Source organism: Prionailurus viverrinus, chromosome B1 (assembly GCF_022837055.1).
Source record: "Prionailurus viverrinus isolate Anna chromosome B1, UM_Priviv_1.0, whole genome shotgun sequence".
Classification (NCBI taxonomy): Eukaryota; Metazoa; Chordata; class Mammalia; order Carnivora; family Felidae; genus Prionailurus; species Prionailurus viverrinus.
The window spans coordinates 101,400,242-101,952,422 of record NC_062564.1 but is presented as its reverse complement, the minus strand read 5'-3'; the positions used below and the strand labels follow the sequence as shown (position 1 = coordinate 101,952,422).

The window sequence follows — 552,181 nt, the reverse complement described above, 5'->3', positions numbered from 1 at the left end:
AGTAAGCAATGCTTTGCATTTAATTTTGGTTTTGATCAGCTGCCCAACTTGTGCTCAACAAACCTACAATTTTGATCTGCTCAAAGTTTTAGTTACTCATTGCTGGCAGCATTTGTTTCCGCTTTGAGGACCCCTTGACTTAGCAGCCACAGCCAAATTTCTTCTTGGCTAGAGCCGTGGGGGATGCTGCCTTATTATATTAATATTGTTTCTTTTCCCACCCTGAGGCGAGGGAACAACAACCAATACATGATTTGACTGGTTTGTTTTAATCTTACTTCACACTGCTTATCCTCCAAACATAATTTAAGAGTGGGGGTACAGTGTGACAGTGGGAACTTATATTTCCCTTCCCCTTTCCAACTACTTAGGTGAAAACATTTACTCTTGGATCTCAGGAAGACTTATCTCTCTCAACCCAGCCCATTGGGTCCCTCATCTTTTCCAGGAAACCATGGCTTTCTCAGCCAAAACTGTCAAGAACTGGCAGGGTCTGAGATTTTGCCCTGTTTACAAGCTAACAACTAAAATTCCATGGGATACTGGCAGGAGACATGAGACTTCTGGGTTGGAAACAAATGGTTGTATAGTAGGCAGAGCTTCATGTTGATCCTCTGTCTTTCCAAGTCCCACAGGGGTACCATAAAAGCCCATGATGAATGCCTGCATATACAATGTGTTGTGTTATAGGAGAGGAACACCTAACTTAGGCAATTCACAACTTTTACAGTAAGCAGAAATAAGCCTGTTCTTTGTCTGGAGTGAGATATTCATCATTGAAGGTGACTCACTGGAAACACATCCCTGAGAAATGACCTGGAAAAAGAGAGCTCAACAAACAAAACAAAAAACAAAACCAAGAGAGCTCAAACTCAGCAAGAAAGTGCAGGGATGCTGAGAGCCCATCGCAGAGCTCTATTGCTACTTAGCCATAAATCGAACATTGTAAGAACCAAATTATGCGTGGAGTTGAACATTAGAAGAGCTCTGGGGAAATAATATAGTAATTAAATTATTAATTACCTACCATGTTCCAGGCACTATTCTAAATTCTTTACATATTGTATTAATTTGGTAGGGTTGGCATAACAAAATAGCACACATTAGGAGGCTTAAACAACAGAAATTTATTATCTCCCAAATCGGGGGACTAGAAGTCTGAGATCAAGGTGTGGGCAGAGTTGGTTTCCTCCGAGGCCTCTCTCCTTCACTTGTAGATGGATGTCTTCTCCCTGTGTCTTCATGTCTTCCCTCTGTATCTGTGTCCTAATTTCCTCTTCTTGTAAGGACACTAATGACCTCCCTAATGACCTCATCTTAATTTAATTACCTCTTTAAAAAGCCTGCCTCCAATACAGTCACATTCTGAAGTACTGGGGACTAGGACTTCAACAAATGAATTGAGGGGGACACAATTCAGCCCATAACACATATTACCTCAATCTTTGAAACATTTTCTCCATTGTATAAAGGAGGAAATGAGCTTAATAATGTTAAGAAACTTGCCCAAAATCTTACAGCTAGTAGGTAGTAGAGCAGGAATTTACACTAAGATTTTATCTGCTCCAAAATGTATTTCTAAGTATTAACTGTGATAGGAAGCTTTTTCTGTAAAGTAACAATAACAAAACAAGAAAAGAGAATGTCTAGTTTATAGGGATAATTTAAATATGTTAGAAAGTATAATTTGGTTATCCTCTACTTAGGTAAAAGAATATAATTTTTGGTTTAATGGTTGTCTTAAATGTGATCACATGAAAACTTTGCACAGATCATCATTCTAGTTATATATACTGTCTTCAAAGTTAAAATAACATTAAGTGTTGAACTGTTTTTTAAAATAAAGTGTGTTATTTTACTTGTGTAGGTATCAATACTTTTACTCTCCTGTATACCATTAACACTTAGTGGGGTTTTGTTTTTTTGTTTTTTTTTTAATTTTTTTAATTTTTTTTAAATTTATTTTTGAGATAGAGACAAAGCATGAGCAGGAGAGGGGCAGAGAGAGAGGGAGACACAATCCAAAGCAGGCTCCAGGCTCTGAGCTGTCAACACAGAGCCCGATGTGGGGCCCAAGCTCACAGACTGTGAGATCGTGACCTGAGCCGAAGTCGGACACCCAACCACTGAGCCACCCAGGCGCCCAACACTTAGTTTTTGTTAAAGTATTATGAAAATTATGAGCACCACTAATATTAATGCAGATTCTTAGCTCACTTTATATAATAGATTTGTGAAGTTGGTATTTGTATGTATTAGTATGATTAAATATTTAGTAAAATTTTGTTATAAATACTTTCGTTTGAAAGTAGAAGTCTCATTTTATTTATTTATTTTTGTTATGTTTATTTTTGAGAGAAAGGGAGAGACAGACCATGAGAAGCGGAGGGGCAGAGAGAAAGGGAGAGACAGACCATGAGAAGCGGAGGGGCAGAGAGAGAGGGAGACACAGAATCTGAAGCAGGCTCCAGGCTCTGAGCTGTCAGCACATAACCCATTGCGGAGCTGGAACTCACAAACCGTGAGATCATGACCTGAGCCAAAGTCAGACGTTCAGCCGACTGAGCCCCCCCAGGCGCCCCTAGAAGTCTCATTTTAATATAGATTTTGTAAGTTCATTTTGTTTCCAGATTATAAAAAACTTTTTACTGTTGTGTGGTTTATCTGCTATTTTTCCAATTTTTTTAAGGAGTGCTTTTAAGTTGTAATTACTCAAGGAACTGTTCTGTCCTTGCAGACTGAGTCCCATCCCACACATAAACTTGATTCATTTAAATAAGTGAGTTTTCTAAGAAACCCTGTGCATAAGCAGGTAGACATTTTTCAAGAGACCAAAGAAGTGTTGACATCTTTGAGACCAATCTGCTTCTTTAAAATTATAGACTACAAAGAGGTTTGCAGTTATCTTACATCACATTATAGCCAGTCTTCCTAATGATAAATAACTCTTTCTGGACCAGGGGTTCACTAGCTCTTCAAAAAATAATCTTCAAGAAATTCTAGCAAAGGAAGCCCTACAAATACCAGAATATGGGCAGGTGTACCTGCCTACCTCAACGCTGAATGGATGCAGGATCAGCAGAACGGAAGTGGGAAGCAGCAAGAATGAAGGGGTTACTGACAAGTCATTGTGAGCTATATTCCCTAAAACTGTTGAAAGGACTCTACCGGAAAGGAAGTATGTATGGATGAACAGATTTGAGAATGGGCATCGCATTCTGGATGAGTGCAAAGCAACAACAAAAACCAAAAACAACCCCACTTCTATGTGTTTCTGTGGATGCAAGAGAATTGATTAGTGCTGTAGTGCTCTAAGCTCTGAAGGGTATCAGAACTATTCAGCACATGCTTCTTTCCAGGAGGACTGAGCCATGGTCTAAGAGGGGAAAATGTTGGAAAGAAGTATAGAGCAGGACAAAAACATTTGGAATAAAGGAGAGGGAAAACTTACATTCGGAATGGTAAAGCAGTGTCATTTTGTGTTAGGCTGGGTGGCCAGCAGACTCAAGAGGAAAAGATCTTCCTCTGTGGAAGGTCTGTAGACTTCTAGGAAACACAGAGCTAAAGGTGGAAAATCTTGCCAACTAGACTTCGCTTTGACAAATAGAGAAGGGTTACACAAAAAGGCTATATTTTTGGTCCTTCATTATAACAGGAGAGAGACCATGGGCCATGAAGCTGAGAAACTGACCCTGGTCCATCCCCATCTCCATAAGAAATCTCTCCTATGTTTGGATCCACAAAAGTCCATGTAATTTGGACATGAGGGAAAAAAGACATTTAGCCTCAAATGACCTTAGCTATTTAACCTCAAATGACCTTAGTATAAGAAAAAAGATTTAAATAGATTAAATAATTTTAACAGACCATGAGAACTTACCAGAAAAATACTCTAGCTATAAAGCAGATGAAAATTAATGTTTTTAAACAAGTTAAATCATTTAGATTGGAGCTTTTGAAAAAAAACACACATTAGAAATGAAGATGTCAGAACCGATTATAGAATGACAGCTGACACAATTCAGAGAAGAATTGGATGAAACTACACGTAACACAACAGCACATAGAGTCCACAGAAAGCATGGTAAAGGAAGTAACCCAGGAGAGGAATCTCTTTCACAAACCCTTCTAAATTTTCATAACAGAAATCTGCATTGTGTCTTTTTTTTTTTAAAGATGCTGACCTAAATGGCCAAACTTTACAAAGGATGACTTTCCTATGTAAAGCACAGACCAGTATAACATTAGAGTCATTCTCTGGAACTTTTCAAAACCATTAATGAGTCATGTAAGTTTTGGGGTAATCCTCTGGCTCACTAGTTCATGCCATTGTTCGACAATAAATGGCTTTATTTAGTGAGGGGGAAAGCAGTTCACGGTCTCTCAGAGAGGCAATGCCTTACAGTCACCAAATAACAGGGTTTCCATGAGCATAGCCTTCCAGGCCCACAAACTTTCCTCAGGATAACAAGAGGAGATCATCATCAGAGGAATTAACTCTTGTGCTAACCAAATTCAGAGAATTGTGGAAACCAAGATGCTGATTTTGCATTTATATTTGTAACATGACTATTAGAAAAAACAGAATACTCATATAAACTGAACCAAGAATTGTTTCCTCCTGTGTCTAAAAGTCTCTGGGAAGCTAGGAACATTGTTTGTTGAGGCTGGAATTGAAACCAAGGGACTCCTCTGATGCAGCACTAGCCAGACACCCTCTCTTCAGGACAATGCTGGACACCCACCATGATCCAAGAAGGTTGCTCACTTCTGTTGTCATACTCTATTCAGGTGTTAGGTTAATTAAGTAAACACTACTTTCTTTTTACTCAATTCCATTTCAGACCAGCTTTCTGGTGGCAGCATCCTATGGCACCTTTGAATGTTAACTTGCTGATTTGGGAGATATCTCTCCAATAGTGACATCTAATAACCACAATCACCCACTTTGTGATATTTGTTAACCCCCCAGAACTTAACCATATCTGTTCTGGAAGCAACAGATCAGTCCCCAGGGACCAGCTAAAGGCTCTCCCTTTCATGATAAAAGAATGCTAAAGGGGAAGTACCTATCAGCTTCCAGGATGCACTTGTAGTGTGGTGAAATAAGCGTTAGACTTAAAACTAGATCTTTTTCATAATCTGACTTTGCCCCCTATGTGACCTTGGGCAGGTCACTTAACCTCTTTTAAATCTGTTTATCTGTAAAATGTATTCTTAAAGTGACTTTAAGGTTTAAATTAAATATGTATTATGATAATGTAACTCAACTGCATGCAAATATCTAGGGAAATAAGCATTTGGATCATTGTTATAAAGCAATTTTGTGAGATTTCTGTTTCTTTCCTGGCCTTAAAATTTTAATGATTCTCCTTTGTGCCCCTTCCTCCCTGACTCTCCTTATGGTGATTAGATATAACGTCCAGACCACAAAGGGTCAGCGTGCCTACTTTGGAGATAAGAGCAATAGGAAAGGAGAGTACTAGGCAAGAAGTATTTCACTTCTCAAGGTGACTGGAGGAGAGAAGAACCCAGGCAGTTAAGGATAATAATGATAAAAATTAATAATAGTAGGTTTGGTGTAGTGCTTTACCCTTTTAAATAGTTACTGACCCTGGTAGGCCACTTCTAAGAGAGCAGGACTACTCTCTCCCACATGGCTTTGCTGGCCTCAGGAAGCAAAGTCAAGTGCAAGCTAGGATGACTCAGGAGTGAGCAACAGGTGATTGTAGACCACAACACCCTTGGATCAGCCTACCTTGGAGTATGCATGTGTCATCTGTTACAAGTCATGATGTCAAGTTCTTATTGTGATTGCCACCTACTTTACTTTAGTATTTTGTTTACATAGAGCAATAGTTCTCAGTGTTGGCTTCAAATAAGAATCAACTGGGGACCTTTTATGACTGTTAATGTCCTGACCACATCCATAGATATTTATTTAATTAGTCAGAGGTCAGGGCTCCGGGCATTGGTATTTTTAAGAGCTCCCCAGGTGACTGGAGTATATAGCAAGACTGAGAATCATTGACATAAAATGATGATTTTTTTCCTTGCTCAGTGTTCCTCAATCCCTGACTACACTGTAGTATCACCTGGGGAGCCTTTAGACAAATTGAATCAGAAGCTCTGGAATTGGGGCCTAGATATGTGGGTTTTTAAACCTTCCCATATGATTATAATGTGCAGCCAGAATTGATCATTGCTACTATAATGTAAATAGACTATGAAGAGATGGTATTTTTAATACAAAGTAATTGCTATCCTTCCTTGGGGCTACTGAATCCACATGTTCAGGGGAAATGCACAGTTTGCAACTTTGCAAAAATATGAAAACTCATGCACTTAGCTTCAGGCTGAGGAGATAATGTCAGAAAAGAGCAGAGAGATAAGGAAGAATTAAAAAAGAACAAATTGCCATGTATTATTTTATATGAAACAACTTGAATTCCTAAAATACCAGTAATCAACTTTAATTCAGCAATCATCTAAAGAAGGATCGTGCCTTGCAGAATATTGATCACAGATCTTATCTACCATTAAAGACCACTTCTTCATGCCAAGCATAGGCATGATGGGAAGCACTTTGTAGGCACTGGCTCACTTGATCTTCATGGCACTTCTGTGAGGCAGGCTCTATTATTATCTTCACTTTACAAATAAACTAAAATGAAGATAATGATAGAAATGATAAATAACAATACAAATAAACTGAGACACAGAGGCTAAGTGTTTTGCCCAAGGTACAAACTATTTAGAGGTATATCCTGGTATCAGGTCTTGAGAGACCCTAATGGCAGTCAGTGGTCTCTGAAGAAGCAAAACTGCACAGACAGGAAGGTACAATTGCTGCAAGAGGAATATATTAGAATTTCTCCTGCTTATTTTATTTTTGTAATTTTAACTTTTTTCTTTCTGTTATATAATTTGTGTATATTAGTTTGGGAGGACATATATATAGAGAGAAATAAATATGCATATACTGGGGCATCTGATCAAAGTTTGAATATCGCTTCTCCAGAAGCTAATGGGTATACAAATAACAAACACAAATATACAAATTCTACATATAGCTGAATATCAGTCTATTTTGATAGAGTAAAGGTAAAATGGAAGCAAATTATTCATTATAGGGTCAAAATCAGAGGTGCCTAGCTGTCTCAGTCATTGGAGCATGGGACTCGAGCACATGGTCCATGGTTGTGAGTTTGAGCCCGGCCTTGGGGAGAGAGAGAGAGAGAGAGAGAGAGAGAGAGAGAGAGAGAGAGAATAAATAAGTTCTTCGGTTTTTCTCTTTTAATATTTATTTTTGAGAGAGAGAGAGAGAGAGAGACAGAGCATGAGCAGGGGAGGGGCAGAGAGAGAGGGAGACACAGAATCCAAAGCAGGCTTCAGGCTCCGAGCTGTCAGTACAGAACTGGATAGGGGGCTCAAACCCACAAACTGTGAGATCATGACCTGAGCCGAAGTCAGATGCTTAGCCAACTGAGCCACCCTGGTGCCCCAACTAAACACATGTTTTTAACAAATAATTAAAAAATAAGAGGTGAAAATAAATAGATTTTGGTTAGCTCTATCTTCTATATGTAAAACATTGTGATATACCTTCAAACATTTTGAAATACTGTTTTAATGAGCCATTCTAAAAACCCTAGTTTCTTTGTTACTTTTAAATGAGTTTTCACCCTGTGACCTTTCAGCAATATATTTTTATGGAGCTTTTTAGACAGCTTAGACTGTATTTAAACTAGAGAATATTTTTTAAAAACTAAAACTAGAGAACTTTTAAAGTATTTTAGATTGACTCCTGGGATAACAGAGACCATGTCGTGCAAGCAGCAAGCATGCTGATTTGCCTGGGCTGTTTTGTGGCCTCACTTCCAGGCTCTTAGATCATGTTGTACCAGCAATCACTTCACACCTGAGTGTGTCCCTGACAAATTTTACTGCATGTTCTGGCACCTCTGTTCTTCCTAAGTACTTTTATTTCTCTTCTCATAGCCAGACCCCATTCTTTTTGTCTGTAACTATGGATCTCCTTTTCTGCATTCACATTTCCATCCTGGAAGGTTCTTTTGTTTTGTTTTTTAAACACATTTACCTTTTAATTATTTCCATTATTCTTCAAGAACATCTTTAGAGTAAACTCTTAATCTTTTTTCCCCCCACACACAAAAGTAACCATTATTAATATTTGGTGTACAGTTTTCTAAGGCCCCTTATGTGTACATGGATGTATATGTATGTTTTTTCTAATCAATAGTGGGCTCAGACTAAATACACTGCCATATAACCTACTTCTGTCAAGTAAAGTAATATATTAAGAATCCCCCCCACCCCAAGGGGCACCTGGGTGGCTCAGTTGGCTAAGCGCCTGACTTGGGTTCAGGTCATGATCTCACAGTTCATGAGTTCAAGTCCCACGTCGGGCTGTGTGCTGACAGTTCAGAGCCTGGAGCCTGTTTCAGATTCTGTGTCTCCCTCTCCCTCTGCCTCTCCCCTGCTCATGCTCTGTCTCTGTCTCTCCCTCAAAAATAAATAAACATTAGAAAAATTATTTTAAAAAAAAGAATTTCCCCCAATACCATTAAATAGAGTTCAGTAAAAGAACTGCAACGGCATCATGTTATCCCAGCACGATAACCTACTATAATTTCTTTAACCCATATCCTATCAGTCAATTCAGTTTGGGTATTATGATAAGCAAGGCTATAAAAAATGTGTTTGTACTGAATCTTACCTCTTATTCATGATTATATCCTTTGGATCAATTCTTAGAGATAGATATTGGGTCAACAGGTGGACATTTTAGCATTTGTTACATAATTTTGCCAAATTGTTCTTTCAAAAGGCTCTGCAAATTAAAGTGTCATTTCCACAGCCATATTGACAGTGGATATTATTATTAAAATTTTGTTTGACTAATTTGTGGGACAATGTAATCTCAATCTTAAATAATCTTTAAGAACAGTGATTTTCTTTACATATGTTTAAATGTTTATTTATTTTGAGAGAGAGCATGCGTAAACATGGGAAGGGACAGAGAGAGGGGGAGAGAGAATCCCAAGCAGGCTCTGCACTGTCAGTGCAGAGTCTGACCCGGGGCATGATCCCACAAGCCATGAGATTATGACCTGAGCCGAAATCAAGAGTTGGACGCTCAACCAACTGAGCCACCCAGGTGCCTCGTTTTTAAAAATATTTTTAATGTTTGTAAAATGACTGTATTTTCCTTTAATCTTCTTCCTTTGATGTTATGTTTACAAAGCTCTTCCCTACTCCAAAGTTATGTTACAATCACCTGTACAGACTTCTAGTAATGTTATGGTTTTGTTCATCTTTCACATTTAAATATTAATCCATCAGGGACTTATTTTAGTAGAAGATACAAGACTCTAAAAGAACTTTTTCTAGATGGTTATCCAGTTGTCCCAAAATCATTATAGGATATTGTTGCCCACTCAGATATTTCTTAGCAGTGAGTAGGAAATTCCAACAGAAAAAGAGATTTGTTTTCAGTTGCTAAGAAGCATTTTCATGGCCTTCTAATTATGGGTTCATACTGTTCAGTGTTCTATGATAGCACCACATACTATTGGAAGAGGAATACTGTAGAAACTTGTCACAGTAACAGTGATGAGAACGAAGGCAGCATCCCCATGATAAAAGTTTTCCTATGCTATCTTGACAGGTACTCTCCCAAGGAAGTGCTTTAAAACACACTTTTTGCTTTGTAAGAGTCATCAGAGCTTTACCCTGGAAAAAAACCTAAAAGACTTCTTCTTTTGACCTGCAGGGGGCAAACTTCCACTCTTTTCCTCTTTTGAAGTTTTGACCTACTGGTTTAAAGTCCTCAAAAGGGAAGGTGAGATTATTTTTGTGTGAATTAGCATAAATATAAAGGTAAGGAGATTTAAAGTAAAAGGATAGTGAAAGTTAAAAGCAGTTCCTTTTTTTATTATTGTATATTTTGAGATGGTCAGAGACATGAGTCCAAGTCCCAGGTCAGCTTTTAATTAGCTGTGACTTTGGGAAGGTAATTGAAGTTCTCTTGGCCTCTGTTTTCTCACCTTTAAATCACAAAGTTGCATGAGGTCATCCCTATTATACTTCCCAACTCTAAATTTTGTGATTCTTGTTACCAACTTAAATCCCTGACATATTCTGAGTGATAGTAAAACTCATTGGAAAGGGGGCAAAAATGTCAAATTGTTCTTTCAAAAGTCTCTGAAAAAATTCTTAAAAGATTATAATGATTAGATCAGGCTTAAAGTTGATTACAAAAGCTCTAGTGCATGATGTTTATAACATGGGGATTTCAAACACTGGCCAATTATGGATTCAAACCTTTATAATCACTTATTTTATTACAAACCAGAAGTAATACAATAGAGACTTAAATTACTTGTTTCAATGATCTGAAAAAGAATTAACTTAGATTGTTGTCACCATAGCCATATCCATAAATTACAATGAGTTCGAAAGAAGCATGTAAGTTATAAATCTGCAAGAAACCAGAATATGAAATATAAAACCCAAAGGAAACAGAATAACATATGTATCCCTTTTGTGGGTGGAAGATAAATTAGCAGATATTTAAAAAAAGAGGAAGGGGGCACCTGGGTGGCTCAGTCAGTTAAGTGTCCGACTCTTGATTTCAGCTCAGAGCATGATCCCACAGTCATGGGATTGAGTCCTACATCAGGCTCTTGCTGAGCACGGAGCCTGCTTAAGATTTTCTCTCTCCCTCTGTCCTTCCCCTGCACTCTCTCTAAATAAATAAATAAATAAATAAATAAATAAATAAATAAATAAATAAAAGAGAGGAAGCCATTAAACACAAGATTTTTTTTTCATACTACAAGAATAAAAACATTTTGAAATGACAGGAAGAACTAAATGTGACACACTATTAAAGGCTTATTATTTTAATTTTTTAAGTTTATTTATTTATTTTGAGATAGAGAGAGAGAACCAGCAGGGAAGGGGCAGAGAGAGGGGGACAGAGGATCCAAAGTGGGCTTTGCACTGACAGCAGCAAGCCTGATGTAGGGCTCAAACTCACAAACTGTGAGATCATGACCTGAGTGGAAGTTGGATGCTTAACTAACTGAGCCACCCAGGTGCCCCAAAGGCTTACTATTTTAAATAGTATAAATATGTATAATCCAGGCAGCTGTCAGGGTACCTAAACTCAGGCTAAATCTGACCCAAATCTTAAACCCAGTTGCTCTGATATCAAAAGACTTTCAGGGTGCCTGGGTGGCTCAGTTGGATAAGCATCTAACTCTTGGTTTTGGCTCAGGTGATGATCTCATGATCTCACCTTTCATGAGTTTGAGCCCTGCCTCAAGCTCTGTGCTGTCAATGCAGAGCCTACTTGGGATTCTCTCTCTCTCTCTCTCTCTCTCTCTCTCAGCCTCTCTCTCTCTCTCTCTCTCTTTCTCTCTCCCTCAAAATAAATAAATAAATGTCAAACAAACAAACACTCTGAGTGGAGCACCTGACTGGCTCAGTCAGTGGAATGTGCAATTCTTAATCTCAGGGTTGTGAGTTCAAGCCCCACGTTGGGAAAGTGGATATTACTTAAAAAATAAAAACAACTTCTGGGAATTTTATTGTGCACCCCACACACACAGTTTTGCTTCTCTCTGTCTTCTGTATTTTATTGGTAAGCTATTTTTTCTTTCTTCTTCTCATCTTTTACTTCTTCAATCTTAATGTCTACAACTGATCTACCTATTCATATTGTGCACTTCATGAGTTTTTAAAAGTATTTAAGATCTGAGTAAGTTACAGAGAGAGCAGATGTCAAAATGTGGAGTGCTGACCTTTCATTATTTTCTGATTACACCCTTCTTTCTTGCTTTTCCTTTACTGTCCCCCATCCTTTTTTTTTTTTTTTAATGTTTATTTTTGAGAGAGAAAGAGAGCATGGAAGAGTGAGGTAGGGACAGAGAGAGAGAGAGACCAAAAATCCAAAGGAGCTCTGTGCTGACAGCAGAGAGCTTGATGCGGCACTGGAACTCAGGAACCATGAGATCGTGATCTGAGCTGAAGTCAAACGCTTAACCAACCGAGCCATCCTGGCACCCCCACCATCCCTCCTCCTTCTTAATTAATAAAATTATCCCTAGTCTCAAAAAGAGCTCTTCTTATATTTGCCCTTGACTACAAACTCCCATTTTCCAAAAAGGACAGCTCTCCCTAAGAGGATATTAGTAAATCAAATTTTCCCCATCTAATTTTACCTGTAAGGTTGGCATTTAAATTCCCATTTGAAAAAGAAGGAACGGTTTTCACAAGAAGACATGGAAAAATGCACAACTTTGCTCCGATAATACAGTATATAGAGAAGCAACTTTATAGCAGCATTTCATACTAGTTTGAGAATATATGAAACATAGAACTCAGTGTTGGTATTGTGCAGAAAAGTTTGCATTTATATACAATCCTGGAGAAAATGCAAATTGGCTCAACTTTAAATTGTTCTTGCACAAAGATGATAGTAGTATTATAAAAAATGGAAACACACCAAATATCCAACAACAAGGGGTATTTAGACAAGTATGATATCTTAATATGAAAGAATGAGCCCTATACTGCTTTTAAAAATGTCAAGTATACATTTTACTTCAACACATAAACAAGTAAATAGTGAAAAACTAAAAAACAAAACTCAAGATAAAATGAAATTTATGGCTATGTAAAAACAATAGCAAAGATTGGAACCCAGAGGAATGTAAATGATTTCATTTCCTATTCATTTGTAAACTTAAGTTCCAAGTTTTAGAAATGACAATAATTCTATTAGTTATAATTAGTCTATCTTGTATTATACCTCTATATGCACTAGGACCAATCATTTAAGTCTATTTGAAATGATTCTAATAGTTCGAACCATCTCCAAAAGATATTTCTTTTTTCCTTTAGGATTGCTTTAAGTCAAATTTTTCTGATGTATTAATTGAATCTAAGAATAAATTAAGTATCTTTAAAAGCTTAATAGTATGCAACATTCTAAAACTTACTTAGCTGAAGTATAGTCTGAAGAATAGTCACAGCCTAGAGGAGTGTAAGGTGATATGACAACCACATGATAACATGGTATCCTGGATGGCATCTTGGAACAGGAAAAGGACATTTGGTAAAGACAAAGGAAATCAGAACAAAGTATGGATTCTGGATTCTAGTTAATAATTATGTATCAAAACTGGCTCATTAGCTGTAATAAATGTTGAAACTAGATGTGGAGGATATAGATATTCTCTGGACTATTTTTACAGTTTTTGTGTGCATCTAAATTATCCTAAAATTAAAAACTTATTTTAGAAATGTTAGTATGTTTAAACAGCTAACCACCATCCAATATATTGAATTAATGTACTAAATAACAGAACCTAGTTTACTGTTAGTGACCAATTGGTAAGGTGAAAAATTATCAGGTCATATTTAAAATTATGTAATATATCAAGAGAATACTTCAATAAAGGAAGATATCCTTCAATAATGAGAATGACACATTATTAAGAGCTGAAGCTGTACAGAGCCCTATATAAAGCACTATGCTTGCCTTGAGTATATATTAAACTGTCTCCAGCAGGACCAGATAATAGAAATACATTACAAGGGCCTAATGCCAACTCTAGCGTCAAATAAAATGTTCTTACTTATCAACATGTAAAGTTGTTACTACTAGACTACATTATGTAATTAAGTATTTTTCAAACTGTTTGGAGTATGTTTTCCTTTTCTGAAATTTTTTTCCTTTTCTATTTTGTTTGCCATTTTTCTTGGCAATTGCATTTAAAAATTTTTCCAATGTGTTTATCTGGTGTTGTGAAGAAGATTCTTTGTATATTGTCTACTAGGAATGAAAAAGTAAATTGCGAATTTCAGAGTCTGTTGACAACATTGAAACTGGATTGATGTCTAAAAAAAGTAGACCTGTTTCCTGTGTTAACCTCAGAGCAGGAGGTAGAAAAGGCTACTTCCCAATAGGTTTTCACTTTGGATTGATACCAAATTAAAAGAAATGAGGCAGATGTAATATATTTTTCCTCTCATCACTCTAATTAAATCATACATTAAAATAGTTTCTTTTTAATGTATTGAAAATGTTTTAAACTAGCATTTGTGTTTTCTTATTTAAAAGCAATAGAAACCTCTGTTGATGAAGTCATTTATTTTTTTAGAAATAATTATTGGTTTCCTGCCGTATTTCTGAAACTGCTTTATAAGAAGCACATGTGTCACTTGTCAAAATGCAGACTCTCACGGTCTCAAAAATCTAATTCAGTATGCCTGAGGGTCTAAGAGACTCTGTCTTTTTAATTAGAGCCTTCTTCTGGTCAGGCTAAGTCTTTTACTGATTAGTTGTTTATGGTAGTTCTTAGTTCTGGCTGCACAATAGAATTATCTGGAGAATTTTTAAAACTACTAAAGCCCTGGTTTACCCTTCCCATACCCCAGATTATAATTTATTTATCTGGAATGGGGCCTACACATCAGTGTTTTTTAACTCTCCCTGGTTGGTACTACTGTGCAACCAGGGTCTAAACCATTAGTTTTGTGTATGGAATCATAATTAATTAGAAAAACCTGTACTTTATGCCTTAGGCTCTATTCAAAATATATATACATATATATATTGGCTACTGATTATAGCACATGAATCTCACAAACATAATGTTAAGAAAAAGAAGCCAAAAGCAAAAGAGAACATACTAATTGGGACCAACTGCTATTAGGTACAGGATTTTGTGGAGTAAAGTAGGAGATGGAAATATTCTGGATATAGATAGTGGTAATGGTTGCACAACAAAGATTACAGTAAAGTGTACACATTAAAGAGGTGAACTTTATGTTGTGTGAGGTATATCTCAATTTAAAAAGCTACTAAAAAAAGAGAGAACATATGTTTAACCATGCTTGTAAATTTCAAAAACAGACATATCTAAACCAAAGTGTTTGAAATCAAGTTTGTGGTTATCTTTGGGGAGGTGGGAAGGGTAGTGGCTGGTAAGGCAAACAAGGAGGGCTCTGGAAGTGCTGGCAGAGTTATTTCATGACCTGAATCATGGTTACAGGAGTGAATTCATTTTTTGACCATTTTTGAATTGTATATTCATGATTTGTGCTCCCAGAAAACGGGGTTGTCAAGTAAAGTTTACAAGATATTTAGACTCCTCCACTTAAGAATACAGGAAAGAATGGCTAAGTAATCTGCCTTAATCTACAACAAAATCACGTCTGATGAGACGAAGATAATGTTTGACGGTACAGGTTGTTTGATATTGGAATTGTTTTCCAAAGACAGCTATATAATCTCTGTCCTTAGAACTCAGGGAAAATAACCTTACGTAAAATCAGTTCTGTTTTGAGATAGTACCTTGTAGTAATTGGCCAGATGATATTTTGAGACTTGATCTAGGTGTTTGAGTCTACCTTTAATTTATATTTACTTTTTACTCTGGGAAATAAGCAGACAAAATAAAAGAAAAACTTTGAATTCCCATAATAGAATACTTGCCAAAGAGAATTAGCTAATTCATTTATTTTTTAGTTTCAACAAAACTTATTGTAAATCGTTCCACCAGTCATCCAACTGAATTTTTCTAAGATCAGTTTAATGTCCTTTCTTTTATATTATCACCGATAATTTTTTTCTTAATTGCCATTAATATGCTGACAATCCTAGACTCTCCTTACCTTCTCTGCTTATTGCTGCTTTTCCAGGCTCTATGAACTTAGTTGTTCCCACTTTCTTTCTTCATATGTTCCAGGGTTTCATCACTTTATTACCTCTTATATTTCTTTAGCTCTGCTCATATTTCTAAGACTTTTGGTTTCCAGTAATGACTATAATATCATGAGGTTCTGGAAAATGTCTACTTCCTTTTGCAACAATGCTTGTAGGCTACAACACTATGGTTCAACATCGACTCCTTTGGTTCCAGGATTATGTCTTTAGAATTGAGTCAATTCAACCTTGCCCCTGATTTCATAAGCTCTGTTTTGCATGCCATCTATTCCCTTTGAAATCTTTTCATGAATCTCCAGAACTCTTTCTTATTCCATTAGCCACTTGTAGACTATGCTTTTATATTCTTATATCTAATGTTTGTTTTTGCTTTTTTTGTTTTTGTTTTTAACAAAGAAAACAAACATCATCTTAAATTTGCTTTGTTCTTAATTGTTCTGATTTTTCTGAGGACATCACTATAATATAAACACCCAAGATATTAGCCAGATTCAGAAATAATGAGTAATTTTTTTCTAGTTCTTAATTTTTCCAATTGTTTCTTCATTGGTTGATAAATCTTATGTCAATTATTTTATTAATGATGTTATTTGTGTTCACTTAAGGAAAATTAAATTATAAAAAGAAGGGTACATCTTGTTTCTTAGCTACTAAGTAAATATATATTTTATATATATTCTCCCTTATTTGGAGTCAAACCCTTGTAGCCATAGATAATTTTGTGGCTAGGAAGAATTTTATAGATTCTTTTTTTCCAATCTCCTTGTCTATAGATGAGGAAATTGTGACCCAGAGAAATCTATATAGTTAATTACTGATAAAGCCATTTTTCTTCCACCTTCTTCATTGTTTTATTTACCTCTTTTTTTCTATGCAACATTTTTAACATAGGCACGCTAAGTCATTTTGGCATTTTTTTCTCTTAATTTCTTTAAAACTTTTTGGTAAATTATTTAGTTCCTTTTTAGTACCATTCAAGCTAACTATTTCAGCACGATTTATTATTTTTTTTAAATTTTTTGTTTATTTATTTATTTTTGAGAGACAGACAGAGAGTGAGAGGGGGGAGGGACAGAGAGAGAGAAAGAGAAAGAGAAAATCCCAAGCAGGCTCCACTCTGTCAGCATGAAGCCTGATGTGGGGCTTGAACTCACAACTGGTGAGATCATGACCTGAGCTGAAACCAGGAGTCAGTCGCTTAACTGACTGAGCCACCCAGGTGCCCCTATTTTAGCACCATTTAATACATCGTTATATTAGCACAACTTTAAGAACTTCCTCAGGGGCACCTGGGTGGCTCAGTCAGTTAACTGTCCTTTTTGCAGCTCAGGGCATGATCTCATGGTTCACAAGTTCGAGCCCCACATCAGGTTCTATACTGACAGCTCAGAGCCTGGAGCCTGCTTCAGATTCTGTCTCCATCTCTCAGCCCCTCCCCTGCTGGTGCTCTGTGTGTGTGTCTCTCTCTCTCTCAAAAATACAGAAACATTAAAAAAAAAGAACTTCCTTACAACAAAGCACTTTTCTTTGTTGCTGTTGCTTTTTAATGTATTATATTTTTCTCCATACTTACTGAATGCTCCAAATCTAGCCACCCCCAGAAAAGACCCATCCCTTCACACTCTCATACTCTATTTCCTTTTTTAGATACATTGGATAATAGTAACAGTTTACAGGGACACCTTGGTTACTCAGTCAGTTAAGCTTCTGACTTGATTTTGGCTCAGGTTATGATCTCACTGTCATGAGATCAAGCCCTGCATCAGGCTCTGCACTGAAAGCATGGAACCTGCTTGGGATTCTCTCCCTCTCTCTCTGCCCCTCCCCTGCTCATGCACTGGTGCATGAGTATGCTAACATTCTCTCTCACACAATAAATAAATAAATAAACTTCAAAAAAAAAAAAACAACCAAGGTCAAATTTCACCTAAAAGTGTGAGTCCTTTTCTGTTTTTAAAATCTTTTTGGGTTATTTTGTTCCTCTTGGTTCCATTGACTGCATTAAGAATTGTTGATGGCTCCATCCCTCTTAAAACCTTCTCCTAGCTGATCTCATAGAATCAAAGGCTTCTAAGGGCTGAGACCACAATTTATTTATATTTTCAGTCCTAACACTTAACACAATGCCTCAGTTTCTCTTGTCAAGAGAAAAAACAAAACCATTGTCTCTAACACAGATGTAGTATTAGAGAAAAAGGCTGATCTCTAGTCCCTGGTTTTTTATTTGCTTTCAACAGTGAGCAAGTCACTTACCTTCTCTGTACCTGTTTCATCATCTGTAAAACAAAGAATATAGAATCAGTGTTCCCTATCTATCAATCTATAGGTATGGCACTATTTTCAAAGGAAATTTCATACAGAAGCCCAGTTGAAGCCCAGTTGAAGCCCAAGCAAATTGAAAAAGCTATGCTAGGGCACAGGGAGGATCTCCTGCTCCTCCCTTCTCCCTCCCTTCATGGCCTCAAAGGTTCTGCAAATCCCTATGACTCTTTAGAGCAGCACCAGAAACTCGCTGAGCTAGACATTTCCCATGGTCCTGTCAGGCTTTAAAATACTATGTTCTAGAAGCAGTACCGAGATCTTTTTTTAAACAGTATTATTACCCCAAATATTATTTAATGACAAAAAATTTTTCATTTGATTCAATTTTTCGTTGTACTTTTAACACGATGTTTGCATTGTAAAACAGATTCAAATTGAATTCCTGAAGAAATAGAACAAAGGACAAAGTAAATTGGAACCCAAATCCATCATTTTCCTTTTTCTTTTTTTTTTCCAACTTAAGTCCAACAACGCTAAACAGATGGTGAGAAATTAACACCCAGAATTTTAAATGACATGGGTTCTTCATCTTGTCAGGAGACTGCCATTCTTGAGTCTGCTGGGAGAAGGGGAAATCATTAGATGAGAACCAGTTATACAAGTTAAGTACTGAACTTTCACTTTCAGAACAGTCGTCCAGTTAGTTTGTCTTTAAGGTCACTGGTAAAACCTGAACTTGGATTGATGATTGTACCTAACAAGAAGCATTTACATAGCATTTATTTCATTTAAATCACCATGCATTTTCTTTACTGTTATTGATCTACCAGACAAGAGGAAGGTTAGCATACTATTTCTGTTCTTTAAGTGGTTACTCTTAAATTTTAATATGCATATTTAATTTAATGAAGTTTAATTGATATATAATCCTCCTACCAAGCAATGATCTTTAATGTGCAATTGACTTTTTTCCATGCCTATCCCTGGATCAGATGTTGGGATTTTCTGAGCCCCATTATATGGCTGAAAGGCCATTTCTGGGTCTCTCAGACCCACAGCTTTATGAAAGGACCTCTGCTCTATTACCCTACATGCAAAGGGCCATATATACCTTGACTTCTTTCCTCCCGTGATTATGATCTCCAGCTCTGTAGCTATATATCTTGTTCTAATGCCCCTGTGACTGCTTTTAGCTCTCGCTCTTCCTCCCCATCCTGGATTATTTCCTCTATATTACATTATTTGGAGATCTCCCTTTCTTATGTTGAAACCTATGTTAAAACAGTTAAAACTTTATGGAAGGAGTAGATCTCCAATGTTGGTTTAGTCTACCATATTAACTGGAAATTTCAGAGATGCTTTATTAACTTCTCTACAGATGTGGAGGCAAGCATAGAGAAGTTACGACTAGCCCATGCCAGTATTGAAAAAGAATAAGCAGACTTTATTTCAGATCTTATCATTCCAACTCCCGTATTATTTCTCTAATATTGGGATTCTTTTGTCCATCCTCCTTACTGATCCCTTAAAGTTGTTCCTAGATTCCTATTGACTCATAGAACACTAGTCAAATTTTACCCTTCCAAAGAAAGTCCTATGCATTCATTATCATCCCAGAAGCTCTAGCTCCATTTTTGCCAGTATAATTTTTTTAAGTTTATTTATTTTTAGAGAAAGAGAGAGAGGGTAAGCAGGGGAAGGGTAGAGAGAGGGAGAGAAAGAATCCCAAGCAGGCTCCACACTGTCAGCACAGAGCCCAACATGGGGGTCAATCTTACAAACTGTGAGATCCTGACCTGAGTTGCAATGAAGAGTCAGTCGCTTAACCAACTAAGCCACCCAGGTGCCCTGCCAATATAATTTTTTGAAAGCCATGTTAAGTACTGAACTTAACAGCTTTTTTTCCAAGTCCAATATCAGGGGAAAAAAAGTAGATGCAAAGGTTTTAGATGAATCATGAAAACTAAGGTTTACTTTAGTCCTTTTTTTTACCTCTTGTAGCCTGATACAGAGCCTTTCTTACTCACAAATAAGAACTAGTCTCTGGACTCCTATGAACCATGCATGAGAGAGCTAGCATCCATAGCCATCAGTATAATTAGCTTTTGAAAAATTATACCTCCATGCTATTTTTTAAAATTTTTAAAAAATGTTTTATTATTTATTTTTGAGAGAGAGAGAGAGAGAGAGAGAGAGAGAGAGAGAGAGAGACAGAGCATGAGTGAGGGAGGGGGAGAGAGAGAGGGAGACACAGAATCCAGAGCAGGCTCCAGGCTCTGAGCTGTCAGCACAGAGCCTAACTCAGGGCTTGAACTCACAAACTATGAGATCATGACCTGAGCCAAAGTCGGATGCTCAACCTACTGAGCCACCCAGGTGCCCCCCTCCATGCCATTTTTAAAAGCATACTCTTCCTCTGAAGAATTATTCTGATCTTCACTATAACAAATATTTTTGCTGTCTCAGCTCAAACTGTGACACACTCAGCTTGCACTAATACACATGTTTCTTAATGTTCCTATTTATCCAATAATCATTTTTTTTTTTTTACTGTTATCCCTGGTTAAGCATTAGAATCACAAGGATGAGGGAGGGAGCAACTTCACTGTGAAATCAGTGCCAGCATAGTCATATGCAGATTATGCTATGGAGTAAGAAGGAACAGTTACTCCTTTGGAGACAGAAGGGGTAAGGTTAGAAATAGGCAACAGCGTGTGCAAAGTTATGGAAATCAGGGCACCTCCCAGAAACTGCAAGTCTGTCTGGGGCTGGGGATCTAAGATAGGAAGGAAGACTGGCAGAGAGGGTCCCAGAGAGGCTGGCAAGGGCTGGGCTGTTTGCCCCAGGTTCAGGTGTTTGTGTTTCATTGTGGAAGCACTGGGCAGCCTTGGAATAATTTTAGGCAGAGAAGTGGATTAAAGTAGGGAAAGCTGGAGCCAAGGAGACACATGGGGTAATTATAATGCATGGCTTATGGTTAGCACTCAGTGAATGTCAGTTGAATTATTACATTTAGAAGAAAAATGTTTATTTATTTTTGAGAGAGAGAGAGAGAGAGAGAAACGGGATGGGGAGGGACAGAGAGAAGGAGAGGATCTGAAGCGGGCTCTGCACTGACAGCAGAGAGCCCGATGCATGGCCCAAATTCATGAACCGTGAGATCATGACCTGAGCCAAAGTCAGACACTTAACTGACTGAGCCACCCAGGTGCCTTGAATTACATTTTTATTCATGGATGAGTACCCCATCCTCATATTGGCCTGCACAAATTTAAAAATTTTAAGTGTGGAAGAATAAACGGTGTCTGCAAAAGGTAGAAACTAGTTTGGCTAGACCACTTTCCTTGTTTACACTTCACATGCTCAAATATCCTCTCAATAAAAACAGGCTCATTTAGCTTGCTATTTACTTAGAGCAAAAGTAGTTCTCTATCTGACCTGAGTGGGCAGAATCCTTGCTTAGTTTTTGAACACAGGATGTGTTCACAGGTAGTTTTTGATTACTCAAAGCCTCTGTTACTCTATTTATAAACCAAGTCCTTTGCTTTTCTTCTTATTCCTTCTGATGTCTAATGTTTTACATTCACGTTTAAGGACTCTTCCCATTCACAGATAGTGGGGAGAATGAAAGAAGAAAATAAGTCAATTTTTGTAAATATTTTTGGAGTAAGAATTTTCACTAAAAGTTTCCCTAAATTCTATGTGTTTCTCTAAAGACTTTAATATCAGAGGTATATTTATGTACTTCGGGAATCTGGTTCTTTTGTAGAGAAAATATCCATCCCACCCAAATTCGGTTTATTTGGAAAACTATTTACATAGCAATAAAATTAAACTCCCAGTATTACTGACTTATTTTTCTGACTTTTTTTTTCTTTATGGACAGTTACAATAACAAGAAAAAAAGAGAATTCATGAGTTTTGTCTTAAATATTTCAATAACTTCAAACAATTTATGCCGAAGTATCTATACTTTCATTGACATATGAGTTAAAATTTCAAATATTTGCTCTACCTTAGTTTCTAAGCCAACTCAGACTATCTTTTCAAAGTATATATAGGTTTTGTATTTGCTGAGATGCATTTATTGATGGTACAGATGAACTTGCAGAAGTTAGAGGCATGGCTAACATAACTGAAGCATTGATAATCCATGTATTTATTACTGAAGATGAGACTTGGGATAGGGTGGGGAACAGAAAATGTGTCAAATTTTCATCCCACTTTAACTACAGAATTATGGTTTGTTTTTAATACTTTATGACAAGTTTTTTTTTTTTTTCCATTACCTACCTGTGTCAAACAGACAGCAGGCAAGGCCACAGCCAAGGCCTGCCAGAATTGGCCAGTAAAGACACTGAGCCCTTTTTAGCTTTAGAGGATTTATTACTTACATAGACAGAAAAGAGTAGCCAAAGGTGCTTGTTTCACAGCCCAAGAGGGATGGCACGGAAACTAAAGGGCCAGATGATTACAAAACGAGTTGAAATACTCTCTTGCCAAGCAGGGAATTCTAGATTGCAACTATACAGTTTTATAGCCTACATTTCTGTCTAAAGGGGAGTGAGGCAGAAAGCCTCACACCTCATCAGAACCTGGAAGGCAATGAAAAACTGCCTCATGTCAGTTTCCCTGACAGATAGAAAAGCAAGTGAGAAATTTCCTGGTAACCCCTCCTCACAAGCCTTCAGGTTCTCGTGTTTCAAAAAGACCCTAAGGAGAATCCACCAGACCCAGGGCAAGCTGACAACCAAACCCAGCCACCAAGGTGCCATGACAGAGCTGTTCCCCCATAATTTACAGGTTACCTCCCCTACCTGCAGAGTCACCTATCTCTTCTGCTCTTCAATGATATTTTCTTCATTTCTCCCCTTTCCTGTTGGTGAAATAAAGCTGTATGGTCTATCTTCATAGAACTTACTCACTGTCTGTTTTCCTTAATTCACTACCTTTTCCTAAATTATCTAGTATTTCCTATGAGGCTGGCAGGAATAAGAAGAAAAAAATATGAACTATATATTTCTGTGTAATTAACCACACCAAAACTTAGTGTTTTAAACCAACAATACTTTGCTATTTCTCCAATTCTGTGTGTCAGCTGGGTGAGACTGGTTTTGCCTGGGCTCATAGTTGAAGATTCAAGGTGGCCTCAGGCACATGTCTGGCAGCTGATGCTTCTTCTCTGGCCTCTCGTCCTCAGTAAGCTAGACTGACTGTCTTACATGTCAGTCTCAGGGCTGCATTCTCCAAGAACCAAGGCAGAAGCTTCAGGTCTAGTTTGGAAGTCATAACTTCACTTCTACCATATTCTTTTGGTCAAAGCAAGTGACAAGAACAGTCTAGATTTAAAGGGTAGGGAATAGACTCCTCTTTAAAAGATGAGTTGCAAAAAGAGTGTGCCTGTGTTTTTCAGTCCGCAATGTAAACAGACTTGAGTAAGTGTCTTCAGGTAAATAGGTTCACTGAAGCCCAAACAGAATCTGACTTGACTTTTTATTCATGTAAGTAAGAATGACACTTGACTAAATATCTTCAATTCTGATCACAGCAATAAAATCACTGTAATGCTAGCAGATCACAGGATAGAAAATTAAGGAAATTGTCATAGGCCCAAAAAATATTTGCAAGAGGAAGTGGAGGTACTAAGTCTTATTTCTGTAGGCAAAGTGACCGAAGTGTGGTTTCCAAACCTCGGAGAGTTATTCCAAACCTCTTTAGTTAATAATAGAATGGAGAACACCAGCCAGAGATTCTGTTACTTACAGGGAATTTGAAAATTAACTCTCTTAAGTAATGATTGGTTGGCTAACACTCACTGACAGAAGTTTGCATTTTTACCATCTACCTTGCATAACTGATGAAAGGGGAATGAGATAATTAATGTAATGTGCCTACTGCAATACCTGGCTTACCTTTGTCTCTAAAAAAATATATTTGTTACTATTATTTTATTTGAGGCTTGAAGAATTTACATTGTTTAATGATAGATATTTTATTAGGTACATTGTTAATATATTTTATAGTCAAAGTGGATGCTTAATAAACTTGCTTTAAAAACTTTTCAAGCTAAAACTATCATTGCCATATTCTGTGGGGTAAAAATGTAGAACCTCCATTTTCTAGTTGTTCATATGTTGGAAACTGACCTCTGACAATTGCAATAACCAGTTATTGATGTGTGACAGAACATGAGCAGGGGAAGAGACATGAGAGGAGACAGACAGACAGACAGACCCAAAAGACAGAATCTTAAGCAGGTTCCCGGCTCTGAGCTGTCAGCACAGAGCCCCACGCAGGGCTTAAACTCACACACGAGCTGTGAGATCATGACCTAAGTTGAAGTTGGATGCTTAACCAACTGAGCCACCCAGGCACCCCAGCAAATAACTTCTTGATTCAGTAAGTTGCCTTTTAGTTTTCTTGATGGGCTCCTTTGCAGTGCAAAAGCTTTTTATTTTGATGTAGTCCTAATAGTTTATTTTTGCTTTTGTTTCTTTTGTTCTCTTCCAGGATGTTTATGTTTTCCGGTCTCCATTTAATCCATTTTAAGTTTATTTTTGTATATGATGTTAGAAAGTAGTCCAGTTTCATTCTTTTCTATGTAGCTGTCCAGTTTTCCCAGCACCATTTATTGAAAAGGCTGTTTTTTCCCCATTATATATTCTTGCCTTTTTTGTCATAGATTCATTGGCCATGTAATTGTGGATTTATTTCTGGGGTCTTTACTCTGTTCCGTTGACTTACATATCTATTTTTGTGCCAGGACCATACTGTTTAAATTACTACAGATTTGTAGTACATCTTGAAATCTGGGATTGTGATACCTCTAGCTTTGTTCTTCTTTTTCAAGATTGCTTTTGCTATTTGGGGTCTTTTATGGTTCCATACAAATTCCAGTATTATTTATTCTGGTTTTGTGAAAGATGCTCTTGGCATTTTCATAAGGATTGCTTTTAATCTCTAGATTGCTTTGTGTAATATGGACATTTTGACAATATTAATTCTTACAATCCACAAGCATAGAATCTCTTTTTATTTGTGTAATCTTCAATTTCTCTCAACAGTGTTTTATAGTTTTCAGAGTACAAGCCTTTCACCTCCTTGATTAAGTTTATTCTGGGTACTTTATTATTTTTGGTGCAATTGTAAATGGTATTTTTTTTTTTTAATTTCTCTTTCTGTAACTTCATTGTTAGTGTATAAAAATGCTACTGAGTTCTGGGCATTAATTTTGTATCCTGTCACTTTACTGAATACATTTATTACTTCTAGTAGTTTTTTGGTGAACTCTTTTAGGACTTTTTATGTATATATCATGCCACCTGCGAATAGTGACAATTTAATTTCTTTACCAGTATGGATGCCTCTTATTTCTTTTGTTTGTCTGATTGCTGTGTCTAGGACTTCCAGTACTATGTTGAATAAAAATGGCAAGAGTGGACATCTTTGTCTTGTTCCTGACCTCAGAAGGAAAGTTTTCAGGTTTTCACCATTGAGGATGATGTTAGCTGTAGGTTTTCATATATGGCCTTTATTATGTTGGAGGATATTCCCTCTAACCCCATCTGGTTGAGGGGTTTTCTCATGAATGGATGTGGAATCTTGTCAAATTCTTTTTCTGCATCTATTGAGAGCATATGATTTTTATCCTTCATTTTGTTGATGTGGTATATGATGTTGATTGTTTGGGGAATATTGAACCATCCTTGCATCCTGGGAATAATTCCCACTGGATCATGGTGAATCGTCCTTTTAATGTATTGTTGTATGTAGTTTGCTAGTATTGTGTTGAAGATTTTTGCATTTATGTTCATCAGGGATATTGGCCTATAGTTTCCCTTTTCTGTGGTGTCTTTGTCTGGTTTTGGTCTCAGGGTAATGCTGGCCTGATAGGATATATTTGGATGCTTTGCTTCCTCTTGTTTTTTTTTTTTTTTTGGAATAGTTTGATGAGAATAAGTATTGGCTCTTTAAATGTCTGGTAGGATTCACATGTGAATCTATCTGGTATATAGATAGATAGATAGATAGATAGATAGATAGATAGATAGATTCTTGATTACCAATTCAATTTCATTATTTATAATCAATCTATTCATATTTTCCATTTCTGCCTGGTTCAAATATTTTGCAAGATTATATGTTTCTAGAAATGTATACTTTCCTTCTGGGTTCTGCAGCTTTTTAGCATATAACCTTTCATATTATTCTTTTATAATCCTTTGTGTTTCTATGATGTCAGTTATTACTTCTTTTCTCTAGCTTCTGATTTATTTTGGTTCCTTTTTCTTTTTTTCTTGATGAGTCTGGTTAAAGGTTTGTCAGTTTTGTTTTGTTTGTCAGTTTGTCAGTTTTGTTTGTCTTCAAAGAACCAGCACTTTGTTTAGTGAATTTTTCTACTGTTTTTTTTGTTTGTTTTGTTTTGTTTTTTAGTCTCTAAATCATTTATTTCTGCTCTATCTTTATTTTTCTTCTTTTCTACTCATCTTGGGCTTTGCTTTGTCTTCTTTTTCTAATTTCTGTAGGCATAATATTGGATCGTCTATTTGAGTTTTTTTCTTGTTTCTTGATGTAGGCCTGTATTTCTATCTACTTCCCTCTTAGAACTGCTTTCACTGTGTCCTGGAGGTTTTGGGCCATTGCGTTTTCATTTTCATTTGTCTCCATATATTTTTTTAAAATTTCTTCTTTGATTGCTTCATTGATACATTGGTTGTTTTGTATCATGTTGTTTAGTCTCCACATGTTTGGGTTTTTCTAGTTTTTTTCTTGTTACTTATTTCTAGTTTCACACTATTGTGGTCAGAAAAGATGCATGGTATGATTTCAATCTTCTTAAATTTATTGAGGCTTGTTTTTTGGCCTAATATGTGATCTGTTCTGGAGAATGATCCATGTCCACTTGAAAAGAATGTGCATTTCATTGTTTTTGGATGAAATGTTCTGTATATGTCTATTATATCCATCTGGTCCAGTGTGTCATTCAAAGACATTGTTTCCTTATTGATTTTCTGTCTGGATGATCTATCCACTGATGTAACTAGAGTGTTAAAGTCCCCTACTATTATTGTATTACCTCAGTTTCAATCTGTATGTCCATTAATATTTGCTTTATGTATTTAGGTGCTTTCATGTGGGGTGCATATATATATATATATATATATATATATATATACAATTGTTACATCCTCTTGTTGGATTGATCCCTTTATCATTATGTAATACTCTTCTTGTCTCTTATTATAGTCTTTTTTTTAAGTCTATTTTGGGGGTGCCTGGGTGACTCAGTTAAGCGTCTGACTCTTGGTTTCAGTTCAGGTCATGATCTCACAGTTCATGGGTTTGAGCCCACATTGGACTTTGCACTGACAGCATGGAGCCTGCTTGGGATTCTCTCTCTCTCACTCTCTGTCTCTCTCTGCCCCTCCCCAACTTGTGCTGTCTCTGTCTCTTTCAAAATAAATAAACTTTATAAATAAATAAATAAATAAATAAATGTAAATAAATATAAAAATTAAAATAACTGAAAAAAGTATATTTTGTTTGGTATAAATATTGCTACCTCAGGTTTTTGTTTCCATTTGTATTTCCATTTGTATGTATCTTTAGGTCTGAGGTGAGTCTCTTATATGAAGCATACAGGTTGGTCCTGTGGTTTTTTTGTTTTTCAAATTTAATTATTTATTTTGTAAGAGACAGAACAAGAGAGTACATGCAGGGGAGGGGAAGAGACAGAGGGAGAGAGAGAATCCCAAGTAGGTTCTGTATTGTCGGCACAGAGCCCAACGTAGGGCTTGGTCCCATGAACCGTGAGATCATGACCTGAGCTGAAACCAAGAGTTGGACACTCAACCCACTGAGCCACCCCAGGTGCCTCTCAGTCTTGTTTTTGTTTTTTGTTTTTTGTTTTTTTATCCATTCTGCCACTCTGTTTTTTGATTGGAGCATTTGGGCCATTTACATTAAGGTGATTATTGATAGATATGTACTTATTGCCATTTTTAAAATTTGTTTTCTGGTTGTTTTTATAGTTCTTTGTTTTCTTATTCTCTTGCTCTCTTTCTTTGTGCATGATAAGTACTGATAGTGTTTTGTTTGGCTTTCTTTGTCTTTATTTTTTTATGTATCATTGGTTTGGGTTTGTGGTTGCCCAGAGGTTCATATATAACATCCTAAGTAAATACCAGCCATATTAATTTGATGGTCATTTAAGTGAAGCAGATTCTCAAAAAAGAAGAAGAAGAAGAAGAAGAAGAAGAAGAAGAAGAAAATAAAGAAAAGATCTTTCTCCTTCTTTTTCTTTTTCCTCCTTTATTCCTCCCTTTTTACTCCCATCACATTTTATGTTGTCATATTTTACATCTTATTATTCATATTTGTCTTATGTCTAATTATGGCCATTCCTTTTCCACTTAAAGAAGTCCCTTTAACATTCTTGTAAGGCTAGTTTAGTGGTGATAAACTCCTTTATCTTGTTTGTCTGGGGAACTCTATCTCTCCTTAAAATCTGAATGTTAACCTTGCCAGGTAAAGTAGGTTATAGGTTTTTTCCTTTTAGTACTTTGAATATTTCATGCCATTCCTTTCTGACTTGTGAAGTTTCTGGTGAAAAATCACCTGATAGCCTAATAGGTTTTTCCTTGTAGGTAACTTTGTTACCAACTTTCTTGTTACCAGAAAGCACAGAGAGTTCCAAACAAGATGAACCCGAAGAGGTCCACACCATGGCACATAATAATTAAAATGGCAAGGTTTAAAGATAAAGAGAGAATTTTAAAAGCAGCAAGAGAGAAACAAAAAGTTACCTACAAGGGAAAACAATTTTTATTATTTTATTATTATTATAGGTAATAATGGGATACATTGGATATAAATAAATAAGAGAATGTGATCCTGATATCTGACCCCTTGTTTCATTCTGGAATAAAAAGAGCTGTATTCATCTGTTGCTTTTCCAAACTTTTGTAATCAAATTACCTAATAAATAAACAGGCCAAGTATTGGATGGGGAAATTTTATTCTCCTTCCATTTAACTAATGTTTTACTGATTAAGTTTAAGTTTGTCTCATTTAGACCAAATATATTTCCACTTCTTGCCAAGAATACTTAGAATGATATAAGTGAAAGCTTCAGTAAGAATAAATATTATTAAAGGATGGACAAAATCTTGAAACTCTGTCTAATGGTTTGATGAGATGGGGATTGGGGAGGGTATGAAGTCCAATAGGGAATTCTCTTCTTTACAACAGCTAGTTTTTGGCCTAAGCTGGGCCATTAAAATACCACTTTCTTCCCCTGTTCTGCAATGGAAAACCACAACAGATAGAGTTCATATATGTTTATGATAGCAAATGAATATCTGTAAATCAAGAAAATACAGGAGCGCCTGGGTGGCTCAGTCAGTTAAGTGTCTGACTTCAACTCGGGTCATGAGTTCAAATCCTGTGTCGGGATCTGTGCTGACAGCTCAGAGCCTGGAGCCTGCTTCAGATTCTGGGTCTCCCTCTATCACTGCCCCTCCCCTGCTTGCACTGTCTCTCTCAAAAACAAAATAAACACTAAAGTTTTCTTTAAATAAATAAATAAACATTTAAAAAATTTTAATAATAAAGTACCTTATATTTGTATGTGTAAATATCTACTGATATGTAACTGTATAATCATCATCATCATTAATAAAAACCACACTTGCCATGTACCACGCACTATTCTAATATGCCATTGTTAATCCTCACAACTCAGTGAGAGAGGTAGTTATGCCCCTGTGCAGAGATGGGATTCCAAGGCACTGAGAGGTCCTTGCCCCACAGTCACACAGCTAGTAAGTGACAGAGCTGAAATTTGCACCCAAGTAGCTTGGCTCCCAAATCTGCCTTCTCAACTACTAGGTCATGATGCCTCCCTGTCATAAGAAGAAAAATGGATGGTGGGGGGGGAAGATAAGCAGCAGTTGGTTAATATCTGGAGAATGAAACTGTTGGGAATTTTTATTTTCTACATTAACATGTTTATAACATTTGGATTTTTATAATAAAGTACTGATTTTATAATTTATCAAAAACTACCTATAAATTAGAGAGGGGGTGTAAAACATTAAGCAAATATCTGAGACCATTCACCCTAACTCACTCTTATTAGCTGAAGTTTGGTAAGAAACCATGTTTTCGTAAGCAAACTATAGGGCTTATAATGTCACTTCCTCCAGGTCCAATGTCTAGGTGTCACTCATGCTCATTGGTTAGCTAGTTAACCAAGCTCTGATTGCAGGTAACTAATACCAATTTTGTTCACCGTGGCACTCTCTTAAAACAGAGTATGATCAGAATTCCTTGTCCCTGCAACTTGCAGTCAGATACCTAAGCCACTGGACTCTGGCTCCTACATTTATGTATGTAAATGAACCTTGCTGCTGCTCTTCTAATGACCATGTTAGCATGAAAACTCTAGCCTGGACATTATGGTCCTGTCCGCAAGGATTACTGTTTTAGATCTTCCTCATTTCAGTTGAACAATACCAGCATGCCCTAGTTCAGGGTATACAAGAATATCATAAACTGGGTGGCATAGAAACAACAGAAATTTACTTCTCACAATTCTGGAGGCTGGGAAGGCCAAGGTCAGATTCAGTGTCTGGTGAAAGCTTGTTTCCTGCGTCATAGACTGCCATCTTCTCGCTGTGTCTCCACAAGATGAAAGTGGTAAGGTATGTCTCTGGGGTCTCTCTTCTAACGGCATTAATGCCATTCTTGAGGACCTCATCCTCACCACCTAAAGGCCTCAATCACTATTACCATTTCATTGGGGATTAGGATTTCAGCATATGAATATTGGGGAAACACAAACATTCAGTCTATAGCAAGCAACATAGCAAATTTATAAAGCAGAACCTTATAACAATTTCAACACTTCCAAACCCCCAAATTTCAGAGATGTTCCAGACCTAAAGCAGTGCTATAAATAACCTTTCCCTGCATGCAATTCTTATAATATTTTAACACCATTGTCACAATGCTATACCATTCTATTATTTATCAGTACATTTATAATAGTGTATACTATTACACACACACACACACACACACACACACACACACGCTAGGTATTTACCACATTGATGAGGGACGCAGATAATTGAGGTCTGTTCAAAATTTAAACTTTTCACCAGAACATTGTTTGAATAGCTATATTCCTTGTATCTTAAGACTTCTAGTTCTAGTGGCATTTACTCTTTTCATTACAATGGGTTATCATTTAGTAGGACACCGAGGCAAATTTAAAATTATTAAGAATAAGCAATTATAAAAATCTTAAGAGCATCTTTCCCTCTCAAGAAACTAGATCTCTGTCAAGAGCCTAGGTCACCTTCACAGTTAAGATAATGGTAGAATTAACAAATTCAACTTGTTCATGGTCTCAGTTGGATTTATTTAGATACAGTAGCTAGTATATGTGGGCATACACTGAGCATATAGATATGACAAGATGTAACTTTAATAAATGTAGGTATAGTAAGAGCTTTTATGTATCTACATGGAGTGGGGATCCTGGCTTGAACTTAAAGTAGATCTATGGTTTTATTGGCAATCTCCACCCACCTTCTCCGACCATTGGGTTATCAGGAATCCATGGAGAGCTTGGTTTGGAACAAATCCAATCACCAAACATGCCCAGACATGTTGAAACAATGTAAGATTCCACTGCTTATAATTTAGTGCAGTTAATGTTATGGTTTTCCACATCATATAGGTATAAAAGAGAAAGGTTTTTCTTTTACTTATTCCAGTAAGGTCCTTTATATGCATGTTCATCTCTGTGTGTTGCCTAAAGATCAGAAATTACAAAAGACCCTGGGACAGAAAATTAACCTCTAGTTGGCCTAGTTTCCTTAATATTTCAGCCTACTGAGTTAATCTGTTTTCATTCTTTTAATTCTGGAATCTGGTCCTAATTTAGACATCTGATTACTAGGAATTACTTTGGAAATATAATATTACAAGAAGACTCAGACTAAAAGAAGGCATTACACATAGGATTTCCTGTTTATAGGTTTGCGAAATACTTTAAGACCCTAATTAAATAATTAATGAAGGAGAACAGAATACATCTAAACAGTGTACTCACCACAATTTCCTACCAAATGCACTGGATAGCTTGCTCTAATGCCTGACTCAGAGGAAACACTCTGGTGCATTCATGTACACAAGAAAAGAAATGCGACCTCATGATAGATGGATCTAAATGTTGGAATCAACTGGGAAAGAAATGGCAATGTCTAATACTTCATTAAAAAGATTTCACCCAAAATATAATACTGGGATGCTGAATTTGTTAAGTGACAAATTGTGTCAAATTGTCAAATTGTCTAGCGACATTATTCAGTTTCTCTTTCCTTATAACTTTCAACTTCAATTCTCTGTTTTTCTCTGCCACAGTTTTTGAAAATGAATACACAAGAAACTCACCAACAATGAACTGTCATTTTTATCTTTCTAACCTCAAGCAAGTGTTGACTGTTCCCTCTTTCTACACTATTTCTGATTGTGAAGTGGAGGGATTCTCTGATTTCTTAAATTTTTAAAAAATTTTTTTACATTTATTTATTTTTGAGAGACAGAGAGAGGCAGAGCACAAGCAGGGGAGGGGCAGAGAAAGAGAGGGAGACATAGAATCCAATGCAAGCTCCAGGCTCTGAGCTGTCAACACAGAGCCCCATGCAGGGGCTCAAACCCATGAACCATGAGATCATGACCTGAGCCAAAGTCAGACGCTCAACTGACTGAGCCACCCAGGCATCCCAGGATTTTCTGATTTCTTAATAGCAGGAGCAATACTTGGAATTTCAGTGTCTTGGTTTTTTTTTTCTCTAAAGGGCACATTATTCTTATGTACTCTCTCCAAGAATTATGATAGTTTCCAATCTCATTAAGACTTTTATCTATGCACAGAGAATTCAAAGAAAATTAGTAGTCAGTAGTCATTATCAATTAAAAAAGATTTTCTCCACCTCTATGGCAAGTATCACAAGGAGTTCCTCAAAGTGTTTAGAGGAGAAAAACCAAAGGAAATGAAAGGAAAGAAAGCGAGAAAGCAAGAAAGCAAGAAAGCAAGAAAGCAAGAAAGCAAGAAAGCAAGAAAGCAAGAAAGAAAGAAAGAAAGAAAGAAAGAAAAAGAAAGGGAGAAGAAATAGATGCTGTTCAAGCAGTTCAGAAGATTCTTGACTTTGAGACTTTGATGAAGTTATAATATAAACAGCTTGAGGGAATCTGGGATTTGAAAGCAGTTTTATATGTTGGAAAACAAGCAGTATTTTTATGAGGCTAATATTGGAACATATACCAATGCCAATTCCTGCTTTTAGAGCAAATGAAGTCTTCCGTTACCAGTCCCTTAGCCAACCTGTTCTATTCCAGCCTGTTTCATAATGTATGTTTTCCCAAGTAAAAAACAAAACAAAACGACAACAACCACAAAAACGAACATTTTATTAAATATACTATTTTCCAGTTAATTTTTTTCCTTGTTGCTCAAGTACAAGGATAAACAAGTTATTTCTTCTGGGTTTCATGTCTGAAACTCTTTCTAGTGATAGGATTGTTGTAAAGATCAGAAAGACACTATATATGAAAGTACTTTTAAATACAAAAAGAATCAGGGTTCCTGGGTGGCTCAGTTTGGTTAAGCCTTTGAATCTTTGGTTTGAATCTCCATGACCTTGGAGAAAGGTCATGATCTCACTGTCAGTGTGTTTGAGCCCCAGCTTGGTATTCTCTCTCTCTCTCCTTCTCTGTCTGCCCAACCCCCCTCCCCACCCCCCACTCATGTCGGTGAGCTAGCTCTCTCTCTCAAAATAAATAAACTTATTGCTTCTCGGCCTTTATTCCAAGATAAAATGTAAAATAAATAAACAAAAAATATATATATATAAAATCATACAAATATAAGTCAACATTATTACCAAATCTATTTGTGATATGTACATTTTCTCCTTTAGTTTTTGTTTTTCTCTCTTATTCCATCATTATTTTCTGAATAATCAAAACTATTATACTAGAATTATAACATTATTCAGTTAGGTTGAAAATGTTAGCCATTTTTGGTTTTGCCTTTCAATAAAACTAACAAAAATTGTCTACCTTGCACATTTTTACTTTCAATTGAGGTTGGTATGTTTAAAAAGATTAGAAAACATGATAAAGATCTCATTTTTATTTTTTTAAATTTAATTCTAGCATAGTTAACATACAATGTTATATTAGTCTCAAGTGTACAATATAGTGATTCAACAATTCCGTATATTATTCAGTGCTCAGCAAAATAAATGTACTCTTGGGGCTCCTGGGTGACTCAGTCAATTAAGCATCCAGACTCTTTATTTCAACTCAGGTCATGATCTCATGGTTCTTGGGTTCAAGCCCCACATCAGGCTCTGTGCTGACAGCACAAAGCCTGCTTGGAATTCTCTGTCTCCCTCTCTCTCTGCCTCTCTCTCTCTCTCTCTCTCAAAAATAGATAAATAAACATTTAAAAAAAGTGTGTTCTTAATCCCCTTCACCTATTTAACCCATCCCCTCACCCACCTCTCCTCTGGTAACCATCAGTTTGTTCCCTATAGTTAGAAGGCTCTTTCTTGGTTTGTCTCCTTTATCCTTTGTTTGTTTTGTTTCTTAAATTCCACAGATAAGTGAAATAATATGGCATTATTCTTTCTCTGACTGGCTTATTTTGCTTAGCATTATACTCTCTAGATGCATTCATGTTGTTGCAAATGACAAGAATTCATTCTTTTTTATGGCTAAATAATATTCCTTTGTACATATATACATCTTCTTTATCCATTCATCTATTGATAGACACCTGGGCTGCTTCCATTGTTTGGCTGTTGTAAAATAATGCTGCAGTAAACATAGGAGTGCATATATTTCTTCAAGTTAGTGTTTTTGTATTCTTTGGGTAAATACGTGGTAGTGCAATTACTGGATCATAGGTCACTTCTGTTTTTAATTTTTTGAGGAGACTCCATACTGTCTTCCACAGTGGCTACACCACTTTGCATTCCCACCAAGAGTGCAAGAGAGTTCCTCTGTCTCCACATCTTTGACAATACTTGTTGTTTCTTGTATTTTTGATGTTAGCCATTTTGACAGGTATGAGGTGATATCTCATCATGGTTCTGATATGCACTTTCCTGATGATGAGTAATATTGAGGATATTTTCATGTGTCTGTTGGCCATCTGGATGTCTTCTTTGGAGAAATGTCTGTTCATGTCTTCTGCCCATTTTTAATTGGACTATTTGAGGTTTTTTTGGTGGTGAGTTGTGTAAGTTCTTTATATATTTTGGATACTAACCCTTTATCATATATGTCATTTGCACATATCTTCTCCCATTAAGTAGGTTGTCTTTTAGTTTTTTTGTTTCCTTCACTGTGTGGAAGGTTTTTATTTTGATATGATCCTAATAGTTTATTTTTACTTTTGTGTCCCTTGCCTTGGGAGACATATCTAGAAATGTCTAGGTAAAAACTTTCAAATGATACACTTCAATAAAATTAAATATGCACAAATTTTCACAGAGGAATGTTGTGTATTTTGATAGTCAAATTTTCTGTTAGTAACCCATGCTGACCTGCTTAATATTTGTATTATGCAGAAGTTTTTCCTCTTGAAAAATCACTATTAATATTTGAATCAAAATGAAAAGTTCATACTATCTATATATTTTAAGCCAAAGGTTTTATTTTTGAGGACAATTATTTTTAATAATATTAAAACTTTTCCAGAATAAACAGTGCTTTCTTACATTTTTACATTCTCATTTAAAGGATCAGTTTATCCTGAAATACGTTACAGAGGAGAAATGGAAGGATTTTTTGAAAAAGTAAGTATTGCATGTATTTCGTAAAACCCCTGCACTTCCTATTATCACTTGTTGCATTAAATTAAGTATGCAATCATTTAAGCTAATAGAAAACATTTGGCTGGAAGCTTTTTATTGATTTTGACTAAAGCACAATTTGCCTTTATTTACTTACATTGTTAAGAACCATATGTAATAAGATGAAAAGTATGTTTTAGATTATTTTTCAAAGTTGGAGATTTCATTATAAAATTATAACACTTCGTAAAAATAAAACACATAGAAACCTGAAAGAAAATTAAATAAAATATGAACCAAGGTAATAAAGTATTAAATCAGTTTGTTATAGTGACAAACAAAAATAGCAATATAAAGCAAAATTGCCACCACTGGCCAAACTGTATCCATCTTGAATTCATTTGTGGTGTAGAGATTAATTCAGTTCTTCAAATATTTCTCTCTTCCTCTCTTTCTTTCTTTACACACGCACACACACACATCACACACGTGCTTGTACGCACTATATTCAACTTTGTGCCCAATCTACCAGAGAACATTTTTTCTTTCTTTTTTTTTTTTTTTTTTATTTGAGTGTAGTCTACATACAATGTTGCATTACGTTCAGGTGTTCAACACAGTGATTCAAGTTTTTATGTTATACTGTGCTCACCACAAGTGTAGCTACTGCCTAATGTTCCAATTTTAGTGTATGTGCTGCAGAAGGGAGCATGAGAATGTTTTCTTGATTCAATTATATTCCACAAATGTGTTTTGAATGCCCTCTATGTAGTACTAGTCACTTTGGAGGCTATTGACTTAAGTAAGACACTTGTCCTCCAGGAACCTGCGATCTAGTGGAAGAAATAAATGATGCACAGTAACAATTGTAATAGCAGATGGAGCCAAATAAACATCACAAATGAGAATTCAATGGTACAGGAATTCAAGGAGTTCATTTTGCTTGAGGAAACCAGAAAAGTCTCATGGAAAAGGTTTCATTAAGTTTGGGCTTTGCAAAATGGTAAGATTTTTACAGAAAGTATAGCAGAAAAAAAAGAAAGAAAGTATAACAGAAAAAAAAGAAAGAAAGAAAGTATAGCAGAAAGCTGAGAGGACTGAGGTAAAACTAGCAGCATGAACAATGGCACAGAGACAGCCACATGTAGAGGAGTTATGATTGAGTCGTTCCGTTGAGCTGCAACGTAAGAAGTGGCAAGCAGCAGGTCCTCTCTCAAGGTGGGGAGAAGCTTGAGAAAATAAGTGAAACCACTGGTAGAAAAGTGTCATTTAGGGGTGCCTGGGAGGCTCAGTTGGTTAAGATCGTGACTTTTGATTTCGGCTGAGGTAATGATCTTGAGGTTTTTGAGTTCTAGCCCTATGTCAGGCTCTGCACTGATAGTGCAGAGCCTACTTGGAATTCTCTGTATCTCCTCTCTCTCTCTCTCTCTCTCTGCCAAAATAAATAAATAAACTTAAAAAAAAAAGAAAAGTGTCTTTTATTCAGAACACAGTGCAGATTCCTTGGAGGTTCTGGAGGAAGAACATGGCATGCTCAAGTAGCAGTTCAAAAAACCATTTTTAGGTGTATTTTTTCTTTTTTTTAGAGAGAGAGAGAGAGAGCATGATTGGGGAGAAGGCCAGAGGGAGAGAGAGAGAGAGAGAGAGAGAGGGAGAAAGAGAGAGAAAGAATCTCAAGCAGTCTCCATGCTGAATCCAACACAGGTCTCGATCCCACGACCCTGGGATCCTGACCTTAGTCAAAATCAAGAATCCAACATTCAGTCATCCAGGCAACCCCACAAAAAAATCATTTTTATGGGTGTGGGGCTCAGTGCTGAGTGTGGAGCCTGCTTGGGTTTCTCTCTCTCTCTTTCTCTCTCTCTCTCTCTCTCTACCCTTCCCCTGCTCATTCTCTCTCTCTCAAAATAAATAAATTTAAAAAACATTTTTTATTTTTTTTCAACGTTTATTTATTTTTTGGGTCAGAGAGAGACAGAGCATGAACGGGGGAGGGGCAGAGAGAGAGGGAGACACAGAATCAGAAACAGGCTCCAGGCTCTGAGCCATCAGCCCAGAGCCTGACGCGGGGCTCGAACTCACGGACCGCGAGATCGTGACCTGGCTGAAGTCGGACGCTTAACCGACTGCGCCACCCAGGCGCCTAAAAAACATTTATTAAATGAGACTGTGGGTTAGACTATAGCTACAGAGATTGATTAGGTACTTGCATTGCCCAGAAAAACAAAGGAGGCAATAGAAATGAACAAGATGACACAAAGCCAGTGATATTTCAGAAGCAGAATTGTTAGGACTTGGTAATCAGAAGCCTCTTTTGGAGCTAAAAGTGTTAGTTACTCTTGTTACAGTCAGGTAACAGCAGATTAAATTGAACTAGCTTAGGTGGAATTGCTAAGCAATTTACATGTATTATCTCATTTAATATTCATATAAGTACTTTGAAGTAGGTGCTATTACTATACTGATTTTATAATTAGAAAAACCTGTGCAACTTAGCTAGCAGACAGTAGCCCAATTTGACTCACCACTGCGCACTATTGCTCTTCCCAAGAACACTGAAGATCTACCCTGGAGCCAATCAACTGAGGCCGGAGAAGGCAGAATCCTGGAAGACCATGGCCATGTAGCTGGGATGGGACAGCACTTGAGGAAGAAGGGGCAGCAGAAAAAGTTTCTAGAAAGCCACTAAACAACAAAAAAATCCAATGTATTGAGCCAGGGTGCTCAAAGGTAAATCATCAGAAGTAATCATTTGCAAGGGAACATAGTGGGTTCGACTTGGACTAGTTTAGTTTGTGCTGGCCACTTATGTAGGTGGACATATCCACCAGAGAAGTGGGGATGAGAGGACTATGCACCCAGATAGAGGCAAAGTTTGTAAATCTAGGAGTCACACCAGAGCAGTGGTAATTGAAGCAAAGAGAGTGGATGTTTGTTGAAGAAGAAAGTATGGAAAGTGCTCTAAAAAATGCAAGTAAGAATGGGAATGCTTAGTAGAGGAGCTGGGGAAAGGAACTGGGAAATACTGCTGTATTTGGAGAGCAGAAAAAGGAATAGACAGTAATAACAGAAGCAGAGAAGCAGCCACCAGGAACTTTTCCTGGAAAGGAAAAAGGAGATCCAAAGACAAGAACACTGCAAGATGAAGTGATGACAACATCATCCTATACCAGAGGAGGGCCAAAAAATGTAACCACTGACATCTACTGTTCAGCACAGTGTGAGAAGGAATATCCAGACTAATAATGGTGTAGGGAATAGGGAGAGCTGTGGGTCTGGATGTAGCTTGCAGGTGTAGATGAGTCTTTGAAAAGGTTCAGTGGTGAAGGTAAGGAGTGAAATGGGATGGAAAAAAGCATTTTATAATAAAGGTGCCTAAAGTCTGCTATAGGCCCAGAGGAGAGAGCCTGGTAGCTCCTTACCTATTTGGAACATGGCTTTCCAGCAACCTCCACTATCTGGAATACAGTGAAGAACCAAGAAGCAAAAATAGTTTGAACAACTTACATCAGTGTCATTATACTTGTTCAATTGAGTCTATGGGTTGTACATAAAAGAAAATTGATTCATTTGCAAAATTGAATTAATCTTACTCTTCTCTAGATCAGAGATGAAGAAATGTTTCTCCCTAGCTCTGGTCTCACAACGGTAAACTATACCCACATTTACACATAATAAAATGTTCAACTAACTTCCCATTCAATGATCTAAGGATATAAAATCTTATAGGACATTAGGAGGCTACAAAGTGGAAACAGATGTAGCATATTTCAACATGGCTCTCCTTGACCCAGAATCCCTGGGATAGAAGAGGTGGGAAAGGAACAAGAAGAAAAAACTTGACACTGTCCATACAAGGTAGGGTTTTTCCACCCAGAAACGTAATTCTGACTACAATCCTGTCCTTTTATAATAGGTGTTGAATTACCATTCTGGAACATACACTAACCCCATTTGTCATTACATTTATTGAAAGGCTTATAAATAACCAGAATTTCCTGGCTCCTGAACCAAATGCAGCACCAGTAGGACACATCAGTGTTCAGTCATGCCCAGGTGACCCCAGAGGATCTCTCTGCTTCCAGTCCTCTAGTATCCCAGAAAGTACATTTCCCCTCTGTGCCAGAGGTTCTCAGATGCCCCTGTGTCCTTCCTCCATCCTGCTCTGTGCCCTGGGAGGCAAACCAGCATGAACTGCATCAAAGGGATCTATCTTGCCTTCTGGATTCCAGTTGGGTTTGGCCATTTGGAAGAACTGGAAAGACCCTGGAGTATACAAGGTAAATGAGGTCAAGGATTTATTCTCACATCTCCCTCCCAGCAGGGTCTTTGTAAGTTAGCTGCAGCCTCCCACCCAGACCATAGCTCCTGGCAGCACTTAGGTCTAGGTTCCAGTAACTTCTCCCTCTCCTTCAGACCCACAGGTACTAACTCCAGGGTATGGTAGGGTGTGGCTTCTTAAGCCCTGCTCAGACTTATGAAAATAGAGTATTAAACTCTCTTCAAATCACCCAAGTTTGAGGTGCTATTTATTTCTTGCAGGACTTGAGTACTAACACCATCCCCATGGGGATAGTATTCAGCTCCCATGCCTAATACTATCAATTGGTATCAATTCTTATCAGTTGATAGGAGCTACTTGGATGGAGCATCTTTTGTGAAAGATTCTGAGGCCACATCCAGGGTTTTAATGATTCATGGTTAGTGATGGGGAAGAATAGCTCTCATGCTACGTATTGGCAGTCCTTGTTCTGGATTTTCATAGTTATAATCACCTCATATCCAAACTCTCAGCAGATTTAAAAGCAAACAAAGGGGCGCCTGGGTGGCGCAGTCGGTTAAGCGTCCGACTTCAGCCAGGTCATGATCTCGCGGTCCGTGAGTTCGAGCCCCGCGTCAGGCTCTGGGCTGATGGCTCAGAGCCTGCAGCCTGTTTCCGATTCTGTGTCTCCCTCTCTCTCTGCCCCTCCCCCGTTCATGCTCTGTCTCTCTCTGTCCCAAAAATAAATAAACGTTGAAAAAAAAAATTAAAAAATAAATAAATAAATAAATAAGCAAACAAAGAGAGATTTGTTACAAGTAGGTACACTGAGAACAGGATAAAGGGATGGTTGACAGACTAGCAGAAGAAGGAGACTGAGAGGAAAACTCTAAAGTAGACAAACAAACATGCAAGCAAACAAAACCACACATGCAGACAGTAGTAGAGTGCAGGCCAATCTAGAGTTTAATCTACTTGGTCAATGATGCTTTTGAGCAAACATAGAAAAGGCTAAATATGTTTGGCATACTTTCTTTGAAAAAGACAAAAAGTAGGGGCGCCTGGGTGGCTCAGTCAGTGAAGTGTCCAACCCTTGGTTTCGGCTCAGGTCATGATCTCACGGTTCATGAGGGCTCTGTGCTGTCAGTGAGGAGCCTGCTTGGGATTCTCTCTCTCTCCCTCTTTCTCTGGCCTTCTCCCACTTCTACTCTCTCTTTCCCTCAAAATACATAAATAAACATAAAATTTTTTTAAAAAAAGAAAAAGACAAAAAGCATATCATACACTTGATAAAGATTTCTATTCCGAAGACCTAAGCTGTTCAGGTGATCTGAAAAGCTATTTTATACTTTGCTGGCTGGTTTGTACTCCTTGTCAGCTCATCATTATCTAGAGAGAGTTCATGAAAGGTCAATTACCCATTTATTCCCCACAGTTGCCATTGCCAAAACTCCTAAAATTCCTGTCATCACAATAGACAATGACAGCTGATGACTCCAGGCCTCCTAGGGATCAATAGACCATGATGCCAAACTAGTGCCAGGGAGGCAATGACCTGTCTGTTCTTCCCCCCCACAGTACTTGGATCTCTTGCTCACTCTGCACCTCCCAGATCTTATTACTACCATTCTCTTTTTCATCCCGTTGAAATGTATTGCCTGGGCCAGACTCTGTGTTTTAGGTAGTGTGATGCTGATAATTTCTTCAGGGTTAATAAAAGACAAGTGAGCCTTCCTCTGATCTGAGAGAACAGAGATCCCGCTTCACATCAACCTTCTGGAGCTATATGGCAGCCACTGTTGAGGCTATGTTGTGCAAGAAACAGCTAACCAGTTATTATGCAGCTTCTGTGAACAAATTGCTGTGCTAATCTTTGTAGGAAGAGGCAAAATTGCATGAGAACTTGGGGCTCATTTGACAAGCTTCCAGTCTGGTGAAGAAGGCAAACATGGGCACTACTAACTACAACGAAAGAAAAAACTTAGCCAAGGCTCCACCATGCAAACCTGAACATGCTAGAAAGCCCAATGTACTCTGACCTGGACCTCTCTGAGAACTGCAAGAGCTGTAGGAGCTCTGAGAACTGGTGCTCCCTGCCATGACAGGGCCAATGTCATATCAGCTGGAAAGAAGAACTCACAATCTACCTTGTGAGCCAACCAGAGTGTGAACTCAGGCTTCATTGGTGAATTTCCTCCTCTGTCTTATGTCAAAAGGTAAAGACTAAGTTTATTTATAAGAAATTTAAAATGTTACTTTTCCTCCTCTGTGCCTCCTCCTACCTTTTGTCCTAAATTCCTGTTCAAGTTACTTCTTGAGTGACATAGCTCTTTCTCTCCTGGCAAAGGAATGCACTCAGTTTTGTCTTGTATTGTGTTTTGTCCACTTCTCCTGGTCTTTGTATTTTGATGTGACACTAGAAACATGCCAATAAAGAAAGTGGGTGCTGTAGAGAAGCAGCAGCTGATCTGGACAGTGAAGAATGAGAAGAGCTTCAACAGGGAAAGAAGAGAAGTAAGGGTCTTCTAGGTATAACAGGGCCAATGCTTCATAGCATAACCTCTGGTATGAAGGAAATGTAACATTTTAAATTTCTTATAACTAAACTTAGTCTTTACCTTTTGACATATGAATTACTTTGAGCTAGAGGCGCCTGGATGGCTCAGTCGGTTGAGTGTCTGACTCTTGATTTCAGCTCAGGTCATGATCCCAGGGTCCTGGGATCCAGCCCAGCATTGGGCTCTGCACTGAGTATGGAGCCTGCTTGAGACTCTCTCTCTCTCTCCCTCTGCCCCTCTCCCCTGCTCATTCTCTCTCTCTCTCTAAAATAAAATTTTAAATATTAAACAGAAAGAATTATTTTGAGCTTAACTATCATAAGTGTCCCCAGAGGCAATTCTAATCTCTTCCCAGAGAGAAGCTGAAAAGTTGACACCACACCCAAATATTGTCACAAACTGTCATATCTCCCATCTGTTCTCCTAAGGGTCCTTTTATCTTCCAAAAAAGACATCTGTGTTTCTGTAAATGCCTTCTGCCTTCCCTTCTAGGAAGTCATTTGTTCTCCCAGAAGTGCCCCCTGCCCCTCCTCATAGTAACATGGTATATAAGCTCAAATCTTACCAGTCCTTTGGATATTCACTCCCAAAGGAAGTCCCCTGCACTTAAAATTAATAAATTTATATTTTTTTCTTTTGTTAAATCTGTTTGTTGTCAGTTTAATTCATAGAACCCCCAGCTATGAAACCTAAAAGGGTATAAGAAAAGTTTTTCCTCCCGTACATGTGTCACCTGATATCTCAAGACATAATCTAGTTGACTCCAGTAAATTCAATAATTTCAGTAAGTTTCTTAGTTATTTCAAATTTACACTTGGTCAGTCATTCAAAAATTTTCCCCAACCCCTCAATTCTTCCAAAGTGACATCTGTTTGGGGGAGTGTCTTAGTTAGATTCCCTAGAAGCAGAGCGTGAAGCAGAGATTCTTCTGGAAGTGACTGAGGGAGTGCTCATAGAAGAAAGCTGTAAAGGGCATCTGGCAGGCTCAGTCAGAGCATGTGACTCTTGATCTCAGGGTTGTGAGTTTAAGTCCTGCATTGGGCAAGGAGCCTACTTTAAAAACAAAAAATAAGAAGAAGAAGAAAGTTGTAAGGAGGTGAGTTTAAGCAGGATACCTCAGGAAGAAGCTAAGTACAATGAGATTTCTGCTGAAATCTAGCCTTGGCTTGCCAGTGAGCCCTGGACTGTGAATGACACCGTAAAGTTGACACCCCTGAGGCAAGAGAGACAGTTTTTTGTACCCATGTCAGTCAGCCATTGATTTGCTGGTTGGGATGGGGTGGAGGTGACCTCCCAGATAGTTTTGGTAGTTCCTTAATGAGGACAATTCTCTGGAGAGGGGTGGCTCCAAAGGGTGAGCTATTATCAGCCAACCCTCACAACAACTGAGGATGGTGTACTGGTCAAATAAAGAGGATTGGATAAGACCAACAGTGTCTACTAGCAGAAGCTTCTAAGGTATCCAGACATTAGGCCAGTGTTCTAGATAGTGGGTCTACCGCTCAATCATCTAGCAGTCTCCATTTATCAGCAGTTACTGACACTTGTGCCACACAGATGTGCTATTCCATTTGGTTTTCAGGTGGCCATCATCAACTGAGGCATAACTGATCAACTGAGACCTCATCTGATCCCCAGATGCAGCCAGGGTAGCATGTTTGCATCCTACCCTGAAAGCCATGCAGCCCGTTTTTCTCTCTCTCTCTCTCTCTCTCTCTCTCTCTCTCTCTCTCTCTCTTTCTCTTTCTTTCTCTCTCAACCCTTTCTTTCCTCCCAGGGCCTGGAAAGCACTGACTATGCATTGTACCTTGCTAGGGAATAAGGTGTGTATGGCTCTTCTGAGGCTTACTGCCATCCCAGAGATACATCTTGGGCCATACCCCAGTCTTGGTATTTTGAAAACTTTTTGGTAGATTCTTTTCAATTGTCCCCAGGGGTTTCAATCCCATAAGGAAGTATAACAAGCCCCTTTTCTGACCCTTATGCCAGCCATTTCCTCTGGGTCGCTTTCATCTCCTCTGCTGGAGCAATGCTTTTCTAGTCTGTGGCCTGGGTGGTTCTTCATCTACTTTTTCTATAAGATATTGTTTCTGTTAAACTTCATTTAGGGGATTCTTCTTACTGATACTTAAAACTAGCTTTTTTGGAACTAAAAAAATGTTTTCTCTTTTAAAAAGCCCTGATTTTGTCTTTTCTTTCTTAACTATTGTTCCAGCTCTGGGTTTCACAATGTATTCTTGAAACATAAAAGCTGAACAATAATTGTTTCTTTGTTTTTGCATTCCTGCTTTAATAATTCTAATCCTCCTTGAGGCAGTGGATGCCTCCAACCAAAGAATAGACCCTCTGAAACAAAGAGGTTTTCAGAAGAGAGGGTGTAATGCTGCCATGGCCATAAGAGGCACAGAAAACTGTAGGTCCCATCTTGGAGATACTTGAAGGATAGCAAGTTTGCTAAAGAGGGGGCAGTGTGCCAGAAAGGCAAATGGAAAATGAATGTGGAAAGAAATCAAGATGAGAGTTTTTAGAAGTTTCAGTTTTGTGCTCAGCAGGGGAAATCCCTAGATCACTTCACTTCGCCTAAGGCTGCGCTTAGGAGGGCATGTCCAGACTTGCAGAATCTGGATCCTGGAGAAGAGAATAAGATGGAAAAGAATAGGAAGAGAATCCACTTTAAAGTTGTTCAAGATATTTAAACTAAGTAGCAATGAATATTTGGCCTAGGTCCCAAATGCCTACTACTAGAATTTAAAAGATATGAGAATTTAGTTCAAAATATATGTGACAGTTAAATAAAAAGAGTAATATGGAACAAGTAAAGGGAAAAATATTACTTTTCTTCATTCTAAGAAATATAGATGAAAAAGCATTGTTATTTTGGTTTAAGAACTAGAATTAATGACATGGTTGAAAATGGGCTTTGTACTTTAAATAAAAAGTACAACTCCAGAAACTCACCAGTGTAAACTGAAGCTTAGACACATAATCCTTCTTAGCTTCAAATATTTGGGTCAAAGAAATTTGTCAGAGTAAAAATTTTCTCTACCCTTCAAGATTCTTCTAGCTGGTCTAAGAATTAAACTGACTTGTGACAGATTAACAGGAGGAAAAGACCAAAGTTTAATTACATGCTCGTGGAGGCCTAATAATGAAATTGAGATCTAAAGAAATGACCAAGGGCAGGCAGTTTTTATACTTTCTGGACAAAGAAACAGTAAGTGAGGAATTAAGAGAACAAAGGAAACATGTTTGAGAGCTCCACTTAATAAAGAATTCTAAACAGAATTTGGGCTGAGGTAGCAAACGAGTAAAAGTAACAAGGTTTGTTTATACAGCCTTTTTAGCTCCAAATTCCCTATCTCTGGTGAAAAGGATGTCTCTTTACCTCCTGGTATCGGGAGAGTACCTTTCATATGGGATATTTATTTTCTGCTTTTTGGAGACAAAAGGGGATCAGAATGTTCCCCCATGTACTGGCTGTTTCTTAAGTAACTTTTACTTCAAAATAATCAATATGCCAAAGCGGCACGTTTTAAGGCAGCCTGTCCTTGGCTCCTATAGAAACATTTGCAAGTTTTTTAAAGCATTTTTCCCTGTTTATAAATAAATACTAAGTTTGTCTTTTACTTTTTTGGGCTTTAATTGATAATTCATTATCAATCAGACAGCTCTGTGTTGGTTTAGAGTTGATAATCATATTGTTAATATTTGCTGAGTGCTTATTATATGCACTTCACATGGAATAACTCGATCCTCACAAGAAACTGCTGAGATGGATACTATAGTATGCCTGTTTCACAGCTGAGGAAAGTGAGGAAAAATTAACAAAACAAATACTATGTACAGGTACTACATTCTTTGTATATAATATTTCATTTTCTCCTTTAAAAATAGCTACGAGATACTATTATATTCCCCATTTTATAGAAAAGGAAATGGAGACTCAGGTGAATTTGTTTTGAGGTGATGCAATTAGTAAGTGAAGGAAGAAGGATTTTAATCAAGTCTACCTGTTCAACCAAATTCCTGGCTCATATAGTGTTGAAAAGCTAGAAATAATAATAACAACCCTTACTAGACAACTCTTATCACCTATAAATTTCCTAAGCATCTTCCCACAGTTTACCACTGTTAGGAGCCCAAACCCTCTTTTCCTTTGTCTATTCACTTCTTCACAATTTATTGCCCTTTGTTAAAATGATACATAAACCCCCAGGTCTAACTGCCTCTTTGGATTTTCCTCTCCTTTCTGTGGAACCACTTTGCACCTAAAAATATTAACATAAGTGAAGAAACATATGATTTATCTCCTGTTAATCTGTCTTCTGTCAGTTTAGTTTGCAGGTCTCCGGTGAACCTTAGAGGGTAGAGTAAAAGTTTTTTTCTCCCCTGCACTTGTCAGTATTGTGTTACTTGTACATCTTGTTTTGGTAATAAGAAAAAAAATAATAGAAGAAGTAATAAGAGAAAAGGCATTAAATGTGGAAGTGGGAGTATTAGAATATATACATATACACACACATATATATACATATATATGTATTATACATGTATATATATATACATACATATATGTGTGTGTGTATATACTTTATTTTCTAATTGCCTGCCTGCCTGCTTTTTTTCTTGTCTAAATAATTTGGTCTCAAAGCCAATAGGTAGAGTTGAGCAAAAGTAAGCATTCACACTGGAGAGTGGATGTTAGTGGCCCAGCACAAGGAGGTGGAGCTCAAGAGGGATGAGAAAAACATCTGCATGGAGTAGGGGTGGTAGCAGTGGTATGGTAAGTGGAGTCCAAGCAAGATAAGGACAGCATCTGTACAAGGGAGAAATCACCCAACGTGGGATATTGCAGGCAGAATGAGGTGAGGAGAGTGCCCCCTCAGGGGACAGTGGTGATGAGAAGAGATTGATTACATGGAGGGTTGATCCAACAAACAAATATATTGAGTTAATGGGAGCCAGGTTTCCTACTCTTAGAATAAGAAGATACAAATATGGAAAGGGATAAAACTGAAATAAACCCTGTAGTTATAAAATTAGAATAAATATACCAGTGGTTTCGTGCTTTCCATAGCATGTGTGTATACGTGTGTGCACACACATATATGTAGACGTATATTTCCTAGCTCTCTCAGTTGAGAAGGCCTGAGAACAGTGTCATTGCAACACTGAGCATACCTAGTGTTTAGATCTCAGTTTCTAAATAATATTATCTATAAATAATAATAATAACAATAATAAAACAAAACCAACCAAAAAAAAAAAAAAAAGCAGAGGTCTTTGAAGATATATTTGATTCCAAGACTGGGGCAAGAAAGGTGCAAGGTAAGTCTGTAACATTTCATGTATGTAACAGAAAATAAAAAAGAGTTCAAAGATTGATAGGAATACATCAAAAAACCATGAGTAACAGTGATGAGGTATAACTAGAAAGATGAGGCAACCATCCTCCCATCCCAGCTCCAACACGATGTGATACTATATAGGGTCTTATACTTTTTCCATAGTAGATAGACTATCAGCCAGTATTTCGCATGATACTTACACCACATTTTAAATGACTCTTCTACCATATACATGAAGAAACAATTCACACAAAAGTTATCAGTAAATTATGTACATGAGGTACTTTACCACAGCATATTTGTAACAGTGGGAAAACACCATCTAAATGGCCTGGAATAGTGGGTAGCGAAATGAGGTATACACATACCAACTTGATGACATTTAATTCGTAAAATATGAATTCTGTAAATAATGTAGAAAGATAGGAAATTATGATGGTAAGTAAGGAGAATAGAATATAAAAATATTCCTAGACTATGACTGCAAGAGTGCAAAGCATAAATAGACATTCCAATGAACAAAATAAGAAGGGAACACAAACGAGGATAACTGATGTCTGAGGCTAGGGGAATTTGGGTGAAGTCTTTTTTTGTATTCATTACTTTTGTTGTCATACAGTTGCTTAAGCAATAGATGAAATCAAAGGTCTAAAACAGAGAAACAAATGGGTGGAAGTAGAAGAGACAAACATTAGACAGCCCTTTAGGAATTTTGCTGTAGAAGGAAGCAGAAAATGGGTAGTATCTGAAAAGTGGTGTGGAGTCAAGGGAAGAGAGGGTCTTTTTTGAAGACAGGAAAAAGATCTATATATTTTTATGCTGATGGGAATAATCTAGTAAAGGAGAAAAAGTGATGCTGGTGAAAATTCCTTCAAGTAAGAGGAAATGTGACCCAAGGCTTAGGTGGGAGGGGGCAGAGGACAGGTCCGGGGCCAGATAGAGTGTATGAGAGCAGATATAGGTAGGTTGGTTATTTCGTGGTGGGAAGGTAAGGAATTATATTCTGATTGATTTCATCATCTTTGGTAAAATAAGAAGCAAACAAGGTGTCAACTAAAAGTGGGGGTTGTTGGAAGTTCAAGAAAAAAGAAATGTTGAAATGGTCTTAGAGATTAAAAGAGTTGATGGACCTATACAATATGGTTGGATTTCCTGACAACAGGAAATCCTGAGGGTCTACTTGAGGTTTGTGCAATAACAGATCTTATTTATCTACCCCATGCAAGACGACCTGTCTCAACTATATAATACCTCAAACACATAGTCTTTCTTTTTTTCTATGATTCTTAAAAAGTTCAGTTTCAGTATCATCAATTGCTATTATACTCCCTTTTCATTTTATGTGTGAACAGTGACGTTGAAAATACCCTGTGGACAGTAGTCTTGCATTGTTAGCTTACATTTATCTTTGAATGTGTTAATCTTAATATAAGAAGAGCTCTAGAAACATCAGAATGAGCTAACCCTAGGCACTGACTCCACCACCCATCAGAAGCCATGACCTGTGATTTATGGGTGTGAATTAGATCGTAGATTCTCCAGAGACTTGATACCCTTCAGCAACTGCAAAAAACAAAGAAATCTGTATCATATTGCTTTATACGAGTGATGTAGTTTTGTTTTTTTTTGTTTTAATCTGATGGCTTTAAGTGAAGACAGGGCCACACAAATTGCATGACTAACCCCTCTCAAAAGTTAGATACTTTTTGCAGCCTACACACTGATGTCATTAAGAGTACTTAATACCAGTGATGTGGCTATGATTGCACACTGGAATTTATTCTACGTGGATCAGGAAATGGGGAAGAGAAATGAACAGGGAACTCTGAGGGGAAACAAACACTTTAGAAGAAAAAAATAAATTAAAATTAAGGCAAAATAATTGACCAAAAAAATTGGTCAATGTATGTATGTATGTATGTATGTATATATATGTGTGTGTGTATATATATATGTATATATATATATTTAACTTATTTTGAAAAAGAGAGAGTGAGAGAGCACAAGCTCTCTATAGCCTATCTGGTAACAGACCAAACAGTGCTTTGAATTTGCTGTTTTGGGCACTTCTCAGATAACATTGAAATGATTGTGCCTCAGTACTTACCACACTTAAGACTAATGAATCAAAAAACAAAAAATATAAATGTTCAATAAACTCATGAAAAAAGTGTTCATTTTCTATAATAACTTTAAAAACTCAAATTAAACCAACAGTGAACTGCTATTTTTTCCATGTCAAATAGTTCAGTGATTGTATTTAAGATAATACCCGAGATAAAGAGAATGTAGAAAAAGGGGATCCTCACCATGCTTTTGGGAAAGGTACAAATTGACACAACTTTTCCAAACCAGCTTGATACAATGTACCCAAACTCTGAAAATATTCATTTATTCAAAGGTATTATTGAATGTTTCCTATATCAAGGGCTAGAAATCACATTCTTACAGTGAATAGACATTACATAAATAATTACAAGTTCAAGGAGTCTTGTGAAAGGAAATAAATGCAAGGAATTGATCCTAAGAAGTAACCAGAATTATGCAATAAAATATAATTTAAACAGTGGGAACTACCTAAATGTCCACAGTGGATTAAATAAATTTTGGTATACCCATGCAGTGGAATAATGTGGTGGCACTAAGAACAAACTTACAGGAAAATACTTAGTGACATATAAAAATGTTCATAATACACTGGCAAATGAATAATAATGGTATAGAAGTGGGTTCAGTATGGCCCAGTTTTGAAAAACAAAGCCAAAAAAACCCAAAACATATCTCTATCCTTATCCATTTATCTAAGAAGGATGTCCCAGCAAAATGTTACTAAATGATAATTGCCGCAACAATATTTCCTTCTTTGTGTTTATTGTCATGAACATTCTTACTGTTGTAAAAATGATAATAAGTATATAATTGAACTCAAGATAACTGATATTTAAGAGAGAAGACTTAAGGAACATATTAATCAACCACCTTTCCAAATTATCTAAAATCTGTCCTAGTTTAACTTAGATCAACAGAATACAATGTTCCTGAAATACATTTTTTAATCCCCTACAGAAATGCTTTTACAGAGTTATGACTGAATGTCGAATTCTGCTTTATTAAGGCAATCTGAAGAACATTTTCTTAATCTTTGGTAAAATTACAGTTCACTTACATTGGCCCTTATATTACTCACTGCTCATTTTATAAGACGCTGCTTAACAGGTTTGTAAAGAATTCATGCCAGTCAGGAACTTTTCAGTGAGCTGTTATCAAACAGCACAAAGTTTAGAACACGTCTCGTTTTTTCTCATTACCTTGTCTGCAGGAAGATTAGAGATAATTCAGTGACTGATTAATGTAAAGATCTAGCTTCTGGTACAATTAGTTCTGCCTGCTTATTTTTATAATTTTGAACTCTTTGTCTTCAATAGACAAGTTACCTTAAACTGTTTTTCGAAATAGACACGCTAAGTAGAGAGATGCAGTACTGGAAATTAGTATTCTTTTGCTATTTGTGTATATGTGTAATGCGAAGGTTGTAAAACAGTTGTCTTTGTAATAGTCAAAATGTTTTTCCAAGTTTGTTTAGCCTTTTGCATGAGTAGTAAGTGCATTGACTTTAGCTCAGTCTTTTTGAGTTGCAGTAGTTCTAAATTGAATCTTCACTATAATTTCATTTCTCGATTAGTAAACTATTGGCCAAAACATTAGCTTTTCAGAAAGCATGATGTTCTCAAAAGTTTAAAATTAATGAAATACATTTTTTAAAAGTTTCTTGAGTTATTCTGAGAGAGAGAAAGTGGGGGAAGGGCAGAGAGAGAGAGGGAGAGAGAGAATCCCAAATAGGCCCTGTACTGTCAGCACAGAGCCCTACATGGGCGCTTGATCACGCAATGCATGAAATCATGATCTGAGCCGAAATCAAAACTCCGACGCATAACCCACTGAGCCATCTAGGCACCCCTAATGAAATACATTTTTAAATTTTTATTTTATTTTAATTCCAGTATAATTAACACACAGTGTTATAATAGTTTCAGGTATACAATATAGTGATTCAACAATTCTATACATTATTCAGTGCTCATCATGATTAAGTATACTCTTAATCCCCTTCACCTATAATGAAATATATTTTTATCATAGAAGAAATATTGACAAAACATTTGAAATTTTCAAGTCTAGTGAACTCCTGTCCCAGTTTTTCTTTTTCTTTTCCTTTCTTTCTTTCTTTCTGTCTCTTTTTTTTAATCATTACTCATTCTTTCTGTATTAATTTTGTGAGAAGACGTTAACCTTAAGAATACTAATTTGAGATAAAATTTTGTACTCTCCCAGTGACTAGGGGCTGAGATGTTTAAATGGCCTTTTTCATCCCAGGAGATGATTGCCTGTAGGTCAGACTTGAGGTCATTGGCTGGAGAGTTACAAAGTCATAGTTTTGGCTGAGGTTATAGTACACTTGGACTATAGACAAAGCTGATGCTTCCTCACTGATGAAAGAAAAAAATATTCAATCCTGTCCTCCGAACACAAATAAGAACTTCTATAATTGGCCAGTTTGGGTGGGTTGGAGTTTATAATATTTCTAAATCTGGTATGCATTGCTTTTTGACCATATGTGGTCAGGTTACAGTTAAATGTTTGGGAAGATTTCTGGGAAAATAAAAAGTATTTCCAAGGAAGGAGAAAGAATCTTTGAATTGTAAAGATGGAAGACCCCTACAGTGATCTTTTCTTTTGTATCCAGAAAGACTAACAAAGGAAGAGTCCTGAGTGGATACTCTATTTGGAGAACAGAAGGAAAAAGTGTTCCTGTAACTTCCTGTTGTAATGTACTCTAATTTTGTCTTTGAATAAAAGAACCTGATGCTACATGGGAATTTGCATGATTACCACAATACATGATTATGGTAATCAGAGTTGCCCAGTCTTGCAAACCATCTATCTTGTCAGTGTCCCTTTAAGATGTAAATTTCCAGATGTGATCTGTTACAGTTCAGAGGAATTGTAACCTCCAATCATCTGGTCATTAAATATCTACTCGTAAAGCCCAGTTATTTTAGTGTCTTTGGAGATTATTCGCCCTACTGATTTCTATTAACCGCGTGTTCTTATAGGGAGCTAGGGAGTGCAGAAGTCACCAGGGAGCTGTGCCCTGGAATCCCACAGGATATAGGTAGAGATGACTGACACACAGCATCCTTACATTCTGCACCCTGTGCATTTACTTTTTTTTTAAAGGAATTTCATATCAAGCTATCATATTTTTCTTACTATATATATTCTAAAATATGTTATTTAAATGGGAAAAGGTAGTTACATGCATATGATTAAAAATCAAGTAGTACAAAAACAGGACAATTAAGAAGTCTTCTTTTGCAATTTCTAGGCCCCAGTTCTCCCCAGAGACAGACATTCCTGAAATACTCTATGCCTATAAAAGCATGTATGTTGTGGGTGCATGCATGTTTTCCTGTCTTTCCCATCGTGAAAATGAAAGCACGCTATACACATGGCAGCATATCTTATGTTTTTCACATTTTCAATATACCTTGGAGATCATTCCATAGCCATACATATAGATTGACTTCATTTTTTAAAAATGTTTATTTATTTTTGAGAGAGAGAGAGAACACACACACACACACACACACACACACACAGGGGAGGGGCAGAGAGAGAATCCAAAGAGGGTTCTGTGCTGACAGAGGAGAGCCTGATGTGGGACTGGAACTCACAAACCTTGAGATCATGACCTGAGCCAAAGTTGTATACAAAAACGAATGAGCCACCCAGGAGCCCCTAGACTGACTTCATTTAAAAACAAAAAATAAACAACAAAAAACAAACTTAAGTAGTTCATTCCAGAATTGCATCTGGTAGTGATAGACTCTCAAAAAAAAAATTATTAGTGACTGGACTATAATTTCTTTTATAGGCCCCTATTGATAACCCTTTTTATTGCTTAATTCCAATCTTTTGCAACCAAGGGCAAAGCTAAAGTACATATGTTCATATATCTTTGGACACATATATGACTATGTGTATAGGATAAATTCCTAGAAAAGAAACTGCTGGGTTAAAAGGCATATGTGTTTCAAATATTGAATGCTATTGCCAATTTGATCTCCCACCAGCTGTGACAAGAGAGTGCCTGTTTCCTCCTACTCTCTAATGCTATATATTAAACATTCTGACTATGCCCATTTGAGAAGTAGAGCAATATATCTCATTCTTAATGAGCAATTCTTTTACTCGAATGTTTCATATTTCATTTATATATTTTAAAAGATTATGTAGTTAGTATGTATTTATATATTTTATTTATATTTCTTTTTCTATGAACTACTTCATATTCCTTTGCCCATTATGAAGTTTTAATTTTTCTGAACTTAGGGGTTGAATTTGGGAAAGCAAAATCAAAGAGTTGATGAGAAGAGACTAGTCACTTGATTAACAGAGTCATATAGATGCCTGAAAACAGTGAATGACTATAGATTGGCTATTTAGTTAGAGTGACAATACAATATTTAAGAAAAAAAATCGCCAGGGGTGCCTGGGTGGCTCAGTCGGTTGAGTGTCCAATTCTTGATTTTGGCTCAGGTCATGATCCCAGGGTTGTGGGATCAAGTTCCATGTTGGGCCCTGCACTGAGTGTGGAGCCTGCTTGGGATTCTCTCTCTCTCACTCTGCCCCTCTTCCCTGCTTGTGCTTTCTCTTAAAAAAAAAAAAAAAAAAAGAATAAAAATTGCCAAATGTAACACAATTAAGCCTTGGCTATTTCAGGAATTTTGGGGTGTTTATTGTTTTATTATTTGTTTTTCAAAATCAAGGACACAAAGTCAACATAAAGCACAGAACATTATTCTGGTGAGATCAGAATCTGCTACCTGAGCATAGAAGGTAAACAATAACCTTTTTATTACCTCTTTGGAAATAAAATAGAGTGGCTCACTCTACTATATCACAGCTGATAGTCATAATGATGACTTGAGAAGTGATAAAATTGTTTTTGATGTACTAGGTTTTAGAATGCATTCACTTCTGCATGTTAGTGAGATTTTCTAAGGAAATAAGTATAGTGTGATTGCATTAAAAAACAGCATATAGAGTTCCATAGTCATTGACCACATCCATATATAATGTAGATGCGGAGTAGTTTTCAAAAACAACTTTTTAAAATGATGTTAATGCATGCATTTATTTGTAAATATTTGTTCAGGTCCTGCTTAGTGCACAAGGCCCAAAGATACAGTAATATTTAGGGTAAAAAGATCCCTCCTGTAAAGAATCTTGCATTCTATTGGAGTGAAGGGACTGATAATAAATAAGAAAACAAGTAAATAAACAAGATGCAATTTTAGATTATAAGTTTTATGTGATAGTAGCCAGAGGTTATTTATATAAAATGAAAATAATTTTACCACCCAAAATAATCAGGACTAACATTTTATTATTTACTTATTTATTTTTAAAATTTTTTGTGTTTGTTTATTTTTCACAAAGAGAGACAGAGCGTGAGCAGGGGAGGGTCAGGGAGAGAGGAATCCAAAGCAGGCTCCAGCAGGCTGTCAGCACAGAGCCAGACGCGCGGCTGGAACCCACGAACCGTGAGATCATGACACCTGAGCCGAAGTCGGCCAAACGACTGAGCCACCCAGGCCCCCCAGTACTAACATTTTAATATATCTCATTCTAATATGTATTTGGGAGTATCCATATAGTTACATGGAACACATTAGTTTGTATGAATATGATTTATTCAAATTAATTTGTTCACTTTTATTTAGATGATCTCTCATTTTTTTCTCCATTATTAATGAATGGTGTTATAATGAACACCAAGGCTGCCAACCATATACATAGATGATATTTTTCTTTAAATTTCTTGCACCAAAACTTGTTGGATGAAATGAAATTTAATTTCAAAAATTGAAGGACTCAATACACATACTTTTAAACAGCACTTCCAAAATGCTACAGTAATTTATCCTCTATCAGTTCATGAAGTCTCCAGTTCGCCTCATCCTTGACAACACTGGCTAATATCAATTCTTTTTTTCTTTCAATTTTAGGGGAGAAAATTTTCATTTTTATCCTAGCATGCATTTCTTTCTTTGTTCTAAGATATAATTTATATACCACGACATTCACCATTTTAAAGTTTACAATTCAATGTGTTTTTAGGATATTCATAAAGTTGTGCAAATATCACCACTATAATTCCAGAGGGTTTTCATCACTCCAAACAATAACAACAAACCCATACCCATCAGCAGTCACTCCCCATTTCTCTCTTCTTCTAGTCTCTGGCAACTGCTAATTTGCTCTGTGTATCTGTGGATACACATATCCATAATATCTGGACATTTTGTATACATGATATCATACAATATGTGGTTGTTTCTTTTCTTTTTAAATTTTTTAATGTTTATTTATTTTTGAGAAAGAGAGAGATATAGAGCGCAAGTGAAGGAAGGGCAGAGAGAGAGCGAGACACAGAATCTGAAGCAGTCTCCAGGCTCCGAGCTGAGCTGTCAGCACAGACCTGACATGGGGCTCAAACCCACAAACTGTAAGATCATGACCTGAGCTGAAGTTGGATGTTCAACCGACTGAGCCACCCAGGTACCCCAATATGTGGGCTTTTCTATTGGCTTCTTGGATGTAGCATAATGTTTTAGGGTCCATCCATGTTTTAGCATGTATCAGTACTTCACTTATTTTTATTGCCAAGTAATATTCCATTGTAGGAACATACCACATTTTGTTTTTCCATTCACTAGTTGATAGATATTTGGGTTGTTTCTACTTTTTGACTATTATAAATGATGCTGCTATAAACATTCATTGATTTATTTTTATGTGATATATGTTTTATGTGACCATATGTTTTCATTTCTTTTGTATATGTATGTACAAATGGAATTGCTAGGTTATATAGTGACTATGTTTGCTTTTTTGAGGAACTACCAGGCTGTTTTCTATATCAGTTTTATGTTCCCATCAGCAATGTACAGAGGTTCCAACTGTTCCACAGCCTGACAACACTTGTTATTTTCTGTTTTTTAAATTTATAGCTATCTGGGGGCACCTGAGTGGCTCAGTGGGTTGAGCGTCTGACTTCAGGGCAGGTCATGATCCCACGGTCCATGACTTTGAGCCCCACATCGGGCTCTGTGCTAACAGCTCAGAGCCTGGAGCCTGTTTCAGATTCTGTGTCTCCCTCTATTTCTGCCCCTACCCCGCTCACATTCTGTCTCTCTCTCTCTCTCCTCAAAAATAAATAAACATTAAAAAAAAATTTAATTATACCTATCTGAATGGGTGTGAAGTGATATTTCATTGTGTTTTTGATTTGCAATTTTCTAATGACTGTGTTGACCATCTTTTCATGTACTTATTCGCTATTCTATATGTTTTTTTTTTTTTGAAAAATGTCTATTGAAATACTTTGCCTACTTTTAAGTTGGGTTGAGTTGTAAGAGTTTTTTATATATTTTGGAGAGTAGATTCTCACCATACACATGACTTACTAATACTTTTTCCTATTCTCTGGGCTCTTTTCATTGTCTCAATAATGTAATGTGCAGAAGTTTTCAATTTGGATGGAGTACAATTTATCTGTTTTTTTTTTGTTGCTTGTGTCTTTAGCGTCACATCTAAGAAATCATTGTCTAATCCAAGGTTGCTAAGAATCTTATGTTTTGTTTTTTTTTTTAATGTTTATTTATTTTTGAGAGAGAGACACACACACAAAGCATGAGCAGGGGAAGAACAGAGAGAGAAAGGGAGACACAGAATCTGAAGCAGGCTCCAGGCTCTGAGCTGTCAGCACAGAGCTCAACGTGGGGCTTGAACTCATGAGCTATGAGATCATGACCTGAGTCAAATTTGGATGCTTAACTGCCTGAGCCACCCAGGCGCCCCTAGAACTTCAACTATAATGTTAAGTAGAAGTGGCAAGAGTGAACATCCATGTTTTATTCCTGATCTTAGGAGGCAAGTTTTCTCTTTTTTTTTTTTTTTTTTTTTTTACCATTGTAGGTATTATGTTAGCTTTGAGTTTCTCATAAATGTCCTTATCAAGTTGAGGAAGTTCCCTTCTATTCCTAGTTTGTTGTTTTTTGTTTTTGTCATGAAAGGGTGTTGGATTATGTTAAATACTTTTTAAATGTCCATTGGGATGATCGTGGTTTTTTAACCTATATACTGTTCTGTTAATATGGTGTTTTACTTTGACTGATTTTCCTGTGTTTAACCAACCTTGCATTTCTGGAATAAATCCCACTTTGACATGATGTATGACTCTTTTTTTTTTTTTTATGTTGCTAGATTCTGTTTGATAGTAATTTGTTGAGAATTTTTGATCTATATTGACAAGAAATGTTGGTCTGTAGTTTTGTATTCTTGTGATGTCTTTGGTTTTGGTTTTACTATAATGCTAGCCTCTTGAATGAGTTAAAAAGTATTACCTTCTTTTCTTTTTTGTTCTTGGAAGAATTTTTTTTTTAATGTTATATTTATTTGTGAGAGCAAGAGAGGCAGAGCATGAGCTGGGGAGGGACCGAGAGAGGAGACACAGAATCCAAAATAGGCTCTAGGCTCTGAGCTATCAGCACAGAGCCCAGTGCAGGGCTTGAGCTCACAGACTGCAAGATCATGACCTGAGCCAAAGTTGGATGCTTAACTGAGTCACCCAGGTGCCCCTGGAAGAATTTCTGAATTTGGTCCTGGGTTTTTCTTTGTGGGGAGTTTTATTACTTGACATGCATTTTTTATTGCTAGTGACACAAAAATTTTATTTTATTTTTATTTTTGTTGTTTCTACATTTTGTTTTTGTTTTTAATTTTAATTCCAGTACAGTTAACATACAGTGTTATATTTGTTTCAGGTAATAGGGATTCAACAATTCCATACATCACTCAGTGCTCATCATAAGTGCACTCCTTAATCCCCATCACATATTGACACTAACATTTTATTTAAAAAAATTTTTTTAAATTTTTATTTATTTTTGAGAGAGAGAGAGAGACACAGAGCGTGAGTGGGATAGGGTGAGAGAGGAAACACAGACTCCACAGCAGGCTCCAGGCTCCAAGCTGTCAGCACACAGATTGATGTGGGGCTTGAACCCACAAGCCATGAGATCAGACCTGACTGAACTGACTGACCCACCCAGGCACCCTGAAACTAACATTTTATTTTCAATGTTTATTTATTTATTTTGGGAAACAGAGAGAGCACATGTGCATGAGCAGGGGAGGAACAGAGAGAGAGGGAGAGAGAAAATCCCAAGCAGGCTCTGCACTGACAGTGCCAATGCGGGGCTTGGTCCCAGGACTGTGAGATCATAACCTGAGTGGAAACCAAGAGTTGGATGCTTGAGTGCCTGATGGCTCATTCAGTTGGGTGTTCGACTTTAGCTCAGGTCACAATCTCATGGGTCTGGTTTGAGCCCCGCATCAGGCTCTGACAGCTCTGAGCCTGGAGCTTGTTTTGGATTCTGTGTCTCTGTCTCTCTGCCCCTCCCCTGCTCATGCTCTGTCTCTCTCTTTCAAAAATAAACATTAAAAAAAATAATAATATAAATAAATAAATAAATAAATAAATAAAAGATTTGGACACTTAACTGACTGAGCTACCCAGGTGTCCCTTGACATGAACATTTTAAAAATATTGTTTTCATGGCAGCTCATTTATAATCATTTTAGATACCTCTGAAATTTTAATCCTTGTATTGATCTTTTGATCACTGCATGCATCAGTTCACAATGTCTTATATAACATAGTTTTATACAGATATCCCCCACTTTTTGAAATTTCTTATGCTACTTTGCTTTTGTGAAAGACCTACATTAGTACTTGTTTTTAGTAGCTAAACAGAATCTGAAGATGATTTTCACTTTCATGAAAAAAAGGTGAAAAGAGAAGATTGCACTCAGCATCCGTTTTGTAGCAGGCCATTATAGAAGCCGTGCAAACCCCCAGCAGCCAGAGTGGTACCATCAAGCTCCTTTCTTGGAAACTATAGTCAATATAGTTTCAGCAACGAGCTGCCATAGCTTTGAACTCTGTGAGCATCTGTGCTTTATGTCTGTTTATTTTGTGCATGTACTAGCAAAATGTGTCCTAGGGTATAATAAAAGGCTTTAAATGTTTATTTTTTAGGTCTGGGAATACTCCAAAAATTTTCCACAATACATTAATAGTAATTGCTCCTTCACTTTACATCATTTTGACCTAATGAAAAGTTTCACAGGAATGGATTACTTTTGGATAGTGGTGGAAACCTGTAGTACATTTCAATATCTATACAGGGCAAGTTTCTCCTCATTACTCTTATTATTTTAAAGGATAATTTTTTGAAAATGTAAAATCAGGACTCCCATGTGGACAAAATGTGAATATTAACATTTCTATCTCATAAGATATAGAGTTTATATTATCTCATTAATTAATGTGGAAACCAATAGGATGTAAAAACAGGTTTGAAAGAAAATTCAATGAGTCACACATATCAAGGCAGAAGGAATGCTGCAATGAATTTACAAATACATTCCATAGGTAGAAGAGGTATATTAATCAAAGTTCTCCAGAGATAAGAACCAATAAGATATATAGATATAGATGTATCAGAGATTTTTATAGGACTTGGCTTACATAGTCACAAAACCTGAGAAGTTTCATAGTCTGTCATCTGCAAGTTGAGGACTAGAAAATCTGGTGGTTTAGCTTCTTCTGAGTCTGAAGGCCTGAGAACTAGGGAGGACCATAATGTGACTCCTAGTCTGAGACTGAAGGCCTGAGAACAAGGAATTTCAATGTTTGAGAGCAGGAGATGGACGTCCCAGCTCAAAGAGAGAGAGAGAAAGAGAGAGAGAGAGAATTCACCATTCCTTCACCTTTTTGTTCTATATGGCCATCAGTGGATTGGATGATGCCCACAGCATTATTGAGAGTGAATCTTCTCTAGTCGGCCTACTGATTCATATGTGAATCTCTTTTGGAAACACCCTCAAAAGACATGCCCCAAAACAATGTTTTACTAGCTATGCAGGCATACCTTAGCCTAGCCAAGCTGACACCTGAAATTAACCATCACAGAAGGGAAATCAATGTTCATCCACTAGATATACTCCATTTGCATATTTTTGGTTATTATTAGTCTGCCAGGGCTACCATAAAAAAAGACCCCAGACTGGGGGGTTTAAACAACAGAAATTTTATATTCTCACAGTTCTGGAGGCTGGAAGTTCAAGATTAAGGTCCTGCAGGTTTGGTCTCTGGTGAGGCCTCTTTCCTTGACTTGCAGACAGAAAGAAGCCTTTTTGCTGTGTCCTCACATGTCTTGTCTCTCTGTGCACACTCCTGGTGTCTCTCCTCTGTATAAGGACACCAATCCTATTGGGTTAGGACCCCACGTTTAAAACTTCATTTAATCTTAATTATCTCCTTAAAAGGCCCTATCTCCTTAAAAGGCCCAACCTCCACACTGGAGGTTAAAGCTTCAACATAGGAATGTGGGGAGAGAGAGGGGCACATTTCAGTCCATGACAGTTATCTATAGTTTACAAGAGTTGTAAAGTTACTCAAAGACAATAAAAAGTATAGAGACCTCATAAAATCAGATACCTACATGATGCCTAATTTTCCACTGAAGGTATTTAGTAATCTTTTTAATCCATTCAAAAGTCATTTACGTTTTTTTCTCTATAATTAAAAGTATTTGCTATTCTTATGTTTATGTATCCAAATGAGTTTTACAATACTGTTGTATAGTTTTCAAAATTATGCTCAAATCAGGACACTTGGGTGTCTCAGTTGGCTCAGCTCAGGTCATGATCTCATGGTTTGTGAATTTGAGTCCCGCATCAGGCTCTGTGCTGACACCTCAGAGCCTGGAGCCTGCTTTGGATTCTGTGTCTCCCTCTCTCTCTGCTCCTCCCCTGCTCACTCTCTGTTTCTCTTTCCTTCAAAAATAAATAAACATTAAATTTTTTTTTAATTGGGCTAGAATTTAAACTATTGTGGTTTACAATTTTTAAACATGTGGGCGGAATTTTACATTGATATTTTACTATATGTTTCCATCCAGGAACATATAAGCTTTCATTAAATCTTTGTACTTTTCATCATTTGGATTCTGCACCATTCTTCTTTTTTTTTTTTTAATGTTTTCATGTTTATTTTTGAGAGAGAGAGACAGAGAGTACGAGGGAGGGACGGGGGGGGGGGAGGGGGGGGCAGGGACAGAAGATGCGAAACAGGATCTGCGCTGAGAGCAGACAGCCCAATGTGGCGCTCAAACTCACAAACGTGAGATCTTGACCTGAGCCAAAGTGGGACACGCTCAACCTACTGAGCCACCCAGATGTTCCTGAATAATTCTTAACTGCAAAGTAATTTACCTTGGTATTATGAGGGAAATTCCTCTTTCTTTTGTAGTTTTTAAATAGTTATCACTGGAACCTAGTGGTTTTTAAAAAGAATGAGTTTTGTACCCATCATCTTACATTAAAAATTTTTTTTTATATTCATCCTTACAGCTGGGTAAATTGAGACTCTAAGTAATTTGAGTACTCATGGTTCCAGTAAGAGCAAATTGATTGCTTCTAAGAATAGTGTGTCTGTCTCTGCATGTGTACAAGTGTGTGTTGTGAGAGGGCTGGGTAGGAAGTTGAGACAACTATCTTAAGGATGTCTTCTTGGAATTAACACTAGTTTGGATACCTAGATTCCCATAGCTGGATTAACCATTTCCTGTGATATTGTCCTGGTTTTGGAAGGAATTAGGAAACAAGGGGTTAACTGTACAGGTAATGAAGTTCCATGAGCTCCGTGGTCCATTAGCAAACAGATTACTTAACTGCATGTGGCTGTTGCCCAGATTTCAGGATACCACTGTTAAAAAAAGTTTTGACTTAGATTTATCACTTTGCTCTTGGGATACTCAGCTTTCTCTGACAGAGTTCAAGGCTTATTCAAATCTATTTATTTCAAAGTAATTGGCAACCTCATGAGTGCTATAGAAGGATTAACCATTCCCTAGGATACCTACAGAGATCATCTGGAAGGGGGTCATTAGTCCTAACTGATTTTTCAATGAAGTTAAAACCTGTCCATTTGGGAAGAGCAGTCAGAGAACATACAGCAGCCCAGAGAAGACTATGCCTGGTGTTAAAGCTCCAAAGAATCAATTCGTACTTCTTTCTATTTAACATCCTGGGAATGCATCTAGAATTAAAACCCTCATGGAGACTCATGAACAAATGCATTCCTCTTTTGATGCACTGATCTCTTGAAACCAAACATGTTCCTAAATAGAGAAACTACCATTTTCTCACATCTTCCTAGAAGCTTTCCCTAACCCCAGTCTACCCCCAAGCTGAATTACCCCTTGTCTGAAATCTTACACCTCATCTTACTCTTCTATGGCCTTGGCACTTTCTGCCGGTATGGTATCTGCGTTGTTCACGCTGCCCATAGTATCTCCTGCACTGTGCGGAGAAGATCCTGCTTGATTGGGCGCCTCCCACTGCACTTACCTGAATGCTTGGCATATGGTAGATGCTCAAGATTAAGACATTTTCTGGACGGATATTTTGCTAATCTGTAGTACCCGTTATATTCTACTGAAAATTACCAAAGTCCAATCAACTTCAATTTTGTAGTTTGGGATTTTTAGAAAACTACCCTCTTGCCAAGAAATACCTAACAATTTAACCAGGGCTATGCCAGTTTAGGAATAAGATATGAACACTGATGAGGTATTGGGGTGAAAGTTGGAGGGGGGTGGGTGGGAGCTGACAGCCAAGACAGCATTCTTGAAGATGTCTTTGGTGCAAAAAGGTGATTTTATTAGAGCACGGGAATGTGACCCGAGGGCAGAAAGAGCTGCGCTGGGGTTGTGACAGATAACTGATTATATACCCTAAGGTTGGGAAAGGGTCAGGGACAATGTAAGTCTTAAGGAATTTTGGAAGCAAGGTTTCCAGGACCTTGAGGGGCTAGCTTCTGTTAAGAAAACACCATTTATTACCACTTAGTAAAACCTGTCAGGAGACCCTTCAGTTGTATATCAGGGGGCATAAGCTTGGAGCATGATTGCCCGCATATATCCTTTGGCAGATGAGATAAAGTAAGTTTCCAAAGGATTTTTATAAGTTAAAGTAGACTTACAGGATCGGGGGGAGGGGGGGGCGCAGTGTCAGGATAATGTTAAGCTTAAGATTCTCTTTTGCCCCCAGCAAAGTGTCACCTTGAGGCAGCTGAGCTCCTAGAGGGAGGTCACTCTGCTGGTTTCAAGGACCTGTCAATGGGCTGCAGGCAATAAGGGAATTTAATTTTTCATTTGCCTTAGTTTCCCATGTCACCACAGCCACCACCTTAACTCCTTTCCTTTGTTCTTGGGTAGCCAGGACTATCCGAGGAATATCACACATATCCCACCTTGGGGGGAGGTGGGGGAAAGTGTTGCTGTGAGCCTGTACTTTGCCCTCAGCTTGCCCCAGGCTCCCTCATCAAACACACTTGTAATCACCTAAGGATTTGAGGCCTATCTTCATCTTTCCACGTTGGCTACTTCCAGTTAGGGTGGTAAAAGAAAATGTTTTTCTCTTAGCAATCCAGTCTGCTCTCTTCCTCTGTCCTCTTTTCTTTCCTTTTATTAGTAAATGATTTCAGCCTCTGCCTTCAATTATAAAGTTTGTGCCCCACACGTACCCCCCTCCCCTATTTTGGTGATTAGAGGTGTTCAAAACTTATTCTGACACAGTATCCGCCCTCATTTCGGAATCCTTCACTTCTTGGGGGTGGAAATAGCTTCTTCTCTGGAACGCTGGCAAGGAAAAAGAATGGGGGAGAAAGTTGCATTTAAACGTTTAAAAGTTGAGTCACGGCTGGTTGCACAGCAAAAGCTCCACAGTGTGAGGAAAGACTAAATGTGCTCGGCAGGGTGGGCCTGGGGCGACTTCTGGGGAACTAGCCGGGGTCGAGCCCCTAGAGTTGCGGAGGCCCCGGGCGGTCGCCTCCCGGCGCGCCCTCCTTACCTCCCCCGCTCCCCGCGGCCCCCCTGGGACTGATGTCGGGCGCTTGCGTGCTGCGGCCAAAGCTCCCGATCCAGAGGCCGGCCTCGTAAAGTCCCGAGCGAGTAGGGGGCGGCGCGCAGGAAGGGAGGAGGGCCGGGGGCGTGCGGGGTTGGTGGGTGTTCGGGGGTGGAGATGTACAAGATGTGACGCCGCGGCCGGGCCGGGGCCAGAGCGGCGGACGCGGTGCCCGCGGTTGCAGCCGGAACCCGGGCGCTGTAGCTTGGAGAGGCGGCCCTCCGGAGAGCGGCGGCCGCGGAGACACCCAGCCCTAAGCCCCGGCTCCCGAGCGCCGCGCGGCGCACCGCGCTCCAGGGCAGACGCGGAGGGGAGCGGCCGAGAGGCGCGACGCTGGGGGCCCGCGGGCGCGGTCGCGCGCCGCCGGGCGGGAGGCTGGGGGGCCGGGGCCGGGGCCGTGCCCCGGACCGGGTCGGGGGCCGGGGCCGGGGGACGGCGGCTCCCCGCGCGGCTCCTGGGGCGCGGGCACCCCGGCAGGGCCCCGGGGGGGCCATGGCAGCCGGGAGCATCACCACGCTGCCCGCCCTGCCGGAGGACGGCGGCAGCGGCGCCTTCCCGCCCGGCCACTTCAAGGACCCCAAGCGTCTGTACTGCAAAAACGGGGGCTTCTTCCTGCGCATCCACCCCGACGGCCGAGTGGATGGGGTCCGGGAGAAGAGCGACCCTCACAGTGAGTGCTGGCCGGCTCTTCTTCCCCGATCCCATCTCCACTCTTGTGGTTCTCTCCCCCCCCCCCCCCCCGCTCCATTCCCTCCTCCGCGCTTCTTCCTTCTCTTCACCCCGACCTTAGTGGGACTTGTGGTTTCTTTCCTAGCGGCCCTCGGTGGTTTCGGGTTCACCACTCGCCCCTTCCTCCCCAGCTGCGGTGTCGGGTTAGATCCTTCCCCAGGCTTTGGAGTGTGCCAGTTTCCCCTGGTAAACCAGTCCCCTGGGCCCTGAGCCTCCAAGGCCTGGGAGGCGGGCTCCCTTCGCGCAGACAACCTGTAACTTAGGGGATGCCCAACGGCGGAGAGGCGAGCGGCTTGCGGAGAAACAGTCTGGGTCCCCATCCTGAAGTTCCAACCCCTTCTGTGTTGGATGCGCGAAGTCCCGCGGACAAAGGCGGGGGAGGAGGGGGGGGGGCAAGGCTGAATTAAGTGCTCTTTACTGGAAAAATACCTTTCCAGAGTGTGCCCTTAAACCCTGATTTGGTAGGATCCAGGCCATCTGGCACACTGCTCTTACACATCCATTTCTATTTTTTTCCAAATTGCCGAAAGCTGAAGCCGCAGAAGATGTGGACCTTTTGTTAAAGTGCGACACACTTTTGTTTCAGTAGTGACAAGAACTGCAAAAACTTTTATCTTTCGCCTGCCGTTATTAGCTTTGGGACCTTGAGCTTGTTTTCTGATAGCTAAAAATGGGGGTAATGTCTACCTTGCATCAGGTTTGAGGATCAAATGAGAATTCATACAAAGTGCGAAGAGAACTCATTTTACCATCGTACACTTTTGTGTTCTGTGAAGAATAATCTGTGGTTATAGAAATAACACTAGCCTAAATCATTGGTTCTCAAACTCCAGGAGTGCATTAGAATCACCTGGGGGGGGGGGGTGGTTATAACACACTGCTGAACGTTGTCTCCCAGAGTTTCTGCTTCCTTAGGCCTAGAATTCCTTACGCCTGATAATTTGCATTTGTAACACGTTCTCAGGTGATGCTGACCTGGGACCACACTTTGAGACCCACTGGTCTAGAGAAAAGAGAGGGAAAAGGGCATAAAACTGGCTGACACCGTTGGAATTTGAAGTGAGAGAAGGAGGATCAGAGCGTATTGTAACTGTTCTCCTGTAAGTGTAGGTAAAAAGTCTGTTTTAAAAGCTGTGAGTTCCACCTTTATTGGTTTCTGGTGAAGAATCTGGTCCTCTATTTGCCTGAGAAAAGACCTGCAGGAGTTCCGAGTTCCACGCCCCAGGAGTCACCTCTTTATCCTAAGATGCTGATGGAATGTCCTTCCCACCTGTGAAGTGATTGGAAGAGGCGAAAGCTTTGCACTGAGATCTGAGTTGACAAATGAGAAATGTGCTTTTATATTGCTTGGGTTTTTTATTGATTCCAAAGCAGCAACAAGCAAAAGATGCAGGTCTTTCATTTTTTTTCCAGGCCTGCCATAATTTTTAAATGTTATCAACCGCTTCTATTCAGTAAAACTGAAAAGATGCTCGTAATCCAATATTTCTCTATTTTAGTAATTTGAATAGGTTTTCCAAATTAAATTTTAAGCTTTGTGTTTGAAGTTTGTTTTGCAGTAGTCTGCTAGGTGAACACAGCTGATTAGGGCCAGGTACATATATATCCCAATGAGTTTTGTTCTTTTCTAGCAGCATAAACTGTCTATAATAATAAAAAAGGAGCATGTTCTAGGACTACAAGATAAAAGAGCTCTCCTCCATATTAGGTTCATGTTGGACCTTCCCCTAGTACTCTCTCTCTCTTTTTTTTTTTTTTTAAGACCCTTTATTAGTTGCTGGATTTTTTTTTTCCTTTGAAGCTTTTGATACCCTATTTCCTTTAGAATATAACTGTATGGGGGCTAGTGACTGAGGATAATTCTGAATTGCATACCACACTACCACCCTTGTAATAATAGTTAACTGTTTCTTTCCAACTCTGAGTTTTTTTGCTATCTTATTTTACCTCACTGGTTCTCATAGGTGGGTGATTTTGCCCCATCCCCCCCACCCCCCAACGTCTGGCAATGCCTGGAGACATTTTTGGCTCATTTGGAAGGGTGCTACTGGTATCTAGGAGATCCAAGCCAGGGATGCTGTTAACCATCCTACAGTGCATCCTACTTTATCCTAGCCACAATTTTTCTTTTCTTTCTTCTTCTTTTTCTTTTCTTTTCTTTCTTTCTTTTCTTTTTTTTTTTTTTGAAAGAGAGAGAAGCCTAAGCAGGCTCTTCACTAGGCTCGATCTCACAAACTATGAGATGATGACCTGAGCCGAAATCAAGAGTTGGACGCTTAACTGACTGAGCCACCCAGGTGCCCCAGATCCCAGACGTTAATAGTGCTAAGGTTGAGAATCCTTCCAACTTGATAACTAGCTAAAGACTACATCTTAAAAGTGAAGATTAGAATACTCCAGATTAGTGGAGGGTACTGATTTTTTTTCACCTTTTAACAGGCAATAGACTAACAATACAAACCTAAAGATGTGATGAATTTAAACCACTTCTGTGTAGCTCAACATGGACATAAGTTTAAGTACAGTCTATTTTTCTGACATGTCAAAGCTGTGCTGATAGTTGACCGAACCAAGATAAGACCAATGGGAAAGATACAAGGAAAAATGATTGTGGACATGATATAACAGTATCTTCCCAACCACATTTCCTCCATTACCCCAAGCAAATGAGTCTGACCAGAAAACATGGGGAAAAAAGAGCAGAGTTGATGGTTGTGACAATTTCCCACTGAATTATGGCTCAGATATCTAGACCTATTTGAAAAGTTAAAAACCCCCTAGTCTCATTCCTCAAACTGTCCAGTTGACCTGAAAATCTCTCCGAGATTTATTCCTTTGGCATGACCATTTTCTGCCCTGATGTCTTTTAAAATGCAAATATCCTTGGGGCGCCTGGGTGGCGCAGTCGGTTGAGCGTCCGACTTCAGCCAGGTCACGATCTCGCGGTCCGTGAGTTCGAGCCCCGCGTCGGGCTCTGGGCTGATGGCTCAGAGCCTGGAGCCTGTTTCCGATTCTGTGTCTCCCTCTCTCTCTGCCCCTCCCCCGTTCATGCTCTGTCTCTCTCTGTCCCAAAAATAAATAAACGTTGAAAAAAAAAAATTTAAAATGCAAATATCCTTTGGGTATTTGGAGGGATGGTGTAAATGTGGGGGGTGCTGGTTAGGTATGGGGGATGTGTCTTAGGTGCTGAAGGGGGAGACAGGGCAAGGAGGTGTGAGGTGGGGAGGGCAGAGGCAGAAATGGAAAGGGGAGGGAGAAGACTGAATATCAATTTTCCAACTTCTCAGTATTGTGGAAGGCCCCTTTTGCTTCATACCTGGGTATTCTGCTTTATTTTCACTTGAAAGGGCCAATTTTCGTGCACTTTCCTTCTAGTCATGGAGTAGCTTTTGTTTGACATGAGATTTTGATAGAAGCACAATATAGTGACAAGAGTCTGTTTCTCCAGCATGTGTGCTCCTCACCCAGCTTCCTTGTGTCCTGGATGTTTTAATTGGCCCCTTCCAAATGTCCGTGGGATTGTGTAACATTAAGTATTTACTCTTAAGTAGTGAACTATGTGAAAACTTCTGAAGAAAGAACACTTTAGCCTGAGTAGCACGTACGCCGTGTGGTGGAGTGTAGCAAGAGAAATGTATGCTGCCTATGTACATTTTAGCATTAAATTTGGTCCAGATGCTCTTATTTAGGAAAAACTGGAGGCGGTTAGCAGTGCTGTTTCTACCCTTGGGCTTCTCTTGGGAGCTGACTGCCTGTTTGCCATACTTGTCTGCTTCCAGGTTCTAGAGGATACGGAGACTTGGAGACGCAGAGGGACCTGCCCACTCCTGTGTGGAGCAGGGATGGCATCCTGGCCCGCGTGACACCCGTGCCCTTTGCCACGGCACATATTCCATGGGACTCGACTCATAAAAACATGGACTTGTGAAATTCAGAGGGAGGTGTCAGACCTTTTAGTTCACTGATCTTGTTTTATTGAAGACAGTATTGAGGGTCAGAACAGTAACTGATCACCTGCCTTCATATGCCGATTTCCCCTGTAATCATCCTGAATGAGCTTCTTGCCCACCAGGTCCCTTGCTTTCTATTCCTGCCCTCCTCCAGCCTCATTGCACTCTTCCGTTCAGTCAGAGAGAACGCCCTCCAGGGGCCCCACTTTGTGGGCTTTCTCCATTTCAGAGCACTGGGGAAGCCAGCCCCTCAGAGGAGGTCTTACTGGTTCACAGGTTACCTCTAGTTATGTTCCCAGGGCATTGGATAAAGCCACCTTTCTTCTCTACTTCATGTAAACGGAACCATTGATTCAGTGATTCTAGATTCTCTCCCCCATCTTTTTTTGGGTAATATCTGGCAAGTGGATCCCACTAATTTGCCTCAATAAACACAATGTTTACTGTAATGCTATTTATGTGCAGTAAACAAATGAAGTAAGAATCTAATAGCTCATTTAATCATGGAAATCATGTCATTGGTACAGCAATGAAAGGACAATTCATGAGTCATAGATATTACCACACCTTAGCCTTTTAAGAAGGGTTAGATGCCAAGTGACTTCAGCCTAGAAGAGGCAATATCCCCTGTGACACGCCCTGAGGGCACTCCTTGTGTTTATAAAATGTCCATTATGTAATTAGGCTTTGACAATGGTATGACAACGGAGTTCTAAGTATTCTCATTTAGATTTTTGATAGCATTTTAAATGGATGGGTATGATTTTTAAGTTAATCTGAAAATAAAATATTACAGATGTAATAAAACACGGACCATTCTTTTATACATTATAATAATAAAATTGACTTTATTCATCTACGCATTGATTCTCAGAAATCCCCATCTGTGATATTAAAAAAGGTGATTTTTTAGGTCTCACATCGTTAGAACTGTTATTTTTAAGCCACAAGATGTCTGTACAACAGGATAATGACTACACATGTGCCATAGCCTTTTCTTGTTTTTCCAAATTCCAGTGTTGACTTTCCAAAAACCCTACTTGGGCCCCTTTGTCCTGTGGCACACATCTGTTAGAAGGCTGCCTGGGGTGAGAGTCTAAGACGTGAACTGGAGCAAGGCAAATCCACACATTGGGGCAAAAACCTTAACCTCATTACGGTATTCTATCCAAGCAAATGTGTTGTGTTTTGCTTTTGAGTTTGTCATTTTCTGCACTCTGAAACCGGAGATCTGGCCTTGTACTTGTATGCTGTCAGTGCTCAATAAATATCCAATGTTTGATTGTTTGCAAAATAATTTAGAATATTGTATCTTTAGGAAATGCAGTTGTGGCTCAATGTTTCCTTGTTGTATTCATTGTTATATTAGCTATTGTATTCTCCTTTGCTATCAAATCCTTCCTCTAATCTAGGTTATTCAGAGCCCCAGGAATTTAGGAGAGGACTAAAAGTGGTAACTCCCAGGGAACCTCACCCCTTGAGCCATAGACTATGTTTCTTAGAAGCCAGACTAGTTCCATTCTAAATTCCTGTAGGATATTTTTAGTTTGAAGAAATTTGGAGGACCTGGAGTCAACAGACAGCCAATATTCAGTGTTTAATTTATGTCTCAAGCCAGCTGTCTTCTGTCACTCTTCCTGCACAAGGTGACTTTTAAATTGACCAGTGTATCCTTAATGCTTGCCTGTTCATTTACAGAAATCTGTAGAGTGTGTGTGTGTGTGTGTGTGTTTGTATTTTCAAAGGGTTACTTACTTTCCCCATATTAACTTATACTCTAAATTGAATTATCTTACAGAATTCTGAAGTGAAAGGTTTCCAGGTTTTTAAGGTATTCTGGAGATTAAAAATTGAGGAAGTTCTTGCATGTATAATTGAACGATTGAAAGGAATTTTCCTATTTAATTTATAATGTTTTTAATTAAAAAAAATTTTTTAATGTTTATTTTGAGAGAGAGAGAGACAGAATCCGAAGCGGGCTCCAGGCTCTGAGCTGGCAGCACAGAGCCAGATGTGGGACTCGAACCCACAAGCTGTGAGATCATGACCTGAACTGAAGTTTGATGCTTAACTGACTGAGCCACCCAGGCACCCCAGCATAATTTATTTAATTTTAATTAAGATATACATTAATTTGTAACTGTAATTTATAATTAAACAATAAAATTAGCCAAGAAAAGGTGTTTTTTTTTTTTTTTTTTTTTTTTTGTCTTAAGAAAATTTGTACAGAGTAGTCATGATCTGGCTAGATTCTGTGAGTGCATTGTTCTCTGTTCATGATTTAGGTGCTTGGTGAAGATGCTGACATCTTAAGGTAGGAACCATGAATTCTCCATATAAATAAGCATCATGAACAGCTTAGGACTTTTCCCTCAGGGTGTGCTCACTAAATGTCAGCTGCTGCTGAAACCATTTTGTGTGGACTGGCCTGTGTAATAACTACTCATGGCCCGTATTGCTGTAGAAAGCTTAGTTGAGGTTTGCTGTTCTCTTGGTGTAGTAATGCTTGCATTTAGACACTTGGTCAATCTTTTAATGAAGATGATTATATGTAACAAAGTTATATTTGAAAAATATCTGGGAATCTTAGAGATTGGGTGTTAGCATTTCTTAGAGTATTCCATATAGAGAGTGGAATCATTTATCAGGATAAATAGTAAACTTGTTAGGAATTCTGCTTTCTTTAAAAAGCATTTTGGGTTTTTATCATGTACTATGTGGTATGAAGTTCCTTAGGTATGCTGTGCATTGTGTGTTCATTCTTTTGTGGCCAATATCCGGGAGTCCTGTGTGTTCTTTTTCTACTTCACCTCCTTTTCTCTTTTTAACTCTGGATCCTGTCCACCCCAGAATTCTACGTAAATCATGCTGGGCCCCAGTCTTCCACTTCAATCATGTGGCCTTATCCAATTTGTCACCCTACTTTTGACACGATACTATGTTCTGCTCCTGTCTTCTTGAGAATTCTTTGGTTTCTGTTATACCACATCAACCTAGTTTTCTCACCCTCCAACTATCCTTTCTTCTGATTTCTCTTTCTTTTGGTCTTTTGCTTTCATATTCCCTAAGGCTCTGTTTTAGGCTTCTACCTTTCTTTCTGTGTACTCATATTCCTTCAGCAGATCATTTATGGTCTTCATCTCAGTCTCTGATTTCCCATCTCTGTGTTGATACTGCGTTTTCTTCTGCTTGAAGGACAGATAAACTGCCACTGTCTCAATTCAAAATGGGTAAAAAAGAACTTAATGTGTTTTTCTCAACCTATTATCTCTTTCTACCCAATTTCTATTTGGAGTGAAATTATTTTTTTTAAGTTTATTTATTTTGAGGCAGGGGAGGGGTAGAGAGAAAGGGGGAGAGAGAGACTCTCAAGCTCTCTCAAAGGCTTAGCACTTTAAGGGCAGAGCTGGATCCAGGGCTCGAACTCACAAACAATGAGATCATGACCTGAGCCCAGGTCAGGAGTCGGATGCTTAGCTGACTGAGCCACCCAGGCACTCCTGTAGTGAAATTGTTCTTGTCTTCAAAGCTAGACACCTCAGAGTCTTCCCCACCTGAGTGATTTTTCTTTGCCGTGTCTTTTGATTTCCCCTGCCTTCACTTACCTACAACCAGACCCTACCTGACCACCCTTTTCAAATGTGATCTACCTGCTCAATTTTATTGCCCACTATTTACCATCCCTACTCCCCTGATGCTGCCAGTGCTCTTGCTTAATTATAGACCATCGGGGCGCCTGGGTGGCGCAGTCGGTTAAGCGTCCAACTTCAGCCAGGTCACGATCTCGCGGTCCGTGGGTTCGAGCCCCGCGTCAGGCTCTGGGCTGATGGCTCAGAGCCTGGAGCCTGTTTCCGATTCTGTGTCTCCCTCTCTCTCTGCCCCTCCCCCGTTCATGCTCTGTCTCTCTCTGTCCCAAAAATAAATAAACGTTGAAATTATAGACCATCACTGCTACAGTGATTGGCCTTTCCTCATGTGATCCTTGTTTTGGAAGACGCTCTTATCAATTCCTCTCACACACTCTGTTTCCACCTTTCTCTTAAAAAAAAAATCTCTTAACAGCTAATCTCAGCAGTTTTCTTTTTTTGTGAAATGTTCCCTAACCTCCCAGGGAGAAGTCGTTTTTATCTCTTTTTTCCCCATAATACTTGGTACATATGCTACTACAAAGTCTAATGATTTCTGTTGTAATACATTGTTGAATTCTTTCTCTCCTGGAGCGGGACTGTGAACTCCTTGCGGTTAAGGACTGGGACAGATTTTATGTATCTGACCTCATGCACAGTGGCCACTCAAAGAATGTTTGTTAAGTTCTACATATTCCTGAAAAATTAGCCAACTCTTTTCACTTCCTTTCTGACTTTCTCACATCTTCCTTCTCTTCACCTTTCCTCAGGCTGTTTGCTTGAGCTGGAAAGTCTTCTCAATCCTCTTACCTTATCCTAGTCCTAATCATGGCCACATTTCTTTCCCACTGTCCTATACCATCTTTCCTTCATGCTTCTAATAGCTTGATGTGTTTTAATTTCATGTCCCCTAATGTTATTGGAAATTCCTAGTTGGTAAGGATTTAAACAAACAAACAAACATTACCTAACAATCTCTTACTTTCTTTTCTTCTCTGAGGGTCCAAGACTGAATGGACTCATCCCAATTTCTCTTGGCTCCATTTGCTGAATGAATGACCAGGCTGAGGCCTATGAAGAGATTCAATCTACATTTGTGGAATGAGCTAGAACTTTAAATAAATAAGCATAAATACTTAAGAATGGGGCATGTAAAGTGGATAGATTGAATGTAGCATCACTGTAGTTCTTTCTGTAGACACCTTTCATGTTATTTAAAGGGGGCAATAAAGGTAAAACATAATTGTTTGTTAACAGTACTTAAAAATTTTTTTAAATGTTTATTTTTGAGAGAGACAGAGTGTGACTGAGGGAGGGCCAAGAGAGAGAGGGACACAGAATCCAAAGGAGGATCCAGGCTCTGAGCTGTCAGCACAGAGCCTGATGTGGGGCTTGAACCCACAAACTGTAAGATTATGACCTGAGCTGAAGTCAGACGCTTAACCAACTGAGTCACCAGGTGCCTCTAGCATTATTTTTTATTGTGGAATTTTTTCTTGTCAGCTCTTGAATAACACATCAGTATTTCTAGCCAATTCCAGAACTAGTTCTAATCCTCTAAGATCTGAGAATTCATACTTCAATCAGACACTTTAATCCTTAAACCTCTATCTCTTAAATTTAAAACCAGTGAATCATTTTATAAATTAGGATTAAAAACTATCTGGTACCATTGTTAGTATACTTTTTTGGGTGAAGAAATGGCACAAATAGTTTAATCCTAATAATCAGATTTATGAGCCAGAATTCATTACAATCTTAAAACTCTTAAAAGGATAGAAATTGTATGACAAAGTGAGTCATAGTCTTTGTGATGTGATGTCTGTAAGGATGGGTGGGAGAAATTGCTGAATGACCAGTCTTATTCTACTCCTTTCTAAGCTGAATCATTTTGCAAATAGAAAACAATTCATAGGTTATTCAGTGGTCATTACATAAATAGAAAATGGAAAAGAGTAACAGAATCAAATAATACCTCCATTTAAAAAATTACTTTCTGAATTGTATCACTTGATGAACAGTCTTTGTCTTGAATTAGAAACAAAATTTATTTACTGCTTTAATAACATGTATCTTTTAATCTAACACCTGTGGTCTTGGTCTCTGTCTCTGCCTCTTCTATTAATTATATTAATTTTCTTGCCTAGATTTTTTTTTCTTTCTCCTGTGTAATTTGATCTTTCTCCTCATAGCTATTTCTAGCTTTGGCTTGTTTGAAGATAGTGTGTATATGTTGGGGAGAGGTGTCATTTACTTACGGGCTCGATGACACTTGAATTGGATAGGGATTCAAGAGAAGAAGGACCCTTTAATCTTGGAAATCTTGATTTGGTGTAGGCATAATCTTGCATTTTGCATGGTTGGTCCTCTTTTGTTAGTTTTCTTATTTGGAGGTTTGGAGAGCCTTTCTCGGAGGCAAATTTCATCTTAATCTTTAAATGTAAGATTAATTAACCTTATTTCCTTATTTTCTTTGAGGGCAAGGCATTTATCCAAAACATTATGTGAAAAAAGAAATAGTCTATTTTATGTTTCTAAGTTTTAGAAGTTCTTCTTACATATTTATATTTTTACATTACTCTAAACTCAATAATTTAGTAATGGGAATATAATGCAAGTAAAATTGGGAAGACAATCTTGCTAACTGGTTCAATAGAGATACCATATAAAAAGAGGACATTTATAGCAGGTGTTGGATTAAAAAATAATGAATTGCACAACTCTTTCAGCTACTATAGGGTTGGAGAAATGGGGCACAGATTATTTTGTAGGGAGGTTACTAAAGCCATGAAGTATTTATAGGATCTGTCCAACTTTGGCCAGATGCCTAGGGAGATTGCCATAGTGATAGGCAAAGTCACTGTACCTTGCGGGACAGGAAGGGCCAGATGGTTGGTTTTCATCTCAGTATTCCCAGGACCTTGATATTTACTGAATATTTTTTGAATGAGTAAGTGAATGAATGAAATTCTTGAAGATATGCTCTGTGTCATTTCTTACAAATAATATGTTTAATCTTGATTATAAATTTATGAAGCACAAGTGTCATTATATGCCTCATTTATAGATAATACAGTCTTTGCTATTAGCTTTTCAAAACATGATCTCTTTGTGACAAGTGGTGAATTACGCCTTGTAGACTTCTTAGTGTTTAGGATACAGATTCAAACATGGTCAGAATTCCAGATAGACATGTAGCAGAAATTTAAACAAATATGATTTATTAAAAATTTTTTTATTTTAATTTTTTTAATGTTTATTTTTGAGAGAGAGAGGCAGAGAGAGACAGATATACAGAATCTGAAGCAGGCTCTAGGCTCTGAGCTGTCAGCACAGGGTCCCATGCAGGGCTTGAACTCACAAACTGCAAGATTATAACCTGAGCCAAAGTTGGACATTTAACTAACTAAACCACCAGGTTCCCCTCAAAAATTTTTTTCAATGTTTATTTATTTTGAGAGAGAGCTAGTGAGCTGGGCAGGGTCAGAGAGAGAGAGAGAAAGGAGAGAGAATCACAAGCAGCCTCTGCTCTGTCAGCATAGAGCTGGATTTGGGGCTCGAGCTCAGGAACCATGAGATCACGACCTGAGCCAAAATCAAGAGTCAGATGCTTAACTGACTGAGCCACCCAGGCACCCTTAAATTATTTTTTTAAATCACTATTTCTAGGGGCACCTTGGTGTTTCAGTCAGGTTGTGTGCTGACATCATGGAGCCTGCTTTGGATTCTCTCCCTCTCTCTCTCTGTCCCTCCCATGCTCACACCCTCTCTCTTTCTCTCTCTCAAGATAAATAAACATTAAAAAAAAAAAAAAAAGAAATGCAACAGATGTACATTGATTTTTGTATCCTGTGACTTACTGAATTTGTTCATCAGTTCTAGCAGTTTTTTGGTGGTCTTTCCGGTTTTTTATTTATAGTATTATGTCATCTACAAATAGTGGAACTTTGACTTCTTCCTTACGGATTTGGATGTCTTTTATTTCTTTTTGTTGTCTCACTGCTGTGGCAAGGATTTCCTATATTATGTTGAATAAAACTGGTGAGGGTGGACATCCTTGTCTGGTTCCTGATCTTAGGGGAAAAGCTCTCAGTTTTTTCCCATTAAGGATGATTTAGGTGTGGGTTTTTCATATATGGGTTTTTATTATGTTGAGGTATGTTCCCACTAAACCTACTTTGTTGAGGGCTTTCCTCATGATTCAGTGTCATACTTTGTCAAATGCTTTTTCTGAATCCATTGAAATGATTATATGGTTCTTATCCCTTCTTTTATTGATGTGATGTATCACATTGATTGATTTGCAATATTGAATCACCCTTGCAACCCAGGAATAAATCCCACTTGATCATAGTGAATTTTTTTTTTTAATGTATTGTTGGATTCTGTTTGCTGTTATTTTGTTGAGAATTTTTACATCTGTGTTCCAAGATACTGGCTTGTAGTTCTCTTTTTTACCAATGTCTTTATCTAGTTTTGGTATTAGGGTAATGCTGGCCTCATAGAATTAACATGGAAGTTTTCCTTTTCTATTTTTTGGAATAGTTTAAGGCAAATAGGTATTAATTCTTCTTTAAATGTTTGGTAGAATTCACCTGTAAAGCCATCTGGTCCTGGACTTTTGTTTGTTGGAAGTTTTTTGATTACTGACTCTATTTCTTTGCTGGTTATCAATGTGTTCAAATTTTCTATTTCTTTCTGTTTGAATTTTGGTAGTTTATATGTTTCTAGGACTTTATCCATCTCTTCTCATTTGTACAGTTTGTTGGCATGTGGTTTTTCATAATATTCTTTTATGATTATTTGTTTTTCTGTGGGGTTGGTTGTTATTTTTCTTCTCTCATTTGTGATTTTATTTATTTAAGTCCTTCCTCTTTTTTTTTCTTGCTGTCTGGCTACAGGTTTATCAATTTTACTGATTTCCCCCCCCCCCCCCCAAAACCAGCTCCTGGTTCATTGATCTGTTCTACTGGTTTTGGGGTTTTTTTTTGTTTGTTTTAGTTTCCATATTTTTTTATTTCTGCTCTAATCTTTATTGTTTCCTTCTGGTTTTAGGTTTTGTTGTTCTTTTTCTAGCTCCTTTAGGTGCAAGGTTAGGTTATTTGAGATTTTTCTTGCTTTTAGAGTAGGCCTGTATGCCTGTATTGCTATAAACTTCCCTCTTAGAATCACTTTTGCTGCATCCCAGAAGTTTTGGGCCATTGTGTTTTCATTTTCATTTGTTTCCATGTACTTTTTTTTTTTTTTAATTTTTTTTTTCAACGTTTATTTATTTTGGGGACAGAGAGAGACAGAGCATGAACGGGGGAGGGGCAGAGAGAGAGGGAGACACAGAATCGGAAACAGGCTCCAGGCTCTGAGCCATCAGCCCAGAGCCCGACGCGGGGCTCGAACTCATGGACCGCGAGATCGCGACCTGGCTGAAGTTGGACGCTCAACCGACTGCGCCACCCAGGCGCCCCATTCCATGTACTTTTTAATTTCCTTTTAATTTCCTGTTTGACCCATTCATTGTTTAATAGCATATTATTTAATCTTCATGTATATGTGGTCTTTCCAGATTTTTTCTTGTGGCTGACTTCTAGTTTCATAGTGTTGTGGTTAGAAAATATGCATGGAATGATTTCAATCTTCTTTAATTTGTTGAGGCTTGTTTTGTGGGCTAATATGTGATCCATTCTAGAGAATGTTCCATGTGCACTTGAAAATAATGTGTATTCTGTTTTGGAATGGAATGTTCTGAATATATCTGTTAAATCCTTCTGGTTCAGGGTGCCATTCAAAGCCATTGCTTTCTTGTTGATTTTCTGTTTAGTTGACTTGTGTATTGATGTAAGTGAGATGTTAAAGTCCTCTACTATTATTGTATTATACAATTATCTGATTATTGATTAGATCCTGTCTGTTTGTTTTTAACTTTGAGGTATTTGGGTGCCTCTATATTGGGTGCATAAATATTTACAATTGTTACACCTTGTTGGATTATTCTCATTATTATATAGTGTCCTTCTTTGTCTGTTGTTGTAGTCTTTGTTTTAAGTCTATTTGGTCTGATATAAATATTGCCACTCCAGCTTTCTTTGACCTCCATTTGCATGATAGATGTTTGTCCACCCCTTTCCTTTCTAATTGCAGGTGACTTTAGATCTAAAAAGTCTTTTGTAGGCAGCGTATGGATGAGTCTTTTTTTTTTTAATTTTAATTTTAATTTTTTAAACTTACATCCAAATTAGTTAGCATATAGTGCAACATTGATTTCAGGAGTAGATTCCTTACTGCCCATTTAGCCCATCCCCCCCCCCCCCTCCAGTAACCCTTAGTTCTCCATATTTATGAGTCTCTTCTGTTTTGTCCCCCTCCCTGTTTTTGTATTATTTTTGTTTCCCTTCCTTTATGTTCATCTGTTTTGTCTCTTAAAGTCCTTATATGAGTGCAGTCATGTGATTTTTGTCTTTATCTGACTAATTTCACTTAGCATAATACCCTCCAGTTCCATCCACGTAGTTGCAAATGGCAAGATTTCATTCTTTTTGATTGCCGAGTAATACTCCATTGTGTGTGTGTGTGTGTGTGTGTGTGTGTGTGTGTGTGTGTGTGTGTATACACACACACACACACACACACACACACACACACACACACACACCACATCTTCTTATTCCATTCATCTGTCGATGGACATTTGGGCTCTTTCCATACTTGGGCTATTGTTGATAGTGCTGCTATAAGCATGGGGGTGCATGTGTCCCTTCGAAACAACATGCCTGTATCCCTTGGATAAGTGCCTAGTAGTGCAGTTGCTGGGTTGTAGGATAGTTCTATTTTTAATTTTTTGAGGAACCTCCATACTGTTTTCCAGAGTGGCTGCACCAGCTTGCATTCCCAGCAGCAATGCAAAAGAGATCCTTTTTCTCCGCATCCTCGCCAACATCTGTTGTTGCATGAGTTGTTAATGTTAGCCATTCTGACAGGTGCGAGATGGTATCTCATTGTGGTTTTGATTTGTATTTCCCTGATGATGAGTGATGTGGAGCATTTTTCATGTATCGGTTGGCCATCTGGATGTCTTCTTTGGAGAAGTGTCTATTCATGTCTTTTTCCCATTTCTTCACTGGATTATTTGTTTTTTGGGTGTTGAGTTTGATAAGTTCTTTATAGATTTTGGGTATTAACCCTTTATCTGATATGTCGTTTCCAAATATCTTCTCCCATTCTGTCATTGCCTTTTAGTTTTGCTGATTGTTTCCTTTGCCATGCAGAAGCTTTTTATTTTGATGAGGTCCCAGGAGTTCATTTTTGCTTTGTTTCCCTTGGCTCCAGAGACATGTTAAGAAGTTGCTGCAGTCAAGGTTAGAGAGGTTTTTGCCTGCTTTCTCCTCTAGTATTTTGATGGCTTCCTGTCTTACATTTATGTCTTTCATCCATTTTGACTTTATTTTTGTGTATGGTGTAAGAAAGTGGTCCAGGTTCATTTTTCTGCATGTCACTGTCCAATTTTCTGAACACTATTTGCTGAAGAGACTGTCTTTATTCCATTGGTATTCTTTCCTGCATTGTCAAAGATTAGTTGGACATATGTTTGTAGGTCCATTTCTGGATTCTCTCTTCTGTTCCATTGATCTGAATGTCTGTTCTTGTACCAGTACCATATTCTCTTGATGATTACAGCTTTGTAGTATATCTTGAAGTCTGGGATTGTGATGCCTCCTGCTTTGGTTTTCTTTTTCAAGATCACTTTGGCTATCCAGGGTTTTTCTGGTTCCGTACCAATTTTAGGATTATTTGTTCTAGCTCTGTGAAGAATGCTGGTGTTATTTTGATAGGGAAGTCTTGTTTTTTTTTTTAATCCATTCTGTTACCTTATGTCTTTAAAAAGATTTTTTTTTGACATTTGTTCAATTTTGAGAGACAGAGACAGAGCATGAGTGGGGGGGGGGGGGCACAGAGAGAAAGGGAGACGCAGGATTGCAAGAAGGCTCCAGGCTCTAAGCTGTTGGCACAGAGCTCACAAACTGCAAGTTCATGACCTGGGCTGAAGTTGACTGCCCAACTGACTGAGTCACCCAAGCATCCCTCACCTTATGTTTTTTGATTGGAGCATTTGGTCCATTTATGTTCAAAGTAATTATTGGTATGTATTTATTGTCATATTATTTGTTTTGTGGTTGTTTCTGAAGATTTTTTCTGATACTTTCTTGTTTTTCTCTCATGGTTTACTGATTTTCTTTAGTGATATATGTATTTGGAGACACATACATATATATTGATTTCTTTCCCTTTATTCTTTACATTTTAGTGGTTTTTGATATATGGTTACCATCAGGTCTGTGTATAACATCTTCACATATAGCAGTCTACATTAAGTTGATGGTTGTTTAAGTTTAAACCCGTTCTTTACTCTTCTTCTCTCCATGTTTTAGGTAATATGCTGTTTAAATCCTTTTATTTTGTTTATATCCTTTTAGTTGTTTATATCATTTTTTTGACTCATTTTTTTTTTTTACAGAAGCATACATTTTTATAGCTTTTGAGTTTCCTACCTTATACTGTCACTTTTGGTCTTTCCTTTCCACTCAAGGATTTCCCTTAATATTTATTACAGGATTTGTTTAGTGGTCATGAACTCCTTAAATATTTTTTTTGTCTGGGAAACTCTTTATCCCTCCTTCTATTCTGAATGATAGCTTTGCTGCATAGAGTATTCTTGGCTGCAGATTTTTCCCATTCAGGATGTTGAATATATCATGCTGCTCCCTTCAGCTTGCCAAGTTTCTGTTGAAAAACCACCTGTAAGCCTTAGTGGTTTTCTTTTGTAAGTTACTGTCTTCTTTTGTCTTGCTGCTTTAAAAATTTTTTCTTTATCATATGTTGTCTATTTAATTACGATATGTCTTAGTGTGTGTCTGCTTTTGTTGATTTTGATGAGAGTTCTCTGTGCCTCCTGGATCTAGTCACCTGTTTTCTTTTCCAGATTAGGGAATTTTTCAGCTATTATATCTTCAGATAAGCTATCTCTCCCCTTTTCCTCTCTCTTCTTCTGGGACTCCTATAATGTGAATGTTACTACATTTGATGGAGTCACTGAGTTCTCTAGGTCTATTCTCATTTTGCATAATTGTCTTTTCTCTCTTGTTCAGCTTGATTACGTTCCATTAGTCTGTCATGTAGATTATTAATTTGTTTCTCAGCTTCTTACAGCCTGCTGTTCATTCCATCAGGTATATGTCTCATTTCATTTTTGTGCCCTTTATCTGTGCTGTGTTATGCCTTATCTCTGTGTTAAAGGTCTCACTCTTGTCTTCCACTATTTTGCTAAGTCCAGTGAGTGTCCTTATGATGATTAATTTAAATTCTCTATCCGGCATGTGACTTATATCTGTTTCACTTAGATCTCCAGCTGTGGCCTTGTCTTGCTCTTTCATTTGGGATAAATTTCTCTGTCTTCTCATTTTGTCTAAGTCTTTTGGCATGTTTCTGTGTGTTGGGAAAGTCAGCTGCATCTCCTATTCTTGAGGGTAATGAACTTCATGATAAAAGGTCCTGTAGTGCCCTTCTGTGTAGTGTCCCTTGCTCCCCAGGGACTGGTTCTTCTGGGAGTGTCCAGTAGGTGCTGTATGTGCTCTGCTGTTTTGTCCTAGCTGCTTCATCCTCAGGCCAGTTGTTTGCAGAGGCTCTCTTTGCCTGTTGTGGGCAGTGTTGGCCTCTCGCTTGAAGGTGGTGCATTTTAACTAGGTGTGCCTGGTCCGTTTGTGAAATGAGACTTGTCGCCACTGCTGCTGGAACCGAGGCCCTGCAAAACTCCCCCATCAGGAGATAGGGTGTGGCAGGAGTTTGGACCTTCTTCTAGGGGGAGGGTCTGCTATGCTGGGAGTGAGGCAAGTGTGACTGGGAGGGGGGATTCCACTGGGGTGAGTGGGCGGGGCTTGGTGTAAACAAGTTAGGTAGTGAGCATCCCAGACTTCCTGCAGGTGGCCCTGTGCTTATGCTGAGGGGCCTGGAAGGGAAATGGTGCCTGCCAGTTCCTTTGTTCCCAGAAGGGTGTTTCCGTGAATACTGCTTCTCTGGAACATGCTTTGAGATGAGCAACTAACCTCCTCATGTGTGCCCCGGGTGCTCTTCAGATCGCTCTTTTAATACTATATTTCCATAGGCTATTTGCTCTGCCTTTTCTCCAAGAGCAGCACAATGCCCTCTGTCCTCTCTCAGAGCCAGGCACACTGACCTTTAAAACTGCAGGCTTTAAGCCCCACTAGTTGCAAGAACTCAGGAAATTTGCTTTCCAAGCCAATTGCTATGGTGATTTGTTTTTCCCATGGGTTCCTCTGTGTGTTAGTCTCTCACCCTTCTTCTCAGGGACTGTGACTCCCTCCCCACCCCTTTGGCCACTGCCAAACCATGTCTCTGCACTTCCTACCTTCTTTGATGTGGCCTTTTCTCTACCTTTAGTTGTGCAGTTTGTTCTGCCAGGCTTCAGGCCAATATCTGGGGTATTTAGGATGATTTAATAATCTAGTTGTATTCATGGAATGAGGGGAGCCTAGGGTCCTCCTCCACTGCCAGTTTTCATACCAACATTTCACAAAAGAAGTTTTGTGTGTGTGTGTGTGTGTGTGTGTGTGTGTGTGTATGTGTGACAAAGTCTAGAGTTTTTAATGTTTGGGCCTAGGCCAGGGCCCATAGACTCCATCCCTTTTAATGAACAGGAAAGTAAAAAATTAAAGATAAAGAAAATTAGTGATATGGATTTATTCTCATAATTTAAAAGTATTCTTAATAGTTGACCTTGTTAATTACCACCAAAGTGATGCTTTCGATTCTTACCCTAAATCAAAGTTATAATTTTGATGAGACCTCCACCCACCTTGTAACAGCAGTGTGGCTAATCTCCCCATACAACAGGAGAATTCATTTAGTTGTTTACATATTCGTTTTACAAGTAATTTTTCTTGGAAGTCACTTCAGGAAGTTACATTACTCAAGAGTCAGATATTGTTTATTTTAATGAGATTAGAAGAAAAAAAATCATTGAGATATCTGTTTGGTTATACCTACGTTGCATATTTTCCAGACTTAAATTTATTTTCGTCCTTGTTTAATGATATAGAACTGTAGAGCTGTTGTGTTGTAGAGTTCTGGAGAATCTTGGCCTTACCCAAGGGTATCAACTCCAGAAGTGGGTGGATGTTTGTTAAGCACCTCTATTTTTCTAGAAGGAACCTGATACCCACCATGGCTGACAGTTAAAGCACCTGGTTCTGCTCTCTAGGTAGGCCAGAGAGCTGAACCTTTTAAAAGTTCTGCTGTGGGGAATAATGTTTATGGAAGCCTGACTCAGGATATATAGTATATGTTTACTCCAGGTTGGAGAGTTTAACCTGAGGGTTCGTTCCATGGACAAGCCCTAGGTTTCCATGATCCCTTAAAAGTAAATGCAAAATATCATGCCAGGATGTTTTTCTGAGGGTATACATAGCATTTTATCAGATTCTCATATCATTTTATCAGTTGTCCATGGCCCAAAATATATTAAGGACAGTATCACTAGATGCACTAAAGAATATCTTTTAATTAGCCTGACGGTGAGAGAACCAATTTGAATGTGTTGGTGTAAGCCTATAGCTTACTATGTGTGATTTTTGAGCATAATCTCTGTATGAAACTTGTCTCAGTTAATTCTAAGAAATGTTTAAGCCTGCTGTTTATCTCATTTCATAGTGTCCACTCTGAGGTCCCTTGGGAAAAACTTATCTTTGGTAACTCTGTCAGTACTTATGCTTCTCCTTAGTATCCAGTTTGTTTTAACCTTACTATCTCTGAGGGACTTGTTACTGCTGTTAGCTTCTAGAAAGCCAAATATGTCATCTGCTTCTTATGTATAATGATCTGAATCCTGGCTTTGCCAGTTTTCAGCACTTGAATTTACGTTTGCCTCATTTAAAAGCCATTTTTAACATTTTTTGTTTGTTTGTTTTGGTATATTGCCAATATCTTTGTAATTCATCTTAAATATTATTGGGACCTGACAAGTTTTACCTCAGTAAAAATAATGTACTTATTGACTTGTTATTTTAACCATTAGGTGTCTACTATATTGTTGTATATAGTATATAGCATTAGGTACTGGGGATTACAAAGTCAAATAAGTTAGGCCCATACCCCATAAAACATGTATTGCCTGGCAGGACAAGTAGAGATGTCCAGAGGTATGCCTGCTTTGCTTGTGTTGTGTGCTTGTGTTGTGATAGAGTGAGGTCATACCAAGGAGGATAGGCGATTCTAACAAAGTCAGAAAAGGCTTCTTTGAGCAGGAGTTCAGGACTGCTGAACTGGATCCTTGGAGGCAAGTAGGTGTTACCACCAAAAAGTGGTGCTTTAGTTTTTTATTCTAAATCAGAGTTAGAGCATTTTGGTGGACCTTCCAACCATCTTTTAACAGCAATGTGGCTATTGTGCCCATTCAGCAGCAGAAGTCATTTAGTTATTTACATACACATTCTGCAACTCAACTGAGTTTTCTTGGAAGGCAAATAAAGTCATGAAGGCCAAGGAAGTACTGCCAGGTTTGGTATGTTTTGGAAACTGCAAATAGTTTGGCATGGCTGGAATGTAGGGTTATGGTAAGTAGCAAGGCCAGCCACATAGGAAGGGCCTGGATTCCGACGGGCCTTATAAACCATGCTGAACAATTTGATCTTTATCCTCAGGGCAGTGGGGAGTCAATGAAATATTTTAATCAGGAAAGTAAGAATATCAGATTTGGGCTTTTATAAAATCACTCAGGTGTGTGGGATGGATGGGAGGGTGTAAGCCTGGGAGTAGGGAGGAGTTAAGAAATTATTACAGTAGTCCAAATTGAGAAACATAATCTCACACACATTGCCTGGCATGTTGTAAATGATGGATGTGCACTAGAGTGGAAGGGTTTCCATTTTGTCAGGAGACAAAAGGAAATTATTGGAGTAATACTGAAAATGTCCCATTTATGAAAATGCATACACTCAAAAGGATTAGATACTTTAGGACTAAATATGTAGACTAATGTCTGAAAAGGATACACACCAAACTGCTCACAAGTGCTTGTAACTTTGGAGATGGGAATGGAATTGGGAGAGAAGAGATGAAGGAGAATCTTTATTTCTTTACCTATTTATTGAGAAAAATTTAAAACTAATATACCCATATGTTATTTATATAAACATCTCTTGAGAAGAATGAAAGAGGAGTGAGGGAGTGGAGGCTGATGTTGGATACTGCTGTCTAGGGGGTATGAATGTGAAGGGATGGAGACAGGTGAGATAGTGCCTACAGGCTCCTGACTTGGAAGGGCAGAGCTGTGGCTGGGTGTTTGGCCATTGGTCACACAGGTGGGTGGACACAGCGCACCAGTTGACTTGGAGCATTAGCTGCTTGTGAGCAGTGCTCAGGCCTATGCCTTCCTATTAGAAGGAGCTCACTTCTCATTCATCTACCTCTTGGTTTCTCACCTCTTCACTCCCACTCAAGGGATGTGTGGCCTGGGTTATTATCAGTGGAGCTGCTTTACTTTGCTAAGGGGAATGATGTTTAGTTAGCACTTGGGGGCAGAGCATTATTTCTAATTCACTCTAGAGTCTAAGTCAAAGCACACCAAAAATCTAAATCTGAACACATTCTGTGTAATGTAGCTTACTTTTCTAAAGTGTGAAAATCATAACTGTGTTTTTTTGGGAAACTCTCATACTAACAGAGCAATGATTTGGGAAGGATGTGAAGGGACTAGATCAGAACCCAAAGAGGGAGGAGTGTCCCTGCGCACTGGGCTTGGTATACCAGCAGCAGTGCTCAGTGAAAGCGAGCCTGGCTTTGGAGTCCCATCAGAGGCTAGCCCTGCTGTGTGGAGATGCTGCTGCCTAGGCTACAATTGAACAGATGCTCATCACCTGATGACCCCGCAATTTGATTTTTAGGAGGCCTGTATTAGTGATGGTTTTCAAGACAAACAGAAGCAATAGAAGCAGAGAGGGGAGGAAGGGAGGGAGAGATTTATTTTAAGGAATTGTTCACATGAGTTTGGAAGTTGGCAGCCTGTGAGGCTGGACACCTGGAGAAGACCCTAATTCTTTTCTAGCAGAATTCCTTACTCAGGGGAGGGTCAGTCTTTTGTTTTCAGGCTCTCAACTGATTGGATGAGGGCCATCTACATTATGGAGGGTTATCTGCTTTACTCAAAGTCTAGTAATTAAAATGTAAGTCTCAGCCAAAAATACCTTCACAGAAACATCCAGAGTAATGTTTGACCAAATATCTGGGTACCATGGCCCAGCTAAGTCGACACATAAAAATAACAATCACAGGACCCTTATTGGCATAAGTTCTAGACTGGCGTGTGTCCAGCCCTGGTTTGGTTAAGACCAACTTATTCACTGTGATGCCCCAAGGACGTGGGTTGCAGAATTCCTGATAGAGGGACTAGACTGGCTGTCTCTTGAATTAAGAGGTTTAGTTTTGCTTTGGTCCCCAGCTCACCACTGAGGCCCTGAGAAGGCTCCCCCTTACATTACTGGCACTTGCCATGGAACATGGAGTCTAGCTTTTTTCTTCATTCCCTCCTCCCCCCTCTTCCCTCCTCTTTTTCCTTCTCCCTTCTCTTTTCCTCCTTTCTCCCTTCCTCCTTCCCCTCCCCCCTTCTTCAATACAATTGACATATAGTATTATATTAGTTTTAGGTATACAACATAATGATTTGATATACGTTCACATTGCAAAATGATTACCACAGTAAGTTTAGTTAACATCCATAACCTCATATAGTCACATACTTTTTCTCGTGGTGAGAACTTTAAGGATCTACTCTTATAGCCACTTTCAACAATAAAACACAGTATCATTAATTATAGTTACCATGCTGTACATTATAACCCCGGGACTTACTTATCTTATAATTGGAAGTTTTACCCTTTTTGCACCTTTACCCATTTTGCTCTACCTTCCCACTCCCTGTCTCTGGCAATCACTAATCTGTTTTCTGTATCTGTGAGCCCATTTTTTTTTAATACCACATATAAGTGATATCCTACAGTATATGTCTTTGACTTTTTTCACGTAGTATAATGTGCTCAAGTTTCATTCATATTGTCACAAATGGTAGGATTTTCTTTCTTTTTTTTTAATGGCTGAATAATAATTCAGTGTGTGTGTGTGTGTGTGTGTGTCACATTTTCTTAATCCATTTATTCCATCAATAGGTACTTAGGTTGTTACCATGTCTTGGCTATTGTAAATAATGCTGCAATGAACATGGGGATGTGGATACCTTTTATAGGTAGTGGTTATGTTTTCTTTGGATAGATACCCAGAAGTGGAATTTCTGGATCATATGGTAGGTTTTAATTTTAATTTTTTGAGCAACCTCCATAGTGTTTTTCATTAGTTTTTTTCTGGTTCTCTTTTCCTCTCCCTGACATGTGTGGGTTAATTTTACTTCTTTAGGATTTCTGAAAACCAGAATAATGATCCTATTCTAGAAGAAAGAATTATTAGAGCAAACAAACAGAGGATTCCCAACAAGATCACAGTACTACTTCCGTGTGGAGATGTTTCAGGCTGCTCTTGCCTGTGATTGTGGAAGGACTACGCTATCCCTGGCCTCTGTCTACTGCCATCTGCTCCAGAGGCTCCCTTGATCTTCTCTTTTCACAGAACTGAACTGGCCCTCAGATGTCTGTTCCTGAGGACTGGTCAGCAGAGGGGAGTGGAGGCTGTAGTCTGATAGGTACAGGTGCTAGTTTTTTGTTTTTTAAGTCCTATTCTGGACTGTTATTGGGAATGTCTGTTGCCTCTGTCATAGCATCAACCTCTTTCTTGCAGAGGAAAATCACCATTGATTAGAAGCAGGGGTATCAGCATAACTAGAGGCATTTCTGCTATAGGTTTTTAAGCCTCACGGGAAGTCCAAAATGACATCCATCTATCTACTTATTTATCTATCCATCCATCCATCCATCCATCCATCCATATCACTGGCACTGCTGGGACAGAGCTGGGGATTGAAGGAGTGGGAGTCGGTGCTGGGCCAGCAGTAGGGGAGTTCTGCCATGGTCTTCACATCTTCCTTATCTGCACTCTGTACAGTCTCCTTGACTGGCTCTCTTTGTTTATCTTATGACCTCAGGGACAAGGTGACTGTCCACAGGAAGCTCAAAAACCATACCAGAATACCACCAAATACACAGAATTTAGAGTGCTGATTTTGAAGCAAAATGGCACAAAATGACAAACTCTCTTTGGTGGCTTAGTTGCTGTAAAAACAAAATAGGCAAATGTGATTCACTAAGTGATGAGCTTAGCTTGACTAGCACAATGTGGGCAAGTGAGCTTTTAGGTGTGGGTACATTTTGGGATGTTATGTCTGTGATAAATCATGTTTTTCTTTGCAGTAGGGGGCAACATTATGTCCAAGAGAGAGGTGTGGCTGTGGGTGGGTAGACTTAGAGCATGATGTAAGCTTATATGGCTGCTGCAGAGAATGGGAGAGGAAAGAGACCTGGGTTATGCCCATGGCTGCTGAACAGTTGCTGAGGGCCCACCTGAGGCTGACGACCCCTCATTCCTAATAACACCCAATGGTACTAATGCTTGTGTCATTTCTAGAAAATTTTTGTTGCATATGTTCAGTGGTTTTGAGTGCAGGATTGGAGAAGCTAGATGGCTATATTGATCCAAAATTGGGGCTTGGCTTTAGAAGTGCTAGCAAGAAAAAGCAGGAGAATTGAATGATACCCCACAGAGTTTAGACTGATAAGGAAGTGAAACCCAAGAGGCTAAGGACTGTTGGGTAAATGGCAGAGTCCGGGTCAGTAAAGTCCGAAGAGTCAGAAAACCAGCAGAGGGAAATGAGGTGATACTATATTGGAGATTAAGATGAAGCAGTAGCCCACGAATGATGGCTTGGCCATGAGAGCGGGAAGTATAGGTTACTGGATTTCATAAGCTGAGAATCTTTGACGCTAGGTTGTTGTTAGGGCTTCTATATGAACCGTGAAGTTTTTCAAGATGATGCGAAAAGATGTGGGGTGCCAAATCCCAAAGTTTTCAGTGAGTGGCAGTGACCACTCAATGGACCAACAAGAGGAAGTGAGAGTATGAACCTTGAAGGAGGAAAGAGTTCAGTATGGTGGCAGGAAAGTAATAGTTGTAGATGCTGGTACAGGAAGTCAGAAGAAGGCTTCATATACTAGGAGGGGAGAGGCCTGATCCCAGGTGAAAATGGCTGTTCAGAAGAATTGGCTGTACCCCAGGATGCTTAGCTCCCAGTGGTGTTGCAATGGGTGACCCATTGTTGCAAGTGGTGTTGTAGTGACCAGCCCTTAGGATTTAAGTGTTGCAAGGGAAAGAGGTCTGGTTGGGGTAAAGAAACATCTTTGGGTAAGGAGCCTGTTTTCTGTTTTTAAAAACATCAGCATTGGAATAGGTGATTTCCAAGGCATCTTCCTGGTTTAAAAGTTCTTTCCATGAATCTGAAAAAATGCAAATCAGGAGTTTGATCCCTTGTATTGCCCAGCTGAAAGAATATGCCTAGATTCTGAATAATACTTTCTTCGTGTGAAAATCACTATTCCCTTAGAGATAGAAAGTAGTATACTTTAGAAATTCTTGGGAAATGGGGATATCAGAGGATATCAAATGCCTGGGTGGCTCAGTTGGTTAAGTTTCTGGCTTTGGCTCAGGTCACGATCTCATCGTTCATGGGTTTGAGCCTCACATCGGGCTCTCTGCTGTCAGCGCAGAGCCCGCTTTGGATCCTCTGTCTCCCTCTCTCTCTGTCCTTCCTCCCCCTCAAAAATAAGTAAACATTTGGAAAAAAAAAAAGAAATTGTTGGGAAAAATGGGTAGTTATAGTAAAAGGTCTAAGTTGCACAGTTAGACCTGTCTTGGAACAGTTAGTTGGCAGGGCCAGACTCCCATGCCTGAGATAAGAGATTTCAATTCAGAGCATCTCAAACAGAATCACTTGCTGTGCCTAAAACCTTTCTTTATTCCTCCAAAAATAATGCTGAGATAAATAATAGTGAATGCCTTTAGAGATGATGTCTGTTTTTTTTGTCTTTTGTTTTTCCTCTCTTACACAGCCTCATATATCTTTTGGAAGAAGCATAAAGAGTAAGGGGAGCAGACGGAGTAAGGGAGGTGGAAAGCGGGAGAGGGAAAAAAGAAAGAAAAAACAAATATGCATCCAAGATGTGCAAGAGAAGATTTAGGCTGAAAGATTTCATATTCAAAACTCCTGAGTAATTAGTTGTATGGCGGGGGTGGGGGTGGGGCGCTCCTGGCGCTCTCTTTAGTAAGGAGTGGTTCTAAGTCTGACAAGGAGAAAGGAATAGAAGAAAACAAAGTGAGAGTTTTTGTGACACAGGGGAAGGAAGTACATTCAATAATTGTGATTTTAGGCTCCTTTTGGGGGATGGAAGTATGAAATAGAGACTGAACTCTATTTGCTTTACTACTTGTGTACTTTTCTGACTTTTTTTTTTTTAACTCCAGAAAGTATAGTAATTAACTCTTAGTCTTTTTATTATAAAGAATAAGAGATTGTAGAAGATTTTCTTTGGGAAGATAAGACCTCTTATTTCTTGGTACTTCATCCATTCCCCTGCTTTTCTACCACTCCCTCTACCCCCACAACTAATTACTAGGAACAAGGCACAATTTTAGCATTATTTCAACCAGCTATTCCTTGAAGAATGGCATACGAGGAAATGCTAGTGACACTTCACAGGAACAGTGTGGTTCAGCGTCCAGTATTAGACGAGGATTGGGTCTGCTGATCTTTGGCCCCAGGTCACTACCAAACTGGGACTCTGCTTCCTTATCTTTAACTGAAAATTTTTGACTGGATGATTTCTATGTGTCGAGCTCTGAGGATTTTTGGCTCAAATTCTGCTGGAGGCTCAAAGAATCCATTTCTGGGAAGGATTTAAATGTCACAAGAAATAGGCATGGCCAAAGGACAAGCGTAGGATCCCAGGAAAGAGGGTGCTTCATGTCGGGCCTGTCCCTGGAGATTGCCAGAGTGATCCTAAAGTGATAGACATGTGAGGCCAGACTCCCTTAGCCAATAGATGGTTGTAAATGTGTTGTTATCAGAATGGAAGTACAGAGGTAGAACAACAAACAGGAACTGCCTTCTAAATAGGGACTTAGACGTGATTCATTAGCAAGAACGTATTGAATAGCTATTCTTGAAATTAGAGAAAAATCTAAAACTGTGATTAAACGATTATTTTCCCTAGCCTGACCCTTACCCTCATCCCCTTTCTTTATTCTTACTTTGTTAAGGTCATTCTCATGGCTTCATCTTTCATGTTTGTGTAGGTAACTGGTAGATCTGGGTCTGTGTCTCAGCTGGGCCTTTCTAGTTGTATGGTCTTCGGTATGTTGCTTAATTTCCTTAAATACCATTTTCCCCATATACCAAGTGGTGATGCTAGCAACTAATAGCTACTGTGTTAATACTATTGTGAGTATTAACACAGAATGATGAAACATTTAGTATAGTGCTGTCAGATAGGAAGGCCTAATGGCTGTTAGCTGTGACTGTTTATTATTCCTGAATCTCCCTTTTGTACCCTTGTATCTCATCTGCTCTCCAGTGCTTCAGTTATTTACTGCTGTCTAACGAACATCTCGAAATCTAATGGCCTAAAATAACCATCTTAGTATTTCTAATGATTATATGGATTGACTGTGGTTCAGATGGATGGTTTTTCTGTTATTATAGTTTGGGATTTCTCATGCATCTGCAGTCAAATGGTGGCTGGGTAAGGAATATCTAAAATGGCTTTACTTACATGTCTGTCACCTTGGCAGGGGTAATTGGAAGCCTATAGACCTCTTTATTTCTTCATGTGGTCTTTCCATGAGACTAGTTTGGGCTTCTTGACAGAGTGGCTGGATCTCCTGAGCAAAGTTTCCAAGAGAGCAAGCTCCAATATGTAAGCACTGTTTCCATCATGTTTGCTAATGTCCCATTGACCAACTTCAGTCAATGTGACCCAAGAGTAGAGTCAGTATGGGAGAGGCTACACAAGGTATGACTATCAAAAGGTGTGGTTCATTTGTGCCACCAAAATAAGTCTACCACATCCAGTTTCAAAATTTCTGCTGTCTGGAAAACATCTTCATTTGGACGTCACTCTGTTAGCTTGAACCTAAATAACTTCACTTCCAATCAAATGAGCAATTCATTGTTTTTTTTTTCTTTTGTTGTTGTTTTTGTTTTGTTTTGCTGCGCATGGAATTGGTGCTGGATCATAAACTGGATATCCTTATTTTATTAACTTTCTCCCCAAATTATTCCATTTCAGTTTTCATATTTCTAAGCTGAAACATAAATACAACTTATCCCCCTTCTTTTTTTTTTTAACCAAAATTTAGACTTCATGAAACCCTCGCATTTATTCCTTTGTTCTCCACCCTCATTGCCACCATCAAAGTCCACATGCTTATTATCTTACACAAGAGCAGCCACAATAGACTTCCCGTTAGGTTTTTTTTTTTTAAATACCACTTTTAATCTGATGCATTTTTTGAAGAACCTGCAGTATATTTACAGTTCTTGTACTAACCTAACGTTCCTGCTTGTTTTTCTGAGGCCCTTATTTATTAGGCCCTACTCCATTTATACAACTCATTTTTTTTTTAACTATTGTATGTCATTTGCCTTTCAGAATCAGAGTGAGGAGAGAAGGTGCTTAATAAAAAAAGTTTGTTTGCATTATAAATATCTTAGAACACAGAGAGGAGTGGAGGCAGCCAATATGGAGGCAGAGCAAAAATCCTGAAAACCAGATGAAGTGGAAGAGATTTTATTATTGCTATTTGTATTTTTGAAAATCAGGAGGAAAAGGGGGATCAGATATTTCAGGAGATTAGAAATTAAGTCCCCTTTGGTGGAATTCCTTAATTAAAAAAAAATCTTCGGGGCACCTAGGTGGCTCTGTCGGTTGAGCATGTGACTTTGGCTCAGGTCATGATCTCTCAGTTCATGGGTTCAAGCCCTGCATTGGGCTCTGGAGTCTGCTCCTGATTCTGTTTCTCCCCCCCCCCCCCCCCCCCACCGTCCCTCCCTTGCTCTTGCTTTGTCTCTCTCTCTCTCTCAAAAATAAACATTAAAAATTTTTTTTTCAAATCTTGAACTGTCTTTTGATAATTGCACTACTCCTGACTCAGTTGGGTCATACGTCCATATATTTTTCTCCCACAGTCTTTTTTATTGTTGCCAAGGTGTATGTTCTAGTGTATGTTCTAATTGCTGTGCTTTGTACACAATGAGTGCTTCATAAATGTGTGTTGGATGAAGAGTGTAAATAAAAACTTAGTTAAATCCATGCATGTATGAACTTAAATAGACAACTTCAGCAAAGTCAAATAAAAGGATGTATTTTTACATATTAAATGAAGAGAGATAACAGTTTTTTGAAATCACCATTAAAAATAGACATTTGTTAAGCACTCAATACATGTACTCTAAACATTGAGACTCTGGCTGGGATGAATGAAGGCTTAGCTAGTTACATTGCACAGTAAAAGTACCTGTTTCTTCTATGGGTAGAGCATATAAATCATGTGAGGAATGTGTGAAGAGAAAGCCATTTTATTTTTTCTTTTTTAGATCTATGAGCCTTTGGATCCGATAAAAATTTTAAAATAGGGCATTGATAGACTAGCTTCCTGTTCTTTTGAAGAAACATTTTGAAGTGATAAACGTAGGAGGAGCCTAGGTGGCTCAGTCAGTTAAGCACTGGGCTCTTGATTTCAGTTTCGGTTGTGAGTTTGAGGCCTGCATTGGGCTCTGTGCTGACAGTGTGGAGCCTGCTTGGGATCCTCTCTTCCCCTCTCTGCCCCTCCCCCACTCCTGCTGTCTGTCTATCTGTCTCTTTCAAAATAAATAAAATAGACTTAAAAAAAAAGAATAAGAAGGAAAATAAAGTAATAAACATAGAAAGGCAGTAACCTAAAAAGGTTTAACAAGCATAATCAGTTATTTGCTGAATTATTTTGATACTGTTCATTTCCATTCCAGTATGTAGTATTTTTTTTTAATGTTTGTTTATTTTAAAAGAAAGAAAGAGATAGAACATGAGCAAGTGAGGGAGACCAAGAACAAGAGAGAATGGGAGACCAGAGGATCCGAAGCAGGCTCTGTGCTGACAGCAGAGAGCCTGATGTGGGATTCGAACTTATGAACCATGAGATCATGACCTGAGTCAAAGTCGGACACGTAACCAAGTGAGCCACCCAAGCACTCCCCCAGGGCATAGTATTTTTGTGAAACCAATGATCATATTTAACCTCAGTAATCAAGATACTGTATAAGGATATGGCAAACATTTTTGAAAATCTTTTCCACTTCTCCAGTTTTTAGCTATAATTTCAAATATCCTGTTTTAGAGAACTCAACTTCAGAGTAGTCCACTTAACTTTTCTAACTTGGACCTCAAAGCAGCAGCGTTCTTGCAGGGTGGAACCATGATCTTCTTTAACCGTGATCCTGTTTCCTTTAAAATTCTCAGCACAGCTGAAGAAGGGGCCCTGTTTCTTACTACAGACTTACAGGCAAAGGAGCTGTTTCCAACTTCCTACTAAATCCACCCAGCTATGTCATGCAGGGGATGCAGGGAAGAATTTTCCTTGGGAGGGCCTCCTCAGAAGTTTTGGAGATGGGCCTTGAGCTCTTGGCTGAAATCAGGGTTTTCCAAAGTGGAGGCTGTAGCAATGCTCGTCACTGATTGGGAGACGTGCTGCCTGGGCTATTTTCATGAGAGTCAAATAAAACTCTCTTGTCTTAAGCCTGCTTTGAAAGGTGTTTTCCTAATGATTTTACCAGTCAAATAGAATGACTGTGTGGGAGAGTGTAGTTAAATAACTGGAACACTCTGGGCAGCCTCTCTTCCCCACCCTGTGCCCCTACTTGCCTTTCCCCGCCGAAGCTCCTCCTTTCCCAGGCACACACTTACTGCTCTGTTTTCTGTTCTGGAGCTGCCTGAATTGTGTGATTTTTGTAGATGAATGCAAACTCTTCAATCCAGAAAGAAGTGCCAGGAACACAAACAGTCCGGCTAATTGGCGTTCAACCCTAGGGGAGGAGCATGACCAAACAAGCTCATTGCATTATCTCTATGGGGCACTTAACTCAGAGAAACCTCAGGCTCTCTCAAATCATCCATGAAGCATTTCACAAAAGCATTTCAAAAAGAAAGAACTGCCAGGAAAAGGCTGTAGTCAGGAGGTGCTCCATCTCTTGGGTATGTTGGGCTGATTGCAAAAATACTTGCTTGTGGCAGCTTATATTTTTATTGTTAATCTTCTCTGAGCTGTTTGTGAATTCAGGGTACTCCAGCCAGGTTAATAGGTTTTGGAACATGGATGTCAAGTTGGTGACCTACAAGCCAAATTCCCATCACAGACTGTTGGGGCCAGGGAGGGAGAGGAGATGGGCCGGGGAGAAGGGGGAGATTCAAACTCTGCACTTGGGTGGTGCTGAGTAGCCCCCAACTAGCTGGGTGTATGTGTCCTATAGCCCATGGTCCAGGGCAATCCTCAATCCCCCCTATTCCCCTTAGTCTTATTATCAAGCTGCTTCACTCTTCTCTCACTTGCATAGTCCCTGTAGGCCTTTGAGTTTGCCACACTGCTTTTAGTACAAGTCTTTTCATAGTGTTCCTTGAATCCTGGACTCCATTGACTCAGACAAACTGAAGGGGTTAAGGATTTTTTTAAGAATTGATTTGTATTATAGAACTAAAACTTAGAAATATCAGCAGTTATTTTTCAGAGAAAATATTTCTCAGCTATAGCAGTGGCCAACCCTGACTGAAAGTCTGACTTTCAACAGTTTGTTCCATGTTAGGATACTGACTTCCTCAAAGGCCTGTCTGCTGCTGGTCTGTAACAACAGAGCCGCTCTTCTAAAGCCTGATGCTTCCACCTCCAGCCTCAGAATGCCTCTGCTGGAAGAAATCTCCTCACAAGTTGTCCAGATGCCTGCCCCAGGGGCCAATGAGCTTCCTGTTAACTCAGTAAACATTGTAGGAGATAACAGAGAAATGTGATACGATCGCATGTTCTGTATTCACAGACACAGTTCTTGGAGTTCTTTTTACTAACGAAAACTAAAAAAATCTGTAAACATCCAGCTATATGAGGCACAAAAAAATCTTTTTGTCTTGTCTTTAAATTTTTTTTTTTTTTCAACGTTCATTTATCTTTGGGACAGAGAGAGACAGAGCATGAAGGGGGAGGGGCAGAGAGAGAGGGAGACACAGAATCGGAAACAGGCTCCAGGCTCTGAGCCATCAGCCCAGAGCCGGACGCGGGGCTCGAACTCACGGACCGCGAGATCGTGACCTGGCTGAAGTCGGACGCTCAACCGACTGCGCCACCCAGGCGCCCCTTTTTGTCTTGTCTTTATATAATCCTCTTCCACCACATAATGTTTTAGTATGACCACAAAAGAGGAGGCTGCCTGGGGGCCTCAGTCGGTTGAGCATCCAACTCTTGGTTTCAGGTCAGGTCATGATCTCATGGTTTGTGAGTTCAAGCCCTGCATCTGTCTCTGTGCTGACAGCATGACTCCCGCTTGGGATTCTCTCTCTCCCTCTATGCCCCTCCCCTGCTCGTGTGCATGTTCTCTCTCTCTCTCTCTCTCAAAATAAATAAATAAACTTAATAAAAATGACAACAAACAGGTAGCACAAGGGGTGTTTGAGCATATTTCTTCCTTTTGCCCCCTGTCTTCGCTTTCTAGTGGAAATATTCAGAGGCTATAAAGAATAGACAATGGAAGAAATTGAGAACCCGTGGTGATAGGAGAGCCCACAGACCAATAATCAGCCTCTGAATAATTGAGAATTTGAGAAGTAGAATAAACCAACAAAAAAAGAATTTTCAAATAATCAAATGATTCCTTTTTGAGTCATTTCATGTATTTGCCCTATGATTATTAGAATAAAATTAAAATTTAGTATTAAATGAAACTACATCAGATTCTTGTATTGTACAATTGACCCTTCAACACTGTGGAAGGTAAAGGTGCTGATTCCACTTCCCCCCTGAAAATCTGCATATAACTTTGGACTCCCCAAAAACTGAACTACTAAGCTTAGGGTTGATCAGAAGTCTTACCAATAGCATGAATAGTCAATGCCCATTTTGTATGTTGTATGTATCATATAATGTACTCTTAAAGTAAGCTAAAGAAAAGCAAATGTTATTAAGAAAATCCTAAGGAAGAGAAAATACATTTACAGTACTGTACTGTAAAAACTCTACATGCAAGTGGAACCACACAATTCAAACCTGTGTTATTCAGGGGTTAGCTGCATTGTGTTTTATTTCATGTGCCCAGATAGGACTGAGCTCATAGTGAGTCAACAATGAGTTGTGGAATGAAAATATCAACATACAGTGGAGGCCGCTTGTTTGGTCTAGGGGCTGTTCTACCTGTGGGTTCTCAATTTCTTCGATTTCTATTTTACCATGGAAACTGAAGTTAGAGTAAAAATAATATCTATGGGAAGCTTTACATCTTCTTTACATTACCTAGCTTTTATTTTTTCTCTTAAATCTATGTTATCTGAAAATACCTATTTCAAATGTTAATTATTAAAGATTTTTTTAAAAATTAAAAAAAAATTTTAACTTTTTAAAATGTTTTTATTTATTTTTGAGACACAGAGAGAGACAGCATGAGTGGGGGAGGGGCAGAGAGAGAGGGGGAAGACAGAATCTGAAGCAGGCTCCAGGCTCTGAGCTGTCAGCACAGAGCCCAATGCGGGGCTCAAACTCACAAACTGCGAGATCATGATCTGAGCCAGTCAGATGCTTAACCGATTGAGCCACACAGGTGCCCCATAAACTAACTGAGATTTTAACTAAGCTGACTTTTTAAAATTAATTTTATTTATTTTGAGGTAGTTATAATTCACATTCAACTGTAAGGAATACTACAGAGAGGTTCTGTGTATAGTTATCCCCAATTATAACATCTTGCAATATCCTAGTACAATATCACAACTAGGATATTGACATTGACACAGTCAAGATACAGAACATTTCTGCATTCACAAGGAGTCTTCAAGTTGCCCTTTTATAGTCACACTCAATTCCCTAGCCCCACCTTTGGCAACCACCAATCTATTCTCCATTTCTATAATTTTGTGGCCAAGTTATTTTTAGAAACATCTCTCAGCCTCTGGGGAGAAAAGACCACTTAACACTTTTATAGGGTTGATGACTTTTGTTGGTAGACGCTTATATTTATAGATGCATGCTGTCGCTGATGCTTTGTGTTGCTGTGCCAAGAGACTGTGTGGGGTCCTGAAATCCAGATTACTAAGACATCGGTACTGCAGTTATTCTTGCCAGAAAATGCCCCTGCCAGTGGTTGACGGAATTTTCCTGCCTGATTACACCACCTCCACAATGCCGGCCAAGAAGTGCCATTGGTGGCAGAGTGGTTCAGGCTTCTCCCTGACATTAGGACAGTCAGATTATGTCTGGATCCACTGGAAGCTGTGAAAGGGTCTGGGGAGGTGTTTTCTTTACCTATCAACCTGTTGTGACTATTAACTGATGGATGGGACTGTGAAGTCTCCTTTTCTCTCCGTCTTTGAAGTTACGTGCAGCCCTGCTTTGACCCCCGTATTATACTTGGACCTTTTGGAATGCCTAAAGATACCAAATAGTCTTTCCCTCTTTCTTGCTATCCGTCTGACTTAAGTATCTGATGCCACTCTAGAAGTAAAACCAATTGCCGTTCTTAAGCAGCTGTGTTATTAGAAGAGCTGAGAATCATCTGATATTTACAGCCATTTGGGCCTTGTGTTACACTTGCTCTTATCTGTAGCTTAGCTAGCCCAAATGCTTCCATTTTAGGTCATGAAGTAGGAGAGCCACTAGAGGAGATACTGGAGGAAATTGACTTTTGTAGGTTTTTGTGCATTAGAATTGCATGCAACTGTCCTGTCTTTGGCATGAATCAGCTGTAGATTTTCATTTTTTTTTTATGATTGTGGAAATTAAACGGTATCGCTTAAAGAAAAATAATTATGCTAAGAAATTTGCTATTTCAGATTTAATATATTACACTTATTTTTATTTAAACTGTTTTAGAGATTTTGTCATACAGATTTAAGTCCCACAATAAAAACAATTTCTACTAAAATATAATTGATTAAATAGGAATTGATATACAGAAAGATTTTTTGGGTTCATAAAGCCATGTCCCGGCTGAGTAGTAATGAAGGAATTCCTGGATCTCTGGATTTTTCTTTAAGTTTATTTATTTATTTTGAGAGAGAGAGAGCATGCGAGAGAGAACAAACAGAGGAGAGGCAGAGAGAGAAGGGGACAGAGGATCCAAAGTGGGCTCAGTGCTGACAGTAGAGAGCCTGATGCCGGGTTTGATCTCCCAAACTATGAGATCATGACCTGAACCAAAGTCATATGCTTAACTTACTGAGCCATCCAGGTGCTCCCTCCCCGCCCCCCGCCTTTTTTAAAGTTTATTTATTTATTTTGGGATTGAAAGCCCGAGCAGGAGGGGCAGAGAGAGAGAAAATCCCAAGCATATGATATGGAGCTGGATTCCACAAACTGAGATCGTGACCTGGGCTGAAATCAAGAGTGGGTTGCCAAACCGACCTAGCCCCCCAGGTGCCCTGGAATTCATGGATTTCTAAGGTTCTTCCCACTCTTCTTTTTTTCCTTCCCATTTTCTTTCATATTATATTCAATTTAATCTTCTTTGCAAACTGAGGAGTTGCTAAGAACTTTAAAGAACCATCTGTGTGTCCAGTGTTCTCATCTATAAATTTTAACTAGTCAGTTGTGAAGAAAATGGGATGTGGGTTTGGGGTTCTGGGATGCTATACTATAGGAAAGTAAAAAATGAAAGCTTAGTGAGAGGGACTATGTGAAACTTGTTAGTCATTTTGTGCTTTGTTCACAAAAAAGGAAGGAAGAAATTTAGGTTGCTGATCTTTGTTTATCTGATTATTATCTCAAGTAGTATGTATATATATATGTGTATATACATATATATATACACATATATATAGAGAGAGAGGTTTTCATTTTCAGCAAATGAGTTTCTTTTGTTACCTAGGCTTTTTCAGTGCCTGGTCTTCAGGATTAAATTGGATTAATCCAATGTATTTTTTTTTTCAACGTTTATTTATTTTTGGGACAGAGAGAGACAGAGCATGAACGGGGGAGGGGCAGAGAGAGAGGGAGACACAGAATCGGAAACAGGCTCCAGGCTCTGAGCCATCAGCCCAGAGCCTGACGCGGGGCTCGAACTCACGGACCACGAGATTGTGACCTGGCTGAAGTCGGACGCTTAACAGACTGCGCCACCCAGGCGCCCCCAATGTATTTTTTTTTAACTCAAAAACATAATTTTGTTGGAAAGCTAGCACACTCTATCACCCAGTTTTAAAGTTAAAAGTTTTTTTTTGAATGAGTAAGAAATTAAAATATGTTCAGTGTTCTGGGAGGAGGATGCCAGGAAATATGAGTACTTGTCACCTGCAGACCAATATAATGAACTTTGAAATATAGTATTAGCTGCGTTACTGATTGTCTTCATGTACCAAATTGATAATTTCTGTTTGCTTCAGTTTGAAATTACTTAAATGACAAATAACATTAATGCTGGCACAATGAAAGGAGTGCTGTGCAGTTGCTACTAGAACGTAAGCTCTGTGAGGGCAGAGACTTTGTATATCCTGGTTACAGTTGTATTTCTAGCTCCTAGTATATTCCTGACATATAACAGGCGACCAATACCACTTGAATGAATGAATGAATAATAAACATGGGATGACAGGTTGAGAAATCCTATGTCTTTGTCTTCTTTGCAGTATCATTTACTTTGAGAATAGTGAAACTATTAACTTATTTGCTGTAAGTAAAGAATCAGCCTCACTATGATAAGACATTATATACAGGATAAATGACATATTTTTATAAGATGTCCGGGCACATTTTATAGGTCATATTTGCCCTCTCCTAGATATTCTCATGTTCAAATACAAGGTTTCCTAACAAATATAATTCCTTGAATCTCAAAGCAATAGAAAAGAAATAAGTACAGTAGGAGGCCAAAATAGTTGATGATTACTGTGTACTGAAACTATTATACATGGAGAGAGATCTAATATCTAATCTGCACTGTAGCCTTGTGTAATAGCAACTATTTTCCATTGTGCAGGTGAGAAGGGAAGCTCAGCCAGCAATTGGTGAAGCCTGATTCAGAGTCCTGTTCCATTTGACTCCAAAATGCATGCAATTTGACACCATGTTTTTTTCCGAGTACTACATTCTAATTTCTGTGGTTTATTTCAGTCATACTTCTTGAAGAAGTTGTTTGCATTCACTGTTCCCAAATTCTTACTGTGGTTAAATCCACTAAATACTATTTGGTCAAATTACTGGTCTTCTTTTGTACCATTTGCTCCTGAAGGGCTTTTTGAAGGTCCCACTTGAGATTATGTCTTCACTTGGTTTTTACTCTTCCTGGTTCTCTACTTTTGACTACTCCCTTCATCAAATTTATGGGATTTCATCAAATTTATGGATTATTTGGGGGGATAAGTGATACCTTAATTATATTGAGTCTTTTCATTTGTAAGCATTCATACCTCCCAAGTCTTTTAAAATGACTTTTGATAAAGTTTTATAATTTTCTCCATAAAAGTCCTAGGTACCTTTAGTTATTATCACAAATGTTATCTTTTTTTTTTAAATAATCACGTGTTCTATCAGTTTGTTGTGAGTTACAGAAACTCAATTGATTTTTATATATTCTTATATCAAGCAATCTGGCTCAATTATTTCTAATAGTTCATTTGTATTTTATTTTGACATTTAAAATACTTTAGAAATGATTAAAAAAAATTTTTTTTATTGTTTATTTTGAGAGAGCGAGAGAGACAGAGCGTGAGTGGGGGAGGGGCAGAAAGAGAGGGAGACAGAATCTGAAGCAGGCTCCAGGCTCTGAGCTGATAGCGCAGAGCCTGACATGGGGCTTGAACCCACGAACCACGAGATCATGACCTGAGCTGAAGTCAGACACCTAACTGGCTGAGCCATCCAGGTGACCCTATAAGAATAATTTTAGATTTACAGAAGAGTTGCAAAGATTTTAGAGTTCTCCTATACCCTTCACCCAGCTTTCCCTAAGGTTAATTTCTTATATAACTGTGGCACTGTTGTCAAAACTAAAAGAACTGATACTGGCACATTACTTTTAACTAAACTACAGATTTTGTGTGGATTCCAGCACTTTTTCCACTAATGTCCTTTTTTTCTTCCAGGATCCAGTCCAGAATATCACATTGAGTTTTTTAGTCTTTGATTTTTTTTTTAATATTTTTTAACGTTTATTTATTTTTGGGACAGAGAGAGACAGAGTATGAACGGGGGAGGGGCAGAGAGAGAGGGAGACACAGAATGGGAAGCAGGCTCCAGGCTCCGAGCCATCAGCCCAGACAGAGCCCAACGTGGGGCTCGAACTCATGGACCGCGAGATCGTGACCTGAGCTGAAGTCGGACGCCCAACCGACTGAGCCACCCAGGCACCCCAGTCTTTGATTTTTAATGTAGAAAATTGTACCATCTGCAAAGGAGAGCAGTTTTGTCCCTTAGTTTCTATGTGTGTGTGTGTGTGTGTGTGTGTGTGTGCGCGCGCGCGTGCGTGCGTGCGTGCTATAGTTACCAGATGTGTATATACATAGCTTTCTGTACTTGCTTGTGCTGACCACTCTTACCCAGGCTTTACTTGCTCTACGTCCTTCACTCCTCCCATAAATGTTGATACTTACCAAGATTCTTCCTTTGTCCTTAGTTCACACCTGCTACACATTGTTCTGGAGGATCTCATCCATTTTATAGCTCCCTATGTGGATTGGGTACAGCCTCTGTGCCCAAGGCAGGCGTTTGTTTGCTACAATTACCAAATCTTTATTTCTAGCTTAGATTTATTTTTTGAGCTCCAGATTCATATAGCTGTCTTCTGGATATCTCTGTCTTGATTTTTCACAGATTTTCAATATGTCTTAAGGGAGCACATCTCATTGTCTTCTCTTGTCCCTTCTCTCGTATTTCCCATCTCAATAATCTCTCAGTTATCCAAGGTAGAGAAACCTGGGACTCATTCTGAACTCCCTCCTTTTCTTCCTCTTTTTTCTCTTCCTTCCTTGCTTCCCTGCCTTCTCTTACTTCCATTCCGTTCATTCCCTTCCTATCCACTCCTGTTAATTCTATTTCCTTCATTTCTGACATGTTTACTAGCTATTTCATTTAAACCTCTCATTATTTCACACTATCAAACTCCTTAACACTTTATTCAGAGCCTCTGGCCTCATCACCTCATCTTGTCCCATGATGCCTTTCTCCACAGCACACACAACACTCTCACCCTTTGTGCTAGCCATAGCTAAGTACCTGGTGTTCCTTAGATATGCAATGTTCTTCCCTTTCTCCTTTGGAAGTTGTATAAGGATGCTTTTGTTTGGTTTGTACTCTATTTTCCTGGCTAACTCCTGCTAATTCCTTTGGTCTCCATTCAGTTGTCACTGCTCCCAGGAAACCATTAATTTCCCAGGCTGGGTTAAATGCACTTACTGAGAACTCTCAAGGTAGTTTGTGTGTATTTCTCTCATGGCACTTAAAGTATTGAGCTTGTTTAGTTATGTGTATACAATTGCTCTTCTCCTTGACAATACGGCATGTTCTTCAAGGTCAAAGACCAATGTTGTCTTTTGCTTTGTGCTTCCTATTGCTTAGCACACAGTACCTGGCACATAGCTGTAACTAAGAAATCTTTATTGAATGAGTGCATAAATATATTCACCATTCTTGGAAATGCTGACTTGACGGTTTCCAAAAATGATATTCTTTCACCAGGGACAAAACTGTCTAAATGTCAGCTTCCTTATTTATAAATGAGAAAAGTATACTAGATGATCTTGAAGTCCTCCTTCACAGCTCTAACAAATTGGTGTTTATGAGTTTAAGATTTATCATACTTGAGCATATTCAAAAGAAAACAATGAAAATTCTGGGGGAAATTCCAAAAAAAAAAAAAAAAAGAGTTCCAAAATGTTTTGAGCAGTAGAAATAACCCTGAAATAATAGTTTGACATTTTAGTTTTACTGCAGAATTAAATGTGTCAAGTGCTAATAATCTGAGCACTTAAGCATTTGCGCTGTTTACTTATGATGATCAGAATTTCTGTTCCTTTGATTGCATAACCAAATATTTTAGAAAGACTGTATAAATTCTCCTTTGCTGAAGATTTTCAAGTAAAAGTTAGACAGCTGTTTCTCATGGATATTGTAGATAGGATTTAAAATGTAATTGTACAATGATGAGACTAATTTACTACTAAGGTCTTGCCTAATGATGAGATCCATCAATTTTGTGGTTTGTAGTTTTTTTGTTTTGTTTTTTTTTTTGCTATAACAGAAAAGAAAGTTGAATCATAAGCTTAGTCTGTGTTTATCAAAATTGTGGATTTCTGTGCATTCAAAAACTCAGTATAGTGAGTGGTCTCCAACTGGCTGTAGTGACCTGGGTTAAATCAGTGTTCAAGGCCCAATTTAAAAGGTCTTTTAGTGTAGTAATTTTGCTTTTACAACATAGATATACCATTGATACAGAAAACCACATAAAACATCTTGTACTTTAATGAATTATTACTAGGTGAACATTCTTGTAACTGTCACTCAGATCGAAAAACAGAATTTTAGGGGCGCCTGGGTGGCGCAGTCGGTTAAGCGTCCGACTTCAGCCAGGTCACGATCTCGCGGTCCGTGAGTTCGAGCCCCGCGTCAGGCTCTGGGCTGATGGCTCAGAGCCTGGAGCCTGTTTCCGATTCTGTGTCTCCCTCTCTCTCTGCCCCTCCCCCGTTCATGCTCTGTCTCTCTCTGTCCCAAAAATAAATAAACGTTGAAAAAAAAATTTTAAAAAAGAAAAAAAAAAAAAAAAAAAAAGAAAAACAGAATTTTGTCAGCCACCCTAGAAGCCCATGTCCTCTGTCTCAATCACAGTCCCTTTTCTTCTCAATAAAAGTGAACTGATTTTTTTTAATTTATTTTGGAGAGAAAGAGTGCACACACAAGAGGGGGAGAGGGGCAGAGGAGAGAGAGAGAGAGAGAGAGAGAGAGAGAGAGAGAGAATCTTAAGCAGCCTCCATGTGCAGCATGGAGCCTGATGTGGGGCTGGATCCCATGTCCCTGGGATCATGACCTGAGCCAAAATCAAGAGTCACTCAACTGACTGAGCCACCCAGGTGCTCCTATAGATTTGTATTTTAATAACTTCTTTGTATTATTGTTTCATCGTATCGATAGGAATCCTTAAGTATTCTACTTTAGTTTTGCTTTTTAAATATGTGTTTTAATCTCTCAGTCTGCATTTTGCTGATTGCTTTAGCTGTCTAGGACTTGGCTATTTTGGACAAATGTGGCTTATTTCATACCTCAGTTCTGGAATGACATTCTACCTGGAATATCATTCCTCCTTATCTCCCTACCCTGTACCTTCTTCATGAAATTATTTCCTACTAACCCTTTAAAACTTAGCTAAAATCTCATCCCTCCTAGAAAGATTCCTGCCATCTAATAACATGTCCTTTTCTGTACTTCTCATAGAGCCTGTATAAAACTCAAGTATGAAACCAAGAGCATTGCTGCAATTGTTTCTTCATCCATTTTTGTCTTGCATGAGATGCTTTCATCCACCAAACATTCACTAAGCAATCCTACATGCCTGGCATTGTGCTACAGCATGGGATGCAGAGATGGGCAAGGTACATCTCCCTGCCCTCAAGAAATTTACAATCAGGGAAAGAAAGACACATGTGATATAAAATTGTTCCCAGTGGAGAAAACAGGATAATATGAGAGTATAGAGGAGAAGGTTCCTATCATAAACTGAGGAGAGCAGGGAGGAGGGAATGACCACAGAAGGTTTTCCAGAGTAGATTATAATTCCAGAGTCTATTATATAGTGTGTGCCACAGAATAGTACTTATTATATAACAAAAACGAATGTTCTACTTTATAATCACTTATTAAGTACTTTTTAAGTGCAAGCTTCATAGTATTCTCATGGAGAAAATATCTTTTTTTTTAAGAGCTATGGTAGATACTTTATAAGTATAGAACTGAAAACCTGGATTGAAGCACTAAAATAGTGTATTGTTTTTATGTAAGGTGAAAATCAAGGTTTTAACATTTATGTAAGTATAAAAATATAAATTTTACATTTCCAGAAACTAGGCTGAGGATGATCGCTTCCCTGGTTAGACATAGACAGAATCAATCATTTTTATGGTTCAGAAGAGTTGATGATTAAGTCATCTTCCATTTTTCAGAACAGATTTTCGCAGGCTTGTCTGCTTGTTATATTTTCTTTCCTGAGAAGTGTGGAAAATTTTACAGTGTACTCTTTATATGGAATATAATGCAATTCCTTTCATTTCCTATCTTAACATACTTAATATTTAAAACTATTTCTTTAAGAAACCCTTCTCCCCACTCTCCTTCCAGCAAATGAAACGTGTCTTTGGCTAATGCCTATTCTAAGTCATAAGATCCAATGGCTTTACTTATTAAGAGTCTTCTAAATCTGACATATGATTATTGTATCTTTCCTCCCCATGAAGCCAGTGTAACATGGAACAGTGACAACTAAAAATCTAACTTGAATGCAACCAAATTTAGTTTCACTGGACCGTACTGTTCAGTATTTTTGAGTACTAGCTGGAATTTCACGTTGTATGGAATCTGTAGAGTATCTGAGGGACTCTATCTGGAACATAAACATAGTTTTTATACCTATTGTGGACTGAATGTTTGTGTTTCTCCTCTCACCCAATTCATACATTGAAGTCCTAACCCCAATGTAATGGTATTAGAAGGTGGGGCCTTTGGGATGTCCACTCTCACAGTACTGGAAATCCTAGCCACAGCAATAGAATAAGAAAAGGGAATAAACAGCATCCATTGGTAAGGAAGAAGGAAAACTTTCACTATTTGCAGATGACATGATACCATATATAGAAAACCCTAAAGACTTCACCAAAAAACTTCTAGAACTGCTAAATGAATTCAGAACTGAAATCTGTTGCATTTCTATATACTGATAATAAAGCAGTAGAAAGAGAAATTAAGAAAACATTCCCATTTACAATTGCACCACAAATAGTAAGTTACCTAAGAATAAACCTAACTGAAGAGGTGAAAGACTATGAAAACTAAAAGACACTGATGAAGAAATTGAAGATGACACAAACAAATGGAAAGATATTCTATGCCCATGGATTTGATGAACAAATATTTTTAAAATGTCCATACTGCCCAAAGCAATCTACAGATTCAATGCAATCCCTATCAAAGTACCAACGGCATTTGTCACATAACTAGAACAAAGAATCCTAAAATTTGTATGGAACCACAAAAGACCTCAAATAACCAAAGCAATCTTGAAAAAGGAAAGCTGGAGGTGTCACAATCTCCAATTTCAAGTTATACTACAAAGCTGTAGTCATGAAAACAGTATGGTATGGCACAAAAATAGTCACATCAACCAATGCAAATTGGTATAGCCACTGTGGAAAACAGGATGGATGTTCCTGAAAAAGTTAAAAATAGAACCACCCACCCTATGACCCAATAATCACACACCTGGGTATTTATCCCCAAATATAAAAACACAAATTCAAAGGGATACATGCACCTCTGTGTATATTGCAGCATTATTTACAGTAGCCAAATTATGGAAGCAACCCGTGTCCATCGATAGATGAATGAATAAAGATGTGGTTTGTGTATACACACACAATGGAATATTATTCAGCCATTAAAAAAGAATGAAATCTTGCCATTTGCAACAACATGGTTGGAGCTAGAGAGTATAATCCTAAGCAAAATCAGAGAAAGACAACAAGTACTATATGATTTCACTCATGTGGAATTTAAGAAATAAAGAAAAAAAAGAGACAAACCAAAAGATGGACTCTTAACTATAGAGAACAAACATGGTTACCAGAGGGGAGGTGCGTGGGAGGATGGGTGAAATAGGTCAAGAGGATTGACTACACTTATCTAGGAGCACCTGGGTGGCTCAGTCAGTTGAGTGTCCAACTTCGGCTCAGGTCATGATCATGAGTTGATCATGATCAGTTCATGAGTTGGAGCCCTGTGTTGGGGTTTGTGCTAACAGCTCAAGCCTGGAACCTGCTTCGGTCTCCCTCTCTCTCTGCCCTTCCCCTGCTTGTGCTCTGTCTCTCTCTCAAAAATAAATATTCTAAAAAATTAAAAGAAATATATACTTATGTTGTTGAGCATTGAGTAATGTATAGGATTGTTGAATCACTAAATTGTACACCTGAAACTAGTCTAACACTGTAAGTTAACTATATTCGAATTAAAAGGAAAAAAAAAAAAGAAGATGGGGCCTTTGGGATTTGATGAAGTCATGAGGACAGAGCTCTTATGAGTGGGATCAGTGTCCTTAAAAAAGAGACCCCGCAGAGTTCCTTAGCCCCTTTCCCCTAGTGAAGACACAGAGAGATGAGAGCTGTTTAAATCACCAGACACCAAAGCTAATAGCATCTTGATCTTGGATTCCTCAGCCTCCAGAACTGTGAGAAATAAGTGTTTACTTAAGTCATCAAGTCTATGGTATCTGTATTTTAGCAGGCCTAATTATCTAAGAAAATACCCTTCAATACATTTCCAACCAAATTAACACTAATTGCCCAATGAGCTGCCTTTGGTTCCTTGCTTTGTTCTTTTTTAACCTACAAAACCTTTTATTAGAGAAAATTTAAGTTATATGCAAAAATAGAAGGACCAGTATAATGAACCCTATGTATCCATCACCCAGCTTCAGCAGTTATCATCACATGACCAATTGTTTTATCTGTACCTTCACTAGCTCTTTTTCCCCTCCCTGGTACTGCATTGTTTTGAAGTATATACTAGATGACATATCATTTCATCAAGTAATTTAGAAAATGATTATGTAGGGGTTCCTGGGTGGCTCAGCCTAGGTTAAGTGTCTGACTCTTGATTTCAGTTCAGGTCATGATCTCATGGTTTGTGAATTCGAACCCTGCATCCGGCTCTGCATTGACAGCTTGGAGCTTGCTTGGGATTCTCTCTTCCTCTCTCTCTGTTCCTTCCTTGGTCATTCTTTCTCTCTGTCTCTCAAAATAAATAAACTTAAAAAAATTTTAAAGAATGATCATATAAATAAATAAGTAATATATATGTATTAGTACATATCAGATACATAAATGATTCATATGTATTGCTATGAGACCTTAAGAAAATAGTAACAGTTCCATTCTCATGCCTAAAAATTTAAAAATTCCCTTAGAAGCACAAAATATCCAGCTAGTTTTAAAATTTCCCCTATGGTCTTTTATTTTTTTTACAAAAATTAAAAAAAAATACTTGCTTTAATCAGGATTCAAACAAGGTTTACACATTGCGTTTATTCATATGTCTCTTATGTTTCTTTTAATTGAGAAATGTCCACTCCCTCTTGTAACTCATAAATGTGATTATTTTCATATTCATGTTTAACATGGTATACACTTTATGTTTTATTCTAGATTATTTTAAAACTGACAATGCTAGCATTGTTATGTTCTTATAAAAGTAACATATGCTCAACCAAGAAAAAATTCAAAATGTCAAAAGGTATATGAAAATAAAATATTTTAGCTAACTCTGGGTTAATTTTCTACTCCATGTATATTCAAGTGTATACTTTTTACATAGTAAGTATTCCCTCTGCTATTACTTTGGGCCTGAGATTAGAAGTCTTATTTAGAAATCTTTTTGTAGTTCTTAATAATAGAGAACAATTTGATGGTTACCAGAGGGGAGGGGCTTGGGGTAATGGGTGAAATAGGTGATGGGGATTAAGGTGTGTACTAGTCATGATGAGCACAGGGTGGTGTATGGAAGTGTTGAATCACTATATTGTACACCTGAAACTAATATAACACTGCATTAACTAACTGGAATAGGAATAAAAATATACATAAAATAAAATAATATTGGCAAAATCTTTTTCTAGTTCTTGGGGTAGAAGCTTAGATTTTCATAATTTTTTGCTTTTCTAGTATCAACACTTAAAGCTATAGCTTTCCCTTTAAGCATGTTGAGTTTCCATTGTCATACAATTAGAAATACTTTTTTTTTTTTTTTTTCAACGTTTATTTATTTTTGGGACAGAGAGAGACTGAGCATGAATGGGGGAGGGGCAGAGAGAGAGGGAGACACAGAATCGGAAACAGGCTCCAGGCTCCGAGCCATCAGCCCAGAGCCCGACGCGGGGCTCGAACTCACGGACCGCGAAATCGTGACCTGGCTGAAGTCGGACGCCCAACCGACTGCGCCACCCAGGCGCCCCTAGAAATACTTTCTAATTTCCCTTGTGATTTATCTGTGTGTGTTTTTTAAGAAATATATTGCTTAATCTCCAAATATTTGGGGGATTTCTAGATAACTTATTGTTACTAATTTCTAATATAATACTTTGTTTGATTTCAATCCTTTTAAATGGACTGAGACTTGTTTTATGGCCAATATGTAATTTATTCTTGGGCATATTCCTTAAAAAGAATGCATATTCTGCTTGGGTGAACTGACCTTTAAGTGTCAATTTGGTGGTGTATTTGCATGGAAAAGAGTAAAGTTGGATCTTCATACTGCATACTAAAAATTAACTCAAAATGACTCAAAACCTAAATGGATGAAATAAAACTAAATTTCTCAAGAGAAAAGCTAAGGTGTAAACCCTCATGACCTTGGATTAAGCAGTGTTTTTTTAGATATGACAATAAAAGCACAAAAAGTGAAAGAACAAAATTGATAAATTTGATTTCATGAAGACTAAAAATGTTTATGCTTCAAAGGACAACATCAAGAAAGTGGAAATTCAGCCCACATGATGGGAGAAAATATTTGTAAGTCAGATATCTGATTAGGGATTTTTGTGTAGAATATATAAAGAGTTCTTACAACTCATTGATACAAAGATAACCTAATTAAAGTGAGCCTAGGATCTGAATAGACATTTCTCTAAAGGAGGTATACAAATAGTCAATGAATACTTGAAAAGATGCCTGATATTACTGCCCATCAGAAAAATGCATATCAGAAATATGAGATAACACTTCATACCCAGCTAGGATGGCTATAATAAAAACAAGAACAGAAATAGAAAAAACAAAACAAAACCCCACAGAATTTAACAAATGTAGTCTGGATGTAGAGAAATTGGAACCCTCAATTTCTAGTGGGAATGTAAAATGGTTGCTTTGAAAATAGTCTGAATGTTCCTAAATGATTAAACATAGTCACCATATGATCCAGTAACTTGACTTCTTAGTGTATATCCAGAAGAAATGAAAATGTGTCTACAAAATCTTGTTTGTGTAGCATGTTCATAACATGTTCATAGCATAGTTCAGAGTAGCCAAAAATTGGAAACAGACCAAATGTTCATCAGCTGATGGATGGGTAAATCAAATGTGGTTCATCTATTCAATGGAATGTTATTTGGCAATAAAAACAAATGAAGTACTGATAATGGCTACGATGTGCATGAACCTTGAAAACCTTATACTAAGTGAAAGAAGCCAGTCATAAAATACCACATATTGCATGATTCCATTGATATGAAATATCCAGAATAGGCAAATCTATAGAAACAGGAAGTAGATTAATGGTAGCCTAGGGCTGGGGATGGTGGTACTGGGGACATGGTTGGTGAGTACTAAAGCATATGGGATGGTGAAGACATTCTAAAATTGATTGTAATGATGGTTCCACAATTCTGTGACTATAATAAAACCATTGAATTTTATGTGCACTTTAAATGAATTGTATCATCTGTGAATTACTACATATTACAAGTTGTTAAAGAAAACAAAGGAACCAGAAGCACCCAATAGTTTAGGACAAAAGCCCTTGATATTAATATCATGGTGACTTTGGAAAAAGAACTTGTTAGCTGGAGGTAATTGATTTGAACAATTCAAGTCTGCTAGGCAAATAAGCATAAGCTAGCTTACCATGCTGGCAGTTTATTTATTTATTTTTTTAGCAGTTTTCAAAAGACTATGATGTTAATAGGAGAATAAAGTCTCAGGTGAATGAAAGCTACCTGATCTCAAAAAAAAAAAAAAAAAATCAGGTCAAGTTGGTAGATGTTACTTATATATTCCATATACTTATTGATTTGTTCATTTCTTTTGTCAATTTTTGCTTCAGATATTTTCAGAGTCTATTATTGTTCTATCTACATATTTAAGATTATTATGTATTGATGTATCTTACCCTCTTAGCATCATGCAATAACCTTGTTCATCTCTATTTATACTATTGCTTTGAAGTCCACATTGTCATATTAATATAGTCATACCAGCATTCTTACACTTAGGGTGTACATTTTATATTTTTTCCCACATTTTTACTTTCAACTCCTGTGTCTTTGTATTTAATGTGCTTTTCTTGTAAACAGCACAGTTAAATCTTTATCTTGAGAATTTTTTCTTTTAAATGTATTCATTTGCTTTTAGGTAATTATTGGTATGTTTGGGTTTAATCTGCCATCTTGGAATTTGTTTTCTAATTTCCCCCATCTGTTCTTTGTCCTTATGGTTCTCATTTCCTTTCTTCTTTTGGGTTAATTGAGTAGATTTTTTGTATTCTAGTTTGCCTTATAGCCAGCTGCCAACTGTTTGGGTAGGTCAGGGGTTAGCCTTACTCTTGAACTCAACCCTTGGCTTTCTTTATCTTGGAAGAGCTCTTTTGATCCTGCTTTGCATTTGGTGACGGCTCAGTGCCTGTCAGAGGAATCTTCTTTAGCTTTGTCCTGCTCCCCTCTTTCAGTGGTCTGCTGCTTTGCACTCAGCAAAGGCCTAAGGTACTTTAGGAAGATTTCTCAGTCTTTCTGTTCTGTCCCAACCTTTGATATGTGGTGGTTGTCCACTAGGTGCAAGCTCTGTGAGAGAGAACCAGCAGGTGGATATGGAGTTGTTCTTTGATTAGAGCTCCTCAGAATTCTAATTCTTCACATCAACAGCTATTAAGAGTTAGTAAAATTTCAGCTGGTATCTCCATACTTCCCTTTTTGGCAGGTTTATTCTTTCCTCTGTCAGAGATAAAAGCAGTTAGTCATTTCTGTTTTTGAGAAGGGATCATATGTATATAGAATTTAGTTCATTTGAGTTACTTTGCATTTCAGTTTTAATGGGTTTTTAAAGAAAATTTATGACTTTTATGGCTTTACAGCTTGTCGTTTTAGGCTGTAGTTATTTTTAAAGTGCATATAATTATTTGGCAGTGGAAACATTTTTTTAAGCATCTACAATTGATACTTAATTTTTAGTGACTTACTGAGTGGTAATTGCCTAGTGTGGAATAATACCCAAGGAATCTCTAAAAGGTTGATGAATCAATCAATGATGTTACTCTGGGTATTGAGTCACTGGCATTGGCCACTGGTTATTGAGATTACTATCCATAATCTCCCTTATGACCATTAATACACACTTAATGATGGTGGGCTAGAGCTAGGCTATGCTTTATTGATGAAGCACCAGAAGAAAGTATAGTGATTATGCAATCTTGCCTCATGAGCCTTTATGCAACCTTCTGAGCTAAAAAGAAATATAACTGCATTCATAATTAATATGGGTTATCTAGATCACTTTAGAGTTGTATATAAGGATTTTGCTCATAATCATTAAGATAATTTTGGTTATATTTGTTAAAAATAAATCTTATTTTCTACATTTCCCTGTATTGTGAAAAAGGCTTTATGAACTTGTTTAGTTTTCATGTTTTGATTATATTCATTTTGCCTTGTATTATCTTGTAAGATTCTGCAGAACAATTTTGCCTGGTAACTGCAGGCTTACCTAATGCTGTGCTGTCTGGAATCTAATAATGACTGATACACAGAAGAGAATCACACATTAAATGTTCAACAGACTAAAAAGACATAAACTAGTGCAAATAGAATAATAAACTCCCATGCTTCTAATAACTATTGACATAGGTTAGTCAATCTTGTTTTATTTATCCTGCCCACTTTAGGGTTGTCTGGGTGGCTTAGTCACGCATCTGACTCAACTTTGGTTCTGGTCGTGATCCTAGGGTCATGGGATTGAGCCCTGCAGTAGGCTCCACGCTAAGCATGGAACCTGCTTGAGATTCTCTCTCTCTCTCTCTCTCTCTCTCTCTCTCTTTCTCTCTTTCTCTGCCTCTCTCCCCCACTCACACACACTCTCTAAAAAATAGATGTTTATTTAAAAATAATAACAAAAATATCCTGCCCACTTTATAAAAAAAATGATTGGCTGCTAGAATATGTTATTTTTGGTTGCTAAAATGTTTTTAAGCTAATCCCAGATGTTATGTCTTATTTTACCTGTATGTTGCTCTGCTTGATAGAGAAAATTTTAAAACATATGACATAATAATATCTAACAAAGTGAATAATAATTCCAGAATCTTTCAAACATTGCTTTTTTATGCCATGTTTCCCTAGCTACCTGGAAATGCCTGTGAGAATTAACTTACTTTGTAATGTTATCTAAATAATATTATAGCTGATTTCTAAATGTTTGAATATTTACTGCTTTTTTTCTGTTGTTCTCGAGAATGTCCTAGATATGTTGAATGCAAAAATTCATTCTGACACCAGGTAAATTTTATATAAACAATGTATACTTACCCTCTTATGGTGTATACCCTCTTATGGTGACTTATAAGGCAAGTTATAAGAAGCAAAGGTGTGAGAAGGTAATAAAGAGTTAACTTGGCTTAACCAAGACTTTCCTAAACTTATTTGGCCCCAGAACCTGTTTTTTATATGTAACCTCTGTTTGCCAAAATACATTTTGGAGAATACTGTTCTGGGCAGAAGAATGCTGCTTCTGAATAGCAAAACAGAAGATGTTAACTTCATTTTTATTTGAATCAATTAGATAATTATTCTTATGGCATAATTATAATCATGTAATATCTATTTTTTTTTCCTACTACGGTCTGCTTAATACTGATAATGCAGTATAACAGGTCACCCTCTTCAAGATCTTACATTCTGAAAATCTTTCAACACGTTGTAAAAGCAAATTAAGTATGAGCATTTTAGTTTTCCACTACATAGATATTTGCAAACTAAAATAGCTATACATCACAATCCCTCTTTCAAGAAAGATAAATGCATTGGTATTGTATTAAGGGGGAAGCTAGGGGCGCCTGGGTGGCTCCGTCGGTTAAGTGTCCTACTTTTGGTTTCGGCTCAGGTCAAGATCTCGCAGTTTTGTGGGGTTTCAGCCCTACGTTGGGCTCTGTGCTAACAGCGTGGACCTGCTTGGGATTCTCTCTCTCCCTCTCTCTCTGCCCCTTCCCCACTCACATTGTCTCTCTCTCTCTTTCAAAAATAAATAAACAATTTTAAAAGAGGGAAGCTAGAAATAACATGTGTAGGAAGAAACAGATGAACACAGGGGAAGGAAAAAGGGAAGATAAACATAGTCTTAACAAACAGGGTTCATGGAGGGGTGGTGGATGGGGGGATGGTCTGGATTGGCGATGGGCATTAAGGAGGACATTTGTTGTGATGAGCACTGGGTGTTACATGGAAGTGATGAATCACTAAAGTCTACTCCTGAAACCAATATTACACTATTTAACTAACTAGAATTTACAGAAAAGTTTGAAACAAAAAAGAAACTCAAGGAAAAACAAACCAAAAGATAATAGTGAGCAATTATATTTTATTTGTGAAGAATTGGTTAAAAATAACTTAAAAAGTTTAAACTCAAGGGGTACCTGGGTGGCTCAAATGGTTAAGCGCCTGACTTGGGCTCAGGTCATGATCTTGCCGTTTTGTGAGTTTGAGCCCCTCATCCGCTCTCTTGCTGTCAGCACAGAGCCCACTTGGGATCCTCTGCCACCACCACCCCCGCCCCCCGCCCCTTATGTGCACATGTGCTCTCTCTCTCTTGCTCTCTGTCTCTCTCAAACATTAAAAAAAAATAAAAAGCTTAAACTTAGGCAGTAGTGTGGAAATTTTTACAAGTGGTTTACATTTTTATGTACTTTAAAAATATGTTCACTTTTTAAAAATATGTAAGCAGTTAACAGGCCAAGTGGAGACTAATTACACATCAAAGGAAAACATTTCCCCATTCTGCCACTCTTCTCTGCTCACTGACACTAGAGTGAGAAGGGAATCTGGAAGCACTCATGCTCTAGAGCATCTGGGTCTCATCCGAGTATGATGTAATTGACACCGGTCCCCTTTCCCTCCACCTTGCCAGTCCTCCAGAGTGGATTAGCTGGTTGCTCTTGTCTTTATATTGCATAAGTGTGTAGATGGTTGTTTTTTCTGTGATGCTACAAAGGTAATTTTTCCCCCATTATTTACAGTCAAACTGCAACTTCAGGCAGAAGAGAGAGGGGTTGTGTCCATCAAAGGAGTCTGTGCAAACCGCTATCTTGCCATGAAGGAAGATGGAAGATTACTGGCTTCTGTAAGTAATGCTGTTTTTTGTAGTTTTTTTGTTCATTGGCTTTTGTTGCTTTAATTACTAGTAGTATTTATTCTTCATTAAGGATTTTGCAAGTATTAAATAATTTATATTCACCCTCTAAAATACAGTATTACTGTATTTCACAGATAAAAAACTAAAGTTCTGAGGAAGTAATAAAGTAACCATGGAAACACAGCTGCTAGGAAGTAGAGCCTGGATGGCATTTGAGGCAGTCTTGACTCCAGAGCATGAGCTCCAATTCACTGTATTTTACTGCCTTCTCTGCAAAGCTATTAAGCCACAGTTATGAAAATAAACTCATATTGTGTAGTTGTTTGAAGATCAGTGGGATGGATATATACAATTTTGAGTATCAGTCTTTAAGTTTCTTTTTTCAGATTTCACATACAAAATGCTTGCCATATAGAATACTTGTTGATAATGTGGGCCCTTAACCTAGATGCTGATAGTGGCTCTGCCATGTATTAGCTGTGTGTTCTTGAGCAAATTATTCTGAGTTTCCTTACCTGTAACATAGAGACAACAATGATCTTATCTTACAGAGTTTTTGTGAGGACTAAATTAGATAATTTACATCCAGTGCCCAATCCGGGTCATGCATAATAGATCCTCACAATATTTACTTCCTCTTCATCTTCTCAGTTATATATAAACTCAGTCAGGACAATGACTTCACTCTTTTACTTTTTCTCAAAGTTAGTTATGAGTCCTAGCTCCTGGGTAATATTCTTTTCACTAATGCAGGCTCCCTGCCACCTCCACCATTGTCATTAGAACCGGGATTACATGTTTGTTGAGCAGACAGTGTGTGGGGAATAGTGCACAGAAATAAAGCAGTATAAAAGATATAGATCCAACTCCTGTCTCATTGGGGGAATAGATGGGACACATACCTGCAAGTGTCTGTGTGTGTGTGTGTGTGTGTGCACATGCATGTGTGTGTATACACAATAGTCATCATACCAGTACCGGTAGCCAGTTACAATCGCCTAAACTTTCCCCACAGAATGGATCTAATATTACTGAACACTTGTGGTGTTTTACGGCATACAAATAGTTTTTGAAAATTTTTCTGAGTGAAGACCTTTGGATTTCTCAAGGACCAAAACAGACTTAGGGAGAAAATATTTCAATCATCTGATTGATCATCTGACAAAGATATATTTATGTTGATATGTTATCAATTTATGTGATTTTTGCAGGATAAATAACAAGTCTGGGTATAATGGCATGCACTCTCTTTGGTAGTTGAATAAACTTCAGAATTCTCTTCAAGAATAGCCAATATTTATTGAGCCAACAGTGTGCCAGATGTTATGCTAGGCAACTGGGTTATAAAGTTGAATACAAAATGGTCTGTGCCTGTAATGATTCATAATCTTGGGGAGGCAGAAGTGTAAATAAGTATTTGTAATAATGTGTAAGGGTTTTGATGTGTTGTTTCTGTATCTTGTATAGATGCATAATAATATTGGAAAGGAAGTAAGAAATACTATGACATAGGAAGTAATATAGGAAAGGACGGGCCTAAATTTGTCTAGATTGAGGAAGATGACATATAAATGGGATTTTAGATGACATTTCATCATGAAGGAATTCATCATGAAGTCATGGGGCAGAGGAGTGGAGATGAGAGTATAGGTACTTCCAGGGCACGGCACATGCAAAGTCAGAAAGCTTAGGAGGTGTTTCTCTAGCATTATAGGTAATTCACTACTGCTGGAGTGTAAAGTGCAAAGGAAATGTAAAGTGGAAGGGAAGAAGAGATAAGGCTGGAGAGGTGGATAGACTGCTGAAGTGCCTTATACACCATATGTTGCATGTAGTGGAAAGCCACTTTATGAACTTGCACTTGCCATAGGCATAATTCTTTCCACTCTTCTCCCTGGCTCCATTTCAGACTATTGTGTTATGGCACATCCCTGGATTCTTCTCCATTCTCCCCTGTGTGTGATTCTTGAGTGATTTGCAAAACATTCTCATTTTGTCATGGATAGAAGAGTACTCTGGACACATAAAATATTTTGGTTCTTAAGAGTTGTGTTACATTGATTGCTACCATTGGGAGTATGAAAAAAGACTTAAGTTATGTACTATTTTTTCCCCTAATACCTTCACATATTAATGGCATGAATACTTTCAGGGTAAGGATTTCTCACTGTTTGAAAACATTTCTTAAGGGTCTGCCTGCCCTCCCCCCCCCCCCCCCACTTTGGAGTTAGAAAAAGCAAAAGTTTAAACTAACTATATTTAACTGGCAAAGCCTATATTTAGAGGCTGAAATTGAGTAATTCTTTAATACACAACAGATTCTTATTCATTCCATAGCAGGATAAATTTTGTTGCCATGAACAACAGAAGCCCAGAACAAATATTAGGATTTATGATTTGTTATGTGTTCACAAATTGTAGGTTTAAAAAAACTGCAACTGCATATAGTGAAGTTAACTGTAGTTTTAAATTTAAGTCCCCAAACATCAGTGTTAGCATTGGTATAAAAAATTGCATATTGATTTCTAGATAATGCTATAGATTATGAAATCCTTAACAAGATATCCCAATATGAGAAATGTGTATAACTTGTGTTGATCCATAATAGTGAAATATGAAAAAAATTGTATTCTCTGAGGATATACATTTAACAACTGCAAAAGTAAACTACTTTTTTTTTTTATGCATTTGCAATAACTTTCTTAGTTGAGGGGCCTTAACAATGAAATGAGACCCCTGTGCATAGCAAAGTAGGGAAAATAGATTTTGGAGGGCTCAATTATCCAATTATCTAGACTGACAATACATACTGATCAAATTTGTTAGAAAAATACAGTAATTGAAGAGGAATGTATGTGATTTTTAAGAGAGAAAATATTAAATGCAAAGGTTACTACCTAATGAGAATTACTGCTTTTACAAACCAATCTCATAAAATTTTACACAACTTCTACGTATATAAAAAAATTAAGGTCCAATTTGCTTTTAACTTTTCACAATTTGTATGTTTTATTTTGTTCTGAAATAATCAACATTGATACTTACATCATGTCTGTTTTTAATTCTCAGAAGTGGTGTAAGCAAAGCATTTTTGGATTCATGTTGAGCAAACTCCCTCATAAGCCAAAACTGAAAAATCAAAGTACTGTAAAAGAATAAACAATCCAAAAAACAGAGCATGGGGAAATGACCATAAAGTTCAAATCTAACATGTAGCAGTGGACCAGATTTGTGTGATTGATCAATGTATAATGGGAGATACTTCTTTTCTCATTGTATATCAAGACTTAAAGATTGTTTAAAAGACTTTAAAGCCTTAACGATTGTTAAAGATTGGGAAGGATCTTTTTTTTTTTTTTCAATGTTTATTTATTTATTTATTTTGAGAGGAAGAGAGAGAGAGAGAGAGAGACAGAGACAGAGACAGAGACTGAGTAGGGGTGGGGTGGAGAGAAAAGGAGAGAAAATCCCAAGCAGGCTCCACACTGTCAGCACAGAGCCTGACTTGGGGCTTGATCTCACAAACCATGAGATCATGACCTGAGCTGAAATCAAGAGTCAGATGCTTAGCCAACTGAGTCACCCAGGCGTCTCTAAGATTGGGAAGGATCCTAAAGATCATCTAATATAATCTTATTTTACAGATGAGGAAAGTAAGGCTTGGAAAAGCTAAGTGACTTCCTCATAAATGTGAGTTAGTTAAGAATTAAGGCAAGTCTGGAATCCAGGTTGCCTGGCCCACCAAAGACCCTCACAGATATTGTTGGGATAGTCAAATTATTAGAGCCATCTGATTTAGTTTTCCCAGGTCCTAAATAGTCTATAAAGTTAGATGATCTTGATATATTTCAATTCTTAGTCTGAATTTCTTTGGTCTTAGCTCTCTAGTTTTAGATTCTGCAGTATCATTGTATTTTTACTGGAGGCTAACACAATTTGATTTACTCATTAAGAAAAGAAATAAATATTTAATTAAATATACATCCAAGTTAGTTAGCATATAGTGCAACAATGATTTCAGTAGATTCTAGTGATTCATCCCCTATATATAACACCCAGTGCTCATCCCAACAAGTGTCTTCCTTAATGCCCCTTACCCATTTAGCCCATCTCCCCTCCCACAACCCCTCCAGCAACTAACCCTCTGTTTGTTCGCTATATTTAAGAGTCTCTTGTGTTTTGTCCCCCTCCGTTTTTATGTTATTTTTGCTTCCCCTTCCTTATGTTCATCTGTTTTGTATCTTCCCTTCAAGCCCTTGCTTCATCCACACTGGCCTCTTTGCTGCCTCTCACACATTCTAGGCATGGTCCTACTGTAGGGCTTTTGCACTAGCTATTCCTTCTGTTTGGAATGCTCTTTCTTCTCTGAGAGCTGGATGGTTAACTCCTTCACTTTCAAGTATTTGCTCAAATGTCAGTTTCTTAATTGCGCATACTGTGACTATGCTAATATTGCAACCTAATCTCTATTCCTCTACTCCCAATCCCTCTTAACCTACTCAGCTTTACGTTTTTCCATAGGATTTATCATATTTTAACATATAATTTATTTAGTTATACTTATTGCGTGTCTCTCCAGTTGGAATTTGAATGGCACAAAGGCAGGGATCCTTGTTCAGTTTTGTTCATTGATGTATCCCAGTGGCTGGAAGAAAAACTATGCATTAAATGAGTAAATGCACCATTTGAACTGTGTCTTCTATATCCCCCAATTATTCTTGAATTAAAAAAAAAAGAAAAACTTAGCTTTATGAAAAGGGATCAGATACATAGGCAGAGTGAGTGTCCACAATCTGAAATAAGTTATGAAGAGCATTGAGTTTTAAATAATGGGTATAAGATAATTATGTCACAAGATTGTTGTGATCTTTAAATGATACACATGGAAACAGTCAAAAGCCATGAATTAAGGGAATTCCCAGATCATTGGCCTATATAAAATAAGGGCCTCAAAGACAGGGTACAAGTTGTTATAAACCCTTAGAAGCTACTTTATCCACTTCTTCTGTGACATCATTTCTTTGAAGATTCCCTTTTCTTCTAAGTTTGAAAAGGTTAGCGTTAAACATTGAGAATAGGGAAAAAGCTCTGTAAATGTTTATAAATTTTGGCAAAAATTACTTTGCATTCATTTTTAACAGGGAATATTGAAATCACAGTCACCGATGATGATTTGTAAACTTAGAATGGAGAGGATTGAAAATTGTATTTACATTGGGCTGTTAAATGCCTGCTTGAGACTTGAATTTTGCCCCTACTACCCATTTTGAAAAATGTAGTTTGTTTTCAATTATGTAATAGTTTAGTAAATTTACATATCTGAACATTCAGCACAGAAGCTAGTTTTCCTTCCCTCCCATTTGTTTTTGTAAGGGTACAAGTAAGTTCTGTACAAAAAAACACAAAATAAAAACAAAAACGTGGATTCATGATGTATTATCCACTTAATCCCTGGTACTATGTCTTTTCTCTGAAATACTAGGAACTGATTGAGAAGACAGATATTATTGCATGGTATGTATCCCAATAGGCCAAGCACTGTAGGCAGTGCCAACTTAGCAAGGTGGGACATCCTGGAAGCTGACAGAACACCCAAAAAATCAATGTCCAGAATGATGACTGAATGAGGTGGTTCAGGTCTCTGGAGAGTTAGCCTGTGAAGCTCAATGATGACCTTTCACATTATCTCTATGATTACTGTGACTTATCCTCTCATTCTTTACTCTGCTTGCTTCTTTTTCTAAAAAATGTTTATTTTGAGAGAGAGAAAATGCGTGTGAGTGGGGGAGGGGTAGAGAGAGAGGGAGAGAGAATCCCAAGCAGGCTCTGCTCAACAAGTGCAGAACCCAATGCAGGGCTTGATCTCACAAACTGTGAGTGAGATCATGACCTGAGCTGAAATCAAGAGTCAGATGCTTAACTGACTGAAATGCCCAGGATCCCCTATTTGCTTCTACTCCTGATCCTAAACCTGGAATAGGGAAAGAGGAAGATTTTTATCAGTGGCACTGGAAAATGACAAAGTAACACAGGTTGACTTCAGTTAACACAAAAAGCATAATCAACTTCAAAGGAAGAGTTAAAGTACTAGCTATATAGAATATCAATATTATCCTAGGTGTAATCTTTATGCATAGGACAGTCCTGTGTATCACAGAGCTGGGTCCTTGTGCAATGAATGCTTCTCTGTAATGCTACCTGTCACTTATTTGCATAAGAAAGACTTCAGTTGCTTTCGTAGTAATTTGTTACAAAAAATGGGCAAATCAGATAAGTTTGTATTTCCATTTTGAAAAGTTAACAATGGCCAAAACATTAAGGCCAAGTAAATATCCAGTAAAATTCTTATCTCTAGAAGCAGATTTCAAGATCTAGTACCACACCCTTACTTTAGATGACGGAAACGCCAGTTACATGTAGATCATTTTCATTTTGGTTATTATGCCAGCTCTTTTCATTGTTCTGCTTATTGATTTATGTTTTTCTCACAGTTTGTGCCACTGTTTATCTTAGAACTAAAGAATCTGGGAAAGGATTCAAGTCTTTTGACTGTGTAGTTTTTGTAAACCTGAAGTCCTAGATTTGAGTATACAGAAATAAGCTGGGATCTGGTACACTCATTAATACGAAGCTTTAGGTTTATGTCATACATGTACATGTTGTATTTGTATGTGGAAATACAAATATGTATAAGTTTTTATGGTTTTCCATATGGGTATAATTCTTTCTTCCCAATTGTAATGTAAGTAGTAAATGATTTTTCTTTAAAGTAAATCATTTGTTGACACTCCCTCAAACACACACTCCAGAGGTCAAGAACTATCATCAGTTTACCCTGTGAAATTGATTTTTAAACATTTACTTGAAATAATGTAGCAGCCTATTAGACTTCATTACTTGGAAAGTATTTCCAGGTCTATTTGTAAAGCTAGCTTTTCCCCCTCCCCCCCTAAAGAGTTCAATCGAAATAAAAACGGAGAGTAGTTTCCCCTCCCACAAGAAAGACACTGCCAGAAATAAATATGGTCTATGTTACTTATTCTTCATTCTCTGTTAGTGTTTTGGGAATATTAATCATATATTAATGTTCTAATACAATTTTTTGGCATTATATATACATTAGCTATATTCTATATAATAAACTATTCTTTTTATGCCTTAGAAATGTTAGCCACTAGGGGCGCCTGGGTGGCGCAGTCGGTTAAGCGTCCGGCTTCAGCCAGGTCACGATCTCGCGGTCTGTGAGTTCGAGCCCCGCGTCGGGCTCTGGGCTGATGGCTCGGAGCCTGGAGCCTGTTTCCGATTCTGTGTCTCCCTCTCTCTCTCTGCCCCTCCCCCGTTCATGCTCTGTCTCTCTCTGTCCCAAAAATAAATAAACATTGAAAAAAAAAAATTAAAAAAAAAAGAAATGTTAGCCACTAGAAAAAAATTGCTGTAATTTAAGAATTGGTACTGTTTCTGTGAGTAAAGTATTAATTAACAAAGCCTTCTTCTTTACAAAGGTATCTCTGGGTTACCCTTCCAGCAGTTTCAGGGGAACCCTGGTATAAGTAAAAACAACCCCTGATTAGTCACCAGCCTCTGGACTGGGAGGAGTATGGATGTGCCATACATACCTAACTGGAAGCCACAGCTTTGGGTTTCACTAAGTGAAGTGTGTTCTTTGTTACTGGGTACATCCCCCTTCATGAAAGCTATGTTCATGGGATGGCTTAAGTCTGAGGCAGTGTGGTTCTGACAGCATCTGTGTGCTCTCGCTGCCTGATACCCAACCTGTCCATTGTAGGGCTGGAGAATGGTCCTTGAATTCCTCCTCTGAAGTGATGTGCCTGAAAGCTCTCCTGCTGACGTGCTGAGTTCTTGTCCTGCATCCCTCTGCAGAACTAGATTCTGTCAGACTTTGGCCCGTTGAGTCTTGCAAACTAGTTTGTTCTGAAGCCAAGAGCACTGCTGCTGGTTGAGCAGAAGGGGCAGTGCACTCTCATAAGTGTTTCATGTGAAAGCATAATAACAACTACTCATTCTTCCTTTGTTTTTCAGAAATGTGTTACGGACGAGTGTTTCTTTTTTGAACGATTGGAATCTAATAACTACAATACTTATCGGTCAAGGAAATACTCCAGCTGGTATGTGGCACTGAAACGAACTGGGCAGTATAAACTTGGACCCAAAACAGGACCTGGGCAGAAAGCTATACTTTTTCTTCCAATGTCTGCTAAGAGCTGATCTTAATAGCAGCATCTGATCTCATTTCATATGAAAGAAGATGTTTTAGAAATTTGTTAGTGAAAGAAAAAAATGTACAGCTAGCTGCTCAGTTTGGATAAATGGTCAGATAACCTTTTATCTAATACTAAATATTTAACCATTGCCTTAGTAAAGAAAAGCAATAAAAGTTCCTAGAAAAAGTATAGACTTCCACCTTTTATATAGCATTTCCCTTTATCCAGTGAAGCTTATTTAGAGCTACACTCTTTGTCATACATTTGCTTCATTTGGAAAGAGGCTTTTAAAAACAAATTTTCTTCATGGAAATTATACAAAATTGGGAAATTAAAGTCAGATATTAGTTAACCCCAAATGTCCACCACTTCATATAATATGGTACACATTATCCTACACGTACAATTTACTTAACATTTTTAAAAACACAAATATGGATCTAATCCATTCCTATCATAGTTCTATAATTCTCTGGCAGTTCCTTATGATACAGTTTATAGAACAAGCCTGTGTAAACTGCTGGAAGTTCTTCCACGGTGAAATCAATCTTGTCAAACCCTTCTCTGTACCCGTAGAGAAGCAGCCTAGCAACTCTGCTGGTGATGGGAGTTGTGTTTTCAGTCTTGACCAGGTCATGGAGATCCATCCACTCACACCTTAAGCATTCACGCTGGCAAAAATTTATGGTGAATGAATATGGCTTTAAGCGACAGATGATATACATATCTGACTTCCCAAAAGCTCCGGGATTGGTGTGCTGTTGCCGAATGCTCAGAAGGGACCTGAATTCTGATTTTATACCAGTCTCTTCAAAAACTTCTCGAACTGCTGTGTCTCCTATATAAAAGAAAGATGTACAAATCAGTAAGGATCACATTTTTAGAATTTTAATCATCACAGTTTTCAGATAAAGTAACGTTATCTAAAGGTTGAAAAGCAAAACTTCATCCTAAGAAAGGATTCAACATAAACTTGCCTTCTGGACATCCTGAAATACCAAAGTATTTTCTTACCACTGTATATCTAAGAAGCTTTTGAAATATTGAGTATTTCTTTGGCTATTTGTAGGCTTACCCACCTGTATATTTTTGGAGTCACATTTTTAATCTCTTCCTGCTCTTTCCCAGAAGTTGAAAACCTAGTTTCCTGCAGTTAATATTCCTATATGTTTCTTCATTATTATCCTGTTCCTGCTCATCCATCAAAACTGCCTAAATTTATACATATTAGGATTGAGAAAATGTGATCCATTCTTCCTTACAAAAGTCTGTAGAGCTGCAGAATGTATTGAATGGAGAAATGTTCAAAGCTTTCCTGGTGATCTTGGGTGGGACTGTCAAGCCTCTGAAGTCATAGAACAGATTCATTTATTACCATTTTGTTATGCTTGTCAGTGGAATCCCATTATGGTCATTTGGGGCATTTCCTTTGTTTCTTGAGATTCCAAAGAACTTGGATTCATTCCTCCGACACCAACAAGCTGCAGTCATTTTATCAGAAGTGTTCGAGAAACTTGCAATTTACAGAATTTTGTAATAGTACAACAAGGATTTCACATTTATAAGGCTGATTTTTTCAATATTATGCAAATTTTTAGGGCAAAATGTTTATTGTCAACATTTTTGTGGTTGCTTTTTCTAAATCTCCAGATGAACCCCCTAAATGGGCTTCCTGTAATTTTGTGATGACCTGTCACGGACTCCCAAAGTGTTTTATGAAAAACCCTTTAAAAAGCTGCCTTCTTTGCCCAGTTTGCTGGGAAGCTTCCTAATTTCACAACTGCCAGAGCCACAGGTTTTTCCTCAAAGACCCTTCTATTTCCTTGTTTGCTGTAAAGAAAATTTTATTTACCTTCTCAGTCTTATTGGTGAAGAATAGGTAAGGAAGAGGAAGTCAAGGAAAAATGTCTCAATTTCCACATAACTCTGATTAAAGACTGGCTTAAGAATTTCCTACATATGCTTTTTTTTTTTTTTTTTTTTTAAATCCTAAGAAACCGCTCTGGAAATATTCATGGGAAGAGCAAAGGGTCCGAAAATATAAGACATTGGTCTGTGATTTTGAATTACATGCTGACTTCCCCTTCCCTTGAGATTTGCCATAGTTTAAACATGGTTAGAAATTACTATTTAAAACTAAAACATAAAAGAAGAATTTGTGTTAATAAAAGGAAAACCTAATGAGAAAAAGAATTTTCAGCCTGGCATGTAATACATGTTTGCTATTAAATTTGTTAAACTGCTGCACTAGTCTAAAACTTTACATGTCATTTGCTGATTTCACTTAACTATTGTTTAAATGTTTATTTTTATTCCTTAAACACTTTGAAAAATAACTATCGGAGTCCTGTTAAACTCTTAGTACCACCAATTAAGAGTTTGGCATTTCGTTTGGAGTCTAGCCTTTTTATGTGTCATGGAAGCACAGGACAGACTTGTGAGTGAATGAATATACCCTACTCAGCAGTCACCTTAGCAGCTGACTGAAAATAAGCACTGCCCTGGGTAGTTTGATCAGTTTAACTTCAATCAAGATATCATTGACTAGACTAAAAAATGAATGGGTAGATAAGTGCTTTTGCACTTATGAGGTATGAGTAACTTCTTCCACCTCAACGTGGAAATCTTTACCCCAAGGCTTTCACCATGAATTTAAAAACTTGTAAATTTATTTAACTGCTTTATTCTTTTTTACCTTTATTTTACCTTTATTTTAATGTACTGTAAGCTGAACTGATATAACATTTACTGTTCTATATGTTTAACAAACATAGGAAAAACCAAGGGGGTTTTGTTTTTATGTTTGCTGACTGAGGTGTTTAAATATGTCCTAGTGTTTTGTTTAGTTACAAGACAGTGAAAAGGAGTTTATTTTGTTATTTCTATTTTGTAATATTTAACAATAGGATTAGGTTGGAAAAAAATAATAGGAAAAATTGGGCAGAATGTGGGTTTTCCTACTGTTTCCCTCTGATTCTGGTGCACTGATGAGCTCTGATCAGAACCTGCTACTTAATAGTCCTTTCTCCATGCAGGGGATTCTCTTCCTGTCACTGGTAAATGGTATTTTTTTTAGAAAGGCAACTTCTCCATTTTTAACCTTGTAGATCCTTTTGTACTATTAGGGTATCATATTGAAGCCTGAGGATTGCATTCTATTTTGTATATGCCCCCCCCTTAATTTTTTTAAGCACTGTGGACAAGAGAGCTTCATTTACTTAGTAGTATTATAGAATTAAGGATTCCAAAACAAATATGTTTCCCATGTGTTTCCCAGTTAACTAGTGTTTACTACTTAAAAGCTATATTTGTGATGGCTGTATTCTACTATATTACATACTTTCCTAAATACAGAATTTAAAGAAAATAATTTTAATAATTATTGGGTGATTTGGCTTCATCCTTTAGAATATTGTGTTAAAAGACAGAAATGCTCTGATATAAGTCATGGTCTTTCAGAACTCTGTTGTCAGTTATTATTTCTAGCTGCTTTCAGGATTTTATTATTTCTAAGGCAAAGCTTTAATTTATAATACGCCTAGACAATATGAATGCCAGTTGCTGCTTCTAATTCCACATGGTTGAGGCATATATATGTTGTCTAAATAGGTGGGTTGTTGTGACAACCACAAATATTTAAATTCAGAATTCACTACTTTTTTCCTTTCGTTTTTTTAAACCTGGACTTAAAGAGTTCTGGAGTATACTTAAACCTAAAATTATGCATGCTTGGAAATGTTTATTCATTTGCATTTAAATAGAAGTAAAAATTCAGGATCCATAAAAACTCAAAAGTCCATTCATTTGGGAAGGTAAGACTCAAAAGATGAAACTAACAAACTTCCTATGGCCTGATTTTTTTCCCAGTATGGACTGGGTAAAGTTGTAAAACAAATTTAACTAGCTCACACACAATGTCACAGATCATGTAAGGATAGTATGAAATAAGTAGGTGTTCCAAAGTAAATGGTCCTTTCTTTCAGCATTTGCACCACTCCACAATCTTTTATTTCAAAAGAAGACCTAAACAACAGAATTTACGCAGAAGGTCTCTGAAGTACCTAAAAACCAAAATCTGCAATGGATAGATCTCAGTGTGGTAAATTTATTTCTGGTTTGTTAGGAATTGTCTATGTACTGTGTATGGGGCATTTTAATCTGTAACATTAAAAAAAAAAAAAATCAAGTTTCAAGTATATACACATCAAGTATATACAAATATTGAAAGATAATTTAGGAAGTTGCCTTTATATATAAATGTTGGTTAAATAGTGAACATGCACATGGAAAAAGCAATCATGGAGAAATAATACTGGTATCAAATGAGTCTCATCCATTGATTTATTATGATAGAGACTGCGTTTGACTCAGTGGTTAAGGAATATGTAGGAAAACTCCATATTTACTCTTTCTACTCTTTACTGTAAAATCAGTAACATGGAAAGTTCTTAGCTTATTTCACATTGCCTGGTTTTAAATACTGAGCTCTGTAAGTTGTTTTAGTTGGTTAGTTGTTTTAGAGAGCTATCTCTCTTTTGAGACTTTCTCATAGGAGAGTTTTGGCTTCCTTACTATTTAAAATAAATAGCAGTCAAAATTATTATAAAGAGGAGAATTAAGTCCGTAGTGCTCTATAAGTGACTTTTAAATGGACCTCAAAATAAGTATTACTTATAAAGTTAGTATGCATGGTTGTGTGGTGAAATGGTCAAGAATTTGTGTTTTCTTACAGTTTAATTCCAGGAAAAGTATTAGTCCTATCCAAAATAACCCTAAATGCTAAACTTTACCAATGTATATGAAAAGCTTTTTATTTTCAAACAAATTAATCTAGAAGCAATCCTAAACAGAACAGGTGGTATGCTCCTAATAATATTTTTTATACTAATGGAATAAGTTGTAATATTACAAGTTTTGCTGCTAATTTTATATTAGCCCTGATGTAACCTCTGAAATTTCTCAGAAAATTTAAAATCTTATTTTCAGCTATAGAGCTAAAAAGTAAACATGGAAATTTCCTAAATTTTTTCAAGCAATTAAAAATATGTAAGGTACACACCAATATCTTCTCCAGGCTCTGACAGACCTCCTGGGAACTTCCACATATTTTTCAACTGCAATATAAAATCAGAAAATAAAGTTAACATAGCTTCAATCACTAACCCGCACATGGAGACTCGACAAAAATTGGTCGAGGGATTGAGAATTTATTTTTTGGTAATAACATGCAAATTTCTTTCATCTTCCTTCTTCACTCCTCCCTTTCTTTTTCTTGGGGGGAAACTGGTGACTTTTGAAATCTTTTCCTACCTTTTTCTCTAGGAAATAGAAGTGGTTTTGTTTGGTTAATGTGATAAATTCTGTATGAATGAAACAGTGGAGGGAAACATCTACTGAATTTGTGTAATTTTTAAAATTTTGCTGCTAGTTAACTATTAACAAATAGAGGAATCTTACAGATGCTGCTATAAATAGAAAGTACAAGTTTAATAACTAAAATATACTATTTTTAATTTTCACATTTATTTTCTGTGTTGTGTGTCTAATCAGATTTCTCTTGTCTCTGTGTTAATGATTGTATGTACAAATGTAATTGCTTTTCATGGGTAGCATGAATAAATCTGATTAGTTTAAGTTTGTGCTGTTTGTGTGTATACCATTTCATTCTTGGGGGGGGAAGGAAGGGCAAGTGGGAAGATCTGAGAATGAGGATACATATGGAAAAAATTGATTACAAATAATTATGAAATGGCATGGGACCATATTCTTATGGCTGACACAATTATTTTTTGTTCTATACATCCAACAGCATGATAAAAGGTGCTGAGCTTGGAGCCAGTACACTTTATGATCTTCATTCATAAAATAAGTTTATGGACCTTTTACTGGTGTGCTTTTTGACCCACTCATTTCCTGGATGAGTGCTTCATAAAGAATGTGTCATTTCCCAACTGTGCTACATTGGAGACCAGTGGCATGGTTCCCAGAGTTTCCACAGACTGTTGATTATGTGGGTACAGAATTTAGGCTTTCCACCCTTCCGTGTCTGGCTCAGACTTGAGATTAATTTATAAAGCATATTTTATTAATGTAGAAATATATCTCTGTTATAGATCTATATTAAGACAGTCTTTCAGATTTTGTTCTGAAATGGTTCCAGAAGCTATAGAAACCATGCAGTTTTTTTCCTGATAGGATGTTAGATTTTATATCTAACACCATAAATGCTATTTCTAACAAAAGAAATGTTATAGTGGTAGGGCAGAAAATACTCCCCAAAATAATAAAAGAACTTTTAAAATTTTACCTAGATTTGACTATAAATAATTAGAGATTATAAATTAAATTATAAACTTATTAGGAGAAAAATGTTACATATAAGGATTGAAGACAGCTTACACTAGGAGAAAAATGTTACATATAAGGATTGAAAACAGCTTACACAAATCTGATTTTGATTATTTCATAGAACTTAGGTACAAAAAGAATATATTTTTGTGGTAGTATGTGATCTTTTTTGGCACCACTTAGGTTTAAAGAGATTATCTGAAAAAAGCTTTCTTGTCCCCTGCAACACAACTTACAGAGCTCAGTATTTAAAACCAGGCAATGTGAAATAAGCTAAGAACTTTCCATGTTACTGATTTTACAGTAAAGAGTAGAAAGAGTAAATATGGAGTTTTCCTACATATTCCTTAACCACTGAGTCAAACGCAGTCTCTATCATAATAAATCAATGGATGACTCATTTGATACCAGTATTATATCTCCATGATTGTTTTTTCCATGTGCATGTTCACTATTCTTTTTCACTATTATTCTTTTTCACTATTATTCATGTTCACTATTATTCTTTTACATGTAGCTGTCATTTTTCCAGCACTACTTCTTGAAGAGACTATCTTTCCCCATTGTATATTCTTGCCTCCTTTGTCATAAATTAATTGGCCATATAATTTCAGGTTAATTAAAAAACATATTCCCATTAATGAGCTTAGCAATATAAATAATAACGGCAACTTCCAGAGAAGACTGGAGTAGGAGGACCCTGAGCTCACCTTGTCCCATGGACACACCTAGATAACACCTGTATCAGTGTATATAACCCAGAAACAACCCAAAGACTGGCAGAAGTGACTCTTCACAGCTACATGTAGAGTACAGGTAACATGGAAGAGGGTGGGGAGGGCAGAGACATGGTCTGAAGCATTTGGCTTTGAAAACCAGAGGGGCATAATTTTGCAAGTTCCTACAATCAGCAGGGCTTAACAAATGGGATGCTATAAAAATCAGGCTGGTCTATGGAGAGGCTAGAGGGCAAGGAACAGAGTCTCTGCACATGGAGCACAACAAACAGCCCTGTGGAGATACAGCATAGAAGAACAGTTTAACGCCTGGGGTGTATGGGGAAGGAGGTTTTGTTTGGTTTTTTACTAATCTCAGAGTGTGTGCTGGAGGGGCAGGGATCCTTGGGAGACTTCTCTAAGAGCTGGCAGGTGCCACTTTCCTCCCCTGCCTCCCAGCCTATTATATACATGGATACCAGCAGGAACCAATGCAGGTCCAACACTCACCACCTAATTTGCTAACAGCATGAACTGCTGTCACATTCTCCTGCAGACCTGCCCCCTCCAATACACTGTTGGCCAGAGCCCATCCAAAGTGGTGCCACAAGGGTGGCATCATGCAAGCAGACCTGACAGGAAGCAGTACCACTCCAAAGTGACTCCTGTCCCAGGAAAAGGGAAAGATAACCACACACAACTGTGGCCCCAGCAGTAGGCTGGGGGCAGACAACTGGTCTCACTGCAGGCCTTGCCCACCAATGAAAGCCTCTCGGGGGGAAACATAGGGAAAGCACCCAGCAGTTTGGTGCTACCCTCTGGCATTGCCTGGTCTGACTCAAACCCAAGGCTGCCCCAGACTGATGCAACAACACTGGGACCAAATCCTGGCCACAACAGGCAAAGACAGCCATGGCTGGACTACTGCAAAAGCAGCTCAATTACAACAGCAGGGCACGTGCAACACATTGAGACACCCTTGAAGTGCAAAATTCTGGTGAGTAGGGGAGACTGCATTATAGGGCATCCCAGGACCTCTTCTTCATAAGGCCATCAATCTCAAGAGCAGGAGATGGAGCTGACTTTCCTAACACAGAAACAGACACAGAGAGACAAAATGCAACAGAGGATTCTGTCCAAAATCAAAGAACAGGACAAAATCACAGTAAGAAACTAAATGAACAGAGCTAAGAAATATGAATATAGTGGACTTGAGAAAAGAGGGGAGGGATCTCAATGAGACACTCAAAAACGAGACAGAAAACATAAAAAAGAACCATTCAGAAATGAAGAGCTCAATAAGAATTAAAAATACACTAGAGGGAATAAATAGTAGAGGGCACAGAAAAACGGATAGGCAACCTGGAGGACAGAGTAATAGAAAGCAATCAAACTGAACAGGAGAGAGAAAAAAAGAATAGAAAATGAAGACAGACTTAGGGAACTTAGCAATACCATCAAGCATTCATCTTATAGGAGTTCCAGAAGAGAGAGAAAAAGGGGCAAATAATTTATTTGAGGAAATAACAACTGAAAACCTCCCAAATTTGGGAAGGGCAACATCCAGATCCAGGAGGCACGTAGAGCCTCCAACAAAAATCATACTAAGGAGGTAACACAAAGATACATAGTAGTTAAAATGGCAAAAAGTAGTAAGCATTTTACAAGCAGCAAGAGAAAAGAAAACAGGAATATCCCATAAGGCTATCAGCTTATTTTTCACAGAAACTTTGCTGAGAAGGGGGTGTCATGATATACTCAAGGTCCTGAAGGAAAAAAACCTGCAGCAAGGCTATCACTTACAATAGGAGAGATTAAGAGTAACCCAAACAAAAGTTAAAGGAATTCATAACCACTAACTCATCCTTAATAGAAAAGTTAAAGGGGGCTCTTCTGAGTGGAAAGGAAAGACCATAAACAAGAGTAAGAAAAGTAGGAAGTACAAAAGCAGTAAAATTAAATATATCTGTAAAAATTAGTCAAGGGACTCACAAAATAAAAGGATGTAAAGTATGACACCATATACCTAAAACATGGGAGGGCAGAGAGGAGTAGAGTAGGTTCAAACTTAAGCAGCCATCAACTTTATAATATAGATTGTTATATGCATTAGATGTTATACACAAACCTAAGGGTAACCACAAATAAAAAAAACAGTAAGGTATGCAAAAAAATAAAGAGAAAGGAATCCAAAATATCACTAAAGAAAGTCAGCAAACTGAGCTGAGAAGGAACATAGAACTACAAAAACGACCATAAAACAAGTAACAAAATGGCAATAAGTACATACCTCTCAACAATTACTTTGAATATAAATGGATTAAATACTTTAATCAAAAGATACAGGTTATGGAATGGATTAAAAAGACTCATCTATATGCTGCCTACAAGAAACTCATTTTTGACCTAAAGACATCTGTGGATTAAAAGTGAAAAGATGAAAAAGCATTTATCATGCACATGGATGTCAAAAGAAAGCTGAGGTAGCATTATTTATATTGGACAAAATAGACTTTAAAACAAAGACTGTAAAAATAGACAAGGACACTATGTAACTATAAAGGAAACAATCCAAGAAGATATAGCAATTGTAGATATTTATGCACCAAACATGGAAGCACCCAAATACATAAAGCAGTTAATAAACGTAAGGAAGTAATCAATAGTAACATAATAGTAAGAGACTTTAATATCCCACCTACATCAATGGACTGATCATTGGCTTTGAATGACACATTGGAACAGACAGATCTAGCAGATACATTCAGAACATTCCACCCTAAAATAGCAGAATACACATTCATGTGCATATGGGGCAGTCTCTAGAACAGATCATGTATTAAGCTACAAAAAAGTCTGAACAAATTCAGAAAGTCACACCATGTATCTTTTCTGACTACAACACTATGACACTAGAAATCAACAAGAAAAAATATGGAAAAGAACACAAATACAGGTCTATTATATAATGTTCACTAAACAATGAATGGGTCAACCAAGAAATTAAAAGAGGAAATAAAAGAGGAAATAAAAAAATACATGGAAACAAGTGAAAATGAAAACCCAGCAGTCCCAAATCTTTAGCAAAAGCTGTTCTAAGAGGGAGGTTTACAGCAATACAGGTTTATCTCATGAAGCAAGAAAAATCTCAAATAAACTACCTAACCTTACACTTAATGGAGGTAGGAAAAGAAGAAAAAACAAAACTCCAAATACATAGAAGGAAGGAAATAATAAAGATTGGAGAAGTTAACAAAATAAAAACTAAAAGACTAGAATAGATGAATGAAAACAGGAGCTGGTTCTTTGAAAAGATCAACAAAATTGATAGACCTTTAGCCAGACTCATAAAACAAACAACAACAACAAAACAGGAGAAAGGACTCAAATTAACAAAATCAGATATGAAAGAGGAAAAATAACAATTGATACCAGAGTAATACCAAAGATAATAAGAGAGTATTACAAAAAAAATTACATGCCAACACATTGGACAACCTAGAAGAATTGGATAAATTCCTAGAAACATAAAACCTCCAAAAATGAATCAGGAAGAATTAAGTAATTTGAACAGACTAATTACCAGCAATGAAATCATTAATAAAAAACACTCCCAACAATATTCTAGGACCAGACAGCATCACAGGTGAATTTTACCAAACATTTACAGAGTTAATACCTGTTCTTCTCAAACTATTCCAAAAAATGGAAGAGAAAGGAAAGCTTCCAAATTCATTCTATGAGGCAAGCATTACTCTGGTACCAAAACCACATAAAGACACTACAGAAAAAGAGAACTATAGGCCAATATATTCTGATGAATATAGATGCAAAAGTCCTCAAAAAAATACTAGCAAATCAAATCCAACAATACATTAAAAAAATCACTTGCCACAATTAAGGGATTTATTCCTGGGATGCAAGGGTGGTTCAATATTCACAAATTAATTGATATGATACATCACATGAACAAGAGAAGGGAAAAATCGTATGATCATTTTAATAGATGCAGAAAAAAGCATTTGACAGCTTGAACTCCAGGATTGTGATGCCTCCAGCTTTTTTTCTTTTCCCCCAACACTACTTGGCTATACAGGGACTTTTCTGGTTCCATACAAATTTTAGAATTGCTTGTTCTAGCTCTGTGAAGAATGCTGGTGTTATTTTGATAGAAATTGAACTGAATGTATAGATTGCTTTGAGTAGTATAGACATTTTAACAATATTTGTTCTTCTATCCATGAGCAAGGAATGTTTTTCCATTTGTTTGTATCTTCCTTAACTTTTTTTAAATTTAATTTATTTTTTTAAATTTACATTCAAGTTAGTTATCATATAGTACAACAATGATTTCAGGAGTAGATTCCTTAATGCTCCTTACCCATTTAGCCCATCCCCCCTCCCACAACCCCTCCAGTAACCCTGTTTGTTCTTCATATTTAAGAGCCTCTTACGTTTTATCCCCCTCTCTGTTTTTTATACTATTTTTGCTTCCCTTCCCTTATGTTCATCTGTTTTGTATCTTAAAGTCCTCATATGAGTGAAATCATATATTTGTCTTTCTCTGACTAATTTTGCTTAGCATAATACCCTTTAGTTCCATCCGTGTAGTTCCAAATGGCAAGATTTCATTCTTTTTGATTGTTGAGGAATACACCATTGCGTGTGTGTGTGTGTGTGTGTGTGTGTGTGTGTGTATCGCATCTTCTTTATCCATTCATCCATAATAATACCATAATAGTAGGGGACTTCAACACCCCACTTACAACAATGGACAGATTATCTAAGTAGAAAATCAACAAGGAAACAATGGCTTTGAACGACACACACTGCATCAGATGGACTTAATGGATATATTCAGAACATTTCATCCTAAAGCAGCAGAATATACATTCTTTGCTAGTGCACATGGAACGTTCTCCCGAATAGATCACATACTAGGACACAAATCAGCCCTCAACAAGTACAAAAAAGATCACAATCATACCATGTGTATTTTTAGACCACAACGCTGTGAAACTTGAAATCAACCACAAGAAACAATTTGGAAAGATAACAAATACTTGGAGACTAAAGAACATTCTACTAAAGACTGAATGGGCTAATAACCAAGAAGTTAAAGAGGAAATTAAAAAGTACATGGAAGCCACTGAAAATGATAAACCACAGTCCAAAACCTCTGGGATGCAGCAAAGGCGGTCATAAGAAGGAAGTATATAGCAATCAAGGCCTTCCTAAAGGAGGAAGAAAGGTCTCAGATATACAACCTAACCTTATACCTTAAAAAGGTGGAAAAAGAACAGCAAATAAAACCCCAAAAGCAGCAGAAGACAGGAAATAATAAAGATTAGAGCAGAAATCAGTGCCATTGAAACCAAACCAAACAAACAAACAAACAAAAAAAAACCACAAAAAAAACAGAACAGATCAATGAAACCAGAAGCTGGTTCTTTGAAAGAATTAGCAAAACTGATAAACCACTAGCCCGTTTGATCAGAAAGAAAAAGGATTGGACCCAAATAAATAAAATCAAGACTGAAAGAGGAGAGATCACAACCAACACAGCAGAAATACAAACAATAATAAGAGAATCTTATGAGCAATTATACACCAACAAAATGGGCAATCGGTAAGAAATGGACAAATTCCTAGAAACATATAAACTACCAAAACTGAAAAAGGAAGAAATAGAAAATTTGTACAGACCCATAACCAATAAAGAAACAGAATTAGTAATCAAAAATCTCCCAAAAAACAAGAGTCCAGGGCCAGAAAGCTTTCCAGGGGAATTCCACCAAACATTTAAGGAAGGGTTAACACCTATTCTCTTGAGGCTATAAAAAAAAAATAGAAATGGAAGGAAAAGTTCCAAACTCTTTCTATGAAGAGATCATTACGTTGATTCCAAAACCAGACAAAGACCCCACTAAAAAAGAAGAACTATAGACCGATTTCCCTGATGAACATGGATGCAAAAATCCTCAACAAGATATTAGCCAACCGGACCCAACAATACATTAAAAAAATTATTCACCACAGCCAAGTGGGATTTATCCTAGGATGCAGGGCTGGTTCAATATCCACAAAACAATCAATGTGATTCATCAAATCAATAAAAGAAAGGACAAGAACCATACGATCCTCTAAATAGATGCAGAGAAAGCATTTGACCAAATACAGCATCCTTTCTTGATAAAAACCCTCAAGAAAGTAGGGATAGAAGGACTATACCTCGAGATCATAAAAGCCATCCATGAAAGACCTGCTAATATCATCTTTAATGGGGAAAAACTGAGAGCTTTCCCCCTAAGGTCAGGAACAAGAAAGGGACGTCCACTCTCGCCACTCTTATTCAACATAGTATTGGAAGTCTTTGCCTCTGCAATCAGACAACACAAAGAAATAAAAGGCATCCAAATTGGCTAGGAGGAGGTCAAACTTTCACTCTTTGCAGATGACATGATATTCTATATGGGAAACCCAAAAGATTCCACCAAAAAACTGCTAGAACTGATCCATGAATTCAGCAAAGTTGCAGGATGTAACATCAATGCACAGAAATCGGTTGCATTCCTATACACCAATAAAAAAGCAACAGAAAGAGAAATCAAGGAATCGATCCCATTTACAATTGCACCAAAACCCGTAAAATACCTAGGAATAAATCTAACCAAAGAGGTGAAAAATCTATACACTGAAACCTACAGAAAGCTTATGAAAGAAATTGAAGACACCAAAAACTGGAAAAATATTCCATGGATAGGAAGAACAAATATTGTTAAAATGTCAATACTACCCAAAGCAATCTACATATTCAATACAACACCTATCAAAATAACACCAGCATCCTTCACAGAGCTAGAACAAACAATCCTAAAACTTGTATGGAACCAGAAAAGACCCCGAATAGCCAAAGCAATTGGCTTGAAAAAGAAAACCAAATACAACTTCAAGTTGTATTACAAAGCTGTAATCATCAAGACAGTATGGTACTGGCACAAAAACAGACACATAGATCAATGGAACAGATTAGAGAACCCAGACATGGACCCACAAATGTATGGCCAACTAATCTTTGACAAAGCAGGAAAGAATATCCAATGGAATAAAGACAGTCTCTTCAAGTGGTGCTGGGAAAACTGGACAGCGACATGCAGAAACCACTTTCTTACACCATACACAAAAATAAACTCAAAATGGGTGAAAGACCTAAACATAAGACAGGAAGTCATCAAAATCCTCAAGGAGAAAGCAGGCAAAAACCTCTTTGATCTTGGCCACAGCAATTTCTTACTCAACACATCTCCGCAGGCAAGGGAAACAAAAGCAAAAATGAATGATTGGGACCTCATCAAAATAAAAACCTTCTGCACAGTGAAGGAAACAATCAGAAAAACTAAAAGGCAACCGACGGAATGGGAGAAGATATTTGGAAACGACATAGCAGATAAAGGGTTAGTATCCAAAATCTATAAAGAACTTAACAAACTCAACACCCAAAAAACAAATAATCCAGTGAAGAAATGGGCAAAAGACATGAATAGACACTTCTCCAAAGAAGATATCCAGATGGCCAACTGATATATGAAAAAATGCTCAACATCACTCATCATCAGGGAAATACAAATCAAAACCACAATGAGATACCACCTCACACCTGTCAGAATGGCTAACATTAACAACGCAGGCAACAACAGATGTTGGCGAGGATGCACAGAAAGAGGATCTCTTTTGCATTGTTGGTGGGAATGCAAGCTGGTGTAGCCACTCTGGAAAACAGTATGGAGGTTCCTCAAAAAATTAAAACTACAACTACCCTACGATCTTCTTTAACTTTTTTATTTCATAAGCTTTCTATAGTTTTCAGCATACAAATCTTTTACCTCTTTGGTTAGGTTTATTCCTAGGTATTTTATGGTTTTTGGTATAAATGTAAATGGGACGGATTCCTTGATTTCTCTTTCTGCTGCTTCAGTTTTCCAAAGAAGACATCCAGATGGCTAACAGACACATGAAAAGATGCTCAACATCACTCATCATCAGACAAATATAAATCAAAACCACAATGAGATACCACCTCACAACTGTCAGAATGGCTAAAATTAACAACTCAGGAAACAACAGATGTTGGTGAGGATGCGGAGAAAGGTGAACAATTTTGCACTGTTGGTGGAAATGCAACTGGTGCAGCCGCTCTGGAAAACAGTATGGAGATTCCTCAAAAAATTAAAAATAGAGCTACATTATGACCCAGCAATTGTTCTACTAGGTATTTATCCAAAGGACACAAAAAAGCTGATTTGAAGGGGCACATGTACCCCAACGTTTACAGCATCACTATCAACAATAGCCAAATTATGGAAAGAACCCATCTGTCTATCAACTGATGAACGGATAAAGAAGGTGTGGTGTGTGTGTGTGTGTGTGTATATAATATATATATATGTTACATATATAATACATATACATAACATACACATACACACACACACCACATATACATATGTAATATGTATATATATGTATATATACATACATATACATACATATATATACACCCACAATGAAATATCCCTCAGTGATCAAAAAGAATGAAATCTGGGGTGCTGGCTCAGTCACGTAAGTGTATGACTCTTGATTTTGTATGTAAGTGTAAGTCACGTAAGTGTATGACTCTTGATTTCAGGTCATGGTCTCACAGTTCGTGGAATTGTGCCTTGGGTCAGGCTCCATGCTGAGAGTGGAGCCTGCTTGGGATTCTCTCTGTCCCTTTCTCTGCCTCTCTCTAAAAATATATAAATAAACATTAAAAAAAAAAAAAGAATGGTATCTTGCCATTTGCCACAATGTGGATGGAAGTAGAATGTATTATGCTAAGTGAAATAATTCAGAGGAAGACAAATATCATATGGTTTCACTCACGTGGAATTTAATACAAAACAGTGAACACAGGGAAAGGGAAGGAAACATAATACAACAGAGGAAGGCAAACTCTAAGAGACTTTTAAATATAGAGAACAAACTGAGGGTGGCTGGAGGAGTATTAGATGGGGGGATGGGCTAAATGGGTGATGGGCATTAAGGAGGGCATTTGTTGGGATGAGCACTGGGTGTCATATCACTACTCCTGAAACCATTATTACACTGTATATTAACAAGCTTCAATTAAAAAAAAAAAGGGTAGTGTGGGTACCCTTTCTCAGTGAGAAAATCTTTATCTAAATCTTTAACTAAACCTAAAATCTTTAGAGAGGCAAGGACTTGGCCATGAGGCTATCTGGATAAAGAGAAGAGGAGGAACAGATGATCCTGGTAACCTCAGGTGTGTTTGAAACATAGTAAGGAGGCCAGAGGGAGCAAAAAGAAGTACAGGAGATAAAGTCAGAGGGAAGTATAGAGATGCAGTGTAGGAGACACAGTCACAGGTTATATGGGGTGTTGCAGGCCATGGCACAGACTCAGGACTTTAAAATGAGAGAAATGAGGAGACATTGGAGGTTTGGAGCGTAAGAGACTCATAATCTGTTGTAATTTTGAAAGAATTAGTGTGGTTTTGTGCTAACAAGAGACTTTATAGGAATCACAGTGGAAGAACAGGGCCCAATTAGAATGATTCCAGTAATTTAGGGAGGAGATACCTCTGGCTTGGATCAAAGGAGTAACAGCAGAAACGATAGGTAGTGCTCTCATTAAGATTAGTTAGGCATGGAATATGTTACCCTTCCCAATGGCATCTGAATTTTAAAGTACCTCACCTTCCTTGGGGAAAAAAAAAAGAGGAGGAGGAGGAAAAGAAGATGAGGACATATACTAATGGTTTAATTTTAGGCACTGCTAAAGAAGATATTCCAAGGGGAGCTGTCCATGGGCCTCTCACATTATTCTGCCAGCATAATCTGATTTAAGCACAAGGTGATTTTTGTGTCAGATGATTATTCTAGAAATTGTGAGGACAAGCAATATTAAACAGTGATTTATATAATATCCTCTGTTCATTCAGTCATTCAAGCATGAAGCATTTCTTCACACTTACAATGTGAGTCAGGCAGTTTTCGAGGTAATTGAGACACAACAGTGAACAAAACAAACAAATGTCCAAGCCTTTGCAGTGCTTGTATTCTAGACAAGAAAAAAAAATAATATGTAAGCTTTTTAGCATATCATATAATGACAAATGCCATCAGAATAAAAGTGGAGCTGGGTGAGAGGAAACCGAGTGTGCAGCAGGAAAGAGATGCTCGCTTTTATTTCGAGTACTCAGGGTAGGCCTCATTGATGGAAGAGAAAGATTCAAAGATGGCGAGTTCTTAAAACTGATAATAAAATTTAAAACTGATAATTCCATTATCAATATCAATATCCATTATCAATAATCAATTTTATAATTATTTAATATACCTCTATTCAGAAGGAGTCTCAGTAAGAGTTTAATGATTCAACTATGACGTGACACTATATTGCTTATTGTCTTTTAAATAATTTTCCTTATAAATCTCATACCTGTACCATATTTGAAATCTTTTATATAGTTCACTATAAAGACCTAATGTGACACTAAATAAATAAATAAATAAAGGAAGAGATGTGCAAAACTTCCATTCACCTGAACACTTAGAGGAAACTGCAGGGTTATTAATTAGCCTAATTTCAAGATTACTGTGATTCAGGGAATAGGGAAGCCCAAAGGGAGGGAGAGGTGGAGAGTGAGACAGGGGAAAGGCTGGCAGGTGGAGCAGTCAGAACATAAACAACATTTATTGACTAAGTTTGTCATCTAACATGGGCACAGTTTGCGGCACTCCAAAACAATTACAATAACACCACCAAAGATCACTGATCAAGGATCATCAAAACAAATATAATAATAATGAAAAAGTCTGAAATATTGTGAGAACCGCCAAAATGTGAGACAGAGACATAAAAAGCAAATGCTGTTGGAAAAATGACACTGACAGATGTTTGATGCAGGGTTGCCACAAACCTTCAATTCATAAAAAACAGTATCTGGGAGTACAGTAAAGCAAAGTGCAATAAAAAGAGGTATATATACCTGTATATAGTTTTGACAATTATTCTATTTTAAAAGTATAGCTCAACTCAATTTTTTCCTTTTAAATTGCTATAATACATACCACTCTAGAAATCTGATTTCTACAAACTGGGCCTGTTAAATCATTTGTCTTGGGAGGTTTTATAAGGAAAAAAATAGCCCCTACACACAAAAAAATCACACTGTATGGTTTTGGGGTAAGACAGTTCAGCCACAGCTGCCAGGGAAGCTCCTTCTGTTTTCAGACTGCAACCCAATTTTTACCATTACCAGACCTAGGCTTGAATTTCCATGTTTTAATGAATGAGTAACTACACAGGTTCTTATTTGATAGATCAATCCTGAAAAACTGCTTAGAGTGGAGCAATCATATTACTCTGGCTGTTAAATAAGAACAAGAGATCAAAATTGTTGAAGAGAGAAGGTGAGAATTTATCAGGAAATCAAGCTTAGAATAGCTATCTAGCAACTGCATATCCCTTGGCTGGTCAAGTTGGCAGATGCTGATAATAATTTGGCTTTCAAATGTCACACACACATATATACACACAAAAAGTAAAAAATTAGAACAGTAAAGAATCTGAAGTTTATGTCTGCATGTATAGAACTTCTCTAATGATTCTTCTATAAATGATACATTTGTGTACCAAACTGGAGTATGTTTACATACTTAATAATTTAATTTCCTTCCAAGAGATAACTTAGGCACACACAATAAGAGAACTCATGTTCCTCAAGTTCTATAAAACATTAACTTTAGTTACTAAGTTTAGCATTTGGGGGCACTGAAGTTTAATTGAACTGAAGTTTAACATGTTCTAAAACAACTAAGTTCAAACTTTCCTTCTAAAAAGACATACACATATAAGCACTCATGAACTGCACCAGACAAAAAGCTCTCTGGGTGTATCTTCCATTCCTAATGTGATATCAGGAGTCCTCATTTCCAAATAGTTGATTTCAAAGAATGGTGAACTGACTCAGATCTAGACATGTGAAAAACATAGATTACTATGATTCAACTATTATCATCATGTCTCAGCTCCTCCAACTTCTTTGGCCTATGAAAGACAATTGGGGTGTGTTACTCTTCCTATTCTTCAACTACTTTATTCCTGTCAACTATTTGTAACTGATGATACCTAAAATTCAGTGTACTTTTTATCTGTTTTTAGAATATGGTACTCATTTCTCTCTTTCATATGATGTTTGTTATGTACCTATTTTTCCTAGAGTGGCACTGTGCTATATAGCATGATTCCACAAAGCACAATTCTATAGAATAACTAGAACTGCACCTGTATGGAAGCTATGGGAAAGTCCCCCACTAAAACTCTTAGACTAGTAGGGCTAGGCAGTGAAATTCTAGACTGAGAATATCAATATTTTCCTTGTATCCCCTCCTGTGGATGAAGGCTACTGCCTGGAGCTCTTAAGTACTGTAGGTCATGATGGTGGAAACTGTAAAAAGAAATTCATTAATTAATATGCTTCAACTCATACACCTCTTTCTGGTGCTCAATAATTCATCAGGAGGAATGAGAAGAAATGTCTGGGAACTCCCACTTAAATGTCTCTTTTAAGTTCACCTCATATCTCTGTAAAGAATTCATCATTTCCTCTTTACCAATGTCTCTGTATCTGCTAGAGATAATATTATTCCAGTTCTACCTTCAACTCAAAATACCAAATGATTTAAAACTCATTCTTTTTCTTAACTGACAAATTTACTATCACCAAACCTAACATTTAGTAGTGGACCAGATTTGTGCAAGCAATGCATAAGGAGAAGAGATGGATGAGGGGAGGAGAAATTACCCTACTTCTTATTTCTTTTCTTATTGCATGTTAAGACAAAGATTATTTTTAAAGGCTTAAAGATTCCTCAGTTTGGGAATGTCAATAGAAAGCAATACTTATATCAGACAATTAGATTTCAAAACAGACACTGTAATAAAAGAAAAAGGACACTGAATAATAATGAAGGGGACAATGCAACAAGAAGATACAACAATTATAAATATCTGTGCACCCAACAGAGAAACACCCAAATACATAAAACAGTTAAAAACAGATACAAAGGAACTAATCAATGATAATACAATTAATAGTAGGGGACTTTAACACTCCAGTTACATTAATACACAGATCACCTAAACAGAAAATCAAAAGGAAACAATGGCTTTGAATGATGCCCTAGTCCAGATGGATTTAACAAATATATTCAGAGCATTCCATCATAAAACAGAATACACATTCTTTTCAAGTACACATGGAACATTATCCAGAACAGATCATATATTAGGCCACAAAACAAGCCTCAACAAATTAAAAGATTAAAGTCATACCATGTGTCTTTTGTGACCATGAAGCTAAAAGTCAACCACAAGAAAAATCTGGTAAGACCACATATACCTGGAGGTTAAATAACATGCTACCAAACAATGAATGGCTCAACCAGGAAATAAAAGAAGAAACAAAAAAGTACATGGAAACAAATTAAAATGATAACACAATGGCTCAAAACTTTTGGGATGCAGGAAAAGCGTTCTAAGAGGGAAGTTTATAGCAATATAGGTCTACCTCAAGAAGTAAGAAAAGTCTCAAATACACAATCTAACTTTATATATAAAGGCTCTAGAAAAAGAATAAGAAACAAAATCTAAAATCAGAAGGAAGGAAATAATAAAGATTAGAGCAGAAATAAATGATATTAAAACTAAAAAAAAAACATGTGGTAGGGTCCCCTTCCTAAGGAAAAAGAAACAAACAAAATCTCAAGGCAACCTTGCTATTCGTGTACTTGACAACATCCCTCATGACCTTGTAACATGAGACCACTTAATCAGACTACATGTTTGTGTGTTACTATATATGGGAGACAAGGAAGTAAAAAAAAAATATAAAAACTACGCCACGTGGTGTTCGGGGCTTAGTTCTTCGGGTACGTACTCAACTAAGTGTTGTCGGTAGGAATAAAGTTGCTTCCTGGAAAGAAAAGCCTCGGTGTCACGATTCTCTGTGTGAGAATCCTGCTACAAACAGATCAATGAAACCAGGGAATTTTTTTGGGGGGGGAAAAAAAAATTAACAAATGGATAATCTCTAGCTAGACTTATCAAGAAGAGAAAGGGCCCAAATAAAGTCACAAATGATAAAGCAGAAATGACCAACACCACAGAAATGCAACCATAAGAGAATATTATGAAAAACTATATGCCAACAAACTGGGCAATCTGGAAGAAATGGATAAATTCCATAAATATATAAACTACCAAAACTGAAACAGGAAGAAATAGAAAATTTGAGAACAATTATGAGCAAAGAAATTGAATCAGTAATCCAAAAACTCCCAAAAACCAACAGTCCAGGACCAGACGGCTTCATAGGCAAATTCTACCAAAATTTAAAGAGTTAATTCTCATTCTTCTTAAACTATTCTAAAATACAGAAAATGAAGTAAAACTTCCAAAGTCATTCTGTGAGGCTAACATTACCCTAATACCAAAACCAGATAAAGACTCCACTAAAAAAGAGAACCATGGGACAATAACGCTGATGAACACAGATGCAAAAATCCTCAACAAAATACTAGCTAACTGAATCCAAGAATACATGAAAAAAATCATTTACCCAAATCAAGTGGGATTTATTCCTGGATTGCAAGGTGGTTCAATATTTGCAAATCAATCAACGTGATACATCACATTAATAAAAAAAAAGGAGGGGCGCCTGGGTGGCTCTGTCGGTTGAGTGTCCGACTTCGGCTCAGGTCATGATCTCCCGGTCCGTGAGTTTGAGGCCCGCGTCGGGCTCTGTGCTGACCGCTCAGAGCCTGGAGCCTGTTTCAGATTCTGTGTCTCCCTCTCTCTGACCCTCCCCCGTTCATGCTCTGTGTCTCTTTCTGTCTCAAAAATAAATAAACATAAAAAAAAAATTAAAAAAAAAAATAAAAAAATAAAAAAAAGGATAAGAACCTTATAATAATTTTATTGTTTCAGTAGACTTAACATCCATTTATAATTAAAAACCCTCAACAAAGTAGGTTTAGAGGAAACATACCTCAACGTGATAAAGGCCATAAATAAAAATCCCACAGCTAACATCATCCTTAAAAGGGAAAAAGTGAGAGACTTTCCCCTAAGGTCAGGACCAAGACAAGGATGACTCTCATCATATTTCTTTAACATAGTAGTGAAAGTCCTAGCCAAAGCAGTTAAACAACAAAAAAGAAATAAAAGGCATCCAAATCTGTAAAGAAGTAGTAAAACTTCCACTATTTGTAGATGTTAATGATACTATATATAGAAAATCCTAAAGACTCCACCAAAAATTTACTAGAACTGATAAATGAATTCAGTAAAGTCACAGGATATGAAATCATGTACAGAAATCTGTTGCATTTCTATAAGCCAGTAATAAAGCAGCAGAAAGAGAAATTAAGAAAACAATCCCATTTACAATTGCAACCAAAATAGTAAGATACTTAGGAATAAACCTAACCAAAGAGGTGAAAGACCTATATTCTGAAAATTAAAAAACACTGATGAAAGAAATTGAACAGGACACAAAGAAACAGAAAGACATTCCATGCTTATAGAAGACTATTGTTAAGATGTTCATACTACCCAAAGTAATCTACACATTTAAGGTAATCCATATCAAAATACCAACAGCATTTTTCACAGAACTAGAACAAACAATCCTAAAATTTGTACAGAACCACAAGAGACCCCAAATAGCCAAATGATCTTGAAAAAGAAAAGCAAAGCTGGAGGCATCACAATTCCAGACTTCAAGTTATATTACAAAGCAGTAGTGATCAAAACAGTATGTATTGGCACAAAAATAGACACATATATTAATGGAACAGAATCGAAAACCCAGAAATAAACATATAAGTATATGGTCAATTAATCTTCAACAAAGCAGGAAAGAATATCCAATGGGAAAAAGACAGACTTCTCAACAAAATGGTACTAGGAAAACTGGACAGCTACATGCAAAAGAATGAAACCGGACCACTTTCTTACACCATATACAAAAATAAATTCAAAATGGATTAAAGATCTAAATGTGAAACCATAAAAATGCTAGAAAAGAACATATGCAGTAATTTCTCTGGCACTGGCCATATCAGTTTTTTTCCTAGGTAGATCCTCTGAGGCAAGGGAAACAAAAGCAAAAATGAACTACTGGGACTATATAAAAATAAAATGTTTTGCACAGTGAAGGAAACAATCAATAACACTAAAAGGCAACTTAGGGAATGGAAGAAGGTATTTGCAAATGACCTACCAATAAAGGGTTAGTATCCAAAATACATAAAAAGCTTACAAAACTCAACACCCAAAAAATAAATAATTCAATTTAAAAATGGGCAGAAGACAGAATATACATTTCTCAAAAGAAGACATAGCAGATGGCTTATAGACACATGAAAGATGTTCATCATCACATCATCAGGGACATGCAAATCAAAACTATGATGAGATATCACCTCACACCTGTCAGAATGGCTAAATTTAAAAAACAGAAGAAACAACAGGTGTTGGAAGGGATGTGGAGAAAAAGGAATTTTCTTGCAAACTGGTGTATCCATTGTGGAAAACTTACGGAGATTCCTCAAAAAGTTAATAGAACTACGCTACAATCCCCCACTTACACTACTAGGTATCCAAGGAATACAAAACCACTAATTCAAAGGGGCAGATGTACCCAGCATTGTTTACAACAGCCAAGAAATGGAAGTAGATGAAGTCTCCTTTGAATGGTGAATGGAAAAGGAAGATGTGGTGTATGTGTGTGCACGTATATATATGTATATACACACACATATACATACAATGTAATATTATTCAGCCATAAAAAAGAATGAAATCTTGCCATCTGCAACAACATAAATGGGGCTACAGATTATAATGTTAAGTGAGACAAAGAAAGACAAACACCATATGATTTCACTTTTCTGCGGAATTTAAGAAACAAAACAAATCAACGAAGGGAAAAAAGAGAAAATGACAAACGAAGAAACATTATTAACTATAGAGAACAAATTGATGGTTATCAAAGGAGAGGCAGGTGGGGGGATGGTGAAATAGGTGATGGGGATTAAGGAGTGCACTTGTCATGATGAGCACCAGGTGATTAAAATACTCACAAAAAAATTTATAAGTCATAGTAAAGCTTTTATAAGTTACCCACAGTAAAATGTCCGGAAAAACAGAAATGTCCTTGTACAATTTAGGTGAGCATTGGAAATGTTAAGGTATTATAGATCTAAGGCTGAGGTTAAGCAATTAAATAGGACTCTGCATCTCTTCCAGTAATTAGAGATTTCTGTAAATAGACATCTTTACTTATTAATCACATTATTTTTGCCAAGAAAATAAAGAACTTTCTTGGCTTTTTGTTATACAAATTTTAAAAAAGAAAGAAAACAAATACAGTGCACATCATTCTGTTGTGTATGGGTATAAATATAAATTGATATGAGAGAACAGTGCATTAATATTATACTTAAGGTAATTGTACACAGCATTGTTTTACACTGCTGTACGTTTCTTACATTACACTTTTGTGTATTTTAAGTACTATGTATGAATCCACTGGGAAAAGACAGCTAATGGATCCTTTCTATGAGAAAGGTATTATTGTATAGATTTTAAAGATGAGGAAACTGAGGCTCAGAGACTTGGCCGATGTAGAAATGGCACAGGGATTGGAATGCAGGTCAGCCTGACTCCGAAGTCCATTTTGTTTATACCAACTTTCTCTCACTTAGCACAATTATCAATTTATTTGCATTTTGTTATTAATTTAATGTTGCCCATATAGCACTTCATTACTTCATCATCTCAATCAGAATCTTTCAAGAGTTACTATTTCCATGTCAAATCTAAACTCCTCTGCCAGGCTCTCAGACCCTCTTATACTAGGCCCCACTTGTATTACTCAATCACGCTTCCTAGTCTCTAGTCATTCCCATCACATGATCCAATTCAAATATAAAACTTATTGAAGGGTAGGCACAATACTACTTTAGGTACTCAAAATTATTTTTTTAAGTTTTTTTTTTAATGTTTATTTTTGAGAGAGAGAGAGAGAGAAAAGACACAGAATCCAAAGCAGGCTCCAGGCTCTGAGATCTCAGCACAGAGGCTGACGCGGAGCTTGCACCCATAAACTACGAGATCATAACCTGACCTGACGTTGGGCGCTTAACCGACTGAGCCACCCAAGCCTCCCTCAAAGTATTTCTGCTAATGATAAAGCTTAGTTTGAGTCAGAGATCCTGCCTGAACTAAAATTTTGGAAGTTACAACTATGAGAATGTTTTGAGACCGCATTTCTGCAAAATGTATGACACTGCTTTCAGCTATCATTACCAATATTTTGTTTAAAATTTAAAAATATGTATGATGGGGGAAAATGTCTGTCCATCAGTATTTACTGAAGTTTCAGAAAGTAGCAAGATAATTATTCTCTTTGCCTTATAGTCCTAATCATGAAAACATCTCACACTAATTATGGTACTTCTCTTAAAAGTCTTTGTTGCTTCTAGTTGCTTAGACTTATTTTGTTGTACAAGGCTCTTTATATTCTGTTCTTAATCTGGCACTTGGTCAAATAATTTACCACTTCCTGTACTCCTGGCCACAATGAACTTTTTTTTTTTTTTTTTTAAATGTTTATTTATTTTTGAGAGAGAAAGAGATAGAGTGTGATTGGGGAGGGGCAGAGAGAGGGAGACACAGGATCCAAAGCAGGCTCCAGGTTCCGAGCTGTCAGCACAGAGCATCATGTCGGGCTCGAACTCCTGAACCATGAGATCATGACCTGAGGCGAAGTTGAATGTTTAACTGACTGAGCCACCCAGGTGCCTCCATGATGAACTTTTAAACCATTACTTCCACACTACGTGGAATGGCCTAAATGTTTATGTCCCCCCAAATTTACGTGTTGATTTAAACATGGGCGCAATGTGATGATATTAAGAGGTGAGGCCTATGGGAGGTGATTATGTCACAACAGTGGAATGGGAGTAACCACGAAAGGCAGTAGTGTTCTTATAAGAGACTTCAGAAAGAACCCTTCTCCCTTCTGCCATGTGAGGACACAGTGAAAAGATGAACATCTATGAACTGGGAAGAGGGACTAACCAGACACTCAATCCTGGTCCAGCCTCTAGAAATGTGAGAAATAAATGTTTGTTGTTTAAGCCAGTCTGTTATTTTTGTTATAGTAGCCTGAACAAACTAAGATACCATGTTAGCCCCTTTCTGAACTCTCTGTACTTTTTTACATGCCATTCTAATTTTCTACTCTGTTTTCCTATCCTAACTTTCTTTTTGGCCTGGTAAGCTCCTACTCATTCTTCAACACCCAGTTTGATATTCATCTCCTCTGAGAAGTCTTCAGGGTTTTGTTTTATAAGCAAAGTAATTGTTACCATCCTTTGTATGACCATGGCCTTCCCAAATAGGTAGCAAGCTGCAGGACATCAGAGATACCGTCTTAAATAATCTTCCTATCCTCAGCATCTGGCTCATAGAGAAAGCTTAATGAATACCGAATGAATGACGAATATCTCGACAGTCTGTGAGAAACACAGTTGTCTTCCCAACTAAATATAGTCATTTTTAATTTTTCTGTAGCCATAATATGACAGTGAGCAACACTGAGGTTATCCTGACATTTTCAAGGCCTGCCTAAGTATTTTTTGAATTAAATAAATATCCAAATGATCCATAACTGCTTAGAAAGAACTTAAATTTTTTTTAATGTCTGTTTATTTTTGAGAGAGACAGAGCACAAGTGGGGAAGGGCAGAGAGAGAGAAGGAGACACAGAATCTGAAGCAGGATCCAGGCTCTGAGCTGTCAGCACAGGACCCAGTGTGGGGAAGGGCAGAGAGAGAGGAGGAGACACAGAATCCGAAGCAGGATCCAGGCTCTGAGCTGTCAGCACAGGACCCAGTGTGGGGAAGGGCAGAGAGAGAGGAGGAGACACAGAATCCGAAGCAGGATCCAGGCTCTGAGCTGTCAGCACAGGGCCCAGTGTGGGGCTCGAATTCCCAACCTGTGAGATCATGACCTGAGCTGAAGTCAGACATTCAACTGACTGAGCCATCCATGTTCTCCTAGAAAGAACTTTTAAAATATCTTTCTGTAATTCTTTGAGCATATCAAAATTTCTACATTTTCTCTAGAGACAGCTGAACATTTAGAAAGCAATTTACAGAGCAGAAGCAACTTAAAGCAAATGATCAAAGAGAAAAAGAGGCAAACAGAACAACAGACTTTTAAACATAGAGAACAAACTGGTGGTTACCAGAGGGAGACAGGTAGGGGGATGGGTGAAATAGGTGAAGGGGGTTAAGAGTACACTTTTGGTGATGAGCACTGAGTAAGTATAGAATTGCTGATTCACTATTTTGTACACTTGAAACTAGTATTACACTATATGTTAATTATACTGGAATTAAAAAATAATCATATTTAAAAGAAAAACAGGGGGCGCCTGGGTGGCGCAGTCGGTTAAGCATCCGACTTCAGCCAGGTCACGATCTCGCGGTCCGGGAGTTCGAGCCCCGCGTCAGGCTCTGGGCTGATGGCTCGGAGCCTGGAGCCTGTTTCCGATTCTGTGTCTCCCTCTCTCTCTGCCCCTCCCCCCGTTCATGCTCTGTCTCTCTCTGTCCCAAATAAATAAATAAACGTTGAAAAAAAAATTAAAAAAAAAAAATAAAAGAAAAACAGAAGCAACTTACTTTATTTCGATCTTGTACAACTAATATTTTTCTAGTATTTTCATCAAATACAGCTCCTGTTGGGGGAACAATGAAAGATAATTGAGAAACATTAATTTCATTCACCTTAGACTCTTCCCATACTCTTACCTGTGGTCATCAAAATTATACCCATCCTGGAAGGCCTAGTTCAATTACCACCTCATCAATGAACACTTGTAAAATTTCTCTAGTAATAAACTGATTGCTCAGTTATTCGGGTTCTTTTAACAACTTGGAAAACCAATGATGGATCTAGCATATGCTGAGTGGTAGGATAATTATCTGCATAAGCTTCTTCTCTTTTCAGTATCTATTCCTGACGGTACACGGTTACAGAATTATTTTATTCTTCTGTAGCACTTATTTTAGTGTCTAATCTTAAGTGCTTAAAAAATATTTATTGAATGTAGTGACTTTTCCATTCTCATTTTTATTCTTTGAATTGCTATGTATAGAACGTGTATTGTGCCCCTGATGATCTAAATCTCAAATATCTTAATATTCAGTGCAAGACCTACCTGAAGCCACTTATATTTCTTTTTTTGAGTTTTTTAACGTTTATTTATTTTTGAGAGAGAGAGAGAGAGAGAAAGAGAGAGAGAGGTGAAGTGCAAGCAGGGGAGAGGCAGAAAGAAGGAGAGACAAAGAATCCAAGGCAGGCTCCAGGCTCTGAGCTGTTCAGCACAGAGCCCGGCTTGGGGGTCAAACTCATGAACCACGAGATCGTGACCTGAGCCAAAGTCGGATGCTTAACTGACTGAGCCACCCAGGCGCCCTAGCCACTTATATTTCTTTATGACATGTGTATATGACTTTATAACATCTCAATATATTGCTTTGGGATATTTCTTTATATATGTTTTAAGTTCTAGTCCTTTTCTTTTACTTATTCATTCATCATACACATTGCCATGCACACTGGGCATTAGGTACTCAAAAATAAGGTTTGTTTTTTATTTCTCTTTGGGCAATCCTGGGTCAAAAATACAAATGACACCATAATGGTTTATATTAGGTTCTTTTAAATGTTATAATTTAAATATATTTGGGGGCACCTGGGTGGTTTAGTTGGTTAAGTATCTGACTTTGGCTCAGGTCATGATCTCACTGTTTGTGGGTTTGAGCTCTGTGTTGGGCTCTGTGCTGACAGCTCAGAGCCTGGAGCCTAGTTTGGATTCTGTGTCTCCCTCTTACTCTGCCCCTTCTCCACTCGCTCTCAGTCTCTGTCTCTCAAAAATGAATAAATGTTCACATAAATAAATAATCTGTATTTACGTAATGTGAGGAAATATTGTAAAAGATACTTTCTATATACTCTTCCATTCTTTCAATATCAATTGAGTTCCTATACCTAATACATATGGGTTCTCTATATATTGAGCCCTGTTATGTGTCAGGCATTTTTATAGGTGCTATAGTGGTAAACAAAACAAAATTCCCGATCCTTGATGGGGCCACATTCTGGTGTGTGTATGAGGAGGTAATAAATAAATAAAAAACAAATTATATACAACATGAGGTGATTGCAAACATTTTATGTTGCAATAAAATACAGAAGAGGATAGCTATGTATAAGGAATGACAAATTTCTCTGAAATGAAAACACCACATTTAATGTTTAAAAGAAGGAAAACCAGTAAGATATAATTAATGTTAATGTTGGTTTCTATTAGAAAATATAAATTATAACTTAATTGAATTGGACTTTACAATTACAATTACCAAAGAAATGGCAAGGAAACCTACTCTTAAATTTTAATAATTTGTGATTACTCAAAGTGTACTTTTCCCTAATGAATTTTAAACATGAGCAAAGTATTTCAAAGACAAACCTAACACTACTAAAGCACAATGTGAGCGACCCCTGCTGGTCACACCTTAAAAGTTAAATCAACACAAAGATCAGGGATTAAATAGATTATCATATTATGATTAGTGCTTTATGTGCATTATCTCAGGTATTACTCATAATAATTGTGTGAGTGGTATTATTTTGAGTGCCCAAGTTCACACGGCGCTAAAACTGTCTGGATTCTGAGTTGGTATTCTTCTCACTGTGCAACGATGTCCCTTCCCCATACAATTGTGTTCTCTGGGGTCTCATGTTTCCACTTGAAGAGCTATCCAATTATTCATTCAAGAAATATTTATTGATCATGTACTTTATGCCAGACACTGTTCTGAACCTGACAATACAGTGGTGGAAAAGACAAAATATCTGCCTTCATGGAGTTTATATTATTGTGGGGGAAATGAAGTACATGACAGAATTTCAAATTGTGGTAAGTGCTATAGAGAAAAACAGACCTGGATAAAGGGACCAAGGATGATGGCATGCAGGAGGACTCTATTTTAGACAGGAAGGTCAGAAGTTTTTTGAGAAGTTGCTGGAGCAGAAACTTCAGCTCCAAAGAGCTAGATAAACAAAACCCTGGGGAAAAGCACTGCAGGAAGAGGAGCCAGTAAGTGTGAAAGTTCTGAGGCTGAGACAGCTTGCTGTGATTTAAGAACAGTAACAAAGCCACAGGTCACTCCATTCCAGTGTAGGGAAGGAAAGATTTTCCCCCTACCCACTTAGGTTTTGTGTCTAGGGCTGAGAATTGAACTCACAGGAGATAGATTAATGGAGAAAAAAAATATAAACATTTTATGTGAGGTTTACTTGGCCTGGGGTGATGATGGAGGACTTGATAAAAAGAAGTGAAAATCCCAAAAAAGTGGTCAGACCCACAGGCATATATACCATTTTAACAAACAGCAATAAATTATGGGGACATGACAAGACCACAGAAAAAAGGGTTTGGGCTAAGGGAGGTAAATTGTGGGGAAACGACGAGGACATACATGGGGGAAACTAATGGGAATACAAAGGTTATTTTAGTAAGGTTTATTTGTACAGACTCATCTTGGTGTCAACTCCCCATCTTCCTTGATACAAGAAATTTCCTGGTACAAGAAATTTATGCCCTACTTTTATGTAAAAAGGGGCAGGCAGAAGACCCTTGCTATATCTAGTGTTTCTCAAGCTCAAAATAATCAAAGTGGCATATTTTGGGGTGTTATGTTCACCAGCCACACCTTCTTTGTGTTGCTTATATCAATAAATGTCAGCTCTTTTCCCTTCATCTAAAAAACATTGTAGCTTTCCAGAACAATTCCTTACATGATTTCATCGCCACCCCCAATAGCCACTTCATGTAGATCATAGTTACACTTGAAGATTGCTCAAGTTCTTGATCTCTCACTTCCGGAACTCCTATAGTATATCTTAACTATAGTATTTAGTTATAAACAAGGGCTTCATAGGATACTCTGTATACATATATTACCAATTCTGCAGTAATAACTGGATTTAAAAGTCTAATTTAAAAATCTGTTACCAATGAATTGATAATTGTCAGTATGACTTTCTAATGTAGTGCGAAGGTGCTATCAAATTATCAAGTAGTCTTTTGAAGTAGAGTTGAATGGAAATTTCTAAATACCTCTACTTGCTACAAGGAAGCGAGATCATGGACACAGAAAACATTAGACATCCTTGAACAACTTCTTTTTAATTTCAAAGGTGCAAACTACCTCAAAAAACTCTTATAAATTATATGAAGGGTAAAATAAATACAATTATTGGTCAAATTACTAATTTACATATAATACTGTTTTCATTTAAGTCATGAGGCATCTTTTACTATTTCAGTTTTCCAGAATTCTAGGAATTAAAAAAAAAATTTAATGTTTATTTTTGAGAGAGAGAGTAAGAGAGAGAGAATCAACAGGTGAGGGGCAGAGAAAGAGGGAGACACAGAATCGGAAGCGGGCTCCAGGCTCTGAGCTGTCAGTACAGAGCATGACGTGGGGCTTGAACGCATGAGCTGTGAGATCATGACCTGAGCCAAAGTTGAACACCCAATCGACTGAGCTACACAGGCACCCCTAGAAATCTAGAAATTTTTTTAACCCTGGTTCCCAAAGGATGGTTTAGGGACCAGCACTGATATCAATAGCAGCTGCAGATAATTTCTTAGAAATGCAAATTCTCGGGGCGCCTGGGTGGCGCAGTCGGTTAAGCGTCCGACTTCAGCCAGGTCACGATCTCGCGGTCCGTGAGTTCGAGCCCCGCGTGGGGCTCTGGGCTGATGGCTCAGAGCCTGGAGCCTGTTTCAGATTCTGTGTCTCCCTCTCTCTCTGCCCCTCCCCCGTTCATGCTCTGTCTCTCTCTGTCCCAAAAATAAATAAACATTGAAAAAAAAATTAAAAAAAAAAAAAGAAATGCAAATTCTCTGGCAACACCCCACAACGATATAAAAAACTCTTGGTGTGGGGCCCAGCAGTGTGTTTTCAGCAAGCTCTCCAGTTGATTCTGATGCACCTACAATTAATCGAAAGAAAATCTTCTCTCAAAACTATGTCTCTGAAGTGAATCAGTGACTTGAAAATTCCATAATATACTTAAATTATGCTATTTTAAACAACTGTTTGGCACTGTAACAATGTAAATATCTTTAAGAAGTAATGTTCAAATCATCAAACATCTTTGCTTTACCTTAAATTTAACCTAAAAGTTACCTTTTATTTTACCCTAATATGCTTTACTGTAATGAATTTATTCCCTGATCCCAATTCAGTGTTACTATTTCAGTAGTGAAGTTCAAATACCTGTGTAAGACTGTTCAAATGTATCCTCTGGAAAACTAAACACCAAACTTGTTCTCTTGTGCTGCCCTCTGCCAATTCAGAAGGCCAAGTTCATTTATTTAAAGCACTACTCAATAGTCCCAAGGAGGATAATCATTTCATCAATTTATTCATTAGACATGAATAAACTATCGCTTAGCTGTAAGAAAAAAATGGAGTGAGCCTCTAAAATGTTAGTTTGAAACTGACCTGCAACTCCTACTTGATGTGTCGCATATCCTGGTAATCTGCTGGGTCCTTCTCCCAGCCACAGTGTCAGTGTGGATGAATCCGACTCTGCATGGTGAAAGCAGAAACCCAGGGAAGCAGCAGGGGCAATAAATTGGCTTTGGAGAATGGGAATGTGCAGCCATACCGCTATCCTACCTTCTGACCTCCATTGCTGTATTGCAGCTAAAATGCAGATGAGAAAAATCTGTAAGTATTTTCCAGTGAAAGAAGTGGGAGAAATAAAAACTCATCTCAAGGTGTCACCTCTTCCAAAAAGCCATCTTAAAACATCCACCTCACCTTGTAGTTAGCTGGGAGAATGGGGCAGGGGATCCCAAAATGTAACAACTGACACAATGCTTGGCACATAATTGGTTCCGTTTTGATGCCGTTCCTTTTAACATCCTTAGTTTTAATCTTTATAAATGACCATTATGGGCTTCTATTTATTCTTTCTTTAAGAGTTCTGTGATAATATTTTTGGCTTATAAATTTCAAGGTGGTTAAAACCCTAACTTTGTTTTTAAATAATATATACTAGTTCTGGGAAATTTTGAAAATAAAGTATAATGAAATTAAAACTTCATTATCTTAATAGAATGCAGAGATAAACATTTAAATGTTGACATTTTCCCATAACACTGGAATTGACATCATACCACATATAATTTACAGCATGTCTTTATGACATTAAATGTAAACATTTTGCTATGTCATTAAAATTTTTAATGAACATAAATTTTTAATGACTACATAATTTTCCTCAGATAGGTGTACCAAAAGCTACTTAACCAACCTCCTACTCTTGGATATTTGGATTATTTCTAATTCTTATTATAAATAATACCAAGATGAACATAGATTTTTCTGTTTTTGATTTCTGTAAATTCTCTTGCTTTATTACTTAAGATTGAGCCAGGGGAAAAAGATGCTAATATTTAGTCCTTACTAAGTTCTAGACACTCTACATATAATACCTCATTAAGTTCTCACAACCCTAAAAGGCAAGTATTATTGACCTTAATTTACGAGTGATGAATACTGCAGTTCTGTTTTTTTTCAATGTTTGAGAGACAGAGAGCATGCATAAGCAGGGGAGGGGCAGAGAGAGAGAGAGAGAGAGAGAGAGAGAGAGAGAGAGAGAGAGAGAGTCCCAAGCAGGCTCCATGCTGTCAGAACAGAGCCCAACCCCAGGTTTGATTTCACCAACTGTGAGATCATGACCAGCTGAAACCAAGGGTCAGATGCTTAACCTACTGAGCCACCCAGCAACCCCCCCACCCTTTTTTATTTTTTAAGAATACTGCAGTTTTAGAAAAACTTCTCAAACCACTTTTTCTATCCATCATCTCACTTAATCTTTACAATAATCTTGCAAAGTGTGTGTATGTGTGGTAGTAGGAAGGCTTGATTATTTATTTAATGGTTAAATTCCTTTCCCTCTTCTCTTCTCCAGATGTGCAGTAAGTGACTGTTAAGGACCATGTTCTCTACCTCTTTAAAAGTCAATGTACCTAACAAGGTGAAAATACATAGGAGCCTTTCATAAAGACTTCTTGATTTGGGGCTATGGAGTCACATCCTTCTCACCTCCCTCTTTTTCCGATTAAATCTTTTAAAAATTGACACACAATTACAATTACAAAAAGTGAAGTGCACAAATCTTGAGTGTACATTTAATGAGTTCTGATATATGCATACACCTGTGTAACCCACTCCAATAAAGATTATAGGATGTTTCTCTCATCTCAGAAATTTCCCATATCTTCCCCAATCATTCCAATTGAGTGAAAAAGCTCAAGTTTGACATAGTTAACAACAAAATTTGCACTAACTCTTGGAGACAACATAATGCATTAAGAACAGATTCTAGAGCTAGAGCCTAGGGAAGTTACTTAATCTCTCTGTGCCTCAGTACCATCACCTTTAAAATAGAGGTAAAAGTATCTACCTCACAGAATCGTTATGAGGATTAAATGAATATCTGTGAAGTTCTTAAACCAGTGTCTAGCAATACAATTCATAAATGTAATAGAATGTTTTATTAAAGACTATAGGTACATGGTACTACACAGATTATAAACTAGTTTCATATAATTTATCTTAGATCACCACATCTATCCAGTAAAGTAAAAAGGGCTGGCATTATTTGCATAAGCAACCTAAGAGGCAAATTTTTCAGTGGTGATTTGTCTAATGCCTGGGTAAGCACCTGGCAGAACCTGGGACTTGAAACCTGGATGTGTGACTCCAACCCCAACCCTCCTGTTTTGCTTTGTTGGCTAAGGTAGTGCTTTAATCACCTGGCCAGTGACAAGTGTGTGCAATAAATACCAGTCTCTACCCACACATGTGCAGACATATTAGAGGATGAACACTGATTTGATTCTCCTACTGCTGATATTGTTGAAATCAGCAATTATTCACGAACAGAGAAATGAACAGGTATGTAGTTTGGGAGTGAGAATAATTAAAGAATGAAATAACTAGCTCAATTATATTAATACAGATGCTCACTTCCCATGTTGTGCAATAGGATAAAGATTATCTGAAGTTTCCTTTAAGAGAAGATCTTTCAATGGCTGAATTTCTACGCTATGCCTTCAATTCGAACATACGGACCCTCATGGGCAGTTTGAAAAACTCCGGCCAAATCACAGGCTTCTCTCATAATGAAGGCTCCTCCACCCAAGCTTGCTATCTTATCTTTGGACTTGAGGTTCAAGAAGAGTGAAGAGTTTTCTTATTGAAGACCGAAACAGCCCACCATGCTCATTGGTTAATCATGAAAGACTTGTCGCTCTGTTTTAGAAGCAAGCTCTAGTTTTTGATGAGTCAGCCTGATCCAATTTGTGTACAAAACTGACCACTTCGAACCTCTCTGGTCCACTCACTGTCCACCACCTGTATAGTTTTGTCTAGGGCAAAGTGCTCCGCATAACTAAGGATCAGTAAATGACAGTCAATAATAATGAAATAATATTAACACCTACTGAGCGTTAAGTATGTGACAGATACCGTGCTCAGCACTTTACGTGCATTACCCAACTTCACCCTCAGCAATCCTATGCGTTGCTAACCAGTTTTATGGAAGGGGAAACGGTAGTTTACAGAACTTGCCGAAGGTCACACGCTAGAAAGGTTACCAGAAACTAGTGCTGCCGATCTCAAAGTCTACAACAGTCACCATTTCACCCAGCTGCCTCAGAAATCTCCCAGCAAAGGGAACAAGAACAAAACAGGGGAAACTGATACAGGTCACATTTGCCCTCTCGGTACTTGACTCGCCGAGAGCATGACTGGTGGACGCAGGACACCCTGTTACTTCATTAGAAACGCTCAGGAAGCCAGGGAACCCCTTGGCCAAGGCACACTTGCCCTGCAAGACCTTCTGGAAAGAGGCGGCGTCCAGGCGGTCCAGTGCGCGAAACCGCTCCAGAGGCACCGAGATGCCCCCGAATCTGTCCGGCTCGGCTCGCAGCACGTCCGCTCCGGCGAGAGCGTCCCACCTGCAACCGGGACCGCCCGAGGCCCGGCGGTGCCCTGCCCGGAGCCTTTCGCCGCGGGTCCGCGTGAACACCGCGCGCCAGAAACGCCCGCTCTGAAATAGCGGCATCTTCAAGTCCCCATTCGACCACTCGTTAGGCCCCTAAAATCAACCTTCCGCCTAGGTCAGGAGCGGAGGTCATTACCATAAATTTTAGAAGAGGGCCACCCATCTATCTCAGAGTTGAGTTAACGCCACTTTCGTAGCGCTTTACCGAAGAGATCACGAAGGCCTGTCCACCAGGTCCTCTCAGGAATTTGGCTGGTTCCAGGAAAGCTGAGGAGAAACTTTTCCACCTGTTTTTAAGTCAACAGACGTTTGTCCAGGAATAGGGAAGGCAGGCAGAGATTTAAAAAAAAATCCTCTCAGGAATTTACAATCTAAATGACGGTTGTGTTTACGTAATCCACCTTCCTTTGTAAAAGTCATAACCTCTTCAGCTTCTTCAAAGACGGCGAGTTCTGAAAACGCTCCGTTCTCCCTCTAATTGCGCTCCACTCTGGGGATTACGGTGAAGGGCGGAGCCTCGTTGACTTCTGCCCCGGAAGTTTTTCTTCCAGAGGAACGTGCACGTTGAGCCGCCTTTGCAGTTGCTTCTTTCAGGCTACCTTCTGATCATGTCTTCCAAGAAGAACAGAAAACGACTGAATCGAAGCGCAGAGAATGGTTCAACCTCACCCTCTTCTGCTTCCTCTTCTTCGGGACCCTCGGCTCCTCCTGGGCCAGGCACCGCGGCGGCGGCTGGGACTCTGGTGGTGACCAACTTTTTAGAAAAGGGTAAAGAGTTTTGGGTGGGAGACCTGAGGCCGGGGGCGCAACCTGAGAAAGCGTAGAGCTAGCGATGCCGCCCTTAAGATGCAGAGGCTTCTGAAAACTGGTCGAGACATAGGTGTGAGAGTAGCACAGAATTTTGTAAGATGCCCGAAGCCACGCCTACACTGAAGAAGTCAGGCAGAAACGGCTTATCCGTGGCTAAGTCAAGCCATCTCTTCTGTGAATTGTTTTGAATTTGTAAGTTATACTTGAAAAACTTTACTTCGTTTAAGATGAACGACATATTTAACTGCGAAGTTGCTTAAAGCTAGCGAGTATAGGGTATACATACAGCAGAAAACTAGACACCCAGTTCAGTGAAGATGTGGATGCATCTTCCTAAGAGCGTTGTGTCTGTGAGAATGAAAGCCTTTAAGGTTTTTTTTTCTTCTGTTAGACAGGTTCTGGTATTTAATAACAGCTATCAATTACATACTATTGTTATCAGTAGGTTACTTATGTCACATATATATCTCATTTAATCTTCACAGAAACCCTGGAAGATGGGTACAGTATCATTATGCCTGTTTTACAAAGGAAGAATAGTTAACGTGATTGGCTCCAGGTTCCACAGGTTTACTAAGTGGTAGGCGGTATTTGACTCTGAAGCCATTATCCCAGATACCAGCCCCCTTGAGTTAAGAGAAGGGATTTGCCTGAAAAGTTATTTAGTTGGTAAAGCTTCTGGGTTGAAGCTGTGTGTTACAGCTTCGAAAAAACAGATCACCAGACAACCTAGTGGCAAGATTTTTACTTCTGCCTAATGTTGATCCTAATCACAATTTTAGAGTTAATACGGTGTTTTCAGTTTCCTTTAGGGGGTCAGAGGACAACTTGTTCTGTCCTGCATATTCAACCTCTTTTTTAACTGGACCCTTTTTATTGAAATTTAAACCTGATTTCTCTTACATTTTAAATCAAAACAAAAGTTCTACATTTTCTTCTTATCACCACCCTCTCTCTCTGTCCATCCTTTCATTGCCATTTTTTTTTTAAGATTTGCTTTAAAAAAAAAGTTTATTTACTTATTTTTGAGATAGAGAGTGTGTGTGGGGGGAACGGGCAGAGAGAGAGGGACAGAGAGAATCCCAAGCAGGTCTGTACTGCGTGCACAGAGCCCGAGGTGGGGCTTGAACCCACCAACTGTGAGATCATGACCTGAGCTGAAATCAAGTGTCAGATACTTAACTGACTGACCCACCCAGGTGCCCCTTAAGATTTGGTTTTTAAATAATCCCTTCACCCAACATGGAACTGTATCTTACAACATGGAGATTAAGAATTGCATGCTTTACTGACTGAGCCAGCCAAGCGCCCCTCATGCCAAATTTCTTTAATGGAGTAGTCTCTATCTCCTCATTTCTCACCTCCTAATTAGCCTATTTCTCTTTTGGTATCCATTCCATCATTCCTTGGAAACTGTCCCTGCCATGGTCACTGATCATATCCCTGTTGGTAAATACAATGGACAGCTCTTCATTACTTCCCTTACTTGAACTCTCAGCAACTTTTGGTGTTGTCTACCATTTCCTTTTTCTAAAAATAGTTTAATTTTTGACTTATGTGTCATTAAATGTTCCTAGTTTTTCTCTGTCCTTTTGTTGGTACGTAGTTTTTCACTTTCCTTTGCAGGCTAATCTTCTACTTGGCTGCCAGATGTTTCAGTTCTTCAATTTTTTAGTCCTGAAACCCTTTTTTTTCTCTGTACAAATTTTTCTTGGGCAAGCTCATCCAATGTCCATAGTTTTCCATCTATACCCTCATCATTTTTGTAATTATATTTGTAAAATATACTATTTCTGAGTCTTTGTTCAGTTGTCTTCTAGACCAATACTAAAACTTTGTAAGGAAGTTTTTAAAATATCATATGTAAAGCTTAGTGCTGTTGTAAATATAATAAAAAGAAATTACTAGGAAAATAAATTTAAAAATAGAAATTTTTATTAGATTCAACAGATATGTGATTAGTCTGTCCAATTGTAATAAAAACTTCTAAGTAAACCCTTGTTTTCTGTATTTATCCTTTCATGAACTGGTAACAAATAGTTTGCCGATCACACTTTGTATAGCATTGCGCTATACCTCTTCTCTTGGATTTTTCAAAGGTACTTAAAGACTGACCTCATAAACGCATATTTTCACAACCAAACAAACTCAGGACCTGTTCAATTTTCCATTGTAAAATTCAGAATCCTAGGGGTCATCCATGGCATCTCTTTCACAGATCTCACATATCCAGTCCACTACCAAGTTCTGTTTATCACCTACATTCCTCTTCTTTATTACCACTGTTCCTACCTTGATCTCAAACACCATCATCTGTCACTTGGACTACTGCACTAGCCACTCCCCATTTTTTTCCCCCACTGTGCAGCCAGAATGATCTTTAAAAACGAACATCTTGGGGCTCCTGGGTGGCGCAGTCGGTTAAGCGTCCGACTTCAGCCAGGTCACGATCTCGCGGTCCGGGAGTTCGAACCCCACGTCAGGCTCTGGGCTGATGGCTCAGAGCCTGGAGCCAGTTTCCGATTCTGTGTCTCCCTCTCTCTCTGCCCCTCCCCCGTTCATGCTCTGTCTCTCTCTGTCCCAAAAATAAACGTTGGAAAAAAAAAAAAAAAAACGAACATCTTGTCATGAGTTTGCTTTTCACCCCTAAGTGATCTTCAGTTGCTGTCAGGAGCCCAGCAGCTTCCTATCAGCCTACTTCCCTGGGAGGTCTAGACCTTCCTTACATGGCCCCTTCTTGTCTCCTGCCATTCTGCGTGTACTCAGGTATATAATTCTTCCTTCTGTCCAGTACTTTTCTGTACAAGCTGTTCTCTTTGTCAGGAATTCTCTTTATTCCCTCTTCATTTAGTTAATTCCTCTTCTTCCTTCAGATCTGAATTTCAACATTATTTCCTTGGAGAAGCATTCTCTGGTTCTTCCCAATTAGATTCCACTTTATAGGCTCTCCTGGCCCTCTTGGTCATTCTTTCATTGTATTAATCTTAGTTTGCAACTACAGAATTATTCAGTGATTGTTTAATAACTCCCTCATCCTATTAGATCATAAGCTCTGAGAGGCCAAGGACTGTCTGCTTTTGTTCACTTTGTATTCCTAGTGCCTAACGTATTATCTGCCATGTTGTAGGCACATAGCAAATGTTTGCTGAAAGAACAAATGAAGAGTGGATGGTTGTTTGAAATGACCTTTACTGTCTCGTTAGTTAATTTGGCACATAAAGTGCTCAATAACGTATAGTTAATAGGGAAAGTGGATGTTGAGGTATGTTTTTAAAGTATGGTATTGGAGGAATGAGGACTGTAAGAGAATGTGTGGAGATGTATTAGGAAATAAGGCCAGTGAATGAGAGTTTGAACATGATCTTCATTGGTGATAAGGAGGAAGTGGAGTATTTAGAGAAGCCTGTGATTTGTCAAATTCTGGTGCATGGTGAATGTGCAGGATAGGATGGAAGGAAGAAGAAAACCTATAGTCTTGCCAAGGACTGGATATACCTGGGAGGTAATTTTCAAGAGGAAAGGGTAATTTATTGAGGTTTAGAAAGAAGTGGCAGAAAAGTGAACATTATTAAGTCATCAAAAGGATTCTTTGGTGTTATTGATGAGTAAACTATGTTAAGAGACCTGATGCTCGTAGGAAAGTTGAATTTCTTTTCAGCCTCATATTGTGAAATATGCTTATTTTATAAAGTGTTCAGTACTGTTAATCTTAGCTCTGTGAGATGCTTTGTTTTTCTCAGCTGATGACAGAAAATAAGTGTGTTGTGTAGTTATTTTGTAGTGGCAAAAAATAATTAGATTAGATACACCTCATGATTTTATTTTTATTGACTTAGTTCCTTTTAAACTCAAAGTATCCTTTTTTTGATTATTAAGGAACACCAGTATTAGAGAACTATGATTATGGTCTATGTGTCTAATAATAAAGTTTGCAACAAAGTTTGTGACAAGCTAAAATTTCGTAAGTGTTTCATTGATTTTGTGCTGAAAAGTAAAATGCTGTGTAGCCATCTAGTATGTTCACTGATTTCATGGATGTTTATTATGCGACTGCTATATTTGGCACTCCTAGGCATTGGAGATACAAAGATGAATTTGACCCAATTCCTGCCAAAGCAGCACAGGGTTTAGGAGAAAGTCAGACTGAAAAACAAATGTATATTATGATGATAAATGCTACTATCTGACAGCATAGGGTGCTGAAAGAATCAAAAGAAGGACCAAATGTGTACTTGAGGAGGTGGTTGGGTGGGGGTGGACATATCAGCACATCATTTTCAGAAGTGTCGTCAGCTGGGCTGAATTCTGGTCCCTGTCCTTGGCCAAAGTTGAAAACAGAATGGTCATTTTGGTCAGTGTGTACTTGCCTAAGGAATAAGACCCGTGTTCCTATTTTATCCATATGTTCCTGGGATTAGAAAAGAAAACTCTTGAATTGCTATCATGTGGATCAGAAGTGGAAATGTAACTTAACCCTCCAGAACCAAATGCCAGTTCCCCAGCTCAAGCCTTTGAATATTAGTAGCCAACTCGACTTAGAATCTGTAGTACAAAGGTCGCTATGCAAGTATGAAAAGGCTTGTTGCAGGTATGTGCAGTTCTTAAAAAAGTTAGAGATCATATTTCTTAAAAGATGGAAACTAATACCTCCCCATAAGACATCCTCTTTTAGTTAGCACTCAAACTGTCAGTCAGTGGACCCTTAGAAAGGTTTGGTTTTAAGTCTTTTCATTAAAATAAAGAGGATTGGAACTGTGGTTTCTCCAGAGTATGGTAAGTGCGTTCATTTGGTTATGTGGCTAGAAGATTTTAATTTACTCCCAACAGAAAGCAGGCTTTAATTTCAGTAGTTATAAAATAGTATGAAAATAATTTTCTTTCCCTTTTTGGTAGATGACAGAGTTCCTAAAACATTCCAAAATTCCCTTGTTCAACTTGGACTCAACACTATGAAATCTGCAAATATATGTATAGGTCGACCAGTGTTGCTTACCAGTTTGGATGGAAAACAAGAGGTAAGAGTGTTTTTCATTTCCTTAGTTTAGAAAGATTTGTGACTTTTTTATTTTAGTTTTCAACAAAGTAATAAATGAAAAACTGTATTTTAAATGACCCTCACATCTGTATAAACTTTTCCTTCCTTTGATATCTATGACTACCCTGGCAATAGTAGCCTCTAAATGTCATAATATACACAGAGGCCTTTTCTCCCAAGGTGGTGACACACACTAGCAGCCCTGTCTCCTCCAGTTTGTTAATTGTATTTCTTCATAGAAATGTTGTTTGGTAGTATGAGTGTCCTCTCAAATATGAGTGTCATCACAAATATGTGATTACTTTTCCTGTTTTCAGCTGTTTGTTCTTATTGTTATTCGTTATATTTGAGGCTCGAAACCCAGAACCTTTCCTGGATCATTTTTGCCAGGTTGGTCTTTCCTGCTGCCGGCCTCTGCTATGTCTTCTGCTGCTTGATTAGTCAGTGTTCTCTCATCCAGTGGCGTCCTCTGAAAATGATTTGAAATCCATTAGGTGCTGATGGCACAGTTCTCATTCTTTTCATTATTCTTAAAAAAGAAAACGAAAAAAAGTTCTTCACTGTGTTTTGTGGAGACTATAAATATGTGAGCTCAGACCACTATCTGGAGCTGGAAATCTTCACTTCTCTTCATTAACATTTAAGTCTAATGAGATCCAGGTTCCCATGAAGCTCTTGTGCCAGCTCCTTCACTACTTCCTGGATGAAGTTTATGTGCCAGGCTTACAGTTAGCTTGTCTTTAGTATTTTTTCCCATTTTCTTATTGCATGTTAATGCCTTTGTCTCTTTTTTGTAAATTACCTTTCAAATCTTCTACTGATTTCACCGTGGTATCATTCCTAATCTTCACAAAAAGACATAATTAAGTACTTATTTAAAAAGTTTTTTGGGGGCACGTGGGTGGCTCAGTTGGTTGAGCATCTGACTTTGGCTCAGGTCATGATCTCACAGCTCATGAGTTTGAGCCCTGCATTGAGCTCGCTGCTGTCAGCACAGAACCCACTTCTGATCTTCTGCTCCCCTCTCTCCCTGCCCCTTCCCTACTTGTGCTCTCTCTCTCTCTCAAAAATAAGTAAATAAGTAAGTAAGTAAATAAATAAATAAAGTTTTTTGTAACTTGTGTCAGATTGTAAGTCCTTTGGGGGTGAGGACTGTGTTTTGCAGATCCATATACTTAGTTGTGCTTAGTTTTCTGCCTTATAAATTAATGATTTTCTATGAATATTTATTTTCTCATATTTTTATTTCATGTGTTCTGGGCAGGTCTATACGGCCTGGCCTGTGGCAGGATTTCCTGGAGGCAAGGTTGGCCTGAGTGAAATGGCGCAAAAGAATGTGGGTGTGAGTGTTGGTGATGCCATTCAAGTCCAGCCTCTATTGGGTGCTGTGCTTCAGGCTGAGGAAATGGATGTGACACTCAGGTTTGGTGCTTTTCTTTGGTGACAATCTAAATGAGTGCTGCCCAGCAGAAATAGAACAAGAATCACAAATGTGAACCACATATATAATTTTGCATTTTCTGGTAGCCACTTTTAAGAAGGAAAATCAAGTTGGTGAAATATTTCATTTAATATGTAAGTTAGTCATTATTTCAATATTAATATTTAGTATTACACCAATTGTAAAATTTTATTTTAACTTATAATAACTATAAAAAACTGTTAATAAGTTATTTTCCATTCTGTTTTTCAAACTAAGTCTTAAAAAATCCACTGTGTATGTTAAACTTGCCAGCACACCTCAATTTGGACTAGCCACATTTAAGTGCTCGATAGCCACACGTGGCGAGTGGCTAGTGTTCTACTGTATTAGACAGTACAAGCTAGATGAGTGCTATGTAATGTATGGACTAGAGACTGTATTGCCGTGTGATTAGAGTCTGCCCTGATTTTTTTGGTGAGAGGAATTACTACCGATGTATGTTCCACAGTAGTTTTCATCTTGGATCGCAGTGTAATCAGAGATGTTGTAAAGGAGGGAGTAGATTACCGTGAATAGGCAAGAAATAAGTTTTAATCAAGACTGTTCAAGCAAAGTACCTGATTATATATTTTAACTCATTGATTATTCAATCTAATAAAACAGTTATATTTATTAGATTTTGAAAGTCCCTCATCAAAGACTAATTGTTTGAATCACCTTATCAATGCAGTTAAAGTATATCACCAGTCGTCTTGGATATTCTGTTTGCAAGAATCACAAAACATTTTCCAGTCATTAGTTTGATTTTAAAATGTTTTCTTCTCTTTTGATAGTTTTGTAGATTTCAAGCTTGAGCATTAGCATATTTTTTTTTTCTTATAAACCAGGAAACATTTTTCAGAGAACTTAATAACATTTTAGCAAACAGTAAAATAAAAGGAAGAGGGGAAAGGAAAGCTCAGCGTGTGTTGTGCACCAGCTGTGTACTAGCACACACACATGCATACACACCTTTTCTTCTCTCATTTAATACTCCGAACATCCTACAAGGTGCCCATATTTATCCCTTTCTTAAAGATGAGGAGGGGAGCCTGGGTGGCTCAGTCAGTTGAGCGACAGACTTTGGCTCAGGTCATGATCTCACGGTTTGTGAGTTCGAGCCCTGCATCGGGCTCTGTGCTGACAGCTCAGAGCCTGGAGCCTGCTTCTGATTCTGTCTCCCTCTCTCTCTGTCCCTCCCCCTCTCACGCTTTGTCTCTGTCTCAGAAATAAAGAAACATTAAAAAAAATTTTTTTTTTTAAAGATGAGGAAATGGCCTGCGTGAGAAGTAACTTACCCATTATTTTATGGGTTAGGTAGTAGTTCTACACAGATTAAATGGTATTTATCTTTAGAGTGTTTTGAGACAGTGCTGCAGGTTGCAGGCATCAGTTGATTGGATTTTTGATGATCTAGCCAGTGTGACCTCTTGAGGGCGCAGCAGTCTTAGGTGATGACGATAACCTACTATACAGGGACTGTATGTGTTTAAATGGCAGCTTGGTTTTTACAATTTTATTAAAAAATCTTGTGTTTTAAATGTGGCAGCAGAGCTTAGACAAGAAACTTAATTTCAAGTAAATCAGTAATTTTAATCTGTGGATCATATCCTTCGTTTGCTTCTGAAAAATTTTATTAGTAAGGTTAGAGCTCCTTCTAGTGGAAGTAATTTTATCTGCACCTATTCATTTTTTAAAAGCAAAACTAGTATTTTCACCATTCTTATACTCGTTTGTGAATATCTTCTATTCAGAGTTTAATAAATAGAAATGATTTAAATGTAACTGGTTTCAGAGTACTATAAACAGAAGTGAATTTAAGCATTTAAGGAGATACAATTTCCCGTGTAGTTTATATATACATTTGATTTGAAATTTCCCCCTTGTTCTTTTTTTTTCTCTCTGTAAGAATACACAGTCGATTCTCATTCTTAGTGCTAAGTATGTTCTATAAAGTTGCTGTGAGTACTGCATTAGCAATGTATGTATATATTTATATTTAATGTTACATATTTATGTTTAAATATTTAATGTGTTATATATAATAGCATATGCTAATAACGTTACTATATTTAGTGCATATTTAGTATAAATATATACATATACATATCTTACCATACATTATAATCTCAAGACAACTCATTCTGATAGATTTTCACTTGTTTATTTTATAAAAGAGAAATGGTAGTTCAGAAATGTTGAGTGACTTGCCGGAGGCCACCTCACTGACAGATACCAGTTAGGATTCAAATCTCCGGCTCACCCACGAGCTGCACTTTCTGCTGTACACTGCACTGCCTCCTACCATCTCTGCCATCTTCTTGTTGTCTCTGGAAGAATGAAAACAAGAGTTCTTTTTCAACCTCAGCTAGGAAAGTGTTTAGTGACTCCATCGTTTTGCCTGCTCTACACATGTCCGTGAATGACTAGGCAAGCTCTTTTAGTATTGATTTTGGGGTTACAAATAAATTGTAGCAGGTGGGTGAATCTGCAAATAATGAAGTTGACACTATTGGTTTCGTTTGTTGCTGATAAAGTGATTGGAGAACAAGGCTTAGATTTGGACCAGATGGGTCTGCTAATATACCTCTTCTTGAGCTAAACTATCACTTTTCCACCGATCTCTGGACAACCTCACAACCGTAGCCTCCTCTGCTGGTATGGGCTACTTACATGTGGGGAATAAGGAAAAATGCACCTATTCTGAGAACTGTCCAAGAACATGTTTCTTCACAAGATTTTTAGATGTACCTACTTCCTATACTCAAGCAATCTTTCTGAAAAACAATCATTAGCTGGAAGAAAGGGTTCTCATTTTTCTGTAGGCATGCCCTTTCTCCAGAATAAAATTCCATTACACCATTACTCTCCCTTTTTCTTATTTGTACCTCTTCAGGTAATGTCCTATAAGGACTTAATTTTCCAGAAAGATAAATTCTAAATTATAGAACGGAAGTGAAGTAATCTATGAGTAAAAGCCTTTCTCCAAGCTAGGCAATTTCAGAAAAGGGATGGTTAATTTAGATCAGTGTTTTTCAAATGTTGGCTATGACACACAATGAAAAATACATTTCATTGTGATCTAGTATATGTATATATCCACAAATATGGTGCACGCATGTACTCACATGTGTACCTGTATACATGAGTATTTAGATGTGTATGAATGTATGTATAAGAAAGTAATGCTTTTCTAAGCAGTATTTACCCTTTCTATGTGTGATGTACTTTTGACATTTTGTATTCTATTAAAAAAATGCTGGATGAGATTGACTGAAATGATTTCATGATCCACTAATGGATAGTACTCTATATTTTGAAGAACATTGATTTAGGTCATTAGGACACCAAGTTGCAAATCATCTTTTCATGGCTATAAGAAATATCTGAAAAGCATAAATCATTCCAGTATTGTATAAACCATATCCAGGTGACTAGGTCTGCATTACAACTATGTATATGTAATTTTATATTACGTTTTAGTTTCTGGTATACTTGATGCTGATTTCTATTTCCCCTGCCCTTTATAGTGACAAAAATGTGGATATTAATGAAGAACAACTGACTGGTTGTCTTCTGAGAAAACTAGGTGAGAGACGTATTTTAAATAGTTTTTTAAATTGTAAGAAGCAAGGTAGCAGTAAATAAAGTAATGTGTCTTTGAAGTCTTATATAGATCATAGTTATCTTCAACAGTGTGGAGAATGTTCTTCTCAATGAATTAATGTCCTTTAGAGATAGGGATTTTTTTCTCAATTGATTGGTAGTTGAGCAGTGGAGAGAATACATGATTTGTCTACGGACAAAGTCAGTGTTAGAACTGAGACTTTTAACCCTTGAGCTCTTGGTCTTTCCTATGAGAAATGTTACCTTGGAGTATCAGGCAGGTGTGCCATTTTAGGTGAGTTTATTATTAGATATGGAATGCCTGGCTATGTGTTGATGAGTTGATAGGATTCTAGATGTATTGAGTGTGGAAGATTGTAAAGAGTTATCTTGTCCTTCTGTCTTTAGATAGTGCTCTATCAAATGGGAATATTAAGTTGTCTCTTTTTTATGGCAATTATTAATATGATTAGTCTTTCAGGTAGTTTTATTAATAGATGGAATAAATTGCTATTTAAACATTAAATGGGTAAAAGTTATGCTAACATATATTTTTAAAAAATTATTTTCTAGATGGCAAGATTGTTTTACCAGGCAACTTTTTGTATTGTACATTCTATGGACGACCATGCAAGTTGCAAGTGTTGAGAGTGAAAGGGACAGATGGCATGATATTGAGAAGGCCTCAGAATGACACTGATGCTCAAGGAATGGACTGTGAACAGTCCAACATAGACACCAGTACCCTGGATGTAGCCTTACAGCTGAGCCAGTTAGATCTGGAAGAGCCTCGGGATCCAACATCAAGCAGTACTCCTTGCAAACCAGTAGATGACAGAATGATAAATAAAGCTAGTGACATTTTTTCAGATGTTACACAGAGTCCTAGGGACAACAGTGGACTTGAACTAGCAGAGATCACAGGACTTAAATGTAGTTTTGAATTGGCCAAAGGAGGAAATGAGCAACTTGTTAATGAAGAGGGATTGCTAAAGTCAGCCTATGTGGGAACAAAGCACAACACTGATACTTTTTATTTTATTTCTTCAACAACGAGAGTGAATTTTACAAAGATTTGTACAAATTCAGAAGAGCAAGACAACCAATTCAAAGTAACTTACGACATGATAGGAGGCTTAAATAGTCAGCTGAAAACAATTAGAGAAATAATTGAATTGCCTCTCAAGCAGCCTGAACTTTTCAAGAGTTACGGTATGATTCCTTCAGTGTATTGCACCCAGAAGTATTAAATTTGAACTAAAAAGCAGTTGGCTCATTCCATTTAAATAATAATTGTTCACTTTCTTTTCTTGTTTTTTTTTTTTTCCTGAGTAGTAGGTATGGTAGGAGGTGTGAGTTGCTTTAGGAGATGCCGGTTAAACTGTGAGCTTTTTTTCATGCTTTATCTCTTTAGATTGTAATGTGAGTTAGCTGCAGCCTTGTATCTTCTAATTGCATACTTCCACAGTTGTTTGTATTGGATCTAGAATTGGTATCTTGTCATTCTAGATGAGCTGTAATGACCAAAGAAGTAAACCAAACATTCAAATATGTTGGGTAAAATTTCTTTGTTAGGAAATGTAGCTGTGTGCAGATCTATTTGCATTTAAGCAAGTGGTTAAGGGAGTGATTGGCTCCTAGGAAACTCAGGGATTCCTCTGTACGGTAATTGCCCAGATCCTCTGCATGTATTTGATGCCTACCATCTCTTTCTCTGCCTTTTCCTTTTTCATGAGTCTATATAAACATGGAATGAACCCTTGGATCGACATTTTGCTAGTAATCTTTATATAGTCTAAGTTGGCTAGTTGGATGAAAATTAAGATTGATGGCTTGTTTTGGATGTCCTTGTTCTTGTCTGAGCTTTGTGTTCTGATTATTGAACTGTGCTGTGTGGGGTGGGACATAGCAATTTTGTGGATGTCCAGCCAGTTTTTCACCAGTGTGCCTGGTCTGGTTGGGTCTACTGAGAGAGAAAGAATCATTTCTGGAGATCAGTGTTTGGGCCAGTTAGTACATTTTGAGGGGAAGGGGCAGGGTCAGAAGGTCTGACTCTTACTTTAGTTTTGTGATACAAGGTAAATTTACACCTCATGTTTGCAATCATATGATAACACAAGAAACCTAGTAATGTTGAATACAGTCTTCTTTTTCTTCTAGGAATTCCTCCACCTAGAGGAGTGTTACTCTATGGCCCTCCAGGTACTGGGAAGACCATGATTGCTAGGGCTGTTGCTAATGAAGTCGGAGCCTATGTTTCTGTAATTAATGGTCCTGAAATTATAAGCAAGTAGGTGCATAATTCAATAGAATAAACAGTTTTATTAAATACTTCTTAAATGTGTTTCAAAAAAATGACTGCATAGCATTCCCTCTGGATATTCATATGTTGAAATACTTTAAATTTGCTTTTAATTGTGTATAAAAATTAAGTTTTGAAAATAATTTTTGAAAGTAGTTTTAAGTATTCTGGAAATGTTTGAAAAGTCAGATGAACTTTTAAAGACAAAACTTTAAAAACACTAAAAGTTGGCCCTTAAATGTATTTTATTTGTTACAGATTCTATGGGGAGACAGAAGCAAGGCTACGTCAGATATTTGCTGAAGCCACTCTACGGTATTCATTACATTTAGATGTTTGTAATTAGTAGTCAAGGATATTGTAATCAAAGTACACTTACTAACACTATATGAAGCATGAAAGAACAGTACAAAAATAATACCGATAGCACTAGCAATGATTATAAATCTAATGAAGTTGTATTTAATGTATTTTTATCTAATATTGTCTTGAAAGTTTGATAAGTGAGTTACTGAATTACATAAAGTAGGAGAATTAAAACATGGTAAGTCAGGTGATTTTGCTTGAGCATATAAATGTATGATTTTCTTTCTTTAGAATACCTAGAGTACTTAGGCATATCCAGTTTATCTAGTTGCCTTAGTAGATTGTATCATAGTAGCCCTTTAAACTTAATTTTTTGTTATTATAGTTTGCTTCAAAGAGACAAATATGTTGCTCTTTAGAAACAGTTTGCTTTGATTATTCCTCAGTTCAGGCTACCTATTGCATTGCAATGAGTGTAAGAGTGTGGTCTATAACATGGTCTAATGTAATGTTATTTGTAATAAGGCTGTCTCTACCACTGTTTTGGTTTTTAACTTACCATAATTCTACTCTTGTCAAAGGAACTTTCATATTTAAAGTTTTTTTTTCCCAGAGACAGCAGATGAAAAAAGTAGTTGGTTGTCCCAATACTAAAAATTTGAGAACCGGTGGTGTACCTTATTATGTAGTATGTTTTTGTTGTTATGTTCCTGGAAGTTGAAGCTTTCTATTGTGAGAGAATTCACATCGTTTTATGGGAGAACTCATCGTCTTGAGAGTTCTTTTTTTAATAGGCTAAAAAAAAAAAAGAGAGGGTGAGCATTTGGAATTTCTTTCTTTTTTTAATGTTTATTTATTTTTGAGAGAGACACTGCGAGTCAGGGAGAGGCAGAGAGAGAGGGAGACACAGAATCCAAGCAGGCTCCAGGCTCTGAGCTGTCAGCACAGAGCCTGATGCAGGGGTTGAACCCACAAACCTTGAGATCATGACCTGAGCCAAAGTTGGATGCTCAACTGACTGAGCCCCCAGGCACCACCCCCCCCCCCCCGACTTTTTTTTAGTGTTTATTGGAATTTCTATTCCTTGGAATTTACACCTGCTTCAAGGGACATCTCTGCCCTCATCTTCTGAATTGTTGCAATCATAACAATTTATTGGGCATTAGCGGTCAACTTCTGTTTGGGCATAGACTCATGAGTAGTAGACTATTCTCAATAGTCTTCTTTTTATTGAGTTCAGATCTGTTAGAACAATTAATCTAAGGTTTTTCATTCTATTGCCTTTGTCTTAATATTATTAATTAAAGCCCTAAATTTGATGCATTAAATTTCCTTTTTTTAATTTTTTATTTTAATTCCAGTATAGTTTGCAGTATTATATCAGTTTCAGATGTACAATATAGTGATTCAGCAATTCCATATATCACCCATTGCTCATCAGGACGAATGTCCTCCTTAATCCCCATCACCTATTTCACCCATCCCTCTGGTAATCATCAGTTGTTCTCTATATTTAAAAGTCTTTTTTAGCTTGTCTCCCTCTTTCTCACCCTCTCTCACTCTATTTTTTTTTCCTTTGCTCATTTGTTTTGTTTCTTAAATTCAAGGGTAAGTGAAATAATATGGTATTTGTCTTTCTCTTACTGACTTATTTTACTTAGTATTATATTTTGTAGCTCCATCCATGTCATTGCAAATGGCAAGATCTCATTCTTTTTATGGCTGAATATTCCATTGTGTATTAATACCACATCTTCTTAATCACTCATTTATTGATGGACACGGGCTACTTCCATAATTTGGCTATTGTAAATAATGCTACTATAAACATAGGGGTGCATACATACCTTTGAATGAGTATTTTTGTATTTTTTTGGTAAATACCCAGTAGTGTGATTGCTGGATTGTAGGGTAGTTCTGTTTTTAACTTTTTGAGGAACCTTCACAGTGACTGCACCAGTTTGCATTCCCACCAGCATAAGGCATGAGGGTTCCTTTTTCTCCACACCCACACCAACGCTTGTTGTTTCTTGTGTTTTTTATTTTAGCCAGTCTGACCAGTAGGAGGTGATATCTCATTGTAGTTTTGATTTGCATTTTCCTCATGATAAGTAATGTTGAGCATCTTTTATGTGTCTGTTGGCAATCTGTATACCTTCTTTGGAGAAATGTATGTTCATGTCTTTTGCCCATTTTTAGTTGGATTATTTGTGTTTTGGATGTTGAGGTATATCAGTTCTTCTTATGTTTTGGATAGTAACCCTTTATAGGATATGTCATTGAAAGTATCTTCTCCCATTTAGTAGGATTGCCTTTTAGTTTTGTTAATTATTTAGTTTGCTATGCAAAAGCTTTTTATTTTGATGTATTCCCAATAGGTTTTTTTTTTTCCCCCCTTGCCTTAGGAGACATATCTAGAAAAATGCTTCTCTGGCCAATGTCAGAGATATTACTGCCTGTGCTCTCTCCTAGGGGTTTTATGGTTTCACATCTCACATTTAGGTTTTTAATTCATCTTTGAATTTATTTTTGTGTATGGTTTAAGTTTCATTCTTTTGCATGTGCATTTCAGTTAAGAATTTAAGAGTACTCCCTTTTAGTTTTGTAATTGGAATGGATTGTATCAAATTTAAAAATCATATGTATATTAAAGAATTCATTTTACTTGTTTTTTTCAGGCACCCATCAATTATTTTTATTGATGAGCTGGATGCACTTTGTCCTAAAAGAGAAGGGGCTCAGAATGAAGTGGAAAAAAGAGTGGTAGCATCACTGTTAACACTGATGGATGGTATTGGTTCAGTAAGTATAGCACCAGTATTGATTCTGTGTAGGAAAGGGTTGCCTCTTAATAATATGTATGTAGTAGCAAAAACTAACAAATATGTCTGAGTTTTGGGGTATTCTAGGATAGGGAAAAATATTAGCCATAAAAACTAGAGGAAAGACCCCTAAAATAATTTTCTTCAGCAGAAATCTTAGTAACTTCTAGGATAGTATACCTGCACTGTCTTTTTTACCATATAAAATAATATACAATGATGGATTTCTTTTATAATAAATGATATTAACTTAAAAACCGGAAGCGGGGTGCCTGGGTGGCTCAGTCGGTTAAGCCTGTGACTTTGGCTCAGGTCATGATCTCACTGGTCACGTGTTCAAGCCCTACGTTGGGCTTTGTGCTGACAGCTCAGAGCCTGGAGCCTGTTTTGGATTCTGTCTCCCTCTCCGTCTCTGCCCTGCCCCCACTCGTGCTCTGTCTTTCTTTTTCAAAAATAAATAAACATAGGGGCGCCTGGGTGGCTCAGTCGGTTGAGTGTCCGACTTCGGCTCAGGTCATGATCTCATGGTCCATGAGTTCCAGCCCCGCGTCGAGCTCTGTGCTGATGGCTCAGAGCCTGGAGCCTGTTTCAGATTCTGTGTCTCCCTCTCTGTCTGACCCTCCCCCATTCATGCTCTGTCTCTCTCTGTCTCAAAAATAAATAAACGTTAAAAAAAATTTAAAAAAATAAATAAATAAACATTGAAAAAATTATTTTAATAAAATAAAAAACCAGAAACAAAAATCAGTAAAGAAGATTTAGATATATTTTAGAGGATTTTACTAAGAAATCTCATGATTAAGTCTTGAATACTCATGTACAAATTGATTCTTTTGGGGCTTTAAGTTTGACAGTAGAAAGGAAATAAAGAATAATGGAAAAATATGTTTGTGCAACATTTAAATTTTTTTTAATTAAAAAATTTTTTTTATGTTTATTTATTTTTGAAGAGAGAGAGAGAGAGAGAGCGCAAGAGAGAGAGAGGGGGAGAGAGCGAGAGGGAGAGAGTGCAAGCTGGGGAGGTCAGAGAGAGGGAGAGAAAAACCCCAAGCGGGCTCTGTGCTTTCAGTGTGGAGCTGGACATGGGGCTTGAACTCACGGATTGTGAGATCATGCTCTGAACCGAAACCAAGAGTCAGACGCTTAACCAACTGAGCCACCCAGGTGCCCCTGTTTGTGCAGGGTTTAAAAAGAAGCTACCCATGATAGATTCTATAGAATCTATAGATTCTCTCTATAGATTCTCTGATAGGGCATACACTTGCAAATTAATAAAGACTGTGCTGCTTGTGAAAGGAAGATCCATAGATGTAGAAGCAGGAATGAAGAAAAATTCTTTCAGACTCCTGACAGCCATTTACCAGAATACATTTCTTATGCAGGATTTTTACATAAATAACTCATTTTGTAGAGTCATATTAGAACCAAAAGAAATTTTAGAAATCATGTAGTCCCAAGTCCTCCTTTTGTACATTGTAAAACTGGACTGTTAGAACTTTTTGGTTTTTACTACTTGTTGGTAAAAACTAAACATGTGAAAATAATGTGAAGGTTGGGTTTTAAGTGTCTGTTATTTGCTAACATGCGTTACAATTTTAAGAGTAACATTAGAGAAGAGTTGAACCTGGAGGAAGCTGGATGACCACCTCGTTCTCAGTCTAGGTGCAATAACTAGGTGTGATCATTCCAGGTTTGGTTCTCCGTCTTTAAAATTGGAGAGTTCAGTGATGTTAGTATGTTGGAGGTGGCAGGGCTGAGGACTGACTCACAATAGCAACACTCACGAGAGACATACATAAACTGGGATGCCAGTTTGTCTATTTATAATAAGAATATCATCATTAAGCCAACCAGATATCTTTGTTTATGGTTGAATCTTTTCATCTTGAAGACAAATATGTATGGAGAGCTGTATTATAATTAGAAGAGTTTTTGGGAAGTATAAAATCGGATGGAAGGCTTTGTGTTGGAGGATCTTAATTACTATGTCATTCTCCTTTCTCTGCTGCTAGGGTAAGTCTACTCTGGACTGGTGTTCTTGTCTATGGGCAGGACTGGAAGCATCTGACACTGATGTTTTAGTGTGAAAATGCTTAAGGGACTGTATTTATCTTCTAGATTCATAATTCGTAGATTTTATTGTAATCCATGCATTTTCTGTTGGCACATCCAGTACAATTGAACAGGTTGAGTTTTCTTACTTTCAATCACATTTCAGTTAAACTTGTATTACACTGTATCATCAGAATAGAGTGTTGGATAACCTCACAGGTGGCTGATCATTATGTTAGTTTTTTATAATTTGTTGTTTTAAATTTCATTCCTGGGGCACCTGGGTGGCTCAGTTGGTTAAACATCTGACATCGGGTCAGTTATGATCTCATGGTTCATAGGTTTGAGCCCTGTGTTGGGCTCTGTGCTGGCAGCTCAGTCTGAAGCCTGCTTTGGATTCTGTTTCCCTCTCTCCCTGCCCCTCCATTCATGAAGATGGTGAAGTTTAGATGCTAAAAATGGGAGAGACATCACTTACTATAGTTGGAAAGGTAATTATTTGAAAACTTTCTAGGTGAGGGAGTATTTAGGCTGAACTTAGGAAGATATGGGATGAGTAATAAAAGTGTAACGGGTAGGACTTAGCAGCCTGGACAGTTAGATTCATCTGATCTACAGAGCCAGTGCCAATATGTTTATTACTTTTAAAAGTAATGATATTTATTCTCATTTTGTTAGGAAGGAAGTGAAGGACAAGTGTTGGTCCTTGGGGCCACAAATCGCCCTCATGCCTTAGATGCTGCACTTCGAAGACCTGGACGATTTGATAAAGAGATTGAGATTGGAGTTCCTAATGCTGAGGATCGGCTAGATATCCTCCAGAAACTTCTTCGAACTGTACCCCATTTGCTCACTGAAGCTGAGCTGCTACAGCTGGCAAATAGTGCTCATGGGTACGTTGGAGCAGACTTGAAAGCTTTGTGTAATGAAGCAGGTGAGTGTGCTTTGCTACTGTGAGTCTGTATTGATGGGCTTCATAAAGCTGGTTTATTTACATGCTGATAATTTATGTCATATATCTTAATGGAAATAGGTAATCATTTCTAATTATATATATATTGAAAACTAGATACGTCAGAAAACTGTTGAAAACAAATAAAAATCATGCTTAATCTTCTAAAGGTAACCACTATTACAGCATACATCCTTTTATACTTTTCCTAAGTACACATGTACACACACACACAGTATCAGATGCATTAATGGCAGTTTTGATGGCATATTTGATGACAATATTTATTGATATTGTGCTGTGAAAGTTAGGGAGAAGTGCCTACAGGAGGATCAAAATTTTCCTTATGGTGAAGCTTTGTATTTCTTGAATTGCCAAAAAAGTACTTAGCAAAACCTGGAATTCTGTGCCTCAGAGTATGTGATGGTGATATTTAAGTCTGAAAATGTATAAGGGCTGTTATTAATCAGTTGAGTCTTTGACTCTAAGAACTTCACCATAGCATAACTGTATTTACTTGGAAAGCCCTTAATACCTTTTGACATTTGTGTAATTTTTCAGAGTAATTTTAACTATGAAAAATATTCAAATCAGGGCAGTTTTTATAAGGTATTGAAATAAGAATATATTGAGAAAATATGTAATAGTTTTTTATTGCTTTTGTTTGTTTATTTTTTTGGTCTCAAGAGGTTGTGTTTATTTTCTGGTGACCTTGAAAAGCTGGGCATATACCTCAAGGCATCTCTGGTGTGCCAGTAATCTTAGGTTCCTTAAATTTATTCCCATTTCTTGTGCGGGCATATGTTTTCTAGGTCCTTTTATACTTTAGAAGGAATTTTTTCATTTGTTGTGCTCTCTCATTCCAGTTTGTGACTGATCCAACGTTTTCAAAAGGTGTTTTAAAGAAAGTTTAGCCCGTTTACATACTAATGAAAGAAATTAAATTTTTAGTTGGAACTTTAGAGTTTTAGTATAGAAATATGGTAACTTTTACTTTCACATTATTGATTCACACTTACATCTAAGGTATTAGGCTTTTAAGACCCTTCCATTAGTCCTTTTATCTTTCTAATCTTGCTCAATATTGCAGGGAAGGGAATATAGAACAAAACAGGTTGGAAAAGAAAACTTGGAAGAGATTTTTAGGGGTCCTTGAATATCTTACTTTTGGTGGAGAAAATCAGCTTTTATTCTATTTGATCATTGTCACAATTTCCATGATAGAGGATGCACAACTGGGGGAGACTAAACATTCTTTTGGTACATTATGGTCTAGGACAGATCCCTTTCTATCTAGTTTCTTGTGCTTCACAAGAAATGGTGGGTGTAGTCATGGAAGTGAATTCCCTAGTGATCAAGAAGCAGAAGTGTCAGTGTGGATAACTTTGCTTCCTTTATTCTATTAGGTTATAATGAAGAGTCTGAATTGCTATGTAGGCATTGCTTTGGACTTTCCCATCTCGACGAGGATTCATTCTTCAGTATCTTTTATCAAGCGTTTTTTTTGACTTTCTAATACATTCATGCATTCTAGAAGGTTCTGGGATTCTTGCTGTCCAGAAACACACAATATAAAGGAAAGGGATTTGTGAACAACTACTTAACACAGTGGTATATGTACTCCTAAAACTTTGGAGAATGTAGTAACTTTTCCTGTGGGGAAAGGAATGCTGTGGTTATATGATTTAAGTTTTAATTTCACAAGTTAGAATAGTCCAGAAAGTAAGTTGTGTCCTGAGACATTAAAGGGAATTGTGATAATGTAATTTACATACATACAGATGTAAATAGGACCATCTGCTTTTGTAGGCTATGTGGTACCCCCAAGAACTTCAGGAAAATGACAAGAAGATTTGAGAGTTCTGACGTTACATTTAAATGAAATGTAGTTTTCATACATTTAAATGAAAAAGTTGTGAAAGGGTCAGAAGGTGGGATGGAGAGGGGCCTCCAACCTGAAGTTATGTACATATGTATGTATGTATGTATGTGGGACATATGTGGTACATACAAACAGTAAATAAATATTAACTTCTGTTAATGTGACTTAATAGTAATTTCAGATTTAAGTATTGAATTGATCTTTTTCCCTCCAATCTAGCAATGAATCAGTTTATGAGAAAGTAATTTTTAAAAGATTAGCATTATAATTAGAGTGTAGGGAAAATATGTGGTTTTGTGTATACTGCCTTAAATACTAGTGTATGTTGTGTTATGTAGCATCATTCCTTACCTAGCAGAATAAAGTTTAAGAACAGTGTACTAGAATGTTTTTGCAACGCGTTTTTCTAAAGAGACAGGGGATATAGTAGAAAATGGATTTTGAGGTTTGGACAGACTTTGGTCAAGTTCTTTGCCTTATCTGAGTCTTAGTTTTCCCCATTTGTAGATTGAGGGGGTTGTGGTAGATGGTATCTAAGTGCCTTGTAAATATGACATCCCCTAGGTAAAAGGGAAAACAAGAAAGAAATGGGGTGGGGGGGTGGGGGGGTGGGGTGGACCAACGAAAGGATAGGAAGGATTAGAAAAAGGAAGGGGGAAAATAATAAAGAAATAACCAAGTTACTCACTAAATATGGCCTGGCCTCATTAACTACTTTCTTCATACATCTGTCTGGCCTTTCTGCCCTTTATTGTCTTCTCTTTTGTACCTGTTTGTCTGAATAACTGAAACTTAAGTGATTAGTTGGGGCTTTCTCCTATGGTGTTCTTAGAAATAATGACACAAAGCAGACTAAGGTCAGTTGTGAAGTTAACTGTATTTTCTCATTGAAACAATTTTATAATTTCTGACTATGGATTTGGCATGAGTAAATTATAAATTTGGCTAATAGTACAACTCAGAAGGAAAGATAAAACAGCTCTAAAACTCAGCGTTAAAAATAGTAGAATTATACTCCAAGTGCTATAGAATAGGCATAAATGTATCCCACATATTGAACACCCAGGGGTATTCCCATATATTACAATGTGTATATTGAGCATAGGAAGAATAAACCCAGCTGTATGGTAAATTTGAACTACTTAGTTATAAATAAAAAGAATTGAACACTTAATGTTGTCTCCTACCTAAATTTAGAGGTTATTAGAAAATAATTTGAATGGGTTTCAGTCTTTTAAAATGACTACTACCTAGGGAAGTTTGAACTGTTTTTTTTTTTTTTTTTTTCAAACATGTAGTTTCCTTGGGCAAATAGAAGCAGTTGCAATCATTACATTGACCTTAGAATTATACACAAAGTGGGGCAACCAGGTGGCTCAGTCAGTTAAGTGACCGACTTTGGCTCAGGTCATGATCTCACAATTTGTGAGTTCAAGCCCCGCGTCAGGCTCTGTGCTGGCACCTCAGAGCCTGGAGCCTGCTTTGGATTCTGTGCCTCCCTCTCCTTTTCATGCTCGCTCGCTCTCTCTCTCTCTCTCTCTCTCAAAAATAAATACAGGTTAAAAAAATTTTTAAAAAGAATTATACACAAAGTTAGAATCACTGTTTTTATTTAAAAAAAATTATTTAATGTTTATTTTTGAGAGAGAGAGAGAGAGAGAGAGGGACAGAGCATGAGTGGGAGAGGGGCAGAGAGAGAGCGAGACACAGAATTCGAAGCAGGCTCCAGGCTCTGAGCTGTCAGCACAGAGCCTCACCCGGGGCTCAAACCCATGAACTGTGAGATTTTGACCTGAGCTGAAGTCAGATGCCCAACTGACTGAGCTATCCAGGTACCCCCTAGAATCACTGTTTTTTTAAAAAAGAATCAAGATAATACCTTAATATTTGGAGGTAGTGTTAATAATTGCTGGTACATAGTAAGTGCTCAGTAAGTATTTGATCTGATAAGAGTATGTGAAAGCTGGGAGACTTAATGAGAGTTAATTACCACCCCACTCCCCTTGAGTAATAAAAATGTTTATTAACCTGAGAGTTGAATCAGTTTTGTTTTTAAACACCTGTGAGATTCATCTCCCCATCTCCTCTATTGTCTTCAGAAATCCCTGTCTGTGCTGAGGAAACAACTCCATGTGGTTATTGCTACCTTTATAAGTAGCAGTAAACAAAGTGTTCTGTGAATCCTTAAATAACTGCTGCTATTTTCTTGAAAATTCCAGTCCATTTTTGACTTCCCACTGATAAGCTTTCTTAGCTGTGGCTCTGGCTATGGACTTTATATTTTATTTAAAACCTGTGCTTTTCAGGAGGCATTTTCATTATTCACCAGTTGTACTGTGCTTAAGTGGACAGCTTGAGAATGTCCACTGGCATAGCTGGGAAGTAAGGCACTTTAACTTCCAGATTTGTGAGAACAGTGAGAGAGTCTAGCTCCAGGAGATGTATTCATGAGTACATAGTTAATTTTGTCTCTTTCTATTATGTATTCTTTTCCATGAAATCCATATACATTTCATATGTCCCCACTTCAGGATGGATCACTTGGAGCAGAGGTTCTCAGATTTTATTATATATCAAAATCACTTGGAGAACTTAGTAAAACCTTGGTGGGTGTGCCCCACTCCCAGAGTTTCTGATTCAGTCCTGACCAGTGCCTGTGAATTCTCACAAGTTCCCAGCTGATGCTGTTGGTCTGGGGACTACATTTTAAAAGCCGCTGACTTAGGACATTGGTTCTTTTTTTGTATTAATTTTTTTTTAATGTTTATTTATTTTTGAGACAGAGAGAGACAGAGCATGAAGGGGGGAGGGGCAGAGAGAGAAGGAGACACAGAATTGGAAGCAGGCTCCAGGCTCTGAGCCATCAGCCCAGAGCCCGACGCGGGGCTCGAACTCACAGACTGCGAGATGGTGACCTGAGCTGAAGTCGGACGCCCAACCGACTGTGCCACCCAGGCGCCCCAGGACATTGGTTCTTAAGCCTCATTATGCATCAGGTTCACCTGGGGAGCTACACACACACATATTCCCTCTCCATATTTAATTAAGGGAAGTAGAGAACTGGAGCCAGTATTTATGTTTCCCAACTGATTTTGAAGCAGCCAGTTTTGTAGTTGCCTGTGAGCGAGTATTCTGAATCATTTAGGCCAGTGGTTCTCCAGTTTAAACCTGTGTAAGAACCATATGTAGAGCTTGTTAAAACACACTTCTGGGCCCTATCCTACTAGTTCATTAGGTCCAGGTGGGACCCAAGAATTTGCATTTCTATCAAGTTGTAGGTGATATCATTGCTGTGAGTCCAAGTGCTGCCATTTGAGAAGCACTGATCTTAATCCACCAACTCTCTGACTTTTTGAGATTCTCTGTAACTGGTTAAATAACTGGATAAATTTAGAGACTGTAAATCTCTGACTACCTCTGATGGTGTTGGATTTTTCCCACAGTTTTTATATGATAGTAACGTACTGTTCCAAACTGTATCAATAACTCTCACTCTAGGAGAAAATAAGTGTCCAAATTTGTCCTGTAGGTATGTATAATGGTTCTGAATAAAACTTAAAAATGGTAATTATGAAGGATAGAAAAGTGACAAATAAGGAAACAGTTAAGAATTAACAGTTAAGAATACAAATAAAAATACATATGTTTTTCCTAGAATGTTTGCTTGCTTAAGATTTGTGGACCTGTGTATTTGCGTTTTTTGTGCATTGGCTGTCTGATGGTTTTCCTTCTTCCTGGACTGCCTTCTAGTCAGGGAATCCTTGCCAATTTGAACAAAGAGTGGTGCACAGATGTCTAATAATAGCATACATTGAAACGATTCAGAATTTCATATAACCTAAGTGGATTATGTTTCCCATTGTTTTTGTAATCTAAAGGTTATTGTTTGTGGGATGTTAATACAAAAGATCTAAGTCCCTATAGAATATAGAGATGTGCATACTTTTCCAGAGGATAGGTTTATAAGCTATTCCATAGTTTGTAAGAGTGATACTACATCTTCTAAAATATGTTTATCTCAATTGTTCTATTATTCCAGTGTTATTAAATATTTTCTATATCTTTTAACTTTGTCTTCATAATGAATATGAAAGTTGGAAATACTACAGTAGTGTTGCTTTCAACACTTCGATCTTTTATCTGAGCAGATATAATGTTTAATGTTGAGGACTGGGTGTGAAACTTATTTTCAAATGTTATATATATTTTTTATAATTAATTTTTGAGCTAGAGTGTGGTTTGATATGTTGTGACTTGTCCAAAAGCCTAATGTTTTGTAGCTCACCTTTTTAAGCAAAGAGCAGCTGCATTTTGAAATGTTTTATCTCAAGTGGACAAGTTGTTTACAAGCTCCACTCTGACACATCCTGACATTTAATGTCTGTGTTTGTATTCTTCCTAGGATTAGGCTGCCTTTCTAATTAATTAGTTGCATTAGCCTTTTATTAATTCCCTCAAAATTTATAATGTTTTAAATTAACAACATAGATCAGCATACCACACTTTTTTGGAAAACATGAAATGTTAATTGTGTAGCAGAGACATGAATTATATAAACTCTGCTGAATGTTAGAAGATGCTTAGCAACAATGTTTTCCAAATATAGGGATTTATTATAAACTTGTCCTTCTATGGCTGCCTGTGCCATTTCAGGAGAGTGAATATAAATAGAGCTTGATTTCTTCAAGAAGTGAACTCAGTCGTTCTGTTTACAGTGAAAGGAAGTACTTGCTTCACATTCTAAGAATTTATCTTTAGCATCCATGTTGATTACATATCATTTCAACATGCTCATACCAAATATTTGGGCCTTGATAAGATAATATCACAGGAAGAATTAAAACTCTCATTTAAACAATGATTTTGTCATTATTACACTTAAGTAGGTCTAGTAATAACACGGAGTCTAATTACTATAACATAACTTTTTTTGAGATGGAAAATTTTATCTGTCTTGTACCAGAGTTCTGAGATACTTATATCTATTACTCTCCTCTCCTACCCTTCACTAGCTTATTTCAACAGCAATTTATGGAGGATCTGCTACGCACCAAGTATGTAACAGTCCAGCTCTTATAAAAGGATTTTTCTCAATTTTTCCACCATTTTTTGAGTTCTGCCAATGTTGTTGTCTAAGTTAGAATAAAAATATTGATTGTGCAAAAATTTAGTAGTTTTAAATAAAGTCCAGGGAGCTAATAGGGTTTTGTGGAAAGCTTGTGGTGAGTTGTAGATTCAGATGCTACACTACCCACTTAATTTCTTGAATTGTTTTCTCACCTGCTAACCAGGATATATTTTTTTAAGTGTTCTTATGAGGTTTAAAAATGTGGTCTGGCTGCCGTAGTTATGATTTTACAGACCCTTGGTTAAGTGTTGCTTTCTCTTTAAAAAAAAAAAAAAAACTCATATTTTGTGTGTGTGCATTTCTCTGAGAGAAGATTATTTGGGTTTTAGCAATACTGGTGTTGTATGAAATATTCTTGGTTATCCTAATACAAGAGATGTTAGGGAAATCTGGCAGAATCCTTTACCTTGAAAGAGAAGTAGTTTTTCCTGAATGTGGATCAGTAAATGTCTTGCCCATCAATAAGAAATGTAAACTAGAGGGGCCCCTGGGAGGCTCAGTTAAGCATCCTACTTCAGCTCAGGTCATGATCTCATGGTTCGTGGGTTCGAGCAGCTCTGTGCTGACAGCTCAGAGCCTGGAGCCTGTTTCAGATTCTGTGTCTCCCTCTCTCTCTGCCCCTCCCTGCTCATGCTCTGTTTCTCTCTCTCAAAATAAATAAACATTAAAAAAAAAAAATGTAAACTAGAGATAGTGTGTTAGAGCTTGTTTTGGGTCCCCTCCCTGCCAGATTTCCTTGCTGAATTTGGGAGCTTTCATATCATACATAGGCAGAGTCACAATCTCTTCCCTCCCCTCCCTGCCCAGCGTGTGAGTCTGCTGCAGGCCAGTAGTAGAGCAACAAAATTAAGTCGATGTACTGTATATTACAATTATCGTTATCATTAATGCAGTTTGTAATGGATCATGTCTTTATTATTGTAGCTGGATAAATTAGCAGTAATTATGCAGTACAAAATCTCATGAAACAATGAATTTTCTCATGTTTTGTAATTCTGATATGTAATGATAGTTTTACTTGTGATGCTGGGAAAAACTACTGCATAAATACTTTAGATTTTATATAAAAGATGGATTTTTTTGTTGTTGATCAGTGAATTGAATATCTTAATATTACTTTTGCTTTTTATTTGAAAGGACTGGAGCTGAATGGTTTGTTTCAGAAAAACAGGTGGTAGTTTTTATTCTATTTAAATTCTCAGTGATGTATACCAAATACTTCACTAGTGGAAAGTTTTCTTAATTGTCTTGCCAAGAGTATAAAAGTAGGAAACTTGAGGAAAGTTTTTCTTCGTAATTAAAGCAATCACAAAAGTAAAATAAGTCTATCTAAATAAGATATTTCTAAGAGTTATTATTTATTTATTTTACTCTTTCTTTGTCAGATCCTGTAAGCTTGATTTTCAAAATTTATTCAGAATTTGAGCTTTAAAAAAAAAAAAAAACAGCTGTTTCCATTGCTCTTATCTGGACTATTGTGATATCATCTCCTGCTCACTGGGTCCTCAATCCTTTGTTATATTTACATTGTCTGAGGTGCAGGATTTGAATTGTAGGCTTTGAAGATGAAGAGAGCCTTGGTTAGATTTGGGAGTTGTCAGCAATTAGATGGTGACTGAAGCCATTGAAATGAATGAAATCGCTTAGAGTGACTGGAGTTCATTCATTTATTTATTTATTGAGCCATACACTGCACTGGGTGCTGGGGCTGCCCCAGTGAACAAGCAGCCCTGGGCCCTCTCTTCTTAGGGCTCAAGATGCCTAAGGAAGTACTGCAGAGTAACAGGTAATTACAGTACAGTGTGTTGGGTGTTTGTGATTCATCAGGGAGGTTTTAGAATGATAATGAAGAGAGAGCAGGGACTGGCAAGTGGCTAGAGAATTGGAAAGAGAACTGAAAAAGTGTTGACTCAAATAAGGGAAGATTTCAGAGAGGAAGTAATTAGAAATAGTGTTGTATTAGTTACCAATAATCCATTGTGTCAGCCATTTGTTTGAAGTGCCTTACATGTATTAACGCATGTTTTAGTCACTGCATCCCTTACAAAGTTATCTTCGTTTTATAGGTGAGGAGACTTAGGTCTGAGAGCTTAAGGAACGCTCACAAGATCACACAGGAGATAAGTAGTGGAGCTAGGAACACAACAGTATTGGAGACTGACCACAGTGACATCAGTTGCTTAGTTTCTTACCTGGGAAGTCTTCATGGCCTTAGAAGAGAGTAGTTCTAGTAGGATCCTGTTGCTAGCTCCTAGACTGCAATAAATTGAGGGGTGATTGAAAGTTGAGGGAACAGAGATAGTCCTTGTGAATTACTTTTTCAATTTTAATGTTATTATTTAGAGTTTTGTACCTTCCATAAAAAAGGGATGATATAGTAGGCCTGCCCTCTGCCTTTGCCACATCTGTGCCCTCTTTTCCTCCTCAGGTCAAAACCAGATCAGGTTATATTCCATCATTGTCTTCCTGGTTCCTTGTTTCTGATCTGGGCCTTGCTCTAGTCTACCAAGCCATAGATCTTCAACTTGTCTTGGCAGAAGAATTGTACTGTATGTAGTCAACTATCTTTTTTTTTTTTTTTTTTTTTATAATGTTTATTTATATTTGAAGGAGAGAGAGAGACAGAGTGTGAATGGGGAGGGACAGAGAGAGAGGGACACATAGAATCCAAAGCAGGCTTCAGGTTCCAAGCTGTCAGCACAGAGCCCAACGTGGGGCTCAAACTCACAAGCCATGAGATCATGACCTGAGCTGAAGTTAGATGCCCAATTGACTGAGCCACCCAGGCCCCTCCCCCCTTTTTTTTTAAGTCAGCATTTTAATAAGCTTGGTAAGCCAAGTAAGTGAATAATTTGACATTAAAAATTTGGAACTAAAAGCTATATTTTCAGGAAAGTTTGTTAAACCTGGGACTAGTGAAGTGAATTAATCCTGACATTTTAGAACTAGACCTTCTCAGAAATCATTTAGTACATTTCCTTATTTCACGGATGAGGATAGACTATGTGATCTATCAAGGCTCAAGCAGTGAGTGAAATCTTGGCCCAGGATTCGGGTCTTGAGACCAGTGTGCCTTCTGTAGTGCCATTACATTTAAAAACAACTTTTGAAAGTGATAGTGGCCTCAGAATAGACCTGGCTTCTGCAGGCAGCTTACATTACACCAAACACGTGAAATATAAATAAAGCAAGAACCACAATACCTTCTTGGAGGGTTTTGTTTGATTTCTTTTCTATTAACAAGCAGTGAGAAATGGAACTCTCCCAGTGATATATCAAGGGATACTTATCACCTTGTCTATACTTAATATTAAGTTGAGGGAGAATAAAGACTCCAGATAAAACAAATTGTCTGTAGTTTGGATATTTTGAAGAAAATATGTGTTACAAAAGGAGACATAGATTTTGTTATAGTTGCTTTTAGTCTTCATGTGCCTGAGAAAATTTTATGTTCAACTTTTACAATTCAAATCTGAGATCCAGATGCCATGTTTCATGTTACTTTTTCACATAATTAAATGTCTGTAGGGTAGGTGGTAATTCTGAAAAGCATTAGCCCTGTGATCAGTTTAAGTTCATTGTTAGCTTCCAGTGAAGCAACTTAAATGCAGAGTCTCAAAAATAATATAATTTAGTCAGCATAGAGTATAAAATTGTTAGATTCCATATGTGTGGGGCGAGATGATGTTTGTTGATTGAATCTGGAGCAGATGGTTTTGAAGAACATGAATGTAGAATAATTGTTCTTGTCCATAAATGATTATATCTGGACAGTGATGTGGGGCTTAAGGGAAGAACATGTTTTAGACTGGAAAGAATGTGTTGGTATTAGGATTGCCTGAAGCATTTTGACTTTTCTTCATTGTGTCTTGTTTTCCATTCTCAAAAGTTTTGAGAGCGTTGGAAAATAAAATAATTAAAACAAAATGACAAATTTATTTTTTAATTAGCTACACCTGTTTTTGTCTCAAAGTTGTGTTTTTTAAGAACATAGACGTATTGCTTCTGTTTTTGTTTACATTTTAAAAATTAACTTTAAACTTAGTAAGGAAAGGAAATGTCATAGATTGCTTGCCCTAAGCTATAGTCACTGATGGTGTACATGTGTCCATTTGCTCCTCTAGTTAATTGTTTACTTCTGGTTTATAAAAATACACGTGTTTTTAAAAACTTAATTTCTTGGCATAGATTCTAATATGGCCTCATTAAGAATGGTTGATGTCCAATAAACATTTTAAAAGCTGAAAAAATAATTTATATAAAATACATTTTATTTTTTCCATTTAATACTAAGTGAGATAACAGATGACCAAAGAGGTGAAGTTTTATGTAAAGTGACACCTGAGCTAGAGGCAGATCTAGGACCACAGAGAATTGGTTGCATTAATATGATAGCTCCAGGGATCTTTAATTTTTGTAAGCTCTGATATACATTTAACATTTAATTCATATAAATTCTGTTTCAACTTGGACATTATTATCAAATAGCATTTGTATAAAGTAGAGTAGCTCTATATAGAGTCTAGAATCATGCAACCTTAGATTGGGAAAGAATCTGAAGGCCTATGGCAGGAATTTCTTGGATCCCTTAAGCTTTTTTTAGCTTTCGCAAATCTGTAATTTTCCATTATTCTTTTTCCATTTCTGACAGTGCTATTTTTTATCTCCTCACTATCTACAAATAAATTATTAGAGCTGGATTTAGGTTTATTTAAAACATGTTCTTTTATATTTTTAAGTGTGAACTCTCTTAAGGACAGGGATTTTGTCTTTTATTGTTCAACAGCGTCTTATAATCTCTCAGATTATACTCATTCTTGTCCAAAGGCCTTTGTTTTTTGTTGTTTTTTTAAAATGTTTATTTATTTTTGAGAGTGAGAGACAGAGAGTGTGAATGAGAAGGGGCAGAAAGAGAGGGAGACACAGAATCTGAAGCAGGCTCTATGCTCTGAGCTGTCAGCACAGAGCCTGATGCAGGGCTTGAACTCATGAACCCTGAGATCATCACCTGAGCCAAAGTTGGATGCTTAACCAACTAAGCTACCCCAGCGCCCCCAAAGGCCTTTGTATATGCTATTCCCTCTGCCTTTAGTACCTTTCTGCCTCTGTGGCCCCAGTTCTCATGTTACCAGTTTAATATCAAGTCATTTTTCAGGTCTAATGACTTGAAGTTGGGCACACATTTTACTCTGTCTTCATTTGTGAAGTAAAGAATATGCTAAATGATTTCTGTGAGGGTTGTCTAACTCTTAACTGTTACTAATCCCACAAAACTGGGTTAGATGTCTCAGACATGTATTTTTGTACCATTTTGTTCTTTCCATGTCTAAGTACTTGACACAGTTTGTAGTAATTATGTCTCTTCTCTATTAGATTGTTAGCACTATGAGAGGCATATCTGCTTCTTGTTCTTGTGTACTCTCACATGTAAGAGCTCAATATATTTGTTGAATACTTTATGTTTAGGAGGTACTCAGTGAATATTTTGAGTGAGTGAATAGATGAATTGATTTTGAAGAAGAGTGCCTATGAAAGAATAACTTGTGGTCAATGCATATATATTTTCTAAGTGGCTTTATGATAGAATATTTTGATAGTTGCTTTGCTTTAGTATGAACTGTAACTGAGTTGGCAAATAGGTAATGCAGGTACAGCATAGTGCTTGTCTTATTGAGAATTGTTTTTTTTTTTGTTTTTTTTTTTAATACTTTTAGTTTGGAGGCGCTTGGGTGACTCAGTTGGTTAACTAACTGACTTCAGCTCAGGTGATGGTCTCATAGCTCGTGGATTTGAGCCTTGCTTCGGGCTCTGGGCTGACAGCTCAGAGCCTGGAGCCTGCTTCAGATTCTGTGTCTCTCTGCCACTACTACTCTGCTTGTACTCTGTCTCTCTCTCAGTCTCTCTCAAAAATAAATATTAAACAAAATTTAAATATTTATAAAAAAAAAAGGGGGGGTGCCTGGGTGGCTCAGTTGGTTAAATGTACAACTGAGGTCATGATCTCACACTTTGTGAGTTCGAGCCCCACATCAAGCTCTGTGCTGACTGGTCAGAGCCTGGAGCCTGCTTCAGATTCTGTGTCTCCCTCTCTCTCTGCCCCTCCCCTGATCATGCTGTGTCTCTATCACTCAGAAATAAATAAAAATTAAAAAAAAAATAAAAATACTTTCAGTTTAAACATAAGGAATGCTTTTATCTCTCCTCAAGTCCTGTTCTTTTCTTCTTTCTCACCCCTGCTCCCATATCAAACACCCATTTGTATAAACATATTCTGACAAATAAAAACTCATTGTGAGGATTATAAATCATATATACAATCCATATTTTGCAAAGTAGTATATTTTGCACACAAATCAACTTTTAGTAAGTCCTCACTGATACTAAGACTGATTAAGGCTTCTGTATAAACAATTCACAGAATCTTTTTTACTGATTTACTTTGTCATCATGGTTTTAATTATTCTGATAAAGTGCTCTAAATAAAAATTATTACATTCATGCTTTAGCAGTGAAATACTAAGGGGTAAAGTTCATTTTGTGTGTGTGTGTGTTTTGTGTATGAATAGATATATATGGTTGCTTAGATTTGAAGTTAATCACTTTATTTTTTTGAGAGAGTGCCTATACAAGTTGGGGAGAGCAGAGGGAGAGGGAGAGAGAGAAGCTTAAGCAGGCTGCATGTCCAGCACCGAGTCCCACTTGATCTCCCATGGGGCTTGATCTCATGACAGGAAGATCATGATCTGAGCTGAAATCAAGAGTTGGACAATTAACCAGCTGAACCACCCAGGCACCCCTAAAGTCATTCACTTTAGACTTAAATTTGTAATTTCTGAAACTACCAGCTTTTAGTGTTATTTCAACCAGCTTCTATGTTGTAGCTTTATTTGTAGTTTTATTTTCCTTTTGCTTCACTTTTTACATAATCTAATTTAAAAAAGAAAACTCCTTTCTCAAATATGACATATTTTCAGAAAAATGTATAAATTGTAAGATCCATGAATTTTCCAAGGTGAATACACTCATGTAACCACTACTCAAGCCAGGATAGAAAGCCTTACTGGTGCCCTGGAACCACCATCAGATCTTCTCCCATACACTACTCCTCACCTCAACCCAAAAAGCAACGACTCTTCTGGCTTCTAATACCATAGATTAGTTTCGCCTTTTTGTGTTGTCTTCCTTCACTCATAATATGGTATAAGAGTTTTGTCATTTTATTCTGCTAGCAATAGCTCATTTTTATTTCTGTATTCTACTGTATAAATGTTACGAGTGATAATGCTGTGAATATTCTTGCATGTATCTTTAGATTCACAAAGGTACATATTTCTCCTTGCAATATACCTAGTAGTGGAATTGTTGAGTTACAGGATATGTATTTGTTCTCATTAATAAGTATTGTGAAAAGTTTTCTGTGGTGATTATATCAAATTAGTCTTTCACATTAGTGTGTGAAAATTCAAGTATCATCTCATCCTTTCTGACATTTGGTGTGTTTTTAATTGCTGCATTTTGGTTTTATTTTTCTGATGACTTATGTTGATTACCTTTTTATGTATGTGTTGTCTATTTAGATATCCTCTGTGACATGCCTATTCAAATATCTATTCAATTTTTCTCTTGTGTTGCTCTTTAAAAAAAAATAATTGATTAATTGATTTGTAGGAATTCTTAGGATAATTTGGTTATGAGACCTTCAGAGATGTATGTGTGTGTGTGTGTGTGTGTGTGTATGTGTATGTGTGTGTATATATATATTTAAAATGCCTTCCTACCTTCCATCCTAATTTTTGTTTTCTTCATATAGTTTTTGGAGGAACAGAAGTTTGTAACTATTACATATTTGTTATGATATATATATATGTGTATATATATATATATATATATATATATATATAAATATAACCAATCCTGTTTATCAGTACTTTCCTTTGTGGCTAGTGATTTTTGAATCCTCTTTGAGAAATCTATGTCAGTTCCACTGTCATGAATATTTTATATTATCTTCTTTCATTGTAAAGATGTTTTATTGTCTTACCTTTCACATTACCATCTATAATTGACTCACTTTTTCTATGTAGATAATAAGTTGTACCAGACCAGTTAATGAAATGACAATCTGTCCTTCCTACTCTGCCGTGGTACCTTTGTCATAAATCAAGAGTTTGAGTTTGTTCTGAATTCTCTATTCTGTTTCCTTGATCTCTCTTTATCCTTGTGTAAAATACTGAAATGATTTTAATCACATCAGCTTTATTAAAAGCCTTAATTTCTGGAGGATAAGTGCTCTTTTTTCTTCATCAATTTTGTCTTGACTATTCTTGACCCTTTACATTTGCTTATAACTTGAAAAATCAGTTTGGTAGGCTCCCTTCACCCTAAACTGAACTTTGACTGAAAATTTTAAATCTCTAGATCAATCTGAGGAGAGTTCAAAGGCTAACTTTGCAATCCATGAACATGGTAGATCTCTTCACTTGTTTTAAATCTTTAATTTCTCTCATAGTTTTTTGTGAAGTCTTGCATAAATGTACGTTATATTTATTCTTAGGTATTTAGGTTTTTTTAAATGCAGTTAAAAATGGCATCAAAATTTCACCTTATAATTGTTTTTTTCGCTGTTACCTAGGAAAAATAAATTTTTCTGTATTGACTTTGTGTCTACCTGCCTTGCTAAATTCACTTATTTTAATAGTGTGTATGTAGATTCTTTGAGTTTTCTATGTATATGATGTTACATAACTTTACATGTATACAGTCTGCTGATAATGACAGTTTTATTTCATTCTTTTTAATCTCTACACTTATTATTTCTTGTTCTTGCTTTATTGCACTGGTTATGGTTTCTAACATAGTATTTAACATAAGCAGTAACAACAGTTATTCTTATCTCATTCTTTATCCTAGGGAGAAAGTTTCTAATATTTTCCAGTTAGGAATTATACTCACTCTATGTTTTTTGCAGCTAATCTGGTAAAGAATTTCTTTCTATTCCTAGTTTGTTTTATAATTAATATTGATTTTTTATCATATTATCTGTGTCTATTGAGATAATCCTATTGTTTCTCTTCTATTAATGTGGAGAAGGTGTTGATTGATTTTCAAATATGAAACCAACCTCATATTCTTGGAACATAACCATCTTGTCATGATGTATAATCCTTTATTTATATATTTACATTTTTGCTGATGTTTTGTTTAGGATATTTGTACCTATGTCCATGAGAGAGATTCGTTTATTTTTTTTTTTTCACATAATACACTCCTCAGATTTGAGGAACAAGGTTTTGCTGGCCTTATGAGTCAATTTAGGAATTGTTTATTTTTTCTCTGGAAGAGTTTTTGTAAGCTTAGTATTATATTCATCCTTAAATAGTAGCGTTTTCCAGTGGAGCCATTTGTGTTTGGAATTTTGTCTGTAAAAGTTTTAATTACAGAATTAATTTATTTAATAGCTATTGGAATATTCAGTTATGTACTTTTTTTGTTTGCATGTTAGTTTTGGTAAGATTTCTGCTAGAAATTTGTTCATATGAAATTTCTTATTATTTGCTATAAGATTATTCCTGGTATCTTGTTAGCTTTTCAATATCTGTAGGTTCTGTAGTGATGTCTCCTATTTCAGTATTGATATTGGTAGTGTGTGCCTTCTTTCACATTGCCTTGATTCATATGCCAGAGTTTTCTCAGTTTTATTAGCCTTTTCAGAGAATAAACTTTGGCTTTTAATGTTTATTTATTTTTGAGAGAGAGAAAGACAGAGAGCATGCACAGGCACAAACAGGGGAGGAGCAGAGAGAGAGGGAAACACAGAATCCTAAGCAGCCTCCAGGTTCTGTCAGCACAGAACCCAACGCGGGGCTTGAACTTTCAAGCTGTGAGATCATGACCTGAGCCGAAGTCGGATGCCCAACCAACTGAGCCACGAGGGTGCCCCTTGGCTTTAATATTTTTTTATTTGTATGTTTGTTTTCTATTGTATTAACTTCTTTATTATTTCCCTCCTACTGTTTTTCTTTTTTGGTTTATTTTATTGTTCATTTTAGAAGATGAGGACCTTATTGACTTCAGTCCTTTTTCTTTTCTAATATGTGCATTATGCCTGTTACTATTTTTTTAAGTACAGCTTTAGCAGCATCCCACAAATTTTCATGTTATATTTTCATTATTATTTAGTTTTTAAAAATTACAATTTTTATTGGATTTTTTCTTTTGATCCATAAGTTATTTGGAAATATATTGATTAATTTCTAAATATTTATGTATTTTTTGGTGTCTTTTTGTTACTGATTTTGCTATTCTGTGGTCAGAGAACATATGCTTTCTGATTTTATTACTTGAAATATACAGAGTTGCTTTGTGTCTCAGCCTGTGTCATTTTTGGTACATCTTCCAATTATACTTGAAATCTATTTTATTATTTTGGAAATTTTTTTCTATATATGCCAATTAGGATAAGTGGGTTAACTTTGTTTTTATATCTTGTAAATATGTCTATCTATAAATACGTAATTTTGGGCTGCTGAGGGAAATGTGTTAAAGTCTGTAAGTAACTTGGTTGCATATTTGTCCATTTCTCCTTTCACTGTGCTTAATTTTGCTTTTTATATTGTGAGACTTTTGTTACTAAGTAGGTATTAATTTAGAATTTTATACATTCTTGGTGGACTGACCCTTTTATTATCCTGAAATATCTAGCAATACCTCTTGCTTAAAGTCTGGTAGTAGATAAAGCAGCATTATTTTATTTTTATGTTTGCATGGTATTTCTTTATTCTTTTACTTTCAATCTTTTCTATCTTTATATATTCAGAACATATCTTTTGTAAATAGCACAAATTTGGGTTTTATTTTTTTAATCCATCTAATGCTGTCTCAATTCAAGTACATATTACGTTTAAATTTGGGTACTATCTTAAATAGTTAGATTTAACCTGTCTTCTATTTGTCCCATCTGTTTTATGTCCCCCACCCTTGTCTTGCTTTCTCTTGAAATAGGCAAGTATTTTTATTATTTTATTTTCCTCCTGTTATCTTTTTAGCTATACATTTTAACTTGTTTTTTAGTGTTTATCTTACATATTATATTTCCTTGGCTCATCAAAGATTAATATAGAATTGTTCAAACACTTTGGGAACACTTTGATTCTCTTTACCCTCAAAACATTGTTTAAAAAAAAAATTTTTTTAACGTTTATTTATTTTTGAGACAGAGAGAGACAGAGCATGAACGGGGGAGGGTCAGAGAGAGAGGGAGACACAGAATCTGAAACAGGCTCCAGGCTCTGAGCTGTCAGCACAGAGCCTGACGCAGGGCTCGAACTCACGGACTGTGAGATTATGACCTGAGCCGAAGTCGGACGCTTAACTGACCAAGCCACCCAGGCGCCCCTCAAAACATTGTTTTATACAGTTATTCATTTATATTTATCTACATATTCAGGATCCCTATGACCATGCCCAAGTTTGATGCTTCACCAGCAGGAGTCACAGGACTTAGCATATAGTTATACTGACAGCTCTGATTTATTACAATGCAAAGGATACAAGGTAGATTTTAGCAAAGGGAAAAGGTTCATGGGGCAAGTTGTGGAGGAAGCCTGGTACAAACTTCCAAGAGTCCTCTCCCAGTGAAGTAGCACAAGACATGTGTAATTCCTCTAGCAATGAGTTGAGACAGCATGTATGAAATGTTGTCTACCAAGAAAACTCATTAGAGTCCCAATGCCTGTGGATCCACACAATGAGCCAATTTTCCCATTATTCATTTGTCAGCTACTAAACAGCCTGTGCTTTCTTCCCTCATTGATTTGTGATATGTTATCACAAGTTTATCATATATTAAATTATATGTATATGAATCTGTCTCTGAACTGTGCCCTGTTGCGGTCTTTTTAGTCTTATAACTTTTTTTTTTTTTTTTTTTTTTTTTTTGAGAGAGAGAGAGTGTATACATGAGCAGGGGAGGGGTGGGGGGGGGGAGAGAGAGAGAGAGAAAATCTTAATCACAAGCCCAATGTAGGGCTCCATGTCACCACCATGAGATCATGATCTGAGCCAAATCAAGAGTTGGATGCTTAACCGACTAAGCCACCCAGGTGCCCCAGTTTTATAACTTTTACACACTATTTTTATTTTTTTTAATTTATTTTTAAAATTTTTATTTACTTTTGAGAGAGAGTGTCCATGTGAGTGGGAGAGAGGCAGAGAGAGCGGGGGACAGAGGATGAAGTGGGTTCTGTGCTGACAACAGAGAGTCCTATGTGGGGCTCAAACTCACGATGTGTGAGATTATGACCAGAGCCAAAGTCAGACGTTTAACTGACTGAGCTACCCAGATGCCCCACACGCTATTTTTAATACTGTTAATTGTAGTATATCTTAATGTCTGGTAAGATAAATTCTGCTTATTTATTTGCATTATTGTTGACTTAGTTATATATAGACCTTAATTCCTTAATACTGTTTTTAGGGAAGATTTATTCTAATTAACCTGCTGATATGCAATCAACATTTTGATTGGGATTGCATTTAAAATAAGTAGATTGTTTTGAATATAATGGACATTTTTATGGTATTGTCATCCCATTCAAGGACCTAGAATATCTTTTATTCATATTTTTCTCTTTGTTAAAATTTATCCATAGAAGTTTTGTATGTCTTGTAGGTTGATACCCAGTTAATTTATCAGTTTTGTGATTATTGCGAATGCTGTTTTTTTTTTTTTAATGGTATTTTAAATTTGTTCTTCTTGGTGTAGAGAAATTTTATATTGATTTTTTTTTTTTTTTGGTCTTCAGCCTTGTTTAACTCTTATTAATTCTAATAGTTTTCTTTTAATTGTTTTGGCTTTTCTGGGTAGATGATTGTCATGTGTGAGTAATGGAAATTTTATCTCTTTCCATCCTTTTACCATTATTTCACTTTTCTTTTTTCTATTCTTTTATTTATTTATGTTTATTTTTTTTATTTTTTAAATTTTCATCCAAATAAGTTAGCATATAGTGCAACAGTGATTTCAGGAGTAGATTCTTTAATGCCCCTTACCCGTTTAGCCCATCCACCCTCCCACAACCTCTCTAGTAACCCTCTGTTTGTTCTTCATATTTAAGAATCTCTTATGTTTTGTCTCCCTCCGTGTTTTTATATTATTTTTGCTTCCATTCCCTTGGGTTCATCTGTTCTGTGTCTTAAAGTCCTCATATGAGTAAAGTCATATGATATTTGTCTTTCTCTGACTAATTCCGCTTAGCTTAATAGCCTCTAGTTCCATCCACATAGTTGCAAATGACAAGATTTCATTCTTTTTGATTGCCAACTAATACTCCATTGTATGTATGTGTATACACACACACACACACACACATATACACCACAACTTCTTTATCCAATCATCCATTGATGGACATTGGGGCTCTTTCCATACTTTGGCTATTGTTGATAGTGCTGCTATAAACATTGAGGTGCATGTGTCCCTTCGAAATAGCACACCTGTATCCCTTGGATAAATACCTAGTAGTGCAATTGCTGGGTCATAGGGTAGTTCTATTTTTAATTTTTTGAGGAACCTCTATACTGTTTTTTAGAGTGGCTGCACCAGCTTGCATTCCCACCAACAATGCAAAAGAGTTCCTCTTTGTCCACATCCTTGCCAACATCTGTTGTTCCCTGAGTTGCTAATGTTAGCCATTCTGACAGGTGTAAGGTGATATCTCATTGTGGTTTTGATTTGTATTTCCCTGATGATGAGTGATGTTGAGTATCTTTTCATGTGTCGGTTGGCCATCTGGATATCTTCTTTGGAGAAGTGTCTATTCATGTCTTTTGCCCATTTCTTCACTGGGTTATTTTTTTTTGGGGGGGGGGTGTTGAGTTTGATAAGTTCTTTATAGATTTTGGGTACTAACCCTTTATCCGATGTGTCGTGGGCAAATATCTTCTCCCATTTTGTCGGTTGCCTTTTAGTTTTTCTGATTGTTTGCTTTGCTGTGCAGAAGGTTTTTATTTTGATGAGGTCCCAATAGTTCATTTTTGCTTTTGTTTCCCTTGCCTCCAGAGACGTGTTGAGTAAGAAGTTGCTGTGGCCTTATTTTTTCTATTCTTAATAGCCAGGGCCTCCACGATTGAATTATCTAGTGATAGTGATACTGGCATCCTTGTCTTGTTACCAGTTTTAGAGAATTCATATAAAGTCTTTTCATTAAGTGTAATGTTTGGTGCTAAAGATTGCTGGAATATAATCTTAATCAAATACACTTTCCTAAGAGTGTTTTAAATTATTTTTATCATAAATAGATGTTGAATCTTATCAAATATGTTTTTCTGTATCAGTAAAAATAATTATAATTATTCTCAAATTAGACAGTGTAGGGATTTAATAGATTTTCTGATCAACTGGCCTTTTATTTCTGAGAAAAACTCTTTGTGAATATATAGATTTTTAAATATATTGTTAGATTTAGATAGCTAATATCTTATTTAGAACTTTTGCCCCATGTCCATTAGCTGAAAAATGTTTTTTTCTTATTTAATTTGAAGTCAAGATTACATTAGCCTCCCAAACATTTGGTTTTTCTCTTACTTATAAAAGCCTCAGTCTATATAATGAGGACAGAGAAAAAGGGAAATTCTAAAAACATGTCATGGGATTGTTATTTCTGTCATGATCCAGTTAGGAGATAGAACCTATACCAGTTTTTTAAAAAATTTTTTTAATGTTTATTTATTTTTGAGAGAGAGAATCAGCAGGGCATCAGCAGGGAAGGGGAGAGAGAGGGAGACACAGAATTCAAAGCAGGCTCCAGGCTCTGAGCTGTCAGCACAGAGACCGACTAGGGGATTGAACTCACAAGCTGTTGAGATCATGACCTGAGTCGAAGTCGGATGCTTAATCGACTGAACCACCCAGGCACCCCTATACCAGTTTTTTTTTTTTTTACAGAGAAAATTTAATAGAAAGAATAACAAATTATAAATTTTAACTAGGTAATTGAAAGGAGGGTAGCAACTATAGGAAGCAGTTCTCACTCCTAAGTCTGGTGGGGGGGAAAGGGCATAGGTTGAGATTATTAAAACCTAGAAGCTGAGCTGTAACTCAGACCCCTGAAGAGTAGCCTGGTACTTTGAAGGCTGACTCAGACCTCTTAGAAAGTGGCATTGCTAGGTTGGTGCTGTTGTCCCTTAAGAGTTGGTAGAATGACAGTCACAGGAATAGTAAACATATAGGAAATGTATGGGATGTAAATAAGAGGGAGTGAGTCCTTTCTTCCCCCTTCAGCTTTGCTGTCTCCCTCTAGAGCTTTGCTCTAACATTGGCAAAGCCTACCATGGAGCTGAAATGTAATTTGCAGTCTCAACTCCTTGTAGTGTTACAAAGCTGGGTATAGAAGCATGTTTTCAAGCTGGGAGTCAGTAATTTAGTAAGTGGTACACCTGAAAGCTAAATTAGACAACACTCAAATAATCTCTCTGTGAGCTTCAAAAGAAGTCATATAGCAAATTAAATATTAAGAATAGAATGTTAGTGGGGCTCCTGGGTGGCTCAGTCAGTTGACTGTCCCAACTCTTGAAATCAGCTCAGGTCATGATCTTCCAGTTCATAGGATCAAGGCCTGCATCGGGCTCTGCACTGACAACGCAGAGTCTGCATGGGATTCTCTCTCTCCCCCCCCTCTCTCTGCCCCTCCACTGCTCGTGTGCTCTTTCTCAAAATAAATAAGTAAACTTAAAAAAAAAAAAAGAAGAATAGGGGCGCCTGGGTCGCTCAGTTGGTTAAGTGTCTGACTTTGGCTCAGGTCATAGATATCATGGTTCATGAGTTCGAGCCCTGCATTGGGCTCTGTGGTGACAGTTCAGAGACTGGAGCCTGCTTCAGATTCTGTGTTTCCCTCTCTCTCTGTGCCCCCCCCCCCCCCCCCCCCCGCTCACACTCTGTCTCTCCCTCAAAAATAACATAAAAAAAAAAAACAAACAATGTTGGTAAAAATTCTGTTTTAAGTTTTCTCTAAGATGTAATCGTAACACTTTTATTAGGAAATAAGAAGGGTTAAAAAGAACTGCATTTAGCTCAACTAGTTGGATAAGAACAACAGAGTAAATCCAAAGGGGAGGAAAATTAAAAATATAAAGTTAGATTCAGTGGAATGAAAGAACAAAAAATTCATTCTTTGAAAAGAGTTTTAAGATTATAAAGTCAGACCAAGCACCAGTCAAGAGATAGGACCACATATTGGTGGTTTTGGTAAAAGAGAAAAGAAGGTACAAATGAAATATAGAGAGAACTAATAATACAAACCAAATAGAGAAAACAAACAAATGTTTCTCCTGGATGTTAAAAACCCTTTCTACAGAAGAATAATGTGGGATATCTATCTCACTGACTTACCTATATTTATTTCCTGGCAGCCTCATGATTGACTTTACTTTGATTAATTGTGCTCCATTAATGTAAATACATACATTAACATTTCTAGTATAACTACTAAAATAATAGAAAAAGACTGTATAACTTCAGAACTAGTAGAAGGCAAAATGAAATGTGAAAAGAACAAAACAAAAATCAATCAGTCAGAATGAATGCAAGAAAAAGAGTTGGTAGGGATTAGACGATAGCCATGTTAACATTAGACCAAGTAATTTTAAGACAAAAAACACTCCTGCAGATAAAGATGAGTACTACATACTGATAAAACCATTCAATTTATGAGGAAGGCATAACTGTTTTAAACCTGATGCAATTGATAGGGTAGCTTTGAAATGTATAAAGCAAAACTTTCTGTAACTACAAGGAGAAATGAACAGAATATCTGTTTTAGTGTGAGAGTTTTAATGCATCTCTGTCAATGGTTGAGGATAGAGAAGATTTGAATAACACAATCAACAGACTTGACATAATGGATATATATTTGGAACACTGAAACCAACAACAAACATATCTATTGAGACACACATAGAACATTTATGAATTTACAATTAAAAAAATTCATTTAATACAGACCTTATTCTCTGGCCAAAATTCATTTAAGTTAAAATCAATAAATTAAACAATTTTATACTTTGGAAATTAGAAAATTCTAAATAATTCATTAGTGGAATTATAGTATGCAGATAAAAAGACGTTTAGAATTGGACAATGCAACTATGTCAAATTGTGTGGTATATAGCTAAAGCAGTGCTTACAGGGAAATTTACAACCTGAAATTCTTATATAGGAAATAAAGAAAGGTTGAAAACTAATAAGCTGAGTATTGTTATTAGAAAATATTAAGCTTTAGGAAACAAATATTTAATACAGATAGGGTAGAAATGTATAGAAAAGGAAGGCAATTATAAGAGAGAAGTAGCGAGTTTTGTGTACTGTTCCATACTAACAGCATGCTCCCTTCCTTGCTTGCTACCTCTGCATGGTCATGGTGGGTTCTGAGGTTATCTCAGTCTCTGCTCAGCATCTCTTCTTGATCCTAGTACTTCATTGGAAGCTCATCTTGAGCAGATTGTTTACTTCTGTTTAAAAAAATAGTTCTTGGCTTTATTGCAGAGGGGAGGCAAAAAACTTGCTGCAATTTTGCTCTAGATGCCAACTACTTGCATTTCTTAAATTACCCAAATCATCTTGCAGGGCATCACTCCTCTTATATTTGTTTCTTCTTACATTATCTCTGGTTCTTCTAGGTTGCTTTTTTTTTTTTTTTTTTCTATGTATTTTGTTCTTTATAGTGCTTGTTAGAAGATGTCCTTAGATATCTAGTGATCTTTGGGTGTTTTCTCATATTTGAAAGTGTTGCTACTAAAAATTGATTAGGTACTGTGAACTCTTGGAGCTTGTGAGCTTGTGGTCTTCTGTGTAGTGAGTTCTGCATGGGCCTTTTCCTTGAGTGCGCCTTTGTCACTCTTAGCCTGGTACCTTTCCAGGAGAAGGATTTTTTGGCTTCACATGTGGGCAGGTATATCCTGACTGTAAACCCTAGGAACAGTGGGGAACAGCAGAATGGGTTTCTCTATGCAGTATGATTCCCTGGTCTTTAACTGTCCTTTGTGTCCCCTCAATTCAGAAATATTTTGTGTTGCTTAGAGAATATATCTTCAAATGTAGGGTACAGGGTACAGGAAAAGTCATCTGACTCTGTGAAATTGGGGAGGGGATCTTTATGATCTAACTACTTCCTAATAGACTTCTTTTCTAATCTTCCATTTTTCTGTTTCTAACCCTGATTTTTCTTTTTCTTTTTTTTTTAGAAGTGATTTGTGCTGTCCTAAGTTTTGAGCTTTTTTGATTAAATTTGGGTGGGGTCAATAGGAAGGGCATCTGTGGCATAAATCTGGTTGCTCTCAGATTTTTTTTCATTGTATGCTTGTGTGTCAGCTTTCCTGGGTCAGTTATATTCAGTTACTGCTTATTCTTTTGCTATCCAGCTTCTGAAATTTTGGTTGCTGTTACATTGTTTCCTCTCCTATTTGCCCTTCCAGGTTTATGTTTCTTCATAAAAATCTCTTTACACTCATCGTAGTGGGGTTTTATTTAGGAGGAAGCAAAAGTAAGTGCTTGTATTTAATGTACTGTCTTTACTAACTTGAATGACTTTACCTCAAACCTTTATTTCAACTCTTGATTGATATGCACTCAGTAGTGGCTCACTTTCATCTTTTAATTTTAAATTTATTGGAGAATTAGTAGGTAGACTTCAGTATTTCTGTCTAGAGACTAAAGTAAATGATAAATGAAAGCCTGAACAATTCATTTTCTGCACATGATTTATAATCTTAAAAAGCAATTAAAAAGAGAAGTTCTGAAAATATTTTTAGAAATGGTCAAATCATTGGTTAATATGTATTACCAATCATTTGGATATGTTAAGTTGTGCCGTGTTATTCACAGAATCAGTCTTTATATTTTACTCAAGTTTATTTATTTTGAGAAAGAGAGAGAGAGAGAGAGAGAGAGAGCGAGCAAGGGAAGGGGCAGAGAGAGAGGGAGAGAGAGAATCCAAAGCAAGCTCTGTGCTGTAAGCACAGAGCCCAGCACAGGGCTCAAACTCACAAACTGTGAGATCACGACCTGAGCCTCAATCAAGAGTTGGCTTCTTAACTGACTGAACCATCCAGGTATCCCTGTTTTACTGTTTTTTAACTTTTGAAAACTCCAGTCTTTGTTCTTTGGCCTTTTCTGTCATTGGGAATTACTTCTTTTTTCTTGCTATCTTCATAGATGTGGAATTTTTGCCAAATTCTAAATTCTGTAGTTTGCATTTGAAATTGCAGACATTTTGCCATGTTATAAGTATACAATTATAAATGTTGTATATGCTTTTTTTAAAAAACAAATTTAATGTTTTTTTCTGAGACACAGAGAGAAAGCACAAGTGGGGGATGTGCAGAGAGAGAGGGAGATGCAGAAGCCAAAGCAGGCTCCAGGCTCTGAGCTGTCATCATAGAGCCTGACAGGGGGCTCGAATCCACGACCCCTGAGATCATAACCTGAGCCAAAGTCGGTCGCTTAACCGACTGAGCAACCTCTGTATAGGCTTTTTTTTAACTTAATTTTTTGAGAGAGAGAGAGAGAGAGAGAGAGAGAGAGGGAGAGGGAGATTGTGTGTGTGTGCAAGTGAACAAAAGCAGGGGAGGGGCAGAAGGAGAGGGAAGGGAAGAGGGAGACTCTTAAGTAGGCTCTCTACTCCTGCTGGAGCCCTACACGGGGCTCAAAGATCGTGACCTGAGGGAAAATCAAGAGTCAGATGCTCAACCGACTGAGCCACCCACGCACACCTGTACATACTTTTTAAAACTGTATGTTGTCTGTGTTTTCTGACTCTGTCGGATGAAAATAATTGGTTTTCTTTATTATCAAACTTTATGTTTACATGACATAAATTTGACAGGAAAATTATTTGACTACTTCTTTTGTTTAAGTTCTTAGTATCTCAGTAAGAGATACTAAAGAGTATCTCTTTAATTTTTTTTTTTTTTTTAACGTTTATTTATTTTTGGGACAGAGAGAGACAGAGCATGAACTGGGGAGGGGCAGAGAGAGAGGGAGACACAGAATCGGAAGCAGGCTCCAGGCTCTGAGCCATCAGCCCAGAGCCTCACGCGGGGCTCGAACTCATGGACCGCGAGATCGTGACCTGGCCGAAGTTGGACGCTTAACCGACTGCGCCACCCAGGCGCCCCAAGAGTATCTCTTTAGATAAGAGTAAGAGTGAGGTATCTGGTTTAATTAAAAATATTGACAAAAATTGCTAAATAGCCACACGAAGAAGAGTCAGATTTTTCTGGTCTTTTGATTATTTACATCTATGTAAGATTCTGTAGGAATTGCTTAAGTTCTTTTGGGCACCTCACGTGGTGTTTAATATAACACAGCACGTTATTACTGCAGTATTGTTTATTTAGTTCAGTTTTTTAATGCTATTGTACCATTTAATTAAAATATATGTTGGGCAGTGAAACAACCTAATTTAACACGAACTTTTATTTTTGTGTCAAGAGTTGTGAAGGGTCTGAGATTTTACCCTACTTGCAAGCTTTCCCAAGTACTTGCAGAAGATATGGTATTTATGGGTCATGGAGGACAGAATATTATAGCAACAGAAGTAGCCACAACAGCAGCATTTGCACAGGTTCCTTGAGCCTCAGGTTTTACCGAGTGACACAAAGAAGAGGGCTGGGTGACTTCTGTTTCCAGACAAGACATTATAGGAAGAGAACCCTGAATTTAGGGAACCCAAATCTTTTGTAATAGACCGTAAACATGTCTCCCTTTTGCTTTGGAGGGAGATAATCTATCTTAGTGTGTACAGACATCCTTGAAAAGATATATGTGGGACAGAGGCAGTTAGTGCTTTTGCTCAAAAGATAAGCAGAAATGCGAGAGATGTGAAGATTTGTCTTCAGGATTTTGGAAGGCAGAAAAACCAAGTGGGTGTTTGTAAGATAGACAGACCTAAGATGGCCTAAGACATTTGCTCTAGAAAATAATGATTTTTTTTTTTTACATATATTTTCAGTTTCCTCTTGTGTAGCTATTTTTCCCATTTAGCTTACTATCTCAGAGTCTTCCATGAATATTAGACTTACACTGATAATTTCCTGGGAAAGATTACTGTAGATCTATTTTTTGAATGTCACTGAGGTATTTACTTTTTTCCTACTAATCAAAAGATACCCAGCTCTCTGTTTTGGGAAGTTTCTGTCTGCCTTCCTTGCATCATTGCTTCTGTTTCTCTGTAAAAGTTCAAATAAATGAAAGCAAGTAAAATGATATTTATGGTATCATTTTAACTATGTAAAAAATTCACAGAGGCATAGCATTTCAGACGAAAGACCATTAAACATGATGGAACTAGCTAGTGTCCCAGGACAAGTTTGGTTATTCAGACTGGATTTCTAAGAGGTCTCTGAGACTAAAATTCTTCTAATTGGAATTTCATTGTTCACTGGAACATAAAAGTAGCATTTTATTAAAGACTCTATGGCAGAGAGCAGGTAGATAGGGACTTTGCTGCCTAAAGGTCTTTGCCACAGATCAGAGGGCTCTAAATCTGGCAACTAGTTGTGAAGGAAGGGGAATTAGAACATTTAGTCCTGTTAGTGTTGAAACTGCAAGCAAATAGCAAAAACAAAGAGTTTGCATCGGTAACTTTACAGGTCAGCATGATCTCTTTTAAGTTATTCTTGATCTTTCTAAATTTGACTTGGTTAAACATCTTTTTGGCTACTGCAGTATTTTTTTTTTATTTTTATTTTTTTAACGTTTATTTTTGACACAGAGAGAGACAGAGCATGAACAGGGGAGGGTCAGAGAGAAGGAGACACAGAATCCGAAACAGGCTCCAGGCTCTGAGCTGTCAGCACAGAGCCCGACGCGGGGCTCAAACTCACGGGCTGTGAGATCATGACCTGAGCCAAAGTCAGCCGCTTAACCGACTGAGCCACCCAGGCGCCCCTGGCTACTGCAGTATTTTACTATTCTGATTCCACTCCTCTATCTCTTCTATTAATTCTTTTTTAAAATCATCATTTCTTTTTTTTTTTAATATGAAATTTATTGTCAAATTGGTTTCCATACAACACCCAGTGCTCATCCCAACAGGTGCCCTCCTCACCCAACCTCCCCTCCCTCCCACCCCCATCAACCCTCAGTTTATTCTCAGTTTTTAAGAGTCTCTTATGTTTAGGCTCTCTCCCTCTCTAACCTCTTTTTTTTTTTCCTTCCCTCCCCCATGGTCTTCTGTTAAGTTTCTCAGGATCCACATAAGAGTGAAAACATATGGTATCTGTCTTTCTCTGTATGGCTTATTTCACTTAGCATAACACTCTCTAGTTCCATCCACGTTGCTACAAAAGGCCATATTTCATCTTTCTCATTGCCATGTAGTATTCCATTGTGTATATAAACCACAATTTCTTTATTCATCAGTTGATGGACATTTAGGCTCTTTCCATAATTTGGCTATTGTTGAGAGTGCTGCTATAAACATTGGGGTACAAGTGCCCCTATGCATCAGCACTCCTGTATCCCTTGGGTAAATTCCTAGCAGTGCTATTGCTGGGTCATAGGGTAGATCTATTTTTAATTTTTTGAGGAAGCTCCACACTGTTTTCCAGAGTGGCTGCACCAATTTGCATTCCCACCAACAGTGCAAGAGGGTTCCCGTTTCTCCACATCCTCGCCAGCATCTATAGTCTCCTGATTTGTTCATTTTGGCCACTCTGACTAGCGTGAGGTGATATCTGAGTGTGGTTTTGATTTGTATTTCCCTGATAAGGAGCGATGTTGAGCATCTTTTCATGTGCCTGTTGGCCATCCGGATGTCTTTTTTAGAGAAGTGTCTATTCATGTTTTCTGCCCATTTCTTCACTGGATTATTTGTTTTTCGGGTGTGGAGTTTGGTGAGCTCTTTATAGATTTTGGATTCTAGCCCTTTGTCCGATATGTCATTTGCAAATATTTTTTCCCATTCCGTTGGTTGCCTTTTAGTTTTGTTGGTTGTTTCCTTTGCAGTGCAGAAGCTTTTTATCTTCATGAGGTCCTAGTAGTTCACTTTTGCTTTTAATTCCCTTGCTGTTGGAGATGTGTCAAGTAAGAAATTGCTGCGTCTGAGGTCAGAGAGGTTTTTTCCTGCTTTCTCCTCTAGGGTTTTGATGGTTTCCTGTCTCGGGGCGCCTGGGTGGCGCAGTCGGTTAAGCGTCCGACTTCAGCCAGGTCACGATCTCGCGGTCCGTGAGTTCGAGCCCCGCGTCGGGCTCTGGGCTGATGGCTCAGAGCCTGGAGCTTGTTTCCGATTCTGTGTCTCCCTCTCTCTCTGCCCCTCCCCCGTTCATGCTCTGTCTCTCTCTGTCCCAAAAATAAATTTAAAAACGTTGAAAAAAAAAATTGATGGTTTCCTGTCTCACATTCAGGTCCTTTATCCATTTTGAGTTTATTTTTGTGAATGGTGTAAGAAAGTGGTCTAGTTTCATCCTTCTGCATGTTGCTGTCCAGTTCTCCCAGCACCATTTGTCAAAGAGACTGTCTTTTTTCCATTGGTTATTCTTTCCTGCTTTGTCAAAGATTAGTTGGCTATACTTTTGTGGGTCCAGTTATTTCTTATGCTTTTCAAATGATGGGCTTCCTTAAGATTGAGCCTTCAGCCCTCATTCTTCCATCCCTTGTTCCTTTCTAGCCTGTCTTTGTAGGTCTCTCCTATATAATTTGAGATCTTGTGTCTACCCACACAGCTCTAAAGTCTCATTCTTTCTTGAGTTCCAAAACCACATTTCCGACTGCCAACTGAATATTTCCTGTAAGATGTTCTGCCAATACCTTACAAAACCTATAACTCTGGATTGAATGTATTAATAAAAAGGGCAGAGGCAAGAGGTGTGTTATTCCCCAGGCTATTCTGATAAATCTTCATGGTCTTTTTTTGTAGATGTTGTTTTGTAAATTTTATTTCATGTTTATAAAATATCTGTCTTTCATATTTCATACCAGTTTGTCATGTTTTTACTGCCCAAACTAAGCATTTGGATTTTTGCCTTCATCGCCCACATTTTTCAGTCCTCTTCCTTATCCTTCTACCTTCATATACACACACAAACAAACGATTTGAAATGCTAGGAGTGTGAAGTTTGGGTTTATTATTATTTTTATTGGTAATGGTTCAGTCTGTATTTATGGGGTAGAAGATAAATCTTGTATTACTTTTCTCTTTGCAGGTCTCTATGCCTTACGGAGAGTCTTGAAGAAACAGCCTAATCTCTCTGATAGCAAGATGGCTGGGCTGGTGAAGATTACTCTGAATGATTTCTTACAAGGGATGAATGACGTCAGGCCCAGTGCTATGAGGGAAGTAGCAATCGATGTACCAAATGTAAGTCATTTGTACTCCCATGCTAGCCACACTGTTTAACTCTGAAAGAAACAGAGACTGCATAGAGACAATATACCCAGGCTAAACTTAAAAAAAATTTTTTTTTAATTGAAATTTTTATGGATGTAATTGGAGATTTAGTGCAGTTGTAAGAAATACTGTAGGGAGATCTTGTGTATTCTTCACTCACTTTCCCCCTGCGTGGTAACGTCTTGCAAACAATTAGTACACTATCACAAGTAGGATATTCATGCTGATATAATCACTGATCTTATTCAGATTTTTAGTGTTACTTGTACTTATTTGTGTGTGTGTGTGTGTGTGTGTGTGTGTGTGTGTGTGTTTAGTTCTGTGCAGTTTTATTACTTGCAAAGTTTTGTGTATCTGTCACTGGAATTGAGATACTGAATAGTTCCATCACCACAGTGATCTCTTGCTTTGCTCTTTCATAACCATACTAACCTTGTTCTGTACCTGTTTGTAAAATTCTGCCATTTTAGAAATGTTATATAAATCTAACTATACACTATACAGCCATTTGTTACTAGTTTTTTCCCATTTAGCATAATTCCAAGGAGATTCATCCAAGTTGTTATGTGCAACAATAGTTTGTTCTTTCTGTTGCTGAGTCGTATTCCATGGTGTGGCTGTACCATAATTTGCTTAGTCATTCACCTGTTGAAGGACATCTGAGCTGTTTCCAGTTTAGGGCAATTATGAATAAAGTTGCTATGAACATTCGTCTGCAGGTATTGTGTAAATGTAAGTTTTTATTTCTCCAAAATCAATGCCCACGAGTGCAACTGCTGGGTTGTATGCTAATTGCATATTTAGTCTTATAAGAAAATGTCAACTAGGCTAATTTTAGAATAAAAAAAATCTTCAAGTTATGATGCCTGGTGTTTCCTCAGGTTCTTTTACATTTTCTCAATTATTGACATGCTTTGCACAGTTCACAATCAAATCACCATAAGGACATCAGAAGCTACCTTTTTTTTTTTTAATTTTTTTTTTTCAACGTTTATTTTTGGGACAGAGAGAGACAGAGCATGAACGGGGGTGGAGCAGAGAGAGAGGGAGACACAGAATCGGAAACAGGCTCCAGGCTCTGAGCCATCAGCCCAGAGCCCGACGTGGGGCTCGAACTCACGGACCGCGAGATCGTGACCTGGCTGAAGTCGGATGCTTAACCGACTGCGCCACCCAGGCGCCCCAGAAGCTACCTTTTAAGGGGGGGGGGGGGAATCATCTGTTACGTTCTCTTATCACCCAAGTAGGCCTAACATTCAGGAAAGAAATGTTTCTTTGAATATATTAATATTTGCAGAAAATGAGCATTGAAACAAAGCATTGATGGTGTGTCCTGCATTGTATTGGGGTAAGGGATGGGCTGTTAAAGTTGGTTTGATCATAAGGAGTGTTTATATCTTGGTATAGGTTGAGGAAAGTTTATAGATTGCTCTCTGACACTTTAGGAGAGCACTGATGGAAGAATGGAACTACTCTTTCCCTTTGCTTCTATAATATCACCTCTTTAGTTTTTCTTTTTGAGTTTGTCTTATTGCTTCTGAGATACTCCCTTGTAAAAGCTCACACGTTACAATTATTTAAAACTTAGAGCCGTGTTAGAGAGTCAGACATAGTTTTGTACTCTTTTGCCCATTGTGTGTATATTAACAGTTCTCTTGGTCATTAACTAATGGTTTATAATTGCTGTAAGCTAAAACAAACAAAAAAACTGAGAGAGACTAAAAAGATACTAAGTCAATGGAATAGACTGTGTGGAACCATATAGTGGGGAGAGATCAATGGGTTTGTTTTCACTTTTTTTGTTGTTGTTTTGTTCTTTTGGTTTTCACTTTTAAAGGGGACTGTTCCTTGGAAAATGTATTTTGTGGCCAAATATGTTTGGGAAGTACTGGTTTAAATGAAATCAGTTGTATTTCTTTGCTGCAGGACTTTTCAGGGTTTTTAAATATGAAGAAGTGTGAAAGAGAGCTATTATGGAAACTTATTTGGCCATGGACCATGTGGAGCAGATACTTTCTGCATTTTGCAATGTGGTAGATTGCATAAACTGACTACAGATTTTTCCCACCATTCTGTTTGCCCTTTTTGCACTGCAACTTTGTAGCTCCTACCATAAAAGAGATGGAGTCAGGTTTTCCACCCTTTGAATTTGTACTTGGCCATGTAACTTGCTTTGGCTAATAGGATATTAGCAATCATGATGCAAGCAGACTTGAAAGCACCTAGGGCTTGCCTTTTCTTGCGACTCTTGGAATCCCTGCATTAGTTATGCTATGATATCTGTACTTGTTTCCTGGAGGGTGAGATACCATGTGGAGCATAAGTGAGCCCTCTTAGCTGAGATTCCCTCCTTTCAGCCATCCTGCCAATTGTCAGACATGTGACAGACACAATGCTAGACTATCCCACCCCTACTGAAGTTTACCTAAACCAGAAAAACCACGCAGTTAACTCTTAGAATTGTCAGAAATATCAAATGTCTGGTTTTTTTGAGCCACTAAACTTTATGGTAGTTAGCAAAAGCTTAAGTGATGAAGATGCTTGTTTACTTCTTATAGAACACAATTGTTTTGTCAATTAAGGTGGAAAACAGTGCCCTCAGTTAGGAATATCTCTAAGGACTAGCTTCTAGTTTAGGCAACTTAATGTGATTTTAAATGTTTTTTCGAAAACATTTTCAAATTCACTAATGAACTTACAGCTTAACTTTGGGTTCTACTATAGTTCTGTAGTAGAACATGCTAATTTAATATGAATAATTTGACAAATGGAATTATGGAATAATTAATGATTGACGTTGGATTAGTAGAAGCTTTTCATTTCTTTGGAATTTATGGTCTAAAGTTTGGGCACATTGGTATGAATATCTTTACTTGTATTTATCTGTGTTTTGTTGGCTACTGTTACATAATGTAGCCAAGTAAATGTAGGTCAAGTAAATGCATATTCATCAAATGCCACATGTGAAAATTTCAGGTGATAGGGTTATAAACCAGCTACACCATCCAAAAACACTTCAGTGTTTAAAAAAGTTTAGGAACTAGAGAAACATACAGTGAGTTTTTAAAATTTAAAATTACTGCCAATAGAGAATGTGTTTGAACAGTGGCTGTCCACTTTTGGAATTGCTGAACTGATTTATTCATCAGAGGAACTGATACTACAACTGCATTTTTAATTGCTCTAATGAGAGATTTTTTTTTTCCCCTTTATTTTCTTCTGATACAGTATTTACAATCCATGGACTTGTGCCATTTTCCATTTGGCACTTTATTACTTGGCCTAAGGCCATGGTGTACTGTGATGTTACTCATGAGCTCCAGGGTGATTAGCCCTGGTCAAAGTACTTTTTTACATTGCTTTTTATGCTCACTTCAGATTGTAAAAATTTTCCTGAGAAGTCAACATTTCTATAATTGGATTGCTAAAATTTTTCTCTTCTGCTTTCAGACTATCGCATATACAAAAATATCTCCAAATTATATCTGCAGAAGGTTTACTACTTACTTTGCTATAGAAAACCTGTTTCAAGCAGGTAGTTAATTGTGAACATTTTTTAAATAGTAAATTGAGCATTCAGCATCTTTTGAGAAAAGATTTCAGCGTGTGAGATTAAGACTTCTAAATCACACTTGCCTAGTTATATTTAAGTTGAAAAGAAATGTCCTAAGGTGGGAATATTGCCAATTACAATGTAATTCATGCATTATTAATCAGGAGACCACAAGTGTTAGCTACTTACTGAAATGTAATGTTTCCTTTTTGTGGACTTTCTGAATTGGTGATTAAACCAACTGGTGTATTAAAAGTCAAATGTATTTTACTATTAATTGGTAATTAAAATCAAATGTATTTCTTTACCACAGGAATCCTTAGAATCTTTGACTGTGTCAGTGTGCATTTTGAAATTTTGGTTTTTCACCCAGAAATAAAAACTGTTAATATTTTGTTATAATTCTAATAGTTTAAAATTTTTTTAAAGATTGTTTTTCTATGCATATATTTTAATATAACTAATCTTAGAATATATAGTTTTATATTTTTCTTTTTTCACTTAAAATTATATGGTAAACATTTTACTTTAAAATTTTTCAGCAAACGTCTTTTAAATGACTGTTTAATAGATTGTTATGTGGTAAACTGTAATTGTTTTATCCTTCTTCCATTCTAAAGAAAATCTGTTTATTTTTCCTGTTTTTTTCTAATATGGTTATATACACATTTATGTCCAAACCTTTGCATTAATGTTTCCCAGAAGTGGAATTATCAGACGGAAATATGTGGTTTTAAAGTTTAAGTAAAATGTCATTAAGCTCTGTTTTTTTCTCCCCTCAGAAAGATTGTGTTAATTTATAATTATGTGATAAAAATTTAAAATTATAAAGAGCTTAAATAAAGTCTTATTTTATTTTTACTTTAGTCCTTTTATATTTGCCGGCCACTAGAATTTATTTTTCATTTTGAGGAATAATACTGGATAATCTTTGGGTAGGGACTTAAAATAAGAAAATGAAAACTATCAATTATATATCTTCTTCTTTCTATAAAAATTTTAAATTTTTAGATAATTGGTCTAAACTGGATGGCTTTTAAGGGATTTTAAATTCTGTGAGAGCAGTTCTTATTTTTATCCTTTATATTTGTCCTACCGCATAATAGATGTCCAATCAATATTTGCTGAATGGATAAGTGAACAAATATAATTCTCTTGGAAAAACAAAACAAAACAGATGGTCAATTTCACATATATTTAAAGAGTATTGCATCCGTCTTCTGTACTAAAGCTTAATGTTTTTGTTTACCTTCATGTAACATTCTTCAGATTCTTCGTATTTTATAAAACAAGTGGTTTCTTTAGCGAATTTTAACCCTTACTGTTTATTCAGTGAATTTAACAATTTTGGAGTAAATATGGCTGTAATAGTGCTAAGTTGTCTGTTCTGGAAGGATACAGAATAGTCCTTTATATTTTCTACCAAAACATGTTGCTTTCTTGATGTATTAGAAATTCTTATTTTATTAAGATAAGCAAAAAAAAAAAAAAATGCTTTCAATAGTTGTATTTACATATTGTATTTACAATAAGCCATTTTATATATACCATAGCAATTATCACTGGATCACTGGTAAATGGCATTCTTAACCAAATATATACAAATTGATTACCATCAAGTTTAATTCATTTATATATCTTAAATCATCCCCACCCCCAGGGTTTCCCTATTTCATTTTAGGTAGTTTTAGGTTGTTTCATTATTTGGAAATAATCCATCTTTTATGCTTTTGGTACTGCTTTTGGATTGCAGTTTTCAGAATTTGGACATTTGGTTCAGAATAAGTTAAAAGTCAATAAAAAGAGAGGCCTCTACTTTCATTTGAACCCACTTTTTAAAAGCGAATTGTAACTAGAGCCTTAAGACTAAGTGTATTGCCTCAAACCTCTTTGTAAGCTTGGATCCAGATTAAATTTATAGGTAGTCAGCAGTCAAATTGAGTGTATACCAAATGTCATTAGTTAAATAAACATACCTCATTTACTCCCATTTTAAATAGTAGCAAACTTAATTATATGAATAATCAAAAGACTGTTTCACTAATTACATATTCAAAATTGACTGGTGTATTTTCATTTGGCGTCTTTTCAGATGAGAATAGAACATCAGAATGTGACAAGGCAGTTGGATTTCACAAGATGAGCTCATTAGCATTACTTTTCCTGTGCAGAGAGTTAAATAGTTTAATTGACCATAATTACATTTCATTCTTCATGTACCCTCAGGATAATTAGAAAGAATTTGAGTTTCTGTTCTTTAAAAACAGTACTGTATTCTATATGTTCTTTATTTTTAACAGATTCAAAGGATTGAGGGTTTCTGGGATGCTTTACTAAATAACAGATTGCTTTTTTTGGAATAGATATACAACCTGTGGAAATTCTATTAATTCCATATTGGTTCTTGGCAAATCTTTTGAATTCGGTTTCTTTTGATTTTGCCTCTTGTTGTCTAGACAGAAGAGTGTCTTCTATCACTCCCAAGATCCCAGTCTTCCCTGCCAACTTCTCTTGTGCATTTTTATAGTTTTAAGTAATAACAATTGAACAGGAAAGCACATTTGGGAAAGTAGATTACTTTTAACCAGGAAATACTCTGTGCCAAAATCAAGATTGTAGTTTTAAGTGTATTAAATACTTTAGAAGTTTAACTCTTTCATTCCACTTTTCTTTTTATACCTTACTTTTCTCAGGCTTATAGTCTGTAGGAGACATGAGAGAGATAGAAAAGTTAGTCTGTAGGAGACATGAGAGAGCAGTTTCTGCTCTCAGCTCTGATTCTGGTTAACTTTGGTGAAATGAAAGACTTTTCCTGTCAGATTATAGAAGGAAAGCTCTTAATTTGCTGCTTTCTGATGCATGTCTTCTTTTGAATTTATAAATAATGTTGAGGTTATCATAGAGATATATGCTATACTTATATGTTATAGTTGGTCAATAAGAAATACTTGATGAGTGTTTGCTAAAAACACAGATTTTCATTTAGTGTAAAGGAACTCATTGGTAGTTAGTGTGGTTCTTCTGTGGTACTATACTTCTTTATTTCACCTTGTACAGATATGGAGTAATTATATACCATCTGATCATGCCCTTTAGTCCTTCCCATCTCTTCATTGAGTAATTTATCCAAAAGAAATTACTGATCTGGCTTAAAAGCCATCAGCATGACTACCAGTTGATCATCTTTAGAATGAAGTCTAAGCTCTTTAGTTTGGTATTTGTAACCTGGCTTGTGCCTCCTTAACTTTTTTCTAACATTATGCTCTCCTCTTGTTGAACCACTCCTGTTTTTGCATGTGTGGTCTTCTCTGCCTGGAAAATTGTTTTCTGACCTCTCAGTTAGTTACCAAAGATCTTGCAGTGTGATCCCTAACACATACCCACAAAATACACATATATGGCTTATGGATATAATGCACCTAATACACAAAATATGCATATATCCCTGTGGACCTTTTGTCTTGTTCATCTTTGTATCTCCATTGCTTGGCAAATGGTAACAACCAAATAATAAGAGTTTGTTAAATGACTGAATATTTTGTGAAGAATTTTGGTTCACAAATGTTCTTATTTCTCAGAAATAGTTCTTTTGCCCTTCTATATAAGTATATATTCATATTTTGGTAACAGCTTCATTCAGGTACAATTCACATGTCAATTCAGTCATTTAAAGGGCATATTTTGGTGGTCAAGTATATTTAAAGAGTTGTACAGCCATTACTGTATCAACTTTAGAACATCCCTTTATCATCCCCCAAAAGAAACGCTGTACCCTTTACCCATCATCTCCCAACCTGCCCATCCTCACCAGCCTGAGGCAAACATTTATCTATTTTATATCCCTATAGATTTGCCTAATCTAGACATTTCATATAAATGGAATTATAAGATACTTGATTCTTTGTGACTGGCTTCTTTCACTAAGCATAAAATTTTCAAGGTTTTTCCATGCATCATGTATCAGTACTTCATTCCTTTTTATTGCTAAGTAATATTCTATTGTATGGATACTGCACGTTATGATTTATCTTTTCATTAGTTGATATACATTGGGATTGCTTCTATCTTTTGACTGTCATAAATACAGTTGAATTTGAACATTTATATATAAGTTTTTGTTTGAGCATCTGTTTTAATTCTTTTGGGTCTATATCTAGTAGTAGAATTGCTAGGTCGTTGGTAATTCTGTGTTTAACCTTTTGAGGAACTAACAGTTTTCCAAAGTGACTACCATTTTACATCCCCACCGGCAGTGTATGGAGAGTTCCTGTTTCTACATAACCTCATTAAAACTTACTATCTTTTTGGTTATAGCTATCCTAGTGGGTGTGAAATGATATCTCATTGTGATTTTTTATTTGCATTTCTTTAGTGACTAATGATACGAGCATCTTTTCATTTGCTTATTGGCCATTGTGTGTATCTTCTTTGGAGAAATATCTATTCAGATCCTTTGCCCCCTTTTAATTGGGTTATTTATTTGTCTTTTTATTATTGAGTAGTAAGAATTCTTATGTATTCTGGATACAAGTCCTTTATTAGATATATGATTATCTGATATCAGATATGTATGATTTGTAATAGTTTATCTTATTCAGTGGGCTGCCTCTTTCATTTTCTTAATAGTGACCTTGGAAGCACAAGTTTTTAATTTTGGTGAAGTCCAGTGCATCTGTTTTTTCTTTTCTTGTGTGTACTTCTGGTACCACATTTGAGAAACCATTGCCAAATCCAAGGTTGTGAAGATTTACCTTATATTTTAAGAGTTTATAGTTTTAGCTCTTACATTTAGGTCTTTGACTAACTCCCCCCCCCCCGCCCCCCTAGGTAGGGTTAACCCTGCTCTTTTGTGTGTGATGGTAGCATTACAGAAACTACAATTATAGCTTGCAGTCAGGAGGACCATATATGAGAAAAGTGTTTTTTTTTTTAACCTATGGTAAAATATACATAGCATAAAATTTGCCATTTTAACTATTTTTAAATGTATAATTTGGCCTCATTAAGTATGCTTACATTGCTGTGCAGTTATTACCACCATCCATCTCCAGATCTCCAGAAATTTTTCTTTTTCCCAAACTGAAACTCCATAGCTATATTAAACAACTCTTTATTCCCTCCCTCACCATCAAGTATGATGGTAGTTTTTTTTTTTTTGGAAGTTCTTTATTAGGTGAAGTTCCTTTCTATTCCTATTCCTAGTTTGAAGAGAGAATTTTTTTTTTTTTAAATCTAAAATGGTTGTTGAATTCTGTTGAATGCATTTTCAGCATTGTAGAAATGATCATAATTTGGTTTTTTGTTTGTCAATACAGTGAATTACATTGATTTTCAGTGTTGAATCCATCTTGTATTTCTGGATGAATTCCACTCAAGTGGAATTGTGGCATAGCACCCTTTTTATATATGTTCACGACAGAGATTTGTCTGTAGTTTTTTTTTTTTTTTTTAATGAAATTTTTTGTCTGGTTTTAGTATTAGGGAAATGCTGGTATTATGGAATGAATTGGAACGTGGTCTCTCATCATTTATGTGTTGGAAGAAATTGTGTAAAATTAGTATTAATTCCTTAAATGTATTGCACTGAAACCATCTGGGTCTAGAATTTTAATTATGTGGAAGACTTAAGTACAATTTAATTTTTCAATAAACACAGACTATTCAAGTTTTTTGTTTTTTTCTTGAGTGAGTTTTGGTAGTTTGTATCTTTTAAGGAATTGGTCCATTTCGCTTTGTTGGATTGATGGAGTTAGTCATTCATAGTTTTCTCTTGTTATCATTTTACTGTCTACCAAATGAGTAGTGATGTCCTGTCTTTTATATCTCATATTGGTAATTTGTGTCTCCCCCCCCCCCATGGTTAGTCTGACTGAAGGTCTATCAATTTTACTGATCTTTTCAAATTGTCAGTGTTGTGTTTTATTGTTTTTCTGGTTTTGATTTCACTTATTTCTACTCTCATCTTTATTCCTTCCTTTTGTTAGCATGAGGCTTAATTTGCTCTTCTTTTTTTCTTAAGATGGGAATTGTGGTTAATAATTTTAGGTTTTCTTTTCTAATATAAGCTTTCAGTTGCTTTAAATGCATCGCACATATTTGATATGTTGTATTTTATTTCCATTTAGTTCATAATATTTTTAAATTTCCCTTGAGACATCTTTAACTTATCACAGTCTACCTTCAAGTGATAATATATCATATGTATAGTATAATAAGAACCTTAAAACAGTTTACTTCCATCGCTCCCCTTCTGGCCTTTGTGCAGTTGTCATACATTTTACTTTCACATATTTTGTAAACCCCACAGTATATTGTCATCATTTTGCTCTAAATGGTATTTTCTTTTGAAGAGATTTAAAAGAAAAAAATCTTTATATTTATTCAATGTAGTTATCATTTCATCTTCTTTTGTCTTTTGTATAGATTCAGATTTCCATCTGGTATCATTTTCCTTCTTCCTAAAAGGCTTATTTAACATTTCCTGTAATGCAGGTGTGTTGGTCATGAATTATTCCAGTTTTCTTATGTCTGAAAAAAGGGGTTTTTTTTGTTTGTTTTACAAAGGTATTTTCACATTTTCACTGGATAAAGAATTTGGGTTGATAGTATCCTCCCTCCCTCCAAATTCGTTACTGTTTTTCCTCCACCCTTCTTTCTTGCAATATTTTTGAAAAGAAATTTGCTGTCTCCATTTTCTTTGTTTTCCATATGTAATATATATTTTATTCTCTGGTTGCTTTTAATATTTTCTCTTTAGCATTGGTTTTAAGCAATTTAATTATGATGTGCCTTGTAGCTTTCTTCATGTTTCATGTGCTGGTTCATTGATGGTCTTGTATGTATGGGTTTATAGTTTTAATCAAATTTGAAAAAAAAAATTGGCCATTATTTCTTTAAATATTTAGTTTGTTTCTTGCCTGACTATCTCACTGGGGACTCAAAATATACATGTACATTTGTCTGCTTGAGATTGTCCCAAAGCTCAGTAATGCTAAGTCCATTTTTTTCTTTTCTTTTTCTCTTTGCTTTATTTTAGTTACTTTCTGTTGTTTTGCTTACCATTCTACTAACTTATTTGACCCCCCTGGAATTTCTAATCTGCTATAAGCGCTATCCATTGCATTTTTAAAATTATAGACATTGAATTAGCTTTCTTCTCTAGAAATTTGATTTTTATCCTTTTTATATTTTCTTCTTCTCTACTTAGTGTTTTTAGTGTTTCCTTTCTTTGAACATATGGAATACATTTAGAACAACTATTTTAATGTCTTTATCAACTATAATTTCTCAATCAGCTTCAACTTATTGATCTTTCTTCTTCTTATGGGCTGTATTTTCTTTGCATGCTTGTACTTTTTGATTAGATTCCAGAAATTTTGAATTTTACTTTGTTGGCAGCTGGATTATTTTTATATTTATAAAAATACTCCTAAAGTTTGTTCTGGGTGTGGTTAAATTACTTGGAAATAGTTTGATTATTGAGGTGGGGGTTCTTGCCTTTAAATTTCCTTAGGTGAGACCAGGGCAGTATTGTGTCTAGGGATAATTTTTCCCCACTACTGAGGTAGGATCATTTATCAATACTCTACCTAAAGCCCTGTGAATCACAACATCCCTGTTGAGGGCAGGCACTATTCCCTCTAATTCATTTGGGTCTCTGACCTCTTTCCACCACCATCCCTCCTCCAGCCTTATTTTGTTTTTCTCACATATACACAGATAACAGTACATATAAAGGAGACCCTCATCAGATTTCAGGTGTTCTCTCCCTGTGGACTTCTTTTGTCTGTAATCCTCTGCTCTGTAATACCTAGCCTCTTTGGCTTTCCCATACTTCTAGCTTTATCTTTTCATCTCTGGAGATAGCAGATTCTGCCTGTTTTTTCCCTTCATTGCTGTAATCTGTGACCTTTTCCAGGCAACTGGTTGTGTGTAATCAGATAGTTGGTTTCCTTTCTCTCAAGGTGCATTGTCCTTTGTTGCCTGATGGCCAGTGTTCTGAGAGAGCATGAGAGAGTTGATGCTTCATATATTTTGCCACTTTCTTTAGTTTTTTCTTTTTCAGACGGAAATGTAAATCTTATCCCTTTTACTCATTGGCCAGAAACAAAAGTGTCTTTTTGGCATTTTTTAAGTGTCCCTTATTTATAAAAATTTATATCCAAGCAACAGGGTGGGATGTATTCCAATGTCCCATGTTAAAATTGCTCTCAGAATTTCATGTACTTTTCAGAGAAATGCTTTGTAGTTTTTTATGTAGGTTTTTTTTTTTTTTTAAGTGTATTAAGAATGAACCTTCTGGTTTTGACCCAATAGAAAGACCAGTGCTCTAAGATGGAATGGGGTATGATGCTGAAGTGGGAAAAATATGGTAGATTGATTAAACTTAATCTGAAAATTAGCAGATATCTGAGAATTCCACTATAAGCCAGAGATAAATTAAAAAAAAAAAATTTAAAGGCCTGAGATAAAAGGTTTTTTTTTCTGCTGTCTAGAGCTATAGATGAGTACTAGGAGATAGGAGGGGAATATGTGAGAATGAGTTCTAGAGAAGTCTAAGCTGCTTATAATTTAATCATCTGTCTGTCTTTGTTGGGGAGCCCCAAGATCACTCTTTGGCTTGATTTACTAGAAGGACTAACTGGAGTCAAAAGCCATTATACTCATGCTTATGATTTATTACAGTGAAAGAATACAGATCAATATCAGCAAAGGGAAAAAAAGGCCCACAGGGTGAATTCAGAGAAATTAGGCACCAGCTTCTAGGTGTTCTCTCACAATGGAATCACATGGGAACATACTTAGTTCTACCTGAAACAATGTGACAATATATGTAAAGTGTTATTGACCAAGGAGAATCATATGGATTTTGGTGTCTAGGGTTTTTTACTGGAGGTCAGCCATGTACTGTATATATAGCAACTCCACATCTGACCTTAGCTACTTAAATTCCAGCTTTTTTCAGGCCAAAAATTTAAGATGTTCTTAAATCACATTGTCAGGGTGAACTTATCTGGTCAAATAGGTACAGCATAGCCTAAGGCCTCACATACAAAAACATTCTTATCAGGGACGATATTTAAAAGGCCCAGAGATTATCTCCCAGAAGGCTGTCATTGGCTGGAGTTTCTTTAGAATGGGTGGACTTTGAGCAACCCAGGCCTTCTGAATTGAACCTTTGTGAACACTTATAACTTCTTCCATGCTTTATTTGGATTTCATTAGTTTTTTTCCTAATGGCTTTTGTCTATTTCAGGATTCCATCCAGGTTATCATGTCTCCTGGGCTTCCCTGGGCTGTAGCAGTGTTTATTCTTAGCTTGTTTTTGATGGCCTTGACAGTTTTGAGTATATTGTCAGGTCTTTTGAAAAATGTCCCTCAATTTGAGTTTGACTGATGTTTTTACTATGGTTAGGCTAGGATATGGGTTTTGGGGAGGAACACCACTGAGGTGAAATGCCATTCTCATCCCAGCTTAACAAGGATAAACTATTAACTTTGAACCTTTAATTATCTGATTTAAATATCCCTCAGCCCCTCATGAGTACTTAGCTAGATTTTAGGTGGATGTGCTGCTAACATGCAGAATTTGTTCTCAGTGGCTTTTCTTATCCGTATTTAATTATTATACTTCTTTGCTTTTTCAGTAGTGTCAAGATGTCTAATGTACACAACTTCAGATTTTCCTAGAGACAGCAAAGAAAGGAGGCCAGGAAGGAGAATAGTAACTGGTCAAGTCACAGATTAGGGAAGCTAAAATGGATCTCTTTTATCAGATTAGAATCTAGAGGAAAACTCTGGTCCATCAGTATGATTCTGCCATTATTATGTACATCTCTTCCTTCCTTCCCCAAAATGGACTAAAAGCCAGTATTAGAGGCTCCAAATGGTACAGCCTTATTCATTCTCTTACTTGTTTTTCATGTTCTTGCTTAAAAAACCAGGTCTTCTAGAAAGCTATATTTGACTATGTAGGACCTTCCAGGCCTGTTACGTGTATTGTAGCATCCTATATATTTTGTTTGTTTGTTTTGTTTGTTTAGTCTTTAAATAATTATTAATGTATTTGTTTAATGTCTGCCTCTTCATCCAGACAGTGAGCTCAACTATGTAGAGACCATGTCAATCTTGTTTATTCTTCATACCTCATTCTATGTACCTACCTATATTCCTAGAGCCTGGGCAGACACTCCAAACATAACAAGCTTGTAAGTGGAATGAATATATCAGAGTGAATGAGTGAATAAATAAATAAGTGAATGTATATTTGATATTAAAACCTCTTCCTATAGGAGCCTGACTCTCTTGTTGATACCTATAACACATGAACCCCCATACTTGTCAGAAGTTATAAAAAAAAAAAATAGACAAATTTTACCCTAGGATAATTTTTGCTCAACGGTCTACCACATAGGTTTCCTTCTTATTAGTTCCTGAGACTTGTTTTACCTGTCTCACAGAACTCATCATATGCCTAAGATACATGTTTCATTTCTCTGGAAAACTTATTCCCCAGAATTGTCTTAATTTTTTTTTTTTTTTTTTTTTACATTTATTTATTTTTGAGAGACAGAGCACAAGCAGGGGAGGGGCAGAGAGAGAAGGAGACACAGAATCCGAAGCAGGCTTCAGGCTCCGAGCTGACAGCACAGAGCACAGATGCGGGGCTCGAACACGCAAACCGTGAGATCATGACCTGAGCCTAAGTCGGATGCTCAACCGACTGAGCCACCTAGGCACCCCTCCCCAGAATTCTCTTATGGTATCTTTCAGGCCTGGTTCCCAAGTTGGTTCTATCCCACTAACATTCATATCGTCAGTGGTTACATGTAGCACATTCAGCATCCATTAGAAGCTTTGATTATAAGGTAACATCCTTTGTTCTTTTGCTAAATATTGACCATTAAGACTGTGCTGTGAGAATTATTTTCTAATGTCCCTTTTACTCTTTGTCAGGGCTTTCTTCTCATACCTGTTGCCTCAAGCCAGAATATCAATAGTAATTTTCTTTCCCCAATATCTTGGCACTCTGGCTAGCATTGGTTATTCTTCACCATGTGGGAACTTCCTTTTCTAGTCTGTATCTTAGGACACAGAATTGAAGGTGCTTAGGAAAGTTGCTTATGTAAGTTTGCTCAGCTTTCTGACAGAAAGGGGCCTCCTCTCTTTGCTTCTATTTCAGAGATTTGGAGCATCTCTTTCGCCAGTCTTGGTAGGGGAGAGTTTTTTTTTCTTTCCATATATGCAAAAATTTTTATTGTCAACCAACCATCAAAGAAGATCATAGGAAATGGTTTGAAATTATAATCCAACTATTTGGACATATCTGGGCTAGAAAATGTCATGCAAGGCATATGTATAGCCTTTGTACACTTTTATGTGTTAGCAACATTAGGTCTGACCACACATGCTGGTTTATTAACTCTCTCCTTTTTTCCCCATTTTACCTCCTACCAGCCCATCCCCCTATTTCTCTCTCTTAAGCTACTTTATTTTTATTTTATTTGTTTTTTATTAAAGGAAATTTTTTTTTAATGTTTATTTATTTTAAGAGAGAGAGAGACAGAGACAGAGCATGAACAGGGGAGGGGGAGAGAGAGAGGGAGACACAGAATTCAAAGCAGGCTCCAGGCTCTGAGTTGTTAGCACAGAACCCGATACAGGGCTTGAACCCACGAACCATGAGATCATGACCTGTGACGAAGTCAGACGCTCAATCGACTGAGCCACCCGGGCGCCCCAAGCTACTTTATGTTTAAAATGAAACAAGAGAAATATGTGTCTGCCTATTAATTTATTCCTTTACTAGACATTGAGCATGTATAATATACAAGACACCATGTTAAGAAGGTCCTGGTGATACATGCGTATATAACAAAGAGTCCTTCTGTTTGACTTTTCACTTGTATCACAAAATCCCAAAGAAGAACAATTAGAACAAAACTTACTTAAAAATTTTTACTATTTAAAACATTTTTTTCTGGACCTTTTATATTTCTTTTATGGTTGATTTTTAAAGTTCACTTGGGAAACTTGTGAACATATGCTTCTTTAGCACCTGGGCTTAGGGGCCAGGCTGTAAAAGTCCCTTTCTCTTTCTTTGGTTCTTATACTTTTCTTTCCTTTATCCATTTTCCTTTATCATTTTCCAGTTCTGCTGTGCCAGAGTAAGAATGACAGGGATTTTTCTAAGCAATTTCCTTATATAGTCAAAGCATTTTTTTCTGTTTGCAGTTAAATTAATTAAGGAATTTGGTAAATTAGAAAAAATATAAAATATTTTAATGAGAAACAAAGAATTTTCTAGGTGAAACTTTATATCATTTTCATGTGTTGTTATTTCTTTTTTCAATTATTGGTGCTGCTGTGTTTGTTTTTTTTTGTTTCTTTGTTTTTTTTTTTTTTTTTTTTCTTATTTAAAGTTTTCCATTTTTAATGAGATTTTTCCTGGACTTGCTTATCTGGCAAAAGTAGGTAGTGTTTTAAAAGCTCATTTTGTGTGAATACTACCCAAAGCTATCTACACATTCAATGCAATCCCAATCAAAATTGCACCAGCATTCTTCTTGAAACTAGAACAAGCAATCCTAAAATTCATATGGAACCACAAAAGGCCCCGAATAGCCAAAGTAATTTTGAAGAAGAAGACCAAAGCAGGAGGCATCACCATCCCAGACTTTAGCCTCTACTACAAAGCTGTCATCATCAAGACAGCATGGTATTGGCACAAAAACAGACACATAGACCAATGGAATAGAATAGAAACCCCAGAACTAGACCCACAAACGTATGGCCAACTCATCTTTGACAAAGCAGGAAAGAACATCCAATGGAAAAAAGACAGTCTCTTTAACAAATGGTGCTGGGAGAACTGGACAGCAACATGCAGAAGGTTGAAACTAGACCACTTTCTCACACCATTCATAAAAATAAACTCAAAATGGATAAAGGACCTGAATGTGAGATAGGAAACCATCAAAACCTTAGAGGAGAAAGCAGGAAAAGACCTCTCTGACCTCAGCCGTAGCAATCTCTTACTCGACACATCCCCAAAGGCAAGGGAATTAAAAGCAAAAGTGAATTACTGGGACCTCATGAAGATAAAAAGCTTCTGCACAGCAAAGGAAACAACCAACAAAACTAAAAGGCAACCAACGGAATGGGAAAAAATATTTGCAAATGACATATCGGACAAAGGGCTAGTATCCAAAATCTATAAAGAGCTCACCAAACTCCACACCCGAGAAACAAATAACCCAGTGAAGAAATGGGCAGAAAACATGAAAAGACACTTCTCTAAAGAAGACATCCGGATGGCCAACAGGCACACGAAAAGATGTTCAATGTCGCTCCTTATCAGGGAAATACAAATCAAAACCACACTCAGATATCACCTCACGCCAGTCAGAGTGGCCAAAATGAACAAATCAGGAGACTATAGATGCTGGCGAGGATGTGGAGAAACGGGAACCCTCTTGCACTGTTGGGTGGGAATGCAAATTGGTGCAGCCGCTCTGGAAAGCAGTGTGGAGGTTCCTCAGAAAATTAAAAATAGACCTACCCTATGACCCAGCAATAGCACTGCTAGGAATTTATCCAAGGGATACAGGAGTACTGATGCATAGGGGCACTTGTACCCCAATGTTTATAGCAGCACTCTCAACAATAGCCAAATTATGGAAAGAGCCTAAATGTCCATCAACTGATGAATGGATAAAGAAATTGTGGTTTATATACACAATGGAATACTACGTGGCAATGAGAAAGAATGAAATATGGCCTTTTGTATCAACGTGGATGGAACTGGAGAGTGTGATGCTAAGTGAAATAAGCCATACAGAGAAAGACAGATACCATATGGTTTCACTCTTATGTGGATCCTAAGAAACTTAACAGAAACCCATGGGGGAAGGGAAGGAAAAAAAAAAAAAAAGAGGTTAGAGTGGGAGAGAGCCAAAGCATAAGAGACTCTTAAAAACTGAGAACAAACTGAGGGTTGATGGGGGGTGGGAGGGAGGGGAGGGTGGGTGATGGGTATTGAGGAGGGCACCTTTTGGGATGAGCACTGGGTGTTGTATGGAAACCAATTTGACAATAAATTTCATATATTAAAAAATAAATAAATGCTCATTTTGGAAATGTTTATCTATTTTTTTTTTAATTTTTAAAAAATATTTGTTTTTGAGAGAGAGACAGAGAGAGAGAGAGAGAGAACGAGCGAGCACCAGCAGGGGAGGAGGAGAGAGAGAGAGGGAGGCACAGAATCTGAAACAGGCTCCAGGCTCTGAGCTTTCAGCACAGAGACTGACACGGGGCTTGAACCCACAAACCGTGAGATCATGACCTGAACTGAAGTCGGAGGCTTAACTGACTGAGCCACCCAGGTGCCCCAAGAAATGATTAACTGTTTTTAAGTTGAATTAAGTTAGAAAGTTTTGCGGTCCGAGGCTTATGTAAATATAATATGTTATTATATTTATTAAGGTTCATACATAACCAGTTCTCTGAAGACAGCTCAGAGTAAACTTATTAAAGTGTGATTGTAAGGTAGTGATATTTTAGAAATTGAACTCAAATTTTAATGAAGCCATTCAGCTGATTATGAAATTTATACAGTTTGAAATCTGGTTAAAACATTTGACTTTAAGTTGGTCATATTTTTCATGATATCTGTAAATTTGCAGGATATTTTTGAATTTTTTTTACTTGAATTGTTTATTTCTTCTTTATCTTAATTTTTTTTCCTTTTTAATTAGGAGTTATAGGAGCATCTGACTCCCATAGCCTTTGTATGTTTCAGTAAGATCCTTAATGTGATTTACTGAAGAACAACAAAATCACTTAGATTAGTGGCAGTTTGCAATTAGTGGCCAAGTTTTGGCGTGCAGTTTCTTATATTCTTTCTCACCTACTTTTTAAAGTTCCCTGTACTCTTACTTGTGAAATTGTTAGATGTTTTCAACTAAGGTTGCTTATGCAACATGAAAGTGACAGGAAGAGGGGGAAAAAAACGGGAGTGGAGGAGAGAAAAAGAGAAGGAAAAAATATTTAGAATACTTGGCCCTCTTAGCACCCTGTACAGAATACTTCTCTGTATTTTTGCTTGCCTCACAGTTCATCTACTTTTCTTTACTTTTCAGAGTCCTCATTTAGTTGTCTTTTTTGTTGTTGTATTTTACCTGAAGTTTTTATTTTAATGGATTTGGGGGAGAGAGAAAGAGAGAGAGACAGACTGTAGATAGTTTATGGCACTATTGTACAACTGAAACTTTGACTTGTTTTTTAAAAAAATGTCAGAGTGTGTTTTTAAAGCATAGGGGAAAATATTTTTTCTCTTTTACTATATAAAGCTAATGGCTTTCCCTTTTTTTTCACTTACACCTAAGAATTCATTTCGAATATATACTGCTTCCTAATTTTGCTTTGCCTCCATTAAAGAAGCATCTGGAATTGTATGGATAGTTCTTTTGAATCTTGGAGATTGGGTTTTCTTAACTTCTTTCCTTCTGCATTATTAGTTACATTTAGTAATTTGGTATGTGTATGATTTCTAAACAAAATAAATGTATTTTACATATTTGAATTGTTCAAAAGCTACTGTTTTACCCCACAGAGAATTTTGAACAGGTGCCAACCCACTTGCTACTCCTGGCTTCTTGTCCCTCTATTGGGACATGTTAGCAGGAAAGAACAAATGAAAAGTACTCTTTGTCACAATATTTTCTGTAAAAATAACACTTTCAAAAGAACATTTTGTACCTGGCAGTGTAAAACTTGGTATGTAACAAACACAAGTACCTTGCCTCACAGATGTGTAAAGACACTGTCCCTCTGGGGTTATTGAATTCCTCTTTCATAGTATTTTTCCCGATATCTGCAGTTCAGTTCATTAATTTTTACTTTGTGCTCTTGGAACTTGTCCGTAAGTTGTTTTTTGTTTGTTTGTTTGTCTTTGTGTTTGGTTTTTCTTACATGCAATCATCAGGTCTTTTGGCTTCTGTTGGTATGCAGGTTGAGGGGTGTTTTGGTTTTGGTTTTGGTTTGCATATTGTTGGGTGGATGTTTGTCCAGAAAGTATTGTAAGATAGTTTGTGGAGGGCATCACCCTTGGGAAATTTATCTCACTGCCCTGTCTGTACTTGTTTGACAGCTGTTCCTTTACTTCTAACTTTATTATTATAAAAATAAGTTAAAAAGTTATAAAACCATATATGAGCAGCTGTTCACTGTTTTCTTTAGGACCGAGTCAGAAAGAAAGGACCCAGCTATTATCAGGAGTGATTTAGGTTAGATTGTAGGAATAATTTTCTGGCAGTTATGATATAGTGTAACTTATTAAAAAGGGAGTTATAGAATTTTTTTATTTTTTTTAAAGAGCGTAAAATAGTATTTGTTGAAAGATGAGAGGACTTGAAAGATGAAATACTGTCTGAAGGTGGGATAGTGAACCAGCTAGTTTTTGAATTCCTGCTCTAGTTTTAGGATTTTATGATTTCATGCTGGTATTTATTCTTTTTTGACAGACTGACTTTTCCCATGACTTTCTGTGCTTTAAGATTCTTCTGTGCAATAGTAACTCTTCAAGCTGATTTGTATTCATTTTTTAACTGGTATCTTAGCTATAGAAAGACTCATCATTTAGGTGCTAAATTGAAATGCAAAACTTGTTTACCTTTAGTTTAAGAAATGTAATTATCAGACACAAAGGAAAAGAATAGAAAAGTTATGGTAATTAAATATTGCTCATGAAACTACAAATGTAATTGCCTAATTGGCTTTTATCTTTTGTCACTAGTCCTTCAAAATATAACTGTTCATTGTAATCATCTTTTAGACATTTAAATAAACTAATACCTAGTATTTATTAGTTACAGTGTGCCAGGCAAAGTGCAATTAATATAAATATACTGTTTAATTCTCACAATAAAACTGAGAGCATAGGTTTTATTATCCCCTGTATTCTAGATGAGAAAGTTTAGAGAGATCAAGTAAGTTGCCCAAAGTCATACAGTAACTGGAAGATTATAACATCAAAAAATGTATGAAGTTTAAAAAAAAAGTAGAATATAAAATTGTGAATACATTATGATCTCAGTGAAGACACACACACACACACACACACACACACACACACACACACTTGAAAACCTTGAAGGTACCATTAACAATGGTTACTTTTAGGTGTTGGGAAAACATAATTTTTACATTGTTATTTTTATTTTTTTATTATTTCCCCCCCAAGTTCATTTCCCACGCAGTAATTGAAGTGATTTTATTTTAATTTTTTAAATTAATTAATTTTTTAAAGTTATTTATTTTGAGAGAGAATGCACTTGTGCACACGTGCGAGTGGGGGAATGGCAGAGAGAGCAATCCCAAACTGTCAGTGTGGAACCCTGCATGGAGCTCAAACTCACAAACCCTGAGATTGTAACCTGAGCCAGTGCTTAACTGACTGGGCCATTCAGGCACCCCTGGAGTAATTTTGTTTTTAATCTCTTACTTACATGGTTTAACCCTGAGAGCAGGGATTTTGTAAACCAGCACCTGGTATAGGACTGAGTATGGAGTAGGCACTTAGTCATTTTTTGAATGGATGACAGTGATATGGAAAGGTATCCAGCTTCATTGTTCCCAGCTCACCTTGCATCTAGTTGGTAAGGGAAAGTAGGAAACTGCTTCAGACTTAGCTGTAGCTAATTTTCTATGTGTGATTGACCATAATAGTGCTCTTTAAAATCCATTTATTTTGCTTTTCTTTTTCACCCATCTGCTATTATTTTCACATTCTAACACCTTGACATAAATCTTACGTATATGCACAATTTCCAAATGTCTGTCCTCACCATCTCATATATTTGAGAACTATAAAACTATTTTGTATTTTTTTCAGTAGTTTTTGTATTACTTGCTGTGAAGGCAGCTATTTTATGTCTTTTTATTTTTTAAGTTATTTATTTATTTTGAGAGACAGAGAGAGAACGAGCGAGCACAAGCAGAGGACGAGCAGAGAAAGGGAGAGAATCCCAAGCAGTCTCCGTTCTGTCAGTACAGAGTTCAATGTGGAGCTCAATCTCGCAAATACATCATGACCTGAACCAAAATCAGGAGTCAGATGCTTAACTGACTGAGCCACCAAGGCGCCCCTCAGCTCTTTTATATCTTTAGACAAAGACTGTGTCTTTTAAGATACTTATTTCCCTTTCTAGAGTACAATATTTTGGGGACATTTTCTGACTCATCTTTGTGTTCTTACAGTTCCTAAAACAAGTTCAGCACATAGAGGACATTTCTTAGTTTATTGAATTTATTTCACTTATAAATTCCAACCACAGTATAATAATTGGAAACTAATTCCTTAATTTCCAAACATGTTCCTTTTTCTCTTTCAGTAGAACTTTCAGTTAACTCATTTGCTCAAGTTTCAATCATGGATGTTACCCTTGATTCCATTTTCTTTTTTACCACCCCTCTCCAAATCTAATTATTTTTCAAGATGCTTTGATTTGCCTTAATATAGTTATTATGGTTTAATAAAGCTTTAATCTTTTTTTCCTCTCTGTGTAGCCCCACTGCTACTACCTTAGTGCAGATAATCACCATCTTTTATCTGAATTACTGTAGAAGCCCCTCCTCTACCCTCCCACCTCCAAGTGCACACATGCACTTGTAACCGCAGTTGTCCTCCAGAAATCTGATCATGTCATTTTCCTGATTAACTTGTTCTCCATATCTCTCAGGATAAGGTTTAAACTTCTTGATGCCTTGTAAGTCTTCAAGGTCTGATAGTTTCCTATGTTGCTGACCTTTGTTTCTACTCCTTTCCTGGATCTCTAAATTCTGGCCATACTGAATTACTTTTAGTTCCTGCGATGTATGGTGCTTTTTTTTGTCTCTCTCCTCCCATGGCATCTACTACTATTTTCAGCTGGTTCAGCTGCCTACCTCCAGTGTGTTCATCAGATCCCACCTCATATAGCACTTCTAAAAGTTTTTTTTTTTTTTTGGGTGGGGGCATTCATTTAAGGTCTGTGACTATAGCATGTAACATGCTGTATAGTAATTGCCTAATTATGGAAATATGCCCCTTGAAAAGTATTCCATCAGGTCAAAGACTCTGTATGGACAGGAACTATTTTGTCCCCAGCAACGAGCATATTGTGACATAGGCATTTGGTCAGTATTTGTTAGATTAATTGATATTTCTGTAGATGACCTTGCCTCATGTTTTCCTGAGAGGCTACAGACCTTCTGATGTAACTCCCTCAACTTCCTGTTTTCCCACCAGTCTTAACTTTTTATCTTTATCCTTTTACCCTCTTTTCCTACCACTGCTTGGCAAGATAAATGCTTAACTAAAATACAAAGTAAGAAATATAAATGCAGTAGGGGTAGAGGCATATTATCTTTCAGAAAGTTTACTGGTGAAAAAGAAGGTGATAGAACATTAGGTAGAAACAATATCCAAGTTGTTTTGAAGGATAGGAAGAAACGAAATATTTGTAGGCTGAAGAAAGAATATAGTGAAGAATACAGTCAAGGCAGGATTAGAGAAAGGACAGCTGATGATGCCAGAGCTCTATCTCAGGAGGGAGGTAAGGGACAGGATTGTTTAACTTTTCTTCTGCTTCTTACAGCCTCAGGGCAATGGACCTGTTTTGGACTCTTCCATGCCAAGGAACACTCAGTTTTCCAGTAAAAGCACCTTAATTTCTCTTGAGGAACAAGCCCTCTCCAACTCCTGGTCCAGCTGGCACTGTTTGCTAGTATCCTTGTTCCTTAACTAAAGAGATCATCTTTTACCGCATGGATTTCTTTGTGTTTATATTGGTTATTTCCATGCGTGGTTCATGGAAGTACTTAATATCTGATATTAAGTTTTTAAAAAACTCTTTTCAAGACTCTTTAAAAGACTGATTAAAAACTAAATACGCAAATGTACTGAAAACCAAATTTTATCATGCTGAAGGTTATCAGGTTGCATTGCCAGGTTATTTAGTTTAATACAAATTTGAGAAAAATGTCCTCCCTAGGCATTTACAGGCATTTTTTTTAATGTCGTTGGTTAGGAAAGATAAAGTTCTGCATTAACCTTTAAGAAAATTTTTAATCTGTATATTTGTACTTACTTAAATTAGCTTAAGTTATTCTGTTATAATGCTACATTTTTCTAAGTATAAACTCAAACATGCCCTAAGACAAGTAAACATCTGCTCCTCATGGAACATGTTCACAGTGAGCTCTTCTCATTGTATAGTTATAATAAATGCATAGTAACAATTTGAATGGGCATCACATAGGATCATAATAATAATACAGTGTCATTTTAATTTTGACTAGATTAAGGAGTTGCTTCTCTGACTTTTACATTTCTGGTAGTTATTATAAATATAGCTTTTGTGCATCATATATAACATATACATACTGTCTATGTATGCATGCATGTGCATGCATATGTGTATTTGTGTTGTATGTTATGTATATTCCACTGCTAAAGGGCATAAAAACAAAAACTACTGATCTAAATAAACCACTCAATTTAGTAAACTTGTTGCTAAATCTATTGACCACTGCTTCTTTAATACTTTCTACTTTTTGACCTATTTAGTTTTTGATAGTTGTTGACTACCTTCCTTAAAACTCTCTTCCCATGTTTATTTCTACCCCTCAGGGTGTGATAACTCTGCTGCACTTTTTCCTAGGCAGGCCTGGTTTTAACAATAACAGTCACTTTCTGTTGTAAACAGTCTCTTTGACCCCTGATGATAGCTGGATGTTTTTAGGGCTGTAAGCTTATGTGCATTGATCTCAAGTTTAATTTTAATTTTATTAATTGGTGAAATCAGAAAAAAAAAAATACAAAATAAAACCAAAGGTTGATAATGCTTCAGAGAAACTTATACATGTATCCCTTATGCCACTAAAATGGATAAAGTGGTTGAGATAGCAAACTGATGTTATGCATCAAGAGACCTAAAAATGTTCATGCCTTTTAATCCAGTAATCTTACTTTGTAAGATAAATCCCAAGAAAGAAATTTAGAAAAGAATAATTAAATCTGACCTCAGGATTGTGGTGGATAATATAGCATTCTCCTAGTTCTGTGGGCAAAAATCATTAACAAAAACAAAGTCCCCTTTCTCCCAGATCCATGCAAGTTCATTAAGAAAAAGTAACCTTTTCTGATATTAACAAACAAAACCTTTTCTTTTTTGGATTCATTTTCTGACTTTTTCTTGTTTCTTTTCCTCTTGCCTCATAAATGTAGGTGATGCCGAGCAATCTGCCTTTCACGCACATCTCCTCATGATTGGCAATTTTAATTGATCTCATGGTTTCTATTGTTTTTATGTACATCTCTCTGAAATCTAAAATTCCAGTCCTAACCTCTTTCCAGAGCTCCATTTGAGATGCTTTCATTCCATCTGCTCCCTTTTTGGCTCTTGAATGGCCTGTCCTGTGTCTCAACTCTTTATAATATCTAGAAATAAAAATCTATCATATATTTTCCCTCCTAAAAATTATTTTTCATTTGTATTCTGTTAACTCATCTTGAAATCTTTAGCATTAAATTATCCCTCTTTTTTACTCTACCTTCAACATCATCAGCTGTGGAACTTCAGTATCACTCTGGTGTGTCTTTATCCTCTGCATGTGGCTATCCTAGTTTAAAATTGTTTTTTTGTTGTTAAGAATGTTTAGGATAGGTCCTTAATTGATCTCCCTGCATTCTCTCTTCTCTCTACATGAATCTTGTCAGAGAAGTCTTCCTGAAGCACAGATTAGACCATAGCACTTTTCAGGTTAAAATCTTCGAAGACTTCTTGTTATGAGGAAAGAGGTTCTTGAACTCCATCATCTAGTCTTCAGTGTCCCCCACTATATAGTTTCAACTAACTTTCCATTTTTTATTTTTCTCTCTCAAGTCATTTTTCTCTTATTCCTTCTTATTGTCATCTGAGCCTTTCATAATTTTTGGCTTCTACCTGACCATTTCCCTGTTTTCATATTTCCAGATTTCATCTGTGCTTTAGACGTTGGCTTTCAGATGTGCCTTCCAGCTGGAAGTAATCTTTTTTTTCCTGGGAACTCCCAAAAGCTTTTTCTCTTTGTTACTGTGCTTAGCATCCCTTCCATTGTACCATGATTATTTATGTACACATTACTAGTAGTTTTTAAGTTCTTTAAAGTTTGTATTCATGTCTTATTCTTCTATTTCCTGTGTATATTATCTGATATGTGGTTCTTAATGGGTATTTATTAAGTAAATAATATGTAAAGAATTGTCTTATTTTGGGAAGGGTGTTTCTTTGTTGAGAAAAAGGAACAAAACTTTGAAGATACTTCATTCATGAATCAAAGACAGAAAAAAAACCTTATGCTCCTAAAGGACCTTCAGAAATATTTTTGGAAGTAATAAATAAAGCAAATAAATTTGCTAAAAAGATATATAGATGAGACCTTGGGTCACTAATTCAAACCATTTTCAGTCAGATGAAACCTAATTTTTTTTTTTTTTAATAGGAGGTTCCAGAAGCTAGCAGAGTTTTTGGTTTTGTTTGTTTATTTGTTTGTTTTTGCTTTTTTTTTTTTTAAGTTTATTCAGAGAGAAACAGAGAGTGTAAGCAGGGGAGGGGCAAAGAGAGAGGGGGACAGAGGATCCAAAGCGGGCTCTGTGTTGACAGCAGAGAGCCTGATGCAGGGCTTGAACTCACAAACCTGAGTGACCTGATCGTGACCTGAGCTGAAACTAAGAGTCAGACGCTTAATAGACTGAGCCACCCAGGTGCCCCAAACCTAATTTTTAAAGTCATTTAAATAGAAGATAGATTTAACAGTATGTTCAGTCATTTAAATAATTATGTATACAAGCAGAAACATTTTTTCTTTAGTACTTTTATAATATGCAGCTCATTTTATGTACTCTGACTTACTTCTTGATAGAATTTTTAAAGGATCTTCTTTCTAGATTCTTAAATGATTATATTCCTCTTCTTGCACTTTTTATTGCTTTATTTATTTATTTATTTATTTGGTCCTTTGTCTTCACAGAACTTACATTTAGAAAATGCTCTGTTTTGCAGGTATCCTGGTCAGATATAGGAGGACTGGAAAATATCAAACTAAAATTGAAACAGGCTGTGGAATGGCCTTTGAAACATCCAGAGTCTTTCATTCGAATGGGTATTCAACCACCTAAAGGAGTTCTTCTGTATGGGCCACCTGGATGCTCTAAAACAATGATTGCAAAGGCTTTAGCCAATGAGAGTGGCCTGAATTTCCTAGCTATAAAGGTAAGGTGTTAAATTTTTAGATTGCTACTTTCTTTTCCAGCCCCACTAACACCAATCCTCTGATTCTTGTCCTTAGAAAAATATGAAAAGACATCTTAAGGAGTTGATTGTTTTGTTTTGTTTTGTTTTTGAAGTTGATGGTAATATAATACAGGGAGATGAGCTCTAACTAAATTAGTGCATGTAATCAGCAAAACATGGTGGACAATAGAAGACAACTTTAGTTTTGTTATTATCAGTATCTCTTATATCTATGTGTAATAGAAACCAGTCTTAAGTTCTACATTTTTTAATTGCATTAATCTCTTTTGCTTAACCAGGACTTAATTATAAATATAGTATTTGTATATGTAGAATTTTCAAAGAATTGAGATACTTTAAATGGTAAAACTAAACTCCTTAAAAATGCTTTTCCAGTCTGGGAATAATTGTACAATGTTTATTTTCTGAAATACACACATACATTATCTGTTCATTGCTCTACCCTATTACTTGGGATAGATAATCTTACTTGACATGTAGTTTTACATTTACTTTAGGGCTGGATATAATTTTGTTATTAACTTTTATATAATATCATATATCCAGTTAGGAAATATACATACATAAAACCTAAAATTCTTTAGTAGAATGGACTTTATCACAAAAGTATGTACTTCAGTCTGTTAAATATCAAATTCATTTCGTAAGAAGCACCTGATAAAAGGCTACATTTTGATAGTACCAGGGATTTTTTTTCATAACAAAATATGTTTCCTATCTTAGAACATTAAACTCCTTGGCAGTTTCAGAGCATAAAATTTATTTCAGAATAGAGTCAGTTTTTTACTTAAAATTTTTTGGGAAATGTTTAGATATATTTAGGTTCTTTGCTTTTTAAGAATCAGTGTGTGTACAATCACTACTATTTGCATAGTTTTGATTGTCTTTTTGTAGAAGATATTGGATACTGAAGATACGGGGAGGGAACAATTTTCACTCTCATCACTGATACTGAATCAAAACTACAGTTTTAAAGTTTGCAGGTTTAAATGTTGGAATAATGAGTGATTTTGAAATTTCAGAGACCTCTTGATTTCTCTTTGGTCCCGGTCCTCTTATCTCATGGTAATGAACATGGCCATTTTACTGGCATTTCCTACTTGTTTTACTGTCATCTCCATTTTTCTGTGCCTACCTTGTTGTGTATTTCACAACTGTATATTCGTAATCTTTGAATTTTTTATGTCTACTAGATATCTGAAACTTATTTGATGAGGCCTTCACTCACAGTTATTTACACTTGAATCTCAAAAAGGAGCACATGTATTTTCCTACAAACTAATATCTCATGTGATCTAACATAACTTTTCCAGATGTTACCATCTGGCCTATCGTAGAATTACTTCGAAATACATTTATTACTGTTTTTAAGTATGAAAACTTTCATGACTTTAGACAGTTTTACTTTTACCTTTTTTTCATTGTGAGAAAATGATAAAAAGATTCTTTGAAAGGTTTGTCTTGGACACTGTTCATATAAAATAACCATGAATATGTTAACTTATTTGAGTTTTTTCATTAAACTCATGTTCATTTTTCTTTCAGGTCACACACACAAATGATAAGTGATATTAAGAAATTTTCTTATTCAACTGAGTTCATACTTGCTTAGATATAATTATATATCCTACTTACTAATTTTTATTTAACTTTTTTTGTGTGTGTGAGAAAGTGTGTGCATGAGTGGGGGAGGGGCAGAGGGAGAGGGAGAGAGAAAATTTTAAGGAGGCTCTATGCCCAGCACAGAGATCATGACCTGAGCCAAAATCAAGAGTCAGACACTCAACTGAGCCACCTAAGCGCCCCTACCATGGATTTTTATTCAATATACAATTTAGTATAATTTGGCAGTATTATTCAGTTTTTGAATCTGGGTGGAGAATATATTTAATGAACAATGAATGTTCATTTTACTATTTTTTAAGTTTTCCTACATGTTTATTAAAAGTTTCCAAAAGAAAAAGTTGGGCACATGAAAAAATTATTTGTTTTTCTTGGCATTTTCATTGGTCTTTTCATCTTGGTCTGATTATTGCTTATGAGAAGAGTTTAAAGTACCTATATCATATAGCTTATGTATGCAGAAATGAAGTCAAAAAGAAGTTGGGAATTTATATTCTATTCTTTCTAGTTTCACTTTTCTATGAAGAAAGTTGGCTTTTGGTCACAACATGTATATTTTTTTTCTAAGGGATCTAAGTGTCAAATTAAATTTGAGCTTTTGGAATAACAAGTCTTACACATTTTGAAAGTGATCAGAAAAATGTAGATAGACAATGAAATTTTCTAGCCAATTGGAAAATACGGGTATCTTACATATATTGAGGGAGAAACTCCCTAACATTTTTTTTGTAATTGTAATTACCTTTAATTCCCAAAATAAAGATTTTAAAGACTTTAAACATTTCTTTCTCTGAGTTTATGAAAGAACCCTTTAGCTTCCCCTGTGTATCTTTTCTAAACAGTGATTGAAGATGTAAACTCTACTCATAGTTGAGACTTCACCTTGGCTGGTGTGAACTCTTAATATCCTTTGGCATCTGTATGTGTTCTTGTGTAGACTGTGGCACTTGACATGTGCTTAAGTTTAGTTTGTCATCTGGGTCAATTATATCAAAATATTTTCCAGTTGAAATTTCCTCTCTGCTTCTCTTTTGGTTTTGTCTGGAGTGCTGTAATAGATTAATTGCCCTTGTGAAGTTGGGCTGCTTTAGTTTATGAAGAACTGTTACTGATCCTGGAAGAAAGGTGGTTAGGCCTCTGACAGGGATTTTCAGCAAGTCCTTTATTAGCTGTTATTGGTGAGTATAAGAATATAATGAGCTTAGTGTAGGCTTGACTTTTTTGGGGAAATTTTCTTCTGATACTTGTCTCAGGGAGGAATTGTACAAAATACATCTCATTTTCAGGACACTCTGTATTTTATTTAAAGCATGCACAATTCAAAGTACTTAACTATTTTTTATGTAACTTTATCCCCTACTATTCTATTATCAAAGGTACAAAATAATCAGTTTGGTAAGTTCCAAGTTTATCTTTCAGCTTTTACTTTTAAATTATGTGGGCTGGTTTAGAAATCATAGAATTTCTCTTTTGCAGATAGTGTGTGGAAGACTGCATAGATACACCTCTTTTATATACTGAATGCTTTAAGATTAGTTTCCAGGATTACAAATAAGTATAATAATGTTTAAGAAAGTGAAATGCCTTTTCCAAGGTCAGAGTTATAGTGATGGTACTGAAATTTGATCAGAGGACTTTCTGACTGCAGAGTCTAAGCTCTGACCCACTATATTATACAACCTTCCATTTTACTTTTTTTTTTTTTTAATTTAGTGTCTAGTGCTTTTTTCATTAATTACATCATGTTACTGGCAAAGGTAGTTCAGGCAGTTTCTATAGGGTAGGTTCATAGAAGTGTAAAGATGTTTCTGGGACATAGTTCAAAAAAATTTGTTTCTGCAGGACAAAGAAAACTGAGAAAAATAACATGGCTTTAGAGTAGAAGTTAGTTAAATTAATAAGAAAGAGTAATCACTGCCAGAGAAACAGGAACCTGATGAATAAAATAGAAGTTGATAGAGCATGTGACTCTTAATTTTAGGATCGTGAGTTTGAGCCCCACATTAGGCATGGAGCATACTTAGAAAAAGAAAACATAAAAGAAGTATATGGAAGGAGACTAGTGGTTGAATAATGTGGAGTTTGAAATTTACATATTACTATATAATTTGTGCTCTTGAAATTGTATTACAATGAAAAGAGCACTAAGCTAGGACTCAGTTTTGTTTGAGTCCTAACCCTTGCACTTTTTAGTTCTGTAGCCTTAAATAAGTTCTCTTGGTCTCAGTTTTGTTTTATCTGTATAGGCTCTTTGAGAGGATTAGGATATTAAGAAGTAAGTGAAGAAACTTTGGAGGGCATAACAACTAATTCCTTATGTGTGGACTATAGATACTTATGACTTCTATATTAAAGGGTTCAATATAGAAAAGGGGGTAGGGAAGAGCTACTTGATAGTGGAGACCCCTGACAAATGCTACCTCAGCCAGGTGATTAGTCATGTTGATAGTGTGACAAGAATGGCACTTTATTTCTGTGGTCTTTCTCCCAAACACTCATAATCTGTGTCTGAGAAAAACAGGCAAAACCAAATTGAAAGATGTTCTATAAAATATCTGATCAGTACTCCTGAAACTGTCAAGGCCATCAAAAGTAAGGAAAGTCTGGGAAACTCACAGCAAAGAGGAGCCCAAGGAGACATGATAGCTAAATATAATGTTATTGTGGTTTTCTGGATGAGATCCTAGAGCAGAAACAGGACATTAGATAAAAACTAAGGAAATCTGAATAAACTATGGACTTTAGTGAACTACTATTGATATATTATTATTAACTGGTTATAACAAATGTACTGTACTATTATATGATATTAATAAGGGAAACTAAGTGTGCAGTGGGGGATTATGGGGTGGTGTATGTAGGAACTCAGTACTATCTTAATTGTTCTGTAAATCCTAAACTTTACCAGAAAAGGTCTATCAATTAAATGAAGAGTTTTATGGTCAGAATCACAGACACATTACAGACATTTAATGAATATAACTGAAGTTAAAAAGACTGGCTTATAGTTCTGTGTACTGCATTATACAGAAAGAGTGGAATATATGGAAGGAGAAAAATCATGGGGGAGGTTGCCAGGTCCTAGGGTAAGGGCTTTGGGGGAGACCTTCTTTCCTATTCGTCATCCCCCTGTTCATAGTGATAATGGAAAGTTCCTGGGAAAATAAAGCCCTGAGAGGAAATTGGCTGGGGAATCTGGGTTTGGGACTTCCCTGAGCTTGCCTATTTCACTGCATTTCTCAGTTGAAGCCTATAAAGGAGTATGTTGGTTCTGGCCCCAGACCCACACCCCAACATTATAAAGAATACTTTCTTTGAGTGTTTGGGTTATTTTTTCTTTCACCTTAGATATAGCTTCTAATTTAGAGTCTCACCAGGAGCCATGTCCAGATTCATGCCTTTTTGGACCCTGACTCTTTATTCTCCTTCTGTAGGTTTATTTGGGCTCATCTAGATTCTGATACCTTTTGAGATTCTATTTAATTTCCTTTAGGTTTTTTTTTTTTTTAACTTTAATAATTCCCTCAGCTTTTCTCCAAGTAGTGTTCTTATATGCCCCATATGCTTAAATTGGCAGTTATTTGCATCATTATTAAATAAAGATATATACTTAATTTTATCACTGTTTGAATGGCTATTAGGGAGTGACTAATAGTAATCAAGTGTTAGGACAAATAGAATAATGTGCTATTGTCAGTATCGCAAAATTATGTAGAAGTTAGATTGGATTTACTTAAATATGGCATTATTTGTACACTAAGCTGACATGTTAAAGTTGAAGCATCATATGTTAAACTGAATCTTAATAAATTTTGGGCTTATATCAGTCAATAAAACCGCTATGTAAAAGAAGATGTCTTGATGCTAAAATATTGTATAACATTTGGCTAAAAGCAAAAAATTACAATAATATGAACTATAATAACAAAACTTTTAGCATTTTGGGGGCACCTGGGTGGCGCAGTCGGTTGGGCGTCCGACTTCGGCCAGGTCACGATCTTGCGGTCCGTGAGTTCAAGCCCCGCGTCTGGCTCTGGGCTGATGGCTCAGAGCCTGTTTCCGATTCTGTGTCTCCCTCTCTCTCTGCCCTTCCCCCGTTCATGCTCTGTCTCTCTCTGTCCCAAAAATAAATAAACGTTGAAAAAAAAAATTAAAAAAAAAAAAACTTTTAGCATTTTGAATCTAAGAAGACTTAGATTTAAAAAAGAGAAGAATACTCTCAGACTTCTAAGAAGTTTACTTCATAATAGAAAATTTTATTATTGGGTTGGTTTAATTTTTTATTCATGGATTCCGGCTGAGAGAAATTAGTCATGTTTTCCTCCTTTTAATTCTCTTTTGAATGAAATTTAATTGAAGTTGAAATATTACAATTTTGTGTCTATAATATTTTAAAAATTATTTGTAAATGTTTTACACACATAGTTGTGTGATTCAGATTATTAAGCGGTATAATTCAGATGATTATAATTCTGTGTGTTCTGTGTTCTGTGTTTCTGTACATGTACAGATGTAAACAAAGATGCAGTAGATGGGCTCTGCTGTCTGTCAACTCATAATTTAGTGAAAGAGACATTTGACTAAACATGTGATATAATGAAATGGGTAATATTTAGAATCTTGATGATTAATCATATGTGAGAAATGAGAAAGAAAGAGAGAAGTCAAAGGTGATTAAAATTTTTACTTTAAGTAACTAACAGATGGAAATATCCTAGCTTCAAAAAGTTAGCAATGAGGAAGAGAAGCAGATTAGAGGTGGGAGAGCAGATACCAGACTGGGATTTAGCCATGTGGACTTTGAAATGCCGTTAGAACAATATGGCACATATGTCCAAAAGGCCTTTGTAAATATGGGTTTGTAACTCAAGAGAAAGGTCATTTCCAGAGATGAAAGCATGCAAGGTGAGAGCCAGTGTTTGCAATTCCGTGTTTAGTAAAGGAGATGGAGAATGACTAGAGTGGTCAGCAGTCATATAAAGGGTTTTTGTGGGCATGTATATACATTCACACGTTATAGCCAGCTGAATTGTAGTCAGCATGGTGCCGCTGTGTAAATTCTGAAATGTGTCATTTTTGTTTCCTGAATGAATACATTGTGGGGAAGGTTTGTGTTATATTTTTTTGAGAGGAACAGCTTGAATTCTGTTCCCTTGTCTGCTAGCCCCTCTCCCTTTTTAGGGTTTTTACTTGCCCAAGGCATTTCTTGCCTAGTACTTGGTGCCTGTTTTCAAACCCTTTGAAGTGCTTTCCCGAAATGGCCTTCTGTATGTGCTGATGCTGTACTTTTTATTAATTTTCAAGATCCTTTACTCTTATTACATATATGTAATTCTATCTCATGTGAGTTTGGGTTTTTATGAGCATATTCCATAACATTTAACCATAGTTAACACTTAGGTTAACTTGCCTTCCCTAGACATTTTAGAACTTATAAAAGCTTGGTTTGAATTGTAATAGCCAAAAGCAACAGGCAAGTGTCAGACACATTTAAAAAGCCCTTGGGAAGACTGTAAAAAACCCAGTACTGATTAAAGGGGCAAAATTGCAAGAGCATGAAGTATAAATATTATATTCGAGTTTGTGACTTGATATGGTATAAAATCGTGAAACAGTAAAAGATAAGTCAGATTTAGTTTTCACTGGATTAATAGCATAGCTGGACAAATATCTTTATATGTATTTATGTTATATTTGTTTAGTAAACTTGAGCGCTTGAAATCTTAATCATGGAAACATGAAAAATAACACTACTCCAAAATAAGACTATTTATGGTACTTTTTTATTTTTGGTAGTTTTTCTTGATCACCCTTGTGAGTGAAGCAAATTGTCTAGGCAGGTGAAATGTGGCAGCACTAACAAAGCACAGTTATTTGGTAAGTAAAATTGAAAAAGAAATTACCGTATCTAGTCCTGTCAACCCCATCTATTCTATGCATTTATGTATTATGTATTTTAAAGAGTTACAAAAAAACTTATGAGCAAATGTGGGACTCATAGACCATGCTATACATCTCTAACCCTTATATGTTGATGTAAATGTTCTCTTGTTTATAATGGATATCAATAAAATTCTTATTTTCAAATAACCCATGTTAGCAGCTATTTATTGAGAATTAACACTTTGCACTTGCTGCTTGTTCTGCTCTCACAGATACCTTTGAATCTGAATTGCTGGTACCACGTAAAATCTTAAGGGCATGTTTCCTTTTTAAAAAATGTTTTATTTTTAAAAGGGCTTGGAGGGGCACCTGGGTGGCTCAGTCGGTTGAGCATCTGACTTCAGCTCAGGTCATGATTTCACGGTTCCTGGTTAGTGTGTGTGTGTATGTGTGTGTGTGTTGTTGTTGTTGTTGTTGTTGTTGTTGTTTTTAATGACTTAAAATTATTTGCTTCCCGGTTTCTGGTCTCAGAGTCAGGTCTGGGCCTCAGGGATGTAAATCTTGATGCTGTCCGCACTCTCTGTGGCTGAGTTCTGCCACACGGAAGCTGCCCGCTTGGCTTGCCAGGACTCTCTTGCGGGCCTCCTGATGCTGCTTGTCCCGACATCAGAGGTCTTGTCGTGGCTCACTGCCGGCTTGGATTTAGCTGGCTTCTTTGGAACTGGAGGGAGTGTTTTCTTCTCTTCCTTCCTCTTCTCGGGCTCTTGAGCTGATAGTTTGGAACCTGGAGCCTGCTTCAGATTCTGTGTCTCCCTCTGTCTCTCTTTGTCTGTCCCCCACTTGTGGTCTCTCTCTCTCTCTCTCTCTCTCTCTCTCTCTCTCAAAAATAAATAAATAAACATTTAAAAAAATAAATAAAAGGGCTTGGAGAAAATAGAGGACATTATAGTTTTTAGAAAGAATGGTCTGGGAACCAAAATCCTGCATTTTTATTATCATTTCTGCCATTTAACTTTTTCTAGGGCTTTTGACATATCCTTCTTTGTGCTTTGTTTTCCTCTGGTTTTCAGTGAAGTAAGTTAAACTAAATAACTCTTAAAGCCCTTTCACTAACAACATTCTGAGTAGTTCTCACAATGCTTATATTCCAATCTGTGGCTTATCCTTTGTTCTAGTTGGTTGCTAAACTTTTAGGGCATTTTCTCTAATTGTCAGGTGTAATTGTTAAGAGACTTGTACACCAGTTCTGCTGTTTATTAAGCTGTGTAACTGTGCAGATTACTTAAACTTTATATATTTTTTCCTGTAGAGTTCTACTAATAAAGAGTATTTACCTCAGAGGACTCCTGTAAGCATTAGGGGATAATACATATCAAGCATTTAGCAAGATTTCATGAAATTAGTTAACAGTAGTTGCTACTTTCTTCTGATTTTAAGATATGGATATATATTTGGCTTCAAATGGAAAAAAATGTATAGCGTCATAGCTTATGATTCCTTAAGTTTTCGGTAAGAACAAAGTGTATATGTCTTTGAAATGGAATTTAATCTTTTGCAACTCTTTGTACCAGAATATAGTAATTTTTGGCAGTTTGAGCTTTAAGCTCAAACTTTATAGAATTCTAGACCTATGTGATATATCAGTGCAGCTACTGGGTTGCATTTTACAGGCCAGTTATCTAGGTATGATTCATCAGTGTGTTATTCTATGCAAAATCGTATGTTCTGTAGGGGCCCTCAGAAGTCATTTTTACTACTGCTATGACTTTATAATGCTTGAATTATTCCAACTCATTTTCTTTACAGTACAAATTCTTAGGTTATACTTTCAAATCTGGTTGTTGTTTTTTCCTTTTTTGTTTTGTAGAAAAAAACACACATTGTTTCTTATTCATAGGTTTCCTGTAGCTTACCTCTATGTAGTAGGGTAATGTCCCTTTACTGATTGAGGTCAAATGCCGTATGTTCACATTTTCAACATAATATCAAGTCTGTTTGCCTGTACATCAGATATTTAAAACATTAATCTTTCCATTATCAGTAGCTGGATATTGATATTGTATTCTTAGAGATCATAATCTTATACTTTTCAAACCTGAAGTTCAGGTCATCCTTTTTAGAACCATAATCTGTGGAAAACATTAATCATTTTTTCAGATTCTCTAGCTGCTTTCCTTCAGTTGAACCAGATAATTAGAAAGCAGCATATATGCAGTGTATATATTGCCTGAATTTAAAGATACGTCTTCACTGGATGACTATCTTATTTCATGCCCTTGACTTTTATGGAGAGTTGCTGTAAGAACAATAACAATAATGCAGACATGATAATCATTACATTAAAAACAACAGTGACACCAGCAATTTCCTTTCTGATTCTTATCATGCCACACTTGCCTAATTAGTTACCCTAAATGAAGTAACATTCTGCATAAAAATTTCTCACCCTTTCCTCACTCTATCCCCTCTAAATCCCCTCTCCAAAAAAGACCCATTTTCCTAATTATCTGAAGGATACAGGAGTGCTGATTCATAGGCACATATGTACCCCAGTGTTTATAGCAGCACTGTCAACAATAGGCAAATAATGGAAAGAGCCCAAGTGTCCAACACCTGATAAATGGATTAAGAAGGTGTGGTATTTATATACAATGGAATACTACTTGGCAATGAAGAAGAATGAAATCTTTGCCATTTGCAGCAATGTGGATAGAACTGGAGGGTATTATGCTAAGTGAAATAAGTCAGTCAGAGAAAGACAGGTCTCAAATCATATGTTTTCATTCATATGTAGAATTTGAGAAATCTAACAGAAGACCATTGGGGAAGGGAAGGAATAATAAGATAAAAACAGAAAGGGAGACAAAGCCTAAGAGACTCTTAAATACAGAGAACAAACTGAGGGTTGATGGCAGTCAGGGATTGGGGGGGATGGGGAAGATGGGAGATGGGCATTGAGGAGGAGACTTGTTGGGATGAGCACCAGTTGTTGTATGTAAGTGATGAATCATGGGAATCTACTTCCAAAGCCAAAACTACATTGTATATACACTGTATGTTTGCTAATTTGACAATAAATTATAAAAATAAAAAATAAAAATCTGCCCCCCAAAATAAATAAAGTTTGTTTTATTGAGTGGGCCCTGGTTCTTGTTTTATTGTTCACCTTCTCAACTCCTTGTCTACAGTCTCCTTTGGGTAAAAGTATAATTTATCATATTGCAAATGAATAGCACTTGCTTTATTTGTTTGACTTTGTATATTATGAAAGGGCAGACATTGTTTTGCACTGAAGTGCAGGACTAAAAATGATCGTGTGAGGTGAAACCAGGCAAAAATGATCAATGGAGAACATTACAACTGTTAAAAGACCTTTAAAAATTTGGCAAAACATTAAGAACTTTCTTACTCTTGGTTCTAAATGTATAAGGTAGTGCATTTTGGCTGTATAACAACAGCTTCCTTGCTGGTCTCCCTTCTTCCAAAGTGTCTTAGTCTAGCCATTCATTTATACTTAAAAAAAACCTTTTTTTTAAATGTTTATTCTTGAGAGAGAGACAGACAGAGACAGAGTATGAGTGCGGGAGGGTCAGAGAGAGAGGGAGACACAGAATCTGAAGCAGGCTCCAGGCTCTGAGTTGTAAGCACAAAGCCTGATGCGGGTCTCAAACTCACAAGCTGTGAGATCATGACCTGAGCCGAAGTCGGATGCCTAACTGACTGAGCCACCCAGGCGTCCCCCACCTTTTTACAAAAAATTTTTTTTCATTCATTTATACTTTTATAGTCCCACTTTATGAGGACACTGTAGTTCATTTACCCATTTTTTAAATTGAAGTATAGTTGGCATGCAATGGAGCCAACTAATCTTCGACAAAGCAGGAAAGAGTATCTAACAGAAGAAAGATGGTCTCTTTAGCAAATGGTGCTGAGAGAATTGGACAGCAACATGCAGAAGAGTGAAACTGGACCTCTTTCTTACACAATACACAAAAATAAATTCAAAAGGGATGAAAGACCTAATTGTGAGACAGGAAACCATCAGAATCCTACAGGAGAAAACAGCAACCTCTTTGACCTCAGCTGTAGCAACTTCTTACTTGACATGTCTTTGAACGCAAGGGAAATAAAAACTATTGCAACTTCATCAAGGTAAAAAGCTTCTGCACAGCAAAGGAAACAATCAACAAAACTAAAAGGGAACCTATGGAATGGGTGAAGATATTTGCAAATGGCATCCGATAAAGAGGTAGTATCCAAAATCTATAAAGAATTTACCAAACACAACACCCAAAAAACAAATAATCCAGTGAAGAAATGGGCAGAAGACATAAATAGACAATTTTCCAAAGAAGACATCCAGATGGCAAACAGACACAGGAAAAGATGCTCAACATCGCTCATCATCAGGGAAATACAAATCAAAAACAAGATACCATCTCACACTGGTCAGAGTGGCCAAAATGAACAAATCAGGAGACTATAGATGCTGGAGAGGATGTGGAGAAATGGGAACCCTCTTGCACTGTTGTTGGGAATGCAAATTGGTGCAGCCACTCTGGAAAACAGTATGGAGGTTCCTCAAAAAATTTTAAAAATAGACCTATCCTATGACCCAGCAGTAGCACTGCTAGGAATTTACCCAAGGGATACAGGAGTACTGATGCATAGGGGCACTTGTACCCCAATGTTTGTAGCAGCACTCTCAACAATAGCCAAATTATGGAAAGAGCCTAAATGTCCATCAACTGATGAATGGATAAAGAAATTGTGGTTTATATACACAATGGAGTACTACGTGGCAATAAGAGACTCTTAAATACAGAGAACAAACAGGGTTGATGGGGGTGGGGAAAATAGGTGATGGGAATTGAGGAGAGCACCTGTTGGGATGAGCACTGCATGTTGTATGTAAGTGATGAATCACTGGAATCTACTACTGAAGCTAAGACTATATGTTAGCTAATGTGAGGATAATAATAAAAAAAATTGGCATGCAATGTTATACTAATTTCAAGTAAGTATACAGCATATTGTTTCAACAATTCTATACATTACTCATTGCTCATCGTAAGTGTAGTTACCATCTGTCATACATTATTATAATATCGACTATTCCCTATGCTGTGCTTTTTATCTCCATGACTTATTTATTTTATAACTGGCAGTTTATACTTCTTTATCTGTTTCACCCATTTTTATATTAATGAATTTCAGGTTTAGAGGTTTTTTTTGGCTGCAAAAAGTGCTTCTGTAATATTCTTGTATATGTCTCCTTGGGTATATGTACAAGGGTTTCTCTGGTGTATATATACATAGAGGTTATTGTTATCGAGCATGAACATCTTAAACGTTACTAGGTATTTTGAAATTGCCTTCTTTTAAGTATCAATTTTTTCCCTTAATTTTTTTTGAAAAAAATTTTTTTAATGTTTATTCATTTTTGAGAGAGAGAGAGAGAGAGAGATACAGAGTGCAAGTGGGTGAGGGACAGAGAGAGAGAGAGAGAGAGAGAGAGAGAGAGAGAGAGAGGGAGAGAGAGAGAGAGAGAGGGAGGGAGACACAGAATCCAAAGCAGGCCCGGGGCTCTGAGCTGTCAGCACAGAGCCCAACGTGGGGCCCAAACTCACAGACCACAAAATCATGACCTGAACCAAAGTCAGTTGCTCAACCAACTGAGCCACCCTTCCCTTAATGTTTTGATCAGTTTTCCTAAAATTTTGGAGTCTTAAGTTTTTTACTCACCAATCATGTCATTGATATTTTTGATGACTTTGAATCTTGTTGACAGAAATGAACTATTTCAAATTGTGTGAGATTAATCTAGATAAGAGGTCAGCAAATTACACAGCCTTTGGGCAAATCCAGCCTGCAGCTTGTTTTATTTTTATTTTTTTTATTTTTATTTTTTATTTTTTATTATGAAATTTATTGTCAAATTGGTTTCCATACAACACCCAGTGATCATCCCAACAGGTGCCTCCCTCAATACCCATCACCCATCCACCCCTCCCTCCCACCCCCCATAAACCCTCAGTTTGTTCTCAGTTCTTAGGACTCTCTTATGTTTTGGCTCCCTCCCTCTAGCAGCTTGTTTTAATCTAGCCCTTTAGTTAAGTATAAATTTTATATTTTTAATGAAAGGTTAAAAGAAAAAGAAAAATGTGACACAGGCCGTATGTAGCCCACAGAGCCTAAAATATTTATTGTCTGGCTCTTTATATGTTGTCTTTCTTAATTCCGCAATACTTGAGAAATGCCTTCAAGTTTATTTACCTCCCTGCTGGCTGTAAGTGTAAATTTTGTGTTCCTATCACATAGTCTAACCTGTGTATAAAAACAAGCTTATAAAATGATTTGGTGTTAAGTTGTTGCTGTTTCTTCAAAGTCCTTCAAAATGTGAAAACATTCTGCTTCAGCATAACCAATATTTCATCATCTTCATTGAAGTTAAATCTATTTGGGACTGCATTATTTAAGAAATTAAGATAATTAAGTCATCAGTGTTAAGATTAGAATCGTGAATCGTGTTCTATTTTTGGGGAAATAAGCTTAGAAACAACTTCATTGTGTAAACGTGATTGCTTGGAGACAGTTTAAGTACCAATGTATAAACAATCGGTATACCAATTATAAAATTTAGTCATCAAAAGCACTGTCCCAAGCAAGTTTTCTTAATAATGTGTTTGCTTACAGATGGTTTATGTGTTCCCTGGTTTATGGTGGATTTCAGTCTGCGATATAGAAGTAAAAATACCTTATATGTTAGATGACATTTTATAATATGTCATACTTAAGCTTTTAATACATCTGCCCCTAATTAGCCTCAAACACTAATTTTTTTAGATCTATTACTCTGAAATAATTTTGAAAAGATTATTTTTAAAGAGGAAAATAGACATAAGTAGAGGAGAGGTTTTTTTGTTTTGTTTTTAGGGAACCAATTAACTTTGTTAATGTTATATAAAATTTACTCATGCATAATCCTCGATTAATAAAAAAAATCAGGTAGAAAGATAGGACTGTCTCTCTCGTTACTTAAGGATTTCAGTGTTGATGCTATCAAATAACTCAACTGAACCTGACTAATGGCAGTATCTTTGGGGCAGCTGGTTTTGGTCACCTGAACATTGAGATACTCTTCCTATTCTTTTCTTATTCTTATCCTTGAGTATTCCACCCTGATCCCCATATGTTTTAATGTACTCGTTTGTCACCATATTTCAGTATTTTTGAAGCACCCATTGTGGAGGTAAGTATACAAAAACAGTATTAAAGATTGTCTCCTTTTTCATCAGGCATATTTACACCCATAATTTTTTGTTCAATTGTCCCTTCTGTCTTCTTTTGGATTAGTCAAATGTATTCTGTTATCCTCTCTTATCTCCCCTATTTTCTTAATAGCTAAACTTCTTTGTTTTACTTTAAGAAAAATACTTGCTCCAGGTTTATAGTCTTATAGTCTATATATAGACTTAGTTTATAGTCTACCTTGGAATTATACTATGCTACTTTATATATATAGTAAGATTCTTAAAATTTACTTTCCTTTGTGTTACATTTGTTCTATAGTTTATCTCTGCATGTGTATAAACCCCACAATATATTATTACTTTTACTTTAGATGGTCAATTATCTTTTATTTTTAGATGTTTATTTATTTATTTTGAGACACAGCACAAACAGGGGAGGGTCAGAGGGAGAGAGAATCCCAAGCAGGCTCCATGCTGCCAGCACAGAGCCTGACGGGGGGCTCGATCTCATGAACTTTGAGATGGTTACCTGAGCCGAAATCAAGAGTCAGACATTTAACCCACTGAGCCACCCAGGTGCCTCACAATGGTCAATCGTCTTTTCAAGAAATTAATGAGAAAAGGAGGATGTTATATTTAGCCACATAGCCACATTTCCAACATTCTTCATTTCTTTGTATTTGATACACATTCCCCTCTGGTTTAAGAACTTCCTTTGACATTTCTTGTAGTGGAGATTTACTGATGATAATTTCCTTCAGCTTTTGTTTATCTGATACAGTCCTTTATTTGCCTGCGGTTTTTTTTTTTAATTTTTTTTTTGTTAACATTTATTTATTTTTGAGACAGAGAGAGACAGAGCATGAACAGGGGAGGGGCAGAGAGAGAGGGAGACACAGAATCTGAAACAGGCTCCAGGCTCTGAGCTGTCAGCACAGAGCCCGACGTGGGGCTCTAACTCACGAGCCGTGAGATCATGACCTGAGCCGAAGTCGGACGCTTAACCGACCAAGCCACCCATTGCCTGCAGTTTTTAAGGCTATGCTATTCTAGCTTCACAATTGTTTTTTTGCAGTACTTTTGCTCTGATATCACCTGGCTTATATTGTTTTGAATGAGAAGCCAGTAGTGATTCTTTTGTTTATTTGTAATGTGTCTTTATATTCTCTGACTTCTCTTTAAGATTTTATCTTTGTTGCTGGTTTCCAATAACTTGATGTACTTGGTATAATTTTTTTCCCTATTATATTTGAGATTTGTTGAACCTTTTAGGTCTGTGGTTTCACTGATTTTATCAAATTTGTATATTTTTGTCTGTCTCCTTAAGCTTTTTTCTTGATCTCCAATTAGACTTATTTTAAATCTTTTTATATGGTTATACAGATTCCCTTAGTCATTTTTATTCAGTCTTTTTTGTTTCTGTGCTTCAGTTTGAATAGTTGCTCTGTATTCAAGTTTACTGATTTTTCACTGCTGCAGTTATTATATTTATAATACCTGGTCTGCTAATTTTATCATTTCTATTATTTCTGGGCCTAAGAATATTGAATCTTTTTAAACTTAAATATTTCTGTCTGTGGATCAAGTTGGGGTTTTTTTCTTTTTTTTTTTTTTTGAACTCTCTAAACTTTATAGAAAGTTTGCAGGAGTAGTCACAAATAATTTTGTTTTTCTTTAAAGCATTTGAGATTAATTTGCTGCTGTATGCTCCATTATCCTGAATGCTTTAATGTGTATTTCTACCAAAAAATACATTCTGATCACATAGCCATAGTGCAAACCATCAAATTAAAAAAGAACATTATTATTACCATATAAGTTTTATCACTTGTCCCTGAACTGTCTGTCATTTTATGACAGAATGATCTGGTCCATAATCATGTGTTATATTTATTTGTCATGTCTCTTAAGTCTTCTTCAATTGAAAACAGTTTCTCACTCCTTCCTTTACTTTCATGACATTGACATTTTTGAACATTACAGGTCAGTTATTAGGTAAAATATCTCTCAGTTTGGATTTTTCTGATATTTACTTATGTTTCGATTCAGATTTTTCATAGAAATAATGCTATGTTCTTCTCATTGCATCCTATCAAATGATACTTGATTTCAAATTGTCCCATTACTACTAACGTTAACTTTGATTATGATGGTGTCTGCCAAGCTTCTCCACTGTAAAATTACTGTTATCCCCATGAAGTTCATGTTACTTTGTGGATAGTTACATTGAGACTGTATATCTTGTTCCTTAACAAATATTTCATTTATTTATATTAATTTATATCTTCATCGGCTCATGAATTTCCGTGCTATTCAGTGGATCAGCATTCATTTACCAACATTTGTGTTGATGTGTCCATTGTATCACTTTGGCCAGTAGGCTCTTTTAGCCTGGTATTTGTGTGCTTTTGGCAGTTTTACGTCTCTCTGAGCACTTCCTTGCAGTAAGATTTCCAGACTCATTTTGTACTTTGCCTTTCCCAGCCTTGGAATCTGCCATTTCTTTAAGACGCCCTGATGCCTTTTGGTGGAGAATTTGGAAACCAAGTTTTTAAAATTTAAAAGCCGGGCTCTGGGTGCCAGCTGTGCTTATTGCTATTGGGGTATGGCTGTTCTCAGGTTATCTCACAGAACAGAGCTCAGGAATACACACACACACACACACACACACACACACACACACACACACACACCCCACACCCCCCACACCCCCCACACACCACACACATTTTTATCTATATTTATTTAGCTAAGTATATTGAAAATCTTGAAATTATACTGATAATTCCAATGTCAGTTCAATATAGCAGAATTTATTCTTATTTTCTTTATTTATATGTTTATAACTCCTCTATTAATAGTGAGAAGCCTGGCTACTATCATCCTTAATTATTTATTTAATCAGTCATTCCAAATAAAATTCCCCTGTATTACCTCTGCTGCTTTTCTTTCAGAACAATCATGTCCCTCACCCACTGACTCCCCAATGACATTTAACATTTTTGAATGTTAACATTTTTTCTTTCTTAAATATGTAAAATATCATATATTGTATGAAAAACAGTGGGCCTTTTTTTATTGTATACTATCTACTTTCTCATGGTACATAGTCCTCACGTCACAAGAAGTCATGGGGTATTAAAAACAAAAAAACAAAACCCTGTTGTCCTGAGAACCACAACTGTTCCCTTCAGATACTAGTATGAAGTTTGTTCTATAATGCCAAATGTCCTTCTCAGCTATGGAAACTTTCTCTCAATGTGCTCATTTGAATCAACTGGTAAGAGCATGTTTGGCCCTGCATTTTCAGTGTCTAGATGGCCAAGTCAAATGAGAGCAGAGAGCTTGAGAGTGGCATTTGTATAGGCAACACACAGGGACTGTAAGATAATATCATGGATTACATGACTTCCATTCAATTCTTAGGAATTATCATGGAGTCATAAGAAGAGTAGCCCTGAGGTTTTGTTTCTTGTCACAGAGTGCCATTGATCTAGTGGACTGGGTTCCAAAATAACATGTAGACCTACTCGGAACCAGTCTCTGGTTAGACCTGGGAATACTTGGATGGTATCTCTTTGTTGGTCTCCCAAATTAGACTGTTCTATCTTCAGTGCCTAGCACTGTGCCTGATACAGAGTAAAAAAAGTATTCATTGATGAATGAATGAAAGATGAAAAAGAGGTTAAACTATTTAGCCACAGCTTTTCCTTTGTACTGATGTCTAGCTTCTGGGACAGAATGGCTTTAATATTTGAGGCATAAATAACACCCAATGTAAGTAAGTATGCTATAAAGGAACCAGCTTAATTAAGAGCAGATTTTTATTTTTTCCCTTTTTCCTCTTTTACGTATTCATTTTCTCTTTCATTGAAAGACATATATATGGTTGCATTTTTATAAGGACACTGAACAGTTGTTCTCTTTTCATGCAGGGGCCTGAATTAATGAATAAATACGTTGGTGAATCTGAAAGGGCTGTTAGAGAGGTAAGATGATTATGTCTTTGTGTATGGTTTCATTTTGTTTTGGGTTACTGATTCTGAAATTTCCAAATCAAAATTCTAGTGGTGTATTTTTTCTTCAGGCAAATATTATTTTATTATTTAAAGATACAATTTTGAGGGGCACCTGAGTGGCTCAGTGGTTAAGTGTCCAACTTCAGCTCAGGTTATGATCTCATGGTTCATGAGTTCGAGCCATGCTTTGGGCTGTGTGCTGTCAACTCAGAGCCTGGAGCCTGCTTCAGGTTCTGTGTCTCCCTCTCTCTCTGCCCCTCCCCCACTTGTGCTCTGTCTCTCTCTCTCTCTCTAAAAAATAAATAATAATGTTTTAAAAATTACAGTTTTGATAATCTACAATACTTTGTTTTTGTCTTTAAACATCATCATATTACCAGCCGTTAGTTTTACCAAATAAAGATTGTAACAACTGCCAGAATTTCACTAAAAACGAAAAAAAAAGTACATCTGTACTTATAAGGAATGCTTGATCTCAGAATGAGATTTAAATCCTTTAAATTACGTAGTCCTTTAAATGAAATGAGCTTAGTATAAAAAAATTTCACTTTACTCTCATTTTAATTGTTTTACCTTTGCCTAGTGATTTAGACAGTGCATTCCCCCTCTTCTAAGATTTACAGTTAGTGCTTGATTGTTTTAATTTATTTTTCTTGAGAGAGAGTAGGGGAGGGGCAGAGAGAATCCCAAGTAGGCTCCACACTGTTAGTGCAGAGCCTGACATGGGGCTTGATGTCACGAACTGTGAGATCATGACCTGAACCAAAATCAAGAGTCATCTTAAACAACTGAGCCACCCAGGTGCCTCAAGCCAGCTCCTGATTGATAGGCTACTCATTCATATCGCGGAAGCTACACAACTGGTAAATTCATGCAAAATCAGGGCACTTGGACTTGGGTAACTACAGTAATTTGACCACAGGTTTTGGCTTGCTAAGCAGAGGTTAGTCTGCCTCACACAGACAGCCTGTATTCTTTCAGAAGCTAAGCAAGGACAAGAACACACAAACAGCAATGGAATGGATGGTCTCCAGGAATGGAATGGATGGTCTCCATTTGTGAATACCTGGGTGCCAACCCAAGAGTATTAGAAATTACAATACTTCATTTTTCATCTGAGAAAAAAATTTTAAGTTACTTTTGTCCTATTTTTTTATTTCTTTAAAATGTAGACAATGGCAGTTGTAGGAAAAAAGGAAATGTTATTAATAATGTTAAGATAACGGTTTTGAATTTTTATGATCATGATCCTTGTGACCAGAAAATGGGGGTCTAGGTTACAGGAAACACACCTTTGGATTTCTTTCTGCCTGTGCTGATTTTTTCTAGGCCATTTCCATATGTTGGCCCCCCCCCCCCCCCATGGCTGTCTGGCCAGTCTCTAACATTGATAGTCTGATTGACTTCTGATCTAATCAGTCTATGCTCTTTCAAGTTTTTTTTTTTAATTTTTTAATTTTTAAAATGTACATCCACATTAGTTAGCATATAGTGAAACAATTGATTTCAGGGAGTAGATTCCTTAATGTCCCTTACCCATTTAGCCCATCCCCTCTCCCACAGCTCTGGCTCTTCCAAGTTTTGATCATTTTTCTTGTCCTGGCTTTACATCAATCATTACTTTCCCATACTGTCTTCAGAGAAATGAGCAAGGAATGTGGCTTTGGGGTTTATGGGTATTTTATATGCTAAGCTATAACTGATTTTACATGTTTATGGCTTTTCTTTTAAACATGTGTTTATGATAGTTAATAATAGCTGTCATTTACTGAGCTCTTACTATGTTCCAGGCACTGTGCTAAATGCTTTGCATTCTTTTTTTTTTAATTCAATTCTTAAAATAATTTTCTGAGGCAAGCATTTACCATTATCTCCACTTTATAGATGTGGAAATTGAAGTTTAGAGAAGTAAAGTTACCCGCTGAAGGTCATGATTGGGCTGGTTGACTTGTACATAATAGATTTAGTTCCTAACAGTTTTCAAACTAAAACCCAACTGCAGAGTTTCTGAAGTTTGCTAATCTTTAGTTAATGTGGTACTTTTTTCACCAGATCTTCCGAAAAGCGAGAGCAGTGGCTCCTTCCATTATTTTCTTTGATGAACTTGATGCCTTAGCAGTTGAAAGGGGCAGGTAAGAAATATTTAATAGGACTGCAATTAAATATCAGTGATTACATTGTAGAGGATATAGTATTTCTTATACAAATTTTATTTATCAATGTATTTGGCCTCCATAAAATAATTTTTAATTCATGTAAGTTCTTACATCCAACTATTTTATGTTCTCATTTTATAATACTTTCATATACGTTTTTTAGAAGTGTTTTTTAATGTTTATTTATTTTGAGAGAGAGAGACAATGAGTGGGTGAGGGGCAGAGAGTGAGGGAGACACAGAATCCAAAGCAGGCTCCAGGCTCCAAGCTGTCAGCCCAGAGCTGGACATGGGACTTGAACTCACGGACCACAAGATCGTGACCTGAGCTGAAGTCTGGCGCTTAACCAACTGACCAGCCAGGTGCCCCCATATACCTTTTTTTTTTTAAGCATTCATATCCATTTGGGGCATTTGAGTTAATTTTCATAGTTTATTATTTACAGATACCCCTGTTTACAGAGACCCCCCCCCCAGCACTGCCTATCAGAATTTTGGTTGTTATAAACGTATGATAAAAACTATAAGCAACACTCCATTAAAAATAATTATACAATACAGTAAAACCAATTATAATAAAAGATTTTAATACTCTCTAGATCATGTTTCCTAAAATATAGTTACAATAGAATAAAAATTAGTGTTAATAGTTTTATTCCTGAATCTCAAGCAATAAAGATTACTTATATCATTTCAAATAACATGTATATATGTATACAGATGTATGTACGTGTATGTGTGTGTATGTATAGGTGCATGCATGCACGTGCACTATTTGCAAGTATGATTTTTTTGCTCTACAAATGTTTACAGGTCCTTTTAAGGATTATGTGCTGTAAGTACTTCATGTAGAGAATGTTAATGTGTGTGCTTTGTGCATAGCTTCCTGATGTATATATTTATTAGAAAAGTTCTGCTGATGATAATTACAGTGATGGTAGAAGGCACCTTGTAGGTCCCCAATATTAAAGTCTATAAGAGGCATTGGTGCTCTCTTCCTTCCTGAGGAGAGCTGCCTCATGAGATAAGTATAAACTGTCATTAGGAGACTATTATAAGAGGTAGTCTGTCCTACTCTTCACTCTACCCATTCAATATCCTGCAATACCGACCAGTCTTTTTATTTTATGAGTTGAAGTACTTGAATTCTTTTATAACTTCTGAGATGAGATACGACAAAAGGTTACAAATAGCTCAAGTTCACCTTAAACTACAAGAAAAAGAAGCCTGAGAAGTTTGCTGAAGTAGCATGACCTGCCACATATTTGTGACATCACAGACCTTTTTGGAGCCTAAAAAAGGAATAGGGTAGGATACATTGTTTAAATATGAACCAGATGGGAGGTAGAGTATGTAGCAGAGTTCTCATAAAATGCTTTTGAAATATAGTGGTGTGAGAAACCAGACAAGGCATTTGATAGAAAAATCCTGTTTTTGCAGGCAGTTTGGCCCAGTAGGAATTGGGTGCAAATATATTAAGATATGCTAATGATTTACAGCCTCCAGATATAATTTCCCCTACTAGTCTTCATCATGTTGTATATTTATACCTCCCTCCCTCAGTGGCTTGTTCAAGCTAAATTCAAATAAATTCAATGCTGTTTCCTTTGTATAGAAAAATTTTTGGTCACATTTGTTGACATTTTAGAAAGCAGCAATGAGGCTGATAAGTAAACATAATGCTAATGGTCCACTGTAGAGATTTTTGGTTATACCTTTAGTGCACTAAGTCTTCTATAGATTGTGTTTTATAGCCATAAGAATCTCAAAGAGAATGCTATCCTGTTTTCTTTTCTTTGTTTCTAAATTTTGTGATGGGCTAGCATTACCTAGAAAGTGATTGTTTTATCTAAGTAGAATGCTGGCACCTAAAAACTAAAACATACAAAGCCTACACATGTATGTTTTTGTTCTTCAGCTATTTGAATTGTACAGTTTCTAGAACTTTAAAATAAACAGCTATTGATAGATAACGGTATAAAATTCCGAAGGTACTAAACCAATTTTATGCATTGTTAGAGAAATAGAAAACATAGAAAAATTAAAAATTCCATAAACTAGGAGGCATTTCTACATAATATTGTGATATAGAATAGTTATTGCTTTCATTTGTTCAACAGTTTTATGTTTCCTGTGATAACATTCAGATCAAACCCATATGACTAGTTCAGAAATGATAGTGCATGAAAAATTTCTTCTTATCAAGATTTTAATTTCTAAACTTAAGATGTTTAACAAATTGAGCAGAGAATTGATGATATATGCTAGTCCTTATTACCCTGTTTGGTAAATCAATTCTTTTGACTATTTGAAGTTACTCAAGTTAGCTATGAAACTGAGATTTGCTGCCAGCAAGCACATTGTAAACAGAGCATAGGTATATTGTTTGCTTAGCTTTAGAAATATTTGTGCTTGTAGAATGAGAGACTTTTCATGCTTATGTAGGTATCTAATGACAACCACTAGTTTCTCTTCCTCCCTGTCCCATTTAAGTTTCTTTGAGACTGGAAAAATAAATAAGCCTGATGTCTTTTTCTGTATGCCCATTTAAATTATGGATGTTCTGAATTCATACTGTGAGTTGGAGGAAATGTTATAAGGTTCCTTTTACAAAGTGTTTTAGTGATCTGTATAAGATTTGGGAAAATTGAAAATGCTGTTAAGGTAGCAGAGTACTTTGGAAAATAGGTATTATGTCCGGCAGTAAAGCACTGAGGTAGGGAAGGGCTAATAATGATATTAGCTAGTATTCATTTAGTGCATATTATGTACTAGAAACTGTTCTAAGTGTTTTATAGGTAAAGAAAAAACTCACAGAAATGCCCCTGCATTTATGCAAGGTAGGATACTTTACATTTGGCAATTGGCCCCCCTACTCTGCCTCACCTCCCAACTAGCTTAAAAATTTACCCTTTTCAAGGTTGTAGTGGAGAGGAGAGAACAAGCTGGGCAGTAAATCATCAGTCAGCCTTATCTGAGGCAGCAGTCTGGTCCTCAGAAGTGAGTCCCCATATACTATATTCTCTTAGCCCAGTCTCCTCTGATGGAGGCAATGGCCACTGACTAACTGGGAGATGCCTAGAAGAAATTCCTCTGTCTGAGACATTCCGTCTAGTTAGGGGATCCTGAATCTTCCTCATTAGATGACATTGATTGCCTGGGCAGAGCAGATACACTCTGAGCCACTTTTCGACTCGACTACCATACCATAGATTCCAGGATTCCAGGTGTAAGTAGTTAACTAACCTTTCAAACTTGTATTTATTGTGCATTTTCTCTGTGACTTACTTTAGTAATGACCCTGTTTGTCTAACTGAGCTATTGTTAGATTCCTTTGCAGGCATTCATTCATTCACTTGTTCTGTAAATATTGATTGAATGCTCATTCTGCAGCAGGCTTTATGTTGGGGATAAAACAGTGAACAGGGCCTAGGACAATTTCCTTAACCTCTCTATGCCTTTGTTTCTTCATTTGTAAAATGGAGATGGTAGTAGTAACAAATTTTAGGTTGTTAGAATGAAATACACGTAAAGGGCTTGACATAGTGCCTAGCATTTTAGTAAGTGCTTAAAAAACTTTAGTGTTTCTTATAATTTCTTCATAGATATAATAATAATACCTATTATTATTATTTCCATATAGATAGAAATATAGTAATAGACATAGAAATGGATCCTGTCCCAACAGAAATTACATTCTAGTGGGTGACACTGAAACACTTGGGAAATTAGAAAATGTGTTCTGTGGATGACAGACACTATGGCATTTTGTCAATCTAAGACGCCTTCAGTTGTAAGACAAATCATTATCATAGGTACTCAAGGAAAATGTAGCTTTAAACTGTGATATGGTGCTGAGAAGTCAACAACTCCAAGAGACATTCTGACCTCAGACATTTTAAATATGAAAAAAGTTTGTATCTTAGAGATAGAAAAAAGATAGTATTGTTATTTGGGAGAAAGATGATCTGTTCTGGTTTATAAAAGCGGTGCTGTTAAATAAAAAATGTTCTGGATATTGTTTTATGAATAGAATATAAAAAAGTTTGTTAAATACATAGAAAAATGAAAAAGATGAAGTGCAAGTTAAAAGCTGACTGATGGAATAATATCTTCTGTGAGGTATTGGAGAATCTGTGATATTAATAACTACTTTCTTGTATACCTGTTATTGCGATTAATAGTCCAGAATTGGTACTTGGAGTGGTTTGGGAAAAAAGTAAGAAGTTCTGAGCCAGCTTTCATTGAAAGTGAAGGTTCCAGGCTTAGCAGCATTCTAAATTTTAAAATAACGGTCAGAAAATTGAAGAGCCTCCTTTACAGCATATCCAGATTTCAGGTGAATTCAGTGAATACATGACACTAAGCACTGTAGAGGAAATTTTTGCACACTTCATTTCTCTAAATGACATTCTCAATGAGGGTTATGCATTTTTCTAATGTGATATTTATGGTAGTTTTAAAATTTTCATAAAATCATAAAATTTTGTAGCTGAAAAAGTTCTTAGAAGTCATCTAGTGCAACTTTTATTCTTCAGAAGAACAGAAGCCCTTAGATGTTAAGAGAAGAGGCACATAACTCCTTTGTGGTCTAAACAAGACTAGAACTCATGTCTTCTGATTCAGTGCTCTTTGAACTATACTGCTGCTGCCTCTTATACTGTCAGGATTTGAGACAAAAAGTGTGTTTGTATCATATCATATACACATGAGAATAAAGATTCTCATGTATCTAAATATTTAAAGAATATTTCTTTGTGTTTGAGAAACTAACAATAACTGCTTATTAGTTTATTTATTTTTTAATTTTATTGAAGATTTATTATGAATTATAAATTTAATTTGATTAACATTTATTCATTTTTGAGAGACAGAGCATGAGTGGGGAAGGGGCACAGAGAGAAAGGGAGACACAGGATCTGAAGCAGGCTCCATGCTCTGAGCTGTCAGCCCAGAGCCCGACGTGGGGCTCAACTCATAAACCACAAAATCATAACCTGAGCTGAAGTCGGACACCCAACCGACTAAGCCACCCAGGCGCCCCTAAATACTTTTAACCACTGTTTTGTAAATCTGTGTTTCAAGTTGCTAAATTAAGTGCCTATTTCCTGGTATGCAGATTTTCCTAATTTATACTTAATTGCCTCAGATATAGTTTTGACATTTTTAAACTCTTAATATTAAACAGAAATGCTAGGGAAAAGAGCACAAAAGAAGAAATACACAATGAAACACATGTATAGTTTTATAAATTACTTTTTGTTTTGTGTTTTGTACATGCACTGTGGCTGAATACTATACCATAGATTAAAGGTATGACTCTACTTAAATGGTCTGTTGCAGCATTTTATTAGAAATTGGGTCTTATTTTTTGTTGTTGTAGGATACATAGGGTCTCTTATTGTAGTTGTCTTTAAAGTGAAAGTTTGCTTGTGTTTTACAAGCACTATGAAAATTATCATAGGTAATGCTTGTGTTCAGAGTAGTATGTGTTTGACTAGCCTTTTTTAGACCTTTTTTTAAGTCTCTTCCAAGCATGAATACTGACTATGTGGGTGTGGGAGGTAGTTTTAAGAGACAAAGTCAGATGCCTACCATTTGGAACTACGTGACATTTAAAAATGTACACTAGAAAAAATTTAGAAATGTAAATTAGAGGGGCACCTGGGTGGCATAGTCAGTTGAGCATCCAACTCTTGGTTTTGGCTCAGGTCATGATCTCATGGTTCATGGGATTGAGCCCCATGTCGGACTCTGTGCTGACAGCACAGAGCCTGCTTGGGATTGTCTCTTTCACTCTCTCTCTGCCCTTCCCCTGCTCACATCCTCTCTCTCTCCCTCCCTCCCTCCCTCTCTCAAAATAAATAAATAAACTTAAAAAAATGTAAATTCGCTACACAAGAGGCTGGTCTATAGTTTAGAAATCATATGAAGGGACAAATGATGGGGCATTTTAATGATTTTATTGAAGGAGTTGAAAAGGAAATGTATGTATTATTTTTGTGACAATTTTAGTATTGAAAAACAAACTGTTTAGTCATTACCATCATGGTAGGAAGATTGCTTTAAGGTAGAGGTTGGCACACTTTTTCTGCACCAGCCTAGTTACTAATTCTTTTCTTTTCTTTTTAGTCCCATAGTCTCTATCACAACTATTCATCTCTGCTGCTGTTGTGCAAAAGCAGCCATAGAGAATATGTGATCAAATAAGAAAACAGTTGGCTGGGCAGATTTAGCCTATAGCTATAGTTTATTGACCCGTTTTAAGATACCATAAATGCCCCTTCAGTCCATGGCACTATATGACTTTTGAATAGAAATAATTTAGAAAAGGGGCTTGACTTCTGAAGGGAAAAGAGAATTAATGTTTTAGGAAAGCCTAGCTTCAATATTTTCTACAGCTGAACATCTTTTTTCCATTGTTGTTGCCTATCTCTAGCAGATAATAAAATTTTATAAAATCATTTCATTATGTTATTGATTACACATTTGTTTTTAAACTTTTCCTTGGAGTTGGTTTTGATTTCCTAGGATGTCAGTTTTATGGTTTTTGTTTCCTACTGCAGCTTTGAAAGTCAGCCAAGAATATTTCTCAGCCCATAAAACATTTTCACTATGCTCTTCTGTAGCTAGCTCTCAATGATCTGTGGAAATAAAAGGCAAAGACAGCTTGGGTAATGGGAATCCAAAGAATTTCCTTCACCTAATCATCAACATTAAATATAGCCACCATTTCCTCCTATAACAAATAGCAAATTGGACAAGTAGGAGTTTAACTTCTTTCTGTTTAGAACTGCCAATTGGAGGTGTCAGTAATGTTTCTGAATTTGATTATTTATTAAAAATATTGAAATAACTTTACCTGAGTGCTATACAATACCAACACAGGATATAGAATTTTAAAACTAGAAGGATCTACATATGTATTTCCTAATTCACTTCCCTCATTCATACATGCCAGTAATTATGAAATCTTCAAGGGAACAACAATGTCTTCATCCTCTTATCTTGGGTGTCTAGCACAGTGCCTAGCAAAGAAGCACTCAGACGTTTATTTTTTGAATAAGGGAATGAAGACTTTGAGAAACTAGAGATTAGGTTCATTTAGCTTGTTGTTAGCAGAGTCTGACTTCACTATGTTTTAGCATCCTTTGTAAACCAATTTTCTTTTAAAATTAAACACTGAGACTGTCTTTTGGATATTTATTACCTGCCTTATGTTTATAGAAGCACCATCATCTTCATTATAAAGAACCATTTGTAAGCTTTGGAATACATTCAACTGTCAGCTCTAAAAAAGAATTAACTGACATGCTAAATGATACTTTTTTCAAAATATTTCTATAGTTTTTATACACACTAACTCTGAAAGTGGGTCTGGACTCACAAAATTTGTCAGTTGTGCTAAGGATACACAAAGATATTCTTTATAATGTACCTGATAGCAGCGTAATCAGATGGTAACAAAGGATAGCAACAATAATGAAGATCATACTTTTTAGGTCAATGAGAAGACATTTTAAAAAAGATCCTTGACATCCTTGGTTTACTAATTCATTTTGTAGAAAGGTTACCCTCTGCCCAGAAGGCCATTCAGTCAGACTTATTTTATTGTAATCACACTTATTTTATTGTAATCCAGCTTATTTTAATCAAGTCTTTTCTCAAGTAAGCACGCACTCAAATCACTGGGTCCCAAATCCTGGATATCTGTAGCTATATTTAGAGCATATAAAGGAAGATCCTGAATCAGTATCCACCCCTCCCCCCCCCCTCCAAAAAAAGCAAAATTCATTTCGAAGACAAACAAAAGAGAGTAGGAAAAAAGATGAAGAAAACTTCTTTTGGTATAGATCCAAGAAATCAAACAAGTAGAGATTTTCTTGTCATTAGTCTGTTTCTTGATCCAAGCATTTCTGCATTTGAGAAAACAATCTTATGAGTATATTATATTTGTTTTAGAAGGTTTTTTATTCTTTTAAAAATTATTTTTAAAATTAAAAAATATATATGAAAAGTATAAAAGTATTACCTGGAAATTTTACCTATTCAAAATAAATCATTCCTTGAGGATTCTGAGGAGCCAAGCTATTATCACATTTGCTATTATCACAGCTAGTACACAATTAACATTAAAATGTAAAGAACTTTACCAATACACAGCAATTTCCTACTAATACATCTTACAGAAACAAAGTATTGTTCAGTAGTTTATTAGGCTTACTGGTTTGGGCATGCCTAGCAGTTAGGAAAGGCTTCGGAGGAATTGTTCTTGTCTTAGTATTATGTCAGTGGTTTTCATGGCAAAATTTAAGGAATTTTGATACCTTTCTACTGTGTTGTAAGTCAGGTGAGCTGGCAATATGAATCTGGATGTATGTACTGATCTGAAAATCTATCATACATCAAGTTCATGCTTTGTGTCAGCAAACATTTATATGCCAGACCCCCCCCCTTGTTAGCTTATATGTTAACTTATATGTTAAGATAACTTAACTTTGTTAAGCCACCTATAACAGTGATAATTCTAATAATGATAATGCTTATAACTACTACCTATTAATATTTTCATTGTGCTGAGCATTGTGCTAGATCTTTTATCTATCTTGTCTAATTTTGAGGAAGGTATGAGCCCACCATGTATTAATTGAGAATATTGAAGTTCAGAGAGGCTAAGTACTTTTTGCACAAGATTACACAAAAAAGTAAATGGTAAAATTGGCATTTGAACCCATGCTTATCAAAGCTCATTCCCAAATTCAAAGCAACCTTCCCAATGAGTACTAACCAGTGAAAGTTTTACTGGAATGGTTTTTAAAACTTCACATTGTATAATAATTCATTATAGCCCACAACTTTAACTGAATTCTTTTATCAGTTCTAGCAAATTTTTGGTGGAATCTTTCAGGTTTTCTATATATAGTACATGTCATCTGCAAATAGTCAAAGTTTGACTTCTTCCTTGCCCATTTAGATGCCTTTCTTTCTTTTTGTTGTCTGATTGCTGTGGCTAGAACATCCAGTACTATGTTAAACAACAGTGGTGAAAGTGGACATTTTTATTACGTTGCAGCATGTTCCCTCTAAACCTACTTTGTTGAGGGTTTTCATCATGAATGGTTGTTATACTTTGTCACATGATTTTTATGCATCTATTTAATGATCATATGGTTCTTATTTCTTGTATTAATTTGGTGTGTCATGATTGATTAGCAATTATTGGACCACGCTTGCAACCCAGGAATTAATTGCACTAGATTGTAATGAATGATTTTTTAATGTATTGTTGGATTTGATTTGCTGGCATTTTATTGAGAACATTTGCATCTATGTTCATAAGGAATACTGGCCTGTAGTTCTCTTTTTTTAGTGGTGTCTTTATCTGATTTTGATATCAGGGTAATGCTTTACACCAATAATGAAGCAGCAGAGAGAGAGAAATTAAGGAATCAATCCCATTTACAATTGCACCCAAAACAATAAGATACCTAGGAATAAGCCTAGCCAAAGAGGTAAAAGATTTATACTCTGAAAACTATAAAACATTGGTGAAAGAAATTAAAGGTGTCACAAAGAAATGGAAAGACATTTCATGCTCATGGATTGGAAGAACAAATAATGTGAAAATGTCTATACTACTCAAAGCAACCTGCACATTTAATGCGATACCTATCAAAATACCAATAGCATTTTTCACAGAACTAGAAAGAACAAACAATATTAGAATTTGTATGGAGCAACAGAACACTCTGACTAGCCAAAGCAACCTTGAAAAAGCCAAACAAAGCTGGAGGCATCACAATTCTGGACTTTAAGTTATATTACAAAGCTTAGTAATCAAAACAGGATGGTACTGACACAAAATAGACACCATAGATCAATAGAACAGAATAGAGAACCCAGAAATGAACCCACAACTATATGGTCAATTAATCTTCAACAAAGCAGGAAAGGGTACCCAGTGGGAAAAAGTCTCTTCAACAAATGGTGTTGAGAAAACAGGATGGCGATATGCAGAAGAATGAAATTGGACCACTTTCTTACACCATACACAATAGTAAATTCCAAATGGATTAAAGATCTAAATGTGAGACAGGAAACCATTAAAATGCTAGAGAATAACAGGCAGTAATTTCTTTGACACCAGCCATAGCAACTTCTTTCTAGATAAGTCTCCTAAAGCAAGGGAAACCAAAGCAAAAATAAACTATTGGAACTTCATCAAACTAAAAAGCTTCTGCACAACAAAGGAAACAGTCAACAAAACTAAAAGGCAGCCTGTGGAATAAAAGAAGATATTTGCAAATGACACATCTGATAAAGGGTTAGTATCCAAAATATATAAAGAACTTAGAAAAGGGTCAGAAGACATACAGATGGCCAGCAGACACAAGAAAATTCGTCAACCTCACTCATTATTGGGGAAATCCAGATCAAAACTACAATGAGATATCACCTCACATCTGTCAGAATGGCTAAAATCAATGACACAAGAAACAACAGGTTTTGGTGAGAATGTGAAAAAAGGGGAACCCTCTTATGCTGTTGGTGGAAGTGCAAACTGGTGCAACCACTGTGGAAAACAGTATGGAGGTTCCCCAAAAAGTTAAAAATAGAATTACCTTATGATCCAGCACTTGCTCTACTGTTTACCGAAAGGATACAAAAATACTAATTCCAAGGAATACATGCGCTCTTATGTTCATAGCAGTATTATTTACAATAGCCAAATTATGGAAGTATCCATTGACTGAGGTGGTATATATGGTTTGTGAGTTTGAGCCCCACATTGGGCCCTGTGCTGACAGCTTGGAGCCTGGAGCCTGCTTTAGATCCTGTGTCTCCTTCTCTCTCTGCCCCTCCCCTGCTTGCGCTGTCTCTCTCTCTCTCTCTCTCTCTCAAAAATAAATAAACACTAAGAGAAATTAAGAGGTGGTATATATACGTGATGGAATATTACTCAGCCATAAAAAAGAATGAAATCTTGCCATTTGCAAGGACATGGATGGAGTTAAAGAGTATTATAACTAAGCAAAGTTAATCAGGGAAATACAAATATTATGATTTCACTCACATGTGTTCTTTAAGAAGCAGAACAAACAAGCAAAGGGAAATAGAGAGAGAGGCAAACCAAGAAATGTACTCTTGACTGTAGAGAACAAACTGACAGTTTCCAGAAGTGAGTTGGGTGGGGGATGAGTTTAAGTGCATGATGGGGATTAAGGAGTGTGCTTGTTTTGATGAGCATCTGGTTTTGTGTAGAAGTGTTGAATTACTGTGTTGTACACCTGAAATGAATATTATGCTATATGTTAACTAACTTGAAGTTAAATAAAAACCTTATATTTTTAATAAAAACTTTTACAAGTAATAATTCATTATAATAACTAGAGAATTTTAATCTTCTGTGTCACTGTTTCTGAGTCTATGGCATTGGGAAATGATGCATGTTTATAAGCATTTTCTCTGCTTTAATTTTGAGACTGCTTTTTTCAGAAAATAAATTTGAACTGATATGTTCCTTATTATTTATTTTGTTGGATTATGTTCATGACAATAGTGTGGGGATGTCCAGGACTGTGAAAAAATTCTCTTCCAAAAACTGCTTTTGGCAAAGCATATATTGAACTGTGAGTTTAAAAATCATTTGTTTCTCTAATACCGTGTTTGAGTCAAAACTATACAGATGTAATAAGTATTGACTATGTTAGCTTGGAATTTTTACTGGGAAATTATGGCAGAATGGAAAAATACATACTTCTGTGTCATTCTCTATGCTAACAGTTTATACAAAACTACAGTTGTGCAGAGTACATGCAGCTTACAGAGCTCTAGGACAGCTGGAGAATATAACTCACTATGTATTCCTCTACTTTGTAGGATATCCTGTTAATCTAAAATAGTTTATTTACTGTTAGGTTCATGGAAATATTGATCCTAATCTGACAGCATAGTTTTAAGATAGAAAATTCAAGGCATTGTTGATTCTTGACATTCATTATATAGTATTTGCTCTTAGTTTTTGAATTTTGATGCTTATTTCTCCTTAATTAGCATCTATTTCAATACCATTAAGCATTTTCATTCAACTATAATAAAATTAGTCTTTCCCACCTCCCTCCCTGTGTGCTGGTTTAAAAGATGGCCCTTATAGATATTGCAACTTTACTTTGGCTTGATGGTGTATTTGGTTTACAAAACTTTCAAGTTATTTATGCTTTATAGTATTATGGAAAGAGTGTAGACTCTGGAGTCAAATAGATATGTATTCATATCCTGCCTCTGCCATTTGCTAGCTGTGGAATCTTGGGCAAATTACTCAATCTTTCTGTGCCTTGGTTTTCTGTGCTGTTATTGGGATGAATAGTACATGGGATGCATGGCAAGTTAACAGAGCAAGTTAAATATGTGTCAGTTTAAATATAATTTATTGTCAAGTTAGCTGACATACAGTGAATACAGTGTGCTCTTGGCTTTGGTAGTTGATTCCCATGATTCATCACTTACATACAACACCCAGTGCTTCTCCCAACAAGTACCCTCCTCAATGCCCATTACCCATTGTCCCCCCACCCCCACCCCCCGCCCGGCCCCTGCCATCAACCCTCAGTTTGTTCTCTGTATTTAAGAGTCTCTCATGGTTTGCCTCCCTCTCTGTTAGAAACTTTTTTCCCCTTCCTTCCCCCATGGTCTTCTGTTAAGTTTCTCAAATTCCACATATGATTGAAAACATGATCTTTCTCTAATTTCACTTAGCATAATACCTTCCAGTTCCATCTACATTGTTGCAAATGGCAAGATTTCATTCTTTCTCATTGCCAAATAGTATTCCATTGTATATATAAACCACATCTTCTTTATACATTCATCAGTTGATGGACGTTTGGGCTCTTTCCATAATTTTGCTATTGTTGATAGCACTGCTATAAACGTTGAGGTACATGTGCCTGTTTGAATCAGCACTTTTGTATCCTTTGATTAAATTCCTAGTAGTGCAGTTGCTGGCTCATAGGGTAATTCTATTTTTAATTTTTTGAGGATCCTCCACACTGTTTTCCAGAGCAGCTATACCAGTTTGCATTACCACCAACAGTGCAAGAGGGTTCCCCTATCTTCACATCCTTGCCAACATCTGTTGTTTTCTGAGTTATTAATTTTAGCCACTCGGACCAGTATGAGGTGGTATCTCAATGTGGTTTTGATTTGTGTTTCCCTGATGATGAGCAATGTTGAGCATCTTTTCCTGTGTCTGTCTGCCATCTGGATGTCTTTTTTGGAAAAGTGTCTATTGATGTCTTCTGCCCATTTCTTCACTGGATTATTTGTTTTTTGGGTGTTGAGTTTGGTAAGTTCTTTATAGATTTTGGATACTAACCCTTTATCAGATGTCATTTGCAAATATCTTCTCCCATTCCTTAGGTTGCCTTTTAGTTTTGTTGATTGTTTTCTTTGCTATGCAGAAGCTTTTTATTTTGATGAGGGCCCAGTAGTTCATTTTTTCTTTTGTTTCTCTTCTCTTTGGTGATGTGTTGATTAAGAAGTTGCTGCAGCTGAGATCAAAGAGGTTGTTGCCTGTTTTCTACTTTAGGGTTTGATGGTGTCCTATCTCACGTTTAGGTCTTTGATCCACTTTGAATTTATTTTTGTGTATGGTGTAAGAGAGTACAGTTTCATTCTTCTGCATGTTGCTGTCCAGTTCTCTCAGCACCATTTACTAGAAAGAATGTCTTTTTTCCATTGGATATTCTTTCCTGCTTTGTCAAAGATTAGTTGGCCATATATTTGTGGGCCCAGTTCTGGATTTTCTATTCTATTCCATTGATCTGTGTGTCTGTTTTTGTGTCAGTACCATACTGTCTTGATGATTACAGGTTTGTAATACAGGCTAATGTTGGGGGTTGTGGTGCCTCCAGCTTGGTGTTCTTTTTCAACATTACCTTGGCTATTTGGGGTCTTTTGTGGTTCCATATACATTTTAGGATTGTTTGTTCTAGCTCTGTGAAGAATGCTGGTGCTATTTTGATTGGGATTGTATTGAATGAATAGATTGCTTTGGGTCATATTGACATTTGTTCTTCCAATCCATGAGCACGGAATGTTTTTCAATTTCATCGTGTCTTCTTCAGTTTCTTTTATAAGTTTTCTATGGTTTTCAGCATACAGATCTTTTACATCATTGGTTAGGTTTATTCCTAGGTATTTTATGTTTCTTGGTGCAATTGTAAATGGGCTCGATTTCTCGATTTCTCTTTCTGTTGCTTCATCATTGGTAATAGAAATGCAGCTAACTTCTGTACATTGATTTTATATCCTGCGACTTGGCTGAATTCCTATATCAGTTCTAGCAGCTTTTTGGTGGAGTCTTACGGGTTTTCCATGTCAAGTGTCATGTCATTGGCAAAAAGTTAAAGTTTGATTTCTATTTTGCCAGTTTGGGTGCCTTTTATTTCATTTTGTTGTCTGATTGCTGAGGCTAGGACTTCCAATACTATGTTAAACAACAGTGGTGAGAGTGGACCTCCCTGTTATGTTCCTGATCTCAGGGGAAAGCTCTCAGTTTTTCCTCACTGAGGATGATATTAGCTGGGGCCTTTCATATATGGCTTTTATGATGTTAAGGTATGTTCCTTATATCCTGACTTGTGGGTTTTCATTAAGAATGGATGCTGTATTTTGTCAAATGATTTTTCCTCTTTTTCTTTTTAATATTTATTTATTTTGGGGAGAGTGCAAGTGGGGGAGGGGTAGAGAGAGGGTGACAGAGGATCTGAAGTGGGCTCTGCAATGACAAACTGACAGCAGTAAGCCCAATGTGGGGCTCAAACTCAGAAACCGTTGAGATCATGACTTGAACTGAAATTGTACGTTCAACTGACTGAACTACCCATGTGCCCCTTTGTCAAATGCTTTTTCTGCATCCATTGACAGGATGATATGGTCCTTATCATGTTGATTGATTTGCAAATATTGAGCCAGCCCTGCAGCCCAGGAATGAATCCCACTTGATCATGGTGAATAATTCTTTTAATACACTGTTGAATTTGATTTACTTGTATCTCCTTGAGAATTTTCACATTGATGTTCATCAGGGATATTGGCCTGTAATTCTCCTTTATAGAAGGGTCTGTCTGGTGTGGGAATCAAGGTAATGCTGGCTTCAAAGAATGAGTCCAGAAGCTTTCCTTCTGTTTCTGTTTTTTCGAACATTGCTTTAAATGTCTGGTAGAATTCCCCTGGGAAGCCATCTGGCCCAGGACTCTTATTTGTTGGGAGGTTTTTGGTAACCAGTTCAATTTCTTGCTGGTTATGGGTCTGTTCAATTTTCTGTTTCTTCCCATTTGAGTTTTGGTAGTGTGTGGGTGTCTAAGAATTTGTCCATTTCTTCAAGGTTGTCCAGTTTGTTGACATACAATTTTTCATAGTATTTTCTAATAATTGTTTGTATCTCTAGGGAGGGTATTGGTTGTGATCTGTCCTCTTTCATTCATGATTTTATCTATTTGGGTCCTCTCTTCTTTTCGAGCCATCTGGCTGGGGGGTTATTAATTTTGTTTATTTCAAAAAATCAGTTCATAGATTCATTGATCTGTTCTACTGTTTTTTGTTTTTTGGGGTTTTTTGGGATTCTATATTGTTTATTTCTGCTCTAATCTTTATTATTTCTCTTCTTCTGCTGGCTTTGGGGTTTCTTTGCTGCCCTGCTTCTAGCTCCTTTAGGTGTGAGGTTAGGTTGCATATTTGGGATTTTTCTTGTTTCTTGAGATAGGCCTGGATTGCAATGTATTTTCCTCTTAGGACTGCCTTTGCTGCGTCCTAAGGGGTTTGAACTGTCGCATTTTCTTTTTTTTTTTTTTTAATTTTTTTTTTAACATATTTTATTTATTTTTGAGACAGAGAGAGAAAGAGCATGAACAGGGGAGAGGCAGAGAGAGAGGGAGACACAGAATCTGAAACAGGCTCCAGGCTCTGAGCTGTCAGCACAGAGCCTGATGCGGGACTCGAACTCACAGACCATGAGATCATGACCTGAGCCGAAGTCGGACGCTTAACCGACCAAGCCACCCAGGCACCCCTGAACTGTCGCATTTTCATTTTCATTTGCTTCCATATATTTTTTAATTTCCTCTTTAATTTCCTAGTTGACCCATTTATTCTTTAGTAGGATGTTCTTTAACCTCCATGCATTTGGAGGCTTTCCAAATTTTTTCTTGTGGTTGATTTCAAGTTTTGTAGCATTGTGATCTGAAAATACGCATGGTATAGATTCTTTTATATTTATTGAGGGCTGTTTTGTGACCCAGTATGTGGTCCATCTTGGAGAATGTTCCATGTGTACTCGAGAAGAATGTGTATTCTGCTGCTTTTGGATGAAAAGTTCTGAATATATCTGTCAAGTTCATCTTGACAGGTCCAGTGTATCATTCAAGACTATTGTTTGTTTATTGATTTTCTGCCTAGATGATCTGTCCATTGTTATAAGTGGAGTATTAAAGTAGCCTACAATTACCATGTTATTAGTAAGATTGCTTGTGTTTGTGATTAATTGATTTATGTATTTGGGTGTTCCAAGTTTGGGGCATAAAAATTTACAATTGTTAGCTCTTCTTGATGGATAGACCCGTTAGGTGTGATATAATGCCCTTTTCATCTCTTGTTACAGTCTTTAGTTTAAAATCTAGTTTGTCTGATATAAGTATGGCTACTCCAGCTTTCTTCTGACTTCCAGTAGCATTATAGATGGTTTTTCATCCCCTTACTTTCAATCTGAAGGTGTCCTCAGGTCTAAAATGAGTCTCTTATAGGCCGTATATCGATTGATCTTGGTTTTTTATCCATTCGGATACCCTGTGTCTTTTGGTTGGGGCATTTAGTCCATTTACATTCAGAGTAATGTAAATACAGATATAGCTACAGATTTACTGTCATCATGTTACTTGTAGGTTTTATGCTTGTGATGATGTCTCAGGTCCTTTGTGTTCTTTGCAGCATTTCATTCACAGCATCCCCCTTAGGATCTCTTGCAGGGATGGTATAGTGGTCATGAACTCCTTCAGCTTTTGTTTGTCTGGGAAAGCCTTTATCTCTCTTTCTATTCTGAATGACAGCCTTACTGGATATTTGGCTGCATATTTTTCCTATACAGCCCATTGAATATTTCCTGCCATTCCCTTCTGGCCTGACAAGTTTCAGTGGATAGGTCTGCTACCACCCTTATGTGTCTACCGTTGTAGGTTAAGGCCCATTTGTCCCTGGCTGCTTTCAGAATTCTCTCTTCATCTTTGTACTTTGCTAGTTTTGCTATGATATGATGTGGTGAAGACTTATTCTTGTTGATTCTAAAGGGAGTTTTCTGTGCCTCCTGGATTTTGATGTCTGCCTCCTTCCCCAGATTAGGGAAGTTCTCAACTATAATTTGTTCAAATAAACCTTCTGGCCCTTTCTCTCTTCTTCTTCTGGAACTCCTATGATACAGATATTATTACATTTCGTTGAATCACTTTGTTCTCTAATTCTACCCTCATGGTCTAGTATTTTCTTATCTCTCTTTTTCTCAGTTTCACATTTTCTGTAATTTTATCTTTTATTTCACTTATTCTCCCCTCTGCCTCCTCATCCTTGCTGTTAGTGCATTTAGTTTATTTTGCCTCTCATTTACAGCATTCCTTAATTCTTTGATTATTTCTTAGTTCCTTTTTTTTTTTTTCTGAAATTTATTGACAAATTGGTTTCCATACAACACCCAGTGCTCATCCCAAAAGGTGCCCTCCTCAATAACCATCACCCACCCTCTCCTCCCTCCCACCCCCCATCAACCCTCAGTTTGTTCTCAGTTTTTAACAGTCTCTTATGCTTTGGCTCTCTCCCATTCTAACCTCTTTTTTTTTTTTTTCCTTCCCCTCCCCCATGGGTTCCTGTTAAGTTTCTCAGGATCCACATAAGAGTGAAACCATATGGTATCTGTCTTTCTCTGTATGGCTTATTTCACTTAGCATCACACTCTCCAGTTCCATCCACGTTGCTACAAAAGGCCATATTTCATTTTTTCTCATTGCCACGTAATATTCCATTGTGTATATAAACCACAATTTCTTTATCCATTCATCAGTTGATGGACATTTAGGCTCTTTCCATAATTTGGCTATTGTTGAGAGTGCTGCTATGAACATTGGGGTACAAGTGGCCCTATGCATCAGTGCTCCTGTATCCCTTGGATAAATTCCTAGCAGTGCTATTGCTGGGTCATAGGGTAGGTCTATTTTTAATTTTCTGAGGAACCTCCACACTGCTTTCCAGAGCGGCTGCACCAATTTGCATTCCCACCAACAGTGCAAGAGGGTTCCCGTTTCTCCACATCCTCGCCAGCATCTATAGTCTCCTGATTTGTTCATTTTGGCCACTCTGACTGGCGTGAGGTGATACCTGAGTGTGGTTTTGATTTGTATTTCCCTGATAAGGAGCGACGCTGAACATCTTTTCATGTGCCTGTTGGCCATCCGGATGTCTTCTTTAGAGAAGTGTCTATTCATGTTTTCTGCCCATTTCTTCACTGGGTTATTTGTTTTTTGGGTGTGGAGTTTGGTGAGCTCTTTATAGATTTTGGATACTAGCCCTTTGTCCGATATGTCATTTGCGAATATCTTTTCCCATTCCGTTGGTTGCCTTTTAGTTTTGTTGGTTGTTTCCTTTGCTGTGCAGAAGCTTTTTATCTTCATAAGGTCCCAGTAATTCACTTTTGCTTTTAATTCCCTTGCCTTTGGGGATGTGTCGAGTAAGAGATTGCTACGGCTGAGGTCAGAGAGGTCTTTTCCTGCTTTCTCCTCTAAGGTTTTGATGGTTTCCTGTCTCACATTTAGGTCCTTTATCCATTTTGAGTTTATTTTTGTGAATGGTGTGAGAAAGTGGTCTAGTTTCAACCTTCTGCATGTTGCTGTCCAGTTCTCCCAGCACCATTTGTTAAAGAGGCTGTCTTTTTTCCATTGGATGTTCTTTCCTGCTTTGTCAAAGATGAGTTGGCCATACGTTTGTGGGTCTAGTTCTGGGGTTTCTATTCTATTCCATTGGTCTATGTGTCTGTTTTGGTGCCAATACCATGCTGTCTTGATGATGACAGCTTTGTAGTAGAGGCTAAAGTCTGGGATGGTGATGCCTCCTGCTTTGGTCTTCTTCTTCAAAATTCCTTTGGCTATTCGGGGCCTTTTGTGGTTCCATATGAATTTTAGGATTGCTTGTTCTAGGTTCGAGAAGAATGCTGGTGCAATTTTGATTGGGATTGCATTGAATGTGTAGATAGCTTTGGGTAGTATTGACATTTTGACAATATTTGTTTTTCCAATCCATGAGCAGGGAATGTCTTTCCATTTCTTTAAATCTTCTTCAATTTCCTTCATAAGCTTTCTATAGTTTTCAGCATACAGATCCTTTACATCTTTGGTTAGATTTATTCCTAGGTATTTTATGCTTCTTGGTGCAATTGTGAATGGGATCAGTTTCTTTATTTGTCTTTCTGTTGCTTCATTGTTAGTGTATAAGAATGCAACTGATTTCTGGACATTGATTTTGTATCCTGCAACTTTGCTGAATTCCTGTATCAGTTCTAGCAGACTTTTGGTGGAGTCTATCGGATTTTCCATGTATAATATCATGTCATCTGCAAAAAGCGAAAGCTTGACTTCATCTTTGCCAATTTTGATGCCTTTGATTTCCTTTTGTTGTCTGATTGCTGATGCTAGAACTTCCAGCACTATGTTAAACAGCAGCGGTGAGAGTGGGCATCCTTGTCGTGTTCCTGATCTCAGGGAAAAAGCTTTCAGTTTTTCCCCGTTGAGGATGATGTTAGCTGTGGGCTTTTCATAAATGGCTTTTATGATCTTTAAGTATGTTCCTTCTATCCCGACTTTCTCAAGGGTTTTTATTAAGAAAGGGTGCTGGATTTTGTCGAAGGCCTTTTCTGCATCGATTGACAGAATCATATGGTTCTTCTCTCTTTTTTTGTTAATGTGATGTATCACGTTGATTGATTTGCGAATGTTGAACCAGCCCTGCATCCCAGGAATGAATCCCACTTGATCATGGTGAATAATTCTTTTTATATGCCGTTGAATTCGATTTGCTAGTATCTTATTGAGAATTTTTGCATCCATATTCATCAGGGATATTGGCCTGTAGTTCTCTTTTTTTACTGGGTCTCTGTCTGGTTTAGGAATCAAAGTAATACTGGCTTCATAGAATGAGTCTGGAAGTTTTCCTTCCCTTTCTATTTCTTGGAATAGCTTGAGAAGGATAGGTATTATCTCTGCTTTAAACGTCTGGTAGAACTCCCCTGGGAAGCCATCTGGTCCTGGACTCTTATTTGTTGGGAGATTTTTGATAACCAATTCAATTTCTTCGCTGGTTATGGGTCTGTTCAAGCTTTCTATTTCCTCCTGATTGAGTTTTGGAAGCGTGTGGGTGTTCAGGAATTTGTCCATTTCTTCCAGGTTGTCCAATTTGTTGGCATATAAGTTTTCATAGTATTCCCTGATAATTGCTTGTATCTCTGAGGGATTGGTTGTAATCATTCCATTTTCATTCATGATTTTATCTATTTGGGTCATCTCCCTTTTCTTTTTGAGAAGCCTGGCTAGAGGTCTGTCAATTTTGTTTATTTTTTCAAAAAACCAACTCTTGGTTTCGTTGATCTGCTCTACAGTGTTTTTAGTTTCTATATTGTTTATTTCTGCTCTGATCTTTATTATTTCTCTTCTTCTGCTGGGCTTAGGCTGCCTTTGCTGTTCTGCTTCTAGTTCCTTTAGGTGTGCTGTTAGATTTTGTATTTGGGATTTTTCTTGTTTCTTGAGATAGGCCTGGATTGCAATGTATTTTCCTCTCAGGACTGCCTTTGCTGCGTCCCAAAGCGTTTGGATTGTTGTATTTTCATTTTCGTTTGTTTCCATATATTTTTTAATTTCTTCTCTAATTGCCTGGTTGACCCACTCATTCGTTAGTAGGGTGTTCTTTAACCTCCATGCTTTTGGAGGTTTTCCAGACTTTTTTCTGTGGTTGATTTCAAGCTTCATAGCATTGTGGTCTGAAAGTAAGCATGGTATAATTTCAATTCTTGTAAACTTATGAAGGGCTGTTTTGTGACCCAGTATATGATCTATCTTGGAGAATGTTCCATGTGCACTCGAGAAGAAAGTATATTCTGTTGCTTTGGGATGCAGAGTTCTAAATATATCTGTCTAGTCCATCTGATCCAATGTCTCATTCAGGGCCCTTGTTTCTTTATTGACCGTGTGTCTAGATGATCTATCCATTTCTGTAAGTGGTGTATTAAAGTCCCGTGCAATGACCACATTCTTATCAATAAGGTTGCTTATGTTTATGAGTAATTGTTTTATATATTTGGGGGCTCCGGTATTCGGCGCATAGACATTTATAATTGTTAGCTCTTCCTGATGGATAGACCCTGTAACTATCATATAATGTCCTTCTTCATCTCTTGTTACAGCCTTTAATTTAAAGTCTAGTTTGTCTGATATAAGTATGGCTACTCCAGCTTTCTTTTGGCTTCCAGTCGCATGATAAATAGTTCTCCATCCCCTCACTCTCAATCTAAAGGTGTCCTCAGGTCTAAAATGAGTCTCTTGTAGACAGCAAATAGATGGGTCTTGTTTTTTTATCCATTCTGATACCCTATGTCTTTTGGTTGGCGCATTTAATCCATTTACATTCAGTGTTATTATAGAAAGATACGGGTTTAGAGTCATTGTGATGTCTGTATGTTTTATGCTTGTAGTGATGTCTCTGGGACTTTGTCTCACAGGGTCCCCCTTAGGATCTCTTGTAGGGCTTGTTTAGTGCTGACAAATTCCTTCAGTTTTTGTTTTTTTGGGAAGACCTTTATCTCTCCTTCTATTCTAAATGACAGACTTGCTGGATAAAGGATTCTTGGCTGCATATTTTTTCTGTCTAGCACCCTGAAAATCTCGTGCCAATTTTTTCTGGCCTGCCAAGTTTCAAAAGAGAGATCAGTCACGAGTCTTATAGGTCTCCCTTTATATGTGAGGGCACGTTTACCCCTCGCTGCTTTCAGAATCTTCTCTTTATCCTTGTATTTTGCCAGTTTCACTATGATATGTCGTGCAGAAGATCGATTCAAGTTACGTCTGAAGGGAGTTCTCTGTGCCTCTTGGATTTCAATGCCTTTTTCCTTCTCCAGTTCAGGGAAGTTCTCAGCTATTATTTCTTCAAGTACCCCTTCAGCACCTTTCCCTCTCTCTTCCTCCTCTGGGATACCAATTATGCGTATATTATTTCTTTTTAGTGTATCACTTAGTTCTCTAATTTTCCCCTCATACTCCTGGATTTTTTTATCTCTCTTTTTCTCAGCTTCCTCTTTTTCCATAACTTTATCTTCTAGTTCACCTATTCTCTCCTCTGCCTCTTCAAGCCGATCTGTGGTGGTTTCCATTTTGTTATGCATTTCGTTTAAAGCGTTTTTCAGCTCCTCGTGACTGTTCCTTAGTCCCTTGATCTCTGTAGCAAGAGAGTCTCTGCTGTCCTGTATACTGTTTTCAAGCCCAGCGATTAATTTTATGACTATTATTCTAAATTCACTTTCTGTTATATTATTTAAATCCTTTTTGATCAGCTCATTAGCTGTTGTTATTTCCTGGAGATTTTTCTGAGGGGAGTTCTTCCGCTTGGTCATTTTGGATAGTCCCTGGCGTGGTGAGGACCTGCAGGGCACTTCCCCTGTGCTGTGGTGTATAACTGGAGTTGGTGGGCGGGGCCGCTGTCAGACCTGATGTCTGCCCCCAGCCCACCGCTGGGGCCACAGTCAGACTGGTGTGTGCCTTCTCTTCCCCTCTCCTAGGGGCGGGATTCACTGTGGGGTGGTGTGGCTCGTCTGGGCTACTTGCACCCTGCCAGGCTTGTGATGCTGGGGATCTGGCGTATTAGCTGGGGTGGGTAGGCAAGGTGCTCGGGGGCAGGAGGGGCAGGCTTAGATCGCTTCTCCTTAGGTGATCCACTTCAGGAGGGGCCCTGTGGCAGCGGGAGGGAGTCAGATCCGCTGCCGGAGGTTTGGCTCCGCGGAAGCGCAGAGTTGGGTGTTTGCGCGGAGCGAGCAAGTTCCCTGGCAGGAACCGGTTCCCTTTGGGATTTCGGCTGGGGGATGGGCGGGGGAAATGGCGCTGGCGAGCGCCTTTGTTCCCCACCAAACTGAGCTCTGTTGTCAGGGGGCTCAGCAGCTCTCCTTCCCTTTGTCCTCCAGCCTTCCCGCTTTCCGAGCAGAGCTGTTAACTTATGACCTCCCAGACGCTAAGTCGCGCTTGTTGTCAGAACACAGTCCGCCCGGCCCCTCCGCTTTTGCAAGCCAGACTCGGGGGCTCTGCTTGGCCGGCGAGCCGCCCCTCCGCCCCGGCTCCCTCCCGCCAGTCCGTGGAGCGCGCACCGCCTCGCAGCCCTTCCTACCCTCTTCCGTGGGCCTCTCGTCTGCGTTTGGCTCCAGCGACTCTGTTCTGCTAATCCTCTGGCGGTTTTCTGGGTTATTTAGGCAGGTGTAGATGGAATCTAAGTGATCAGCAGGACGTGCGGTGAGCCCAGCGTCCTCCTAAGCCGCCATCTTGCCGCAACTCCGACAGTCATATCTCTTAGTTCCTTGATCTCTGTAGCAATAGATTCTCTGTTGTCTTCCATGCTTTTTTCAAACCCTGCTATTAATCTTACAACTATTCTAAATTCTTGCTCAAATATATTGTTTATATCTGTTTTGAGCAATTCTCTACCTATCATTTCTTCCTGGAATTTCTTTTGAGGAGAATTCTTCCATTTTGTCATTTTGGCTAGTTTTCTGTCCTTTACATGTTTTAATGGGTTGTTATGTGTTTTGCACCTGCGAACACTACTATATTAAGAAAGGGTCATATACTGTCTAGGGCCTGGCCCTTCAGGATGTGTTTTTGGAGTGTATTGGGTACTGTCTGTTATTATGACTCTGGTTGCTTTATCTCCCTACTCGCAGTTGTGGTTTGGACCTTCCACCAGGTGTGCTTTGACTTGTTCATTGAAGTAACCATGGAAAAAATTTAAAAGGAGGGTGGTGGTGGAAGAAGCCTTATCCCATATGAAGAGAGAAATGACAGGGGTGGGGAAGAAGAAAAGAAAAGTAAAAATTGACCAGCTAGAGAATCAGAGAAACTATACATATGGTTTAATCCAGAGAAAGGGAAGATAATAAAGAAGGAGATACAGAAGAGGTGTAAAAAGAATAGATTAAAAAATATATATCTGCTTAACCAAACCAACAACCAGAATAGAGAAGGGAAGAAATAAGAGGAAGAAAACAAAAAAAGAAAGAAAAAAATATATATGTAAAATAAGAATTAACCAAGAATCAAATCAGAAAATGCAAAACTGCTGGACCAATATCTGATGGTGCCTCGGAATGGGTGGTTGTGCTGGTGTGGAGGAGGGGCCCTCTGTTTGGTCAGTGTCAGTCTAGCTCTGGTAGATAACACAGTTACCAGGCATCGAGGGGCAGGGTTTGGTATAAGTGAGTCTGCCTCCAGTGGGTACCCACTGTCCTGTTCCCTGGAGCCCTACTGTGTTGGTGATAGAGAGAAAAATGGCCACACCCCAGTCTCTCCTCCCTGGACTGGATGACCTAAATCACACTGTTCAGGCTGTCCTCACAGCACTGTGAGGCTGTAATCTGGCTGGTTTGTCCAGCTCCACAGTCTCCTGGCCGTCCAGGAGCTTTGCTGAGATTCAAACCCCATTGTCTTAAAGGATCCTGCTCTGCACACCCTGGTTATGGAATAGTGCCATTGCATCCAGCTGACAAAGGGCTCTGGCTGGGGAGCCTGCATGGTCTTTTGTCCTTGAAGTAGCTATATACCTTCTTTTCACAGCACTCAAGGGAGGGAACTGCTCTCTCCCACTGTATCTCTGAGCTCACTACTGAGCTTGGGGCTGCCCTTCCTCCTCCCCAGGCATGTGCATAGGACAGCAGACCTCGGTCTGGAGGAAGTCCCACCACCCTGGATCGTTACTCCTAAGACCGTTTGCAAGTTAGAAATTGGCTCCTTCTCCATTTCTTTTTTTTTTTTTTTTTGTTCCCTGGTCTGTGGTCTGGAGAGATTTTTGTCCTGGCCAAATACAATCTTACACTTCCACAGCCTCTCTTTATCTTCCTTTTGTCTCTCCACAGAAGGGTATCCCTCCCCTCCATGCCTACGCTGCCCATTTTGTCTCTCCCAATTCACAGTCATGGACCTATCGCCTGCCAATCTGTCCCTCTGGGCCCCTGGAGATGTTTGTCACTCTGTAGCGAGGATTCCTGGAATTCCAAGTCTTCTGGCCTCAATACTGCTGTGCTTGAGGGACAAGGGATCTTCGGACCCCCCTACTTCTCCACCATGTTGATGCCTCTTTCTGTCATTTGTTATTAACACAGTATCTGGGAGGTAGATACTCAATGAACAGTGGGTATTTTTTATCATTATTTATGAGGTTTTCCCCTCACATCTTGTCTGAGAAATCAGAGCTCTCCATTTTCCTGAGGCTGTTAGGTCAGGCACAGATAAACTGCGTTGTGCAAATGGAATATAAACTGAGTTTTCATAATTCTGCCAGCAAATGGTTTTATCATATCAGGGGAGCTTAATTTTTATTTATGGGAATCAGAGATTTTGTTGTGATTATTTTTGAGGCAGCCCAACAAGGTAAGCAAGAAATCTAAGAAATCTCTGATTTTTATAGACCCTTCAAATGTTTAATTACCAAGTGTTATGGTCAGCTGGACACCGTAGCTAGAATTTTAAACATGCAGAATATTGTTTGCAGGAAAATGGAATATGTAGAATATGATATAATTTTGAGAGAGAATCCCAAGCCCACTCTGCACTGTCCACACAGAGCCTGATGTGGTGCTCAAAACCACAGACCATGAGATGATGACCTGAGCTGAAGTCGGATGCTTCACCAACTGAGCCACCCACGCCCCTATTTTTGAGTTTTAAGGGTTCTTTTTATATTTTGGATATCAGTCCTTTATGAGACATGTCTTCTGCAAATATTTTCTCTCAGCTTGTGGCTTGTTTCCTCATTCTTTTGTTGGTGTCTTTTGAAGAGCAGGTGTTTTTAATTTTAGTGAAGTCCAGCTATTATTTCTGTCATGGATCATTCCTTTAGTATTGTATCTAAAAAGTCATCAACATAGCCAAGATCATTTGGATTTTCTTCTCTGTTACTATCTAGGAGTTTATAGTTTTGCATTTTGTGTTTAGATCTGTGATCCAGTTTGAGTTAATTTTTCTGAGTGGTGTAAGGTTTCTGTTTAGATCCTTTTTTTTTTTTTTTTGCACGTGGATGTCCAGTTCTAGCAGTATTTGTTGAGAAAATTTTTCTTGTTGATGCTTTATTCACCTGCAAGAAAACACAGTTTTATTTATTCCTTCCCAATCTGTATACCATTTCTTACCTTTTCTTGTACTGTTGGACTAGCTGGGACTTCTAGTACACTGTTGAAAAAGACTGGTGAGAGGGGACATCTTTGCCTTGTTCCTGATATTAGTGGAAAAGTTTCTTGTTTTTCACCATTATGTATGATGTTATAGGTTTTTTGTAGATATTGTTTTTATCATGTTGAGGAAGTTCTCTTTATTATTAATTAGCTGTGTTTGTATCATGACTGGGTGTTGGATATTTTCAAATATATCTTTATTAAAGTAAACTTGCCATAGAGTTACATTAGTTTCAGGTGTACACTATAATGATTTGACAAGTTTTGTATGTTATGCCACTCACCACAAGTGTAGCTATACAATGCTATTATAAAATCATAGATTGTATTCCCTATGCTGTGCCTTTTATTTCCATTACTTATTCATTCCATAACTAGAAGCCCACTCTCTTTTACCCACTCTCCTTCACCTATTTTGCCTGACCACCACCCCCCCCCCCCGGCCCCCGCCTCCTCTCTGGCAACCACCAGTTGATTCTGTGTATTTTGGGTCTGTTTATGCTTTTTATTTGTTTATTCATTTTTATTGTTGTTTTTGTTTTGTTTTTTTGTTTTTTAGGTTCCACATATAAGTAAAATCACATCGTATTTGTCTTTCTTTTAAAAAAAAATTTTTTTTAGAATTCATTCATTTTTGAGAGAGAACATGAGGGGGGCTGTCAGAGAGAGAGAGAGAGAGAGAGGAAGACACAGAATCAAAAGCAGGCTCCAGACTCTGAGCTGTCAACACAGAGCCCAACGTGGGGCTCAAACCCAAAAACTGTCAGATCATGACCTGAGCTGAAGTCAGATGCTTAAGTGACTGAGCCACCCAGGTGCCGCAGTATTTGTCTTTCTATGACTTATTTCATACGCTACCCTCTGGGTCCATCCATATTGTCACACATAGCAAGATATCACCTTTTTCATGGCTGCATAACATTCACGTGTGTGAGTGTGCATGTGTATACATATTTATACCACATCTTTATCCATTTATCTGTTGTTGGACACTCATGTTGCTTCCATATCTTGGTTGTTGTAAATAACGCTACAATAAACATAGAGGTGCATACATATTTTCAATTAGTGTTTTCATTTCCTTCGGATAAATGCCCAGTAGTGGAATTACTGGAGCATATGATATTTCTATTTTTTTAATTTTTTGAGGAGCTTTATACTGTTTTCCACAGTGGCTATACCGATTTATACTCTCATCCACAGTGCGTGCAAGCGTTCCGTTTTATTGACATTGTTGCCAATACGTTTTCTTTCTTTTTTTGATTTAGCCATTCTCACAGGTGGAAGGTGATATCTCATTGTGGTTTTGATTTGGACTTCCCTGATGATTAGGGATGTTGGGCATCTTTTCATACATCTGCTGGCCATCTGTATGTCTTTGGAAAAATGTCCATTTTAACTAGATTAGTTTGGGGTTTTGGTGTTGAGTTTTATGAGTTCTTTATATATTTTGGATATTAACACTTATCAGAAATATTATCATTTACAAATATCATTACTTATCATTTACAAATATCTTCTCTCATTCAGTATCATTTGCAAATATCAACTCCCATTCAATTGCCGTTTGGTTTGTTGTTAGTTTCCTTCACTGTGCAAAATCTTTTTATTTTGATGTAGTGCCAGTAGTTTATTTTTGCTTTTATTTCACTTGCCTTTGGAGACATATCTAGAAAAATGTTGCTGTGGCCAATATCAAAGAAATTACTGTCTTGGGGTGCCTGGGTGGCTTGTCAGTTAAACGTCCGGCTTTGGCTCAGATCATGATCTCATGGTTTGTGAGTTTGAGCCACACATTGGGCTCTCTGCTGTCAGTAGAGAGCCTACTTCAGATCCTCTGTCTCCCTCTCTCTCTGCCCATCCTCCACTCATGCTTTCTCTCTCTCTCAAAAATAAACATTAAAAATTTTTTTAAAAATTATTGTCTGTGTTTTTCTTTCCCTAGGAGTCTTACGGTTTTAGATCTCACATTTAGATTATTAATCGATTTTGAGTTTATTTTTGTGTATAGTGTAAGAAAGGGGTCATTTCGTCTTATCACATTTTGCTATCCAGTTTTCCCAGCACATTTATTGAAGAGACAGTCTTTTGCCCGTTGTATATTCTTGTTTCCTCTGTTGTAGATTACTTGACCATATAAAGAGTTTATTTCAGGGTTCTCTATTCTGTTCTCTTGTTCTATGTATCTGGTTTTTTTGCCAATACCATGTTGTTTTGATTACTACAGCTTTGTAGTATATCTTGAAATCTTAGAATTGTGATACATCTAGCTTTGTTCTTAAGGTTTTTTGGCTATTTAGGATCTTGTGTAGTTCCACACAAATTTTAGGATTATTTTCTAGTTCTGTGAAAAATGCTGTTGGTATTTTGATAGCAATTGCATTAAATCTGTAGATTGCTTTGGGTAGTATGGACATTTTAACATTATGTGTTCTTCCAGTCCTGGAGCATAAAATATCTATTTGTGTTATCTTCAATTTCTTTTATCAATGTTTTGTAGTTTTCAGAGTACAGGTCTTTCACTTAGTTAAGTTTATTTCTAGGTATTTTATTCTTTTTCATGCAACTGTAAAAGGCATTGTTTCCTTCCCTTTCTGTTACTTTGTCATTAGTGTATAGAAATCCAACACATTTCTGTGTATTAATTTTGTAACCTGCAATTTTACTGAATTCATTTATTCTAATAATTTTTGATGGAGTCTCTAGGGTTTTCTTTGTACAGTATCATTATAGTGACAGTTTAACCTCATTCTTATCAATATGGATGCCTTTTATTTCTTTTTCTTGTGTGATTGCTGTGGATAGGGCTTCCAGTACTATGTTGAATAAAAGTGGCAACAGTGGACCTTGTCTTGTTCCTGATCTCGAGGAAAACCTCTTAGTTTTTCACCATTGAGTATGATGTTAGCTGTGTGTTTTTCATATATAGTTTTTATTATGTTGAGATATGTTCCCTCTAAACCTACTTTGTTGAGAGTTTTTATCATGCACAGATTGGGTGCTGGATTTTCTCAAATGCTTTTTCTACATCTATTGATATGATCATGTGATTTTGTTTTCTTTTAGCCTGTTGATGTGTTAGATTACATTCACTGATTTTTGAATGTTGAGCCAACATTGTATACCTGGGATAAATCCCACTTCATCAGAATGTACAAATCTTTTATACATCATTGGATTATACATACATTATTATACATTGTTGAATTCAGTTTGCTAGTATTTTGTATATTTATAGAGTTATTGGTCTGTAATTTTCTTGTAATGTCTTGGTCTGGTTTTAGCATTAGGATAATGGTGGTCTCATAGGATGATTTAATAAGTACTCCCTTTACTTCTATTTTCCAGTAGAAATTGTAGAGAATTGTTAAAATTTCTTCCTTGAATGATTGCTAGTGTTTACTGTAAACCCTCCAGGGCCTGAAGCTTTCTGTTAGGAAGATCATTTTTTTTTAAATGTTTATTTATTTTGGGGAGAGAGTTAGTGCACATGCATGCAAGCAGGAGGAGAGACAGAGATGGTGACAGGATCTGAAGCAGGCTCTGTGCTGAGAGCATACATCCGAAAGCAGGACTAATATTCAGGAACCAGGAGATCCTGACCTGCACCAAAGTCAGATACTTAACTGACTGAGCCACCCAGGCACCTGGAAGCTTATTAATTCTTGATTCAGTTTCTTTAATTGATATAGTCCTACTCAGGTTGTCTTTTTTTTTTTTTTTTTTTCTTGTGTGGGTTTGGCAGATTGTCATTTCATTTAATTATCAAATATGTGATCATAACATTTTTCTTGTATTCTATTTTATAATTTAGTTGATTTTTTTAACAGTACGGGGGTTAAGGGTTTTGACCCCCATGCAGTTTAAAATCTACATATAACTTTGACTCCCCAAAAACTTAAATACTAATAGCCTACTGTTAACCAAAAGCCTTACTGAGAACAGAAACAGTTCATCAATACACATTTTGTATATTATATGTATTATATACTCTATTCTTACAATAATGTAAGGTAGAGAAAAAAATCATAAGAGAATGTACATTTGAGGTACTAATGTATCAAAAAGAAATATGCATATAAGTGGACCTGTGCAGTTCAAACCCCTGTTTAAGGGTCAACTGTAAATCTACTATTAAATAACTTTTAAGGTCTATTAAGGTCCTAATAACTTTTTATAGGATCTGTAGTGATATCCTTTCTTTCATTTCTGATATTAGTAATTTGAGTCTTGTCTTCTTTTTATTAGTAATCCTGGCTATAAGCTTATCATTTTTATTGATGTTTTCAAAGAATGAGCTTTTGCTTTTGTTGATATTCTTTATTGACTTCCTGTTATCAATTTTATTTTTGATCTAATTTTTCTATTTTTTTTTCTTGTGTTTACTTTGGATTTAATTTGCTTTTCTTATTTAGGTCCTAAAGTATAGATGCTTAGATTATTGATTTCAGAGCTTTCTTCTTTTTTAAAAGATACATTCAATACTATAAGTTTCTCTTTAAGTACTACTTTTATTACATCCCACAAATTTTGATTAGTTGTATTTTCATTTTTATTTAAAATTTATTTCTGTTCAGATTTCTTCTTCAATCCACATAGTTTTTAGAAGTGTGACTTTTTTATTTCCATGTATTTTGTAATTTTCCAAATGTCATTTTCCAAATGTCTATTGGTTTCTAATTTAATTTCTTTTTTTTTTTTTTAAATTTACATCCAAATTAGGTAGCATATAGTGCAACAATGATTTCAGGAGTAGATTCCTTAATGCCTCTTACCCATTTAGCCCATCCTCCCTACCACAACTCCTCCAGTAACCCTCTGTTTGTTCTCCATATTTAAGGGTCTCTTATGTTTTGTTCCCCTCCCTGTTTTTTTTTATTATTTTTGTTTCCCTTCCCTTATGTTCATCTGTTTTGTCTCTTAAAGTCCTCATATGAGTGAAGTCATATGATTTTTGTCTTTCTCTGACTAATTTCGCTTAGCTTAATACCCTCCAGTTTCATCCACATAGTTGCAAATGGCAAGATTTCATTCTTTTTGATTGCTGAGTAGTACTCAATTGTGTATATATGCCACCTCTTCTTTATCCAGTCATCCATCGATGGATGTTTGGGCTCTTTCCATACTTTGGCTATTGTTGATAGTGCTGCTATAAACATGGGGGTGCATGTTTTGCATTTTTTGGAGCAGCTGCAAGAGAATAGGTGTTAACTCTTCCTTAAATCTTCCATCTGGCCCTGGATTCTTGTTTTTTGGGAGATTTTTGATTACTAATTCGATTTCTTTACTGGTTATGGGTCTGTTCAAATTTTCTGTTTCTTTCTGTTTCAGTTTTGGTAGTGTATATGTTTCTGGGCATTTGTCCATTTCTTCCGGATTGCCCATTTTATTGGCATATAATTGCTCATAATATTTTCTTATTATTCTTTGTATTTCTACTGTGTTGGTTGTGATCTCTCCTCTTTCATTCTTGATTTTATTTACTTGGGTCCTTTACTTTTTCTTTTTGATCAAACTGGCTAGTCCTTTATCAATTTTCTGAATTCTTTCAAAGAACAAGCTTCTGGTTTCATTCATCTGTTCTACTGTTTTTTTGGTTTCAATAGTATTGATTTCTGCTCTGATCTTTATTATTTCCTGTCTTCTGCTGGTTTTGGGTTTTATTTGCTGTTCTTTTTCCAGCTCTTTAAGGTGTAAGGTTAGGTTGTGTATCTGAGATGTTTCTTCCTTCTTTAGGAAGGCCTGCATTGCTATATACTTTCCTCTTATGACCGCCTTTGCTGTGTCCCAGAGGTTTTGGGTTGTGGTGTTATCATTTTCATTGGCTTCCATATACTTTTTAATTTCCTCTTTAACTTCTTAGTTGGCTCATTCATTCTTTAGTAGGATGTTCTTCAGTCTCCAAGTATTTGTTACCTTTCCAAATTTTTTCTTATGGTTGATTTCGAGTTTCATAGCGTTGTGGTCTGAAAATATGCACGGTATGATCTTGATCTTTTTGTACTTACTTAGGGCTGATTTGTGTCCCAGTATGTGGTCTATTCTGGAGAACGTTCCATGTGCACTAGAGAAGAATGTATATTCTGCTGCTTGAAGATGAAATGTTCTGAATATATCTGTTAAGTCCATCTGGCCCAGTGTGTCATTCAAAGCCATTGTTTCCTTGTTGATTTTTTGATTAGATGATCTGTCCATTGCTGTGAGTGGGGTGTTGAAGTCTCCTACTATTATGGTATTACTATCAATGAGTTTATGCTTATGATTGATTTATATATTTGGGTGCTCCCATTTTTGGCACATAAATGTTTACAATTGTTAGGTCTTCTTGGTGGATAGACTCCTTCATTGTGATATAATGTCCTCCTTCATCTCTTGATACGGTCTGTGAAGTCTAGATTGTCTGATATAAGTAAGGTTACTCTGGCTTTCTTTTGTTGACCAGTAGCATGATAGATGGTTCTCCGTCCCCTTACTTTCAATCTGAAGGTGTCTTTAGGTCTAAAGTGGGTCTCTTGTAAACAGCATATAGATGGATCTTGTTTTCTTATCCATTGTGTTACCCTATGTCTTTTGATTGGAGCATTGAGTCCATTGATGTTTAGAGTGAGTACTGAATGATATGAATTTATTGCCATTATATTGCTTGTAGAGTTGGAGTTTCTGGTGGTGTTCTCTGGTCCTTTCTAATCTTTGTTGCTTTTTGTATGTACGTATGTATGTATGTATGTATGTATGTATGTATGTATTTTTTCATCTTTTCTCCCCTAAGAGGGTCCCCCTTAAAGTTTCTTGCAGGGCTAGTTTAGTGGTAACAAATTCCTTTAATTTTTGTTTGAGTAACTTTTTATCTCTCCTTCTATTTCGAATGACAGTCTTGCTGGATAAAGAATTCTTGGCTGCATATTTTTCTGATTCAGCACATTGAATGTATCTTGCCACTCCTTTCTGCCCTGTCAAGTTTCTTTGGTTAGGTCTGCTGCAAACCTGATCTGTCTTCTCTTGTAGGTTAAGGACTTTTTTTTTCCCTTGCTGCTCTCATGATTCTCTCCTTGCCTGAGTTTTTTGTGAATTTGACTGTGATATGCCTTGTTGATGTTTGGTTTTTGTTGAATCTAATGGGAGTTCTCTGTGCTTCCTGGATTTTGATGGCTGTGTCTTTCCCCAGGTTAGGAAAGTTTTCCACTATGATTTGCTCACGGAACCCTTCTACCCCTGTTTCTCCGTCTTCCCCTTCTGGGACCCCTATGATTCTGATGTTGTTCCTTTTTAATGAGTCACTGATTTCTCTAATTCTTAAATCATGCTCTTTTGCCTTCATTTCCTCTTTTTTTCTGCTTCGTTATTCTCCATAAATTTGTCCTTTATTTTGCTGATTCTCTGTTCTGACTCATCCATCCTTGCTGCCATGGCATCCATTCGTGATTGCAGCTCAGTTATAGCAGTTTTTATTTCATCCTGACTAGCTTTTACTTCTTTTTTCTCCGCAGAAAGGGATTCTAATCTATTTTCGACTCCAGCTATTATTCCTGTTATCATGATTCTAAATTGTGGTTCAGACATCTTGCTTGTATCTGTGTTGGTTAAGTCCCTGGGTGTCATTTCTTCCTGCTCTTTCTTTTGGGGTGAATTCCTTTGTTTTGTCATTTTGAAGGGAGAAAAGGAATTAATGAGGTGGAAAAAATTAAAATTTAAAAATTTAAAATTAAAAAATTAAACACACACACACACACACACACACACCCAAAATCGAATAAGTGATGCTATATCCTAGGTGTATTTTGGTCTGGGTGTTGAAAGTGGCTTGATAGATTAGAAAAAAAAGGGGGGGTAGAAAGGAAATCTTTTGAAATTTTGAAAAAATTAATACACTAAAGTAGACTAAAATTAAATGATGGAAATAAAATAGAATTTGAAAAAACTTACACAAAAGTAAAAATATACTAGAAAAATACTAAAGAAAAACATTTTTAATAAGAATTGAAAATAAAAATGATTTTTTTCTTTCTGTATTCAAGAAAAAGAAAAGAAACAAAAGAGAAAAAAAGGAAAAAAAGGAAAGAAAGAAAATTGAATAGATTGACCAGCTAACAGACTGAAATATAGCTGATATTACTTCATTTTCCCCTGGAAGTCAAACTATGAAGCGCTTTATATTCCATCAACTAAGCAAGCAGTGAGACTTGTGTTCTTGAAGAGCGAGGTTGGCTCAGTTGGGTGGGTTTTCGTGTAACGGCTCCATTCTCCACTAGATGGTGCTACTAGTCTACTGGGGTGGATTGTGGTGGCAATTGTAGTTGCATACGTGCATGCGCCAGAGCAGTGAAAATGGCGTTACCTAGCTACCCAGTCTCTAGTGTCAGAACTCTGTTCTCCCCAATCAGCAATCATGCACCCATCCTTCGTCTTCAGCTTTCATCCACTCCCCACTTCCACACTGTCCATAGCCAAGCCCTAGGCAGCACCTCCCTCCCATGAGTTGTCTCAGATGCGGCTGCCTTCCCCAGCCTCCCACTTCTGAGGGACTGCAGCTTTGACCTGCTCCACCCCTCTGTGGAAGGTCTCACCGAGCAATAGCCAGGTGCCAGCTGTACCCAGGAATGCTTGTGGGATCTTGCTGTTGTTGATACCCAGAGACTGCAGCCAGGTGCCAGCCCGCCCCAGAAAAAGTTCATGAAACAGTGTAGCAGCAGCACCTCAGGGATTATGGAAAATCACAACACACATCTGGTACCAGGCTTCACCCCCAATGACCTTGTTCCAGCACCAACGAATGTGGCTGTTCTCTGAGGTCTGCTTGGCCCAGGTGGCCTCACAGCCTCTACCAAATGTTCTCCTAACAGTTCAACTGCTTCTCCCCATGTGGCCCGAGAACCTCCCAGACCCTACTCTGCTCCTGGGGATTCGCCCTTCCTACCAGAGCATCGCCAGGTATTGAGCTGTGGTGTTTCAGACTCTGCATTCCCCCCTGTTTATAGTCTGAATGGAGTTTAAATCCTCTCCTTTCTCCCTTTTTACTTCAGTCCCTGTGGCTGTTTCCAACTTTTCACTTTCTCTCCAGCTGCTTTTGGGGAGGGGTGCTTTTCCCATATTCTCCCCCTGCATCTCTGTCCTCTTTCTGCCTGAAAAAGCAGCTCCCTGCCCTACGTGGCTTCTCTGTCCCCAAGTTCACCTCTCCACTCTGCGTACCTGCTGAATTTTGTGGTTGGATTCTATATATATTCTATATTGTTTATTTCTGCTCTAATCTGTATTATTTCTCTTCTTCTGCTGGCTTTGGGTTTATTTGCTGCCCTGCTTCTAGCTCCTTTAGATGTGCGGTTAGGTTGTGTATTTGGGATTTTTCTTGTTTCTTGAGATAGGCCTGGATTGAAATGTATTTTCCTCTTTGGACTGCCTTTTCTGCATCCCAAAGAGTGTAGGGTGTCATGTGTTCATTTGCTTCCATATAATTCTTTAATTTCTTCTTTAATTTCCTGTTTGACCCATTTATTCTTTAATAGGATGTTCTTTAAACTCCATGTATTTGGGTACTTTCCAATTTTTTTCTTGTGGTTGATTTCAAGCTTCATAGCGTTGTGACCTGAAAATATGCATGGTATGATCTCAGTCTTTTTATACTTCTTGAGCGCTCTTTTGTGACCCAGTATGTGATCTGTATTGGAGATTGTTTCATGTGCACTTGAGAAGAATGTGTGATCTGCTGCTTTTCTATGAAAAGTTCTGAATATATCAGTTAAATACATGTGGTCCTGTGTATCATTCAGAGCCATTGTTTTCTTATTGATTTTCTGCCTAGATGATCTGTCCATTGTTGTAAGTGGAGTATTAAAGTCCCCTACAATCACGGTATTATTATCCACACATTTATTTATTTTTGTGATTAATTGATTTATACATTTGAGTGCCTTCATGTTGGGGGCTTAAACATTTACAGTTGTTAGGTCTTCTTGATGGATAGACCCTTTAATTATGATATAATGCCCTCTTCATCTCTTGTTACAATCTTTGTTTTAAAATATAGTTCGTCTGATATAGATATGGTTACTCTAGCTTTCTTTTGATGTCCAGTAGCATGATAGATGTTTCTCCATTCCCTAACTTTCAATCCGCAGGTGTCCTCAGCTCTAAAATGGGTCTCCTGTAGACAGCATATAGATGGATCTTGGTTTTTAATCCATTCTGATACCCTGTGTCTTTTGATTGGGTCATTTAGTCCATTTACATTCAGAGTGATTATTGAAAGATACAGATTTATTGTCATTGTGTTATCAGTAGGTCTGGTGCTTGTGATGATGTCTATGGTCCTATGTAGTCTTTGCAGCATTCCACTCAAGGAGTCCCTCTTAGGATCTCTTGCATGACTGGTTTAGTGGTCATGAACTCTCAGTTTTTGTTTGTCTGGGAACGTCTTTATCTTTCCTTCTATTCTGAACAACAGCCTTGCTAGATAATGGATTCTTGGCTGCATATTTTTCCTATACAGCACATTGAATATTTCTTGCCTCTCCCTTCTGGCCTGCCACGTTTCATTGGACAGGTCTACTACCCTTATGTCTACCCTTGTATATTAAGGCCCATTTGTCCCTAGCTGCTTTGAAAATTCTTTTTATCTTTGTATTTTGCCAGTTTCACTATGATATATAATGGTATCCACCTGCTTTTGTTGATTTTGAAGGGAGTTCTCTGTGCCTCTTGGACTTAGATGCCTGTTTCTTCCTTCCCCAGATTAGTGAAGCTCTCAGCTATAATTTGTTCGAATAAACCTTCTGCCCTGGTTTCCAGCTTTTCTTCTTCTGGACCTCATATGATTTGGATATTGTTTCATTTTATGGAATCATTTAGCTCTCTAATTCTCCCCTCATGATCTAGTTATTTCCTTTCCGTCTATTTTTCAGCTTCATTTTCCATAATTTTATCTTCTATGTCACGTGTTCTCTCCTCTGCTTCTTCTACCGCCACTACCATCACAACTACATGTCTCAGCATCTAGTTTATTTTGCATCTCATTTATGGTATTTCTTAATTCATCATGACTGTTTCTTATGTCTTTGATCTCTACAGCAATAGATTCTCTGCTGCCGTCTATGCTTTTTTCAAGCTCAGCTATTAGTCTTATGACTGTTATTCTATATTTTTCATATAATATATTGTTTATATCTGTTTCCAACAGTTCTCTGACTGTCATTCCTTCCTGGAATTTCTTTTGAGGAGAATTCTTCTGTTTAATCATTTTGGCTATATTCCTGTCTTTTATGTGTTTTAAAAGCTTGTTATGTGTCCTGTACCTGTGAGTACTACTATATTAAAAAAAGGGTCCTACACTATCCAGACATTGGCACTTCAGGAAATGTTTTTGGAATGTGTTGCATGCGCTCTGCTGTTGTTGCATTTTGGCTGCTCTATCCCACTGGTCAGTCCTCTGCAAGGCTTCTCCTTGCTTGTCATGGCAGAGTGTTTTGACTTCAACCTGGTGTGCTTTGATTTGTTTCTTGAAGTAACCCTGGGATAAAGGAAGGTGGGGGGAAGCTGATCCTATATAAAGAGAAAAATCAGGGGCTCCTGGGTGGCTCAGTCGGTTAAGCATCCAACTTCGGCTCAGGTCATGATCTCAAGGTCCGTGAGTTCGAGCCCCACGTCAGGCTCTGTGCTGACAGCTCAGAGCCTGTAGCCTGTTTTGGATTCTGTGTGTCTGTCTCTCTCTGACCCTCCCCCGTTCATGCTCTGTCTCTCTCTGTCTCAAAAATAAATAAACATTAAAGAAGATTTTTTAAAAAAGTAAAGAGAAAAATCAAAGGGAGAAAAGAAGATGAAGCAGAGAATCAAATGAACTATAACGTTTAATCCAGAGAGAGAGAAAGGAAAATAAAGAAAAAGAAGAGAAAAGGTGTGAAAAGATTAAGGTAAAAATGCCTGATTAAGCAAACAAAACAGAAAAAAAAATTATTTATATATATAAAATAAGAATTGACCAAAAAACAAATCAGAATCTATGAGCCTGATCCCAAAGGAAAACAAAAGGGTAGAAAGAAAAAAGAGAACAACAAACAGACAAAGTGACAGAGAGACAAAAACAAAAAATAGTTGTCTCTTGGTGGCTGGCACCGGTGGCTGTGCCGGTCTGGAGGAGCAGCCGTCTGGTTGTCTCAATGTCAGTTTTCCTCCTGTAGATAAGCAGTTGCCAGGCACGGAGCGGTGGGTTTGGTGTAAGCAGGTCTCGCCTCCATTGGGGGCTGCTGTGTTGCTCACTGAACCTCCACATGCTGGTGTTGGGGAGAAAAATGGTGACATCCCATTTTCCTCTCACTGAACTGGGTGTCTTAAAGCATGCTGTTCATGCAGCCCTCACAGAGTAGTGCAGGTCAGCCTACCCTGTTCCACAGTCTCCCGCACTTTCTAGGCACTTGGCTGGGATTCAAAACCCAATGTCTTAAGGGGCCTGCACCCTTTGGACCCTGTTCTGGTGTAGTGCCCCTCAGCCCTGCTGATAAAAAGCCTTTGGCTGGCGCCTGCAGGGTCATTTCTCCTTGAAGAGGCAATAAACCCTCTTCCCATAGTGCTCAAGGAAGGGGACTGTTTTCTCCCAGTGTGTCCCTGAGATTGCTACAGTGCCCCGGGGCAGCTCCCTCCCCCACAGGCACACACATGGGATCAGCTCAGGTTAGAAGAAAGTCATGGACTTTTGAGACCTCTGAGCTTCAGCTCCTAATGCTGTTTGCAAAATAGAAACTAGCACTCTCTCTGTTTCTCGTTCCCTAGTCATGCTCTGAGAGGTTTCCCCTTGTGCTAACCCAATACAGCAATTCCACAGCCCCTTCGGCTTTTTCTCCCTTTTGTCTCTCCACAGAAGGCGTTCCCTCCTTCCCTGCCTAGGCCATTTTATCTGCACTAATTCACATACACGCACCTCCGTCCTTCCAAGCTGTCCCCCTCCACCTGTGGAGATCCTTCTGCCACTCTGCAGATTGATTTCCTGGTATTCCAAGTGATCTGACCTTGATACTGCTGTGTTTTAGGGATGAGGAAATCCCCGTTCCCCTACTTCTCTGCCATCTTAACATCCTTCCCCCAAAATACTAATATTTTGAAATATCAGGGTATATCAGAAATACCCCATTTGTTATGGGTATGAGTTTTTTGTTTCACATAGGCTTTAAACTTCATGTGAGGAATGGGTTTTATTTTAGTTTTTTTATTACCAATTCCTATCAGTATATTTGCCATATAAAATGTAAATATTGATTAAATTACATGATTTTCTGTGTATTTGAAGAACTGTTTTAAATTTTATATCTTGCTTCCCAGACCTTCTATATTTCGTTATTGGAGAAAAAAATGAATGTGGTTGTTGATGAAGGAAAAGAAATGATTTGAATATAGTTAGTTCTTTGATATGGTAATTCAACAAGTAATGAATTCTGAAGCAAACATTTTATATTTTGAAACAGACCTAACCTTTTTATTGTATAATATACAGTCTTTTAAAAGTAATAAAGTACTTGGAGGTAGGTAAAGAGTTTTAAAACTTTATTTTTAAAAATCAGTTCTTCAGGTGCCGGGAATGTAGCTGACCGTGTTCTGGCTCAGCTCTTAACGGAAATGGATGGTATTGAACAGTTAAAGAACGTGACAATTTTGGCCGCTACTAACCGCCCAGATAGGATAGACAAGGTAAGAAAGAAAGCAGTGTGAGTGCTGTGAAAACAAGAACTGGATCATTTGATTATGTGAGTTTTATTTTTTCTGTCAGATTACTTTGTAATCAGTTTTTAATTTGAGGATACTGAAAATCTTAAACTAAAAGAAATAAAGGGAACAGAGGAAAGCTTTTATGTTTTCATTGCTTATGATTTGATATTAATGAAACTCTTTTATAACCCCTTGAATTTTCCCTCCATCATTGTTGCATCAAACTTTCAGAGAGAGAATTGAAGTTCTGAAATTCTTTTTTTGTTTGTCATCTGATTTATTTTTGAGAAGTTTTTAACATTTTCCTTCATGTTAAGGTAAATTTCTGGCTTTTTAGTATCAGTTAGACTCAAGTTATTATCAACAACTTACTAGAATTCTTGGCCTAGCAGTTGCTTTCAGAGTGATTAGAATAGAAATGACCATGGATTTTATCTCTCTAAGAAATTAGGCTATGGCATTAAACTCAGCAAAACTGACTCTTTCAAGCCATTGCTACCACTTATTCTCCCTAGGTCTAGTTTAATAAAGGGAATCCACTAAATTTTAAATGCCTAATTTATACTTAATGTGTAAATTTTTTGTAAGGATTTAAATTGAGTGTAAAAATTTTCTCCTGTAGCATGAACCAATTTTTCTTTTTTTTGTTGTTCACATTATTGCTTCATATATATCACCTTATGAGCTCGTCCTTCCCTCCCTGTGCACATATACACAGACTTCCAGTTTTAAAAATGGGAATTAGAAAAAAATGATACTTTTGAAGATATAAAAGGAGCTTTTATATGGAAAGCAAGTTTTGCTTTCATCCAGTTAGGTATTTTACTATGTAGTAAAGACCTGTTGATCAAATACCGGTGAGAAAGCTTTGGACCTTAATAAATTATTTCCTTTCTGATGCAGTATTTTATAAGAAGATAAGTGATTTCTGAGCATTTATAGGATCTGTCTCCATGCTCAGACATCTCTGATATCTATGAAATAAAAAAAAAGAGATAGGACTGTATTTTAGCAAGCATAATAGAAAGTGCTGAAAGAGGGCACCTAGATGGCTCAGTTGGTTGGATGTCCCAACTCCTCGTTTAGGCTTAGGTCATGATCGTGGGGTTGAGCCCCATGTTGGGCTGAGCATGGAACCTGCTGAAGATTTTCTCTCTCTCTCTCTCTCTCTCTCTCTCTCTCTCTCTCTCTCTCAAATTAAAGAACAAAAAAGGGCTGAAAGAGCCCTTAGAGATTACCTAATCCTACCTTTCGGTTTCACAAATAAAGGTGCTAAATCCAGAAAAAACATCTTCCTTCTGGTAAGAATACATTATATTTTTATGGCATTTTCTCCTGGTTACTCCATGGCTAATGAGCTCTAAAATTTCTTAGGTTTCCTTCTCTACAATGCCTAATCTAATAGTGCCCTTCTTTGGTTTCTTAATAATGTATGTCATCAATGTTAGATACATTTCTCGAAGCAGGACTTTGGGCTTACAATAAACATCTCCGGGTTTGGGCACCTGGGTGGCTCGGTTGTTAAGTATCTGACTTGCTCAGGTCTTGATCTCACACCGTTTGTGAGTTCGAGTCCCAAATCGGGTGGGCTCATGCCTTGCTTTGAGTGAACATGTGCCCCACTTTGGGTAAAACACAAGCCCCAGGTGAGCCCCACTTCTCTCTCTCTCTCTGCTTCTCATGGAATTCTCTCTCTCTCCGCCCCTTTCTCTCTCAAATACAGACAAAAAATATCAGATCTCTGGGTTCTTCTAAATCAAGCTGTATAACTCAGCCTGATTGGTGCTTGTTTAGTTTTCTCTTGCTGTATTACAGATTACCTCAAATTTAGCAGCTTTACACAACACCTATTTATTCATATACAAACGTATGTATATTTGTATGTGTACTTATATGTATGCTTGTGTGTTTGTATGTATGTATGTATACATATGTATGCATAAATTAGGTATATCACACACATACCTTGATTAGGTTTTAAATATTAGAAATCCAACTTTTTTTTTAACGTTTTATTTATTTTTGAGAGACAGAGACAGAGCATTAGTAGGGGAGGGGCAGAGAGAGAGAGAGGGAGACACAGAATCCGAAGCAAGCTCCAGGCTCTGAGCTATCAGCACAGATCCCAATACAGGGATCTAACCCACAAACTGTGAGATCGTGACCTGAGCCAAAGTTGAATGCTTAACCAACTGAGCCACCCAGGCACCCCAGAAATCCAACTTTTTTTTAAGCAACTAATTTTGGATGAGGACATTTGTTTTAAGATGCTGAAAGTGTTTGCTAGTAAGATTCAAACTTATTTTCATTAGGGCAGGGGAATCTAAAGGTTTTTAATTTCCTATTTAAATTTTTAAAAATTTGTTTAATTTGTAAAGGATGAAATAATAAAATTATTCATGACAGCAAAACATGAAGTTGGTAAATGAAAAAAGTATTTTTGAGTGGTATAAGAATAGTTTCAAGATCATATGCTGTACTTTTAAGTACAATTTGAATTTAGTACATTATACCAGGATCTAAGTGTTCTGTATATTATATTCTGTAATTGTGCAGGAAAAAATACTTCAAATTATCAATGATTTTTGTAAAAAAATATTTTAATTCTTTTCTATTTCAGGTAGAATTCCATATTTGTGTGGAATATGGTTTTTTTCATAATTGTACTTTTTGTAATTATACTTTTATTACTACTGAGATGATATGTACTATATCAAAAGTCATTTTTCTTTCCACATTTTTTTCCTCTGAAGAACTATTTTAGAGCATTATTTGTATGTTATTTAATAGTACTTTATTTAATAGTAGTACTTTAAAAAAAACTTTTAAGTGCATGTGTGATTTTAACATGGTGTTTGTTCAAAATGTTCCCTGAAGATGCTAGCAGAAACAGAAACAGTCATAAGAGACAATATAAAAAGAAAGGAAACTTCTTGTTATGAAATAGACAGTTTTCACTACCTGCCTTGTCTGAAGGAAACTGTAATAAGAAGAGTATAGATGAGAAAATAATTAAAGTAAATTTCATGTACTGATGCTAAAAGGTAGATGTTTTATTAGCTTAAAACTGGAATAAAAAATAAAGGACTGTCCTAGTGACAAAGAAATAATATTTGGTATAACTTTGGCCAAATTTTAATTAAGGTGTTTGGCCTTGTAAATTAGCTAGCATACTTCACAATCCTGTTGCCTATTAACCCACAACTTCTATGTCATGGTGACTTTAAGTTGGTATGTTAAAAGGAGTAGAATTCTTGGACTGCCAGAGGAGTGAAATTGACATCATTGTGTAACCCATATGTTGTGTGTGGTTAGTGTCTTTTATGGACAATATTTTAATTTCATATAGTCTGGGTAAACTAAAACTGGAGGTTTTTGGGGATTCTGGTGATTCAGCAAAGGAAGTAAGACACATAGCTCAAGAATCACATTGTTCTCTTTCTTGCTTTGTCTTATTTACATGTCAAATACATTAGCTGTGATGTAGCACACTGTGCTAAGTAAAGTGATTACTTGTGGTCTCTGGTGGTATCCTGAAGTCTCCATAGACCTTTTATGCCCTACCCTCTCTTCCAGCTGATAAATGAGTGAAGAGAAGTTCTATCCCCTTGTGTCCATTTTGCATAAGAATGGCAGTATGTCAAGGATAGATGAAGATAAATGAGATTGCATAATGTCAGGTAGACACATTGTCTTTAGATGGATGACCATCTGGATTTCCTCAGCATCAAGAGACTTTAGAATAACAAACAGTTAAATTATTATTGATGCTCAAATAATAAAGAGCCCAAACTGTAGGAGTTTAATATTGTTCTTTGTTAGGTGGTTATTTGTGTGCCCCCTTTAAAAGAATATAATGTCCATCCAGTCCATGACATTTCATGCATTTGTGTTAAATATTAAGAAATGGTAGGGGCGCCTGGGTGGCGCAGTCGGTTGAGCGTCCGACTTCAGCCAGGTCACGATCTCACGGTCCGGGAGTTCGAGCCCCGCGTCGGGCTCTGGGCTGGTGGCTCAGAGCCTGGAGCCTGTTTCCGATTCTGTGTCTCCCTCTCTCTCTGCCCCTCCCCCGTTCATGCTCTGTCTCTCTCTGTCCCAAAAAATAAATAAACGTTGAAAAAAAAAATTAAAAAAAAAAAAAAAAAAAAGAAATGGTCATGTCTTCTTTCCCCGGTGTTAAACAAACCTTAGAATAGTTTAGTTTTATGAATAATTTTGAATTTAGTCATTTGATTACTGTTAGTACTGATGCCTAGTATATAATAAGCCTTCAATAATTATTACTGTTGTAAAGTATCATCCCTAATCTACAAACCTATTTTTCTTATAATAATAAATTTGTAGAACTTTGAAAATTCTGCTCTAAGTCATCTATGGAAAAGATTGTTCAGCTGAGGAAAATTTTGGAAGTTATATAGAGATAACTGAATAATCCAGGGTTCAGAATTATTTTCTAACTTAGTATGTTTAGCTCATGGATGTAATAAACTGGCATTAATTTTCCTTCCAGTTTTTCTGGAAGAGGAAATGTACTTGATGGGTTAAATATTATTTTTATTATTATATTATTATTATATTATAAATATTATTTTTATTATTATAAAAATAATATTTTTATTTCTTGAATATTGCACACTAAAAGTTGGTTTTATGGATATTTTTGTAACATGGAAAAAAGTTAACATGTTTAGAAAAGTCAGCAAATGAGAAGCTAATATATGTGGCTTCCAATTTTCAAGTGAATTGTGTTCCAAAAATACCTTTAGAAGAAACTGTACAAGTATGTTTGTAGATAGCTTTTCTCCCTACTCTTCCTAGTTATGCCATTCTTTTAATATTGCTGTTCTCAGGGAGTGCCTGAATGGCTCAGTTGGTTAAGCATCTGACTTCAGCTCAGGTCATGATCTCAAGGTTCATGAGTTCGAGCCCCACGTTGGGCTCTGTGCTGACAGCTGGGAGCCTAGAACCTGCTTCGGATTCTGTGTCTCCCTCTCTCTCTCTCTGTCCCTCCCCTGCTCATGCTTTGTCTCTCTCTCTCTCTCTCTCTCTCTCTCTCTCTCTCTCTCTTTCTTTCAAAAAAAAAAAAAAATTGCTGTTCTCAGCTAAGTCAGAACTAAAAAGCAAGCTTCTTGACCTAATAGACTTTAAAATTTTAAATACCTTAAAATTCTTTACTTTCTTGTATTTTAGGAAATTTTATATTTATTTAATATTGTTTATCAAAATGATGTTGAGAGTTTTGGAGGGTTATAAGGAGAGCCTAATGTGGTCAGACCTGTGAGGCTTCCTCCAAGTTCATCTTCTAATTTCAGCTTTACCTTCATTTTATGGGACTCAGAGTGGTTTTATTATTAGTGATAGGTGTTTGTTTTGTGTTTTTACTTTTATTTATTTATTTTTTAGTATTTATTTTGAGAGAGAGAGAGAGTGCAAGCAGGGGAGGAGCAGAGAAAGGGAGAGAATCCCCACACTGTCAGCAGAGGATGCAGGGCTCAGTCCTAAGGCTCTAGGATCTAACCTGAGCCAAAATCAAGAGTAAGATATTTAACCAACTGAGACACTCAGGTGCCCCTGTTTTGTGTTTTTAAAGATTGAAATGTTTTCACTGTATCTATTACGGTAGCAGCTGTAAAGGTTTCAGCTTTGGGGATGGGTAATTGGGAGAGATGACAGAAGAGAAGTCGGTCAGAAGTTGTATGTGTATATGGGTCATATCTCATTTAGATGCTGATAATATAAAGACTGTTTATTTCAGGTGTCAGCAAATTGGCCAACCACTTGTTTTTGTACCTCTCATGATCTAAGAATGGTTTTTACATATTTAAATGGTTGAAAAATATCAAAAGAAAAATAATTTTATGAGATGAAAAATAAAAATGAGATGAAATTCAAATTTTGGTCCCCATAAATAAAGCTGTATTAGAACACATCACCCTGATTTGTTCATCTATTGTCTATGACTTCATTTGTACTACTGTAATAGAGTAGTTACAGTAGAATATTGTGTTTATGGCCCATAAGGCCTAAATTATTTACCATTTGGATCTTTACAGAAAAAGTTTACTGACTATTGATCTATCCTTATAAGCTTTTAGAAGTTTAGTAATGTCTGTTAATATGAGTTGTACATACATGAGCCACAAAGTTTTTCTACAGATTGTTTAAATATATTGCATTTTCTGAAAATAAATTCTATATAATGGCTTAAAATAAATAATAATAGAAAGGTTGTATTAACTTCTTATTTTTTCAAGTATATTCCATCTCTTCTTGAAAGTTCTTTTAATATTTAATCTTTTAAAATATGTTTTATGGACTAAATAATTATTCTTTTCAATTGAATGACTCATCAAAGTCCATACATCTAAAAATGCAGTTTTTAAAATTATATGAATAACATAAGTATTTCTTCATAGCATGTGAATCTTAAAGTTTCATTGGTTTTTAGCTTTTAGTTGAATGCCCTTTTTAGTATTTGTTATCATTGGAATTTTCAGGCTTAGATATTTAAATTTTGAGAAATTAAGATTCTGTGCTTAGCTATGTTTGTTTGGTAAATAATATTTGATGTCATCATGCAAATAGAGTACATCTAATCTTCAATTAGAGAAAAAGTAAACGACACAGTACGTATTGTCCTTAACATCTAGGTTGTAAAGGAAATTAATGTCTTGGGGCACCAGGGTGGCTCAGTTGGTCAAGCCTCTGACTCTTGATTTCAGCTCAGATCATGATTTCAAGTTTGTGAGATCAAGCCCCATGTCCAGCTCCACACTGATAGCACAGAGCCCACTTAGGATTCACTCTCTTCCTCTCTGTCTGCCCTCCTCTGAGCTCCCTCTCATGCTCGCTCTCTCTCTCTCCAAATAAAGAAGTAAACATTCAAAGAAATTAATTTTTTCAAGATTGGAGACAACTTGGATGACTTTGATAGTCTAGTTATCCTTCTGATACATTGACCCCTCATTTAAAAATTCCTACCCATCATTTCTCCATCCTTTGCCTACTCACCTACACTGATTGAGGCAGAGGAGGCGGGGGGACTTACCAACTCATGAGACAGACCCCTCTGTCTTTGTCTCAGACTATTAGGAAGTTTGTTGTTTCTACTGAACGAGCTGTTTTGTGTCTCCCCAAAGTTTCTACGTACAGCCTGTCTTATCTTTACATTGTATCTCACCAACTAGTCTTCTCTTCTCCAGGCTTGACATCTTGTTTTATTTCATCTTTGGCATTCTTATCCTTTTTTTTTTTACCCCCTCTGCACTGTTTCCTTTCTCTCAAATTATGGCATCCACAAGTGAATAATACACTGTAATAGGTTGTGTTCTGATCAGTTCAGAGTTTAGTGAGACACTTAATGCCTTTAATCTGAATACTATGCTTCTGCTAATGCATTCCAGAATTGTGTTAGTTTATTTGCCAGCTGAATCACACTGTGGACTGTTGTGGAATTTAAAGTCATCAAGAACAAAACAAAAACAAAACTAAGAAGCCTAAGTCTTTCCTCAGAGTCTTCTGCTAAGTTATAATTTCCCTGCCTTGGGCTTGATTAATTTGATTTAAGTCTTAGAAGTTGAGCCACAGTGCAATCAGATCTAGAGGTCTTCCTTCAGGTTCAGCTCCTCTTAAGCTTTTCCTATGTTTTATATGCTTCTCAGAGATTTGTTTTCCTTAAGTCCAAATGATTTCCTAATAGTTTCTGCCAGCATCTGCTAGGGCTTTAGGCCTTAGAAATAGAGGCATTAATTCTTATAAATTCATCTCATTAGATCTGATAGATCTTTCTAATTTGTCAAGTGTGGGATTCTGTTTCTGCCATTCCCGATGTGTGTCTTATATTGTTACTAGCAGAGGCATTATATATCTTAATTACCAAGAAGAATTTCTGATTTTTTGAAAAATAGTTTAACTTATATAATTTAGGAACAGTTGAAAGTAAAACTCACCTTGTTTTACCTTAAGAATACATATTCTGAAATGCTTTCTGTTTTCTCTGATGGAAATAGACAAGACTTAAGTTACATTCATGAAATTTAGAAATTATTTAAAATGAATTCTTTAGCTTTCAAACAATGCTGAAATATGTAGCTAATGTCCTCATCACTTACCTCCACTTTTGCAGCTGCACTTTCATGAATTTGTGATATTAGAGGTATTGTATTATATGAGAAGTTGTGTAATTTTCTTCTTTGAACATTATGTTTATAGTGTTTTGGGCACAGGCCTTCTTAAACCTTTGCACTTCTGGATGAGTTTTTGGAATATGCATAGTATTGGAGAGGGGCTTTTGCATAATGTAAGCAATTTAACTGGAGAAATGAGTCTGTAGGTAAAGGAGACAGATGGCAAAGATGATAGGGACTAGAATGTTACAAGCAAAATGTGATAGAAAGGCCTGAAATGGACAGTGAGAGAGAAGCAATGGGAGAAACGAGACAGACACAGATTTAGGGATCTTTGTTTCTAATTCTAGCTCTGTTGCTAACAAACTAAGTATCCTTTGAAATTATTTAGCCTCTCTGGGCCTCTGATTCTGTACCTGTCAAAAATGTACTAGATAATCCCAGAATATATCATTCACATCCAAAAATTCTGTTTTGTGACTCAGAGACAGATAATAATAGATTTTCCAAATGCTACCTAAGAGGATGCCATTTACCAAACAAATTTCTGAGTGCTTTTTTTTTTTAAAGCTTTTTCAGGTATCACCTCCCCCAACTTTCATGTTATTGAAAAGTTCCCTTCTTCAAACATGTTATATAAAGCAAGCAGATATTATCCAGGTGTGCCAAAATGACTTCTCTTTTTAAACACTTGATTGTCAGAAAAGGGGGGGAAAGCCATAAATCAGCTTAAGGCTGCTATTGTGTAATAAAAACTTTGGTTGACAGTTGAAGAACACCTTAACTTTTTCACTCAAAATTTATTACTCTTAGAAAAAGGAAAACTTGTTGAGCTGCATATTTTCTCCTTTCACAGATGTCTGATCAGTGTTACAATATTTGTAATGTTTTGGTCTATTTAATACGCTATTTTTTAAAACTTCACATGACTGTAAAAATAATTTTGAGCTACAACAGAAATGTCTATATGATTATTTAAAGTTGAATCGCTTTTAAATTTGTAAATGATTCTTCCCTTGTATTCTTAATAATGCTCCTAGAATCCCATATTTGATTTTCAGTGTAGCCAAGAACTAAATCTGAAGCCATATATTGAATATTTTAAAGTCATTTGTAGAAGGACTAAATTGGTGATTATTTTTCAAGTGCATAGAGAGTATTCTCAATAATGTGCCATTTTTGTGCCTGGCATTCTATTCAGTTTGTGTGTGTGTGTGTGTGTGTGTGTGTGTGTGTGTGTTGTGTGTGTGTGTGTGTGTGTGTGTGTGTGTTTGGGAAGGATGTGCAAGAGTATCAGAAAGGACATGTTATAAAAGAAAACTCAGTTCTTTTCTTCATGATACATATGATCTAATTTGAAATGCAGGTAAATTTTAAAGTATTATAATAGTAAAACATGTACAGTCCAAACTTTGTTTGCACTATTGTACTGGCATGTATATCATCGTGGATTTGGAGAAATGCATCTCTGATCACCTAGCTTCTGGTCTCTGCAATGTGTTGGTCTGTATTTGACAATGAATTTGGTATTGCAGTTACTCTGTTTCGACACAAGGTGGTGATGCTCACCTAAAATGTTTTCTGAGAGCGGCATCTACTGCCTTTAAAGGAGTCCCCTCCTCCATCCCAAAGTACGAGTGACTTAAGGAAATGAGTGGAACTGGCTTTGCTTTAAAAAGTAATAGCTGTGGGATGCCTGGGTGGCTCTGTCGGTTAAGCGTCTGACTCTTGATTTCAGCTCAGGTCATGATCTCATGCTTCATGAATCTGAGCCCCACATTGGGCTCTGTGCTGACAGTGCGAGGCCTGCTTGGGATTCTCTCTCTCCCTCTCTGTCTCCCCCTCCCCTGCTCTCTCTCTCAAAAAAAACTAAACTAAAAAAAAAAAAGTAATAGCTGAAATTTTTGTTTGTGTCCTACTGTATAATTTATTTTACAAATAATGATTTGGAATTAAGTGTAGATTTATGTAAGTTTGGGTTGGGGTGAGGTTGGAACCTTGAGAAAGGGAAAGCTGAACAGTAGAGAGAGAACTAGCAGTCATTAAGTAAGTACTAGGCATCCAGCATGTACTGAGTGATTTGCTTATGATATCTAATTGGTTCTAGTCAAATATAATATTATATGTATTTTATGCCATACCAGTGTATTCTTTAGCATCATAAATTGTGCAATATTAGTAGTGTTGTGTGTGTTCTCTCTCATAAGAACTAGAGTATACCATCAGCCAGTGTAGTAGCTTTTTTTCCCCAGAGTTCATCAATCTTTTTTTTTTTTTATGTTTATTTTTGAGAGAGAGAGAGAGACAGAGCATGAGTAAGGGAGGGGCAGAGAGAGAGAGAGAGGGAGACACAGAATCCAAAGCAGGCTCCAGGCTCTGAGCTGTCGGCACAGAGCCTGATGTGAGGCTCGAACTCACAAACTGCGAGAGCATGACCTAAGCCGAAGTCGGATGCTTAACCAACTGAGGCACCCAGGTGCCCCTCAATCTTTTTTAATAAAAGGCTTCTTATAGAGTTAAATATACACTTACCTTAATATATAGCAACTATACTCCTAGGTATTTATCCGAAAGAAATGAAACCATTTGTTTACACAAAGACCTGTAAGTAAATGTTTATAACCAGTTTATTCATAATCACCTAAACAGCCCCTAAGATCTATCAACTGATGAATGAATAAAGAAATTCTGATATGTTCATACAATGAAGTACCACTTAGCTATAAAAAAAAGAAACACATTTCTAATATATGCAGTAAGGTAGAAGAATTGTAAGAGTATTATGCCAGTGAAAGAAGCCAAACACAAAAGGTTACAGAATATACTGACTGATTCTAGTTATGTGACAATCTGGAAAAGGCAGGACCACAGGGACAGAAATCAGATCTGGGAGTTGGGAAGTATGGGGGGGGGAGGGATTAACCACAAAGTGCCATGAGGAAACTTTTGGGGATGATGGAAATATTCTACATTTTGGTTGTGGTGGTGATTATGGGACTATATATATTTGTCAAAACCCTTCTAACTGTAAAACTAAACATAGTGAATTTTACAGTATGTAAAGCATACCTCAATAAACCTGATCATTAAACACACTTGAAAAAAAAAACTTTTTGATCGTAAATGCAAGGAAAATGTCAGCTTTACTTCAGCAACAGTTTCTCCTCACTTGGAGGTAAAGCCTTTTGCATCTCAGCTCTTTGCTTATCTTTTGATAAGCATTTATGCAGACTTTTGTTTGTCACTGCCTTAGTGGGCTTAGAACTAACCTAGCAAAGATTTTGCTTGCAAACATTGCTACCCAGCTTTCAGGGTAAAAGGGGGTAGAATTTTAGTGCTGGAAAGATTCTTAGAGAATTTGACTGGCAAACTAGAGTTTTACAAATAAATCTTCTAGAGAAGTTATCCAGTAACAAAAGTCAGTTTGTTATGCATATATTAAGGACAGTTTCCAGACTGGTTGTTATTGTAATAAAGTATATCTAAAATTATGAAAATGTACTTTTTTTCCCCTCCCTCCCTCCTTTCCTTTCCTTCCCTTCGAATGCTAGATTATACTTCTGTCTCCTGGGAGAGACAGTGCGCGTGAACCAGACAAGTGCTTTGGATCATTATGTTGCATATCAAGTAATATTGTTTACCTTCTAGCAGGTTTTCAATCTATTATGCCAGTCAAATTTATGGGCTAAAGGTTACTTGTTTGATGACAGACTTATTCAGAAGTATGTTTTGTTATGGAAAAAAAGTGATAAGCAATTATAATACTACTACCTTTTGAAAATCTTGATTTTGAAGTTTCTTTTTTTTTAAGTGCAAAAAGAGTATTTGATGTAATAAGATAAAACAAGAGGTACTATATTTTATCTAAGTAGAAAGGTGAAGAAAATTGAATGTTAATGTTTAGGAAAGGGGAGCACAATTATATTTTCAAACACATTTAAAAAAAAACACATTTATTATTAAGAGACAGAGAAAGAGCATGAGCATGGGAGGAGCAGAGAGAGAAGGAAACACAGAATCCGAAGCAGGCTCCAGGCTCTGAGCTGTCAGCATAGAGCCCAACATGGGGCTCGAACTCACAAACCGCGAGATCATGCATGACCTGAGCCAAAGTCAGACGCTTAACCGACTGAGCCACCCAGGCGCCTCTCAAGCACATTTAAGATACTTTTGTATATTTGGGAGTCCTTCATTAATTCCATATTTTTATGCTTAATGATGTACTCGCTTCCTGTTGATAAAATACAGGTGTGTTTTTTCAAAGGCCAATAGATGGCTGATATTTTATTAAGTGTATTAACCTTATGAGGTAGTCACTATTATTGTCCCTGTTTTACTGCTGACGAAACAGTTACTTAGAAAGATTTAGTAAGTGGCTTTATTCACTGGAGTTGGCAGTTTAACAAATCCAGGCAGTTTAATTTCAGAACTCATGCTTTAAACCACTAATCTAAATTAATTCTTAAATTCTGTGTCAGACTTAATGTCTTTAAATTGATTGTACATTTAACATTTTTTTTAACGTTTGTTTTTGAGAGAGAGGAGAGACATAGCATGAGTGAGGAAGGAGCAGAGAGAGGGAGTCACAGAATCCAAAGCAGGCTCCAGCTCCAAGCTGTCAGCACAGTCCGATGTGGGGCTCCAACTCATGAACCATGAGATAATGACCTGAGTCAAAGTCAGACACTTAACTAACTGAGCCATATTTTGATGATCAGCTTTTGCTTTGCATTTATAAACTTTAATTCAGTCTCTGACATTTACTTTGTATTACCAGATGGCTGGTAGTGCTCTGTGTATGTGTTCTTTCTCATTAAAACTATGATATACCATCAGCCAGTGTAGTAGTTTTATTCATAGTTTAAGTGAAGTTATTAGTTTTGACTTAGAAAACAGAAAGGGATAAGGGAAAAGAGGGAGAGGAGAGAAGGAAGGAGAACTAGAGTTTGTATGTTGTTATTACTGTAGTTATGTTTTGTTTATTTGATTTAGTTGATTAGAATTGAAAAAAGTAAGCATTAGCCAGTAAATGATAAATTTACTGTTTATATTCTTAGGAAAATTTAACAGAAGACTTGAAGTAATTAGATAGATACAGAATAAACTAAGCAGAGACAAGAAAACTTCTGTGCTCTCTGCCTGTTTTTGAAAATAAACTTTTATTGGAACATAGCCACACCTATTGTTGCATTGACCATTTGGCCAACAAGATAAAAATATTTACTATCTGGCCCTTTAAAAAAAATTGGTGACCCCTGAACTAAATTTTGGACCAGAACTGTTCAGATAAACTGTGTGTTTATTGGCTTAGAATGAGTCATTCACCAAATATTTTTTGAGCACCTGCTATATGCCAGAATGTGCTAGGTGATGGAGAGGCAAAAACAAACGTGTCCTACAAAAATGTCTGACTTTCTTTTATATTGACAATTATAACACAGGTTACAAAATGCTAGGGATTGTAAGAACTAGGAAATGCTCATATGACTATTTCACTTTTCTGAACCAATAATAATACTGCACCTCTTAGACAATGACCATATCAGTTATCTGACACTGTAGATATTCCAGCTCCTTTTCTCTCTCTGGTTCTCCCGGTCACCTTTTTATGTTACTCAATTGTTTTTTCTATAGTATTTATTACCATAAGTTTACTTATTTACAGTGTTTGTTGTTGTTTATTTTTCCACGTAAGCTCCATAAGGGCAAGGATTTTTGTTGTTTACTGATTTTTCCAAGTGCCTGGAACTCCTAGTAAGCAATTAGTATGAAAGAGACCTGCCTTACATATTCTTATTAGCTATGTTAATGCATTTTGAAAACATCAGCTTTTTTCATATCAACTCTAATTTTGCTGATTTGAAGTTAAAATAATTTGCTGAGCTAACTTGTATATCTTTTTAACTTATATGTTCTTCATTGAGAAACATAGTTTTTCTTATTTTTTAACCTTATTTTATGACCAGTAATATACTATTTATGTATCTTTTTCTTGGGAGTGCTAAACGTTTAGCAGAAGATGTTTTGGGTAGTTCAATAATATATTTATTGAATAGAAAAATGCATACTAAGCTCAGAGCTTAAGCTAACTCCTCTGATGGCCTTGTGGAAGTACTGTGGTTGCATGTTTAATGACAATTAAGATAATTAAGAATAATTTCGCATAAAACTTCTTTTAGTTATATTTGTGAGCATATTTTGGTGATAATTGATTGCCCTGCCTACATAGTTTGCCAAATTGGGAAGGAGAAGAGTGTTCTGCAGCCAAGTTTCCATATGTTGATATTTCACATCCATGTTTGTGACCTAAACCTGTATCCCTTCAGACAGTGAGGAAAGCCAAGTGTTCTCATAAGCGGCAAGGATTTTCTTCATGGAAAACAAAGAAGTAAAATGGTAGTTCAGACAAAGCTATAAAGTGTATGTTGAATATTACAAATACATCTATCTATATAAATATGAATAATATTATGTGCTTTTATGGATTTAATTGCAGGATTTTTTTCTTAGGCATTACATTGAAGGAAACATAAAACAAAATTGAATACATGAAGGGAATAAAAAATCAGAAATATAGCTAATAATAATTATTACCACTTTTTTATTTTTTAAAAAATGTTTTTACATTTATTTATTTTTGAGAGAGAGAGAGAGTGAGAGCTTGTGCAAGTGGGTGATGTGCAGAGAGAGAAGGAGACACAGAATCCACAGCAGGCTCCAGGCTTTGAGCTGTCAGCACAGAGCCTGACACAGGGCTCGAACTCACAAACCACGAGATCATGACCTGAGCCGAAGTCGGACACTCAACTGACTGAGCCACCAAGGCGCCCCAATTATTACCACTTTTAATTGAGCTAATTTATTATTCACATAATCTAATTCTAATGACCCTGCAAAGTAATATTTCTGCTTATGTTTTGGAGATCAGAAAATTGATGTCCAGAGAGATTCAATAGCTTGCCGTGGTTCAGGAACTAAATAAGTCTTAAAGGCAGTATTTTAAGTCAGTGTTTCCTATTCCTCCAAATACCTAATTTTTTATCCTATGGCATGTCTGTTTCTCATGTATTGTTATGATGTGCTACCAAATGACTATATTCTATATCTATATTTGTTAAAAATTTTACATTTTATAGCATCTACACTATATAGTTGTTCTTTTTTATTTTTTACCATTGTTTTATTTTATCATTCATTTACTGATTTTTTAAATTTTATTTTAATTCCAGTAGAGTTAACATACAGTGCTATATTAGTTTCAGTTACTTGTACAATTTATAGTGCTTCAACAGTTCTATACATTACTCAGTGCTCATCAAGATAAGTGTACTTTTAATTCCCTTCACCTATTTCACCATCAGTTCTCTGGTAACCATCAGTTCTCTATAGTTAGTCTGTTTTTTGGTTTGTCTCTTTTCTTTGTTGTTATTCATTTGTTTTGTTTCTGAAAGTCTACATATGAGTGAAATCATACAGTATTCGTCTTTGTCTAACTTATTTACTTAGCATTATACCCTCTAGATCCATCTATGTTGTTATAAATGGCAAGATTTCATTCCTTTTTATGGCTGAATTGTGTGTGTGTGTATACACATATGTATATGTGTATATATATAGATAGATAGATATAGATTACATATGTATATATGTGTGTGTGTATATATATATATACATATACATATTATTTTACATCTTATTTATGCATTCATCTATCAATGGATACTTGGGCTGCTTCCATAATTTGGCTCTTGTAAATAATGCTGCAGTAAACATAAGGGTGCACATATCTTTTGAATTAGTGTTTTCGTATTCTTTGAGTAAATACCCAGTAGTACGATTACGGGATTATATGGTAATTCTATTTTTAAAAATTTTTTTAATGTTTAGTTTTGAGAGAGAGAGAGAATGAGCAGGGGAGGGGCAGAGAGAGAGAGGGAGACACAGAATCTGAAGCAGGCTCCAGGCTCTGAGCTGTCTGCACAGAGCCCAGTGTGGAGCTTGAACCCACGAACCATGAGATCATGACCTGAGCCAAAGTTGGACACTTAACCGACTGAGCCACCCAGGCACCCCAGGTAATTCTTTTGTTAATTTCTGAGGAACCTCAGCCTCCATACTGTTTTTCCACAGTGGCTGTACCAGTTTGCATTCCCATCAACAATGCAAGAGGGTTCCTTTTTCTCAGCATCCTTGCCAACACTTGTGTCTTGTGTTTTTGATTTTAGCCATTCTGATAGGTGTGAGATGATATCTCATTGTGGTTTTGATTTGTGTTTCCCTAATAATTAATGATGCTGAGCATTTTTTCGTGTGTCTGTTGGCCATCTGTATGTCTTCTTTAAAGAAATGTCTTCATGTCTTCTGCCCATTTTAAATTGGGTTATTTGATTTTTGAGTGTTGAGTTGTATAAGTCCTTTATGTATTTTGGATACTAACCCTTTTTGGGTGTGTCATTTGCAAATATCTTCTCCTATTCAATATGTTGTCTTTAGTTTTGGTGATTATTTTATTTGCTGTGCAGAAGCTTTTTATTTTTGCTTTTTGTTTATTTTTGCTTTTGTCTCCCCTGCTTCAGGAGATCTATCTAGAAAAATGTTGCTATGACCAATGTCAGAAAAATTACTGAAAATTACTGCCCTTGCTCTCTTCTAGGAGTTTTATGGTTTCAGATCTCACATTTAAGTCCTTAATCCATTTTGAGTTTATTTTTCTGTATGGTGAAAGAAACTGATCCAGTTTCATTCTTTTGCATGTATCTGTCCAGTTTTCCCAGCATCATTTGTTGAAGAGACTGTCTTTTTCCCATTGCATATTCTTGCCTCCTTTGTTGAAGATTAATTGACCACATAATTACAAACCATATGAGTTTATGTCTGGGCTCCCTATTCTGTTCCATTGATTTATGTGTCTGTTTTTGTGCAAGTATTATACTGTTTTAATTACTCCACCTTTGCAGTATATTTTGAAGTCTGGAGTTGTGATACCTCCAGTTTTATTTTTCTTGCTCTGGCTATTTGGGGTCTTTTGTGGTTCTGTACAAATTTTAGGATTATTTGTTCTGGTTCTGTGAAAATGCTTTTGGTACTTGATAGAAATTGCATTAAATCTGTAGATTGCTTTGGGTAGTATGGACAATTTAACAGTATTTATTCTACACTACATAGTTTTGAAACTTAAATTTTCAGGGGCACCTAGGTGGCTTAGTCAGTTAAGTGTCTAACTCTTGATCTTGGCTCAGGTCATGATCTCACAGTTTGTGGGATTGAGCCCAGTGTCTGGCTCTGTGCTGACAGCGTGAAGCTGCCTGGGATTTTGTCTCTCCCTCTCTCTGTCCCTTCCCCACTTGCTCTCTCTCTCTCTCTCAAAATAAATAAACTTTAAAAAATCTATTAAAAAACAAAATAAAATTTAAAGTTTCATAATGTAGTGTGTCTCTGAATAACCTGAGGAGAGTGTTATATAAAAGAAAACAGTTTCCTAATTCCAGGAAATAGTACATGAAAGGGATAAATAACTCTTTGTCATTTTAAAGTTAAAACCATTGCTGTCTAGTTTTAAGCTGACATATATTCTTTCATTTTACCTTTCTCATCCCCATAATATTATTAGGCCCTGGATAGCCATGTATATACATGCATATAATCACCAACATGATTCTTTAAGTTTGTTTTTGTTTAAAATATTTAATGATTCCACTTTTTTAAATAAGAGTTTTGTACATAAAAGAATTACCCCAAAACATCATTATTATATAAATTGATGAAGACACTGGTATATTATATGGTACTTTTATCACTATAATCTATTTTGTTCGTATCATTAATCAGGATTAGCATGCTATGTTAGCCAGGAAATTGAGATAACTTCATCCTGTAGCCCTTTACATGAGATTCTCTTCTAGTTCTTGTAAATTCAGATGTTAAATTTCTAAGAATGAAAATTTGTTTCATTTAATCTTTTCTTTTTTTAAAGTATTAAGAAATTGTCCTCACCATGTTTTGAGGTTCATGACCTATGAACCCTTGAATTCTGATTTAGTATAGAATTTGATATTATCTGGTTAGCATAGACACCTAAATTTGTGGATAGCCTTCAGATTTTACCTTTAATGAGATAATAAAAGGCCTCATTAAGCTTTTCGTTTGATGAAAGACTGAGAAACCACAGACCAGTGAAGGAAGAAGCATTGCTGATAAAGGTTATATATTAAAATCTTGTAGTGGCTTATGAAAAAGAGCACTAGTCTTTAATAATTAGGAAATTTAACTTTAGTATTGTATTTAATTCTGTAACTTTTAAGTGACTCTCTAGGGCTGCCTCCCATTCCTACATCTTAACACAAATCTAATGTTTTCCCTTTTATAGCAGATTATAAAGCCAGGAAAGAATCAAAGGTTGATTATAATATATAGTGAAGATGTTTTGCACATATTTATACATGATATAAATGTTAGTTCTTATTATAATTATAATACAAAGACCTTATGAATACTGTTCATGAATACCAAAGATTGCCATAGTTTGTATGTGTTGCATGATATATGACTGACTGACCGAATGAATGAATCAGTCAATCATTTAATTTGGGCCCTGGACTTCAAAATTATTTACAGCCTCCCTTTGAATGGAAGATCCTCCTCCTTGGTTTTGAAAATATACTAAAAGGTATCTTAATGTTGGTATTTGGGTATTTTCTATAATTGCCAAAAAGAAATTATACAGCCCTCCTAAAGATCAGTGAGATAAAAGAAAAAACATGATGAGCTAAATTGTTAATTTTGGTTTGTTTTATGTGTTCCTCAGATCACTGAGATGAAAATTCAGGCAGGGATGCCGTCCTCTTTTAGTTAATATTAGAGTCTTTCACAATGGTGCTCTCCATATCAGACAGTAATACTGCCCGATATAGTTCTTGACTTAAGGATGTGACTTTTTCTTTTTGTAGTCTGTATTTATGTATCATTTAAGTCATCTGAAACTTAATTACTTTTATTATTCAAATTTTAGCTTCTCTTCCATTAAAGAGGATAGTGATATGGAATCCTTTTGTTTGAATGGTTGACTGAAAGTACAAAATGTGGAGGATAGAAGCTTAAACAGGGAATAGTGAATTTTTAAAAAAGTTTTTAGTTCATGTGTTTATCTTTTAAAAGTTTATATATTTTGAGAGAGAGAGAGGGAGAGAGAGAGAGCATGTGCAAATGGGTGGGGGAGGGGCAGAGAGTGAGAGAATGAGAATCCCAAGCAGATTCTGTGCTATCGGTGCAGAGCCCAATACAGGGCTCCATCCCACGAACTGTGAGATCATGACCTGAGCTGAAATCCAGAGTTGACCACTTAACCAAGTAGACCACTCAGGCACCCCAGGAATAGTGAATTTTTAAAATTATTCTTTGATTCCCAAGCACTAACATTTTTTTGTTTGTTTCTAGTGTTTCAGAGGTCCTTCCAAAAGTGTCCACAGGGCACAGAAACTCTGTTTAGATTTTTCCTATGTGTTTTATTTTCTTGATGTTTTTATTTTGCAGAAGGAATTTGCCATTTGCTTTTGATGAAGTTAATACTTATATAGTATCTTTAGATTTTTATTTCTTGGATCTAGAGTATAATTTGAATATTAGATTTCAAAAGGTTTATGTGTAAATGGCCTTTGGTGGTCAAATCTGGTTTGTAATTAATTTACTGTAATTTAGTTACCAGGGACTGATGGGGAGTCATTCACATATTTATATTTTCTGTTCAACATATTTATAAATATTTGATGATTATTAATTTTTCTCTAATGTGTTCTGAACTTCAAGGAATTAAGGCTCTGTGTAAGTACTTATCTCTTTGTGCATTTTGTTACATTTATATTCATTGGTTGTAAGTAACTTACTATACATAATAAATGTACATTTTAAAAGATGGCCCTTCTAAAGCTTTGCTTGGGGTCTTTGCTGGGAAGAGAATTTAGACACATGGAGAGGGTTGCTTGCTTTACTATTTATCATTTTCCCAGACAAATCCATGGAGACAGGCTGCTGATAGGATAGGAGAAAAACAACAAAAACAAATACAGTGCTTTGGCCTGGAACTGAATTGTATTATCTGTGCTGTCAGCTAGAGTCTTTGCTCACTTACCCAGACAATCTCCACAGGGATTAAAACTTCCCTCTGCATTAGTGATAGCCTTTAGTACACTGCAACCTCATGTCCAGTTAAAAGAAAAAAAATGGCTATAAACAGTTTTTAATAGCTTGCAAAATCCTTACCAGTTCAACCTTTGAGGAGAGTGATTATGTTGATAAGTCAAACAGGTATATCAGCAATTAAGTTGCTAATCACCTGGATTTCAGTTTTAATTTCCATATATAGGCCCTCACAGCCCCCAACTTAGGGCCTGATTTGAGCACTTACAGTAATGAATATACTGGTAATTCAAGTCATTTTTGAGGTCAGTTCTCAAAACAACAAAAAAAGGTTATAAGAATTTTAATTCTTCATGAAGGTTTAGAAGGATAGAATTACAAGAACAAAGAACAAGAACAGTAGGAAAAACCTCAGAAGATTCTGTCAACTAGATAGAACTAGTAAGAACCAGTTTCCTCATCAAGCAGTGAAATGCCTGAACTCTCCAGGAAGCTGATTATCTATTATTTTCTTAAAGATTTCTGCTAATAAGGATTTAATAACCTTCTGTGGTTCTCAACCTGATGATTTTTCTCCTCACTCAACACCCTGATGTTTTGCAATATCTGAAGACATTTTTGGTTGTTGCAAATGGAGTGATGATATTGGCCTCCAGTAGGTAGAGGCCACAGATGCTGCTCAGCACTTTGTGTTGTGTAGAGGAGAGCTCCGACAACAAAGTATTATGTAGCCCTGAAGTCAATAGCATTGAAGTTGAGAAACCCTGCTCCCAAAGCATGGATTTTTGTCTTGATGGGAGTTTTTCCAGATGAATAGCCCCACTGATGTTTACAGTGTTATAGAGAGAGTTTATTTTGTTTCTTTGAATTACTAATAAGAGAAAAAAGAGGCTTTTTTAAAAAGAGTTGACTTGAGAATTTATGAACATGATAAACACAAACATTTTTGAAAAATGTTCACAGAGATGATATGGTGATCTCATAATACAGAGAAATGGAAAATAGTCTTATTTGATGATAGAAGGACATGAGAAATTTAGTAGTTCTTACCTTCACAAATATTAAAGGGAAATTCTACCTTGCAAGAGATAGGGTTATATAGAATTATTTCTGTATTGGTGAATTGAATCATTTAATAAATAAAGAGTAACATTATATGTAAAATTAATTATTTTTGGTGAAATATTCAGTAACCTGAAGCTCCGGATTCAGTTCTCAGATGTGACTGTTGGTAATTTACTTTTTGTCTAAGTCTCAGTTAACACATCTGGAAAGTCAGGTGGTTATTTTAAACTTGTCAGATGGGTGTTTGCTGATATCTATTTAGTAATTTGTAGTGACACTAATATTTTTTTATATGAATTAAAACAGTTGTCCAATCTTTAATTGATTGCCAGTCCTCAGTGTAAGGAATAGTCATGCTGTTGTTCATTTCTCATATGGGGTACAACAGTACTTCCATTCATTTTTGTCACTGTCTCCTCAAACACAGTAATTTGCAGTACAAAGAAGTGTATAAACATGTATAACATGTATAAACACAAACACGCTAGTAACTTAGTGGTGGTAGGGAAGTTAGAGACTGACAAAAAGTATTTATATTACCTTGCTTTCCAGAGATTTAGGATTTAGGAATCTGGCCTGATATCTATGGCATGCCCAAAACAACCATTGAAGCTCCCGGAAGTAGTACATGGGGTAGAATATATAGCCTCAAGAGATTTAATAATATAGCACAATCCATCCATTGTGCTAAAACATAGACATTGGTGACTAAATGTAAGTGATATTCTTAAACTCACTGTATTACAAATAATCACAATTGATCTTATTTTTTTGTTTCAAGTTTTTATTTAAATTCTAGTTAACATACAGTGTAGTATTGGTTTCAGGAGTAGAATATAGTGATTTATCACTTCCATATAACACCCAGTGCTCATCACAAGTACCCTTCTTAATACCCTTCAGCCATTTTAGCGCATCTCCCACTCACCTCCCCTCCAGCAACCCTCAGTTTGTTCTCTATAGTTAAGAATCTCTTGTGGTTTGCCTCCCTCTCTTTTTTTTTCCTTCCCCTATGTTCATCTGTTTTGTTTCCTTTTTTTTTTTTAATGTTTATTTATTAATTTTTGAGACAGAGAAAGAGGGAGGGAGGGAGACCAAGTGGGGGAGGAGCAGAGGGAGAGAGAGAATCACAAGCAGGCTCCACACTGTCAGCATGTCAGTGTTAAACTCATGAAGAGTTTATGAGATCATGGTCTGAACCAAAATCAAGGGTTGGAGGTTTAACCACCTGGGCCACTCAGGCACTCCTCATCTGTTTTGTTTCTTAAACTTCATATATGAGTGAAATCATATGATACTTGTCTTTATCTGACTGACTTCTTTCATTTAGCATAATGCATTCTAGCTCCATCCATGCCATTGCAAATGGCAAAGAATTTCATTCTTTTTATGGCTGAGTACTATTCCATTGCATGTATATACCACATCTTCTTTATGCATTCATCAGTCAATGGACATTTCCATAATTTGGTTCTTGTTGATAATGTTGCTGCAAACATCAGGGTGCATGTGCCCCTTTGAATCAGCATTTTTTTTTCTTGTATCCTTTGGGTAAATACCTAGTAGTGTAATTGCTAAGGTCCTAAGGTAGTTCTATTTTTAACTTTTTGAGGAACCTCCATACTGTTCTCCAGAGTGGCTACGCCAGTTTGCATTTCCACCAACAACGCAAGAAGGTTCTCCTTTCTCCGCATCCTTGCCAACATCTGTTGTTTCATGTGTTGCTACTTGTAGCCATTCTGACAGGTGTGAGGTGGTACCTCATAGTAGTTTTGATTTGTATTTCTCTGATGATGAATGATGTTGAGCATCTTCCATGTGTCTATTAGCCATTTGTATGTCTTCTTTGGAAAAATGTCTGTTGATGTCTTTTGCCCATTTCCTCACTGGTTCTTTTGTTTTTTGGGTGTTGAGTTTGAGAAGTTCTTTATAGATTTTGGATACTAACCCTTATTCTGGGATGCCATTTGCAAATATCTTCTAACATTCCTTTTAGTTTTGTTGATTGTTTCCTTCTCTGTGCAGAAGCTTTTTATCTTGATGAAGTCCCAGTAGTTCATTATTACTTTTGTTTCCTTTGCCTCCAGAGACATGTTGCTACAGGCCGATGTCAAAGAGGTTGCTGCCTGTGTTCTCCTGTAGGATTTTGATGGTTTCCTGTCTCACATTTAGGTCTTTCATCCTAGTTTTGTTTATGGCATAAGAAACTGGTTCCGTTTCATTCTTCTGCATGTCACTGTCCAGTTTTCCCAACACCATTTGTTGAAGAGACTGTCTTTTTCCCATTGGATATTCTTTCCTGCTTTGTCTGAGATTAGTTGGCCATATATTTCTGGGACCATTTCTGGGTTTTGTTTTCTTTTCCATTGATATATACATTCATTTTTGTGCCAACATCATACTGTCTTGATGACTACAGCTTTGTAATATTGCTTAAAGTCCAGAATTGTGATTCCTGTAGCTTTGCTTTCTTTTTAAAAATTGATTTGGCTATTTGAGGTATTTTGTGGTTCCATACAAATTTTAGGATTGTTCTAGTTCTGTGAAAAATGGTGGTGGTATTTTGATAGAGATTGCATTGGATGTGCAGATTGCAATTGATCTTATTGTTTTAAATAGTCATATTGTCGGGGCACCTGGGTGGCGCAGTCGGTTAAGCATCCGACTTCAGCCAGGTCACGATCTCGCGGTCCGTGAGTTTGAGCCCCACGTCAGGCTTTGGGCTGATGGCTCAGAGCCTGGAGCCTGTTTCCGATTCTGTGTCTCCCTCTCTCTCTGCCCCTCCCCCGTTCATGCTCTGTCTCTCTCTGTCCCAAAAATAAATAAACGTTAAATAGTCATATTGTCTACCACACCACCCACACCCCATTAATGAGCTGAATGCATGCTGTGGAAAAGTCATGCTTTTTGTAAAGGAGAGGGTGAAAAAAAATGCAGTTTGAAGTCAAGTATCTTAGCAAATCACTTAGCCTTTGTTTACGGTTTAAGAAGTTGTCTGTTTGGCCGAGACAGAAAATCTGCATTCTATCACCACCAAAAGTCCTCTTAAAGTTTTTGTTTTCTTTTGTTTTTTAAATAAGTAGACCAGCCACAGCTGTGTTAGTATAGGAAAAAATTCAGAGAAGAAATTGAATCTTAGCTAGAGGTGAAACATGTTAAGTTTGATGATCAATTAGAGACTGTAATATATAAAATAAGTTGTTCCACTGCTAACAGAAAGTAATGTAATAAATTTCAATGTTATTCAATATATTCTTTTAGTTATTTTTATTTCTACAGAAGATTTTGTTTAGATATTTTGAATAGGTAATCTATATTAAATGATTAAAAGATCAAATCTGTAGAAAGATACACATGGTGATACTTTACTCCCCCTTAACTCCCCCTTAGTTTTATTAGTCTCTTTCTTCTTCCAATGTTGTTTTTAATACAAGCAAATATGTATATTTATTTATTGTTCCCAATTTATTGTTTCCAATACCCATAGTCCCATACAAGATATAGGAAACTATCTATATGTATGCTGTTAAGTGCTGTGCTTTTTTCATTTAGCACCGTATCTTGGAGATCATTCCTTCTCAGTATATGGGTATTTTCCTCATCCTTTTGTAGGCTGCATAAGCACAGAACTACATACAAATAGTCCCTTATCAATGGACACTTAGACTGTCATCAGTCTTTTGCCATTACTAACAACCTTATCCAACTGTTATTTTGTAGTTGTGCGGGTTTGTCATAAAGTGGGCATACTGTATTAAAGGGTAAATGCTTTTTTAGTTTTGGTATATATTGCCTTATTTTCTTCTACAGTGGTTCTACCATTTGGCTGTCTCACCAGTAATTTTTAATGTGTCAAGATTTTCAGGTTAACTGCTGCTTGGTAGCCATTAGTAGTTAATTGAAAAAAATCAAATGAGGAATTATTAAAATATTTTATATAAAGTTTAATGACTTTTCTTTAACATAGACACTTAAACATTATTAATTTGCTATTCATTTGTTTCAGGGCAAATGAGTTTCTTTGAGAATATACTGATGGGAGTTATATGGTATCTCTTATCTAAACTTCATTGTATTGCTTTCAATGTGTTTTGACTTTTATATAATGAGAGCTTAGGGCACCCTAGGTTTCCCTGTTCTTTTACAGATGTTCTGCTTATACCAAAATAGTTATTTTAGTTTAATTCACTTTTTTTTTAATTTTCCTAAGCATTTATTTGCCTTGGTTTTTACAGAAATGGTCATGTTCCTTTGGCAGTCATATTTTATTGGTTTAAATAATATTTATTTATATCACATTATTTTAATATTAAATAATTATTAAGCTAGAATTATTGATTCAGGATTTTTAAATTGTTTTTGTTCTCTGATTTATCATTGTGTTTATTAATCTTCTGGCCATATTAAGTGCTCAGTAAATACTTACTGAATAGAAGAGAGACAGGAAAGAGGTAGCATAGGAACAGACTCAGCTGATTTTGCTATGCACCCAGAACAGGAGAGTAAAGGTTAGGTTAGGGGGAGGATGTGGGAGCATAGCAAATGTAATCTTATAGGCCAGTGATATTTAGCCTTCTATGGCAGGTACAATCATGCATTGGAAAATTAAGACTTTTGTGATAATTCCTCCATAAAGAAATTGAAAGAGCATTGACCTAAAAGAGGCTTTAATTCTAGGTTCTAACTCACTTACTTAGCATAAGTAAGCATACAGGGTGGGCTAGACGTCTGTGTATTTTACTCTTGTTCAGCCACCAGCTTATTTTTTATAAAGATACTTGTTTTCTAAGTTTTATTTTTCCCTGTGCATCATCATGGATTTGTCATATTCATGTATCAGCTTACTACAGTTTATATTTTCCTTCAGTTGGTATTTTAAACACTTAGATAAATTTAATGAATAAGGATAATTTATATCTCCCTAAAAGGGATACTTGTCATAAATAAAAACAACAGTAAAAATAAATACAGTGAAAACAAAACAGTGCTATTAAGTGTGATCTTTGCAGAGGGCTCAAAGCAAAACAAGATTAGCAAGTTTTAGGTGCCTCCCTTCCCCAGAAGCAGAACCACAGAGCACAAGAACAAGGCAGAAAGGGTAAAATGTTAATAATAGGTGAACTGAGTAAAGGTTATGTGGGAGTTCTGTGTATTCTTCTTATTCTTACAACTGTAATGTGAATTTGAAATAATCTCTAAAAAAAGAAATTTAAAAATGATCCTGTGATAATTAGAAAATTAAAAAGGGAATAAAATTAATGTTATTTATTTAGATGGCCCACATACCATCTAAAAACATTTCAGGTTTTTGTAGGCATTCCACTCTTCCAGAACTAGCATGCTAGATGATCTCTAAGGTCCTTTCTCGTTCTTATGTTCAGTGACACAGTATACATTGTATTAAGGCAGCCAAATTAAAGCTACCTTCACTCCCAATTCAGTGTTTCAATGAGTAACATTATGGAGGCTCAGAATGAGGTAAGGCTCTTGTTGGGTAAGGTAACATGAATGGGTTGAAGAGAAGAAGTAGCTAGGAAGAATACCCTAGACTTTTAACAGTTATGAGAAAGACAAATACTGGGTAAGAAAGTTTTTGAGACAATTCAGAGAGCTTCTGCCTAACACACAAATTATTAAGTTTTAATAATACTGATGATAATAATAATTGATCTCTGATAATAAGAGATTGTAAGAAGTTTGGATATGGATATATTTCTGAAAAATACTACCACCACCATTAATTGAGGATTTTTTAATGTACTGATGCTGTTCAAAATTGTTGATATACATTAGCCCACTCATTTAGTTCTTATACCAATCATATGAGGTTATGAGGTACTTTTAATCCTGTTCTACAGATAAATAAAAGTGAGGCACAGGAGGGTTAAATAATTACATCAAGGTTATATTACAAGTAAGTTATGAAAGTCTGGGACCTTAACCTTTCTTCTCGACCATATTTACTTTTATAGTGTTTTGTTTTTTTTTTTAAATCATAATTAGGGACTTCTGCCTTTTAGTTTTCAGTAGTCACTGTACCTTATTTTGTTTTATTATTAGGCTTTCAGTTACATTGTTTCTTTAAGCAAATTAAATATAGTCATTTAGACTCAGCTTCAAAACATTTCCAATATATTCGGTCTTTGTAGATGTGATTCTATATGTTTTGTAACAACTGGTTCTCTGATGGTATATGTCCTCTGTTTTTGTGTGTGTGTGTGTCACTTTTTATTGTTAGCGCATGTTTCTTGAAGTTTATTATTGAGGTTTGAACTTACAATATTTTTCTATTACAGAGAGTTTGTATTTTTTTTCTGTAAGGGACCTGGAGACACTATCACCCGAAAAACAATCTTTTTTGAAAAAGTTTCCATTTATGACATCATTTCAGACTTACACTACAGTTAACAGTAATTTTATAATCGGTTTCCTTATGTCTTTAACCCAAGTTCCCCAGGTGTTAACATTTTCACATTCAGTTTATTACTTTCTCTCCACTTGTATTTCTAAATTTTTTTCTGAACCATTTGAAAGGATATTATATATATGATGCCTTTGCCGTAAATACTTGAATGTGTGTTCCCTCAAAACCAAAGCCATTCTCTTACAAAAAAATCACAATTCATTGATCAAAATCAGGATACTAATGCTGACCCAGTACTGTTATATAATCTATATATAACACCCACCTTTTGTTAATTACCCAATAATGTCCTCTGTAAAAAAGAAAATGCAGTATCGTGTGCAACATTTAGCTATCCTATGTCTTTATTCTCCTTTAATATGAAATAATTCCTCAGTCTCTCTGTCCTTCATGATTATAACGTTCTTCAAGAGTATATGACCATTATTTTATAGAATGTCCCTCAGTTTAGGTTTTTCTGATGTTTATTCATGAGGAGATTCAGGTTATGCATTTTGATAGTAATGCCACAGATGCAATATTCTTCTCTTATCAGGAGTCACATGCTGATTTGTACCATTATTGGTGATGTTATTTTTGATCACTGGGTTAAGGGGATGTCTTTCAGTTTCTTTACCACAAAGCTACTGCTTTTCCATTATAGTTTATAATTATCTTGTTGAGATATACTTTGATCCTGTGTAAGTATCTTAGTGCTACTTAGACTTTCACCACTAATTTAAGAATCCATTGATGTTTCTTGCCTAAACAAGTTATTTTTACAATGGTTGCCAAATGGTGATGTTTCTCATTGCATCATTTTTTTTTCCTGCATGTATTGATTGGCTTTCTACTCTAAAGAAGAGATTCCCCCTTTTTCCTTATGTTTATCACTATAGACATGGATTCTTAACTTATTCATTGATTTTTAATACTTAACTGTCATTATTTATCTTGATCCTCAAATTATCCCAATTTAGGCCAATGGACCACCTTCAAGCTCCTGTACCTTTTTCCTATATCTCCAACATTCTTCTATACTTTCTTTCTGACATGAGATAGATGTTCTGAATGAATATTTTACTTTCTCTGCTGCAAATCTGAAATCAGTCACTTTTCCAAGGGGCTCTGATTCCTTTTGCTGGAGAATGGTATTTAGAAGACAAGTTCTGCACATTAACTATGCTCATTGCTATTGGGGTGCCCAGGACAACTTTAAACTAAATTTTTAGCTGAGTTTTTTTGGGCTATGTGGGTAATCTTATTTAAGGTTCATAATTATTTCTATGGGGAGTTATTTTTTTTCCTCATCTATTTCTCTTTCACTATGAGCTAAAGCCATGGTGGCATATCCCTACAGTTTTGTCTGTAGGCTGGATTTGACTGGGATGACTGACTAAAGGTATCCTCCTTTGAAGTCCCTGCCCTAGATTCTTTCTCAACTATCCACCAAGGCCAGGCCTTTGATTGTGTTTTTACTTTTACAGGTGAATGGGATTCATTAAAACTAAATTTCTAGACCATAAGGAATTCTCAAGGCAAACTCATAAGGAACTCAAGGCAAATGCCTGCTCTAGAGGTAGCTATTTTTCATTGGCTTGCCTCTAACTTTGTGTATTCTTATTGTTTCTTGAGAATTCTCTTATTGCCTTCAGTGTTGAAATAGATAGTTTTTGAGTCTGGAGGAAATGGAGTAGGAGGAATCTAAGCTCACCTTGTCCCACAGATCCAACTAGATAACACTCAAATCAGTGTACATAACCCAGAAAACGACCTGAAGACTGGCAGAGCAAACTCTCCATGGCTATGTAGAGAAGAGGCCACATTAAAGAGGGTATGAAGGACAGAGACCCTGTCAGGATCTAAATGGACCCATGAGATGGTTCCTGGAGAGGGTGGTGCCACAGGTGTGGAAAGAGGAGACAGACAGATTCACACCAAGGAATGCACATAGGAAAGATGAATCACTATAACATTTGGCTTTGAAAACCAGAGGGGTAGAATTTTACAATTTCCTACAATCAGCAGGAACCTAAAACCTAGAACTTTAAAAATCAGTAGGCTTAGCACTGGGAGAGCCCAGAGTGCTAGGGGAAACAGAGTCCCTGCCCTTAAAGAGACAGCAGGACAAACAGCCTTGTGGAACTATAGCATAGAAGCAGCAGTTTGAAAATCATATGGGGTATAGGGGAGAGATATTTGTTTACTAATCTCAGAGCATGTGCTAGAAGTGCAGAGATCCTCTATAGAGGACATCTCTAGGAATAAAGGATTTGGTGGGGATCATTTCCCTCTCACATCCCTGCCCCCAGCTTAAGAACATGGCATTGTACTGACACTTGCTACCTAACAGTGCTAAGACTGCACCCTGCCCATGTGTTCCCCTGCAGACACACCTCCTTCAGCCAAGCCCAGGCTCAAGGTCTCCTCCCACAGCATATCAGCAGAAACTTTGCTAACGCCACATGTCCTGCTGGCTTCTGCAAATCCACTACCTCCAGTATACTTTTGGCCAGAGCCCATCCAAAGCCATGCCACAAATCTGGTAGTGGGCATGCAGCCCCAATGGGCTACCACCACTTCAAAGTGATTCCTGCTCCAGGGAGAGAGAAGGTTAACCACGCACACCAGTCAGACTACAGCCCTGGCAACAGGCTGGGAACAGACAGCTGGTCTGATTGCAGCACCCTCCCCCCTCCCCACACACACACAACAAAAGCTTCTCAGGGGACAAAATAGGGAAAATGAAAGTGCTCTGCAGTTTAGTGCTACTGCATTTCTGGAAAATGCTTGGTCTGACTCAACTCAAGTGCCCAGATCAGCCCACCAGCAGTGCAGAAAAAGATACACTGCCCATGACAGATAAAGAGAGCCACTGGAGATGACTGGACCAAAGGAAAAATGGCTTAGCCATAACAGCAGGGTGCATACAACACACATAGGAGACATCCCTGAAGCTTCAGGTTCTGGTGAGCAGGGGGCACTGTACTGCAGGGCACTAGAGTACCTCTTCTTCATAAGACCACTACCTTCAAGAGCAAGAGATGTAGCTGACTTTTCTAACATGTAGAAACAGACACAGGGGTGCCTGAGTGGCTCGGTTGAGCATCCCAACTCTTGATTTTGGGTCCGGTCATGATCCCAGGGTTGTGGGATCAAGCCCCATGTTGGGCTTCATACTTAGCATGGAGCCTTCTTAAGATTCTCTCTCTCTGCCCCTCTACCCTGCTGGTGTGCTCTCTCTAAAAGATATACATAGGGGCGCCTGGGTGGCGCAGTCGGTTAAGCGTCCGACTTCAGCCAGGTCACGATCTCGCGGTCTGCGAGTTCGAGCCCCGCGTCGGGCTCTGGGCTGATGGCTCGGAGCCTGGAGCCTGTTTCCGATTCTGTGTCTCCCTCTCTCTCTGCCCCTCCCCCGTTCATGCTCTGTCTCTCTCTGTCCCAAAAATAAATAAACGTTGAAAAAATAAATAAATAAAAGATATACATATATATATACACATACATGTATATGTATATGTATATAATATGCATACACACACACATACATACATATATGTATATGTATATATAGAGAGAGAGACAGAGCTAGACAAAATGAGGACATAGTGAAAAATGTCCTGAATGAAAGGACAGGACAAAATCACAGCAAGAGTCGTAAGTGACACAGAGATAAGTAATATGCCTTATAGATGACTTAAAGTAATGATCATAGAGATACTTACTTGAAGTAAGTACTTATTGTACTTGAGAAAAGAGTGGAAGACCTCAGTGAGACCCTTAGCAAAGAGATAGAAAATATAAAAAAGAACCAATCAGAAATAAAGCACTCAGTAGTTGAAATTAAAAATACATTAGATGGGGGCACCTGGGTAGGTCAGTTGGTTGGGCGTCCTCAACTTCAGCTCAGGTCATGATCTCATGGCTCGTGTGTACGAGCCCCACGTGGGGCTCTGTGCTGACAGCTTGGAGCCTGGAGTCTGCTTCAGATTCTGTGTCTCCCTCTCTCTCTGCCCCTCCCCCTGCTCACACTCTGTCTCTCTCTCCTTCAAAAATAAACATTAAAAAAATTAATTTAAAAAATACTTAAAAATAAATTATAAAAATAAAAATACACTAGATGGAATAAGTTGTAGACAAGGGAGAGTAGAAAAATGCATCAGCAACCTGGAGGACAGAGTAATGGAAAGCAATCAATCTGAACAGGTGAGAGGAAAAAAATACAAAATGAAGATAGACTTAGGGAACTCGGCAACACCATCAAGTGTAGTAAGATTCACATTATAGGGAATCTCAGAAGAAGAGAAAGAAAAGGGGGCAGAGAATTTGAAGAAATAATAGCTGAAAACTTGCTGAATCTGGGAAAGGAGACAAATCCATATCCAGGAGGCACAGAGAGCCCCCAACAAAGTCAACCCAAGGAGATCCAAACCAAGACATATAGCAATTAAAATGGCAAAAAGGAATAATAAAGAGAGAATTTTAAAAGCAACAAGAGAAAATAATAACATACAAAGGAAACCCTGAATGCTATCAGCTGATTTTTCAGCAGAAATTTTGCAGGCTGGAAGGGAGTGTCATGATATATTTTAAATGCTGAAAGGAAAAAAAAACCCAAAATATTCTATACAGCAAGGCTATCATTTAGAATAGGAGAGATTAAGAGGTTCCCAAACAAAAGTTAAAGGAATTCATGAGCATTAAACCCGCCTTACAAGAAATGTTAAAAGAGAATTCTTTGAGTGGAAAGGAAAGACAGTAAGTAGGAGTAAGAAAAGCAGGAAACACAAAAGCACTAAAAATAAGTATAGCTATAAAAATCAGTCAAGGGACTCAAAATAGAAGGGTGTAGACTATGACATCAAATCCCAAAAACATGGTGGGAAGAGGAGTAAAGAATGGGTTCAAACTTAAGTGATCAACAACCACCCTATTGAACCACCCTGGAATCCTGGGAATAAATCCCACTTAATGACAAATTAGACAACCTCTAAGAAATGGAAAAATTCCTTTAGAAACCTCCCAAAACTGAACTAGGAAGAAATAGAAAATTTGAAAACAGACCAGTTACTAGCAATGAGATTGGATCAGTAATCAAAAAATTCCCAACAACAAAAATCCAGGACCAGACATCTTCACAGGTGAATTTGAACAAATATTTACAGAAGAGTTAAGACCTATTCTTTCAAAATATTCCAGAACATAGAAGAGGAAGGAAAGCTTCCAAATTCATTCTATGAAGCCATCATTACCCTGATCCTAAAACCAGATAAAGACAAAAAAAAAAAAAAAAAGAAGTACAGGTCAATATCAATGATGAATATATGTGTAAAAATACTCAAGAAAATATTAGGAGACTTGATCACTACGATTAAGTGGGATTTATTCCCAGGATTCCAGGTTTAATATTTGCAACTCAATCAATGTGATATACCTCTTCAACAAGAGAAAGGATAAAAAACATTATCATTTCAATACATGAGATAAAATAAAACATTTGACAAAGTACAACATCCATTCATGATTAAAAAAAAAACACAACAAAGTAGGTTTAGAGGGAACATACCTCAACATAACAAAAGCCATATTTGAGAAACCCATAGCTAACATCATACTCAATGGTGAAAAGCTGAGAGCTTCCCTCCTATTGTCAAGAACAAGACAAGATGTCCAATCTCACCACTTTTGTTCAACATAGTAGTAGATGTCCTAGCCACACCAATTAGATAGACAACAAAAAGAAATAAAAGACACCTAGGTTGATAAGGAAGAAGTAAAACTTCCAATATTTGCACATAACATGATACTATATATAGAAGACCCTAAATAACTTCACACAAAAAAACTACCAGAATTGGTAAGTGAATTCAGTAAGGTCACAAATACAAAATCAGTATATAAAAATATGTTGCATTTCTGTACACTAATAATGAAGTAACAGAGGAAATAAGAAAACAGTCTCATTTGCAATTGTACCAAAAAGAATAAAATAGCTAGGAATAAATTTAACCAGGGAGGTGAAAGATCTGTATTCTGAAAGCTATAAAACATTGATGAAAGAAATTGAAGATGACAGAAACAAATGAAAAGATATTCCATGCTCATGCTTTAGGAGAACAAATACTGTCTAAAGGGACATGCTACCCAAAGCAATCTACATATTTAATGCAATCCCTATCAAATACCAACAGCATTTTTCACAGAACTAAAACAAACAATTCTATAATTCGTATGGAATCATAAAGACCCCAGTCAAGGCAGTCTTGAAAAAGAAAAAAAAAAAAAAAACTATAGGTGTCACAATTCTAGATTTCAGGATATACTACAAAGCTGTAGTAATCAAAACACTATGGTGTTGGCACAAAAAACAGACACATAGATCAATGGAATAGAATAGAGAGTCCAGAAATAAACGCATGGTTATATGGTCAATTAATCTTCAACAAAGGAGGCAAGAATATGCAAAAAGAAAATCTGTTCAACAAACGGTGTTGGGAAAATTGGACAGCTACATGCAAAAGAATGAAACTGAACTGTTTTCTTACACAATACACAAAAATAAACTCAAAAGGGATGAAGGAACTAAATGTGAAACCTGAACCCATAAAACTCCTAAAAGAGAGCACAGACAGTATTTTTTCTCACATTGGTTGTAGTAGCATTTTTCTAGATAATGTCTCGAGGCAAGGAAAACAGAAGCAAAAATAAACTTATGGGACTACATCAAAATACAAAGCTTCTGCCCAGCAAAGAAAATAATCAATAAAATTAAAGACATCCTCCTGAATGGGAGAAGGTATTTGCAAGTGACATATTCAATAAAGGCTTTGTATCTAAAATATATAAAGAAGTTATACAATTAAGCGCTCGGAAAACAACTAATCCAATTAAAATGGGCAGAAGACATGCATAGACATTTCTCCAGAAAGACATACCGATGGTTAATAGGCACATGAAAAGATTCTCAACATCATTAATCATCAGGGAAATACAAATCAAAACCACAGTGAGATATCACCTCATACCTGTTAGGATGGCTAAAATCAAAAACAAGTGTTGGCAAGATGTTGAGAAAAAGGAACCTTCTTGCACTCTTGATGGGAATGCAAACTGGTGCAGCCACTGTGGAGAACAGTATAGAGGTTTCTCAAAAAGTTAAAAATAGTATCCGGTAATCCCACTACTGAGTGTTTAACCAAAGAATACAAAAATATTAATTCAAAAGGATTTTTGCACCCCTATTTTTACTGCAGTGTTACTTTTAATAGCCAAACAATGGAAGCAGCCCAAACGTCCATCGAGTGATGAATAGATAAAGAGGTGTGGTACATACAATGTATGAATGTAATGAATATTACTCAGCCATAAAAAGAATGAAATTTTGCCATTTGCAACAACGTGGTTGGATGTAGAGTATATTATGCTAAGTGAAATAAATCAGAGAAAGACACATACTTTATGATTTCCCTCATGTGTGGAATTTAAGAATAAAACAAATGAACAAAGAAAAAATAGAAATACCAAAAAACAGACTCTTAACCACAGAGAAGGAATAAATGGTTACCAGAAAGGAAGTGGGTAGGAGGGTGGTTGAAATAGATGAAGAGGATAATCTTGATGAGTACTGAGTAACATAGAATTGTTGAACCACTATATTGTACACCTGAAGTTAATATAACATTACATGTTAACTATACTGGAATTAATTTTTTAAATAATAACAAATTAAAATAGAGACAGTAAAAGACAGTTTTTAAATTTTGTGTTGTTGGTGTGTATAATCCGAAGATTTTCCCTTTTTTTGGAAAGAACAAGTCTGTATAATTTTTAAGTTAGAAATATTTGAGACTTTCTTCAAGGATTTTTGTCAAATTATTTATACAAATATTAAAGCAAAAACTAAAATAGAATGGATGTCTTGGAAAGAAGGAAATATTTATGGTGAGTTACAATTTATTAACTTAGTGTTAAAAGTGAAAAGGTAAGTGTAAGCAAGTTTCTTGCATCATTTAGATGGTATTTGTTCCACCATTTCAGTCTGTGTCCTTCTGTGTCTTGCTTTTGTCCTCATAAGGCTCCTCATAAGGACCCTGTGAATCAGTCTTAACACTTGCAGATAAACTGCAAGTATCCTTGATCTTTCCGAAGAGTCTAGGAAATTATATACTTTGTTCTCCATTTTCCAAACTTTTATACATAAAGGAAGCTTAGATGCAATAGTGCAGTATGCAGGGTCCATCTTCACTCCCCATTTTGCTCTAATTTTCCAACTTGTTTATTCTTGAAAATATAGCATTTCCTGTCAGAATTGATAGGTTAGATGTGCTGGGGCTGCCAGAACTTTAAAATAAATTACAAAGATAAAGGTTCGGGTTATGTAGTATTGTGTTAATGAGGCCATAATTATGAGGTATTTCCCTGTAGTGACCCGTGATTTTCATCTGTTTTCAAACTTATAGAATTTGTCATCAATCCTGACCAGCCATTTTGGTTTTGTCTTAGTTGTTGCAAGTACTGGTCAAGAGAATGTGAATGGATACCTGTGAATGAATCACTCCCCTTGAGGAAACAGTCCATGACATTTGAATTTCTCCAGTGAGTCATTAACATAATTTACAATTTTAAATCTTTTCTGACCTCTTCTATCTAATGTTTATGCAAATAACTTCTCAGAGAAATTCTAAGAAAATGCCCTAATGACTAAGGGCTAATATTTCCGTGTGCTGATGACATCATTTTATCCGTTACTGTTTACCAATAAAAGCGTTCATTAGTATTAACCATCCTTTCAGTTTATGGATACATAAATTATTTTTATTATTGTATGTGCTGCCATCTTAAACATGGTCTTACATACATAGCCTTCAGGAAAGACTGAGTCTTGGTGAGTCAGGATGGTTACTGCTGTCAAATTCAAGATACTTTGTTTTGTAACCTTGTCCAAACAGACTATTTTAATTGAGTCAAATTCCATAGGCCTTTTTGTGTCTCCTTAGAGTATAAGGACCTTTTTCCTTGTAAGTTCTTAAAACATGAATATATTCAAGGATGATTGTTTAAAAAACTTCATAGCTGGCAAACTTGACTTTTAATTTGAACTAGTCTTGTCACTCAGGGATGTCATTCATTCTGTACAGATCTGTATAGATCATATCTGTATCTTTCATTCTGGACTCAGGTCCCATTCTGCTTTCCCAATTGCCTGTTTGTTTTTTGTTTGTTGTTTTGTTGCCTTACTCATTTCCACACATCCACACATCTCTACTTCCAATCTCTAAATTCAAAATTACCTGTTTTAGGGTCGAGGATAATATTTAGATAATCAGACAAACATTTCCCAAGGATATGCTGATTGGACAGAACTAGATTTGCCCTGAGATGCATTTTTTTTTTTTAACTGTGCACCTTTTGACATAATACTGCCTACTTTTGTTGTCTAATGCAGTAGTAACTAATGAAGGAAAATATCAGAAAGATTTTTGAGGTATTGATAAACTGTTCTTTCTATACATAAGACCATCTCTTTACATTTGTAATCTTTAATGGATAGAATACAAAGCTATAATTTTGGCCATGTCCTCTTTTTTTTATTGCACATTTGTTAGACAACATATTCAGTTGTTGGTAGTGTTTTGAAATTCACCTCTATTCTTTATCCAGATGTGTCCTGCATGCAGTGTAGATTACAATCTGCTTTGCTTTCCTCAGTTTTAAATTGTCATTCCTATTGTTTAATCATGCACTTTCTGAAAATTGACCTCTTTATTTTTTCATTTTATTTTATTTTATTTTCTGGGAAATCTCTTGTCAGATGAACTTTTATTTGTTTTTCAAAAGACAATTGCCTCGGAAAAATTCATTTTACTTGAGCTTGAAAATGGAAAACTGACATTTTTAATTATAAAAGATGTTTAAAATATCTGAAATATAACAATAGTTAATTCTTTTTTCATTCTCTAAAGTTTTACTTAATAACTTGTATACTCTTTTTCAATTTAAAAGAAAAAAAGATGTTATCAGATCCCCGCCTATTTCACTTTAGAGAAGAACTTAGTTTGGTCTGTCATAGAGACCTGTAATCAGTGTAGCATTTTTATTTATTTCACAAATAACTTATGAGGTCTTGATGATTTTGAGTCTCTTCTAGAAAATATTAATTAGTGTTAACATCTCATATCAACTGTACTGGAATATGTGATGATGAAGAAGCACAAGGCCTTGCCTCAAAACAACTGGTATACTCTCCCATAAGTATAATACGTTCTTATTGGACTTATGTACATCCTATTGTTAGTTCTTTACTTTATGAAGGTGAATTTTGAGTGGAAACTATTATTATGATGTTCATTTTGTAACAGTGACATTATAATGAAAGAAAATAGTAAACTTGGGCCACAAGAATTACAAATGGATCTGATGCTCTGTAAGAAAATGAATTAATTGAAATCTAACTTTGTGTTATAATTTTTTAAACAATAATTTCTTTGCAAAGAACATATGACAATCAGAAATTACTATTTTCCATGATTTTATTTGCTAATTCTAATACAAGACCACTCTTTTGTCTTAGGAGATGTATTACTTTCTCATGAGGTCTTAGCATTACCACTTTTACCTGTGGCATATGAAGATGGTCTTCTCTTGAGGTGCTTGCTTGAGTCCAGATGTTTTCACATAAACTGTGTTTAGAAAGACTGTACTTATATGTGTAGGAAACAGTGTCATCATTGGGTCAGCTTTGAACATTTTTATGAAATAGCACACAGATTTTTCTAGACAGTGAGAGAAAAATGAGAAGTCTTGGCTAGATGAAGCCATCCCTTGGGACTGGATATCTCTAGTAGGAAGTGAACTCCTGGATAGAAAAATGACATCAAATATTTTCCAAATTTTGGCCGAGTATTAATCTATCATTCTTACTTGAGAAATGAGCGTGGAAACCAATTTATAGAGATAATTGAGACCATTTGCCATGAACTTACGTATGTATCCCTTCTTTAACTAAACATTGCATATGTCCTTTTATTTCCATGCTTCCTCTTTACTCTCAGAGATGTTCTCTTTTTTTTTTTTTTTAACATTTATTTATTTTTGAGACAGAGAGAGACAGAGCATGAATGGGGAGGAGGGTCAGAGAGAGGGAGACACAGAAACTGAAACAGGCTCCAGGCTCTGAGCGGTCAGCACAGAGCCCGACGCGGGGCTCGAACTCACGGACCGCGAGATCATGACCTGAGCTGAAGTCGGCCGCTTAACCGATTGAGCCACCCAGGCATCCCCAGAGATGTTCTCTTTAAAGTGAATTGCTCCACTTACTTCCTCTGTCTCATCTCAATTTGAAAATTTTTATGTATTATTTCACTTGAACTCAACAATCATGATATAGTGTAAGGATTGGACAAAAATCTAAGTCATGTAGAGCCTCCAGTTTGGCTTTCAACTCAAAATGTATCTCAATGTCATTCTTGTTTTTCATTCCCATTGCTTCCATTCTGGTTCACTTCTTTCTCTGGGTTACTAGAGTTGTCTCTTAACCAGTTTCTCTGCCTCTTAACTTGTTTCTCTGCCTCCTGTCTCTTCTTTCCTCCATTTCATCTTTGTTCTATTTCACAGTCCTCTTCCTAAAGGAATGTCTTTAACCAGGTTATTATGCTTCTTTACCAGGTTACCATACTGCTAAAGAACCTACTACAGTGGCTCCTTTTTGTTTGCCTCAAGTACAGCTCTTCATTCTGACTTTATTAGTTTGGAAAAGTTGGGCCTGTTTTTCACCATTATTTTCTATTTTCATGAAACATAATTTTATCCATTTATTCTAGCAATTAAGTCTTCTATTTTTTTTTTTAATGTTTATTTTTGAGAGAGAGGGGGGTGCAGTAGAGGCGGGGGGCAGAGGGACAGAGAGAGGGAGACACAGAATCCAAAGCAGTCTCTAGGCTCTGAGCTGTCAGCACAGAGCCCCATGTGTGGCTCGAACCCATGAATCGTGAGATCATGACCTGAGTCAAAGTCTGATGCTTAACCAACTGAAGCCACCTGGGTGCCCCATGGCAATTAAGTCTTCTAGTGTCATGTGTTCTGCACATGCCATGTTCATTATTTCCTCCAGGCTTTTGCTTCTTTTGTCTCTTTTCCATTTAACACCATCCTCATTACTTTTTCTCAGCTGTTTCAGTCTTAACAACCTTTGACTTAAAAAAAAAAAAAGAACTAATTTGGTTTTACCAGTATCTTTTTGTCTACCTTCTCTTCAGTACCACTTAGTTTAGTTCTTGATTTTTCTCTAATAGTTCATTCTTTTCCAGATTTTTCCTATCCATCTAATAGCTTCTAAGTATTTTGATGTCAGAGAGATGAAACCCTTTAAGTGTCAGGTAATAGATATTCTTCAAATATTTGACCATTGAGTGAGAATAAGACATAAACTTTTAAATCTCCTTAGTTTTCACTAACAGATTGAAAACAGTTTCTGAGTAGAAACAGAATCATCTTTTAAAAAACAATAACATCACAATTTTGTGAAATCCAACTTTTATAGTCTTAAATCTTTAATATCAGCAGGGGGCAGTCAAACCAAAGTTCATTCTGCTATCTTATGGAAGATTAAAATTTATCTCTGTAAGAGTTTATTCTACTTGGGATACCATCTGTAGTTTATAACCTATTTGTAAATAAATTTTAAAATTCTTAAGTATGTAATTTTGTAGAATTTTTTTTTAATCCAGGGAAGGTAAATTAAGCTGTTTTTAGTGAAAAAAATTGAAAAATGTGTTTTAAAAGACCATGAATTGCTTTATTTGATGTTTTTGTTGGATGCCCAGTTTACATAGAAATTTGTTTTTCCTGCCTCAGAAACAGTATTTCAATTAAATAACATTAAGGTATTTTTCATTCAATAAAATACTAACTTCTATGGAATAGTACTTTCTTTTTCCCCTGTGAACTTGAGAAAAATAAGCTTTTATTAGAGGCTGTAGTTTTAACACTGACTGAAACATCGTTTGGCAAATTCTTAAAGTTTGATTGAATTTTTCTTCCTGAGCCTTTCTTCTGGCCAGCTGCAAACAACTAGTGGTATGTGTTTATACATGTGCTCATTTTCACCTCCTCCTCTTGAAGGTTAACCTAGTACTTATTAAGGGAGAAACACAGCTTATACTAAACAGTGTTTAACATATACTGATGGTATTACTGTATTTCCTGTTTTGTGTTCACAATAAGAGGATTCTGAAAAACTGCCTTTGTATAAATACTTCACTGACATTCCAGACAAGTATAATCTTGTCTGCTGGTAGGCAGGAAAGAGTGATGTCCTGGAATGCTGTTACAGAAGGAAATCTCTTTGTGTTCCCAAATGATACCCCTAAACCTTTTAAGAATATAATTTTAAAATGACAACTCTATATTTGCTTTTCCGTCCGTTTATTAACTTTGCATGCATTTAGTTCAGAAATGCAATTAGTCCAAAAAAAAAAACAACCCATTATGTTCAAGAAAGAAACATCTTCTTGGTAGTTTGCTGGAAATTTGTTGGTAGAAATGTTGGAGGGTAAACATAAAGACCGATTTAGTAAATCATTATTAGTTATTGTTCTTTTAGCTTAAAACTATTCTTTGATACTTGAATCAGGCTTTTTTGAATTCTCTTCTGGCTTAAAAGGTGCAGTTTCCTACTCCCTTGCAAAATTTTCAGTGAAGAAATTATTTGGAGAGTGTTTTTAGAACACAGATTATGTTTTTTTAAAGTTAAATTTGAAGGTTTTATGTTATTTTATTATTTAATGTGAATCATTAAGATAAATAAAAATCAGTTGTGTAACTTATCCTTTAATATTCTAATGAATAGATTTTCTTATACCTAGTTATGATAGCTAAGAATTAAAATTGCACTGAAGTTTCTTTTCAATGACTGAAAAAAAATAGTTATGATTTAAACCCCTAAATAATTGCCAAAGCAGACATCATAAACTAGACTTGTGTCTAACTTCTAGATTGGTAGTTCCTTTTCTTCCGTCTCATTACTTCCATCATTGACATGGGAAGTCACCTGATTACTTGCAATGATTCTGTTCTTCAGCTCTGACTCCCTCTAAAACCCAGCAAAATGGAGAATCGCGTGTAAGAATTTCCAGATACAAGGTTTAGAACGCTTGTAAATCACTTTCAAAATGTAGAAAAATATCATATGCTTTTTATGATCAGTAGTTCTTACGTTATTAATGTGTAAGTCATATGTTGTACCTTTCATTTAAATACTTGCTTAAAAATATATTGACATTATTCTTTGTATATGCCCCTTCTCATAAATTTGCTGTATTCTGAAATACTAAAGCTATTCATCTTCATTTAAAGTAGATTAAGACAACAGATCCATTAAATGATATGGTGGTTCTTTTAATTGTGGCAGAAACTCAGATTCATTCTATCTTGCTGTGGTACCATCCCTTAGCCACATGTTTAAAAACTCATTATTCCCTCACTTGAGTTCTCATTCGGGTGAACAGAAATCAGGAGATGAGGTAACAGAGAACTTACTCCTTTGCTTTAAGGACATAACCCATAAATTGCATGTATCATTTACATCCCATTGGGTAATCTTAGCTACATGACCATATTCAGGTAAAAGAGAGGCTGCAAGATAAATGTGTTCTATATTTTGATAAATGTGTTCTATATTCAGGTACAAGAGTGGCTGCAAGATAAATGTGCTGTGGCTGAGCACACAGGTCTAATTGAGGGTTTTATTACTAAAAGAAAGAGAAAAACCTAGCCGTCATTATCTGTTAGTTTTGTTCACTCCCATTGTCTGCTCCTTTTTCTAAATACTCTCTGACTTTGTTTTACATAACACAACAGTCTCCTGGTTTTTCTTCTGTTCCTGCCCCTCTTGACTCTTTTACATATTCTCATCTGCTTAATCAGAGGAGATGATGAAATGTTGCAGTTCATCAAGGCCGAGTGTGAGGACCCCTCTTGTTTCTTCCTTGTCTGTGTGCAATCCCATCTGCATCTGTGACTTCAGGTATCATGTGATTGCACTTGATTTAGCTGACTTTTTCCCTGACCTCTCCAGTGAACTGCCTACTTGGATATCTTGAAGGCATTTCAGTTCAACATATCCTAAATCTTAGTCTTGCTCTAAGTGTTTTAATCAATAAATCTTAACTTTATGAGGTAAATACAATTACCATATCTGATCCTGTAGATTAGAAACTGAGATATAAAAAACTTGACCAAGGTCACAGAGCTTATAACTGGTGTGTAGCCTGTGAGGTTTTGACAAATGTGCAGAATTGTGTAAGTACCACCAGAATCACAATACAACACTATTCACTCCAAAAAAATTCCTTCATGCTGCCCATTTTTAGTTAACCCTCTTTCTACCACTAACCTCTGGCAACTACTGATACAGCCGTATAACTGCCATTTCTCAAATGTTATATAAGTGGAACCATGCAGGATGTAACCTTTCGAGTATGGTTTCTTTTACTTAACATGGTTTTGAGAATTGTCTGTGTTGTGTGTATCAATAGTTTGTTCCTTTTCTATTGCTAGATCATATTCCACTGTATGGATATACTACAGTTTGCTTAACCATACACCTACTGAAGGACATTTTAGATTGTTTCCAGTTTTTTTCTGTGAATAATGCTACAGTAAACATAAGCAGACAGGTTTTTGTGTGAACATAAGTTTTCATATCTCTAGGATAATTACTAAGAGTGGAACTGTTGAATCATAGGGTGCCTAACTGTATGTTTAACTTCATTGATTTCCAGATTGTCAGGACTTTGTCACATCACCAGCAATATATGAATTCCAGGTTCTTCATTCTTGCCAGCACTTTGTATTGGCAATATTTTTTGTAATTTTTTTTTAAGTAGTCTCCGTGCCCAGTGTGGGGTTTGAACTCATAACTCTGAGATCAAAAGTTGCATGCTGTACTGACTGAGCCAGCCAGGCGCCTCCTGTATGGGCAATTAAAAAAAAAAATCTTAACCATTATCATAGGTATGTAGTGTTATGTTATTTTAATTTGCATTTCTCTAATGACTAATCCATGATATTGGGCATCTTTTCATTTGCTCATTTTTCATTAGAATATTTTCTTTAAAGAAGTGTTGTAAATTCTTTTCAGCAGTTTTTACTTTTTTAATTAGATTGTCTTCTTGCTTTTATTCTTTATATTCTGATTGTAAATCCTTTGTCAGTTTTATTACAAGTAAGTGTGTAGCTTGTCTTTCTTTCAACAGTGTATTTCCCAGAGCAAAAGTTTTTAATCTTGAAGAAGCCCAATTTCCTTTTTTTGATTTTTGGATTTTTTTTTTAATCAATTCTTTGCTTAACCCAAGGTAATGAATAATTTTTTAAAAATTATATTGTTGTAAAAAGCATATATTAGAGAATTTACTGTCTTTATCATTTCTTCTTTTTTAAAACATTTGTTTTGAGAGAGAGAGTGTGTGCATGTAAGAGTTGGGGAGGGGCAGAGAGAGGAGGGCAGAGAAAGAATTCCAAGCAGGCTCCACACTGTTAGCACAGAGCCTGACATGGGGCTTGATCTCATGAACCATAAGATCATGACCTGAGCCAAACATCGAGTTGGATGCTTAACCGACTGAGCCACCCAGGTGCCCCAAGAATTTACTCTTAGTCATCTCTAAATGTACAGTTCAGTAATGTTAAATATATTCACATTGTTATACAATTACCAGAACTTCTTCATCTTGCAAAAGTGAAACTGTATACCCATTAAACAACAACTCTCTGTTGCCTCCTCCACTCAGCTTGTGGCAACCACCATTCCATTTTATATTTCTTTGAGTTTTCCTCCTCTAGATACCTCATATGAGTGGAAGTATGTGTCTTTTTGTGACTTGTTTATTTCACTTAGCATCATGTTCTCAAGTGTCATCTGTATTGTAGCATATATCAGAATTTCTTTCCTTTTTCAGACTGAGTAGCAGTCTGAAATTAGCAAATATTTTCTCCCATTCTGAAGGTTGCCTTTTTTACTCTGTTTCATTTTGATGTCCAATCTGTCTAGTTTTACTTTATTGACTTCTTTTGGAGTCATTCTGGGAAGCACTTGCGAAATCCAATGTCACTGAAGCCTTTCCCTTTTGTTTTCTTTTAAGAGTTATATAGTTTGGGGCCTCATGTTTATTTAGATCTTTGATCCATTTTGAGTCAATTTTTGTATAAGGTGTAAGTTAAGGTTCCAACTTCTTTCTTTTGCCTGTGATATCTAGTTTTCCCAGCACCATTTGTTGAAGAGATTCCTATATTTTTGGTAAAAGTTTTACATTTCACATTTAGATCTGTAATCCAGTCTTAAGTTTTGTATCTAGTATGAATTAAAAGTACAGGTCCAAGTTTGCACATGGATGCAAAGTTGTTCTGTCACATATCATATATATTATACTAAATTTTATAACCTTATTATTTAAATGCATGTTTTCCTGTTTTCAAATTGAGATCCATTTCTTTTCAGCCATAGCAAAACGATGTTGCTAAATAAAACAAACAATTTAAAACACTGTGCCCCATTAAGATAGGGCTAAAGTTGGAGAACTCACATTCTCCCTTCTTTTCAGTTCATAGAAATCATAAAACAAGATAATTTTCCCCATTCCTTGCCATATAGACATGTCGGATTTGTATGTCAAAATAATAGCCCCACTCTGTCAGCTCTGTATTGGGTACTCTCCAGGATACTGTGGTAAATCACAGGTGGATTGTTCAGGTGCTCAAAGAGCCCCCAGGAATAGGCAAATAATCAACTGACAGGTTATTGCTGGATCAAGGAATTTACCCTTTTCTTGGCATATCATAGCTCATGAAGGCTAACATTTTGATAACTGTTTCAGGAAAAGAAAAACTGTAGTATATTTTCTTTCTTCCCTTCAGTCCCTGTTACACAAAGCAAATGAACTTGTTTACAGAACATCCAGCATTTAGTTGAGTAAATGATCGGTAGGAAATTAAGCTGTTAACACAGGAGGGTGACTAAGTGAGGAAATCCGTCTTTTGTCAACTACTTCTATATTATTATTATTATTATTATTATTATTATAAAAATAGAATCTGCTTTCAGTTTCAGTGGTTGGAAGTGTTAGATGCACATGTTTTAATGGATTTTGTACTTAAAATTCTGGTTTCTCTCTTTTACTTACAATCCACCATCATAATAGAAAATAACATAAATAGTCTTCTAAATGATTGATATAGGATGATGGTTTAGGCTTAGTTATTGAGTCAAAGCTCCACACCTGTTCTGTGTCATAACAACTTCCTCAGAGGATGAATTTTAAAAATATACCATTCTTTCTTGCAATGCCAGAGGCATTATAAATCTCTAAATTGAAAACTGCTGCATTAAATTTGGTTCTTATTTAAATCTACTTAAAATTAACTCTTTGGGTACTTCCTGGTTTTTAAAGTGGTCACATTGCTTGCTCTCTGTATGTATTTCCTTTTTCTAAACCTTGATAAGATATTAATCTTGATATTCATGGTAGTATGCAGAATAATCTTAAAATTATATACATTCTTCCGCCAAAAGGAAGTTTACTGAAAACAAATTTAAAATTTAATAATTAAGTTCACCAAAGTAAATACATATAGAATGAAAAAGATTTTATTTGTTTGGTGGTACGTGGAAATTTGAGCTCACATTTAACATAAATTAACATTATCATGAACCTACTAAAACAAATGCTCATGTTATTTTAGACTGTGTTAATTATAGCATCCAGATTGCATAAACTAATAGTTTTGTGGTACTCTGTCCTGGTCAGATCACATCTAGAATATAATATACAATTTTGGGATCTCATAGTTTATAAATAATTTTAGATACAGTAGGTGTGGGCCAGAGTATGTTTTTACCCTGGAGAAAAGAAAAATAGGTGCAGCCGCAGCTATTTCCTTCATATATTTAAAATTACATCCTGTAGAAGAGATAGTTAAAAAGATTCTGGCAAAACTAATGCAATAATTTTTCAGTGAACTGTGGTTATTCTTTTAGCTGACTTGTTTGTTCTAGGAGCCATTGATCTTCCTGCTACTCCAAGTGTTTTAAAAAAGAGTTATGATGGGGCATCTGGGTGGGTCAGTTGGCTAAGTGTCCAACTTTTGAATTAAGCTTAAGTCACAATCTCAGAGTCATGATTTCCAGCCCCGCTTTGGGCTTTGTGCTGGGCATGGAGACTGCTTAAGATTCTGTGTCTCTCTCTACCACTCATTCTCTCTCTCTCTCAAAAAAAAAAAAAATTGCTAAATGTCTACTGTATTGTTAGGAAGTTGGAAAATATAATTTATGATCTCTTTAATTTTGATTTGGCAAGCATAAATGATTTCATGATTCAATCACATAGCATATATGTGAGTATTTGCAAATTTGGAATTTGAATTTTGAGAATAAGAAAATTACCTTTGGCTGGCCCTATGAACTTTCCAAGTATTTTTGCTCTTCTGTATTTTTTCCTCTTTTTAAAACTAATTCAGTGTATCATCAAAAAGAAAAGGAAAACTTAAGATTTTAGCCCAGATCTTATAAATCCAGTCTGAAGTTAGCGGTAGGAATAAGAATGAATAATACAGGTTCTCTGCTTCACATTTGAACCCCACTTAACTCTGTCATGTGTGAAGGTTGGAAATTAGGAATTTAATAGCAGTCTAAGAACTTCATAATTTATTTGTAGCAAACGTGGCCCTCCTAAAAAGGGGGCAATGTATTTTGAAGATCATTCCTTGGCAGTATTGTCCTTTGAACTTTAAGTGGTATTTTTTAATAGATAGGCTTTATTTAAGAGAGTAGACAGTGAATACAGGTGTTATGTTTGCAACACTCAGCAAAAGAGATTGGCTGTTTAGCATTAAATATCTATAATACTTTAAAATTTTTCATTGCTCTTAGATACTAACTAACACTGAGTAGCATACAGAAAATACTTAGAGTTACTTATTTATGGAACATAGGAGTGAAAGAATGAATGTATGTATGCATGCATTTATGTATGTATGCATGTATCTTTGGTAGTGCATTAAGAGCAGTAGTAATTTTTATATGGCTGGTCTAGAATGGTTCTTGGCAATCTTAAATCTTGGTGAACATATGTCATGTAAATAAATATGTTTAATTTAGATGGCATCAGATAAATGTTAGCATTTGAATAAAGCAAATACCTTGTAAGTTTTTACTTATATATGTGAGTAATTTTATTCATCTCTCGATTATGATTTTTCTAAGGAATATATATATATATATGTGTGTGTGTGTGTGTGTGTGTGTGTGTTTATTTGAGTCTAAAACCATTTTTTATATAGATAAATTAACTTTAGCAATCTGCCATAAACATCACTCCATTGTTGTGGTCATTAATGCAGGAGAATGGTAGGGTTTTTTTTTTTTTTAATATTTTTGGGAGAGCATAAGTGGGGGAGGGGCAGAGAGAGGGGGACGGAGGATCTGAAACAGGCTCTGTGCTGATAAGCTAACAGCAGTGAGCCCGATGTGGGGCTTGAACTCATGAACTGCAAAATCATGACCTGAGCCAAAGTCGGATGCTCAACTCAATGAGCCACCCAGGTGCCCCAAGAATGGTAGTTCTTTTTTTTTAATTTTTTTTTTCAACGTTTATTTATTTTTGGGACAGAGAGAGACAGAGCATGAACGGGGGAGGGGCAGAGAGAGAGAGAGACACAGAATCGGAAACAGGCTCCAGGCTCTGAGCCATCAGCCCAGAGCCTGACGCGGGGCTCGAACTCCCGGACCTCGAGATCGTGACCTGGCTGAAGTCGGACGCTTAACCGACTGCGCCACCCAGGCGCCCCGTAGTAGTTCTTAATAGATGACCTCTCAGGTATCAACCTGCCAAAAGCTAAAGAACCCAGAGCAGTTATGAAAAGTACTTCTTACATAATACAGGATGGCATAGCTGCTCTTTTTTTGTTTTTCCCCATAAAATAACCTACAGCATAAAGGGATCTTAAATCATTTGAAGCTGGATTTGAATTCTTTTTTGGCCTTTTCTAAGTAATATGAAGCTCTGTTTGCTCATCTATAAGATAGGTATACTACCTTCTTTGTAGAAATGTTAGAGGATTATATGAGATAACTTATGTGAAGCATTTAGCTTAGAGCCTGTTACAAAGTGAGTCCTGGAGACACAGTAGCTATTATTACTGTTTTCTCCAGGAAAAATAAGTAAATAAAAGGTTAAAATATCATGGATAAATACTTGGCTTTAGTACTTGAAAGTTATTTATACCTTCAATTGTTTTATTTTTCCCTTTGAATTCTAATGTTGAAAAATGTCCTCCTGTTATATAGAATATATCAGCAGTCACCACTATATATATGTCACATATCTCATTAGTCATCACTATAAGTGAATCGTACATTAACTCTATTCCTTTGGGAGACCTGAGGACATTCCTTTTTCTCTCATGTTGTGATGGCTAATGCATGTCCTACCTATGGCTCTTCCTTTAACCCTTCTGCGCATAAGTTTCTGAGTTCTCAAGGAATCTGCAGTGGTTGTGTGTGTGTGTGTGTGTGTGTCTGTGATAATGTATATTATTATTAATTATATTATTAATTAATTATAATTATATTATTAATTAAAATAATAATATAATTAATAATAATATATAATATATTATCACAGACGTACACACACACACCACACACATATACATATATATGTATATATATATATATATATATGTTTCTTATCCATCGTCAGGAAACCAGCTTCTTAGGGACTTTTCCAGTTTTTTTGGCAAGTACCTAAATAGGTTGTTCTGATTACCTAAACTTGAAGACTAACCTTTTTTGTATTTTTTAAATGGCCTGGATGTATATGAATCTATTTAGAGCAGAGTAGGCTGGAAAGTGTTAAGCTAGAAGCAAGAAGACTGAAGATTGAAGCACCCTGTCATTCATTGTACACATACTATATGATTTTCTGTGAGGTTCTTTTTAGACTATTTATGGTTCAATATTGACCCAACAAATTTTCTTTTCCCTTCTTCTCTCCACCATATGATTTGCCTTATACATGTGCACACACATTTGCCAATATAATCTATAATATATACTGAATAAACTACCATCTGTATCTATATGTTCTAATCTTGGTCAACATCTGCATTGTACTACTGGTAGAATTGCATGGAGCTTATGAACTTAAAATAAACATAATGAAGTTTTAAGCTTTTCATCTTTATTCTAGGAACATTCATTCCCCATTTCCAAAATACTTAAAATATTCTTTTCCAACTACTAAATCATAGAACAAAAATTGTATCATCCCTTCAAATCAGAACCTTTTTCAGTTTATGACTATTTGGAATAAGGACAGGAGTTTAAAGAAGGCATGGCTTTTAAAGTTTTAGTAGGGGAAAATAAGGAGAAAGTGTTATGTTAATGAATTTACACTGTATATTTATTGTCAGTCTCCCAATCTGTAGAAACATGAAGACTAAAATTCAGTGATTTGCATGTCTCAGAGAGTGAAAAAAACAATAAGATTTTTAAATTTCATAACTGGAAGAGAAAAGAAAAAAGTCTTTGAACCTTGTTTTATCCAGGTATAGGCATAAATTTGTCTTTTTCTGGCTTTAACCTGAAAGTATATTCATAAAGTCAGGCCTCACGAGAAACACTCCTGTTGCTTTGTAGGGACTATAGTTTTATCAGCCTCTATTTCTTAGCTCAGACTTTCTTTTTGCACTAGAAAGCACTCACACTGATGTTTAATAAATGAAATTATGTGAAAATATATGCCTGGGGAAAAAGCAGTCTAGAAGCTTTTGATACTTAGTACTTTTCCTAATTATTCTGACTTTCCATAATCTCTCTGTTGCCTGAACTGTAACATTTACTGGTACAGGGTAGTATTTTATAGTAAATGTTACAGTTCAGGCAACAGAGAGATTATGGAAAGTCAGAATAGTTAAAACATAACCACACATTACTTTATATATGTTTCTAATTTTTAAAAATCATTTCTATGTGCCAGTCTAAGTAGCGTGCATATCTCATTTCAATCTGCACAATAAAGCAGTTAAGGTAGGTGTTTTTCATACTATTTTGTAGATAAGGAAACAGGGTTATAGAGGTTAAATAACTTACAGGTAGTAACTGATTCTACAAGAAATGTTACTTTTGTACATTTGGACATTCTTCTAGCAATCAGCGATTTTTGATGGCCTTTAAAGAATTTGGTTAACAGGGTTGCTACTAACCTTGAGAGTTGGCAGTGGTTTTAAAGGCACTGAGAAAATCTGTTGATGGCTCTTGAGTGGGAAGTTGAGCAATCAACCTAATTCTGTGTGCTAAAAGTAAAGTCAATTGTAATATTTTCCATCACTGACCTGAAAATTTTCTGAGTGTGTAATCCTATGGTAAGTGATATTTATCATCTAAAGTTGTTTTACCTTTGGGAGGTACCAGTGAAATCAAAGAAGTACTTGCTTCTTGTTTATAAGGTTTTAATTTTCTTGAGAGACAAAAATATATATTTGCAGCTTGAGAGGTTTTTCAAGAATGGAGGTGTTTGGTAATATCTTTTACTTAAGCATTCCATAGTATCATTAACAATGACATTTAGAGTTGAAGTAGAAATCATTTTATAATAGGCACCATTAACCATAACATTATTAGCATCTGTTTTTAACATACTAATAAATATCACTAGAGAGCCATTTTGGGGTAGTAATTTAAAAATTTTTTATTGATTGGTTGGATCTAAACTGCTACAGCTTGATATACAGTGATTAGAGCAAAGACTCAAGACATAGGTTTGAATCCCAGTTCCATCTTGTACCATATGTATGACCTTAGGCAAATCATTGAATCTATATTACTCCATTTCTTCACCTATAAAATGGAAACAACAATAGTACCTACCACAGAGAGTTGTCTTAAGGATTAAATAAATAATAAATTTGAAATAACTTAAAACAGTACATAATATTGTGTATGTTACCCAACTTTTTAATATTTTGCATCAGTTTTATTTGATTAATGTTGAAGGCCATGAAAAGTTCCTTATGGCTATTTTGTTCATTGTGGTGTTGAAATACACTATATCTAGAATATGGTTGATTTACATGTATTAGATCATCTATATATACTCATTATTATATCATTGGTATCTTAATTTGGTAGGCTAATACAAATGTATTCTTTTTGAAAATTATTTGTGGTTTAAGAAATCTGAGATCCTTCCCGATATTTGTGTATAATGAATTCCCAACAGGAAAACAGAAGTGTACAAAGTTGAACATCAGATTTATAATATACATGGGAAGGTTCTAGTCCCAGAGAGTTTATTTTTTGTTTTATTTTTTTTCAGAGTTTTAATTATTATGAAATTCCTAAAATATACTTTGCCATTGATAAATATTTTCAACACTTTGAATTTTTGTTTGCTGGGTTTTTTTTAAATTGGTTTGCTTGTTTTTACCTACTAAAAATATTTGAGGTTTTAGTATGCACAATGCCAGGTTATGGGAATATAAGAGTGAATAAGTACATAAAATCTCTTCTGATGGGGCATACAGTTTAGGTAGTGGTGATTATAGACAAGCAAACAGGAAACTACAGTAAAGGCTACTAAATAAATTCTCAGATGGCAGAGGTACAGAGTACTCCAAGGGGAAGGGAGGTGGGGTAAAGAGAATACTAATACTAGATTTGGGGGGTGTCTAGGTGGCTCAGTCAGTTAAGTGTCCGGCTCTTGATTTCAGCCTAGGTCATGATCTCATGGTTTGTAAGTTCGAGCCCTGCATTGTCTGTGCTGATAGTGCAGAGCCTGTTTGGGATTCTCTCTCTTTCTCCCTCTCTCTGCTCCTCCCCTGCTTTCTATCTCTCTCTCAAAATAAATATATGAACTTTAAAACTAGATTTGGAAAAAAGGAGAAGTTCCTTAGAAGGAGACTGCTAAGTGAGCTAGAGGTGATGGGGTAGAAGGAATTGGATATTTCAATAAGAGAATAGCGTTTGGTGGAAAGGCCTAAAGTGGAGGGAGCACATGATACATTTGTAGTTCAGTATGGCTGGGCCATAGAGGGAAAGATGAAAATGGCAGAAGTGAGGCAGAAGACAATCCATGGCCCAGTCATGAGAGTCTTTGGATGCTATGGCAAGGAAATTTATCTGTCTGTCTGTCTATCTATCTATCTATCTATCTATTCATTCATTTTTGAGAAAGAGAGCATGTCCCTGGGACAGGGGCAGAGAGAGAGAGAGAGAGAGAGAGAGAGAGAGAGAGAGAGAGAGAGAATGAGTCTTAAGCAGGCTCAGTGCTCAGAGCCTGAGGTGGGGCTCAATCTTGAGGGATCATGACCTTAGCTGAAATCAAGAGTCAGATGCTCACCCAATTGAGCCACCCAGGCACCCCAGGGAATTTTTATTTTGTTCTGGGAGCAATGGTAACCATAAAGGCTTTTAAGCAGGGAGTACTATAATCAGATTTGTGTTTTAGAATACTAAGAGGGTGGACAGTGAGGGACTGTTAATAAGACTAACATTTCAGTAATCTAAGAGGAGAGTCAGTGGCCTGAACCAGGGAATGGTAAAGATGGGATGAAAGGAAGTGCTTGGCTTCAAGAGATCCTTAAGAGTAGAATGTGCAGAACAGCATAGTTGGTAGAATCTGTCTTTCATTTTCCCTAGAAATTTCCAATATAAACTCCAAAAAATAAACCTGCTGTGTGTGGATATTTGTGTATACATAAACCTTTGTTTATAGAAAAAAAAAAAACCTAAGAGGATATATATGTTCAAATGTTAAAAAGTGATCATTTGTAGAAATAAATGTATGTATATACATTTCCCTCTGTTTTCTAACTTTTCTGCAGTGGAAATATATTTCTCTTGGGATTATTTTTTAAAGAGTAATAATATAATACAGATACAAGAACTCACTATCATAAAATTGTGATAATGTCTTAAATTAAGTCTCCTGAGCTAAATTTTCTACCGTACCCTGGTACCGTAACATACATACCCAATCTCAGTTCTGCAATGAGTTAAGACAAAGTCATTGATCATTAAACAATGAAGAGTTCATTCAGATGAAGCAAATGATCCTTCCCTTAAGTTCCAGTAGATGACCTATTTTATAGAGGCATATTATTTTCCAGAGAGTACTTATGTGACTCCAGCTCATTATAATTGTCCCCACTAATGATTAAAATCTCTCAGAGTTATGGGAAAGCTATTAGGTCCTGTATCTCTGTAATGAAAACCAAGGGTTAAAGGTTTTGAGATATATAATTCTACGATTCATGTATATGTGTTATACTGAAAATTAGAGCTAGCTAGAGCATTAAAAATATTCATCTAACAGTCATAAAAATTAAACTATGTGAATATTCAGGTTTTGCAAATATTTATTACTGAATCATCTATTATCTGTTTGTACCTAAACCAAGCCACAAATAGTGGTTCCTATTGATTTTAATAATAAATATGTTTAATCAAAGTACTTTGAAAATTAAAACTCCCATTATTCCTTAGTGTTACTTTAATCTGTTCAAGTCAAGAAAGTACATTTATAAATATGTATCTTCTCAGGAATTAAACTGTGTCCTATTTGCATCCCCAGAAAGAGACTAGTTTACTATTTCTTACCAGTAACATCAGGATAATCGTCTTAATTAATTTGCCAAGACATACTATAAAGTTATTAAGTGGCTGTTATTGCCATTTTATAAATGGAAAGACTTAGGGACAGATTGTGTGAGACAATTTGCGAGTAGGCAAGTAATAAACCAGTGGAAAAGCTCAAGTATTTTTTAAAGACTCTGGAATTCACAATTTTTTAGTTGCTCTAGGAATCATTGAAATCATTTTGTTATTAATATACTGCCTTACAGACATGACAAATTTTGGAAGGAGCACACATCCTCATAACTTTTCAGCTCTCTCTCTATGTTTTGTTTACTTTTTTGATATTCTTTCTAATAGATACATTTCTTCCTTGCTCATCAAAGTTCAGTTAATTTAAGGGTAGGCTGTATAAATGACCTAATTCAATTTATTTACGTGGTTTAAGTAATATATATAGTAATGCGAATTTTGCTTTCTCTGGCTTTTGTTCTGTTATTATCTGAGGCCAGATTATAGTTTTAAATACGGTGTCCTGCATTGGGTACCAGATGCGAGGGAAGCCAGTAAATAAGTTAATAATATCCAGAGAGATCCCAGCTTTAGCTGAAAATAGAAAATGCCTTCTGAGATTGTTGTAAACCACACAATAATTATAAAGCTCCATAATTTTTAAGGGGCATTTTCTCTCCTTTCTTTAACCTGTCTTAAGTGTTAGTTGTGATTCAAAGCAGAAGTGTTTTCCTCCATAACGGAAAAAAAAACCAAAAACAAAACACTACTTTTTTTTTTTTTTTTAAGTAGGCTTCATGCCCAGCATGGAGCCCAACGCAGAGCTTGAACTCACAGCCCTGAAATCAAGACCTGAGCTGAGATCAAAAGTCAGACACTTAATCAACTGAGCCCCCCAGGTGCCCCAGAGCACTACTTATTTTATGATCAGTGTTTCCACGTAGGGCTGGTTGTTTAAAATTTTCCAGACTCATAGGGATTTGAACCTTATTTCTTGGTTATTCAATGAAATTGGTCATAGTAGTGTATGCTTAGTCATGAATGTCCTTGTATTCTTTTTTATATGTAATATTAAAAACTCTGTCCGTGTTTCATGTCAGTGGATGGACCTGTGGATAAATGGGACTTGTTTAGAAAATGCATTGAAAGCAGGTATTTTCCCAGCCTCGAATAATTTATTTTTTTTGTCCTTCCATTCTCTTGTAGAACATACTATACAGTGTTTGCTGAATATTTAATGTGTATGGCTTTAAATTGCCATTTATCTTTTTGTTTATCCCTTAATGACAAGCTTCTAAAAGTCAGAGATTCAGTCCCTTACTTGTGATGTTCCTAGGGCATGTGTCTTACATAGAGTTAGCTTTTAACAAATCATTAAGAAATTATTATTATGAAAGTTTCTCTTAACTATTAAACAATTTGAGGAATAATTTTATCTAGCTACACTGACAGAGCTCGCATGTGTATACTAACTCTTTTACTCAGTTGCCCAGTTCTTTAATGAAACTGAAGCTGGGGTTAAGTCATGGAAGAGGATCATACAGCCTGAAATAAAGACAAGAAGAGCTTTAAAGGTGGCTACAGTTTCTTAATTTAATATTGTAAGTGACAGGGGCACCTGGGTGGCTCAGTCGGTTAAGCGTCCGACTCCGGTTCAGGTCATGATCTCGTGGTCCGTGAGTTTGAGCCCTACATCAGGCTCTGTGCTGACAGCTCAGAGCCTGGAGCCCGTTTCAGATTCTGTGTCTCCCTCTCTCTCTGACCCTCCCCCGTTCATGCTCTGTCTCTCCCTATCTCAAAAATAAATAAACGTTTAAAAAAAAAATTAAAAAAAAATATTGTAAATGACATAGGAGTTTTTCAAATAAAACTCATTAATGTAACAAATTGAACAGTTGGTGATACTGCACATCTAATAATAGCAAATGGTGCACACCTACTTTGTTAATATCCTAAGCACTTTATATTATAATATAAATTTATAGGAGAGTGGTCTGAAGCTTAGAGTGTTTAAAACTTCCACAAAGTAATTGTTAGCAGTAGATAGATTAATATTGTGTGAATTCAAAGCTAGTGATTTTAAACACCCAATTATAATCCAATTATAATAACAAAAAATGAGAAACACCACCATTTCTTGCAAGTTTACTGAGAGCAGCATTATCTTAATCTTCCTAACAATTCTCTCACAAATATTTTCTTTTTATATATGAGGAAATTGATCCCCAGTGAGATACATTCATTTGGTATACCAATTTAAAAAATAACCTATCACAGGGGTGCTTGAATGGCTCAGTTGGTTGAGCATCCTGACTCTTGATAATGGCTTAGGTCATGATCCCAGGGTTGTGGAATCAAACCCTATGTCCGGCTCCATGCCAGCTGTGGAGCCTGCTCAAGATTCTCTGTCTCTCTCTCTTTCCTCCACTCATGCTCTCTCTTTCTCTTTAAAATAAAAAATAAATAAATAATAAAAATTAAAAATAATGTATCTCATTTAAGACTGACAGTCTAATGAATGATGATAGAACTAACTTTTTAGATTTAATTACCAATCATTTAATTTCAAATATATTTTATGCAATATTTCTTAATCTTTAGCCTTTTTTTTGGAGGTTGCATATGAATTACACTTAATGATTTATAGCAGTGCTTTGGAGCAGTTTAAAAAGGTCCCAGCCTGGAAATGTCTGAAATGTTTGTATAGGAGTAATGTAATTTTAATATCTGGAAACCTGCTAACATATATGATAAATGTCAGTAGAAAAACATATATTTGCTGTCTTTTTTATTTACATTTTATAAAAGAAGGCATTTCTGTTATGTTAGAAAATAACCAGGATTTCTGGTTTAAAAAAAAAAATCACATGTAAGTTACTATGAGTTGTAGCTTTATATGTTTTATAATACATTAATTGTTTCAGCAGCATTCAGAAACCCTAGTGTTTATGAGTATGACTTGTTATAGATTCCCATGGTCCGTCACAGCCTGAGGCCTTTGAAACAAATGAACAAGGCTTTACATAATAAACATTGAAATAAAATTTAAAATATGACCCATAACATGAGTGTGAACTTGCTTAAACTGTGGTTGCTTCCTGTTAGTGCATGAATTTTCAGAATGTCATTGCTAATTGTATAGGCACTTCAGAGTCTACTAGAAATAATTTCAGAACAAATCAGTGCTATATCAAAAAGAAAAATGAAAAAGTAGAAAATTTACTCAATTTTAGACCCAGGAGATGTTAGACCTTAAAGAGACCTTAGAGTTGATCTTAGACCACCTCCCAAGTAGGGAAGTGGAATCAGCTTTCTCATGTAGGTGAAAGTTGCCAGCCATGAACCAAGGATTATAAGCTAAGGGTTTTCTAATTGAGCCCTTTTCTCTCCTTTATAATACCTCAGTAATTGCTCACGCCAACTTTAGTATAAGGCAAGAAAGTAGCAGTCGAATGCCAGCTAGAGGCAGAACAATGGTATCAGGACAGTGAGAGAGTTGTACTAGAAATAAGTTCAGGCATCCCTACTCTCCTCACTCTGTGGATTTGACAACTATTATAGAATCAGGAAAGCCCCAATAATAACAACGCTTAGAGCGGAGGTCCTAAGAGATTTGCTAGGTGGATAGAGGCCATGGGAAAGCCGAGGTGGAATTGGAGAGTGGAAACAGGAAGTGATTGAGTCCATAGTAGGATATCAGAGGAACTCTTAATACTCATTTGGAAAGCACAGCCTAAGTCTCCTCCACCCAAGAAGAAATTACTAGGTAAGTCAACTAAAAGTCACAACAGAATAAAGTAAGCAAAAGCAATGGTACAGACTTAATGTGAATTAAAAATAATTCTAATAGATATCCTCAGAGAAAACAAGGAAAGAGGTTGGATTCATAAAGAAAGAGCAAATAGTTATAACCAATTGGATATATTGGGCTTGAAAAAGTACCACTTTTAAAACTAAAAAAACAAAACAAAAACTATATGGGTTAAATAGCAGAATGGATGCAGCCAGAAAATGAGTTCATAATGTGGAAAATCAAATCCAGAAATTCTTCTAAAAACATCAGGAAAAGATAGTAAGATGAAAAGAATGTAAGAAAAGTCCAGAAATAAGAATGATAGAAATAGATTTGTCATCATTCATCTACTGAAGTCTCAAGAAGAGACAAGTGAACTGAGGGGAAGAGATGTTAAGTCAGTTAATAACTGGGAATTTTCTGGAATTAAAGGAAGATCTAGCAATTAAGATTTGAAGAGTTCAGAGAGAGCTGAGAGTATAGATAGGAAGAAACCTACATCTAGGCCTATTGTATTCAAATATAGAATATCAAAGCTTGAAGAAAAAAATTCTAAAAACTTTTAAGTTTAAGGAAAAACAGATAATCTATAGAGTAGCATGAATCAGACGGGCATTAGATTTCTCAACAATAACAGATTCAAGGGGAAACTGAAATGACGTCTTTGAAATCTTGAAGGAAAACAACTTTGAATATAAAATTTTATCCAACTTAACTGTTACTTAAATGTGAAGGACAAGGAAGGATAGTTTCTGATATACAAGATCTCAGAAAACCTACTATACAAAGACCTTTGCTGAAACTCTCGGAACTAGAATATGTATAGTTTTATAGAGAAGCAATTGCTACAGGGAAAAACAAAAAACAAACAAAAAAACAGAAGGAGGAGAGAAAAATACTAATAACCAGGTATCTCAACAGTCTAGAATTAAAACTCCAGGTAATACTAATCTTTTGTGAGTTTTGGGGACAAGGGGTAAGGAGGCAGTGGGTGGGGGTGGGGGTGGGGATGCCATAGGAGGTGAAACTGACAAGGTTCTTGTCTTCCTTAGGGAAAGTATATTGATTAACTTTAGACATTTACAGTGAAAAATAAGCATAGTTATAGAATTCAAAATTAATCTCTTTCCTTGGTAATAGACATAGATAACATGAGCAGATCGTGATAAGTTGGGAAAAGTTCCAGTACCAAATAAAATAAAGAACATTGATTTCTAGATGATTCATTATCTGCCATGTTTGAGAACCACTGTGTTACTAAAACCAGGGCTCTAATATTTTTATTCCTTGAGATCACAAGGAGTAGATACCAAATCTCCAATTTTTACCTCACCATTACACCCCAAGTTATGTGCACAGTGTTTGAAGTGGTTGCAGTTGCTAGAGACATATACTGCAGGGCTGCTAAGACAGTCTTGTTATGCTGTCATGTCATATTGTTTGTAGAACCTTGAGTAAATCTCTCATAAGTACAGATCTGCTATTCTAGATCCTTTTCTGTCTTGAACCATTTTTCCTTCCAGCTGGAACCTCCAAGATATATAATATTTTGTGAAAACCCTGATCTTGTTATATTTATATTACATGCTTGTGTTACAGTTTCGCTCTTCAGTTATCTTAACTCTAACACTTAAATGCTATATAACCAATCTTGCAGAAGTTAGTTTTTTTAATTAATTTCTTTAAACTAGGAAGACTACGTATGTAGGAATGCATAGTATACATCGGAATGATAGTTGAAGGAAATCCATTTCCAGATCTCCGATGCCTAAAACTGAACCACCTGAGAATCCCCTTGTGACAAGAGTGGAGATTTCCCCTTTCCACACTTCTTTTTACAATCCTCTGAGGCATCAAACAAGGGGACAATGGGAAATATAGGTTATAGGTCTGAAAGAGTGAATGATTATGAAGCACCAGTTTTCTACATGTGGTCTGAAGATCATAATAATTACTATTTGCTTTTTTCCGTCATTTTCTTGGGAGTTACAGTGAAAAAGGACTTCCTGTTGTCATTTGTCATCTTTTCTTTTATATAAGTCAAATTTCAAAAAATTAAGGGATGTTATAACAGATTTTCTTCTCATCTACTTATTTATCTGAACAAGTGTTCTGTACTTCATTGTGTAAAAAACTGAAATAAAGTTGAAAATGAATTGAATCCTAGCAAAAAAGTAATAGTCCCCCTTGTTTGCAAGAACCTATCAGGAAGGAGGAGACTAATGAGATAATTCCATGTGTCTCACTAAGAAATGAATTTCCAATAAACTTTAACTTTTAATGCTTAATATTTCCTCCAAGTCTTTAATATATGTGTGGCTGTGTGTGTGTGTGTGTGTGTGTGTGTGTGTATATATATGGCTATATGTATATATATGTATATGTATATATATGTATGTATATGTATGTACATACATACATACACACAATTTTACATAATTTTTACATAAATAATTTTAAGGCTAATTCAATCCAGAAGAAATTTAGTATTTAGAACCTTATGTTTATGTGGAAAATTTTTTGAAAAAAATTAATGTATATACATAATTTTATTTCTGAGAATTATCATAAGATGAGCAGTGAAAGAAGGAAATTCTCTTGGGATAGTGGAATGGAATATAAATTTAAGGAGAAAAAACAGTAGGGACCCCTTAGTGTCTCAGTTGGTTACACATCCAACTTCGGCTCAGGTCATGATCTCAGAGTTCCTGAGTTTGAGCCTCACGTCAGGGTCTGTGCTGACAGCTCAGAGCCTAGAGCCTGCTTCAGATCTGTGTCTCCCTCTCTTTCTCTCTGCCATTCCCCCACTCATGCTCTGTCTCTCAGAAATAAACATTAGGGGAAAAAAATTGAGAAAAAAAGCAATGCAGAGTTTCTAGAAGCTAGTTTTTAAATGGATGGTAGTATTAAATCACTGGTTTAAAATCTATTGAGTACATTGGAAAGAGTTGATGTAAAGGTCTTATTTTAAAATCTCACTATTTATAGTACCCTGAAAATTACATCCTTCACAACTATTTAAACATGAATACATGTGAGAAGGCAACTATCTCAATTTTCTTTTTTACGTGTACATACAGTTCCTTTTTAGCACTAGTAAGAGCTACATGTGCACATTGATTGAGACCAGAAGTCTACATTTTTGGAGAAAGAGGGCAGTGTGAAGATAGGGAAAGAGAAATGCTTTTAAAATTAAGCAGTGAAACTTTTCCAGGTAGTGGTGAGGAGTAGGTGGTTCACAAAATGATTAAGGAAGCAGATCAGCCAGAAAGTTGAAAGGATAGGAATGAAGATATGGCAAAAGATAAAGGAATTAGTCCCTAGCCAGACTGTAGCAACTGCCTTATTATATTTTAATATATGCCATTAAGCTGTATATGTTGATTCCTTCAACTTTCTGCCAAAATTAATGACTCTTATTTCAGTAGTAACTAGAGTGGAGTTAACTGGCTCGCTGAGGGCACCACAGCCTTTTCTAACACACAGTGTATTTTTAAAGTGGGATAGGAGGATGGCGGTGTTCTTTTGATTACCAGGAAAAAGGTACCCATCATGGGGAGCCTCAGTAGCTCAGTTGACCACACGTCCAATTTCAGCTCAGGTCATGATCTCACGGTTTGTTGACTTCAAGCCACACGTCGGGCTCTGTGCTTACAGCTCGGAGCCTGGAGCCTGCTTCAGATTCTGTGTCTCTCTCTCTGTGCCTCTCCCCCACTCATGCTCTTTCTCTCTGTCTCTTGAAAATAAATAAATATTAAAAAAAAAAAAAAAAAGGTACACATCTTGACAAAATTTGTGATGTGATAGAAGTGAACTCAGTATAGAATACAACCACACACAAAATTAACTACTGGATTTTGCAGGTGGAAATGTGTTTTCGTGTCAGTGATGTGGAAGTCTATAAACAATATGATTTTTATCATACAGCAAACATGTAGAAATTTTAAGTTTCCTAAGCATGATTTTAGAAAATGGTTTTTTAAATTGCTTTAATAGAAGGAAAGGTTTTAGCCAAAATAATTTTGATACTACTCATTTAACTGAATTGCAAGTAAAATAAAAATAAAGAAACATTTAAAATATATCATTTAAAATATATAATTCTCAATGTATCTTAAGGGTCAGGAGGTACTGGTAACTGGAATGCTTTATACTCTATTCTGTGATGGGTGAGTACAAGCATCTGAAAAGAGGAAAGGTAGGATTGGCCAAATTGCCCACCTAGGCAAGGGAATCACTGACTTGACAGATGAAATAATAGATAACAGGGAAACTTGGGATATATTTATGGCTGTAGTTATAATAGGTAACATTTATTGAACACTTACGATGTGTTAGGCACAGTCTTAAATATTTTACATATACAAAATTGTCATAGTAATAATCATATGTGTACCATACTATCAGAGAAATGCTTCAAATTTTCCTCTTATGTATTCTTTTCTTGTTCAGATATTTATTAGCTCTCCTCTTGTCTGAATGGGCAGTTGAGCCCAGTTCTAACTTATTCTTTTTAAGTTTATTCATTTATTTTGAGACAGAGAGAACACCAGCAGGGGAGGGGCAGAGAGAGAGGGAGTGAGAGAATCCCAACCAGGCACTGAGCTATTAGCACACGTAGAGCTCGAACTCACAAACTATTAGATCAAGACCTGAGCCAAAGTCAAGAGGCAGACACTTAACTGACTGAACCACCCACGTGCCCCCTAACTTCCTCTTTAAACAGAGGCTTGACTGGCTTAGAATTGTCCACAGTGGCTCCCCCCATGTGTCTGACTCAGCTGGGGTATTCTCCTGGAGTACCTTGGAGCTCTTCCACATAGCCTTTCTGTAAGCACGGGCTTCTAAAAGCATGGCAGCTAGCTTCTAATATGGAGCAGTTTCAGCCCAGAAAAGCAAAAGCAAAAGCTGCAGATCTCTTGAAGTTAAACTGTGTCACTTTACCCAGTTCCTTTGCCCTTGTTTTGGACAGAGCATCTCCCAGTGCTGGCCCAGACTGAGTGGGAGGAGAACAGATTCAGCCTCTTGATGAGAGGAATGGGAAGATTTTTGCAGCTATCTTTAACCCACCATAGATAATATGACAGCTTTCTGTGTTATTATTATTATTCAGCTTGGTTTATGAGAACCAGCCATCTGGTTCACTTGCAATAACATAAGTTATTTCAAAAATATCTTGCCCATGACCATTTTCTTAAAGACTGTTTTATAGTTGAATAAGATTTTAGTCCTGGAAGGATAGAAAAGAGGGAACTGAGGGTGCTTGTGCAGAGTTTGTTGTAGGCCTAAGTCTTTACTCAGCCTCAGGATTCAAATAAACCACTAAGGAGTATGAGGCAGGGAAGAATTTAAGATGCTTTATCCCAATAGTTCTCAGAATGCAAAAGTTTCTATTTTATGGGGAGACAGAAGATACAGAAGAAAGTGTTGTTTATAAAATCATCTAGTGTATATGTGTCTATATCTATATTTTTCATTTGCATATCTGTTTTCATTTAGTTTTATCATAGTAATACCTGCTAATATTTTTCAAAGTCAAAAAGAACTACAAGGCTAAACACAAAACCAAAATGGACTACAAGGCCAAAAAAGATAACAGGAGTCTTCTGCACTTTCCCCCCATTCTCAAATTTCTACTCCCCAAGATAAACCACTTTCTACTTACTCAGTTAGGTCCCTCCCTCCCCCATATACCTTTTAAAATACCATGTTTCTGCTCTTATATCTTGAAAAAAGAACAAAATGAAACATAGCTCTGAGGAATACAAAGTCTGAAGTGAAGCATTCACTGAATAAGTTTAAAAGCAAATGAGACATTACAAAAAGATTAGTATACATAGTAAGCTATGGGCAAATGAACTCATTCCAATTGAAACACAGAGGGAAAAAAAGGAAAAAGCAAAACAAAACCACACATGCAAACAAATAGGAAAAACAAATATGAGCCTCACTGACCTGTGGGACATAGATAAACTAACAGATGCAATTGAATTCCTGGGGGTGGAGTAGGAAAAGAATCAGAGAAAATATATTGGAAGAATAAAATGCCCCTGATTTGTTCAGGTTTGATAAAAATATCAACCCAACAGAAAAAAAGTAGCTTTGAAGATAAGGAGAATGAGCAGGCACAAGGAAATTCAAGCAAGATAAGTGCAAGAAAACCACACCAGGGTGTATTGTAATAAAATTGCTGAAAATCCATAATAAAAAGAAAATCTTAAAAGCAAACAGGAAAAATAAAAAGCCATGTTAAATACAGGCATACAGACAGTTATCAAAACAGTGCAAGCCACGAGACAGTAAAATGATACCTTTAAAATGCTGAAAGAAAAAAAAACCTGTCAGTATAGAAAGCAAAACCTATTCAACTTCACGAAATGTGTTCTTGTAGATATAGAGTCTTTCCACTTACAGTCACAGAGACTGATGCTGGAAAGGACCTTTGAGCTAATTAGTCTGTAGCAATGAGAGTGGGAATAAAGAGGGGGATTAGAGTGAGTGCCCCATAAACACATACACTCTAGATTTGTCAGATACACCTGGGAGCCTTGTCACTTGTCACAGGCACACTCACACACACACACACCCTCGCCCCTCACCTCGTACTGTGGTGAGAGTAGTGAGCCTGTGAATAATGAGACTGAGTAGGATCATCTCTGTTATGTTGAGGCAGAAAATAGGGTGAAAACCACTGACAGTCCAAATCCTCACTTTACACAAATGATCATTAAAGCTTTGAGAGGATAAAATGACTAGTCCCAAATCACTTCTGGCAGACAAAATAGTAAACCTGAATCTCAGATCAGGTTGTTCTTTCTTTTGGACATTGAAAAGTTTAGTAATCCCCTTAGAATTAGTCTGTGACAACATATTTACAATGAAATGTGAATATCAGGAATTCCAGACCAAAAAGGTGTTGATGTATGTGTACGTTGGGAATGGATACTTACAGTTTTTGTATCAATGCAGTTTTATATAAACTCAGTATAAAGACTGGAGTTTATTAAGCTATTAATTTACTGAGGCATAACAATAGTAGAGATGAATAAAAACATCTTTTCAGTATTTCATCTCTTTTCTTTTGACAAGTTCCGGATGTGGTAATACCTATTATGTAGCGGCTCCCCAAAGAAGTTCAAGTCGACAGATACAGAGTACATAGGCAGTATATAAACATGCTTATTGTTGCATCATGTCAGTGAAGGAAAATACAGAAGGAACATTTGAGCACAATAAATCTGTCCTAAAGAGAGCATTACTTGCTACAACCTGTCTGCAGCAATCAGAGGAAGGAAGTTAGCAAGAAAGAGAAAGAATGCCAGGTTGCATGTGCCAAAATGTCTCATCACTTGCAACTGAAGGGAGAGAGCAGATTCCTTTAACTCAAAACAATGTTCAAATTCAGCTGCTAAAATTACATTAGTGTCCTCAATTTTAGTGTATGTGCGGCCGAAGCAAACACTAGTGTCCTCGATTTTAGAATCTAGGTTCTCCTTTTTTTCTCTAATAAAGGTGATCTATATCAAAATATCAATACTGAAAACCATAGAGATTAAATGTTGAAAGGGACCTAAATCATGTCTAGCCCTCTTATTTTCAGATAAGGTAACATGGATCAGAAAACATTTAAAAAAAAAGAAAAGAAAACATTTTACTCCTACTCCAGTGTTGTGTCCATTATATTCTGCGGTGAAGAATAAATCTAACCAAATCACTCTTAAATTCCAGGTAAATAATGCCCCACCAAAGGTGTGTGTCTTTTGTTATTTGATTATAACTATTAAGTGGTTCTGAGGAATGAATTCTGAAAGATTTACAGATAATATTATTTAGATCTTTTTTGTAAAGGTTTGGACAAGTTTTTAATCTGATATTCTGATCCATTTGGGAGCTACTAGATGTTGCTTTTAGAAGTCTGTGTCAACTATACTTTTTTTAAAAGCCTCATTTTTACTCAGTTACAGTTTTGATAAAACAGGTATAATTCTGGGGGGGGGGGCAGTATTTTGGATACATAGGAGCCAAGTTAGATGGAAGTCATAGAAGTGTTAAGCCACTGATTGTATGGTACACCATTACTTTATAGTAGACTACTAAGAAAGAAAATATAGCCAATTAAGTTGTGATGTGGATTGATTGCAAAACACATACTGATTTCTGTGGTATGAAAGGGTGAAGAAATGTGCTTCTTAGAATCATTGAAATATTGGAGGTAGTTGGTTAGGAAAAAAGTAAGAACCTTTCTGAAGGAGAGGAAGCAGAATGGAGACAGGGATGCAGAGTAGAGCCTGGGCCGCAGAGTAGAGGTGCGTGGCTGAAGCTCACTCCTCTGGGGAACAATGAAGGGCTCATGGGGGGAGGAGGGTGAAGAAAGTGAGGACCTTGCCCAGACCAGAGCCCTTGTTTCTGAGCATCAGTCTCCTGGTTCTGTTCAGTCATGAACAAGGAAATCTATCAGACATCGAGTCTTAACAGTTTAAATGAGAGAGCAACTCTCAAAGTCTTTGAGACTCTCCTAGGATTTAGAAGACAAGTTAAAGGATTGAATGCCAGCCTAAAGCATTTGACCCTCATTTTTTAGTCAATAATGAGACTCTGAAAAAGAGCAAAATGAAGTTAAACAGTGTTTTAAGATGACTGTAACTAACAAGAGTGTGAATAACTATAATCTGCCAAAAATCTTGTCTTTTTTTTCTCAGAGCAAGCACTCTTTGTGGAGAAACAATAGTAGTATGATGACTAACTTTTTTTCTGTTTTACCAAGCTATGCTACCTTTGAGAAAAATCCAAGTTCTACACATGGTAGTAAAGAAGCTAGTAGTTATTTACATGAGATTTTAATCCACCCTCACCAGTAAACTCAGTTCTAAAACACAACATTCAGTTACATCCTTAAAAAAATGATTCACTTTGGGTGGAGTACAGACTTGCCCATAGTCATCAGTTTTACTGCAGGCAAAATAAAGACACACCTCTTCCTGAAAACACAGACAACACAAATTACTGTGGCCAGCTTCTTGCATTATCACCTTTACATCAGCTCATCCCTGACTGCTAATCACCTAATACTACTAATGTAAACACTGCCCTTTCCAAACACCTTGGCTTCCTTTGCTAGTATTGTGGGATAACCTCTCATTCTGCAGTATCTTCTTTGACATTTCTTTTTCCTATGAGATTCTCTAATCCCTGATAATGTATTTTTTCACCTCCATCATATCACTCTGAACAATAAATTGCTGACCAAATTGTTTGCTTGCTAAATTCCTGCTCATTCTTTAAGGATCAGGTCTCCTGACCATGCAAGCAGAGATTTGGGCTGCTGCTGTGCATATAGCAGTTTGTTTGTATGTTTGTCTGTGTTTTAAATAAATACTTCAGTTCTGTCATTATATTGTATGTCCCTTAAAGGTAAGGACCATATCTCTTCAGATTCACATCCCCAAAACTTAGCAAAGTGCCTGGTATATAACAGATGGTTACTAAATATTTGTTGAATTGATTGATCACATGGTGATTTATATCACATGCTAACTACAGTTTGTATTTACCACACATGATATTAGCTTAGTAAGATATATTCTCTAGCTTCAATATGTGATAGAAGACTTAAGGTACACAACTAAATTGAGGACAAGGAAGCATGAACTAGTGCTCTAAAAAGAGCACTGTCTAGGTAGGACAGATTGCTTCCAGCAGGTATGACTAAAAGATAATAATTATACTAATTTATACTATATACTAAGTTAACTAAATTATATGAAGATAATAATTATACAAATATGATAAGGATGATATTTTAGAACACAAAGGAGAGGATTGGTGGGCATTCCATATGGAACTAACGCTAGGCAAGGGACAAAGACATGAAAATGAAAGCAGGGAATGTATTTGGAGAATGGTGAATATTCGAATTACATGGTTCAGAATTATAAATAGATCACTGGCTGATAAAGCTGGGCAACTTAGTTGAAATTACATCTAGGAGGAGTTCAGACTTTAGTGTAGGCAGTTGAGATATATAATTTCTGGGTAGAAGAAAGATACTATGAGGTTTTAGGAAGATTAAGCAGTGTGAGGCTGAATTAAAAGAGGCAGAAACTTCAGGCTAGGGTTATACTGTTTCTTTAGAAAAGGAATTAAGACAAGAAGCCAAACTAAAAACAAGAGAAGGATATATGTGAGTGACATTGTCAATGTAAAAAAGAAAAAAAAAAATGGCTCACTGTATTGCATGTTGGTCAGCTTATGTTTGAATCACCACATTTTAAGAGGAACACGGAAAAGCCAGAGTAAATCCAAAGGAGAAAATTCAGGATTTGGGTGGGAGGGAGGGGCAAGTGTCTGCAAACTGAGTTCCTGGCTAATGAGGAAGGTAAATGAAGATTCTGAAGGAGAGAGTGATAGGTAGCTTCAATTTTTCAGAGGGCTGTCTTCTAGAAGAGACAGTATCCTTCCTCTGTTACTCCAGAGGGTCAAGAAGAGATACCGGACTACATCCAAAAGACTGTGTCCTAGATATGGAAAGATTTGGAAACCCTGTCGCACAGGAAGAGTAACCGAAGTATTTTGAGAGGTTTAATTTATGCTGAAGGAGATTTGTAAGAAACGTGAACCCTGTCTTCAAATACACGAAAAGTCTGCCACATGGAAATGGAACTTGTAAACAGATACATTTAACTCCATGCATTAGAACCATTTGTAAGTTTTACTGTTTTTCTTAGGAACATCCATCAGAAATATTATTAAAAGTATGGCTATGTTAAAAATAGATATTGATGGTGCTAAACAGTTGTAAAAGAACAAATTAATAGTGTCCTTTGGATTTGTTTTATCAATATCTCTAATATTAGAGGGTAAAGAAAGAAGAATCAATGGGCCCATCAATGTCTTAGAACTTACATCGATACTCTTTACTTATATTTATATTTCAGAATTTTATAGTTCTCAGATAAACAGAAAGTACAAACAGACATATAAGGAAATTTAAGTACCCATGTATAAGTGACAATGTCTCTTTCTTAAAATGGTATCTTATTTGGTATCAAATAAGAAGGTATGTATAAAGAGTGGTGGGTTGGCATCAAGCACAGTTGAATTTGAAGCCAGCTCTGTCACATAGCTTTTTTAACATTAGCATCTTACTTGGCCTCTCTGGGTCATGATTTAATCAGCTGTACAACAGGGATATAATTACACTCTTCCAGGGTTTCTATATACATTAATAATAATGCTTATTTGGTACATAGAAAAGAACCTAGAACATTTTGATATTAAAAACTGGCAACTATTAAAAATTCTTATCTGAAAAGGTTTTAAATAAGCATGCTACATAGACACAAAGTTGTAGAGTGGGAAGAACATAGGCTTTGGAGTCAGACTGATGTGACTTTTGAAGTCTAGCATAGTCAACTTGGTAGAAGTATATCCATATGACTCAGATTCTTTACCTGTAAAGTGAGAACAATACTTGTCTCTTCCGTAGGTTCAGAATATCAAATTAGGTCATGTTTATTTTGTGTTTAGCAGAGTCTGGTATATAGTAAAACCTCCGTGTTCATTTTATTTCATTTCTTCAGATGTTTGAACAGATAGTACCCCACTCATGACCTGCTAACACGTATTTTGTAGACTTAGACGGACTGGAAGTCCTGGCTGGGCTCCACAGTCCCTGAGGGAAGGGAGAGCTGTTCCTGTTTGCCAGTGCCAACTCCTGGGACTGATTCATCTAATGGACTGCCCTCTATTATGCAACCCTTGATAGATGCAATCCTTAATAGATGAAGAGAGGATAGAGACTCATATCTTGTTTTATACAAAAGTAAAAAGTTTAACTTTTTAAATGTTCAAGCACGCTTATTATAATTGCTCCTCTCTAAGCCTTATCCAATACTTCTAAAGCTCTACCTTTTCCAGAAGGGTATAGCAATCAGAGGAGAGATTTGAGGTCTGCCATGTGTACCTACTTTTTTTATCCTTTCATTTTCAGCCAGATACCCACTCATATTGACTTGTTCTGATCAGGCTTGTTTCCTTATTATTGAAATAATTTACTTTGTTCTTTCTCTGTGCAAATTGACCATGATGTACTTCTTATTTAAAAAGCCATCCTCTTTGAGCCCTTATATTTAAAATTCTGAGCCACACTTTAAGAGTCTCCCTATGTTCTGCTTCCTCTATGACCATTAGTGATCCTTCTAGCTCAAAGTATTTTTCCCCACCTTGATCTGTCTCAGTCCCAACTCTGACTTCACATTTTGGCACTTGTTTTCTACTTTGAGTTCTTCGCTAATTAGTTCATGAGTGTAATTTATTTTCCCCAATAGAAATTCAAACCATTGAAGGGTAGGAAAGTGTCTTATTATATTTCAGCATGCCCCCTATTGTGCCTACAAATAAATGTAGTTTTGTGTGGTAAATATTTGATTAAGATTTATTGAGTTGTTTGAAGTTTTTGGATATTTGTTGAGATTTCTAAGCCAACATTTCATTACTTTGGTTAGTTTATTTGCTTTTGAGAATTTTCTGAGCACTTCTGATTTATTTTCACAATAGGCAACAGTTTGAGGTGTCATGATCCTAGTCACGGGCACCACCCAGATGCCCCTGAAAAAAATTTTCTAAGTGTTCTGATTCCTAGTCCAGTTTTCTTTCTCCTTGATATGATACTGAAGCAAATAACAAATGGCACCTCTACTTAATGATTCTGCAATTCTGCATATGTTTTTAATGGCAATAAGAATGTGAAGTTAGAAGGTTCTATAGTCTTAAAAGTCTTGCAATCTCTGAAAAGTCTTGAAAGTTTCCTTTTCATTCAATATATAGACACTTATAACCTCTGATCAACATCTGAGATTTTCATTTTTAGTTGACTTTAGGTTAATTTTATTCTGAGAGTCCTTTTTAAAACAGTACATAGGGGAGCACCTGGGTGGCTCAGTCGGTTAAGTGTCTGCCTTTGGCTCAGGTCATGATTTTGCCTTGGTGAGTTCAAGCCCCGCCTTGGGCTCTGTGCTGACCCCTCAGAGCCTGGAGCCTACTTTGAATTCTGCGTCTCCCTCTCTCTCTGCCCCTCCCCTGCTCACTCTCTCAAAAAAAATAAATAAACATTTAAAAAAAGTACATTGGGCTTTAGAAAAACCATTCTTAGTGTAAAAATAACAAGTTCTATTGATTCATTTTATATGAAATGTCCAGATAAGGCAAATCTACGGAGATAAATAGTAGATAAGTAATTGCTTGGAGCTGGAGTTGTGGATGTTTAGGAAATTAACTGTAAACAGGCATAAGGCACCTTTCGCGGTCAACAAAAATCTTCTAAAACTAGATTATGGTAATGGATGCACAATGTAAATTTAATAGAAATCATTTGGTTGTACACTTAAATTTGGTAAATTTTATGGTCTATAAATTATTTCTCAATAAAGTTGTTAAAAACAACTTATGAGGTTACGTGGTTAAATTTTATAATAAATTTTCCAGAGTGATAGTATTTCCATTATGAAAGACAAAGACGTTGATTCAAATTATTCCATTAGAAAACTAATTATTGCTACTCTTTAATTGGTGTATCAATATATGTACTTCTCATATATTATTTTTATTAATAAACTTATATTGTACTATTTACTAGAATTTTCAAAAATAAAACTACTCATGTGTGAAAATACAAGAATCTTTTTATTGTTTAATTTTTCTGACCTTTTTATGTCCATGGAATTCAGATGATTTCTCGCTGTTATCTATGATTTTCTACTCTGAAAATAATTATCACTTGCCTTTTCTAATTGAGGTATTTTAACAGAGTTGATTATAAAGTGATTTTTTTCCAAAGGAAATCTTAATTTTTAATATATTTCTAAGATTAGATTTGAAAGATGTTTACATTGGGGGAAAATCTAATTTAGTAAGCTGTAAAGTTTTGACAAGGGAAGATTGAATACTGGCTTAAATATTTAGTCATTTATGCACACTATTCTACTCCCAGGCATAGTAAGTATTTCCCCTGTGTCTGATATCTTTTTGCTTCATACATTTCACTTCCGTTTCTACACTTATGTTCTTATGTCCAATTGAGCAGTAATGCTGATTTTTTTTTTTTTTTTTTTTTTTTTTTTACTTCACAAATATGTACTTTCAGAACAGGAGAATTCGAAACTGCAAAAGAATTTAAATATCATCCAGTCCAACTTACTAAATAATGCATTCGATACGAGATTCTCAGTGGTTAAAGGAACCTATTTGGATATATAGTTAGCTTAATTTTCAAGGAATATTTACAATAAGCTAGTAGAATTTCCTCATGTAGTCAAGGAAAAGAGACTGATTTTTCAGTTCCTTGAACTTCAGAATTTCATAAATTTATGAATGGTACCATGGTTATGGATGTTACTCTTCTTAGTCAACCTTGCCTAGCTCCATTTGCTCATGGTCCAACTAACACTAATTTCAAATTATAATGCTCTTTACCTGACTCCTTGCACTTTTTATAAGGAGTATACTGTAATAGTAAGAGTTCTAGATTCACACTCACTTGATTTGAAATGAATGCTCTGCCATTCATTTACTCTGTGACCTTGGACAAGTTATTCTTCTCTCGGTATGGGGTAAAGCAGATAGAAATTAGTAGTTTTTTTCTCTGTCCTTTTTAGCCTTTCTCTCTTAATAGATTTAACTCTGGGGCTCTCTCTTAAATGTTAATGGTTTGGTAAAAATAACAAGTTTTTTTTCTATATTTTTATTGATCATTTAATTTTGTGAGAAAAATTTTTAAATGAATTGGCTTTTTTATGACCTTACTCATTAAGCTGTTGAAATCTTAATATCTTTCTTTATAATTTGTTTAAATTCTTTATATAGTTAGGTTATTAATATTTTCTTGAAGGTATTTTCCCAGATAGCTGTTTACATTGGAATTTCATTTGTAATGTTCACTGATGTGTGTAAGTTATCTCTAAAGATTCTTCCTTTGCTTTTAAACTTAGAAGATCTTAGGGTAAGATATTGAAGATAAGACGCGGCTTCTATTGCATTACAAGCTATTAAGCTTTATGTTTTAAAAAAAATCTAAACTCATGTTCTCCTATAAACAATTCATTACCGAAGAAACAGTTTCAGAGGTCCATGTGGAGTCTTCTTAACTGTGATCACAGCTAAACAGAAAATCAGAAAGCAAATTTCAACTAATTATTTACATTTTAGTTTTTATTTCAGATGATACAGTAAATGATGTAATGTACAGCTACCTTTAAAAACATGTGCAAGATAGGATTGCTAGTATTGAAAATAATTTGTCCAACTAAGGTAATAAGAAATTAACTTTCAAAACCTAGGGTAGTTTTGCAAAATAAAAGTTAAGTTAAATTTTAAAACCTGGCACATTAATGGCATATCAGGCAGTTCTACTAGAAGAAAAGGCAGAGTAGTTCCATTTTCCCCTAAGTGAAGCTTATTTATAAAAAGACAATGATCATAAAGGATTATTAATTGAATACTACTTCAAATGGAGGATAATTATATACAGAATATTTTGGATGTTTATTAAGATAGAAGTCATTTTGGGGTGCCTGGGTGGCTCATCATTAAGCTTCTGACTCTGGATATTGTTTCAGGTCATGATCTCACAGGTTCCTGAGTTTGAGCCCTGCATCGGGCTCTGTGCTGGCATTGCAGAGCCTGCTTGAGATTCTGTCTTTGTCACTCTCTCTCCACCCCTCCCCTGCTTGTGCACTCTCTCTCTCTCTCTCTCTCACTCAAAACAAATAAATAAACTTAAAAAAATAAGGAAAGAAAGAAGTCATTTAAAATATAATACGCATTATATCCCTTTGTAAGTTGCTTTCTCTAATTTTAAGGGAGAAAGCCAAAAATTCCTTTTGTATATACAATATATATATATTTTTTAATTTATGTCTATGGAAAAGGAAAAATTGGTTTTTCCATATACATGCTCTATTCTGCATATGAGTAGTTGAAGCTAATTGTAGGTGATTGGATTTCCTTTTGTCTCTGGTTATCATGTTTTAGAGTCTTATCTTGTGGCATGATTTATTTTAGAGTAATCCTGCTTGCAGTTAAGTACATCCATTAGCAAGCAGTAAGCCTGGTTAAACAGTGCCTGCCCTCAGTTGGTAAACGTCTACTTGGATAATGAGAATGCTTGAACAATCTAATGGATATAGCAACTGCAGTATTAAATCTGCCATGATGAGACAGAAACTGTCTTGTCAGCTTATAACATTATCAGAGGGTTGCACTTTCAGTGGGGAAGGGAAGAGGACAGACAGAGTAATAACTTCTTGTTAGAAGTACAATAAGTGAACATTCCTTGAATGACCCCTTGAAAGGTGACATTTTCCATTTTTTGCTTTCAATAATTGCTTTTACAATGAAAATAAAAGGAGAAACCCAGAAGTATGGGTTTATGAAATTCTCATTTATATATTCACATGCTATAAGATTTTAATCAATGAGGAATAAAATTTATATTTAATGCCAATTTATACTGTGCCTGTATTTTAAGTTATTAATCCCTACAATAACCCCATACAAGCAGAGGGAGGATTAGTGACTTGTCAAAGGTCATTCAGCCTTGAACAGGTAGTGCCTGGCCTTGTGTCATGTTCTTTCTGACTGTAAGGCCTAACTCCATTCCTCTAACTAGATAAGTATGATTGTGAAGTATAATATAAAATAGGCATAGAAAAGGTAACTGCCAGTATAGCGTGGTTTCTGGTTAGTGCCAAATGATTGGAACAGAGAAAAGAGAAACTGCTCTAGACTGGAATAATAAGGGAGAGCTATGTGAGGATACAACTTGAATTGGACTGTGAACTCTCTGGATTATGACTAGAGGTGGGGATCATGATGTCATGGAATGAAGACTAAGAGATTTTTGGAAGATAATTTTAAGTATGTGTTTGAAGATAAAAGGGAGGATGGTCTCTGGGTTATGTAAGGGTACCATCTCAGTTATTGGTGTCTTGGTATCTACCACAGTGCCTAACACCTAGGTAGGTACTTAACAAAATTTAAGTGGTGCTTAAAAGTTTTGTTGAATTGAAAATATTTGAGATAAGAGAAACATAAGTCGAGAATGTATGGTCTTGCAGTATTATAGGTAGCAGAATCAATAGTGCTTGTTTACAAGTTTGTTAGCCTGATATGGGGGTAAAGGGGGAATGGTGAGGAAGAAGACAGTGAGGACAGATCAGCTTTTCCTCCAATTTAGAATAATAGGTCTGCAAAAGGAGGAATTTTGAGGTCATCAGCAACATCAGTGAGAGTTAACACCTGATACCGTCAGTCAACTTTGAAGGAAGGAGACATTCTTGAAACTTTAAGGGGAATAAAAAGGATTTGGATTAGCCAATGAGGCAAGGGCAAATGGGTTCGTAAAAGAATAGCCCAATAACAAGCAGCAAAGATGAAGTTGAAATTTAAGAACTGAGTTTGGATTATGTTTATTCGACAAGGTTTTTCTGTTTTCTTCTCAGAAATCAGAGGTGTACTGCAGAGCAAATAGTTCTGCCTTAATATTTACCATTCCAAATCTAACATATGTAATCATATCAGGTTCCAGCTATTTCAGGTCACGGGATCTGGCTGCAAACATATCCCTAGGTCTTTGTGCAGGGTTGAAACAGTGTGTAGGCACATATTAAAAATACTCATCCTAAACAGTTTCTCTCAAGAATGCTTAGAAAAGCTTTCAATCACACAGTTCAAGTAGCAGAGCTGGAAAAACAATTTGGTGGGGAAATTGGGTTCATTTTGTCACTTCTGATGATTGTAGTATTTCTAGTAGTTATGATGTAGAGTTCTGTCCTTCCCATCATCTAATTATAATGTGCAAGGACTGATTGCATGTGCTCTTTGACTATAGTCCTTGGCACTAATAACCCTAAACAAAGCTGCAGGCACTAATTACCTCCTTTTCCTAATCTGAATTTTGATGTGCTTTTGAACAAGTAAGTCATTTAGTGTTCTAAGAGGCCTTCCCTCATCATTTGGAGAGATACTGACTTCCCTTGAATTCAGGGAACTAGATTTTGAATTATTTTTTTGGAGGAGTTTGTGATAATTTTATAGCAGCACAGACAAATCAGTGTGCCTTTATCTGTTTTTATATATCCAAATTATGGCCGCCTGGGTGGTTCAGTTGGTTAAGCATCCGACCTCAACTCAGGTCATAATTTCACAGTTCATGGGTTTGAGCCCCGCATCAGGCTGTGTGCTGACAGCTCAGAGTCTAGAGCCTACTTAGGATTCTGTGTCTCCCTCTCTCTCTGCCCCTCCCCCATTCTCTCTCTCTCTCTCTCTCTCAAAAGTAAACAAAATAAAACAAAACAAACGTTATATATCCAAACTAGCATTGTCTGCATGTATAGAGAAGACACTTGTAAAAGTTGACTTTAAGACATGCGTGTGTGTGTGTGTGTGTGTGTGTGTGTGTGTGTGTGTGTTGATAACATAAAGAGGACTCATTTTGTCTCCTGATTGTCACATTCCATCTAACTAATCAATAATGTGATCTTTTATCTCTTTTTGAGGTGCTATTACCTGAGTTTCTTATGGTAATACTAAGAGGATAGAATAAAAAATTGACTGGGTGTATGTCAACTGAAAAGAAGGTGATTCCCTGAATTGCTGAGCACATTTGAAAAATGACCAAGCAGAGTCTGTTTATTCCTTTTTGGCTAAAGAACCAGCCCACACTTTGACAGATGACATTTCAGTGAGTCAGAATTATTAGCTTGAAGCACAGAACTATTGTTTTCTCCAAAGTCTTGACCAAGAGAATATGGTCTCAGATGAAAATAAAGATAATTTAGTTTGTGATTTTTCTTCTTTTTTAAAAATTCAATTCTCTTAAAATTTTTTCTCCTTTTTAAAAATTATTACTAGTTATGTGACTTGGACAACCCTTTCTGCTTTAATTTCTTTAACTTTAAAATGGGGTTATTAACCTAACTATTTAACAGGGCCATTGTAAAGATTAAATGAGACCATATTTGTAGAATGATTGGAATGACCAGAATAGTGCCTGGTGGTTACTCAGTGAATATTAACTATTGTTTTCATTTAAATGAGTTTGGCTTCAACCACAGTAGCAGGGATAATATTCCAGTTTGGCCCTTAACCAGCTATGTGACCTTAGGAAATGTACTTACCCTCTTTTTACCTCAGTTTCCACATCTGTAACATTACAAAGTAATCTCGATGTCTACCATATTAGATTTTTGTGAAAATTTAATGAGTTAATGCATATTAAAGTGCTTAGAAGAACCTGATACATAGTAAGTCCATTATTATAATTATTTTCAACATTATCACTGTTTTTATTAGGGCACATTTTTTAACAGTGCAAAAAAGTAAATGTACATTGTTCTGCATAATGGCCAAGTAGGAAAATAAAAGAAGATAAGGTAAAATCTCAAGACAGAAGGGAGGAGATAAGGCGGCAGACTGATAGGAAAGGCCAGGAGAATAAGTACTACAGAAGCAGACAGTGTAAAACAAAAACACCCAAGAAGAGAGAAAGGATAAGATAGGAAAGTTCCAGGAAGCTCTTCCTACTGCTAAAATTCATTTATACAAATATTCACACACAAAATAAAATTCTAGACTGGATTACATGCTCTTATAAGCTATCTCCCAACACTTAATAGAATTTCCTTTACACTGTGTTTATTCTATTTTCTTAGGTAATTGACTATCTTTCGCATTAGACTGCAAACTCTTTGAAGACAGGAAACGCCGTATGTTTTGGAATGTCTTTGGAATCATAGTATCTTGCCCATAGAAGGCACTCAGTAAATATTAAAGGTCAAAAATAGGGCTTTGCAATACCAATTTGTATTTTTCTTTGAATTTTTTCCTAATATTTCCCATAAATATACCTTGAATATAAAATATATGTATATGTATGTATGTACCTTTACTATATGTAATATTTTTGTTTCTAAATTTTTATTTTTTAATTTGGAAGTCTCAATTCTTACTAAAATTAAATACCTATACTATTGACATAATCATGCATACCATACTTTATATCGTATGTTAACTTTTCTATTATTTCTTTTCTTTTGGAGTCTATTGTTCTTTTTGTTTGTAAAACAGCATACTGGTGCTGCAACCAGTGGCTTTTTGCCATATGCATTCTTAGTAGTTCTTGGAACATTTGGTTTAGGAAGTAGGATAATTTATGTATAAACATTATGTGGCAGAACTACTCTAATTAGTGCCTTTTGGCGTGGGTTGAGTGATAAACAAAGTAAGATGCACGTCAGCATTCATCCTAACAGTGTATAAAACTCCTGTTACAGCCCTCTGGGACAGCATAGACCAGCTATATTCAATAGTATAGTATTTGAGCACATGAGAAAAGGTTCCATCATGTCAATTTAATAGTCTCTGTTGAATAAATTTGCTAACTGTGCAGACTTTCCTTAGTCTTAATTATTTGGAAATCTAAAACTTAGCCATCAAAGTGTATCCCTAATAACTCTTCATGTCTTTGGTGAAACGTTCTCTCTTGAATCTATACCTGAACCTATTTCTTTATGTTCCTGTAATCTATTACTGAAAAAGAAGAGCATTGATTTTAAACTATCAGAATGAAACAGATTAAAAAGCCAGGTTCAGAGGCAAAAATTTTCACTTTATGGCATCTTCAGCAAATTTTCTTTGGTTGAATTTACTGTTTAAGTCCCTTACTGCTTAATAGCACTACTTATTTTTGAAGTATAAAAGTTCAGAAGATTTTTCCCTTTAGATGTTATCCTGTCATTCCACATTATTCAAGCTGCTATCCACATACGGACAGGTGATTTTTTTACAGAGAGTAAGAACAGAACTTTTTGCTAGACAGCTCATTTTTTAGAGGCACTTTGAGCTTAAAATTAGGGCCAGGGTATATAGTCTAGGTATCAGTTCTTAAGAATCTCATTTGTACTCAGAATGTTTGTTGTTGAAAGCTTCTTTGTGATTAATTTCCTTTAATAAATAACTGCTGAAAACAAAAAGCAAATATTTCTTAAAAAGTAGAAAACTTAATAGAATATTTGTCAAATAAATAGAAATCAAAATTATTACACTGAAATAAACATTTGTATAAACAGACATACCTCCCCAAATTGAATAAGCTTGCAAGATACTTCTACTGAACTTTCAGGAGATACAGCTCCTGTCTCATGCAGATATTAAAAACAAACAAACAAACAAAAAAAAACAAAAACAAAAAGAGAGAGAGAGAGCCAGAAAGAAAAAAAAGTTGGGTTGAGGAAATCCTTTCTGGCTAATTTTTCAAGACTTGTACAATCTTAATTCCAAAAGAATAGTACAACAAAAGAGAATTATAGGTCAGTCTTTTACAGTGACAAGTGTGAAAATTCTAAGTGAAACATTAGCTAACTAAATCCAACAAATTTTTTAAAAATACAGTATTTATCTCTGAATGGCAACGATGGTTTAACACAAGAAAATGAAATTTGTATTAGTGAAAATACATAAGAGACCAAAAAATTATATAATTATCTAAAAAAAGGTTTTAAAAATATTTGATAAAATTTAACTCTAATTTGTGATTAGTATTCATAAGTCCAGAAATCTGGGGATAGAAGGAAACTACAAATTGATAAAAGTTAAATACTAAAACCTATATAGCGAACATCCAAATTGAAACTGTGAACAAGTTTTAGACAGTTATACCCAAGACTGGTGATATTCTTGAGATAGATCTGGCTAATCCAGCAAGAAAAAAAAAATGAAATAAAGATGGACAGAGAGGAAAGAGGGGAGAAAAGAGAAAAATGTCTTTATTTGGAAATTATACGATGTCTACATAGACAACCCATTAGAACTAGCAAAACTATATACTTTCAAAAATAGTTTTTGTTTTTCATGTTAGCAGTAACTACAGTTCAAAATTCACAATAGTTAGAAAAATTATAATGCATTTAGGTATTAACCTTAAAAAATACATAACAGCTTTATAAAACAGACTGTAAAAATGTACTAAAGAACATAAATGAAGCCTTGCATAAATGAAGAGCTATAAAATGTTCATTGATGAGGCATACAACAACATAAAGATGTCAAGTCTCACCATATGCAATTCCAGTTAAAATTGTAATAGTATTTTGGGGGTGGGGAGAGACCCAAACTGACTGTGATAAAAGAATAAAAACCCACAAATAGCTAAGTCTATTTTGAGATATATCTAGAAGAAGGATGATATTTTGACCAGATTTTAATTCATATTAATAAAAGCAGTTTAGAACTGGCACAGAAGCAGTCAGACTGATGAAACAGAGGTTGAGTGCTCAGAAACAGACCCAAAGTGGGGAAGAGGTATGTTGCTTTGTAGGTTCTTGGAAAGACCTGTTTACTAGATGAAATAACTGAACGTGGACCCCTCCCTTAGATCACACACTATATGAACTCCAGAGAGAACAAAGACCTAAAAGTGACAGGTAAAACTGTAGAGGCAATGAAAGACAATGTTAGAGAAGATCTTTGTGACCTTGGTATGTGGAAGAACTTTACTCCCAAAGTACAAACTATCAGGGATAAATTGGTAGCTTTACAATGTCAAAACTAAGGATTTCTGTCCAGTGAATTCTAGGATAAAACAAACAACATGACAGTGACAGATTAGAAGCAGATATCTGCAACATCAAAACTGAAAAGAGATAAACATGTGGACTATATGAGAAATGCTTACAAATTCAACAATAAGAAAGGGAAATCAATATATTTTAAAAAGCAAAGGTTATTGCTTAACACTTCATGGAAGGAGGCTCCTGAATGGCCAGGTGTATAAAGAGAGATGTAGAACCTTTTAAGTAATTAGAGAAGTCCTAATAAAAATAACACATCACACCCATCTAACTGGAAAGAAGTTTTTGAAAAATAACTAGATAAATCAAAATGTAGGTGAAGATTTGGGGTAATTGGAACAGTTAAGTACTATTGGTGGAAATCTAGACTGATGTAGATGGTTTGAAGAGCAATCTCAAAATCCTTAGTAACAGTACGGGTATGACTCAGGGCACCTAGGTGGCTTAGTCGGTTGAGCGTTGACTTTGGCTCTGGTCATCATCTCATGGCTTGTGAGTTCAAGCCCTACATCAGGCTTACTGCTGTCAGCACAGAACCCACTTTGGATCCTTTGTCCCCTCTCTTTCTGCCCCTCCCCTATTCACGATTGCACGCGTGCTCTCTCTCTCTCTCTCTCTCTCTCTCTCTCTCTCAAAAATAAAATAAACATTAAAAAAAAAAAAAGGGTATGACCTGTCACTCAGTTGTCTCATATCTGTGGACATACTACAGTGAAACCAGCTCAGGTCTATAGTGGGGTATATTCCAGAATGTTTACCTCAGTTTCTGGTAGAGTTGAAGACAAAGTATCACAAGGGGAATGGTTAAGTATGTTATAGGTGCATCCTATAGAATACTCTGTAGCAGTCAGAAACAATAAAATAACTGTGTTGGCAATGCTCTCCCGCCAGAGACCCTTGGGAACATACATCTGTAGTGGAACAAATTGGGTTTATTACTTATAGGGAGTTGGTAACGCACTCTGTGGGGAACTGTGGGACATCTCAGCAAGAGGATGTTGGGAAGTATTTACAAGATCTGAACTTGCCTTAGATGATTGGTGAGAGGTTAAAGGTGGGACTTGGCTTTGTCTTGGATACTGTCAGAAAACAGAAGTAATCTTCTGATTGGTTTATCTTAATTAAATCTTATCTATAAGGCAAGAAAAATAGAATGAGGCAAAGCTGTAATTGGCAGAGAAGCAGCCAGGATAGGGAATTTTTTCTGTTGTTTCTGTGGCTTGCATAATGGTTATATTTTGTCTGTGTTCATACATGGTTATGCAGTGGTCTTATGTTTGTCTTGATTCATTATGATCACGGAGTGGCCTTTTCTGATGTTGATGTTCTGTCAAATGGCTTATGTTCAGCTCATTCCTGATGGGATGACCAAAGGAGTGTCAGACCAGATTATAATAGAATGAAGGTCTTGCTGATAATACCAAGCCAACTCCTTGATGTGCTTTTCTCTTTCACAGTGCTACAGTAACACAAAGATAACTTCAAAACATGTAGATTATTATTTTTTTAAAAAGTGATAGATTATTAAAAAGGGCTGACAACAAAATTATTTATGTAAATTAAACATACAAATAAAATGCTATGTATTATTCAAGGATGAATATACATACAAGGCCCTATACCAAATGCATAGCTTTTCATCTTTAGTGAGCGTGGAGGAAAGGGGCCAGTAGCCAAATAGTGGGTCTAAAAGGAAATATTAAATAAGAGAGGAGCCTCATGATAGTGTGTTATCAATAGAAGAAGATTATAATAATTCAGTCTCAGCATGTGAAATCCAAACACCAGTCTCTCCATCAGCAGAAATGTAGTAAGGGAAAGAGTGGGATCCTGTGGCCCAAATTCTTATTTGAATTTACTTCCATTGCCATGTGGCAGGTAGGGAAAGAGGAATGCTTTGTCTTCTTTAAGCATTTCCAAAATCTCTTTCATTTCCCCCATCAGGAATGAGCTACTGTAATGATAGCATGTTGATGCTAGTTGAAATAAAACATGCTCCCCAGCATCAAATGAAAGCATTAGTATTTTATGTGGGAACCTGATTCAACTTTAAACATACCCAAAAGCTTTGGAATTAAAAACAACAACAAAAACAAAAATCTCGCTTCATATTAGCTGCAGAGAAAGCTAGTTTATTATGTCTTAGGTAAAAGATTTCTTCGGAAACCTTAAAATTAGTATCTGTTAGTATCTTAAGATTGCTTTTTAACTAGAAAAGAGCTTGTGATTTTAAGAAGCAAAGAGACTTACTATCTCCCATTCCCACCCCTGGCCTTTTTGTGGGGGATTCTTTAAAAGCAAGTGTTGCTTGTATCTTGAGTGAATTTCCTTCAACTTCGTAATAAATATTTAAAAGTAGTATTATAAGTAGTAAGAACAAAGATTCTTTCATTTAGGAAGGGAAACTCAACTTTCATTTTAGCCCATTTCTGCTCAGTTCTAAAGTGAACATGTAGGTGTGTCTCCTGAGGTTCTTGTTACACTTTACTTTGCCCTTTCCAGTGTTTCCACCATGTTGGCCCATGTTCTCAAGATAAGCATGTTCTCAAGATAAGCTAATGCACCTATGAAGGGCACACTCCTCCCTGTCGTGTCTTACTGTTAGTTCTTATTCTTCATTGGCTATGTTTTGGAACATGTGTCTTGGTGTTATTTTTGAAACATTCGTTCTCTTAATGTATATCATTTTGTAGTCAGGCGGGAGCGAAGTATACTATGATAGTTCTTTTTTTCTTAACTTTTTATTTAAATTCCAATTAGTCAACATACAGGGTAATAGTAGTTTCAGTTGTACAATGTAGTGATTCAACATCTCCTTACAACACCTGGTGCTCCCCACAGGTGCACTCCTTAATCCTCATCACCTATTTAACCCATCCCTCCACCAACCCCCCCCCCCCCACTGATAACCATCAGTTTGTTCTCTGTAGTTGAGTCTGTTTCTTGGTTTGCCAAGAAATCATATGGTATTTGTCTTTCTTTTGCTGACTTATTTCACTTAGCAGAGTACTCTGTAGTTCCATCCACGTCATTGAAAATGGCAAGAGTTCATGCTTTTTTATGGCTAATATTCATGTGTGTGTGTGTGTGTGTGTGTGTGTGTGTGTGTGTGTGTGTAAATACACACACATGTACATACCACTTCTTTGTCCATTCATGTATCAGTGGATACTTGGGCTGTTTCCATAATTTGGCTATTAGAGATAATGCTGGTATAAATATTGGTGTGCATATATCCCTTTGAATTAGTATTTTTGTACTCCTTGGGTAAATACCTAGTAGTGAGATTGCTGGATCATAGGGTAGTTGTATTTTTAATGTTTTGAGGAACCTCCATACTGTCTTCTACAGTGGCTGCACAAGTTTGCATTCCCACAACAGTGCAAGAGCGTTCCCCTTTCTCCACATCCTTGCCAACACTTGTTGTTTCTTGTGTTGTTGATTTTAGCCATTCTTACAGGTGTGATAGATATCTCATTGTAGATTTGATTTACACTTCTCTGATGATGAGTGATATTGACCATCTTTTCATGTGTCTGCTGGCCATCTGTATGTCTTCTTTGGAAAAATGCCTTCTTTCCATATTATGATAGTTCTTATGTCATCAAATCTTGTTTAATCATTTCTATAGTTATTTGCACCTTCATTAACATTATAGGAACAAATACAGAATTTAGTCTATAAACATTCAAAACGCTAAAATTAGTTTTGAAGAATAATTACCCTTTTTTTTAATATGAAATTTATTGTCAAATTGGTTTCCATATAACACCCAGTGCTCATCCCAACAGGTGCCCTCCTCAATGCCCATCACCCACTTTCCACTCCCTCCCACCCCCCCATCAACCCTCAGTTTATTTTCAGTATTGAAGAGTCTCTTATGGTTTGCCTCCTTCCCTCTCTATGACTTTTTTTTCCCCTTTCTCCTCCCCCCTGGTCTTCTGTTGAGTTTCTCAGAATCCACATATGAGTGAAAACATATGGTATCTGTCTTTCTCTGCCTGACTTATTTCACTTGGCATAACACTCTCCAGTTCCAACCACATTGCTACAAAAGGCCAGATTTCATTCTTTCTCATTGCCATGTAGTATTCCATTGTATACATAAACCACAACTTCTTTATCCGTCAGTTGATGGACATTTAGGCTCTTTCCATAATTTGGCTATTGTTGAAAGTGCTGCTATAAACATTGGGGTACAAGTGCCCCTGTGTATCAGCAGTCCTGTATCCCCTGGGTAAATTCCAAGCAGTGCTATTGCTGGGTCATAGGGTAGATCTATTTTTAATTTTTTTGAGGAACTTCCACACTGTTTTCCAGAGCAGATGCACCAATTTGCATTCCCATCAACAGTGCAAGAGGGTTCCCATTTCTCCACATCCTCGCCAGCATCTGTAGTCTCCTGATTTCTTCATTTTAGCTACTCTGACTGGCATGAGGTGGTATCTGAGTGTGGTTTTGATTTGTATTTCCTTGATGAGGAGTGACATTGAGCATCTTTTCATGTGCCTGTTGGCCATCTGGATGTCTTCTTTAGAGAAGTGTCTATTCATGTCTTCTGCCCATTTCTTCACTGGATTATTTGTTATTCACGTGTGGAGTTTGGTGGGTTCTTTATAGATTTTGGATACTAGCCCTTTATCCAATATGTCATTTGCAAATATCTTTTCCCATTCCATCGGTTGCCTTTTAGTTTTGTTGATTATTTCCTTTGCAGTGCAGAAGCTTTTTATCTTCATGAGGTCCCAGTAGTTCATTTTTGCTTTTAATTCCCTTGGCTTTGGAGATGTGTAAAGTAAAAAAATGCTGCGGCTGAGGTCAGAGAGGGTTTTTTTCCTGCTTTTCCCTCTAGGGTTTTGATGGTTTCCTGTCTCACATTCAGGTCCTTCATCCATTTTGAGTTTATTTTTGTGAATAGTGTAAGAAAGTGATCTAGTTTCATTCTTCTGCATGTTGCTGTCCAGTTCTCTCAGCACCATTTGTTAAAGAGACTGTCTTTTTTCCATTGGATATCCTTTCCTGCTTTGTCAAAGATTAGTTGGCCATACATTTGTGGGTCCAATTCTGGAGTCTCTATTCTATTCCATTGGTCTGTGTGTCTGTTTTTGTGCCAATACCATGCTGTCTTGATGATTACAGCTTTGTAGTAAAGGCTAAAGTCTGGGATTGTGATGGCTCCTGCTTTGGTCTTCTTCTTCAATATTACTTTGGCTATTCGGGGTGTTTTGTGGTTCCATACAAATTTTAGGATTGCTTGTTCTAGCTTCGAGAAGAATGCTGGTGCAATTTTTATTGGGATTGTATTGACTGTGTAGAGAGCTTTGGGTAGTATTGACATTTTAACAGTTTTAATTCCTCCAATCCATGAGCACGGGATGTTTTTCCATTTCTTTATATCTTCATAAGCTTTCTATAGTTTTTAGCATACACATCTTTTACATCTTTGGTTAGGTTTATTCCTAGGTATTTTATGCGTCTTAGTGCAATTGTGAATGGGATCAGTTTCTTTATTTGTCTTTCTGTTGCTTCATTATTAGTGTATAAGAATGCAGCTGATTTCTGTACATTAATTTTGTATCCTGCGACTTTGCTGAATTCATGTATCAGTTCTAGCAGACTTTTGGTGGAGTCTGTCTGGTTTTCCATGTATAATATCATCTCATCTGCAAAAAAGTGAAAACTTGACTTCATCTTTGCCAATTTTGATGCCTTTGATTTCCTTTTGTCGTCTGATTGCTGATGCTAGAACTTCCAACACTATATTAAACAGCAGCGGTGAGAGTGGACATCCCTGTCGTGTTCCTGATCTCAGGGGGAAAGCTCTCAGGTTTTCCCCCATTGAGGATGATATTAGCTGTGGGCTTTTCATAAATGGCTTTTATGATCTTTAAGTATGTTCCTTCTATCCCGACTTTCTTGAGGGTTTTTATTAACAAAGGATGCTGAATTTTGTCAAATGGTTTTTCTGCATCGATTCACAGGATCACATGGTTCTTTTCTTTTATTAATGTGATGTATCACGTTGATTGATTTGTGAATGTTGAACCAGCCCTACACCCCAGGAATGAATCCCACTTGATCATGGTGAATAATTCTTTTTATATGCTGTTAATTCAATTTGCTAGTATCTTGTTGAGAATTTTTGCATCCATATTCATCAGGGATATTGGCCTGTAGTTCTCTTTTTTCTACTGGGTCTCTGTCTGGTTTGGCAATCAAAGTAATGCTGTTTTCATAGAATGAGTCTGGGAGTTTTTCTTCCCTTTCTATTTTTTGGAACAGCTTGAGAAGGATAGGTATTATCTCTGCTTTAAATGTCTGGTAGAATTCCCCAGGGAAGCCATCTGGTCCTGGGCTCTTATTTGTTGGGAGATTTTTGATAACTGACTCAATTTCTTCGCTGGTTATGGGTCTGTTCAAGTTTTCTATTTCTTCCTGTTTGAGTTTTAGAAGTGTGTGGATGCTTAGGAATTTGTCCATTTCTTCCAGGTTGTCCAGTTTGTTGGCATATAATTTTTCATAGTATTCCCTGATAATTGCTTGTATTTCTGAGGGATTGGTTGTAATAATTCCATTTTCATTCATGATTTTATCTATTTGGGTCCTCTCCCTTTTCTTTTTGAGAAGCCTGGCTAGAGGTTTATCGATTTTGTGTATTTTTTCAAAAAACCACCTCTTGGTTTCATTGATCTGCTCTACTGTTTTCTGTTTAGATTATTGTTTATTTCTGCTCTGATCTTTATTATTTCTCTTCTTCTGCTGGGTTTGGGGTGTCTTTGCTATTCTGCTTCTATTTCCTTTAGGTGTGCTGTTAGATTTTGTATTTGGGATTTTTCTTGTTTCTTGAGATAGGCCTGGATTGCAATGTATTTTCCTCTCAGGACTGCCTACACTGCTTCCCAAAGTGTTTGGATTGTTGTATTTTCATTTTCATTTGTTTCCATATATTTTTTAATTTCTTCTCGAATTGCCTGGTTGACCCATTCATTCTTTAGTAGGGTGTTCTTTAACCTCCATGCTTTTGGAGGTTTTCCAGACTTTATCCTGTGGTTGATTTCAAGTTTCATAGCATTGTGGTCTGAAAGTGTGCATGGTATGATCTCAATTCTTTTATACTTATTTAGGGCTGTTTTGTGACCCAGTATGTGATCTATCTTGGAGCATGTTTCATGTGCACTTGAGAAGAAAGTATATTCTGTTGCTTTGTGATGCAGAGTTCTAGTCCATCTGATCCAATATATCATTCAGGGCCCTTGTTTCTTTATTTATTCTCTGTCTAGATGTTCTATCCATTGCTATATTAAAGTCTCCTGCAGTTACCACATTCTTATCAATAAGGTTGCTTATGTTTCTGATTAATCATTTTATATATTTGAGGGCTCCCATATTTGGTGCATAGATGTTTATAACTGTTAGCTCTTTCTGATGGATAGACCCTGTCATTATTATATAATGCCCTTCTTCATCTCTTGTTACAGCCTTTAATTTAAAGTCTAGTTTGTCTGATATAAGTATGGCTACTCCAGCTTTCTTTTGACTTCCAGTAGCACGATAGATAGTTCTCCATCCCCTTACTTTCAATCTGAAGGTGTCCTCAGGTCTAAAATGAGTCTCTTGTAAACACCAAATAGATAGGTCTTGCTTTTTTATCCATTCTTATACCCTATTCTTTTGATTGGAGCATTTAGTCCATTTACATTCAGTGTTATTATTGAAAGAAATGGATTTAGAGTCATTGTGATATCTGTAGGTTTCATGCTTGTAGTGGTGTCTCTAGTACTTTGTGGTCCTTGCCACATTTCACTCCCAGAGTCCCCCTTAGGATCTCTTGTAGGGCTGGTTTAGTGGTCATGAATTCCTTCAGTTTTTGTTTGTTTGGGAAAACTTTTATCTCTCTTTCTATTCTGAATGACAGACTTGCTGGGTAAAGGATTCTTGGCTGCATATTTTTTCTGTTTATTACATTGAAGATTCCCTGCCATTCCTTTCTGGCCTGCCAAGTTTCAGTAGATAGGTCTGCTCCTACCCTTATGTGTCTAACCCTTATGTTAGGGCCCGTTTATCCCTAGCTGCTTTCAGAATTCTCTCTTTATTTGTATTTTGCCAGTTTCACTGTGATATGTCATGCAGAAGATCAATTCAAGTTACGTCTGAAGGGAGTTCTCTGTGCCTCTTGGATTTCAATGCCTGTTTTCCTTCCCCAGATCAAGGAAGTTCTCTGCTATGATTTAAGTACACCTTAAGCCCCTTTCTCTCTCTCTTCTTTTTCTGGAATTCCTTATGTGTTTTGAAAGCTTGTGTGCTCTGCATCTGTGAGTGCTGCTATATTAAAAGAGGGTCATACACTGTCCAGGGCCTGGCCCTTCAGGAGATGTTTTTTCAGGGATTGTTACTTGCTCTCTGTTGTTGTGACTGGTTGTTTTATTACCCTACTCATATTAATATTTTGGACCCTCCACAAGGTGTGCTTTGATTTGTTCCTTGGAGAAGCCCTGGAAAGGAAAACAGACAAACAGGAGACAAAAGCATGCAAACACACAAATAACAGAAACAAACAAATAAACAAAAACAAAAACCTAAAGATTAAAACAAAAACCCCAAAACACCAACTACAAGTAAAGAAGAGGGTGGAGGTGGTGCTGATGGAAGAGCACATACAAAGAGAGAATTGACAGGAGCAGGGGCGGGGGTGAAGAAAAAATAAACACCGAATAGGCAGAGAGACTAAAAGGCTTAATCCAGAGAGAGAGAGAAAGGAAAATAAAGAAGGAGGCGGGGAAAACGAAATGAAGATAAAATTACCCAGACAGAGAAACTCTATGGCTTGATTATTCCAGAGAGAGAGAAAGGGGTGTATAGAAGGAGGTGTAGAACATGTATCAAGACAATGGATTAAATATGCCTGTTTAGACAGACCAATAACCAGAGTAACCAGCCTAGGGGAGGGAAGAGATAAGGAGGAGAAATGGCGGGGGGGGGGGGGGGGGCTGAGAATATATCTATATATCCAGAATTGACCTAGAGTTAATCCAGGCAATGCTACATCGCTTGTTGGGAGTAGCTGTCAGCAGGGTCTGTGCTGCTATGGTGGATATGCAGCTACCCAGTGCAAAGGGATGTAGTTTGGCGTTTTTTGGATCCACCTGCACTATGGGCCTGGGAGTGATCCCTGAGGCCCCGCCTTGGTGGGGGGGGGGGGGGGCGGCTAGGGGGAATGGTGATCTCCCAGTCTCTTCTCCACGGAACCGGACCCAGTGGACTCAGTTTGAGTCGTGCTCACTGTGCTGTGTGCACAGACGGGGCAGTCCTTCTCTCTCTGCCAACTCCCCTGACCCTGCACTTGGCTAGGATTCAAAGTCCCCCTCCGTGGGCTCTGGTGCTGGGGAAGCGTCTCTCAGTGCAGTGGTATGTGGTCCCAGCTGGCTTTGTGCCGCTGTACTTCAGGGAGGACTGCCTTCTCCTGCTGTGGACTGAGCTGCTGCCCTCTCCACCATGAGCCCCCCGGGGTGGCAGATGCAGGCAGCCTTTGTCTTTTCCCATAGCACTCCAGGGCCTTTTCCTCCTGCAGACTGAGCCCCTGGCCCGGCCCAGCCACTGTGCCCGGGGTTGGGGGGTGCGGGTGGCGGAAGAAAGCCCTGCAGTTAGAGGGGGTGCGGGGGTGCTCCAGTCGGAAGAAAGCCCTGCAGTTAGAGATTGGATCCCTCTCAGTCCCTCTCAGTCTCAGTCCAAGGTCTTTCGTCTGTCCAGATACGGTCCTGCACTTTCCTAGCTACTCTTTCTCTTCCTTTGTCTGTCAGCTGAAGGGGGCCCCTCCCCTCCCTGCCCAGACAACCTTTTTTAATCTCCCCCAGTTCGCAGTTACCCACCTATCTTTTTTCCAGCTTTCCCATTTTCTTCCTACTAGATTCAGTCTCTTTTCCTCCCAGGTTCTGGTGTTCAAAGTCCTTTGGCTTCTACACTTCGTTGTTTGAGAGACGCGGGAAGTATGGATTCCCCCTACTTCTCCACCATGTTGGCCCTTCCTCTCTCTGTATTTTATAAGACCTCTGTTTTCTTGGGAGAAACCACATTGTTTCCTTTCGAACTTATTCATTCAGACTTCGGGGTTTGATCTCCTGAAATTTCTATGTTTCATATCTAAAAATATTTAACAAATTCCACATTTGTTTTATGTAGACAGGATTTAAGAAGGAACTGCGTTTTCAAAAATGGGTTGTGTATAAATTGTTCAAATTCACATTTCCCTATAAAACAGTATTAAGAATGATAGTGCACAACCTCTTTAAAACCCATAGCATGACAGATATATTACGTTTGCAATAAAGAATAGTAAAAATAAAATGTTGCTGCAAACTTACAGAGTACTTTTTAATTCCACGTGCCCCTGTGCTTCCATTAATCCCTGCAGATGCGCTTCCCACAGCTGTATATGGTCCAGTCCAGATACTGAAACTCAGTTACACTCAAATAGGAGTCACAATGCTTGAACTGCCTTTGAGCTTATGGAACAGAGGGAGCTAATGGACTGCATTACACTTTCATACCCCCCCTTCTCTCAACCAGTTTGCCTTCCAAGACCTATTTATGTTTTTTATATCCCCTACATCCTTGGGCCCAGCGTTGTAGAGCACAGTAAGAAGCCACAAAAAAAAACAAAACCAAAACCAAAAACAAACAAGTCAGTACACAAGTTAGTGTACCTGACTGGACAAGGGCTATAGACAGTTTTTCCTGCAGATGCTAACATTCTGGAAGAAGGAGTAGAATGGCAACAGGCAGGTTGCTTCCTCACCCAAATATCTGAATGTTGGGTTTTTTTTTTTTTTTTTTTTTTTTTTTTTTTGGTTAAATCTTCAAATCATCAACTCACACACCACACTTTAAGTAGGACTTTAGTATCTACATATCAGGAATGGAACTTGACACAATTTTCCATACATGTGAACACACACATAATAAATGTCACCCTCTTATAACTGCTATAAGAATTAATGCTTATAGCATTGGACATTCTGTTAAAGTCATTAACTTGAAATAGTGTTCTTTCCAGGGGAATTTTATCAGAAAGAATATAAGGTGGTTTGAGCATGTGATTCCAAAGGAAAGGGAAAGCTAATAAAGAACTTAGTAGTATAACCATTGATTTAGCTATTTTACAGGTACAATTTGGAACTAAAGTGATTTTTTTTTTTAAATAGCTACTTTGGCCCCTGTGGTGGTAGGAGACAGATTTAATATTTATAGAGGTTCATATGTGGTACATTTGGCTTTAAAAGTAATTGTGATTGGCACTGTAGTAGGAAGTCATCTAGGGTCACTACTGACAACTAATACCCAATGTTACTAGTAGGCATGGGCTGGAGTTTGATTTGTTTTTTGAGGGGGGATTATATATCTATTTAGGCAAAGTAACTTGTATTTTTGGCATTCATACTGGAATTCTCTATTCCAGTTTTTAAGTTTTTGTACATTATACACAAGTAATGAATCCCATGATTCTCCAACAAGAGAAATCTCTGATAACACAGGTGTTTAAAACCTGAAAATAGTTTCTTTTAAAACATTTTGGTGTTTTGAAGGAGAAGAGGATGTTATCTTTAATTTATCCTTTATAGAGAAGTTTTAACTACATTTTAAAATTGTATTTTATTGGGGTGCCTGGGTGGCTCAGTTGGTTGGGCGTCTGACTTCGCTCAGGTCATGATCTCACAGTTCATGAGTTCAAGCCCCACGTCAGGCTCTGTGCTGACAGCTCAGAGCCTGGAGCCTGTTTCAGATTCTGTGTCTCCCTCTTTCTCTGCCCCCTCCCCCAACTCACACTCTGTCTCTCTGTCTCAAAAATAAATAAACATCGAAAAAATTAAAAATTAAAAATTAAAAAAAATAATAATAAAATTGTATTTTATTACCTGACATACTAGGGTGTATGGGTAGTTTTCTTTTTGTTCTTAGGTCTCAGTATCTCTATATTCTTTGAAATGAGGTTCGCAAACTTTTTCTGTAAGGGCCTAGGTAGTAAATATTTTAGGCTATGCAGGCCACATATAGTCTCTGTTGCATGTCCTCCCACTCCACCATTTTCTTCCCCCTCTTTCTCCCCCTCCTCTGTTTTTTACAACCTTTTAAAAATGTAGAAACCGTTCTAACCGTGAGTGGCCTACAAAAAACAGATTTTGACCCCCTGGCTGTTTTAACTGAGTCCCTACTTCCAAACCCAGTTCTGCCCAAACTCACTTGTGTTCAGCTTTGACTTCTCTGACCCTTTTATAAAGAAAACCTAATAGTCTCTTCCAGCTTGCGTGATCTATGAAATACCTATATATTTGCTTTTGTTTTGTCGTTGTAAGTAGATAGTTTAACTGTTACAAAAATTGGTTGTGCTTCAGCTACATTTTATTAATGTCTAGGTTAGTATTACCTAGGGCTAAGATATTTGACATGTGAACACAGTGTCACAAAGTCTGAATTTGAGTCCTTGATTCGCCACTTATTAGATTCTGTGGTCTCAAGCAAGCCATCAAACCAGTCTTTGAAGAAGTTTTCAATTTCTTCATCAAATTGAGGAAATGACACCAACTCTGCCTACCTCTTAAAAATGCTTAATTATTTTCTAATTGAAAGGTAGATACTGAAAATGCTTTGTAAACTATAAAACATAAAATATTATGAATCATTCTTTTAAGCTACATGCTTTTTAGAGCTGTAAATTTCCCTGGAATTTTATTGTAGGAAAAAATTTTTTTTTAATTTAAAACTGCTAACTTAAAGTTAGCTAAGTTAGCTAACTGCTAACTTAGACAATGAGGCCAATCATTCTTTGTATAAGATTTGAAAAAGAATAGACACTCAATGGGTGGTTCTTCAAGGCAGCAGTAGCTTGTTCCAACCAGAATATGTAGATTTTTTTATTACACTCTTCCTTTTCTGATGGGATCAGATGTCTCTAGAATATAGATAACTTAGTTCTTAATATAATGCCTTGCACATAGTAGCCTCTCAAATATTTGCTGACTTTCTCTAGGCCTTTAGTCTGCAGGCATCAGATGTTCCTGTTTAACCTCTCAGCTGTAAATAATTGCATTTTTATACTTGGAGTATAAAACTTTGTTGGCTTTCCTTCCTTCGTAGTTGTTATTAAATTCTTCACAGATGTTTGCTCCATTCCCTCAATAGTTCTCCTTTCTTCTTTCTTTAGTGGCAGAAGAATGGAAAGACAAATACTCCCCAAGACTAGATAAGTTCTGTCCAATTACAGGATACTTAATTCCCAGTTTGCTTTTTTTTTTACTTAATGCCCCTCCCATCAGTTGTTTCCATCAAAAGCCTCTTAAACCAATTTTCTTGTAATAAAAGTTATGCCTTGGTTAATGGAAGCTGATCTTGAGTCGGGGCAGGTGGGAAGGAAACTGTAGAAATCTGAGATGGATTTCTCAGATTTATTTGGTTTTGTGATATATATAACTTAAAGGGAAAGACAGCAGACTAACCTAGTACTGTACTCCCTAAATATGAATGTACATTAGAATCACCAGATGAGCTTTGTAAAACCAAGGTTTTTCTGGCCTTGCTGAAGACATACTGAATCAGAATCTTAGGGTCAGGCCTAGGGAACCATATTTTTTAAAAGACTCAGCGAGGTTTGAAAAATAGTGGAGTAGTTACTAGCATGGTCTTTAGAGTAAAACCAACGTGAGTTTGAATTCTGGCTGTTATTTACTACTCATATAAATTTGAGCAAATATTTTATCTCTCTCCAAAAAAGTAAAGATAATAAGTTTTCAAAGATTAAATGAAATAATATAGCATTTAAGTGTTTGACACATAACACTCAGTAAATTATTGTTTATTGTACATGACTATTACTATTTTTATTACAGATACTATATTTCTTAGAAAAAAGTTAAACAGGATTTGAATTTTGAATAGAATTTGAATAGAAATTTATTTCATCACAACCCCATATTAAATTAGTTATACTACATGTGAATTTTCAGCATCATCTTAATAAAAACATGAAGCTATATATTCACTCTGTAGTTTCCTTATGAAAACTTGTCACTTTTTATAGTAGTAGCACGTACATGTTGCCAATAGGCCAAAGATAACAGTCCTGTCCATTTGGCAAAACTATCTAATGCAGTAAAAAAAAAAAAAAAAAAAAAATTTTTTTTGAAAAGAAAGAGTATAGATTTTTGTTGTTGTTCACTGCTTAATTTCCATTAGGCCCAACCTAATTTTTTTTAATTTTTTTTTAATGTTTATTTATTTTTGAGAGAGGGAGAGAGAGAGACAGAGTGTGAGCTGGGGAGGGGCAGAGAAAGAGGGAGACAGAATCTGAAGCAGGTTCCAGGCTCTGCACTGTCAGCACAGAGCCCAATGTAGGGCTTGAACCCATGAACCATGAGATCATGACCTGAGCTGAAGTTGGAGACTTAACTGACTGAGTGACCCAGGTGCCCCTGATTTTTTTTTTCAAGACTAAAGCCACAACTGAGTCGGGAAGGTAATGCATGTGAGAATATGAGATAGATGGGGCGCCTGGGTGGCGCAGTCGGTTAAGCGTCCGACTTCAGCCAGGTCACGATCTCGCGGTCCGGGAGTTCGAGCCCCGCGTCAGGCTCTGGGCTGATGGCTCGGAGCCTGGAGCCTGTTTCCGATTCTGTGTCTCCCTCTCTCTCTGCCCCTCCCCCGTTCATGCTCTGTCTCTCTCTGTCCCAAAAATAAATAAACGTTGAAAAAATAAATTTAAAAAAAAAAAAAAAAAAAAAAAAAAAAAAAAAGAATATGAGATAGATGCTAATTTTAGTAAACATTTAGTTTTTCTTTAAAAAATTAATTTCAAATACTATAGCAGAAAGAAATGGTATGTCTGTTAAATGTGTTAAAATCAGTATCTCTACAGATTTCTATGGTTTTTAGCATCCTAAATATTGTGAGATCCTTTAAAAATATTTTTACCCTTTTATGTTTGTCCATACTTTGAGGAAGTAAATCCATTCATGAAAGATAAGAGTATTTCATGTTTCACATCTGTACCATACTAAGTATTGTCTTACTAAAAACAAAAACAAACAAACAAAAAAAAACATTTTCCCAGTAGTTTGGATACGCTCTATGAAATACTGAACTTACTACCACAGTTGTATACTAAGGGAATTCTGTTCAGTAAGGTCTAGGATGACCTTTTTTTTTTTTAACTTTAATTTATTTTTAATTTACATGCAGGTTAGTTAGCATATAGTACAACAGTGATTTCAGAAGTAGATTCCTTAATGCCCCTTACCCATTTAGCCCATCCCCCCTCCCACAATCCCTCCAGCAAATCCCTCTGTTTGCTCTGTATATTTAAGAGTCTCTTATGTTTTGTCCCCCTCCCTGTTTTTATATTATTTTTGCTTCCCTTTCCTTATGTTCATCTGTTTTGTATCTTAAATCCCTCATACGAGTGAAGTCATATGATATTGTCTTTCTCTAATTTTGCTTAGCATAATACCCTCTAGTTCCATCCACATAGTTGAAAATGGCAAGATTTCATTCTTTTTGATTGTAATACTCCATATATCACATCTTCTTTATCCATTCATCCATCGATGGACATTTGGGCTCTTTCCATACTTCAGCTATTGTTGATAGTGCTGCTATAGACATGGGGGTGCATGTGTCCCTTTGAAACAGCACACCTGTATCCCTTGGATAAATGCCTAGTAGTGCAACTGCTGGGTCGTAGGGTAGTTCTATTTTTAGTTTTTTGAGAAACCTCCATACTGTTTTCCAGAGTGGCTGCACCAGCTTGCATTCCCACCAACAATGCAAAAGAGATCCTTTTTCTCCACATCCTCACCATCTGTTGTTGCCTGAGTTGTTAATGTTAGCCATTCTGACAGGTGTAAGGTGGTATCTCATTGTGGTTTTGATTTGTATTTGCCTGATGATGAGTGATGTGGAGCATTTTTCATATATCGGTTGGCCATCTGGATGTCTTCTTTGGAGAAGTGTCTATTCATGTCTTTTTCCCATTTCTTCACTGGATTATTTGTTTTTTGGGTGTTGAGTCTGATAAGTTCTTTATAGATTTTGGATACTAACCCTTTATCTGATACGTCATTTGCAAATATCTTCTCCCATTCAGTCAGGTGCCTTTTAGTTTTGCTGATTGTTTCCTTTGCTGTGCAGAAGCTTTTTATTTTGATGAGGTCCCAGTAATTCATTTTTGCTTTTGTTTCCCTTGCCTCTGGAGATGTGTTGAGTAGGAAGTTGCTGCGGCCAAGATCAAAGAGGTTTTTGCCTGCTATCTCCTAGAAGATTTTGATGGCTTCCTGTCTTTTTTTTTTTAATTTTTTTTTTCAAAGTTTATTTATTTTTCGGACAGAGAGAGACAGAGCATGAACGGGGGAGGGGCAGAGAGAGAGGGAGACACAGAATCGGAAACAGGCTCCAGGCGCTGAGCCATCAGCCCAGAGCCTGACACGGGGCTCGAACTTCCGGACCACGAGATCGTGACCTGGCTGAAGTCGGACGCTTAACCGACTGCGCCACCCAGGCGCCCCGATGGCTTCCTGTCTTACATTTACGTCTTTAATCCATTTTGAGTTTATTTTTGTTATGGTGTAAGAAAGTGGTCCAGGTTCATTTTTCTGCACGCTGCTGTCCAGTTTTCCCAGCACCACTTGCTGAAGAGACTGTCTTTATTCCATTGGATATTCTTTCCTGCTTTGTCAAAGATTAGTTGGCCATGCATTTGTGGGTCCATTTCTGAGTTCTCTTTTCTGTTCCATTGATCTGAGTGTCTGTTTTTGTGCCAGTACCATACTGTCTTGATGATTACAGCTGTGTAATACAGCTTGAAGTCTGGGATTGTGATGCCTTCAGCTTTGGTTTTCTTTTCAAGGTTACTTTGGCTATTTGGGGTCTTTTCTGGTTCCATACAGATTTCAGGATTGTTTGTTCGAGCTCTGTGAAGAATGCTTGTGTTACTTTGATAGGGATTGCTAGGATAATAATTTCTAAAATGAAAATAAGCAGTAAAAAGCCACTATAAAATAGCCAACAATGCTGGTTCTTTGTTTAGAATAATAAATTCCTAGGAGTAGCCATATAAGTTTTTGCATCATGTTGATCAGATGAATTTGGCCAAGTCAAAGCTCTAGTTTGTAATAGCATCAAGCTTAAAACTCTGCTCTTCTGATGGGAAGCTATCCCTTTATTTAGAAGATGAGGCCTAGGTTATGATGATTTGGTGCTCACCCCTTCCCAAAGAAGGATTTGGTTGATGCATTCTTAGAGGGTATTGAGACCAGGTATCTGAAGAATTGGAATAATGTTAGTAAAAATAGTGCACCTTTATTCCAGCACTGAATTGGTACTTTACCTATTTCTCATTTAATTTGTATTGTATCACCTTATGAGATAGATATTATTATGCCCATTTTAGAGTTTATTATCTAATATTAATAATTTGATAACATCAGAAACAACCATAATATTAACTATTATTAGAATATCTACTGTAGGACCTTGTTTTTGACGCTGCCCTTTACTTTGTGTTTTACATATTATTTATTTTAATATTCAGGACAGCCTTGTGAGAGTATAAATATGAATGAATATTCACATTTCAAACATGTACCATCTGTCACTAAACAGGTTACAGTAAGTTAGCCAAATTCAGCCAAATTGATGTTTGAACTCTGGTTTGACTCCAAATTTCATTCCTTTCCTACCTTTTTTTGTTGTTTGTTTTGTTTTTTACTTCTTCAGAGCCATACTCATGATGCTAGAGTAAAATTGGCATTACTTGGGAAATAGGGTAGGAACATCAGAACAGGGCATCATCTTAAACATGTAGGAGTTCTTCCAATTTATATGCTCTAAAAATATGTTACTGTTTTCTTGTTATCCAATTGTAGAAAGTCAGTTTAGTGCCATAATATGCAAGTACTTTAAAAATTACTTAGAAGCTAAGTGTTGTGGGGTGCCAGGGTGGCTTAGTTGGTTGAGCATCCAACTCTTGATTTTGGCTCTGGTCATGATCCCCCGGGGTCGTGGGATCAAGCCCTGCCAAGCCCTGCCAAACCCTGCATCAGGCTCTGCACTGAATGTGGAGCTTGCCTGAGATTCTCTCTCTTCTCTCTCTGTCTCTCTCTCTTTCTCTCTCTCTCTCTCTCCCCTGCTCACATGCATGCATTCTCTCTCCCTAATATAGAAAGAAAGAAAGAAACTATCTGTTGTATTGGGCTCTGTATGAACTAATCAGAAATCTCCAGGTGTGTGTCAAGAGGAGTTTTGTTAGGTGAAGTCAAAACATAGATTCAAAATGCTAAGCTTTGGATCTTCTGTAGCTAGTCTGATTAAACATTTAAAGTCACAAATTCATGATAAGAATGTAATATCAACATTTTTATAGATTTTTAATAATTAATAACATGGTAGCTTAGGAAATCCTGTGTAAAAATTATTTTGGAGACAGATCATACACACATTTTAGTTCGCAACTACTAATAGTATGATTGATACTGATTATATATTGATTCATCTTAGATGGATATTATGACTACAGACTAATTAAAATAAGGGATGATTTTTGACACAAGCAGTGGGAAGCTGAATAAAAATTATTAAGGATGGAAATTTTACTTTTACTTTTCCAAAATTAAGGCGTTTCAGAACATGAGGCAGTTTGACATTATTATATGCTGCCTACAACAACTTTTAGAGCTTGGTAAACAATTATAACATGTTCCGATTGAAGTTGGTGGGCATGTCAAAGCTGGATGCTTTCTTTTCTCTAAAGGTAATGTAGTCTTCTGATTTGTAAGCTTTAGTTTTCCAAAATCTAATAACCTTGTAAAAGGTAAATCATTTTTAATTTGAACTCTAGTTGGAGTGTCTAATTGAATGCCTTCGATCATGGTTTGTAGTTTTCCTTAAGGTTTCATTTTTTAAAAATATTGACCTTTAAGATCATGAAAGGAAAGTAATGTAAATTGTATTCATGTACACAGTGTTAAAAGAACTGAACATATATGTCTTTGGGGATGAGGAGTGTAAAGCCTTTTGAGATGTTCCTAAGATGATACCTTCATTGTAAGAACACCAGATGCTATTGACCATTCAAAACTTGGGAGTACAGGTATGGGAGGTGTTGGTGGGGGTGGGGGGGGGGGTGTTGCATTGAATAAGTACCTGCAAAACTCTGATCAATGGCACTTGCTGGCATGTGAAAGGAGCACATGGCAGGCTGAGCTGCATAAAAGACTATGTCATTGCAGTGGCTCCTGGACACTGCTTTTTAAGGAAAGAAAAAAAAAAAGAAGGGGACATGCATAGATACTAAAGGAAAGACTGGGAAGAAAAAGCACATATATGTAAATGCCTATTTTGTTATTATTCCTTTGTAAATAAAATAGCAAATCCAGACATTCAAAAATATAAATGACCACAAAAGCGAGAATTCAAGGCTCATCCATTCTACATTGGTTTTTACTGTTTACACATTTGTGTTTACAGTATCCTCTGAAACAAATCTTCCACAATCACTTCTTCTGTAAGCTCTTTACTTCTCATCATCTCACATTTATGAAGTTATTAGCACTAATTTACATCTGTAGTCATTCCCTAAACTCATTCTGGGAAGGCTGAAACCACATGTAAGAAGAAAATTTTAATGACATTGAGTGACCATTGTGTTACTTATGATAGTTGAATTCTGCTTTTGCCCAAGAATATACTGAAATTTTCATTTTCTCTTTGTAATTAGAATATTATGGAAACAGTACAGTCTTTAATTATTTGTTAATATATATCCTTTTGAATATTTCTATTTGAAGCTTAGAAAATTCTGCAATCAAAACAATATTTATTGCTGACTCTATGTAATAAATGAGTCATTTTATTAATTATATCTAAGCTAAAGATCCTCCACAACTCTTTATGCCCTAGGGAAAAAAGGTTGAACTCTAGCCTTTAAATATTATGCTTCTGGATTTTAAGAAAAAGAAAAGAAAGGAAATGAAATTACATTTATTCTTAATATTTCACTGTTATTCTGTGCTGTTAAATACATAGAGTACAATATTATGTAGTCCAAGTAAATTAATATTCTGTATATTTTAAGGATGTATTTATTCTAGTATCTGTTCCTTAATAGAATAGTTTCCTACAAAGTTTGCTGCGCAACAACTTTCTATTTATTAAAGTGATTTTCCCAATGATTTCCATTATAACATTAAAATTGTAAACCATTTTTCTATTTCTGACATCTGTCAAAGTCATTTCCTATTGAAGTATAGTTGATAAATTATACAATCTGTATCCTTGAAAGAAAAGCAATAGCTCTCCCGTAAAATATTAACAGTCTTGAAATATTGATAACATTTCTGCAGTGCACTCAAAACAAAAGCCAGAATCTTTGGCAGAAAGATTATCATTCTCATTTTTCTTCATAGACCATTCTTTAATCATGGATGATCACATGAGCTTTAGGGATTAGGCTACACTTTTATGCTAGGGTAGAACTGCTTTATCACTTCAAATATTTAGTTCCAAGTTAACAATATTTTTTTCTTAGTCTTTTTTCTTCCTCAAAACTTACTGATCTTTTCCAAAAGTCTTGCTTTGAATCATTTCTATTTTAAAATTCTGGTCATAAAAAATAGTTCTGTTTTGAGGGTTTATCTGCTATATATGAAATCATAAAGGCATCAGATTATGTATCATATATATGAGATTATATCAGATTATAGTTAGAAATCCTAGTAGTTGTAGACTACTAGATGTCATACTGGGCCCCAGAGTTCTGTAAATCAGCTAGTTTTTGTTCTGTAAAGCAATGTTGAGGCAGTTGATAAATTCCTTAAATTTGCAACTTTATCAGGTGAATTTCTCTTCATTATTTTTAAATGCACATCCTTCTTAATGGTTTAAGTATATGAGATTATTTCTATAGAACACTAAAGAACCAAACATATTTGTTGGTTATAGCTATCACTACTTTATGTCATCTTTCTTCCTGGGTCACACTTCTTTCCAAGAACTTCTTGGGGGTTTTATGTGCAGCCTCAGAAAACATTATTCTTTCTCAAATCAATATATTGTACATCTAAAACTAGCATAACATCGTACGTCAATAATTTTAAAATAACATTATTTTGTGCTGATTCAGGCTACTCAGCAGCCGACGACAGGTGGATGGTGAATGGTTGTAAAAGGTTAAGAAATGATGGGACTAATGCACAAATGCTTTTCCAATCTCTTCCTTATATGAAAAAAATTTCTTCTATTTGTCTTTCTAGTAGTCTCCCTATAACCCACTAAGTAATATATGAAAAAGCAGGATCATTTAGATGGAATAAAGAAAACAGGAAAAGGCAAACGTGGAAATTGCTTATTACTTGGTAACTTTTCTTTGAACATCACCCTATGTAAAGCTGTATTAATTTAAAATAGCAGAAAAATAATTTTGTATATGAATATACCCTGGTATTCCTGGTCAGGCTTGTTTATTGGCTTCTTGGTATAATTTCTAAATTTCAAAATCCAGGCATTAGCATGTGCTTTAGTTAAATATTTTTAAAAATTTGAGATTCAGAAAATAGCATTACATATTTGGTTTCTGGATATTAAAATTCTAAGCTTCCAAATACATCTTTATGCAACAGTCTGCCTCCATTTTACGAATTTACCTTCAGGAGCCAATTGATTGGAGTTAAACCTTATGCTCCAGACCCTCTTGTTCAGAAAAGCGATTATGTACATATCTTCACTGCTTTAGCCTTTGTGCATTATTGCCCCTTCATGGAATGCCCTGCCCCCCTCAGTCTAACCAGCCCTGGCTCATTCTATAAAAGACAGTATAGAGATGTCATATGTGCCCTGGTGCCACTTTTTGCCTTGCTCATACCTCAGAGATAGGCTTGATAGTTACTTTCATTTGCAACTTTCCTTTCACTTTGTATATATCTCTATTGTAGCATTCAGTGTCAGTCTCTGGGGTATAAGCTCTTTGAGGGCAGAAATCAAGTGGTTTATCTTTGTATCTATTTAACCTGTATATAATGGTTTATATGTAGTATGTGCTTAGTATATGATTGCTAAATACATAAACAAATAGTCACATTTAGGAATTGGTGACTCAGTGAATCTAGTCATAACCCAGGCTCAGAAACACATGTTCCATCTTCACATGTATATTTTAGGTGATTACCCATCAATAAGCATATTGAGTATTATCATACCCACCCTTCGGCTAATAGAGTTATTGAAAAAAAGTTGTGGAGAATTGGAACAAAGTTATGAAAAAGCATGAAGGTGGTCCGTATCTAGGCTAAATTGAGATTGGATTTGACAGCATTAAATCACATAAACAAATATTTTATTGGCTATATTAAATCCTATCAATAAATGCAATAATTTCTGCTGTGAGTGAGACGTTATGCCACACTTAGTGGTGGATACTCTGTAAGGAAGAACTTTATAGTCTGGTTTAGGTAGCCTGAAGTAAGCATATGAAAAATGGTTAAATGTCTCTGTAGTTTTTAACATTAATTTAAAATATAAGATGTCTTAAGAGATGCCAAATGAGGGGCACCTGGGTGGCTCAGTCGATTAAGTGTCCGACTCTTGATTTCAGCTCAGGTATGATCTCATGGTTTGTGGGATTGAGCTCCACATTAGGCTCTGTGGTGACAGCACAGTACCTGCTTGGAATTCTCTCTCTCTCTGTCTCTCCCCCCCCCCCAAATAAATAAATAAACATTTAAAAGAGAGAGAGAGAGAGAGAGAGAGAGAGATCCACCTGGGTGGCTCAGTTAAGCATCCGACTCTTAATTTCGGTTCAAGTCATGATCTCACAGTCATGAGACTGAGCCCCACCTCAGCTCTGGGCTGAACGTGGAGCCTGCTTAAGATTCTTTCTCTCTCTTTGTCTGTCCCTCCCCTGCTTGTGCGTGCACTTGTCCACAACTGCCTGTGCATGTGCACACTCTCTCAAAAAATTAAAAAAAAAACCCAAACTTTAAAAAAAAGAAAAGAGGAAGAGGTACAGATGGTTTTACCACAAGTAGAGCCACTGTTTTGACTCCTGGTGGTCTAGGGTGTGACTAATAAATCACTATTCTCCATTTTATGCAACAGAGATACTATATGTTGCATACATAAAATTTAGTATGGGGTGCTCCTGTGAGACAATATGGCACCTAAAATGACTGCTTTTTCCTCTAAAGCAGGGACAGTTTTGACCCTTAGAAATTTGACATTTTTGGTTGATAACTGGAGAGAAGTAATACTAATATCTATTGGGTAGAGATGCCAGGGATGCTGCTAAACATCCTACAATGCACAGGAGAGCCCCTCACCACTAAAATTATCTGGCCCATGTGTTATTATTGTTGATACTAAGAAACCGTGCCCTATGGTATTCTCATTCTTCTATAGTCCCCCTGTCTTTAATAGGAAATTTATTCACCTGTGATTTTCTGTTTCCACTTTTATCATTCTCTATCATCTGCTCAGAGTTGTAAGTTTACCACAACTGAGACCTGGAACATACTCCCAGGGACTAGAGCCATACCAGAACTCAGTTATTTTCCTACAGGAACCTCCTTTTCTGTAATTTGGCTTTTCCAGACTGTACTAACCCCAGAAATCACTTTTAACTTACACTAGTCATATTCAGATAAAGTTGCTAATGATAAGGTAGAAGCTTTCACTTTGCACACAAAAATTAAGATGGACTATTCACTAGGGCCATACCCTGAACAAGGTTCCTGCCACTGTTTCTCTCCACTTCCCTGACCATGTCTGCTCACTTTGACTACCACCTTAGGCTTCCTTCCTGATCACTGCTTTCCCTTTGTCTATACTGACCTGTTGCCTAGATTGCTTCTACTGGTTGGGTCTGAGTTCATTTTAATCTTACCCATTTAGTAAAGTCACTTGAATATTAGAAATACATTCTTTCTAGGTAATAGTCCCAGGATATTATAACAATACTGTGATTATTCTTTTCAAAAAATGCACATCAGTTTAAAGGTTTAAGAGATGGTAAAGAGAAGCTCCTAATGATGTTGTACTCACCAGAAGTTGAAGTAGTGGATATATTTCTGCTTCACTAATAGCACTTTTGGCACCATACCAGCATCTGAATTAATTCCGGAAAAATACGTGTCACATTTTGTTTCATCAGTTTTCCATCTCAACACTAATGATCGAGGCAAAAATAAAGCAGTGTGCTTTCTGTATCTAACCTCATCTGATTTCATGGTCATGGCCAGATTTCACAGAGATGAATAGAGGACTTTGAGGTATCACTTTTCTAGTTAGATTTCCATCTTTCCTGTGCATGTTTAATAGAGCTAGCAGAATGAGAAAGGGTCTGAAGGGTACCTCTATCATCATCTCCTCCTCCTCCTCCTCCTCCTCCTCCTCCTCCTCCTCCTCCTCCTCCTCCTTCTCCTCCTCCAATTAAAAGACTTCCTCTCATAGATTAGCGGATGGAGTTAATAATACCAGTATTCACAGGAATAAAAGAAGAATTGATGATGCCTGAAGGAAATCAGGTGCTACTATGGGTGGGTTTATCAGATAGAATCATGATTTCTGTATTGTCTGGTAATATTGGGGGAATTTTGTTATCCATATTTGTTACAAAATCCACTCTGCAGTTGTGTGAATATTGTGAAGAATGTTCACAGGCCAGTTTGTAGGTGAACATTGCCTCAGATTTCATTAAGATCTGTGTTTACAGTATTCAGCCCTTTCACTGTGATACTGCAGAAAGGTTCCATATATGTGTTGTTAACCTGGAAGTTGTCTGAAAGAGTACAGAGATTTCAAAAACTGCTTCCGTGCAATACTTTAAAGAGAGGTCACCTTTGACTCATTACCCTAATAAATGCCTTCCTCATGCTATCTGGGAAACACTTTTCATGGACTGCTAGCTTATGGTAGATAGGTATCAATTACAGGCGGTTTGGCAGAATAATTCAGAAAAGTAAAGGAAGGGACACTGTTGTTTGTATTCATTTAGTCGTTTTAAAAGTGAAATTACTATTTGATTCATTCAAGTGATATTACCACAGGAGAAATACAAACCCTCCCTGTAGATATTTTTGTCAAGTATTAACAACTGTACAGTGTTACCTCACTTCCATGATAAAAAATGTCTTAACTGATTGATTGGTTTGGGTAAAGGAACTGAGCATGCCCACATCAACCCATCTGAGCTCTTTATTATTTTTGGAGCCACCTGGAAGCAGAGAAGTACCATGATGGTACTCTCCCTTACTCTTAGCTTATAGGGAAAGTTTGCCCCTGAGGAAGAGCTTGTGGTGACTGAATGGGTAAATGCATCTAATTTAGAGGTGAAATGGTAAGAAGCCCATGTGACTTTACATTTAAGCTGCATTCTCCAGTATGAAAATACGTATTTTGATATTTTGATCTCTGTGTTTCTTGATCCTCTGTATTCTCATGTCTCATATCTTTCTCCCTCCCTGCCTCCCCACCCTCAACTCATCCCCTGCTGTGTTCAGATTGGGAAGGTAGGATTATATTGTGGCACACACTCCCTCCCAAAACTTTAACAATATCATTGCCATTTTTTTGGATTGCTTTCTATGAGTAGTTGTCTTTTTTCTGTTATTTTGTGAGTCTTCATATATTCTAATTATGAATCCTTTGTCAGTTATATGTAACTCAGATGTCCTCTCCCAGTGCTTATCTTCATATTTTGTTTATATTTTATGTATCTTTTTTAAAATTTTGTTAATGTTTTTTTTTTAATTTTTAAGAGAGATATAGAGCAAGAGAGAGAGAATGAGCTAGCGAGCAGGGGAGAAGTAGAGAGAGGGAGACACAGAATCCGAAGCAGACTCCAGGCTCTGAGATAGCACAGAGCCCCACGTGGGGCTTGAACTCACGAACCACAAGATCATGATCTGAGCTGAAGTAAGATGCTCAACCAACTGAGCCACCCAGGCACCCTATATTTTATGTATCTTAATTGTAGGGGAGTTTTCTACTTTATGTAATCATATCTACCAGTCTTTTTCTTTTTGTGTTCTTTATGTCTTCTTAAAGAAATCCTTCTGTACACCTTTCTGTCTTTAATCACTCTGGAGTTTTGATATAGTATTCAGTGCTACAACAAATACTCATTAATCCCCTCATAAAGACATGCATTGTCCAATACAGGGGCTACTAGCCACATATAACTATTGAAATTTAAATCAGAATTGAAGAAAATTTTAAATTCAGCTCTTTAGTCTCACACTAGCCTCATTTCAAGTGCTCCGTAGCCACTTGTGTTTGACGACCATTCTGTTGGACAGTACAGATACAGAACATCTCCATCACTGCACTAAGGAGTCTTTTGCTCTCTCCTAGTAACTTTACCAGGACCCTCTTTTTAGTAGGCTTTGATTCCAGTTTCTCTCCTCCTGGCCCCTTTTCAACTGTATTGAAAAGGCAGCTAGCTCTCATCTCTCAATAGCTTCTCCCATGAGTTAGAGCTGCTCCCAAGTGAAAAGCTGCCCTAAATACAGGACTCATCTCTATAGTCCACATTACTACTTGTTAGTTCTCTTATTCCTTCAATGAAATGTTTTTCTCCAGTTTTTATGGTTATTCTGACTGAGCAGGACAGTTTGTTCAAATTACCCAGACCTCCATTATCAAAAATGCAATTTACCCAGCATTCAAGCTTGCATTTCTTAACTAAAATATTATTCATTTATATAAAAGTTTGATTCTTTTAGCCTTAATTTGGAGCTGACTCTATTCGAATTAAATATATTTTATTTTTAAGTCAGTCTGTTTTTATTTCTAAATCCAAATCTAGTTTTTTATCCTACCTTGATTAGGCCTATCTATCAAGTAAACAAATTGGTCTATTAAGAAATATACCAATTCAGCATTAATTTTAAACATAAACATAAATTATAATGGAATATTTGCTTAACATTTCTAAGGTACTCATGTGAATAACTAAGAGATAAGTCTGTGGGACACCTGGGTGGCTCAGTCAGTTGAGCGTCTGACTTTGGCTCAGGTCATGATCTCACGGTCTCTGAGTTTGAGCCCCACATCGGGCTTGCTACTGTCCGTGCAGAGCCCACTTCAGGTCTGCTTCTCTCTCTCTCTCTCTGTCTCTCTCTCTCTCTGCCCCACCCCTGCTCATGCTCACTCGTTCTCTGTCAAAAATAAATAAGCATTTAAAAAAAAAAGAAGTCTAGGTTTTATCTGAAAAAGTACATTGTTCATTTCTTTTTCTATGTTTTGCTTGCTCAATCATTGAATAACTTTAATTCCTCTGAGGATGCCAGTAAACTCCATGTGAATACAAGTGGTCTCGGAAACCTGAAGCTTCTAGTAAAACTTTGCTGAAACATGATTTTGTGGGGAGAATTATAAACTTTGCAGATTAACACAGTGAGAACAATCCAGCTCGCAGCATTAAAAGCTAAACTGCCTGATACTGTTTTCAATAAGGCTATTGTTAATGCAAGTACACATTATCATCCTTGGTGATATTAATGCAATGCTACCAACTTTAAAATAAATACTCCAGACTTCAGTGCACTCAGAAAGCATCTAGGAAGTTAAAAACACTGTTCTTAAAGTTTGTTTTTTATTTTTATTTTTTCCAGTTTATCTTTCATTTAATTTTTTTGTGTTTTTGTGTTTTTAATATAATTTATTGTCAAATTGTCTAATAAAGTTTGTTCTTTAAACACTCCCTAATGTTACAACATTTTTATATATTTACCAATATGAAATGTTGACCTACAATGCAATATGCAGAGAATATGATTGAAGATAACTATTATTATTCCTAGTAAACTTTTAGTCACTGAATGCTATAATAACAAGCTACACTTTGAAGTACTACAGATAAGAGAAAAGCATAATATTCATTTAGTAGCCAGTGGATAAATAAATGATTTAACAGTTTAAAGCATTTAATAAGACTGAAACCCACAGCAAAACTGTTCTCTGGTGTACAATTACCAGAGAAGTTCACTAGGTCAGAGCAAAAGCAAGGAAGATTGATCTTAACATCTGATATGAAGTGTAGCTTTGTCTCCTCATCAAAATGTGAAAAAGAACATAAAATACAGACTTATACTTTCATCAAAACTTAAACCAAAGTTGACATCTTTAAATATATTTCTCAAAAATTAGAAGTATAGAAATGTCATCACTTATACAAATAAGAAAAAAAATAACACATGTATAGCCCATCTGAATCATTCCTGAAAACAGACCACACACAGACTTAACATTTTTAAGCCAAGAAGGCTTTAAAATGTAAAGGGGGAAAGAGAGACTTAATGGCATCAGAACTAACGTCCCCGGTGTATTGAACGGAAAGGTGTAGTGTAATAGGGCAAGTTTTCTTCCATCAGCCTCTCAGTTTACTTTCCAGTGTTTCCTAGGGTGAGAAAGTAATTAATCTCTGTACTTTATTGAATCATAAGGCTTTATTAAGCAACAACTTGAAATGACTTCTATAAAATGTCTTATTATATATGGACTGTAGTCTTAGACAAACTAATCATCAGATTTCTTTTTATAAGGTAACTTACAGAGTTGTACAGTTTTTATGTTAATACGTAACTCATAGGCTGCTTTATGTTTTACCATATTTTATAAGTGATTCTTGGAAATTTTAAAGAATTTGTACAATTCATTATTTGTTCTTGGGTGGCTTTAGGGATTTAAGAGCAGAAGAATGCCAAAGGGAATCATCTGCTTTCCTGCCATAAGAAACAGTAGCATTAGCACAGAGAAAGCACGTTTGATGTAAGAACCGGAGAAAAACTCACTGAACCCTCATTATTTCTTTTTACTTTTTACGGTCGCTTTTCTTAAAGATATTTAATATTACATTAAGACTGAATCATTTTTAAAAATATATTTACAGGGAAAGCAAATTTGTCTCAATGAGTTATATAAAATCTAAAGGATTTCAAAAATTCAAAAACATATGAAAGAAATATCAGTATTTCAATTGCATTTTGATTAAAAATTTCATTTATTTGGATTTTAGAATAATGTCTAAATTTTTGAGTAGCTGACTCAAACTTGATGATCAGTGTATGACCTTAACCATGAGATTTCCTAGTTTCATGGTGATGACAAAACTTGGTAGTTCCTAGGCTCTTGGGCAAGACTGGTGCTTATTAATGATAGTAGAAGTAGTAACGAAAATAATGATCTCTTATAATTAGAATAATATTCCTTACTTGATTACCATCTACTTTCCAATTTCCTTTTAGGATATCCCCCATGATATTATTATTCCTAAATAGTATATAGGGAAAATAAGGCAAAGACAAGTCAAGTAACTATAAATCTTCATCATTCTTTCATTCATTCACTCATTAATTCATTCCTCTCCTAAATATTAAATTAATAAAAGCCTAATGATAGACATCGTATGGTGATTCAAGCAGTTAAACAATTTGACAAAAGCAAAACAAAAGCGTGAATATTTTACATCCTTCTCTCATCATTAAGGCATCATGCCGGTTAGTCAAGTAAAAAATAAGCAAGTAAATATATCAAACCAATTTGTTTTATGTAGAGAAGGGTTGATCCCAGACATTCCCTTTCCTCACATTTATATGCTACCCTGAGAATTCAGTCTGAATTATGTTAAAGCTAATGTATGAGATACCTACCAAAATTTATCACAAATATATAGCTCCATGAGGTTAGTCTTTTGAATTTCAATTTTTTTTCTAATAGTAAAATAAATTGTTTAAAACTTACATTAAGAAATGTCAGATTCAATTAATAGTTAATACTTTTGCATGGAAATATTTCAATGGAAGAATCTCAGTTGTAAATGCTTCAAAACATAGCGCACGTAGAGAGAGGGATTGTAAGTTTACATATGTGCAGTATACATTTATGTTTTTAAAGTCTAGATTACAAAACTGATACAAAATTCAAGTTTAACAACATACCTTATTAAGATAAGAATCTTAATCCTCTGTGAAAAGAAAAGCAAAACAAAGCCCAGATAACAGGTTTCTTTTGGTGGTGATCTACAAGGTAGTAGGGATACGATTTCCCTCCTGTTCTGCTGTCTCTGTGTCCCTCAGTCATCATAGGTAGAGCATCACTCCAGTAACTCTTCCTGTCAGTATTGGTGGCGACAGCCAGTCTGACCTGAAAAGAAACCAATACTCCTGCCCAACCTGGAAATACTGGTAATTTATTTCACTAGCCCCCATTCTCTGAAACCCACCCCCACCCACACCACTAGCAGCAGGTTTTGTTTATTAATACCTCTTTCACATGTGAGGTGATTGGAGTCTTTATATACTAAGTGACTTAGCATAGTTTCCCTGAACATTTCACACAAAAAGAAAAAGTATGTAATTTTTTTTTTCCTCACATTAGACCATTACTTCTGAACTTTAAAGAATTTCATATGGTGCATGCTTAATAAGATCTTGGTTTATTTGCTCTTTATTGGTCAAGTATGGTGGGAGATTGAATGAGGGAGAGCAAAGTGAAAATTACAGAAGCCGATTTGTGATACTTTCCAAGTTTGTGACTATTTAATAGTATTAAAAACAGTGTCATTATAATTTCCATTCCCAGCCCTATGTGTAATGTTAGTATCTTTACTATTTCTAGATTTGTAGCAGCCATTTTTCTGTCAATCCAAACCTGTCTCTTAAATAATGAACACTGAATAAAATGAATTGAAATGATCATTAATAATATTGGGCAAGAATGCTGTCATTTTGTCTCAAAGATGATAATGTTATCCATATTAACAGTGGCACTTGCTTTAAAAGAATAAGTATCCTTCTCCTGTTTTTCATTAGAACTATAAGCAAGAATATTAACAGTCTTTATTGCAATAATCAATCATTTGAGAGTTTTCTAAAATCATGGATTTACACACTTTACATTGACCATACCTAAGTTTATTATAGGTAGTTAAGTACATTTAAAGAACATATTGAAACCCATCAATCCGGTCAATACAATAATTTAGGGAAGGCATTGGTTCTTGTATTTTAGACAATATTAGCTGAAATAATATGAATAACCACTAGTGTTTATCATAATTATATATTTTTCCCTACTTATCCCTAGTATTCATTCCTAGTATTTCTTAAATCTGTCCCTAGGCTGAGAACCAAGACGCTTGCATGTAGCAGATGTTGTAAAGACAAATAAGATTTTACAAAAGTCAAAACATATTAAATTCTCTGCTTGGCTCCCTGACCGTACTTACTAGTTTCACTCCAGTTCCTTTTTCATAAGCATATGTACTTAACTTTCATGGATACTTTAAGAAAGAAGCAGGTGTTATTCAAAGCATTAACTCTATAAATTAAGTTTTTGAACGCTGGCTTACAAATTATTTTAAATAACATTAAAGGTAGGATCTCTGCGATCTTAAAGACTCCAGCATAACCATGCTTAAGCTGATAAGAGAAACCAAGTTGAGGCATTCAGCGTATAACTGCCCAGAGCCTCCTCCTTACATCACGTGCCCGGTTTGCTTGGCATTGGGGGAGGGGTACACGTGCATGTGTGTGCATATATCTGTCTGACTAGAGTGTTCCTATCTCCCTTGGGTCTCTGGCTCCCTAGTTGAACCCTGCCTGAGACTACTGCCTTGTTTGAAGGGATCCTGTCAGACTTTTGCTAGAATTATACTTTGTTTTTGAGTTTATTCTCAGATAGGTATCTTTCATTGAAGCTAATTAATTGTTCTAAGGGAATGAAAAATATCTTTAAGATTCCTTTGTATACCGTAGAACACTTTTGTTAATTCTGTGTCCTTATATATCTATCTCCCTCCCTCTCTCTTTATTGATATGTGGAGCAAGACCTTAATTTTTTCTTTTTCAAATTTTGAAGTAAAAGATATGTGGTAGTTTACTTTGATTATTTCAGAGATGGACCTACCTTCATATGACTTTAGTACGCACCAACCCTGAATAAAATGGATAAATAAAACACTAGCACCAATTACTCTGTTCCAAAAGAAAAGTGCACATTATGTGAGTTAATCTGTCTCCTTCCATAACCATTTCATATAGTTCTCAGGATTATCAGAGGAGTTACATTTATTTTCTCCACTCTTACTTTACATTGTCTTGGAAATTCCAAGGGAATGTTGTGTTCAGAACGGCAATTTGTGCTGCTTACCCATGCATACTGATAACATACTGCTAACATAACTGAGGGTAGCTGAGGAGCTGAAGCATATGTAATCTGCTAAAATATTTCTTTGAAGAGAAAACTTGTGCTTGCCCATGCTGCCCAGTTGGGAATGCTCCTGTGTATACCATAAGCTTGGCCCTCAGTTTGTCATTGCTCACAGTTTGGAGTGGCTTCTTTCACTGTTTGAATTTGGTTGCACCGAAAAAGTAATCCTGTTACTTCATTGTAAAAAGAAAGTGCTTGTCCAAGCACGTTGCATGTTGTCAGTTTAGAGGCTGCTCTTTCGCTGTCTGGAACTTGGACAACTTTTTAACCTCTCCACTGCAAGGTAGCTGTGACAAGGTGTCAGTTCCTTTTTTTTTTTTTTTTTTTTACATTTATTAATTTTTTTAGAGACATAGAGAAACACAGCACAAGTTGGGGGAGCAGAGAGAAAAGGAGACACAGAATCAGGCTCCAGCCTCCGAGCTGGGTGTCAGTTTCTTTCAAAAAGCAAATAAATCACAGGCTCTGAGTCTCAGTATAATAGTAAAGATCTAATGTCCTCACATGAGTTTCTCATTCCATGATTTTAAATCATATTTTTTGTAGTGAATGATGCTCTACCTTCAAAGTAAAATCTTAGAAGCCCAGTTTAGAGAGCCAGCTACCCTAAGAGGAAGATTTTCAAGAATGCGCAATGGAAGAACAATGAGTTAACTTTAATAAAATGAACGAAACAACAAAAAAATAAAAGTGTATTTTAAATTTAATCTTTCCTTGCCTATTTTCCTTATCAAATCAGGAAAGACCAGTATAGCTGTAGTGTGAACATCCTCATATTTGAGGGAGTGACTTTAAATGTTTTAAATATTTTCTAAGCCAATTAATCACTTGCTATAAGTCCACCTAAGACTTAACAAATTTCCATGAATAATTCTAAATTTACTTTGTAGAACAGTATCTCAAAAATTGACAGATACAGAGATAAGAGTCTTTATGGCTTAACTCTTGAATAGCTAATGTCTAGCAACAGTTCTGCATTTGCCAGATTCCACTCCAAAATCATAAATTGTTCTTTTTCAGAAATGCATTAAAAACACCAATCACTAGTTGAATAAAGAGACTCTTGGTTGAGAACAAAATGGTCTGCAGGTAAATGAAACTTGAATTTTCTAATCTTTATTGGTAATTTCCAGTGCTCTTCAAATATGCATTGTAGAGCAAACATACCTTGCTGAGCAAAAATTGGGTGTTTCAGTTTTATTTTCATGTGTTCTCATAACCTCCAAAACTATTGCTAGTGTTAATTAGAAGTCACAAATTATCTAAAAAAGAATGAATAAGAATACACAAGGTATTAGTAATAATAATAACAACAAGAATATACATAAATTAGATGATAAAAGGCTTTTTACAGATGATGGACAAGTGTATCAGGATTGCCTTTTCTAGAAAGAAGCAATATAAACTACTAATTGCTAGAGTGGGCTGGTGCTTCATTCCATTGCTACTTAGTAAACTATTTTATTTTTAGTATACTTGCTGTTATTGTTTAATGCTAGATGAATATTTTAGAGATAATATTGCATAGAAATACCATATTGCATTTTGCTTTTCACTGTTTAATAAAGATAATACTTCAAAGCAGTGGCCTGTAAACTTTTTTATTCCATGTATCTATGGGAACATTATAGCATGAACCACCAATAGTGCATATTTTTTATTTATAAATTATATATAAGTACATTATACAACACATTAAAAAACATAAACATATAAAACAAATTTTTAAAAAAATTTTTTTAATGTTTATTTATTTTTTTTTGAGAGAGACAGAGACAGAATGTGAATGGGTTAGGGGCAGAGAGAGAGGGAGACACAGAATCCGAAGCAGGCTCCAGGCTTGGAGCTGTCAGCACAGAGCCTGACGCAGGACTCGAGCTCATGAGCTGTGAGATCATGACCTGAGCCGAAGTTGGATGCTCAACCGACTGAACCACCCAGTGCCCCTAAAACTTAAAATTTTTAAGGGATAACATTTTATATCTTAAATATCTATTCTAATATCTTACTTTTATATCCAGTGGATTATTTTTTCTTTCCCCTTATTTTGTAATTTTTTATTTTGACATTATTATAAACTCACAGAAGGTTGAAAAAAATAGTAAATAGAATCCCATGAAACTTTCACCCATCTCTCCCCAGTAGTTACATCTTATTATAGAACAGTATTAAAACCAGGAAATTGCCATTGGTATAATACTGTTAATTAAACTACAGACCTTACTCAGTTTTCACTAGTTTTTGAATGTACTCACTTGTGTGTGTATATGCATGTGTGTTTCTGTGTATTTAGTATAGTGCAGTTTGATCCTATTTATAGATTCATGTAATCACTGCTACAGTCAAGATATGGCACTATATCTTAGATCACCACAAAGAAACTATCTTATTTATGCCTTTACAGTTGAGTACTACACTCCTCTCATCTCTGTCCACTCCCAATCACTGGTCTATGTCTATCTCCACAGTTTTCTCATTTCAAAAATATCATATAAGGAGTACCTGGGTGGCTCAGTCGGTTAAGCATCTGACTTTGGCTCAGGTTATGATCTCACGGCTCATGAGTTTGAGCCCCACATCAGGCTCTGTGCTGACAGCTCCGAGCCTGGAGCCTGCTTCAGATTCTGTGTCTCCCTCTCTCTCTGCCCCTATCCCACTTCTTCTCTCCCCCACCCTTTCTCTCTCAAAGATAAACATTAAAATTTTTTTAAATGTCATATAAATTCAGTCATACAGTAAGCATGTAACCTTTTAAGATTGGCTTTTATCATTAAGCAGTATGTTCTTGAGATACATCCAAGTTGGATAATATATCAATAGTTGTTGTACCTTTTTTGTTGCCAAGTAGTATTTCATGGTATGGATGTATTAGAGTTTGTTTAACCATTCACCTATCCAAGGACAGTTAGGTTTTTTCCAGTTTTGAGCTATTATGAATAAAGCTGCTATAAAGATCCATGTACATATTTTTTGTGTGAATAGTTTTACTTTCGTTGGGATAAATGCCCAAAAATGTGATTGCTGGGTCACATGGTATATTTGTTTCCTCTTGCTGCCTTAAGAAATCACTACAAGGGACACCTGGGTGGCTCAAGTTGGTGAAGCATCCGACTTATGCTGAAGTCATGATCTTGCAGTTTGTGAGTCGGAGCCCCATGTCAGACTCTGTGTTGACAGCTCAGAGCCTGGAGCCTGCTTCAGATTCTGTGTCTCCTTCTCCCTGTCTCCCCCTCCCCAACTCATGCTTTCTCTCTGTCTCTCAAAAACATTAATAAATGTTAAAAAGAATGTTAAAAAAATCACTACAAGACCAGCAGCTTTTAAACAGTTCAAATTTATTATTTTATATTTCTGTATGCTAGAAGTCCAACATGGGTCTCACTGTACTAAAATAAAGGTGATAATAAGGCTATATTCCTTCCTGGAGGCCTTGGGGGGGGAATCTGTTTCCTTGTCATTCCTAGTTCTTCTCAATATTCCTTAACTCATGTCCCCTTCCTCCATCTTCAAAGCCAGGAAAGTTGCATTTCTCTGTGCCTTTCTTCCATAGTCACATCTTCCTCTGACTGATTCTGTACTACCTCCCTCTTCTACATTTAATCTTTAGGTAATGTTATATAATGTAATTCTTGTGATTACACAGGTCTACCTGGATAATCCAAAATAATCTCCCCATTTTAAAGTCAATTGGTTAGCAATCTTAACTCCATGTGTAACCTTAGTTCCTTTTGCTAAATAAAGTAACATTCCCAGGTCCCAAGTATTAGCCTATGGACATCTTGGGATGGGATGGGGGGAGAATAACTGAGTGTGGTGTGCACTATTCTGCCTACTGCACATGATAAATTTATGTTTAGCTTTATTTAAAAACTTCCAAACTATCTTCCGCAGTGGCTGTACCATTTTATATTTCTACCAGCAATATATGAAAAATCCAGTTTCTCCATATACTTGCCAGCATTTAGTGTACCAAGAGTGCAGAGATATTTCATCATAGCTCTAATTTGCATTTCTCTGGTGGTTATATGATGTTGAACTTTTTTCGGTCTGTTTATTTGTCATCCATATCATTTCTTTAGTGAAATGTCTTCTCATGTCTTTTGTCCATGTTCTCATTGGATTCTTTGTTATTTTACTGTTATATTTGGGGAGTTCTTTATGTATTTAATGTCAGATATGTGGTTTGCAAATATTTTCTCTCAGTCTGTAGCTTATCATTTTATCTTCTTAACAGGTTCTTTTGCTTATGGGAAACTTTATAAAATCTCATTTCACACCTATGTGAGTGATGCCATATACTAAATCATGAATATCTCATGGTTTTTTTTTTCTTAAGTTTATTTATTTATTGAGAGCAAGAGCGCACGTGTGAGCATGTAGGGGAGGGGGAGAGAGAGAGAGGGAGAGAGAATCCCAAGCAGGCTCCTCAAGCCGAAGCAGGGCTTGATCTCATGAACCATGAGATCATGACCTGAGCAGAAATCAAGTCAGATGCTTAACTGACTGAGCCACCCAGGCACCCCTCTCATGGGATTTTAAAGCAAGCATTTACAGGAGACAGTAACCATTACTTAAACTGTGTTTCAGGTTAACACTTTGTTTTGATTTGAAGTAGTTGGACCCAGTGATATGCTCAAACTGGCTCTTGCCACCTTACAAGGACGGCTTTTGAAATTATCAAGAATGTTGCAAATCAGTTTTTAAATGGTCAGTTGCCATGATGGGACTATGTAAACTATGGAAATCGGCAGTCCCTACAGATCAGTGTTTTATTGTGTTTTTTTCTGGGGAAAGAATCGTTCAATGTTTATCAGCACACTGCTGGTGGAACTAGGCAAAGAATTGCCAAGAAATTGAGTTTTCAGGGTTTTTTCCCTTAAAAAGTAAATAAATACTCACTGAGATATATGTCATGAATAAATATGTCGGGGCATTCTCTGTACCAGGTTATACATTTTTTGCCATTTTATTTATTTTTCATCAATTATGTCTTATTCAGGATTATAATTTTCCAGAATATCAGACAGTAATAAGTCATATAGTTTAGTGGTATGGATTAGATTATGGATTTTGCAATCATATAGTCTTCATTCAAATCCCACCTCTAGTTAGTAGCTGATCAGCCCTGGACAATACTATCTCATATGTAAAATTGTGATAGTAATAATGTATGTCTCATAGTTTATAAAGCTTGTATAAGATGATTTTTACAAAGCATTTAGCAGGTAATGACTCAATAAAGATTAACTGTTGTACTATTATGATCATCACCTCTATAATCTCTGTACAGCAAGCTGAATGTTTTTCGTAGTCACAGCAAATTTTACCACATGACATTCAATAAACTAAGTACGTAACAGTACTAACAACACAGCTACCTCACGAGTTAGTACAATTGAAAAGGTGAATTTTGAATCAATGGAACACTTGTGGGAAAAGTTCATCTTATAGGTATGGCACTGGACATAAAAATATGTAACAGTATATATACATATGTGTAATAGGATGAATATAATTTATTCATTCCTTATTTACTAAATACCTGCTGTATGCTGTTGAGTATGTACTCTGTTCTCTTGAGAGAAAAAGCTCTGGGAGATATAAATAAGAGAAATCTTCTTCTGAGAAAATATAAATTAAAAAGATAAAGATTATTTTTAAATTATATGAAATGAGCTTTTTTGCGATTAAACTAAAAATGCTTTGTTGATATTAGAATGCCTTTTTAGCATTTGAGTATCCCCTGCTGAAAACTTGACATCCTAGAAAATCAGACGTACTGCTTGAAATCACTAGCCAAGATCTCATTTCCCAAAATCCCCAACCAATTTCCTAAAACCTAGTTGAATACAGTGAAATGTCTTTAAAATAACAAATTATAATCTTAGGGTGTAAAATGCTTAAGCCATAGCTTCCTACTAACCTAACAATCAAATCAGTTGTTAAGGAACAGTTGCTTCGATGACACTCAGAGGGCTTTCCAAAATGTCAATAATACATATGATGTCCTCTTTCCACCTATTGTATTTGGAATGTAACATATGACTCCCCCTCCCCATACATTCTTTTGTTTAAAATGTTATATTAAGTTTGAGGAATATTAGTATAATTTTTTTCCTATATAAACATCAGCTGGAAAATGATGAATTAAGAGACATATATTCCCTGAGGTGCGGATGTTTAAAACTGAGAGGCATTCTACCAGGAAAATGTTAACTATGGAGAGACTCTGCAGGTAGTCCTATTTTTTTGTGTGTGTTCTGGCTTACTTATTGGATGAAGTACAGTATAACTAACAATTCCTGGTTAGTGCTGCATACTTTAAATATGTTCTTATTTTATTCTCATACAACCTTTGATGACAAAGTGAAGATTCAGAGATCTTAAGTGAATTTCACAAAACTATACACCTCCTCAGTTTCAGAGCTGGAATTCAAATCTCCTTCTACAGGCAATACCCAGGAACAGCTATTAGAAAACTTGAAAAGCTGCAAGGAAGACATACTGAAATATGTTTCGAGTGGATGAGTGACATGTTGCTTTAGATTAAGTGTCCTTTACATCCCCTCTGTCCCTACAGGAAGTTTTAATCCTTGTCTCCAAATGTCATTATATGATATAAAATTTACAAATTTTTCTTCCTGGTCTGACAGTAGCGGTTTTCCATTATGCTAGTACAGTCAGTTACCTCTCATTTTATTTTTTACTCATCCTTCAGTAAATATTTTTAAAGTATCTTCTACAAAACAATTAACAAAACATATTGAAAAGTTTGCTAGAGCTTTTTGCTTATCTCATAGAATCAAGTGAAAAATTAGACTTTCTTATTATATTTCATTTGCCATATATTGCAATTCACAAGAAAGTCTACTTTAATATGGCAGCTGAACTGTGCGTATCCTAACTGCCAGCCTCATGGCAATAGGGTATTGAAGCAATGACTTTTATGTTAGGAAGAAATGAATTAGGAAGAAAGTCATGAATGAAATGTTGATGCATTCTAGAGAATTCTATTGAAAATTAGCTACTAGATCACCTTTGCATGAAATGTTCTAGATGAAAGCAATATGATACTCAAAAGTTAGATCACATTCTGGCCATCCTGTTTCCTAGGTGGCACTCAAATTACTTTAGGTTGTGTTTGTATATACCAATAGTGAACAATCAGAAAATGAAATTAAGGAAGCAGTTTCATTTACAATAGCATCCAAAACAATAAAATAAACTATAATAATAATAATAATAATAATAATAATAATAATAATAAACAACTTACCGAAGGAGGTGAAATACTTGAATACTAAAAACTATAAAACATCCTGAAAGAAATTAAAGGAGATCTAAACAAACAGAGAGATGTCCCATGTTTGTGGATTAAAGACCTAATATTGTAAAGATGTAGGTATCACCCAAAGCAACCTACGGGTTTACTATAATCCCTATTAAAATTACAGCAGTGTTTTTTGCAGAAATGAAAGATCAGTCCTCAAATCCATATGGAATACAAGGGGTACTGAATAGTCAAAACAATACTGATAAAAAAAAAAGAAGAAGAAAGTTAGAGGACTTCTACTTCCTGATTTCAAAACTTACTACAGTGCTACAGCAATCAAACCAGTGTGGTACTAACATAAGGATAGACTGTATAAAACCAGTGAGAATCCAGAAATAAACCCATGAACATACGGCCATCAAAGGTACTAAAATCATTCAATGGGGAAATAATAGACTCTTTAATCAGTAGTGCTGGGACCAGTGGATTTCCATGTGCAGTAATTGAAGTTGGACTTCTTTCTCAACAATATACAAAAATTAACTCAAAATGTGTCAGTAGCATAAACACAACAGATAATGTCACAAAGCTCCTTTCCAAAAACATGGGAATATATCTTAATGACTTTGGATTTGACAATGGATTCTTAGGTATGACACCAAAAGCACAAAGAAAGAACAGATTTAATGGAACATCTTGGCTAAACAATAAACCCAGACCACAATGACAAAACTATTATAAAAACAAAATAGATCCAAGTAAGCAGATTATCTAACTATCCACTGGTTTTTGTTGTTGTTGGCAGTTAACCTGCATACAGTAACTAAACTCCAGACTTTATCTGGAAGGTTTGTTAGACTTTTATAAAGCTAAGCATCTATAGTGTTATGGATAGGATGTAACAAAGTCTTTGGAAGTAACATATTTAGATGATGATGAGAGTTAGGCATATTTTCAAGGATACTAAAGTGATTCTTATCAAACAATATTAAGAAATAATAAGTGTTCTGTAGTTCATTGTGCTAGTTGTTCTTGTTTCACTTCCCATTTATATTCTTGCCTTTGTCAGGGTTGCATGTGCATGTCTATATAAAGAAGGGAGATTGAGGTGATGCCTGTGGATTATATAGCCCTGACTTGCATTCCACTGGGTTCAGCCAGTGGGAAGCATCAACAGATTAGAAGGTGGGAGGAGAAAGAAGTCAGAATATGTCTTCCCACTTCTTCTCTACCATAGTATCGTAATTCCAACATTGGCCATGTCATCTTATAGACTGTATCTCCTAATACTATACTTTGAGCTGCCACACCCCTCGTCCCCCCAGCCAGGAGGTTCACCTTTATTTAAGTTTTGATACAACTCTCTCCCATGCCTCTGGTCCCGACCCCTAGCCTCCTAAGCAGTATCAGCTTCCTGTAGTTGCTACACCTTGGGTTCTTCCAAATCACTTGTAGAGACTCTTTAACTTTCCCACTCTTCTGGAAATATTTCCTAAATTGATACATCTTTTCAAAATCCCTGCCAGAACCCTGGATAACTTATTATTTTACTTTTCTATTTATTTTACTTTTCTATTATTTAATACAATTTTGGCTTGTCAAATCATAGACATTCTGTGATTGATATCACTACAGTAGAAGCCATAATGTTTTGTAAAGGAAGTGTAGAACAGAGATTAAATCTAGGATGTCAGATAAACAGAGGTAGATTAACAGAGTCTCTCCTATTTATTGTTACTGCCTTTTGTTTTCAGACTCAAAGTATCACAGAGAAATTTGAAGTTTAAATTCAGTATTCACTTAGAAGATAAGCATTTTACCAGCAAATGAGCTTAATTTTTATATTTTATTACCTTCATTTTCTAGTCTCTAGAATACTCTTAATAAACTAGTAATTCTTAACATTCTTTGGTTCATGCTAAAGACCATGTTCCCGTAAAAGTACCTATAAACATAAAAATGTGTGTTTTAACCTGTTCACCAATCCTTTGACATTCAACCAGGAACCACAGAGTAACAATACCTTCCTTAACAATTTTTAAGTTTTCCTGGCGTGCTTGGTTAGGGAAGAAAAATGTTCTGTGGCAATTGTCAGTTTTATCAGCAAGCTAGTTATAGTCCTTAGAAATTGCTTGTAAACAGAGTGAACTACGAACTGGAGGAAGAAATCAGTAGAGATTTCAATCCTTTAGATCCATACCATTTAGTCCAGGAAGTCATGAAGGACCTACATTTTGTACAGATTCTCACAACATACAAGCTGGAAAGTACCATTTTATATACGGATTGTCTGTAGTTAAGAGTCAGTGATAGTGGTATATTTTTTCACATTTAGTTTACCATTTATAATTTAGAGTAAATGCTGAGAAATCTTTAGTCACTTAATTTTATTTTACCTAGATTAACTTGTTTCTAGGATTCAAATGAGTAATGGAATGAAGATTAATCTTGAAAATCCTGCTGCTTTATATCACTGAAAGCACTTTGCCCTCCTGCTTCCTGGGCCCAGTAGAGTAAACCTTAGTTGTCAGATTGTGACATGGTTCTTTTAAGAAGCTGTGGGCAAAGACTGATAAATTTTGACCAGCAGATTAAAAACAAGCAAGAAAGCATACTCTCGTTTTGCTGTTTTTTTGTTTGTTTTAATGGACAATTGGATATATCTAAGAATAGAAAATGTCTGGAAGAAAATGGTTTCTATGAAGGGAAATTAGAAGATTGGAAGAAGAAACAGATTTTTGCTTTTCACACTACACATTTCTATACTGCTTGTTTTGTTATTCTTTTACCATGAGCTTATGTTCTCGATAAGTTAACACAAATAGATGGGGACAGGAAGGACACCTTTTTTGCTATGTTGACTGTTCTTATCTCATCCTTGGTTTACTGGTTTCCTAGCTTTTCTTCCTGGACCTATATTCCCCATTTACTTATTTTTAACAGCCTACAGGGGCTACCTGAATTTTTTTTCTTTTCCCTAGTTCTAATTAACAGCCTCTCAGTTTATTTCTTTCTTTCTTTTTTTTTTTTTTACATCTTGACTTCTTTTTACTTAGAGATATTTAAAGATATGTATAAACACATCATTTCAATTGTAAAAAAAAAAAAAAAACCACGGAACAGGTAATCTGCCCTCTTAATAAACCTTTAAGTATACAATGCTATTGTTAATTACATGTATATTGTTATACATACAGTAGAACTGTAGAACTTTTTCATCTTGCATGACTAAAACTCTATGCCCATTGAACAAAACTCCTCATTTTCCCCTCCCCCCATCCCCGACTACCATCATTTTACTTTCTGCTTATATCAGTTTGACTGCTTTAGTGGAATCATGCAGTATTTGTCCTTTGTGACTGGCTGTTTCACTTAGCATAGTGTCTTTAAGTTTCATGCATGTCGTAGACTATGGCAGGATTTCCTTCTTTATTAGGGCTGCATAATACTGCAATGTATTACCACAATTGTATATACCACAAGTTCTTTATCCATTCATCCATCTGTGGACACTTCAATTGTTTCTCTCTCTTGGCTATTGTGGATAATGCCGTAATAGACATGCTAGTACAAATATCTCATTCAGTTATTTTGGATAAATACAAAGAAGTGCAATTGCTGGATCAAAGGGTAGTTCTACTTGTAATTTTTTGAGGGACCTCCATACTGTTTTCCATAATAGCTGTACCATGTTACATTCCCACCAGTGCACAAGGGTCCCACTTTCTCCACATCTTCACTAGCATTTGTTGTTTTCTGATTTTTTTTGTAATGACCATCCTAACAGATGTGAGGTTATATCTCATTATGGCTTTGATTTGCATTTCCTTAATGGTGACGTCGAGCATCTTTTCATATACCCACTGGCCATTGGAGAAATGTCTATTCAAGTCCTTTGTCCATTTTTAAATAGAGTTATTTGCTTTTTTTGTTATTAAGTTGTAGGAGTTCTTACATATTTTGGATATTAACTCCTTATCAGATAAGAGATGGTTTGTAAATATTTTCTCCCATTCCATAGGTTGACTTTTTACTGTCTTGATTGTTTCCTTTCTTGCACAGAAGCTTTTTTTTTTAACCTTTATTTATTTATTTATTTATTTATTTATTTATTTTTTTTTTATATATGAAATTTATTGTCAAATTGGTTTCCATACAACACCCAGTGCTCATCCCAAAAGGTGCCCTCCTCAATACCCATCACCCACCCTCTCCTCCCTCCCACCCCCCATCAACCCTCAGTTTGTTCTCAGTTTTTGAGTCTCTTATGCTTTGGCTGTCTCCCACTCTAACCTCTTTTTTTTTTTTTTTTCCTTCCCCTCCCCCATGGGTTCCTGTTAAGTTTCTCAGGATCCACATAAGAGTCTAACCATATGGTATCTGTGTTTCTCTGTATGGCTTATTTCACTTAGCATCACACTCTCCAGTTCCATCCACGTTGCTACAAAAGGCCATATTTCATTTTTTCTCATTGCCACGTAGTACTCCATTGTGTATATAAACCACAATTTCTTTATCCATTCATCAGTTGATGGACATTTAGGCTCTTTCCATAATTTGGCTATTGTTGAGAGTGCTGCTATGAACATTGGGGTACAAGTGCCCCTATGCATCAGTACTCCTGTATCCCTTGGATAAATTCCTAGCAGTGCTATTGCTGGGTCATAGGGTAGGTCTATTTTTAATTTTCTGAGGAACCTCCACACTGCTTTCCAGAGCGGCTGCACCAATGTGCATTCCCACCAACAGTGCAAGAGGGTTCCCGTTTCTCCACATCCTCTCCAGCATCTGTAGTCTCCTGATTTGTTCATTTTGGCCACTCTGACTGGCGTGAGGTGATACCTGAGTGTGGTTTTGATTTGTATTTCCCTGATAAGGAGCGACGCTGAACATCTTTTCATGTGCCTGTTGGCCATCCGGATGTCTTCTTTAGAGAAGTGTCTATTCATGTTTTCTGCCCATTTCTTCACTGGGTTATTTGTTTTTCGGGTGTGGAGTTTGGTGAGCTCTTTATAGATTTTGGATACTAGCCCTTTGTCCGATATGTCATTTGCAAATATCTTTTCCCATTCCGTTGGTTGCCTTTTAGTTTTGTTGGTTGTTTCCTTTGCTGTGCAGAAGCTTTTTATCTTCATAAGGTCCCAGTAATTCACTTTTGCTTTTAATTCCCTTGCCTTTGGGGATGTGTCGAGTAAGAGATTGCTACGGCTGAGGTCAGAGAGGTCTTTTCCTGCTTTGTCCTCTAGGGTTTGGATGGTTTCCTGTCTCACATTCAGGTCCTTTATCCATTTTGAGTTTATTTTTGTGAATGGTGTGAGAAAGTGGTCTAGTTTCAACCTTCTGCATGTTGCTGTCCAGTTCTCCCAGCACCATTTGTTAAAGAGGCTGTCTTTTTTCCATTGGATGTTCTTTCCTGCTTTGTCAAAGATGAGTTGGCCATACGTTTGTGGGTCTAGTTCTGGGGTTTCTGTTCTATTCCATTGGTTTATGTGTCTGTTTTGGTGCCAATACCATGCTGTCTTGATGATGACAGCTTTGTAGTAGAGTCAGTTTATTTCTTCATCACCTACCTGCAACCCATATCATCAGATCATACATAAAGCTTTCTCTTTGTTCACTGCCTCCACACATGTATATCAGCTGTCTTTTTCTTAACCATTCCAGTGAATCCATTTAGTTCTATGCCTTTTGAGAATGTATTGTTTACAAAGAACTGAAATGTTCTTAGTTTATTTGCTTTTAGGTACCCTCAGAAAATAATAACGGGCAAAATAAATACCATACAAAAAATCCACTGAAAGGAGTTTAGCATAACTAGGGAATGTTGGCTTCCAACCTTGGAAGTGATAAAATTGGAAATCGTTGCTACTTTGTAATATAACTGGAAGTCCTTCAACAAGGAATCAGAGCCACAGATAGTAGTTTTAGCCTCAAAGTAAAGGGGGAGATATATATGGATACATGTAGCTTCAGAGACCTGCATTACCAGAGTGGCAACTTTCACCTGGTGAGTCATTTGCCTGGAAATACACTATGGTTTGAGCTTGGCCTCTGCATCTCACTCCACTTTTCAAAGTGTCTGACCTTGGCCAAGTTACTTAGGCTCTTTGAGCCTTAATTTTATCATATTTGAAAAAAAAATTTTCTAAAGTACCACTGCTTTGTTAGATGATTAAATAAAAAATACTTAGCCCTTGGGAATGCAAGCTGGTGCAGCCACTCTGGAAAACAGTATGGAGGTTCCTCAAAAAACTAAAAATAGAACTACCCTACGACCCAGCAATTGCACTACTACACATTTATCCAAGAGATACAGGTGTGCTGTTTCGAAGGGACACATGCACCCCCATGTTTATAGCAGCACTATCAACAATAGCCAAAGTGTGGAAAGAGCCCAAATGTCCATCGATGGATGAATGGATAAAGAAGATGTGGTGTGTGTGTGTGTGTGTGTGTGTGTGTATGTGTGTGTGTGTGTGTGTGTGTGTACACACACACACACAATGGAGTATTACTCGGCAATCAAAAAGAATAAAATCTTGCCATTTGCAACTATGTGGATGGAACTGGAGGATATCATGCTAAGTGAAATTAGTCAGAGAAAGACAAAAATCATATGACATCACTCTTATAAGGACTTTGAGACAAAACAGATGAACATAAGGGAAGGGACACAAAAATAATATAACAAAAGGGAGGGGGACAAAACAGAAGAGACTCATAAATATGGAGAACAAACTGAGGGTTACTGGAGTGGTTGTGGGAGGAGGGATGGGCTAAATGGGTAAGGGGCACTGAGGAATCTACTCCTGAAATCATTGTTGCACTATATGCTAACTAATTTGGATGTAAATTTTAAAAAGTAAAAAATAAAATAAAATAAATACTTAGCCCAATGCCTGCTCAGCTATTATTAGCATAATAATACTATAATTAGAAAAAAAAGACCAAAAAAAAGGTTTTACTCATAGTTTTGGCATTTGAGGCTATATCACCAGCATCAGTCTTTTGTACTTCATATACCTACAAAATTATTCATTTTATTTAAAACAAACAAACAAACAAACAAACAAGGCAAGACACCTGAGTGGCCCAGTCAGTTACACATCTAACTTTGGCTCAGGTCATTGTCTCACTGCTCATGTGCTCAAGCCCCCGCATCTGGCTCTCTGCTGTCAGTGCACAGCCCACTTCAGATCCTCTGTTCCCTTTCTCTCTGCCCCTCCCCGGCATGAGCACACACACTCTCTCTCTCTCAAAAATAAATAAACATTTTAAAAAATTATTTTAAAGCAGAAATGTCATGGTAATGGTATTTATCAAGTATGTTTCCAGTATTTGGAGTTTTGGTACTATTTCTTATATGTAGGTTGATCCTTGCATACAAGGTGAAAAAGCTAAGCTCTGAGCTAACAGTACTTAATGGGTACATATCCTATAGAGAATAAACTCTTTTATGAATAAAGTCTTTTCTGAATTTCATTTTCCTTTTTGCGAATTTCACTCATACATGCTTATGCAAAGACATCTAAGCATACTTCTGTTGTATGCTAACAGAAAAAAGTCTTATTTAAATTTGGACTCCATTTGATTAAAATCAGATGTTTAGTTCCAAATCTACAAATTTATTTTTAATTTAGGGAAAAAAAGGCACTCCAAAAAAACTATTATTCAGTGCACTTCTGAGCAAAGCACAAGTCATGTCTGAGTTCAGGTGGATACAATTAGCTATTACTAAAAATGAGCCATTGGTGGAGTTGGTGAATACTGAACATGGATTTGTAAGACTTTGTGGGAATGACAAATAATAGAAAGAACATTTAGTACCCTGATTCTAAGAAGAGCTGATCAGGAGGCTGCTGGAGCTGGAGTTTGCTTTCTGGGGTATTTCTGTCTTGAAGGCTTATGTTCCATGGTTGGGGCTCAGTACTGTCTAAAGCATTTTATTGATGGCTGGCAGGGAACTCCTGTCAACCAGCCTTCTAGGTAGGAAATGAGGCTTCCTTGCCAGAAAGTCCATATAATACCACTGCAGTTTTCATGTATAGATTATTTTTGCACATGTGCGTAGTACCTAATAGACATTAATCTAAAATAAGTGTATCTCGTTCTCTCTTAAAAAGAACCTTACTTGCAAACAGAAATCCTCCATGTCCCGGTTAACTCAGTTTGGTCTGATTTAGCTTGGGAGAGTAAACGTGTGCATCAGTCATTTCAGCAAATATTTATAGAAGCTATGTAGAGTAATTTGTATGTTTATTTTTTTATATAACTTAATAATTAATATAAATTAGCTTGTATGTAATAAGTCCTTTAAACCCCACTGGATTTGCTCTTACTTAATTTTCCTATCTCAAATTACATATATATAAACAAATACCTTTGGATATTTTGATGCTAGATTAGTGATTTAAACTGTCAAATATATTTATTATTAATATAAACAAAGGTCACGGATTTAAAACAGCAGAGTAAGCGGTTGAGGAAAAGCATGGGAAATTAGTAACACATATTTGTTTCAATGTCCTCAATTACTTTGCCATTAATAGTAAATTTGGTAAGCAAAGAAAACAAATTATGACAGGTTTCATAGTTATAATATGTGAGAGAGAATTTAGAAATATGGCATTAACATTAGTCTTATTGAAATTATTTGTTTTGGCTGGGTGACTGCTTTTTGGAGATATTTTTAAAACCTTAAAATAATATTATGTAGATATAGAAATATAGGTCAACAACTATGTTTTATTTTAATTGAAATAAATTAAAATTGAAAAATAATACCCATTCTGCTCTGTTTATTTTCAATATTGAATATACATGTAATGATTTCACACATTAAACCCAGTCTAAAACTGAACCAGTTAAAACAAAGTTAACAAATGAGATTTGCCCACTTTTCCATGAACTACTTTTATGTTTTAATCAGGCCCTAAAATTATCTTCTCCCATCCAGGTACTAACCAGGCCTGACCCTGCTTAGCTTCCGAGATCAGATGAGATCGGGCACATTTAGGGTGGTATGGCTGTAGACTAAAATTATCTTCTAATGCTAATTGTAATGATGTGGGTAATATGGATCAGTAATTTTATTTTTTAAATGTTAGAAATTATTTTATAAATTGTGAGTGTTTTAATGATTACTAGACTTTATTTGTAGAATAAAGTCTTATCAGAATGTGTGAACTAAAGGAGATGCTATATATAGTGGTCCAGTCCCTCTCCTTGATGAGAAAACTAAAAGTCCAAAAATGAAGAGCTTCACCAAGGTCACACAGAGGAGGAGAACAGACCTGTGGATATGAACTCCAGTCTTTTTTTTTTTTTCATTCTTATATCAAGTTTATTAGAGGGGTTTTATGATGATCACTATGTTACAGATGAGGAAACTAAGAATATGAAAGAATAAGAAAATAATCTTGCCAACCAACTGGCAGTTTTAGCCAAGTATAATTCTGCTTCTAAGCCTGTCTTTCTTTTTTTAACTGAGATATAATTGACATATTAGTTTCAAGTCTACAATGTTAATGATTCAATATTTGTACATATTGCAAATTGATCCCCCAGTCTATTTCTAAAACTTGTGTTTTCCATACCATATTATAGTACCTCCCACTTTTAACTACCCACCTGTCTGTTCTTCCCAAGGTGCTCCTTCCACATTCCAGATAACTTACTGTTTTTCCTACCCTCCCTTAATACCCACCAAAGAAAAGTTAGTAATCCCCATTGTCTCTCTGCCTCCAGGGATGTTTATTGCCTGCATGAATCTCTAAGTAGCATATTCAAATCGTGTACCAAGGTGTAATGAGCACTCCGATGTCAGAGGAGCTCTTTGGGGCCCCTGAGCTGCTAATGTGGAGGCTATTCCGTCTGTCTGTCTGTGCTGTGAATCTGTCCCGTTCCTGTCTCACTTCTCATTTTCTCTTGTTCTTTAGTTCACTCCTGAACTGCAGAGTCTCTTAAAAACTCTGGGTATTTACCTTTTGTTTTTACTATATGATCTCCTAGTAAGGGCAAGTAAAAAGGGGAAAGGCTTTTTGTTTTTTGTTTTTTGTTTTTTTTAATATATGTAGAGATTAAGTGGTAATTAAGTGTATAACAGACATTTAGGACCCTAAATTTTATGTTCCAAGATACCAAAAGAATACATGCAGCACAATGTTGTGCGATTTGACCTATGGCAGGTTTTTATTGGACATTTTCAAAAAGAACTCCACATTTTTTTTCCAACATTAGACATCACCATATTATACTTACTAAATATATATAGATAAAAGTGATTATGAGGTATAAATTAGCATAACCTTTCTGGAGGGTAGTTAATATATAGCAAAAATTTTTAAGTTATTCGCCTTTTGTCCTACTAATTATGCTTCTAGGAATTTATCCTGGGATACAATAAGACAAGTAATCCAAGGTAATAGTTTAAAATGTTCACTGCAGGATTTATTATAGGTTTGGATCCGTAAAATAAGACTAACGGTACCTACTTACCTTAGAGAGTTGTTTTGAGGATTAAATATTACATATGTACATAACAGTAATAAGTATTAAATATACATATATATATTAAAAGAAGTCTATGCGTTACATTTACTGGGAAATAAAAGTAGGTTACAAAACAATAATAAATACACCTTTTATGTAAAACAGTCTACATTGCAGTCGTCTGGAAAATTGTTCCTCAGAATATCACCAAAGCCATCATTTTGATGATTTTTACTTTGTAATTAATGTTAATCAGCATTGTGTCAAAATTGTTTACAATCATATGAATCACTCTTCTATTCAGAGAAAGTAGTCAAGTTATTTTTATTTTAAAAATAAACTCATGGGGCGCCTGGGTGGCGCAGTCGGTTAAGTGTCCGACTTCAGCCAGGTCACGATCTCGCGGTCCATGAGTTCGAGCCCCGCGTCAGGCTCTGGGCTGATGGCTCAGAGCCTGGAGCCTGTTTCCGATTCTGTGTCTCCCTCTCTCTCTGCCCCTCCCCCGTTCATGCTCTGTCTCTCTCTGTCCCAAAAATAAATAAACGTTGAAAAAAAAATTTTTTTAAATAAATAAATAAATAAAATAAAAATAAACTCAATGTGCATAACCTTGCTATTTATTAGCAGTATGACTTAATTTGTTTTAAATTTCCTTGCATGTAATAGGAGGGTAATAATAAACTTTAAGCCTAAATGTCAGTTCTAATCCTCCTCCCATCTTCCTCCCCATTTAGGAGTCCTGAGCCATTCTTGGCTCCATAATAGCTGAAGTGAATGCCTTCCCAAAGGGTGTGGGGTCATATTTCTCACCAGCAACTTCCTTAGCAAAAGTATTGCTGTCAGAGAAGTGGCAGGGGTAGAGGGAAACTAAGATATTGACAGAGCCCAGGGGAGACGTCAGCATGACGATCCAGAGCAGTATTGGCAGAGTCCAGAACTACATGGCAGTTTTAAAACAGTCTTTAGATTTACTCATTGTTTAGAACTCAGTCATGTTTTAAACATTCTCTTGGTGAATTTCACGAAAGGGAGACCATCTCTTTCCATTCGTCTGGACTCAGCAATTTTATTTTTAGGTATATATTATAGGGGAGAAATTTCCTTGGTTAGAAAACATTTTTTAAAGAAAAAACTTGAGACAACTAGCTGAAGTAAATGACAGTCTGAGTTTATGTGTGGAGGATGTAGTGAGTGACTGTGTCATACTGCTCCCACTCACACCAGATCCTTTAACATGACACATGAGTGCCTTTCCCTGGCTATTTTTAGAAATAATCATGTTATTTTAAGAGTACTGTATCATCAGCTCTGAGGGGTTTAAAAACAAGTCAGACAAGGTATCCTGTATTGCAGCATGTGACTCTAGTGTTTGTAGTATTTTCTCTCTCTCTTTCCTTCCCTATTTAGTTAATACCAGGCAATAAGAAATCCATATCAATATTATTCACTGAGGAGGAAGTGGCATAACCATTCACAGCTGTAGCTGCATAGGTCCTCAACAACTCTCTGGGACTTAGAATCAAATCTGAGTTGATATTATCAGACTCCCTCCGTCCAAGATAATAAAATTTGAAGTCCTGTGTGTCAGGACGACTGCATATGTGCAAGTACTTGAGGAAGTTTGTTTAAAGTATTTCCTTTTCCAAAAGCAGGGATTTAGAGAAGCAGCTGTGCAGGACCAGGATGGTGTACTGGGGATTTTAGTTTAAGATTTCCTTTATAATTTCTTCCCCTGAGGAATTTTAGCTCTCTTTAGCGACCTGGATGTCAAGTACAATAATGAATCTTACAGAAAATAGGAAACTGGAGAAATGAAGAAATTCATTTGCTATTTGTACTGAATTGTGTGCAGGTGTAATAAAAGTAGGCAACTGACACCAAAAAAAAAAAAAAAAAGATAATTCCGCTTTTTATTGAACTGAACTAAATCCCATCTCATTAGATAGTTTGACATTTGAGAGGTTTTTGTTATGATTATTTTGTTTCAACAAGCTAACAGATATTGCCTTTAAGAACAAAATTCTCAGATCTCTCTAAGAGCTCTCATCCTGAGTTGAAATTCTTTGTTTACCTGTCATCTCCATTATTCTATAAGCTCCAAGGCTGGTATTGTTTACCTTTGATACATCCAGTACCAGATCCATAAATATTTATTTAGTTAGCTAATTAATTAATTAATTTGCCTTTTAATGCAAGTGATTTTGCATAAGAATGGTTTCACCCACATGGGCCTACCTTCTAATTTCTGCTGCTTCTGACTTCAGAAGCTTGGGAATGGGAATATTTTTTGCTATAGCAATTTACAGATTTTTAGCATGAAAAGATAAAATCACCCTAAAATTGAGTAGAAACTGGAGGGAACGGTAATATTGGGCATCGTTTTTATATTTCAGTATCTATGTGCTTTGGCCGTCACTACATCCAAACATATCAAAATCTGTGACAAAATGAATTAGCCACCGTTTCCTCATATTGGCACTTAGTGTGCCAGGTCAGCACAAAATATAGGACGATTAATTTATATAATTATACTATAAAGTCTATGACAAGAATTTGGGACTCAGTGTCATAGAAACAATACAATCCCATTACATATTTCTCTTAACAAGTAAAAGTCTACATAGTTTACAGGTTCCTTTGCTTTCTTTTGTGCACTCTCTCTTTCAAAAAAAAAAAAAGTAATTTTATCTTTTTTAAGAACTTAAAATATAGGTACTAGAAAATTTAAAACTTATATATGTGGCTCACACTGTATTTTTATTAGACACCTCTGATCTAGAGTTTTACGTTTAAATGGATGATGACCTGTGATGCTGCAGGTATAATCAGATTGGTGGTATGAAATATTTGAGAGCTGAAAGGTCCCGGGTCAGAGGTGGGTTCCAGATTTTACTTACCAATTATGTCCTGCTTTTTGTAGGAAATGCAGTTTTGCCTGAGCTAATAGGATAACAGAATTTTTCTTCACTTCTAGAGATCTGGTAAAATAAGTTAGGATATTATGTCAGGAATAGCTCTTTACAACATAACACTTTCTTGTGTGTCTGTTATTTTAAATTTCAAATTCTCCTTTAAAGCTCTGGGATGGGTTTAGCACATGTTTCCCTTGTTCTAAAAGGTGTCATTTTCAGGCATCAAAAATTCTTAAGCACTAATATTCTGGTATGTACTTGCTGTGTATTTTATAATGTCACTGTAATAACAGCCATGCATGGTTTTAATCTTTGACATAGTATTATTATTTTTATAGTTTTGTTAAGGAACTTCCCTCATAGTCACAATGGAACATTATTGCTGTGACTAAGTTTTCGGGTCCATACTGACCAAAGAAAGGCCCCAACATTTTAGAGATGTTTAAACTACTTCTTACCGCCTTTCTTACTTATTATTAAGCTCATAGATTATTTGTGGTTGCTTTTTATATGCATATTATTGTGCAGATAGATTTATAAGAAAGGATAATTTTCAGTAAGTCCTTCCAGTTAATTGTTTTACCACAGGGTCATGGAGTAGGAGCAGGGAAGGGGTTTAGAGAGTAGGACAATAACAGATAGGTCTGTGAACTGAAGAAACTTGAGCCAAGAGAATACTCTGCTTCGAGATAAAAGCCAAATGGACCCATATTTTTGTTACTGTTTATGTTGTACTCCTCCAGATTATTTTTCTAAAGTTCTTGTCTCTAGTCAGGCTTGATCGATATCCAAAACTGATGGTGATTTGCTTCCTAGATTGGTGAAAGGATGACTTAAAGGTACTACTCTTTCAGCAGAGATCTGGCAGAAGTTTCCTGGCTTCGATTAACGTCAGGAAATGCTTAAAGAGACCCTAAAGCATTTTGTGAAGCGTCAGTTCTTAGTCTTGAGTGTCTGAGCCAACATTGTTTAATAAACCGAATCTTAGGAAAAATCTGAAAGGGCGGCCCATGTATTCCATTTGAACAGATATTTAGCAGTATAATGGCAATTCCTATTATGTACAATGATCACACTGTTTCTTTTAATCTTTTACTTTTGAGCTTCTTTAAATTTCTTAGAGCTGCTTAAAATAGATGCTTTATCTGTTATTTCAGAACCTCCTCCTCAAATCTCCTTGAAGGTTATTAAACTGTGATTTCCCAGTTTTTTTTTTCCTAATCTGTTTCTTCTAGAGCAACATTTCATTTATTCCCACCTTCTTAGACAGTCATCTCCTGTGTTCTCTCTTCAAACTTCTTGTACCATCTTCTCTGACCTCAGTCACACCTGATGTCTTTTTTTTGTTTGTTTAACCTGATGTTTTTTATTAAGAAAACTGAATAATTAGAAGGAAAATCAGTCAACATAAATAGACCATAACTAATAAGAATGACATAAAATAGTAGACTTTAAAATAGCTATTGTAAATGCACTTACAGATATAAAAAAACATAGGAGATAAATGGAAGCTATGAGATAAAAAGAAATTCTACAGCTGGAATATAAAGTATCTGAAGTAAAAACTCACTGGTTGGACTTACCAACAGATTAAATACTACATAGCAATAAAACTATCCAAACTGAAACACAGAAAGAAAGAAAAAAAAAAACTTTGCAAGGGACAGTGGGAGGAGAACAGAGCCTCAGCAATCTGTGAGACCATATCATGTGATTGGAGTATTTCAAAAGAAATAAACTGGAGCAGAAAACCCGAAGCAGAATATATACATAAAGAAAATTACACAAGGTCACATGATTGAATTGTGTAAAACTAATGATGAAGAGAAAAATCTTAATAGCAGCTGGAGAAAAAGGATATAGTACATACAAATTAAGTACATAATTCTGATTATTTATAGAAACCATGCAAAGCAGAACAAGTGGAATGACAAAATACTGAACAATGAATACAGAAGGCCAGATTATTCTGAATAATGATAGCTTCCATTTTTTTAGAACAAACTATGGACCAGAAATTGTGCTGATATTTTTAATATACATGATCTCATTTAATCCTTAGAACAACCCTGAGAGGTAGCAGAATTACCACATCTTAGAAATGAAAATGATAACGGGGTGCCTGGGTAGCTCAGTTGGTTAAGCGTCCAAATTCAGCTCAGGTCATGATCTCAGGGTTTGTGAGTTTGAGCCCCACATTGGGCTCTGTGCTGACAGATCAGAGCCTGGAGCCTGTTTTGGATTGTGTCTCCCTTGCTCTCTGCCCCTCCCCCGCTTGCACTCTGTCTCTGTCTCTCTCTCAAAAATAAATAAACATCAAAAAATTTTTTTGAAAAGAAATGAAAATGAATATAAATATGGTTCCACATTCTCATGGAGCTTATAGTGTAAAGATGAGAAATGTGGTAATTCTAGCTACCTCTTAAGATTTTTCTGGGATTAAATGAAATAATGTATATTAGCAGAACTGGCACAATTTCTGAATATAATTTCTGGTATATACCATTTTTATTAAATCACTTTATATTTATATGAAAATAATTATAGGTATTCAAAGAGCTGCAAATAAATATCAAGTGCTATGGAAGCATGTAGGAGGGAGAGTTAACTTAGGCTGGGAAATTAGAGAAGGTTTCCCTGAATTACTGATTTTTAAGCCAACTCTAAAGAATGAATAGGCTGTTAGCCAGAAAGCAGAAAGTGGAGCACAGATGATTCTATTCAGAGGACTCAGCATTTGAAAACACATGAGGTTGGAGAGAGCATATTATGTCCTTTATACTAAGGACAGTGGGAAGCAATGGAAAGTATTAAGAATGTGGGTACAGAGTGGCTGGAATTACCACATTTGCATTAAAAAATCATTTCAGGGGGAACCTGGGTGGCTCAGTCAGTTAAGCATCTGACCCTTGATTTCACCTCAGGTCATGATCTCAGGATTTTAGAGCTCCATGTAGGGCTCTGCACTGACAACACTGAGCCCGTTTGGGATTCTCTCTCTCTCTCTGTCTCTGTCTCTCTCCCCCCTCCCAACTCATGCACATGTGCTTGCTCTCTCTCAAAATAAATAATCTTAAAAGATATATCGTTTCATCATACCAACATATCATATGAACAATCACTGAGTGATGTGACAAGAGCAGACATAAGGATAAGAAGGAGGAATGAGAAGAAAGTAATTCAAACGGTGGGATGGAACAATGCGAACAGAGTATTTAATTTGGAATCCACAGAACCTAGCAGTTTTCAAAGTGAGAAGTGAGAAAGAAGATGTATAGTTCCTAGGTTTCTGGGTTGGTGTAAAGTCCATATTCTGAGAACAGGAATCTTGGAAATATCGAAGCTTTAGGTAAGAAAATTATGAATTATGTTGGATATGCTTATTTGGATATGCCGATTTAACATATAAGTACAGATGTCAAATACAAAGTTTAACATATGAGTCATGTTCAGAAGACAAATGTGGACCTGATATGTAAATTTGGGGAATCAAATATGTATTTGTATTTGTATTTGATATGTATTTGTAGATGGTAATTGAAGTCAAAGGAATGGATAGGAAAGTGAGGAGAAAGAAAAGAAGCTTAGGTGTAAGCTCTGCAGAACTTCACCCTCTAAGTTAAGGTAAAGTAGAGGGAAAGGAATCCACCAGCAAACTTGGCTGAATAAGAACATCCAGAGAAATAAGAGGAATAATGTAGAGTGTCAGAATGAAGTGTTTTAAGAACAGAAGAATAATTCAGCTTTTTAAATCCTGCTGAAATTTTAGGCAAGATATGTGCAGAAAGAGTAATTTTTTTTTTAATTACTTAACAATCTGGAGGTCATTAGTGATCGTAACAGGAGTCATTTTGGTACAGTAATAGGGACAGATTAGAGTCAACTGAGATAAGAGTGATAGGTGAGAAACTGGAAACAGAGCTTAAACAACTCTCTAGCCATGCATAGGGAAGAAGGAAGTTGGGCAGGAGCTAAGACAGCATGAGTGTTGAACAAGGATGTTCAGTAGCAGAAGGTATCTGATATGTTTCAATGATGATGGAAAAGAGCAAATAGAGTAGAGCTTGAAGTTACCCCAAAGCGGGGGATAATTACAGTGCTGTGTTCCACTATGGCAAGATGAGGGAATGGTTTCTGGATAAGGAGAACACCTGGTCAGGTATAAAGTTAGGTAAAATACATAAAACATACTATCACGTCTAAATGTCAGTTCTTACCATAACACTAAAATCATGAACACCAGGCAAGTACTTTACTTTTCCTAAAGAAAATTTTCCTTATTACAACAAAGATAAAACAAAACAAAAACAAATGAAGATATTAAATTGACATCAACGTACAGTATCAAGTAATGAAAAACAAAGTTTACTTTTTTAAACCATTTAAGCAGAATTGCCTATTTGAGATCTCTATCCACAGCCTTTTTTTTTTTTCAAGTAAGCTCTACACCCAATGTGGGGCTTAAACTCATGACCCCAAGATCAAGAGTCGCATTCTCTACCAACTGAGCCAGCCAGCCACTCCTCTCCACAGTCTTAACTATAATGCCCGAGGCAGTGTTAATTCCATGGCCCACATAAAAGATTTTTTTAAGTGCTTTGTTAGAGAATGTGGGGACTTGTAGTTGTAACTTTCAAAATCTCCTCTTTAAAGATTTGTAAGATTTAGCTAGAGTTCCATTGTTTTTCTTTTTATTTCATACAAATAAATCACTGCTTCCCTCACCCTCAGAGTTAAGTTTGAGATGATACAGCTACCTCTGTCAGAGCTATACTAAACTCGATCACCCACCTGTTCTGATTACAATATTTTCCTTCCCTTTCCTCTCATCTCTTTCTCCTATTCTCCCACATCTTAAAAAAAGGAAAAGTTGAGAGAAAAAATAAATCATCTCTCTTTTTCATATTGATATTTAAGGTGCAACAAAAGTGGTTATAAAAGCATCTATCAACATGGCACTAACTTGCCAAGCTAAGTATTTGGGTTGGAAATCATGCTTTCCCAACTGCTTAAAAACAGGAAGTATCTGTGTTAAATGATAGATAGCTCTCTGTTCCTGTAAAGGAAGATTACTTTCATTTCTTTGTATATTTTTGAGCAAGTTCTGCAATTTCATACATACTACACACATATATACATACATATGTATGTTGCTGAAATCCATTTGCAGTATGTTTGCATGCACACACATCAATATGTGTAAATATATGTTAAAACACCTTCAAAGACTTTAAACAGAGCCTCTTCTCATAAGCTAGTCCAGACACATCTTATCCAACAATTCAAGCAAAGTTCTTGGATCTGTCAGAAACAGCCTATAGGTTTGCATTAGGTGATTAATTGCCAGGAGAATCTGGTTCTATATTCCATTACATGTAATTGTTATCTTTTCTTTTTTTTTTTTTTTTTTAATTTTTTTTTTTCCAACGTTTATTTATTTTTGGGACAGAGAGAGACAGAGCATGAACGGGGGAGGGGCAGAGAGAGAGGGAGTCACAGAATCGGAAACAGGCTCCAGGCTCCGAGCCATCAGCCCAGAGCCCGACGCGGGGCTCGAACTCACGGACCGCGAGATCGTGACCTGGCTGAAGTCGGACGCTTAACCGACTGCGCCACCCAGGCGCCCCTGTTATCTTTTCTTAAGGTGTCCTTTTATTGAGATTCCATTTAAACAGGGTTAAATACATGCACATAACTTACATTCCTGATGTGTAGCACTTATTACCAAAGAAAGAGGAAAACTTCCATCCACTAACAAAGGCACATTTATCTGGGTTTATAGACACTTTTTTCCCAAAATTTTTTCTAAAACTTTAATAATATTTTAATTTGCCTAGAAATTGGTCTTACGATGGCAGTATGGAATAATGAAATATATAGTTTAGTTACCCGGTCTGAGGGTATCGAATGAAGCCTTAGTTTAAATTCCAGCTTTACTTCTTAATGTCCTCTTGACTTTTGGCAATTATTTAACCTCTTCAAGCCTTCATTTCCTTTCTTGTAAACTTGGTACAAAAAATATCTTCTTCTGGGTGTTACTGTGAAGATTGCATGAATTACCATAGGAAAGCACTTAACACAGTTCTGAGTGTATACTAGGCACTCAATAACATTAGCATTTATATTATTAGATTGCTTATTCTAAGCTCTACCACTTAATCATGTATGACTTTTACCATTAATGTAACCTCTCTAGACTTCAGTCTTCTCAGCAAATGCAAGACGTTAAATATAGAAGGAGTCTTTGTGATACTAATATCCTGTGATTCTCTAATTTTCTTCATATCAAATGAAAAAAATGTTTGCTTTTGATTAAAATTATTCTTGCCCTCATTACTAACAAAGCAAGGAACCTGACTTCTGTTTACAATTCTGTTTGCTTTACTTTTGACTGTGAATCTTAAATCAGGTGTATTTTGGTATAGTGGTTGGGTATGGACACTAGAGTTGGACTGCCATTGTTCCACTCCTGACTCCATTACATACTAGCTGTGTGACTTTGGGCTAGTTACTTAACCTCTGTCTACCTCAGTTTTGTTATCTACAAAGTGCGGCTAATAATAATACCTAACTCACACTTGGAGGATTAAATGAGTTACATTATATAAAGGACTTAGAACAGATCATACATATAGTAAATTTCACATGCAGGTATTGTTCTTCATCATCATCACCGTCATCATCCTGGAACAGGCTCTCCATTGCTTCTTAACCATAACATGAGGATATTATAATAGGTGAATAAGGATTTGGTTCTCTGAAATACAGAGATAGACCCATAAGCTTTCTTATATGCTGCCTATTCCTTAGGAGTGAGCTCAAACAATGCATGCACATATCAGAGGGTAAGGGAAGAAAATAATAGAAATTTGTATTCATGATTATTTTATGTAGCATTCTTTTTTAAAAATGTATGTGTGGGGTGCTCTTAGCTAAACGTCCGACTATTGATTTTGGCTCAGGTTATGATCTCAAGTCATGAGATCAATCCCTGCATGGGGCTCTGTGCTGGGCATGGACCCTGCTTAAGATTCTGTCTCTCTCTCTCTCTCAAAAAAAAAATGTGCTTATGTATGTTATATAATATACACAATACGTTAATATAAGGACATATATATATATATGCATGTGTGTGTGTGTCTGTATACACACACACATGCATATATATACACTTTCTGAATAAGTATAGAACTATTGGGGAAAAGTGCTCAAATTAATTTTAATAATAAGAATGAATGATCACAAAAGTTTAGAGACAACAGTCCAAAGAGACAGTGTCTTCCAAAGGTGGTGTTAAGTTGACATAACTTCCAGTCTCAATTGTCTGCTACACTGGATAGCATATACTAAAGAAGCAAGTCAGACTTTTTTTTCATAACTCCAGTGTTTTTGGAAAGACCATATCCACTGAGTTCTTTGCTAAAGATAGGGTAAACATAGTTTGGAATCCAGATTATTCTGGGTGTGTCAACTACTTGATGTGACTGAATAATGAGATGTCTGAGCAATGTCAGGTCAGTCAGTACTTATATTTGGACTTGGCCATGTAAGAAAATGCTGCTGTTCTTAATGGCCAGAAACCGCAAAAACATACTCCCACAGGATAACCAAATTCCTTTTTTGCTTATATTTAATAGCAACACAATCGAGACTTTTCTGGCACATTAAAAATTTTTATTATAAATATTGTTATCTCTATAGAAATGGAGAAGTTATTATTAATTTTTTACCTAGTTTGTTTATAAAACACCAGAAATAGGATGCCTAGATAGCTCAGTCAGTTGAGCATCTGACTTGATATTGGCTCAGGTCATGATCCCAGGGCCATGAGATCAAGCCGTGCATCAGGCTCCACGCTGAGTGTGGAGCCTGCTTGAGATTCTCTCTCTATCTTCTCTCTCTCTTTCTCTCTCTCCCTCTGCCCCCTCCCCTGCTGTCTCTAAAATAAATAAGTAAACAAACACCAGAAATACAGGAAAGCCAAAGATTTCTTTCTTAAATGTGTTTATTTTAAACTAGGACACCAGTATTTGGAAATAACTCATAAAGGACTTCTTTTCTGTTAGAATATCTTATATTGGGTTGATATGACCTAGGTCTTAGGCCATAGGTACCTAGGGTAAGTGACTGACCTTATTCTCTTGGAGAGTAGATTCTTTTGGGAATCCAATAGATACACTCTCCTGAAAAAGTATGCATGTAAAATTTGGCCTACAATTTCAAGGGTTTACAGGTACTCCCTTCCCTAAGCCTATCAAAGAATCTCTGTAGGTAGTTGAAATCATCTGGACAGTGGATTTAGCTGCATTTGTGTTCCAACCTAAGCGTCACTGTGTAATCACTATGGTATATGACTGGCTTTATGGAAACCCTTTATTATCCAGGTTTGATTTCAGAAAGACATTGACACAATTCTTAGTTATGTCTTGTCTGTGCTTGGAATAGTGCTCAAATATGGTATGTGCATTTTCTGCTTACTATATGATATGTGAGGTTTTTTTTTAATTTTTTTTAAACATTTATTTATTTTTGAGACAGAGAGAGACAGAGCACGAGCGGGGGAGGGTCAGAGAGAGAGGGAGACACAGAATCCGAAACAGGCTCCAGGCTCTGAGCTGTCAGCACAGAGCCCGATGCAGGGCTTGAACTCACAGACCGCGAGATCATGACCTGAGCTGAAGTCGGCCGCTTAACCGACTGAGCCACCCAGGTGCCCGATATGTGAGTTTTTTAATGTTTATTTATGTATTTTGAGAGAGGCGGGGGAGGGCCAGAGAAAGAGGAGGAGAGAGAGATTGCTAAGCTGACTGTGCTGGCAGTGCAGAGCCCAATACAGGGCTCGAACTCACAGTGAGATCATGACCTGAGTTAAAACCAAGGGTTGGACACTTAGACTGAGCCACCTAAGTGCCCCAATTATCTAAGTTGTTAGAAGGCCATATCAGATATAATCTGAATATTCAAAAACAGTATCTTATTTTGATGAGAGAATTAGAAATTGACAATCTAATTGACAAAGAACTTCTCATAGCAAGCTTCTGAAGCAGACAAGGCAGGTAGAGAAAGAGTCTCCTTTTTACAGATGAAAAACCTGAGGCTTAAGAGCAATTAGAGTGATTTGATTCATTAGTGGGGGTGAGGGAGAGAGGACTGTTCAAATTTACCTGTGAAGCTTTTCCAAAGCAACTTCTACAAGTCGAGTCTCTCAAAGTTTGATCTAAAGACTCCCTGCATCAGTCAGCTGACATACTTACTAAACTTACAGAGTTCTCGACTCTCCTTCCAAGTCATAAATCCAAATGGAGTGTAAATAAATCACGGGACTCTCCTAGATTAATAAATAAGTCAGATGATTCCTGTGCACACTGAGGTTTGAGAAATCCTGAGCAGTAGTTTGACTTTAAATGCACAGTAGAGTCACCTGAGGAGCCTTGGAAAAATAATTTCCCTGGACTTGGGAAAAATCTATGAAGAAAGGACTTCAAGGAAACCTACTTTTCAGAAATTCACCAGAGGAGAGCCTGGGTGGCTCATCAGGTAAAGTGTTCAACTCTTGATCTCAGCTCAGATCTTGATCTCAAGGCTGTGAGTTTGGGCCCTGCATAGGGCATGAAGCCCACTGAAAAAATAAAATAAAATAAGATAAGATAAAATAAATAAAATGATAAATAAAATAAAAAGTTCACCAGGTGAACGTGATGCACAATGAGGATTAAGAATCACTACCATAGCGGCACCTGGGTGACTCAGTCAAGCGGCTGACTCTTGATTTTGGTTCAGGTCATGATCTCATGGCATGTGAGTTCAAGCCCCACATCGGGCTCCATGCTGACAGTGTGGAGCCTGCTTGGGATTTTCTCTGTCTGCCCCTCCTCCACTCACATGTACATGCATGCACTCTCTCTCTTAAACTTTTTTTAAAAATGAAACTACTAAAAAAAAAAAAAGAGTCATTACTGTAAGGGATTTGGAAACTTTTTCTGTAAAGGAGCAGATAGCAAATATGTTAGGCTTTGCAGACAACATTAGTTATCTGATATCAGTCTATATCAGTTATCAGTTTCAACTACTCAGGTTTGCTGTCCTACAGTGATGTATGGATGTATGTATAGCCATCCATACATAATAATTAAATGGCTGAACATGGCTGTGTTCCAATGCAATTTTATTTATAAAAGCGGGAGATGGGACAGATTTGGCTCATGGATTATACTTTACCAAACTATGTGGTCCGGCCCCACATGCCTCACTGAGCCAGTATTAGACCATGTTCTAAATCTCAGATGCTGCTGGTTATGTGAGGATTGAAAACTACTGTATTAAAATTTAATTGGTAAGTAGTAGAGCCAGAATTATGAACTATGAAATAATGAAAAATGAAAAAAAAAAGAAAGAAAAGCCTGTAGTATGTATTATCAAAGATAAGACAGAAAAGAACAGGGGCACCTGGGTGGCTCAGTCACTTGAGCATAAGACTTCGGCTCAGGTCATGATTCGCAGTTCATGAGTTCCAGCCCTGCATCGAGCTCGCTGCTGTCAGCGCAGAGCTTGTTTCAGATCCTCTGTCTCCACTGCTCCACTGCTCATGCTCTCTCCCTTTCTCTCTCTCTCTCTCTCTCTCTCTCTCTCTCTCTCTCTGTCTCTCTCTCTCTTCAGAGATAAAATAAACATTTAAAAAATTGTTAAAAAAAAAACAGGCATACAAGGCAAGGAAGAAGAGAGGTGCACTGAATAGCCAAACAAGATGCAGTACTGATGGAGCTCAGAAGTGGGCCAGCCCCAGCCTGAGAGGTTTTTGGTTTTGTTTTGTTCAAAAAGGAGAGGAGAAAAAAGGATAGAACAGCCCTGCGGTCTCATCTCAGATGGTTGGATTGATAAGAAATACCTTCCTATACTTTGGTATTTTGTGCCCTAAAAAATTGGGGTGTTGGCCTGAGGGAAAAAGAGAAATGATCAGTCGGTTTGGGGAGGGAGGCAGGGAAACACCGGTGTTCAGTTTAGTGACTGTACAAAAATGCAAACCCTACAGGTGTGAGCAGGGAGGCAGTATGCACAGTGCTGCTCTGCAGTGGGTCCCATCTGTCCCATGGTGCCCATTCAAGTCACATTACATCCTCTATCCTTGATGCTTCCTTTGGCACCAAGTAATGTTTAATTATGAGAGAGGTGGAAAACTGTGAGTCAACAAGAAAAGTTTTGCTTACATTTAACATATCATCCATTGTATGTAGTGTATGTCAGATTTCTATTTTAAGTTTTTAAAAGTGATTTGTATGTAACAAGTAAAAAAAAAACAACTATCCAGAAAATTCATATTCTCAGCAATGTATTTTTGTATCACCTGGTATCTTATATATTGTCTGCGTTCTTCTGCATCTGGTAGGTGTCTGCAGATAGATCACTTTACGTTTTGATGAACTGATTTTTTTTTTTAATTTGGAAAAATATATGTCCCTTGAATATCTTATAGTCCAATGGGGGCATTAGAACATGTAAACAAATATTGTAGTGTAATATGTGCAACAGACATGTGAACAGTGTTTAGAAGTAATATAGAGAAGAAAATACTCCTTTGTGTATGCAGAAGTGATTTGAAGGAAGAATTAGAACTTTCCTGGGTGACATAGGGGTGAGTAGGGCTGTTCAGAGAGATCAGCATGTACAGAGGTGCGAGGAGATGTGCTATTTTCAGAGACCTACAAGAAATTCAGTAGTGGTAGAGAGTAAAAGGCAAGGAAGGGCCAAATAATGGAAGATGATACTGGAGAAATAAGCAGGGGACAGATGATTTCTCCCCATCACCACCACCCTTCACCCTTCACCCCTGTTTAGAGCCTGTGGGTTTCTTGATATTTAAATACCCTAAAAATCAATGTATACATGTAAGTCCCCAACTCCCACTACTTATACCCTATGGAGAACTTTTAAAAGATTGGATATTCAAAAGATTAATTGCATTGTTTTCAGTTATCCTCTGTGGCTTATCGAAAAGCAGATTCACTTTTCATAAGAGGAAGAATTAGGATTAGTTCTGGATAAATTCTGTTTATCCTGCCTTGTAAAAGGGCATTTTTAAATAGAAGTGGATAAAAAACATCATTCTAGTAAAAGATCTTAAGAGTGTGTGTGTGTTTGTTGTTGTTTTTGTTGTTCTGTTTTCTTTTTTGTATTCACCACCAAATACTGCTATTTACTGTGGTACATTCTTCCTACACACCTGCTGTCAAATGCATCAAGTCTTTTCTTGCACAGCGCTACAGGTTTTTACAAAACTGAGCATGCCCAACATTAGACAGAGAGCCTACAGACTGATTGATTTGTTTGTTTTAATACAAACACACTCTCAGATGTTGTCATACACAAATCCTTTTTAAAAGAATTATTTTTCAAAGAACAAAGAACATTGTAATCCTAGTACCTAATCTTGTGCCTGGCACATATTAGACACTCATATGTTTGTGGAATTGAACTACTCTGTGAAGTCTCAAACTGAACCCAAAAAAAACTCCCTCAACTCTAGGAGTAACTGAATATCTTAAGTAGCTGCGATATGAATTGAAATGTTGTTTAAAAAGCATTTCCAGCAGTTGAAAAATGAAGTCGTGGCTTATTATAAGATCCAGATTTAATTTGGCAAGTATCGTTCTCTTTGCAGAATACAAATGCAAATACAAATCTATCTAAAATAAATTCTGCTTTGTCTTTATCTTCCTTTGCAAAATGGAGAGGCATTGTCAAAAGGGGGAAATGTCTAATAATAAGTTGAAAACTTTGCGCCATTCTACTTCAAAGATAATCTCTTAAATTGTCCTTTACAGGTTCACTGCCTCTGTTATTATTCATGTTCTAATTTAAGACCTCAAGATTGTATTAGCTTCCTAACTGGAAGTTACACTTCATTCTGATGCCACCTTCCCACTGCTGCCAGAATTGTTTGCTTTCTTAAACAGAAAACTGAGCCTATCCTTCACTTGATTAAAAACCTTCCACAGTTTCCAAAGAGCTATAAGATCAAGACCAAAGTCCTTGACATTACCCACTATATGTATATAATCATACACCTGGAGTTGTTTTTTGTTTGTTTTTATTTCGTCTACCTTCATCTCCCCATGTTCTCAATATTCCTCTGCTAGTGCTTCTTAAACTTTTTCATGACATGTCACACCTGGAATAATGACCAGATAAAGTCACTGTCTGCCTGCCTAGAGCCTCTGGCTTCTCTGGGCTCCTAGCCCACCTGAGAGCTGAAGGAAGCAATATCCTAAACACAACTATCATCTATTCTGTGTGCAGCAGTTCGGAAGGTCTGTCTCATTTTGTCACCTTAGTAAATCTTTTGCCCTCACAGGAATGGTTTTTCCATTGCTGCACCTTTAGTTATTTGTGCATAGCATTCACTCTGCCTTTTCCTACCTTCTCAGCCTGGTAAATTTCCCCTACTTGTCATTTCAGGCCCAGCTTACTTACATCAGGGAAATGTTTTTAGATTTTTTTTAAAAGGAAATTTGAAGTGCTTCCTTTCCAAAGTCTTATCTTAAATCAACTAATTTTAACTCTCGAAAATTCTCATTTTCCATTTTCTGAGCCAGATGTAATCATTTAGACAATTACCTACTGCACCAATAATGATTGTATGTTTTTAAGAATATAAATAAAAAGTCTCACTTCTTTGGCTTTTGTAAACCATTTCTTTCCCCACAGATTATATTCCCCCATGGTATCAAATATACTGATCTCAAAGTGGTTACTTATTTCAAGTATGATGTGCATAGTGTAAAAAATATCATTACTACTTCTCAGTTAAACTATAGAATTAAAAGATGGCAAGTTGTTTCTTATAAAAAGATTTACTAAACTAAAAACTGTAAAAGAAGAATTCTAAGGGCACCTGGGTAGCTCAGTCAGTTGAACGTCCAACTCTTGATTTCATCTCAGGGTATGATCTCATTGTTTCTGAGATCGAGCACCGTATAGGGCACTATGCTCACAGTGCAGGGCCTGCTTAAGATTCTTTCTTTCTCTCTCTTTCCCTCTCCTTCTCCCTCTCCCTCTCCTTTTCCCTCTCTCCCTTCCTCTCAAAATACATACATACATACATACATAACTTAAGAAATGAAAAAGTAAGGACCAAGTTGTATGCTTCTTTGTATTGTTAATAGTGCTTTGTAGGGGCGCCTGGGTGGCTCAGTTGGTTGAGCGGCCGACTTAGGCTCAGGTCATGATCTCATGCTCCGTGGGTTCGAGCCCCGCGTCGGGCTCTGTGCTGACAGCTCAGAGCCTGGACCCTGTTTCAGATTCTGTGTCTCCGTCTCTCTGACCCTCCCCAATTCATGCTCTGTCTCTCTCTGTCTCAAAGATAAATAAACGTTAAAAAATTTTAAAAAAAAATAGTGCTTTGTACAAAAAAGTTTCTCAATGTTTCTTAGTTACTTTTTTTCAACGTTTTTTTTTAATTTTATTTTATTTTTGGGACAGAGAGAGACAGAGCATGAACGGGGGAGGGTCAGAGAGAGAGGGAGACACAGAATCGGAAACAGGCTCCAGGCTCTGAGCCATCAGCCCAGAGCCTGACGCGGGGCTCGAACTCACGGACCGCGAGATCGTGACCTGGCTGAAGTCGGACGCTTAACCGACTGCGCCACCCAGGCGCCCCTTTAGTTACTTTTAAAATATCATGTGGAGAGTTAATATTTTTTCATTCAAATTGTATATAAAATTCATTTCTTTTTCCTGATATCTGTTCAGCAGATCATTCCCCCAACTTAAGTACAATTTATATTTTTTCTCATTGTCTCAAAGTTTAGTTACCAAATAATATAATGAAGAGTATTTCTTACAAGGGCTTGCATGAGTTTTATAAAATATTGCTTATTTCATTGGTTTCTAAAGCTATTCTTTAGAAAAAGATTTTTTCAGTCTAAACATTTAGATCACTAAATTACATAAAAGATATTAAGAAACTGTATTCCTGAAACACTGAGATTTGAAGCCTTAAAAGATAGCAGGTAAAGTGAAATAAAGCAGACAGAAAGACAAATACTGTATGTTGTCACGTACAGTGAAATCTTAAACATACTCACATGTATACACACACATACACACACACACACACACACACACACACACACACACACACACACAGAGTTTCACAGAAACCAAGAAGAGAATGGTTGTTGCAAGAGGCTATGGGGAAATGGGGACACTTTGGTCAAAAGGTACACTTTTGGTTATAAGATGAATAAGTTCTGAGGATTAAATGTTCAGCATTAGTAAGTATAGTTAATAATAAGGGGTCGTGTGCTTGAAATTTGCTGAAAGTAGATCTTTAAGTGTTCTTACTACATACAAACATGAGTTAATTATGTGAAGTGATGGATATGTTAATTACTTTGAGCTTGCTAATTGTTTCATAATTATATGTATATCAGACCTTGGTGTACACTTAAATATATACAATTATATTTGTTAGTTATTCCTCAATAAAGTTGGGAATAAATAAAGTTTTTAAGATAGCAGCTAAAGTCAAAAATAAAGACATTTCCAGGGGGCGCCTGGGTGGCTCAGTCGGTTAAGCAGCTGACTTCAGCTCAGGTCATGATCTCATGGTCCATGAGTTCGAGCCCCACGTCGGGCTCTGTGCTGACAGCTCAGAGCCTGGAGCCTGTTTCAGATTCTGTGTCTCCCTCTCTCTGACCCTCCCCCATTCATGCTCTGTCTCTCTCTGTCTCAAAAATAAATAAACATTAAAAAAAATTTTTTTAATGAAATAAAAACATTTCCAGAAGTCAAATATGTCCATCTCTAGGCTGAGTAATGTGGGTCAACAACATGGAAAGATTTAATAAATACAGGCATGTTCTAGGGCCTCCTCTCTTTTAGTGATTCCTTTATCAGGCTTCTATTGAAGAGAGCAAACATGTTGCTATTAAGTTCTCCTTTGTCTATTATGAAGGGGCAATGAATTGAGAATTTCAGAGGCTGTGGTAAAAGCAGGGAGAAGAAGAAACAAGTAGAATTACTAAATAGCAATCCTTTTTAAACATTGAGATTTAGAAATATAGATCAAGAATCTATGTTTTAAGCCTAGTTTTCTAATATTATTCTAATCTTGTAGTTTTATAACATTTATTCTTTCATTCATTTAAAGAACATTAATGTCTACCATGTGCCAAGATCCAAAGATAACTAGCATTTCCTGTGTTTAAGGATCTTGGTCAAGTACTAGGGATAATTATACAGACACAGTAATGATAACAATAGCATCTAAATGGAAGTATCCATGCCATGTGCCAGACTGTACTGAGCACTTTATTTAGGTCATATTCTTCAATTCATACAGCCATCCTCTAAATAGAGACTAGAACTGTTAAGGATTTTAAAGTACCAAGAGGTTTAAATGATCTGTCCAAACACAGCTAATAAATGCGGAGTTAGAATTTTAACCTGGTTAGGCCAGATTCTTTTGTCCTAACTTTTTACATGTATGTCAAATTACAAGTTATATGTGTGTGTGTGTGTGTGTGTGTGTGTGTGTGTGTGTGTGTGTGTATACACACACACATACATACATACCTGGAAGAGTCATAGAAGGTTATAGAAAAAAGAATGACTTTTAAGCTGAGACTTGAACAAGAAGTGGAATTTGTCTGATGGACAAAGAGGTAAAATATTCTGAGTATAGAAAGAAATATTGTGAGGACAAGGGAGGCAGAAGGCAGCATGGTGATTTTGGCTAACTGTGAGTGCTTAGGTGAGCATAAAGTAGCTGCGGATAAGGTAGGACAGTTACAACAAAATTATAGAGGTCTGAGATCCTATGCTTTAATTTTACTTTTTCCCTTAAGGTGCCATTAAATGATTAGAAAATAAGTTGCAGTATTTTCAGTATAAGAATGATCCCTATAGCAATGATGTAGATCAAGAAAGGGAGAAAAAGGAAAGAATAAGTCTGCATGAAGACAACTAGCAAAGCAGTTATGATATTCTAGACAAGAGATTGTGTTGCCTTGACTACTTTGAGTGCCTTGTATATGCCATTGCTGAGTTTACAGTGTTGAATAAAAGAATATGATACCTGCCATTATATACAGCCTACAGTCTGTTGGGAAGTATAAATAGTAAGAAAACACATAAATATATAATAAAGAAGATGGAGTAGAAATGATCATTTCAAGAGAGAATTAAGAAGTAGCATTAGCCATGCCTATTACTCTGTCAAATTTAGAGGGAGGGCAAGAAATGCCTAAAATAGGTTCAGGGTGTCTTTTAAATATATTTGAACTCTTACCAAGGATCCACACTCTCCCCAGTTTCTGGAACTATTTTCTCCATGAATCATGATACATGGATACATTTTTATTAGAGTAAAATGTAAAGGCTTAGTGCTGCTTTTCTTTCCTAGAGGAGGCACTCCCTATAGTCACATACACACCCTTGTTGATCATTTGAAATGAATAGGAGCCCCGGGACCTGATTTTTCACAGTGTCTATTTTAATATCTTGGTCTGAACAAGTATTTCTATGCTAACTAAATTAGATTTGAGCAGTGCTAGAATATGAAAGTACACATGTCATATTTCAGAATTTATAAAAAAGAAAAGACAGCCTTGTAACTGGTAATAGTGCTGGGTCAGTACGAACCCTTAATATGAAATGCCAGAAATGCTTTAAGTCCTTTTTGTAAAGGTCAGAAGAAGGAAAGATAATTGTATTAGTTTAATTAATTAGTGTAATCACTAAAATAGTAATAACACATTTTCAGTAATGACCATGTAATGTAAGTTGTGAGCGTTTCCTTGGGAAAGATGCTATAATGGAGTCGTAGAATTGGGGCTGGAAGGCCCATATAAAAGTTCATGTAATAATTCATAATCTTGGGTGCACAAGCAGATTTCAGGTGAACATTATGGAATTATTTACAAAATTGTATGGGGGTGTTTTTTCATCTGTGTATTTTGAGGAGAATTCTTGTCAGATACACATAGCCCTATCTGATGAAAGAACCACCTTCGTTTTCACACATGAAGAAACTGGGGCTGAGGTGTAGAAACTTGCCACGGTCTTGAATAAGTTCTCTTGAAAAGGCAGTATGCCCTATGACATTTTTAAATAGAGTTTCATGTAGCAGCCACAGTATCTATGACCTTGAGGCTAGAAGGGCTCAGAGTAGTATTAGGAAGCCTTGGCTTGTTTTTTCATTGAGAGTTGTTATATGGTGGTTTTAAAATAACAGAAAATGCCATCATTCAGAACACACTCTTCCACCCTAATATCCCAGAACAGTATTTTTAAAGAAATTCTAGGAAGGGTGTTAACTCATTCAGGGTTTTACAGGAAGGAAAGCTCTTTCCTACCGTTTTTTAAGCTAACTTTCACTGACAAGATCAGACCAGAAAAAGACTAGCTGGCTGTTGGCCCAGGCAACGTTACAATCATTGAAGTGTACTCAACCTGCACTGCCCAGGGACAGCTACAACTTGGCAGGGAGAAAGGAGGTGGGGGGGGGGGGGGGGAACAGATGCATGCTGAGTGTTGTTCCAGTGACTTAGGTGACGTGTATGCTCTATATCCTTTGCTGTGTTGTTCTTTCAACTATTAGAAAGGAAATTTTAAAATAGCCTGGAATATGAGTTTTCCCATAAGGGTGAAAAGGATAACTTCAACTTTAAAAAAAGTAACCAAGCTATTCACAGCTGTTTCCCCAGCACCTAAAACAGGGCCCGGCCCACAGTAGATGTATAATGTTTTTTTGACGCAAGAATTATTTAATTTTTTTGTTACCTATATCATATTTCAGTATAAGAATATTTTTCATTTGTCTATCAGTACTGTGTATCATTTTGTACTGGCAGGATAGTAAAGTGAAAAAGGATTGATTCAACATTGGCTCACTTTCTGCCATTTATTGTATGATCTTGGGCCTCATTTTCTTTTTCTTAATAGGGCTATGACAAAATCTACTTCATAGGATTTGGAGAAATACTAAGTGAAATACAGTATGTGAAAATGCTTTATAGATTCTTCAGGGCTGCATAAACATTAAGTTTGGAGTTTTAGCTCATACATTGAGGTTTATGATCCATGTCAAGTTAATTTTTGAATATGGTGCCAGGTAAGGATCAATGTTGATTTTTAAAATATGAGTATCTAGTTGTTGGAGCATTATTAGTTTTAATGCTTTCCTTTCCTAGTTGAATGCCTTAAAGATAGAAACCATTATAGAATCCCTTATTTTATTCCATTGATCTATATTTCTGTCCTCTGGACCTTGTCACACTATCTTGTTTTTTTTTTAGCATTGTAAGTAGTATAAGTCCTTGAGCTTTTTTCTTTTTTAACTTGGCTTTCATCATTCTCAGTCATTTGCATTTCCATATAAATATTATAATATTTGTCAGGTTGTTTTTTAAACCCTTGTGAAATTTTGATTGGAATTGCATTGAGTCTATAGATAAATTGGAAAAGAATGAATATCTTAATAATATTGAGCCTTCTAATTCATGAAAATGGTGTATCTATATAGGCCTTTAATTTTTCTTACTATAGTGATATCGTTTTTCAGTGAAGTGTTTTTTTGTTAATTTTATTTCTGTCTTTTATTTTTTGTGCTTTTTATGTATTCTCATAAAGTGGATTTTTAAAACTTCATATTCTATTAGCTTATTGCTTAATATATAAAAATACAAATTTTATAATAAACTTGTATTCTGTAATCTTGCTAGTAGTTTTATTCCTTAGTATTTCTACATAAACAATCATGTCATCTGCAAATGAAGATAGTTTGCCTTTGCCCATTCCAAGTTCTATATTTCCTTTTTCCCCCTCCAGTTTTTGTCTTTTGCCTTTTGTCTTTGTAATAAAGACTAGTACCTCTGTTATATTTATCAGTACAAGTGGTGACTTTTTGCCTTTTCTTGATCTTAGGTAGAAAGCACTCAAGATTTCAACATTAATTGTATTAGCTGCAGGTTTTTCTAGATACTACCTACCATACTGAAGTCCTCCTCTATTACTAATTTGCTGAAGGTTTTTCAACATGAGCGGATCTTGAATTTTGTCAAAACTTTTTTGTACGTATTAAAATGATCATGTGAATTTTCTCCTGTATTCTGTTTTTGTGGTGAATTATACCAACTGGATTTTGAGTGTTAAACTAAACTTGCATTCCTGAAATAACTCTTGGTTAAGATGATTTATCCATTTTTCATATTGTGAGATTCTATTTGATAATATTTTTTAAGGATTTTTGAGTCTGTCTTCATGAGGCTCATTAATCTGTAATTTTCATTTTTTGTGATATCTTTGTTAGGTTTGGAGTTAGTGTTATGTTGACCTTCTAAAACAACTTGAGAAATGTTCGTTATTCTGAAGTGGTTGTGCAATCTTGTTTCTTCTTTGGCAGAATTCAGAAGTGAAACCATCTAGACCAGAATGTTTTTGGTGTGAAAGTTAGTCATAATAAATTCAATTTTTAATTAATTCAGTTCCATTAAAAAAATAAATATAGGGCCATTATGATTTTTATTTCATTTTTTGTCCATTTTGATAACTAGATTTTTTAAGGAACTTATTTTTTATCAAAATTGTTTATTTATTGTCCTAAAGCTATTGATAATATTCTTATTATTCTTTTTGCTATCTGTAGGATATGTAGTGATAACCTCTCTTCCATTTCTGATGTTGGTGATTTGTTCTCTCTTTTATCCTTGTGCAATCTAGTTAGAATTCAATAAGATTTTTAAAATCTTTACAGAGAACCACGCTTGACTTTGAATTTCCTCTATTGTTTGTTTCCTATTTCATTGATTTCTACTCTTTATTATTTCTAGCTTGTACTTACTCTTGAACCTTTAGGTCATTTATTTTAGACTTCTTTCCTACCATCAGCATTTAAAGTTATAAATGTGTCTCTAAGCACTACTTTATCTTGATGTTATATTTGCATTATCATTCGACTTGAAACATTTCTAATTTCCTCATAATTTCTTCTTTGACCTATGGTTTACTTAGAAGGGTGTTGTTTAATTTTTCATGTGTTTGAGGTTTTCCTCTCTTGTTATTCCTTTCTAATTTACTCTTCTTAGAACTACTTTGTATGATTTCAGTCATTTTGAATTTGTTGATTTTTGTTTTATGGCTCATCATATGAGCTATCTTGGTGAATATATCAAGTGTACTTAAAAAATATGTATTCTGCTGTTGTTGGGTAAAGTAGCCCATAAATAAATATCAGGTTGCAATGATTGATAGCCTTGTTCAGATTCTCTGTATCTTTACTGATTTGTTTTTTAGTTCTATAATTGCTAATAGAAGAGTGTTAAAATCTCATATTGTGATTGTGGAGTTACCTTTTTTATCTCTTTAATCCTATCAATTTTTGCTTTTTATTATTTTGAGGCTCCATTATTAGGAACATACATGTCCAGAACTATAAAAGTTCTGAGACTTTACCCTGTTTAAAAGCTAACAAATCAGCCTTCCACAATTTCATGGTAGCTTGGCAAAAGATATGGGATTCTTGGGTTAGAGATAGAGGTCAGTTCCTTACTCACAGAATATCATGGTGTGTGTGTGTGTATGCATGTGCTGGTTCTCTAAGAACTAATTTCCACAGAGCCAACCACATAAGGTTTTAATGTTTGTATTTTCCATAGTGTTTTATGTATGATCACAGCTACATTTTCAGGGGTTTTATTTTATTTTATTATTATTTTTTTAATTAAAAGATGTTTATGTTTGACTTCCTGTCTTCCTTAGTTTCTACATTTACTTCTATCACACATTTTTTCTGGATATTTCATTCAAAAGTACACATGTAGAAATTGCTGTGTTTCACTATTTATAAGTGAGTGTCTCTTAAATCTTCAAGAAATCCCATTTCTGATATGTCAGCCAAAAGAGTGAATTTTTTTAGAGGTGGAAGGCATGTACAGTTTTGTGGTGTTTCATTTCCAATGCTCTTCATTTCTTCCTGAAGATTCAATTTTCCATCTTATGTCATTTCCATTAAACCTGAAGAACATCGTTTAGTGTTTTCTGTAGTGCAGTTCTGATGGAACCAAATTTTCTTAAATTTATTTTGTTTGAAAATGACTTAATTTTTCCTTCGTTCTTAAAGAATATTTTCAGGGCACCTGGGTGACTCAGTCATTTGAGCGGCAGTCAGACTCTTGATTTGGTTCAGGTCATGATCCCAGGGTCGTGGGATCAAGGCCCAAATTGGTCTCTGGGCTGAGTGTGGAGTCTGCTTAAGTTTACCTCTCTCTCTCATAAAGGCCCTATCCCCCACTTGCATTCTCTCTCTCTGAAAAAAAAAAAAGAAAAAGAAGATTTTCACTGGGACTAGAATTCTAAGATGACATTTTTATTCTTTCAGCACTTTATTTTTTTTTAATTTTTTTTAGTGTTTATTTAGTTTTGAGAGAGAGAGAGCATGAGCAGAGGGGCAGAGTGAGAGAGAGACACAGAAACTGAAGCAGGCTTCAAGCTCCGAGCTATCAGCACAGAGCCCTACACAAGGGCTTGAACTCACAAACTGTGAGATCATGACCTGAGCTGAAGTCTGACATTTAACTGACTAAGCTACCCAGGTGCCCCTCATTCAGCACTATAAAGATATTGTTCTGCTGGTTTCTGCCCTTCATTGTTTTGATTGAGAGTCACTGGTGATTCAAATTATTGTTCTCCATATTCAGTCTGGCAGCTTTCAAGATTTTGTCTTTTGTTTCCAGCAGTTTGCTATGATACGTGTAGGTGTGGCTTTCTTTGTATTTATTTTATTTGAGATTCACTGAGCTTCTTGATTGTGTAAATTTGTTTACCAATTGGAGGAAATTTGGCTCTTTTTTCTTCAGATATTTTTTCTGCCCCATCTTCTCTTTCCTTTCCTTCTGGTATTATAGTAACACATATTAGACCTTTTGATATTGTCCCATGAGTGGTCTTTTAATGTAAATCTTACCAATTCACCTTCTACTTAAAACTTTCCAATGACTTCTCATGAAAAGTAGAATACAGGGGCGCCTGGGTGGCGCAGTCGGTTAAGCGTCCAACTTCAGCCAGGTCACGATCTCGCGGTCCGTGAGTTCGAGCCCCGCGTCGGGCTCTGGGCTGATGGCTCAGAGCCTGGAGCCTGTTTCTGATTCTGTGTCTCCCTCTCTCTCTGCCCCTCCTCTGTTCGTGCTCTGTCTCTCTCTGTCCCAAAAATAAATAAACATTGAAAAAAAAATTTAAAAAAAAAGAAAAGTAGAATACAATCCATACTCTTTACTATGTCTTTTAAGGTCTTATGATCTGCCTATGACTATCTTTCTGACCTCATTTCCTACCTCTTTTTTCCTTATTCACTCTATCACATTGATTTTTTTTTCTTTCCCTGGAACATACCAGTCATTCTTGCTTTTGCACTTGATGTTCCATTTACCTTGCATGCCCTTCCCCTAGATATTTCAAAGGCTGACTCCTTTGGATATCAACATAAGTTACCTCCTCAGAGAGGCTTTCTCTCACTATCCCAACTAAAAGCTGCCCCAACTCCTTAACACACACACACACCCACACACATTTTAGACCTGTATCTGTTTTAGTAACTTTATTGGGATAGAATAAATATAAAATTCACCCACTTAAAGTACACAGTTCAGTGGCTCTTAGTATATCCACAAATACATGCAGCCATCACCACAATCAATTTTAGACATATCTATCTTATTCATGCTATTTTCTAGTACCAAGAACAATGTCTAGTGTATAGTGCATGCTCGGTAAGGTTTTCTGAATACATAAATTCATTAGCTCTAAGATAATTTAGGCCTTAGCCTCCAGTAAAATATGAGGGAAGTTCATTTGACTACTTTCAGCTCTAGAAGTATTCTTTTATTAGAGCTGCGCTATTTTAAGGGCTCTCTAAAACAACCCATATTTTAAGAGATATTGCAGGAAATTCCAAAAAAAAAAAGTCTTTTGATACAATGAATGCAAGTCATATTACACACTTCCCTAAAAGAGAATAGCCATCTTTTATTGACCTGACAGTTGCTGAGGAGCAGAAAGCCTCTCAGAAGTATTGCTCTGCTACTTTCAAAAGTACTCTGAACATGATTTATTTGTTTGAATCTTTAAAATAGGTTATAGCATCTCTAGTACTTGTTTCATGTACTAATTATGAGTAATAGTGGGTTATTCATGAGATTCTAGATATCCACCTTTCATGTGGAATGTCAGTTCTGAGCTTGGTTTTTCTGCATTGTCTCATCCTCTTTACAGGCTTTGATGCGGCCTGGAAGAATTGATAGAATCATCTATGTGCCGTTACCAGATGCAGCAACAAGAAGGGAAATATTTAACCTGCAGTTTCATTCTATGCCAGTCGGTAATGACGTTGATCTGGCTGAACTCATCCTCCAAACTGATACATATTCAGGAGCAGAGGTAAGACAGTTCTTCTCAAAATACCTTGGTGGCAGGAAAACAGTGGGTTGGGGTCATTAGCAAAAAGACTGCTTGATGCCAAAAATAGCCATATGTTAAGAAATCTTAAAACAGGAAATGCACTACATGACAGGTAATCACTAAATTAAATTTCATTTTACCTGGCCTGTATTATATCTCAGTTGTTTTTACCTGGCTTCTGTTGCTTCTCAAAATGTAGTCTTCAGAGAATTAACATGATACAGTGGAGAGAACACTGGGCGAGAAGTTTCTTCTTTCTGGTTTCTTGATACACCAGCTTCCAATCATTCACACACTTCTCTGGATTTTGATTTCTTAATCTATCAAATGGAAATGATACACAGCTTTACATATTTTCTTATAGAGAGCATAAAAATGAAATTAGGATATCATGCAAGTTTTAGGAAGTAAAAGATTTGGCAGAAATTGTATGTATTATTACCATCTTTTAACATCTTGGAAAATTATGTCATTCTACTTGTATATTAACAAAGATTCTCTCATAAAAACTGTAAAAGGGACAATCTACCCTTAGTTGTGAAAGTATACTCTCAATAGGAACAGCAAGACCTCTGTGAAAATATGAAAATTTTAAGTATGGCAGATAAACACTTTTTTTTTTCTCCTTAGCAACTTTTTAGTTAGGCCATTTTTATTTACAAAATAAAATTCTACTAAGATAATTGTGCATCTTTTCTGCATACATTTCTTAAGGAAAGGACAGACTATAGTCCTCAAAATAGAAATATCTTCTGAATACCACTGATAAGGATTTGTACTGGGAAATTAATGTTTTTTAGTAAGAAATGGTAGATTCTTTTTATTCTGAGTTATTCAATAGACTGAGACTCTACATTCTATCTGCTTACTATTGTTTGTAATCTTTCTTCTGTATATACCAAAGAGATTCATACATAACAGATCATTAGTGGTACTCAGAGAGTATTGTAGATAAATTTACATGCAAAATTGGACTGAGTCTATCATGCAGTCATAGCTAATTACAACAACCAAAATAAATCCAAAATCTCCTCACTGTTTTGTCTCAACTATGAACTATGTATATTTAATTTTCCCCCTGTAGAGAGGGGAAATTTTCACTAGAGGTTAAAAAAAACAAAATCCATGTAGAAAGTACTTCGAGAGGCAGTTGAAGTACATTCCTACCTGAAAAAATAATCCTTATGAGCATCTTTTGGGCACGACTGTCCATTAAGTTAAAATGAACATCTAGTTGCTGTTAACTGACTGCTCAGGTATTTCTAGAATTCAGTTTTTGATGTGAGACCAAGGGTAGCATCATATATATATATATATATATATATATATATATATATATATATATGTCACTTTACAGGAAACAGCAAAGGGAAGAAACCATAAATCTTTCACTTGAGCTGAGGGAAGTGGAAGAGCAGTTAGCAAGGTATAAATGTGCCTTTCTCACTTTGGAGTAATTCATGGTAGTAACATAGAGATGAAAAACAAAAATCAAAGCCAATGAGGTTCATCTGGCTAAAAGGAAAAAACTCAGGAATTACTGTACCAGCTTGCTAGTTCTTATGTAGTGCATGCCTTATTGAATCTATAATATAAGCACATTCATTTCTCATTAATTTTTTCTCATTAATTTTTATATCAGATCTTCTAATAATAGTCACAGGAAAAGTCGCAGAAAATTCTGTGCCTCGTTGAATGACATTTTGGTCCCATAATGTTGAGGTGGGAGATGTATATCCCGCTATGGTTCTAATTGTAATCCATATATTATTACAACTTCATAGGAATTTTGTTCAGAGCTGTATCTTAGTAGTTCTGGAATTTTCAGTTTGAGCAAGACAGATTTATTTCATATTGTTTGTTTTGGCTTTGTTTTTTGGTTTTTGGTTTTTGGTTTGGTTTTGGTTTTGGTTTGTTTTTTTTTTTTTTTTTTTTTGGTCTGATTTTTTTAGGCAGTTCACACAGGTGCTGTGTGAAGGTATTGTTTGAAGAGAACAATTATGTTCTTAAAAGTCTTAAAATTAATAAATAGGAAATTTAAGACTGATAACATTTAGCTTCAAATAAAATATAAGTTCCCATCTTTCCCCCCACCTCTTTCCATCAGAATGAAAATGATGCTGCAATATTGAAAGCTAAAATTCATTTTGATTTTTGATTTTTTAGCAGTAAGACCAATTCAAGCTGGAAACTCAGTCACCTGACTCCTACAGACCCAGTGCTTTACCACTGATATAACTAACTTATTTCTTCCTCAGGCCAGGGCCATAGCCTTCAGCACAGAATCTAATACATAGTACGTATTTATCAAACATTTAATGAACAGAAGAAGAAAAGAGATTTTAAAGATTGTATTTAGGAAAAATAAACTTCCCTTTGTTATTTACCATAAGGAGAGCCCTCTAACTTTGTAGCAATACACACTGCTACAGGCACAGCTACTTTTTCAGATTTAGAGTGTGTCTCATTGGCCACTCTTGGTATCAAATGAAAATGGTGATAAATTGTCTTCATAAGAGAATAGTATCATCAATATTATATAGTTGGTATATTATGTGTATTATATATTAATTTTAAACTGTATATTATTAGCTATATATACAAGAATTTGGCCAGGTGAGCCAGAGATGAGGAATTTGCTCACACCATTGTCTATCTTTTAGAAACATAAGATGTTTAACTGTGGTGAGTGTTTTGTTGTTGTTGTTGTTGTTGTTGTTGTTGTTGTTGTTGTTTTAATTAAAAAGCTGTTGTTGAGAAGGGTGCCTGTCTGCCTCAGTCAGTAGAGCATGTGACTCTTGATCTCGGTCTTGTGAGTTCAAGCCCCACCTTGGGCATTGAGCTTACTTTAAAGAAATAAATAAATGACAACCCATAAAAGTCTATAGAGGGTGATTGTAGATTATATGGGTACTTTTAACAACTGGGATGGAAGGAAGTTACTTTTTTAAAATGTTTTCTTTTCACCTGGTGGTTTATTTTGCCCAGTCGTGTTGTTTCTTAAAAGCTTACACAGGCACAGTGTTTCAAATGGCTTCTCATACCTTTCTGAGTTACTCCATTTTCCCTCCCTGGAGAGGGTATACAGAGAACTGAAACATTTCTTTAATTCTCAGAAGAGTCCCAACAGTAAGTTTGTTGCCAGCTGGAAGGGGAATAGGGTCACTAGGGAACAGCCTTTACAGAGAGGCTGAAGCAGGTAGCATCCTTCAGCCATCCTGTGCCTTCTACTCCCTGGTGGCCAAAACCTCATTGTCTTTGGCTTCTTGGCTGTAGCTTCCAGTTAATGGAAAAACATGTTGCCATTTAAAAGCAGATGGGAATTCAGTTCAGGAGGAAATAATAAGTCTTTTTTGGTTATAGCTATTGTTTTCTTCTGCTTTGATTTTTGTTTTTTAAGTTATTTGTAGCAGATTCCACTTCATTTTTTCATTTGTCTTTTATCCAGTTAGTTACTTTAGGAAAACTTTTATCTTACCCAACCAACAGGAAATCAACAATCAAAAATATATGCACATGAAAGGCATAACTGGGCCCATTACCCATGTGCCATGTGCCTGGGAACGGAGGTGACGAGTAAGATATGTAATTTCCTCTCTGTGTAGGAATTTGCTGACATAGGCCGACAACTAGTATCTGTAAAATTTGAGTTGAATGTTTACTTGCTTTTGGATGTTAATTTCCTTTTAGTGATTATCTCATAAAGTGAAATTGATAATATGTCTAAGAGCCAGGTATCAGTTATACATTTTATAAATAATATAGGCAATTCTAACATTTATTTCATATATTAAGATTTGAGGATTCAACTTCCAAGAGAGGCAGTAAAGGGAAAACAAAAAAGAATTTCAGTGTTGCATTGGAGTAGACTTTTAATACAATAGTAGTCTTTTTATTTCAGGATAGTTACAGACAAGTTATTCAACCTCTTAGAACCTTAGTTTTCTCATTTTTAAAATGTCTAGGTGACTGAAGTTGGGTTTTTTAAAATTTTTTAAATACTTTTATTTATTTTTGAGAGAGAGAGGCAGACAGAGAACAAGCAGGGGAGGGGCAGAGAGAGGGAGACACAAAATCTGAAGCAGGCTCCAGGCTCTGAGCTGTCAGCACAGAGTCCAGCGTGGGGCTCGAACCATGAACTGCGAGATCATGACCTGAGCTGAAGTCCAATACCTAACCGACTGAGCCACCCAGGCACCCTGTTTTCTTTTATTTTTTTTTTTTTAATGTTTATTTATTTTTGAGAGAGAGAGAGAGAGAGAGAGAGAGAGAGAGAGAGAGAGAAACAGAGTATGAGCAGGGGAGGGGCAGAGAGAAATGGAGACACAGAATCTGAAGCAGTCTCCAGACTGAGCTGTCAGCACAGAGCCTGACGTGGAGCTCGGACTCATGAGCTGTGGGATCATGACCTGAGCTGAAGTCAGACACTCAACTGACTGAGCCACCCAGGCGCTCCAATGACTGAAATTGTTTTGAGGGTTAAATGAGGTAACAAATATAAAAGCACCAAAAAGCAATGTGTGACACATAAAGAGTGCTTCATAAATGTTACTTCCCTTCATTCTTTCTTCCTCTTATCTGTTCACTATTTATATTTACCACTGAAGTTTTAGATGATATTGCTATAAGATGGTAATGTTTTGCATTCCCTCAGTAACCATATAATATATCTGAAAGCTAAATAATAAATGAGTTGCTTCTTGTTCTTTTCTTCAAAATATAACATATGCTTAGTATGGTAATTTTAGGGTAATCTTATCAACCTACCACTAGAAAGTCTTCTTAAAGCAATTTGTTAGAGTTAAATACATTCCACACTAAGTTTTTAAAAAGCTTTAACTCCATATAAATTTAGTCTCTTTATCCTTGTTTGACTAAAATGATTACCTTGCCCTGGATTTTGTTTTGTAGTCTTTGCCCTTCTGGGTCTAATAGCTCAAGGTCTTCATGCCAACTTGACATTAAAAAATTACCTCCCAGTGTAACTCATTTATTCAAGAAGGCTCTAGTCACCATGCTGAAGCTATTATAGCTAATAAAGGGAGAACCGTAAATTAATTTACTGTCTTGTTGATTAACATTCCTTCTGACATTGTCTCTCTTTTCTCCAACACAGTGAAAACAGAAAAAACAATTATAGCTATTTAGGATGTCTGTACTCTTCCTACATGAAGTCTCTTGTGACAATTTTTCCCAAACTAAAAATCAGGATCAATGTGTTCGAATGTGGCATAGATTGACTCTATCTAACAATACCTCTGAGATAGTGATAAACAAACACCTGTTAGCCAGTCTCAGGCTCTCTGGTTAGTATTGTTAGAGAGCAGCTTGGCAGGACTGTTCCTGTCCCTAGAGTAAAGCAGAGTACCACAGTACTTAGCAACCTCCTGTACACTGTAACCTACTTGTCCTACCTAATCAGAAACTGCCCTATGAAAACATACTGCTACAACCAACTGGTCTACTGCTCTTAAGATCCTTGTTATCTCTCTACCCCTTCATGTGCATTTACCTTAAAATTCTGTACCCCAGAGTTTCAAAATACTCTTTTTTACATAACCTACTGAAATCACTGCTTTGTTATGAAAACACCCCAGCACAAGTGACTTGTCTTTTTTAATTCTTTTACACTGATTTCAGTTTCCCTTGTTTAGCTCTTTGCACATTTTCCCCCGTAGTTATTTTAATATGAGCAGCCCCATCATCTCCCCCAAATAAACTAAGATGCTCTATAGCAGAAACCGGGTTTTTTTTTTTTACTTCTTAGACTATCTCCAGTGTCTCATAGTCAGTGGATGTTAATGTTGGATGAATCATAAATTTATGTGTTAATCTGTCATTTCACCAACAAAAAAAAAATGTCAGTTTTAACATTCACTTAAAGTGGAATTTTCTAGTTTTGAATGTACTTTTGTACACATTATCTATTTGAGAATCTTAACCATATGGGAATAGTGCTATAACAAGAGAACTAGACCCAAGCAAAAACAGTGGTTTGTCTGAAGTCCCACAGCAAATAAGTGACAAACCCAGGACCAGAAACCAAATCTTTCAGCTCCTCCTAAAAGACTCTTCATGATTTCTCCATTCCTCTGAGTCATCTAAAGAGTCTTTGAAAGTGTTTCACTATTCCCTTTGACATATCTGAATCTTTGGTAAAGGCTTGCCTGCTTTTATGAACAGTGAGTTAGTGAACTAAACAGCAGATATGAAACATCTTTATGTTTTTATATGTACTTATCTTATATGTGATTATTTTTAGTTACCTTGTTGTCATCCTCCCAAATAAGTATAAGCTACTTGAAGTTATATTTTCATCTATTCATTTACCATATTTTTCAGATATTGAGAATAAGGCCTGCAGTTTTGAAGGAAAAACATATAAACAACTAAGTTCCATATAATGTATTCATGTGGCACGATCTAATGATGTGCAGAATACTTTGGGAGAAAGAACAGTGTGTGACTCACACTAGCTGGGATTGAACGAAGGGATAGTCGATCTGAGTGTTAATGGGTGAATAGGAGTTCCATAAGTAGAGTTCCATAAGCTTGGAAGAGAGCATTCCTACCTGATAGAAAGGCAGAGATGCACAAAAGAACACAATGTGGGCACCTGAGTGGCTCCATTGGCTGAGTATCTTACTCTTGATCTCAGCTCAGGTCTTGATCTCAAGGTCATGAGTTCAAGCCCCACATTGGGCTCTGTGCTGGGTGTGAAGCCTATTTAAAAAAGAAAAGAACATGGATTGTTCTAGATTTGGTTAAAGGTTGAAATATGACCAGAAGAAAGAGTCTGCCTATAGAAGTAGTAGGTGATAAAGCAAGAAAAGTAGGTAAGACAATGTGAAGGACCTTGAATATCATCCAAACTTGGCTTTTCTCCTTTAAGCATTGGAGAACCATTGAAAAAGTTAGTAAGAAATGTTGTCATCAAATTTGTGCTATCAAAAGATTGGTGGCATTTTGTGTCAAAGCCACCATTAAGTAGCCTACCCAAGCGCTAAGTGAGTTAAAAAAATATGCTCCTTGGTCCTACCTGGTGACAGCTACTTGCCAGATCAAAAGGCTTGTCAAGCAGAACATGAGCTTTCATAAAGTCCATATTTCAGTCCTTATTTACCCCCTCTCCCCCAAGCTGGGCATCCTTGTATGGACACAACGTTCACATCTTTACAAAGCTGTCTCATTTTTGGCTTATCCACTTTTAAATATCCCTCAGAGTGCCCAACACAGTAATTCATATAAAGTTCATATGTAGTCATTGAATAAAGAAATTTAGATTTTTACAGCCCAAGTAGATAAACTATTTTCTGTGACTTTAAGATTTGCCTCATAAACCCTTGGACGAACATATTTTGTGAATGGGATAAATTATGAGAATTTGTTATTTATTATCCATTATGGAGGGAGATGGGAATATTAAAGATGTCTTTATGCAGTGTCTTTTTTGGGTGCGAGAGTGATCTGGCTGCAACATCTGTCACCCCATTGATTGTTAGGGTTTATTCAGCTGATCTGGCTGGCTAGACTGGTGTCCTCTTCCTCCCTCATGGCTCCACGTGCATACCTCCCAAAGCTATGTGTACAGTTGAAGAGGACCATTTTTTGATGGAGGGTGTACAAGTAGCTGCACTGCCCTGCCAGAACATCCAGACAGGCTCTCAAGTACCATTTGTAGGAGAACATAGGGTAGTCTTAAGATTCGACACACATCCAAATGAGGTCTGCCTTGCTTTAGAACAACAACAAAGATGTCTTTTGTGCAGCGTTAAACCAGCCATGAGGTGCAGCACCTGGTATGAATGGCCAAAGTGTTGAAAGTAAGGTGTGTTATGTCTTCTGAGCCGTCTTATCACATATAATACTAAATATAAGCTCCTAGGGCCAGCACCTTATCTCCACAGCACTTTTCGGTTGCTAAAATGTGCCTACTCTTGCAAATGAATTGATAGAATCTCTAGAGCAAAAATCAGCATATACTGAAAGCAGATAGTCAGACTGTAACTTTTAAGGCAGCCCACTACACCCCTATTCTTCCCCGTTCCCCACAATTTTACAATCTACATACTTACAGAAGAAGTTCGGTAAAAGCCAAGATCTAGACTTTAATCCTATTTTGGCCATGTATTACACTATTGGTTTGGCTAAATCAGTTATCGTCTCTAGAACTCAGTTTTCATATTTTAACAGGGGAGGTGGGAATATGGTCTCTGTGATTCTTTCTTGTGTTAAAAATCTATGTGGTTATATACCTGTCATAGATTAAATTAATTGTATAAGGAATCACTTAGGGATTGGATTTCTAGGGATATATAACGTGGTTTTGTTTCCTTTACAATGCTTCTAGAAACCTGGGATCTTAGGGTCTTAGTCAATGTCTCTAAATATTTGCTACTGTGGCCTAGAGATTCTAATCATAGCACCAGAGGAAGAGGAACATTGAAAGAGTGACAGTGCATAGAATTCAGAATTTAATAAAATTCTCCTTAGCAATTTTCCACTGAATGAAAATGAAAGTTTTATCTGCTCAGAGATGCCCAGTGATTTTGTGTGTGTGTGTGTGTGTGTGTGTGTGTGTGTGTGTGTGTGTGTGTTTCTGGAGGCATTATGATAAAAAGTGTTGTAAAATGGAAATAAACACCAGCTCACTTTTTCCCTAAACTCTTTGTTATGAAAGTAAGTGTAAGTTACAAAGTTATAATGTTCATTTTAATGTGCAGTTTTTAAAATGTCCAGTGTTTGGAGATATAAACATCCTCTGTATCTGTAAACTTTAGCTTCTACTCAAATTGGCAATACAAGAACCTTAATTCAGCTTACCTGAAGGCTATTTTATATTTTAGATAAGATGTTTACACCGAAGCAAATCATTTTCCAGAACACCTTGTGCTGCAATACCTGTATTACTGACTCCTTGCCAGATGTTTAAAGCTGCTGTCAGCTTACAAGAAGCATTAGTCAGAAAGGAAATGGACATAGAATGAGAGCCTGGCTAGCAACAAACTTAATAGAGCATTTTATAACCAAATACTGAAACTTCTTTATAAGGAAGCAGTATATCAAGGCAACCAATTTGTCAAGACCTTATGATCTAGTCCTCAAACATCGGCCCAGGCTGAATCTGTAGCTATGAAGAATTACGCAAGCCAACAGTAGTGCTGATTTAAGCATTTTAATGTTCTGCTTTGTTTTTCCTTTTCCAGATCCTTAGTTTCTATTAACAAATGTTGGCTCCCTAGAATTTTTGCACATTTAATCTATGCTTCTTCATTTTCAGAAGAATTATAAAATTTAAGGGTTCTACGAACTTGAGAGGAACACAATTTTAAAAAGTTGTATAAAGCGTGCTATTAATTCTATTTTATAGATTCTGATAGAGTTGGATATTTTTGCTTGGTTATTTGAGGTGATAGAAGGTTAATTTCTAATAATTTGATTCTATATATGAAAAGAATGCCAAAAACATATGTGAAAACTGTTTTTCAAGAATATTTTAAACTAGGGGCGCCTGGGTGGCTCAGTTGGTTAAGCATCCGACTTTGGCTCAGGTCATGATCTCACGGTCTGTGAGTTCGAGCCCCGCGTCAGGCTCTGTGCTGACAGCTCGGAGCCTGGAGCCTGTTTCAGATTCTGTGTCTCCCTCTCTCTCTGCCCCTCCCCTGTTCACGCTCTGTCTCTCTCTGTCTCAAAAATAAATAAACGTTAAAAAAAAAATTTTTTTTTAAAAAAGAATATTTTAAACTATGCAAAATTGCATTTTAGTTTAGCAAATGGCTTATGGAATGAGAAAGATCTAAATCCAAATGCCTAATATTTCCTACCTTGTGATCAGTTTCCCTATATGTAAATAAGGTTAAGAAAAATCTCTATTTCATAGATCTATTGTCCAGAATAGATGAAATTCCTGTAAGGTACTTATCCTTGTCAGTAACAGCAAGTGCCCAATAAGTCATTTTCATTATATTTTTTTTAAATCAGCAAACTCAATCTAAGTGATGTTTAACATAAAAAAATCCACAATCTGCTTATTTTTTATATTTCATTGCCTTAGATTTTATGAGCACTCATAATGAGTGTTTCATATGTATGTCATATTTTTAGTCTTAATAGTGTGTTCTTTAAACTCAAATTATGTTTCGTTGTTACATGCAGTATTTATTTCAGCTAGTTTATATTTATAAACATTGTTATCCCTATTTTTATTTTTTCTTGTTAAAGATGTATACTGTTTTTTACTCTCAAGTGTGTAAAGCTAATGTTTCCTTACAAACTGCTTACATAATATCCCTGTATCAGCATATTCTTCAAGGTAATCCTAGTTACTAGTATACAACTTAATTCTAACTTTTTTTAACATAAATTTTGTTGGTTGAAAAAAGTGAACCTAGCAACTTCAGAAAGTTGAGGGTTTCTGTTTCTACTAGAATAATCACTTAGGAAATAAGCATTCCTAATTACTGTGCCCTTGGTTAGGTTTAAACCCAGGTATTTAGGTAAATCCCAGAAAGCTAACACTAATGACAAAAGCACTACATGTCATTTGCTGTATGATGGTGACATAAGGATGTTCTCATTCTTCATCCCCAAATGGCAATTTCTGAGCTCTCAAAGGTGTCATTCTATTAAAATGCTACTTAAACTATCTAAAATGGTTGTTCAGAGTTGCAGTGCAGTCATTATATTGTTCTTAAATATATATAACCTTCACCATGTTTTGGAAATTTAAAAACAGAATCTAACCTTTCCTTAAACTAGAAAGAAAAGTAGCCTTATTGAGATCTTCAGAGCTCTCTTTTTTTGTTTAATCTATGTTTTCAACCTCCAAATATTATTGCTGGAGTTCTTTAACAATAATTACCTTTCTTTTTGCTATTAAAATCTGGAAAATTGAGGGGCGCCTGGGTGGTGCAGTCGGTTAAGCGTCCGACTTCAGCCAGGTCACGATCTCGCGGTCCGTGAGTTCGAGCCCCGCGTCAGGCTCTGGGCTGATGGCTCAGAGCCTGGAGCGTGTTTCCGATTCTGTGTCTCCCTCTCTCTCTGCCCCTCCCCCGTTCATGCTCTGTCTCTCTCTGTCCCAAAAATAAATAAATGTTGAAAAAAAAATTTATTAAAAAAAATCTGGAAAATTGATTTTTTTTTTTGCTTTTATATTTTAGGAAGGTTTCCTTATTCAAGACATTATGTGTAATGCACATGCTGTATTTACCATTGTGGAAGTTTCAAATTATAAACTAATTATTTTCTCTTTTTCTTCAGAATTAAAAAAAAATTCACTTAAACTGTTTTTGGCATTAGAACAAGACATTCTTTCAGTAGTAGCAAAAGTAGCCCCTTGGCATATTTTTTTATTCACTTCAAAAGAATCCTTAAGGAGTGGTTTTATATTTAAAACCAAGAATTTTATTTAGTTTGCCTAGCATTAACTTCTTGCCAGAATCCTTAAAAATATAAAAGGTCAAACAAATACTCTCAGATATAAAAATAGTAGTCCCCCAGCATTTCGTATTTTGTTGTTGTTGTTGTTGTTGTGTGCCCTAAGCCTATACTAGAACTGGAGATTGGGGTGGGGAATCATTTAATTCTAAAAGTTGTCAATGCAAAATGAAATTTCTTGTTATACCACTGAGTTGGTCATAATTGACATGAAATATTCACACATGCACAGGTTCACAAAAGCTGGTCTGATGGTTCATTAATGGCTTCCTTATAGTTTAATGAAAGACACTTATGCTGTGACTTCATCTGTCATTCATTTATGAAATTAGTATTGTACATCTGCTTTGTGCCACACATCAAAAACCTCCTGCCATGGCTGGTCCACTTTAATTTTAAACCCTATGGGATATTTTCATGGATACATTAATACCTTCAGTGCTTTAATTAATCCATTAAAAAATTTTTTAATGTTTATTTATTTTTGAGAGAGAGGGAGAGAGACAGAAAGAGTGCGAGCAGGAGTGGTGCAGAGAGTGGAGACAGAATCCAAGCAGGCACCAGACTCTGAGCTGTCAGCACAGAGCCCGACACATAGCTGGAACTGATGGGCCGTGAGATCATGACCTGAGCGTTGGACACTTAACTGACTGAGTCACCCAAACACCCCTAAATTATGCATTTTTAAAAAAATATTTGTTTACAAAATTTTGGAGAATTATGTAAAGTGAGTTACATTAATATTTTCATTCATTTTGTACTTGTACATACAACTAAAAAGCAATAATTGAATTTTAGGGACATAATAAAATAACTCAAGTAAGGACAAGACTTGGTTGCTATTATACATTTTAAATTATGTAAAAATTAAAACACATTGAAGTTCAACTTTAACATGACCTAGCTTAGTATAAAATTTGGTTTAATGTGGACATAACTTGGATCCTACCCCAAGTGGTTTTTTGCAGTTAGTACCAAGAGACCTCATAATAATAATTTTTCCATAATAATATAGCATAAAATAGTATATAACTATGTTCTGTATTATTTTGAATTATTTTTGATATTCAAGTAGTGATGCATCCTAAGAACCTCCAAGGGGCCTAAACATAACTGCATAGGTATTTAAAGAATCAGTTGACCTGCTGCCTGAACCACCTTCATCTGTAAAGCTGTTTAAATATAGCTCTCTGTATAAATTGAGCATGTTCTGTAAGCTAACCATTCATGAAGATAGTATATTCTCTTCTTTGATAGCCAATACTTTTGGTGATCAAGGTATAATTCATGTTTATAGTCATATAATAGACAAAATGTAGAATAAAGCAAAAGAGAATATTGCTACCATTTTATGTGCTTCACGGGGAAAGCCACAGCCTTGGAGGGCGGCGGGGGGGGGGGGAGATGTCAGTGTCTAATAAGTTTCAAGCTTTCTTTCCTTTTTTCCTAATGGTAATTGCTTATAATTTTTAAGTAGTCTGCAATGGACTGAATTTTGTTTCCACAAAATTCCTATGTTGAAGCCGTACCCTTGATGTGATTATATTTATAGGTAGAGCTCATAAGGAGGTAATTACGATTAAATAAATTCATAAATTCATAATAAATTCATATGTGGGACCCTAATAAGACCTCCTGTATGCACAAAAGAAAGGCCATGTGAAAATACAATGAGAAGGTGGCTGTCTGCAAGATAGGAAGAGAGCCCTCACCAGGAATTGACCATAGGGGCACCTGACCTCAGATGTTTAGCCTCCAGATGTGATAGTAAATAAATTTCTATGCTTCCATCACCCAGTCTTCAGTATTTTGTTATTGCAGCCTGAGCAGGCTGAGTCCATTATAGTTTGCATCTTTATAGCACTGGTTATGTTATATTTTGAGGTTCTTTCTTTGTAACTAATGAAGATTATTTCTGTTAATTTATAGTCATTAATTTCAGCCTTAATTGTCTTTGAGAATCAGATGATTATAGGCAGTTCCTAGTTTACCAAAAATTTACAGTAAGTTGCCTTTTGAGAATTCAGAATATACTTATTTCTAGAAGCAGTGCTTCTAGAATGGATAGTTTCCCATGGTAGTCCCCCAAAATATATTTCACCACTAGTATAACTAATCTGAAAGTTGCAAACAAGTTGTAGCTCCCAGAGCAGAACATGCATTATTAAAGCCAACCAAAGGAAAAAAGATTTTATTTTCTTGTTCAGGCACAGAGTGAGTTCCGTGGAAGATTAGATTAGACAAAGTTTGTCTTCACTTTTCACCCTTCACCTTCCAAGTTTTCTGTAGCACCCCCCCACCCCGCCCCAGCCCATATCCTCTAGACCTGCTTTTCTAAGTGCTTTTTTTTGACAGTCCCAATCAATGGTCTCAGAAAAACATCTGACTGAATCAAATCAAATCATCAGTCAGTATTACTACAAGGGCATCTGCATTTTTAAAAATTTTTCTCTCCCAAATAAACCTCTAACTGGTTACTTTTCCAGTTGTATAAAAACAAGTGAATAAAAAAGAATTCCAGAGTATTCGACTGTGCTTTCTGTAGCTTTTCTTGTTCTTAACTCTTGCTTTCCCCCTTCTGCTGACTTTCAAGATAGTTGAAGGGCTCAAGTTTCCTTGTAAAAAAGGTTTATTCCACACTAACAATTTTTACATTAAAAAGCATTCAATGAACATAAATAAAAGTGTTTACAGTTTGTTGAAAGGACTTCCCAATCCTTTCTATTGTATGCAATTACATTTTTACATGGTTATAATCAAATTGCATAATACATTTTATTGACTCTATGGTATTAGTCTAACTCATCCTAAACACTGCTATTATATTTTACTGAGCCTTATTAGGGGACTTTCAGGAAGAAGTTAAAAGGAAGATAATGGTAATAGAAGATACTGTGGTAAGTGATTTTATACTTGGGAAATCCTTATATTTTAGAGGATAGTTTAAAACATTGTCTCTGAAAGCATTAGAGTTCTTTGGAGTTATTTCAGGACTAGAATAGAAGCACAGAAGGGAAAGGATCTTAGAGCCCCTCACCCAGGCTTCAGTTGGGGGAGCTTAATTTTAATCTGTAAGATTTTGTTTGGTGACAAGGATTTGTTCCTAAAAGAATTTTGGTTTGAAGGCCCCAGTTTAAGATGAAATTCATAGTTTAAAATGCAGAAAATTCAGTTTTCCACACAAGCACCAAAAAGACAGCTGAGATAAAGAATAAAATTAATAACCAATTCCTGCCCTTTGTAAGAAGCTTTCTTTATTAAACATTTTTATGTAAAATTTTTGGAAATATATTAGATGTAGAAGTTATCAATTAAAGAACTTCTAAAGAGAGGCACCTGGGTGGCTCAGTCGGTTAAGCGACCAACTTCGTTCTGCTCAGGTCATGATTTTGCAGTTCATGAGTTCGAGCCCCTCATTGGGCTCTGTGCTGACAACTCAGAGCCTGGAGCCTGCTTTGGATTCTGTTTCCTTCTCTCCCTGCCCCTCCCCTGCTCATTCTCTCCCTCTCTCTCTGTCTCTCAAAAATAAAACATTAAATTTTTTTTCAATGTTTTATTTTTATTTTTGAGAGACAGAGACAGAGTGTGAGCAGGGGAGGGGCAGAGAGAGAGTGAGACACAGACTCTGAAAGCAGGCTCTAGGCTCTGAGCTGTCAGCACAGAGCCTGATGTGGGGCTGGAACTCAGGAACTGTGAGATCATGACCTGAGCCGAAGTCAGATGTTTAACTGACTGAGCCATCCAGGCACACGTAAATAAAGCATTTTTAAAAATTTTTAAAAAAAAGAACTTCTAAAGAAGATATATTATAAATATTTCATCACCAATCCTTCAGCATGACCCCTAAAACTAGACTATATATGCTTCACACCATATTTCTGTAGTATTTGTGTACAAATTCTGAAAAGTAGTATTTTCTATTGTCAAAAGATCAATTTTTTTTTCTTTTTCAGTGATGCAAGTTATATATGGGAATCTCCTCTCCAAACATTTATCTCACTAGAGAAATTAGGAATGTTTCTCCTACCATACTAAAAGATATGCTTTGAATAGCTAGAATTATCTCATAAATGTCATTTTTAATAATATGTATATGTTTTATTAATAGATTTTAGTTTTGAGCAATTTGGGGCTTACAGAAAAATAAGTGGAAGGGGAGCCTGGGTGGTCCAGTCGGTTACGCATCCAACTCTTGATTTCAGCTCCAGTCATGATCTCACATCCTCCTTGGGATTCTCTCTCTCTCTCTCCCTCGCTCTCTTTCTGCCCCCTCCCACATGTGTGTGCTCTCCCTCACTCTTTCTCTAAAATAAGAAAAAAGAAAAAGAAGTGGAAGATACAGAGTTCTTATTTACCCTCTCATCTCCTCCTCCCAGTTTCCCTTATTATTAATCTCTTGCACTACTGTGATATGTTTGCTAAAATTGTTGAGCCAATATTGATATATGTATATTTTAATGTTTTATTTATTGTTGAGAGAGAGAAAGAGAGAGTGAATAGAGGAGGGGCAAAGAGAGAAGGAGACACAGAATCCAAAGAAGGCTCCAGTCTCTGAGCTGTCAGCACAGAGCCTGACACAGGGCTTGAACTCCTGAACCGTGAGATCATGACTTGAGCTGAAGTTGGATGCTTAACTGAGCCACCCAGGCACCCCAATATATTATTAACTAAAGTCCACAGTTTACGTTATGGTTCACTCTTGATGGTGCACTTTCTATGGATTTTGACAAATGTGTAATGACATTTGTATACAAGAGTACTATATCATATAGAATAATTTCACTTTCCTAAAAGTCCCCTGTGGTTCTGTATTCATCCCTACCTCCCTCATCCCAAACCCCTGATATTTTTACTGTCTACATAGGTTAGCCTTTTCCAGAGTAAAATATTATTGGAATCTTTCACATGTTTCCTTCATGTCTTTTTGTGGTTTGATAGCTTATTTCTTTTTACTATTGAATAATACTTCATTGTCTGCGTGTACTGTAGTTTGTTTATCCATTCACCTACTGAAGAACATCTTGGTTGCTTACAAATTTGGGTGATAAAGCTTCTATAACCATTATGTGCAAGTTTTTTTATGGATTTAAGATTTTATTTTATTTTTTTAATTGTTTTTAAGTTTATTTCTTATTTTGAGAGAGAGTGAATGGGCGAGGGGCAGAAAGAGAGGGAGAGAAAGACTTCCAGGCAGGCTATGCACTGTCAGCACAGCACCCAATGCGAGGCTCAAACTCACAAACTGTGAGTTCATGACCTGAGCTGAAACCAAGAGTCGGATGAGTGAGCCACCCAGGTGCCCCTGGACTTAAGATTTTAACCCTTTGGGGTAAATACATAGGAGTGTGATTGCTGGATCATATGGTAAGAATATGTTTACTTTTATAAGAAACTGACAAACTGTCTTCCAATGTGGCTGTTCTATTTGCATTTTCACCAACAGTGAGTGAAAGTTCTTATTGCTACATATCCTCATCAGCATTTGATATTGTCAGTATCTTAGATCGTAGGCATTCTAATACGTGTATAATGGTATCTCATTGTTAATTTGCAGTTCCTTAATGACATGATATTTAGCATATTTTCATACGCTTATTTGCTGTCTGTATATCTTCTTTGGTAAACTGTCTATTCAGATCTTTTGCCCATTTTTTAATTAGGTCATTTGTTTTCTTATCTGAATTTTAAGAGTTCTTTGTATATTTTAGATGTCACTCGTTTATTACATTGTTTTCTAAAAATTTTCTCCTAGTCTGTGGCTTATGTTTTCACTCCAATATCTTTCATAGAGCAGAAATTTAAAAACAAATTTCTTAATGTTTATTTATTTTTGAGAGAGAGACAGAGCATGAATGGGGGAGGGGCAGAGAGAGAGAGGGAAACACAGAATCCGAAGTAGGCCTCAGGCTCTGAGCTGTCAGCACAGAGCCCAACACAGGTCTCAAAATCCCAAACTATAAGATCATGACCTGAGCTGAAGTCAGATGCTTAACCAACTAAGCCACCCAGGCGCCCCAGAAATTTTTAATTTCAATGAATTACTAATTTTTTCTTTCAAAATATATTTAGTAAGGGATTAAATGTATTATTTCTAGAAAAAGAGATCTATTTGGAATCAGTTTATGCTTTGTAAATGTTTATGGATAAAAAAATCACCATATTTGCTCACTGGTTTATTTTTGTCCTCATTTTATAGCTGTGGTGATTTATAACTTTTAATGGCAAGGGAGAATTATTCCCTCAAAGAACTGTTAACCATGAAGAAAACCATTCTCTTTTCTTTTGAACATTATGCTACTGTATTTGAGTCAGATATTCTGCCTGCATGAATAGAAAAACATTCTCCTTAGAAACTGGGACTCCCTACTCAATGGGAGTAGTTTTAACTTGGGCACATGCAGTATTTATATGTAGATCACACACTACACAATGGCAGTACTATACAGTCGTGTTTCAAAACACAGAGGTGTACTAGGAGATGATAGATGAGGAGAGGGACATTTTAATTTTTTTTTTTCAACGTTTATTTATTTTTGGGACAGAGAGAGACAGAGCTTGAACGGGGGAGGGGCAGAGAGAGAGGGAGACACAGAATCGGAAACAGGCTCCAGGCTCTGAGCCATCAGCCCAGAGCCCGACGCGGGGCTCGAACTCACTCACCGAGATCGTGACCTGGCTGAAGTCGGACGCTTAACCGACTGCGCCACCCAGGCGCCCCTAGGAGAGGGACATTTTAAATGAGGAAGTACATTATAGAAAGAAGTTTTTATATTTTTTAAGATTTCTGTGATACAAAAACCTTGTCACATCACATATTGGTAGTGATGTAATAAAGTCTCATTCTCTAAGTTCTGCTAAGTCACTTTATGACCTCAAACAAGTCTTACTTTCTTTGTATTTCTGTATCTTTATGCTGAAGGAAATAATTCCTGAGAGCCTATCTTTACATATCTTTATGACTCTTACTTTGCACTATACTACCTGTTATTTTCAAAGAGTATTAGATCTAATGTTAGGGGAAATTGTCTATAAAAAATACAAATATTGCCCACATTATAAAATAGTAAGAGAGAAATTTAAAGCAAGAAATTTTGTTCCACATACGGTATTTTCTAATTTTTTAATCTCATTCAAAATTAATTGAGGATTTTTAAATGATAACAAGCTGACACGGCTTTTGGACATGCATCTATTTGGAATATATCCCAGTAGGTACAGAGCAGCAAAACACTGTCATTCTTTGGTAATTCTATTCATATTAGAAAAGCTTAAAGCATAACATTTATAGACTACAATTCTTTCTGCTTGCCCCTATGAAGAAAGCAGAGGGAAGGCAGATATAAAAACTGAGGAACCATTACTAAACGGCATCCAAGTTACATAGAAATAGTGCCCTAAAATTTTGGGATTCTTTAGGCTTAATGTTTTTATGTCCTACTTTGTTCTTTATCTGATTTTAACTAGAATAATATTCTTAATATTTTTGTTATTAGGACTCAAGTTCACCTAGCAGTTATATGCAGTGGGTCAACTGCCACCTCTTATGGAACCCTAAGTTACTGTCTCAGTAAACCAAGGGCAGATTTGTATCAGCAGTACTCCTATACCTGGCTATCTGAAATATTTTCCAGTATCTTAATAAGAATTTACATTGCTCCTCTTTAAACAATGTGTGTTTTAAATTCTGAATCTTCCAAGTAAGCTAAATCACTAAAAAAATTCTAGAAGAGATTCATAAGTCATCAAAATGACAAAAAAATTCAAAAATCTGTACATAAAACTTTATAGTTTGTGAGGGAAGTTTAGAACTTCAGACACGCGCTTTAGACTTTGAAGACAGTGTCCATCTTTAGACTTGCTCATCTCTCAATATGAAATTCTGCCCCATTACTAATTAATTTATACTGAGCCCACCAAAACCCATATTTCCCCCCAAAATTTTTTCCCAGGCTAATAGTATCTTTCTTGTGAAAATACCTGGGACTAGGAAGGAAAAAAGCAGCAGAGGAGCAGAGTCTGCTGAGAATAACTCCAAAGATGTGGAGTGACAGGGTGTGTGGTTGATTCACTTTCTCTTCCTGTTTCAGTAACCGACACATCTTTTATGACCCTCGTTGGTAAAATTTTTCTGTAGGTGAACTGTATAATTAATATGAGATTAAAAAGGAATGAAATTAGATGAATGAACATTAGTTGAGACCATACTCTTAAGGAAGAAAGGACTTGTAAAGATAAAGATTTGAAATAGTCATTTTATTTAAAAAAAAATGAATTAGTATGAAAATGAAAATTGCTTTTTTTAAAATTGTCTCAGATAAAGTCAAATGCTAATCTGAAGATTTCTGTTTCTAAATGAGTATCAGTGGATCCCTTTATTCAGCAATCTCTTTTTGGTGACACAATAAAAAAAATACCTTAACAAAATACTATATACTAAAGTACTACAGAGCAATCTAAGATAATTTTTTGTGTTACATTGACTTAGCTTTACGTGTATTTTGTGGAGTGTTCTGTTACCACAGCACATGTATGCATGTTTAGATCCACCCAGGTCATAAACAGATGATAGAAATTAAAACTTCAAATTTAGCTGAAACCAAATTATCGTTCATATCTTGCAAGTTTCCCAAAAATTAACAAAGCTACCTTATAGGAGTCATAGAGTAAACTAGTGCCTTTTATTACATTGCTAAAAATGCCCATAGAATAGGTCAGGCCCTGCATGTTACAACAACTCCGGAGAATGAAAGCCTGGCAGGAGAACTAAATATACAGTTACATGTTGAGTGGCAATAACAGACAAGCTATCATTTGGAATTTAATATAGACAATAAACATTCACCTTTGCTTTTTCTACTCTCTCCTGCTTTCCTTTTTTTCAGCTTTATTGATGTATAATTGACAACATTGTAAGATATTTAAAGTGTACAGGATGATGGTTTGATATATATTGTGAGGCTCCCTCTTCAAGTTAATTAACATATCCATCACCTCCCATATTTACTTTTTTTGTGTATATGTGCAAAAATTTAGCTTCTACTCTCTTAGCAAATTTCAGTTATACAGTAGTGTCATCAACTCTAGTCATCATGTTTTATATACATTAGATCCTCAGAACTTTTATAAATCTTCTGAAAATTTGTACCCTTTTACTAACTTCTTTTGATTTCTCAAATTCTCCATTCCTAGGCAACCACTTTTCTACTCTCTGTTTCTGAATTCAACTTACGTTTTATTTATTATATTTTTTTATTAGGCTCCACATATAAGTGATACCATGCCATATCTGTCTTTGGCATATTTCACTTAGATTAATGCCCTCTATGTTCACCGATGATGTTGAAAATGGCAGGATTTCCTTTTCTAAGGCTATATTATACTCCTTTGTGTGCGTAAGGACGTTTCTGTATTTACACAGACACACCACATTGTATTTATCTATTCATCTGTTGATGGACACTTAGGTTGTTTTTATACCTTGGCCATCATAATTAATGCTGCAGTGAACAGGGGAGTACAGATATCTCTTCAAGATATGCTTTCATTTTCTTTGGATATGTACCCAGAAGTGGGATTCGTGGATCATAAGGTAGTTCTGTTTTTAATTTTTTGAGAAACCTTCATGCTGTTTTCCATAATGCTGTACCAGTTGACATTCCCACCAGCAATATACAAGGGTTCCCTTTTCTCCACATCTCCACCAGTATTTGCTATTTCTTGTCTTTTTGATAATAGCTGTCCTAACAGGTATGACATAATGTCTCATTGTGGTTCAGTTTACATTTTCTTGATTAGTGACGTTGAGTACCTTTTAATTTACCTGTTGACTGTTTGCATGGATTCTTTGGAAAAGTGTCTATTCAGGTCCTTTGCCCATTTTTTAAATTGAGTTATTTAGGTTTTTTTGCTGTTGAGTTATGTGAATACCATATATATTTTGGATATTAACCCCTTTTTGGAAATATGGTTTGCAAATGTTTTCCCCCATTCCATGGATTGCTATTTCGTTGTTTGATGGTTTTCTTTGCCTTGCAGTTTGATACAGTCCCAGTTCTTATTTTTGCTTTTATTTGCCTTTGATGTCAAATCTAAAATATCATCACCAAGACCAGTGTCAAGGAGTTTACTCCCTATGTTTTCTTCTAGAAAGAGTTTATACTTTCAGGTCTTATGTTCAAGTGTTTAATCCATTTCAAGTTGATTTTTGTGTGTAGTATAATACAGGGGTTCGGTTTCATTCTTTTGCATGAGAATACCCAGTTTTCCCAACACTATCTATTGAAGACACTGTCTTCCCCATTGTTTCCTCTGTTTCGGGCTCCTTTACTGAAATTAATTGACCACATTTGCATGGGTTTATTTCTGGGCTCTCCATTATGTTCCATTGGTCTATGTGTCTCTTTTTATGTCAATGCTGTACTGTTTTCATTACGATAGCTCTGTAATATTCTTTGAAATCAGGAAGTGTGATGCCTCTAGCTTTGTTCTTCTTTCTCAAGATTTCTTTAACTATTCAGGGTCTTTTGTGGTTCTATACAAATCATAGGATTATTGTTGTATTCTGTGAAAAATGCCATTGGCTTTTTGGTTGGGATTTCATTGTATCTATAGATCACTTTTGAAATGGACATTTCAATAATATTAATTCTTTTAATCCACAAACATGGGATATGTTTCCCTTTACTTGGTCTTCTTTAATTCCTTTCATCATTGTCATAGTTTTCAATGTACAGATGTTTTTTTTATCTCCTTCAATAAATTTAGTCCTAACCATTTTAATTTTTGAAGCTATTGTAAATGATACTGTTTCCTTAGTTTCTCTTTCTGATAGTTCAGAGCTAGGTCACCAGACATTCACTAGGTCCTTCTAGGGAGATACTGGAGACTTGATTTTATTGTTTGAGCAAGCCAGAAAGAGAAGGCAGGGAAATGTCTGCCGGCTTCCCCCAAGGATTGCAGCCAACCCTAAATGCACACTATAATTAAGAAGCTAGGCCCTCAGGCAGCAGCTTGTAAAGTATGCATTCAGACCCCCTTCCAGGAAAGACTAGAAGATGTATAGTTTTGTTGGTTCCCTCTGTGCTGAGCCCTAAGGGGATAGCTGCAGTGAATGCTCATCTGCCCGTGAAGCACTGCTTCTTTGTTTGCCGTAGTCTTATTAGTCTCATGTATGCCAGCCCTGTTGGCTTTCAGAGCTGGATGTTTGGGGAACCCAATCTTCAGGTAGGGCCCTAGATGTGTGATCCAAACCCTTAACTCCTCAAGGACAAGTTGAGAGTTGGGGGTTTTCTCCAGATTGTATGATGCTGTGCCAGGCGTAGAGTTTTTAGTAAGAGTACATCTTAGCCTTTCCTACCCACTTCAGTGTATTTTCTCATTTGCCCAATGTATAGGAGTCCCTCATAGATGATTGCTCCATGTATATACATTTGATGTATCTGTGGGAACAGAGAAGTTCTGGAACCTCCTATGTTGCCATCTTGGTTGACTTCCTAACTGCTTTTCTTTTTATAGTATAAAATCAAAATTCTTTTAGTGATATCAAGCATGCAAGGGATAACCAAAGACCAGACCAGAAATGGATGTATTTCTTTGCCAAGTCTTGTTGCCTGCATTAAGAAACTAGCAGCTGCCAGGGGCACCTGTGTGGCTCAGTCAGTTAAGTGTCTAACTTTGGCTCAAGTCATGATCTCGCAGTTTGTGAGGTCAAGCCCCATGTCAGGCTCTATGCTGACACCTCAGAGCCTGGAGCCTGTTTTCAGATTCTGTGTCTCCCTCTCTCTGCCCCTCCCCTTCTCACACACACCCCGTCTCTCTCTCTGTCTCTCTCAAAAATAAATAAACGTTAAAAAATTTTTTTTATTTAATTTTTTAACTTGTTTTATTTTTTATTTTTTTAAATTTACATCCAAGTTAGTTAGCATATAGTGTAACAATGATTTCATGAGTAGATTCCTTAGTGCCCCTTACCCATTTAGCCCATCCCCCCTCACACAACCCCTCTTGTAACCCTCAGTTTGTTTTCCATATTTATGAGTCTCTTCTGTTTTGTCCCCCTCCCTGTTTTTATGTCAGTTTTGTTTCCCTTCCCTTATGTTCGTCTGTTTTGTCTCTTAAAGTCCTCATATGAGTGAGGTCATATGATTTTTGTCTTTCTCTGACTAATTTCACTTAGCATAATACCCTCCAGTTCCATCCATGTAGTTGCAAATGGCAAGATCTCATTCTTTTTGATTGCCGAGTAATACTCCATTGTGTATATATACCACATCTTCTTTATCCATTCATCCATCGATGGACATTTGGGATCTTTCCATACTTTGGCTATTGTTGATAGTACTCCTATAAACATGGGGGTGCATGTGTCCCTTCAAAACAGCACACCTGTATCCCTTGGATAAATGCCTAGTAGTGCAATTGCTGGGTTGTAGGGTAGTTCTATTTTTAGTTTTTTGAGGAACCTCCATACTGTTTTCCAGAGTGGCTGCACCAGCTTGCATTCCCACCAACAATGCAGAAGAGATCCTCTTTCTCTGCATCCTCACCAACATCTGTTGTTGCCTGAGTTGTTAACGTTAGCCATTCTGACAGATGTAAGGTAGTATCTCATTGTGGTTTTAATTTGTATTTGCCTGATGATGAGTGATGTGGAGCATTTTTCATGTGTAGCCATCTGGATGTCTTCTTTGGAGAAGTGTCTATTCATGTCTTTTTCCCATTTCTTCACTGGATTATTTGTTTTTTGGGTGTTGAGTCTGATAAGTTCTTTATAGATTTTGGATACTAACCCTTTATCTGATATGTCATTTGCAAATATCTTCTCCCATTCCATAGGTTCCGTTTTAGTTTTGCTGATTGTTTCCTTTGCTGTGCAGAAGCTTTTTATTTTGATGAGGTCCCAGTAGTTGATTTTTGCTTTTGTTTCCCTTGCCTCTGGAGACGTGTTGAGTAAGAATTTGCTGTGGCCAAGATCAAAGATGTTTTTGCCTGCTTTCTCCTTGAGGATTTTAATGGCTTCCTGTCTTACATTTATGTCTTTCATCCATTTTGAGTTTATTTTTGTTATGGTGTAAGAAAGTGGTCCAGGTTCATTCTTCTGCATGTCACTGTCCAGTTTTCCCAGCACCACTTGATGAAGAGACTGTCCTTATCCCATTGGGTATTCTTTCCTGCTTTGTCAAAGATTAGTTGCCCATACGTTTGTGGGTCCATTTCTGGGTTCTCTTTTCTGTTCCATTGATCTGAGTGTCTGTTCTTGTGTCAGTACCATACTGTCTTGATGATTACAGCTTTGTAGTATAGCTTGAAGTCTGGGATTGTGATGCCTCCTGCTTTGGTTTTCTTTTTCAAGATCACTTTGGCTATTTGGGGTCTTTTCTGGTTCCATACAAATTTTAGGATTATTTGTTCTAGCTCTGTGAAGAATGCTGGTGTTATTTTGATAGGGATTGCATTGAATATGTAGATTACTTTGGGTAGTATTGACATTTTAACAATATTTGTCCTTCCTATTCAAGAGCATGGAATCTTTTTCCATTTTTTTTGTGCCTTCTCCAATTTCATTCATAAGCTTTCTATAGCTTTCAGTGTATAGATTTTTCACCTCTTTGGTTAGATTTATTCCTAAGTATTTTATGGTTTTTGGTGCAACTGTAAATGGGATCAATTCCTTGATTTCTCTTTCTGTCACTTCATTGTTGGTGTATAGGAATGCAACCAGTTTCTGTGCATTGATTTTGTATCCTGTGACTTTGCTGAATTTGGATGCCTTTTATTACTTTGTGTTGTCTGATTGTAGAGGCTAAGACTTCCAATACTATGTTGAATAACAGTGGCGAGAGTAGACATCCCTGTCTTGTTCCTGACCTTAGGGGGAAAGCTCTCAGTTTTTCCCCATTGAGGATGATATTAGCATTGGGTCATTCATGTATGGCTTTTATGATCTCAAGGTATACTCCTTCTATCCCTACTTTCTTGAGGGTTTTTACCAAGAAAGGATGCTGTATTTTGTCAAATGCTTTCTCTGCATCTACTGAGAGGATCGTATGGTTCATGTCCTTTCTTTTATTGATGTGATGAATCACATTAATTGTTTTGTGGATATTGAACCAGCCCTGCATCCCAGGTATAAATCCCACTTGGCCATGGTGAATAATTTTTTTAACGTATTGTTGGATCCAGTTGGCTAATATCTTGTTGAGGATTTTTGCATTCATGTTCATCAGGGAAATTGGTCTATAGTTCTCCTTTTTAGTGGAGTCTCTGTCTGGTTTTGGAATCAAGGTAATGCTGGCTTCATAGAAAGAGTTTGGAAGTTTTCCTTCCATTTCTATTTTTTGGAACAGTTTCAAGAGAATAGGTGTTAACTCTTCCTTAAATGTTTGGTAGAATTCCCCTGGAAAGCCATCTGGCCTTGGACTCTTGTTTTTTGGGAGATTTTTGATTACTAATTCAATTTCCTTACTGGTTATGGGTCTGTTCAAATTTTCTGTTTCTTCCTGTTTCAGTTTTGGTAGTGTATATGTCTAGGAATTTGTCCATCTCTTCCATATTGCCCATTTTATTGACATATAATTGCTCATAATATTCTCTTATTATTGTTTGTATTTCTGCTGTGTTGGTTGTGATCTCTCCTCTTTCATTCTTGATTTTATTTATTTGGGTCCTTTCCTTTTTCTTCTTGATCAAACTGGCTACTGGTTTATCAATTTTAATTCTTTCAAAGAACCAGCTTCTGGTTTCATTCATCTGTTTTTTTGGTTTTGATAGAATTGATTTGTGCTCTAATCTTTATTATTTCCTGTCTTCTGCTGGTTTTGGGTTTTATTTGCTGCTCTTTTTCCAGCTCTTTAAGGCATAAGGTTAGGTTGTGTATCTGAGATGTTTCTTCCTTCTTTAGGAAGGCCTGCATTGCTATATACTTTCCTCTTATGACCGCCTTTGCTGTGTCCCAGAGGTTTGGGGTGTGGTGTTATCATTTTCATTGACTTCCATATACTTTTTAATTTCCTCTTTAACTTCTTGGTTAGCCCATTCATTCTTTAGTAGGATGTTCTTCAGTCTCCAAGTATTTGTTACCTTTCCAAATTTTTTCGTGTGGTTGATTTCGAATTTCATAGCGTTGTGGTCTGAAAATATGCACAGTATGATCTTGATCTTTTTGTACTTACTTAGGGCTGATTTGTGTCCCAGTATATGTTCTATTCTAGAGAACGTTGCATGTGCACTGGAGAAGAATGTATATTCTGCTTCTTTAGGATGAAATGTTCTGAATATATCTGTTAAGTCCATCTGGTCCAGTGTGTCATTCAAAGCCATTGTTTCCTTGTTGATTTTTTTATTAGATGATCTGTCCATTGCTGTGAGTGGGGTGTTGAAGTCTTCTACTATTATGGTATTACTATCGATGAGTTTCTTTATATTTGTGATTAATTGATTTATACATTTGGGTGCTCTCACATTTGGCACATAAATGTTTACAATTGTTAGGCCTTCTTGGTGGATAGACCCCTTGATTATGATATAATGCCCTTCTGCATCTCTTGATACAGTCTTTATTTTAAAGTCTTATATAAGTATGGCTACTCAGCTTTCTTTTTTTAACCATTAGCATGGTAGATGGTTTTCCATCCCCTTATTTTCAATCTGAAGGTGTCTTAGGTCTAAAGTGGTTTTCTTAGAGTGAGTACTGAAAGATACAAATTTATTGCCATTATGATGCTTGTAGACTTGGAGTTTCGGTGGTGTTCTCTGGTCCTTTCTAATTTTTGTTGCTTTTGATATGTATGTATGTGTGTATGTATGTGTGTATGTATTTATTTTTTTCATCTTTTCTCCCCTCAGAGGGTCCCCCTTAAAGTTTCTTGCAGGACTGGTTTAGTGGCCACAAACTCCTTTAATTTTTGTTTGTCTGGGAAACTTTTTATCTCTCCTTCTATTTTGAATGACAGCCTTGCTGGATAAAGAATTCTTGGCTGCATATTTTTCTGATTCCGCACACTGAATATATCCTGCCACTCCTTTCTGGCCTGACAAGTTTCTGTGCATAGGTCTGCTGCAAACCTGATCTGTCTTCCCTTGTAGGATAGGGACTTTTTTTCCCTTGCTGCTTTCAGGATTCTCTCCTTGCCTGAGTTTTTTGTGAATTTGACTATGATATGCCTTGTTTGATTGTCAGTTTTTGTTGAATCTAATGGGTGTCCTCTGTGCTTCCTGGGTTTTGATGTCTGTGTCTTTCCCCAGGTGCAGAAAGTTTTCTGCTATGATTTGCTCACATAACCCTTCTACCCCTATTTTTCTCTCTTCCTCTTCTGGGACCCTTATGATTCTGATGTTGTTCCTTTTTTTTTTTTAATGTTTATTTATTATTGAGAGACAGAGAGACGCAGAGTGTGAGCAGGAGAGGCATAGAGAAAGGGGGAGACATAGAATCCGAAGAAGGCTCCAGGCTCTGAGCTGTCAGCACAGAGCCCGACGCGGGGCTTGAACTCACAAACTGCGAGATCATGACCTGAGCCAAAGTCAGTAGCTTAACCAACTGAGCCACCCAGGCACCCCAAATGTTGTTCCTTTTTAATGAGTCATTGATTTCTCTAATTCTTAAATCGTGTTCTTTTGCCTTCATCTCCCTCTTTTTTTCTGCTTCATTATTCTCTATAAGTTTGTCTTCTGTATCGCTGATTCTCTTTTCTGCCTCATCCATCTTTGCTGCCGCAGCATCCATCCGTGATTGCAGCCCAGTTATAGCATTTTTAAATTTTTTTTTTTCAACGTTTATTTATTTTTGGGACAGAGAGAGACAGAGCATGAACGGGGGAGGGGCAGAGAGAGAGGGAGACACAGAATCGGAAACAGGCTCCAGGCTCCGAGCCATCAGCCCAGAGCCTGATGCAGGGCTCGAACTCACGGACCGCGAGATCGTGACCTGGCTGAAGTCGGACGCTTAACCGACTGCGCCACCCAGACGCCCCCAGTTATAGCATTTTCAATTTCATTGTATTTTTTTACTTCTTTTATCTCTGCAGAAAGGGATTCTAATCTATTTTTGACTCCCAACTAGTATTCTTACTATCGTGATTCTAAATTCTGTTTCAGACATCTTGCTTGTGTCTGTGTTGGTTAAATCCCTGGCTGTTGTTTCTTCGTGCTCTTTCTTTTTCAGGTAAATTCCTTCATTTTGTCATTTTGAAGGGAGAAAAGGAATTAATGAGGTAGAAAAATTAAAATTAAAGTTAAAATTTAAAAAAATATTAAAATTAAAAAATTAAACACACACACACAAAATATCCAATAAATGATGCTAGATCCTAGGTTTGTTTTGGTCTGGATGTTGAAAGTGGTTTGACAGATTAGAGAAAAAAAAGGCGGTGGGGGGGAAGGAAATCGTTTGAGAGTTTGAAAAAAATGAATACACTGAAGTAGACTAAAATGAGATGTTGGAAGTAAAATAGAATTTGAAAAAATTTACACAAAAGTAAAGAATATAGTAGGAAAAAAATATTTTTAATATAAATTAAAAATAAAAATGAATTTTTTTCTTTTTCTGTATTCAAGAAAAAGAAAAGGAATGAAAAAGAGAAAAGCGAAATTGTTTGAAAATTTGAAAAAGTGAATACACTGTAGTAGACTAAAATAAAATGATGGGAAGTAAAATAGAATTTGAAAAAATTTACATAAAAGCAAAAAAATATATAGTAAAAAAATTAAAGAAAAATATTTTTAATAGAAATTGAAAGTAAAAATGAAGTTTTCCACTTTCTGCATTCAAGAAAAAGAAAAGAAATGAAGAAGAGAAAAAAGAAAGAGAAGAAAACAAGAAAATCGTTTGAAAATTTGAAAAGGTGAATACACTGAAGTAGACTAAAATAGAATGATGGAAAGAAGATAGATTTTGAAAAAATTTTCACAAAAGTAAAAAGTATAGTAAAAAATTTAAAGAAAAATATTTTTCATAAAAATGAATTTTTTCTCTTTCTGTATTCAAGGAAAAGAATAGTATAAAAGAGGGGAAAAAAAGAGAGAAAGAAAATTGAATAGATGGACCTGCTAACAGACTGAAATAGGACTGAAATTACTTCATTTTCCCCTAGAAGTCAGACTATGTAGTGCTTTATAGTCCATAAATTAAGCCGGCAGTGAGACTTGTGTTCTTGAAGATCGAGGTTGAGCCAGTTGGGCAGGGCTCAGTGTAACAGCTCGTTCTCCACTAGATGGCACTGCTAGCCTACTGGGGTTGATTGTTGCAGGACTCCTAGGTGTGTATGCGCATGGGCGGGAGCGGTGAAAATGGCGTCACCCAGCTACCCAGTCTGTTCTCCCACATCAGCACTCGTGCACCCATCCTCTGTCTTCAGCTTTCATCCACTCCTCACTTCTTCACTGTCCGTGACCAAGCCCCAGGCAGTACTTCTCTCTTGAGTTTTGTCTCAGATGCGGCTGTTTTCCCTGGCCTCTTACTTCTGAAGGACTGCAGCTTTGACCCGTTTCTCCCCTCTGTGGGAGGGTCTCACTGAGCAATGGCCAAATGTCGGTTACACCCAGGAACACCTGCTGGACCCTGCTGCTGTCGGTGCCCCAAGACTGTGGCCAGGTGCCAGCCTGCCCCAGAAAAAGTTTGCAAGATAGTATAGCAGCAGCTTTTCAGGGATTATGGAAAATCACAACACACATCTGGCACCAGTCTTCACCGTTAATGACATTGTTCCAGCACCAGCGAATGTGGCCATTTTCTGGGGTCTGCTGGGACCAGGTGGCTTCAACAGTCTCTACCAAATGTCCTTCCAGCAGTGGAACCACTTTTCCCTGTGTGGTCCGAGAACCTCCCGGACTCCACTCTATTCCTGGGGATTCGCCCTTCCCATCAGAGCACCGCCAGGTATCGAGCTGTGGAGTTGCAGCCTTTGCGCTCCCCTTGTTTACAGTCTTAATGGAATTTAAGCCCTCTCCTTTCTCCTTTCTCCTTTCTCCCTTTTTAGTTTAGTCCCTGCGGCTGTTTCCAGTTTTCCACTTTCTCTCCAGCTGCTTTTAGGGAGGGGTGCTTTTCTTGTATTCTCCCCTGCCCCAGTCTCCATCCTCTCTCCTTGCCCGCCCCTGGCTTCTCTCTCCCCAAGTTCACCTCTCCGCACCACGTACCTGCTGAATTCTGTGGTTCAGGTTGTGCTGATTGTTGTGTTAATCCTCCAGTCAGTTTTCTAGGTGTGTAGGATGGTTTAGTGTTGGTCTAACTGTATTTCATGGACGGCAGACTCACAGAAAACTTCCATGCTATTCCGCCATCTTGGCTCCTCCCCCCCAAAAAAGATTTTTTTAAAGAAACTAACAGATGCCAAATGGGAGTTAGTAGTAGAGCAGAATATAAGTTATTATCTAGATTTATCTTTTTGCATTTTTTAATGAGTAATTTTGAAGCTTTGTTTGAGGACTGGTAATCATAAGCAAAACTCTGAGAAATGTTTCTTTATTCTGGGGGAGACTGTTGGGCTTTGCTTAGGATTATTCAATTTCTTCCCTTATTTCTCTGGAGAGACCCATGGGCTTTATTTGCAGACCTTATTACAACATTAACTTATATTAGCATATTAAAGATTGAAGATTCACCTGCTGTCAGTTTAATTTCCTGTGTAACACCTTGTCTTTTTTTTAAAGTTTATTTATTTATTTTGAGAGAGACAGAGACAAGGTGAGTTGGGGGGGCGGGGGGGGGGGGAGAGAGTTGGGGGGGCAGAGAGAATCCCAAGGAAGCTCTGCACTAATGCGATCCCATGAACCATGAGATCATGACCTGAGCCTAAATCAACAGTCAGACACTTAACACTCTTAGCCACCCAGAGGCCCCAACATCTTGTCTTTATAGTATTATGCTTTGCTTTTCCCATCTGCCTATCATGTATAGAGCTGCTATCATCTCCCACCTCCATGGGGATAAATTTATCTTATTGGATGAGGAATACAAGGATATTTAGAACATTTTGTTGTATAGCTACAGCTTCATATAACTTTTCAATTGAGTCTTCTGCTCTCACTCAGCTTAGGTTCAGGAAGCCATTTATGACTACCTCCAGCCCAGATTAGATACCTATACTCTGTATCCCATAATATTTTGTACATTTCTCTTTCATATCTAGATTTTTGTTTTTTTAAACCTTTGTTAAGACAGAATAAGTAAAAGCAACTGTAATTGGTTTTGAGAATCTTGACCAATGAGTTAGCATACACCTGGGCCAGTTTTTTTTTTTTTTGGTTTTTTTTTTGGGGGGGGGTTGGTAACTTTAAGCTAAAATGGATTCCTCAACTTAGCACCTGGTGATAATGGAGAAAAGTTATTGAAAATATCTTAACATATGCAGTGTAATAAAACTCTAGCAGATTTTACTGACATATCTCTCTTGTAATAGTTCCTGATAATTTCTCATTTCTGCAATATGGCTGTGGGAAATATTCTGGTTCACTTTTGCATCTCAACCACATGTCTTGGTGCTATTATCTCATACTGTGTCCACAAGTTCTTTTTTGTTGTTGTTGTTCCAGGGCTGTTATTGCAAAGTCCTAGAATGTGTACTTCCTCAATGTAGCCTTTAGAATAGAGCCCTTAAAAATCAGTTTCAAAAAAGGGCTTTATTTCTCTAATTTGTGCATCAAAATGCTGGTTATGCCCAGTGGTGCTATGCAGCTCTGTCTCTTCCAACCAAAACCTTGTGTCTGTATCTTTGTTCTCTTTGGTAGCCACATCCTGCCTTCAGGCCAGCATTCATCTGGATGCTATAGCAAAAGGAAAAGTGTTTATTATACACCTTTTGGCAAAGAATTCCTTCTTTCATAGGCTCTAAACTAAAGTCAAATCCTCCTATTTTATTAAAATATGCAAATCTGTAACTTTCAGTAGGATACTATTAAATAGGTTCCCAGAATCAGTATATCCAAATCAGCCATGAAGAACTTCATGACTTCTGTTGCATGGGCCACTCAACAGACTGCATCATAGTAACCTGCAACTGCTGAATTGTAAGCTTCCCTAAGAGAAGATCTATGTCATATCTTTGTGTCTCCAGAACCTAAGCACTTAAGAGATGCTTTATAACTTTTTTTACATAAAAGAATAAATGACTAAAGGAAATATTGAGTGCTTCGTGGGTCCAAGTACTGTGAACTTCATGCTGACTCTTTCTCATTTCACATTTTTCAAAAAATAGCAATTATTTATACATCTACACATTTTAAAAAAATAATAAGCCAGCAGCTCATTATGTCTGTCTGGTGATTTTATATACTTTATGTTAACATAATAACCTATCTTAACAGAATAGTAGAAAACATTTCATCATGCAGAAGCATATTGGAAAAACTAGTAAGAACAACTAAAATATAAACACATAGTATTGCTCTGCCACTGTTCTTACTTAAGATTTTATAAGCATTATCTCATTTGTGTCTTCCAGCAACCCTGTCAGATAGGTACTACCTTGTATCCTTGATTCTAAAATGCCATCAGGTGTAAGAGATATCATCAAATTCGTAATAGTTTCACAGTGACCATGTGTGTTGGAGGCATAGAGACTTCCCCTTAATGTGCATATCTATTTTATGACAAATACTAATTTTAAATGTTAAAAATTTAGAAAAACATGTCTTAGTTTAGAAAATTTAGAAAAACATTAAGAACTTGAGGTATCGATGTCCAGGACACAGGACACAGAATGCTGGCATGGTTTTACTGGCAGGTGGCTCTGCATCTTGAATGCTGACTTAATGAGACACAGATACATTGAATGTATAGGGTGACCTGTCGAAACTGTCTGAACATCATTAAACTTCTCACTAAACATAGTAACCTGAACACACTCATTTAGATCTCTTCCCTCCTAAAACTGTACTAAAATGAAAGTAAAGAATAAGAAATGCATAAGCCAGTAATGACAAAGAGAATGAGGGAGAAGATGACAGCAGATAAAAATATAAACTCAGTTTTTCAATCTGAACAGTAAATGAGCAGGTTAGAGAATGCTGAAACATATAGGCAATATATATAGGCTGATTGTCACAACAGAACCCAATAAATCAGAATATAGGGCACCTTTGAAGAAAGGGGGAAAGGGTCAAAAACAGGGTTTGTTGCGAGTCTTTACACAGAGGAAATAGATACCTAGATTCTTTCCCCTGATCCTCATAGACAGGAGATGACCCCTAACAGAAAGCTAGAGCTTGCTTTCTTTCTTTCTTTCTTTCTTTCTTTCTTTCTTTCTTTCTTTCTTTATTATTTTTAGAAAAGTTGAAGTACACAGGTTCTAGACATGAAGCTAACAATCCCATCTGTTGATGGAGGGAAAGTAGCATGCCAAACCAAAAATAGAGTATTAAATGAAAATCTATATACTTCATGCGAAGATTTCCAAGCCCCCTCCCCTGCTTTGCTCCTATCATGCTGTCAGACAAGCAAATGATTGGAAGATTACTCTCTGGAGTCTAAAAGAACAGCTCTGCAGATACTTAAATTGCAGTTGTGCGGACTAACAACTGACCAGCCTCATCATGCACATAGTTTCCAATTTTAGTGCCTCATTCTTAAATATGAATGGAAAACTAGGGATCACTAATATTTGAAGAAAGCTTCCAGTATGAAAGACACTCTAAAACACAGGGAAAATAGAGACAGTGAGGGAGCAGATTAAAAGATGAGAAAAAGTACAGCCATGAAACAAGCACCACAGACTCTACAAAAGAATATTCAGTTTATCTTTAATTGAAATCTGTAAATGTTCAGGTAATTTTTTTTATGCAGTAGAAGAATTTGAAGAAAAAGTTGAGTAAGTCTCCCAGAAAATAAAACAAAAAGACAAATGAAAACTGGAGCAATGGATACAGATGACTAATAGTGGTCTGAGAAAGAGCAAACAGAAAAATCAGAGGAGAGAAAACAGAAAAATCAGAGGAGAGAAAACTATGATAATTTCCTTCCAAGAATTGAGGAACACAAGTTTCTGTATCAATTCTACCAAGTGTCCAGCCCCAACCCATCACATACAAAAGACCAAGAATTTGGATTGCCACTGGATTCTCTATAGCAGCAGCAGAAGCCAAAAGACAGAAAAGCTATGCGTCTGAATTTCTGAGGGGAAATGATTTCCAACCTAGAGTTCTATAGCTAGCCAAACTGTGAAGTCAAATGTGAAAATGAAATAACTACATTTCAGACATGCATGATCTAAAACAAATTTATCTCCATGTAATTTGTTTTTAGGAAAGCTACTGGTGGATGTGTTCCACCAAAAACAAAGAAAAGACATGGGATCCAGGAAATAAGCAGTTCAACACAGGAGAATGGTGAAGGGAATTCCCATGGTGATGTTGAAGAGAAGTTCCAGAAACACACACACACACACACACACACACACACTTTTAAGCTTCTCTATATAAGCTGGCAAGGAAAAGGCATTCTTATCAAGTTGTCACTATTTGGCTGAATTTGCTTTCTAATTCAGAATAAGTAGTAAGAAAGACTAGTATGTGAAGATTACATCAGCTACACTTGGAAACTATGAAAGAAAAATATTGTTTCAAAAATTGATCATATGTTCTTTCCACCTCCTCACTCCAGTTCAGAGCTGTGTTTCCCCATGAAAGCTTTTATTTTAGAATTCAGTGTTAGTTTTTTCTATCAGTTTTGAAACTAAAGATGAGTAGTTTCCAAAAGATTTTAATAGCAGAACCTTTCCCCCTCCTTCAAATAAAATGTTCTGAGGAAAGACTATTATATAAAAAGATAAGAATGAGTCTGTTTTGGCTGGGGCCTGGCCCCCCTACATACCTTTCCCTCCTCCTCCTGCTATGACCTCTGGAGCACCTTAGAGATTCTGCAGAGCAGTTTAAAAACTATTGCTGTAGCTAAAACTACTGAACACATGGCTGATTTTATTATTCTTTCCCAGAATTATAACCTGAGCACCCATTAGTTTCATGAACTCAAGAAGCAGAACATAGATGTGGTGTTGCTTACACAGCGAGTTTGTGTATCTGTGTATATGAGAAGTTCCACTAAAATTCCATCTTGACAAGTGTGCACCTGTCAGTCTTGTTTTTAATAAAATGCCTTTGCCTCAGTTTCAGATAAAAGTTGGAACCTCCAATTTTTACATTCCTGACATTTTTAAGTTTGAAAATTGTAATTTATATTTCCTTTCCCTTGTAAGCACAAGCTAAGGCATAGAGCATCCAAATAACACTGTATTTGGAGTGGGAAGTCCTGCATTTCAAGTGTTCCTTGTCATGCATCCTCTGTCCCTCCTAATACTATCCTTTCTTTTTCCCATGTCACTCCTGTAAAAGCAACTGTCAACAGATTTATAGTTTTAAATAGCTTTCCAGATACAATCTCCTCTGGTAAATAAAACTAAAAGATGAGATTAAAGAATAAAAACATAACTTAATGCTATGAGAATTTGAGTGTTTGTATAGTGTTGTCATTATGAGATACCCGTGACATGGGGTTTGAATCTGCCTCCATACCATGAAAATATAAAACTCACATTAGTAGAGCATGGCAATAGCTTTTCCATCTGAAAAATGATTTATCATTGGTGAGTATTAAAAATAACCAACTTTATTGCCTTTATTACCTGCATCCTCTCTGTAAGGAACAGTAGTCCCTAACCAAACATTTTGAGAACTGGCTGATGTTTAATATTTATTTGTAAGGCTTAGAAATATAATGAAGATATAACTATAAATCTTTTGTGCCATGCGTATCAAAGAATTTAAGTTCATATTGCTTTCCCATTCATCTATTCCTTTTAGATTCTTCAACTAAATAATGCAGAAAACATAGCTTATTAAATTAAAAGAGGAACATAACATTTTAAAAACTCCACCTGTAATTTTGAGGATTAAAACCCTAATCAAGGGCATATCTTGGCAGGCAAATTATTTTAACCTGAAGCTTGATCAAGGTGCATTTAGAAGAATACTCTATCATAGCTAGAGATATTATTACCTTCTTATGCTCAACCTAAAAAGTGGATGCACAGATTACCATTTCAACTCAGAGGGTAGGTTTTTATCTTGAAGACTATGAAATTAAGTTACATGTGAAAAATTAACAGAGCAGTCCATCATTTTTATCACTCAGTCATTCTCTCGAGGAGACTTTTTGTGACACCTGTGAAGAAGCAGAGCCACGGAGTTATGTCCGCATAAGTTATAGAATATGCCCAAATTTAGCATGATTGATTGATGATATCCTTATCATCTACTGCAGCACAATGCTGGAGAGTGACTGTAGCACTCCAGAAAAAAAACCTTCACTTAGGAGCTATTTCAAGGTCAAAGCATTACTTAGATACACCTTTAAGGAAAATTATCCTTCCCAACTTGGCAAGAAAATAGTCGGAATGGCTTGAAGATACGAATCTTCAGCTCTCTTTACCATCTTCTGGCTTTCCACCTGTGGGAATAGTTTAAAATATCCATCTTTTGTGGGGTTTTTTTTCATTTAAATTTTTTTAACTTAAAAAATTAGATGGGGATCCTTTTGTTATCAAAAGTTTATGACACTAATGAATTCTTGCCAATGGAACACAGCAATGCATAGCTCCAGGGTGGGTCCCTGTGAATTTCGCCCCTTGACTTAGGTACTGCTAAGTCACTGTGGCCTTGCCTGCAAGCCTCATTTTATATAGCTTCAAGAAGGGGCCCCTGGGTGGCTCAGTCGGTTGAGCTGCTGGCTTCAGCTCAGGTCATGATCTCACAGTTTGTGGGTTCGAGCCCCACATCAGACTCTGTGCTGACAGCTTAGAGCCTGGAGCCTGCTTCTGATTCTGCCTCTCTCTCTGCTGAGAGAGGCCTGGAGCCTGCCTCTCTCTCTGCTCCTCCACTGCTCATGCTCTCTCTCTCTCTCTCTCTCTCTCTCTCTCTCTCCTTCAAAAGTAAATAAAAACATTTAAAAAAAATTTTTTTTTATATAGCTTGAAGGATGTCCTGATCTCTCTGAGTGAAGCTTTCTTCTTACTCTTTTTTTGTTTCTAGCTGCTTACTCCTGAGCACAAAATTCTGAGTACTTGAGACTTACTGTGTATTTGATGGAACTGTGATGCACATACATATATTTTAATAAATTGAAGCTTTCTGTTTGCCATTTGTAACTTACACTAGAAAGTCATCTGGGCCCTACAGTTAAAATTCTACCCTGCACATTATTTTTAATATGTCACTGTTTTTTTTTCATGCTCCAATATGAAATTGATAATTTTGGTTTTCTCTCCAAAATATAAGTAAGACTTACTTACCAAACCCAGTTTTGAAAGGGTTAGATAATCAGTATTTCAAATGCTAAGAATCATGATCACATTAACAAGAATGCACTACAGTACATAATGAAATTCTTTGAGGTGTTGGCAACAATGTTCTTTCCTATCAGCTTATAAATGCTTCTACCAGTCAGCAAAGGCAGTGCAGAATTTCATCACTTAATCTTGATGCTCATATAATACCAGTAGTCAAGGTGACACTGTTGGGCTTCTGTCTGCTAGAAAATGTTTTGTTTTCCATTTTCAAAGATGGCTGTTGAGAGGTAACCCATTCTCTGCGTCTATGGATGTAATGAAAATACCACTGTGACTTTGGTAGACCTCTTCTGACTAAATACACACAAAGTCCATCTCTAGGATTTTACCGTTTGCAAAACTTGGCTATGCACAACTATGTCTTGAATATATGAACTTCTCTTCCACATTCCCTCATGTTGGTTTGCTGTTTAACAATATCATTCCTGGGGCACCTGGGTGGCTCAGTCGGTTAAGTGTCCAGCTTCGGCCGAGGTCATGATCTCACCGTTCGTGGGTTCAAGCCCTGCATTGGGCTCTCTGCTGTCAGCACGGAGCCTGCTTTGGATCCTCTCTACCTCGCTCTCTCTCTCTCTCTGCCCCTCCTCACTCACATGGTTTCTCTCTCTTTCTCTCTCTCTCTCTCTAAAAAAAAATACACACACACACACACACACACACACACACATAAATCATTCTTCTTCAGTCTTCACTGGGTGCCAAATGGCTGGATGCTAAACATTAGTTTGGGATTGCTTTGCTGGTAGTCATCTCACATCATACCCTCACTTATCAGCTTCAGTTATTCTCTAGAAAATGCTCCAGAAGAGCTGGAACTTCAGGAATTGGAGACAAGTTACAACCAGAAGGGAGCATATCTACCTGTAGAAGTTTATAAGGATACATGAGATATAAGCCTCCTAGGCCACTCACAGTGACTTCCACTTGAATTAGGTTATAAATCATTTTTGTTGGGGAAAATATGGTAGATAAGTACATAGCCACCAGATTCTTTATTGGCCTTCACTATATGTTCAATAATGAAATAATAATATATTAATAATATTAGGAATATTTGTCACAGTTTTGTTGAGCACTTACTATGGGCTAGATGTAATAATAAGTACTTTACATAAAGTACTACATAAAAGTACTTTACATAAAGTACATGTATCTAATTTAATACAGCAACCCTCTGAGGTACAAAATTAGTATACTCATTTTGTAGAAGAGAAAACTATAAAGTCACCCTTTTCAAGGTCTCACAGCTAACAAGTAGTGAAATCAATATTTAAACCCAAGTGTGACTCCAAAGTCTATGCCCTTAAATCCTAACTTCCTTGGATGTCCATTGTTCTTTAGAATTATTTTGAATGTTTTCAGTAAATGGGAGGGGGGCGGGGATAGTTGGGAGAAGACAAAGGTACTGACAGTGGAAGATTTCCTTCACAACCGTGAGGAAAAGGATTTTTAACTTAGCATTATATGCCAAACCCAACTTTAGAAACATGAGGATTGAATAAAGTCATTTTATAATATTCTAGAAGGGATTCAACATGTACTTGTTTTTACAAATTTAGTTAAGGTTGTATGCCAGCTAAACAAAGAAATAACTCAAGAAATGGGAAGACATGGAAAAAGTAATAATGGAAAGTCTTAGGATGAGCACTGTGCTGCAGGGCTAGAGGGCAGTCAGTCCGTATGGAAAGGAGGAAGTAGAGTTCCAGGAGGCTGGTGTCAGGGTAAATAGAGTAGGCTCCATAGACTAGATATAATGATTGAGATGCCAGAAGAACCCAAATCTTAAAGGAGGAAAAGAATATTAAATGTGCTTATTGGGTTAAGAAGGGTGATTAGATAATTTACTTAAACATTCTTTATTGATTTTCAATCTGTAGATAAAGCTTAATTTTGGTTATAGAACAAAAATTAGAGGTTATAAACACTAACAATAATAAAGTTAAGAGAAGGAAGGGGACAGAGAAGTACATTGAAGAAAATGATATTAATATCCTAATATCACAAAGTAAGGAATGAAAGATAAATACTGTCTATAGTTAATGGAATAAAAAAAATAGAGGTTAAAGCATATTGTTTAATGTTACAAAATAAAAGAAGAAAGTGGTGGGATAAATAAGCTAAATATATGTGTGCTATAATAGGGCATTAGTAGGTCGTGTCTGAAGTTGGTGAATCAAGATTTGAAGACAGGCAACCACCAGAAGAATTAAACATAACAAAAGTATTTAAATAAATAAATATTAGAAGTTGTTAGTCTGGGTAATGGAATGGGGACAAGGAAGGGAGAGCAAGGGGCTATTGCTTTTTTTTATAAACTATTCCTTACTCATTTGTTTGTTTTAGCCATGTGCATCTATTAATTGAATTTAGAAAAATAAATTTTGATTTTAAGGAAAGTAAAGGAAAAAATGGTATCAAATTATGGACCTTCTCCATGCCATCTTTATGTATTTCTAGGATGACCAGAAGTACCTTGACTAAAGCAAAGCAAATCAGACCTCAAGTTGGCAAGCCATTAATTTATCATGAGTAGCTGTTGGAAAAATTGAGCTTGCCTCTAGAGGTTTCCAGGATGAAATGTAACCCTCACAGAAGGAAAAGATCCCAAAAGTTTTAACGTAAATGAGGAAGGGAATTATAAGAGCTATGTAGGAAGTCCAGAAAGGGAAATAAATGCAATGAAACGTCAAAGGAAATAAAGAACACATCCAGTGGGGCAAGATCAGAAACTCTTCACAGAAGAGTTAACATTTTGATGAACCTTTAAAAGATAAGCATAGTTTTGTAAGAAAACCACAGGAGAGAATGCATTTTAGGCAGAGGCAGAGACAAAGAAGGATATGTGATTCAGTAGGGCCTAGACATATACTGAGAAATGGGCTGTCCGGTGTTGGGAGGTAAGGCTCTAAAGGTCAGTAAGGATTATTTTGTAAGGGGCCTAGAATATGCACATTCTGTAGGCAGAATAAGAATGATAAGAATAAATCTTAGTATTTACCAGGTAAACACTAAAGAACTTTCAAAGATTTTTGAAGTGATATCAGAGCTGTGATTTTGGAAACTTAGTCTGGAAGCAAGATGGCTAGTCAGGAAGCTACTAGAAGGTAAGGGTAGTATAAAGTAGAACGAAGACAGTGTAAATGAAAAATGAGGACAATGAGAGTTAATGTTAACAATTGTAAAAGTTGGTAATTGGTGAATAACAAGGACTAAAAGTCAAGCATCAAAACTGACTTTTAACATTTTCAGCCTGAAACCTGAAATGGTTTTTCTATATCAACAAGTATAATATGGTAGTTAAGTTTCTATTTGTTGCAAGTAAAAGATACCAGCTAGAACTGACTTGAGCAAAAACAAAACAAAACAATGTTTCCAAACTAGAAGATCTCTCAGTTTTTAAGGAATAGATCTTTGGAAGGTTAGGGTCTAGAAAGACTCCACAATCTTCAACAACAGAAATTGTAACTGCTCTGTAGCTGTGAATATGAATCAGCTACCCTCAGCTTTTCTTTGTTTCTCTCAGTTCCAAAGTCCCTGGAGAAAGAATCTGATTGGCTCATTCTGAGTCATGTGACTGCCCCTGAACTAATTGTTCTGATATGACTGCTGGAAGACTAATTTCATGGGTATTTCCCAGAGAAGGCGAAAATATGAAGTAGGCCATATGTAATTGATCAGTGTGTATGTTCTATTCTTGAATACGCAGATTAGGTACACTTACTATCCCATACTGCCATATGTGAAACTGTTGTTCTCTGTAAACAACTATAAAGGTACTCTGCCCTCCTCAACTAAAGATAGCATTCAGAAGTGATACTGTGTGGGGGCGCCTGAGTGGCTCAGTAGATTAAGCATCTGACTTTGGCTCAGATCATGATCTCATGGTTTGTGGGTTCAAGCCCCGCGTCAGGCTGTGTGCTGACAGCTAAGAGGCTGGAGCCTGCTTCAGATTCTGTGTCTCCTTCTCTTTCTGCCCATTTCCCACTTGTGTTCTGTCTCTCTCTCTCTCTCAAAAATAAATAAATGAACATTAAAAAGAAGAAGAAGAAGAAGAAGAGGAAGAAGAAGTGATACCATGTGACCATTGTTCTTCCAAGTGCATAGTCTTCTGGGTGATTCCCATTCTTTCTGTGGTTTGATCATGTTTCCATCTTGCCTGTGGCCTTGCAAGATACTATAACTTAGGTCTTTTGGCTTTCAACTTGGTGGAGGTTCAGGTGCAACTCTCTTTGGTCATCCTGAATCCAGATTCATCTGACACCATTTGCCTCTACCATGCTACCTAAGTTCAATCCCAGCAAAATCAAAGTCATATATCTTTTTTTTTTTTTTTAGTGTTTGTTTATTTTTGAGAGACAGAGTGTGAGCAGGGGAGGGGTGGACGCTTAACCGACTGAACCACCCAGGCGCCTGGAAGTCATATACCTGACATGCACCAGAAGTTGGTTCTGCGTCTTCCCTGACCCCAAAGATTGGGTCTGTATCCAAAAAAGGTTGGTGATGGCATCTCCAAGGCAACCAGTGATTGGAAGGTTCTGATTGGAAAGATTACAGTGAAACTAACCATTCAAAGCAGACAGGCCCAGACTAAAGTAGTACCTTCTGCCTCTGCCCTGATTGTCAAAGCCCTCAAGGAGCTGTCAGGAGAAAAGAAGAAACAGAAGAACATTAACACAGTGGAAATACCACTTTTGATGAGGTTGTCAACATTGCCCAACAGATGCAGCACTAATCTTTAGCCAGAAATCTCTCTGGAACCATTAGATCCTGGGGACTACCCAGTATGTGAGCTACAATGTTGGTGGCCGCTACCCTCGTGACATCATGGATGACATCAATAGCGGTGCGGTAGAGGGGTGCCTGGGTGCCTCAGTCAGTTGGGCATCCAACTTTGGCTCAGGTCATGATCTCACAGTTGTGGGTTTGAGCCCTGTGTTGGGTTCTCTGCTGACAGCCTGGAGCCTCTTCGGATTCTGTGTCTCCCTTTCTCTCTGCCCCTCCCCGAATTGTGCTGTCTCTCTCTCTCAAAAATAAACATTAAAAGAAGAAAAAAAAAATTTTAAGTAGTGGTGCAGTAGAATACCCAGCTAGTTAAGAACTACAAAGGAAAATATTTCAGTAAAGGATTGTTTGACAGCCAAAAAAAAAAAAAAAAAAGCTATAACTTAGGGATTAAATTGTAAATTTAACTGTCACTAGTATCCTCTATATACAATTAATTGGAGAAAGGAAGACGGCAGAAGAAAAACTAATGACAAAATGTCGTTTAAAAATAGGAAAATAAAAAGGAAGGGAGTAGGATTTTTCTTTAGATACTATAGCTAAGAGTTGTAATCAAGGACAAAGTGGTAAAGGCTACACTCATGATTTCTGTACTTGACAATGGGACCATAGTATTTATAACTTACTTTCTCCACTGACACTTCATGTTCCTCTTTGCCTTTGAGTAGTATTTTATCAAATCAAAGTAGAGTTCTTACATTATTGACATGACTCAAATCCCCTACATTTCTAAAAAGTCTGAGCTCAGTGGAATTGTTTGTGTAATATTGTGGTAACCATCCATTATTCCTAACCAATGGTCATGGTAGTACAAGATGTTCTGCCTCAGAGGTTACCAGGATCCAACACCAACTCATTATTAACTCAGCTCTGTCCTCTTTGGCTACAATATCTAGTACTACCCCCATCCATCCTGAGATTGGACCTGCGAATGAGCCTCAAAACAGCACTTGGTTTCTCTACTGGAAGGTTTTTTTTTTTTTTCCAACATTTATTTATTTTTGGGGGGGACAGAGAGAGACAAAGCATGAACAGGGGAGGGGCAGAGAGAGAGGGAGACACAGAATCGGAAACAAGCTCCAGGCTCTGAGCCATCAGCCCAGAGCCTGATGCGGGGCTCGAACTCACGGACCGCGAGATCGTGACCTGGCTGAAGTCGGACGCTTAACCGACTGCGCCACCCAGGCGCCCCTGGAAGGTTTAACTAAATATCCTTAGTTGTGGTATGAAAAGTAGAGTTAAGATAGACATGACTGGGGCACCTGGATGGCTCAATCACTTAAGCGTCCAGCTTTTAATTTCGGCTCAGGTCATGATCTCACGGTTTGTAAGATCAAGCAAGCCCTGCGTCGGACTCTGTGCTGATAGTGGGGACCCTGCTTGAGATTCTCTCACTCCCTCTCTCTCTGCCCCTCCCCTGCTCATGCTCTCTCTCCCTCTAAAAAAATAAATAAACATTAAAATATATATATAATAAAAAAATAAATAAAAATTTAAAAAAAAGATAATGGCCCAGATGAAGAAATATTAGGGCCTAAACTTGTATTAGTTAAAGATAGTGAAATGAAGGATATTCATAAAGCAGTTAGGAAGTAAGACGAAGGATTAATTAGTCAAGAAGATAAAAGAATCAACTCAGGTAGCTACCCTGGGTGATGATAGGACCATCAAGTGAGAGGAAAAAATATAGGTCAGTTTGGGGATAAAAGTAATAAACCCAATTTGGGACATGTTCAATATCAAGGGCTTTTGAATCATCTAAGAAGAGATGTCAGCAGGTGGTAGCTGAATATACAAACTAAGAGATGAGACCAAGAGAATAAAGATCATGCTGTAGAATATATAAAATGAGAATAGTAAAAGGTTCAAGAATGAACCTGGAACACCAAAATCTAAAAGGTAGACATAAGAAACATAACAGAAATTATTAGAGAGAGATGGCTTCTGGAAACTGGTGGGATAAAAAACATTACCAAATGCAACCAAAAGATTCAGGTCTATTGAGTTTAGCAATATGCAAGTCAATTAGTGACTTCACTGAGAGCAGTATCAGTGGAGTAGTGAGGGCAAAATCTAGATTGTGGAGAATTGAAATGAAAATGGAATGTGAGGTATTGATGTAGGTATTTCCTTTAAGGTATTTGAACAAAAGGAGAAAAGAGATTAGATTGGTATCTAGAGAAATATTGGTGGGGTAGGGACTAGGATGAGAAAGATGGGCATGTTTACAGGCTGAGGAGGAAGAGTCAGAGGGAGAGTGAAAATATCCAAGAGAGAAAATGGGGAAAGGAGTAACTAATGAAGGAAGGTCACAGAGGACTGGGATCATGAGCACAAAGAAAGGTTTGGCTCTTAGCTGAAGGAAGGGAGCCCTGTCCTCTTACATTGTTGAGAATAGGGTGGATATAGATGATTTTGTAGGTAGGGGGCCTGGAAAGTTGAAAAGGGGATTGAGTTTATTGATCTGCAAGTGTCAACTTGAGTCTATTTCATGAGTCTTTTACTTGACCCATAGAATTACTGAATCCATATATAATGAACTATTATAAGATTGATTTTTTTACCCTTTACTATGTGTAGTGTAATACATAGAAAAGCCCAGTCCCTCTTTTTGAAAAGTAATATACATAAATTCACATTTTAAAAATGTAAACATACTGAGTTTGAGGCATCTGTGGATCCTCTTAATGGAGTTGATTATCTAGACTAGTTTTCATTTTGTTGGAATTTCTCCTCAAATGAAAATATGATCCATTATGTAAAAATTTAATTAATATAAGATGTATTACATAAAGAGAAAGAAGAAGCTCTATATGTGTGGATGATCATATGCTTATAGAAATGGGATTTTTTAGTATACTTTAATACTACTTTCTAGATAAGAAAGTCAGATTGAATACACTGATGTGACAAATGATCCTTTAGTCTCATGGTTTTACATACTTTGTTTAGGTCACGACCTGATCATATTAGTGATCTTGTCTATTTAACATTTTCGCTCAAATGAAACTTCTACTATAGCTTTTTTTTTTTTTTTTTTTACATTCTGACCTACTTGATAATCTAGTCTCATATTCACTATCACAAAGAGTGAGTCTATATGTTAGTTGTAGCTCAGTGTAGTTTTAAAGGGTTTTCTTAATTATTTTAATACTTGCCCTTTTGCAATGATCTGAGAACCATTTCCACTCTCTAGAAAGAATGCCTCTGTAATAGTGTTAAAGCTTCAGAATCTTAGAATGAATTGATTGACCAGAGAAGATTTAACAGTGTCTGGCTCACAGGTTTAATTAATGAAAGGTTGAATGCATGCAGTTTTCACTTTTGTAAAAATTTACTACATTAAAAACTCTCTGTCTCAGGAAAGAAGTAGTACATGTTCTTTTTGGACTGTCTGAAACCATTGAGTCTAGTAACAAATACTTTCAAGTCCCAGGCACTCACCAAAACACTCACTGGAGATAAAGAGACCTTGCTTACTTCCTTTTACATTGGGTATGAATTTTGATTTTTGATGATAACAAGTTTGGATCAGTGCTGGTTTGGGGCAAGGTTCAGATTAATTACATAAAAGAATACATTTTTTAAAAACCCCTATCATATCCTGTTACCCATTTCTCTAGCACAAGTGCTTTAGGCACTGATTAAATCTGGAAATAATCATAGGACTCTCCATTAGAATAGTTCATGTATTTGAAAGACCATCTGGTAATGACAGGGTGTCACTCTTATATGAAAGAACTTGAGGCAAGAATTGGGAATGAAGAACCATCAATTGATCTCACAAAAGTTATCTGAAACGTTTTGGTCAAAGTCAAGTTTACTGAGAGTCATATTTTCACTAAGAAGAAGATTCCCAAAGTTCCAGGGTTGGAATAAAAACAACTCATATGCTGTGTGATTAAGCACAAGCACATTTACTGTTGTTTCTTGAGTTGTACAGATGCATTAGCCTTCACATCCAAGAGTGTGGGAAACAGTTTATATTTTAATTGAATTATATCCACCTTAGTTTTCTCCATAGTACTTTTTTTTTTTTTAACCCCATGGTGTTCCAGTTCAATGTAAACAACCACAGTAACACATTGTAAAAATATCCCATTTCTACCCTGGAGTCCAGGCATTCACATTTCCTAAATGACTTTGGGAGCCTGCAGAAACCAAATGATGAGACTCCCTAGGGGTGGTGCAGATAAGTTTGCTAGCAGTGTTTGAATAAAGTTCTAGTAGCCTCTTCTGTTATATTTGTTCTTTTAAATGGTTCTTACCTACAATTGTTTTTTCATTATTTTATTTGGGGCCAGGAAAATGACCTGGAGAGGACAGAAAGTCCAGTAGCAATCTGACCTATATTCTTAGCTAACTGACTTAACTGGCTTATGTCTTAATTTTTGTCTCTGAAACTAAAAATATAAAGTATGTGATAAATGCATAATTACAATATGATGCCTTTTCTTGGGTATGTACATTCAAGAAATTGGTTATATTTCCAAATTAGGGTAGCTTGTATGCTGAAGTTTTAAGGGGCAGTTTTAAATCTTAATCTCTATGTTTCTTATATAAATGGCACCTTGCATCTTGTGGATGCTGAAATAGACCTCAAGATTTAGGACCATGGTAAAGAAATCTGAAACTTATTATTTCCTTACTGTGAGTTCTTATTGTCTCTGATTAAAAAGACAGTTTCTTTTAAAGTTTCAACTGGAAAAAAATGTATATATAATTAGATAGATAGATAGATAGATAGATAGATAGATAGATAGATAGGCAGGCAGTATTGCAGAGATAAAAGGAGCTCAGTCTCAAGGAATTAGGCAGACCTGGATTTGAATCCCATCTCTGACATTTTCTAGCCTTATGGCCATCATATGTGTAGTAGTTACAGTAAAAGCACCTACTTCCCAGAGTCATAGTGAGGATTAAATTATTACCTGAATATTTTATCTCTAATTTGAGTAAGCACACAGCCAATAAATTTTTTTAGAGATGTGTGAGTCATAGTATTTTGTAAAACTGGATGTATCAAAATAAACTATTTTAAAAAGTGACATTTGGGGTGTTAAGCATGGAGTGAACACCCTACTACAGAGACCAACATCTTTCAACCCACAGGCTGCCAGTTGGCCCGAACAAATGCGGCAGGAAGGGAAAAACTCCATGGACCAGTTATGTCACTTCTGGGTCTGTTTCCTCATACCTGTATTGAGGATTATAGTGGTTTCTAATTAAGTCCCTGTCTACTTTTGATACTTTGACTTTTTTTTTTTTTGACATGATTAATTCTGCATTTTTTTTTTTTTTTTTTTAGTATACTTGGCACACAATGTTACATTAATTTCAGGTATATAGCATAGTGATTTGACAACTCTGTATGTTATGCTATGCTCACCACAAGTGTAGCTACCATCTGTCAGCATACAACACTATTACAATATTATTAACTACATTCCCTGTGCTGTACCATTTATTTCCATAACTTATTCATTTCATAACTGGAAACCTGATACTTTGACTCTAAAGCAAAATAAAAATTAAAAGAATAACTATAACAAGTGTGGAAGTAACCAAGATGTCCTTCAGTAGGTGAATGGATAAATAAACTGGTACATCTAGACAATGGAATATTATTCAGAACTAAAAAGAAATGAACTATCTAGCCATAAAAAAAAAGACATAGAGGAACTTTAAATGCATATAACTTAAATGCATATAACTAAGTGAAAGCAGTGAATTCTGAAAAGGCTGCATACTGCATGATTCTAACTATATGACATTCTGGAAAAGGCAAAATTATAGAAACAGTAAAGAGATCGGTGGTTGCCAGGGGTTATGAAAGAGGGAGAGATGAACAGGCAAAACACAGGGGATTTTTAGGGCAGTGAAACTATTCTGTATGATACTATAATGATGGATACATATTGTTATACATTAATCTAAACCCATAGAATGTACACCACCAAAAGTGAACTCTAATGTAAACTATTAATCTTTGGTAATAATGCTGTGCCAATGTAGATTCATCAATTGTGACTAATGTACCAAAGTTCTGGAGGATGTTGATAATGGGGGATGCTGTGTTTATGTAGGTACACAGGAGGTATCTGCACTTACCACTCAGTTTTATTGTAAACCTAAAACTCCCCCCAAAAAATAAAGTCTATTAAGAAAAAAAAACAGGATGAGAGGAAATAAAAAAAGGTATTCACTGAGTGCCCTCATTGCCACTGCCTGTTGTATACACTTGGCCTTTCCACTCTTTGTGGCCATCCCTCTCCTCTAGCCTCAGTCACTTTTATGTGGATGTTTAAAGCAACTTTTTCTCCTGCAGTCAGTTCCTAGAAACTGTGCCATAAAGGAGACCATCACAGAACAGATCATTGTTGAAAGAATTATATTTCCTTATACAAACAATATTACAATGGAGGATTGCATTCCTGCCCAGAACTTGCCATCAAATAAAAAGGTATGCTCCAAGTTCTGTATAATGAGCTTGAGTATACAATACACATTGATTGGGATCCTGTATACTATGGGTGATTAGTCCATAAAAATACGAGTCTGGAAATAATCATAATTTATAACCATTTTTGGATAGTGTATTCCTTTTAAATATTCCTTGGATCGTTGTTACCCTTGGGATACAACCTGTCTGTACCAGCTCTATCATGCAGCTACCCTGGTGGCCTGAGGGACAGGGCACTATGACTGGCTTATCAAAGTGTTGGAGTACTTGAGGAGCAGTTCCCTAAAGAAGGTGGCTTCATTTGCTCAGATAACTAAGGAGACTAACTGGGATTATTCCCCTCCCCCTCCAAAAATAAATAAATAAATAAAAGGAAGAAGAGAGAGACAGGGATGGGAAAAAAAAGAATGTTGTATTTCCCAGATCAAGGTTCTGAGACACCTCCCAGGATGTTTTACAAGACTTTCTCTTTCAATACAGAAAAGGAAAGTCTGTGTTTGTTCCATAACAATACATTTAATATATAAAACTTATTCTTCACAAAAACCATGAACATAGATGCCTTGTACTTTTATATTCCCTTTGTTTCTGGAAGTCTAGGTCAGATGCTCCATAAAGTTTTTATCACCATGTGATCTGTAAAGCATATGTTCCACCAGAAAATCCTTCTAGTCACCAGCCCTCTGGTTTCCATAGAGGTGATGATGGAAACTTACAAATAATTCCAGACTAGCATTATGCTGCAAAGGATGTTTATAAAATGTTAAGTTCTGATGAAGGGGATAATATTTTAAAATCATTCTTGATCTCTGAATAATGCTACGTATTAATGGTTATATAGCATTTGGCTTCAAATTTTTTACTACATAAACTTTGATATGCTACCTAATGTAAGTGTCCTACTGGAAAAAAAGTAGAGATGCTTGTCTTTTTTATAGGCTGAGAAGATCTGTATCTTTCAAATAAATGCTTCTTACCATTATTACCATCTTTTTGGTTATCTCCTGGAAGAAAAAAAAGAAAGGAAGAACACTAGTTTTTCTTATCCAGAATCCAAAATTTGACTCAAGCCCAATTTCATAGGAATGTTCTGTGTAATGGGGAGTTAACTAAGTCGGAGGTCAGCAAACTATGGCCTGCAGTCTCCAGGTCCAATCTGCCCCCACAATATGTTTTTCTAAGACCTATAAGATAAGAATAGTTTTACATTTTTAAGTGTTTGAAGAAAAATCAAAAGAAGAAAAATACATGAAATTCTAATTTCAGTGTCCATAAAGTTTTATTAGCACACAGCTATGTACATTCATTTACATATTGCCTGTGGCTGCTTTCACGCTACAAGAATGGATTTGAGTAGTTACAGGAGGGACTGCGTTCTCCACAAAGCCTAGAATATTTGCTATCTGGCCCTTTAGAGAATAAATTAGCTAGCCCCTGACCTAAATAATTTCACCATCTACCACTCTACCCACATATTTTTTTGCACTTTCTCTCCCCATCCCTTATTCCCCTACCCCTTCCTCTTTTCCTCTTCACACACAGACATCGTTTTTTTTTTTTAATTTGGCAATTATAATTACAAAGAAACCAAATTGTGAGCCTATAGTAATTGATAAGCAAAAACACGTTTTAATTTCCCTTTGCCTTGTCAAGTCTTTCCTCCCCAGCAGCTTTCCCTTTCCTCTGCAGCCTTTATATAGAATTCCTAAGGCCATGCCATTTTCCCAACATATTTTGTTTTTAAGGTGGAGGTTAGATCTTGATACATTTTTTAACTTCCATGGAAAGTTCCCTGTTAGTATGTGGTCCCATTTTTAACCTATTTGCAGACACCCCCGATTATCTAAAATCACTTTCACATGGGGCTGAGGTTAAGCTTTATTTCTCTTGGCATGTCTCTGCCACAGCAGACACTTCCTCTTTGCCTTGAAAGGACAAAACGATGTTCAGCTGTCTGGGCTTAGGCCCAGTATTTGATTTATACATTATTTAATTTCCTCCTGAAAATTGGAAGCAGGGCTTTCAGGAATGGAAGTCAGTATTTTTCATTTGTTTAAGAACACTTTTAGGTCTAATATAATCATCGGTAGTAGATGTCAGCATGATTGGGGGTGACTTAAGGTAAAACAAATAAAACATGAATACAAAGGAAAAGTATTTAACAGTGGAGAAGATCTGAAGTTTTGAATAATCATTATTGTATGTGTTGTTAGGTATTTTTGTGCTAGTGCTAGTGTTCATTCAACAAACTTTACTGAGCTACATTTTGGGGCAGCTGCCTTCACCCATTGGAGGAGAGACCTCTAACCATTATGTTATAGTTGAAATTATGGGGTGATTAGAAGTTCGAGGAGGACTTAATATGACCATTCCAGTAATTTTACAGGGGGTTTTTGGTTTCTGTCTGAGCTGCTACTGCGTTTATCTCCACAGTTAGGTTCATGCACATGCCAGGATATATATGCCAAAATGGCTTGAAATTCTTACAGCAGTGAACTCAGGAAATTAAAAATTAACTCTGGAAATACATTTCATGTTCTACATCCACTTTGGGGTAGTGTATTCCTTTTTAAATCTTCCTTAGATCTTTTGTTGCTCTTAGGTTACAACCTGTCTCCTTTTTACCACCAAAGTTCTTAAAAGTCTGGCACACCTAGTGCCTCCACTTCCTCACTCCTCACTCACGTCTCAAACCCTGGCAGATGGCTTCTCCATCCCTCCACCACTGCTGAGCTGATGTCACTGACTGTTTCCTCATCTTCAATCCAGTAGCCACTTCTGCGTCCTTTGCTCTCTGGCCTTTCTGCCCATCTGCCAGAATTCATACCCCCTTCCGGAGACCCTCTTCCAGTTTTCATATGGGGTGATTTAGCTTCTTCCATTTCTTCACCTTCTGTGCACACTCCTCTGTTAGTATCAAGCTAAGCGAAAGTATTCCCAGAGTTGTGTTTCTTGGACCTCTTCCCTCCCTATACTCTAAGCTTTTTCCGTCTCATCCTTTCTCAGTGTCTGAGACACTTGAAGAGAACTTAGAGGGCTGCAGGAAGCATAGTTTGAAAATCACCCCAGGCGACTACATCTGAGTCCCTTAGTTCAGCCCACCCTGTGCCGCTGCTGGGCCTTGCAGGAGTGTTCCCCCACACGGAGCACCTTGCCTCCAGTGCCACCACCTTCATCCTCACATTCCTTTAAAGCTCATTCCTGAAGGATTCCTCAGTGTTACTGAGCTCCCAGGAGATATTTTCTCTTCCTCATCTGAACTACGGTGAGACAGCCTGATATGGTAGATAGAGCAAAGGTTCTGGAGTCAGGCAGATAATGGATTTAAATCTGGACCCACCACTTGCCTGTCTGTGTAATGTTGGGCAAATTTACCTAGATGCTATAAATGTCAGTTTCTTCATTTATAAATGGTGAAGGGAAGGGGAATGCAACCTACCTCAGGGGCTTGCTGGGTAGCTTAGATCTGTGAACGTCTAGACCATTTGTGGTGGTGCTGGTGGTTGTGTTGGTAACTAACGTCATCCTCATCAATATTATTCTTCCATCCCAACATTTCACGCCTCTCATGTCAGGGACTTCTCTTTCTAAGTAGGCATTTATAGAATTGTCTCTCCCTTCTGAATTCTAGGCTCCTAGAGGCTGTCTTTATATTCCTTACTCCCAAGAGCATAGAACAATGACCTGTACGTAGGCTGTCCTATGTGAGTTGAGTTCAACAGAATAGCCCTTCTCCTTCCTTAGAAGAAATACTGGCTTCAAAAATTTTTTTAGGATTCAGAGCTGTTTTGTTTGTAGCTCTGTCATCACATTTTAATCAAATATTAGCATACTAAAAAGTCGTTGTTAGATTTGTCATACTGAATCTTGAAACTGGCTTTTGAAATGATTACATTTTAATTCCTCGGAGACTTAGAACCTATATGTTAGAGCTATCTTAGATAGCCTGAAATAATTCTTATTTTTGAAAATACTACTTTGTATTTTATATGTAAGTGCTATCAGCAGTAAAGTATACTTTAAATAAGAAAATTAAGACATATTTAAATTCCTTATGTTAAAATGTGGCTGTCTTTGATTTTATACTTTCTGATTTATTAATTCAAAGCCAACTGCACAGTTTTTTAGCTTAAGTAACTAGCCATTTTTCTTTTTACGCAATGTTTTTTTTTTCTTATAAAATCCTTATTTTCTATCTCTGAATATATTTCTGTAAAGCAGATTTGATGCTTCTCAGAAGTGGCTCTTTGTTGGTTGTTCAGAGGACCAGGAATGTAGATTAAAGTTCTGCTGGTGGTTTTTTAAGAAGGAAGTAGGGAAAGAGCCATCATGCCATTACTGGTCTGAACTTCTGTGACAGGGCACTGCTGCGATTTGTGGATGTGACAGACCAGACAAGCACTGAGAGGCCTTGGGAAAACAGCACAAATCCACTTGGAGTACTTTTTAGAAGTACCGGCGACCCACAGTCACTGAGGTCTCCCCTGGTCAGGCATTCATCAGTCACAAAGCCTTTTTGGAGCAGTTTTGCAAAGCTCAGTATCAGATGGTATACTCAGAGCTCTGAACAAGCTGTGCTTCACCGGAGTTTAGGATACGTCTGCAGTGAGCTCCAGGAAAGTGTGCTTAGCGTAGTGATGGGGTAAGGAAAGGGAAGCAGTGGCCAAGGGCAGACTGAATTCACCCTCAGAATAATTTCAGGAATTACTTGCAACCACTCAGGAATATAAAATAGTATCCCAGCTGAGAGTTTTGTTTGACATTCCATTTAGCTCTAATCTCTTCTTAATCTCTACTATTTTTATTTGGTTACTAGGTATTTAATGCAGTGCCATATTGTGCAAGGCTGGCCAAGAGCACACTTCAAATCAATAGTAGTCAAAGCTGGCTCTACTGAATCTAGATTAGAACATGAGCATACAAGTTTAGTGGTTCTGAAGTTTGTGGGATAGTTGTTTTTTTGGCTTTTGGTAAGCCTTAATATTCTGCCAAAGCAGTATATTTGAAGTAAAGTACAGCACCTACTCTAAGGCATAAATGCTACATTTAGTCAAAAAACAAATTGTTAGAAGTCCTAACATCATTGAACAGTGTCAAACATCAGACCTTATTCACATCATACATTCTCCTTCTTTCTGTCATTGTCTTCATTCATTCATTCAACACATATTTATTGAGCACCTATTATGTGCCAGGTAAGGTTCTAGCACTAGCATATGTTAGTGAACAAAATAAACAAAAGTCTGTATTCTGTGTGTGCTTCATCTTTGTGAGGGGAAACAAACCATCAAAAAATGCAATATATGGGATGGCAGTAACAGAGAAGGGAGCAAAATAAAGTGGGGAAGAGGCAGCAGAGCAGTTTTAAATAAGGTGGCCAGGGAAAACCTCACTTTTCTGAAAAGGTGACATTTGAGTAAAGACCTAAGGCAAGTTAGTTATCTGAGGAAAGGGCATTTCAAAAGAGGGAACAAGTGCAAATGATTTGAACAAGACTAAGCTTTTCATGGCTAAGAACAGCCAAGAAGCCAGTGTCACTGGCTGGGTAAAGAGAGTGTGGAGGTCTTCCCGTGTCCAATTGAAGAAGGCAGGAGGGCATGATTAGTATCAAATGCTGCTGATGGATCAAACATATTGAGAATTGAGGACTTATCATCGGATTATGATCTTGACAGAGCAGTTCAGTCAGTAGAGAGTCAAAAGTCTCATTTGAGTGGGTGTAAGTGAGAATTGGGAGGAGAGGAACTGGAGAACAACATATAAAGCCAGCTCTTCCAAGGACTTTTGCTGGTGGCAGATTGAAGCAGGTATGGAGACAAGGGAGGGATTATGCTTTTAAGACGAGTAATTGCAACATATTTTTGTGCAATTATATATGGGGAGCAATTACAGCAGCAAATCTTGACTTAGGAAAGAGAGAATGGAATCTAGTGCATAAATGGAAGGACTGCTCTTGACAATCAAGATAGTTCATCCACTGAAACAGGAAGGAAAAGTAAGTGTGCAAGCACAAGTAAATGGACTAGGGTGGGTTGAGTGGTGGTAACATATTGAAAGTTCGTTTCTGACATGTAAACAAAGTTCATTTGCAGTGTTTGAATAAAATCTACAATATCCCTGTCATATGTTCATTTATTCACTATCTCTAGAGCTATCTCCAAATTTGGCTAGCTTATAAATTATTCATATATTTTCCCCCCCTTTTACTGAGCAAAAACTTGTCTTCTACAGCACTGATCCTACTAATGCTTTCTAGAGTCTCACAGGGGTGACAGCTCCAGTCCTTCTCCAGGAGTCTTTTGAGTACTAGAGGGTTCCCCTGATTTCTCACTGCTGACCTCATTCATTCTGGCTACCTACCTAATCCTTGGTGTTTCTTTTGGCATGTGATATAAACCCCTCTCACATCTATTCTCTCTCCTGAGAGGAGTCAGGCTTATTTTATCAGTTTCATTTGTTAATCAGGACTCATTTGTCCTGGACTTTAGGGTCTTTTTTCTCCTATGCTTGTTTTTTTCCTACATATTCAGTGTTTCTATTTATACCCAACTAGCATGCCAGCAAGGTTTTTATCTGATATGTTTATCCCACAGACAAAGCGTAGCTATTAAAGAATCACCTCCAATCCAACCTTTATCCACTAGTTAGGCCCTTGTGATAGGATTGTCAGTTCTAAGTTTTCACATGACTCCACGTAAATCAGAAGAATTTGGTCAGATTAAATGGTACGGGGCAAAGAGAAAAGAATATATTACCAATGGATTTAAGCCTGGATGATTTGGAGAATGATGTATCTATCCCTGAAAATGAGTTGGTGAGGCAGGCAGTTTTCAGATCAAGGTGATACATCTGGTGTTGAATACCTTGGGTTGTAGGTCCCTAGAGAGAGGCCTGAGCTGAAGATGAATATTTCAAAGATATTTGCATAGGAGTGATAATTGAAGACATGAGAGGAGATTCATTTTTCAAGAAGTGACAGGTAAAAAACTAGAAACCAAAGGCCAAGAATAATGTATCTATATTGGAAATGTCTATGGCGTGTAAGCATGTGATCTTCTGAGAATTGGAAGCTAGTCCTAGAACATTATCATGTACATGAAAAACTGATGTAGGAGAACCACACTGGTTTGAATCACCAGGATAAAGAAGAGTCCCGATTTTCCTGTTATCACTTCCCTAAGTCCATGATGCTGCCGTATCTGAGCTGACCTTAATCCCATTAGTATCCCCATTAGCACTACTGCTGCCTTTACCATTACAGCAGCCTACTAGTCCCAGTAGTGGTAACCAGGAGGTAGTGACTGAGTGTGAGCTTCAATAGCCAAGCTTTGGAGAAAAGGCAGGCAGGTTCTGTAGCATGATGCCACTTGGAGATGTGGAGAGGTTCAGCGGTGACTAGAGCTGGTAGAGGCTAGAGGTCTTCAAAGGTTGGTTGGAGCTGAGCAAAGCAGAAAATTGGAAGAACTGAGGCAAATAAAGGAGCCAGAAAATATGATTTTTAAGAGTCACCTTTTTTAAATGCTCAACATCACTCATCATTAGGGAACTACAGATCAAAACCACAATGAGATACCACCTTACACCTGTCAGAATGGCTAACATTAACAACGCAGGCAACAACAGATGTTGGTGAGGATTCAAAGAAAAAGGATCTCTTTTGCACTGCTGGTGGGAATGGAAACTGGTGCAGCCACTCTGGAAAACAGTATAGAGGTTCCTCAAAAAATTAAAAACAGAACTGCCCTACAACCTAGCAGTTGCACTACTAGGCATTTATCCAAGGGATACAGGTGTGCTGTTTCAGAGGGACATATGGACCCCCATGTTTATAGCAGCACTATCGACAATAGCCAAAGTACGAAAAGAGCCCAAGTGTCTATCAACAGATGAATGGATAAAGAAGATGTGGTACATATACACAATGGAGTATTACTTGGCAATCAAAAAGAATGAAATCTTGCCATTCTCATCAATGTGGATGGAACTAGAGGTTTTATGCTAAGTGAGATTAGTCAGAGAAAGACAAATATCATATGATTTCACACATATGTGGAATGTAAGATACAAAACAGATGAACATAGGGGAAAGGAAGCAAAAATAATATAAAAACAGGGAGGGGGACAAACATAACAGACTCTTAAATACAGAGGACAAACTGAGGGTTGCTGGAGGGGTTGCGGGTGGGGAGATGGCTAAATGGGCAAGGGGCATTAAAGGAAGACACTTGTTGGGATGAGCACAGGGTGTTATACATAGGGAATAAATCACTGGATTCTACTCCTGAAATAATTATTGCACTTGGATGTAAATTAAAAAAAAAAAAAAGACCTTTTTTAAAATTTTGAATGAGCAATGGTTGAAAAGCAAGATTCTGTAATCATATCCATGCTACAGTGAATAGGAGCATCTTAACCTGGTTCTTTGCTTTTCACTTTTGTCCTACTTGACCATTTTAGACTTTGACCAACATATAAATAAGTTTTAAAAAGGAACAAAAGACTGGAAACAACTCAAATGTACATTACTTGGGACCTGGTTGAATAAACTATGCAGTTGTAAACAATAAGAAGTGGTTTCTAGGATAAATTGTTAAGTAAAAAAAGGCAAGGCAGAGAAAAGTGTGAATAGTATGCTAACATTTAAAGAAGAGGATGGCAAGAGGAGGTAGGAAAGCTTCAGTTTTTAAATATATCCCAGCCAATAAATGGAGAAGCAATAACACGTAAGAGCACCATTTCACAATATTTAATGAAGTAAAGGACTTAGACAATCACAAGTAACTATGAAACCATAGAAAACTACTAAACCTTATGTACCCCAACATCATGTATGAAGGATTTGTTCCCAAAACATCAAGCCACTCAAGCCTCTAGATCTTATTATGAGTTTACAGGAAATACAGGAGACAGAGGAACATGTTAAATCACACCACAGAGATGCTGTCAAGAAAATAAAGAACTGTGTAGGACATATAATCTTGTTTCATCAACATAAATTGTAAGGAGAAGACGGAGAGGATTTTTTAGAAATGAGATACATCAACTAAATACAATACGTAGGTCTTATTTTGATCCCAGTTCAAACAAGAGAGCTATAGAATGCGTTTATGAATAAATGGCAGTATTGTAATACTGACTAAATATTGATAATACTAAGGAATTATTGCTACTTTAATGTGGAATAATAATGTGGGTTTTTTAAGGAAAAATCATTCTTTTAGATACATGCTGAAATATTTATGGATTAAATACTAAATATATTAAATATGCTGTGATTCTGGGATTTGCTTTAAAAACTTTAGTGCAGTGGTGAAGTGTAGGCAAAATAAGGTTGGCCATGAGTTGCTTGTTGTTAAAGCTAAGCAACAGATTAATGAGAGGTCACTGTTCGTTATTGTCTCTACTACTGTGTATATTTGCATTTTCTCTAGTTTAAAAAAAAAATAAAGGGAGGGAGATACTATTATCTCCCTAAATGTTTACTAAGGATTTTAGTCTCCTCTATCTCCCCCTTCTCCTCTCTTCTCAGGGGCAAGAATTGGGCAGGTTTACAAAGTATGGTGGTGCTGTCATGAAAGACACTTCCAGTCATCTTTCAGCCACTCAGCTGATATAATGAAGTCAGAGCACTGCAGGCTTCAAATGCTGTCCATTTCATTCCCCTGTTCCTTAAGCCTTGTCAACACACATTTCCAGTTACATGCATTTCCAGTTACAATTGAATTCAGGGACTGTCTCCAAATAAAATTTCCATAACTTCCAAACTAAACAGCTCCAGACTTGAACCTTGTATGTATTAGCTATTTATGGCCCTTCCCCCGTAAAAAGTTGAGTTTTTGTTTGCTTTCTTTTCTGATTTTCGTTGTGACTTCTCCAACTGATAAGAAAGAGAATGGATTTAACACAAAGATAACTTTAACCATAACCTATTCTGGAATCATCATTCAAAAGAATAGCTTTACTTTTTTCCTATAGCTTCCATAATCATTTCCAAAGAAATTGACTGGTGGCCCCTAAGGCTTTTCAACTTTATCATATTTTGGATATCTGTGGCCTGGAAATCAGTTGTACAGCTCAGAATGTTACCTGAACCCCTAATGAGCAGCATGGTCTAAGAAAACAGCAGCTAGAAACAACTGGAGCCCCCTGCAGCATGCTGAGCAGTGTTTTTTTGGAAGCATGGCCAGCTAGAAGCAAGGGAGGCCATTGCACCACTGGGCACAAGTTCCAGAGTGGCATCTTCTCACAGAACATTTAGAGGTAATATGTTGCCAAGAGAACATTTGAGAGCATTGTATAAGCAACACAAGTTTACCTGCACATAGAGAAAGAGGAAAGCCACTTTTTACATCCTCCCTTTGATTCCTTCCACCCGCCAACATACGCCTGCCTTAAATCACCTGTACTTCCAGCCCTTCCATGGATCTTCACCTCCTGCCTCCAAAAACATTACAGAATTGCCATGTCATCACAGTGTGACCACAGATACACACACACACACACACACACACACACACACACACACACAGTTGATTTGGTACAGGGGAATGACCTACCTCAATATGGCCCCATCATCATACCCTTCTCCCCAGCCACAGTGATTGGACCACGGTACTCAGACACTTTCCACAGGAGTTTTCATCACTGAAACTGAGAAAATGAGGACTTGGTAGTGGCTGAAGCTGTAAGATATAAAACATAAAAACCGTATTGCCATGTTTTCTACTATGTGGGGAAAACCACTCTGTAGTTAAAGAGGAATAAAACCAAATAAAGTACAGAGAGAAGCAGAGAATCCTGATAGCATTCAAGTCCCTGGTTCCAGATGGTCTGCTGTGCCCAGCCTCACTCTTGTCCTTAGGTTCTGTTAGATTCAATAATATCCTTATAATAAATTCCTCCTTTTGATTCTAATTAGGTTTCTGTCCCTAGCAGTTGAGCCCTAATATACAGCAGATGTCACAGCTGATTGCACCTATTTCCAGACACAAGAGAAGCTGAGGCAGAATTCAGTCCACCTTGCTCAGAGGCATTCACAAATGTAGTGTGAAAACTACTTATGAGTCTCCTTTGATTAAAGTTAGCCTGGTCGCATTTGTTACGGCAATTAAAGAATACATAGCCTTAAAAGTCTTTTCAGTACTTGGGTTTCTTCTTAAAGTAAATAAATCAAAAGTGTTCATTAAAAGATTGATATAAAAATTTAATAATTCTGAGGTTAACCTAAAAACTTAGCCTAATCTTCCATGGGAACATTTGTGTATGTGTGTGTGGGTTTTAAATTCCACAAATATTACTAAAATGAGCAGCCGGCAGAAAGATGTTTTAAAATATTCTGTTTCAGCATGTAAAATCTCGTTTTATTACAGAATTCTTTTGTTAAAGGCACAGACAGCTATGCTGGGTTACTGCCAGAGTGATGGGATTTTAACAGTTCGGTTAATTTTAAAAGATTTGCAAATGCTGGGTTTCAGAACTACATGGTAAAATGTACTGTGCACTTTAAAAACTGCTTAAACTCATGCCACATCTTGTGAACTTACATTGCATCTGCAAATGAGTGTGCACGTGTATGCACGTGTGTGTGTAAACACAATTGTCTACCTTCATATGTATGTATGTATATGTTTATTTCAAAGAGAACAGAGCTGGGGGGAGAGAGCAAGATGGACCTGTAAAATAATTCAGAATTTCCCTTGGCTTTCCCATTCTTTAGTGTAACTATGGAATGAGTACAAAGGATATCTTGAACACACTGTTGCAAAGGTGATATGGGTTTATTTCCAGTTAGATACCAGCATGCTAAAATGGAGGTGCTTGTTCCCAGGGTGTACCCTATCTAAAATCTAGTGATTAGATCTACAAATGAAAAAGTACACCCTTAAGAGGAAAGTCTTGACACTTGCTTCAATTTTCTCCATTTTATAACATTATAGAGTGCTTTTATGTGTATGTATTTTACCATTTATAATAGAAAATACATTAAGGTTGCAAAATAGCTTCCACTGTATCATAATCCCCTTGTGTTCAGTTGACTCATCTCTGTGAAAAAGAAAAATTCTTTTCATGAGAAATGTCTGTCAGTCTCTTTCCAATGATATATTTTTTTGATGGTTAGGAATCTGAGCAAAGTTTGCCTAGTATAAAACAATTAGGTAAAAGTATGGATACAGTCTTGAAATATATTAAATATACATACTCAAATTCACTCAATTTTATGTCTTTAGATTTTAAGAACTTAATGAATAATTTGTGCTTTAAAAATTCACCATTAGCTCTTTAATGTACTAACTGCCACATTTCTGATAACCAAGCCAATCCCACTAAGTGATAATTTAAGGCACCTTTTAAATTAAATTTTTAATGATTTTTTTATTATCAATAAGTAGTTTCATCTACCTTGCTTTCCCACAACACCTTCTACATCTGTTGATTGCTCTAATGGCCTTTCTCATAGTTTTTAGTTTAGTCTTTACAACTGGACATTTTTAAGTCTTTATTTAGGAAACTTTCTGGCTTTTTCATTGCTGAACTTGACATAAACCTTGTTCTCTCATAAGCAGTTTTGCAAAGGAGGTAAGAAGGAATAGTTAGGTTCCATAATCCATTAAGTAATGGACTTAAGGTCAGAAGAGAAACATGTAAGTATTTTAGTTAGTCTTCATAAACCAAATTATCTTTATTCCCCACCTTGACTTGGACTATGAGTAACTAATGAAAATGATTGTCCTGTGTGGCTTTTACAGGTACTTGTAACTTCTTCTAAGTTGTATCACATACATAATGATTTTAGTATCAAAACGTAAGAGCTGTATCTCATGTGTCTTTCAAATCAATAAACACAAAGATTTTCCTTTTTTCCCTTTTTAATGGAGATGCAGTATAAGACAATAAGCCATATAATTTTGCAGGTAAGAAAACAACCCCATCAGTTTCTAAATACCCAGTGTGTACTGTTATTACCAAACATCAAAGTCTACATTAGGTATTTAAGTCTGAAAATTCACTTATGGGCTAACTAAAATTGCACATAGTTAATATATGTCACTTGTAAATCCTAATCTTATCTTGGATACTTAGGTTTTTAATTCCTTAACTAGTGTGCTTAAATTTTCAGTCTTTGTGTATTACCTTAGCTTTTTTTTTTTTTAGTAAATGAAATACGATATTGGTCTTTAGGTTCCTCTTCATGTCAATAAAGACCTAAGTAAGTTATACCTGGTGGCAGCTGTTGAATGTTTATAAGGTACAAGAGGAAGGTCTAAGAAAGCAAAAACTACTTTCCCGTTACAGGGATTAACTCCACATTGTAACTCCTGTACTCCTCAACTGTGATAATTCTAGCCAAATTACATTCTTACAATAATAAGATAGCTATTATTATGAAGCACTCATAGGATTTTAAAAGATTTGGAATATAGTAACTATAGCACAGTGATTCTTAACCCTTTTTGGATAATGGTTTCTTTTTTAGAATATGATGAACACTTTGAACCATCTTTCTAGAAAAAAAAGAAAAAATATATATGTATATGTAAGTTTTTAAGGGTTTCAATATATTCTTAGATCCATTTGGATATCCATAGACCCTAGGTTAAAAATCTTTATTATATGGCCAATAAGCACACAAAACTGGTAAAGTTTTTACATATAATATGATGTGCATAAAGTATAAGATAAGTAATTGTAAGTAATCTTTTCACTCCCTGTCATGTGCTGATGGTATGCTTAGTGTTTGCTCACCAGGACCTATCTTCAGAAGCCCCCTAGCTAGCTACAAATTGTCAAGTCATTTTTTTTCTGTTTAACACAGATAGCCATTAAACAGCATCCCATACTCTATAAAATGATTTTAGAGATGCCATGCAAGGCTGCTGATCGGCTGGACCAGCATGCAGCCGCCCAGAGAATGGAAAAAGAGAAAGGAGCTCACTATAGATTAAAACTGAGCATTAGGGTGGGTGAAATGGGTTGAAGGTGGCCAAAAGGTACAAACTTCCAGTTATGAAATAAGTCTTGGAGATGTAATGTACAGCATAGTGACTATAGTTAATAATCGTGTGTTGTGTATTTGAAAATCACTAAGAGAGTAGATCTTAAAAGTTCTCATCACACACACAAAAAAGTGTGTAACTATGTGGTGATGATAGATGTTACACTGTGGTGATCATTTCATAATATATATGTATACTGAATCATGTTGTATATCTGAAAGTAATATAATGTCCTATTCCATCATTGCTCAAAAAAAAAAAAAATGACTGGCTGTAAAGGGGGAAAACGATCTAACTCCCAAGTACTCTACTCTGTGAGAGCTCAAAGATCCCGAGCTGAACAAAATGCAAAAAAAGCTACCCAGGGCATCTGTGACGCTACAGAGTTTCAGAGGAAACATTTTTATGTGTGTGTTAGTAGGGCAAGATGTGGGGACTGGCTGTGAAGATGGCTGACAGGAGAGAAAACATGTGGTGTGGTTTAACACCACTGCCTACACCTTCCCCCTACCCATCCCCAAAGCCACCACCTCCCTATCTCCCACAACACTGGCAGAGAGGATCAAACCCTCCAGACTTAGAGGAGAGGCTTATAGCAAGCTGACCTTTCCTGGGTCTCCTCTCCCAAAAACATTCCCTGTCCTGCTCTTCTCTCCTCTTTGCCTGGAGCCAACCTCAAGGTCTCCCATTTATGGATGCTTTTACCCAAGAACTGGTACCTTTTCCAGCTTTCTGGCCATAGCTTGGTCGGCAGTCTTACAAGATTCACAAGTACACACCTCCACTTAGGATGAATCATTGTTCCCAAGACGTTTTTACCTTTTTAACGCATAGTAGACAATTATCTTGGCTGCAGTTGTCACAGCAGGAGGTGTGTGTGTGTGTATGTGTGTGTGTGTGTGTGTGTGTGTGTGGTTAAGGCAAAAACTAATTTATATCACTGTTCAGAGATGACCTCAGCAGGAGACCTTTTTGCAGACTCCCAAAGGTCAAGGGACATGCTAACCTGTTATGTTGGGGAGTAGAGCAGAGCAAAGGCTGGAGACCCTTTATGGGACTTCAAGTCTAGTGAGGGAGATAGACATTTACCACAGATAACTCTATATGCTTCCTGGAAACTGTGATATGATAGAATAGTTCAAGTTGCTACCAGACCATTAAACAAGTGATCCTGAAGCAATCAGACCTGGGAAGATAGTGAGTTTGCCTCCAGGAATGCCTCCCAATGGAAATGTTTACACTGAACTTTGAAGGGTAAATAGGTTAGCCAGTACTGTGCACATCTTGTTCCATGAAAACATTTTGTTTTCTTCACTGCTCTATTCCTGTGGGTACGTTGTACCTGGTACCGTGCAGGTGGTCAATAAAGACTTTTTGAGTAAAGGAATGAATTAGGGGCTCCCAATATCTGTTTGCCCTCTCACCCCTTCTCCTACTACATGGTTCCTGCTTTTTGCATTACCATACGAGTTGGTGTATTTTTTTTTCAAAACTAAAAATACTTTTTTTCTTATATGGTTTAATTAATGTTAGAAACATTTAAAATTCCCATAGGTACATATGGTTGTAGAAACAGTAAGAATGAAAACTCCCAAGTCTTTCTTTCCCCAGCTCTTTCCTCTGTGGAATGATAGATTTGTTTGTAAATTGTAAAAAAAAAAAAAAAAAAAAAAAAATGAAAACTAGGATGGGCTTCTCCGAGCAGGTGGTAATGATGAAAGGTTGCACATTTGATGTACATAAACTTAAGTGTTATGTACAGATCAGCAAAATTAAGCAACCAATGGACTCCTCCACCTTCTTTAATGTCATTAAGCTTTAGTGTGTTTTTACAGAAATTCTTTTCTTTTGACTCAGTACCAGGCATGGCATTCTAGATAGTGACTTTAACATAATCCCAGATGGATTAATTATCATAAAGCTTATTTTGCAGACAGTCTAAGGAATTTAGCCCAAGGGCAATAGGCAATTCCTTAAATCTGAAGTTTGCCCCCCACGATCCTCACTTCTAGCCTCATCACATAAAAAGTTTTCGGTGAGGTGGCACTGTGAAGTTCCCTAAAGCAAGCGCGACTCTCTTCCCGTCTGAATTCCCTTCTCGGGCCCTGTTTTACGCCGTGAGCTGCTTTCTTGGCAGCTTGGGGCGCCCCTCGCCGTTTGTGCGTGTGACAGCCTGACTTCCATCTGCTGCTCTGCGGCCAGGAGCCTGCTGCGCTCCCTTCAGTCACATCTTTCATGCCCGGCCATTCAGCCACCTTTCAGCACGTCTCAATGGGCCGGGGAGAATGGGCCCTCGGCATCCACATGAGCACATAATCTCCCAGGTAGCCTCCTCCTTGAAGCACCTCCAGTGCACGCTGTTCGCAAACAGCAGGACACCACTCTCTACTGGGCTCCTAATCCCTCCGACACACAGGGGAAGGAGGTCGCCGGGCTGTGAAAGAGAAAAGAAAGGCGAGGGGGCGGGAGGGCGGGAGCGCACACAATGTCAGCCCGCGGCCGCCAGCGGCTGCGCCACAATCAGCGCCAGCTGCAGCCCAATTAAGCTCAACAGGTCACAGGTGTTCCAGACAGAAGATGCTTTTAACAAAACCACTTTCTTGAAAATACCTAAGACTTTTTAAAGCACTGCAGCCCATTTCTTTTGGTGGATTCTTTAAAGCTATTTAGTACACTTGAAATACAAAGAAGCTGAAGAGCACATTTAGGCCTCGCTGGAAGGCGCCCTTTCTTCTTGCCAAACAGCAGGAGCAGCAGCGCGGCCGCCGCAGGGCCCGGGGAACACCGCTCTGCCTCTGCGTGGATTCTGTGCAGCTGCCCGGGCCTGGGCTGGGGCGGCTCTCTTCTCCGGTTCCATCCCTGCGGATACTCTGCCGCGTACCGTGCCGTTCACCTGCTCGTGCTAGAAACTGCCCCCTGGCTGTATCCCTGTACTCATACCCTGCAGTCCCTAGGCTGCCGCGGCCGGTTCCCTAAGAACTTTGAAGCAGCACTGCCAGGGACTGATTAAACTAGGTACACGAGGTCAGCTCTCCAGAGCCGCGGTTCTCACCGTCCGAGGACACCCTATGAATAAGCCTCCTCTTCCGGCACGTTTAAAATTCCCGACTTTTTCTCCACAGATCTGAGGCCTTCCTTTGCCTGCAGAGTGGGGTGATGGGAGCCAAACAGAACGTCAGCTGTGTTACCCTCCCGCCTCTCTTGGAGGACACATAATCTCTGCGAGGTCGTTAGGAACTTGGTGACGGTCAAGTTAGCATTTCAACCTGCCGGTTGGAAGTGCGCAAGCAGTTCTTAGCTCCCCCATTAGGCCTACTTGGGGCAGCATCCCTTTTTCCCAACCTTACATGCCACTCATGGGGATGTGTTCCTGATGTCCTTCTCATAATCTGGTTACAGCCAACAGAAAAGGGCACATACTACCCAGGCCTTATTTGGAAGTCGAAGCAATTGTACGTAAATTAATGTTGGGCTTCTAATCTGTCAGTGCCCAGGAAAGAAGGTGGTGCTCCTGTTAAACTGGAAAGAACACAGGCAGGGCTATAGCACAGGATACCCAAAGTACCGCCCAGCATTTTCAGGTTTTTCTACCCAATGACTAGGTTTTGGTAAAGTCTTTGCCTTGATTATTTGTCACATCATTTTTTTTTAACTACTGCCTGCTTAGAAACCGTGTGGGTTTTCATTTTCGCAGTACCCCTGTTTCTCTTTTACTAAGCTGAGCCACCTGTTTAAACTCTTCTTGTCTCGTGCATTGGGGGAAAGAACCCTAGGCTGTGTATAAGAGGTTTCATTTTTTTTCCACAGTGAAGTAAGACATTGTTCTTATTCTTCATGGCATTCAGAATTCTGCACAATTGCCTCTTTTGCCCTTTTGCATTTAAAAGTGAGGTAATTAGATTTCCCAAGGTTCAATGGTCAAGAGCCTTCTCCTCCTGGGAAGTTGCTTCCCCACACCCTCCCGAGTGGAGTTGTCTCACGTAATCCAGTTATTGCTGTTTTGTTCTTCTAAAGGCACTGCTTTTTCAGAAGGCAAGTATAGCATAAAAATTCATACTCATGTGTCCTCTTTCATTGCTGAGTTACTTTTTCCCTGCATTTGAAAATGATTACTATTTTCCTCAGTGACTTTGTTTTGAGGATTTCTAAATATTTTCACTAAAAATTCTTTCCTTTCCTACCTGTCAGGAGCTCATTTCAGATACACCTTAATAGAGAGTTCCTGCTTTTTTTTTTTTTTTTTTTTTTTTTTTTTTAAAATTTTTTTTTCAACGTTTATTTATTTTGGGGACAGAGAAAGACAGAGCATGAATGGGGGAGGGGCAGAGAGAGGGAGACACAGAATCGGAAACAGGCTCCAGGCTCTGAGCCATCAGCCCAGAGCCTGACGCGGGGCTCGAACTCACGGACCGCGAGATCGTGACCTGGCTGAAGTCGGACGCTTAACCGACTGCGCCACCCAGGCGCCCCAGAGAGTTCCTGCTTTTTATGTTGTCTTTGAGGTATCTGTTGGCTCTATTACTATTGTAGAATACATGAAAAGAGAATTTGTGGCATGTTGGCACCAAAGAAATGGGTGTCATGGCCACCGAAACAACGTGTCTTAGTTTAGCTCTGACAATGAAATCTTAGGCCCACTCTGCTTGTCTTTTGTCTCATTTTCTCATTTTCCCAAACAAATAATACTTTCACTTTTGCAGCAAGGCACATATACATCTTAAAAGTTTGGGAATAAATTTTTTAGTCAAAACTGAAAAAAGAACACAGACTTCAGACACTCAGTTTTACAGAGCCAGCCAAAACAGTGTTGCTTTTCCAGCCTAATGGCGAAAGCAACCTTACTGGTAGTTGGCTAATAATTCATTTAAATGATCTAGTCTGCAGCCTATGGGGGAAGAGAAGGACATGGTGAAGGGATTAGGGGAAAGCTTCCAAAATCCTTTTTGCCAAAGATATTAATGCATTCGAGTGCCAAGAGTTTTCTTTCTAAACGGGTTGGTTTAACATTCCAGACAGTCTGTGATTCAAATTCATCTATTCATCTATTCATCTACACATCTTCTCATGAGGTTCTTCTGTAGCCTCATGGAAGAAATTCAGCTGAATTCCCCCATCACTGAACAGTCCCAGATTCCATGTGGTTTTGAATGCGATGCCAGGAGAATGATGAGTTGTGTGGTCCCTGTATACACTGTATACACTGTATACATATATATACATATATATATATATATATACATACACACACACATACACTGTATACATATATATGTGTATATATATATATATATATATACACTGTATACATATATATATGTATGTGTATATATATACACACTGTATACATATATATATGTATGTGTGTATATATATATATATACACACACACACACACACACACACACACACACACAGTGTATACAGTGTATACAGGGACCACACAACTCATCATTCTCCTGGCATCCATATATATATATATATATATATATATATATATATATATACACATATATATGTATATATATACATATGCATACTTATACTTATCTCATTAGGTTTTCTTACAAACTTTAGAGATAGTAATGAGAAAACTCCCACTTGAAGTTAAAAGCCCTTGTCAGTTTCTGTAGTATCCAATCCCAAATAAAGAGAGATGTATTGGCAAATTTAATCTAAAAAAGACCTCACTCTTTCAGAGTTTAATACAGAAAAGAAAATCCATCAACAGTTGATTGATACCAGGTTATTTTCATCAAATGGGACAAAAGATCACCATTTGCACAATTTTGGGGTTCTCCCCCCCCCACCACCAAAGCTTCCATTTCAGTCCCCAAACCTAATATAAATTACTGCATTATTAGTAAATTTTCAGGCATGTTTCTTCATTACAGCACAGTTTTTCCCATGACAACACAGCAAAAACGTTCCTGTCCCTATGTAACAAATTTTGATACCTCAGGAAGCTTCCCTCAAAATAACACAGACATACTTGTATTCTTGATAAAATTTCTAATTTCTATTACTTCTAAGGAAGGAACTAGATTTAAAGTAGGTCCCCAGACTAAAACATTGCTTAAGACAACATATATCACAGTGTTAAACAATTTTTGTTACTAATGTAACTGACAAAGTACAACTGACAAAAGTGTAGGTTATATGAAACATAGATTAAAATATTATAGGATATAGACCAAATATGAAAAAGATACATATAATGTGTACTTTTTGGAAACTTTGTTTATAGTTAAGGAACTATTCAGTTCGATTCAACAAATATGCATTGACCATTTGTATCTCCAGAACCCAAATGTGTGCTGTGGCTGCTGCATTTTGACCCCATTAAACAGACTGGTCCTTCTCCAGTATCTTTTTTCTCCCTTGCCCTCTTTTCTCCATTCTGGAATAGGAGAGAGCAAAAGAAAAAAAAAAAAGGCTATGAAATAGGCAAAAGCCATATTGTGTCCTTATTGAATTGTTTTGTACTGGTTAACACCTTCGAGAACGTTTGCTGAAGATCACCAGTAATTCAAGAGATAGCCACTTATAGGTGTTCTGCCAAAACCAGGGCAATTCTGTGTATTGTGGGAAACAGAATATATGTACTGTTACCTAAAACTTGATCACGAAATACTTGTTCCTCTGAAAAGACATTAATATGGCAGGGCAAATGCTGGCAGGGGCCCTGAGAGCAAGCTGCACTTTTCTTGGGAAGTATGATATCTTTGGAACTCATGCTAAAGTAAGTGACCCCAGAGCAAATAGAAACCACCCATCATGAAATGAGCCTCCTAAGAATACTTCCATTTTCACACCTACCTTTCTATTTGGGTTAAGAGAGAATCAATAATCCAATTAATGCTTTCATTTTGGAATTTCTAAGAAGCTCTTTCATGAGGAAGAAATAAAAACAAAGGAACCTTTAGGAGTTATTCTCTATCAGCTGCTTGTGCATCAGCTGCTTGTGAATTGGGTTTAGAGATTTAGAGATGACTGCCATTGACTAGCCTTCACTGTCATTATGGCCCACATGACTTCTGAAAACTATCATTGTTATTTTTAGTGACATTTTGATGACAGAACTTCTCTCTCTCTCTCTCTCTCTCTCTCTCTCTCTCTCTCTTTAAATTCTTCATTTTGGCTACTGAGGCTGGAAGAGTACAATCTCTGGTCTCTTTCTCCCCACCTTGCTGTTTCTTTGCTCACTTTATCCCTCCTGCTCAGAATGCCCTTTTCTCCCCTATACGTATATCTAAATTCCGTCCTTCCCAGTTCGGTTTATGAAGCAGTAATTTCTCTCTTCTTTCCATACCAAAGCACTTTTCCTTTTGCCTTACTTAACAGTACCTCTAATACCATGCCACATTGGACAATTGATGTTCATTCCCTACTGGTTTGAGAGTACCAGAAGACAGATACCACATCTTGGACATCTCTGAATCCTCTACTGGGCCTCATCTAGTTGTTATACAGAGTAGTTATTCAGTGGATGTTGATTGATGAAAGAGTGACTGGTTAATGATTTATAGTGTCTTACTTCCTCTCAATTACTAGTTGTGTATTGCTAAGCAAATATGATAGGAAAATAAAAATGGTAGAAAGTATTGCCTAATTGACTGGTTCTTCAGAGCATCCCTGATAAATAATATAAAACAGGAAAACATTTATCGAAGCAAGTGTTGAATTCAGATAGTCCTTCTGCCACTCTGGAAGTGCTAACAACTGTGATCTGTCTTCTGTACAGAGGAAGACACCTTTCTATGTGGCATCTGAATACCAGGATTCAGCTGCTCTGATTCCCTTGTCATTGTCTCTCAAAGGTTCTACAGGGCATCTCTTTCTAACTCAGACATTGTTAGTGCTCTCGTCAAAACTCTGTCCAACTTTTCTATACCTCACAATTTTGTAGTTCTCCAAATTGGATGGAATTGTTAATTAAGGGTCAGGCCAGTCCTAAATATAGTAGGAGAATTACTCTTGAGTGTTAACATATGCTGGAGGCTCTAAGCTACAAACATCCAGCTTTCAAGTGGCTGTTACTGCTCTGACCACATCTCGCCACCAGTGCCCCCCCATCACTGTCCTGGAAGCTGCCACATAAAAGCAAAAAGCAATTTATAGCTTAGGAAAATCTATAGACAGAGATGTGAAGGAAAGAAAGTTGATCTGCAAGAGGAATTGCTCAGGGTTGCTGACCCTAAGGACAGCCTTCAAGGCCTCAGTGACCTGTCACTTCCCATTACCTACATTTCTCTACCATGCCTTGTTAGGCTATCTGAGATTCCGATGATTAGAGGAGTATAACCATTTCTTCTCCCAGTTTGATTACTGTATATTGAGAGAGGAAGCCTACTAGACTGTTAGTTCTCTTTCTCAGATGTACCAGCAGTGTGAGCTACTCACTATCTGGCCATGTGAACCAAATTCCAGGAACTTGGAGAGGTTCCAGACAGCCTTGTGGTCACCTCTCCCTTTCCTCCACCCAACCTCCCTACCCCCTCCCCCCCACCAGCTTACTGCGTTTATCTGGCCACTCTGTTTGCCATGCTCCCATCAGATATTGTACACTATTAGTGGGATCCCTGAATTATACAAAATCGAGGGGCGGGGCGGGGAGTGTTCACATAGCAATTAATTAGTACTGCCATTAGCATTGTCTAGCACATGGGGTAGGTACTCAGTAAATGTCTGTAGCCATTATGTACTGGATCCAGTATTCTCTGAGGTAAGTCTCAGTTATGAAGTGTGCAAGACATGGCACTGGTGACTTCTGTACTCCACTTAGCATGGGAAAGGACCCACATGATGGAAACATTCCCTGTACCGTCTCAGACGAAGAGCTAGAAGTCCACCAGCCAGCAGGAAATTCAGGCCTTTCTGCCTCTCCCACTGATTCTTCAAACTTTTCAGCCTTGCAGCTATTGCTTCAAATTCTTGCAGGTAACAGAAGTGCTGCTGAGATGGAGGGAAGGAAGGAGTTGAGGCTTTTCTCCACTTTGTTCCTTTTTCCTCCCTTTGTGGAGGTCCTCAAGGTCCCTTTGGAACAGAGTGGAACCATTGGATAGCCAGTTTACCATGCTAGGCATTTCATGTGCTTTTACTGTGCTTATTAATTATTATATCTTGTTTTCAAAATAACTCTCTCTGCGCCAGTATATGTGATGAAGTTATTTTACTAAGCCCTGGAAGTTTTGTTTTTTTCCTTCAACAAGTTGGTAGCCACTCTTTTTGGAAAACATTAACATGCATAAGCACTATAGTAACTTCAGTGCTCATTAATGAAGCCCAGAACTAATAGTTACATTGTCGTAATTTGACAAAGCCATCTAAATCTATGCAAGTTTTTTGAAAGCTCCCTAAACATGCTGCTAAATCCCCTAAAAAGCTACTAAACTGCTTTGGCAGCCATTAGCCCAGCATAAGCAGAGGAACTCTTTTCAGTAAGTGAACAAACAGAGAAAATATGCTGAATGGCTGGACAAATGTGTTTCAGCTGGCCCTTTCATTTACCGATATAAAGGTGCAGTCAGTATCAATCACTGTTTTCCCTGTTGCCCTGAAAATCACAATATCTCTTTTCATCCCACAAGCTCTTTTCACCACAGTAATGTGTCTTTAGAATGACACTGGCATCAGCCTGCTTCCGCTGTCTGAAGTCCAGAGAGCTTAAAAACACATTTCAGGATTCAAGACTTGAACCTTCCTCCCCTTCCGCTTTCCTACCGCCCACTCTGTCCTCCCTCCTTCTGCATCCATTCCACCCCCTCCCCAGATTCTTTTCAATTCTTGCAGCTTTCCTCACTGAGTAAACAAAATTCACTTCTCTGTTCTAAAGCAGCTCTCCAAAGTAAACTTAGAAAACTCTATCTGATATTCCCAAGATTTAAGAACTTGTTCAAGAGATGCACATAAAGAAATGCTTTTACATGTCGGTAATACATCAAAGGTTGAAAGTAATGTGGAAATGCTATGCCATGACAAGGTGCGCTGATGCGCAGGACTTCACTGTATATCGGAGTAGCTCCCTCCTCTGCCCTCACCCCCTTATCACTTGGTACTTACCTGCCCCCACCACACATACACACTCATCTTTTGTCATCTTGTATTAGAAGTATGTGCCTGTGTGTCTGTTCCACCTTTTATCAGTTGTGGGCTTCTTAAGAACGAATGCCATATCTTATATATCTTTTTGCTGCTCCTGATTCTGAGTACTTACTACATGGTTTTGGAATGAAGATGATTACTTTTTGTCCTTTTGAAAACTGAAGTGGAATAACCATGAAGATAAATGTTGGCAAGGGTGCTTATAGTTGAAGCAGTTACCACGGATGAATATTTGAAATATATTCAGTTGAATCCATTGAAATATTGATTGTCTTTTCTCTCCCCTTTTTTGTTTTGTATGTTTGTTTTTGTATGTTTTGCTTCAGATTATAGCTGTCTGTAGAGAGGCGGCTCTTCTGGCTCTGGAAGAAGACATTCAAGCCAACCACATTATGAGAAGACATTTTACTCAAGCCTTGAGCACTGTGACACCCAGAATTCCTAAATCATTGAGACGTTTCTATGAAGAGTATCAGGAGAAGAGCGGGCTACATACACTCTGAGAAAGTATGCATGTTCAGTATGCTAAAAATGCTTTCTAGAGAAAACTTGTTTCTTTTTAAAATTTTGTCTTGAGAGTGTCCCAAAAAAACCTCTCATAAGCAAAATGTCTGAAACTGAGAGGCTTCAGTGTTTAAAGACATTTTAAATCATATGGATACAATGAGAATGTCCATGAAAATCTTTGGACACAACTTTAAGTCAGTTTTATCTGGAAATGTGTGCTGTTTTAAAGAGCAAACTTCAGCTTTTTCATTTTTGACCTAGTTTATTCATCTCATGAAATGCTTTCCTCACTCCAGAATCTGTTTCACTGCATTACTAAATGCCCAGCCTGTGAGCCTCAGTTTTATACAAGAACATAGAAAATGCATGTGTTTGGGCACCTAAGTGGTTCAGTCATTTAAGTGTCCATCTCTTGATTTTAGCCCACAGTTTGTGAGTTCAAGTCCCACATAGGGCTCTGCACTGCCAGCGTGGAGCCTGCTTGGGATTCATTCTCCCTCTCTCTCTTTCTCTCCCTCCCTCTCTCTCTTTCTCTCACTCTCCCCCCACCACTTGCTCCTCTCTCTAAATAAATAAGTAAAAGAAAATGCGTGTGGATTAATCCATAGTGAGAAATATTTACAGACCATTATTTTTAAAGGCCAGCCAGTGGAATAGACAAATGCACAAACCAAACTTTTGTGGCCTTGTTTCTAGATATGTATTTGTTTTCATTATAATTCACACCTACATGTTTGCTTTGGCCTTCTTAATCATTACTTATGGCAATAAAAAAAGAGAGAGAGAGAGAATTGAGAGTTATTTCATGTAATCCCCCTTGCCAAGTTTAAAAAATTGGAAACATAGGGGCGCCTGGGTGTCTCAGTCGGTTAAGTGTCTGACTTCGGCTCAGATCGTGATCTCACGGTTCGTGATTTTGAACCCCATGTCAGGCTGTGTGCTGACAGCTCAGAACCTGGAACCTGCTTCAGATTCTGTGTCTACCTTTCTCTCTACCCCTCCCCCACTTGTGCTCTGTCTCTGTCTCTGTCTCTCTCTCTCTCTCTCTCAAAAATAAACAAACATTAAAAAAAAATTTTTTTAATTGGAAACATAAGCCCAGTTCAGGCCTAGAGCAATAGACTTGTTTTGTTTTGTTTCATAAGATACTATAAATAAATTGTATGCTCATGTTTTGAGTTGCACACATTTTCAGGTTACCAATAAACTTTTTCATTTCAAAGATAAACCAAATTAATTGTACTATTAGTCATATTTTCTTATGTTGCATTTTAAATATATCTATTTTTGCTCTTAATTCTTTATCTTTGGAATTTCTTGACACTTTAATATTCTATAAATATCTTTGAAAAACTGTCGGAAATCGATTCCCTGACTTCCAGTTCAGAAACTGGCAATGGAAAGAATGTGCCCTAGATCTTTGAAAATTTCCAGAAAGACAAGTCAGGCAAGAAATACCTGATTATCAAAATAATGGGACTATACAGTTTTGTGGTGGTAGATATTCTGAAGTCATGTCTCAACTGTCTTATCCTTTGACTATCAAAAATAGATTTGCAAGGCGTTTTTTTCCCAGACTACATTGGTTTATTAGTATACACACGAAATCACCAGGGGACAAAGAATATTACTACTATTTAGAGCTCTGTTGTCAAATAGACACTAGTCACATATGACTATTTAAATTTAAATTTTAATGAATTAAAATTAAATAATATTAAAAATTTAGTTCACCAGACACGTTAACCATATTTCAGGTGTTCAGTAGTCATGTGTGGTAAATGTCTGCCATGTGGACAGAATAAATTGTAGACCACTTCCTTCACTCAGAACATTCTGTTGGTTTCTGCTGATTTAGAATAGAAGGCTTACTCAATGAAATAAATAGGACCTCGAAATTACTTTTATGGTTCCCATTTTCCCTTCAGTTATTAGAGGACCATAACTTCTTCCCTCTAAGTGCCAAGGGCGCAAAATAAATAAAAGAAGGCCTAAACAGAAAAAATTTTAAATTCTTGTTGCCAATAAAATAAAAATCAGAACAGCAAGCTTCACCTGACACGGGCTTTCAAGCTGGAAGCTGGGTGGTGGGGTGGTGGGGAGGAAGGTGGTGATCTCAACAAGGAGTTCACATGTTAATGGCCACTTAGACCCTTCAACCCATGTGACATACAAAGTTATAACTGAGCCTCATATAGAATGCCCAGGTCATTAAAGACCAACACCTTCAGTGTAAGGGCAGACTAGAAAAGAAATTCTTCTGCTGGCAAGAGAGGTCACAGGGAGCCCTCTTGACTTAAGTCTGTGCTTTGGATTAAACAAAAAAAGAGGCTCCTCTGAGAATTCTGACTACAAGCTTACCTGACCACAGGTTCCAGGCTTGAATTCGTACCACCTTTGTGATACGGAAACTTGACACCTAAAAATTAACATGAAAACATCCTTGGAGATATCCTTGGAGTGACTAACAGTTGCAGTAGTCAGAGGAACATATCCTCACCCAGGCCACAGAGGATTCCAACAGCTAAAACCCTGCTTGCAGAGTGTATAATCCCCAAGGTTGTGGATCACTAGAGCCTCACACTCTGCTAGTAGAGCATAAATTGGTACAGCTACTTTGGAAAGCCAGCTAGCATATCTAGTAATGTTGAAGATTCTGTAAATTAAGTGTTCTCTTTGGTGTATATCTCAGAGCAAGTTTTTTACAATGAGGTAACGAATAAGAAAATCATAGCACCATTATTTCTAAGGAGTACGAAACTAGAAACAATCTATCCCATCAGTCAGAGAATGGATTTCTACCCAATACCTACACATCGCTGTACTTATGGCAGTAAAAGTAATTCGAGCTACATGGAAAACAAGAATTTCAAAAAGAACATTTTGGAAGAATACTTGCAATTTTTTTTAAGTTTAAGGCATGCAAAATAATATACGTTGTTTATGGGGACATGTGTAATAAACAACTATGGAATGGAAGTGAAAAGCATCAAATACGGGGGAGGAAATTCCTCAAGGGAGAAAAGGCTAAAATGTCATATCTTAAACTGCATGATGTGAATACACGTGTTGATTGCAATACAGTCTATGCTTTTTTTATCCCTAAGTGTTTCATAATAATGCTTAAGAGATGAGCCTTAAATTGGTACATTATGGTGCAAGGGCAAGATGTATCTCTAGCCATATTCTGCATCCTAACCAACATCACAGTCCTGTCATTCCACCCAATCCTTGGACATCCAACGCAATCCACAGTGCCTACCATTCCGTGTGTCTGGAAAATCAGAAGTACCAGTATGATGGAATAAAATGCAAGAAGGCCAAATTTAAAAAAAAAAAATCAGGCTTTCAGGACCCAAGAAACACTAGAGAAATTTGTTGGTGAGAGTTTGTGTTTAGGTGATATATGCCTTATGGCAGGGATGGGAGAAATTAAATCTGGAGTCAGACATCTGTTTCCATGACACTGATCACACAGGAGTAGGAAGTTAAGAATTTTAAAAGATTTTAGAGCATTACATCTTTAATCTATTACAAAGCAGTTATTTTTTTTTTAATTTTTTTTTTCAACGTTTATTTATTTTTGGGACAGAGAGAGACAGAGCATGAACGGGGGAGGGGCAGAGAGAGAGGGAGACACAGAATCGGAAAGAGGCTCCAGGCTCTGAGCCATCAGCCCAGAGCCCGACGCGGGGCTCGAACTCACGGACCGCGAGATCGTGACCTGGCTGAAGTCGGACGCTTAACCGACTGCGCCACCCAGGCGCCCCACCAGTTATTTTTTATATCTTTAGCTAGCTAACTATTGCGATTGAAAAGGCAAATAGTTTTTATTTGAATTTTGTGCCCTCTTAATAACAGTACCAGGAAAAAATAAGAGTCCTAGAAAAGAGCAGGTCTGGGGTCACTAATTACAATTTACCCTGGTGTCATCTGCATGAGGCTTTTACTTCTGATTCCAGAGTGTCATATGTATGGATTTAAAATAATGTGTGATCCTATTATTGGGGTTTGTTTGTGATCGAACTACACAGTATAGTTCATGGAAAATTTAAGTTCAACAAGAAAAGAAAATGTCCAATTTCCTGTCTTAAGAAAACAAGACTTTATTGGCATCTGGTCAAAAGTTTGTTGTTGATCCAGATTCTCTTCAGGATTTCGGGATACTCACATTGACATGTTTTTTTTCAGTGCTTAGGTTTTATTTCAAATAATTAAATTAGTGTTTCTATCTAACAACAATACTTAGAAGAATGGCTTCTAGCTTTTACTCCTCTATGACCAGGAAAGTGTGTAAGCTTATTACTGACTGCCCTAACTTTGCTTGAAAAATGTTCAGTTCTGTGTTATTTCTAATGTATTAAACAGGTTTTTTAAATAATGTATAGGTTTTCCACTTTGGAAAAATAATTATTGAAGTTGTAGAAAAACCAAACTTGAGTATATGTTTAATTTATCTTGATCAGGAAAAGGCTGCAGAAAGCTGCTATTAAGGTAGAATGAAGTTATTTCACTAGCCTATTGTTACTTAAATTTCTGAACTTAAGGTCGTTAGAGTTGGTTTGTTTTGTCATGTTTCCCTGAGTTTTTCTGTTAAAGATGAGCACATACCAAAGCACCCTTTGAAATTATATATGGGTTGAATCAACAGTAATTTTCAAATATGGCCCACACAGAAATTCTTTTTTTTAAAAAAAATGTTTATTTACTTTTGAGAAAGAGAGACAGAGTGTGAGCAGGGGAGGAGCAGAGAGAGAGACACAGAATCCAAAGCAGGCTGCAGTCTCTGAGCTGTCAGCACAGAGCCTGACGCAGGGCTCAAACTCACAAACCGTGAGATCATGACCTGGGCCAAAGTCAGACGCTTAACCAAATGAGCCACCCAGGCATCTCAGGTCCACACAGAAACTCTAATACCCCAAATTGATTTGCCTTCCTTCCTTCAGTTTTCATTATAATAGTTGTATGCATGGATAGACTTTTAGACTTTTTACCTAATATCTATATCAAATATACTCCAATAGCCTATATCTTTTAGGACTTTATTTTGGGGAAAAGAATTCATTCTAGAAAACTTAGGCAGAAAGAGACGTTGCAAGGTTTTAAATGGTTTACAAAATCATTGGGAAATTTGTAGACTCCTCTTTCAAGACTTAAGTGATAAACATTTCTGGAAAGATGGTTAAAATGGTGCACTTAACACACCACACACAACAGAACTTAAGGAAATTAAAAAAAAGATAAATAGTTCATCTGTGCTGAAATCAGGGAACAGATAAACTCTGGGTTAAGTATTTCAAAGGCTATCTGGAAAGTACAACACATTTTGGACCAACTTAAAAAGAATCCAGGAAGTTCAGTATATACTTTGCTTGAGAACACATATGATAGGAAATATTTGGTTTCAAGACACCATCAGTTGTCAGATTATTAATTTAAAAACATTCTTTTTTGGAAAATAAATAAATTACTGTGATTTCACTATTAATATTATTACAACCTGATTTCAGAAACTGTCAAATGTGAAAAATATTAAAATCAGTCAAATACAGTTAAGTGAGATGGGAACTGACATGTAATAATAATATGTTCATATATTTGTCATAAACCCACAGCAATTAAAATACTATTTGCAGCAACATAATCATAAAAAATAATAGAAATGTTGACAGGTAAAAGGAGAGTCAAGGATACGGGGCCCAGGTTATTTGGGGCCAGGAATAATCACAGTTTGAAATATCCCACAGGGAAATAGCAGCAGGGGAATGACGCCAGAAATCTGGGGGGAAAGGTTGGGAGTCTGGACAAACAAATTACCAAAAGATAAAGCTGGAGCACATTAGGAGGGACATTTTCTGGGGAAAGAGAAAAAAAGTTTAGAATACAACATCTTTGAAGTCTTAAAAATGTTAAAATATAGGCATTGTGATTCAGGGTATAATAAAACATTTGAGTAAGATTTAAAAGGAACAGAGCTAATGGATTTATTTATAATTTATTCCACAAATATACCCCCACAGCTACAAAAAGGCATATTATTTACCATTTTTTTCTCCCTCTCCACCCCCCTTTTGGTGAAGTATTCATTATAGCCTTATTGTACCACAATAACAAAACATTAGAATAATTCAAGTATCTATCAGTAGGGTCTGCTTTATTATGGTATATCCATACAGTGGAACATTATAGTGCTGTAAAAAAAAAAAAAAGGAAAGAAATAAACTCTGTAAATTGATCTAGTAATTATCTTCAAGATACAGAGATCTAAATAACTTAGATATATGCCTACACCCTGCAAACAGAATGTATATCATTTTATTCTCTCATATATCTATATAAATTATGTAATAGGGTGCATACATACACACACACACACACACACAAATATTTGCAAACACAGAAATGGTGCAGAATATGCTTTATAACCACCATGTAATAAAACTAAAACTGAGAAATGTAGAAACAAAAAACCCCAACTGTTTAGACGTTCAGAATTCATCTTGAAATGATTCTTTGATCAAAGAGAAAATCAAAACCAAAATCAAAAACAAAATCAAAACCAAAATAATGAAAATACTATATATCAGAATATGGGATTCTAAACATTTTCATTAACAAAATAAGATTAACTAAATTAAGCATTCTCCTCAAAAAGTTATTATAAATAACTCCAAAATTAACCTCAGGAAAATAAAACAGTAAAAGCTAAAATTAACAAAAAACAAAAAATGATTGATCCAATGCTATTCTTTGGAGAAAAAAATCCACACCAAATTAATCTTTTTGTGGTGGACAGAATATACCCCACACACACGTGTACCCACAAAGACTTACACATTCTGGTCCCTAGAAACTGAATATAATACATTACCTTAAATGGCAAAAGGGACTTTATAGACATGATTAAATTAAACATCTTGAAATGAGAGAACCCTGGATTTTCTACATAGGTCCAATGTAATCCTAAAGTCCCTTATAGGAACTTTAAGTCCCTTATAGGAAGTCCCTTATAGGAGTCCCTACAAGGAACATAAAGTCCCTTCTAGGAAAGGAGGCAGGAGAATCTGAATCGGAGGAGAGGTCAGAGAGAGAAATTTGAAGATGCTACACTGTTTGCTGGCTTTGAAGATGGAGGAAGGGTCCAGGAGCCCAGGAATGCAGGCAGCCTCTGGAAGCTGGAAAAAGACAAGGAAAAGGATACCCCCTAATGCCTCCAGCCCTGCCAATGCCTTGATTTTAGTCCCATTTCATAGACTTACTGCAGACTTCTGACCTCCAAAACTGTTACAGAAAATGTGTGTTGTTTTAAGCCACTGTTTGCAATAATATATTATAGCAGCAATAGTAAACTAATATGCTGTCTGTTTTGATTTTTAAAAGACAAGAAATCCACAAACACACAAAATTGAGGGGAACAGAAACCATATTTATGAATGAAATAAAAAATTAAGAATTTTGTATACTTGTGCCAATAAATGTGAAAACCCTGGTGAAATTGTTGATTTTCATATAGCTACCTCTCAGAAATTTGTACGCTCAGATGGTTTTATAGGCTAAAAGTCATTCAGATTTTCAATCCCAATCATCATTACACTATTTAAATTGTTTCAGAGCATAAAGAAAGAGGAAGTTTTCCCAGTCCCTACTCTGACTAATATAGTGCCAACCCCCTTTCACTAGCTACATATCTTTAAAAAGTGGCTCAGAGAGCATGGAACCTTAGTACCCTTTCCCCATACCTTGCTCTATGCATCTTTCCATCTGGCTGTTCCTGAGTTTTATCTTTGATAAGCCAGTGATCTAGTAAGTAAAATGTTTCTCTGAGTTCCATGAGTAGCTCTAGCAAATTAATCAACCCAAAGGAGTGGGTCATGAGAACCTCCGATTTATAGACAGTCATAGGCACAGGTGACAGCCTGCAATGGTGATTGGCATCTGAAGGCTGCATTGGAAGAAGGAAGGGGATCAGTCTTAGAGAACTGAGCTTTTAACCTGTGGGATCTGACAATATCACCAATGTCAGAATTGAACTGAATTGAGTTAATAGCTTGATGTTTGGAAGAAAACCACCCCCCCCCCCCCACTCAGAATTGGTGTCAGAATCATTTTTGGTTTTTTATGGACTTCTGAAAAGGATTGTCAAATAAATATATGCTATGTTAACTATATGGCAGCAATAATTCTTACTGGTGCTGACTTTCATATGGTAATCACGTATCTGCTCTTTTTGTGTAAGAAAGTACTGTTTCCTGAATTTCATCAGTTGTTCAAATATTGTCTTTAAAATGCATATGGTCAAAATCTTTTCTGCATATTCTCATGACATAAACAAACAAAAACCTCAACAATATTTAGATTTGGGAGTAAGTTATAGAGCCTGATTCCACCATAATTATACAACTTTGTTTTCCACCATTCCCAAACAATGCTTTCTATATTTGTTAAACATTGTGAGTTTAGATCTTATTTAGTTTGCAATGGAAAGCCCATGTTCTATTTCGAGTTTGATGGTCCATAGAGCTTCTCTCATTTCTAATCTCTTGGAATCATTTTAGCCAAAATATCTCTTTTCTCTCTCTCTCTCTCTCTCTCTCTCTCTCTCTCTCTCTCTCTCTCTGTCTCTCTCTCTCTCTCTGTATGATGCCCATCAACAGTTTGGTATTTGCATGAAATATCGTAAGTGCTGTGAAGTTTACTTTGTTGGTTGTCTGAAATGGTCTCAACGGTGGCCTACCTTTCGTAAGATTGAGATGCCAGACTTTTCCTGGCATAATAAAGATGAAGAAATCTAGCCCTAGATCCTGACCTAATAAGTGTCAGATCCAGGAAAGATGATAGGTTCCAGGCCCCAGGGTAGGCTTGGTCTCTAACAGGAGCACACAAAGTTCTCTATGGCTACAGAGAGAAAAGCAGGGTAGATGTCACTGGGCAGTAAGTGGAGAGATTTGATGGAAACTTAGACTATTTTTCTTAATGAAATCGGAAGCTCTGTTCTCAGCTGAGTATGGAGATGGAGGAGGAAGCATTGGAGATTTGAGAAGAAAGAGTAAATGGCCCATAAATGTCTAGTAAGATGGCAGGGCAGAGCTAAGTTCCCAAGAGGGTCAGTGGTCATGAAATTAAAGCACAAACAATTTCCTGTCATCGATCATATTCATATATTTTACCTTAAATTCGTATCATTTTTATAATTTCCTTCTATCTCTTTTTTCCTCCATGTTATTTTAGCATATAACAGCCTAAAACCAGTCCAAATGTAATCCCCAATTTCCATTATAAGTTAAGGAAAATCACTTGGCTTCTGTACCAAATGTTTTTAAAAATCCTTTTTTTTTTTTTGCATATTTCCACACACAAAAAAAATTGCGCTTCTGTGCTTTGCCTCCTCCATATAACTTCTCAGTAGGAATTCCTTAGAAAGCTTGATGGGGGTGATCGAATGAGTGCGAAAGAGCTTATTGGCTGAGCGTTAAAGCATAATGGCGAGCCATTTCTTCTGCTTCTACTAAGCTTTCGCAGGTTCAATCAAGAGAAACCTGGTCCTATGTCTCCTGGGCTCACCTTTCACAGTTTGCCACTTTATTCCTCCACACAGCTCCCATTTTAGTAACAAAATGTCTAGTAAAAGCTAGGACTTGGAATCATTCAAGTAGATATAGACATGTTAACATACATTTTCAGATATTTTGTAAGTCATGGAGACCCAAACTTTTGTAAAATGTTGAGATTTTTGGTAAGTTTTCTTACAAAAAGTTGGTGAAAAAGTATTACAGTGAAGTTTTAGCACAGAGCGAGATCGTACTAATCCCGAAGAACAGTAAGGATTTTTCCAGTGGCTTCTGAGAGCAACTTGTCTTTTTCACCTATTAGGTTGGGTTAAAGTTCATCATCATGGAGCCCACCAGCCCTGGAAATGGTCCAATAGCTCTGAATCACAGGAACTTGTCCATCGCTCTGGGCGGAAGTTGTCTGTCATTGTCTCCCTGTGTCAGGTTTCTCCTCTGGTCTTGGGGAAGAGAAGGTCCTCGTGCCCTAATCCCCTCTCTCCTTCCCTAGTGTATCAGTGGAGGTGAAGTATGGGGAAGGTCTTCTCACTCCCCACCACATTCTGGTCCACCAAACTTTCTGTACACCACACTTCACATCTTTCTTTTGTGTTTCCTTTTGTTTCAGTTCGTTCCTTTACCATGCACTTAACTGGCCAGCTCCAGCGGACTAAAGGTGAATTCCATTAGGAAGCACACTGGGGAAGAAAGTAAAAGAATTTTGGCCAGATCACAAAATGTGGATAATAATATACCGATCGGAATAGAATACTCACCCATTTCACGGGGATGCTGGGAGAACTAATTAATGTTTGTAAAGGCCTTTGAGTTCCTTCGAGGGAAGGTGCCACCAGAGGGCTAAGCATGATTGTGAAGGGATTATGTGCACAAATACAATACCAGGAGCCAGGATATTACTAAAAATAAAGTAGAACTTTCTGTGAGGAAGGTAAGGAAGGAAATGCCTCACTGAAAAAAGCTTAACTGTCTTTTAATACAAATGCTTAGGCTACCGGGTAATGGAACAGCAAATCTGAGGTTCTATTCTAAGCAAAGGATTATGTTTTCTCGGCATTGTCAAGGTGCAGTGGAACAAAACAAAATGACTGCTTTACCCAAAAGAGGGTTATAGTCTTTGAAAAAGAGATTAAGAGGATGTTTGGCTATTGCACTGTGCAGTCCATCCAGGAGGAAAAAGGCAACAGTAAAGCAAACGTTTGTTTGCATTTGAGGGGAGGGGGGTTTTAAAAATTAAGAGACTGCTCCAAATTGAAATAATTATTGATGATTGCTCCCAATAAATCTAGTGATAAAGATTAAAGCTTGTTAGAAACCTAAATACATTTTTCATTGCTTCTTTCTTAAACAGCTCTTTTAAACCTGAGTTTGAAATAGCAGAAGTAATATATTCTTGCTTGTGTGTTTACAGAGAATGATCACATTAACTGTGTAAAACAAAACAAACAAACAAAACCCCTCTACCTAGTCCATACTGTAAGTAATCCATGCTGTATTTATGGATGGATTCTACAGTGTTTTAGAAGTCCTCATTAGGCGTTGGGTTAACAAAATTTAGAGCAGAAAAGGGAATGAAAACGGTCTCCTTTTCACTTAACCTCTTCTTTCTGACCCTTTCCTTCTCCTCCACCTGCTTATTTTGTAACAAGGCCTCCGAAGTCTGAAGCAGATTAGTAAACAAATAAATCCTTTAATATCATGGAATACTTTCCCCAGCATAAATAGGATTAATCTGCCAACCCAGCAAATTCTACATTTCATATACCTCAGCTTCATAATAAGCCATTTCTGCCAATCCCCTAATTTATGGCACAGAGGTCATTTCATTTTCATATTTACACTGCATATAGCATTCAGAAAAGCATCAAAGAGCACACACAATAACCTGTCCTTCTCAAAGAAAGCAGACGAGTGAAAGAACATGGACCATGGACTGCCTTCCACCGGCTCAGAAGATCCATCTCCAGAAGCTCTTGAGGCAGCTTCTGTCTGGCTCTGGCTGTAGAGTTCTGAGTGTGAAGCCTGAACTTCATGGCCAGACATGAGGACTGGATAGCCCTCAGTCTTTGTTTCCTCAAAATTTTGCTATACTGGTGAAGAAAAACTGGGCTGGTTCCATAGACCCTACTTAGACGTTTCAAGAACTAAAAATGGGTTAAGTTTTATAAAAAAGAGAACAAGCAAAGTGGCCTCTGATCTTAGGACTAAAAGGTATTTCTTTTTTTCTTTTTTTGGTGCAAAAAGGTGTTTTTATTAAAGCACAAAGATAGGACCCAGAAAGAGCTGCTCAAGGTATTTCTTTTTTTTTTAATATGAAATTTATTGTCAAATTGATTTCCATACAACACCCAGTGCTCATCCCAACAGGTGGCCTCCTCAGTGCCCATCACCCCCTTTCCCCTCCCTCCCACCCCCCATCAACCCTCAGTTTATTCTCAGTTTTTAAGAGTCTCTTATGGTTTGGCTCCCTTCCTCTCTATCCTTTTTTTTTTTTTTTCCTTCCCCTCCCCCATGGTCTTCTGTTAAGTTTCTCAGGATCCGCTTAAGAGTGAAAACATATGGTATCTGTCTTTCTCTGTATGGCTTATTTCACTTAGCATCACACTCTCCAGTTCCATCCACGTTGCTACAAAAGGCCATATTTCATTCTTTCTCATTGCCACATAGTATTCCATTGGGTATATAAACCACAATTTCTTTATCCGTTCATCAGTTGATGGACATTTAGGCTCTTTCCATAATTTGGCTATTGTTGAGAGTGCTGCTATAAACATTGGGGTACAAGTGCCCCTATGCATCAGCCCTCCTGTATCCCTTGGGTAAATTCCTAGCAGTGCTATTGCTGGGTCATAGGGTAGATCTATTTTTAATTTTTTGAGGAAGCTCCACACTGTTTTCCAGAGCAGCTACACCAGTTTGTGTTCCCACCAACGGTGCAAGAGGGTTCCCGTTTCTCCCCATCCTCTCCAGCATCTATAGTCTCCTGATTTGTTCATTTTAGCCATGCTGACTGGCGTGAGGTTATATCTCAGTGTGGTTTTGATTTGTGTTTTCCTGGTGAGGAGTGATGTTGAGCATTGCCCAAAGTATTTCTAACAACCACTCAATTCAGCGACTTGCCCAACCAAGGTCACAAAGTAAGAGGTAGGGGCAGTGTGGTGGATTATGGCCACCAGGTCTTCTGCCAGCCAGGGCCATGCTGTTCTTACCTCACCGCACTGCTTCCCTATGGGAAGGATCACCATGCTGCTCTCACTCAGGAACCCAAGGGAAGAAGACTATTTTGGGGGTATTTACTCAAAACCATTGGGTAAATTCTGACTCATATTAACATTTCCCTTTACTCACCCTTTGAAATCTGAGCAACATGAGTCACCGAACTGTTCTGTCCTCTTGGTTGATGACCAAAGGGAAATGCTTCATATTAAGAAGTAAGTCCTCATAGCTGTTGGGGATAAATTTCTGAGAGTCACAGTGAACAAAGATATGACGAATAATGAGGCAGGAAGGTCCCTGCAGCTGTGAGCCCCAAAAGTCCTCATGGCACGTGAGCCAGAGACTCCTCTTTCCTGAAATACAAGGTCCCCATCAGGCCTGTAAGCTAAAATAGTAGGAACAATGGGGTCAGGAAGAATGGGAATGTACGCACGTTCCTAAAGAACCAGTTATGACATCAGGACATTTTATGTCAAAACACCGAAGTAGGATAACAAATGATGTACAGCAACATGCGACAAGATGGATGAATCTTAGCAATATGATATTAAATAAAAAAGTCTCAAAGATTATATGCTACATGATACCCTCTATATAGTGTAAAGCAACTAACATTTGTAAAAATACATGCAGTTTAGGAATACAATAAAACTGTGTAGAAAGAAAAGCAAGGAAATGAGTTCAGAATTCAGGATAGTGGTGGGGAGGTCAGGGGCCATGTTTGTGCGGGAATGTGTGATTAGGTGTGAGTTATTTTCTGTCATAATTTTTGTTTTGGGAGATGGTTTCATCGATGTTTATTACATGTTCATTACACTTATTTAAAAATAAGTAAATAGGGGTATCTGGGTGGCTTGGTTGGTTAAGTTTCCGACTTCAGCTTAGGTCATGATCTCCCAGTTTATGGGTTCGAGCCCCTCACTGAGCTCTGTGCTGACAGCTCAGAGCCTGGAACCTACTTCAGATTCTGTGTCTTCCTCTCTCTTTGCCCTTCCCCTGCTCACACTCTGTCTCTCTGTGTCTCTCAAAAATAAATAAAACATTTTTAAAAAGTTTTTTTTTAATAAGTAAATAGGGGCATCTGGGTGGCTCATTTGGTTAAGCATCTGACTCCTGATTTCAGCTCAGGTCATGATCTCACGATTTGTGAGTCCGAGCCCCGCACTGGGCTTCATGCTGGCAGTGCGGAGCCTGCTCGGGATTCTCTCTCTCACCCCCCCTCTCTCTGTCTCTCTCTCTGTCTCTCCCCTGCTTCTGCACTCTCTTTCTCTCTTTCTCAAAATAAATTAATAAAAACTCTAAAATAATACGTAAATAAATTTAGGCTGACCATTCACAGCCCAATGATCACAATGTATCATGAATCAAGGATCTTGATTCATCCAATTGACATACACCAAATTAAAAAAAATTTTTTTCCTGTCATTTTTATGACAATTTCATTAGTTTTTCAGGGCTGCCATAACACACTACAGCAAATTGAGTGGTTTAACAACAGAAACTCAGTGTCTCCCGTTTCTGGAGGCTGGCAGCCCAACATGAAGGGTTGGTTCCTTCCCAGGACTCAGAGGAAGGATGTGTCTCAGGCCTCTCTCCGTGTCTTGTAGACTCTGTCTTCTCCCTTTGTCTTCACATCGTCTTCACTCTCCAGTCTCTGTGTCCAACTTTCCCCCTTTTAAGACACTGCTCATATTGGATTAAGAATCCCTCTCCTGCCTTAATTTAAACATGATTACAGCTCTCCAGATGCTTTGTCCAAATGAATCACATTCTGAGGTTACTGGGGTTGGGGTTCAGCATCATTTTCGGGAGGACATATTCAACCTATGACAACAATGTAATACTTGACTTGTTAAGATCCATGACACTGGGAAGGAAAGAATATAGTTATTTTAATTGTGCATGAACAAGGCAGTTTTCTTTCTTTTCCTTCTTTTTTTTTTTTTTAATGTTTATTTGTTTTTGAGAGACAGAGAACGACAGAGAGCGAGCAGGGGAGGGGCAGAAAGAGATGGAAACACAGACTCGGAAGCAGGCTCCAGGCTCCAGGCTGTCAGCACAGAGTCTGTCATGGGGCTCGAACTCACAGACTAAGAGATCATGACCTGAGCCAAAGTCAGATGCTTAACTGACTGAGCCACCCAGGTGCCCCTACAAGGCAGTTTTCAAAGTGTTTTGGGTGTCTTTTGTTTTTGTCTGTTTGTTTGTTTTTCCATTTTGGCACTGCTGGCTCAAACGTTGTTAATGGAAGAAAGCATATTGGATTCATTCTCCTTAAACAGCTGCTAACTCCTAGGTATCCTTTCCAATATGTATCAACATTTAAAATGTGTCAGCTTCTCCCTTTCTGGAATCAATTTATAACACAGGTTTTTAAAAGTTAGACGTACAAGCTTGTTTATGGCAACATTGTTTGTACTAACAACAATTACAAAAAAAAACCCCAATACTAGAAACATCCTAAACGTGTACCAGTAAGGGAATGGTTGAATAAATCATGGTATAGCCACGCTGTGCAAGTATAAAAATGAACAACATAGAATTAATAATAATACCCAAGTAATGATTGAGCTTTCTCTATGTGCAAGCCCCTCTGCTAAGTGAACTTACATAGCTTATCTGATTTATTCCCAACAAGGTGGCTGATTTGCCCCATGTACAGTTGAGGAAAGTGGAAACCAAGAGACTTGAGAGGCCAAGTAATTTGCCCAAGATCGCACAGCTAGTAACCTAGCAGAACACGACTCAAACCGAGGAAGTACATAAATGAGGGGGAAAAAGTTTTGGAAAATGTGTACCAACGTGTGAACGGCAGTTTCACTCTAAAGCAGTATGGGTTATGGACAAGTTTTTCTTTTCTTTTTCCAAAAACCAAATTTGTGTCTCTCAAACCCATTCCTTCCTCCCTTTCTGTTCCCACTGCTCCTGGTTAAATCCAGGTTTCATAATCCCACCCTTAGTGCACACCCCAGTCTCCTGGCCCCTGCTTTCCTCTAAACATCCTGCATGAGCCTGGGATCTGACAGTCACCGCCTGCCTTCTGAGGAAGTCCAACCCTTCAGACTGGAACAACCTGACCACCCCCTAATAGTCCAGACTTGTTTTCCTCGAGGGCTCGCAGTGACCAGCACTGCTCCAAGAAGCCTCATCTTGTTCCTGCCCCTCCCCATCCACATGCCTGCCACCTGGGCATCCTTCCATTGTTTGTACCCTCAGCCACCATGCCCTTTTTCACTTCTCTGCTGAGCGAAAGCCTTCAGCACACAGCACAAGACCTCTGCTCTGCCAAACTGTCCCTCCCCCACCAGCCTTCAGCCCCCTCTCCTCTCCGTGAGCTCCCGTGCCATATGCCATAACCACGGTTCATCCTGGCACTTTGCAACTGTCTTCATGTTATTATTTTACTGTTTCATTTGTGCTTTCTTTCTTGTTGGATAGTAGCTCCTGAAGGCAGATGGCCACCTCTTTTCCTTTTTTGAAACTCTGTTCCGCTCAACACTGTGCTGTATCTCTACCCAGTGTCCGAGAAATATATATTTAATAATGTCAACGAATTAAGGTTGCTATGCTTAAAAATAGCAACCTCATGGATACTGTCCATAAACAAAATAATAAATAGCTTACATAAGGTAAGATATAAAGCATAAATTTTGCCCCAGAGTAAATTGACCTGGCATAGATTTATGACATAATGGTCTGCTTTGCTTCTATTCCTGTAATCCTCTAAACCTTACGCCTCATCTAACTGAGGTTCCCACCCCAACCTTTGAGTAAAGGGAACAGATAGAATCATGGGTTAGTACCTCTAATCAGTTTGACATGTTGCCTTTGATATCCTAGCTCTCTCCTGTGACTGGGTCTCTTTCTCCCTCTTTTCCAATGGACATAGTTCCTGCTTGTTACTCTGATCCTTCAGTGATTGGCTTTCCCAACCCTGAACTGAACCCTTCTCATGGCTGAGGCCCCACACCAGCTGCAGATTTCCTGTGTCACCATTTGGATGGACATCTATGAGAGCTTGTACCTAGACCTTTCCTTGGATTTTAGACTAGGTTTGAACCTAGGTTAGTTAATGGCATTTAAATTCCATGCATGCACCCTTTCCTTATATAGACTTATCTCTTCAATTAATACCTAGTATGAGATTCATGGCAGAAGATTATTGGAGCTTCAATTTTCAAAATGTTGCTGTCTATAGCCTCAGGATTATATAATATCTTTTCTTGATAAAGAGAGGCTGGCTAGCTTTATCACGGAGCCGATAATCAGAGTTAGGTCCTGGGGACATACTGATGGGGACAGCAATGCTGAGAAGGGAGCAGATGCCAGGCCCCGGCTTCAAGCCTACAGCATCAGGATGGTGGTACACCCTACCTGGGCAGCCTTTACTTTGGTGACCTTGACTCTTGGCCTTCTCCACTGTCCAACCCATCCTCGAAAGTTGATAGAATGTGAAGAAAACACTCATCCAAGTAGGGGGAACCAAAATGTCTGTGTAGTGCCCAAAGCACTCCTGGCCCCTTACTCCAAACATTCAGAACCAAGGTCATTCTGCGGCAGAAGAGGCAGGCAGAGCTGTGGTAAAGAGCTTAGACTTCACATTCAGACAGTTCTGGATTTCAAACCCAGCTCTACTGTCCACTTCCTATGTGATCCCCAGGAAATCTCTCAACCTCTCCAACACAAATTTCTTATTTTGTCTTTGGAAGACCGGTTTTTACCCTCTGGACACTTCTGACCCCAGGTGTGTGGGCTTTCCCAACCAAGCAGCTCTCCATGGGTGCCAACAGGCTGTCCCAGAAGTCAATTAGATCCTGACACTGACTACCTACCTGGACCTAGCACAAATCCTACAGCCTAAGGGCTCATCGCACTTCAGATGCCAATTTCTGTCCAACTGGCTCTAAATCAGAGACTCCCATGACCCCTCCTCAGGTTCAGTAATTTGCTAGAACAGCTCACAGAACTCAGGAAGGCGGCTGCTTAATGTCGCCAGTCTATTATAAAAGGACATAGCTCAGGGAGAGCCAAAGGGAAGAGATGCACAGGGCAAGTTGTGGAGGGAAGGGCACAGCGCTTCCAGGCTGACCACCCCTCCAGCACCTTTGTATGGTCACCAACCCTGAAGTGCTCTGAACCATGTTGTTTCAAAGAGGGATTGTTTATTGGAGGTTCTGTTATCTAAAGACAATTGGTTAAACCATTGAGCCATTGGCCGTTGTTGAGTAATGCAATCTCCAGGCCCTCCCCACTCCCCAAATACTGGGGGTGGGGCTGAAAGTTCTAAGTGTCTAATCAAGTGGTTAGACAACCAGCCCCCAAAAGCTACCCAGGGGTTCAGCAGGAGTCACCCGATTAGCATAAACTCAGGTGTGTGTGAGGGGGCTTATTATGAATAACAAAAGGTGCTCCTCTCACCCCTACCCCCTAGGAAATGACAAGCGTTTTAGAAGCACTGTGCCAGGAATGAGGAACGGAGACCGAATATATGTTTCTTATTGTATCACGATATCACACTCTGAAACACGAAACTCACAACCTTTTGAGATTGTGAAGAATAAAATTAAATAATGTGTATAAAGTACGACTCAGGCCTCATGTTTAATGACAGCCTGTCCCTCCCACCTCTCCCAGCACGGGCTCTGAGCACAGGGCATGGCCTCCCTGAGTGTACATCCTTCTGCCCTTTATACACATCCTGTGGAAATTGGAACAATTCAGAGAAGTTTTTCTGTGGCAGCTATCACCTGTTCTTTTTCATAGGATTTATTTATGAGTGTTCGACCTGACACAGTTTTTCTTCTTTGTTGTTATTGCCTCTTCAGAATTTCCCTTTGTGAATGGTATTTCAGGCCAATGACATAGCTATCGTTTTTCTGAACTTTCTAAAGCCTGTTTTCCAAACTCCAGGACTCACGTCAGTTCAGCCTGATGATCCTTTTCCTCTCTTTGACCCGGAATGACGTAGTCATTTTTTCTCTAGGTTCCTGGAAGTTACACAAGAGCCATCAAGTTCTTTTTCGTCAGAATTAAGTCAAGAATAGCAGTTCCCTTGTTGTTTCCTCTTTCTGGTGATGAGAGTATTAGGAAGACTGGCAAAGCCTATTTACATGGTTTACTTTTAGCAGAACAAGACTTCTAGAAAAATCTGAACCTTTGAAACTGGTCCCCATCATCACCTAAGTTGCCTGTTTATT

At 36.8% G+C, this 552,181-nt stretch overlaps 4 protein-coding genes across 13 annotated transcripts in view; 3 read left to right on the top strand and 1 right to left on the bottom strand.

The window, feature by feature from the left end:
• BBS12 (Bardet-Biedl syndrome 12) overlaps positions 1-35,898 on the top strand; it is a 50,490-nt gene extending 14,592 nt beyond the window's left edge. The window contains exon 4 of one of the 3 annotated variants that reach the window (XR_007151423.1): positions 35,849-35,898. The gene's annotated coding sequence lies outside the window, so the exon portion shown is untranslated. Of the gene's footprint in view, positions 1,232-2,960; positions 3,305-35,848 lie in introns of those variants that run through there. The other 2 variants (XR_007151424.1, XM_047854962.1) reach the window with 2 other exon arrangements.
• Positions 35,899-65,009: 29,111 nt separating this feature from the next.
• Positions 65,010-131,962, top strand: FGF2 (fibroblast growth factor 2). The gene is given in 6 exon segments (XM_047857592.1): positions 65,010-65,134; positions 65,209-65,395; positions 65,398-65,461; positions 65,464-65,841; positions 117,991-118,094; positions 126,147-131,962. Coding segments are annotated over 6 exon segments (1,044 nt in total). The 3' UTR covers positions 126,333-131,962.
• On the bottom strand, positions 126,511-162,806 carry NUDT6 (nudix hydrolase 6). Of its 2 annotated transcripts, none has more exons than XM_047854963.1 (5): positions 162,512-162,806; positions 159,113-159,316; positions 154,211-154,266; positions 131,388-131,442; positions 126,511-127,166 (listed from the first exon to the last, which is right to left on the bottom strand). In XM_047854963.1, the coding sequence occupies exons 1-5, from the start codon at positions 162,747-162,749 to the stop codon at positions 126,769-126,771; spliced, it is 951 nt and encodes a 316-aa protein (XP_047710919.1). In that variant the 5' UTR covers positions 162,750-162,806; the 3' UTR covers positions 126,511-126,768. The 2 variants fall into 2 exon arrangements, with proteins under 2 accessions (XP_047710919.1, XP_047710920.1); XM_047854964.1 differs by having other exon boundaries at positions 162,522-162,768.
• A 442-nt stretch (positions 162,807-163,248) lies between these two features.
• On the top strand, positions 163,249-534,153 carry SPATA5 (spermatogenesis associated 5). 7 transcript variants are annotated; one of them, XR_007151708.1, is made up of 16 exons: positions 163,249-163,457; positions 168,393-168,514; positions 169,799-169,956; positions 173,527-173,585; positions 174,176-174,814; positions 175,763-175,892; positions 176,163-176,219; positions 178,889-179,012; positions 181,763-182,018; positions 213,245-213,399; positions 240,067-240,276; positions 259,013-259,066; positions 261,149-261,228; positions 301,302-301,428; positions 337,675-337,767; positions 459,407-459,525. XR_007151708.1 is itself a non-coding variant. In XM_047856888.1 (16 exons), the coding sequence occupies exons 1-16, from the start codon at positions 163,298-163,300 to the stop codon at positions 533,199-533,201; spliced, it is 2,673 nt and encodes an 890-aa protein (XP_047712844.1). In that variant the 5' UTR covers positions 163,249-163,297; the 3' UTR covers positions 533,202-534,153. The 7 variants fall into 7 exon arrangements, 6 of the variants coding, with proteins under 6 accessions (XP_047712844.1, XP_047712850.1, XP_047712846.1 ...); XM_047856888.1 differs by lacking the exon at positions 337,675-337,767 and adding an exon at positions 533,025-534,153 and having other exon boundaries at positions 459,407-459,571; XM_047856889.1 differs by lacking the exons at positions 163,249-163,457; positions 337,675-337,767 and adding exons at positions 163,481-163,691; positions 533,025-534,153 and having other exon boundaries at positions 459,407-459,571.
• Positions 534,154-552,181: the final 18,028 nt, after the last annotated feature.

Excerpts from the sequence above, each read along its gene's own strand:
- SPATA5 (XM_047856888.1), top strand. The coding sequence starts at position 163,298 with ATGTCTTCCAAGAAGAACAGAAAACGACTGAATCGAAGCGCAGAGAAT. Across the intron at positions 179,013-181,762 it reads TGATGGATGGTATTGGTTCA|GAAGGAAGTGAAGGACAAGT; the intron begins GTAAGTATAGCA and ends TCATTTTGTTAG. Across the intron at positions 261,229-301,301 it reads TTAGCAGTTGAAAGGGGCAG|TTCTTCAGGTGCCGGGAATG; the intron begins GTAAGAAATATT and ends TTTAAAAATCAG.
- NUDT6 (XM_047854963.1), bottom strand. The coding sequence starts at position 162,749 with ATGCCGCTATTTCAGAGCGGGCGTTTCTGGCGCGCGGTGTTCACGCGG. Across the intron at positions 154,267-159,112 it reads ACATCAAGTAGGAGTTGCAG|GAGCTGTATTTGATGAAAAT; the intron begins GTCAGTTTCAAA and ends TTCCCCCAACAG. Across the intron at positions 131,443-154,210 it reads TTGTACAAGATCGAAATAAA|TTGAAAAATATGTGGAAGTT; the intron begins GTAAGTTGCTTC and ends TTTATATTGCAG.